Here is a 576,716-nt window from a genome sequence, read left to right as displayed (position 1 = left end):
TCTCTGGCAGAAGTGGGGGAATGAAGCCCCCCCAGAGGAGGCTTGTGTAGCCTCGTTGAGACGTGGGCAGAGGCAGAAGGCATGAAGTAAGAGCTTCTAGTGTGATGGCCACCACGAACCAATCTGATGTGAAAACCTTCCCGGCAGCACGAGGACATGCTCTGAGCATGGCCGCGAAGTGCACCAGGCACCTCACGTCTTGTCTGGGAGTCTCAGTTCCCACACAGGGCGAAAAAATCACCCCCTAGAGAGCACGGTTGTGCAGAACACGAGCTATTTGCCAGGCTTCGAGAGACAAGAACGAGCACCTGAAAAGAAGAGACCGGAAACACCTCCCTCATCGTGTGGCTGCGTGACACATTCACCCATGGGAGCCCTCTGCTTGGCCACCAGGCCCGCCTGAACGAGCACTCGCGTGCCGTGACTCGTGGGGCCCCGGGCCGCACAGCCGGGGCACGGCAGGGAGCACCCGCTCATCTCCCACCTGCTCGCTCCTCCGCCCCCACTCTGCCTGCCCGGCTGTGGCTTCCGGGGGCAGCGGAGCTGGGCAGGCAGAAGGCACGTCCTTGAGCTGACTGTGACCGTGCAGTGGCGGCGCATCCCGTTAGCAGGACTGCTCAGGGCGTGAGCCTGGGGACGGGCCGGCGAGCCTCCCCGTGGTGAAGGACACTCTTGGTTGCCCTGCCCTGCCTCCTGGCGACGTCTGACTGTCAGGGCACTTCACAGCCACAGGGCCCATCTCCTCTTCACTGTGTGCAGTGGGTCTCCTCTGCTTTACTTTCTCGTGACTGTGATTCTGATGGATGAAAAGTACGTCTTGCAGCAGGACCTGCGCCAGGAACTGGGACCGAACTTCCTGCCTGAAGGAGCCTTTATGTGGGATCAGTGCTCGGCCGCAGGCCCCTCAGGGCCGGGACCTGTGCTCCTGGCCGTCCCTTCCCTGTGTCCCCAGAAACTGTTGCGGTGACATGTCCAGCGTGAAGCGTGTGTCCCCCAGGCTCCAGCTTACTTCCCACGGAGGCGGCTCTCTGAGGGCAGGGCTGTGTCCCGGCCTCCTGACGTTCCCTGGGCAGGCAGCACAGCCCCGGGCGTTCGAGAAGGACGATACTCAGCGAACCCGAAGCCAGAGCAGCCAGTGCAGCTGGGCGCTGACGTGCTCTCGGTTTCGGTGCCACTCGGGGACCCACTGCGTTCACCGCTCCAGCCGCAGCCCCGGGCCTGCAGCTCCCAAAGCCGGGGAGGGGCCTCGGGGGCTCCCGGACGCTGTCCCCGGGAGCCACGCATGCGGGGCCTCTGGCTCTGAGGCGGTGCCCAGGTCCTGAGCAGCAGACTCTTCCCCAAGAGGCTCAGCCCGCAAGCCACCCCCCTGCTGCTCCGGCTTGGTCCAGGGTGGAGGGCCCTGCTGCTGGGGCCCCCGGAGAGGCCTGAGGGGGACGCCCCGCAGCCCGACCCCCAGCCGCCCAGCCTGAACCAGTGGTGCCCCAGCGCTGGCCCCGGGACATGGGCCGGGCCCACACAGTAGAGGTCTGCACACGCATGTGTCTCCGGTTGCTGAGGTGCCTGGTTATGCAGTGTGCTCACTGACGGGTAAAGAGATGAAAGTTCTACTCACTGTGGTTTCCTTTAATATCACATTGAAAGCTTGAGAGAAGAGGAATTTCACATTAATGACATTACTTGGTGACTTCGGCTGCGAAACCGTGCAGGACCCTGTGGGGCTCGTGGGCACAGAGGCTCTCGTGTCCCCCATTTCTTTTATTTACTTATTTATTTGTTTTTTATTTAATTGGCTGCATTGGGCCTTCGTTGCTGCGTGCAGGCTTTCTCTAGTTGTGGCGAGCGGGGGCTACTCTTTGTTGTGGTGTGTGGGCTTCTCAGTGCCATGGCTTCTCTTGTTGCAGAGTACGGGCTCTAGGCACGTGGGCTTCGTTGCTTCACAGCACGTGGGATCTTCCTGGACCAGGGATCAAACCCGTGTCCCCTGCATTGGCAGGAGGATTCTTAACCACTGCACCACCAGGGAAGTCCCTCCCCCATTCCTTTGATTACAGGAAACAACCTTCTTCATTCAGCCTCCATGACCTTCCCTGAGTCCCCACGGGCAGATTCAAGCAGCTGTTAATCCGTGAAGGGAGGGGATGTGAGTCCAGGGAGAAACAGTTCAGAGCAGCCCTGGGGCAGGTCCTGTTTCCCCAGCAACAGATGCACACAACAGATCTTAGAGCTGTTTTACAGACGCTGAAACCCATTCCAGGTGGGAGAAGTTAATGGTTAACGAGGGTATGCTGCCCACAAGCAGGTAAGCCCCAGACCAGCTGGACCTGAAGGTGGAGGATGCTGACTCCTACTAACCTCCCCACCAGCCCACGAGAAGAAGGCAGGACGGTGACAGCTTCATCCTTATCGCCCACCCCCGACCACGAGCCCCGACTGTAAGCCCTCTCCCTGCTCCCCAGGGAGGGGGGCACAGTCTTGAGGCGCTAGCCACTCTGTTCCCCCTTTGCCTGGCAAAGCAATAAAACTACCCTTTTCTACTTCACCGAAAACTCTGTCTCCAAGATTTGATTTGGCACCAGCGCTCAGAGAAGCTGAGCTTAAGGCATCAGCTACTATAACAAAAGACCACAGACAGGGTGGCCTGAACAGCAGATGTTATTTCTCACAGGTCTGGAGGCAGGCAGCCCAAGATCCAGGTGCTGGCCCAGCCACACTTTGCGGAGTTCACGGGCAGCACCTTCTCGCTGTGTCCTCCCGTGGGGGAGAGATGACCCTCTGGCGTCTCTTCCTCTTCTTCTAAGGACACTGATCCCATCATGGAGGCTCTACTCTCTTGACCTCAACTAACCCTGATCACCTCTCAAAGGCCCCAACCCCCTAAGGCCATGACCTTGGGGAGTGCAGCTTCAACATATGAATTCTGGGGGACACCAACATTTGGTCCATGACACTTAGCAAGTGGGTTTTGTTAATTTAACCACTATACATATATAGATAGATATAGATGTAGACACAGATATAGATATATAGATATAGATATAGACATGGATACAGATATAGACACAGATACAGATATATAGATATACAGACCAACTCTGACGGTCTTGCAGAATCCTAAATGTAGCTGCGGGACAGATGTCATCTTAACTTCACAGAGACATGACTCCAACAAGGATATGTCCTTGTTCCATGGAGGGCAGTGACAGCATTAGACGCATCCTCAAAAACTCAAAAATAGCAATCAGGCATCTCTTCAGAGCTACACAATGCTTTTTGTTTTTGTTTTCTGTTTTTGTTTTTGTTCTGGACCATGCCGTGAGGCACGTGGACCCGACCAGGGCTGGAACCCGCAGCGTCTTAACCACTGGACCACCAGGAAAGTCCCTACATAATGGTGCAAGAGTGTGGGCTCTTTTTCGAGACCCTTCTCCACCCTGTGTGATCTTGGGAAAATCTCTCCACGTCACTAAGCCTTCGTATCCTCGTCTGTAAATTGGGGGTAACAATGTCCACAGAATAGGGTTAGTGTGAAGCGAGGATGGTAAGTGCAGGACAGCTGTCACAGAGCCTGGTGGCCAGCAGTTATGCAGAAAGATCCTCTATCATCAGCAGTAGTACTGTTCTTTGTTGTTTTGTGTGTTTTGTTTACTTATTATTTTTTGGCTGCGCGGCGAGACTTATGGGATCTTACTTCCCCGAGCAGGGACTGGACCTGGGCCACGGCAGTGAGCGCGCCAAGCCCTAGGAGTCGTGTGCTTTATGTACTTACTGAAGGCTTAGTTACCATAACAGCCCCTCAGTTTTGGTTCTGTCCATAAGTTCTCACTGAACCTGACATAATAACTGCAGTGCAGGGGAACTCTGTTACGTGCCAGGTGACTGTTTATCTCTCACAGTAGCTCCGTGCGGTGGCCACGACAATCTGTTTGACAGATGAGAACATCGCTTTTGGAGAAGTGAAGGGGTTTGCTCCCTGTCACGCAGCTGCCAGGTGGCACCGTTGGAAGTGGACCCAGGGCAGTTGAACTCCAGAGCCACTTTTCTGACTGCGCTGCCTTCTAAGGGTAACTTTGCCCTTCACTTCCGTAGAGTTCTTGCTTTTTTTGGTTTCAGCTGGAGGTGCACGATGGAATGTGCTGGAAATAATCCCTCAGAGGCACTACCCATGTGTGTACACGGGTAGGGTTTCTTCTGCGAGACTGTGCTGCTCCTGTTGCTCGAACACTGCAGGCAGGCCGGACGTTGCCTGCCGTGCTGCTGAGCCGACGCCCTTGCTCACGCTGACAGCTGCTGCTAAGGGACGAGCCCGTGCGTTAATCCCAGCACCAGTGTGTGAATCACCCTATTACGTGAACACACTGCTGAAAACACTCTTTCCACCTTACGGATCCCAAAAGGACCTGTAGGTTTGATAAAAATCTTGCAACCTCTTTTCTAAGGGCAAATAAAAGGTGATAACAAAAGTTTGTAATTGGGTACTTATGTTTATATGATGAATTTCCCGCTGACTCTAAACATCTACAGCCAGAATCTCTTAAGATGAACATCACGTGCGACACCCAGAGACTCACAAGATTCATTTTGCGACAGACACCTGGCTTCTTGGTGTCCAGGAAAGCTGGCTGAGCCGCTGGCTGTGACAGCCACCCCTCAGGGTAAAAGCAGCAAAAACATAGATTCTGATGACGTGATGGTCCTGTCAGCAGTTTACTCAGTTAATTAATTTATTTATTCATTGGCTGTGTTGGGTCTTTGTTGCTGCACATGGACTTTCTCTAGTTGTAGCAAGCAGGGCTACTCTTTGTTGCAGTGTACGGGCTCTAGGTGCACAGGCTTCAGTAGTTGCGGCACGTGGGCCCAGCAGTTGTGGCTCGAGGGCTCTAGAGCGCAGGCTCAGTAGTTGTGGCACACGGGCTTAGTTGCTCCAAGGCATGTGGGATCTTCCTGGAACAGGGCTCGAACCTGGGTCCCCTGCATTGGTAGGCGGATTCTCAACCACTGCACCACCAGGGAAGCCCAGCAGTTTAGTTCCTGACTGTGAGTTTCTGCATGGGGAAGCATGATGTTCTAACAGTCTCAGCTTCCCAGAGAGAGGAAGTTTAAAGTGCCCACCCAGCCCTGCCACTGACTTTTGCAGTGATAGCAAGCTACCTGCCTTCACCACTATTGGAATTAAAAACTTAATATTGGGACTTCCCTGGTGGCGCAGGGGAACAGGTACCAGGGCAGCCTCTTCTCACTGCGGCCAGGGCCTCCCTTTGACCTTTGACCTAGCCTGGCAGCCAGAGTGCAGTAGAGTTGAGGTGACCAGTCTGTAGGGTCACTTCCTGGACACCATGCCAGGCAGGGAAGGAACACGGGGGGATCTGGGACAGATGGGAGCACACGACACAGAGGCCAGGACATACGAAGGAGGCAGATTGAGGAGACCAGGGGGGCTGGCTCACAGGAGCTCCGGGGGGCCCCAGGAAGGAGCAGGGCGAGGAGACACACCACGCAGGACTGTCCCAGAGCCAATGGGAGATGACAGCCCGTAGGTTACAGAGAGCCAGGCAGAGCAGGAGAGTAAACAGTAAGAAACCACAGTCAGGGTGCAAACGCCAGAGAAGAGAACAAGCTGTGAACAGCAACCCAGAGGGAACCCTGGTAACTTTGCAAGAGGAGGCAGTGAAACAGCATCTTCAATATGTTGAGGGACAAAACCAGTATCAGCAAACTAGAATATGCTGACCAAAGAAAATGTCCTTTAAGGACCAGGAAAAGAATAACTAGGAAATCCAGCCCTAAGGAGACGACCTCTCGAAGGGAGGATCCACAGAACATATTTGAGGCAGAAGCAGTGACCAGAACAAAGGGCAAGAAAATGTATAAACAACAACAATAATAATATTTTACTGAATTTTAACACATAATAAAGTCTATGAATCCAAAATGGGATAGAGTTAGATTTCTAGGTCTGATTTTCAGAATTAGTACTGATGAGCTTGAGACTTTGATGAACTAAGTTTTCTTTTTCTTTTCTTTTTTTAACTTAAATTTATTTTTATTTATTTATTTATTTATTGGCTGTGTTGGGTTTTTGTTGCTGAGCTGGGCTTTCTCTAGTTGCAGAGATCAGGCTTCTCATTGCAGTGGCTTCTCTTGTTGCAGAGCACAGGCTCTAGGCACATGGGCTTCAATAGTTGTGGCACTTGGGCTCAGTAGTTGTGGCGTGCGGGCTTAGTTGCTCCGCGGCATGTGGGATCTTCCTGGCCCAGGGTTTGAACCCATGTCCCCTGCATTGGCAGGCAGATTCGTAACCACTGCACCACCAGGGAAGCCCCTCATAGACACTTTAGTAACCGTGTTTCCTTCCCTGAACATGAAACACGTGTGTTTACTGTAGAAAAGAATGAAGAAAGAGAACAGAAACCCCTCACCATGTCAACACCTACGGCAAACGCAGCTAAAGTCGTGTTTGCATCTTACTCTCCGTCTCTCAACAGTTCTCATCTTTTCCTTTCTTTGGGACCAGTCACATTCTGCTTCCCTTTCCTACGGGTTTTCAGCGGAGGAATTACACATGTGTAAAGCATCAGGGGTCCCCTCCGGGTTGTGGGTGCAGCCTGTTGTTAACTGTTCGGAGGCGTGAGGATGGGTCATGGGAGATGTTCGAGGACCTCAGGGGACCTGGGACCCCCACGTGTCCCTTCGGCCAGGACGGCACACTGGGGCAGGCTCACGGGGCAGGGTGCAGGACTCTGCCAGGCGGCCGAGACCAAGCACATCCAGCCTCCCTCCCCAGACACACTGCCGCCCTCATGACCCCGTGACCCTGCGACCCTGTGGGAGGACATCGCAGGCAGGCGCAGATCTACGCAGGAGAAGGGCCCCCCTGAAGGGGGTTAGATTGAAAGGCCCAATGTTCACTGTTTTGTTAGAGAAATTGATATTTCAACTATACAAAATGTTTGCTATAGGACTAGAATTTTGACATTTAACTTGTCAAAGTCTCCTCCACATTTGCTTGTCAGGAAACTCTAAAGAATTTAGGAACAGTCATGAAAATGAGTTACTTCATACAACCCCTTAGAGCCTAAACCACCTTAAAATGCTGTGCCACCCTAGCCTCTCACCAGTGACGTAGCTGCCAAGGAAATGGCCAGCAGCACCACGGCTCTTCGGCAAGGATGAAGAGACCTCATGGTCACCTGCTGTGGGGCACAGCCTCACCCCCCAGCTCTCCTCTGTCCAAGGCTGCTGCTTCCTTATTTCGGACATTGGTGTCAGATTGCAGCTTCTCATCCACAGTCAACACCCAAATCTCCAGGCAGCACGCAGTCCCTGTGGAAACGTCCCCGCGCCCCCAGCATGCACCAGGATGCCAGCGAGGTGCAAGGACCGCGAGTGTTGTGGCCCTAGGGCCAGCACCGCAGACAAAGAGGGGCTTGACAGAGTGTTCTCGCTTCTCAGCTAAATCACAGGAAACAAGCCCAACCGCCACACGAAGCCTGTCTGTTACCTGCGAGTGTCTAAATGTGCGTGCCAGGCATGGAGCTCCTGCCGTGACTCAGGCAACACCAGCCTGGGACCTGATGCAGGTCTTCCATGGGGGGTTAGGGTGGGCCTCCTCTCCTGGCAGTGTCTCCGGGAGAGGGACCTCTCTGGTGAACACCAGGCCCCGCCCAGCCCGAAAGCGACAGACATTTGGAGTCGTCCCAAGTCCTGGAGGCTTTGTTCTGCCAGTGCTAACAGAAATCCCGGCACTGGGCACACTGGTGTGGTCCCAGCAGGATGCCATCTCTCCCTAAGGGCTGACTGGCATTTCCCCAGGAGCTGGTCAGCTACCCAGTGTCACTTAAACTCGGCCTCCTTTCTCAGTCGAGGAAATAGGATACAGATGTTCATGGTCCTCTAGTTGTGAGTGCGCGAAGCATCTACCCACAGCCCTCGCTGCCACACTGCTGTGCAGAAGGGCTGTCACAGTGTCCGAGTGACAGCAGGGACTTCCCAGGCGCGTGCTCCTCGCTGGTCGAGTGCACAAGGGAGGACGCCGGCGACGGGGAGGATGACCAGTGAGCACGTCCGTGTGTTTTTACCGCCTGCCTCCTGGGCCAGGGCACTGGCTTGCTTTCTGCACTTCCGGGCCGTGGTGAGAGAGGCAGCCTGGCTGACACCTCTGCTGTTCCGCTCTACAGAATCCTCCTTCACTCGGTCCCTCTCTGGTGCCTCTGGCTCCAACCGGCAGTTGCTGCTGGTTCAATCCTGTCTCTATCCCTGTCTTTGGTGCAGATGGCAGAGACCTCTCCTCATCTTTGAGTTCTGGCTCCTTTTGGCTGAACGATTCCTTCTGCAAGTCCTCTCTCCCCCCTCGCATCTTACTCTAGCAGCCAGGAGACACCAGGCTGCTCTCCCATCACTCTGCTCAGAAATCAGCTCTGCTGCAGCCCCCAAGGGCAGTGAGTCAGAGAAAGACAAAAGCCTCATGATCGCACTTACACGTGCAATCTAAAAAACAAAACAGAGCAGAAAACACCAAGCTCGTAGATACAGAGAACAGATTGGTGGTTGCCAGACGTGGGCAAAATGGGTGAAGGGGTCAAAAGGGACAAACTTCCAGGAATAAAATAAATAAGTCATGGAGCTGTGATGTGTAGCACGGTGACTATAGTTGATTATACCATATATGCATCTGTGAAAATACGCAGCCCGTGGGATGGCATATTTGGAAGTTGCTAAGAGAGTAGATTTTAAAACTCATTCCATGAAAAAGAACTGTAACTGCGTGGTGATGGATGTTAACTAGAGGTACTGTGGTGCGGATTTCACAGTATATACAAATGTTGAAGTATTATGTCGTACACCCGGCACTAGGATAATGTTGTGCCAACCGCACCTCAATTAAAAAACAAGGAATCTCCTCCACTAAATGTCCAGGTTTGTTACTCACAAGTTCTACCCCACAAAACACTGGAACATAACCAGCCACGTGCTTGGCTGCTTTTAACAAAGTCGCTTTCCTCCAGTGTCCAATAACCTGCTCCTCGTTTGTGTCTGCGTTCTCACCAGAGTTCCCTTTAACACCCACGTTCCCACACCGTCTCTTCACGGCCACCTGGGCTTTTTCTAACAAGCTCCTCAGGACATGGCAGCCCCTGCCTCACCCAGCGCCAAAGCCCTCGCACGTGTGCGGGTGTTCGTTACAGCAGCACCCGAGCTCCTCGGTACCAAATCTGGATCCGTCGGAGTTCTTCAGAGAAACAGAAGCCGTGGGATGTGCACACGCGGAGGGAGAGACTCAGGGCACCAGCTCCCGGGATCGTGGACCTGGTGGGGTGGTCTGCAGGTGCTGCCCGCAGCTCGCAGAGCTCCCTCCTGCTGGGGAGGCTGGCCTTTCTGCGCTATTCATGCCTTCAGCTGGTTGGATGAGGCCCGCCCACACCCACACCTCCAGGGCCACCTGCTTCACTCAAAGTCCACCGACTTCCGTGTTAACCTCTTGTGAAAACTGGTTCACGGAAACACCCAGGAAAAGGCTCGAGCACATCACCGGCACCGTGGCCCAGCCAAGGTGACACATAACATCAGCCTCACATCCACCATGCCTCCCTTCCATTTCTTTATTTTCTTTTTCACCATTTTCATAGCCACTTTCTTGTTAGCACAAAAGAGAGGTGGAAAGCCAGCTGGGGGACCGGCCAGGCCGCCCCCAGACGAGCAGCTCAGCTGCGGGGACGGACAGCTATGCGGCGGCTGCTGGGGCCAGGTGTCCGCGTCTTTGGCTGCGCACGTCTCTCCCCAGAGATCAAAGGAGGGTTCGGGGGTCTGCAGAGAATACTTCCACCTCCGAGACACAGCAATGACAACTGCTTAACACCCTGGAAATCATGCAGCTTCCCTTAGGTAAAATCTGAGACTGGAGCAACTGCTGATCAAATGACTTTCTCCGGCAAACGAGCCAGCGCCCCTGGTGCCAGGGTCAGCGTCCTGCCTGCCCTGCGGAGCCCAGGTGCTGCAGGAAGTCCAGAGACCGGTGCCTGGGGCGTGCACACCCGGCCCCACACTCCAGAGTGCCCTCGTCCATGTGTCCGCCGGTCGCCCACACACCCAGCGAGCATGAGCAGCTACCAAGTCACTCTTCCAGCCACTGCTGGTGAATTGGGGAGATCTAAATAGTTAACTGGTTTACTCCAGGCAAAGATCACATAAAGCAATTTTTCAATGTTATTAATAAGGCTTTGCGGAATGCAGGCTAACATTGAAACTGTCTAATATATTTTAACCTTAAAAAATGAAACACTCAGCATTGAGACCTTAGCAGGAAGGTAACTGGTTGCTTTGGTCCTGACCCCAGTCTCCCAACCTGCGCCCACTGGGCTTGCGTCAGGAGACTCCTGCTTGTGGACGACCTTGACTGGAGTCTGGTAACAGGGGCATTCTCCTTTCGGCACACTCGGAGCCACCTAGAAGGCCTTTGTCCTGAGGGATTAGCCCGGGCACTACTGCACCAGGCAGTCAGTGCGACTGCTGACCTGGTTAAGCCACTAGACTGTCACGTCATCAGCATCTAGCACATTGCTTGCCCGTAATCCAGGCTTAATCAGTACCGGACGAATGAATAAATGTATCCAACTACGTTTAGACGGCAGTGTCTGTGCGCCAGGCGCAGTTTTAGCTGCTTTACAAACTGTTCATGATTTGATTCTCATAACAACCCTACATACAGGTACCATTATTAACTCCTTTTTACAAAAGGGACGATCAAGGCACAGAGCAGTTGATTCAGCTGCCTGCAGTCACACAGCGCGTCAGACTCAGAGCTGGAGTTCAGACTCGACTGCCCGACTCCAAAGTTCAGCCCTTAATCACCGTGAATGAATGAACAGGGAATGAATGGTCTTTCCGGAGCCAGGCAGAGCCTCCCAGGTGACCTGCAGCCCTCAGGCCCCGGTGCCCCTGTAGCTGACTCTCGGGGTTACCAGACGGAAGCTTCCCTGCCCCAGAAGACATCCTTGGGTGTGGAGTGAACCGGGCAAGCAGTCCCGGACGACTGGGTGCCGGCTGCTCACCGGCGCATGGCTGCACCACAGTGTGGAGGTGAGGAGGACGGGGAGGCGGCAGCCAGCCTTCTGGCCACCCCCCAACAGCGGTGTCCTTCGGACCCAGTGTCCACCTGCAGCTTGTTAAAATCAGCACCCAACGGAGACCCGTCCTGACCATTCCCCGCGCAGACAAAACCAGCGCCGTCACACAGGCAAAGCTTAATTCAGCTTTTTGTGTGAGACTAACTTCACTCCTTGTTTCTGCCTCTGGAAACGTGAGCAAAACTTACCCGGTTTCCTGAGGTGGCTCTGAGGTCATCACTGACCAATTCCCTATCATTCAGGAAAATTCTAACTCTGTAACCAGTCACTGTGAGGGATAAAGTCACCAATTTCTCACCAGATGAGCTGCGTCGTAACAACGCACCCCGAGCCGCCCTGGTGAGAGGTGAGGACTCCGGGGGCGTCGGAGGTGAAGAGAAAGCCCTGCTACGTCCGGACTGGGGAGTCTGAGAAAAGAGGCGTGGACGTGACTCTGGTTTGGGCCTGAGCCACCAATTCACAGAGAGGGTCAGGAAGACCCAGCCCAAAGACAAGATGGGAGCTCGGCTGGCTCGGAGGAGGTGTCTGTGAGAGCAGATGAGACCGCTGGGGAGGCATCACGGAGGCTGCTCGACAGGGAAGTCTGGGGCTCGGCACGGAGGCCAGGTGTGCACGTGGGGATCAAGGACACAGACACTGAAGCTCTGAGACTGCAAGAGGCAGCCGCAGAGGAGAGTGCGGAAAGTAGGGGGCGGGGAGCACGGCAGGAGGAGGGGCTGTGAGGGGAGCACGGATGGAGGGGTGGGAGGTCCACCCCGGACCCCACACTCAGGGCGGGCCCCCCGCCCTGCAGCACGGGCCTGGTCTCAGGAAGTGCAAGCCCTGCCTTGGTTTTGCTGCCCGACGCCCTGGCTCCTGTCCAGGGTTGGCGTTTGGCCTTAACCCCTAGCCTGCTGGGCCAGAGTCCTGAGATCCGCCTTGGTCCAGCCTTGCCCCCGGGGGCCTGGGATCTGGCTGGTTCTGCGGTGAAGAAATGGACTCTCCAGGACGTCAAGGAGACCCGCCGTGAACACACGGGTATACCCTGGAGTCTTCCCTGCGCTGATGCTGTTCTGAGGTGCACCCTCCCCGCCCCTCACGGTGCGTGAGACGACCTCTGGATCTGTGGGCCCAGGACCCACTTACAGTATCGGCGCGATGACAGCTCTGCAGCCCGAAGGCCCCTGGAGTCTGCAAGAGCGAGACGTGTGGCGGAGGCCCTGGGGTCTAAGTGTGAACCCCAGCAGTGCTGTGGAGGCAGGAGGGCAGGGGACCCTAGGACTGAGCACTTGGTGCGCCCAGCACTTTGCTAAGTGTTTTTCTGATCTTCTCTAACTTAATGCCCACAAAATCCTACGAAATAAGTTGTATTCCTATTTAACAGATGAACCTGGGATGCGCAGAGGCCGAGCAGCTCCGTCCCAGCCAGTGAGCGGTGAGCTCAGGCTTAAACCCACACCCACAGGAGCCCTCGTTTACACTCACAGTGACAGCGGTGCCGCAACCTGCCCTCATGACACCTGCTCTGCTGCCTGGATCCGGCCCTTCCACCCCGACGCCAACTCCTGTCTCACGCTCGGAGCCCAAAGCATCTCACGGGCCACGCCCAGGTTGGGGGCTGCTCCAGCTGCAGGAGGGGCTGGGGGGGACGGTACCTGGACCTCGGCTCCAAAGCAGGAGGCAGACTCCACCCCCACGGACATACCGACGTTGTGATTGTGAATCTAGATGACACTTCCCGCAACATGGAGCACAGCCAGCTCTGAACGGAGCGGGGGCTCCCTCGTTTGTCTGTTTTCCCCTCCCTTTCACATTCATCTCTGTTAGGGAAGTGGTTCTCAGCCAATAGCTGAGCTAACACCCTTCTAAATTTAATCTAAACCCTGTCTGTAAAAGGCAGACTTAATTTTCAAAGGTGCTGGCATGCAGACTTGGGAGGTAGATGATCCCGTGAGTCTCTAAGTAGATGACAGGTGACACAAGTACGTCCTCCCAGCAGACTCACCTCCAGGGGCATCTCATAATAGGAATATTGAGTGTTTCCATCATCAAAGGGCATTGAATTTTGTCAAGTGCTTTTCTGTATCAGTTGAGATGATCACTATATGAATGTGATCTTATGTCAATTAATTTTTAAAATAAATTTATTTATTTTTTATTGGCTGCATTGGGTCTTTGTTGCTGCACATAGGCTTTCTCTAGTTGAGGTGAGCAGGGGCTACTCTTCATTGTGGTGCGTGGGCTTCTCATTGCGGTGGCATCTCTTATTGCAGAGCACGGGCTTTAGGCACACAGGCTTCGGTAGTTGCAGCACATGGGCTCAATAGTTGTGGCTTGAGGGTTTAGTTGCTCTGTGACATGGTATCTCCATGGGGGAGGGATCGAGCCCATGTCCCCTGCATTGGCAGGTGGATTCTTAACCACTGCGCCACCAGGGAAGCCTAGTGTCAATTTTTGTACGCTGGACCATTCTTGCATTTTAGGAATAAATGTTACTTGGTTATGGTGTGTGATCTTTCTAATATGTTGCTGAATACAGTTTGCTAGTATTTTCATATTTATAACAGTTATTTTAAAGTCTCTGTCTACTAATTCCAGTGTCCGGGCCATCTGTTGAAATGCTTCTATTAACTGATTCTCTTCCTGGTCATGGCTCACATGTCTTGGCATATCTAGTGGTTGACATTGTGAGTGAACCTTGTACAGACTCTGGATCACATCATCTTCCTCTACAAAGAATCGACCTTTACTTGTTGTTTTTCTGGGAGGCAGTTAAACTACTGGCAGATTACCTTGATCCTGTGGAGGTTAGCTTTAATCTCTGTTAGGGCAGGTCTACTTTGCTTTTCTTCTTTGTTCTAGAGTATACCCTTTTCTGTTGTTTATATTTTAAAATTTTTGTATATTATGATGTTTTGACCTCTTTAAAACCTTTCTGGCTGGGCAGAGGCTCTCCCCGCCCCCACCACACCCAGGGCTAGCCAATTCTCACAGATGCCAAAAGGTTCAGCTGGAAGCACGCCTTTGATCTGCAAACTAACCAGTCTAGAGCCAGACCTCCTCCATTTGGGCGTGCACCTCAGGAGGCAATATTCCTCTGCCTTCATCAGATCCGAGTCAGGACCACCACACAGCTTAGAGCCCACTGCAACCATTCAAACCAGCCAGTCCTAAGCTGTTTACCCTGTTATCTTGCCTTTCTCTCCCACAGAAAACCCAACAAGGTGCTAGCCTTGGCTTTTTCCTCACTCCTGACCACACTGGTGTCTTCCCCACGGGGTCCCGTTTCTAGGACCAGCGAGCGCGATAAACTCTGTTCTTTCCTGAGCTTCTCCTGCATCTTCTCCTGTGACTGCACCTGACTATTACATAGCAGAACACAGCACACCCTCAGTCCTGGAATGTGACCCGTGTCCCGAAGGCTGTCCCTCTTGGGAAAGCCATGGTGTCAGCTGATGGCCCTGAACTCCACACTGTGTGCCCTCAGCCCTTGAACTTTCCAGCTGCTGATTTCCTTTGTGTGTGTGGTGGTGGTGGTGGGGGGCGGTGCAGGGCTTGGAGTCTCACCCACACATGTGGTTAGGAGTCAGCCAAGACTGTGAAACGTACTTTACACAAATTCAGGAGATGCTCTTTCTGTGCATCCCTCCTTTGTGGGATTTTCTCTTCCATTTCCAGACACTCTGGCAGCCTCAGCCTCTAAATTCTGTCTCTTCATCTCAATAAAATTTCACGTTCAAGCTGACTTTTGCTTGAACTCTGTTCTCAGGTGCCCTGGGAGAACCGGCAAGTGCCCTCAGGGAGAAAGTTAGGTGAACGTGCCTAAACTATGTTTACTACTTTGCTTCCCTTATTTCAAAGATGGTGACCTTCCAGTTTCTGTCTGCTTTTGCTTGCTCTCTGGTATCTTCAAACTATTATTCTTAATATTTAATACAGAGTTTATAATTATCACTAGCAGGAGAGTTAGTCCCCCAGAAACAACTCCGCCACGGCCTGAATCAGATTTCCCCAAACATTTTCCCAATGTGCAAGGGTGTTCAGATCATTGAATGATGTGAAATCGAGGTCAGGCATTGTTACAAACTGAGAAAAAAATATTCCCCAACTGTTGTTACAAAATAATTTTGGTCACGTCTACGTCTGAACAATTGTTTGTATTTTATAATTTAGGGACACATTCTGTACTTAAAGAGCAATGAAACAGAGGAATTTCTTCCTCATTTACGTCTTCTTTTTTCCCATGTTTAGTATCTGTGGCATGACATAAAACTCGCTAATAGTTCACTAAGAGTGGCAAAAATAACTTTTATAAGCCTGTTAAAAATAGAAAGGAAAAATTACTTTTCTACACTTTGAACCATTATTTGAACGGATGGAATTCTTGAAGTTTTCAATAAAATAAAAAACAATTAAAATTAAAGAACAAATTCCTGTTTCAAAAGTTTGGTCAAATAACTCTTTTCTAAATGGCAGCTTAGGCTTGAATAACTGCCAAGGAACAGGGCATGAACAGCTTAGCATATGCGTGTGTGTGCGCGCGTGCGTGTCCGTGTGCGCGCGTGCGCGCGCGCGTGTGCACTAATGCCTCTTTAATTGGTTTCGCGAACGCTGACAACTTCGCCTGACACACAGCACAGGACAGTCACGCCAAGCCCAACATTTGGAGGGCTAAGACATCCTGTAATAAAACGTCTAGCCTGGCTTGGAAACGGTACTTGCAGTGTTTCCGTTCTTTCTGCTCAATCTCTATCTTTCATTTCCTTTGCCCCTAATTCTTCCTGTTGAGCTTCCAGTTTTTACTTCAAATTCCTTCTCTCTTGATGCTCAGTGTAGTCTTAGAGTTACCATAAAAAAAGAAAAGAAAAGAAAACACATTCCTTAGACATCAAGGGAGAAAAAGATACACCTTGACCTTGAGAAGAATCAAAGCTGACACAGCTGTCTTCTCCCTCCTTGCCCGTTCTAGAAGCTGGAGTAAAACAAGCACTTCAGCTGTTATCTGTACCAGTGTTACGATGCTGAGGTCCCAGTCACTGTTTTCAAAGAGCTCCTGTGTAAATACTTACCAGCTACTTAGAGTCTCCGTCCTGCTCCCATGTTTGAGCAGAGGGTTCCGATGATTCACAGAAGCACAGAACTCCAGACGTGGACGCCACCTGCCACGATGTTCTCCTCTAAGATGCCCCTGAGGACAAACCAAGCTTCCACTTATGAGCAGAGCTCGTGGTTTCTCAAATCAGTCCATCCTGTTTCCAGACAGCGTCAGTGGTTACAAATTTCTTTCTTGAATTAACTACAATCCTCTTTCCAGAACCTTCTACTCCGTGGTCCTTGCTCTGCCATGGAGCTATGCAAATGTGCAGTTATCTAGTCCCTAAACACAAATGTGCCAGACACTGTAATTATTTTTTCTTTTTTCAAAAATAAATTTATTTATTTATTTATTGGCTGCATTGGGTCTTTGTTGCTGCACACGGGCCTCCTCTAGTTGCTGTGAGCAGGGGCTACTCTCCGTCGTGGTGGCACAGGCTCCTCATTGTAGTGGCTTCTCTTGTTGCGGAGCACGGGCTCTAGGCACACGGGCTTCAGTAGTTGTGGCACACGCACTTAGCTGCTCCACGGCATGTGGGACCTTCCCAGAGCAGGGATCGAACCCATGTCCCCTGCATTGGCAGGTGAATTCTCAACCACTGTGCCACCTAGGAAGTCCCATGTAATTCTTTTCTTTAAGTCAACTTACATCCACATCCGAGCCTCCTTCTGGCCATACTGGGGGCAGCATAGTAGATAGTATTTAATCTCAGTGAGTATAGACTTTGCAGCCGCTGCCCAATAAACCCAGCCAACAGAAAGGTCCGAGGGGACAATGCAGAGAACATTCCGGACACGCCTACTCTGACCAGCCCACGCTCATCACTGCTGGGACACTCACGTTCCCTGAACTTCCGCATCCCGGCCGGGGCTGTTGCTGGGGAGCGAGCCCCTGGCACACCACTCAGCGTCCCCGAGGCCCTCCCACCTCCGTGGAAAGGGAATCAGGTGCCTCTAACCGTGGGACAAGTCACCGCTCCCATTCCCTTCCTCTCACAATCCCTCTTCTTCCCCTAACTCAGAAGCATCACTCCTTTCTCTATCCTTCCACCTGAAACTGTTTGATTTCTTCCACACTTTTATCACAGTCGAGAAGAGCCCCTGTCACCAAGCTTCCCTGCAAAGACCGCAGCCAACGAAATTTAGCCAGAGATGGGTGGGGTGGCAGGGAAGGCAAATAAGGAAGGTAAATTCACCTTGTAACTGCCACACGTGGTAAAAATGAATCATTTTCTTAATTTCCTTCCACATATTTGAAAATATCCATCATGTTTGCCTAAAATCCTATCCAGTTCAGAAACTATTCTTGTTTCCTTCAATCATTCCCCATAAAAGGGAGTTTCCAGGTTTTTTAGCCCCATTTTAACCTGCTATCATTTGCCCAAGTCTTTCTTAAACTGCAGTGCGGAGACCTAGTGCCCAGACCCGGTCTGCGCTGGGTGGAGAAGCAGAGCCGGGGATCCCTGCTCTGGGCAGGCAGACAGTGTCACTGTCCTCCCCAGACACCACCCTGTTGCCCCCCCCACCCCCGAACACGCAGTCAAGACAGGACTGCACAGTCTCTTCCCAGCACTTTCTCCAGAATGTGCACCTTGACTTGGGAACAGCCTACAGGTCACGGAGTTCACTTCTATTGCAACCACAAGTTCTCCAGACGTTTCCATCACTTTCAGTCCAGCCTCTTCTTTGTGGTTCAAAGGCATTTCTGCTTTCTGAGAGATCATCAACAAAGCAGATGAAACTGTCGGATGCTGGGCTTTTAGGAGGATCAGGTTCACAACAGCCGGCTAGGAGCTGAAGTCCCCTTCCTCCGCGACTTGCCTTTATAAAGTTCACTCGATGAGAGGAACCTCGTTATAATCTTCTATCTGCATCTCTAGTTAAGGTGTCCACTTGGAGTGCTACCCTATCAATTTAGGCTAATTGGAGGAAAGGCCAATGGAATTAGTGAAAAGTCAAGTACATTTAGTAACCAAAAATATGCTAATAAAGGGTTGCTAAGTAGAAAAAATTCCTTTGGAAACTGTCTCAGACTCCCTTTAATTAGCATACAAATTGTTTGTATGGTACATCTATAATGTTTGACCTCAATTTGCTCTCAAGTAGCATTACTTGCTTTAAAGAACCTTTTATGAGCTCAAAGGTAAACTACAGCTTGAGCCCAGTGAGATTATTACAAATTATCAGGTTCCAATTTAATGAGGTTTTTATGCTGTAAGGATTATAGGGTCTTGGAGACAGAGAATCTCTGTGGATACTGAATCTAAATTTCTATTCATTGCAAAAAGCCCCTGCTTGAATATTTTTCCTGAGCAAGGACTGTGTAATAGAATCTGTTACATAATATATGGGGAGAGGGACTGGGAGGAAGGGAGAGAAATGCATTTGTTTTAGCGGAGCCAACACCTTTGTGGGTTCATTTCCACCCCATTTGCGATTTGCTTTCTGAAAAAACGCGGGAGAAGGCTGCAACCCTCCCTTCTGACAATATTTTCACCACAGGCTTGATAACACCAGCTGCCTGGACCGGGGTGGGGTCCCAGATCTGCCCAGCCCCCTCACTCCCCCAGCCCTCCCTCGGCAGCCGTCCCACAGTGGCACCCCACCCACGCAGTGCAACCTGGCAAGACAAACATCTTCTGAGTAGGCGACTGGCGCTTTGATCACCTGACCTTGAAGCAGCCTCTCAGCAGCCCCGGTCCTTACTCTTCTCATCTGTCTGCAAAGTACCTAATACCATGCGTGGCACGCAAAGGTGAGTGGTAACTCCTGATGATCTCTGCCCCCTCCTCTCCCAGCCAGCACGAAGGACGGTGGGATGCCTACACCCAAGAGCCAGACCTTCTTCTTCTCCGCAAAGGAGCTTGAGAGGGGAGCTCGGTGCCGCCCGTAGTTGGTGGCTCAGACTGACGGTGGCCTCCGGCGCCCAGCAGAAGTCTCTCTTCCCAGGCTCCTACATTGGGCTGCGCACAGAATCGGCGGAGAGCTTTGAAAAACATGGTTCGAAGGCCACACCCAGACCAACAAACCCAAGGCACCGGATGTATTTCTGGTCCATAACGCTACCGCTTGCGCCTGTTGCTTTAGTCGCTACCCACTGACTTTCCCCTTGTGAGTGGGGTCTCCGCTCCTCATGGCAGGCTGCTCCCCACCAAACACACACGTGCACACGCGCACACACGCACCCACACACCCGCCATCACGTTCTTAACATGCTCTATCATAAATATGTGGTTATTTGACTTGTATGTAAGTAAACATTATTCATACAGAAAACTATGATTCTATTTCCTTTCTTCCACACTCTTCCCCCTAAAGGGAATAACGGCCTGGGTCTTTCTTCCAATTGTCTAACTTTCTGTGTACCCACTATGAATTCACCCCCAGACTCTCTCCCATGAACACACGTCTCCTCTCGACACTAACGCACACCCGGCCTCCTGCCTGTCTCTGCTGGGTGTCGACCTCCTGGAGGCCTCGGCTGTCCCCTCCAGTCTGCACTGGCCTTGCTTGGGGTCTGCCCAAGTGATCCTGGGGACTTCTCCCTTTGTCCTGTGCTGGGTTTTCCCTCCCTAGATCCGGTGTGTGCGTCTTGTTTACTCCCTCATTGATAAGCACACGTCCTCCCTGGGCTCCCTAAGGAAGAGGGCATGAGCGCAAAATGCTTTCAGACCCTGAACGTCTGAAAGCCTTCACTCTCCCTGTGACCTGGTTAGACAGCTGGGCCCGTGGAGAAGTCTGGAGGTTCTGAGCGTGCTCAGAGTACTTGAACTCCAGCAGCTCCTCAAGTCCAGCACTGCTGTCAAGGAGTCTGGTGGAATTCATTCCCAGCTCTGGCTCAAAAGTGGGTGCAGGATGAGATTCTAAGTAGCTGGTAAATATTTACACAGGAGTCCTTTGAAAGCACTGACTGGGACTGCTGCATCACAGCACTTGCACTGAGCACAGCTGATGTGCTCGTTTGACTCTGGCTCCTAGAACAGGCACAGAGGGAGAAGACAGCTGGGTCAGCTTTGGTTTTTCTCAAGGTCGGGGTGTATCTTTTTCTCCCTTGATGTCTAAGGAATGTGTTTGCCTTGCTTTTCTTTTTAAATGATAACTATAGGACTGTATTGAGCCTCAGATGCCAGAGGATTTATTAAATATTCATGCATCCAAGAAGCACCTTGAGAACTGTAGAATGTGTAAAACCCAGGCTCCTGTGCAGGTGATTCTGATTCTGTACTTCTGAGGCAGGGCCTAGTGATGGCCATTTTATCAAAATAGGTGGTCCTCAGAGCACACACTGTGACATAAAATCCCGGGGAATAAAGAAGGGATATGAGGCAAGTAAGAAATCCAGGGTCACCTCTGAATTCAGGGTCTGGAAATCAAGCTTCATGGACTTGACCTGCGCCACTCAGAACATTCACATGCATTTCACTTCACAAGACTGAGATGGTACCTATAGGGTCCTCCGGGTCTGCAGACCTCAGATGTGTCTTGGAGAGGAAAGACTCTTCCTCTGCCCCCTCAGCTCCACTAACTGTGAATTAAATGACAAGACACCAAGTTTATCTGCTCGTGCATGGTGCATACACACGGAGATTCAGGGATGAGTCACTCAAAGTGGTGGTGAGAACTTGGGGCTTACGTGCCCACCTTTGTAGGGGAAGGGAGAGGGGGGAAGGTGCCTGTGGGAAGAATAAGCAAGTTTCTTTAGGAAAGACAAATGGGTTTTTAGGAAAACAGATGGGAGGGAATAAAGTTTTGATAACGTTTGTTTACGCAGGTGCAAGTGGTCTTACTGTCTCCTTCATGGCCAGCGGGCTCCCCCAGAGAGGGGCTTATGGTAGGTTTGCTCTTGGTGTTTCCGCCGGGAGTAGACACTGCTACAGAGGAGGAGCGTGTGCAGCTCTCACCTCCCAGAGGCTGCTGCCTTTAGCGTAAGCGGAGCTCTGAGAAGGCTTCTTTCTGCACCTGTTGAAGGAAATGTCGTGAGTCTAAAGTAACCTTCATACCAGCTCTGGGGTTCGAAGCAGATTCTCAACAGTCTTCAACTCTTTCCTGGTTTAAAAATAAAGGCAAAAATTTGAAGCCTGCCAAAAGTATAATTATTTTCTAGTGACAGCTCAGGGGCTGGTAGGAAAGAGTTCTTGCTCCCTAGAAAAAGGTGCTTATTTATCTCAAGTCACGCACCTGAGACAGCTCTAACGCATCACAGAGCACTGCTACCTCAGTACTGCTACCTCGGCACTGCTACCTCAGCACTGCTACCTCAGCACTGCTATCTCTGTACTGTTACCTCAGCACTGCTACCTCAGTACTGCTACCTCAGCACTGCTACCTCAGTACCCTGCAGATAAGCTATTGGCAAAAGCTATCACATAACAACTGAAAGTATGTGAGGAGGATGAGCTCACCACGTGAGCAAGGGCATCCGTTTCTTGACAGGGGAATTGCTATCATCCTACACGATGAGAACCAGGTATTTAAAATGTCGGTTTTCTGCCTTAGAGGGGGAAGTTTCCTTATAATTGCCTGATGTGGTCAGTTTCCCAGAGACCTTATCTTCAGCATCTTCTGAGCACCATTCATGCAGAAACACAACATGAGGCTCAGACAAACGTACATCAAACAGCTCAGAAACCCATGTTTGGTAGGCACGGCTTATCTCCACGTGCGGGAGCCTGAAAATGGAAGATAAACTTCTCTTTCTTTTTAATGAACAGAAGGCCCCAATCCTGTTCCCGCACTGGCTCTACCTGTGGTTCTCAAGGTTCTGCTCTTTCAGAGCTACATCTTTGATCAGCATCAACCAAGATGATCACACGACTATTGCTGGCTTTGCTGGGTCTGCTATAAAGTATTTCCATACAGAAATAAGAGGCCTTGAAAAGCCTCAGGGTCCCAAGGACAGAATGGCAGTTAAAGTCTGAAATGAAAGAGGCAAGGCTTCTGCACTGCTGAAGATAAATGGGGCAAATCCACTCCATCATGAGACAAACCCGAAATGACGTCAGGGATGGAAGACATGGCTTCAGAAGGAAATCCACTGTGTTGGCAGGAGGATGCTGGCACAAGGACTGTCCACTCTCAAGTCTGCCTTTTGTCCCCGTCAGCAACCAGAATGCTCAGTACTGGATCTCAAGACCTGTTCAGCCAATTTTCTGACAGCTTACTTGTCAGGTAATCCAAGCACACAGCTAAAGCATACCTTTGCTTGAGTGAAGGAGAAGCAAGGAAATAAGAGGAAGAGAGGGTAGCCCATCTCTTTCTGCTCAGCCTCCAGGAGCAGGTGAAGCATATATTTCCAGAAGGAGTGAGAAACGAAGCACTGACACACTCCCCAGTGCACGGCGTTAAGAAAAACTAAGGAAGGAGCAAATGAGGAGAAAACCAATGGCACTGCGACCATGGAAATGCTGTGCTAACACAAGCAGAAGTCGAGAAAGTGAAAAGCACTTTTTGAAAGAGGGTAATTTAGCTCATGGAGAGTATTTTTTATGCCCCACAAATAAGGAAATTGCAGATGAGAAGCAAATGTTTTCCTAACCCTCTTAAGTATCAAAGTTCTAACTCCTTATAACTTGTTTTTTTTTAACACTTTGATCTTATTGTGTTTTTGATCCTTTGATTGCTTTCTCTTTTCTCAACTTATAATCAGATCTTTACAAAAACTCTCCTACATGAACACTCCCTTTTTACTATTTTTAAAAACTTTGAAGCACAACATACATATAGAAAATGAATAATTAGGAGCATCTAGGTAAGGACCCCTCAGGGCAGGAAGCAGAACATTAGCAACAATTCCTGGGTGCCCTCCTTTTGTATATTCCATCCTTATCTTCCCTTTTCACTTTAGATTTGGGTGATTTGTGTTGAATCTACACCATGTTTGGAAACTTCACCTCTCACCACAGAGGCAGCAGCAGTTAAGAGCTGGTCTTTGAAACTGGATTGACCAGAGATCAAATTGAGACTCAGTAACTTAACAGCGTGTGACTCTGGGCAGTGTGCTTGTCCCTGAACCTCAGTTTCCTCACAAGTAAAATGGGAGAAAGAATGCCTATCTCATAAGCTTGTTTGCTGATTAAACAAACTGGAGCCCATCTTCTCAGCATGATCAGTAGGTCTGAGGTACAGAGTAGAATTCGTGATTTTTAAGCCCTCTAAGTAACTCTTTCACTCAAATGTCTTACCTTCTCCATCCCCTTACTTGCTATCAAAACTGAAACTAGATTACTACAGAAAGACCGTCCAAAGATTTTTGACAAGAAAGTGTTTTGTAAAAGGGTGGAAGGGTTTTGCTGTCATGATAACTGGAAGCAGCACTGGCTTTAATAGAAGGGGAACAGGGATTCGAAACGTCATACAGTACGTAGCACAGCACAGCACAGAGAAAAATGGTCTCATCCAAAGTGCCACTAGTATGCCCTTTGAGAAACAAAGCTATGTCTTAGAATCCAGAAGGAAAGAAGGACGGATTGAACAAGTCTCTTAAACAAGTCCATCAAAATTTATACTCTTTATAATTAGATAGTTTTCCCAATGTCTACATTATATCACCTTTGTTACACTTTAAGGCCATCATTTTTTTAATCCTGTTTGCAGCAGGAAAAAGAACAGCTGATCCTCTGTTTTGTGCTTGTAGAAAAACAAAAGTATATACAAAACAAGTTTGCTGAGTGAAAAGTTAGAGTGGGAAAGGTTCACAAATGCAGTAATGATTTAATAAATTGGGGTACACATTCTTAAAGAGTCTATTAAAATCTATATACAGCCATATAAAATAATATCATAGAATAATCTTTTACTGACATGGGAAAATATCAATGCCATGTTGCTAAATGAAAAAATAAAGCAGAATAAAATACAGACACTGCAATTACAAGATATGCAAAGGAAAATATGATCCAGATACCAGAAAAAAAAAAAACACAAGGAACAAAAAGTGCCAGTGAGAGTGACCAGATGGTAACTAAGACTTCAAAACAGCCGTTATAAACAATGTTCAAAGAACTAAAGAAAACCATAATTAAAGAAGTAAAAAAAGGTATGATGACAATGTCATATCAAATATAGAACACCAAAAAAGAGACAGAAATGATTTTAAAAAAGAACCAAATAGAAAATCTGACGTTGAAAAATATAATAACTCAAATGAAAAATTCACTAGAGAAGCTTAACAGTAAATTAACTGGCATTAGAAGAATTAGCAAACTTGAAGCTAGAGCAATAGAGATTATAAAACCTAAAGAACAATAAAGAAAAAATAACTAAGAAAAATGAACAGAACCTTGGAAAATTTGTGGGCCACCACTGAGGGTACCAACATATATGTAATGGAAACAGCAGCAGGAGAGGAGAGAAAGGAGCAGGAAAAATATTTTTAAAAAACTAATTACTGAAAACAAAACTTCCCAAAGTTATTGAAAAACATTAATCTTGACATATAGGGAGCTCAATTACCTTCAAGTAGTATAAACACAGAGAGTTCCACAATATACACAACATACTAAAAATGCTATAAGCCAAGGACAAGGAGAAGATCTTGAAAGCAGAAGAAAACTCATCACTATAAAGGAATGCCAAAAAGATTGACAGCTGATTTCTTATCAGAAGCTATGGAGGCCAGAGAAAAATATTTTCAAAGTGCTTGAAGAAAAAAGTTTCCTCTATCTCTAAAGCTACCTTTCATACATGAAGGTGAAATGAAGACCTTTCAAAACAAACAAAAGCTGAGAGAATTTATTGCCAGTGGACCTTCTTACAAGAAATACTAAAGGAAGTCCTTTAGGTTCAAAGCAAGTGACTCCAGTTGGTAATTTAAATCCCATACACACACACACAAACAAAAAGTACTAGTAAAGATAATTATGTAATTGTAATAGGCAGTATAAATGCATATTATTTCCTTTCTTTTCTTGATTTAAAAAGCAATTGTGTAAAACAGTATGTATATAATGTATTGTAGGGCCTATAACATACAGAAATGTAACATACATGCCAAAGAAAGCACAAAAGAGAGGGGTTGCAGCAGAGCTGAGTTGAGCTAAGGAAATGATTCCATATGGGAAGCTGAATTCATAGAAACAAATAAAGATAATCAGAAATGATGAGGAAGAAGCCTAACGTAACAAAAGCTATAAACATATACTCATTCCCTTTTATTTAAGCTTTTTAAAAACATATAAAATTACATAAAGAAATAACTATAACAATGTCTTGTCTTGTTGGCTTTGTAGAATTTATAGAGGTAACATGCATATCAATAATACCACAAAAAAGAGAAAAAGGAAATATAACTATACAGGAGGAAAATTTCTGTTTCTCACTGGAATTAAATATAAATCTAAAGCTGATTCTGACAAGATGTATATGGTAAGCCCTTTTTCACCAGAAAAGAAGAGCAAACTAAGTCTAAGGCAGGCAGAAAGAAGGAAATAATACAGATCAGAGTGAAAATGAATGAAATAGAAAATATTAAAAAATCAGTAAAATCAATGAAAACAAAAGCTGGTTCTTTAAAAAGATCAACAAAATTGACAAGTCTTTGTCTACACTTAACAACAACAAAAGAAATACTCAAATTAGGGAGGATATTATGACTGACTTTATAGAAATAAAAAACATTGTAAATGAATACTAAGTGATTGTATGCCAATAAATTAGATAACTTAGCTAAAATAGACAAATTTCTAAAAGATACAAACTACCAAAACTGACTCAAGAAGGAAGAGACAATCAGAATACATCCATAAAAAGTAAAGAGATTGAATCAGTATTCAAAAACCATCCACAAAGAAAACCCAGGTCCAAATGGCTTCACTAGTGAATTCTACTAAACACCTGAGGAAGGATTAATACCAATTCTTCAAAACATCTTCCAAAAAATAGAGGAGGAAGGAATAGTCCTCAACTCAATCTGTGAGGGCAATTTTACCCTGGTACCAAAATCAGACTAAGGCGGCATGAGAAAAGAAAAGTACAAATCAATATCTCTTACGAGTATGGGGAAAATTCTCAACAAAGCACTACTTTTTAGCAAATGGAATCCAAAAATACAAATAATTACACACCATGATCAGATGGGACTTGTTCCAGGAATGTAAGGCTGGTTTAACACCTGAAAATCCATCAATGTAATAAATCACAGCAATAGGAAAAAAAAACAAAAACAGAAGCAAAAACCATATGATCATCTCAACAGACACCAAAAAAGCATCTGAGAAAATTCAGTAAATTTTCATAACAAAAACAATAACAAATTATGAATATAAGGGAAACTCCTCAATCTGATAGAGAATGTAAAACACACCCAGAGCTCACAGCATATTTACTGGTGAGAGATTGGATGATTTTACCCTAAGATCAGGAACAAAACAGGGATGTCCACTTTTTTAATTTAATTTTATTTATTTATTTATTTTTCTGGCCGCACCTCACAGCATGCAGAATCTTAGTTCCCCAACCAGGGATTGAACCCATGCCCCCTGCAGTGAGTGTGGAGTCTTAACAACTGGACTGCCAGGGAAGTCCCAAGGATGTCCACTCTCGCGCCTGCTATTCAACACTGTACTACAGGTCCCAGCCTAAGGGCAATTAGGAAAGAAGAAAAAGGCACCTGGATTGGAAAGGAAGAAGTAAACCTATCTCTATTCACAGATTATATGATATTGTATATAGAAAATCTTAAGGAACCCATTAGAAATAATAAACGAATTCAACGTGCAGGATGTAAGGTCAACATACAAAAATGAACCATATTTCTATATACTCACATGGAACAATAAAAAAGTGAAGTTAAGAAAATTCTATTTACAATAGCATCAAAAAGAATAAAATACTCAGGAATAACATAAGAAATTCAAAACTTGTACTCTGAAAATTATAAAAACTTGTTCACAGAAATTAAATAAGATCTAAATAAATGGAAAGGGACTTCCCTGGTGGCGCAGTGGTTAAGAATCCGCCTGCCAATGCCGGGGACACGGGTTCAACCCTGGTTCAGGAAGATCCCACATGCCGCAGAGCAACTAAGCCCATGAGCCACAACTACTGAGCCTGCGTGCTGCAACTACTGAAGCCCGTGCACCTAGAGCCAGTGCTCCGCAGCAAGAGAAGCCACTGCAATGAGAAGCCCACGCACCGCAACAAAGAGTAGCCCCCACTCGCCACAACTAGAGAAAGCCTGCAGGCAGCAACGAAGACCCAATGCAGCCAATAAATAAATAAATAAATGGGAAAATATCCTATGCTCATGAATTGGAAGACTTAATATTGCTAAGATGGCAATATACTCCCCAAATTGAACTACAGACTCAACGCAATCTTTATCAGAATCTCAGCTGGCTTCTGTTTCTTTAAAAAAAAAATCTCATTTTTTTTTAATCTTACCTTGGTCCATAAACCAACTAACAAGAATCTCTTGGCTGCTAAACCCAGAGGATGTTTCTGCTTCTATCTTCCTTGCTCACTTACACTGAACACCGCTGACCGACTCCCTCCTTCTTGAGCCTCACCAGGCACTGTGTCTGGCACATCGTAGATGCTCAAAAAGTACTTACTGAATAACCGAAGTTTGAGTGCTTACTGGATTGAGGATTTAACACTAAGGCACAAGGAAAAAATCAGAGAACAAAGAATATAATATAGTGCTGTATTTTCTGGTTCATAGCACCGAGTGCTGTTTCATAGATGAGAGAGATGAAGTGGAGAAAAGCGATCAGTATCATTTTTGCCAAGTGCACGTCACAGATGGAGAGATGCTGTGGAGGAAGGTTCAAGAGTAAAGAGGACTGTGCTTGTCAGATGTCTGTCACTCTTTGCTGGAAGGTGACTGTGTTCTAGCCAGAGTGGTCCAGCAGGTTCCCCAGTGTGGTCTCTGCCTTCTTTGACTCACAACAACCCTCCTGTTTACATCACGACTGGCAAGTGAAATGCCCTTCTTTCTAATGTTCCCCTGTCAAGACTCGACTCTTAGCACTGATGGCATCATCCCATCGGTCCTGTGCTGCTTCCCTGAAGCCCTCAGCTCTGCCCCGACTCTGTTCTGTCCTCTCCACCCCACCCACTGCTGGGCTTATGCCTGGAAGGCCTCCAGTCTGTGTGCTCCAGGAGGACGGCCACGTCGTTGGTGAAAGTCTGAGGGTGAGCTATGACGCGCCTCCTAGAGAAAGGGAGAAGTGTGACATTCAGGAGGGAAGTGGGTAGAGGTGAGTGTGAAGAGGGAAATGGAGTCAGACCAGAAGGGCTTTGGGTGCCCGGGGAAGCACTCTGGGCACCCCGGGAGGGCAGCAGTGAGCACATTTGTGTGACATTTCCCCTCACTGCTGAGTGACACGGCATTGGGATCTGACAAGAAGGGACGCTGGGACACCAGACAGGAGGCGAGTATGGTGACCAGGTGAGGGGTAACTGGCGCACGGTCCAGGGGAGAGAGCTGGTGGGGCTGACTGCAGGGGCAGAGCTGGCTGCAAGTGCCTCTCCCACAGACGGGTCAAAGCAAGAGGAGCAACTGGCTTGGGCACCAGGCAGGAGAGCCGGGGAGAGGTGGCGTTCAGCTCCTAACGCAAGGTCTTCTTCAGCGCTCTGCGGAGTGCCACGTAGGCAGCGGGGCACACAGAACGTAGGTTCAGGATACATACAAAGGCTGGGAATCCGGTTTGGGTGTAATTGGCACAGAGATGATGATGGAAGGTTGCCAGTGAGAGGGGGCAGATGAGGACTCGCGGCAGAAACCCAGCAGGTGCCAAAGTTGCAGAAGAGAGGAAGAGGACCCGCAAAGGAGACAAAGGAGGGTCTGCCAGAGGGAGAGGAGGAGACCAGAAGCCCAGGGAAGATGCCGCTCAGCAAGGGGCCGTGGCCAAGAGGCTGGAGTGCTGAACGCTGTCCAGCAGCTTTGTCCTTTGGAGGCTGTCAGTGACCCAGCAGGAGCAGTCTGCACAGGGGGAGGGCAGCTTAGGCCAGCTGGCCATGGGCTCAGAGAATGACGAGAAAGGAGCCGGGGGTGCCAAGTGCAGAAAACTCTTTCCAAAACTCTGATCAGCCTTACCCAGGAAGACCCCTCCTATTCCTAGGAAACAGGAGGCTCAAATGTAGGCAACGTGTGGACTCTGTGCTGGGGATCAGAGGGAGTTCTTGTGCGGTGGCTTTTACTTTCTCTGTGAAACTGAAGGCACGGTTGTCTGCTGAGAGGGATGGAGGGGAGGATGTTCCATGGCTTGAGGAGGATGGAGAGGCCTGAACCAGCATCACAGAGAACAGGGGAGAGTGGCAGCCTACGCAGCACGGCTGAGGGGACCCTCGAGGCTGTGCTTCTGGTCTCTGGGGTCACCAGCTCCTACAGCAGCACATTCAGCAGCCCTGGAAGACGGGGTGGGTGGGGAAGTAGTGAGTTTAGTCCTGGGCTGAGATCTTTCCAAACAGCAGTGACACAAGGATGCAAGGGCAGGGGAGCAGAAGGTCCTGTTGAGCTGAGATAACATAGCATTAACGTGGCTTTGGTAGAGAGGGCATTCTTCGTTTTCTACTGCTGCACAGCAATTCACCACAAACCTCGTACTGAAAACAGAATCCATGTATTGCCCCAGCTCTGAGCGTGGCTTAGCTTGGTCCTCTTCTTGGGGTCTCCTGAGGCTGCAGCCAAGTGTCAGCAAAGGCTGCATCTCACCTGAGTTCTGAGTTCGCTCAAGTTGCTGGAGGAATTCGGTTCCTTGAGGGTGTGTGACTGAGGCCCCATGGTTTTGCTGGCTGTTGGCCAGTGGAACACTCTGAGCTCCTAGAAGCCACCCCTCTCCACAGACGGGCACCCCTTGACACAGGTTTTGCTTTCTTCCTCTGAGGCCAGCCGGGAATAAAGTCTCTGCTTGAAAAGAGCTCACCTGACTAGGTCAGGTCCACCCAAGTCCATGTTTCTTTTGAGTAACTCAAAGTCAAGTGATTTGCGACCTTGATCACATCTACAAAATCCCTTTTACCACATGACTGTGATGTAGCATCAGAGTTACATCACATCAAAAGTACAGCTCCTCCCACACTCAACAGGAAGGGGTTATCCAGGGGCGGGGGTCACTGGATAAAGGTCACCTCTGTGCAAATGAAGCCTAGATTTGCATCTCAAGCCCTGACCTCTCCACTGGGCTCTTTTATGGGCTGAACTGTGTCTCCCTAAGTTCATACGTTGACGCCCCCTCCCCCCCACCCCAGTATGACTGTGTTTGGAAACGGGACTCTAAACAGGTAATAAGGGTAAATGAGTCATAAGGGTGGGGTGCTGATCTGATAGTGCTGGTGTCCTTATAAAAAGAGGAAGATAAAAACAGATGATTGAACCTGGTGTACCCCCCCAAAAAAACCAAAAAAACAAAAAAACAAACAAAAAAAAACCAGATGATTGAACCTGGTGTACCCCCCAAAAAACCCAAAAAAACAAAAAAACAAAAAAATAAAAAAACAGATGATTGAACCTGGTGTACCCCCCCAAAAAATAAAAAAAAAAAAAAAAAGAGGAAGGGATACCAGAGACCTCCCCTCTCTCTCCACGTGCACAAAGGAAGCGCCACGTGAAGATTTAGTGAGAGGGTGCCCTCCATAAGGCAGGAAGGGAGGCCTATCCAGGACCTGACCCTGGAACCTTGATCGTGGACCTTCAGCTCCAGAGCTGCAGGAAAAGAAACGGCTGTTGCTGAAGCCGTCCAGCCTGCGGCGTCTTGTTACAGCGGCCTGAGCAGACGTGCCTGGACCCCAAACTCAAACGACCCACGACCCCAGAGAGAACTCTGCAGACACCTTCCTCTTAACACAGCCAAAGCAGAACTTTTTTTTTTTAAGCTCTTTATTGGAATATAATTGCTTTACACTCTAAAGCAGAACTTTTGATTCCTACTTCAAATCCATTTCTCACCCACTTATCTGCTTTTCAGTAAATACTATCATCACCCAATACGTTTCTTCAGCCAAAGTTCCAAGATTCATCTTTGATTCTTCTTTCTCCTCATTCCACACAGCTAATCCATTCGCAAATTCCATGGCCTATATCTTCACAAAGTATCCTGACTCCATTCTCACTTTGCAGAATCCAATGCACCCCCTAAATCAATGTCTTTAACCTCTATTACTGCGCCAGCCTCCTAATGGTCTCCCTCCCTCCTCGAGAGCCACGTACAAGCCTTTCCCTACACAGCAAGAGTGTGATCTTTAAACCACGTGTTAAATGACATCACTCTGCTATTCAAAAATCTCAAATCCGTTCCGTTTCCACAGAGAATAAAGCTAAAGCCTCTCGACCCTCTGCCCACCTCCCACCCTGACCTTGGACCTCTAGGCTCCCCTCGTTCCAGAGGGGGCCTCAGCGCCTTCTGTCCCCTGTGCCTGTGACGCTCTTCCTCCAGCCTCTGCGGGCCTGCTCACTCCCGTCGGCCGGGACGCAGCAACTCACAGAGGCCCCCTGCCACGCGGCCTATGGCAGGCAGAATAACGGCCCCCAAAGATGTCCTCCTCCTCGTTCCTGGAAGCCCCGTGTGCGTTACTGCACATGGCAAAGGGTAATTTAAGGAGCAGATGGATTAAGGGTGCTAGTCAGCTGACCTTAAAATAGAGAGATTCTCCTGGGTCACCTGCGTGGGCCCAGGGTCCTTAAAAGTAGAAGCAGGGTCAGGAGGGTCAGGGTCAGAGGGCCTGGGCATGTGAAAGACGCAGCACAGCCACCGCTGGTTTGGGAGACGAGGAAGGGGCTGTGAGCCCACGAATGTGAGGGGCCCCCATCAGCTGGAAAATCAAGGCGCGAACTCCCCCGGGGCCTCCAGAACGTGCACAGCCCTGCAGACACCTTGACTTCAGCCCAGTGAGACCATCGCAGACGTCTGGCCTCCAGAGCTGTGAGATGATGGATGTGTGTTGTCTACACCGCTAGGTTTGCCATGTGTCAGCAGTAATAGGAAGATAAAGACACACCCCATTTGGGTTACCTCATGGCATGTAGCACTATCAAAACGATCTTATTGCGGCCTGGCCGCACATCAGGACCGGGTCCGGTGCAGGAGCCCTTCGTCCTGGGACGCGGGGAGGGCCAGGAAAGGCGGGGAGCCTGGTGCTAAACCATTCCTAGATGACCTGCTCCTGGGTCGGGGGTTCGTACATAGCAGAGCTGCTCCCTCACCGCGATCTGTTGAAAGTCAGCCCTCAACACAAGGGTTTGAAAAAAAAAAAAGGACAAAACGATCTTATTTCTTCACTTGTATAGCGTCTTCCACTCTGGAACGCAAGTCCACGAGGATGAGGACCTGTCCTGCTCACGGCGGTGTCCATTGCAGCATGTGGAACAGCAGGGAGCAAAAGTGGCTGCTCAGTGAAGGCCTCCTCAGTGAGTAAAGAGAAGACACGCACACAGACCTGAGGGGTTAGGGGCCGGTGTTCCTGTGTGTTTGACAGGCACGTAAAGCAGAATAACAGTTAGGGTTTGGTTTGCAGTGAGTAAGAAAACGCAGGAGAAGAGCCATCTAGACAACACAGACTTTCATCTCCTGGAGGAGCAGGGAGGTGGGCAGTCCGGGCCTGACGGGCTCGCTGCTCCAGGAACTCCTCAGGGCCCAGGTGCCCTCGAAGGCCCTCTACCTTTACAGGGTGGCCTTGACCTCCTGGTCCCAGTTGAATTTTTAAGAAAAGCTTCCAGAAACTGCCACACAACTTGCCCCACTTGTATACCACTGGTTGTCACAGACCATAGAAAAGCCACAAGCATCATATACCACTCTCATAAACACACTCACATCATTAGAAGGGCTTCTATCAACAACAGAAGAGTGCTCCTTTCTTGATGGTGGGATATAGGAAGTTATTATTTTCTGCTTTGGGATTTTCTATATTTTCCATATGAATGGCAATAAATATATATGGCTTTTGTAATTAGAAAAATCCAGTAAAAGACGTTTCAAGGAAAGGGAGGAAATGTCATAGTCAAGGGGCTGATGTAGTGATTTATTCAGGAAACCGGAAGGGTTGGTTTGTGGCTGAGGGAGGAGAAGGGACATTTCCGCATCAACTAAAACGACCAGCATTTACTCTCCCGTTGTCAAAAATGTTTACACACAGTCTGGAGGGTCGTTAGGCCTGGAACTTTAGGCTGAGCTGTATTTTGATTTGGAGTTTGTTCCCTTCACAGAATCACAGACTCTAAAGGAACAAAACATGGGTTACAGCTCAAGCTACAGACAAGGCCAGGAATGTAAATACCAGAATCTTGAAAACTTTAAGCTCTTCTTTCAATATTTGTCTACATAATAGATTCATGCTATCACTTTCCTTGATCCTCCTCCCAAATAAAGAACATCTGGGACTGCCTGGGTGGCACAGTGGTTAAGAACCCGCCTGCCGATGCAGGAGACACGGGTTCGAGCCCTGCTCCAGGAAGATCCCACATGCCACGGAGCAACTAAGCCCGTGTGCCACAACTACTGAGCCTGTGCTCGAGTCTGTGAGCCACAACTACTGATCCCACATGCTGCAACTACTGAAGCCCGTGTGCATAGAGCCCGTGCTCCCAACAAGAGAAGCCAACACAATGAGAAGCTCGCGCACCACAACTAGAGAAAACCCAAGCGCAGCAATGAAGACCCAATGCAGTCAAAAATATAAATAAATAAATAAATCTTAAAAAAAAAAATCTGTAGAGTTTCTATTTCTCTCGATGCCTCGCTCCGAGCCACACTCCCCAGGCCTACGAGCCACCTTCCCATCAGCTACAAGGAGTCAGGTTTCTACCAGAAGCTCTGGGAGGCTGCACACTTACCTGCAGCCCACAGCCCACCTTCAATAGGGAAATAGTCCAGGTGGGACCTGCTTAGTTTTTGTCATTTTAGGCTGAACAAAATAATAAGTTAAAGATTTTCTGCCTTAGACTGACCTTAGCGCCTCTTAGATGTAGGGTTAGTCTTGGGCATGTAGGTAGGAGCCTCTAAGTACTCTGGTAACATAACTACATAGTTGTGGTGCAAATCAAGCTCCAAGCTGCTATTACATTTAGCTGTAGGGGTTGGAGCATGTATAATTTGATTGAATCTCTCAGGCTTCATGGGGTCAGCGGTTTGAGAGCAGAAAGTTGGTCTGAGTCAGCTCCCAGGGCAACTGCAAAAAGAAGCCTCCAGTTTGGTGGGTAAACCAGAAACCTGACCTGGAGCCTCTCCTCCTGCAGAGTGGTGTGTGTGACCACCCGCCTTCTCTGTGGGACTGCTGGGCAGGAACAGTGTGCACATAAAGTGGGAGAGGCATACTGTGGGGACCAGAGTAGGGAGGGAGAGATTTCTCAGCCAGCCAGGAAGTGTCTGCATCAGACAGGATTAAGAAGGAGAAATTAAGACTCCAGGTTCTAAACACCCTCACACATTTCCTTCTTGCCAGCATTTTCAAAGGATTTTACATACACATAAAAAATTACCAGTGCGGGGGTGGGGGGGGGGAAGTCAAGGAAGGGAGGGAATACGAGGATACGTGTATAAAAACAGTTGATTGAACTTGGTGTACCCCCCAAAAAATAATAAATAAATAAATAAAATTAAAAAAAAATTACCAGTGCAGTTTCAAGTTATTCCAGCTAAGAGAAGTGTTTACTTTGCTTATTTCCTGCTACAACTTAAAGCAGAAAGAATATTAAGCTCTTCAGATTTTGCAATATGTCTTGCAGGCTGGAAAAGCTCTTTTAAAACCATGGAGTGAAAGAATACATGTTGCCTAGGAAATAAAATATTTTATTGAAAAGACAATGACCTGAGCAGAACTTTAGGGGTTTATCAGTCATCAGTATTGTTTAGTCAACACCAAAACCACAGAAAGGGGAGTCAGCTCAGGAAACACAGAAGTGCTAGAAACACATTCCTAATCTCATGAGGGGGTGGGGCCCAGGGAAGAGAAGTCTGGCAGTGTACTTAGGTACCTGCCTAACCTTCCATCACATAGCACACCTGGCGCCTGTGGTGTGGACTTCCCCGCTGACTACAGTACTAGCAGGCTGATGTAAGATAGGGATGCAGGTGACATCAGTAAGATGGTGGACCAGGAGGTCTCAGCCCTTGTCCTTCCACAAAAACAGCAATTTAACAACTATCCACAGAAGATAATATCCTTGGAAGAGCTCTGGAGTACAATTAAGAAACTGCAGTCACCCAATGGAGCACAAAAGCTGAGGATGGCCACATCAGAAAGGCAGAGAAGCTTTTTACCTTTGTCACCCCATTCCCCAAACTGGCACATCTCAGTGCCAAAAGGAATCCCCTCCACTGTGAGTTCTCTCACAGGGAAAAAAAAGAGCAGGAGGAGCTCAGCAGCTGTCTTCACTGAGGATCCCGCAGCCCTTGCCAGAGACAACAGAGCCCACACCGCTGTGTCCCTTCGGAGCCGGACCGCTGCTCATCCCACAGGGATGGCACTGTATCAAACCAAACTCAACCACACATGGAAAGGGCTCTACACCATGACCAAGTGGGATTTATCCCTGGGATGCAAGGATGATTTAACATACACAAATTAATCAATGTAATACACTGCACTAACAGAACAAAAGATAAAAACTATATGATCATCTCAATAGATGCAGAAAAGGCATTTGACAAAAGCCAACTTCCATTCATGATAAAACATCTCAAAATAGGTATTGAAGGAACTTACCTCAATGTAATGAAAATCATGAATGCAAAGCCCACAGTTAACATCATAATTAATGGGGAAAAACTGAAAGATTCTCCTCTAAGATCTGGCACAAGGCAAGGATGTCCACTCTTGCAGCTTCTACTCAACATAGAACTGAAAGTCTGAGCCAGAGCAATTAGACAAGAAAAAGAAATAAAAGGCATCCAAATTGGAAAGGAATAAGTAAAAATTTCTCTGTTTGTAAATGACGTGATCATATAGGAGATAACTCTAAGACTCCACAAAAAATCATTAGAACTGATAAATTCAGTAGAGTTGCAGAATGTAAAACTAACATACAAAAATCAGTGATGTTTCTATACACAAAGAACCATCTGAAAAGGAAATTAAGAAAACAATATCATTTACAGTGGCATCAAAAAAAATAGGAATAAACTTTAAAGACTGATACACTGAAAATTATGAAACGTTGATGAAGAAAATTAAAGAAGACACAGATAAATGGGAAGACATCCCTTTTTATGGGTTGGAAGACAATACTGTTAAAACATCCACACTACCAAAAGTGATCTATAGATTCAATGCAATTCCTAATCAAAATTCAAATGTCATTCTTCACAGAAATAGAAAAAAAAAAATCCTAGAATTTAAATAGTACTGCAGAAGACCTTAAAAAGCCAAAGCAAACTTGAGAAAGAAGAATAATGCTGGAAGCATCGCATGTCTTGATTTCAAAATATATTATAGAACCACAGTAATCAAAACAGTAGGTACCAGCATAAAAACAGATATACGGACCAATGGAACAGAATAGGGAGCCCAGAAATAAACCTGTGCATTATGGTCAGGTGATCTTTAATAAGGGTGCCAAGAAAAGGAAATTAAAAAAGGATAGTCTCTTCAACAAATGGTGTTGGGAAAACTGAATAGCCACTTGAAGAATGAGACTGGATGCTTACCTCACAGCATATACAAAAAATCAACTCAAAATTGATTAAAGATTGAAACATAAGACCTGAAACCATAAAAATATTTTTAAAAAAATAAGGGAAAATCTTCTTTTTAAAAAATTAATTAACTAATTAATTAATTGGCTGTGTTGAATTTTCATTGTTGCACATGGGCTTTCTCCAGTTGTGGTGAGTGGGGGCTACTCTTTCATTGCGGTAGAAAGAGTTCTCATTGTGGTGGCTTCTCTTGTTGCAGAGCATGGACTCTAGGTGCTTGCGGGCTTCAATAGTTGCAACATGTAGGCTCAGTAGTTGTGGCGCAGGGGCTTAGTTGCTCTGAGGCATGTGGGATCTTCCTGGACCAGGGCTCGAACCCAGTCCCCTGCATTGGCAGGCAGATTTCTTTTTTGTTTTAAGCTCTTTATTGGAATATAATTGCTTTACTCTTGTACCAGTTTTTGAGGTACACCAAAGTGAATCAGCTGTATTCATACATATATCCCTATATCCCCTCCCTCCCATGACTCCCTCCCACCCTCCTTGTCCTGGCCCTCTAAGGCGTCACCCATCATCGAGTTGATCTCCCTTTGTTATACAGCAACTTCCCACTAGCTATCTATTTTACAGTTGGTAGTGTGTCTATGTCTATGCTACTCTCTCACTTCGTCCCAGCTTCCCCTTCACACCCCACCCCCCACCCCAGCCCCATGTCCTCCAGTCCATTCTCTGCATCTGCATCCTTATTCTTGCCATGTCCCTGGGATCATCAGTACCCTTTTTTTAGATTCCATATATATGAGTTAGCATACAGTATTTGTTTTTCTCTTTCTGGTTTACTTAACTCTGTAAGACAGTCTCTAGGTCTATCCACCTCATTACATATAGCTCCATTTCATTTCTTTTTATGGCTGAGTAATATTCCTTTGTATATATGTGCCACATCTGCTTTATCCATTCATCTGTTGATGGGCATTTAGGTTGCTTCCATGTCCTGGCTGTTGTAAATAGTGCTGCAATGAACATTATGGTACATATTTCTTTTCGAATTATGGTTTTCTCTGGGTATATGCCCAGGAGTGGGCTTACTGGGTCATATGGTAGTTCTATTTTTAGTTTTTTAAGGAACCTCCAAACTGTTTTCCATAATGGCTGTACCAGCGTACATTCCCACCAACAGTGCAGGAGAGTTCCCTTTTCTCCATACCCTCTCCAACATTTATTGTTTCTAGATTTTTTGATGACGGCCATTCTGACTGGTGTGAGGTGATACCTCATTGTGGCTGTGACTTGCATTTCTCTAATGATTAGTGATGTTGAGCATCTTTTTCATGTGTGTGTTGGCCATCTGTATGTCTTCTTTGGAGAAATGTCTATTTAGGTCTTCCGCCCATTTGTGGATTGGGTTATTTGCTTTTTTGATATTAAGCTGCATGAGCTGCTTGTATATTTTGGAGATTAATCCTTTGTCCGTTGCTTCCTTGGCAAGTATTTTCTCCCATTCTGAGGGTTGCCTTCTTGTCTTGTTTATGGCTTCTTTCGCTGTGCAAAAGCTTTTAAGTTTCATGAGGTTCCATTTGTTTATTCTTGATTTTATTTCCATGATTCTAGGAGGTGCATCAAGAAGGATCTTGCTTTGATTTATGTTATAGAGTGTTCTACCAGTGTTTTCCTCTGAGAGTATTATAGTGTCTGGCCTTACATGTAGGTCTTTAATCCATTTTGAGTTTATTTTTGTATATGGTGTTAGGAAGTGTTCTAATTTCATTCTTTTAAATGTTGCTGTCCAGTTTTCCCAGCACCACTTATTGAAGAGGCTGTCTTTTTTCCATTTTATATTCTTGCCTCCTTTGTCAAAGATAAGCTGCCCATATGTGCTTGGGTTTATCTCTGGGTTCTCTATTCTGTTCCATTGATCTTCCTTTCTATTTTTGTGCCAGTACCATACTGTCTTGATCACTGTGGTCTTGTAATATAGTTTGAAGTCAGGAAGCCTAATTCCACCAACTCCGTCTTTCCTTCTAAAGACTGCTTTGGCTATTCAGGGTCTTTTTTGTTTCCGTACAAATCGTAAGATTTCTCATTCTAGTTCTGTGAAAAATGCTGTTGGTAATTTGATAGGGATTGCATTGAAAGTTTAAATTGCTTTGGGTAGTATAGTCATTTTCACAATGTTGATTCTTCCAATCCAAGAACATGGTATGTCCCTCCATCTGTTTGTATCATCTGATTTCTTTCATCGGTGTCTTATAGTTTTCTGGCAGGCAGATTCTTAACCACTGCACCACCAGGGAAGTCCTGGGAAAAGCTTCTTGACATGGGTCTGAGCAATAATTTTTTTTAGATATGACACCAAAAGCAAGACAACAAAAGAAAAAGCAGGCAAATGGGATTACATCAAACAAAATGCTTCTGCACGTAATAGGAAACAATCAACAGAGCAAAGAGGCAATCTATGGGATGGGAGGAAACACTTGCAAACCAGACATCTGATAAGGTGTTAACATCCAACTCAATAGCAAAATGGGAGGAAATAGTTGCAAACCAGACATCTGATAAGCGTTAACATCCAACTTAATAGCAAAAAACATATAACTCAGCAGCACAAAACAAACAAAACCCCAAATAATCTGATTTTCAAATGGGCAAAGCATCTGAATAGACCTTTCTCAAAAGAAGACATACAAATGGCCAACAGGTGTGAGGAAAGGTGCTCAACATAATCAATTATCAAAGAAATGGAAACCAACACCACATGAGATATCCTCTCAAGCCTGCTAGGAAGGCTGTTATCAAAAAGACAAAAGCTAACACGCGTTGGTGAGGATACAAAGGAAACCCTTGTACACTGTTGGCGGGAATGCAAATTCATGCAGCCATCATGGAGACTAGTGTGGAGAGTCCTCAGAAATCACAATACCATATGACCCAGCAATGTCATTTCTGGGTATATCTCCAGTGGGAATGAAGTCACTATCACAAAGAGATATCTGAACTCCCATGTTCACTGCAGCATTATCTACAATGGCCAAGACATGGAAATAACCTAAATGTTCTCTAACAGATGAGTGGATGAAGAAAATGTAGTGTATACGTACAATGGAATATTATTCAGCCTTAAAAAAAAAAAAAGGGAATTCCTGACATTTGCAACAACATGGGTGAACCTGGAGGACACTGTGCTAATTGAAATAAGCCAGACAAAGAAGGACAAGCACGGCAGGGCCTCACACAGAGAATCTAAAAAGGTCGAACTTACAACATCAGAGAGTAGAATGGTGGGTGCCAGTGGTTGGGGCTTTGGGGAAGTGGGCAGGTGCTGGTCAAAGGGCACCAAGTTTTAGTTTTAAGACGAATAAATCCAGGAGATCTAATATATTGCAATGTGATTATGGTTAACAAGGCTGTACTGTAGACCTGAAATCTGCTAAAAGGGTAGATCGTAAGAGTTCTCACCACAAAAAAGAAAAAAAAGGTAATTATGTGAGGTGATGGTAGAGTTAATTAGCGTGACTATCTCACAAATATACACATATCAGACTATTCCCCTGTATACTTTAAATACATGTAATTTTTATTTGGGAAAAAAGCAAAGGGATGCAGGATGGAGCAGGACGTGCTCAGCAGGGCTTTGCTGGATTCAAGCGGAATATTCTCCTTCTGCTTCTGTTCTCCTTCAGCTTCTGATGTGCAGTTGAGCACTGAGCTGCTGGATCCGCAGTTTTTTGTCATCCTTTAAATTTCTGGCAGGTAGTAAATAGTTAACTTACTGTGACAGAACGGAAACCACGACAGTCACTGATGCACCTGCTTATGTCCCCACCACGATGTTCTGAGAGCAGTTTCTTTTTTTCATCTTTTTTATTTTTTATTTTTTGGCCGCGCGGCCCATGGGGTCTTAGTTCCCCGACCGGGGATTGAACCCGCGTCCCCTGCATTGGAAGTGCAGTCTTAACCACTGGATCGCCAGGGAAGTCTCAACAGAGCAGTTTCTTTAACAGGCTGAATTAATCATTTTGAACTGGTTGTTAATCCTTCATGTAGAGTTGCCAAATGTAGCAAAAGCGAAAGATGAAAAATACTGTAGTGGACAGACTTACACTAAAATGTACCTGAAATTCAAATTTAATATACTTCCCACCAGCCCTCCTGCACTCACCTCCCTCACTGTCTACCCCCTAGCCCCACCAATTCCTCCTTTTCACATCAGGTAAAACAGTGAATTCAAAAGACAAGCATCAAAGTATCCTGCCGCCATTCCTAACCTAATACCACTACCGCAGCAGCCGGGAAACCGTCCTTGCCACTGTGGTTTGCACAGTGAACAGCGAGTCATGGTTTGTGTTTGGTTTTGACCTATGAGACGTGGGATAAAACACTCCTGACCGGCCTTGTGAAGCGACCGGAGCCGTGGTATTATCAGCCATCCCAACAGAGGGCTCCCCAACGGCTGCTCTCGCCAGGCGGCCATCCCACCAGCCAGGAGGTGACCACAGAGAGATGGCGCCCAGCTCCTGCTCCCTAGCACCCTGGGGACCACCCGCTTCCTCGCTTGTGTTATCTTTCACCGCATCCTCCACACCCGATCGGCAGTCCCCGAGTCGCAGCGTGTCCGGCACAGTTGCAGCCCACACACCGCAGGTGCTGCAGTCACCGTGAGTGAGTAACAATCCCCGGCCACGCCTGGCAGCTCTAAACAAGACCACCGTGTGTCTGGTCCAGGAATCTGCAGCTTAGGCAGGCCCCGCTCTGGGCAGCACGTGCTGCTGGGGTCCTGCCCCAGGGCCGGCGGGGAGCTGCTGGCCCGGGCTGTCCGGCCTCAACCCCCCTCCCGGGACCCTGCACAGGAATGTGGGGGTTTCCCAGAGCCAGAGCCCCGGGAGGATTTGCCCCTCTTACCAGCTAACTGCACAGCAAAATGGCAGCCTTACTTCCACCGTCCCTGAGGCCCCATCCCAGCTGAGGGGCAGGGAATGCAGCCCCCACGCTGTGTCACGGGGACTGACTGTGGGACGGGAGATGCTGCCGCACGTGTCCCCGGAAGGAAGACCTGCAGAGGAAGTGCGTTTGATAGACGAATGAGTCCTGTCCTCCTGTGGCTTGAAAACTGAGCCTCAGGCCCATTCCCCTCACCCTGAACCTCTCAATTCCGTGGCCTCTGGGTTCTTCGTGGGCACCCGAACCCTGCCATGGGCCAGCCCCACTCAGCCCCTCTCCGGGCCGTCTGGAGCCCGGATCTCCCCCTGCACAGCCTCACTTGCCTGCCCCTCCTCAGAGAGCCCCTCTCTGCCCACCTGGTCCAGATGAGTCCCTGTCCCCTCAATCACTGCCTTGCAACCATATGTACTTTCCACGGCACGGATCTCTTCCTACCTCCAAGACCGTTTGAGTGTGTTTCTTTACTAGTCACTGCAGGCAGCCCTCCTTTCCCCGTCCGCTCTTGGGCTGCATGAAGCAGGACCCCTTCTGCCTGGTGGACTGGGGCTGGTGAACCTTTTTGGTGAAGGGCCACCTCTCAGCTCTTCCTGTGCGTGCAAGGCGACCAGGGACGACACCGGAGCAAATGAGCTGTGTCCTGCGGCCCCAGAGAGGACAGCGATCCAGTGGAGAGTGTCTGGGCCACCCAAGGCCGCACAGCCAGGAAGCGGTCTCTGCAGTGCTGACTTGCTCCCGGCCTTAAGGCTCAGCCCCGAGACAGTGCTGGACCCCTCGCTCCCGAGTCAAAGCCAGCTCCACCTTCTCAGCCCCCTCTTCCCCACTGCAAACACCAAAGAGCTGAAGCAAATTCCCCACCTTTCTCCAGATGGTTAGTCCTTCTATATTTTCCAGAAGATCTTTAGTATGCTGCCTCTCCAGGTGTTTTCAGGGAAGACTGGGCAGATTTACCCATTCCACCACTAATGGACGCAGAAATCCTCTCACCCTGTCTCTGTGTTTTTACTGCATGTTCTCGACTTCCTCAAACACACCCTGTACCCATAATTTACATACTTGAGTCCATTCTGTTGTTAGGTTGGTCCTTTGAATTTTGTAACTTTTTTTTTTTTGGCTGTGCATGGGCCTTCAGTAGTGGCAGCACATGGGCTCAATAGTTGTGTCTCACGGGCTCTAAAGTGCAGGCTCAATAGTTGTGGCGCAAGGGCTTAGTTGCTCCACGGCACGTGGGATCTTCTTGGAGCAGGGATAGAACCCGTGTCCCCTGCACTGGCAGGCAGATTCTCAACCACTGCGCCACCTAGGAAGCCCCTGTAACTTATTTCTTTTAAACATTATATTTTATTCCCACTCCCCATGTTGAATATAAAGTACATAATAGAGGATTTTTGTTGTTGTTTTTTTGTTGTTTTGATTAAGCTAATTTTGTTTGTTTCCTTTTAAAATTATTTTTATTGGCTGTGTTGGGTCTTCATTGTTGCACGTGGGCTTTCTCCAGTTGCAGAGAGTGTGGGCTTCTCATTGTGGTGGCTTCTCATTGTGGTGGCTTCTCTTGTTGTGGAGCACAAGCTCTAGGCACACAGGCTTCAGTAGTTGTGGCACGCAGGCTCAGAAGTTGTGGCTCGCGGACTCTAGAGCGCAGGCTCAGTAGCTGTGGCACACGGGCTTAGTTGCTCCGCGGCATGTGGGATCTTCCCGGACCAGGGATGTGTCCCCTGCATCATCGGCAGGTGGGTTCATAACCACTGCACCCCCAGGGAAGCCCTGACTAGCTAGTTTTGAGGCTGCAAAAATAACCCATAAAACCTATTTATTTAAAAAAATAAACAAAATTTATAATTAAAAAATAACAAACACACAAAATAAAAATTATATTTAGAATTCCCTACAACTCTTTCTTGTGCTGGCGCTCCTCCTGGAAGCCTACTCTTGTTTTATATACATCATATTGTCCTGAAAGTCTCTGAAGGGTCTCTTAGTTTCACATTTTTAAAGTTCTTGCCTATTTCTGACTTTAGCACCACTGCACCTGGGGCTGATGACTCCAGCTCGCAGTCCATCTGCCCTTACCTGTCCAAGGAGCCCTGGAGGCCCCAGAGGTCTGTCCAGGTGTGTAAGTGAAGAGCGAGGTTCATCAGTATTTGTAGCTGACGTGGGCTCCTCTGCAGTCATGTGGCTCTGTTACACCTGCTATTTTCGTTTTCCTCATTAAGGTCTACATGGTACTGTTACCTTCAGTTTTGAGGGTCACTTTCCGTTGGTCCCGCAAATCAACTACAGGCAAAGATGAAGCTGTAAGTAGATGAAAAAACCCAAAGATAAAACTAGAGGCCAGTGCAGTAATGAGGTGAGTGTTTCTGGATCACGAATGAGTCCGTGTTTCTGTTTCAATTCCGTATGCTATCTCACTGGGCCGACTCTTTCTCTCTTTAGGTGGTATCCTGGAAAAAACAGTCACAGCTAGCAGGCACAAAGATGAAGGAAGAGCAGGCTCCTCCTTCCCACCACCATCCCCACAGCCTGCTGCAGCACACACCTCTCTCCCGACACACGCGTCTTCTGGGCAGAGGAAAGACAGGGGACGCCCCAGAGGAGCCAAACAGCAGTGCTGTGTGTCTGTAGCTGCAAGAACTCAATAACCAAACGCCACACATTTTCTTCAAGCAGCTCCCACTGACAACAAAAATATAAACGCACTTGCTCCACATGAATATACCGCAACGCTGCAGGCTACTATTACGTTATAGTTAAATGAATGGCCCTGCAGGAAGGGAAATGCAGAGTAGCTGTCACAAAAATCCAGAGTCACAATATTTCCAGCAGCCGGTGAGTCACGATTCTCCAGGAGTAAACACGGCTGGAGGCAGAAGACCGCGCACGGCCGCTTCCCGTAGAACTGCCGCAGCAGTGCTGAGCGCCGTCCCTCACAACCAGCACGCAGCCAGCCCACTCTCTGAGGCTTCCTATCTCTGAAGGTGGCGTTTCCTGACACCCTGCTCAAGGGGTCCTCAAGTAACAAGTATTCAAGTCACAGCCCCAAAGCTCATTCACATACAACGTTTGGAATGATGCCACGCGATACTTTGATTCTCACCAAACACAACTGAGGACAAATCCTGTATCTTTTCAAAGTATCTCTCTGTTGTGAGCCACGCCAAGCATCTAACATACAGTGATGCTGAATTAGATAATAATAGTGTCGGTCTGGAGTGAACAAACAAGAGCTGCTATTTACTGGGTGACTGCAAGGGTCAGCTGCCTAACTCCCAACAGCCCGTGAGGCGGAAGGTACGACCCCCATTTCACAGATTAGTGGACTGAGGTCTCCAAACAGCCGGAGCTCGGTGAGTTCACAGTAGAGGTCTGCAGCGGAGGCAGGGCAGGGTGGCCCGCCATGGCAGGCCCACCTGACGAGCCGGCTGCCCCTCCGTGCCTGACACTCCGTGGCGCCCCAGCCCCACGTCGGGTCCTGCGGGCGGGCGAGGCCCCGCAGCGCCGGGACTTCCTCGGCCCCCTCCACGCAGAGCTGGACGTGGGCGCAGCAGCACTGGGACCCACACTCCTTCCGTGTTCGTCCTCCGTGGGCGCCGTGCCGAGCCCCCTCCCACACTGGCCGCACCTGTCCCCACCCCGAAGTGCTCCGTTTCCCTTCGCAACAGCGTCTCCTCCCCCCGCAGCTGCCCTCGCCAGGCTCCGCTGGACCGTCCCAGAAGCGTGGCCACGTGGTAACAGTGTCTGAACCTCTACAACTGCTTGGCCGCGCGCCAGGCCGAGTGGCACCGGGGCGGGGTGGGCGGTGGAAGAGTCCCTTGGAGGCATTTTGTGTGTTTTTCTCTGAAACTACTGGCCTCCTAACACTCCACATCTGTCCAGGACGGTGGCAGTTCCCGGCCCAGGAGCTCGCTGTCGGTCATCCGGCAGAGCCTGGAGTGCTGGTGGTCCACGAGCCGGACCAGCGGGGCCAGCCTGGAGGAGACGCTGGCTTCCTGCACGTCTCGTGAGACGTTCTGTACACACAGACCCTGGAGTCGCTAAGCCAGGTTCTAGGGTGTGTTCCCAGTGACATTCTGAGCAGGGACGCTCCCACTTCCCACGCAGGGGCCCCCGCTGCCCTTCGCTAGAGCAGGGCAGGGTCCTCGGTCCCATTTTGTGGCGGTTCTTTATGACAGTGTTCGTCTTTTAGTAGGTTGATCATGCTGTAACGGAGCTGCTTGCTTTTACTACCTTGAAAGCCTGTACTTTTCAGGCAAATGTAAGAGTCTGAGGTATTCATAACTAGGATCTTCAGATCAACAAGATAAAGCCACACGTTCACAAAGGATGGTTATGTACACAGCTTATTCTGAATTGGCATAAACCCACCTCGCACCACATTTCTGCCGAGCGCCTTGAGTCCAGCTCCAGGGACCCGCAGCGGCAGCAGACGCCTTCCGTGACCGTAGTTGCTGCCGCTGAGGCCACAGCCCCACCGTGTTGACTCAGAAACCTGCCGGCCCCACCCCGGCCCGGTCCACATTCCACCCAGGCCACGTGTGCCGCAGGCTATTCAAGTGGGCGTCCCCTGATTATTTCAACAAACAAACGTTGGTATTTCTGATGTTAGAAACTGGGTGACGAGGATCGCAGTGCAGCTTAAAAAAGAATAATATTTTTAAATCAAAATAAAGATTAGACTGTAATACAGTAAATATCAACTTTTGTGAGCTTTGAGGATTTCAGAGTTTCAAGAGTTTTTCTGGTTATTATGAATTCAAAAAGGAACACCTACTGACTATTAACGAGCCTACTACAACAGGAGAACTTCAGGGCTTTATCCTGCGTCTTTTTGGTTTTCTCCTTCTCATCTCCCTAAGCAATCGCATCAGTTTCCATGGTTCCAAAACTATTCGTATATTGAGACGCCAACATTTTTCTTTATTTTTTAATTTTTAATTAATTTTTATTGGAGTATAGTTGCTTTACAATGTTGTGTTAGCTTCTACTGTGCAGCAAAGTGAATCAGGTATACGTATACACATATCCCCTCTTTTTTGGATTTCCTTCCCATTTAGGTCACCACAGAGCACTGAGTAGTTCCCTGTGCTGTACAGTAGGTTCTCATTAGTTACATATTTTAAACATAGGAGACTCCAACATTTTTAAAATTTTATTTATTTTTATTTACTTATTGGCTGCGCTTGGCCTTCGTTGCTGCGCGTGGGCTTTCTGTAGTTGCAGAGAGCGGGGGCTACTCTTCATTGCAGTGCACAGGCTTCTTATTGCGCTGGTATCTCTTGTTGTGGAGCACGGGCTCTAGGCAGAAGGGCTCAGTAGCTGTGGTGCACGGTCTTAGCTGCTCCACAGCATGTGGGATCTTCCCAGACCAGGGCTCGAATCCATGTCCCCTGCATTGGCAGGTGGATTCTTAACCACTGTGCCACCAGGGAAGCCCAAGACTCCAACCTTTTATTTTTTATTTTTTATTAATTGGCTTCGTTGGGTCTTCGTTGCTGCACCCGGGCTTTCTCTAGTTGGGGTGAGCGGGGGCTACTCTTCATTGTGGTGCGTAAGCTCCTCATTGCTATGGCTTCTCTTGTTGCGGGGCACAGGCTCTAGGCACGTGGACTTCAGTAGTTTCAGCACATGGGCTCAACTGTTGTGGCTCATGGGCTCTAGAGCACAGGCTCAGTAGTTGTGGTGCACGGGCTTAGTTGCTCTGAGGCATACGGAATCTTCCTGGAGCAGGGCTCGAACCCCTGTCCCCAGCATTGGCAGGCAGATTCTTAACCACTGCGCCACCAGGGAGGTCCAAGACTCCAACAATTTTATATTCAGTGCTGACATTTCCTTTGAGCTTCAGACAGCTGACTCAACATCTGCACGTGTCTCATGCTTTTCTTGAACCAAACACGTCCAGTAAGTCTCAACTTCCGCATCCCAGTTTCCCACCTGGGTGAGTAACACCACTGGCAACATGGCGGCTCCAAAACCTGGGATCCTGCTTGATTTTTGCCTCCATTCCCACACTCGTGACCCATGATCCGTCAGTCCCGCTCTCCACTCTCATGATGTATTTGGAAGCTGCCCACCCTCCTCTGGCTCCGTCCACGTCCCCCCGGACAGCCATGGTGGGTCCCTGCCGCCCGCTCTGTTCCCGCAGCAGCTGGGCTGGCACTTGGTGGGAGGCTTCCCTGTGCCGGGGCAGGCGTGGGTAGGCCATCCGTGCACCCCATGCTGCGAGCAGCCTTCCGGCCTCCACCCACGCCGGGCCACAGCTCCCTCCCCACCCGCCCCTTACCAGCTGTGGTAAGGAAAACCACCTCCAGACACTGCCTCACACCTTCTGGGATAAAAGTCTTCATGGATTGAGAACCACTGCTCTATTCCAATCCATTTTCTGCCCGGAAGAAATATGAAGTAATGATGTCTTCAACCCTAAACAGATGCTTTCACTCTCTTGATTTAAAACACTCAGTGATTCCCTTCTGGATGCAGAATCAACTCCAAAGTCCCCACCATGAGATGTTTAAGGCCCCGTATGACTCAAAGCAGCGGGTCCAGGCGGCCCACGGCCCACCGCTCCCCCTCACTCACACCTTCAGCTAGTGCTATGGGCCAAATATATGTGTCCCCCCACCGCCAACTTCACATGTTGAATCCTAATCCCCAAGCTAACGGTATTATGTGGAGCTTTGGGAGGTGACTGGGTCATGAGCCCCCATGGAGGGATCAGTGACCTTATAAAAGAAACCCCTCAGGGCCCCCTCCCCCCTTCTCCACAGAAGATGCCGTCCATGGACCAGGAGGTGGGTTCGCACCAGACACAGAATCTGCCAGACATAAATCCCCCGACCCCTTGAACTAAAATCAAACCATGACACAGAAATGGGAAGAAAAGGAAAATGTTTCCAGGATCTTGAACGCCAGCTGGACAAGCACGATGACTAAAGTGCCTCGTTTTGCTCTGTTATTGCTGAGTGGGGGTCAGTGTTGACTTTGTCCAGGGCTCTTTCGGGGTGGGGATAAGAGAGGCCATGGTCCAAGCTGTGAGTGGGGTTCACGCTGCGGTTCCAGGGAAGGGCCCTCAGGTGTGCGCCCTGCAAAACGGTGAAAACGTACCGGCATTCTTCTAGGGAGCGTGCCCATCACCTCCCTCGGGTTTTGGAGGAGGGCTGGGAGCTCCCCTGTATGCTGAGAGCCCCAAGGCGGGCACAGCCAGAGCAGGGACACACCTGCTTCTCCCTAATGGCGCCCAGGTACTCGGGAGGCTGCGGTCCCTCCGCGTTAAAGTGTGTTCTTCAGACTCACAGCCATTAGAACCGCAGGCGGAGCCCGAAGGCCCTCCAGAGTGGCGGACCCAGAGGCCGGGGTGCCCGGCAACCAGGCTGCTGGTGTCAGCAGGGCCCTGGTATAATCGCTCCATCAGGACCCTGCAGCCTCTGAGGTTCTATGTGTTGACCTGCCAGAAGGACTGAATCCGAGTATTTTATTTGAAGGTTAGAAAAGAAAAAGGAGAACATGTATTGAAGAATATTTCAGACACGGAGCAACAGCAGAGGGACAGAGGTGCCTTCAAGTCAAGAAATAGAAAGAGTTTTATTGTTTTTAAAGAAGGAGCGATAAGAAGTAAGAATGTTGATCACCCCCTTAGTATCTGGGACGCCAAGCTCGCTTGACAGCAACCTAGTGGAGCAAAGGGAGAAGGCTTTCTCCAGATGCCTGCACAAAGTGCATGACGCCAAAACCCTGCAAATGACGTAGGCTGTGCGCTTGTTGTCAGACTTCCCAGAGATTTTCTAAGTGAAAACAGTCTTGAACTTTCCTAAATGTGGAAAGAATGGTGGCATCAGCCAATTAACAAATCTTGCTGGAACTATTTGATTTCCAAGAAGGAATTCCAAAATAAGCAACGGTCTTATTTTAAGACCATTCTCATCGGATGTTCCATTTTTATTTCTCTCTTGGTACCTTTAGGAAATGTTTGTGAAAATATTTACCATAAACCACATTTCCTACTTAAAAATCTGACTTCTCTCTGCAAAAATTAAAAGTTGAAGTCTCCCATCGTCCAAGCCAGTGTGAGGAGACAATGTCCTCTTTGCCCAAAAGGAAACAAATGATAAGATTTGGGGCAAAGGCAAAAGAGCTAAAGATGAGATACTATTACTTGTCAGTCTCCTTGCCTGTCAAACATCCTGCGCACTGCTACCAAGAAAAGCAGTCGTCAAGCTATGCTCGTCTAGAACCCAAACCCCTTCCTGAAAGGCCCCTGGCTCCATCTCCACATGCTCCACCATCCACCCAGCACAGCCTCTCACCTTCCCCAGCTGACCCCCTGCCTCACCAGCCACATCTCCTGGTCCCCACCAAACACAGCTGCATTCGCACACACACACAGATGTATGTGTGTATTCTTCTGTTGGCAGGAAGCTTCTCTCTCCTTGTCCTTTTGCTCTCAGAGCTTTCAACCTTCCTTCTCAATATGACCATCCCTCTCTTCAAATTCAGATCACCACAACTCAAATCTTTCTAACTTCACTCTACTACAATTATTTTTTCCTTTTCTCATAGCAGTAAATTCATTCAATAAATTCAGGAAATACGTGACCACTTTTTCAAATGTGGGACGTTATGGGTGACATAAAACGTGAGAAATTGTCTATGCCACTTAGGGATTAAAATCTGGTAAGGAAAATAAGATGTTTTTGATAACTGCAATTCAAAGAGAGAGCAAGGGCCATATTAATGATGTTTACAGCAACTTAAAGGAACGACTTTTACCCTAGCAAAACCCATGTTGGCTCAGCTCCTACACACTTTGGGACCGTGGAGTCACCAGCCTTGGGGAAGTGAGGAAGAGGAGGAAACATGGATCTAGGAGGAGGTGTTGACCCAGAGGACAGAGTTGGCCCCACAGTCTGATACGCAGTATTCAGACTTTATCAAGACAGACACTCACTTCCTGGAAGGAACAGAAGGAAAAGAGAGGAAGGACCCAGGAGGCGAGGAAAACTGGCACAGGTGTCAAGGCTTTGGCCAAACAGGCCAGGTTTCTGGGCAAGACTGATTTCAGCAGGAAGCTAAGACAAAAGCCAGCCTAAAGGTGAGGCAGCGAACGCGAGGCTGAAGAAGGCTGCAGCCCGAGTCCCTTGGCCCAGCCACTCAAAGGCGCCAGGCTCGGACCTGGACCCCGGACCAGATGACTTTTATACAAATACTTTAATTTGTGCTCCTTTATTAACAGACAAAAGGACTGTGCACATAAGGTAAAGCAAATACCAGGCATTTAAAATAGTTCATAACAAAATAGTTGAATGCGGGTGGTGGTACATGGATGTCACAGGGACCATTCCTTCAATATTTCAGTATATCTGCAAACATCCATACCAGGTGGTGGGGAAGGAATAAATCAAACTCCCCCTTCAAAGCCGCACTGTCCACTCACCTTCTACCCTCTTTCCTGCCAGGACGACCATTCTTTAGGCAAAACAGGTACTTGCTGCCTCACAGCTTTCCCTCCTTAGGATGACTCACGGACAAAGCTGGCAGAAGGGAAGAGAAGGACTTTGCAGGCAGAGGCGAGAGCCAGGTTCGATGCGGGAAGGAATGGATGCGGGAAGCACTAGGCACGTCCAGAGCACAGCACGGAAACTGGCTGTCCTGACGCTGGTCAGTGCGCTTCCCACATCTGACACACCGTGCTGGGCAGTGACTAAACGTGTAAAGGATGGGGTCCGAGAACCCAAGAGCTTACTGTCTACTCGGAGTCACAATGTGTGCAGCAGCGCCAAGCAGTGCTAACGGTGCTGCTCTGAGGCAGGGGGAATGCCGCGTGCGGAGGCTTCCGGAGGGGAGAGGACGTGAGTGAAACTCTGCAGGACAGTGAGAGTTGACTAGTCTCCAAAAAGAAAGTAGAGCCTCCTGAGAGAGAGAGAGTGTGTGTATAGTGTGTGTATGTGTGTGTGTGCACGCGTGTGTAGTGGAGGGCAAGACGGTGCCAGGTAGCAGCTCCCGGCTTTCCCTCTCACCCTGTTAAGCACAGATAGCACTAATGACTACCTGCTTCTCTCCCTCAGGATCTCCATCTCTGCGCAGTGGCAAGGAAGGCAGACACTGGGGTGAGGAGAGGCTGCACGTGGAGGGAGCACATGGAAGGCCTGAAGCGCTCTCCTGCTTCCTGCCCACCTCCAGGGACCCTCTCTGCTTATAAGACATAGCAGGATGCGAGGTTACAGGCAGAGTGAACCTTGGGGAGAGACTGGTCTGGACACTTTGTCTCAAGAAAGTGATATGTGAACAAAATATTAAGACCACAGTATATGCCAGTGTCTTTAAGAGTGTTTCTGCTAGTGGTCTTCAAAACCATCCAGAACTCCTTTCACAATATATTGTTAAAAACCTGCCTCCTGAAGCATTAAATGCCTTAATAACCTCACACCTGTTGGAATCATCAAAAAGACAAGAAATGGTAAGTGCTGGAGAGGGTGTGGAGAAAAGGGAAGCCTCATACACTGTTGGTGGGAACGTAAATTGGTGCAATTAGTATGGGAAACAGTACGAAGGTTCTTCAAAAAATTAAAACAGCACTACCATATGATCCAGCAATTCAACGCCTGGGTATTTATCCAAAGAAAAATAAAACACTAATGTGAAAAGATATCTGCTCCCCAATGTTCTCAGCAGCACCATTCACAATAGTCAAGGTGTGGAAGCCACCTAAGTGTCCATCAGCAGGCGAATGGATAAAGAAGATGTGGTGTATACACACACACACACACTCACACACATACACGCACGCACATACGCACGCACACACGCACATACAAACACACACACATAAACACACACACACATACACGCATGCACACACACATACGCACATACATACATACAAACACAGACACGCACACACACACATGCACATACATACAATCGAATACAGCTCACCATAAACAAGAATGAAGCTTTGCCACTTGTGATAACATGCATGGACTGGGAGGGTATTACACTTGGTGAAATAAGACAGAGAAAGACAAACACTTCATGTTATCACATATGTGGAATCTAAAAAATAAATGAACAAATATAAACAAAACAAACAGACTCACAGATACAAACAGGTGGTTGCCAGGGGAGGGGGCAAAATAGGTGAAGGGGGTTAAGAGGTACAAACTCCTAGGTATAAAATTAGTAAGTTATAAGGATGTAACGTACAGCACAGGAAATAGAGCAATATGCTGAATGAAAGAAGCCAATGCCAAAAGGTTACATACTGTATAATTCCATTTACAGAACATTCTTGAAATGAAAAAAATCGCAGAAATGGAGAGCAGACCCGTGGCTGCCAGGATTGAGGAGAAGGTGGGGGTGCCTCTAGAAGGTCAGCAAGCAGGACCCCGTGGTGACGGAGCACAGTGCATCTTGACTGCATCGATGCTGGTACCTGGCGCGGTGCTGCACTCCAGTCGTGTGCGATGCCACCAGTAGGGGGACCAGGGAGAGGCACGTGCGACCTCTCCACAGCACTTCTCACGAGTGCATGGGAAGCTACAACTACCTCAAAGTGAAAAGGTTAACTAGGAAACATGAAGGCAGTGTGCCTTCTGCATGTGGAGGCATTTTTCCCACTGTGTTGCTACACACAGCATGTCCAGAGTGGAGGCCTGAGGCTGAAACAGTGAACATCCTGCCACAGACCCTGCCCTTAAGATGTTTTCCTGTCCTTCTCCAGTCACCATCACACCACCAGCCACCTGACCTTGTCAAGATTTGAGACACTTCTGTTTGATTCATTAACTTTTAAAAATTGTATAATTAACTTCATGATTTGGGAGCTTTGCGCACTTAAAGAAGAAACCACTCTTCGTCAGTCAAGAAATCTGAGACTTCCTAACCTCCCCTTCCAGGCCCACAGCCTACTTCTTTCTCGGTTCTGCCGGGTCTCGGACTTCCTGCCCCGGCTCCTGGATCTCAGGGCGCACCACCACTGCCCATGGCCGGGCTCTGGTACCCTCTGGTCACTCACGGACCACCGGCCGCACAGAGAACCAGTGCCTCTGCCACTTGCACTGCGGACAGAACTGACTCGTGTTTTCTCCATGCCTGAAAGAAGCAAAACAAAATGTTTTTTTGTTTGCTTGTTGGCAAGAATTGGCAAGTTATACTGGTTTTGCTTCTCTCACCCTAGAGCAGGCTTACTTCTGCAGTCTGCAGATAGACGTCTGTCAAAGTTATGGTAGATTTCGTTTCCAGTCAGCTCTGACTGAAGTCATTGCCCCTAAATTTTTTTTTGTATGAGGAGTGTTTTTCGAGTGTTTTTTTTCCTAATATAATGTAGCTATTCTGTTTAGTCAAAGTATAGTTTCTCATTCAATTCTTTGATTCAACAAATGGGGGAAACGAGGCCCAAAGAGCTGAAATAACCTGTTGGACGTTACTCAGAACTGGGGTCCACAGTGCTGCACTCCCTGCACTCACGCTGCCTTCCCTCCCGCCACCACACGGCATTAGAGGACAAACTCTGCCGGAAACGTTTATTTCCCTGGCCTTTTAGGGTTCTTTTAATAACTGGAGGAACTACCATGCTAATTGCCCTAAAAGTTATCAGAAAAGCAATTCGGACAAATGTGTATTTATTTATAAAAATAACAAATATTCCCTAATTTGACTACTTAAACATCTTTATAAATCTTTATATTTTCATTTAAAAACCAGCCTACGTAACTAAGAGCTGACATAAAACAACGATCAGTGAGGAGGGTAAGGGACGTAAAGACCTTTCCAGAAACTTTCATAAAGAACGTAGAAATTAGACATGTAGTAGCTGATTTTCAGTGTCCTATCATGTGGTGTTAACTGAGAACAGATATATTTGGAAAAGTAGCAGGAAGCAAGTAATATTTAGAGAGAGACTGTTCCCCCAGGGATCAATTCTTTCATAATTGCGCTTTCCCTGGCCTTAAGTACCACAGACTGGGTGGATTCAACAGTAGAAATTTATTTTCTCACAGTTCTGGAGGCCAGAAGTCCAAGATCAAGGTTCTAGCCAACTGAGCTTCAGGTGAAGGCTGCTTCCGGGTGGCCTTCTTGCCCTGTCCTCACTGGGCCTCTCCCGGGTCAGACCTGAGGAGAGGGCACCCCGGAGCTCTCTGGTGGCTCTTCTCACAAGGACACCAACCCCACTGGGTCAGGGCCCCCCACCATGGCTGCCTTGAGCCTTACTCATTCCCAAGCATAGCCACACTGCGGGTTAGGGCTTCAACTTATACATTTTGGGTGAACGTATTCAATCCACAACAGAGAGTAACGCTAAAATGTCTTCACGTTCAAGAATGTAATCATATGAAATATGAATTATAACCACAGTTAACATACACTTACTTTTGTTTTTATAATACATGAAAAATTGGAAACATTTAAGAATCCAGACACATAAGAATAGACAATATTTGCTGAATTTCAAATCTGGTCACACATTGTCACCAATTTACTATCCACTAATTATGCATAAAACTTGGACTGTGATGCACCCGCTGCTGCTTAAAGCATCAGAAAATCAACCTTCAGATCCTATCTTCTAGGAAACTGTTTATGAGCTGATTTTAATTAGACATCAAAGAAGAGCACCAGAAACAGAATCTGGAACAGAATGAAGCACTTCCAGGTCGGACACAGGACGCAGGGTCAGAGCCCACGCAGCAGTGGCCAGCGGGGCAAGCAGAGTGAAGGCAGTCCGGAGGCAGGGCTGGGCCAGCACACACAGGAGGGGTCAAGAGTAAACGGCTACAGCACAAGTGTCGGGAGGAAGGGAAATTCATTTTCCCCCAAAACTGACTGAAGGACAGGCACTCATCCACTGAACGGTTACGGGGTTAAGGTTTTTAGGGCAGGTGCCAGAGTGCAAGTTGAGATTCAAATCCAAATCCATTCATTCCCAGACCCAATCCCTCCCGCCCCCTCAGTTTTCTAAGGGCTGTAACCTCAGCCTGGTGCTACTGAACAAGACTTTCAAGTTCTCCCTGTAGTGAAAGTAACCAACTACCTAACCAAGAAATCGACCAAGCTCTGATATAATTGCATTAATATGGAAATTTCTATTTCCCTAAAGAGATGCAACCATGTTGGTGGAAAAGGTGGACTTGAGGATTTAATGTCCTTCTGGTTCATCTTCTTCTAATTCACATCTGTCCTACACCAGCAGGACTGATTCTGGGGTCAGGTACACCATCCTCACCCCACCCCTTCTCTCCTCTCTCCTCTCTAGGCCCCTGCTTCCCAACTCAGGATGCTCTCCTCCTCTTCCAGGAATGTTGAGTAACCAACTTTTACTAGTATCGCTCCCCTCCCCCCCCCCACTGCCCCACTGCCCTCGGGGCTGTGTCACACAGGCCCCTGTACTAGGAGCCAAGAAATGCCAGGGGCTAGGGACAAAAGCATGTCCCTGATGTCATGGAGCTTACAGGTAGGCCAAAAAGAAGACAGGAAACAGCTCTCACTGCTACAAGAGTGGTACTCGCTCCTGTAGGTCTCCTCATCCCTGCAGCGTCTCACGCACCAGCCCTCAACGCTCATTGCCCTCACCGCCCACTTTCTCCTACACAACTTCGTCACTAAAAGAAAAAAAAGATTTTCAAATGTCATTTTTAGCTCAACCAGTCAACCCGCATCTTAAAAAATCTGACAGAAATCATTTCCGTTCAGAATTAAGGCTGAAGACGGGCTTCTGATCCGTATTCTTGCATATATTCCATATGTTCTCATGGGAACAGGCACCAACTCGCACCTCGCAGTTAGGAAGACGTTAAAGAAGGAGGAAGCTGACTGAGTCTAACCCTCAGCATACCGCAGAACAAGCAAAGTGCCAGCTTATCATTTCAACAAGGAGTGAGGAACGCGGGAGAGGCTTAGGTGGGTAGTTCTCATAGGGCGTCTCCTGCGGCGTGGCTGGGGCTGGAGGACCCGCTACCCAGACGGCCTCCATGGCTATGGGCAGAAGGCCTCAGTTCTTCCCCACAGGAACACCTCCAGAGGGCTGCTGGCTTGTCCTCATGACATGTCAACTGGCTTCCCTCAAAGTAAGTGACCCAAGAGAGAGGACCATGGATCTAAAAATATCACAGGGTCACGAAATTATCAGAACTTCCCATATGCGTGATGCTCTTTCTGTGGAGTTCTCCCTTCATTCAAAGCTGAATATTAATAATACTCCTACTATTAGGATGGTATGTCAGTATTTCCTTTCTAAAAGTGAGATATGATCATCCACTGTTTTCTATGCTTTGCAGAGGCTGTTCCATCTGAAAGAGAAACAACTTGTAGGGCAAAGGCTCTCTTGACATTCTGGCTTACATGTGTGCACACGGGATGTCTGTGAAAGAAGATCCTTGTTAGAATCAACTATTTGGGAGAAGTGACTCTGGCCCAGAGAGAAGAGAAGGGATGGGAGAGCACGTAGAATCCGGTCTTGGAGGAGATGAGGGGTGGGCTTCTAGGGGGTCTCGCAAAATAGCCGGCACACGGGCGGCATCGAGTGCACAGGCGAGAAGGGTTACTGGCTGGTGGGAGGGGGATGGCAGAGCTGAAGGGTTGGCAGCGGCGGGAGACAGAGGGCGAACTGCAATTCTACTCACGTGGGACGCAGACGGCACGAGTGCTGGTTCCCACTGCATGCAGTTCTCTCTGCCCTCTTGAAAAACGACCCAGGGTGGTAGCTCTTTTCTTCTCATCACAGATGACATGGTAGCACTGGACTGCATCCTGAAGGGCCGCTGCAACCTTCATGCACTGTTCTACATTCAGGTCCTGTGCCTCAAACACTGACAGTGCCTTCTCAAGTGAAGAAAAGCCCCTTGCCACCCCGCAGGCCGTGAATCGGTTCTTCAGTCACTTCCTCCTCTCGCCGCTCCACGCTCTCGATTATTTCCACTTTTGTTTCCATTGTTACTGCTGGCCATCTTAGCAGAACCAGAGACATCGCCACTGCTTTCACGCCTGCTTCCAGACATCCTGGGCTTGAAATTAAAATACTGTACTGCTGCACTCTCTACGGTGCTGCACAGTAAAGTACACAAAAGCACAGCCACTTATAGAGGGAGCACACACGTGACAATGGACATCATACACGTGAACTAACTTCCGTGACTGGACGTGTGAACGCACATGCACATCTCTGAAAATTTGCAACTTGGAGGTTCGTATGTAGGGGACTTATTGTATCAACTCTTTTACAGATTGTTTTCCCACATGCAGGTCATTACAGAGTATTGGGCAGAGTTCCCTGTGTTATACAGTAGGACCTAAAAATATGGAATGCTTCTCATGTTTCTGTGTCATCCTTGCGCAAATCTTTTTTTTTTTAATTTTTAATTTTATTTATTATTTTTTTGGGGGTACACCAAGTTCAATCATCTGTTTTTATACACATATCCCCATATTCCCTCCCTCCCTCGACTCCCCCCCCACCCTCCCTCAAGTCCCCCCATCCTCCCCCTCCCAGTCCTTTAAGGCATCTTCCATCCTCGAGTTGAACTCCCTTTGTTATACAACAACTTCCCACTGGCTATCTATTTTACAGTTGGTAGTACATATATGTCTGTGCTACTCTCTCGCTTCGTCTCAGCTTCCCCTTCACCCCTCGACTTGTGCAAATCTTCTCTGTATCGTTCCTATTTTAGTATATGGGCTGCCGAGGCAAGCACAAGCCTGGTTAATTCTTTATACAGAAACTTATTTGTCTTGCACTTTGCCATGTTAAGCAAGGTTTAGCAAAAATACTTCCACCTACTGAAATGTGAGATTTCCAGGCTAGGACCTCCATTCCGCTGACAGAGAACACAGAACACGCTGCATGTAAGGGAAACACACAGAATCCGGAGTTCTAGTCCAGCTTTCTACTCAACAGCAGAGTGTCTGATATTTGAGTTCACTTTCCTTATCTATAAAATGAAAATGGGGATAATTCACATTCCAGTGTCATTTCAGGGATGTGAGATTGTGCATGTGAAAACCATAAACTCAAACTGGTAAAGAAATGGTAGTCATAATTATTAATATCATATAAAAGCACTTTGGAGTGCTAGATAAAATTCTATAATACAATAGGAGCTACAAATAACATCTTCAGCAATATTAATATTATAGATCCAAAAGCAGAATCGCAACAGTTCTGTCCACTGCTGTGATGTCTTCCATGCTTTTGTTCTGTACACTCAAGTCTTTCCCATCTTAAAAATCTTTCCTGTCACTCCATGGCCACTCCTTGAACCTACCATTTCTTTCTCCTTCATGGCCTTTATGGTCAAACTTTCTGAAACAACTGTTGGTAACGGAAATCTCAAACACAGGCTCTGAAGCACAGAAACCCTTTGTGGGTTTCTGTGGAGACAGCAGTTTCCATGTTTGTGTTTTACAGAATGTGAGGGCCTCCAGGCTGGCAAACTCCTTTTTACCACTCCAGCCAGTTCACACATTTATGTTAACTGTCTGGTCCCTAAAGGCATTTGCATTTATAACCTCTAGCACTAAAGATAAAAATAGTCATCAACAGAATCACCTACTTACAAATACCAAACTAAGGAAGGGAAGATCTGCAAATTAATATACAATTTACAGTTATACGATTAAGTCACATTTTCTAAATAGGGCCCCAAACTTGGCCCCTCAAAAATAGTGACTTATACACACATACGTAGGGAATTATTAGCTCACTTTTACTTGATCTTTTTAATTACGCTGTTTCAAATGCTCTGGAGAAGCCATGAGCCCAGTAAACTGTGAAAATGGAGCGAATACGTTTTGGCTTCCTGGCCCTCAGGCCAGCACTTCACAAGGCAGGCTGTGACCATGGTGAGTCACAAGTCAATTTAAAGGGTTACAACTGGAATAACGGAAATAAAACAGAAGAGATCAGAGAAAATGGCACAAAGTAAGTGTAAATATCACTTCATGAAATTTTTAAAAATTGTGGTAAAATATACATAACAATATTCACCATTTTAATCACTTTTAAGCATACAATCTGCGGCATCAAGTACGCTCACAAAGTTGTGCCACCATCAACAATATTTCATAAAACTTTTGCTTCGTGTGTGTGTGTGTGTGTGTGTGTGTGTGTGTGTCAGGCTGTAATGTAAAATGTGCTTCTTACTATGGGTCTTGGTTTTTTTAAAAAGCACGAAAACCCTGCATTAGCTCACTTTTCCCATTTGCAAGACAATGGATATGTCACTAACTGTGACTTCGATGGAACTTGGGTGTTAGAGAAATACCCTAACCCTAAATGTGAGGAGATACCTCCAGAGAAAAAGATAAATTCAAACACCTGACATAATGAAAAATTTGAAATGCATATTTGTCTTTATGTATGTGTGTTACATATTGTTCACATAACAAATGTGTGGATATTGTATCTTCAAACAGGGTACCACCCCCAGAATTAGGGGGTAAGTCAGAAGATGTTACCCTTTGAAGGTAAAAAGAATGGACATGCACTGTCTAGATGCCCTGGTTTAGATTCACCTTCTCAGTGGTAACTCCAACTGTGGTGACTGCTGTGTTTCTGATTAGACTTAAGGGTTGCACCAACTGGATGAAGGAAACAGTGCTTCCTAAGTCTAATCAAAGTGATTAAAATATATCCAGAGGAAACATGATTGTAAAAATGCTGATGTATGGAAAATTATCATTCACTCAACTTCAGTATATGGTGTCTAAGGTTATAATGTCCAAACAAATAAACAAGGAAACAAAAACAGCTGTCACCATGGAATCTAGGGGAAAAAAAAGTGCAAATGATAAGAATTCCAAGCCTACTGGATTCACGATAGTGAATGGTCTCAAAAATGAAAGCAGGGACTCCCCTGGTGGCACAGTGGTTAAGAATCCACCTGCCAATGCAGGAGACACGGGTTCAATCCCTGGTCCAGGAAGATCCCACATGCCACAGAGCAATTAAGCCCGTGCACCACAACTACTGAGCCTGTGCTCTAGAGCCCGGGAGACACAACTACTGGTCCCATTTGCCACAACTACTGAAGCCCATGCACCTACAGCCTGTGCTCCACAACAAGAGAAGCCACCACGAGTAGCCCCCACTCTCCACAACTAGAAAAAGCCTGCGTGCAGCAACGAAGACCAAACACAGCCAATAAATAAATAAATTAATTAATTAATTTTAAAAAATGAAAGCAGCTCACTAAGAATTCACAGAAACCTATCAGAGGCTGGTGGGTGCGCCAGCAAAGCTGGGGTGATTTCAGTTCAGCAAACATCTACTAACGAGCAGCCACTGTGAAGACTGCAGAGGGAAAGTAAAGCCCCTGCCTCTGCAAACTCACAAGGAGCAGGAGACAGGCAACAACACACTGGCGCTCCTACTCTGCGCAGTAGGAACTGGGGGAAAGTACACCCTGGAGGGGCCCTGATCCCACCAGGGATGGGGGAAGGGCAGGTACTCAGAGGAGGCTTCCTGGAGGAGGTCAAAGTGTTTGAGTTCAGTGTGGAAATTGTGGAAGACAGCTGGCCGGAAGGAAGAAGGGAGAGAACGAGGGGAAACACAGAGGTGGAGTGGCTTCGTGTGCTCCGGAGACTCCAGTCCCTTCCAGAATCAGGGAGGGAAACTTCAAGCCCCTTCAGGTGGTTGTGGTTAATGTTCAAAACAGAGCCTGCTGTTGTCCAGGGCCTCCCTTTCTCGGGCAGGACAGCTCATCGCCACCAGGGAGCAAGAGGGGCTGCCCATCTTGGATTACTGGGTGGGTGTGTCCATTTCTTAAAGTACCGAGGTGGAGAGTTCACATCAGAGGAGCCTGGGGGAGAGAAGCACTTATCAGGAGCCGTCTATGAACCCACAACAGGGCACGTGGCACTCATGCTCCATCCTGGAGTGTCTGGGGCCAACGCCAGTTTGGGGGAAGAGTGGCCTGGAAAGCAGGGAGTGATTGCATGGAAGGAAACAGGAGAGTGTTTGGTGGTTGCCATGCACAGTCTAGAACTTTGGAGAAAGGCAATGATGTCTAGACATCGACCTTCCCTCCCATGAGAGGAACGCACATGGATGTTGAACTAAAAAGAATGTCCACTTTGCCAGATCTCCAGGAAGTTAAAATTTTCTCAGTCTAATAAAAACATGCTTATTAAGTCTGGTTCTCTGCCTGTGACATCCAAACCGGGAAGTCTCTCCAAAATGTCTCTTATGACTCACCAACTCACCCTTCTCTCTATGAGAGAGCTCTAGGCAGGCAGCGATTATGGTGAAAATGCAATCTTTTCTGAGGCCTAGAGTAATACATTTGCCTCAACCTAGATAGGGACTATGTAGGTCAACTACCCCAGAAGACGTCTGCCAGAAATAGTACAAATTTAAGCTGCCGTCCCAGGCAGCACCCTTGGCTGAAAGCGGAGTTACTTTCAAAGGAAACACAGTCCAACTACAGAAGCCTTGAAGAACTGACCAAGGTCTTTACTAGGAACTAGCCCTGGGGTATTACAAAGCACACTACACAAAAAAGTTTCTCAGAAACTCTCTAGATACCGTTCCTATTTCCAAAATTCATGCAAACCCTGCATCTTCCCTGGCAGGCCCTGAGGCCTCCTTCCGCTGGGCTGGCACCTGCCAACACAACTTTGCCCCGCCCTCTTGGCCTCTCAGCTTTGAGACCCAGGCATCTGGCCCCTTTGTTCTTCCAGGGGGAAGGCTGTGGAGTACCCTGGGAAATGCAGTCCTCCTCTGGGACTGCTTTTTGAGCAACACATGTTCATGGAATATCTGTAATGAATTAAAACTTTCCATTTCATCACTATATTTTTATTATCATGAGGAATTTAAAACATATACCAAAGCAGGGAGAAGAGTTTCATGAACCACCATGAACCATCACCCAGCTTCAACAATTTTCAACACACTAGCTTGTGCCATTATTTCTTTTGTATTCCTACCGACCACTTTCCTTTAGGTGGTTCTGAATCAAATGTAAAACATACATAATATCGTGTCATTCATTAATACTTCAGTATGTGTTTCTAAAAGATAACTCTCCCTTTGAAGGGCTTCATATTTACAAGCAAGCTGCAAACACTTACATATCCTACACCTAGATTTACCAATTAAGGTTCTGTTATAGTCTCTTTCTGTGTAAGTATGTATGTGTGTACTTCACTAAACTATTTGAGAGAAACTTGGAGATATCTTGATCCCTCACCTCTAAATACTTCAGTTTATATCTCCTAAGATCAAACACATTTTCTTACAGAGTCATAAAACAATTTATAAATAAATCCAATTTAGGAAATTTAACCTCAATTGTAAGACTGGAATAGAGTCCATGTTGAAATTCTAAGTATGACCTTTATAGCAAATGTTACTCTGATCAAGGATCTAGTCTAGGATTACACACTGCATTCAGTTGTCATGTCTCCTGAAATTTGGAAAAGTTCCTGAACCTTCCACGGTCTTTTAGGGACCTGCCACATGGCTTGGGGGATCTTAGCTCCCCGACCAGGGATTGAACCCAGGCCCTCAGCAGGGAAAGCGCCAACTCCTAACCACTGGACTACCAGGGACTTCCCAAGCCTTGATATTTTAGAAGGGTATGGGTTTTTGAAGAGTAAGAGTTTTGTAGAATGTCCTCATTTTGAGTTTGTGATTATTCCTCACGGTTAGTTTGTGGCTTGACATAAACTAACTGACATCATGTGATGTCAGCAGGCCACCATTATCGGGGATGTGAACTTTCACTCCTCAATTAAGACGGGGTCCACCATCTCTATCCACTGTAAAAATACCTTTTCCCCCTTTGAAATTAATAAACAATAAGCAATTAGTAAGCTGTGAAATGGCATTCACAACCTGTTACTCAACAACTCTTAGGCAGTGATTTTTAGCATCCATGATGATTCCTTCAAGAATAAATGCTAGACAGTTGCAACATGGTGATTTACAAAATAACTCCTCCATTCATTAGTCATCCTTCTACTGTCAAAAACAGCTTTCCCTTTTCCTTCCTCATCTCTATTTTTTTTTCACTTAAACATTTATTTATATTTAGTAAGAACTCATGCATTCCTTTATTGCCCAATGTATTCTAGTATATTACTGTCATTTTCATTTTGATACTTCCACCTAATTTGACTAAGTTAGTTCCTTATTGTATTTCTATTTGGATGGCTTTTGGGGGCCACAGATTCTCTAGGAGCTTAAAACATTTTATGGGCCCCCTCTTGCCTCTTAATAAAAATCCTGACACACTATCAAATTCAAACATCGTAAGTGCTTAGAAGACCTTTGGAGCTCTTCCCTTGCTTACCCCTCCCGGCTCCCGTGCCCTGCACTCATCTTACCAGCTTGGTTTTGTGCTCTGTCCTATTTACATACTTCCCTCTCTGACCAGGACTGGCCTCTCCCTCCCTGCTGGAGGGTGTGTTGGCAGCCCCTCCACTCTGGTCTCTTTGGCCTGGGCTTAGTTATCTCTTTCTTCGATTCCTTCCCAACCTGGCTTCAGATCCTCCCATATGCTTCCTACCTGGGCAATCTGTGTCCACTCCATGGTAATCCTCACTCTTTTTTTACCCCTATCTGTTCACCTGTCTTATGGTCGGTGCTGCTCTGTGCTGCTGCCCCAGCACCTGGCACAGCGCCTGAGGTGGAGTAGGCACGTGGTGAGTGCCACAAGCACCCAGAAGGGAAACCAACTGTCTAAAAGGAAGAGATACAAATGGTTCACGCTTGAGCTGTAACTTGAAAAATAAGCCAGATTTTACCAGACGTGGAAGCAGAGGAAGGACACTTCTGGCAGAAGGAAGAGTATAGACGAAGGACACTAAAGGCCCAAAGTGCTCAGGAATGAAAAGACACTCCACACACAACTTCATGCACAGCAAACATCTGAGAAGCAGAGCTTCTTGTTCTGTCCCGTTCTCCAAGAGGACTTACACTATGGTGACTGCCAGCTGACTGGCCTTTCAGTAAATGGTAGGGTCACAGAGTGTAAAGCTTGCGTGTCATTCACATCCACACCCACAGACTACCCCAAGGTCTTCAAAAATGCTTGTCAGGAAAATGTGATTGGAAAGTTAGGGTGCCTAACCCTCAGGCAAGAAAGGAGATGTGAGGGGCCGGTGAGCCAGTTTGTGAAAGGCATGCCAGTCCATGAAAGACAACTTGGACTTCACCCTTTGGGGCAACCGACCAGTCTTGACTCAGAAGGGGATGGTGAGGAGCCTTTTAAAGGAAATGGAAGCTGCCGTGGTGAATGGTGGGGAAGCAGAGACCAGCTGTGACGCTCTTAAAACGAATCGGGAGAGAAGTAACAGCGGGCAAAACCATCGGAAGCGGGAGAAGGAAACAAGTTTTAGACAGAATCGGTAGGACTTGTAACTGCTTGAGTGGTTTTTAAAAATTGATCTTATATTTATAAGTAGAAATGTCACAAAATTCACCTTGTTATAACCTCACATCCCAAGGGGAAAATGGGTGTTTCTTTGGAAACACAGGTTAAAAAAAAAAAAATCACACAGGAACAAAAAGCCAGTTTTGATTGTTTAGGATTACATAACGTAACTAAGGAAGCAAGGGATGTCATTTCAGTATCAAGTATTCTCATATCATTCAGTCTCTTCTGTAATATGGAAACTTATCTGTATCTCAAACTGTCTGCCGCAACATAGACACAAGCAAAAGAGATGGACATCTAACTTACCAACTCTGGAGAATTCCTGACCTTTCAAAGGTAGACCACATCCCTGGGCCTAGGGAGGACTCCCTGGGCCTCAGCCTAAAAGGTTCCAAGTGGTGGTACCTGAGAGGGGCTCGGCAACGCATCCGGCGGGTTCTCTGGGAAAGGGAGCTCTAAACGCGATTCTGCCCCTGAAACATGTACGTGCTTTGACTATGGGAGGCAATCTCCGTCTTACGCGCTTATCTTTAAAGACATCGCCGTGAACAGCACCAGCGGGCGTGAAGGTCTCTCAGAGCCGGGGCGCGGCAGCGCATCCCAGGGCGGGGGCCCGGCCCCGGCGGCGCGCGGGCCTCGGGAGGGCAGGGCCGGAGCAGGGGCGAAGCGCCGGTGCGCGCGGGGCCCAGAGCCACCGTCCAGGTCCCGCGGGGCGCGCCCCGCCCCGGCTCCCTCCCCGCGGGGCGGTCGGCCGGCGCGGGCTCGGGCCGGGGAAGACGCCCCGGGCCTCCCGCACCTGCCCCGAGGCGCGCGGAGCGAGCGGCCCGGGCACCCGCCCCGCAGGCCACCCGGCACGGCGCCGCCGGCTCCCTCCTCGCGAGCACGCCCGGGGGAGCCACCCGGCACGGCAGCGGCGGCGATGGCGGCTCCGGCGGCGCCCGGGTTGAGCGCCGAAGTGTCGGGGTCCCGGGCGCGGGGGCGGGGCGGCGTGCGCGCGGCGGGGCGGGGCGGGGCGGCGTGCGCGTCGGCGGGCGGCCGGGGGCAGGGGGCGGGCCCGGCGCAGCTCGGGGCCAATCGGGGCGCCGAGCCGCCGGCACATGAGGGCACCGGGCACCAGTTGGCGGACGCGGCGGGGGCGGTGTGGGCGGTGCGAGCGCGCGGGGCGGGACTTCCGGCGGGCCCCGGAAGCGGGAGCCTGTGTGCTCATGCGAACGGGAAGGATCGTTGGGGCGCCGGAGTCGCGAGGTGGAGGCAATTTCGGCCCGGAACGGGGAGGAGCCGCCGCCGCCGCCGCCCCGCCGCCCGCTCGCGCCGCGTCGACCCCCGCCGCTCGTCCGGGCCGGCCGCGCCCCTGCTCCCGCCCCTCCCTCACGGCCCGTCCGCGTGCGGCGCGGTCGCCGGGCACCGGGGCTGCGGCGGGCGGCGGCGGCGGCGGCGGCGCTGACAGGTGAGCGCGGCGGCGGGCGGCCCTCCCGGCCCCTCCCCGCCCCGCGCCCGCCCGGCCGCCGCCTCGGACCCGCGCGGCGCCCGCCTGTCACGGGCCGCCATCTTCCCGGAGGACGCGGCCCGGCGGGCCGGGGCGCGGGCAGCGGGGCCTGGGTGCGGGCCGGGGCCGGGGCGGGGGCGGCGGGCGGGGCCGGGCGGGCCTGGGGGGCCGGGGGTCTGGGGGCCTGGGGGACCGGGCTGCACGCCGTCCGGCCCGCACTGCGGCGCCTCGCCCTGCCCGCCGCCGGGCCCGGGCCGCGGGGACCAGGAAGTGGGGCCCGGTCGCTGCGGTGTGCCCGGGGCGCTCCCGCTCTCTTCCAGGAGGCCGAGGCCGGGGCCGCGGCAGGCGCTGGAAGGACGAGGGGAACGTTCCAGAGGCGCCCCGCGTCCGAGCGAGGGGCCGACGGGGCCCTCCTCCCGTCTGCCTTTTGGTCGTGTCCGGTGGGGACGGCAGACTTAAGACTTGCCAGGCTCCGCTGTAATTTTGCGTCGCGGCTTTCCGAGTCGGTCATCCTGCCTTTTCCCCCTCATTTCTGCGCACAACGGTCTGTAACTTAGGCCGAGGTGAGACTGGGGACGATCCTCTGAGCCTCCCCGTGCCTGCGCCGTGACGCGCCCTGCGTGTTCGGGGGAAGCGCGAAGTTTGGGGTGGCGGCCTGGACCGTGCGGGGGGTTTAGTGTGTGCGAGGGTTGTTTAGAAGACGATGCCAACTCGAAGGCGGATGTTGTGAGCGTACAAGTCACTTTTTCGTTTTGAAAGTCCTTCTCATGGGATTTGGCTAGTCTCTTATTTTGCGTAAAGGATCTCACATGCCTCTGAAGTAGGTTCTGAACTGCAGTTTGCAGACAGCGCAGCGGGGCACGGGGGATGTTCATTTCGGTGGAGGTCAGGTGGTACGTGCGGTGTGCAATTTCCACGCTTCCCCACCTGCCTGGCTCCCTCTAATTGACAGTCAGGGTGATCTGCCGAAGTTGAAGTGGTTGTGGCTTGTCAACTTTTCTCTGTATTCAGTATTCTGAAAGGCAGTTTTAGGCTCAGGCTGTATGAAATCGTTCGATAGAAGTTTGCTTGAGTTGCTAAGGTGGAATACTTGCTGAAGGACGTCAGCTTAGCAAGTTGATGATTCAACCGTGGTTAGCTTTCATACTTGCGTTTAGTTAGAAATAAATCTCATCCTGTATTTTGAAAAGTTGATGTGAGTTGATTTTTTTTAAGGTGAAAAAGTGGGCGTGTGAAAGGAGAGAGACATGGCTTCTTATTGATTAGAAATTATCCTCTGGGTGCTTCATCTCTAAAATGGGGATAATAATAATATCAACCTCATAGGGCTGTTTGGAACATGTTGATTTTGGCTGTTTTTACTATTTTTTTTAATTACTAAGATTCTAATTCAGAATTTTGAAAATGTTGTTTACCTTACTACTTTTTTTTTAATAAATTTATTTTATTTATTGGTTTTTTTTGCTGCACACAGGCTTTCTTTAGTTGATGTAAGTGGGGGCTACTCTTCGTCGTGGTGCGTGGGCTCTTCATTGTAGTGGCTTCTCTTGTTGCGGAGCACAGGCTCTAGGCACATAGGCTTCAATAGTTGTGGCACACGGGCTCAATAGTTGTGGCTCACGGGCTTTAGAGCACAGGCTCAGTAGTTGTAGCGCACGGGCTTAGTTGCTCCGCAGCATGTGGAATCTTCCCAGAGCAGGGCTTGAACCTGTGTCCCCTGCATTGGCAGGCGGATTCTTGACCACTGTGCCACCTAGCAAGTCCCACTATTTTTAATATTCTTTAGGTGGCTGTCAATTTTCATTTATTAACAGAATTTTTTTTTTTAATCACATGTATCTGGGCAGAGAAAGCAGCTTCTGACAACAGAATGTCTGTTTGGAGAAAGGAGTTATACTGTATGTGAGCAGGAGCCAGAGAGAAGATGGCTGGTAACAGGAGTACGAAAGTTTCCTGGGTTTATTTTAACGTGTTTTGTTGAAGAGCAGCTGAATTAAATGGAGGCACATTCAGTGAAAATCTTGATTTTATGTGATTTCCTAGGACATGCACTTTCAACAGATGGAGGTTTTGAGAATTTATTGATACTAGTATGGTTTTCACAGAGAGGCACAAATTTTGCTAAATAATATTTAAAATCTGTGGAAACAAATATTTTACATAGTCATTTGTTTTTAATGAAGCAGTCTTCATATATCATAAAACAGTTCCAAAATATTTAAGCACCAGGTGGGAACATCATGGATTTTTTTCTTTTGGTTTATTTATTTGTTGGCTGCGTTGGGTCTTCCTTGCACGCAGGCCCCTCCAGTTGCGGCCAGTGCAGGCCACTCTTCATTGTGGTGCACCGACCTCTCATTGCCATGGCTTCTCCTGCTGGGGAGCTCTAGGCACGAGGGCCCCAGTAGTTGCGGTACACAGGCTCAATAGCTGCGGCTTGAGAGCTCTAGAGTGCAGGCTCAGCAGTTGTGGCACAGGAGCCCAGTTGCTTTGTGGCATGTGGGATCTTGCTGGACCAGAGGTGGGATCTTCCAGGACCAGGGGTCGAACCCGCATCCCCTGCATTGGCAGGCATGTTCTTAACCACTGCGCCACCAGGAAAGTCCCAGGACCATCACGTTTTTAACGGTAATAACAATAAACAGTTCCTTATGGTAGCTCCACTACTCTACCTATACTTGCAACAATATTACAAGTTTTTGCAATAATAGAGCTGTGGTTGATGTTACCAACCAACTGGCTGACAAACTCCTTTCACTGTTATTTCAGTGTCCTACTGGAGTTCATACTTTCTGTAGTGGTAACTAGGATTGTAACCTAGGTCTTCTAATTTTAGTAACTTGTATTATCTTTATGATGGTCCCTTGAGATTGCAAAAAGCTCTGTAGATATTTTACTTTAAATTCCATTTGTTTTTCTCCTAACGTTTAAGGCACAAGTTTCAAATAGGCTTTCGTAACACATGCTTGTACTCTTGCAGAGTTCTCTCGTATTTGAGGATTTTTTTTTCTGATTGGTAAATGCAAGAAAATCATGTATATTCTTGTAATTCCTCCTGTAAGACCATTGACTCAAGCTTTTTCTAATGGAGAGAAGAAAACAAGCACTGAAGTTGTGTTTATGGAAAGTACATTGTTAAAAGAAACAGACACTGCTGCAGGGTTTAGTCGCCTATGTTCCTTTGTAAAACTATTCCTGTAAAGAGTTCTCCTTTTTCTGTAAGAGCTAATTTTAGAGTACACAGTAAAGGAGGCGCTGCGTTCTGAGAGGGTTAAACTCACCAGATCTGATTTTAATTTAGTTCAGTTTGAACTTTTTGCTCCTAATTGTTGCACTTGTTGATATCTTTGGAGCTACTCTACTCCTGGAGTTATCTTGATTAGAAAATGAATTTATTAGAATGTGGAATTGTAAGGTAGATAACCATTATGTTCTCTTACTAAAAGGAGAAGGATAATTACAACATGGAAATTTTTTTCCCTAATGTTCTAACGCCTTATTTTTCTCATGTATAAATGTCTTCCTTGTGATCAGGCAGAATTATTAATGCAGCTTATGTTTCCTTCTTTCTCACTTCCCCCACCCCCAAACCCTCATACCTTTTGTTCCTTCGGTGCCTTTATAAACTTTTTCACCATTTTTTCTGATGAAACTGCTGTGGCTCCTGTGTAATCATGAAGGGTTGCAGGTGAGTGATTCCACCCCTTCGTGCCTTCTGTCATGGTCTGGTTCCTTCTTTAGTGTCAGCCCTACTTCCCTACTGTAGTGAGACCTGGGCCACAGAGTGCATTCTGTAACATGGAGGACATTTCCTACTTAATTTAAATTTGATAATCCTTGAGACAAGACTTAGTCTTCACTGAAAATGTTCTTATGAAATCTGATATGCAAAAGTAAGTTTTGGCTTAAAAACTGATATATTAGGGTAGTATTTATTTGTGCGATAAAAATAAAACGCTTTTTTATTTATACACACCATTTTTGTCACACTCTACACAGAGGTTGCTTTAAAGGTGTACCCTGATTGTTAGGCCCTTTTAAAAAACTCCTCAGTGACTGTCCCGTGCCCAACTAAGAGGTGCCCAGGGGCCTTGCCACCTCTGCCTTCTCCTTGCCAGCTGGGCCAGCTCTGGTTGGCCTGTGCTGGCCATAGCCCTCCCTGCAAGACCATGGTGTTCTTTGCTGTCTCTAGTTTCTTAGCTTGGCATTGAAGGTCCTTTTTTTTTCTTTTTTCCTCCTCTTTTCTCTTTTGACTTAGCTTTTTAACCCATCCTTATAAAGGTATTTCAGGAATCTTTGCCTTAATTTTTAAGGTCTTGCTGAGTGCTTCTCTGTTTCCGCAGTACCCCCGAGGCATTGCACTAACTAATTAGTGTAAGCTCCTTGTGGGCAAGATCCTTTTATGTTCCTAAACTCTGCACTCAGCCCAGGGCCAAGTATTGCACTACAGATGTTGAGTAAACTTTGTTTCACCACAGGGATAAGACATCGCTCGCTTCAGTTTTAGAGGAATTATTTGCATGCTTTCATAAACAAACATGAAAATCTTTACTTGAAAAGAATGCAATAGAAAAATGCATAAAAATTATATTTACAAAATGTTAACTGACTTGATAGCTGTATCTGGTACATACAGTGTTTTAGGTGGAGTGAGTTAACTACGTGACCTCCAGATGATATTCTTTCTCAGTCTAAAAATGTGTCCCTTTTGATAACAGTAAATATTTCTTACCTTCTTTATTTTGCTTTAAAATTAAAACAAATTGTATTAGCCAAAAACAAAGCAATTACAATAGTGAAAAGATATTTTTAAACTTCAGTGGATTTTTCCATTTTTCATTCCCTGTTGATAATCATTGCTACTTGACCTTCTGCAAAGCAGGGCCACTGAGAAGAAAGAGGAGGGTTCATTCATTCCTTCTTTGATCAGGTGTTTTTGATCAGCCACACATTAGCAATACAAAGATGAATGATACCAGAACTTTTCTCTAAGGCTTGTGATCTAGAAGGAATTAAGACAGTGAATTGTTTTATTTAAAGTAAAGTAGACCAGCATTTGGACTCTGGAAGACTCTGTATGTGAAACTTCTTGAGGACTCTCCACTCCCTGCTTCCTTGAACAGTCCCATTAGGACAGACGTGTTTATTATAGCGTGGAGTGTGGTAGACACTGCTCATCTCCCTTCCCTGATGTATTTTTGTTTGTAGCACTTATTACTACATTCTGACATGCCATGTAGTTTCTGTATTTTATGTACCTTGTGTCTTCTCAAACTTGAATGTAAACTCTATGAAGTTGAGGGTTTCTGTCTCTTTTGTAGATTGCTCTGAAACCCAGCCCTTAGAGCACAGTATGTGCGCAATGAATTGATGAGTACATCACAGGGCTGTAATGGGGAAAAAAAGGGAGGAGTTACCCTCCTCTCTGGAACTTTCTGCCCACTGAGGCAGGGAGACAGTCAGATAATGTTGTGCTGGGAGGTCATCATGTAGGCCTTGAGCGATTAGGGTGGGGGACAGGTAGGGAGTCTTCTAGGCAGAGGTTAAGGGTGCAGAAACTGAGCTAGGAACTCATTTGGAGAGGCTGTGTGAGGGGAGGTGTGGGCGAGGCAGCAGCAGGGCTGCAGGGGCTGGAGCTCCTGACCTGGGTGGGAATTGTGCTCTGTGTCCTGAGAACAGGGGGTTTTAAACAGGAGAATTGCATGGCCAGAATTGCCATCTTAAGCATTCCTCTGCTCTACTGAGAGTTGTGTTGAAGGGCAGGAATTGGACTCACACAGACTGGTTTTACTTGGCCCCAGGGTAGTGAGCCCTCTTGCTCACACTTGTGTTTATTGCAGTGGAACAGTCCAAGTCCTGGTCTCAATGAAGAGTAGGTTGCTTAGAATCCCTTTCTTTTGTATTACACATAATCGTGTGTATTTAAAAAGTACTTTAAAAATATGCCTTAAATCTGCTAGCATTTGTCACTTGTTTAAAGTATATTTCAGCTTTTATTAAGGCAGACTAATTAACAGATTCCTTTTTTAGAAACATCTCTGAAAAATGAGAACATTTTGTTTTCAGATTTCAAAACCCTTTGTTTTATTGTCAAAGCTTGAAAATACAGGGATTAAAAACATAGTGACCAATTGAATATAGATTTGCAAGTTGCCTTAGTGATTATCTCTGTCTGAATATATTAAACATTCCCCCTTTTTGGTTGTTTTTGTTGTTGTTGTTTTTTAATTTATTTTTGGCTGCGTTGGGTCTTTGTTGCTGCACGTGGGGTTTCTAGTTGCAGAGAGTGGGGGCTCCTCTTTATAGTGAGCTGGCTTCTCATTGCAGTGGCTTCTCTTATTGTGGAGCACAGGCTCTAGGTACGTGGGCTTCAGTAGTTGTGGCACACAGCCTCAGTAGTTGTGGCACATGGGCTTAGTTGCTCTGCGGCATGTGGGATCTTCCTGGACCATGGCTCGAACCCGTGTGCCCTGCACTGGCAGGCGGATTCTTAACCACTGTGCCACCAGGGAAGTCCAGACATTCCCTTTTCAAATATTTTTTTCTGGAAATAATCAAGTCATTTAAAACCTCTTCTGTGAATACTTTCTGAACATTTTTATTTCTGTTGGTTGATTACATGTCTCTGTATTTCATTGTTGAGATTTTGCCATCTGTAGTTTCTGCCGTGCCATGTTCAGTTGACCTTTGAACAACGCAGGGGTTGTGGTGCCAGTCCTCTGCACAGTTGAAAGTCTGCACAGTAGAACTTTCCACTTGACTCTCTGTGTCTGTAGTCCCACATCCATGGACTCAGCCAGCCTTGGGTTGTGTAGTAGTGTAGTTCATATTTGTTGAAAAAAATCCATGTATGTGAACCCATGCAGTTCAAACCTGTGTTGTTATGGGTCAGCTGTGTGTGCGTGTGTGTGTGTGTGATAAACACACTGCATATAGTGTGTACCGTAATCCACTGCTGCCTGGCTTCTCACAACTCCCAAGGTTGGGGAATGCCAGAAACCTTTAAAAGCAGACTTGAAGTCCCTGTTGATAGAGTTGCCATTTAAAAATCTGGACACTTAAAAGGCAAAAGCGGGACTTCCCTGGTGGCACAGTGGTTAAGAATCCACCTGCCAATGCAGAGGACATGGTTTCCATCCCTGGTCTGGGAAGATCCCACATGCTGTGGAGCAACTAAGCCCGTGCACCACAACTACTGAGCCTGTCTGTGCTCTAGAGCCCGTGAGCCACAACTACTGAGCCCACACACTGAAACTGCTGAAGCCCATGCGCTTTATGGCCCCCGTGCTACAACTGCTGAGCCCACATGCTGCAGCTGCTGAAGCCGGCTTGCCTAGAGCCCATACTCCACAACAAGAGAAGCCACCACAAAGAGACGCCCATGCACTGCAACAAAGAGTAGCCCCTGCTCACCACAACTAGAGAAAGCCCTTGTGCAGCAACAAAGACCCAATGCAGCAAAAAAAAAAAAAAAAAAAAAGGCAAAAGCATTTTATCTTTGCTTGTACTTTTATGGTATGCTGATTGTCATTTAGTGCTGAAGCTCGGTGTGGAAACCTTTGGGATGAAACTCTCCCTGGCATTATTGTAAGGTCTGTGTTCCTTTTGGATTCGTATCTGTATCTCCAGTGATACTTGCTGTCAAACCAGAATGCTATATTTCCAGTTTCCCTTCGTGGGTCCCTTGGAGTGCAGACCATTGTATTAGTAACTGTGAGTCAGCAGTAGTTTCTTCTTCTCACCTTAAATGTCTGGGGAGGGGAAGGGCAGTCAGTGCAGAAGAAAGGATGCAGTGAGTAAAGTAGCTCGTAGTACTTGCTGCCTGTGCATGTGGCCCTTGGTTTCCACAGCTCTTCCCGTTTCTTTGTGTGCGCAGGCGAATTCTCCCTTATTCTACTGATATCACTGTCTTTCAGGGCTCAGTGCAGGAGAGCTGAACGTAGTCATGAAAGGGTCAGAAGTGGAAAATAGGATCACCAAATGAAACTGCAGGAGCATTCAGGCACTCAGACAGAATCTGAAAGTCTCTGGCCGGGAGAAACTTCCAGTTAAGAGCGAAATGTTTTTCCTACAGAAGAGTGGCTTGGGATCCTAAATGACCATAAGTTTTAGTATTTTCAGTCATGGACACTCTTAGCATGCTGTCCTCTGAAGTTTAGAATGTTGAGAGTGTAGGTGATTGTCATTGTGGAGGCTTTTTTAAACAATATTTTATGTATTTATTTATATATTTATTTATTTTATTTTTGGCTGTGTTGGGCTTCGTTGCTGCGCACAGTCTTTCTCTAGTTGCGGGGAGCAGGGGCTACTCTTGGTTGCAGTGCTTGGGCTTCTCATTGCAGTGGCTTCTCTTGTGGAGCATGGGCTCTAGGCACCTGGGCTTCAGTAGTTGTAGCACACGGACTCGGTAGTTGTGGCTCAAGGGCTCTAGAGCACAGGTTCAGTAGTTGTGGCCCATGGGCTTAGTTGCTCCATGGCATGTGGGATCTTCCCAGACCGGGGATCGAACCCATGTCCCCTGCACTGGCAGGCGGATTCTTAACCACTGCACCACCAGGGAAGTCCCATTGTGGAGTTTTTAATCTGTTAACTTAGTTTAAGTTTTTCGTTAAACCACTGGATTACAGCTCAAGATAAAAAACCATAGATCAGGTATTTTCCCAAAGTGACTATGTGGCCACAAGTCATATTACAGTGGTCCCCTCTTTGCTGTGGGGGATACATTCCAAGACCCTCAGTGGATGCCTGAAGCTGTTGATAACCCCTATGTGTACATACCTAGGATGAAGTTTAATTTATTCATTAGGCACAGTAAGAGATTAACAATAACTAATGATAAAACATGACAGTTATAACAATATACCATAATAAGAGTTATATAAATATGGTCTCAGAATACCTTATTGTACGAATTTAATGCCTTTTCCACCTTAACTAATCACTTATCAAGCACCGTGGCTATAACTTTTGCACTTCGAGGTGCGACAGAAAAACTAGCATGAATTTCTTACTGTAGATCTTTTTTTTTCCCCCAAATCTTTTTTGGAGTATAATTGCTTCACACTGTTGTGCCAGTTTCTGCTGTACAACAAAGTGAATCACCTGTATTTATACATATATCCCCATACCTCCTCCCTCCCACCCTCCCTATCCCACCCCTCTAGATCATCCCGGATCATCCCTGTGTTATGCAGCAGCTTCCCACTAGCTATCTGTTTTACAGTTGGTAGTGTATACGTGTCAGTGCTGCTCTCCCACTAGGTCCCAGCTTCCCTTTCCCCCACGGTGTCCTCAGGTCCATTCTGTATGTCTGCATCTTTATTCTTGTCCTGCCGCTGGGTTCATCAGTACTGTTTTTTTAGATTCCATATATATGAGTTAGCATATGGTATTTGTTTTTCTCTTTCTGGCTTACTTCACTCTCTATGACAGACTCTAGGTCCATCTACCTCACTACAAATAACTCAATTTCATTCCTTTTTATGGCTGAATTGTACTGTAGATCTTAACAACCTCAGCATACAATTGTTTTCCTTTACTTATTAAGTCAGGAACTTTTGCCTTTTCACCTAAAGGAAGCACTTTACAGCTGCTCTTTGGCATATCTAAATTGCCACATCACTACTCTTGCACTTTGGGGCAATTAAATAAAATAAGGGTCCCTTGAACTTCCAGCACTGCCAGACTGTGGCACCTGGTCTGATACCCGGCCTGCTGCTGAGGGACTGAAGGGTGGGATATGCTGCACAAAGGGATGACTCACATCCCAGGTGGGACAGCATCGGGTAGCGCTACTCAGACAGCACAAGATTGAAAAGTTATGAATTGTTTATTTCTAAGATTTTCCATTTGATATTTTCGGACCACAGTTGACCCTGGGTAACCAAAAGCATGGAAAGCTAACCACAGATAAGGAAGGACTCCTGTGCTAGGTAATATTCTGAGTGGAGCAGATGAAAGCTAGATCTTTAACTTCCAGTTTACCGTTTGGTGTGTGGGGGTGTGGTTAGGTAGGCGTATTGATAATTGGCGGAGAAAAAGTGTACTAGGTGTTTAATAGTAATTAACAATACACATAATCAGCCTTAATCCAGTTGCATGGAGTAGTGTGTTACCTGCCTGGAATTATAAGACTGAGCAGGAAACCTTGAATCTTTTTTGACTATTCATGTAATGTTTGGTGTGAATGAAATAAGTCATTTGCAGTAAGTCATTTTCTGAGACTTTAGGTTTTGGTCTACATTATTTTATTAACTGAGATTTGATAATAGTTTCTGAAAACAACTGCCAGAAGAATCACATAGTATTGCAGTTATAGTCTTAGGATTTTAGAGCTCTACGGATTCAGAGACTGAAGCCCACTGAAGTAAAATTAATTAGAAATATAGCTAGTTGGCTGGGGGCAGAGTGAGGACTGTAACTTTGGTCTCCTCCCTAAGCTGCATTTTCCATGGTACTATCAGTAGACCTCAGTAGGATACTTTTCAAGTTTTACCCTGAACAGTGGAATTTCAAAACAAAAATTGAAATTGGTGAAAGTATTAATTTTATGTGTGCTATAGAATTTTTTAAAATATTTATTTATTTATGTATGTTTTTATTTGGATGCACCGGGTCTTAGTTGCAGCACGCAGGATCTAGTTTCCTAACCAGGGATCGAACCCAGGCCCCCTGCACTGGGAATGCAGAGTCTTAGCCACTGGACCATCAGGGAAGTCTCATATGTATGCTATAGAATTTTAGGTCAGCTTTTTATTGTTGTGTTTTTAAAGCAGGTTTGTAAAGCAGCCATTAAATTGTGCTTTTTAAAACATTGAATTAACTTATTTATTCCAGGAAAATTAAGGGTTTTGTTTGTCATTTTAGATAGTTTAACCTAGTAGCTTTAATCCATTTACAATCCTTCCTTTTAGGAAGGCGCTAACAGGTCTTCTAGTCTGTATCATATATTCAGGCTCTTCTTTGAGAAATCGTCTAAGGGAATTCATTTAAATCCAGTGGTTTCCTTCTTAAAGCCTTCAGACCGTAACTCCCGCACCCCAGCAGGGCTCTGCCGCCAGGCTCTGGAAGCAGCAGCCCCTCTGTTCACACACACCACCTTTCTGTGAAGAGGGAGGGTAGGCTCCAGAGCGCGGAGCGCCTCTCCTGGCCTTCGGTCCGGCCTTCTCAGCAACTCTTTCTTCTCGCAGCTGCCTTGTGCCCAGTGATTGCAGACCTCCTGCCTGCAGCTCTCCTGAACGGAGGAGGGAGTGCGGCGGCGCCGTTGTCATCCTCTGCAGTGTGTGGGGCTTGTAACCAGGTGACCTGAAGCCCTTGCTTTTTCTCCCACATTTCTTCTTTGGAACATCTGTTTTACTGTTTGGGAAACTGAGGCCTGGAGACAGGTGCCTTATATCACACAAGAGATAAGAGCAGAAAACAGTATTTGCCTAACTTCCTGCTTCCAAGTCCATTGCAAATGGTGCCCGATTCTCAGAAAGCATAGGTGTCCTTCAGGAAGGTGTCTTAGGTCCAGTAACCTGACAGATTTGAGAGCATAAACACAGCATAGCTAAGCATCAGGAATGCTGGCTTTAATTAGAAAGCTTTCATAGTTGTTTTTAGTGATGATTGTTGAGGTTGGGGGCAGCCCACAACATAAGATGGAGAGAAGGTCATTTACTTTGCTGAGCAGTAATTCAGAATTACTGGAGCTGATCCTGATTCTCATAGTTTGCTTGGAACTTCTTTGATGATGTTTTTAGTTTCTTTGTCTGTTGAACTGTAATCCTTAGTGGGCTAGGACTTGTGATCTAGTTACTCATAAAATGGAGGTGGTATTATGTTGGAGTATCAAATTGGAAGATTATCCAAAGTAGTATATGTTTTTGAGTTCATAACTGTGGAACATAAATTCTTTTTTCAAACATGGTATCACTTTTGTATGGAACGCTTCATGTTAGGGGGTATTTGATGTGTTTTAATATTAACTAATTTGCAATCATTTAGAAAAATGTGAAAGTGGTGTTTAGTTGTCACACAGTCTTTGCGGATCGTGGTTAGGTTCTGTGCTTGGACTCAGTGGCTGCTGCTTTCTGAGTGCAGTGTGGTATGGGTGCCCCCACTGTCTTATCCGGAAGTGGAGCATTCCTCTGGAACCTTCCGTAAGCCAAAATGATATAAAGCAAAGCAGCAACTCCCTTAGGACACATCTTCTTAAGGGAGGCGCAGAATAGATGGAGATAAAGCCCAGTCGCTCAGAGACGCAGCAGCTCACAGCCGAGGTGGCCGGGTGCTGAGGCTCTGAGCATGGCTTCTGTAACTTCGCTGCGAAGCAACACACAAAGCCATTTTTTATTTTTGCAAAAGCAAAAGTTCTCCTCAGATCTCTTGGTTAGTGAAAACGGGTACTAACATAGCCTTTCGTACAAGTGACCTTTGGCAAAGCAGGGATCTCTGTGTTTCATAGCTCCCCGGGGCTGGTGCTGGCTCACTGGCACTTATTTGAGTGCGTGCTCTGTGCTGACCTGCCCTAAAGATGCTCACCACAGGTAAAATGGGAGTACCCAGCATCACCACCTGCTGAGTGGGGGTCCTCGTCCCATGCCCAGCCTGATGTCATCGGTGCACTTGGCTGGGGGATCCTTGAGCTCCTGGGTCTGTGTTTAATATTTCTAGTATATGTCCATTTTTCCAGTGAAAGGACTTATAACTTTCAGCATATTTTCAAAAGTATCTTTGACTTCTACTTTCAGTACAAATAATAGGTTTCGTGTGTTTGCTGCTGAGGAACGTCTTCACTGAATTGTTATTTGATGTGTGGCTTCTGTGTGTTCAGACCCAAGTGCACACTTCCATGTATGCACACGCATGTGTACAAAACCTAGAGTATGTAAAATAAAATGGAAATGAACTCAAAGTAATTTTACCCCAACCCAAGGGCATTGTCTTCTCCCACACTAACACCTCATTTGGAATATGCAGCAACAGAAGTTTTCTCTTGGAATCATCTCATTTTCTGAGTTTTATATTTTAAATACTGGGAATTTCCTCCCACATGTTTAGGGCATGAAAAACAAAACGGCTAGACACATATTTCCTGAGATTCTGCTCTGTTGGGTACTGTATCAGGAGCACAGCGGTCAAGAAGGTCGAGGCTTTCCTGCCCTCCTGGTACTGAAGAGATGGCTGCCTCGCTGCCTGTAACGGGTTTGTGACTCGGTTTTGTGGGGAGGATGGGGAGTGCCATCCCAGCTGGCCTGGCTGGTGGTGTCCCGAGTGTCCGAGTGCCTGCCGTGGTGGGTGTGTGCTGAGGGTGCGAGACAGGGCTCCTGTTTCAGGAGCGTCATTCTGTGGAAGGACGGGGGCGGGGACGGGGTGGTCTTTATGTTCAGAGATGATGGTTATTGAAACAGTCTGATGACAGTAGAGGTGAGGAGGTATGTATAAGCTTCTGTGAGAGAAGGGTTAGAGATTTATTCGCAGGTTTCTGGCCAGAGCAGCTGGGTAGATGGTGTACTGTCTTTTCGTGAGATTGAGGGATTGTCGGTTCTTGTTTATTTGTTTTATATGAGAATGGATTTTGTTAAGTAGTTGATTTTGAGGAATCCATAGGTCAAAAATTTTCACCAGATATTTGCTTAGATGCACTGAAATTGAACGTGTGGTGTTACGTGAAACCAGGAAAAGCTGCAAGCAAAAGAGCAGGAGGCCCAGTGAAGTAGCGGCTCCAGGTGATGTTCTCCTGGCGAGTGCTGGGGCTGGCGGGCTGCTCTTTGCGTTGTCTTCCTGCCAGTTGAGTTGTTTGCTTACAAAAGCCAGTTCAGCTTGTCCCCGAATTTGTTCAGGGCAGTTGTACTCATTAGTGCAAGTACATGATTTAACGAATATAAACTGATAAAAATAGTACAAAATAGTTACTCATAGGAGAACTAATTTGAGAACTTTGGAGTGCCTCAGTAAAAAAAAAATCACCAAAGTACTGCTATTAAATTAGGTTGATGGGTAAGACAACTATAAAAAATTGGGCAATAATCATTCTAGAAGCATTGTGCCATTCAGATTATTTTTTAAGTATCTGAGTTGTACTTTAAGGAGAGAAAGTGAAAGTCTTAGGTGATTCATTAGGATGAGGTTTAGGTGAGAAGGAAATAAAAGAACATCTAATAGACTGACTCAGTCTAAGAAAAAGGCCGAAGTGGTGAGCGTATACAAGTTCAGGTGGTTCAGGATTCGTGTATCAGGTTTCAGAACCGCCTCCCTTACTATACAGCTACTTCCCTTCACATAGGATGAGAGGGGGTCCAGGGAGGGTCAGAGAGGAGGAGCAGAAAAGCAGGCACGTGAGGAAGAGAGTGCTTGCAGAGGCCGCCTTCTGGTCGTTTCAGCATCAGGCAGGCATGTGGCTGTCTTGGGAGGAGCAGTGTCCTTGGAGAGATGCGTCTGGTCTAGGACCCCCAGTCCCTTGGTTTTGTCCCACTTCTCTCACCTCCACTCTCCCTCCCTTGCGCCCCATCTTTGGAGACAGCACAGGCTGGGCATGTTTAGACAGTGACAGGGAGGGTGAGATTGAAGATACAAGAAGAGAGGAGGGAATGGGATCATACCACAGGTAAATGACCAGTGCTCCTCCAATTAACAGGTAGTTTCTTCTCTAAAACCTTTTTTGATGTAGAAACTGTGGAGAAAAGCTCATTCATTTTTGTGAAGTTTTTAAAGTTGTCTTAGGTGCAGATTGTATGTATTTGGGTCCCTTGCCTTGACTTTCGAGGTCTAGTTTTCAAGAACTGTATAAGATGATAGTTGTTATGGAGTATTTCCCTTTCACCAAAGTGCTAAGAAATATAAGTCTATTAGGAATACCAAATTCAGGAAAGGAAAGATGCATATTAATGTAGATCTTGAAATAAGGCATATTTTATCACTACTTATAAAGCTGTTAAATGGCTTTTAGTTTTTAAGGAAGATGATTTGCATGTTCAGATAAGATTTTAGGGCAGACCTCTAGGACTGTAGTAAGGGCTGAAGGAAGACAGGTTGCCCTATTTATTATGACCATCTGTTGCATCAAGTACAGCTGTTTACTGCTTTGGAGCTTTGCAGACCCTGCGGGATGCCTTCATGACTTGCTGAATTTCATTGTCCTTCATTTGGAGGAACATTACATATTCAAGATGTTCTTGCTTTGTTTTGATTTATTGCTTAGTTGATAAATGTAGATCAGAAGTACCTTTTCCCCACAGCAAAGCTTTTCTTTTAATTTAACATACTTGAAGACTACATGTTGGTAGTACTTTAAGAAATTGGTCTGTTATAGGAGGAAGAGAAAATATTCTATCAGTAGCAGGTTACAGTTTTTAAAAAATCACTAAATAGGAATTTAGTAATTTAAAAAATTAAATTAAAAATGTAATTAATTTAATTTTAATTTCAGAATATGGTTCCAGAACTTCTAACACTCGTGCCACCTCTAGTTCTGGTTCTTTGGCGCCCTCCTAGGAATAATAAGCACGTCCCAGTTTGAGCAGCACAGGGTAAAAGCAGCTCCAAGATGCTTTCCAGCTCTGATGTTCAGTTGTTCTTTAAAGTGTTGAGGTCTAAATTTGCTCACCCCCCCCGCCATCTTCCTCTTCAGTTGAGAGAGTATTATGCTCTTTCAGCTGAAGAACTGTAATTATGACGTTATAAATTGAGAAGCACAATAGAAGGTGATAGGCAGTCCTTGAAGAAATGCAAGATTCATTAGAAGGGTGAGGCGAATAGAGACTTTTCCCTTAAAAAAAAAAAAAAAGAGTTGAAGAAATGTACTATCTAGAGTTTATTTTGGAAGAGGACTTCTAGGTCTCTTGAAAGATGCTTTTGTGGAATTGATTCTCACTTTTGGTTACAGGTGTATACTAATGGTATATTTGGCCATCAGCATTTTTTGTTTTCAGATGTAAATGAGAGAAAGTGAAGATTTTTGTGGAGAGTTTCAATAATCTCAAGAAAGTGATCACATGTTCAAAATGAAAGTAATAAAGCTGTATAGTTCAAAAAAAAACAAAAAAGAAGTACATACACGCAGTCCCTTAAGGTAAACATAAATTATAAAAGATACTGAATGAAGCAGTTCTGCTCATTGTCCAGAAGGTGATATTACACATGCAAGGTCAGCAGCGATTGTTTTTCCCTGCTCTGGGCTGTAGACACACTCAGCTTTCCATTAGCAAGATTAGGGTGGGGCTGAGAACAGAGGCACGGGAGTAAGAAGCAGGCGTTCATGCTGAAAGGGCCCTCGCGGCAGGTGAGCAGAATGACCTTGGAAGGACTTGGGGGTGGGAGCAAGGGGGCCTGAGTGAGGCAGGAAAGGTATGGGGGGCTCTCAGCCTGGCAGGCTGCTGGCCAGGCCCTGTGCATCTGGTGCATGGGGGCCCCTCACTTCAACCTGGGAAGTAGTTCTTACTGAAAAAACTGTTGATAAACAGATAAATGGAGGTCAGAATACATTCCAAACAGGCTGGACTCAGGGCCTGTTTAGCTTTTCAACTATGAAATTGAACATCTTTGTTAAAATGAAAGTACTTCTTGGCACATGTACTCTTACCATGTTAGGTTGAGTGGCGCGGACATGCTGCCTTGTGTCCTGTGCAGGCTGCAGGTTTGGCCCTAGCACTTCCTGGTTGTGTCCAGAAAGATAAGTCAATTAGCAAAGCTTGCACTTTCTATTTGCCTCTCCCTCTGGTGAAAAAGTGTGTGGCTGTTTCAGGAGATGCTCTTCTGTTAGAAAAGGAGCAGCTCATGATACACCCAAGAAGTTACACCTGAGGGCAGAAGGCTGTATCTCTAAGGGTGTGATTCTCTACTTCCCCTTTGCAGTCACATTTACCAAAAGTTTACAAAACAGCCATTACAACCACATGCAAAGTAGGAGAAGGATTTTTAAATCTTCTTCATATTGCTTTACTTGTTTCAAAAAATAGTTTATTTAGGATTTCTTATAACCTAGTAAAATAATCTTTTCAAATAATTGTCTGCTCCAGGGCAGGATAATATGCCAAAAACCAATTACAAGCCTTAAAGCTGGAGGGGACCCTTTTCATTTTTGTGTGTGGAATTATCTGGTGAAGTTCTAAGTTGAAAGCAGTTAATGGCAACAATTTTAATGTAATTTTTAAGGTTTATGTCTTATGTAGATACTTTCCCATTCCTGTTTGGCTAAGAAATAAATTTTTGCCTGTTGTGTTTGATTTTATGCCCTCCCTAGGAGCAGAGCCAGATAAACTATGAAAAAAGAGTTACCTTTTCCTCCTCCTGTCTTTTTCAATAGAAGCACAGGTATGCATGTATAAAAGGAAATTTCAAAAATTAATCTTAGTTTATTGGCAGCATCTGCTTAGGAATAGGTATTTGCTTACTGGGTCCCCGTTTAAAAGTGTAATTACTGCTCCACTGAGATTGGGTTGCCCTCTTTCATTCATCATTACTGTAAGAAGACTCAGTGGAAAGAAGAGACTGTCATAGAGATATTGAGTCTTAAAAAACAAAAGAGCTAGAGTAACACTCTCCTGGAATCAGCCGTCTGTTGCTCTGTAAATGTTCCCACTGTTCAGGCCTGCACACTCAGTTGAGTATATAATCTGCGTAGGGTGCTGTGAAAGGTACATAAGCTGATCTGCCCCAAGATGCTCACAAATTAGCCGTGAGACAGGAATGTGCATTTTAGATCCTGTAGGATGATGCAGACAGCAGTGAGGTCAACAGGATAGCCCAGCCGGCAGCTCGAGGCAGGTATGTAACTGTCATTCCCGTTGCGATGTCTAATCTTCTTACACTCTAATTAGAGTTGGGCGTATTGAGTTCATAAAATATTTAAAGTTACTATTCTTAACACATGTCCTTCCAGTCCCAGAATGCTAGGATTGTGCTTTAATGATTTGATTTAGCTTCTTTGACCATTTTTGTCTTTTCTAGTGAGTTTATTTAGTTTCAAAGGTCTGGGAGGTAAACTGTCTTTCTACAAAGTATTTTTGGACATAGAAAGGTACAGATTTTGACCTTTCTACTTGCTTCTCAAAGGGGAACACAACTACTTAAGACAATCTCTGAAGTTATTCATAATCCCCTTTTCATATTTAGGTAAAACTGTTTACTCATCTAGTTGAATATTTATTTACTGTTTTTTTGTAAAATGATCCCAGTCGTCAGGCTGGAGTTCTTAGAACATGTGTCTGTGTAATAGCATCTTGTGTCGTCCACGTCTTCTGCTTGTGCTCTGTTCCTTAACTCAGTGCTCTTGACCACACACAGTTACTAGGTGTTAGAAGAGACCTTAGCATATGTGGCTACAAATGCAGAAAGAGTATTTAGACAACCGGATAGTAAAACCATATGTATTTGAGTGTTACTGACGAAACAAAGCTCTTTGGGGTAAATTGTCACGTATCATTGGTGGGGTGTATTTTCCTGTTGTGTCCTCTACATAAGAAGAGGAGATGCATGGATATCTTTGAGAAACTCGGGATGGTGGGGAGAGGCACACGTATGGTTACTGCTGTAAAGAGCAGGGAGTCTGGTGTGTGAGGGAAGGATGAGAAGGGGAGTCGAAGGCTGCCTTCAGGAAGGAGGGAGGAGCCTTCCAGGCCAGGAGAAGAGAATGCAAAGAAAGGCCTGGAAGAGTTCAGTGGTTCGGTGAGTATAGAGCCTGGGGGGCAGTCTGTCCAGACTTCCTGACTTCAGAATAATGTTTTTAGATTCAGAAAAGCTTTGTATTTGGCTCCCATATAGTGGAAAGTTACTTAATGTGAAATGTGTACATTTTAAGGTCAACTCATAAGACAAAAATTATCTATAGCCTTGAACATCCCCAGGAAGGTGCCATGTACCGTCTCTCCACTCTCTGCTGTGTACTCTGACGTTGTTTATTCTGTTGTAAAGAAAGATGATGTGTCCGGCTCGTATTTAGGCACCATGCAGTTGTTGTTTTAAACGCCAGAATCATAGTCTGCACATTGTTGCAGAGTGAACATCACTGTAGAGAGGGAGGAGCGAGGCGCCGCCCAGAAAGCTATAGGTGCGCATGTCTGTGGTCCTGTCGCAGTGGGGTGCGTGCCTGTGGGCCTGGACTCACAGGGCGAGCGGCCTGCACAGGTGCCTGTGCCCCAGCTCGCTGGACCTGCTGCCTCGTGGCCTTGACTGCATGTCCTCGGAACTCAGCTTCCCAGTCCGCTAGGTGGCATGCGACCTGCCGAGCAGAGTTAAGGTTAATTTAGTACCATGTGAAGCACTTAGAGTAACAGTTGCACAGCAGAGATCCAGATGCTGATCTAATCAGAGACACATTACCCGTGTTTCCACGTTACCTTTTTGTACCAAGAAAAAGAATTTCATGCTGTTTAGGAGAATATCTTTATTTTGACTGTTTTAGAAATTATCAGAGTCTCAAACTATGATTCTGTCCTTATTTAAAAATTCAAAGTGTGCCAGGCACATGTTTGAAAATAAATCTTTTACCCTCTAATCATTTACTGTTTGGGTTGTTTCCACTTTTTGGCTGTTATAAATAATGTTGCTTTGAATATTTATGTACAAGTTGTGGTGAGGTAGTATGTTTTCAGTTCTCTTGGGTATAAACCAGGATGCAGTTGCTGAGTCATAATGGTAACTTTTTGTTTAACGTTTCGAAGTTGTTTACCAAAGTGGCTGTGCCCTTTGAAATTCCCGCCGGCAGTGTATGAAGACTCATGTGTGCCCGTCCTTGTCCACACTTAAACTGTTATTTGTCATTTTGATTATAACCATCCCAGTGAGCATGGAGTGGATTTGCATTTCCCTAATGGCTACTGATGTTAAGCATCTTTTCACCTGCTTATTGGCCATTTGTATATCTTCTTTGGGGAAATGTCAGTTCAGACTCTGCCCATTTTTAACTTATTTGTCTCTTACTTAGTTTTGGGAATTTTTTTTTAATTTATTTATTGGCTGTGTTGGGTTTTCGTTGCTGCGTGGGTTTTCTCCAGTTGTAGTAAGCAGGAGCTGCGCTTCATTGTGGTGCGCAGGCTTCTCATTGCGGTGGCTTCTTGTTGCAGAGCATGAGTTCTAGGTGTGCGGGCTTTAGTAGTTGTGGCACAAGGGCTCAATAGTTGTGGCTCACGGCCTCTAGAGCACAGGCTTAGTAGTTGTGGCGCACAGGCTCAGTTGTTCCACGGCATGTGGGATCTTCCTGGAGCAGGGATCGAACCTGTGTCCCCTGCATTGGCAGGCAGATTCTTAACCACTGTGCCACCAAGGAAGTCCCTGTCCACACTTTTATAACCTGATATTTTTTACTTTACGTTATCTTTGTGAGTATTTTTAATACTTGTGATATATTGCTTTATTTTTTGCTTTTCTATAGTTAAATGTTTTTTGTTTTTTGTTTTATAAATTTATTTTATTGGCTGTGCTGGGTCTTTTTTGCTGTGCACGGGCTTTCTTTTTAGTTACGGTGAGCAGGGGCTACTCTTCGTTGTGGTGCACAGGCTCCTCATTGCCGTGGCTTCTCTTGTTTCAGAGCACGGGCTCTAGGCACATAGGCTTCAGTAGTTGCAGCACATGGGCTCAGTAGTTGTGGCACACAGGCTTAGTTGCTCCACGGCATGTGGGATCTTCCTGGAGCAGGGATCGAACCCATGTCCCCTGCATTGGCAGGCGGATTCTCAACCACTGCTCCATCTAGGAAGCCCTATAGTTAAATGTTTTTATTTCTCCTTTTTTGGCTAAAGCTGCCATGAACATTGTTTATAAAATGGTTTACGTATTTTTGAACTGTTTTATTAGTACAGATTTTACACAGAAGTAAGTGTGGGAAGTTTTGGATGTATGTTGATACTATATTCTAGTTAAAGTTTTCTTTTTAGTTTTTATCATGGAGATTTTAACCGCAAACGTAGGATATTACAGCAGTCCTCCAGGTACTGTACCCATCTTGGTGTCTCAGCTACCATCAGCTTATTGCATTCTTGTATTTCTGTTTCTTCTCTTTCTAGCTTACAAAAAAGTTATTAGCCTATTTCAAAGCAAATTCCAGATGTGTAATTTCATCTGTAGTCTTTTAGTTTATATCATTTAAAAATAAGACATTTAAAAGTAAACAGCCACAGCACCTTGATTGCACTCAGCAAAATTAACAATCATTCTCTAATACCTTTTATCACCAAGGCAACATTCAATTTTTCCTGTCACAAATGTCATTTTAACTTAATTTATTTGAATCTGGATCCTGGTACAGTTCTTACATTACATAAGGTTATTTTGGTTAAAGATTTTGTATTTTGTAGCAATAAAAATCTCCCTTTTTTTCATGTCTCAGGTTTGCTGTAGAAATGAGGGCATCTTTCTGTAGTATGGCCCACATTTTGGGTTAGCCAGTGGCTTTGTGTTTATTTAACACGTATTGTTCCCAGGATTTCCTTTAAATTGGGTGTTGGATCTAGAGGTTTGATTAAATACAGGGGGTTTTTTGTGGCAAGAATGCTTCATAGACCTGATACTCTGTCCCATTAAGAAGAGTGTGATGGGCTTCCTAGGTGGTGCAGTGGTTAAGAATCCACCTGCCAATGCAGGGGACACAGGTTTGATCCCTGCTCCAGGAAGATCCCACATGCCGCGGAGCAACTAAGCCCGTGCACCACAACTATTGAGCCTGTGCTTTAGAGCCCGTGAGCCACAACTGTTGAGCCCAAGTGCTGCAACTACTGTAGCCCACATGCCTACAGCCCGTGCTCTGCAACAAGAGAAGCCATGGCAGTGAGGAGCCCGTGCACCACAACGAAGAGTAGACCCCACTCACCACAACTAAAAGAAAGCCCGCGCACAGCAAAAAAAAAAAAAGAGAGAGAGACGCAACACAGCCAATAAAATAAATAAATAAATTTTTTAAAAAAATAAAAAGTGTGATACCTGGTTGTTGCACGTTAGTGGTAAGGTTGACAAGTGGCTTCAGGCCATCTGAGCCAGTCATTGTAAGTTCCCCCTTGGCTGTTCCCCTAATTTTAGCAGATATCAACAGTCATTTCATTAGATGTTGCAACATTTTTTTTTTAGGATATAAAATGATTTTATTGAACAGGGAGCTCTGCACAATAAGTTGAAATATAAGTTTAATTTATGCCATTTTCTAGTTATTTGGAAACATTCTTTTTAAAGTGTACAATTTGATATTTTTTTCTTATTAGTAATGTATATATGGCAATCCCAATCGCCCAATACATTTTTATTGTCTTTTTTTTTTAATGTTGTGTTATTTAAGTGTTTTATTTGGAGAATATATATATTCATTCATTCATTTGATAAGCATTAAATTCCTCATTTTTTTTAGTGTCTTTTTTTTTTTTAATACTCAGAACAGTTTAATTGGGACAATTACAGGTTACAAGCTCTGTAACATACAAATTGGCATTAATCGTGAATACATGAATTTTGGCTTCTTACATTTCATGCACGGGACTTGTTTACACTGCACGCTGGCAAACCTGAGTGTAGACTAACCATTCATATTAGTTAGCTGTTTCATACATATTAGTGTATATGTGTCAGTCCCAGTCTCCCAGTTCATCCCACGCCTCCTGGCTCCCCGCCTTGATTTTCTAATTTTGTCACGCTCTCTCAGCTTTCGACTGTGGTTCCTGTGTGCTGAGCAGTGTGGCCTGGTCCTCGGTGGTGCTGAAGTAGTCCTCCAGGAACGGAGGCTGATGCTCGCTTCCCTAGAGTGAGGTTCAGAAGCAGGAGTCGGTGTTGTAACAGCCTCAGAGGTGACCAGTGTAGTGGGGGCGTTTGAACCATGGTGGGTTTTTGTACGTTTCCATTCATTCTTTGTGCCTCCCACATTCTCCGTCTTTGGCCATCCGGAGCCCTCCCTTCCTTTCCTGTTGCCCCTGTGATGTGACCACAGGAGTCTTGGAACACATCTTTGCTGTCATCATCAGGTGTCCCAGGTTCATCTCAAATTGAGGAACGTTTTGCAAAAGTGTGGCTGAAGGAGGAGGCAAGACTGAGGGGCTGTCACAGGTTTTAGGAGACTACAGAGAAGTGACAGCTCAGTGCTGTGTGGATCCTAGAGTGAGTCCTGGGTAGGAAGAGGACATTTTCTTTCACTAAGAGAAACTTAGTGCAAGCCTAAGAAAATCTATAGTTGACCTTTGAACAATGCAGGAGATAGGGGCACTGACCCCCACACAGTCAAAAATCCAAGTGTAACTTGACATGCAGCCCTGCGTATCCACAGTTTTATACCTTGGTATCCTTGGTTCTGCATTTTGGATTCAACCAACCACGGATCATGTAGTCCTCTAGTACATTTTATTGAAAAAAACCTGCATATATGTGGACCCACGCACTTCAAAGCTCTTGTTCAAGGGCCAACTGTAGTTTTAAAAGTTACATTTACGATAAATAAAAGATTATATAGATTTTACCTAGCTCATTTGATTTTATGTTTGTATTTCCTTTTATGCTGAAAATGAGTACTTAATATTAATGTAATTCTTATTTACCTTATCATATTCCAGTGTGTATATGTGTATATAATATGTAAAAAAGTTCAAAATAATACCAACATTTACCCCAAAGAACAAGCCTACTGAATACATTTTAACATTTCTTGGTGAATTCTTGGGATTTTGTGTGCAAATACTGTCTTTCATTATCACTTAGAATAATTCTTCTCTGGATATTTATGCCACCAACTTGATACACAGTTCAGTTTATTTGAGATTGATTTATATTAAGGATTGGTTTGAGTGTCCCAGAAGACCTAAATAAATATCTAATTATAAAACAAACATTCCGGGCATATGTGAAAAGAACTGTTTAGAAACAGAACCAAGGGAGCTGTGTATACTCTCCCAGGTAGTTAATAAGGTTAATAAAACTTTTTGAGTTGCAGCTTTGACAGGTGGCATTAACAGAGTCGGCCAACAGAGAGACCACTAAGTAGGAGGGAGGGCCCTCTGATTTCATTTTTGTTTTTTCATGTAAAGAGAAAATGAAATCAAATCAGGAAAGTGGCTCCTTTTGTTCAGCTCATTACAGCTTTGTGGAAGCTGCCTGGGAACACTGTCAGGGTGTCACCTTACTAGATCTTATGCCAGGAATTATTTTGCTCTAACGGAAGATCTCTCCCCCCTCACCTATTTCTCTTCACAACCTAAAGACCTACTTTCATGCCAAGAAGCAATAGTTTGTATAGCTGTAAGTCTTAAAATGGTTTTGGTTTCTTGAACAAGTAATGGAAGAGCTTTGTTGTTATCTATTGTAGCTGTTGTCCACACTTGTATCTTCACACTCTGTCTTATTTTAGATTCAGATCTTTGATAATAGTCTAATTTTAATGCTTTGTATCTCTGTACAGCTTGCTTAATGAGGTAAAAATCAGTATCCCCTTCTGTTGGCAATGTTTCCAGTTGTTGGACTTTTTTTAAGTGTGTTAGGTCAGTAATTAAGAGAGAGAGTCGTGTGTTGTAAAGATTACTTGTCTAGGATGCATGGGTCAGATTAGGACCCCTCTTCTGTTATACTAAGAAGCTACTGCCATGGCTGCCTTTTTAACTATTATACAACATTTCAAACATGCAGAGTAGACAGGATCGTATCATAAACCCTCATTCTCCTCTCCTGGGAAGAACAGTTGTGAACCCCTGTATTTCAACATGCAGCTCTAAAAGGTAGGGTCTCTTTTATTATTATTATTATTATTATTATTATTATTATTATTATTATTATTATTAAATATAACCACAATATCATCACATCTAAGAAAATACAGGAATTCTTTAATACTGTCTGATATCCCATCACTATTACTTCCCTGATTGTCTTTGGTTTCTGTTTATTTGAATCAGATAAAGCCGTATAAACAAAATTAAGCCATAAAGCCATTGTTTGGCCAGTGTGTGTATCTTGTCTCCTTTTGTGTTGAAGAAGCGAGTCTCCTCGTCCAGGAATTGCCAGTTTTGCAGAACCCCGTGACATTCCTCTGTGCTTGTGCTGGAAGTTTGTAATGAGATCACATCATGAGTTTGTTGTTTGTTTTGCAAGACTACTTCCTATGTGGTGGTGGTGCTGTTTCAATTGCAAGGTGCATAATTTCTCACTAAAAAAATATAGGTAGTGTATATAATAAACTACTCTTGTAGTTGATTTTTTTTTTTCTCTTTTAGCTCTCATATCTTGTTTTCAACCGAATATTTTTTCCCCTTGGATAATCTTAAAAATCAAGTTAATAGTGGTAAAAAGCATCTACACCCCCTTCTGTGACTGTCAGTCTGGGCACCAATCTGTATCTTTATTTTCTGGATTTTACAGCTAAGGGCATCACAAACGGCCACAGTTTAACATATTTGTCATTCCTCCTACATTTTGAAAAACATTGATCTCTGTGACTGATTTAATTTGTTTCAAGCACTTATCCTCTGTTAATAGTTTACATTTCCAAACCTGTCTTAGAGCATTTCAGTGATTTTGTGCTTTTGTGGTTGATGATGTCATACATTTGACAATAGGACGAGATCACCTTTGACTGTCAGATTTATTTCATCATCAAGGGTTTTAAGACTGTATCATAAGCAGGTTATTGAGAATAGGGAGCGTCTGCCATCATAGAAACTAAAAACCTACGTGGTTACTTAATGAGACAGAAACAGTTAGCTTTTACATTTCTTTATCTGGCATTTGGATACTGTGTTTTCTGGAAAATCTGGGTTAAGTCAGCTTCTTCATCTTGTGTCGCAATGTCGCTTTCAGTGAAAAGCAGGAGGCCTGAAGCCACCCCTGGATGCCTGAGAATCCTGGCTCTGACGTTCGTAATGTGATCGTGAAAACCATTATCCTTGTGAGCCAGTTACTTCCTAAGCCGTCTGGGAAAATCAAATGAGATATGTTTAATTTCTTTAAACTACTTAGACTCCAGAGGGATAAACATATGTCTTGGAAGATGTGAGGATTTTAAAACTGCTTAATAATTTCGTTTTAGAATAATTACGCTCTGCACCGCAACTTACTGATTTACCGTCTGTTGTTTTACAGCATCCTACGGCTACCATTAAACTTCTCCCCGTGGAGCTACAGAGTAAACAGCTCATGACTTCTGATCAGGACGCTAAGGTCGTGGCTGAACCGCAGGGCCAGCGAGTCCAGGAAGGGAAAGACAGCGCTCATCTGGTGAGTGGGCCTCCAGGGCTGGCATTGGCCTGGTGCATCTCTCTGCTCTCCTGATAACAGATTCTACAGTGTGCTTGGAAAACTAACATATCTTACACTTATATTTAAGTGTTGTATTCTGAGTAAACTTAGGGGCTGCTTAGTGAGGAAATGACAAGTTTCAAAGTGATAGAGAAAACAGATAGCATTTATAGCTCTTAGTGCTTAAAGCTTTAGATTTAAAATCACCAAGAAAAGTGCAGGGATTTGTAAATACTTTAATAACCTTATAGTCATTGTAGTAGTATTTATTTAAAGAGTTAATTAAAATTACAATGGAAATTTTTAAATTTTTTTTTCAAAGTCCTGGATCATCTTCACCATCATTATTCTGAATTCTTTTTCTGGAAGGGTGCCTATCTCCTCTTCATTTAGTTGTTTTTCTGGGGTTTTATCCTGTCCCTTCATCTGGTACAAGGTCCTCTGCTTTTTCATTTTCTCTGTCTTTCTGTGGCTGTGGTTTTCAGTTCCACAAGATGAAATACTGCTGATACTGCTTGATTCTGCTGTCTGCCCTCTTGTGGAGGAAGCTATCTAGGAGGCTCTTGTGTGCTTCCTGATGGGAGGGCGGAAATTTTAAAATTTTGACTGCATTTGTTTATTGTAAGATTTTATCATGTCAAGCAATAATATGTAAAGTTTCCAAATGACATTGGGAAAAGTAGGTTTTCTTAATTTCCCCGTCAAAGCCACAGGGGATTTTACTTATGATGTTCAGTCAGATTTCAAAAGATTTTAAATTTCGAGGCTTCTGCATCATTTTGAATATCTCATTGAATTTCTTTGTCATGTAAAAATGTGCTTTTCTCAGTGGGTTTTGTTTTGCTAAATTATTATGGTTTGGAAATATGTTTCTTCACATTGTAGTAATGGTGTGTTTGGTATTTTCAATCTTACAGATGAATGGTCCCATATCTCAAACCACTTCTCAGACAAGTTCCATCCCAGCTTTGAGTCAGGTAATTCAGTTCAGAGATTAATCACAGCTGAGGCTCACAGATATTGCGTTGCAACAGATATTAATGGTAAAAAAAATTAGAAAATGTCAGTGTTCCCCAAAAAGAGAGTGGGGGGACCCACCTGGGTATAGTATATGCCAGTACTGTATATCCTCTTCTGGCTCGTGTGTGTGTGTGTGTGTGTGTGTGTGTGTGTGTGTGTGTGTGTGTGTAGCTCTACAAACAACAGTGTGCCACGTATATTAACTTAATTTCCTCACAGTGTTTTTAACAGTTCACTGATCATCTGTTGTATGTATATGATTAATTTTACATTTTAATAGCTTGTGTTCCTTAGAGCACAAAAGTCATAATAAGCTTTTGCTAACAAAGCTGGTTTCACATTTTAGGTGTGATTAATGAAAGAATAAGGAAATGGAGATCCATTGGTTTTTGTTTGTTTTTTAATTTATTTTATTTTATTGGCTGTGTTGGGTCTTCATTGCTGCATGCAGGCTTTCTCTAGAGGTGGCAAGTGGGGGCTACTCTTCATTGCAGTGCGTGGGCTTCTCATTGTGGTGGCTTCTCTTGTTGTGAAGCACGGGCTCTTGGCTCTTGGGCTTCAGTAGTTGCGGCACACAGGCTCAGTAATTGTGGCTTGCGGGCTCTAGAGCGCAGGCTCAGTAGTTGTGGAGCTAGGGCTTGGTTGCACCGCGGTATGTGGGATCTTCCTGGAGCAGGGCTCAAACCCGTGTCCCCTACGTTGGCAGGTGGATTCTTAACCGCTGTGCCACCAGGGAAGCCCCGCCACTGGTTTTTAGTCATTTTCTTTATTTTTAAAAATATTTATTTATTTTGGCTGCTCCCAGTCTTAGTTGCAGCACATGAGATCTTCGTAGCGGCATGTGGGATCTTTAGTTGAGGCATGCAGACTCTTAGTTGCGACGCACATGTGGGATCTAGTTCCCCAACCAGTGTTGGAACCCAGGCCCCCTGCATTGGGAGTGTGGAGTCTTACCCAGTGCACCAAGGAAGTCCCTCCATTGGTTTTTAAATCCTGCTTTACACCACTTGCACTTGCATATGTCAGGTGCATTTGGAGTCAGGTGCATCTAGCTTGGCAGTCTTCTAAGTGATCTCATAAATCCTACGAAATTTTAGAAGTAAAGTTTTTTTTTTAAATAAAAGTAAGTATTTAAAAGTAACTTAAAAAATTTATAGTCAATCTTATCTACACCCCAATCTTATCTACACCCTATAAGCAGCTCATGTAGAAATTAAAGGCAGGGATTGAATCGTTGCTCTATTTTTAATAAGGCAGAATTTTAAAAAGTGAAGGACGACCTAAATGGGAAGGATATCCAGAAAAGAGGGGATATATGTATACGTATAGCTGATTCACTTTGCTGTACAGTAGAAACTAACACAATGTTGTAAAGCAACTATACTCCAATAAAAATTTAAAAAAAAATTTTTTTTCAAAAAATATGAAGGACCCCTTCCAAAGTATTATATTTCATTGTTGTTATTCTATTACGTATGTAGGATTTTTTGCATGTTGTATTTTACATTGATTTTTTTAAGTGAATTGTGTATTTTAAGTAACTTAAAATCCAAAAATAAGACTTATACAGAAATCATTGATGGATTAAAAAAACTGTTTTTAGGTCAAATCTCCCTCCTCTTGATTGATTTGTGGTCCAATATAATATTCAGATGTCTTTAGAACCTATTTCAGGGCATAAAACTAGATATTTGGATTCTATGGGTAAGTTTTGGTTTTGGGTTTCTTTGCCTTTTTTTTTTTTTTCTTATTAACATATAAATGTCTGTGCTTGTTTTTTAAAATTACTTTATGGGAAACAATTGAGATAAGACCTATCTAGAAAGGAAGTGTCACACTTGAGCCAGAATTAAGTATTTTATTTATGTGGAGAAATAATGTACGACTAGTACTGCCTACACGTGCTTTGTCTTGCTGAAGAGTTAATGTCCTATAATAGAATAGTACATGACTGGCTCTTGGTGCAGCCCTGCTGCTCAGGACCCCTGGAGCCCCGGGCAGAACACACCTCTGACACCTGGTATTGCAGTGAGTGGGTAGACTCCTTGTCAGTCTTTCAGGGTATTGCACACTTCAGGTTTTCGTAGGATTATTAAATACTAGAGCTGGAAGGGACCATAAGAGACCATCTGTGCTCACAACATGTGTGTTCTTTAAAACTTTATAATAAACTTACGTCTTACAGAAAAAAAAGTCTTGTTAAAGAGGACCTACATTTTTGTGTAGTTGTAATCATATATACATATTTCATCTCATGTTTTCCCCCATAGCTGATTTCATTTCTGTATCCCTTTGTACTTGCCCTGTAGTATTTTCTTTATGTTGATTTGCCATCATTTCTTTAGCCATTCGGTTTTTGGGTATGTTTAGCTTGTTTCTTTTTTCCTGCTATTATAAATGGCATTGCTTTGAACATTTTTCTAACCAGCATTATCATGGCGCACCTAAGTGTGTGGACAGCTTAGTTGGTGTGGTGGCTGTAAGTGCTGATCCTCAGTGGTCTGCAGTTGTATGATTGAAAAGTGAGTGCACCTAGCGGTCTGATTTAGGAACTGTTCTCTTTGAGGTTTAGTGTTTCCCCAAAGTTGAATGCAGTGTAAATAGAAGGAGAATGGCCATAGTGATGCCAAAATACATGTCTGAATACTTCAGGAGCAGGTCTGGGTTTATCCTGTGGTGTTATCAGCTGTTTATTGTACAGCTCCCTGCAACCCGCCCCCCCCACGCCCTGCAAAATACTACCCGTATTGAGTAGTAACTCTTTACAAGTGTAGCCAATCAGTGAGCGCCAGAAAGTGATCTTAACTAGAGAAAACTGAGACTCAGAGAGGCTTAAGTAATTTCCCCAAGGTTGCTCAGCTGCCCAGGATGTGAACCTAGGCAGCCTGGCTTCAGAGCCAACCGAGAAGAGATACTTCCTCTTTGGCATCTGTTATTTCATTTAGAAAAAGAAATAAGTAGAAAGTGATACCAGAAACAAAACCTAGCTCTTGTCAGCCATTTGGGAACTATTTGCATTGTCTCCAAGTGGTTGAAATTAGTTTGGGATAGAGATAGAGGATTTTAGGTGGAGAATAGCATGTCTGATATTTTAAGATTATTTTGACCTCATTTTATTAATAGAATGTATTGTAGTGAGCCAAGAATAGAAGCAAAGAAATCAAATTAAAAAACTATTAAGTAAGGTGAGAAATGATGGTGGCTTAGACGAGGAATGAATGGATTTCAGGTTTACTCTGGAGGTGGATTCAATGGCACTGATTTGTGGATTGGATGTAGGGGTTGGGGGGAGGGAAAGATAAATCAAGGATAGTTGAGCAACTTGCTGGATGGCGATTTCATTTATTTTGAGATGGAAAAGAACGGAGAAGTAAAGGTTTGCGGAGGCAGAATCCACCTGGTATAAATTCAAGTGAGCAGTGAGGTGGGCCACTGGTGCCAGTTGGACCTGATTAGAGAGGTTAGGGCCTCAGATGTAAATTTGGAATAAACAGATTTTTTATTGTATTTATTACATAGAAAAGAATATTAAAGTTACTGTTGTTTATGTGGATTAGGTAACTGTTACCTAAAAATAAAAATTACAATTAAAAAGTGAGTTGCCATTCAGAATAAAGTGAATTCTGATACTTTTTTTTCCTTCTGTAATTTTTTGCCCATCTTCAAAGTTTCATGTCCTTCAAGGGCTTTCTCAGCTCTAGTTGTTAGCTTCATTGGTTCATCTTTTCCATAGTCACCTATATTACTTCCTTACATGTATATTTGATTAAAATTTATTTAAGAAATTATGTTCTGTGTTATTTTTTAAATGTTTCATATGTGTATGCTTTTTCATGGGAGTTTTAAGACCCATTTGGGCAGGAACTATGTAATGTAGTTCATTGATAGTTCTCTGCAAGTCATACTTTATTTAAATTGAAAAGAAATTTTGTTTAACATCAACATGGCATAATTGGTAATTTAGTCATTCATCCTAAAATCTTATCTTTGTGTATATCATACGTATATCTTTGTGGTACTATGGGGATTACAAATAGCATCCAAAAGTTATGTAACTATCTAATTTAAATTGCCTGCTTAACTTCAGTAGCATGCAAAAACTCTTCTCATATAAAGTTCTACCACCTCCCTGTCTCTGGTGTCACAAATTATATCCTTTTTTTTTTTTTTAATGTGGACCATTTTTAAAGTCTGTATTGAATTCGTTACGATATTCCTTCTGTTTTATGTTTTGGTTTTTTGGCCCTGAGGCATGCAAGATCTTAGCTCCCCAACCAGGGATCAAACCTATATTCCCTGCATTGGAAGGCAAAGTCTTAACCAGTGGACCACCAGGGAAGTCCAAAATTATATCTTTATTATTATGTGCCCAGTACCATAGATTTATACTTGTTTTTATGCATTTGCCTTTTAAATCGTTTGGCTTTTGTTTATCTGCTAATGTCCTTTCCCAGGGAATGTCAAAAATGAAGTGAATGTCCTTCATTTTTGAAGGACAGTTTTGGTAAAGAATTCTCTGCTTTTTTCTTTCAGCACTTTTCTTTCATCTCACTGCCTTCTAGCCTGAGAGGCTTCTAATTATGAATTGGTTGATAATCTTATTGACGGTCTCTTGCACTTGATGAGTCGTTTTTCTCTTGCTGCTTTCAAGCTTCTTTCTTTGTCTTTTGACAGTTTAATTGTAATGTGTCTTGGTAATAGGTCTCTCTGGGTCTGTCCTACTTGAATTTTGTGGAGATTTGTAAATTCGTGGATTTCATCAAATTTGGGGAGTTTTTGGCCTTTATTTCTTCAAATATTCTCTCTTCCCCTTCCTCTCTTCTCATCCTGGGACTCCCACAATGTGTATGTTAATTGTCCTGTCTACAAATTTGTTGATTATTTCTTCTGCCTGTCCAAGTCTGCTGCTGAGCCCCTCTAGTGAGTTTTTAATTCAGTTATTGTACTTTTCAGCTCCAGAATATGTGTTTGGTTCTTTTTTACAGCTCCTGCTCTTTGTTGATATTGTTCACATGTTGTTTTTCTGATTAACTGTAGTTGCTTGTTTGTGTTTTTCCTTAGCTCTTTGAGCGTATTTAAGATGACTGTTTAAGGCCTTCATCTAGTAAGTCCCATGTCTGAGCTTTCTCAGGGACAATTGATTTTGTTCCTTTGAATGAGGAACAAAACAAAATAGAATGTTTTCCTTTTTCTTTGTATGCCTTGTGATTTTGTTGTTGAAAATCGGGCATTTGATGACATTTGCAATGTGGTAACTTTTGGATCCCCTTTTACCCAGGGTTTGCTGCTCGTGGTCACTGTTGTTGACGGCTGTAGTGGTCTCATAGTTTTGAGACTTTTCCAGACAATTTTTGTAAAGACTGTTCCTTGTCATGTGTACTCGGTGACATCTCTGTTCCTTTCACTTGTGTTCAGCTAATATTTTGACAGAGATGTCCTCAAACATCATGAGTTGGAGCAGACAGTCTGGTCCCGCCCTCCCTGGTCCCTCACCCCCGCAAGAGAGAGGGAGTGGAGCTGTCTCTCCCAGTCGTTGGAGACTGGCTTTGTACTGGGGCAGTCCCTCACCGCGTAGCTCAGCTTGCTTGGAGATGAGGGATCAGCCTGAAGTGAGAGCTGAAGGTCTTCTCAGGATATTTTTGAGCACACATCTCGCCTGGGTGTAGTTTTCGGAATTCCCCACATACATGGCTGCTTTTGAATGTCCTAATTTCCCGGAGTTACACTCCAGCCTTCTCTAGGGGCTCTAGGTGGTTCTTGCGTGTCCCTGCATGTCATCTTCTGCCCTGGCATGTGTGGGTTTATAGCCACCTTATAGCTTTTATGATCAGTGCCTGCCAATTTTCCCTTTTTTTTTTCTTTTTTTTCTTTTTTTTTTTTTTTGTGCGCTCTGCAGCTTGCAGGATCTTAATTCCCTGACCAGAAAACGAACTGGGCACGAATGAATTTGTGATGCTTTAGATCCAGTTCTTTTCTCAGTAGATTAGGTCAATTTAAGTGTTGTCACATAGCACCACTGCACACTTAAACCCAGGTGCAAACATAGACATATCTTTAAAATTTTGTGTTTGCATCTTTTAATTCTTTTAGAGAGGCTGCAGAGTCGATGATGCAGACGCTGACTTACTGTTGGGATGTTTTCCCAGGGGCATGAAGAGTGGGCAGTGTGTGGGGATAGGAGTCATTTTGCAGAACTGAGGGGGCGGGGCCTTATAAAGGATGGTGAGATTTGGAAGTTGGGGTGAGGAGACCTGATAAATGGTTTGAGCACAGACAGGATATGCCAGGGTTATTTGGTTGGGGTTTTTTTTGTTTGTTTATTTGTTTAATTTTATTTTTAGTTCAACTTTATTTTTTGGCCGTGCTACACGGCTTGCGGGATCTTAGTTCCCTGACCAGGGATTGAACCCACGTCCTCAGCGGTGAATGCGCCGAGTCCTAACCACTGGACCGCCAGGGAATTCCCAGTTGGGGTTTTTTAGATGAAATAGAGCTGAGGCGGATGGCATCTTAGAATGAGAGGCAATTATAGAGGCAGGCCGGGGGCTGGTTATGAGGACTTTGAAGTGGTGGTGGAGTTTGGTTCTACGTATTTTACCTAATAGCGTCACAACAACTCTTTAAAGTAAGTGTTAGTGTTGGCCTCATTTTACAAGTGAGAAGACTGAGAAAAAGAGGCTAAATAATTTGCCAGAGCTTACACATGTGGTAAAAGTTGACTGGCACACACCTGGGCAGACAGGCTCATGACCTTGCCTCCGTCACTGTTGCTCCATTTCACTCCATGTCACAGATGTGAGGGGCTCATGTCGTCCTGGGTGAGGCGTTCTTTTTTGTGGGGATATTTAGCTCCATAGTGATAGAGCCCTCTTTATCGCGGTTCATACGGCTACCCCAGGGTGTGGGGAATGTGCATTAAAATGTGTGACACAATGAAAATATTTGTGTGTTTAGATTTTTGTAGCAAATAAGTGCTGCCCTTATCACCTTCATCTCCATCATCTGCCGTGGTTTCAGTGCTTGAGTTTACGTACATTCAGAAGTGCCCGTTATTTTCATGTTTAAGTAGAATTCCCAAACTTTTTTCGTCAAAAACTATCCATGTTTTATAAAATGTTAGTAGTACACCAGCCATAGCTTGTAGATTAAAGTAGAAAAATCTCTCTCACAGAGGAGTTAAACAGAATTATTTTGTTTTCAAAATGTATCTGCATCATAATAAGAAAAAGGATCTCTTGTACTGAGAACAGAGCTCACAGATGTTAAGGAAGGTTCAGACCTGTTGTGTGTGTCGGTGGCCCTGAACCACAGGGTGGGGCGGCAGTGCTCCCACTGCTCAAGGAAGGGCTTCGTTTGGGAGCTTTCGAGGGGCTTCCTGTATTGGACTGGCAGGTATAGATTTTCTTTCTTTCTCTTTTTCTCTTACTCTTTCTGTTTTCTTAGCTAGAACTTTCAGACCTCTGCGGAAGTAAAGTCATAAGATGACCTCAGTGTGCCCATTCTGACCTGAACAGTTCCCACCCTCACGTTTTGCTTTTACTTTGTTTTTTCCTCCCCTCTGCACACACAGTTTTAAAAAGCGTTATGTCTGTATGTATTTACTAATTTGTTTTCAGGCCAGGTGTGATTTAAAGCAAATCCAGACAGCGTGGCATTCACCATCAGCACTTCAGCATGCCTCCCTAACAGACACTGTTCCAGTTTCATGCCTAGCACGATCATTCCCGACCACCCACGGACCTTATTTCTCAAAGGCAGAAAATTAGATACAACTATAAGTACCTAAGAATTTTAAAGAACAGATTTTTCCCGTTGTTGCCCTTTGGGGAAATGCGTGTTAACTCCTTCGGTTGCCGCCATTCCATGAAGTGTGATTCAGAGAATGCTGAGACCCTGCAGAGAGGGAAGCTCTGAAATTCCTTCTTCCGGCTGGGATAATAGTTTCAGCTATTTTTGAATTGAGTTTATGAGAATAAGGAAAATAATAGGGAAATCTTTTGTTGTGTTCTGAGTGTTTGGAGTCCATGTGCTGTTTGGGTTTTAGTGCGTGGAATGGAATGGCTGTTAGGCTGGGTCTGTTGTGATTCGGGCTTTGCACTTGAGTGGCAGGGACATGTGACTGCTGTGTGAAGGTTATTTTTGGGATCTGGGTGGCGGCTTCTCGTCAGAAACCATAGAGAGTTAGTGGGAGATGTACTTGTGGAGGCTCAGAAAGCGACACAGATTGTTATGTGAGGTTTTGAACTTTTGAACATGGGTTGTTGCTTCAGCCGAGAATTAAGCAGCGATAATGACAGTGAAGAAACTGGCCTGTTACACAGACCTGTGGAGGAGGAGGGGCTGGAGAGCAAGATAAGTAGGACTTTGTCTTCATTAGTCGATACCTTTGGAGGTGAGGAGCTTCCCGGCGTGGGACGTGGGGCCGGCGTGTGGGCCAGGGTTTCTGTGAGGCCGGTGCACAGGCAGGGTCCAGCGCCAAGCTGGCCCCTTAACGCGGTCTCCTCTCCCACGTCCGGGTCCTTAACCGCGTCTGAAAGCGTGGGTGAGGCTGACGAGAACCCCGACGGCGCTGCCCTCAGGCGGGATGGTGAAGGTACCCGTGCCCCTCCGTGTGGGGGCCTCCCTGGGGGCGAGGGGCCCTGCTCACGAGCCCCGGCGCCCTCTGGCTGGGGCCTTGGCGGTCACCCTCCCTGCTGTCGCCCAGCCACCTGGGAAAGCTCTGCAGTCAAAAAGGAGGTAGTGGTAACCGTTCAGATGGGCAGCGCCGCTGGCTTTTGCGGTGTGAATGGTGGGGAGAGGCCGCATGGAGACCCTGTTTGTGGTGCCCACAAGCCATGGAGGCATTCACAAGAGAGCGGATTTTACAGTATCTGTGTAATTGACCCTGATGGCCCAGACGCTGGAGATGAGCTGTGCGCTCGCACGTGTGGAGCAGCTGCGGCTCCCGGGGGTCATCCAGCTTTCACCTCCAGGGGAGTCCGTGGAGGGCCCTGGCCACCAGACAGCGCTGCCCAAGGGCCAGGGGAGTTCGAGGCACCGCGGGCAGAGCCGTCCCTGCAGGGCAGTCCACTCCCAAGGGAAAGGAAGGAAGCTTTTAACGAGAAAACTAAACCTAGCTCTGCACTTTGGAGTGATCGTGACCCACCCTGTAAAGTAAACGTTGGTGACCTGCTGGCGAAGACTTCCGCCAGGTTCCCTGAAGATGGCACAGAAGGGAGCGCGTTATGTAAGGTTGGCACACTCCCCACGTTGACTGTCAGCACAGACACCGTCTCACTAGTGTGTGTGTGCACCGGCCCAGAAGCAGGAGAGTGCTGCAGCTCAGGACCAGGAGGCCCGGTGCTTGAGTCGCATGTGAACATAACTAATGGCACTTCAGATGTTGAAAGAAACGTAACAGCTACTGTAGATCAGAGTTTAAACCTTGAAAAGGAAGAAGAAAATAACTCTGTAAAGCCACTGAAAGACAGTGATTGTTCCACTTTAGATGTTAGCAGATCAGACAGTAGTCTCCTTTCCGTAAGTCTAGATAGAGTCAGTTTAAGTTCAGAAAGATGTGTCACTTCAGTGAGCTTTGGAAATGAGTGTCTTCCCATTTGTGCAAATTCCCAAGAACCAGCTCCTGACAGAGGTGACGATGCAGGCCCTGCACTCATCCCGCGGCCAGTGATGCTTGAGGAGCAGCACCAGGGTGACTGCAGCTTGAAGGCTGGAAGCAGCCAGCTTGCACACAAAGCAGAATTGTCTCTGCAGTCTCAAAATAGTTCATCTTATCAAGATGAGGATGAAATTGGCATTTTTGAAGATGAGGGTCATGGTAAGAGGGCTTTTGAATGGAGAGCTGCCTGTCAGGTAGATCTGAGTGCAGACACTAGGGCCAGCAAGGCCCGGACCTGCATCTGTGATGTGATGTGTGCAGTGCAGGCAGCAGACATGGAGGGAGTGTTCCAGGGCTCACAGGTAGTGCCCCCAAACGGCGAGTCTCTCGATGGCTCCAGGTGGCTCAAGAGTGACTTCATTTCCTCTGCGTGTATTTTCACCTCCGCTGAAGAGGACAGTGAAACAGAAGATGAAATGTGTGTGAAGAGCTCAGGGAGTGCTGAACAAGAATCACTGAGAGCCACTCACAGAGAGACCAGTAAAGTTGACAAAGGAAGTGTCCAGTCCGACCCTAAGACAGCCTTTGACTGGGAAACAAATGCACAAAAATGCACGGCAGTGCCCAGTCAGGATGTGCTGGCTTGTGTTAGTTCTAGTGTAGCAAAAAACCCTGACTTTGAAACAAATCAAATAGAAAAAAATGATGAAACGTATAGAGTGAATGACGATAGAGATGAAGACCTTGGCCTTGTACCACCTTTCAACCAGGGTTGGAGTCCAGGCGCGCAGGAGCCACAAGCAGTGCAGCTGGACTCTGCGGACAGGGCTGGGAGCCTGCGACTGAAGCAGGTGTTCTCCGAACCAGCTGAAGAAGTTTCTGAATCCTCCAGTGGACGTGCGTCGGGGGCAAAAGACCCAGAGCTGATCGGTGGCAAAGAGGAGGCGATGCTTTGTCGGGAGGGAGGCAGCAGTGGTCCTGGCATTGTCAGCCGTGTGGGTCTGCGTGGAACAAGCAGATGTGCATGCCCTTTCAGACAAAGGGGAGCCAGGCCTACGGTGCAGGGACCTGTGTTACACGGGGACGTGGGTCTGGTGGGAAGTTCGGAGGCGATCTTTGGAGGAATGGAGTCAGGGGGCGCGCGTGCGGGGCGCTCCTGCTCGGCTGGTATTGACCCTGCCGAAGTGAACGGATACTCAGCTGCTGCTCTCGATGGTCTGCAGGTGATTCCCGTCATCCCAGGTGACAGCAAGGAAACAGCAGTGCCAGGTTGCGAGGACCCTGTTCTCTCACTCATATCAGAAAAGCCCTCAAAAGGGGATTTGCAGAGCTTCCCAGAGGAACTGTACTCCCAGCTTTTGGATGAACTTTCCTGTTACCCGATGTCAGAGTTGGCAAGTCAGATGTTTTCTGAAGGGCTGGCGGACGGTTGTGGATATCAAGTGGGCTGCCCGTGGACTAATACAGGTGTAAAAGACATGTTAGAAGATGCACAGATGTTTAGTGAGGACCTGCACAGCCAGCCACAGGACCTCGAGATCTCTTTGTTTTGGATGGAAAAGCCCTCTTATCGGCTACCAGTGGCAGAAGATGGTGTTATTTGGGGATGGCAAGAGAGAGGTGGACAGTTAGTAAGTATGCTATACCAGTTTTTATTCTTGTGTGGTGATGTGCTAATCTTTCATTTTGATTGCTTTTAACTCGGAATTAACAGATTTATTCTAAACAATTGGCAGTCATCTGAATGTTATTGTAAAGCTATAAGTTAGTATAGCATCATTTTAACCATTTCCAAACTGAAGAATGTGAATTTGTTTCAGTGTTGAGTACATTTAAGCCAGAATCTGCGTGCCCCCTCTTGTTTGCACTAACCCCTTGTGCCGGACATCATGTGTGTGTGCCCCAAGGCAGCTCCGCCCAGTCTTTATCCCTCTCGTCCTCACCGCAGGCCCCCTGTTGGAGCAGAACAAACTTTTGGCCCATTGGGAGTTTAAAGTCACTTCTCAGAGGTTACACTTGCAGAATATAGAGGAATTAAAATCTGTGCTTTCCACGGCTTTTGTATGGTAACCATCTAAGGGAGGTAAAACTTGGTGCCTTTAACTGGCTTCGGGATCCTGGTTCTGTCTTCTTTCAGTCAGAAACACCTGCAGAGCTTTTTGGACCTCAATGCTCAGGCCCTGCTGGTTTGGAGAACCTTTGCAAATGATCCTGCAGTGGGCAGCTAATTTGAGCATCTTTCTAGAATTTCTGTAATAAATGCAAACGTTCAACAAACAGGAAGTTTTTTAGTCTTGCCCTTAAAGCAGTCCTTTGGACATGTATACTTGTAATAGCAAAATCTCATTCATTCAATCAGTAGTTTATTTTTAGTGATTTTTATTGCATCAGGCAAGAAAAAATGGTAATAGGAAATAGATGTGGCTCCAATGTTATGCCTATTATATGGAAGTAAACAAGTAGAAATCAGATCCTATAATTTGTCCATTGACCTCCTTTCTTTCCTTTCCATGCCCACATTTGGGAGTTTTACAATAAACAATTATGTTCAAGTTAATCAGTTTTGTTCCTTAAGTAGTTGTGGAGGCAAAACCCTACCTAATCATTTCCATCAGCGGATGTGGTTGACAGCTGGCTTCGGGAGTCCACGCCTGTACCTCAAGTAGAGTGCACGTGGGTTCTGCTCTTACACATGTGGGTGAGGTACGTGTGCACCGTTCTGAATTAGCTCTTCAATTGTGAGATGTGCCCAACAGTATTTGACAGACTACATTTAATGATAGTGTTTTTGGTTCAAAACTCCAATTCTCAATGTGCTTGTACAGACGTCTTTTTAAACTCGTTTTAAGTAGCTGCTGTTATTCCATTTTACAAGTAAAAAGCCAGAGTTGTAGATGTCATGACTATAAAGCCCCTGAATTGCTCTGAGTTACTAAACTTAGTGGCAAATCCAGGAATAGGCCATGCTCACTTAAAAATAGAAAATGGGTGCTTCTTTTCCTCCATCATGTCACCTGTTTTATATTCTCCGTGTGCCTTTCCCCTGCCTCTCCCCTTCCTCTGATGTTCCTTACTCAGTAACTTGTCAGGGGGCCGTTCTCTCTCCTGGCCAGAAGATGTATGTGTGTGAGTTAGGAGGGCATTTATTTTGGTAGTTTATTTTGGTAGTGGAACGTTAGCATTTAGAGGGTAGAGAGTTTCTTTAGTGTCAGAATCTGGAGATGCTGTACTCTTCGAAGACTGACATTTGTATAGAATGGCTTCAGAATGTGGCCATTAAGGTCAGCTCGCTGCTGGTTCTAATAACCATTGCTTAGCTGTGGTTTTTCAGGGGAAAAATAAAACTTAGGAAGCCGTGCAGATGAAACTTGAGTTGTTAATAATCAGTTGGAGGTCCCTATGACTGCAAGAGAGTAGCTGCATTTTAAAGAAATATGTTTAGTACAAGTTATTTCTCGTGTGAGTTACAAGAAGTTAATGAACTTTTGATAAATGTTTTATTTTTCTTGATAGTAGGACACAGTTTTCGAATTACCATCATTTTCGTGGGCAAGTTACTTAATCTTTCTGTGCCTTAGTTTTCTTACTTGTGAAATGGGGTGTGATGACCACTGCCTCCACACAGGGATGTGTGTAGTTTGCACCCGGCACGCAGCAGGCCCTCGTGCTAGCAGTCACATTGTTCGCACTTAATCGTGTCTCCATTCTTGCATCCCTTGTCACACCTCGGGGTACCTCTTGAATACTGGTTAACTGCTTAAAACTGTGCTAGGTCCCTAATATTTGATTTGGATTTGAGTGTTTACTACTTTAGAAGTGGTAACTTGTGTATGGATAGGATTCCATTCAGCTGTCGTCAAATAGTGGAAAGTAGAATTTTCTGTTATTACGTTATTAAACGTTCCTTCCTTCCGCGTGTTTCTGAGGTAGCTCCGCACTGAGCTCAGGACTGCCAAGTGTCAGCTGTGAAGTGTGCTCAGAGTGGACACCCGGGAGCCTGCCAGCCTCAAGGAGGACAGGATACGTCCTCGCTGTGTGAGCAGAGAGGGTGGAGTACGCGGCCCCAGTGGCTCTTGGGATGCTGTTGGCAGGCAGGGCGCTCCCAGGACCGCGTGTGCACACGTGTGTGTGTGTGTGTGTGTCGCTATAAAATGTGAGTCGGTGATACAGTGTAGCCAACTGCAGACAGTGCTAAAAATGGAAAAGACCAGTGTGGGTTGATGTTAGGAATTTGGAGAATGTATAGCATGTCCATGAGGTCAGGGGAGTCTTTTCCGTGGGTGGGGAACTTGATATGTGTTTCGTGGTAGAAAGAGACTGGATCTAACCCAAAAAGGTGGTTTACACAAGTATTAGAATAGGAAAAAGAATAAAGATGTGAGTTTGAAAAAGAACAAACTGAAAAGGTGTAACTGCTGAGGAAGGCAGTGGTGTCTGTGAGGTGCAAAGGGTCTCCAGCGTTGCTGTGCTCAAGGCAGCAGTCGTGTCTGCTGTTCCCCGTGATACCCTGATCGCCTCGTGCTGTGCCTGGCACTTAGTGAGGATTTCAAAAGTATTTGTTGGAGAGATGGGTGGATGTGCAGAAGCAGAGGCCAGAAATGAACTGGAAGTTTAGATGTCACGTAAGGATGGAGCCTGAAAAGTCAGTGCTTCTTGAGGATAATATTCTTGAAGGAGAGGGGGACCTGATTCTTTGCCCTGTCTGGTACTTAAAAAAATGGAAAGGATTCCAGATAGGCCCTCACTTAGGGCGCCTGGTTTGTGGGCATGATGTTTACTGCTCTCACCTCCCAGGTGTTGAACAGAGTATATTCCGTAGTTTTATCCACGCTCAGCTTCAGAAACAGTTTTGTTTCCACTGGAAGCTCTAATCACCCAGCTGGAGTGGAGTGGGTGTCTTCTGTCTTTTTAGGGTTGGCTCAGCGCGGCGCTCCTGACCTTGGAGGCAGCCTCTCCAGCTCCGAGCGCCTGCCTGGCACTGTCTGGGGTTCCTGGGACCCAGGCCCTTGTCCCTTCCTTTGGAAGCTCTGGCCCCTGGAGAGTGGTGCTTGGGGAAAGGCAGATCGTTTGGCTAGGTTTGCTCAGGAATTGTGGCAGCAGAACTGGAGTTTGTGGGACAGCTGCCCCCAGGATATCAACTTTTTTTGATGTTCAGAGAGCCACTTCAGGGTTTGTAAGCAGCAGATGAAAAATCCAGGGGTGGTTGTGGGTTTAGTAAGGTGCACCAGGAAAGACCTCAGCAATCCCCAAGGGAAGCGAAGGCGTGAGCCAGCCGTGTGGATGTCTGCGAGTGTTCTGGACAAATGGAGCCAGGAGAGCAGAAGGGCCGGTGCGTCCGGAACAGCAAGGAGACTGCATAACTGGAAGTGAGCACAGAGTGGCTGCACCAGGCGCCTCTCTGACAGCCTTTCATTTTCTACAGCCTTTACTTCTGTGAGTGTTTGAGCTTTAACATTTTATCCCTCAATATTCAGATTTGTGAATCTGCAAATTGTGTTGGCTAGTCTGGAAAGGAGATGATAATTGCATCACCAGTTATTTATCAGTTACACAGTTGATCAGGTACCTCCATGAAGGCAGAGACTCTTTCATTCCTGTTTCTAGAGAACCTTCTACTTAGCAAGAACTTAAAAATCTACTGATGAGTTGAGTTCTGAGTGCGGCAATTTTTATTACTTTTGCACCTGATTTCATCCTAAAAGTATGTGTAAATAGGTTCAGCCTTTTTTTTGCATAAATTCTCTAACATGGATATATTTTAACTCTGAATTAATAAGTGAAATTGCATTTGATTGAAATCTGGATAAAATGAATATATCACATTTTTTTTCTTAGGTACCAACGGCCAAGGTTTCAGAGCTAAACCCTAATGCAAAAGTATGGGGGACTCCTGTGTTACACTTGGAAGCAAGTAATGCGGCGGATGGTGGTGTGAGCGCAGCCTGGGAGGCGACGCCCGGACGCGGCCAGGAGGGTGAGTGGGGGCAGGGGCGGCTTTGCTCTTGGCTTCCGCTTTGTTCCCTTTTAGTCTGTCTTTGGGAAAGTGTGTGTTAAGATCTGTGTCATGGTTGGTGACAGTATTTAAGAGCCACAGGTCTCTCACAGGTTTAAAAGGTCAAGTAACTGCAGGTGTAAGTCTTTTGTTTTAAAAGGAAGCTATTCTTTTCTAACCCTGCCTTTTGGGGTGCACTTCCTAATTACAGGATTGGACAGCAGTGGTGATGGTGACAGAGGTCCTGAGAATGCTGCGCTGTCGGATCTGCGGGAGTCAGACCAGGCAGCCATGAGCGCTCTGGGTCTGGGCCAGTCAGAGCATGAGTCACCGCCTGAGCATAGCCAGACGGGTAAGGAAAGCTGGTTTATGGATTCATTTTGCGCTGGAGTTTGGGCGTCTTTATGTTGCATTTTTAATTCTTTGTTCATTTCTTCTTTTTTGTTTCTTCCCGTATGGTTTGATGATTTCTTTGGTGGCATGCTTGTGTTCTTTTCTCTGTAGCTTTTGTGTATCTATTGTAGGGTTTTGATTTGTGGTTACCATGGGGTTCCTCTCTCATATATGTTGACCTATAACTATATCTGCTTGTTTTAAACTGATAGTCATTTAAGTTCAAACACTGTCTAAAAGATCTACATTTTTTTATTCCTCTCCCCCACATTTTGTTTTTGATGTCATTTTGCATATTCTTGTTTCTCTCTTAACTGTGTATTGTATAGTTGCTTTTACAGTTTGTATTTTAATCTACATACTGACTCAAGTAATCTTCAATCCTTGTTATGTATCTGCCTTCCCTAGTGGGATTTTTCCTTTCCAAAAGATTCTTTCTTCTTTTCCACTTTGAGAAGACCCTTCAACCTTTCTTTTAGTGTAGGTTTAGTATATATGAATTCTTTTAGTTTTTTGCTTGTCTGAGAAGTTCTTTAATCTCTTCTTCAGTTCTGAATGATAATCTTGCTGGATAGAGTATCCTGGGTTGCAGGGTTTTCCCTTTCAGCACTTTAAATAGATCATGCCACTCCCTTCTGGCCTGCAAAGTTTCTGCAGGAAAATCAGCTGATAGCCTTATGGGGGTTCCCCTGTGTGTGACTCTTTGTTCTTCTCTTGTTGTCTTTAGAACCCTTTTTGTAACTTGCACCATTTTGATTATGATGTGTCTTGCTGTGGGTCTCTGGGTTCACCTTGTTTGGGACCCTCTATGCTTCCTGTACCTGGATATCTGTTTCCTTCTTCAGCTTTGGAAAATTTCCAGCCATAATTTCATCAAATACATTTTCTACCCCCTTCTCTCTCTCTCCTCCTCCTGGAACCTCTATAATGTGATTGTTAGTATGCTTGATGCTGTCCCAGAGGTCCCTTAAACTATCCTCATTTTAAAGAATGCATTTTTCTCTTTACTGTTCCTATTGGATGATTTCCATGATTCTGTCTTTCGAATCATGTACATGTTCTTCTCTGTCACCTCATCTGCTCTCATTCCTTATACTGTGTTTTTCATCCCAGTTACTGTATTCTTCACCTCTGACTGGTTCTTTTTCATATTTCCTAGTTTCTTGTTAAAATTCTGTGTTCATCTGTTCCTTTCCCAAGTTCAGTTAGCATTCTTACTAATGCTTTGAATTTTTTATCTGGTAAATTATTTATCTCTGTGTCATTGGGGTTTTTTTCAGAGATGTTTCCTTTTCTTTCATTTGAAACATATTCCTCTGTCTTCTCATTTTGTTTAACTTTCTCTGTCTCTATGAAATTAGGTGAAACAGGTAACTATCAAGGCTGTTGGGGTGGGGGGCTGCCCACCGTGCTGGAGCAGAAGCCTTGAGGGTTGGGTTCAAGCTGGTTTTATTCCCTCTAAATGTGCACGCGCGCACACACACACACCCCAGTGGTTCCTCCACCTCAGTGGGGAGCAGGCCAGAGCAAGAGGGGCTGGAGCACACCGGGGTGCACGCTAGGTGGTCCCAGCACGCCATCGGAGCCCCAGGCCGTTTCCAGTCTGCTGCCTTTCTGCACACATGTACTGACAATGGCCACCCTTGCCCTGTCCAGAGCTTTATGTGCTTCTAAAAATTCAGCTTGTTAAATCTTTCCCTAAACAACATGCCTTTCACTGCTCCCTTCAGTTCTCCTTTAAACTGACTCTTCTGTTGGTGCAGAGGCGCGGGGGTTCTGGGCCAGAGGCCTCATGGGGAATGGGAGACCTGAGCAGCTCCCAGATGCAAATCAGATTTAAATAGAAGAAGCGGAAGACTGACTGTAGGGCGAAGCATCTGTAAAAGTACAGAGAGGGAATGTTAATGTTGAAGTTGAGAGAGCCACACCCAGAAGGAGTTGGCTTTTTGTAAAAAGAGATATTGAAAGCTTTTCAGAAGAAGGAGAAGAACAAAGAACAGAGCAATTCTCTTTTGGTGTCCAGGGTGTGGGCCACCATAGAAATACCTGTAGGTAATGGAACACCAATTGCTTACCTCCAGTTTTGTTTCTGCCTTGATCTAAAAGACCAGACAGTGTTTAAAACCCCAACAGACCTAAGGGGTAGACTACACTCTCATTACTGACAGTGGATGGGAAAACTTGAGTGGGAAGAAATAGCTCCCCCAGATTGGCTGCCAGCAGTTGAGCAGAGCGACTGCATGTGGAGCATGTTCAGACCCCTGCGTGACTGTCTAGACACACTTGGGTTAGAGGAGGTTACACGACTGCAAAAGCCTGCCCTCCCTTTCTCACCACCAGCTGCGTGTTACGTACGAGAGCTACCTAATAAACACCATGTAAGTGTTTGGCATTAAATAATTTGTTTACTTTCCCCTAGAAGGGGCCCTATGAAGACCTCACCTGCACGGTCACTGCACTGATTGACCTTTGTGGTCGCATGCCCGTGCCCGCCTGGGCCCTCGCTTCCCTCCTCACTCTGCCTGGATTGTGCAGACCATCATTTCAGTTACTTCCTCACATCTAATTTCCTTCATAGTTGCTTAGCAAATGCTTCCAACTTGTTTAAATGTAATTCTCTACCTACTCTGCAGATAGACAAATGTGGCTGAAGAAAAAAAATACAGCAGTGGAATGGTCTCATTTTCTGATCGCAGTCTCAGACTTGCAGGGGCCCTCACCCTGGCCCCATGCAGCCCAGCTTCTGGACGACTATTTCACACCTGCCAACCTTAGGGTATAGTGCATTAATGAAGCATATTTCATATACCGTAAACACCACGTGTTTGGTATATCCTAGCCTTTCTATAAGTTTTATTTTCCTTAGTTCAAAGCACAGTTATTCAATGCATTCTAGAATTGACTTACTGATTCTTCCCTTCCTTGCTGATTTCACTACCAAATTTGACGAGATGTGTGTACACCTGAAAAATTGTCACCCAGTCCAGATAGCGAACATGTCCGTTACCACGGAAGCCTCCTGTGCCCTTCCTCCTGCCCGCTTCCTGCTCCTGCCCACCACTCATCTGCTTTCTGTCACTATACATTAGTTTGGGGTTTTCTGGAATTTTATGTAAATAGAGTTTCACAGCATGTGCTCTTTTTCTCAGGCTTTTTTTACTTACTGATTTTGAGATTTATTCACGTGGTAACATTTATGGACCTTTCCTATTTATTGCCGAGTAGTATTCCATTCTGTTCTATACCACAGTTTGTTTTTCTGTTCACCAGTTGATGACTATTTAGATTGTTTCCAATTTGGGGCTCTTACAAATAAGGCCACTGTGAACATTTAACAATAAGGCTTTGTGTGTATTGAGTATGTCTGTTCATTTCTCCTGGGTAAATACATAGGGATGGAGTAGACAGATATCCACTAGGCATAGGTTTATTTTCTTAAGAAATGGTAGAGGGACTTCCCTGGTGGTCCAGTGGATAAGACTCCGCACTCCCAAAGCAGGGGGCCCTGGTTTGATCCCTGGTCGGGGAACTAGCTCCCGCGTGCCACAACTAAGAAAAGCACGTGACACAACGAAGATCCCACGTGCCACAACTAAGACCCAGAGCAGCCAGAATAAATAAATAAATATTGAAAGAAAGAAAGAAAGAGGGCTTCCTAGGTGGCGCAGTGGTTAAGAATCCGCCTGCCAATGCAGAGGTCACGGGTTCGATCCCAGCTCCAGGAAGATCCCACATGCCGCGGAGCAACTAAGCCCATGTGCCAAAAAGAAAGAAAGAAAGAAAGAAAGAAATGGTAAGAGCTGTGTTCCGTAGCTGTACGCTTTGCCTTCCCACCTGCAGTGGGTCAGAGCTCCAGCTGCTCCACATCCTCACCAGTCTTTTAATGTTAGCCACTCTAAAAGGTAGGCAGTGGGATCTTATTGCGGTTTACTTTGTATTTCCCTAATGACCAGCGGTGTCAAACATCTTTTCACATGTGTGTGTTTTCTTTGGTGAAGGGTCTGTTCCAGTCTTTGGCCCATTTTCTCCTTGGGTTGATTTATTATTGAGAGTTCTTTGGACACAAGTCTTTATCAGATATGCAACTTGCAAATGCATCCTTCCAGGCTTTGGCTTCTCTTTTGGTTCTCCTGACAGTATCTTTTGAAAAGCAAAAGTTTAAAATCTTGTATATTGTCCAGTTATGGATCTTATTTTTGGTGGTGTTCCTACGAAATCTTTATCTACTCCAAGGTCACAAAGTTTTTCTACTAAAAGTTGTATGGTTTTAAATTGTACATGTTTTAGGGCTGTAGCCCATTTTAAGTTAATTTTTGTGTGTGGTGTGCAGCAAAGTTCTTTTCTGGGGGGTTTTTTCGCAGTAGTTAGGCAACTGCTGCAGTACCACTTGTCAGAAAGGCTCTCCTTCCCCCACCGCACCGCCTTCCCGCCTTTGTCATGTCATTTGTCCCTGAGTATGTGGCTTTGTCTCCGGGCTGTGTCTTCTCCATCAATCTGTTTGGACAATAAACCCACACTGTTTTGATTACTGTAAATAATTCTTAATAACAGGTAGTGTTAGCCTTCCCATTTTGTTGTTTTTCAAGAGTTATTTGGCTCTTCTGGGTCCTTTCCATTTCCATGCAAATTAGAATGAGCCGATCAATTTCTATAGAATGCTGGGATTTTTATTGTGATTTTATTGACTCTAGACCAGTTGGAGAAGATTGACATCTTAGCTAAATGCTCGTGACATGGTTTATGTCTCCACTTTTCAGATCTTCTTTAATCTCTCTTGACTGTATTTTTCAGTTTTTAGCCTACTGGCTTTTCATGTCTTTTGTCCAATTTATCCTTAAGTATTTCATATTTTTTGGTGCTATTGTAAGTGGTTTTTAAAAATTCAGTCTGCCAACTGTTTGTTACTAGTAGATAGAAATGTAATTAATTTTTATAAATTTATATCATTCCCTGAAAACTTGTTAAGTTCAGTTATTAGTTTTAGAAAGTATTTTGTAGACTCCATTGGATGTTCTACATAGACTATAGTGTTATCTGTGAATAAACTCAGCTCTATTTCCTATCCAGTCTGATGCCTTTATTCCTTTATCTTGCTTGGTTGCACTGAGTAGATCCTTCATTACAAAGGTGAACAGATATGGTGAGAGCAAACATGTGACTGACCTTAGGGGGGAAAACATTGTCTCTCACTATTAAGTATAATGTTAGTTGTAGTTTTGTATATGTGACCTTTATTGGGTTGACCAGGTACCCTTCTGTTGTGGTTTGCTGAGAGTTTTAAAGAGGAATGGTTAGAGAGGAATTTTTCATACTTTTTCTTCATCTATGGCAGTGATCATGTTTTTTTCTTTTTTAGTGTGGTAAGCTGAATTACACTGACTGATTTTTTAAATGTTTAACCAGCCTTAAATTGCTGGGGTAAGCCTCACTGGATAAGGATGTAATACACTTCCAATATATTGTTGGATTAGATTGGCCATAATTTTGCTTAGAGTTTGTACACCTGTGTTCATGAGGAATATTGCTCTGTAGTTTTATTTTCAATGTTTTCCCTCCTATTAAATTTTTGAGAAGAGTTTATTTCTTCCTTAAATGAAGAATGAAGCCATCTGAGCCTAGAGTATTGATTGTGGGAAAGTTGTCAGCTACACACTGTTTTTTTATACAGGGCTACTCAGGTTTATTTCTTCTTGAGAAAGCTTTGGTTACGTATGTCTTCACTTATCTACTTTTTGTCCGTTTCATCAAAATTGTCGAAGTTGTTGCACAGAATTGCTCATAATATTCTGTTTACACTGTTAATATCTGGTAGAATCTGTAGTCACATCACATCACTCATTCCTTTTATTGGTAATTTATGTCTCCTCTCCCCTCCTCCACCAGTCAGTCTGGGTAGAGGTTTGTCAATTTTATTCATCTAAAAGAACCAGTATTTGGATCATAAGTCCGATGCTGTGGTCTCTGCCTTTAATTCAGGTGTTTAGAACATTAATGTTTACTGCGGTAGTTGATATGGTTAGATCTGAGTCTCTCACCTTGCTATTTGCTTTAGAATAGCTTTAGACCTACAGAAAAATTGAGAAGATTGAGTACAGAGAGTTCCCATCGAGCCAGCATTCCTTTTTTCCTATTAACATCTTACATTCGTATGATGCGTTTGCCACAGTTCCTGAACCAGTGTTGGTGCATGTTGCCTGGTGTCCGTTTCCTGTCCCTGGACGCCATGTTACATTTAGTGGATATGTGTTCTTAGGCGCCTCTGGACTGTCCCGGTTTCTCAGACTTGACTTTTTTTTGATGACCTTGATGGTTTTGAGGGGTACTGGTCAGTTATTTTGTATGGTACTAGAATTTGTTGGATGTTTTTCTCATCATGATGGGTTTGAGGGAAGGAATGCCACAGAGGTCAAGAGCCGTTTCCATCCCATCCTGTGCAGGGTACACGCTAGCAGCATGATGTATTGTTGTTGATGTTGACCATGACCAGCTGGCTGAGGTAGGGTTATTATTCGCTTTCTCGACTGTGAAGTCACTCTTTTTTTTTGTCACCTTTCCATGTGATGCTCTTTGGAAGGAAGTTGCTGTGCCCAGCCTTCTCTTAAGGAATGTCCCTTTCATGAGTGCAGAGAATCTATGTATTTACTTGGAACTCTGATGCATAGGGATTTGCTTCTTCTCCTTCGTTTGTTTATTTGTTCAGCCATTGGCTTGTGCCGGTGTGGACTCATGGGTGTTTATTGTATCTGTGTGTGGGAACCCGGCCCTGCTCTATTTGGTTGCTCAGGTGCTCAGCCTCTGGCCGCTCTTCTAGTTGGCTCCCCATCTGACCTACCCCATCAGTGAAGGGTTTGTTCTTATTGTTGTTGTTATTGTAGTTTTGTTCTCATTCTCTCTGCTCTGGTTCTAGAATCAGCCATTTCTCCTAGGAACCTTGGTTCCTTGTACTGGAAGATGGTGTTTTATAAGAAAGCAAGCTGCTTACTTATCCATGCAGTTAGCATGTCTATTCCTGTGTGTAAATCCAGATCTCCCTCTCCTGTCCTCATAGACGCTGTGCTGCTCTCTTTTTAGTGCATTATCTCTGATGATAACCCTGTCATCCTTAACTTTGTTCCACTGTTTAAAATCTTGCTACTTTTAAGATTTTTCTCTGGACTTCCCTGGTGGTGCAGTGGTTAAGAATCCGCCTGCCAGTGCAGGCGACACAGGTTCTATCCCTGGTCTGGGAAGATCTCACATGCCGAGAAGCAGCTAAGCCCTTGCACCACAACTACTGAGCCCACGTGCCTAGAGCCTGTGCTTCGCAATAAGGGAAGGCCACTGCAATGAGAAGCTGCACACCACGATGAAGGGTAGCCCTGGCTCGCTGTAGCTAGACAAAAGACCGCGCACAGCAGTGAAGGCTCAACAAAACAAAAAAAAAAAAAAAAGATTTTTCTCATTATTGTGGTTTTGAGTATTTTAATTATGGTGTATCTTAAAGGAAATCTTCATGTTTCTTATGGTTGGGGTTTGTTGGGCTTCTTAATCTGTGCTTTATAAATGTTTTCCTCAGATTTGGAATATCTTTGCTATTTCTTCAAATGCTTCTCCCCCACCTCGCCATTTCTTCTCCTTTATGATCTCTGGTTATAGCTGTACTAATATATTAAGCCCCTCGAAGTGATCCTCTGTCCTTTTTTCTTTTTGGCTGCATTGGGTCTTCATTGCTGCATGCAGGCTTTCTATAGTGCAGTGAGCAGGGGCTACTCTTCGCTGTGGTGCACGGGCTTCTTTGGTTATGGAGCACAGGCTCTAGGTGCGTGGGCTTCAGTAGTTGTGGCATGTGGGCTCAACAGTTGTGGCTCTAGAGCTCAGGCTCAGTGGTTGTGGCGCACAGGCTTAGTTGCTCCTCGGCATGTGGGATTCCTCCTAGACCAGAGATCGAACCCCAATCCCCTGCGTTGGCAGGTGGATTCTTAACCAGTGTGCCGCTAGGGAAGTCCTAATCCTCTGTCCTTTTTAAAAAATCTTATTTCTCTCTTTCATTTTGGAAAGTTTCTCTTATATCTTCAAGTTCACTAGTCTTCTATACTATCTAAGCAGTTGTGAATTTCACAGCCTGTATTTTTGACACCAGACATTGTAGCTTTCATCTGTACAAGTTCTGTTTGGGTCTTTTTTCTGTTTTCCATGTTTCTACCTAACCTTTGGAGCATGTGGGGTACAGCGAGGATAATCATTACGTTGTCTTTGTTAGTTAATGTTAACGTCTGTGCCAGATAGGTTTCTTTACACTCACTGTAATTTTTGGTTGGACTGGATTTGACTTTGTTGGGTGCTTAATATTTTTATATTTCTGTAAATATTTTGGTTCTTGTTCCAGGATGCTGCAAAGCTACTTGGAAACAAATTGATCCTTTCATATCTTTTTTTTTTTTTTTTTGATCCTTTCATATCTTATTTTATGATTTGTTAGGCATGAATGAAGCAGTGCTCAGTCTGGGGCTGATTATTTCCCACCTCTGAGGCCAGACACTTCTCTCTTACCAGTGTGTCTGGGGCTCCATGAGCATGAGGTCTTCCAGGCCACAGTGGAGCAGGTACTGTGGAGCAGGAAACGTGAGCTCCCTTCTTCCTTTCAAGTGGTTCTTCCCTGGCCTCAGGGAGTCCATCGCGCCTGTGCTGTGCATAGAACACGTGCCTTCCTCTGGGGTTCCCCACACCTCTGGGCATCCTCCCAGGGTGCTCTGTCCCTGTGCAGTCCCTCACCCTGGACTTAGTGAGCTGCTGGCTTCCATCTGCTTCCAGCTTCCTGAGCCCGGGCCCAAGACCATCGTGTGTCTTTATCTCTCAGGAGCCAGTGCTCTACATCTGGAAAACTTGTTTCTTTTTTTTGTTTTTTAAATAAAAAGTACTTATTTAAAACCCACCATGTGCCAGATTTACTTAGGACACATCAGCGAATATGACGGATGAAAGCCCCTGCCCCTGGTGCTTGCATCCTGTCGGGCAGAGACAGACTACTCGTAACACACGTTGTAAGTAAGTTCATGTTATGTAATGTAAGGGTGACGAACACGGTGGAAGAGACAGATCATGGTATGGAAAATGGTGGGGACGGTCACAGGTTTTCCTAGCTTTATGTAGGTGTAATTGACAAGTAAAAATTAATTATACTTAAGGTATACAGCAACATGAATGGTTGGTATTCCTCACCTCATATAGTTACCTTTTTTTTTGGTATGCTGGAAACACTGAAGATATACTCTCTTAGCAAATTTCAAGTGTACAGTACAGTATTATTATTAATTATAATCAACATTCTGTACATTAGATGCCCAGAACTTACTCATCTTTTCCCCCCTGCCCTGGGAGAACTTACTTATCTTATAACTGAAAGTTTGTACCCTTGGACCAACATCTTTCCATTTTCCCCACCTCCAGCCCTCTGGTTCTGTGTATTCAACTTTTTCAGATTCCACATATAAGTGACATTGTGTAGTTTTTTGGTGTTCTGACTGACATTTTACTTAGCATAATATTCTCCTGATTCATCTGTATTGTTGCAAATGGCAGGATTTCCTTCTTTCTTGTGGAATAACAATCCACTGTGTATATATATATATACCACATTTTTTTTATCCGTTCATCCATCAATAGACACATAGGTTGTTTCCATGTCTTGGCTGTTGTAAATAATACTCGAGTGAACATGGAGGTGCAGACATATCTTTAAGATCCTGATTTCCTTTCCTTTGTGTGTGTGCCCAGTAGTGGGATTGCTGGATCGTGTGGTAGTGCGATTTTTAATTTTGTGAGGAACCTCCACACTTTTCCATGCTTGCTGCACCAGTTTACATTCCCACCAGTCATACGCAGGGGTTCCCTTTTCTCCACATCCTTGCCAACACTTGTTATTTGTTACCTTTTTTTTTTTTTTGATAATAACAGTTCTCACAGGTGTGAGGGGACCCTCGTTGTGGTTTTTGCTTGCACAGCCCTAGTGATGAGAGATGTTGGGCATCTTCTTATGTGCTGCTTGGCTGTCTGTATGTCTTTGGAAGAACGTCTGTTTAGGTCCTTTACTCGTTTTTTAATCAGGGTTTTTGTTTTGTTTTTGCTACTGAGTTGTGTGAGTTCCTTATATATTTTGGATATTAACCCCTTATCAGGTACATGATTTGCAAATATTTTCTCCTATTCGGTAGGTTGGTTTTTTCTTTTTGTTGATGGTTTCCTTTGCTATACAAAAGCTTTTTAATGGGATGTAGTCCGACTTGTTTATTTTTGCTTTTCTTGCCTGTGCTTTTGGTGTCATATCCAAAAAAAAAATGTTGCCAAGACTGACGTCTAGGACATTTTTTCCTACATTTTTTTCTGTAGTTCTACGGTTTCAGGTCTTATGTTTAAGTCTTGAATAATTCACTTTGAGTTGGTTTTTGTATGTGATGTAAGATAAATGTTCCCTTTAATTCTTCTGCGTGTGGCCATCAGTTTTCCCAGCACTGTTTGTTGAAGAGCCTGTCCTTTCCCCCTTAAGTATTCTTGGCAGCCTTGTTGCAAATTCGTTGATCATATATATGCGGGTTTATTTCTGAGCTCTCAATTCTGTTCCATTGGTCTGTATGTCTGTTTTTATGCCAGTACCATACTTTTTTTATTACTATAGCTTTTTAAAGTAGTTTGAAATCAGGAAGTGTGATGCCTCCAGCTTTGTTCTTTTTTTTCAAGATTGCTTTTGCTGTTTGGGGCCTTCGTGATACCATACAAATTTTAGGATGGTTTGTTGTATTTATGTGGTAAATGCCATTGGAATTTTGATAGGGATTGATTGCATTGAATCTGTAGATTGCTTTGGGGATTTTTATATGGAGATTTTCACAATATTAGTTCTTGCAGTCCAAGAACATGGGGTATCTTTTCATTTGTTTGTCTTTAATTTCTTTCATTGATATCATAAGTTTTCAGCTTACAGGTCTTTCTCCTCCTTGGTTAGATTTATTGCGATTGTGAATGGGATTGTTTTCTCAATTTCTTTTCCGGGTAGTTTGTTGTTAGTGTATAGAAATACAGCTGGTGGTATGTCACAAGTCACGTAGCCATCTTCCTTCTTCTTCATCATCTTTTCTCTTTGTTCCTCTAACTGGCTGACTTCACGTGACCTGTCTTCGAGCTTGCTGATTCTTCCTTCTGCACAATTGGGTTTGCCCGTGCCCTGTGGTTTTCTCCTTTGGGTCAGATTCTACCTTGTTTACTGTTGACATGTTGGACTATTGCTTGCCTCCCACTGAGAGCAGAGACAGCCTCATTGAGGCTGAGTAAGCAGCTCCACAGCAGTGCCCGGCAGCAAGAGATGGATTTCCAGAGGAGATAGTACGTATGGGTTCAGTGTGAATCTAAACGGGTGCTCAGGAGAGGCCTTCCTGGATGAAGGAATGAAATGAGTTTGTGGATTGTGGTTTCAAGGGCCGAATCTAATTTTCAGTCTCATTAGGTGCATTGGTTTTGCTGTTTTGTTTTGTTTTTTGCTGGTGGGGGTTTTGTTAAAGCTCTTTATATAAAACAGACACGAGCTCTCTGTCCTTATTTGTCATCAGTGTTTGTGCTTTGTCTTTGCTTTTTGCTGGTCGTTGACTTTTAAAATACATGTGTCTCTTGTTAGAAAATTCTTCATGTATTGTTATGCCATGCAAATATATATAGTAGTGTGCAAAAACAACCAGTTATTTTGATTATTTCCTGTATATTTTATTTTTAGTATCTTGTGTTCTTCTAGGCTACCTGAAAATGCTTTTTGAATTGAGTCAAAGCATTAAATAAGCTTATACTTATTTTGTGATAAAAAGCACCTGCTAAACTTTGCTAATAAATCTTACTCCTCAGGTTGTTTTTTGAAGCTATGTTCTTGTTTGGGGGAAAGGGTTTTTTTGTTTTGTTTTTCTTGCCACTGATTTCCTTTTAAAATATCATTTTTCTTATATTCACTATGCGTTATGTAAATAAATTACTATGTATATCGAAAACATTACATTAGAATTGCTATTCTGAATCATGTGCTTGGTAAATTTAAGCCATTTTTCCATTGCTTCTCTGTAGGAGGACATGAATCTCAACCAGAAAGCCAGGAAGACCCCCGGGAAGTACTTAAAAAAACATTGGAATTCTGCTTGTCTAGGTAAGGATGGTAGTGTTTTTCTAGTATCTGATATCTAAGGTGGTGTGCATTACTGCTGTGTACAAATGTGGTGCTTTACACGGAAGGAGTATCTGTTAACATCTTTATCTGTAAATCCATCCATAGGAAGTCGAGATTCCCCTGCCCGTGGAATCAGGCTCTGATGGTAGGGCCACAGGTGGTCAGTCTCAGGTTGTGGTCGTGGGTCATGCTGTCAGTCACTTCACTGTTTTTCCGTCCTCTGCTGCAGAGGCATGGGAAGCCAGAGCTGGAGTCACAGCCCCACTGACAAGTGTTCCAGCCCAAACTGCAAGCACTCTGGGCACTAGCCTTTCTTGGCCTTTTCACATTTTTCTTACTTTCTCATTCTTTCAGCTGAGTTTCCTTACTTTAAGAAGTTGTGTTTCTATTTTTTAAAAGTTTCTCAAACACTTTTTAGAACAAAGATAACGTATAAATACATTGTTTTAAAGATTTACCTGCTCATTAATTTTGATTGTATAAAGTGCAGTATACTTTTACGTTTGCTCTCTCTGCCTCCCCAGATGTCTTTGACAAAATCAACCTAAGGTCATAAAGATGGCACCCTGCAGGTGGGGTTTGAACTCAGGTGTCACTCCAGAGCAGTACTGTACCAAACTCATGCCTCTTGCAGAGCTCCCTTTTAAAAAAGTTGTGAATTAAGAGAGATTGTCTTCTTTCTGCAGGGAGAACCTTGCTAGTGACATGTACCTTATATCGCAGATGGACAGTGATCAGTACGTGCCAATCACCACGGTAGCTAACCTGGACCACATCAAGAAGCTCAGCACCGACATGGACCTGATTGTCGAAGTGCTGAGATGTAAGTAGACAGCAGCGTAGGCTGCATCGTACATGGTCTTGACGGTGTTTTTCTTGCCAGTATGACACTTAGGTGCACAGCCATTTGTGCGAAGGTACTCGATGGCAAGTGAGCCTTCCTCACCTTCCAGACCTTTCCCTGTGTCTGGTGAGGCACATGTGGCACTGGGGCGTTGATGGGGCTCTGTAACCGTTCCCTCAGGCACATCATAGGTTGTAGGGGGTGGGAGTCGAAAGGGCTAGTAGGGAGAGTGAGGACAACTGTGGCGTGAATGAAAGGTAAATAGCTCTTCAGGGTAAAGGAGCACGCATTTTAATTAGCATGCCCCCTGCTAAAGGAGTTTCTTTCAAATTTCAACTTCCTGCTGAAGTTTTGGTGATATATTATTGCATCATTCCTTAAAAGCATATGGTGAATGGAGTTGTTTCTGCGACATTTGGCAACACCAGAGGGAAGTTTAAACATTACATCAGAGACCCACAGGGACTCGAGGAGAGTGGATATTTAAAGTGTGATCTGCCCTAGTGTGCTTCAAAGATGGAGGCTTCTACAGCTTAACCATTTTGTCATTTGGTGTTTTTTTTTTGTTTTTTTTTTTTTTTTTATTTATTTTATTGGCTGTGTTGGGTCTTTTTTGCTGTGCACGGGCTTTCTTTTTAGTTGCGGTGAGTGGGGGCTACTCTTCGTTGTGGTGCACGGGCTCCTCATTGCCGTGGCGTCTCTTGTTGTGGAGCACGGGCCCTAGGCACATGGGCTTCAGTAGTTGCAGCACATGGGCTCAGTAGTTGTGGCTCACGGGCTCTAAAGCACAGGCTCAATAGTTGTGGCGCACGGGCTTAGTTGCTCCGCGGCATTTGGGATCTTCCTAGAGCAGGGATCAAACCCGTGTCCCCTGCATTGGCAGGTGGATTCTTAACTACTGTGCCACCTAGGAAGCCCTGTCATTTGGTTTTGAAAACCACTTCACTGAGGTAGACTTGACGTATCGTGACCTGCGTGTGTTCAAAGTGCACAGTGCGCCGTGACCTGCTTGGGTTGGGTGGATTTGGACCTACGTGTGCATTGGTGACACCTTCACCGCAGTCAGGATTGTGACACCACTGCCTGGAGTCTAAAGCTGCCGTCTCTCCTCTCTCTCTGGGGAGGGGCTCCACCAGGGATCTGTTTCATGTTAAATATGTGATACATGGGATTTCTTTTTAAAAGGGATGGGTTTTAATTATTGGTAAAAATGCCCTTTTTATGATAGGGCCGCAAGTACCAGGCACTGGTTCCTAGTCTCCCAGCGGTGCCCTTCATGAAGCTTGCAGTGTGACGTGTGCCAGAGTTAAAGCCTCGTTTCCCTTATCACCACCGTGACTTTCTGTCACTGACACTTCTGCAGAGTGTTTACGTGTCTCCCGGCTTAGCTGTGCTTCTGACAGTCAGTGGGAAGTTTTTCTTGTGTGCATTGGACTTAACAGTAGTAGAAAAAAGATAAATATCTTACTTTAGAACTTAGTTGGATCTTCTATTCACATCTAAAGGCCCTCTATTTTCTGTTCCTATGTAAACGTCATAAGGCTTTTTAATTATTAAAGCAGCTAATGAAGAAACTCACAAATGTAATCCATGAAGTGTGAATTCTGAAAATATTACCACCTTTTCCCAAGATTATGTTATGCTTTCCAGGGTTGCTTTATTTTTGGGGGTTCATCGAGAACAGAAACCTGTTTTGTGTATCAGTTGGGTTTGGTTCCATCTGACCTTCTTATAAAGGCTAGTAGCTTTCTTAACTCAAAAACACTTTGCTCTGTTAACAGTCTTTGGTTATTATTAAGAATCCCAGATTTAGTTACTCCTTATAAATTTGGCTGCCCCACTAGGGTAATTTCTCAGGTGATACCTGTGGTCACTCGTTCAGGCTGCAGGCATGTTCAGTTGCCCTGTGTAGTTGCTTAACAGAGCCGTTTCTGCCCAGGACAGCCCTGTCACCTTCTTACTGCTGCCCCACTCTCTTCTCCAGGACCGTCTTCAAGGGAGGTTCTTGAATTGTAATGTTATCTTCTATCCATTTGTATTCAGCTCTTATTCTCTAATCATCTTTCACTCAACTTTCAGACAGAAATATACGTACATATGTAAAACTGTGTAATCAGAGTATAGGTAGCATATTATTATACTAGTTGTAGCTCTGAAGAGGGTGACCAGGGATCTCTTCTAAGTTTAAATCTTATCACCCTTCCCAAAATGCCTAACATAGGGTCAGGTACACAGAGGACATCTGATAACATTTTGTTTTACTATGAAGACTCTCTATTGGTAGTGTTGTCTCTATAGATTAGTATGCATTTTCTAGAAATTTTATATAAATAGAATTAATTGTGAAGCTTTTTTTATGGTCTGGTTTCTGTCACTCGGCGTGATTGTCTTATTGTTGAGTACAGGTCAGAAGATGATTGCCTTGTGTTGCCCAGTCGGCTCCACTGAACAGATACAGCACAGGTGCTTCATGCCCCTCAGCTGGCAGGCGCTTCGCTTGCTGCCAGGGTTTGCCTGTTCCACATCAAGTTGCCGTGAACATTGGTGTGAGTCTCTTTGGGGACGATGCCGCCACTTCCCTTGGGTCAGTTGCTGCAAGTAGAAGGCCTGACCTGGATGTTAGGCATACGTGCACTTGTGAAACTGCTGCCTGTTTCCCAGGTGGCGCCCAGGTACAACAGGGCATCCCCTACAGGGACATGCACACCTCAGCTCCGTGCCCCCACCTGCCTGGAGTAACAGGGGGGCTGTTTTCCATTTTCTAGCATGTGGGTGGTGGGGTTTTTTTTTTAAGGATTTATTTATTCTTTTTCATCTCTTTATTGGAATATAATTGTTTTACACTGTTGTTTTATTTTTGGCTGCATTGGGTCTTTGTTGCTATTATGCACGGGCTTTCTCTAGTTGTGATGAGCGGGGACTACTCTTCATTGCGGTGCACGGGCTTCTCATTGTGGTGGCTTCTCTTGTTGTGGAGCACGGGCTCTAGGTGCCCGGGCTTCAGTAGTTGTGGTGCACGGGCTTAGTTGCTCTGTGGCCCAGGGATCAAACCTATGTCCCCTGCATTGGCAGGCAGATTCTTAACCACTGCACCACCAGGGAGGCCCTATTTAGAAAAATCTTTAAAAAATTTTCTCTTAGCAATGTTTTGCAGTTTTCATATTGTGGGTCTTTCATATCTTACCAGATTTGTAAGTGTTTCATATTTGGGTGTAAATATTTTTATTTCAGTTTCTAGCTGTTTGGTGCTAGTATGTAGAAATACTAGTTTTTTTTCCTTTTTTTCTTTTTTCTTTTTTTTTAAGAACTTTTGTTGAGATAGTTAAAATACAATAAACTGCATATATTTGGAGTGTACAATTTGGTATCCCAGTCTCCCAATTCATTCCCCCCCAACCCTCCCCACTTTCCCCACTTGGTGTCCATATGTTCTCTATATCTGTCTCTTTCTGCCTTGCAAACCGATTGATCTGTACCATTTTTCTATATTCCGCATATATGTATTAATATATGATATTTGTTTTTCTCTTTGTGACTCACTTCACTCTGTATGACAGTCTCTTAAGTCCATCCATGTCTCTACAAATGTCCCAGTTTCATTGTTTTTTACAGCTGAGTAATATTCCATTGTATATATGTACCACATCTTTTATATCCATTCATCTGTTGATGGACATTTAGGTTGCTTCCATGTCCTGGCTGTGGTAAATAGTGCTGCAGTGAACATTGGGGTGCATGTGTCTTTTTGAATTATGGTGTTCTCTGGGTATATGCCCAGCAGTGGGATTGCTGGGTCATATGGTAACTCTGTTTTTAGTTTTGCAAGGAACCTCCATACTGTTCTCCATAGTGGCTGTATCAATTTACATTCCCACCAACAGTGCAAGAGCATTCCCTTATCTCCACACCCTCTCCAGCATTTACTATTTGTAGATTTTCTGATGATGCCCATTCTAACCAGTGTGAGGTGATACCTCCTTGTAGTTTTGATTTGCATTTCTCTAATAATTAGTGATGTTGAGCAGCTTTTCATGTGCCTCTTGCCCATCCGTATGTCTTCTTTGGAGAAATGTCTATTTAGGTCTTCTGCCCGTTTTTGGATTGGGTTATTTGTTTTTTTGATATTGAGCTGGATAAATTGTTGATATATTTTGGAGATTAATCCTTTGTTGATTCGTTTGCAAATATTTTCTCCCATTCTGAGGGTTGTCTTTTCATCTTGCTTATAGTTTCCTTTGCTGTGCGGAAGCTTTGAATTTTCATTAGGTCCCATGTATTTATTTTTGTTTTTATTTCCATTAGTCTAGGAGGTGGATCAAAAAAGATCTTGCTGTGATTTACGTCAAAGAGTGTCCTTCCTATGTTTTCCTCTAGGAGTTTTATAGTGTCTGGCCTTACATGTAGGTCCTTAATCCATGTGGAGTTTATTATTGTGTATGGTGTTAAAGAGTGTTCTAATTTCATTCTTTTACATGTATGTAACTGACCAATTTTCCCAGCACCACTTATTGAAGAGGCTGCCTTTTCTCCATTGTGTATCCTTGGCTCCTTTATCATAGATTAGTTGACCGTAGTTTATCTCTGGACTTTCTATCCTGTTCCATTGATCTATATTTCTGTTTTTGTGCCAGTACCATACTGTCTTGATCACTGTAGCCTTGTAGTGTAGCCTGAAGTCAGGAAGCCTGATTCCACCAACTCCGTCTTTCCTTCTCAAGATTGCTTTGGCTATTTGGGGTCTTTTGCGTTTCCATACAAATCGTAAAATTTCTTGTTCTAGTTCTGTGAAAAATGCCATTGGTAATTTGATGGGGATTGCATTGAATCTGTAAATTGCTTTTGGTAATATAGTCATTTTCACAATGTTGATGCTTCCAATCCAGGAACATGGTATGTCCCTCCATCTGTTTGTGTCTTCTTTGATTTCTTTCATGAGTGTCTTATAGTTTTCTGAGTACAGGTCTTTTACCTCCTTGGTTAGATTTATTCCTAGGTATTTTATTCTTTTTGTTGCAATGGTGAATGGGATTGTTTCCTTAATTTCTCTTTCTGATCTTTCATTGTTAATGTATAGAAATGCAAGAGATTTCTGAGTGTTAATTTTGTATCCTGCAGCTTTACCAAATTCATTGATTAGCTCAAATAGTTTTCTGGAGGCAGTTTAGGATTTTCTAGGTATAATATCATGTCATCTGCAAACAGTGACAGTTTTACTTCTTCTTTTCTAATTTGGATTCCTTTTATTTCCTTTTCTTCTCTGATTGCTGTGGCAAGGACTTCCAAAACTGTGTTGAATAGTAGTGGAGAGAGTGGACATCCTTGTCTTGTTCCTGATCTTAGAGGGAATGCTTCCAGTTTTTCACCATTGAGAATGATGTTTGCTGTGGGTTTGTCATATGTGGCCTTTATTATGTTGAGGTAGATTCCCTCTATGCCCACCTTCTGGAGAGCTTTTATCATAAATGCGTGTTGAATTTTGTCAAAAGCTTTTTCTGCATCTCTTGAGATGATCATGTGGTTTTTATCCTTCAATATGTTAATATGGTGTATCACATTGATTGACTTGCGTATATTGAAGAATCCTTGCATTCCAGGGATTAAACCCCACTTGATCATGGTGTATGATCCTTTTAATGTGTTGTTGGATTCTTTTGGCTAGTGGTTTTTTGAGGATTTTTGCATCTAAATTCATCAGTGATATTGGTCTGTAATTTTCTTTTTTTGTAGTATCTTTGTCTGGTTTTGGTATCAGGGTGATGGTGGCCTCATAGAATAAGTTTGGGAGTGTTCCTTCCTCTGCAATTTTTTGGGAGAGTTTGAGAAGGATGGGTGCTAGCTATTCTCTACATGTTTGATAAAATTCACCTGTGAATCCATCTGGTCCTGGACTTTTGTTTGTTGGGAGATTTTTAATCACAGTTTCAATTTCATTACTTGTGATTGGTCTGTTCATATTTTCTCTGTCTTCCTGATCAGTCTTGGAAGGTTATACCTTTTTAAGAATCTGTCCATTTCCTTCAGGTTGTCCATTTTATTGGCATATAGTTGCTTGTAGTAGTCTCTTATGGTACTTTGTATTTCTGCCGTGTCTGTTGTAACTTCTGTTTCCTTTCTAATGTTATTGATTTGAATCCTCTCCCTCTTTTTCTTGATGAGTCTTGCTAGAGGTTTATCGATTTTATTTATCTTCTCAAAGAACCAGCTTTTAGTTTTATTGATTTTTGCTATTGTTTTCTTTGTCTCCATTTCATTTATTTCTGCTCTGATCTTTATGATTTCTGTCTACTCACTTTGGGTTTTGTTTGCTCTTCTTTCTCTAGTTTCTTTAGGTGTGAGTTTAGATTATTTGGGATTTTTCTTGGTTCTTGAGGTAGGATTGTATTGCTATAAACTTCCCTCTTAGAACTGCCTTTGCTGCATCCCATAGGTTTTGGATCATTGTGTTTTCATTGTCATTTGTCTCTAGGTATTTTTTTATTTCGTCTTTGATTTCTTTAGTGATCTCTTGGTTATTTAGTAGCGTATTGTTTAGCCTCCATGTGTTTGTGTTTTTTACAGTTTTTTTCCTGTAATTGATTTCTAATCTCATAGCGTTGTGGTTGGAAAAGATGCTTGATAACGATTTCAATTTTCTTGAATTTACCAAAGCTTGATTTATGACCCAAAATGTGATCTATCCTGGAGAATGTTCCATGTGCACTTGAGAAGAACGTGTCATCTCCTGTTTTTGGATGTAATGTCCTATAGACATCTATTAAATCAAGCTGATTTGTTGTGTGTCATAAAGTTTGTGTTTCCTTATTAATTTTCTGTGTGGATGATCTGTCCATTGGTGTAAGTGGGGTGTTAAAGTCCCCCACTATTATTGTGTTCCTGTTGATTTTGTTTCACAGTTGTTAGCATTTGCCTTATGTATTGAGGTGCTCCTGTATTGGATGCATATATACTTATAATTTTTATCTCTTCTTGGATTGATCGCTTGATCCTAATGTAGTGTCCTTTCTTGTCTCTTGTAACATTTTTTATTTTAAAGTCTGTTTTATCTGATATGAGTATCACTAGTCCAGCTTTCTTTTAATTTCCATTTGCATGGAATATCTTTTTGCATCCCCTCACTTTCAGTCTGTATGTGTCCCTAGGTCTGAAGTGAGTCTCTTGTAGACAGCATATATATGGGTCTTATTTTTGTATCCATTCAACCAGTCTGTGTCTTTTGGTTGGTGCATTTAGTCCATTTACATAGAAATACAATTTATTTTTTAATATTGATCTCGTATACTTAAACCTTGTGAAACTCACAATTCTAGTTTTTTTATGGAAATTGTACCAGATTTTCTACATAGAACTCAGCCTGTCTGCAAATGAAAAGGTTACACCTAGTTTGGGTGCATGTAATTTCTATTTCTTGTGTTACTGCCCTGGCTTGAGCCTCCAGTGCTGTGTTGAATAGAAGTGGGGAAAGCCAGCATCCTTGTCTTGTCCCATCTTCTGGTAAGAAAGATGCTAGATGTTGGTTTTCTCGTAGGTGAGAAGGTTTCCCTTCTACTCCTAGTTAGTTGAGAATTTTTGTCGGGAATGAATGTTGGATTTTGTCAAATGCATCTGCATCTATGTGATGGTTGTAATTTTTCTTTGTTTTTTAGTCCATTAATATGTGAATTATGTTGTTTATTCCTTTTGGTAAACCAACCTTGCATTACTGAGAAAAATTCATTTGTTATTTATTATATATTCACATTTTATATATTATTAGATTCAATTTGGCAAAATTTGATAAGAATTTTTATTGTTCATAAGGAATATTGGTCTACAGTTTTCCTGTTTTATAATGTCTTTGTTTAGTTTGAGTATCAAAGAACTGCTGGCTTCACGGGTTGAACTGAAAAGCACTTTCTTAAGTGTTTCATAGAATTGGTGTTATTTTTTTTTTTTCTTGACGTTGGCTAGTATTCTCCAGAAACCATGTGGGCCTCGAGTGTTCTTTTCTCTCATAGATCCTACTTCCCACAAATGAGCTTTGGCACTAAGGAGTGTTTCCATCTCTGACGTTGGTAGTGTATGTCTTAGCGGTGGTGCACAACTCTGAGCCCTGGTGGTGATCCTGGCATTCTGTGACCTGAGTCTGCACGTGATAGAATTTCATAGAGTGACACCAGCACACAAAACCTAACATACAGGAGGTCAGGTACAGGCTGGTGAAACCTCAGTTGAGCCTGTCTCCGTGCTGGCAGTGTAGACCCTTGTTTCGATGGTGGACTGTCATCGTGTAAGAGCCATTATTAGGGAAGGCTGAGTGAAGGGTGCTTGGCAACTTCTGTGAGTTCAAAATTAAGTCTTAAGGAGACAGGAAAGTGTCTTGTTCTAGGGACTCATAGAAAGGAGAAAGCCACTAGCTCTGCATTGTGATTGACTTGGAGTTGTTTGAGCTGTGGAGAACCTGTGTCATAATATTACCTCTGTTGCAGCTCCTACAGGGCTCCCGAGAGCCCCTAAATGTAACATGCAAGATTGGTCTAAAACCTTCTGATAGCTTTTGTTAAGCTCTCAAGACTTTTGATAGTTTCCCCATTGTATACGGCTTTCTTTAACACATCTGGTGATGTAGTCTAACACATCCTGCTGGAATATCTACGTTAGGTCATGATGGAGTGCAAATGGTTGATTTGTTTTAATATTTGTGTACCATCCATTTCTCTTCTCTTTACAGCTTTACCTTTAGTCCAAGTGGATGAGAAGGGAGAAAAAGTAAGGCCAAATCAGAATCGTTGCATAGTAATATTACGTGAAATACCTGAATCCACCCCAGTAGAAGTAAGTCATTTCTCCTCTGAAGGAAACTTGGACTTTCTTGGGTGGGTTTTTTGTTTGTTTCTGTGGTTTTTGGAAGATATATTTTAAAGCAAAACCATGTACAGTAACACCTTTTTCCCAAGATTTATACACTCTCATAGTTACAGTGTGATTCATTTGTAAGAGTGGTTCTCAAACTTTTTGGTCTCAGGACTCCGTTACACGTTTTGTGCTAAAAAAAAATAGTGAGTTTATGATAACTTAAGTATTTAGAAATTAGAAAGAGAAACGGTTTAAATAGCTATTCATTTTAAAATAAGAATAGTAAACCAACAAGTTGAGACAGAGAACATATTTTTGTGTTAAATCACTTTTAAAAACACGTTTTCACGATGAGAGGGATGCATTGAACACCAGTGTGACCTGTGCTTGACATGAGCTGACATGCCAGTATTGGAGCATTTCTAGGTCGATTTGGCTGGTTGGTTTTTTTATTGTAAGTCATATTTTTGTATTTCTTTGTGTGCCGGGCAAGTTGTGAATGGATGTCAGACATTTTGGATTTTACTTTATTGGGTATGGAGTGTTTTTTACTCCTTCCTGAACATATTCTTGAGCTCTGTTTTGAGGCTCAGTTCAGTGACTTGGAATAGGTGGAAGCAGACCAGCCTCCCCCAGGGCCGTGCTCCCTGAGAGTGCTGCCCTGTGTACTGAGTTAGGGTCATTTTCCCCTCTGGCTTGGGGGCACCCCCGATCCCAAGAGCTCCGGGGGCAACCTCTTATCGCTTCAGGTTGCTGTTTTCCTGAATTCTGCCACTTTGGGCTGGGCCTGTGCCAACCCTCCTGCACCACGGCCTGGAAGCCCCAGACGTGAGTCGGGCACCGTCGGACCCATCTGTCCCTGTCTCTCTCAGGGATTGCTGTCCCGCACGGCCTGAAGTCCACTGTCTGAAAACCATTTTTTTGTCTTTTGTTTGTAATTATTTCATGTGGGAGGGTAAATGTGGTCCATCTGGGCTGGAAGCGAAAGTCCAGCTAAGTTTTAGATTTCTTAAATTACCTTTCTCCCCCTCCAAATTGTATAGTTATTAGCCTACTGGTAAAATAAAATATTTTCCCATCAATGTAATTACTGGTCTCTTAGGGGTCAGGAAGCTGTGAGTGGGTTGTGAATTTATTTCTTGTGGCAGTGGGAGCTGATTCTGGAAGCCACGCTGAACTCCTCAGCCACCTTGAGAGAGAGCCCTGGACCTCAGTGTGCCGGGGTTGTCTTCTAAGCATCTGTCCTTAGAGTGGGCCCCATGTTTCGTGGTGAGGACAGATGGTGGCACGGTTGGGGATTAATCTCTAACCCCTCTGTTTCCTGTAGGAAGTAGAAGCACTATTTAAAGGAGATAACTTACCACGATTTATAAACTGTGAATTTGCCTATAATGATAATTGGTTTATTACATTTGAAACAGAAGCAGATGCACAACAGGTAAGCTCTTCCTCCTCCCACTCCCTGCCTCGTTCCCCTCCAAAGGACAGAGTTTACCAGTACTTAGCAGTCAGTACATAGTGGGACTGAAGGTGGGCATGGAGATTACAGTCGCGTGTGGTGTTGAGTGTGAACATAAAGTGCAGGGAAATCAGGTTGGAGAAACCTAAATAGGTGTGTATGTGGACAGTTGTGTAGCAGTGTGAAAAGCATAGGCGTTAATTTTCTTAGGACATGTAAGATGGGCAGCCTAGGAAAACTGGTTCTGTTCTTATCTCTGTACAGGGAAAGGTGTTAGATTTTTTTTAAGGACTTTTTTTTGGTGGGGAGGAGTGCGTTACATCTTGGTTGCTGCCCACAGGCTTTCTCTAGTTGTGGAAAGTGGGGGCTTCTCTTGTTGTGGTGCACGGGCTTCAGTAGTTGCAGCACACAGGCTCAGTAGTTGTGGCGCATGGGCTTAGTTGCTCCGTGGCATGTGGGATCTTCCTGGAGCAGGAGTCAAACCCGTGTCCCTGCATTGGCAGGTGGATTCTTAACCACGGTGCCACCAGGGAAGTCTGAGAGAAAGGTTTTAATATTTGGAAGAGTGTTTGGGAAATTTGAGCCTAACTCTACGTTTCCCTGGGCAACCTTATGTTAATGAGGTGCTTGAAAAGGCATTGAGAATCTCTGTGAGAGGCACGGAGTTCAGACAGCCCCTAGCCCTTGAAGGAAGCGTTGTATTCAGGGGAAACGCTGGCCTGCGTAAATGAACGGCAGTACAGTATGAGACGCTCTACATGGGGAGTGGGTTCAGAAGAGAGAAACAGGAATCTGAAAGATGGGTCTTAATTGGATGGAGGGGAAGGAAGGACTAGGAGGAGCAAGGTGATGGGAGGTGAGAAAAGGCACATTTGTGGAGCAGGTGCAAGCCCCTCACCTGAGCGGGCAATGTGGCCTGAGGCTGAGTCGGATGGTTCAGAGCTTTCAGGGTTACATAGGAGGATTTGGAAAAGAATAAGGAGCTTCATAAATAATGACTTTTGGATATCGCGATCCTAATGCTTTCCTTTCCTAAACTGCGTAAGTCCTAAGTTCATGTGGGGGTCAGGACCTCAGTATCCATTGTTTTCCCAGGTAAGGATTCCTAGCCTGTGATCTGTGGGATGCTTTTATGGTTTCTATTAATACTTACAAAATTGTACACAAATTCTGTTCATGAGAATTTTTTCCTTTTCTTTCTTTTTTATTGATGTATAGAGTCGGTTTACAATATTAGATTAATGAGAATTTTGGGTTGGGGCTCCATAGCTCTTACCAGGATCTTTTAAGGAATCTGTGACACAAAAAAGGTTAGGAATCACTGTTCTAGGTCCCATCCACCATTTTTTAACTATATAATTGCTTATTTGAGGTACTGAATTAAGTGCGGGTTCATCTTACCTATAAGATTAACACAAGGGTGTTATGCATGCTTTTGTCCTCAGGCTTACAAATACCTTCGAGAAGAAGTCAAAACGTTTCAAGGAAAACCAATTAAGGTGAGCAAGACCATTGGTGATACATTATCTGCAAATCAGTGTCCTTACGTATTCTGACAGAAAACATGTTTTCAAACAGGCACGGATAAAAGCAAAGGCGATAGCTATAAACACATTTTTGCCAAAGAACGGCTTTAGACCTCTGGACATGAGCCTCTACTCGCAGCAGCGCTACACGGCATCATTTTACTTACCTCCAGTCTACAGCCCCCAGCAGCAGTTTCCTCTGTACAGCCTGCTTGCCCCCCAGACCTGGTCCGCGACACACAGCTATCTCGATCCGCCTCTGGTGAGTCCTGGCCTCCCTGGAGCTTCTGTAGCAGGCAGCTCTGTCGGGGACATGGGGGGGCTTTAGGGGAGACCAGTACAGACGCCGTTTGCCATAGTGAAGCAGGGCTTCGAGCTCTGTGGTGGGTTTTCAGTTAAATTGGGAGATAAAGGTGAAACTGCCTGAATTTAAAAGAAACTTCGAAAGGCTGTGACCCCCATCCATCACCCTTCTGCCTCCCCTCCTGTCCAGCGCTTCCTTTCCTACGCCGTGCGGTCCCTAGAGGAGCACAGAACGTGTTGTAGGCGAGCTGGGTCCTTCTGAGCACAGAGGGGAGTCCAGCGGAACGTGGTAAGGGTGTTGGATAGGCGTCCAGCAGTCCAGGACGAGCGGAAGACACACAGGCAGGCCTCGTCTACTGCGCTTTTTTTGCAGATACTCAGTTTTTTACAGATTAAAGGTTGTGGCAACCCTGCATTGAGCAAGTCTGTTGGGGCCCTTTCTCCAGCAGCATTTGCTCACTGTGTGTCTCTGTGTCACATATGGTTATTCTCACAGTATTTCAGGCCTTTTCATCATAATTATATTTGCCATGGTGATCTTAGACTTGCTGAAGGCTCAGAGGATGGTGAGCATTTTTTAGCCCTAAAGTATTTTTTCATTAAGGTGTGTACATTGTTTTTTTTAAAGTATAATACTATTGCACACTTAGACTACAGGATAGTGTACATGTAATTTTTATATTCACTGGGAAACCAAAGAAATAGTGCGCCTCGATTTATTGGGTTATTTGCTGTACTGCTGTGGGTCGGAACTGAACCCGCGGTGTCTCACAGAGGTCTGCCTGCACTGTCTTCAGGCTGTATTTCTCCCAGCAGCCCTGCAGTTGGCTGGCCCTTTTTTTTTTTTTTTTTTTTTACAGACTTCGGCCTGTTTCAGGCCCGAGGTTAGAACGGTAGCGGTGCCAGGGGCCCATCGCTGCCCTGCAGCTGCACTGCTGTCGACAGTGCATGGTGGGCGGGCGGGTCTGGGGATGGCAGGAGTCTGATGGAGCAAGATGTGAGAATCAGGGCTGCTCTGCGGAGGACCGTGGGGAAGGTTGTGGTCAGAGAGCAGGAACTGAGTAACCCTGAAGATATAGCTGTGGTCAAGTCAGGGAGAGTCGGGACCACCGATGAGAGGGTGGGTGCTGGGGAGGGAGTGTTGGGGCATCTGGGTACCTGGTGCCCGTTTTGCATAGAACCTGAAGATGCATGTCCAGGAAAGACACGTGTCCGGCAGGCAACAAGTGTGTGAATCTCTGAGTATTTCTGAGCTAAAGCACAGGCTGAGGCAGGGGCTGGGAGGGGAGGATGGTAAGTTCTCTCAGGCCCAGAGCATCCAGGCCTTGAGTGTGTCCTCAGGCGTGAGGGCTGGTAGAACAGACAGGAGGAGGGACAGCCCTCAGGAGCCCAGGGCCAGCGAGGGGCGAGAGCCGTGAGCACATGGGCTAGCACTCCGTCTGTTGAGTGAATCCTTACGGTAAGGAAATGCTTACCGCTTTCTGTGGGCGTGTACTGAGAGCCATGCAGTAGCACATTGTGAGCGAGGATGTCTTCACGGGGAATAGCATCCGTCAACTCTTGGTTGAGTGATTCCTCCGTGCCTTGACCCTGCTGTGCTTGTTCTTCTAATCTCTCTGATTGTACCTGTCCCAGGTGGGGCCCTCTCCCCGCGCAGACCTCTGGCTCTGTGGCCACTTCTTTGATCTGGCTGGGCCGCATGAGGCCTGGTGGCTTGCTCTAAAAGAGGCTGCATCGTTTTGAGCAGAAGTGATGAGATGGGGCCTGTTATTTCTCAGCAAGTTGTGTTAAAATTACTGCGTTAGCAACCAGTTTATTTTTAAGCTCTTGAGCAAAATTAAATACCAGGGTTTTATGTGTAAAGTTACATATATGAAATGATTCGTCTCAGTTGTCCTCACCACGATTTATAGTCTTCAAGATCTAGTTCTGGTGAGATAAATGTATTTCTAAATATACAACAGTTCCTCAGAAGAGCTTTGGAGATCCTCACACAGTTTTAATGGCATCTTTCTCCCTCAGCATTTCCCTTTTCTTGCTTTCATTTTCTTTTTTAAAATTTGGGATGATTTTGTTTTGATCCTGAGCTGTCTCTAGTTGTCCTATTACAGTTAAGAGGAGTCGCCAGCTTTTTGTTTTTTCCTTTTATTTTTCCCCAAACAAGGAGCGGCCAATTTTCCCTCTCAATGTAGTGAAAATGTGAGGTGGGAACTGGACGGCACCAAGGAGTTAAATGCCTTTGAATCCATCAGGGAATGTTGTTTATACAGAAAGTGTTTGAAACCACAGGTTTAGAATCCAGAAAACTGGAGTGATCACTCTTTTCATGTTTTTATCTTATTTTTGTGTGTATCTAGATTTTTTTAATAGTTGGGTGATGCTTAAAATCCTGCACTTAATCTTTTTAATGTTTTAAGATTGTATTTAGCATTGTATCTTTTAAGGGTCCTGTGACCCTGTTTAGTTTTCTTCTGACATACATGCCAGTATATCTGTAAAGTATATCCCTGTAAGTTGTGACTTGGGGCGTAATTATTAATGATCTGAAAATACCGTGATGCTCACAGAGCCTGTGTGCAGGTGAGGTTAAAGGGCACTCTCAGGGGCTGTGATTATGAAGTAGATCCTTAACTGTCCCCCAGGTGGAGGCTGTGATGGATTTTATTAAAGTCATGAGGAACGGGGGGTTGCTGACTTGCTGTCGGCGCGGCAGGGGCGCTGGCCTGGGCGCTGGGGCTGTGGAGGCGGGCCTGTGCTCAGCACCAGCTGGGGGAGATGGGCGGCAGGGGTCTTGGGCAGACGCTTCCCTCCACAAGTGTGAGGCAGCTTAGCTTCCTCCTGGGTTTGTTGTGAGGTCTCGGCCCCAGCCTGGCTCAGGAAGCCTTGGCCATTAGCAGTAATCCTACCCAGTGCTCTTCTCCACGCGAGCTCTCCAAGTGTGACATGGCAGGGCAGTGACCGGTGTTAACCAACCTGAAGTCTTCTGTTTCTCATGAATCCAGGTGGCGCCGTTTCCAAATACTGGATTTATAAATGGGTTCACGTCGCCAAGCTTCAAACCTGCAGCGTCTCCTCTGGCTACACTCAGACAGTACCCTCCAAGGAGCAGGCAAGTGCTGTGAGGGGTTGAAAGGCTGCTGTTTTTCCAGGGTTTGTTATGTGACAAGAGGTCGCTGCCACACTGTATACTTTGAAAGCGAAGCAAAAGCAAATGTGTTACCCCTCCGTCATCCTCACCAAGTGTGTGAGTCACACTAAGTGAAGAGGCTGTTCTGCCCTGGCTAATGGTCGATTTGTCCACCACTCACGTCCTTCGGGGTGAAAGGACTCAAAGCACGGAATTCCATTCTGTGAGCGTTAAACCCTGGGAAGTACGCCACGGCACCTGCGTGGAGAACGGGCTTGCTTGGGACCGAGGCTTCTGGGACAGCCTCGTGGGTGTGGGCTGGACTCGGCTGCAACGAGGCTGGATGTGCACACTGCGCTTCGAGCTGCCTCATCAGACGTACTCTGCACCCGGCAACATTTGTGATGCTTTTCCTGAATAGAAAGCAACTTAGCTGAGCCATTCCTGTGTTCGCACACTCATTTTGTAATGCTGTGATCGTTTTAGAACTGAACGCATGCGTTTTATTTACAGGAATCCTGGTAAGTCTCATCTGCGCCACGCCATTCCCAGTGCAGAGAGAGGGCCCGGGCTGTTAGAAAGCCCTTCCATATTTAACTTCACCGCGGACCGGCTGATGAACGGCGTGCGGAGCCCACAGACGAGGCAGACGGGTCAGCCCCGAGCCCGGCTGCAGAACCTTCCGGCCTACGCCAAGAGAGATGCAGGGCCAGGGCGGGTGGAGCAGAGCAGCCTCGAGTCCTCTCCGGGCTTAGGCAGAGGAAGGTGAGTGTTCACAGTCTCTGTTGGGCAGCTGTGTGCTTAGAGACTTTCATCGTGTCAGATTCCATTCATTCATACATGTCTTGTAATCGCTATTTTCAAGCCCATCACAGAGAATGAAATGGAAGGCTGTAACCATCCAAGGTCTTACATAATTACTCAGGGTTACTTTAGAGCAGAGGCTTGACTGGTTTCATCTTTGTGGTGACAGGACACAATGGTAGACGCTGGTTCAGTAAGAGCAGAGGGTGGCCGGGCCATGTCGGGTGACAGCCGTTACATTTGGAGAGCTGAGAGAGCTGACTGGGCGGTCATGCCCCCGAGGGCCAGCCTTGGCCTTCGGGGGCCTGGGCATAACTGCTGTGCACCTGGGGTGATGGGGGAAGAGGCTGGATGCCAGCTCTTTTCACCTGGGCTCGACACAGATGTCCTCACACCGTGCCTTCCACAAGCCCCTTCTGAGGTCTGCTTGTCACCAGGCTGAGTCTTGGTCTCTCCAGGTCTCTGATCCAGCCAGGCCCGTAGCTCCCCTGCTCCAGAACCAGCATAAACCCATACTTTGAGCCGTTTCTGCATCCAGGCGCAGTTTACAGAAAAGGTGTTGCTTGAAGTTCTGCGCTCTGAGGGACCCCCCTGCACACTGGCTGTCGGGGATGCCCCTGAGTGGGCATGATGCTGAGGTCGTCGGCCGGCTTGCACGGCCACCGGGAACCAGGTCCGGAGCTCTCCCTAGTCTCTGGCCCTGAGGGACTCCCCGCAAGGCCGTGGGTGTGGATCGCGGTCAGGACGGCATCCAAACAGGACTGGAGGCCTCTGTGGGGTGGGGTGGGGGCTGCTAGTGTGGGTGCCCATCCCCATGGCCCGGGCCCCATTCGTGATGGGGGCCCCCTGCCTAGGCACTGGACGTTCCCTGTCAGGCATTTAGTCTCTGTCTGCGGGGGGGCCATTGGAAAGCCAGGAACTATTTCTGGACTAGTTTCTACAGGAGGGTGTGACTTTGGTCCAGAAACCTGGAGGTTTGCACTGTGCTCCTCCTAGAGGGGCAGCCAGGCCCCCGGTGTGCCCTGCTGAGCCCAGAAGTTGGGGCATTGAGCTCGCCATTCTGATGCATGAGGCCATCTCAGGCAAGACTGTCGGTTTTCTGTGAAATAAAGGAATTGGCCGAGATTACTTCTAAACTCCTTTCCAACTTATATAATACGACCCTTAGGGATTCTTTGCACTCAGCTGAGATGACAAAGGGTAAGTAAATAAAAATGAAATTATAAATTGGAATTACTGTGTGAACTGTTAGGCCTTGGAAGTCCATCTGGGACAGTGAAGTGTCTTGGTGTTCTCTGGCCTGCTGTGACACCGACTCAGTAGGTGGGGTTGTTGCTGTGGTTTAAGCTGCAGCTCAAGGGATGGCACCAATGCCGGCGAGTCAGACTCTGAACCTTGGAAATGTGCCTTGGGAGCCGTGGAGTGGAACGTGGAGTGGAAGGCTGGCAGGCGGGAGAGAAGTGCTTGGGGCTAGGAAACATCATGCAGTCTGTGGAGTGAGGGCTGGGGGCGCAGGAGCACAAGGGCCAGGGTGCAGGAGTGGACCAGGCTACCGGGGGCCTTTCCTTTTGATGATAAATTGGACACATTATCATTACTAATTTTTAACAATTCGCCTTTGTAGCGCAGTGTCAGATTTCACACATCTTGCCACTCCAGCTGAATGGAAATTTAGATATTCAGATCATCACAAAAATTCTAAATGGGAAAGTTCTTTCAATAAATATTTTCTTTTATTTACCTATCTAGACCTCAGTTTTACTTCTTTACTATAAAATTTTTGCTTATTTTGCTCATACTCTGAAGGTTGGGATGTTAGAATGAAAAGTCATCTATAAAAGGCGATAGAGTCACGAAGACTGAATGTGTGTGCACATACTGTGCTCAGCGAGATATGCTTCAAGTGGGAAAAGTTAACAGTCTTCTGCTTTCCTCTCCTCCAGGAAAAACTCCTTTGGTTACCGGAAGAAACGGGAGGAGAAGTTCACAGTGAGTACATCAGGCCTGTGCCACTTTCGCAAGACGTTTAAACCCTAGTTTATACTAAACAAACGTGAGATTTAATTAAGACATGAGGAGGAGCTTTTCAAAATCGATTTTCTCATAACGTGGCGTCAGCGAGGTGATAATGGATGTTTTTGATGGTGGTGGTGGCTGGTTTCCTGAGGAACCTCTGGCACCTGCACGTCCTGTGCCACACACAGGTGTACCCAGGAGGGCGTCATACACACGTGTGGCGTGTTCGCATGTGTCCAGATGAGTGCTTTCTGTGTGGGTGACCAGGTCGTGTACTTTGATCGCTGGAATCACAAGTTTGGAGAAGCAAAGTAAACTTCTCCCCTGTAGGAAGTAGCTCATCGGTACTTTTCATTCAAAATATTCTACTCTGTACCCACTGTGTAAGAAGCATTGTTGTTTTCTTCCTCATGTAACTACCATCAGGACAAACCCAGAGTAAGTGATGGGTTCACATGAGTGGTGAGTACAGACGGCATGGTTGCCTCTGCTTAGGGTGTTTGACCAGCTCTCCTGTGTGGCGCTCTGCGGGGCTCTGTTGTGGGGAGAGCCCCTGGAAGTAACGTGGGTGGTGTACTTGTAGATGTGGGCTCTTGACGTAGAGCTCCACACTCGGAGCCTGGAAAAGACCTTGAGACAGCTCTTGCTCTGGGCCCCAAGCCGTTGAGTGTGTGCGTTCTCATTACAGAAGATAGCTGTTACTTGCCTGCAGCTTAGAACGTGCAAATGGGCAGTGAATGAACACCTCAGTTTTACCATATGGGTCAGTTCAGTCTAGCTTTTGGTGATCCTTTGGTAAGGTGGTTTATATAGGCTGGTTCCAGTTGGAATGCATGAATTCCTGTAACATTCGGACTAACGAGATGGGCATCTGAGTGTCTCTTCAGCTACTAGTTACCCTAGAGGAGTCGTTCCCTCGGTCACTGCATCACCTGCAGAGGTGAAATGTTTTGCCATATCTGTTTCCATTTCATTCTCTTTTGTGTTCCCGATCTCTGTATTCATACCTGGAACCACTCAGGTGTGCACACACAGGGCACAGGTGTGTGTATTCGACAGGGAGCCCATCGCTGCACTGGGTGTTCTGAGCACCAGAGAAGCTTGGAGGCGGGTTACAGACCTGCCCGTCCACGCCCACGGGACTCGGGGTGGCATTCGTGCCTTGCCTAAAGCCATTCAGACCCTGTAAACGTTAAACACTAACTCTTTTGTTCCTGGAAGTTGGGACTTGGTTTTTTGTCAGGTCTTTCTTCCTAGAAATGCTCAACTTCTAAAAAGCTGGGTTCACCTCAGAAATATGCCAATGTTTAAAATAAAGCTTCTAAAAATTGCTTTGAGATGACATATCCCGGAGTGCGCTGAGCAGCAGGGCACACTACAGCCACGCGGCTACCCAGGCGGCCCGGTGTGGGGGGCGCGCACACCAGGGAGGTGGCGGACCCCGGGCTCCCGCGCTGCGGAGGCAAGGGTGGTGCGCGGCCTGGATCCAGTGGCGTCCCTGACCTGCTCGCACAGAGCTTGCGTGGATCTTCTCTAGGTTTTACTTCTGCAGAGGTGATCTTCCTGTTGGTGTGAATTTCTGGAAAATTTTGGCCTTTCAGGTTAAGTAAGCCCCGTGAGGGCATTGCTTCCAGTCGAAGTAGCCTGCCATTCAACTAAAAATACCCGTGTTCCACCCAGTATAAACGCATGCCCCCTTTCTGTTCCTTGTCTCTTTCAGCCAAGGAACTGGGTGTTACAGAATGGCTCCTGGCAGGTTGACTGAGAGCGTTTCAGTAAAAATAAATCACTGCCTTTCTCCTGAGATCTTGGCCTTATAAGTTTTACTAGGGTATTACTTTCTTGAAGTCAGGGAATGTGATAAGAATCTCTTATTAAATACCGTGCTTTTACATACTGATGTAAAAATATAAGATGTGTCAGTAAGTTAATTTTCAGATAACTGAAGCCCCTCCCTTTTTTATTAAACTGTTTTTAATGGAAATCTTTGTGAAACTTTTTATGTAAGTTGTACAGAGTTGAGAGAGTGAGTTTTGTTTTCTTTTACTTTCTCATGTATGACGTAGATCACAGACTCTGCTTTGACAACACAGAACTTGTGTGGAGGTGAATAATGTTAATGTGTAGACTCGGGCTCTTGTGCACCTGTCCCTCTGCTGTGTCCCCCTGGTCTCTGTCGGCTGCTGGGGTCTGGGTGTCGTACACACGCAGCTCTTACCGGCGTGTTTGACCATGGCTGGCAGCATCCCTGTGGTTTCGTCTTCTCAGTTCTGCTCTCGTGGTTGAAGTTGCCTAGCAGACGACCTTTGATAGGTGACCAGGTCAGTGGGGTTGGATTGGCTGTCCATGTCTCCAGACAGGTGTGGACGTCAGAAGACAAGGGAGCAAGTGTCTGCGTCACTCGCCGGCAGTGTTTCTGAGCCCCTCCCGCCCGGCCACGCCTGGGCAACTCCACGGTGTTTTTCTCTTTCAGAGGAGTCAGACTCAGTCTCCAACACCGCCCAGGCCGCCCTCCCCGAGCTTTGAATTAGGCCTGTCCAGCTTCCCCCCACTGCCCGGGGCAGCAGGGCATTTGAAGACAGAAGACTTGTTTGAGAACAGGCTGTCTGGCTTGCTCACAGGATCATCCAAAGAAAGGGTAAGCTGTCCCATGCCTGACGCTCCCTCAGCACTGGCGTCCTGCTCTTTACACCTGTGCCGTTTTCGTGTGCAGAAGAGGCTTGTGGAGGGTAAGTGACTGCAGAGGCCACGCAGGTTCTGAGCAGAAGGGTCGGAGGGGAGCCCTGTGCTAGTGTGCGGCACAGATGCACACTCACCCAGAAACTCAGGTTGCAGTTTTAGTCTTGCTGTTCACAACCTGCTTTTATTTTACAATAAGCAGAATAAAAAAGAAAAATCTGAATTATACCAGAAGTAACGTGTTTTTAATAATCTATGTGAATAACCAGAGGCCCAGAGCAGCTTTACTATAACACGGGTGGCTGTCAGTGAGCCGTGTGATGTTCACGCCTCGGCGGGGATTACAGCCCAGGAACCCGCGAGCGCCACAGGAGCCCAGGTGCTCCCCACGGCCGTGCTGCTGCTGACGCGGGACCAAGGCAGAGGTGGCCGCAGTGCCTCGTCCAGCGCCGGCGGGGTTCTCAGCCTGACTCTACACCACAGTCACCCCCTGTCTGTCTCCAGTGGGAACCCACCACCAGCACCCCGCCTGCTGCCCCCGGACCTAAGGATTCAGAACCCCTGGGCTCTGGGTTGGGGAAGGCACTGCCTGCAGACTGTGTCCAGACTGTCTACACCTGCGGAGCCCCCGCAGGGCCCCTCAGTACCAGGCGAGGTCACGGGGTTTACAAATCCAACTCTTTGGCTGTCCTCATACTGGCGTGTAGGTACTGCTTCTGGTTTCAGCCTCCAAGGTTGAGATGAAACCAAGAGTCCATATTTTAGAGGGAGAAGCACTTATTAAATTCGGTGTGTCTTGTGCTTTATTGTAAGTCTTAAACTTCCAAACAGCGATTTCCAAGTTACCTGTGCCCCACGGAATACTGTCAGAGTCTGTGCAGCTCGGAGACCCTGATTTCACACTGACCTTACTGCCCTTGCGGTGGCCAGGGAGCAGAACAAGCAGGCCTCCACCCCGTTTCAAAAAGCTTTTCTTTTTTCCTTACACTATTTTTTACATTTTGAGTTTGTGTAAAATTTATTTTGAAGAAAGAATTGCTACTTTTAAGAAGTCTGAGCCCAGTTCCAGGTGGAAGAGTCTGTGTCCCTGCTTCTCGGTTGTGCAGGGCCCTGGGAGGCCTCGGACAGGAGCAGGGGTCTCACAGCACAGCTGCATTTAGACATGCTGTGGACGTGAGGGAGCTTTTTACAAGGAGGCGTTTTCCACGCCTGAGTTTCCACCAACCTTGGGCACAAAATCGTGAGAGGTGATGGTTCCCAGGGGCTCCACATCTCCCATTACCACCACTCCCGCCCCGGGGTGGGGGAGGGGGTAGTGCTATGCCCTGCATCTTACTCTCACCATCTCACTCCCTCCAGAAGCTCTCACTTATAAACTTACCTGCTTTGAAAGTGAGATTTTGAGAAAATGCCTGTTTGCACTTCGTCTCCCTCCCAGCGCTTGATGTGCTCTGCTGCCGCTTCATGCTCGTTAGCAGGAGGCTGTGCGTGCTCACTGCTTTCAGGCAGCCTCCTCCAGGTGTTCGCCTTAAGTGGACTCCGCCTCCGTTTCCTTCCCTGTTAAGTAGGGAGGGTTAACAGACCCGCTCTCAGGCACTCTGTTGAATGTGGGTGGGAGCTGCTGGGCGCCTGCCACCCTCAGGGCGCTCAGGTTGCGTGGGTGTGGAGCTGTGAGCTTCTGGTTCTCTCTGTGAGGGGAGCCACGCTGGCCTGTGCTGAGAACCCCACACTCGCACGTCACTGCCAGGTGGCAGAGGGAGGCCTGAGACTGGGGAGACCAGGGGCTGCTTCCCAGCGGCAGTGTGTCCGGCTCTGCTTCGGGCTGGCGCACCCGTGCGGTGGGAAGCCGGTACCGTCGTCATATGTTTAAGATCATTGACTAAGGTCTGTAGGTCGCGCCTCTGCACAGGGATAAACTGTGTCTCATGATTGCAGAGCCTGAACGCAGATGCAAGCACGGACACTCTTCCCGCGGTGCCCCTCCGAGAGCCCTCAGCACCCTGCGCCACACCCACAGCCTGCGAGCGCGCCCCCTCCCCAGCCCGCCTGCCCGAGTAAGTCCGCCTGATGCCCAGGTCCGCCTGTTGCCCAGGTCCGCCCGATGCCTGCGCCCCGTGCCCCACGCTGTGCTCACCACAGGGCCGGGACATTCACGTGTGCCCCGTGGCGTCTTTCCAGGGATCCCAAGGTGGTAGAGAAGCAGAGGGAGACCCCGAGTGCGGACAGACGTCCCCCGGCCCAGAGCACAACTGCGAGCAAGTCGGTGCAGGTGAACGGCGCCGCCTCGGTAGGTGCGGGCCGAGGGCGCGGAGGGCCTCCCTGGAGGCGTGGCCATCTGTGTTGCGTGTGTGCGCACAGGATACGTGGGCATCTGCTGACAGTTGTGACCAACTCTCTGGCTTTGGTCATCCCTCAGCCTCTGGTCGTCCTGTTCAGGGTCAGTAGAGCAAGGCTGCCACCCGAGGAGCCACAGCTTACAGCTCCTGTCCCCCTAGGCCTTGGGTGATCCAGGTACGGGTCAGAGGGACGCCCCCCCTCCCACCCTGCCTGCACCTTGGCCGGGTCCACCCGAGCCTAACCTGCCGCCAGCTCCTCTTCCTCTCTCCTCCACTGGGCATCGTCCCAGTTTGATCTTGGGTGGGCCTTTATCATTTAGATTTAGTTAAACCCAAGTTGCACGTGGTTGATGGAGGCGACAGACTTTTAAATGTCCTCTTCCACCATGTAGCCATCATGCTTCCACTTCGCCGAAAACCCTACTTCTTTTTAAGTTGTTCCCTCTGCCTGTCTTGCGCCCACACCTCCCGCTCTCTGGAGTTCACAGTGTGTACAGATGCTTTGCAGAGGCAGCTGTGGAAGGTCCCCCGCGAGTGATGGCCAGGCCTCTTCCCGGGTCCAGCAGGGAAAGCAGATGCTGCCTCTGTGTTTTTCTAGGGTGTCTGATGTCTCTCGCCTCCTTTCAGGCTTGTGTGTGGCTCAGAAGTGCTTCCAGGCCAGAGGCTGGAAAGAGTTCAGCCAACACTGTCCATCTCTACGCCTTTTCTAGTTTTATTTATTTTTACAAGGTATTTCTAGTATCCTGGAGGGAAAGTTGTGCTGCAGGGGAAACTCAGTTGTTGAAATGTAATTTTTTATTTAAGTAGTTTTGAATGTGGTTACAATGGAGAACTTTTTTACTTCTACCTCAGATGAACCTTATTTTTGCGTGTTGTCATGTAATCCCAGAGTTGTGTCTGTTTCCCAGGAATTGCGAAAACCCAGCTATGCAGAGATTTGTCAGAGGACAAGTAGAGAGCCGCCATCGTCCCCGTTGCAACCCCAGAAAGAACAAAAGCCAAACACTGTCAGTTGTGGGAAGGAAGAAAAGAAGCTCGCGGAGAGAGAGCCCCCCGCCCCCAAGTCCAGCCCAGGACCACCCAAAGACCAGAGGAGGCCACTGGGCCGCCGACCCTCACCCCCGGCCTCGGGGCGGCGTCCGCACAGAGAACAGAGCCCCCCACCCCGGTCCCCTCAGTGAGCGCCAACGTCTGGGAGGGCTGTGAGGAGCGGAGGTCGCCACGACGAAGCACTGTCCTGCTGGGACGGGAGTGAGCCGCTGGCTAGGAGCTTGCAGTGTAGATGAGGCCCACGAGGTGCCTGCAGGTTGTTTTTCTTCTGAGTCGGATTCCCCCCTCTTGAAAAAAATCTATTTTTCAGGATTTAATTAATATAAACCTTATTTTAGGTTGGTGCTTAACTGGAGGTGATGCATAAGTCTGATTTTTTTCAGGATAGAAAATGCATTTATCCTAACAAATTGATATTTTTTATTAAGCCTCCATGTGGCTATGAATGCAAGCTATATATATAGTGAGTTTTTCTAAATTAAGCGGAACTGTGCTACTTCTTTTTTTAAAATAACTGGTTAGCAAGTGCGTATCTGTGAGATGTCCAGACCGCCGGGTGAGGCTGAGGCCGTGGGGTTGCGGGCGCGAGGGGACGCTGTGAGTGTAGCCCGGGGGAGGCCGGGTCCGACGGCGCCACGCGCTGGCCTGGCACTCTCCTTCCGTTCAGAAGCCTGACAAGCAGTTCTGGCCATTTTTAAGTAGAGCCCATTTTTGGTCCACTGGGCAGAGTAACCGTGCAGAGCACCAGGAGCCCTTGTGTCCTGCCAGCAAGTAGCCAGCTCCTCACTCCAGTCTCGAGTGGCTGTTGTGTAAGATAGACTCAAAGCACATTGTGACTAGAACTAAAATGGAACATAAACTTTGTTGCCCACTGACATGTTAGCGCAAAATTGTACCCTCATGTTTTGCTCCCATGAATGGGTGGGGAGGGCGGGGAGCCTGGCTCCGGGGTCTGCCCCACCTTAGCTCCCCCAACGGGGCGCCTTCTCGAGCCTCACAGGGCCCACGCGCGAATCGTGGGAGAAGGTGTTCATGATGCCCTCTGGTGGTGGAGGGTCCAAGTTCCCGCTCTCTTTACCTCCAAGACAGGGTCTGTGATCCCTTCGCAAAGCGCTGCTCTCCAAGAACACGCATGCACTAAAGCTAGCAGTTGGTAATAAAGTTAAACATAAATTATTTTGTTTTAAAATGCCTAAATTTTTTCTTTAAGTATTCCAAGCAGCAGACATTAAAATAAGAATATTTCCTGCTAAATGTAACCATACAGTTTATTCCACAAAATGTTATTTAACAAGACTGAGGTGTTTTTTTTTTAAAGAGATTATTTCCATCCAATATTTAAAGACTTGAATTTTATTTAAACTTGAAAATGACTTTGCCTTAACTTTTGTATAAGACAGCTTAGAGTTCCTGAGACCGGCCTGGGTTGGCCTGAGTGGGGTGTGCTGTCCCGGTGTTACTGGGTAAGCACTGTAGGAAGAACTAGCAGTCGTGTTTGTAATTCACCTGGAAGATCTTACACAGTTGATCTTTTTTCAGATTGTTGAAAAATCCTGTAAATGCAAATAGTCGATGCTGTATTAAATATGTGCACTTGGACGTGTGTGCTTTGCTTGTACAGCTGTAAATAGTCAGAACATGTTAAAGAGGTACCCTAAAGAGAAAAGTCTGATAAAAATCGATATATTATAAATGTTGCTATTGACCTGGATGTAGATAAACTCAATGTTGTGGTTTGAATATTATTTTAATTTGTTGAGGTTTTTTCTTTTTCTCTTGTACTGGTATGTTGAACTGATTCTGCCTCTTTGCTGCTGCGAAAGGGAGATGGAAAGTCTTACTAAACTCTTCGAATGTTTTCATGCTCTTCTTAAAAATATGTAAGTGTGTACTAATCACAGCTAATGTGAAAGGGTTTTCGAGGTATTATCTGGAAAGTGGAAACTGACAGGGTCTTGAAGTGAAAGTAAAAAATAATCTACTTAAAATCACCCACATCTAGTAAGCATGATTTGCCTGCCAGAGGAAAACGTCCCCTTCGGAGCAGCGTCTTTATTCAAATACCTAGACACCCACTCAGTGCTCATGTTTGTAGATGCCCGTGAAAGGAACAGGGGGATTTATTTCTTTGTAGTTGTGAAATTGCTGACTGAAAAAGTCAGAAATAATTGACCTCTTACACCCAAACCAATGAGTACTGTAGAAAGAGCTGGAAAGGCGGGCTCAGAGGCCCCGAGATCCCGTGACGTGGCAGTCTCTGCCCGAGGAGGGAGTGATGCCTTCAGCGCCGTCATCCCCAAATCCCAAAGCCTGTGCAGCCCGAACACTGGTTTTTAGTAGTGGCAGGTCCGTTCCCTGGAGGCGCGCGCGTGGAGCCAGCTGTGCTGTCCGCCGCTCGTGTGCCCAGGGCAGAGCTGTGCGTTCATGTGGGGTGGAGGTGGCCAGACAGCAGCCAGGCCCATCCAGGTAGCACGGCTCCCGCAGCAGAGTTGTGTTGTCACTCTGATGTGATTTTTATAGCATTCTTTTTAATCAAGCAAGGGTGATATGCCAAATAGCTATATAATGTCCCCCAACCCCCACCTTTCTGATATTCCTGAGATTTTCCACGCATAGAAGAGCACGGGGGCTGCACAGTGGGAAGCGGAGGTGCTGGCGCACAGGCAGCCCCGCCACGTGCAGCCAGTGTCTGGCTTCTTGTGTGTAAAATGTAGCTCTTCCTCCCCCGGCAGCCCCTCAAGGTACAGAGTCAGAGACGCAGCCTCACAAATGGCATTGAACTTGGACATCTGTGTGATGATACCTGTCATTTGGAGGGATAAGAATGAGAACCCGGCCCCGTCTCACCAGACATGAATTTCAAGCAGAGTCGTTGCTTTTTGAGAGTCGGTGTCATGATGTTTTCTGCTGTGGCCCTCCTGTAACCACATCACAGGTTGTCACTAGTGGTGGCAAGAAACGTGTCATGTTGCCGCATGGTCGGTGCCGCATGGAGGCCGGGATGGGGGCCTTGCGGGCCTCGGGGCAGGTGCGGCCCGTGTCTGCATCTGTGTCCGCGGGGCAGCGGCGGACAATCGGCCTGAGGGAGCGGTGTGGCCCCACCCGCGGGAGGGCGGTGACACAGACGCCTCCCCAGGGCTTTGTTTCTGTTCTTCTTTTCATTAAGACTGGAATCAAGCTTATGTGTAAACTATTGGTAATTTAAGTTTCCTTTGTGTCATTCAGTGTAAAACTGTCTAATTTGAAAAAAATGTAGGTTATGAAAAATAAAGATTTAGGCACTGTTTGGGTTTTCTTTTGATGTTATTTTAATGAAAATTTTCTTCAAGAATGCATCGTTTTAAAAAATATTTTGTGTGATCCCATCTGTGCGGTGAGAATGAATGTGGGTTCCGTCCACCCGTGTTTGGATTGTAGCGCGAGGCCTTGTAGTGCAGATGGTGTGTCTGGTAGCTCGGCTGTGGGCCTCCAGGCTGGGCCCTGGAGCGAGCGTTTGTGAGGGCACCGTTTATCAAACGCAAGGCTTACCACAGAAATAAGTGTCCCTGCGTGGGCTCTTTAGCTTCTCGTACAGTCAGCTGGGGTGGAGGTGGGGCCATCGTGTTCAGATCCTAAGTGAGCCTCAGAAAGGGTGACGGCGGCGGCCCCCTGAGTCAGGTGGGGCCTCCAGCACGCGCCCCTCCCCCATCTCTGCTGGGTTACCTTCCCCTTGTGGACTGGGGTTCTTTGTCTCTGGCTGTTCTTTCTTTGTTACATGTTGCAGATGTTTCCTCTCGATCCCTACCTGTTGTCAACTCTATTTAGAGTAACTTTTATCTTACGGGTGTTAATTATGTAAGAAGATGGACGCAGCTTCTCTGTGGCTGAGCGTCTGGATCTTGTTTATCAAGTCTCCTGACTCTAAAGCCAGAGACAGTCTCCCTTTGTGAGTACGAGTGTCTTCAGCGCCCAAGGAATTGTGTTGGGGGGGGCAGGGGGGGGTCCGAGGTGAGAATGCAGTTTTCCTTTTTGCCATGTGGAAACTTGCCTGTTAACAGGAGCTTGGTGTTTGTACACAGATCCGCGTGCCGCCCCTCTGACCCGCATAGGCAGCTTTTTCTCGGCTCTCTAGCCTGTGTCTCCGGGCCCATGTCCTTCGCGAGACTCATTGCAGAGATGACGGGATGTGCCCCCGAAGGTGGGACTCAAGCCTCTCTTGACCACCCTTGTGTCCCCTGGTCTTAGCACGCCGTCTGCGACACAGCGGATGCTCGGGAGACACTGGGAGGCTGCCGAAGTGTCTGGTGGCTGTGTGTTCTCCACGCACAGCACTGGCCTAGGAAATTGGGGGAATGGAGTAATGTGTTGGTTTGCCTTTTCCAGATAACAGTCCCCAAACTCAGTGGCTTGAAGTGACAGTCATACACTGGGACTGGCGAGTGTAGGCCTGGCTCGGCGCCTCTGCCGGCCCTCCACCACACTTGCTCCCGGGTGTGTATCAGCCACTCCAGGCCTGGCCGGGGACACGCAGCTCACGGCCACGCAGCTCACAGCCATGCATCTCATCTGTGGCCAGCCGAGGCGTGTTCCCCCGCAGCCATAGGAGAGGTGGAGAGCCGCACCCCGAAGGACTCCAAATGTTTGCACCTTCCCCTCTACCAGGAAGTTGCAATTGTTGCGTTCTGTTCCTTGGCACATGCCCGTCTTTTACTGATGTTAAAACCCTCTGTTTATCTAAATCACTGAGTAAAACCAGCAGTCGAAGGAGCACCCCCAGCACCAAGGCAGCCGGGCCTTTTGGGCCGCAAGTGCTTCCTGATTTGGGTGGAGTGCTGGGCCACTTAGGCTGGGGTGCAGGGGCTCTTACCCTTTGCATACTGTGTTCCCAGTCCACCATGGGTGGGGTGGGCAGGGAGATAGGAGATGAGGGAAAGACGGCGCTGCAGGAGGGTTTGGGGGTTTTAACAAGGCTTCCCGCAGTTCTCAGAGCCTGAACACCATGGAGCGTGGCAGCGTGGGTGCCCAGCTCGGTGGTCCTGGTCCATGTGCTCTAGTTCGAGGCTGTGTCATCTGGTGGTCCTACTGAATCTGAAGGAGAGGATGGTCAGCTGTACCCACCAGGTTCAGGACGCCGTTACAGGGGAGGCTGTCTGGTACTGACCAGGAGAAGGGCTGTCGTGGCAGGGGAGCCACGGGGCAGGGATGCAGCTGTGGGCACAGTCCCCTGCAAAGCCAGGGTCCACTGGTCAGACAATACGCTCTATGTGATCTGTCCTCTTACATTAGGGCTTGTCTGTGACCCTGGATGTGGTCACCCTGGTGACTCTTCCACAGGTGCTTGAAAAGAACGTGCACCAGGTATGGAGCTTGCCTGAGTGTGTGTAACGTGGTCTGATCCTGGGGGACAAGGTGCTGTTGTCAAGTCCACACTGGCTGACGTTCTGCGTGGTTCTTTTGGTCACATCCCCAACTGTAGTAACATTTGCTCTTTCCCATTCCCCTCAGTTCTTGCTTTGTGTATTTTGAAGCTGTGTTTGGTCCCTGCACTCAGGATGGCTGTGTCTTCTTGGGGATGCATCCTTTAAACTCAGGAGTCTCCCTCTTGGTCCCCAGTAACTGTCTTTGGTCTCAAATTCTCCTGTATCTGACATTAACATACCCATTTCTGCTTTTCTTTTCCTTTGTGTTTGTGAGATGCCCCTCTTCACATTTTTACTTTCATCCTGCCTCTGCAGTCATATGTGGAGTGAGTCCCTTGTAAGCCGCATAGAGTTGGGTCTTGTTCTTTAATCCACTCTGCCAGTCTCTGTCTGCTCACTGGTGTGTGCAGACCATTTACATGTAACGGGTGGTGTGTTGGAACCTACACCGGCCAGTTTGTCTTCCACTTACTCCCTCTGTTTCGTGTTCCTCTGTTTTTTTCTTTTCTTGCCTTCCTGGGAGTTATAATTAGCTGATTCTTAACTCCCAGATCAGGAATTGTTTTAAAAAAAGACAGCCCTTATGCCTGAAGATGCGTTTGCCGGAGTGGGCTCCGCAGAAGGGCAGCCTCTCCTCCAGGGGTCCTCTCCTCACAGATAACTTGGGTGAATTAGGTAGTCCTGCTAAGCCTGGATCTTTATTTTTTAGTGGGACTTTCATGGTGCCTACCTCCTCTGGCTTTTATGAAGACACGGTGAACACTGACAGTGCCACCCCTGCACCTGAATGCGTGCCCTGAGCAGTAGGGCCCAGGAGGTCTCAGAGGGTTGGGTGGTGTGATCCCCAAGTCCAGGTCCTGGCATGTCCTCCTGTTTGCTAAACCAGTGAGGGCGTCCCACATCTCTGGCCACGGGGATTGACTTAGGGTGGACGTGTGACCAAGTGCAGTTGGGTGAGACCCTAGGAACTCCTTTGCCTCTGGGTGGTCTGGGCTGAGGACAATGCCCAGGGGGGTTGGAGCCCCAAGAACCCATGTCCTTTGCTTCACTCTGTTCTGCCACATCCACGTCAGTGTCCTCCTTCGACAGGGAGCAAGGATGCTGTGGGCAGACCCATTAGCATCCGGGGGGGATGCGTGGCCTTTAGGAATAATGTGAGAGCTGCCAGTAAATTTCACATCTCATTGGCCAGAGGTGGGACCCATTTCTGTTCTTGACCCAGTGACTGTGAAGGGAAATGGGCTTCCAGACAGGTCACCCCTGGGGCTCGGGGGTGGGGCCCTGGACACACCCTAACTCTTAGGAAAGACGAGGTGGCAGCCAGCTGCACCCACCGTTGACGCTGGAATGTACCCCAACCCCACCTGCCCGTCAGACTCCAGGCTTGTGGCGTGGCCACCTGCATTCAGTCTCTATCTCAGACTTCCTATGCCCAAAGTAGGTCCAAAATAGGGCCCTTGTTTCCTCCACAAAACACCATTCAATGGGTACCACCACTCACTGGTTACTCTGGTCAGAAAGCTGAGATGCCCTCGGTCCCCCATTTTCCCTTCCTAACCTATCAACGATGCTGCCAGCCCTGCTTCCACACGCCCCCTGGCCCTCCCTCGCCCTGTCCGGGCACGGTTCTCTCCTGCCAGTGCCTCGTAGGGCCCCCCGATGCCTAGCTCTTCACAGCAGCCAGAGGGAGCCTTTCAGGGTTCCCTGGCTCAAAACCCCACAGCTGTCTCCTGGGAGACCTCATGAAGCCCAAGCACCAGTGCAGCCTCCAGGCCCCTCACCAGGAGCTGTCCACCCCTGTCTGACCACATGGGCCACTCTGCACACCTGTCTTACACGTCTCAGCATCTCCTGAGCTGGGAATCTCTTCTCCCTCCTTTTCCCTTTTACTTGAGTTTCAATTCCAATCGTGACCCCTCGCAGGGCCTGTGCTGAGCACCCTCTCCCACAGCCTCGCCTGGGGCCCCCTCTTATCTGGTCCCTCTTTTCTTATTCCTATTGCTGCCTTGGCCCCAAGTCCTCAGACCTTGTCGGCGTCTACACCCCGTGCCTGGACGGATGGACTCGGCAGCCACGTAAGGAGAGCGGCTTTGTCCCAATCAGTGTCACCCCTGGGGCCCCCGGACCTCTCCCTCTAACTGCCCCCTCGCCGGCACAGCTGCCGTCCGTATTTGTGTGAAAACCTCAGTGCTCACGTTTCCGAGTTACTCTTTTTTGCTTTTCGGTCCTGCACGGCGGAGCCCGCAGACCTGGGACTGGGCGGGGTTTCGGAGAGCGCGGAGGGGCCGCGGGGGGGACCACCCCCCAAAGCCTGGCCTCGCGGGCGGCGCTCCGCGCCCGCAGCATCGCTCGCGGAGGGAGGAGCGGGAGCCCCGCCGCGGCCACGAGCTTCGGGGGCGCTCTTGGCCTCGCGCGCAGCAGCCGAGGCCACCGTACCCGGACGCAGAGATCCGACCTCCTGGGACCTCCCCGGCCGGACACCAGCCTGTGGGGCCGCGCCCTGAAGGCGGACCAGCCTGGACGCTGGCCTCGGCGGACCCAGCCTGCGCCGCACGTGTCCGCGGGGGCCCTCGGGAGTCCGGCTGCGGCGCAGGTGGGGGGGGCGGGGCGTGGGGAGGCGGGGGGCCGTGGGGTGGGGGGGGGAGGGGGAGGTGCGGGTGCTAGCGGGGTGGGCGGGGCGCGGGGGCAGGGCCGGCAGGTGCCCTCCCCTCCCGGAGGCGGTGTCGGCGTCTGGAGGGCGGAGGAGCCAAGAGGTGCGGCCCGAGGGGAAGACGAGAGGACGAGTCCCGCCCCCCCCCGCGCCGAGAAGACCGGGGATCCCGGTGATGTGCGTGTCGCGCAGGGGTTGCCTCCTCCTTCCCCTTGGGCGCCTGCTCGATTATCCGCGGTGGCACCCGAGGTTCTGAAACAAAATGGGCTCAGTCCAGCCGGCTGGGCGCGCCGGAATCCACACAGAGGGCAGCGTTGCGGCCCCTTTCGGGTCAGAGTCCCCAGACCTGAGTCAGGGCCGCGATGGGGGCACCTGAGTAGGTTACGGGCCCCTCTGTCTGCGCCCCCTGGGGTGGACACCTCGGGGCAGTGCTCGCGCGTCTGCTGCTGCGCCCCCGGGAGTGAGCCTGTGTGTGCGAGTGTGTGTGTGCGCGCGAGTGTGCGCGCGAGTGTGAGTGTGCGCGAGTGAGTGCGCGAGTGTGTGCGCGATTGTGAGTGTGCGCGCACGAGTGTGAGTGCGCGCGAGCGAGTGTGTGTGCGCTCGCGAGTGTGAGTGCGCGCTCTTGAGTGTGAGTGTGTGTGCGCGAGGGGGAACGACGCAGGGGAGGTGGCCTCTCTCGGCCTTTGCAGACGCTGCCCAGGCATTTCTCCACCTCCATGGGCCCCACTCAGGGCCCCGTGGAAGGCCCACGTGAGCCCCTTTTTTGTTCTTGTTTTGTTTTTGGTGTTTTGAGTGCAGTGGATGTGAACATTTCCCTCTCCCAGTTCTGGAGGCTGGACGTTCCAGATCAAGGGGCCGGCTGATTCAGTGCCTGGTGAGGACCCTCTTCCTGAGCGAGCAATGCCCCTCCAGCTCTCGCTCTGTGGACCCCGAGCCTGTGTTCTGGGTTCCCACCCTGCACTGGGAGGATCCGCGGCAAATGCTTCCCCGCGCCATTTGCCTTTTCAGCCCTGTGTCTTGAAGTGCGGAACTTTGTCAAACCCAAGATCATGACGCTTGCCTCCATGTCTTTCCTGGAAGTTCTACAATTTCAGGTCTGTGACCCACTGTTTTTACTTTCTGTATATGGTGTGAGTGTGCAGTGGGTACTCCCAGGGGCCAGCATCACTTCTTAGAAACATCTTTTTCCTGGTTTCTTTGGCACCTTTTTGAGAGTGTGCTGTTGGGGTCTGTGTGGATTCTATGATGCACCGTCTGGGTCCCCTGGGCCCGCCTGTGTTTCCATCTTCACGCCCTCTAGTTTACCGTAGCTTTGAAACATGTCTTGGAATTAGGTATTCATCCTCCAACAGCCTGCTGCGTTTCCAAGGTAATTTTGGCTACTTGAGGCCCTTTGTGTCTCCACCTAAGTTTTTAGAGCCAGCGTGTCACTTCCTCCAGAAAGGCCTGCTGGGACTTTGGTTAGGATTCTGCTGGAGCTGTCCATCTTCGCCAGCCACGCCTCATGACCCTTTAATGAGTTAACTTCCTTCAGCGACGCCTTGCAGCGTTGATGCACAGGTCCTGCATGCCTCTTGTGAAGCTTCTCTCTATATATATGTTTCATATTTTCGATGCTATTGTAAACAGTATTTTTCCAAGTTTCTTACTGTTGCCTGCCAGCACACAGAACTACACCCGGCTTCTGTGTATTGAACGTATTTTCCTTCGACCGTCAGAGCTGGTTCAAAGCCCAGCTCCACGACTTCTTGTTGCCGGTGCTGGCACTTGGGATAGATGTAATCTCGCTGAGCCCTTATGAATCTGTCTTCAAACTGAACGTAAGGGCCCTTAATGGCCCTGCCCATTTTACAGGAGCAAATAAGCCCCCTGGAAGATGGACATGTCCCCAGAGGCTGATGGATGAAAATGTGCCCACAGAGAGCTGCAGACACGGGCCCGCTTGCCGTGAGCAGCCCGCCCGGGGTCCTGTCCTGCATCCCTCAGGAGCCTCCCCCTCAGTCCAGCTCAGGGATTTGAGTATTAAAAATATTCAGCAACACCGTTTACAGTCTGCATAATGTGGCTTTCCCCAGTTTTGCCTCAGACTCATCCCCTTTGAGGGGATGAAAGTGGGGCCAAGCAGAAACACCAGAGAGAAGCCACAGTTTTAGCTCCATGTCTGAACGTCTGTGTCCTCCATCTCCCCCTGGTCCCATACCCGTGGCATCCCGTCCGTGTGTTTCTCTGGAGTGTGTCTGTACCCCAGAAATCCGTGAAAGCAGGCTGCCGCCAGGCGGAGCAGACACCCTGGAGCAGAGCAGCCTGGAGCCTGGCTCCCTCAAAAATAACCATGAAAAGAAACAGGTTTTTAGACTTTTAAAATTGCTTCAAATATGTAAAACTTATACTTTTTCATAGCTATTCCGGGTGTGGGTGGGCCATACCCGCCTTCCAAGGGCCGCCCCCAGGCTCCTGCCCAGCGGGCCTGAGGACCAGACCACGTGTGTTCCTGCCTCCTGTGCAGGGATGTGGAGCGCGAGGCCCACCTGGCCCTCTGCCATAGGCCTCACCGCGGAGGTCTGGGGCAGGGAGCATGGCTCCACCACACACAGGAACCCAGGTTTGTTGCTGTTTAGCGAGGTAGGTGTCACCCACGGTAGGTGTGGCCCCACCAAATTTGCCTAAGACGGCTGTGGTGCCTACACACACATAAGCACATGGCACGAGCTCACACTCACTCCTGTGTGCACAGGATTCCAGCGCCTTCCTCGGCAGCATCGCCTGATTTCAAGCAGCCCAGAGTTCTCAGAAGCACCTGGGGCTCCTTTGAAGCCCCGCCCCACCCTGGGGAGCCTGATGTAATTGGTTCAGTACAGCCAGATGGGCAAGGCCGCTTCCAAACCTCTTTGGCCTATTGCCTGTCCGCGGACCAGGTGAGCTCAGGGTCCTGGTCGAGATGGACACACCTGCCCCCAACCCTTCATTTTTCTCTTCCTACTGTGAAATGCTCACATCCTCCTCAAAGTGGGGTCCCCAGGCCGGCTCCCCTGGAACTTGTGAAAATGCAAGTTCCCCAGCCTGCGGGGTAGGACCTGTGGGCAGGCCCAGCGACCTGCAGGGTCAGCAAGACAAACATCCCCCACTGCTGGACACGAGGGCCAACGGGCGTCTGCTCAGAGAACAACGCCTGAGCCTAGGAGAGGAGGCCTCAGAAATGCGGCTCCCAGCGCCCACCGAGGGACGATGCTGGCAGGTGAGGAGCCATCTTTGGGCAAGTGGTACTTGTGGGGACTTCTCAGGTGGCCCCAGGCAGCTGTGCGCTCTCCCCCACAGGGGGCGGGCCTCGGGGACAGGATGCCCTAGGGTCTGGGCAGCTGGAGGAGACCCAGCCCAGGTTCCTGAAAGAATGCCTCCCCAAAAGTGGGTGGAGGGCCCCGCGAGTCAGAAAAGAGAACAGTAAGGATGGGGAGTGAAGAGGGCTGGCGAGGTGTTTGTGATTGCCACCTGGGACAGGGGTAGGCTCTGTGCCTGGCGGGGGGGAAGCACAGGGCCTCTGGTCTCCAGCCTGTTCACTGACTCATGTGGATGTCATGGCCAATGTCGGGTGTTTCCCTGAAGGTTTACATTTCCTAAGAGGTGAAACTAAATGATTTTTAAATTATTGAGATATAATTGACAGTTAACATTATATTAGTGCCAGGTGTCACAGAATAATGATTAGATACGTGTGTGTATTGTGAGATGATCACATCTCATTAACACCCATCACCTCATATCAGTACAAATCTTATACTTTTATGATTAGAACATGTAATACTCTCTTAGTAGCTTTCAAATACACAATACACTTTTTTTTTAAGATTTATTTATTGATTTATTTATTTATTTATTTTTGGCTGTGTTGGGTCTTTGTTGCTGCACATGGGCCTTCTCTAGTTGCAGTGAGCGGGGGCTACTCTTCATTGTGGTGCACGGGCTTCTCATTGCGGTGGCTTCTCTTGTGGAGCACGGGCCCTAGGTGCGTGGGCTTCAATAGTTGCGGCACATGGGCTCAATAGTTGTGGCTCACGGGATCTAGAGCACAGGCTCAGTAGTTGTGGTGCACAGGCTTAGCTGCTCCGCGACATGTGGGATCTTCCTGGAGCAGGGATCAAACCCGTGTCCCCTGCATTGGCAGGCAGATTCTTAACCACTGCACCACCAGGGAGTCCCCACAATACAGTATTGTTAACTGTAATCACCATGTTGTATGTTCCATCCCCAGGACTTAATTATTTTATTTGAACCTCCTTCACCCATTTCACCCACGCCTCACCCCCACCTCTGACAACCACCAATCTGTTCATTGTATCTATGAACCTGGTTTTTTGCTTTGTTTTGTTCTTAGATTCCAGATATAAGTGAGATCATTTGGTATCTGTTTCTCTTACAGAGAATAAGTGAAATAAGACTATTTCACTTAGCACGATGCCCTCAAGGTCCGTCCATGTTGTTTCCAATGGCAAGATTTCATTCTTTTTTATGACTGAATAATATCTTTATCCATTCATCCAATTTCTTTATCCATTTATCCATCAGTGGACACTTACATTGCTTCCACATCTTGGCTATTGTAAGTAATGTTGCAGTGAACACGGGGGTGCAAATATCTTTCGAGTTAGTGTTTTCATTTTCTTCAGGTAAATACCCAGAAGTGGGATTGCTGCATCACATGGTAGTTCTGTTTTAACTTTTTGTTTCCCATAGTAATTGCACCAGTTTACGTTCCTGCCGGTGTGACGTGAGGCTTCCCTTTTCTCCACACCCTCACCAACACTGCTCTTTGATGGCCATCCCAGCAAGCACGGGGCCGTCGCTCACTGTGGTTTCGGTTTGCATTTACCGGATGGTGCGTGATGTTGTGCGTGATGTTGAGCACCTTTTCATATACCTCTTCTTTGGAAAAATGTCTATTCAGATCCTTTGCTCAAGTTTAAGTTGGATTATTTGGGGGGTTTTTTGCTGTTAAGTTGGATGAGTTATTTATATATTTTGGATATTACCTTGTTATCAGATACTACACTGTCTTTATTATAGCTTTGTAACATCAAGGGGCATGAGGTCTCCAGCTCTGTTCTTTCTCAAGATGGCTTTGGCTATTTGGGGTCTTTGGTGGTTCCACAAAAATTTTAGGATTGTTTGTTCTACTTCTGTAAAAAAAAAAGGTATTGGTATTTTAACAGGGATTGCACTGATTCTACAGAGTGCTTTGGGTAGTATGGACATTTTTAACAATATTAGTTCTTCCATCCATGAACATGGAATACCTTTGCATTCATTTGTGTCATCTTCGGTTTTTTTTTATCCATGTTTTATAGTTTTCAGTGCACAGGTCTTTCACCTTGATTAAATTCACTCCTAGGTAGTTTAGTCTTTCTGATGCAATTGTAAATGGGTTGTTTTCTTAATTTCTCATTCTGATAGTTTGTTATTAGTGTACACAATATACTACTGATTTTGTATATGGATTTTGTATTAACTTTACTGAATTTGGTTATTCTAACAGGTTTTCTTTGGTGGAGTCCTCAAGGTTTTCTATATATAAAATCATGTCATCTGCAAATAGAGACAGTTTTACTTCTTCGTTTCCAATTTAGATGCCTTTTATGTCTTTTTCTTGTCTAGTCACTGTGACTGGGACTTCCAATACTATCTTGAATAGGAGTGGGCACCCTTGTCTTGTCCCTGACCTTAGAGGAAGAGCTTTCAGCTTTTCACCATTGAGTATGTTGGCTGTGGGCTTGTCATAGATGGTCTTTATTATGTTGAGGTATGTTTCTTCTATACTCACTTTGTTGGAAGTTTTTATCATAAATGGATATTGAACTTTGTCAGATGCTTTTTCTGCATCTATTGAAATGATTGGTGACTGATTTTTCACCTTCATTTTCACATTCATTGTGTATCACTGATGAATTTGTGGATGCTGAGCCATCGTTGCATCCCAAGAAGAACTCCCACTGGATCATGGTGCATGGTCCTTTCAAAGTATTGTTGACTTTGGTTTGCTAATATTTTATTGAGTTTTTGTATCTATGTTCATCTGGGATATTGGCCTATAATTTTCTTTTCTTGTTATGTTGTTGTTTGGCTTTGGTATCAGGGTAATGCCGGCCTTGTAAAATAAGTTTGGAAATGTTCCTTCCTCTTCCATCCTGTGCCCCACCCCACAGATCCAGGTCCTTTTCACGAGCAGAATATGTTCACCCCAAACCAACAGCCCCAAATCTTAGCCGGTTGCAGCACCAACTCTAAAGTCCAAAGTCTGACGGAAACACCATCCGTGTCAGGTCTGGGTGAGACTCCAGGTACCGTTCACCCTGACTCAAGATTCCCCTGCAGCTGTGAATCCCAGCAAACTGTAGGCTTCTGAAACAGGACGATAGGCCAGGCATGGAAGAGACATTCCCATCCAGAAGGGAGAGGTCAGAAGGAGGAAGGGCAACAGGTACCAAGCCCGTCCCACAGGTAGCAAAGCACATTCTGTCGGATCTCAGAAATGGAGAATGCTCTGTCCCCCAGGCCACTGGGGTGCAGCAGCCCCCAGGCCCTGGGCGGTGGCATCCTGGCCTCTGGAACCAGGGATAAGGCAGCCTGTCCCCATGCAACACTCTGGGCCTGTGGTGCCGTCCCAGAATCGCCTGGGGTCACTCTCTTCTGGAAGGATGGAGCTAGTTTGCGACTGAGAATCTGAGAGCCTGCCTTAATCTCATCCTGCCTCTGTCCCCTGGGGCTAAACCTGTCAGGGTCTCTGCTGGGGGAGCTCTGCTCCTGTCCCGTCTCCGAGGCATGGTTCACCCCAGAATCTCTGATGGACCTGTGGTCCAGCCACACCCTGGCTTCTCCACACAACACACTCATTTTTTGCAATGCCAACAGTTTGAGAATTTTCCACATCTCCGAGTTCTGGTTCCTTTTTGATGAGCAGTCCCTTCAGTGCAGCCTCCTCACATTTTACCACCACAGGGAGAAGCATCTGCCCTCTCCTCCTGGGAAATGCCCAGTGTCAGCTCTGGGGGACCCGGCGGAGCTCTCTGCCATCCAGCTCCACGTGGCCTCCCCTCCGCACCCATCCCTCGGGGTGACACACGCTAAGTGACAGATGCTCCTCTCCCCCTCCTCTGCCACCTCAGTCGTCGTTATTTCCATCACAGGCCACTTCTTGCCCCCCAGGCTTCCCCTAATGAGCTCTGCAGGCTCCCGGCCCCACCCTGCCCGGACCAGAGCCACTTCCTCGTGCTGAGCTGTTTGTTACACGGCGCCAAAGTGTCTCAGGCGGCTCGGCTGCTGCAACAGAACACCACAGACAGCAGCCTAAAAACACGCCACTTCTCACAGTTCTGGAGGCCGGACTCTGAGACCTCTGTGCCTCCCACCGCAGACAGCACGCAGCCCGCAGGGCCTCAGAGCACACGTTGGGGGCGGTGGGGGGGTCACCATCCAGCAGGTCCTGTAGGGAGCCATCCCAGTCCGGTCCAATCGCCTGGGGAGATAGAAACCAAAGGAAGACCAGCTCAGGGGGGTGCAGGCGGAGGGCGTGCGTGGACGTGAACATTCTGCACCTGGCAGGGTCACGTGCTCGCTGGGAGAAAAGGGAGCCTCTCCTGTCCACACCACTGGAGACGGAGCAGCACAGCAGAAACTGGCCCTGTGGTGGCCTTTGGGCAGGGGCTGGAGGGCAGGGAGGGAGGCAGTACTCCTTGTACCTGGGGTACTTGGCACCCGCACGATTTTTGTCTATGAAAAGTCTCAGTTTTTAAAGGGAAGAGCCTAAGAACTGAGTTTTCACATTGAAGCATTCTAATCTGTGCTTTGAATTAAAAGCTCTGAAGTGCCGCCCTCTGTGTACCTCTGACCTCACCCACTCGATGCCTCCCAGGCCCTGGATGGAGGCGGAGGCTTTGTCCCCCACCCCCCATCGCTGGCTCTGTGGGGTCTCTGACCTGGGCACTAGCTCTCTTCCCAGGTCAGGACCCACTGCCCTTTGCTGTAAAGGCCCCCACAGTGTCCCCCCACCACTCAAGGCCTGTCCCGATGTCCTGCACATCCTTTTGGGGGAAAACCCTGACCTCTGGCTCCTCTTTACCCTCCTTCCACTCTGTCCCCAGGTCTGGACCCATGGCCTCCCTGCTCCCCAAGCGCTCATGGTGGGCGCGTGGCTGCCACTCACCCTCCTTCGGGCCACCCCCCCCCACCGGTCCCCGGGAGACCCCCTTCCCCCGCCCCCTTTGATGAGCAGGAGGGAGCAGGGCAACGTGTCCCCGAGGGGGTGTCTAAAAGAGGATCCTGAGTCTCACGTTCCTCCTCGGCCCGCGTGTGCACGTACAGCCTCTGCCGTCAGACACGTGAGCCCAGCCGCCCTGCAGGGCGACGCGGATGAGCAGGCGAGGGCGGCGGGGTCGCGGCGCTGGGCACGCGGCGGGGCTGGCACACGCTCCCGCCGCCCGCCCCCAGTGGCTGTCGCTCCGCGCCCCTCCTGCCTTCTCCTGGAGACGCTCAGAAGTGATGCCTGCGCGGGGGGAGGGCGGGCGGGGCGCGAAGCCGCGAGCCGGGCGAGGGCCGGGGCCCAGAACCACACACCCGCGCGCCAGGACGCCGCTCGACGGCACAAAGGCCAGCCCCGGGCAGGTGCCTCTGCGGCGGGTCCTCGCGGACCGGGAGGCGCTCTGGTTTCTATAATAGGAAGAAGCAGGAGCTGACGGGAAACACGCGGCTGTCGGGGCCGGGAGCCCGCACGTTCCACCCGGGCTCACCCGGCCGCGCGCCCGGGAGCGTAGGTGCGTCCCCTGGACCAGCGACCCTGAGCGCGGCCGCTTCCGAGGCGCACAGCGTCGTTGCCGCGTTCACGCGCGATGGATTCCTCTCGTGTTTTGCCAGTCACTCTCCGGTGCTCATCAGAGCTGATGAGCTGAGTACAGAATGTAGAACGAGGAGAAAAGAGATCAGCCAGGAAATCCTAAAAAGTAACTGCTTTGGTCAGTGATATAATCGCGTTGTTCTCTGCTTTTCCAACACCCGCGTTAGCTCTGGGGGAAGAAAGCAAGCAGCCCGGTTGCAGAGCTCAAAGGATTTATTGCCAACCTGAAATGATGCAAGACTGGCTTCGGAAAGATGGGAAGCAGCACAGCCGTGCGCACAGCGTTGCAGACGAGCGGAGCTGCAGGAGCTGCGAGGATGCGATGCAGGGGACGTCGGTCCCAGTCCTGCCGCAGAGGCGGACGAACGAACACCAGGAGCGGGGCCTCCGGAGGCGCAGGGGGACGCGGCTCGCAGCGCAGCGCTCGGGAGGGGAGGGGAGGGGAGGGGGCGCGGGCGGGGCGGGGCCTGGCTCGCCGCGGGAGGCGGCTCCCCGCGCCCTGGGCCGCAGCCCTTCCTTCTGCAGCGCGGGGGTCGCGGGGTGGGGTTTGGGGGTCTGCTGGGTGACTCCGGGACGCCGCGCCTTCCCTGCTCCGCTGGCCGCGGGCGGCTGCGCGCACCTATGCCGGGTGCCTGACGGCGGAGCAGGGCCGCGGGCTGGCTCTAGGGGCCGGGGGTAGCAGGGGTGCCTCCCTTTCTGCAGGGCTGTTGGGGGGCGGCCCAGAGTCTCGGCGCCGCCCAGGCTCCTTCCAGCCTCAGCGATCGGCTCTGATCCTCGTCTGAGAAGCAGGGACGGGCTGACCGGGCGTGGGCCTGGGCCGGGGGCCGGCAGGGAGGCCGGAGGGCGTCCCTGCCCCGTCCCGGAGCCCCGCACGGACGCACCCAAAACGGCCGAAGAAGTCCTCCCGCCAGCGCCACGCGCATCGGAGAACCGGCCGCAGAGCCGGGCCCCCGCCGTCCGGTGGAAATGCAGTGTGAGCCCCTGGGGCGGCCTCGAGGCCAGGCTATACTGCTTTTAACGAATTTTATTGGCTCAGTACGCCCCAAACACCAGCACTTCAACAGGTAATGAGTATCAGACATTATCCACCCGAGCTCACACTCACCTTTGGGGTGGGGGCGGGGGCGGCTGTGTTTCCCTACGGAGGTGCCCCCCCTTCGCTCAAGAGCCGGCAGCCCAGGGCCAGGGGCCACCCCTGGGCAGCACTGGTCTTGCTGGCCCTGAGACTGTCTAAAACCACAGGTCAGGCAGCTCAGGGAGGTGACCCCCCACCTCAGCCAGATGTGGCTCCACCCAGAGCGCTGCGGTAGTGGGGGTGGGGAAAGGCCGACATCCGAGGAGGAAGCAAAAAGCAAGCGTGCGCAGGCGACAGGCGAGTTATGGGCAGAAATGGTTTTCTTTGCAGGTGAAGCTGTGTGTGTGCACTAGTGTGTGTGCGCGTGCGTGCGTGCGTGAGCGGGAACAGCAGGCGCAGCGCGGGGTGGGGGGGGGCTGTTTGTCGCGCTGTCTAATGATGTCTCCAGTGGGTGGAGCTGCTTTGGGAGGAGGGGCTGCAGCGCCATCAGCTCCAGGAGCCTGTCCCCCTCCCTGCAGGGTCCCTGGGGCTCGTCTGGGCAGTGAGGCCACGCTGTCTCTGCAGTTTCAGGCCAAGTGCCTCACTGCGCTGCGGACCCCCTGCGGGGCCCTTACCTGCGCTCTCCCGGTCTAGACAGCCCGAGGTGTGAGCGCTCACAGCTGCAGGCTGAGTCCAGCCCCTGAGCTGCTTTCCTCTGCCGCGGCTGGGGCAGCACAGCTTTGGATGCACCGCCCCCTCCCCCCCCACAAGGGAGGGACCGGGGACAGTGCCGGCTCTGGGGCACGCGAGTCCTGCCAGCTCCTGAGCAGCCCGAGGAGGCCGAGGGCGTGTGTCAGGGGTCCCAGTTCTCCTTCACCATTTAATAGCTGTGTGACCTTGTGTATGTCACCTAAACTCTCTAAGCCCCAATTTACTCACCTGACAAATGGGAGATTTGGAGAGGATGGAAGGAGATAGCATGAAAATGCTGAGACCAGGATCGAGGAGGACTCCAGTTCACCCCCACCCTGCATGGGGTGCAGCAAGCCCCCTCTCTCACCTCCGCACAGGGAGCTGCACCCACGAGGACCACCTGTCCCCCAGGACCACCCAGCCCCTGGCCCAGCCACCCTTCCTGCCCTGTGTCCCGTCAGCCTCACTCCATCTCCCACACAGACCAATCCTCTGAGAGAGACCTGGGGAGAGGGACAGAGACAGAGAAAAGAGAGACTCGGGAACGTGCCGGGAGGGGAGTCTGGCCGTTGCACTGGGGTGGTCAGGGTCGGAGCACCGGGCAGTGGCGGCCCGTGGCCAGCCCGCTCCGCCCACCACCGTCCGGCAGGCCTGGTGCCCAGCGTCCCTCAGGTGCTCACAAGAGCCTGTGACCCCTACGTGGCAGGGCTTTGTCCTGGCGGTGAGAACAGGAGGGCTCTGCACTTCTCTGAGTTCTCCTGGGCCAAAGGTAGGGTCCCGCAGGGGGGCCCTGTCAAGGCGTGTGCATCTCCAGCGCCCACGGAGCCCCACCCTGTTAATCACCCCAGGGGCAGCCTCGACCATCCCCTGCGTGACGGGCATTTCCCTGGGACGCTCAGCACGTCGGGATGGTGAGGGAGCCCGGGCTTTGCCCAGAGCGTGTCCCGAATCAGCAGACACACGACCAACCACGGACGCCCGGCCCGTCCTGAGTGTGCCCTGGAGGGGACTCCTACCAAGACCCTGTTACAGTCCAGTAACGCTCCTCTCGGGAGATCGGGCCACACGCTGTGGAGGGCGCCCCTCTAAGTCCAGGCATCACTCGGAGCCGTGAGAGTGCGGTGGGAGCTGCAGACAGGCCGTGTCCCCCACAGCCCACTGACCAGGGCCGCGGGGCCTGGCTGTTGGGGTCCACACTCACGGACCCAGCTCCAACCAGGCTCTGCACACCTGCGTCCCCTCCCTGTGTGGACCCTGCTTTCATATGCTGGATCTAGTTGCAGGGCCTGACCCCTTGGAAGAGCCTGGGTCTCAGGGCCTGTGGGGGGAGCTCCATTCATCGCATGGGCTCCTTCCCTTCCTGCTATGCCTGCTGGGAAATAGCGCTTCTGCAAATTCTATTTCAATAGTGGAAACTCTGATTCACTGGCACTAAGCCTTCAGTGAGGCTCTAAAAACGGCATTTCCGAGCACTGACTCAGTGGTTAGGAGGCATTTGCCATGGAGGGAGGAGTGACTCATCCTCGCTTCTCGGGAATTGGGAAGGTCCTTTGGCCCAACTCAGGAGCCTGATGCCAAGTCTGGGCTGGTTCCCACCAGGTGAGGGCAGAGGAAGCCCCACCGCAGATCCGCATGTGGGATGGCGTGCCCCTGCCCCAGGAGGGATGAGAGCCCTTCACACTCCTGGGTAGGAGGCGACCTTCCCCCAGAGGGTACGGCAGCAGGCCGGCATGTGCAGGACGTCCGCCTGGACGCAGGGGCTGTGGTGTGCTGGGGTAGGTGCAGAGAGAGGGCGCCGCCTTTGACCAAGTGGTCGGGGCAAATCCTGGGCCCAAAAGAGTACATGCTTAGGTTCTGGTTTCCAGCTCCACTCTCGTCTGCTCTCTCGGCTTCTCTCCCACAGCATTTGGACAACAGCCTCACAGCTTCCTGGAAAAGTCTAGTTAAGGTGAAGACCCTCCCAGCCCCCAGGCCTCAGCCCACGTGTGGATCCCTGATTAACCCCGTTCTGCCACTGGCCCTCCCTGCTGCCCAGCTCTGGGGGGACGGGGAGCCAGAGAGCCTTGAAATAACCCACATCTCTCGGGAGCCCGTCTGCACGTGACTTGGCTGGGGCTTCCCCGAAGAAGAGCTGAGGCCGCGTCTGGGGGCTCGTAGTTTATTTGGGAGGTGGTCGCAGAAGAGCTGGTCAGGGAGTTGGGGAGGGGGACAGCAGAGCCCGGGAGCCTTGTTCAGCCGCTGGAGAGTCGTGGGCAGGCCTGGGGTCCCTGGATATTAACCCCACCTCCACACAAGAGCCCCCCCTACAGCCCAGGAAAGCTGGGCTGGGTCTCAGGTGATCAGAGGGGGATGGCAGCCAGCAGGCGGGACCCAGGTGGCCACAGGGCCTCCGGTCTGTGCCCTTCCACCATCTCAACAGCCTCAGGTCAGACGGTCCTCCTTTTCCCGTTGAGGCAAGAAGAGAGTGAGCTGACAAGTCTTTCCAACATGCTTGGCAAACGTCAAGGGCCCGTCACTGCAGGATAAGTAGGACAAACGTCAGCTGGATGGTGAGGGAGGGAAGCGCATCTCTGAAACCCTCTGGCTGCAGGTCTGCCCGCGGATGCTGGGGGTGGGGCGGGGGGAGAGAGTGGCGGCTCCGTGGAGCACCCACCCTCCACGAGGAGAAAATGCTCCCGGCTTTCAGCCTCCCCAGAGGCGGCGTCCTTGGCCTGAGTGCTTCCCTGGCTGCCTGCCAGGCCCTGGAGGGGCACTGCTGACGGCTTAGCCGGGGGTCTGCCCCTGACTTAACAATAATCCAGGAGAGCGAGCCGTCCCCGCGGGGCTGCGGGCAGCCTGGCCCGGGGCGGAGCTCTGCCGACTCTGTGCTTTGTCCTCAGAGAACAGGGCAAATCTTTCCAGCTTCAGGGAGGGAGCCCGCCGCCGGGTCCGGGTTTACAGCAGCTGCGTTGGAGTCACGTTGAAGGCAGAAGGCTGGTTTCAGACCAGGGCCCCTCCCTGACGATGTGATGCGGCAGGATCTCCTGGCAGCTCTCTGCTGCGCTGCTGGGCCCGCCCAGCCACTGACGCAACCAGGGCACCTGCCCTCCCAGGGGCCGTGCCCGTGGCCGGCTCTCCAGAGGCCGAGCTGTCAGGGAGGAGGCAGGGCTCACGGGTAGGAAGTGGGGCCCCCCGGTGAGCTCTGGGCCTCCCGCGGAGCACCAAGGCCAGGGTCAGGGTCAGGGTGGCTGGGGAACATCCTGCAGCGTCGCCCCGAGCACCGTGACCTGTGAGGCGCTGTGAGCTGCTGGCCTCCCCTGCAGCCCCCGACACCCCCTCCCCATGGCCACCGGTGGGGCCGCTCCACGTGGGCCCCATCAGGCTCCCCCACGTCCTCTGCGGACACCTTGCCAGGCCCCGGAGATTAAAACCTCGCCCCTTTTAAACCCGCCCCCCCACCGCCAGCCCTCACAGGCCCACAGGCTCCAGGTGGGGCGGGGCAGGTGCCACAGGGAGCCACGGGGCAGGGGCCCTTCCCGACGCCCTGACTGTTCTCCCCACACAGTGCTCCCTGAGGAAACTAGACCCAGGAGTGAGGCCGGAGACTATCCCCATGGCTGCCTTGCAGGGAGGGGTGAGGGGGACTCCTGGGAGCGATCACAGCATTGAGGGGTTGCTGACATGACAGCCCCTGGGGCGTGGGGGTCCAGGCATGTAGGGGCAGCACTGCTGGGGCACTGGGAAGGGGAGTGTCCCATGAGCTGCCCTCCTCTACATCGACCTGCCGCAGGCCCAGGGAACGTGTCTTGGCCCCAGGGGCTTGGGGAGGGGGCTTGTGGGCTATTGTGTGTGGGTTTCATTTCAGCAGCTCTTGTCTCAAGAGGCCCCACCAGCTGCTAAGATCTGAGCCCCCTTCCTGCGCCACACCTGATGGGGTCACCTCCCTGTTTAGCAACCTGAGGGCTTCCCTGTGCCCGGCTCTGGGCTCCACCCCAGACCACAGCCCCCTCTCCCTGCCCTCTGCGTCTGGGCTAACAGAGCTCTCTGATCGCAGGGCCTTTCCACCTGCTGTGTCCTCCACTTGCAACCCTCTTTTCTGGTTTTGGATTTCATCTCAAATGTTGCTGCTTTCAGGAAGCCTTCCCTGACTTCTCTGACTGGGGAGACCTCTACTTCCTGTGCTGAGAGAGCCGTCTTCGCTCTTTCACGTGATTAGTGCCGTCACCTTTTACATCTGCTTGTGCAACTAGTTATTGCTTATCCGTCACCTGTCGCAGCAACACTCGCCCCCTCCAAAACTATACCTGTTCTATTCTGCCCGTGACCCTGTCTGCGGGTCAGGCGTGCAGGCAGGGCAGAGCAGTAGTGTCTCAGTGGGGGCACCTGGGACCTTGGGGCCAGCCATCGGCCGGTGCGCACATCTTCTCCCCATCACCTCTGCTGGGGCCGGAGCGCTGGGCTGGCTGGGCGCCCGTGTGCCCATCGCCTCCGCGCAGCCAGCTGGGGCTTCCTCCCTGCCTGGGGCAGGCAGACGTGGGGTGGCAGCTGCCTTCCTCCGAGCAAGACCCCAGAGCAGGATGGCAGCTGCAGGGCTTCCAACGCATCTGGAAGTTTCCATCGCTTTCTGCTGGCCTCAGGGGGTCGGCCCGGGGTCAAGGGGAGGAACCACTCAGGGCATGTCCGTGGAGAACATCTTTGCAGTCCAGCTGCCACAAGGCTGGAGCAGGTCTGCTGACAGCCCCACGTGGGCACCGCGTTTCTCGCTGTTAACCTTGCGCACGCGGGAGTCCTTCCTGCCTGTGGGTTGGGGTCGGTGACTTGGGAAAACCGCGTAGGGACGGGACGCGGGTCCATCCTAAAAGCCCTCGGCTGTCGCTGGCCCACTCCTGCCACCCTCCCAAGCAGTGGATGGTTTCGGATTTGGGCCCCAGGCAAACATCTAGAAAGGCCACTCCAAACCTGCTGTGAGAGCTGGAATTCAGGAGGGTGCCCTGAGGTTTGCACAGAGCATCCAGGGCTGGGGGGCGGGGGTGGGGAGAAGATCACGAAAGACTTCAGCCTCCTTGCTCTTCACGGCCGCCCTCCAGGCCTCCCCTCCAGCCGCTGGAGGACACAGAGTCCGGGTTACATTGTTCTGCTCAGAGTCTGACCCACAGTGCAGCACAGGCATCGCCTGGGGGGTGGGTGGGTGGGTGGGGTCAGACATGCAGACTCTCAGGCCCCACCACCAGCTGCCAGATAAGAAGCTGCAGGTTGGGTCTACGGCCATACCACCCTGAACGCGCCCGATCTCGTCTGACCTCGGAAGCTAAGCAGGGTCGGGCCTGGTTAGTGCTTGGATGGGAGAAGCTGCAGGTTGGCCAGGTCTCGCTGGGGTGGGCCGGCACCGTGAAGTTTGAGGCGGGCTGGCCGGGCCTGGGCTCCCCGCTCCCCGTCCTCCCCTCCCCTCTGCCCCCCACCCCTGGGGCAGGGACCAGCACTCTGAGGTCACAGGGACTGAAGCGTGAGGGGCCGGCTCTTGGTGGGGATGCAGGCCGCTCGGAGCCGCCTGGAGAACTTGCCTGGCTCTTAGCCTCCATCCACCTCCCTCTTCTCAGAAACACCGACTCTTGGGGTCCGGAGGGTAACTCGGGGCCGCCCGGCAGCTCCTTACCTCAGAGCAAGGGCGTCCCCTCCCCGGCGGCTCCCTTCCCGTCTGCCTCCTGCCCTAGAAGGCGGTTCCGCGTCCCTGGTTCTGCAGAGGAGGTCCCGGTGTGGCGCTCTGACGGGTGGCTGGTCTCCTGCGGCTTTGCCCGCATCCAGCCCTTTCAACACCCGGCTTCCAGCCCCATGTCCCCAGGGCCGCCGGAGCGTGCGAACCCACCACCTCACCCACGACACTTAGAGCAAACCCAACGTTCCCAGCGCCTTCTAGAAGGTTCCTGACACGGGGCACGCAGCCCAGCCCAGGCCCCAGCTGGTCCTACTTCAGATGCCACCCGCGACCCCTCACCCCGCTCTGTCCCCTCCAGCTCCACTCTCCTGGCCTCTGGGGCACAGGCGGGGGCCCAGCACCTCTCGGGGGTTGAGTGAGTAACGAACAGCAAATACATTTCGGCTCCTGCCACGGTGACTGGACTCTGGTCAAGACGACCCCCCTCCCTGCACAGTAAGACCCCAGCCTCTTGAGCCTGACGCCCGGAGCTGCGTCTCCGCCACGCACACGCGTGCTGTCTGGGGCTGGCTCGGCACCGAGACGTGCCTGTGTCTCTTGAAAGTAAATCTCTCCAGATTCAGGATCTTTTCAGGGATTGTGTCACCTGAGCAGGCTGACCCCATCTCTGTTTCCGCCCTGACGGGTCCCAGGGGGTGTTCTCGTGTCGCCTGGCTCCGCCATCGTCACCTGAGTGTCTGGCACAGGGCCCAGGGCCACTCGGGTGACAGTAGCCTTTAATCAACGGGCCGCTGGCTGGGCAGCCTGGCGCGTGCGATGGGAACAGGACGCTCGCCCTCCGGTCATTTAAATTCCCTAGTGGTCACATTTAGGAAGTAAAAAGAAGCAGGTAAAATTAATAAAATATTTTAGTTACACATCATCTCCATCGTCTTGTTTCAACATGGAATCAATGTAACAACTATTGAGACAGTTAACGCGGTCTTTCGTGTGTGTCCCTGTGAGCCTGTCTTTGCCGGGCTCTTGCCAGCCCTGGCGTCCCCCGAGTCCGGGTCCCAGTCTGTCACCCCCTCGCTCCCCTCTCCCACAACGCGGCCGTGGCCCTGGGGCGCTGTCTCTGCTCCCTCCAGCCCAGCCCCCCGGCACGTCCTCACTCGTCCACGTGCGTGAGGACAGGTGCCCGGTGGGGACCCCAGCACCCGGGGCCAGTGCCTCACGAGGTTTCACCTGCCCAAGAGGTGGTGTCTGGGGGCCTGGCCCTGTGGGCGGCGGGTACCAGAGTGACTGTGGTCCTCCTGCTGAGCAGAGTGACAGGGCTACTGGCCCCTGGCACCCGGGCAGAGCACGTCCTGCGTGACCCAGGGCCCGTGGAGCTGCCAAGAGACGTGTGTCCCCTGGGAACGGGCAGCCAGGGTCCTGGGGCAGCCCTGCCCCCACTTCTCCACCTTCCCTCCTTCCACAGTTGCCCCTCCTCGGCCTCCGGCCACCAGGGGACTGTTCAAAATGCACCCGCGCCTAGCAGAGGGTGCCTTCCACATTGAGAGTTTGCTTTCCAAACCCATTCAGACGTTGAGAGGCGCCAGCCGTCTGCACCGCCACCACCAGCGTCCAGGGCGCCAGGCCCCCATGTGCCAGGCAGCATATGGTGACAGTGCGGGGTTTGCACCTGGAAGCTGAGAGCATAGATGTTGTGTTAAGTGCTCTCAACACAGCAACATTTTTAAAAAATAAAATTTAAAAAAATGCCCATGTTACAGGGAAAGGAAGGAGGTACCAAAATCTTAGATGAAATTCCAACCTTTGACTTTTAGGCGGTTGCGAAATCAGCTCTAAATTCTCCACGTATCTCTCACCGGGAGCGGGTATCAGTGGAAGAGCGCATCGTTCGAAAGTCTTGGTCAGGACTCACATGCAGCCATTTTGAGGCTAAATCCTGATGCGAGGAGGTTATATTTTCTAAAGCAAGTTTTACAAGGCTTTTTGAAACGATTTCATTTGGAAGTTTTATGCCAAGTCAGTATTTTTTCTTGTCATGACTACATAATTACAAAGAAAATGCAGTGTATTTTTTTGCTGAGCTCCATGTTATACCACCAGAGTCCCCAATTCACCCCAATTTGCCCCGAGTCACCTCATCAGTAACGCCGTTGTCCACATCTGAAAATCACTGGGCAGCGCAGTGCCGGCCCCAGGTGGGCACCTGCTCTTCAGGGTCTTGAATCTGCCTTTTCACCCCTTCTCTCGTGAATGTGCTTTTTGAACAAGCACACAGCCCGGGCCCAGGAGGTGGGGTGCTTTAGAGACCACCCAGCCGACATTCCTCTAGCCTCTCCCGTTTGCTTCCCAAAATAGCCAGCACAGGGCAGGCCGGAAAGCCCGCAGGGCTGTGACTGGCTCTGCCTCTTACAGGAAGAGCCCAGCAGGCGTGAGTGGCCCTTCCCCGAGTCCCCTGGGTGGGATGACAGCAAAGCAGGGAAGACAACTTTCCATTTATTTGGTGGCACCATGACCTTTGCGGCTGGGTGGTCACCACGAGAACACTGCCCTCTGAGCCTCCCGGGGAAGCACTGGGAGGGGCAGCCACGCTGCTGTCTGCAGTCTCATTGCACGGACAGACAGACACGGCTACCATGTGAAATTTTAAACCCATAGAGATGAAAAAAAGAGAGAATCAAAGCCAAAACGAATTTCCAGGTGTAAAAATAGGAAAAGTGTTGGAGGTGGGATGTCCTCTCTGAGCTGCCAGGTTGATTTCGCCAGAGTCTACCGTACTGTTAGCTGCGGTTTTTAAAGCTAACAAGATTAGCTAACGAGATTTTACCAGTATCCATATTGTACAAAGTAATTTCCTTTTTGCAAGAGATTTAAGAGAGAACAGTTAACCTTCCAGTGGAAAGATGCTTTTGGGGTGGTTCCAGACATGCGGGACAAGCCGCTGCCTCAGATGCGTTTTTGGAAAGAAGCCAAGGAGAAATGCGCAAAGCACAGGACACGCATGGGGCTCACCAGGGAAGGGAAGGGAACCTGGACGGGACTCGGGCCAGAGCTGTAACCGATAGAAGCTCTCACCCGGCCCTCACCTTCCCATGGATCACTATGAAGGTTCGACTGTGCTTCCTTCAGTCCAACACCAGGCACAGGGGGTGGCTGACGGCGGGCGTCCTCGAGCCCTGGGCACTCTATCCACTGCAGCTCCTCCCTGAGTCCTCATCCAGTCTCATGAGCCCCATCTGGCTGAGATGACCGGCCCCTGGGGACTCCAAAGGGGTCTGGGTGAAGCCTGGGAGAGAGAGGCCTGGGTGTTAGCTCAAGGGTCAAGGGCATGACCCCTGCCGCTGGGCAGAGGTCCCAGGTGAGCCGTCCAGCCTCTGGGAGGAGCTGTCTGTGGGAGGGCTGATCAGCTGTTGGATGCTGGCTGCCCGGGCTGGGGCTGCATCTCCACCTTCTCAGTAACACTGTCTTCTGACCCGTGTGTCGGGGGCCTGGACCACCTGCCCTTCTACCTCCTTTCTGCATCCTCCCTGGCCCACCCTGCAGGCACCTGGGGTCGCCGTCTGCCGTGGGCAGGGGCCCTCTCCTCCATCCAGCCCTCCCCCGTCTGGCCCGTTCTCTCTCTGCTGGTCAATAGGGGCATTGTCCAGGGTGAAGCCAACAAACAGAACTGTGTCATTGCAGTGATTCTGCATACAAGTTAAATGCTCTGATGTTTACATGTAAAACTGTATTGCACCATATAAAGATGAATGGTAAAATTCATGCTAATAATTGAAATTCTTAGATTTTCTTAGAACAGTGGTGAATAGCAAATTAAAAACTATATCATAAGTTCAGAGAACAACCTTGGAAGAAAGAAAAGGCTTTAACTGTAGCTCTCACAGCACGTATCCCCGCCTTTTGGACAAGAAGCCTGCGTTTTCACCCTGGCCAAGGACATTGTAACGCAGAGCCCTGGCTTGTGTGTCCGTGATGGAGACACACCCACAGCGCACACTCACACACGTGTGAAAGAGAGTGAAGACCCTTTTCGAGAGCTGCAGTTGGTAAGAGCAGACACACAGAGAGAAAGCTCTCTAGGTGTCATCGCAAGCATTTCAGAGCTCAATGCTTGATGCCATTGGAACTAAAGGAACTTCTGAGAAATGAGGTTAACATTGTTTTTAACACCTAATGTTTTTCTTGATTCAAAGAGGAACACATCCCAAGTATCCATCGTCGGATGAAGGAGTAGACAAAATGTGGCCCGTCCACACGGGAATATTATTCAGCCTTAAAAGGCCACAATATGGATGAATCTTGAGGCTTTATTCTAAGTGAAATAAGCCGGTCACAAAAGATAAATACTGTATAATTCCACTTCTGTGAGATAGCTAGGGAAGTTCACAGGGATAGAAAGTAGGATGGTGGGTGGCAGGGGCCAAGGGAACGAGGGATGGGAGTTAGTGTTTAATGGGGACAGGGTTTGTCTGGGAAGATGTGGAAGTTCTGTAGGTGGATGGCAGTGGGGTCCTTAATGCCATTGAACTATGCACTTAAAATTGTTAAAATGGCAAATTTTATGGTATGTGTATTTTGCCACTATATAAAACAGTAACACACACTCATTGGAAGAATCAAAAGCAGACACCATGGGAGAAGCTTCAGGTGGAGGACGCAGGTGGGAAGAATGGGCAGGAAGGACCCACTCAGGCACACTTGTGTCTGGCTCACCAGGTCCCACCTGGACCAGCCGAGGCCCTGACCTCCATAGAACACACACCTCTCAGCCTTCATGGCTCAAGTCACCACTCAGGAATAATTTACACAAATCCACGAGCAGAGAAAAGACCTGCCTCCAGCTTCCAGCTTTCTTGAAAGGTGATTTCCTCACAGCCACTGTCTTTGGAAGGCAGCTTCCAGAAGACTTTGAAATTGGGGAAACGAGGGTCTTTAGAGAGTAAGAGGAGAGCACAGCTAAGGTGATATGCTGTGATATCCCAACTCTTCCTCTGGCCTCACAGTTTAACTTTATAGGAAACTGACAAACTGATTTCTAAAGTGTCTCCACCATTTTATTTCCCCACCAGCAACACACAGAGGTTCTAATTGCTCTTCATTCTCATCAACACTTGGTGTTGTCAGCCTTTACATTTTAGCCAGTTAGTGGACACATAGTGGCATCTCATTGTGGGTTTGACTTGCATGTGCTTAATATGCACAATATTAAGTGTATTTTATGGTGCTTATTGGCAATTTGCATGCTTTATGTTATGGACTGTCTGTCCAAACATTTTTCCCCATTTAAAAAGATGAGTTGGACTTCCCTGGTGGCACAGTGGTTAAGAATCCGCCTGTAAATGCAGGGGACATGGATTCAATCCCTGGGCCGGGAAGATTCTACATGCCACAGAGCAAATAAGCCCACGTGCCACAACTACTGAGCCCATGTGCCACAACTACTGAGCCCACATGCCACAATTACTGAAGCCCACATGCCACAACTACTGAAGCCCATGCACCTAGAGCCTGTGCTCCACAAGAGAAGCCACTGCAATGAGAAGCCCACACACCGCAACCAAGAGTAGCCCCCGCTTACCAAAACTAGAGAAAGCCTGCGTTCAGCAATGAAGACCAAACTCAGCCAATAAATAAATAAATAAAATTTAGAACTAAAAAATAAAAATATGAGTTGTCTTATCAAACTGTAAGAGTTTATATATTTAGGTGCCAGTCCTTTGGAGGATATCTGTATTAAATGTTTCCTCCCAGTCTGAGGCTTGCTTTTTTGTTTTCTTAATGGAGACTTTCAAAGTACAGAAGTTTTAATTTTGAAGTCCAGCTTATCCTTTTTTAAAAAATTGTGCTTTCTGTGTTTATTTTCTTTGGTTACTTTTAAGATTTTGTATCATATTACTGGTTCTAAGTATTCTCGTCGTGAAGCGTCTCATGGTTTTCTTTCTGTTTATCCTTCTTGGGGATTCATTGAGTTTCTCGGATCTGTAGGTTTATATATTTTATCAGATTTGGAAAATTGCATCATTGAGTACTTTCTATGTCCCCTGCCTTTTCACTGGGCTCCCAGCCGCACACGTTAGATCGCTGAGTGTTGCCCTTGATGCACTAGGCGCCCGCTCAGGTTTTTCAGTGTTTTTCTCTGTACTTTGTTTTGGATAATTTTATTTGCTATGTATTCAAGCTCATTGACTTTTTTCCTTCAGTGTCTAATCAGGTGTTAATGCCACTTGATAAAAATTTTTAGCTCTTGTATTTTTCATCTCTAGAATTTCCATTTGGTTCTTTTATATCTTTCATTTCTTTCCTCATTAGGTTCTTGTGTTCCATTACATTCTTGAGCATATTGAACATATTTATATTGCTTTATGCTTTTGTGTAATAATTCCATCACCTCTGTCATTTCTACATCTGTTTTTATCGACTGAGTTTTCTTGTGATAATGTTTCACATTTCCTGCCTGTCTAGTAATTTTTTAATTGAATGCCAGCCATTGTGGATTTTAGATTGTAGATCCTACATTTTGTTATATTCTTTAAAAAAGTATTGAAACTATTTTCAGTCCTGCTTTATTCTTTTAAGGCTTGTTTTGAAGCTATTTTAAGACAGGTGTAGGTTAGTCTTTCCTACAGGGCTCGTTTAGCCCCCCACTAAGGCAATCACTGATTGCCCGAGTACTCGACAAGGCCTGGCTGGAGGGAATAGGGACAGTTCCTAGCCTGGATGAGCTCTGGAAATAGTTCCCCAGCACCATTTCTTTCCCTGGGATTTGCTCTTCGCAAACGGAGGAGTTTTACCTTGATTGTGAGCAAATGATTTCCCACGGGAGACCCGAGAACCCCAGGCAAACATCTGAGCTCCTTGCCTACAAGTCTTTCTCGTCTTTAGTACTCTGCCTCACAAATTTCAGCTGCCTCAGCCTCCCCAGGGGCCCAGCTTCGCCTCCTCAGCTCGATGAAACCCCCTGGCCCAAGATCACAAATTGCCATCAGGCGGCATCTAGGTTGCTAAGGGCTCATCCCCACTGGTTTCCCTTCTCAGGGGTCATAGTCCTGCACTGCCTGTTGTCTAACATCTGAAAATGATTTTACATGCCCTGCCTATTTTGCAGATTGTTTGTTTAACATATAATGTCTAATATTCTAGCTGTTTCAACAGAAAGACAAGTCTGGACCCTGTTACTTCCTTACAGGCAGAAATAGAAAATTTGGTTTTATATTTTTAAATAATTTTTTCTTAATTATAAATATAACATGCTCACTTTAGAAAATTAAAAATTACAAGTAGACACAAAAATAATAGAAATCATACACACCACAAAAAATAGCCACTAACGTTGCGGTTTACCTTCTTGATAAAATCCCTACGAGTATACATGTATGTGTGTGAGCGTGTGTACGTATATGCGCTATTTGTTTTTTACAAAAATAGGATGATATTGCACGTGCTATTTTGTAATCTGATTCTTTCATTTAATATTACGTCATAAATATTTTTCCACTTTATTACAGTCTTGAGACTGTCTCATCTCTTTGCTTATATATACCCCACCTCATCTACCTTCCTTCCCTACTTCTGTCCTTTCCTCCAACTCTAATTCTTCCTCAAAATTCTATACAGCCTATTCCACTGCTAATACCATCCTAGACACTGCAGTGTACACAAAGGAAGTAGAGGCCATGGTCTCTGTGCTTGAGGAATTTATATCACGCTGGTAAGGGAGAGAACTGCTGTGCCTGTCTGGAGAGCAGTAGAAAGCAAAGTACATGATAGACTGGGGTTCGCTGTATAAATGCAGAGTGAACAGAAACGGAAAAGGTTGTTTTTTAAAAAAGCAGAATCATAGACAAAAAAGAAATTCACGCTGAGCTCTCACAAAATTTACCTTTGGAGATTTTACAGTGTTGGGTGATGTAACGAGTCATCAGTTTTGTGGGGACTGGTCTGCCAGATACTTTCCCTCTTTTTTTAAAAAATAATTATTTATTTATTTATTTATTTGGCTGTGTTGGGTCTTTTTTGCTGTGCGCAGGCTTTCTTTTTAGTTGCGGTGAGTGGGGGCTACTCTTTGTTGTGGTGCGCAGGCTCCTCATTGCCGTGGCTTCTCACGTTGCAGAGCACAGGCTCTAGGCGCATGGGATTCAGTAGTTGCAGCACATGGGCTCAATAGTTGTGGCTCACGGGCTCTAAAGCACAGGCTCAATAGTTGTGGCGCACGGGCTTAGCTGCTCCACGGCATGTGGGATCTTCCTGGAGCAGGGATTGAACCCATGTCCCCTGCATTGGCAAGCGGATTCTTAACCACTGCATCACCTAGAAAGCCCCCACTTTCCCTCTCTTTGTAGGAAATATCGTTTGCCGAGCTTGAGCATCAAAATCTGCCATGTTCCTACTACGAAAATCAGAATAGACTCAAAGTCACTTAAAACACAGGGCAGGTGCTCACTTCGGCAGCACATATACTAAAATTGGAACGATACAGAGAAGATTAGCATGGCCCCTGCGCAAGGATGACACGCAAATTCGTGAAGCGTTCCATATTTAAAAAAAAAAAAAAAAACCACAGGGCAGAAGACAGCCCATCCTGTTGGCTATAGTGTTTTGATAACACAGTTATTAGGACTTCTAGAAACGTGAATGTGAGAATTTTATTTATGGGTTGATAATCACAGAGGGCAAATTAATTATAAAAAGCAACCACCCAATTATGTGGGAGGTAAGGTAAGGTGAAGGGCTAATATTTGGAAGTCTTCTTTCCTTGGGGTGTATTCTTTAATGTGCCAATCACATTAAATTTCTGGTTCTTATGAGTCAGATAAGTTCATATTTTTATCCTATCCATCTGTAGGTATTGATATTTACAAATTACAAAAATTCAAATTTGCAACTATGCGCATGGCTGCTTCTGAGCTGCGGGTCCACCCGTGGGCAGTACCCCACCCTAGGTTGGTCACTAAAGCCCCGTAGGTCTCGGTGCTGGCAAGTCCCCCACTGTATCCTGTCCAGGAACGGCTTAGCGACTCTTGGCTCTTTGCCCTTCCATGGAAATTTTATAATGAGCTCATCAAGTTCCACAAAATCCCTCTAGGGCTTTCTATTAAAACTGCTTTGGATCTATATATCAAAGGGGGGAAATAAATCTTTATGGTCTTGGGCCTTTCTATTCATAAGTATATTTCTTTATTTTAAGGTATTCTTTAACGGTTTTCAGATAAATTTCAACATTTTCTCCATAATAGTCTTGCCAATAATTTTTTAGATATATTCAGAGTTACTAGAGGTGCATCAAATACATGTTTGCCAAATACCAAATAGCCAAATGCCAAAACAGGTATTCAGCCAAAGCTGTGGCAAAAACTGATTTCAGAAAACTAAGTAAATGTCTGAAACACATCCATAAATAAAAATTTTATCAGGAAATTTATGTTATGCAAAATATTTCAATTTTTATTTATTTTATTTCAATTTTTTTCAATTTATTTGTTTATCTTATTGGCTGTGTTGGGGTCTTTGTTGCTGCACACGGGCTTTCTCTAGTTGTGGAGAGCAGGGGCTACTCTTCATTGCGGTGCAACGGCTTCTCATTGCAGTGGCTTCTTTTGTTGCAGAGCACGGGCTCTAGGTGCATGGGCGTCAGTAGTTGCGGCACACGGGCTCAATAGTTGTGGCTCATGGGCTCTAGAGTGCAGGCTCCGTAGTTGTGGTGCACAGGCTCAGTCACTCTGCAGCATGTGGGATCTTCCTGGACCAGGGATCGAACTCGTGTCCCCTGCATTGGCAGGCAGATTCTTAACCACTGCGCCACCAGGGAAGTCCAATATTTCAATTTTTAAATAAAATTTTACTGTGAAAAGTTTGTTTGATATTGTGAATCAGAAGCAATCAGTGCTCAGAGCCGACGAGTGTTGGAGTGCTCCAATGGCATGTCAGCAGTGCTCTTGCCCCCAAGTAAGGTGAAGGGAAAAGAAAGATGTTTTAGAGGAATATCTTTTCTTTCTCTAAAAGTTTTATCTTCATATTTTTTGGGTGTTTTATTGGCTAGATCTTTTCCTAGAGAAAATTTGAAGTGGCGAACATAAAAATATACTTTTAATTTATCTTCATGAGATGTAGGGGATTGCCAAACAATAATTTTTCTCAGATCTCATGGTTTAAATGAAATTAACTGAAAATTAAATGCAGGTTTTAAATATTATTTTATTTAATGTAATGAGTGCTAGCATGCCAAACAATTCTATGATGACTAGAATAATTACATAATCTAATTCTTAGTACTGTGCTTGTATAATTACATAAAGTTTTAGGAACACTTCTTAGTTCAAAAATGATATAATGTGGACTTGCCTGGTGGAGCAGTGCTTAAGAATTTGTCTGCCAATGCAGGGGACATGGGTTCAATCTCTATTCCAGGAAGATCCCACATGCCGCAGAGCAACTAAGCCCATGCACCACAACTACTGAGCCTGCACTCTAGGAGCCCATGAGCCACAACTATTGAGCCCAGTGCCACAACTACTGAAGCCTGAGAGCCTAGAGCCCGTGCTCCACAACAAGAGAAGGCACCGCATGAGAAGCAGGTACACCGCAATGAAGAGTAGCCCCCGCTTGGGGGGTTGGGGTGGGATGAATTGGGAGATTGGGATTGCCATATATACATTACTAATAAAAAAAACAAATTGAACGCTTTAAATATATGCAGTTTATTGTATGTCAGTTGTATCTCAATAAAAGTTCTTAAAGAAAAAAAATTTAAAAAATAAAAAAATAAAAACAAAACATTACAGAAAAAAAGAAAGAGTAGCCCCCGTTCTCCACTAGAGAAAGCCCGCGTGCAGCAGCAAAGACCCAACACAGCCAATAAATAAATAAATTTATTTTTAAAAAATGATATAATGTTCATCCTAAATTTATCTAGATAATGCATTCTCTTAATATTCATATTAATCAGCAGTCTTTCTCCTTATTTATTTAGCCATTTGGAAGCTCTTGATTGTCATTTTTCCACATAAAATTAACTACTTTCACAACTATCATTAATTATTGTGAAATTTTACTCCTGCAATAATAAGTACACAGTTATACTACAACAAGCATGTCAACATGGAAAGAACCTAAGATTTTCCCTCCAAGTTACATGTACAATGTTTATCTGTATTTGTAAAGATTTAGATATTAGCAGTAAAATCTAATAACATGCTCTGTTTATATCACTAACACACAGTCTTGTGATCACACGTGGGTTCAGTGTTACAGAAAATGGCATTAAAGCAGGCATTGGACCTTCTCACATCCAAAGCTGACACCAAAGACCAGATTTGGGCCAAAAACAGAGGTTGAAGAGCAACTTCAGTGATAGCAGTACTAGATCATTTTTTCTTAATTGCTATTATGGATGGCACTTTAAAGATGTTTTCTATATATTATTAGTATATAGAAATGCAACTGAGTTTTGCAAATTGATTTTTTATCTAGCAACTTTGTCAAAATTTCCCCTTAAGCTCAATGCTTTGTCTATGTGTTTTAGGGGTCATTTTGAAGACCACCATGAGGGCTGTGAATAGTGACAACTGGTCTTTTACGATGGTATTCTTTGCAATGCTCTTCCTTTAGTGTAAGAGTTTCAACAGTGTTGAATAGAAGCAGAGCTAGCAGATATCTATCTTGTTTCCGATTTTTAGAGAATGCTTTTCAACCCTGCTTCATTCATAACGAAGTTTCCTGAGTTTTTTCAGAGCTACTATGGAAATAACATTTTAAACCCTGTGTCCCTTGACTGAAGTCACATATTCAAGATGTTTCATAAACTCAGAGGCAGCCTGGCTCAGAAAACACCACGCATGTGCCCAAGATTAGGAGCCTCTAATTAGCATTTATTAGCAGGAACCCTGGGAAGACGAGGACTATTGACTCCGATAGGAGAAGAAATCAAAGACAAACTTGGCAAATACCTATAAGACATTTAAAGATGTCAAGAATGTAAATCTGTGTTTTTCAAAAAATTGTGGTGAAATACACATGAGGTAAAATTTACCATCTGAACCGTTTTTAACTGTGCAGTTCACTCACATCAAATGCAGGCACAAAGCTGTACAACCACCTCCACCAACCATATCTAGAACCCTCTTCATCTTGCAAAACTGAAACTGTCCTCAGTAAACAACTCCTCATCCTCCCCTGGCCTCGGGCCCTGGCAATTACCGTTCTACTGTCTCCATGAAGTTGGCCACCCTAGCTACCTCATGTGTGTGGGAACATAGAATATCTGTCCTCCTGTGACTGTGACATGTCACTTCAAATAATGTCATCGCGGTTCATCTACGTTGCAGCATGTGCCGTAATTTCATTCCTTTTTAAGGCTAAGTGATGTTCCACGTTACGTGTAGCACCGCATCTTGTGTATGCGTTTGTGCCCTGGTGGACCCTTGGGTGCCTTCTGGCTGCTGGCTGTAGCGAGTAGCAGTGTAATAAACCTAAGTGCACAAATACCTGTTTGAATTCCAGCGTTCAGTTCCTTGGGCACACACCCAAAAATGGAGATGCTGGATCATGCGCTAACTCTAAATGCTTTATTTTCTAAGGAACCATCGTAGTATTTTCCACAGCAGCTGTGTCATTTTACTTGCCCATCAGCAGTGCACAAGGATTCCAATCTCTCTGCGTCCTTGCCAACGTTATTCTGTTTCTGTGACAGTAGCCATCCTAACAGGTGTGAGGCGGTATCTCATCGTGGTTTTGATTTGCCTTCACCTAATAAGTAGTGACATTGAGCATCTTTCAATGAGCTTTTTGGCCATTTATATATCTTCTTTGAGGAAGTACCTATCCAAGTCTTTGCCCATTTTTAATTGAGTTGTTTTTTGTTGTTGTTACTGAGTCGTAGGAGCTCTTTATGTATCCTGGATATTGACTCCTTATCAGATATATAATCTGCGAATATTTTCTTCCATTCCAGATATTGCCTTTTATACTCTGTTGACTGTCTTTTGATGTACAGAAGTTGTAAATTGTGATGTAGTCCAGTTTATCTATTTTTCCTTTTGTTGCCTGTCATATCCAGAAATCATTGCCAAATTCAAAACTGAAAATATCCCCTATGTTTTCTTCTAAGAGTTTTATAGTTTTAACTCTTCCATTTAGGTCTTTGATTCATTGTGAGTTAATTTTTACATGTAACATGTGTTAGGATCCAATGTCATTCTTTCATTTATAGATATCCAGTTTTCCCAGCACCACTTGTTGAAAATATTGTTCTTTCCCTTATTTGATGGTCTTGGCACCCTTATTGAAAATCATTTGACTCTATATGCAAGGGTTTGTTTCTGGGCTGTCTATTGTATTCCATTGTTTTATTACTCTTTTTGCCAGTACCACACTGTTTTGATTACTGTAGATTTGCAGTAAGTTTTGAAATCAGGAAGTTTGAGACCACCAGCTTTGTTTTTCTTTTTCAAGATTGTTTGGACTATCAGGGGTCCCTTGACATTCCATAGAAATTTTAGATGGATTTCTCTACTTCTGCAAAAAAATGTCATGGAGATTTTGACAGAAATTGCATTGAATCTGTAAGAGAATAAATCTTAACCCAAGTTGGGTCAAGGTCTTTTTGTGTCAACATTTATACCTGTTCTAGATCTTATCCTAGTGACTTGGAGAATTTATTTCCTAAAGGTTATTTTTTGGTGTCATCTAGATTATAAATATTTAATTGTAACTACTTAATATTCTGTGGAGTATAACAATTTTGAGGCTATATACAATAATAGCTTGTCTCGGAAAATTGTGTTTTCTGTAACTTGCTTGTCTCTAGGGAGTTTAGTGGTCTTTTGGCAATGAGAAAGCGTCAAGACCTTTGCCTGGCTTTCTCACTTCAAGCTCAATTACAATAAATTGATAAATCTTGCAGATTCAGTATGTAAAAGCTCAGGAAGTATAAGTCATCTAGCTTTGGGGTGACATGTGACAACCTAATTCAAAATGTGAAACAATTCCAGGGAAAAGAATAGCTAAGGCAGTGAAGAAGAAGAAGGTGGAGAAGGAAGGATGGGAGGGAAGAGCTCAAAGTGGGAATGAGAGACCTCAGTTTATCAAGTGTTTAGATATTGTAAAGCTATATTAATCAATACCATGCTGCACGAGTGCAGAAATAAACAAATAGACAAGTGAAACAGAAAAGACAGCCTGTATGTGCACAGTCACGTGTGGCACAGGGAGCAATTCCGAGCAGTGGGGGGAGGTTTCACTTAAGTTCACCAGCATATCATACATGAGGCTATATCAGATATATATCAGATGTAATCATATAATACTAAATTATATTATTGTATTTTCCCCATAATAGCCCAAATCTTGAAATAACTTGTGTCCATCAACAGTGGAATGGTAGAATGGATCAATAAACTCTGGTATAGTCATTCAAAAAATATTTACTTAGAACCCCCCCAAAACAATATGAATAAATCTATAAACCTAAAGTTGAATGAATAAAAAATAAAACATAAAAATTACACTTACAGTATAATGCTAATTATATAAAGTTCAAAAGTAATCAAAATTAAACTATATTTTATCAGGATGCCTGTAAGGGTGCTTAAGAAAAGCAAGGATACAATTACCATACCAGATGGGAGAATGGTCTAGTTTGGTGGAATGAGTGCACTGTAGTCAGAAAGGACCTCTGGGCTGTAAGTGATGTTAAATTCCTTGACTTGGTTCATGATTACTTGGCCTTATAACTCTTTGGTATGCACCTTCTGTATATTATATTTTGCAATAGAAATGTTTAAAATTAGAAAAATTAGACTTGCAGTGAAAATTCATTTTCCGACATACTTGAGAGTTAGTTGGCTTTCTACCTATTTGTTAAATGCCAAAACTTTTATGCACATTCCTGTATATGTTATCTTTCACAATAAACGTGTATACTTGTATAATTAGGCTTCTAGTGAAAAACAGCAGTCATCAGACCTGGCCCATCTTACCACCCAGAGGCAAGCACAATCAGATTTTCCGGTGTTTCTTTTGGTGTTTACCTCTCTGCTTCTAAATATAAGCTTACGGTTCTGCATCTTTAATTTTCGTCTTTAGACACTATTTATTGGCTGTCTACATGGTAAGATGAGGATGTGGGTTTCTCATCTACTGCTTTCCCTCCAGGCTCACACACACGTTTCTTATTTTCTTCATCCCCAGCTATCTTGTTTTTCATTTATGTCAATATCCAGAATTTACATTATTATGACTATGTAAATATCATTCATCACCAAAATAATTCAACTCCAAACTCCTCTCGGTGTGTTCATTCTATGAGTTTCTTTTTTTTTTTCTTGGCGAGATCTCCCAGAATTCATTTTCTTTCTCCAATTTGAACTGCTCTCTACATTATTATGCTCATGAAAATATTTTTCAGAGACTTCTACTACCAGCCACGAGAGCGTCGGTGCTCTCCACTGACAATAGCTGCAGTACTGGACAATACGTGGTATGACTCTTTCCAGGCATTGAAAACCGAGCGTCACAGGAGAAGAGGCCATCATGAGCAGAGCCCAATGTCACCACGCAGGTGTTCCAGATTTCACCCTGGAGGGTTCTCTCTGAGCTGAGGAGGAAGATGCTGAAGTTCAGATCTTTGAAGTAGTTGGAATTTGTTTGGCAGGGTGTCTGAGAGACGAATGCTTCACAGAGAGGTGCTCCCAGAAGCCTGCGTGGGGAATCTTTGTGAGTCCTTGGCTTAAGACTGGGACATACGGGCAAAGGGCGAAAATCCATGAGGCTTATTGGAGATGACCTGCAGGCTGAGAGCGACACGGTGACAGCAGGCAGCACGCAGTTCTGGGAGCCCTCCACGCACCAGCCGAGGCCGTGGGCAGACCTCACTGAAGAGTTTGGGATGGAACTGAGGTTCCAGAAAGGCCAAAATGTAAGGGCAAGCTTCACACTCTATAGTATGAGACATGTCCTAAACCTCAGTTCCAAACCAAAGTTGGCCCACTCCAAGAAAGAATAAAACCAAGGCTGACAAGAACAAAAGTAAGTACCAGTGATTTTGCTGTCTGCTTGAACTAACTGAACACCTGTAAAGGAAGAAGACACGATTTTCTCTCTCCAACACATCATACACAACATCCAGAGTATATTAAAAAATTTACTACATATGCAAAAAAACGGGAAAATAGGAGCCATAGAGAAGAGAATATGCAGTTTTTGGAAACTCATTCTTGGTTTCCCAGATGTTGGCATTAGCAAGCTAGCACATTCAAGCAGTGATCACACGTGTACACGTTTGAATAAATGGCCATGATGACAGAACAAATGGGGACTCTCAACAGAGAAATGTAAATTATAAAAAAAAAAAAGGAAAGAACCAGAGAGACATTAGAAAATTGAAAAATGCAATATACGAAATGAAAAATTAACAGGATGAGCGTAACCGTGGATTTCAGGAGTTAGAAGGAAGTGTCAAGAGCTGTTCAATCTGAAAAACAGAAAGAAAAAATATTGGGAAAAAAAACAACCATGGACACAGTCACATTGACCTGCAGGACAATATCAATTTGTACAACATAAGCGCAGAGGAACCCAGGAGGAGAGGACAGCTAGAAGCAGCAGGAGCGATACACTGAAAGAATAGCTGAGAATTACCCCAATTTTGTGAAAAGTATCAACTTATAGGTCAAAAATGCTCAGCAAACTGTAAGCAGGATAAATACAAGGAAAACAAGACACATCATGGTCAAGTTGTTGAAACCAAAGATGAAGAGAAGATCTTGAAAGCAGCCAGAGGAAAATGACAACTGTATACAAGGGAGTGGTGATGTAAGCTGTGGGCAATTGCTCACCAGAAGCAGTGGAGGCCGGGAGGCAGTGGAACAAAATTGTGAAATGCCGATGGAAAAAGAAGCTGTCAACCCCAGATTCTAACTCCAGCAGACTTTCATTCCAAACTGAAGATGCGGTGCAGATCACTTGTTGGCAGCATAATCACACTGCGGGAATTCTAAAGGAAGTTCTTCACGACCCTAGATAGAAATTCAGGTCTGCAAGAAGCAATAAAGAGCATCGAGACTGGTAAATAGAAAAGACTACACACCTCTTCATTTTCTTCTCTTGAGTTTTAAGAAGACATATGACTGGCAAAGCAAATATTGTCCCACCGCTTCGTGACATTTACTGTAAATGTACATGCAAAGTGTATACAACAAGACACAAAACAAAGCAAATATGTACAGGAACGTGTCCGTGAAGGAGTTCAAGTGGAATACAAGGAAAATATTCGATTAATCCAAAATAAGTCAGGAAAGGAGGAACAAAGGAATGAAAGACAGAAAACAAATCGCTAAAACAAATGATCGACTTAAATCTGACCGCACTGATATTGTTACAGGCAGACACTGCTCACAGTTCATCGTGAGGGGGTGCCGTTAACCCGGAGCCTTTCTGTTTGTTTCTCCAAAATAACTGCCTTATTTCTTCTATCAGATTAGCTTTTGGGGTAACCATTGGTAATTTTCCCCATCCCTTACAATAATCTCTCACTAAAATTTTATACAAGGTCAATTACAGCAATTAATCTATCAATTTCATTTTTAACTTTGTTCACTTTTTTGCAGGGACGACATCTCCACAAACCTCGTGTTTCCTCCACGTGACGTGGCTCTGCTCGCGTAATATTCCGAAGCTTCCCGTATTTATAAACAGACACACACACAGGTGGACACACAGGTGCACACACACACGCCGACACTCTGCCCCAGAGAGCGGAGTGTCTGACCTGACTGCTGAGGATGAAGGAGACGCACAGCCGGAACGCTGGCTTCCGCTCCTCTCGCGGGTGAGCCGTGTGTGGAGGACACACTCCGTGCTGCTCAGCGAGGGCGGACTCCGCCTGCAGGAGGAGATGCCAGCCCCAGGCGGCCTGTGAGAGGACATTTCCAGGGCCCAGGACCGGGAGGCCCGTTTGCCTGCAGGTTCACCAGGTTCACCAGCAACAGTGTTAATATAATAAAAGTGTACGTTTGGTCTCCTGAAAGATTGTACGAGGGAGAGTCAAAAATCATCTGCACTCTGGCTGTAGAATTTGTAGAAGTTTTAACATAACTGGAGTGCGGATGAGTTCGGACGCACCCTTGTAGAATCAGAGGCCCCATCAGGGCAGGTGTTCATCTACTAATGTGATTTAAGACATGCTGATATTAAAATGAAACTATTTTAGGTGACAAAGAAAAGTAGCTTATTTGTCAACTGAGTCAATTACTGAGGGCTATCCATTTCTCTTGTGCGAGAAATGAAGCTAATCTCATAATCATCTTTTATTGTTTTTGTTTTAGTTTTGTATTTTTGCTTATTCAAAGAAATTTTGAAGCTGTATATATATACATGTTACTAATTATTTCTTCTACTGCTTCAATTCCAGATCATGCTTCTGATTTGTTTCATAATCTTCTCTTTAGTACTTAGTCTCTTGTAGTTTCTTGGTATTTGATTTCTTGGTAAATTTCTATCTAGATTGATTTTTTTCCCATATCAACAGCTGTTGTGTTCAGTTGAGTTTCGTCCCCCAAAAGAGGGTATGTTGACGTTCTGGCCCCCAGTTCCTCAGAACGTGGCTTCATTTGGAAATAAGCTCTTTGCAGAGTCAACCAAGTGAAGATGAGGTCACAAGGGTGGCCCTGATCTAGTGATTGGGGTCCTCGTTCAGTGGGGAAATCTGGAGACAGACACAGAGGGAAGATGACGTACAGATGCCAGTGTGACCAGGGAGTCAGAGCCTGCACTGATGCAGGGCAAGCAGGAACCGCCGGCGCCGGGAAGAGGCAGGAGGGGCGCGTCCCCGTCCCACACCCTGATTTCAGGCTTCCAGCCTCCAGCAGCATGTTTCTCTGGCTTAAAGCCTCCCAGCTGATCCTACAGCAGCCCTAGGAATCCAGGGGCTAGTTTCCACAGCAACATTTCAAAGCACCATGTTGCTTCCCTATCTTTAACACTTTTATCTGGTTTATTACACCTTAAAAATGGTTTGTCTTCCAAAAAGAAAAGAAAAAAGAAACTTTATTTTGCCTCCTTCTAATAAAAGGGACTTTAAGATTACCTTCTATTTATGACAATTATTTTTACTTTCCAATCCTTATATATTTTATTTTTCTTGACTTAATTCATTGGCCAAGACTTCTAGTACCTTGTTGAATGGAAATAATGATAGTGGGTTTCTCAATTTCAATCCCAATAAAATATTTTCTTCATTAAAAAAAAAAACTATTAGTTTTCGTCTGCCTATATTTGTGTTTTGTTCCACGAGTCCTCTTTCCTGTTTTAACACTGTTCTTCTTCCCTGCATGTGTGTTCCTTGAAACACTGACTGGTCTGTGTGCACCTTCCTCCCTCCCGGCCTGCAGCCTCCGTCTCTTTCTCGTACGCGTCAACATCTTTCTCTTTTCATCTTCAATCTTTCTTGTGCTTCAGAGGATTTTCCTCTAGTTTTGTGGAGAATCAGGGTCAGAGAGAAAAGACCGCAGTGCACCTGAAGGAGAGCAGAGCAGCTCTGGTCGGACACAGCTTCCACAGTCAGAGATCAAAGCCACTCCCGAAGACATAGTACATTTTCTAAATTAATTTCTCATTCTTTACCTTCTTCAGAAACACACCGCCCGCGTGGCGCTCATTGAATTGTTCTTCGTTCCGCTGTGACTTGTGGGCATACCCTCTTCCTCCTGAGGTCTGGAGTCTCTGCGAGGTTTTGTGCAGCCCTCAGGGAGGATGCCTGCTTGGAGGGCGAGGATGCCACGAGGGACCACAGCTCTGGGGAGTCGGGTGGGTGAGACAGCCGCCCAGGCCCCTGCCCCTGCCAGCCTGGGTGTTTGGAGGGGCCTGGGGGCGGACATTTGGCCTAGAACTTTGTCAGAGTCTCAAGAGAGCTGCGGCCTCAACGCTGCTGTTGTGTGAGGGCCGCGTGGTGAGGTTTCCCTGTTCACGTGGCCGGAACGGGGGTCTCTGAGGGGCACCAGCCTGTCTCCAAGCCAGGGTCAGGTGGGGGCTGAGGGGAACTCGGAGCAGACAGATCTCAGGAGCCTGCCCAGAGGGTGTGACGCCCCAGGGTCCTGCTCCGCTCTGCCTGGGGTCTTCCCACACCGACGCCCGAGGTCAGTGAGGGGGGGCAATGCCAGCTGCACAGCATCCAGGAAGGGAATCTGGGCGGCTGTACGTGCAGCTGCTGGCGAGAGGCCTGCCCGCGCTTTAAAGGCTGAGGGAACGCGAGGTACAGCTGGGCAAGGCGCTTGGGAGTCAGATCTTCGGACGATACAGGCTACCCCGTAAACTCCGGCAGTGTGCGGGACCGGGACGGCAGGCGGCCCTGGCCTGCTCCGTTAGGCTGTGCCTCACTCGGGCTGGCGCCCGCAGGACTGTGAGCGCCTGCAGGTATCAGCCATGTGGCACATGGCTCCCAGCACAGGCTTCATGCCCATCGCTTCATAGAACTGTCCACGAATGACAGGCATTGTCTGAAATCCTTCCTAACCCCATGCAGAGCACATAAAATCATTTTGAATGATTCTTTGGCTTATTAAAAAACAACCCAAAGAATTATTAACATACAGGATAAAGCCCAAACATTCTACAGCCCAAGTGCAACTTTCCCACCAGAGACCCTGCAGGTTCCTGACTTTGCATGACGTGTCTGCCCAGACCAGCTCCCCGGTGAATGTAGCAACTACGGGACGAGTCAGTGGCGACCCAAGGGTCTGCCCCACAGACATACCAGAGGGGACACGGTGCCACCTGGGGCCCTTTACAGGCTGCATGTGCCGGCCCTTCGGGGCTGGAAGTGTTGGGTCATGGTAGTGCATCACAGCTCTTCACTTTCCTGACGGGACAGACTGCTGCTGGGCCCCCAGTGTGGGCCAGCGACTGAGGACACAGGGTGCAAAGGCTGGCCACTGGCTTCATGGTGCCCCTGCTGTAGGGCCTATGCCCCCGTCCATCCGTGGACTGGGCCACAGAGGCCTGCTCTTTCCCTCCTGCCCTGGATGTGCTCACTGTCAAGAGGACGCCCCTGATAAAGCATGTACCCCGAACCCTCGTCTCTGGCTCTGCTTCTTGGGAACTTGCCCTATGTCACCAGGTCCACTGACACCACTGTGAGCACAGCAGGAAGCTGAAGCCCCAGCATGACGGAGGTAAGATGCCCCCAGGACTGGGACCTGGCTGTGCTGGGACGGCCCACCCTCTTCTGTCCAGCCTGGTCCCACAATCAGAGCAGGAGTTTTGTCTTCTGATTCGGGGGAGGCCCCGGAGTCGTTGGGACCCTGTCAGAGCAGCGTGTGGTCAGCGGGCGGCAGTGTCAAGGGCTCAGTGTTCATTGTTATTTACTTCCATTGAGTGTGTGTGTGAGCTCATACAGCCTGGCTGAAAAGCACTGCTTTTAATTAACTTCACAATAACAAGATTCTGCATTTTACACAATTGGATTTTTTAGACTCCACTGAGGAGCCTCGTGGAGGAGCTTTTCTTGGCAGAGCAGACGGCCTTGAGGAACGTGCCTGACGCTCTCTGTGGGTACATCGATGTGTATTTCCATCCTGAAGGGACGAGGTCAGTTGTATAATTTTCTTTTGTGATGCTGTTCCACTTTGTGGATTTTTGATGGCAAAATTCTAGTCCTCAGCCACTCCCTTCTCTTCTACTTCAAAAGCTTATGCTTTAACATTCAATAAAGTCTTATATCTTTGAATACTTGGTAAAATCTTTAAAAAAAGACAAGTGTTACTTGTCTCAGCCGTTACTTGATATGAGTTCTGGGAATGATGATTAATTTTAACATCACCTTAACTAAGCCAGAGGTAGTCAGTCATAACTGGCAAAGGAAGGTGCTGTAAAAAGACGGTGACTTGTTGTTTTGTGCTATTCACAGCACCATTAGCACGAGTGATTAGAAGTCACTAAAACGATCAGAAGTAATTATATTATTGATAGTCGCGTATTGATTTGTAATAACATACACAGGGAGACATTCAGATGATTTGTCCAAGATAAATTTGCAGCACTTCCAGCAATGGTCTGGAAACGAAATCAATTTTGCCGTGGGATTCTGTGGGATTGCTTCTCGCTCCTGCTTTGTGGGTACACTTCTTCTTAGGTGAGTAGGTCGGAGAGCTCTTACTTCTAGAGGAAGACAGTAGCCATCACAGGCACGCAAACGTGTGTGTGGTTCAGTGAGTTCAGTCACATTCACATTGTTGAGTTAATTCGAGGGTGATGTGAACAAAAGTCACAAAAATGTTAATGTTCTCTTTCACGCATAGAGTAGTTTTGTTCAGGGGTCAAGCTGCTTTCTAAGTACTAATTCACTAAGCCCAAACTTTCTGTGTCACATGACTCACTTTTGTTCTTTCTTTAAAACTAACACTCTACCCAAGCTGAATTTCTGATAATATGGTAAGACCAAAATGAAATATAACCAAAACATAAATTGCCAGGCATAGTTCTGTAGGGAAATTCCAGCTTAAGAAGCTTCTGTCATAACAGGGGTGTGAGACCCCTCCCCCTGGATTTATGATATACTTGGAGAATCTGAACAGAGTATTTGACGACCAGCTCTTCCAGGTTACTTCAGAAAAGGTAAAAATTTCACAGAACTGGGATCTGTAGGAGAGAGCACGGCGTGAACAAATTCTGCACGAATCTGACCAGGAGTGAGAGGATCAACTCCCATCAGCAGCAAGGCTTCGGGGTGTCACCCGCGAGTTACCTCATTAATCAGCACCCCTTTACTACTCTCTTTCACCCCAACCAGGCTTTCTCAAGTCTAGAGCCCAGCTGCATGTGAGTAATGAAGTTTTCATTCAGAATTCGCTTGGAATTCGTTGCACAGGAAAAAAGTAGAGGGGAGGTGCTACAGGTAGGCCGCGTGGTGAAAAATGCCCCACAGCAGACAGTCAAGCAAGGTGTCGGCAGAGGCCCTCCAGTGCTGGCTGGCAGGAGATTAGCTACTTAATTACTGTCCCGCGGCTGCCCCTCTGTGGAACTCAAAACTGCGGAGGAGCAGAGCTAGCTCACGTGCCTGGCGTCCGAGTCCCTCCAGTTCCCGGGCCTCGGGCTGGCTACCTCTCCAGCCTTTCTCTCCTGGACACCTACACATTTCTTACTGTCTCAGACCCTCTGGGATTTGTTATGTAAAAGCTGACTTATTTCACAAATTAAACCATGCTAGTGTGTTGATCAGTGCTAATGATGTCTAACTCCTCCCAGGTAGCAGTCATGAGATGTCATAGTGGTTTTCTGAAGATGACTGACCATGGTTCACAGGTGTAGCTCTGAGGATGGCATTTCAGGGCTTTGGGAGAGCTTTGGAAGCAAATAGCCCTCAGCAGCGATTCAATTCATTCTAATAACCCTCTGTTGGGTGTTGTTATGCCCTATGCCCGCCTTGACATCCACTGGAACCAGGTTTTTATACATATAAACACACAAAGCATAGCTGGGTTTTCACGAAGTGCCACTTTGGCTGGGACTGGCAGGACTGGAGCAGAAGGAGGTGAAGGGAAATAGTCTTTCCCCTTTTCCAAGGCTGGACTGCACTTTGAGAAACAATGTGCTGTTTACACGTCATTCAACACAGTGGGAGAATCACAGGTGGACGAGCTGCCCAGTAAGATGCACGTGTTAACTGCGAGCCCAAGGAAGACAGGTGTGCCGTTCCCGGTGGAAGATGAGGAAGGAAGGCTTCATAGAAAAAGTGGCATTTGAACCTGGACTTGGGTGAAATCCGATGTGTGGCCGCGACTCGGGTTGGGGGATAGGGAGAGGGGATGACGAGGAGAGGCACAGGTCGGCAAAAGAGACATAAGAAGGGGAGATGCCCATAGACAAGTGAGGACTCCTCAGGTGACTGCAGGTGTGTGCAGGGAGCCCAGGATGGAAAAATAGGGAAGGAAACTTTGTGCCTGTGAAGCCCTCGGTGTCAACTCAATTTCTTTGGTTTGTAGGCAGAGAACCATTGTAGGTTGTAGAGCAAGGGGGCTGGAACCCATGGCAGCTGCAGGAGGAAAGATCAGAGGGGGAAAGGCAGGGGGGGCTCTGAGGGCCTGAATTAGGCAGTGGCAGTGGGCCTGTGAGGGAGGTGGGGTGCAGTGTGTGTGAGAGAGACGTCGGAGGTGGATGCCACTGAAGGTTGACAATGGGCGTGACTCAAAGCAGGGAAACTAGGAGACGGGGGAGCTGCTTTCGAGTAAGAACACGGAGAGGTGGAGGCAAGCGGAGTTTGATCTCAGACATAATGTGTTTTGAAGACGTGGCAGGATTTCCAGATAAAGACGGCTCTCAGGCCATTGGAAATGCCACAAACACTCTCCCACGTGTACTTAGTAGTCACACAGAGACCTGCCCGGATGAAGCTGCATCCACTTAGAATCCAAGCAGACGATCGACGTGTTTAGTGCAGCGAGCGGTCTTCTTTGGAAACAGCCTCGGTTATAGCAACAGATGTGGGTGATTAAGACCCACCCACGAATTACACTTCTATTCTGACACCACCTGGCCCTAGACTGACTTGACGCTCCCATTGTATGGAATGCCCAGGCCCACTGTGCTGTGAGGAAGTAAGCGCAGAGCTTTGCTCTGGAGACTGGGGCTTGAATCCTGGTTTTGCTGCACTAAGGCCTTCACTCATAGCCCCAGACCCTCTTGAGCTCTCTGCCTCAGTGGTCTGTTTATTATGAAAGAGGGAGAGACTGTGGTGTGCCCCCCCCCCCGCCCCGTGTCCACTGGATTTATGTCCAAGACCATAAAGCACAAGGTTTGGGGTTCACCCGTTTCAAGCTCATCATTGATTCGTATGAGATCAGTGAGACCCATGTAAGAAATGCCCACAGCTCCCGAGTGGTCACTGCTGTCCCATCACGGGGAAGAACAAAGAGGAAGAAGGCTTGGTCCTTGTCCCCAGAGCTGTCACTCAGGCTAATGAGAAAGATAAAGGCCAAGGAGATAAGGGCAGAGATAAGTGGATAAGATAGTGGGAGCACAGTAAGCGGAGGAGGGATTTTTCCTGGAGTTGATATTAGGCACGCAGTGGGCGCATGTGGGCAGAGAAGGGGGCACCCAGGGTGAAGGCCACCAGGTCTCCAGGAACCAGCATGTGGGGGGCGCGTGGTGGGACTGCGATTGGGGTCAGGTGGTGGAGGGTCTTGAGTCTCCTGCTAAGAGGGTGGGCTTGCGCTCAGCAGACAATGCAGGAAGTATTAAGTTGCCTATTTCTGAAAGGGGAATACATGCCACTGTTTCCCGAGCCAACTTGCTACTCGTGCCACAGGGCCAAGAGGATGGTGGTGGCGGAAGCACCGGGAGGTCGTCAGGGTGCCCCAGGCCCGCGGGTGGGGCTGAACCGGGAGGAGTGGATCCGGAGTGAGAAGACGGAGGGAGAGACACACGCTCCCGGGACCCTTGCCAGCCTGGACCGTGCGGAAAATGGTGGCAGTTATTAGAAGCCAGGAGGGGGGGCTGGTTTGTGGAGTTCGGGGTTTGGGGGCATGTCGATGATCAGGTGGACAGTCGGAGGTGTGAGCCGGCCTCCCCAAACGGCCAGGCCTGGAGCCCCAGGTTTGGCGATGCCCCAGAGGTGACCCCGACGCGGTGGGGGCGGAAGGGGGAAGCGCAGAGGACGAGCCGCAGGGCCCGCGGGCAAGGGCGCGGGAGGAGCTGCTGAGGACGCGGGGCCCGGGCCCAGGACGCGCCGGGGGATGGGGGCGAGGTGCTCGGGCCGAGCCGGGACGTGGAGATTCGGAGGCCATCCCTGCTCCAGCCTCCTTCACGGCGGGAGGCTGCGCCGCCGAGGCAGCGGCGCTGGCTGTAGCCTCAGGGCCAGGCTGGCGGGTCCCACGTCGGCGTGAATCGGGAACTTCCAGCCCCGTCCTCTTTACGCGGCCCACGCTGTCCTCTACACCCCCTGCCCCCCGCCCCCCGCCCCCAGGCGCATTTATTTAAAAAAAAAAAAAAAATCAGTCCCCAAAGAGCCGGAACGCCGAGGCCGCGGCCCCCGCAGGTATTTTTTTGCCTCGGGCCCGGGAAGGCGAGGCCGGGGCTGGGCGGGGAGGCCCCGCGGGGCCGGTGCGCGCGCCCCGCGCCCCCGGGAGCGCGCGCCGCGCCGGCCCGCCCTGCGTCCCCGGGCGCGTCCCCGCCCGGCCCGGCCCCGGAGCGCGCGCCCGCCGCCCCCGCGCGCGCGCGCCCCTGGCCGTCACGCGCGCCTGGCGGAGCCGCCCGGTGGAGCGGCGGCGGGCGCGCTCTGGGGGACGGGGGCGCGCGGGGGCGGCGCCGGGGAGGAGCGCGCTGCGCCGCCGCCCGGCCTGCCGCCGCTCGGTGCGGGTCCGCGGGGCGCGAGGAGCGGCGGGGCCGCGGCCTGGAACAAAGGGAGGCCGGCGGCGCGGGGGCGGCGCGAGCATGGCGGACCGCAGCCTGGAAGGCATGGCGCTGCCCCTGGAGGTGCGCGCCCGGCTGGCCGAGCTGGAGCTGGAGCTGTCGGAAGGTAACAGGCCCCGCGCTCGGCGGCCGCGCGGTCACGGGGCCGGGGCGCGGGCGGGAGGGCGGGCGGGGGTCCCGGCGCGGGGCGAGCGCGGCCCCTGCCCTGCGGCTCCGTGTGGAGGGCCGCGGGGCCGGAGCCGGGGGGCCGGCCGCGGCCGCGGGGCCGGGGGCGCAGCCGGGGCGCGGGCCGGGGCCGCGGGGCCTGGGGCGCGGGCCGGGGCGTCCTCGCGCGCGGCCTGGCGGACGGGGCCGTGTCCTTGGTGCGCGTCCGAGCGCTGCCCACAGCCGCCGGGCCGGGCCGGGCCGGGGGCGGTTCCGCGTCGCGCGGCCTGAGGCGTCGCGGGCCTCGTTCTCATGCGAAACTTGTCGTTGGACTTGAGGGTCTGGCCGCGGGGTCCGCGGCGTCCGAGCCGCCCGGGAGCGCTGCTATTGTTCGCGCAGGCCGGGGCGCGAAGGGTGGTGAGACTGGAAAGCCTCCTCCCGCAGGCCGGGGTCTGCGCCGCCTTCCCATCGTCTCAGACTTAGGATGTGTGACAGATTTGCCTCAGTGATTTCATGGGGTGTTCTTTGCGGTGTCTTCTGTGCTCTTCGTGGTGGGGTCATGTGCTCGGCTGTCATAAGTTTTAGATCCGGGTTTGCTATGTCTTAAAAAAAATCCACTCAAGTTCCGAAATGTTGAGTGTTTAATATAGATTTAGGATTCACCCGGCTCACCCTGGGAAGGCCACTGATACACCGTCGGGGTGGGGAGAGGCCAGCTCGTCTCCAATTTCTATTTGGAGCAGTTTAGCGCTGAACGTGTGTGTGTGTGTGTGTGTGTGTGTGTGTGTGTGTGTGTGTGTGTGTGTGTGTGTGTGTGTGTGTGTGTGTGTGTGTGTGTGTGTGTGTGTGTATGCGTGTGTAACGGTTTCGTGGGGCTGGCAGCCAGAAAGTAAATTCATTCGTGCCAGTCGGTTTTCATCAGCAGGGAAAAGCTGCTGTTGACCTTATGTTTTGGCTTTTTAACACTTTCAGGGGCAAGAAGGGGGTCACGGAGGGGGCCGAGGGTGAAGTGCCTTTTCAGATGTTACTATCTGGAGGTGTTTCTGTTTCACGTTTGGGGTCCTGCAGGGTTCTGTAGTGCTCAGCTGTTCCATAGGACAGTGTCTTGGACTCTGTGCTCCGCAGACGCTGTCCTGAAGGGTTGGAGAGGGTGAGGGTGTGGCTGGTGCCTCTGTGCAGTGCCCAGTTGGGGCAACAGTGCTCAAGTCTGCACTGGTGGATGAGGTGTGGACAGATTGCTCGGAGGGAGGAAGTACCCATTAGGAAACATTTGCCCACGTTCTTTGCTTTGGCCAATGGGTTTTCCTCCCTCACTTTACAGCCCGCCAAGCTCTGCACCACGGTTGTGTTATTTACATCACCGCGTCGTTCGTTCATTACCTCCAGACCAGCACTTCTGCTGCATCTGCATTATACTGATGTTAAATGTCGGTACCCCACCTGCACAGGCAAAGCGGTGAGCCCTCGACACTCACCAGGATCCCTCCACCTCCCCCGTCCGTCTGGGGTGGGCTCACGTTTGCTTCTGCGTGTCTGGGACAGTGCGTGGCCCCTGGTGGGATGCCTGCTTGTGGACGTGGACACAGCACACTCACCTGCTAGATGGCACTCACCTGTCACCATCAGTCACTCCTAGAATGTGTCCTTCTTGTCCAGTGGATGGCAAACCACTTTACACCAAGGTGTGCTCACTAGTACTCTGAATACCCTTTGTCCGTACAGATTTTTAAAGAGGGTTTAATGCATTTCTTATTGAGTGTCTGGGCAGAGAAAGGGGTGTGTGTCTGCCTGCAGGAATCACAGTAGAGGTTTGCTCTCTCTGTAAACCTTGCGGGGCCTGGCTGGAGCAGGCAAGAGTAAGAGTCAGGGCTGTGGTTTTGGCCGTCCAGCCTCAGCCCCGCTCCCCTCCTCTGACTTGCTTTGTCCGTGTGGAGTCGATTGGGTCTCTCTTAAGGTCCTTTGGAATTCTGTGTCTTGTGACCACGTAGAGTAGTTTTACTGTCTTAAATTTGATGAATCAACTTGTTTTCCAGTGTTTGATAGAAACCAAAGAATGGAGGGATCAGAAATCCGTGTCTCTTTACATTTTAGAACTTAAAAAAAAATCCACCCAACATATCCACTTTCAAAGTGAAAAGTTAAAACCACTTTTAAAGCTGAATTTTTTTATATTGGTTTCATATTTTATCTTCAGTCAGGATTCATGTGGAGAGAATTCTGTAAATCAGTCCTCATCATTTTATTAAAATACCAGGAAATACTGTGGAAACGTGTGTGGATGTTCCAGTGCTCAGTTCCTACCGAGGAGCATGGAAAAACGATTCCATTTTAAGCACATAACGTAGGTTGAAAAAAACAGAGTAGACTATTCTTTCAAAGTTCCTATATGGCCTGCCAGCTGTTAATGGTTGTATATAGTCTAGTTTAGCAGACGCTGGTCTAGTTTTGGTTTGAGCTGTCTCTGGTGCTGTTACAGACACTAACATTGTTTTATTTTGTGGGTCACTGTTTGGTACAGGGTTGCAGATTGACTTCTTGGCTGCAGAACTCAGATTTTCATGTTCCTGCCCTGCTGGTTGCCTCCTCTCTTCTTTCCACTGTCTGTTGCTCCCCAGTACTTCCCTCTCAGGGAGAAGCTGGGCTCCTCTCCCTGCAGAACTGGTGCCAACAAAGAACAGGAGCTTTCTGTGGGGAGACGTGGCGGCCGCCCCGCCCATGGGCAGTCATGGCCTCCAATCCACAAGTCTGGGTGAAGTCTTTGGTGTGGGGCCAGGGGTTGTCGGTCTGGTGAATTCTTGGGACACGTGAGATGGAGAGGAAGCCAGTGAGCTGGCTGGTCGCTGGGTGCCAGGTGGGGTAGCGGTGGCTCTTTTCTCTACACACTTTTCCCTAAATCATTTTTTTGTTCCCTTCCTCTCTCTTCCCTTCCCTTCATTCTTGCCTTTAGGAACCATGAATTTTCCTATTTGACTTTAAGAGGGCCCCCAAACAGTTTCATTAATACATGAATAAACATTATTTGGCTTAAGGAAAACCTTTAAATGGAAATACTGGCAAAGCAGAGAGGAAACAAAATTTCTCAATAAAGATGGGCTCATATTTTATTTAAAAAAAGTCAGTTGTTGATTGAAATTCAGCACTAAGTTTCTCTGTTAGCTGACAGCTTGTGTCCTGGGCTGTACATACCCTGGACTTGCAACTCGAGACTATCTCATCCCATTCTTTCAGGAGTGGTTTGATTTCTATTTTGGTATGACTTTGGGAAATTGCCTTGTGATGTATCCTGTGAAAACTGTTTTGTTTTTGCAGAAGAGAAGTCCATTAGCTTCATATTTTGTGGTTTTTTAATTGTGAGTATGCCGACTAACTTCCTAACTCTTGCTTATGGGAGTTACTCAGTTTATAAGGGACAGAATTACTGCAACTATTAGTTATGTTCTGTAATCAAGTCCAACTTAACATTTTCTAGTAAAACTGCCCAAGGGAGGAGGTAGATGCTATCAGTTCTTTGTGTTGGTTAAGGAACCAGTACTTTTTAAAATTGTAGATGAGCAGTTCACATGCCGCTGGCATAAACCCTCCACCGGAGTAAGATCTAAAGAGATGGCTGGTTGGAAGGTTTGTAGATCTGGTGGTGAGGGTGGGGGTGGTGGCATTTTCAGGGCTGCCAGCACAAGATAGCAGATACTCGTGGCTCTAGAATGTGAGTTCTGTCCCCAGCAGCCCCTGTGCTTTTCTTGGAGGTCCCTTTGGCTGCAGAGGTGGCCATGCAAACTGAAGCCTGGGACCACCTTCCAGGGTTGGGGAGCAGAGGCCTGCCGCCCCTAATGTAGCACAGACATTCTCATTGGGAGGAAATAGTGGACTCTGGAAAGCCAATATGTGAAAAAACGTTTTCTTCCAGAGTCTTGTTGATAGTTTGTTGTCATTGGGAGGGGAGGAGGGAGGAGATCAGCAGATTCAGGGAACAATAGCTGAGTTGCTGCACCTGGAATCACACTACACCATTGTTAACAAAACCTGTTCACTCTGCGACATCCTCTCAAAGCTGCCCCCACCCCCGGCCCCCTGCCCCTGCTAGCTCTATGCATAGTGGTGAATGAAATGGAGTGCTTGGCTTGATAAATCTAAGATCGTTACCTGATGAAAAATATTTACACATTGGCAGCATTGACATATGTGGGATGTGAAATGTGTGGACTTGAATTTGAAGAGTTCTTCAGAGTTAAGAAAATAGTTAAATTCGAATGTTCTTTTCTTGATGAATACATATAAATGTCAAACTTAGCCAGGAAATTAGAGGCACACGTTAAAGGCACTGCTGGGTAAGGTTGAGCCCAGTGGTGCTGCAGTCACCTGAATGTTGTGAGCTCACAGCTGTAACGACGACTGTTTTGTTTCATTCCGGGCCACTGGCTTTATGTTCTTGTTATGGTTTGGAGGCTACAAGCTGTTGGATGTTATGAGTCACTTTTTGCCTCCCTCCTCCCAGCCTTTTCAAGTGGGTTGCCTCTTTTTTTAGAGCTGATTTTTTTTCAAGCAGTGATTTATGGGATGAGTTGTAGCATTCTGAATTGCAAAGAGAATGTATTGGATAATCTTCATTTTGATGTCATGTATATGGACAGACTCACATCTTACTCATATGAAGATTCTTATAATTACTCAAGCACCTTCCTAAAAGCAGATGCTTGCCTGCAGTTATTGGCTTGGTTTTGCACCTCAGTGTTTATCCTGTAACAGGGGACACTTCATTTGCTTTGACGTGGAAGGCACCTCGGGTGATGTGATGGGCTCTGGCCACTGTGTACTGTTCCTGTCCTCCAGTCCCTCTGTCTGTATGCCTCTGCTTTCAAGGTTGCCAGCGTTAATTTTCCTTCTTTCGTGATCTCTTTGTGTGCCCTGCAAAAGTGACCTCCTATTGTTGCCAGTGCTCTGTTCTTTCTGCTGAGAGGGTCAAAACCTTGTCACGTCTCGAAAGAAGCAGTTGCACCCATTTGTTGGTGGTGGCAATAAATAGCGCTCTCAAAGGGGAGACTCCAGTTGGGAATCCCAGCTGGCGGGGGTGAGAACATACGAGTCGGGTTGGTACATATACGGCACTTTCTTCAGGACCCAACGGGGTGTTAATGTTCAGCCCTTAAGACAGAGTGGGAAAGGGCTAAGATACTGAGCTGTGAAAGTCAGCATCACAACAAGCAGCCTTCTCTTGTGGGGGTGGGGGGCTGAGGAGGTTGCTCTTGAGTTTTGTTGCTGCTGAATATCGTGGAGAATGAAATGTGCTCTCTGTGCTGAGAATCGCAAATTGAGATGGTTCTTTACCAAGTGCTTTGTGCAATAGGTATGGAAAATCCAGGAAAAAACAACCCAAAAGAGTGAGGAAAGGGGGGATTCTGCAATTGATAGTGGATTAAAAAGATCTTTTTCTTCTGGGCTGCTGGTTTGAAATCATGTTTTTTGCTTATTAGGTTGGAAGCGGTTTCTATGTCGTCGTGAAAAGATTGAAGACCATGGGTCAAATCCAAACTGGTTCTTTCGGCATGAGAGAGCAATTCTTTACATACTTGTCTGCAATTATGCACAGTTAAATTTTTTTTTTTAACTGAATTATCTGGTTAGTCAAGTCACATATTTTTCTATTTTTTTTATTAGAGGAATACTATAACATTGTAAAATTATGAAATAAAAAATTCATGTGTAAACATGTCCCCTCTTCAATGTGGGGTGCTTCACACCGACCAACCTCAGGTCTGAGCCTCTGGCCCAGGAGGAAGGCAGTTCCGGCTGGACACTCAGGCCTGGGCAGGGAGACGCTTTCTTCCAAAACCACAAGAGTGAGTCTCTCGTGTTCTGACCATGTGTCTCTCAACACTGTAGCTCGCCATGTGTCAGGAGTTTATAAAACGTGTTACGCTTTTGTGGGGAGGGGCCGGAACATCCTGGTTTCCATGGGTTTCCATGTGGTGGGTCTTTGTGGCTTTGTGACGCCTGCTCCCCGGCTTTGGCAGGGCCACGTGTCTGGACCGCTTCACCCTCTGAAAGAACACGGGCTTCCACGTGGAGCCCCGTCCTCTTTCTGGCCAAGCTCAGAGTCACGTTCCTGTGAAGATGCAGGTGGCGCGGCTCTAGCTGACGTGCTCTCTAAGGAAGCACTTCCTCGCTGGTTTACCTGAAATGAAAACAGAAATGTAAACGGTGTAACTAATTAACCTTATGAGAAGATTCTGGGTCTTTATGAATAAAGTAATGTAAATGAAGATTATGGCTTTATTGCAGATAGAGCACATCCAGTTATATCAGCGTCACAGTGACTCATGCCTGACAAAATGTAGCCTATAAACCCTCCAGAAGGACAAGAGCAGTCACAGAGCCTGGTGTTGTCAGGGGACGGGGACGGGTGACATCTGGAGTTGGCCAGATGCTTTAGGAAGGATGGGTTCACTCTGGAGCCATTGGTCTGGGGGGCTGGATTAGTGCAGTGGGCACTGAAAGCACAAAAACCCATGTTTACCTTGTGGGCTTCCTGAACCTCTTTGGGTCTTTTTCTAAATCCTATTTGTGGAGATGTGTGTGAAGCTCTTGAGAATTCTCATGTGCGTGTCCATCAAGAAGTCTGCCTTCGATTTCCCTACGTTGGGTGGGCACATCCAGGGCTCTGCAGTCGTGGCATCACTGTGGGGAAGCTGCCAGGTTCTCCCAGCCTCACTGTCCTCTCCTCGGCGGTCATATTGGGTTAAGAACCCTCCCTGCCTTCGGGATGGTAGATCAGCAGGGCAGAGTCACAGTATCTGCTCTGTAAACATCCATCCCTGCAGTTTCCCTCCTAGGTGCTCTCTCTGGGACAGATTTCCCTGCCCCCCTGTCCCCCAGTTTATCCAGGTGACTTGAGTTATAGTGGCAGTGAGAGTGGCCTTGGGAGAAAAGCAGTGGAGAGGAGGCCCAGGCCTGGGTGTGGGAAAGCACTTTTACTCTCCTCTGCTTGGAGACTGCACCTCTTAATAGATGCTACCTGAGCACTTACCCTGTGCTAGGACAGCTTCAGAGTGGCAATGCCTTTTTTTTTTTTTTTTTTAAATAAAACTTACTTTCTGGTGGACTCTGTCAATATTCCTGGAAGCCCCCTTTTCAGCCCCTTTACTTTTCAAGAGAAAAATTGGGGAACGGTGTCCTAGGTCAGATTCAAGTCCAGGTGTGTCTGGGAAGGACGCCTGTTAGGTTGTAATCATCATATCTCGGGACCACGTGTGGGCCTCCAATCAGCGTTGTCCCCAGCGCTCCGTGGAGGAGGGGCCTACTGTGTCCTGCAGCCGCTTCCCCTCCTGAGGACAAAGCACAGAACTCCATCACTGTGAGTCTGGGAATCGTCCTCCCTGAGGTGCGTGGCCCCCTGGCCTCAGCGCGTGTGGACTGGGCTGGCACCCCTCTCGTCATGTCCCGAGACACGTGCACATCGATGACGCCGGCAGGCCACACAGGTGGGATTGCGGGAGCCCGGGCAGCTCCGAGAGGCCAGATCAGAGCCAAGGCTGAGGCTCTGTGCCCGTGCCCGTGACAAGTCCTAGGCTTTTATCTGTTACCATCTCCCTGGCAGTTATGGCGGTTGAGTTCCGTGTGGCTTTGTGAGTGTGAGTGAGAGCTTTTTCTGATCGTCTTTCATAAGCTGCTTCTTTTAAAATAAAAACCAGAGATAGTTTGAGGCCCCCCTCACCCCATCCCCCGTGAGCTTAATGATACCGCGGACCGTGTGGCGTATGGTAACTGCTTAAGAGTAACACCACGTAATAAACTGGAGCTGTGATTCAGGCTAGATTCTTAAGTGAGCATCCCTGGGCTTCAGAACATCTTTTGTTTTCTCTTATTTTGACTAAGGTGATGAAGGCTTGAAGGCTGTTGAGATTTAGTAACACAAAGTAATCTTTAAGGAGCTATTTAAGCAAGGGCGCAATTCCATTAAACTTAAGTCATTAAGAGACACCCGTTTAAACCAAAGGAAATAGTGTATCAACTTGCCAGGGTGGAAACTTTGTTACTAATTTACATTGTAATATGCCTCATGCCTGCAAGTTACTGTTGCACCCCCTGTCTGTAAGGAAGTTCTGTCAACATGAGACTTGGTGTGTTGGTGGGTTTTGTTGTTTTATTTTGCTTTCAGCTCAAGGGAAGACAGTCTTATAGGCGTCCCCCACCAAGCACAACATTGACCTGGGCAAAATGAGAAGCAGTGCTTGGGGTTATTGTGCTGTTGATATCAGAGTTTAGGCTTTGAGAATTTCTGTTACTTGTACATAAATTAACATGAAAAGAAAATAGAATTCTGCCTCCCCCCTTTGGTGGTGAATTATCATAATTATACCAGTAAGGGATTTTATAATGCCTGTTGGTATTTTAGAATTTTTTCCTGTTGCTAGGAAGATCTGGGATCTAGGATACAGGGAAGAAAGTAGCCTTGATATTGTCTCCTTCATGACTTGTTGAATTTGACACAAATAGGATTCTGAATGAAATCTGCCCTTTATGGAAAGTGTCTAAGTAAAACAGGCTTCCTGAAAGTGTCGTACAATATTCCTGCTGCTGTGGATACACAGGAGCAAAGCCTTGGGGTGTCTGCTGTTAGGGGTGCCCACCACAGATAGGAAGCTGGCTGGCTGACTGTGTCATTGGAGTCATAGGGCAGGTTTGATCACTGTCACTCTTGAAAGATGATGTGGGGTGAGGAGCGGTGTTTAGAACACCAGTATTACTTGAAACAAAGATATGAAAAAAACCTTACAAGTCTCATGGTGCCTTATAGCTTTCAGCTGCTTTCATATTGACAGTTTTTTTTTTAGTCCTTTGAAAATATTTTCTAGGGAAAGGACATTAGCTTCTTTGTATAGATGAGGAGACTTCAAATGATGAGAAACTCACCACGAGCACTAGAATCTTGGCTTCCTGACACATTTTTCACCATCACGAGGGAATGGAACCACAGAGCAGCTTGTTTTGAAGCACGATGGGGATCCCGTCTTCTCCTGCGAGGACAGTGCCAGGAGCTCTGTGCAGTCGGGTGCTCTCCGGAGGGTGAGCAGTGGGCAGCCCCTCCCCAGCAGCCTGTTCCAAGCCAGCGAGGAAATCAGTTGCGTTCCCCTTGCACATGATTGTAATGGGTGGAGGCTTACGTACGCTGCATGTTTTCTTAGCTGGCTGCCCCTACACGTTACATTTAAGATCGAGTCTGTCATCTCGGGGTTGAATATGTGGGTGTTCGCTGCACAACTCTTTTCTGTGTGTTTGAAAATTTTCTGTTTCTCGTGGAAGGTAAGCAGCATTCTTTAGAATCAGGAGTCTGGATGTGGTATGGTTTATCAGAAATCTTAAATCGTTTTGGTCAAGAGACGATGCTGTTGATTCTTGTGTCATTTCCGGGTAAAATATTCTACATGAAGTTCCAGGAATAACCTCTTCAGTGTCTGTGCAAGAGTGACCTCTCCCAGAGCCTCCCGTCACTAACTGGGATGATGGCAATCATGTTTAAGCCGCCACCAATCACTTACAAGGCAATCAATCTTAGGTCTTTTACGTAGAGTGCTTTTATTCCGAGTGGAGTGCCCGTCTGGCCTTCTCCAGGCCTTGCAGGGATAGGGGCCACATCTAATGGGCTTGAACCACCCTCATCTCAGGTCCCCAGAGAACCAGAATCTTGTCAGTAGGAGTGGACAGTGCATGGACTTTTAAATCAGATGTTGCAAATCGATGTCTTTTTTTGGCATGAACAAAGTGTGTTATCTCTGTTTATGGAGAAGGACGCTTATGTATCTCAGGCCTCCACTCACTGATGGCTCAAGTGTGCTAAGCACTGCATTAGGTGTCTTACGTAGATTAGCTTTTTTGAAGGACGCTTGCCCAAGGCCCATGGCGGAGCAGTGGGTGTGAGTCGGCCGGTATATCCTGGAAGCCCTTTTGGCACCAGCCTCCTGACTTGCAGCTCCTGACGGGACACCATCCTCTTGCAGTGAGTTAGGAATCCAAGTCAGAAATGGAATGTTGAAAGAGATACCAAGTTTCATGGTATGTGTGGTAACTTTTCTTTCTTACGTATTTACTTTCACATACCCTAATGATGTTTTTTCCACCTGATGTAACAGTTAACTTAATTACCAGCCATTACTGGTACAAATTTCCATGAAGCATATTTTAGGAACCTGTAGCGTCAAAGAAGAGCCTTTATTTTATTAACTATAATGTGCTTAATAACGTTGTTGGGGTTGTGGCTTTCTTCTCTTATTTTCAGATCCTTGAGTGGAACTTATTTAGTGAGTACTCATAATTGTGAAAATAATTTAGTGATTAGAAGATCTTGTTAGGACAAATCCGTGTCTTCCTTTCTTTTTATGTAAATAAAGAAATCTTAATCTAGGTAAATGTTGGCAGGAATGACCTTGTATAAAGTGGATAAGATTTTTGTGGGAAATGGGCACCCTGGGATATTGTCTCAGGAATTTCCTAGAGCATCCATCTTTATACTCACTCGTTTACACCCTCCCCATTCCCTGATTATTCCCATTTGCACCAGAAATTTGAATCTCTCTATCTAAGATGGTACTTGTATGTGTGCGTGTGTCATGCCTTTTTGCTAGAAGATGGGCTGTCTGAATAGTGCTTTTGGACACTGACAACGGTGGTCTGAAAATCCATAGCTCCTCTTAATAAAGGTACATGTTCCAGTATCAGGAAGCCCTGGATGCTTTTTGTGTTATATTAAATAAATAAACCCCAGAACAAAGGTGGCTTTGTGTACTGTATATTTGCCGTGACTTTCTTGTAAGAAGTGTGAATGCTTCACCCACTTATGGGGAATCGCGTGACCAGCTTAAACAGAGAACATGGATTATTCTGCTTCCACCTCATTTTTGTGTGTTTGTAATCGCACCTGTTCTGCTAGCTATGCAAGCTGTCGGTCTCAGCCTAGCTGGGACCACGCTGATGGAATTAGGGGAAACAATCATTTCCAGCTTAAGTCTAAAGCTGCCTATTATCTGCATAATAACTCAATCTTAAAAATGATACAATTTGACTTTTAGTGGATTAGATTAATTTGGTTATCTATGGCTGAATCATTTCATTGCATTGTGAACTTTTTTTTTTGATTTCTTCATAATGTGGAGCTGACCCAGAAGATGGAGTATAGGCTCAGACTGTTGACGTTGTTACTTGTAACTTAGGCTCTCAGTTTCTCAGATGATAACCGTGCAGTCATGTAGTTAGTTCCCGTTTTCCACCTTGTTCTCAATTCTGAGCCCCTCCTAGTCTTCCCTTTCACCCAGTCCTTACCCCTCCTCTCCCTCCACCCTTCCACCCTCCTTCTCTCTTGTCCTTCTGGCCCACAGACCCTCAGTATATGGTGGATTTGTGTCTTGGTGGGGGGGGGGGGTCCTGACTGCTATGAATTTTTGATAACCTGTGGAAAGGGCTTTTTTTATTGAGCGAGATAGCTCTGCACCTCTAAATGAACTTTCGGTTGCCTAAATGTCACCTGTTTTGTGGACCGTCTGTGGAAAGTTTTAATTGTTTTTTGTGGGGTTTGGCTGACCTTTCTCTACCCCACCGATGACTCCACCCAGCCCACGTGTGCTCAGACTCTGCGGGCCTGGGGCAACACGGCTTACATGCAGAATAGCAGAGCTCTGTGAGTTAGAAGTGGCATGTTGCCACATGAATCATTTGCCTGTCATTTGAGTGTGGGCTGTCTGTGCTCCTGGGTGACCCCGAGGCTTCTGGCCTTTGTTTGGAAACACCTCACATTGAGGTGGATGTGAAATGTAAAACTGATTACAGTATTATTATCACTCACAAGTGGACAACAAAGATGCTTTCATCTGAACAGCAGCTGAGAATTAGGACGTGTTCAGTTTGGATGTTGGGTGACCTTTCTGAAAAAAGCGTCTGGTTTTTGTCATATCTTGAAAGCTGTGCTTATGCTGTTTTCTGTTTTGTGCTTAGAATTTCTACAGTTCCTACAGAAGCTATTTGCTTATTTTAAGAGAGTAAACTACAATAAAAATGCTCACTGGGGATTTAGGTGGGATAGGTTTGCTATATTACTTGTTTACTATTTAATACCAAATATAGTGGACTTTTAAGTGGCTGAGTTGCCCCACCCCCAGCTGGTGTGTATTTAGGTGGAAGAGTGTGTGTGTGTGGGTGGGTCGCTGGGTGCAAACACACACACGTGTATCTACCTGGTTCAGTCACATTTGATTCCAAAGTTAGATAGAGATTGTTTTTGCCACATGAGAGCTTTTGAATTGTTCTGTTCCTTAAGCATTTATTTCATTTGCAGTCTGTTGAGTGAGGCTCTGTTAGGTGCTGTGGGAGTGTGACAGCTGTTTTTATAATCCAGGAGACGGGACGTAAGCCAGAGGGCAGTTCAGCATCGATAGGCAAATAATCCAGAAGGATCTACTGCGAGGCCACGTGGGATCAGATGCCCAGCAAGTGGTCTCAGCAAGGAGGGTTCCGAGTGCAGAGGAGGGAGCAACTGGGTGCTGGTGTCCAGCCCCTCCCTCATTGTGCCCGGGCGCCTGTGTTTGGGGTGGCCTGTCCCATCCTTGCTCCCGGGCTGGCTACTCTGGCTGAGGCGAGGGGCCGGGCTGGGGGCTTGGGCACTGAGCCTAGTGGAGCGATGGCACCGGGACCTTGCCTGGTCCTTGGAGCATGTGGGAGTGATTGTTTTTATTTCTGCATGTGCCCTTCCTCTGCCCGCCTTCCCCGTTTTTCCTTCAGGAGCCTTGCCTGCGGCCTGGGGGGCGAGCCCTCTGGCTGCTTCCAACGTGGGCAGCACAGTGCTTCCCAGGGGAGACATGCCTGTGGGGGTGGCTCCTGGGGCGCTTGCCCTTGCCTTAGCCCAGGCACCTGCCTGGCCCCCTGCCCAGACCCCAGCCAACCAGTGTCCTGGTGCCTGAGCCCACGGCCCTCGCACAGCCCGGCAGCCACCTGCGGAAAGCCAGCTCGGTTTGCGATGTTGCTGCCCTTGAAACCTGCACAGGTGTGGCCAGCACTCAGGCAGCACACGGCCATCCAGGCTCTGTTTTACCATCTGTTTGTTCTTTCCTGCAGAAAGCCGGCCATTTATTGCAATCACCTGGGAGCTGACTCCCTGCCCCAGCTCCCACCGTCAGAATGATGGTCTCGGGTGGGGCCAGGGCGTGGGTCTCCAGGCATGTCCAGTGCAGCTGGCTGGCCTGTGGGATCCTGGGGCCTCTCCCACCACTTGAAGTTAATCAATAGTACATTTCTTGGTACAAGAGCGTCAGAGTGGAAGGAAAAGAAATAGGCAGCAGGAAGTTCTGGTTGAATTTTGACTCTGGGAGCATTTGGGGGTAGGTAATGGTGTCCTAGGCTTTATTTTCAACTTTCCCGGTAGGTATGGAAAGAATAATTGTACACAGCTCGACAGTTTGAAGAGAACTGAAATCCAGAATTGTGTTATGTGAACTTTTATTTTAAATATGTAACCCCCCCATTGATATGGAGGTGGAAGGACGCTGAGAAACGGGCTTGCCCTCCTGCCCCACCCGCAGTTGGGATGCACAGCAGCGATGGGGTGGTGATGCCAGGTGTCTGCCAGCCGCAGGTGGCGACTGAGGGTCCTTCAAAGCTCAGACCCTGCGTCAGTGCTGAGGTGGGCCCCAGCCTCTGCAGAGGGAGGAAGGGGGCTCCTGTGAGGGGTTTGCACCTGGCTGTGGCCTGTACCAGCAGACTGTGTTCAGGGACCAGGGGTGCTGCGTCCAGGGGTTAGGGTTATGGACTGTTCCTGGCATTGGATCCTGTAAGAGCGAAGCTCAGCTCTTGTTTTTATTTGACTCTCACACATGTCACCTGGTTCCCGTGATTGACAGTTTTCCAGGGAAGTGGTGTGAGGCTTGCTCAGGGCTTTCTCGAGGGAGAGGCCGAGTTTCACGTGCGGTGGGCTGTCATCCCTGGTCAGACGGTGGTCGAGACGTAGATTCTACACTTTTTAGGGAAGACTCAGAACCTTCTGAGCAACTGTATGTTTTTCCTCTGAAAAGGTTACTCATATACTATAAAGTTTTTTGGAACTGTTAAAAATGGAATTTTCCCTACTCGATGGTATCATTAGTGGACTTGTACAATTAAAAATCTCGTTCTAGATTGCATAGTTACCATCTACCCCCTTCCCTCTTTTCATTCTGTGAGAAGAGTATCATTTAGTTGTAGAATGAAGTTAATAATGAAATAAAGGTCACAGATATGTAACATTATGTATTAAAATATGTTAAAATATGTATATATATTTTATATAAGTCATCAAAAGAAAAAAGGAAAAGTAAAGATTGAGAGGACCCACTGGTGCAGAAATGTGGTGAAGATTTTCTCTTGTATCCAGAAAACCTAAATCATCAAAGCTTTATGTTGACTTTTTCAAGGTCAATTTCCAGGCAGGTCTGTTTTCACCAGCCCTAGGGTAAAGAGTGAAAGGTGGAAAGGTGATTTTGGCATTTGCCAGTCATAATTCAACAGACATTTCCTTATTAGTTGATAATTTAAAGCATTTAACAGTTACAAAAATTTGCTAACATCCTTTTTCTTGTGTTTTACTACTGTATATGTCTTCAGGAGTCTATGAGAACTAACTTTTCTGCTATTCTGAATTGTAATGTGTTGAATTAGGAATTGTAATTCCTTCTGCCATAATGTTTATTAAAAAGTTCCTTATGTATTTTTAGATGTATATTTGGTACGATTTAAAATGCTTGATACACTATAGTTTTAAAACATCGCAAATATTATTTTACAATATAAATTGATATTTTAAAAAATCTGTAAGTAACACTATAAAAATTGGGACAGATTTTAAAAAATCGCCTGTAATTTTACAGTTCAACATACTACCAATACATTTTATTTATGCACATCATTTTAATGGTGTAGCAGTGGGGAAACAACGAGATGCGGTCTAGTTTATAACAGTGTTTCACATGTATTGCTGTGTTATTTTATGGCAGATCCACGAACCACATGGGACAGGTGTTTGTTCGAAGTAAAAGCCAGTTTCGAGGTTACACATCCTGTCCGGGGCTCCCAGCGGGTGAAGGTGGGCCCGGACCCACACCCAGGTGTGCCAACTGGATAATTTCTAGTCAACTCATGGACGCTCCGTGGACTTCCCCAAGTCAGTCCTCTTTTTTTCCTTCCTGGAGCAAAATAAACTTGCTAGGTCCTTATATTGTGTCTTATAGAAGTTTATGACTGTGAGGCATCATACTGTGTTAAAGAAAAAAAAGGCAGAAGAAAGTTACATGTTAAGATGCCTCTGAATTGAACTGATATTGCTTGTGTTGTTATGTGGAATCTTACAAAAAAAAAACCCCACAAAACTTAGTCATTTCTATTTTGGATATTAACCCTTTATCAGATAAAAGGATTGCAAATACTTTCTCTCCCTCTGTAGGTTGCCTTTGTAATTCACTGATGGTTTTCCCTTGCTGTGCAGGTGCTCTTTAGGTAAATGTATTCCCACTTGATTTTTGCTTATGTTGCCCGTGCTTTTGGTGTCTTATCCAATAAATTATTGACAAGACCTAGGTCAGGGGTCTTTTTTCCTATGTTTCTTTTAGGAGTTTTATACTTCCAGGTCTTATGTTTAAGTCTTTAATCCATTTCAAGTTAATTTTTGTGAGTGGTGTGAAGTGGGGTCTAGTTCCATTCTTCTGCTTCAGTAAGTCGTGTTGGGAAAACTGGTCATCTTCCAATTTTCCCAACACCACTTACTGAAGAAACTATTCTTTTCCCATTGTTCTCATACAACTCAATAGCAAAAAAGCAAATAAGCCAATTAAATGGATGAAGGACCCAAATAGATATTTTTTCAAAGAAAACATGCAAATAGCCAACAGGTACATGAAAAGGTGCTCAACATCACTAATCTCCAGGGGAATGAAAGTCAAACCACAGTGAGATGTCACCTCACACCTACCAGAATGACCATCATCAAAAAGACAGCGAATAACAAGGTTGGAGAGGGTGTGGAGAAAAGGGAGCCCTTGTGCACTGTTGGTGGGAATGTAAATTGGTGCAGCCGCGATGGAAAACAGTATGGAGGTTCCACAAAACATTAAAAATAGAACTACTGTATGATCCAGCAATTCCACTTCTGGGTATATATCTGAAGAAAATGAAAACACTAACTTGAAAACTTATGTACCCCCATGTTCATAGCAGTGTCATTTACAATAGCCAAGACATGGAAGCAACGTAAGTGTCCACTGACGGATAAATGGATAAAGAAGATGTACACACCCCTGTGCACGCACGCGCACACACACACACACACTGGAATATTACTCAGCTGTAAAAAGAACAGAGTCCTGTTCTCTGTGACAACGTGGATGGGCATTACGCTGAGAGAAATTAGCCAAAGACAAATATTGTGTGGTATCATTGATGTGTGGAATCTTAAAAAAAAAAAAAAGCTGATTTCATAGAAACAAAGTGGAATGGCAGTTGCTGGGGGTGGGGAAAAGGGGGAGGTGTTGGTCAAACATAGAAACTTCCAGTTATAGGACGAGTGAGGGGCTGATGTGCAGTGTGGCCACTGCACCTCGCAAGCGGGTGTTGTGCACGTGAACGTTTCTGAGAGATCTTAAGCTTTCTCACCACGAAACCCCCAGAGTTAACAGTGTGAGGCGATGAGTGTGTTAATTATCTTGATCTCAGCAGCTGTTCCTCAGTGTACACATGTAACACATCACTACGTGTGCACTTTAAATACGTACGATTACATCTGTCACTTCTGCCTTGTGACGCTGGGGAGGGGAGCGTCACCCTTGAGGCTGGGCTTCCTGGCCCCAGCACAGTCGGGTTCTCTGTGCGGGGCCGCCCGATGCGCCGTAAGGCACTTCCTGTTGTCACCACCTTCCCCCGGTCCGATGCCGGTGGCACCCTCACGCCGGGCAGCATTGCCCCCCTTGGAGAATCGCTGCTCTTGATGCCACGGTGAGACGTGCACTTTCCATTACTTGACTAATAGCGGTTTCTAGTTTCTAGTTTGTGAAAATCTAGTTGTGTGGCAGACCTAGCTGCACATCCATGTTTGGTTAGACAGACATACACACCTCACGGTCCAGACCTCAATTTGTGCACAGGTTTGTCTTGCAGGAATGCAGGGCTCCTGATGTCTGGACCCCAAGGTGTCTGTGCGGCTGTGGGCACGTGGCCGCCATGCCTCTGCCTGTGTGTGTTGGTGGGGGTGCGTCTGATGCTCCTGCTGCCTGGGGCGGGATGCAGGGCCCTGGCGATTCCTGCTGTGCTCCATGGAGGAGTTCTGGGGTTGGAGATTCCGATCCCGCTGTAAAGACTCTTCTCACCTTTCATTTAGGGTGGAGGGTGACACCCCCCCCCCCCCCCCGCCACCATGTTCCTGGTCCCGTTGGCCTTTGCTGCCCCAAACCAGGTCCAGTCTGTGGATGGCTTCCCTTCAGGCCTTTCTATTCGTTAATCAGTGCAGTTGCTTTCCTTTACCTTACCCAAGTTTCTCACAGTTTATTTAGGCTGGATGTGGAATTACAGCAGGAACGCAGCCTGTGCCGGGGTTCCCTCCCATCCTGACTGCATGTGCCCCGGAGGGAGGAGTGGCTAGTCGTGGTCACCGTCTACCCCCGTAGGGCCCAAGGTGTTTACAAACCCTCGCCACATGGGACCAGAGTCACTGCTCAGTTACCTGCGGAGGCCTGAACCAGGGCTCATGGCGGCGACGGCCCGTGGAGGTGGGCACCCTGCCTTTGGATGTCTGGCGAGGACCCTCAGAGTCGGTTCCCCAGTTTTGGGTGACTGTCTTGCCTGCACCACAGCCATAATGCCTCTTGCTGCCGGTTTTGATTTCTCAGAAAGAGAACAAGCCAACATTTGAGCGGCAATCTCAGTTTAGAGTCTTAGATTTAAAACATTATTTCCCATAATATTTTTATCATTGTTTCACCCACATGTACTTTGCAGGCAACATTTTGTTTTTCTATATCAGGTCTTTACAAAACAGTCCATGTAGTTTTCATGGAACCAGTTCCTCTCTTCTTAGGGTCCTGTTTTATTTCTGGGGTGGAGTGATTGTAATGGGTGCAGCAGCAGGGACAGATGTAGGAACAGACGCACCTGCTTTGTGATCTGCGGCTGCTTGGCTGGCGAAGGGGAGCGGGTGGCTTCGGCGGCCACAGCCTCGCGAGCCTGTGGCGGGAACGGTGGACCCTTCACGCTCGTGGGCCTGAGCTCCTGTTTGGCAGTTGTTCACTGTGTCTTGCATTGTCTCCAGATTATCAGGAAAGGTTTTTTTTTAAGAGCATATGTTCACTTAAAATAGGAAAGTTTTCAGTATTCTGCACAGAGCTCATAGGAGGAGCTGGGGCCGAGGATGAACGGAGGTCTCGCCCTTACAGCCTCATGGGAGGGGAAACGCGTGTGAGCACCACGGGGGCCTGAACGTGAAGTCCTCACCTGTCGGGTTACTGGGGAGCCAGGAAGGGTTCTGGGGGCATCTTGGCTGAACCGGGCAGTGCATCTGATGGGGCAGCACGCACAGGAGGGCGCACGGCCTGGGTGGTGATGCGCTGGCTGGCAGAGCTCATGGCAGCAAGCGAACCAGCAGCCTGACGACCGTGTTAGGGGGAGAGGAGAGGAGAAGCAGGAGGAGCGGGGTTGGTGGTGTTTGTGGGAAACGGAGCAGGCCTGGGAGGGGGTGACGTTCATTTCAGACGCGGCTTTGAGATGCTCTGGGAACCACGCGAGCTGAGAGTTTGGAAATGGGGAGCGAGGCCTGGGGAGGCGCCTGGCTGGAGTGGGGCCGGCGGTCGCCCACTGGGGATGCAGTCAGTAGCGAGTGGACGAGGGCACAGGAGGCCGAGGAGGGTGCACGGCTGGCCACTTAGAAGGAGCGTGGGCGTGAGAGGGGGCGCGGCTTAGGGTGAAGGGAGGCCCCCGGGGCAAGCGGTCATGGCCCCAGGGAGACGGAGCCCAGCTGCTGCTGGGGCAGGAGGCCAGGCCTGGTGCCGAGAAGAACGGTTGGGACGGCGGTGGATCTGAGGGTGACAGCACTTCCCTGGGGAGGATGTGCCTGCAGACAAGGTGGGGGGCCATGGAGGGGAGAGGCTGAGACCACCAGGAAGGCACCCAGCAGAGCCAGGTGCCCACAGCGGGCCCGGCCCCCTCCTGGGGATGTTGTCTCTTCCCAGTTCCTGGGGTGACCGCCTCACAGCGAACCTGGTCTGTTCGGGGGCTGTGCTCTGGAGCCCCACACGCTGAGGTCTGGTGGTCAGTGCCCTCGGGACGCCTGAGCCGCGTTGGGGTGAATGTAGCTGAAGGAGAGAAAAAGGTTTAGGAGAAATTCAGTATAGAACTTGCATTCTTCTGATTCTGGGGTTTTGTCTCAAAATGCCACTTTTATTTTTGGTTGGCTGGTTTTTAGCACTTGTGTTACAGCATTTGGAACACTGTATTTTTGTGATATATTCGCTGGGAGGTGTTTAAAATTAGATTCCTAGAAATCATCTGTGGAGCTTGTGGCCACACCTTGTGGGTCGTGTTCTGAGCACCTGGCAGTGAACCTTGCCGGGCAGCTGTTCCTAGTGTTTGCAGGACACCCGGCGTGTGGGGTCTTCTCCCTGGGTCTAAAGACTCCAGCGTCTCTACAGCCTGCCTCTCAGGCTCGAGTCTCACTGTCGTCGTGACCCCATAAGGCAGATACTCATTTTAAATGTTACCCTGCTTCCTCTCTCTCTGTCTGTGACTCTTCCTGCAGCTGAGTAAATAGGAAGGTAGGGATGTGGGGTCTTCATGTAGATGCCAAGCTCCAAGCTGCGTGTTCTTGGTCACATCTGTGCGTTTCTGGCGTGAGAGGGACCCAGGCCTTGGGTTCGGTCTTGTGCATTTTCCCCTCTGGTTCACTTTGCTATGGTGTTGTTTCTGAAGGCTGTTTCTTTGCCTTCAGTTTTGACAGCTGTGATATGGTTTCTGAGATGATGAAAGGGTAGTGAACAGGGCGCAGAAAGGAGGAGCGGGAAGCTCAGGAATTCTCTCGTGATTCTGGTCAGAAGGAAATCAGTCAGATGGAGACGATCTCGTCAGCGCGTCAGCGGCCCCAGCGTCATGCTCCTGCCTGCAGGCCTTGTCGCCAGGGCCTGAGGAAGAGCACAGTCCATCTGAGGCTGCGGCCTCCTCTCTGCCGACTCTGACCGTAGCCGGCAGCGTTGGCTCCGCTCAGGTGTGCGGTCACAGCACTCGGGGGTGGGAGTGCGTGGTCGGGCCTCCCGAGTGTGTGCTTGTGTGTGTGATGGTGCACACGTGTGCTCCTGTGTGTGTGTATACACATGACTGTGCAGATGCGTGTGTGTCTGTGTGTAGCACGTGTGGTGTGTGAGCATGTGTGTGTGTGTTCATTGTGTGTGTTGCGGGCCTGGGAAGCCCCCTCTGGGGGCCGCGTCACTGGACAGCCTCTCCCCTGACCCCTCAGCCCTCACTCCAGCCTTTGGGCAGAAGCGCCTGAAGGTGTGGAGACTTTGTCGCGGGAGTAAACGTTTTAAATGGGGGAAGGAGTTGAAGTACAAATACCATCAGTGCCTGCTGGTTGTAACCTTTGTGGGGAATTTCCTGGACACAGTAGAAGTCCCTGCTCACAACACGGGCCTGTTGATAGTGGTGTTTGGTTAACCGGGGGGACCGGCTAGTGGCTAGCGTTTCTGTAACGTAGGCTGTGTGGACGTCCGTGGTACTTGGGAGAGTTGCCCACCCCTTGCTGGTTTAGTGACACCAGGGCCTCGGTTTCTCCTGGTGCCTTTGGTTGGAGCTGGGACAACTGCTCTCAGATCCGCTTTACTTTCTCCATGAACTTGAATGTGTCCCTTAAAGGCCAGTGGGAGGTGGTGTCCCCTGCACGTGGCCATGTGGAAGCCTGACCCTTCCCTCTTTAAAACCACGGCTGTCAGGAGTGCGACTGCATCAGCACAGCTCCTGGCCCCTTCACCCAGGCGTCATCCCCCTGCCTCCGTTCTGCCGTCCCAGAGCCTGCTGCCTGCTTTGTGCCCGCTGTCCCCTGACGGGAGTCCGCGGAGCCTCCTGCCACACCCGAGACGGGAGGCCGGCGGGTGTGCCCCATGGTGATTCTGCATCAGTGCCAGTTTCCCAGGATCCTGCCGTGGACCTTGCTCTTGTCCTCGTAGGAAGCCAGAGACTCCAAGGGAAAAAGCCCAGAGAGGCCTGGCTGTGAGAAATGGTTAATTATGGAGGAGAGGTAATGGCACTGGTTATAGCGAAATGTGTGTTTACATATGAATGGACATTATTACTTTAAAACGCAATGTTTATAAAATCACGGTTAAATATTGCACTCGAGGAGAGCTTAGAGAAGAGAGGCTGTGAATTGTAACTGGTGTCTCTCTGGGGCAGTGTGTGTAACCGGCGGGACTGTGTGTGTAGCAGGCGGGGCAGAGCACCAGCCTCGGGCCCTTGGTGATTCTTCTTTGCTTTACGATGAGAATCAGGAGTGAGCCCTGGGAGAGGGCGGGAAGGCTGTTTTCTCTTACTTCTAGGGCCCTTTGCTTACTTCTCAGGATTGTTTGATGGTCCCTGTTTGCTTTGCAGTATCTGCGGTGCTCTGTGCCTTCTGTGTAGTAGGACACGGTGCGTCATGTAAACCCGTTCATCATGCCTGGTGCATGTCCGCTGCTCAGTGGCTTTAAGCTGTTGTCAATATTCCAATTATGCCTCTAAAGTACTTTCCCTCATTTGAAAGAAGGCATATCTGTATAATACATATCAAATAATGCGGAAAACATCAGAGCCTTTCATGAACCGAGGTTTCATTTTAACAAAAGCAGAAATGTATTGGGAGAACCCCCCTAGGACTCAGGATACAGGGCCCTCTGGACGTTTCGTACCATGAAGGATGGTACCTGTCCAGCTGCTGCGGAAAGGACTTCAGTTGTTCTGCCTTTTCTCTCCTCTTTCATCGGCGGTCTTTTCAGAGAAACCCTTAGTCGTCAGAAAAGCGCCAATGAGCGTGTGATTAGAGGCAGCTGTGATGAGGCACCATTGGGGGCATTGCTCTGCTCCGCCGGCCCTGGGGCCGCTGCGGGCATGCCGTGCGGGGGCTGCCCTTGTCCTCAGCCTGTCCCTCGGCTGCGGGGCTCCTTCGTGGGCCCCTGGCTGGACCCCTCCTTGGGGGAGAGCGAATGGCACAGCCAGTGCTGGGTCCTCCCAAGGAGCACCTGATGTGCAGCTGGCAGCTGTGGCCCTGTCTGGAGAGATGTGTCTGCAGGCGTCCGAGAGCCCAGACACACCAGCAGGAGCCCTTCCAGGAGGAGCCAAGACTTTCTCCACTGAGCCCTTCTGCTTTCACCCTTTCTGAAGTCCTTCGCAAAGAGAATTTGGGTTTCTCAGGCTTAAGAGTCACAGAACAGTTTAACGTGCTGTTGGGTTTGCTGGCCTTGCTGGCAGCGCGCCTCCCCCCCCAGTTGTTGACCATTAGGGTCCTGTGGTCCCCATCTCTGTGGAGGACTCTCTCAGCGTTTCTGAGTCAGGCCATTTAGTGATGGAGAGAGTGCTGACTCACTTTAATTCCTAACAGGTGATCATTCTAGCAAGCTCCAGAGTCAGAGCTGTGACATGACGCATATAAACGCTGAGTGTAAGCCGAGTACTCGGAGTGGAGGTGCTTCGCCTTAAATCTCACTTGCTCCTCAGAGGCCCACCTCTCTCACCAAGTCCGCTCTGATTGAGACGGTCTGGGTCACAGGACGTCTTGGAGTTTTTGATGACTTTTGTCCTCATACAGTTTAGATGTTGGTGCAGGACCTGGACCCACAAGAGGTGGGAATCCCAACACCTCTGTCTAGGGTCCAGGGTGACTGTCTGCCCTGGAGACATGCTTGCTGATGTGGGAATTTCTTTAGGATTTCATGCAGCTCTCTTTGTGGGAAGCACCGCTGCTTCTGCGTGGCCTGGAATAAAGATGCGTCAGGAGAGGGAGTGGCCGGGGCTCCGTGGCATTTCTCAGAGGCCTTTGGCTTAGGGGATGAGCTTCAGCCAAAAGCCCAACTCGACACCCCAGTCTTACTGCCCCCCTCAGTAAAACAGTGGTTTAATGTAGCGTCTCTCTGCTCTCCTTGATTACGGCATCCCTCAAATATTTTACATGTTACCTTGCTCTTCTGTTAACTAACTGGTCAGTAGGGAGATTTCTGCTCACAGTGGTCTCGTGACTGGTCTCTCAGAGCATTCCTGGAAAAACTGTGGATTCAAGCACAGCAGTGCCTCGGAGAGAGCGTCTTCCCAGGAGCAGCTCTCAGGCTGTGGGGAGGAGGTTTTTGCGCACAGGGAGGCCAGGCCAGGAAGGATGCTGTGCGAGGACCCCGAGGCTTATCAGTGAGCCTTTAAGGGGATTGTTGATGTGCTAAGTGCATCGAGGATTTCTCACCATCAGGGTGTTTTAGGGGGATTGCAGTGGGGATGCTGGTGGAGGCGCCCCGGGCTGGCCGGCCAGCACGTTTGTTTGTGGCTGAGGGCAGTGGGCCAGTCACACGCACTCCGGTGTGTGTGTTTCTCCACAAACACTGTCCAGCCCGAGCCCTCCTCCTCCCGAGTCCTCTGCAGGATGTTCTGTTTGTCTGGAGAGGTACCCCTTTCTAGTGGCCCCCCGAGGAGAGTGTGGGCGTGGCCAAAGGGGACTCAGGGCTGCGTTGTGGCTGAGGGGAGGGTCTCCTGAGCTCCAGTGCTGACAGCTGGGCGGGCAGTGGGATGCGGGACGGGGTCACAGAGGGCAGCCTCTGCCTCTTTTCCTTCTTTACACAATGCAGGCCCAGGGAGGTGGTGTCACGCCTGTTGGAGGTGGAGGGGAGCTGGGGTCTCTGACGTGCGTGGGCAGGGGACCCCGCCCCACGCCCCACTGGTAACCAGCCTCCCGAGTGGCTGCACAGCCTGGCCAAGCCAGTGGGACAAGACTGAGGAACCGTGGTGCAGGTCTCCGGAAACACCGGCCGTGTTCTCTCTGGGGCTGCCCCACAAAGCCACAGGGTCAGGTGCGGTCCTCAGCCTCCAGTGTGATGTTGGCATTTCAGGTTTTAGCAACATTTTTCTTGGAAGATTTCAGTCTCTAGACATCCAGATGTTGTCTTCTAACCAGAAATACGTTGTTTTCAATAGGAGGAAACATGAATGGTGGTTCTCAGTGATGTGCTTACATCCTGAATCTGGAAACAGTATTGAATGGAGATGTCAGGGCCATTGTCCTACCCACTGGGAGACATCCCGCCGGAGGGAACCCAGTCTGGTGGGCCCGGGTTTTGGATATTCAGATCACACCCTGTGCAGGAGAGTAGGATGAACCGTTTGTGTTAGAAGAAAAAAATTGCATGGCTCCAGAACGTGAGTGAGTGAGTGACTGTGACCATAGCTGGAAGATCTCCCCTGCCCCGGTGTGATTGTCCATTTTACCACCTGAGGTTAAGGTGGGGTGGTTGGTAGATTTCCTCCCGCCCCATGTGGAGCACCCCCTTGGGCTCCACACCGCCTGCCGCCCACAGGTGCACAGTGACAGGTGCAGGCGCCCAGTGCACGAGGAGGTGGCGACCGTAACATCAAACGTTGCCTGTTTGTTCCTCGCCGTGCAGGCTGTGCTGGGCGCTGGGGGCCCTCCGGGTTGCCCGTGCTTGGCCGAGAGGTGTGGCTGTCCCAGCTTGTGGCGAGGGGCTCCTGGGGCCAAGACCTCCTGTTACATGGCAGGGGTTTGAGGCGTTTAGGGAAATACCCGCAGTTTAGCAGGATGGAAAGTACAGAGCAGCCTGCACCACTCTGGAGCTAAGAAAGAAGGAGCAGGATCTGTGTTTGCTGGCTGGGAAAAGTGCCCAGGAAAGGAAAGAAACAGGACAAAAAGGGTCATCTCCTATGATCCCATTTCTGTTAAAAATGAAAAAAAAAGATGCAACCCATATGGGTTCATGTGAGTGGAGAAAATGTGCATAAAGATGCTTGGAAGTGGGAGGGGGTTTGGGAGTGGATGCAAAGGGGTCCCTACCTGTTACTTTTATGTGCTTTTATTTTTCAAAGCAAATGATTGAAGTGGAATCTGAGTGGTGGGTCGACCTGGCTGAGGTGACGAGTGGATGTGAACGTGGAGCCGCTTCAACCGATGACAGTGTCTTGGTCACAAGAGAGGCTGGGGTCCTGGGTCGTGGGCAGAGGTGGCTGAGGCTCCTGGTGTGCGTCCTCACAGCAGGCGCGGCTTCCCGAGGGGAAGGGGCTGCTCCCGGCGGAAGGGCCACAGCCCCTGGGGCCCCACCTGGAGCTTGCCCTGTGCGAGGAGGCAGGTGCGGGGTCTAGGATGGAGGTGGAAGTGGGGTGGTCCCCTCGGGGATGCGCAGCAGTCGTTGAGATGCACCCCGTTCCAGTTGTGGGATCCTATCCATGTTACTGCGATGGCAGCTCTTGGAAGGTGTGGGTTCCTGGTGTGTGTCAGGATGTCAGTGTGCTGTCCACCAGGCATGTCCTAATGTTCCCTTTTATTCTGTACCCTGAGTTCTAGAGATTCCTTCCTTTCTGTAGTTCCTTCGTAAGTTACTCTCCACCCATCCCTTCACTGAGGGGACAGATCTCGGGTGGGGATGGTCGCCTTGCTTGTCTAGCAGCTACACGCCCCACGATGCTTAAATGGAGAGATTTTTTCTGTGCCAAGGACAGTATTTGGAAACCCCCCAGATTTTAGAATAAGGAAAATTTTGAGGATGTGAATTCATTTGAATAAATGTTCCAAGTTGGTTTCAGGGGCATATGTTTTCATAATATAAAAGACGTGCTTTCTCGGGGAAATATTTTTTAAAAATATATTTTATTGGAAAGGCATTAAAGAAAAATTTAACTCTTTTGCATAATACCTTTCATATGGAAACCTACTGTATAATTGTAACGTTCACAGACATTCTACTGTGTCTTCTGTCTTTTACTGAGCATTTTTATTTATTCCGTCCATCATTTGGTCATTCCAGAGTTCTGTGGTGCAGTCCCTTGAGCTGAGTGCTGGTCACAGAGGTAGAAACGAGAGACAGATGTGGCCCCTGATCTAGTGGGGGGCGGCGTGCCTGGGATGAAGGGGGCTGGTGGTGCTTGGGGGGCTGGGGCCCGGAGCCGGGCGGGGCAGAGGCGAAGGCTCCGGGTGTCTGGCACCAGGTGGGAGCGTCGCTGGGTGGACCTGGAGGCAGCGTGCCCCCTCCCAGATGCAGAGTGAGGGCTGTTCCTGCTGGACCCGAGCTTGGACCACAGGTCCTGTCTCCACCCACTTGCCATGTGGCTGTGTTACCGTGTGGGATAGGGCAGTGCCACACTGGAGTGTTGATGGCATGCGGTCACCTGTGGGGGCTGTGAGTGTGTTTGATGTAAGAAGGGCATCCTCTTACCTCACATAAAAAGTTTAATGGTTTTCTGCCAGAGAGAACCTGTTCTTTATTTAAAATAGAGGATCATTTGGCAAGTGATCTGGGGTTTTGTTTTAAACTAAAAGTAAATTAATTTTATCTTATGGTCCTCTGAACATGGTCCTTGACTAATTGTTCATGGAGAATTCGAATAACACTCACATGTGGTGTTCTCTGACTTCTGATTTCCCTCGAAGTCGTGGCAATTGCTCTGTCATGACAAAATTCTAAATCTGGGAATTATTGGATAATGTGAGAAAAGTTCTCTGGTGTTTTGCTTTAAAGGAGTTACATTATTTTACATTTATTTAATTTTCTCCACTTCCAATAAGAAGAATTATTTCCTAATCAGATATAAAGTTATCAGAAAAATAATAAAAATAAAGGTAACACACTTGGAAGTGTGATATTTTAAAGTATTTTTGGTCACCTTTTTCCTGCCTTCCCCACCTCTGGTCTCATCACTCATGTTCAAACTTATGAAAAAGAAATATACATAGGCATTAACAAGGTGGTTTTCAACCCAAGGGGTAGGATGTAATTCCAGCAATGGAAATTCTCAACCGACAGGGTCTGTGTGACGTTTGGAAGTAAAAGAAAGATATCTTAAACTTCTCCCCTGTGTGCGCCTCCACCTCAAGAATCAGATTTAATTAGCTGAACTTCCAATTTAAAATAATTTGACATTCTAACGTACAGTATTCCAACCCTATAAAATTCTACTTGTGTGTTTTGTTTTTTTCAGTTGCTTGGCTTAATATGGCAAGTGCATCATGAATTGCTATAAAAATTAATGTATGTTATGACCAAGTATTATAAAATTAACAGCAAAGGTAAAGTTGCACATGTTTCTTTTGTAACGAGGTTTCCTTTTCTTAGAATGTCTACACGTGCTTAGAGGGTGGACCCACCACCCTTTTCTCGGGTCTCCGGTGATATCACGCCTTCTGATCCTGGGTCCTGGGCGTGGAGGTGGGTGTGGGTGATTCGGCTTCATCAAGATTATCAGGGCGAGCGGGGTGGTGTGGAGCCGTGATAGCGGTCAAGGGGCTCCCGAGTGTTTGTAGACGGCTGGCCTCGCTCGCTGTTCCTGGGTCCCTGCTGGGGCTGGGGAGGGTGTGGAGGGGGCCCCTCTTCCTCATGGGCATCCAGCCCACACAGGGCCAATGTCTCCTGGAGAACAAAACAAGTGCCACCCCAGCTTTCCCACCTCCCCTTTCCAGAATGTACTTGAGTCAGCATGAATGTTAACTCATTTTAGTTTAAAAAATAAGTATACTATGTGGTACTTTCTAGGAAATACGCCCTGTTGATTTAAAAAATGAAACCAGAGTGACAGGTGGGATAGCATTTTGAAGGAGGAGGGCTCATGTGCTGTGATTGACCGTGTTTCCTAAACTGTGGAGTTTGTTTTACTTTCCATTTCAAAAGTAGCACCCGTGTTAACATGGGAGAATAGAGGGAAAAACAGTCCTCAGCCCTCCCTCCACTGAGAGAGAAACATCATCAATATGTTGCTGTCCTGGTGTCCGCTGTTCATTTTTTATTGTACGATGATCATACGGCAGATATATCGTTGTTCACGATGGCCTAAGAAGCACTTTTACTGTTGAAAATAGTGTGTGTTTTATGGTGGAAAGCTGAGATGTTTTGTTTAAAAATTACTCGTAATCCCACCAAGTCATACATGCCCTATAATGTTTTTGGTCTTCTTATGTACTTAAACATACATTTTTATAAATAGTAAACAATTCCCTAAATGCTTCTTGGATGTGGGGATGGGGCAGACAGGAGGCATGCCAGGGAGAGACCCGGGGTCAGAGACTGTCTGAGCTAATTCCTGAGTTTGTGGTTCCCCTGGGGAAAGGAGACCCTGCAGCCAGTTCTGGGCTTTGATTTCCATTTTGCTGAGAGCTTGTCCTCGGGTCAGTGTGGCGGGAAGGGAGCTCAGGTGACACAGGGCGGCTCCGCCAGCCCTCACCCGTCAGAGCCCGCGTCTGCCTCTTCCCTGGGTACTCATTGCCGTGGGGGCGAAATCTGAGGCGGCTCGACGTTTGTTTCATGGAAGGAAACCTCTGTTCTCCCCCTGAGTGTTTTCAGTCTTTTCTCCCTTTGTCTTCGGCTCTGTCTTTCTGGTTTGTGTTCTGCGTGAACTTCAGCCCTTTGCTTGTCCTGAAGCCCTTTCCTCTCCATCCCCGCCGTCACTCCGTTCCCGCCGTCACCTCGCTGTTGCTCGTGTTTCCAGGTGCGTTTGGTCCTTGTTCCGTGGACCCCAGGTTGTGGGACATGGGGTTTCACAGCTTGACTGTGTCTGAGGTTTGGATGGCTGTGCTGGTTTACTTACCTGTCTCCGTCAGGACTTCTGAGAAGCGGGGGAACTTAGAGCAAAGCTGCCGACCGAATGCCCTTCCCTGAAGCGAGGGTCCTCTGTGCAGTGCCCCAGGCGAGGCGGGCAGGTGGCTGTCGCCTGGGCAGGGGCCGGTTCCCGGTCCTCCCTGCAGAGGTGAGTCTGCAGATCCTGCTCCTTGCTGACACGTCTGGAACGCTGTCCAGTGGGGTCGGGTTTCACCAGCGAGTCTCACTCTTCTCAGAGCCCAGGACACAAGTGACTTTTTAAGACGGAATCGCCGTCAGTGTCTAGTTAGGAACGTCGGGGAAAAGCTCTGGATGTCTGCCTCCCCAGCGCTCCTCCCGCTCTGCTGCCCCTCCTGGCCCTGGACTGGGCCGTCCCCATCCTGTCCCCGAGGGCGGCACGTGCGTTGTTCTCTGAGGTGTGCGGAGGACTTTTCACTACGGTGTCTTTTCTCTTTTTAAATAATGAGTCAGGTTACAGAATCCCAACCTTTTAAATTGTTTTATCTTTTAAGACAGCGTCCCGAACCATCCGTGCCTCTGCACCTGTGAACTGCTTGTCCTTCTCCACTGGGAGGGGTGTTGGAGTCGTGGGTCCAGGTGGTGGAGAGAGCGGTATGGATGTTTCCATGTCGCACGTCCTGCCCGTGTTTCCCTCAAGTAACACGTATGCTTTGGCACGTTTCTCTCCAATTCCGTGACCTTGGTCCACCCTCAAGTGAGCCTTCTACTTCTTATATTTCCTCCAACTTAAAGGCATGAAGTAAGATTTAATAAAACAAGTGCATCAAACGAGAGTTCTTCTGCAAACTGGGGGATACGTGGTAAAAAAGTACTAACGTGTAACATTACAGAGCAGCCAGAATTTGGTACTGAGTGATAGCAGTGGCCAGAGGGGTTCCCTGTGCATCACTGGTGCCTAATGAGTATTTACGGATGAAAGTAGACTTGGTGGGAGGGTCACAGTGAAGGCACATCCCTTCCAATTCGAATGTTCTGTGATCAGAATGATGAGTCTGGTGAGTTAGGTCAGAGATGGTGACCTCAGCACGTTGCTGTGACACGTGGTGTAGCCGTGTGGGATGGCGGGTGGTTTATTCCGTGGGCTCCCACGTTGTGTGGTTAAATCTGTTTTTACTTTCCTCTCTGGAGTCTGTGCAGAGTGTGGGGAAAGTGGAGTTCACACATGTCTGTATTACATTCCTTTCCTAAATTAGCCTCCGGGGAACACCAGCTGTGGTTTAGAGAAAAGACAGGAGTGACTGTCCTGTCGGTGTAGACTTGGGAGGCCCTGCCTGCCCCACTCCCTGACGGTGCTGGGCCCCAGGCCGTTACTCTGGACAAAGACGGGGAGCAGAGGTCTGAGGTAAGAAGCTGCTCTAGAAGGAGCTGGTGCCAAAATGTCATTAGGGACATAACCTGTTCAGGGAAACCTGCTTATTACTTTTGTGTTTAAATTGGCACCCGGTGGACATGGTCTTTGGACATTTGCCCTGGACATGTGCCCGCCTGGTTTACTGTAGTGGTTCCAGGGATCTTGTTAGGAATGCAAACTCTCTGGCCCACCCAGACCTTCAGAATCAGAAATTAGGGACAGGGAACCCCCGCCCTCCTTTAATACACCCTCTGCCCTCAGGGCAGTTCCAGTGAAGCTCAGGGTTCAGAAGCTCTGGCTTACCACCTGCAAAGAACCAGGCTTCTGCTGAATTTCCAACATAAAGAGGCCAGGTTCTGAAATAGCTGGTTACAATATTGTGTGGCAGAAAAATAGGAACGTTTTCTTTAAAGAGGCATGGTAAGAAAAATGATTTCTTTCATCGTGTTTAGAAAAGATTTCAAATTGGTAGGCACTCTTTGGAATTATAGTGAGCTCTATACTTCCTGTCTTTGCTTATTGGAGCAGGATGTGAAACCGTCCACCCTGGTCAGTTAGAATACAAGTGGTCTAGCAGAACCACACTCGAGAGACAGGCAACAGTAGGACGCCGCGTGTCCACCAAGTGACATTTTCTTGGAAGCCCATCAGAAGAGAAGGGTGTTACTGTGAGCTGGTTGGAGGGTTCCTGGGGTCTGGATTACTGAACAAAAGCCATAAGTACGGTGACACAGTGAGCAAGACAGACTGAGTTGCCCGGCTGCTCTTGGGTTAGGGTTGCTGTGTGGCTGTCCTGCCCGTGGGTCTCGACGCCCAGCCCCGTTGACCCCAGAGCACAAATGAGCCTCAGGTGTTCGCCCTGTAAAAGTGTCCTCAAGAGCGAATCCTCTGAGATCACACAGGCCGTGGAGTAGGTGAAGGGGTGTCTCAGGTCTGACCTAGAGGAATGCAGTGTGACCTTGCCGTCCTTTTAGATTAGGACAGATTTTTCACAACTATCAATAATTTGTTGGGAAGGATCTTGGACCTATTCCCCTCTCCTCCTTTTTTGATAGGAAGGGAGGAAGAATCTGTGTCTTTAGAAAGTTTCAATATGCCAACTGGGATGTAAGAATGTCATAGAAGAGAAACGTGGCCATGTGATCACGTGATATTGCATATTGGCTGGAACTTACATGTTCATACATGTGCCATGCATGTGCACACACCCAGCCCTGTTGGTAGGTAAGTCGGGGGCCCTGGTGGGCACGTGTTCTCCGTTGCCTTGACGTGGGCCCTTCAGGGTCAAGGTGTCTCTGTCTGCGTGGTCTACAGGGCCTTGGCCAGCGGGGCTGCTGTCTGAGGCAGGCCTTGCCATTTCTCTGTCCTCCTCCCACCAGCCAGTGCCATGTGTCAGGGTTGTCTTTCCTGTGAGCTGATTTCCCGAGGTGAGGCTCCCAGGGCAGGGCTGTAGTTGTGGCTGTCCAGTCACCAGTGCTCGGGGCCCCGGCGTCTGGGAGCGTTGTGTCTGGGGACGTTACTTCTGAAGGCTGCCTGGTGGCCTGTCTGGGCGGAGTTGCCCACGTCACCTGGGTGCCCTCCGTGCGTGGCCTGGGTGCCCTCTGCACGTGGCCTGGGCCCTCTGTCTGGGGGACAGTCGGGCAGGGTGGGGCCTCTTGCTGTGGAGTCTGTGGGTTCGTGGGAGATGGGATGGGGGGCTCAGGCACGGAGTGGGTGGCGGCCTGGTGGCTGAGCTTCCTGCCCACGTCAGGATGAGATCTAGTGGGTCTGCTCCTGTGTGCGGCCTGGACAAGGGTTCCAGCTTATCAAGCCTCAGCCTCACCTATGTGGGCACGCTGCCTGCTGCAAAGGGGCAGAGGGCCAGGAGGCATGCTCTCCGGGGCGCCAGGACCCCGGCTGCTATTAGCAGAGAGTCCCGGTGTGGGAAGGAGGCTGCCTGGCTCAGGCACATTTATCACCACGACGGGAGGCGGCCCTGCCTGGAACTCACAGTGCAGCCCTGTCACCTGCCAGCAGAAGCTTGTGTTGCTGAAGGTGATCTGTTTATTCATACTAATGTCTTGTTTTGCAAGAACTGTGCTTTGGGAGTTTAAATATTTAGACGAAATTACCATGCACGATTGGATTGCACTATGATATTACTATTTGTAAAGACTTATGGTTTCTCATTAGGAGTATTTACCTTTTCTTCAGTTAACTGAAGCAAAACCTGCTGTCAGTATGAAGAAACAGCTGTATAGTTAAGATGTCAAATTATATAGCATTTTCCTAAATAGCACATGCTTTTCTCAAAATTTTTGGAATTCATTTATTCATCAATCATGGATTACATGCTTCTGTCCTAGTTCCCTGGTCACTGTTCATATATATTTTTTAAAGAGTTACTTCTCTCTAACTCTGAAATAAGAATGCACTTAGAATTTGGCTTAGAGATAATTAAGCAAGATGCTTGGCACAGCAGTTGTGTTTTATTTCTTACTAGAAGGTGTTTCCTGCGGCTCGGCACACCGGTGATGGCAGGCCCTCCTTGTTCGATGCTCACGCCTGTTCTGTGTGCCGTCGGGGCTGTGTGCCCTTGGCTTCTCAGAGTGAAGGAAGGGCAGGGAGATATTCACATTCTGTTTTGGAGGGATTAGTCCTTGGGCAAGAGATTTGGCTGTTTCCTGCCAGACTAGTTATCTCTCTTAGTTACATCTCCCTTGTTAAACTTAGGATAAGAGAGAAAGTGAACAGTGATTTTGGCCTCTGAGCAGTGAAAACATGGGACCCAGGAACTGACAGTCAGCTATGGGAACAAGGAACGTTGGTCAGTCTTGGGTGGAAGTGGTGGGTGTGGATCTTTGGCCCTTTGGGAAGACGCGTGGGTTCACGTGTCTGAAGCCTCTTTCCTTCCACGTCGCCCTGTGCCATCTCAGAAGCACCATCTTCTGTGAAATGGTTGCCTTTTTCGTTGGGCGATGACTTTTGTTCTCACGTCTTATTGACTCAGACATCCAGGAGGAATATGCCTGGTCCTTCCTTTCCTGTTTGGGAACTGTCTAAAATCAGTATGATCTGACCTGCTTCTTGCCCTGTCTTTGAAAATTGACGCTTATTCCAATGGACATCATGTAATTTGTCATGGAGCAAAATTAAGGTAATACTGTATTAGGAATATAGAAGTATTTGGAGAAAAAAACGTGTGGGTGAAGTCTGTGAAGTACCCATCGAGGAATACTGAAAAGGTTGGAAGGAAATCTCACAAATATCTGTGGGCAAAAAAGCCTTGTGGAGAATGAAGACCCACTGCTTGTGTCTCTTCCACGCCAGCATCTGTGGTCGCACGTCCCACACACGCGGGTGAGGGGCCCTGCAGCCTTGGCTCTGCTCTCTTTCCAGGAGCGTTTTATAGCACGAGGGGAACGTTTACGAAGTACTCAGGTAAATAAATGCCTTCCCCCCCGACCCTCGGCGTGCTGGTGATGTAGGAGATGGGTCTGGAATTTACAGCCCTAAGTCTTGGAGAAACGTAGATTAGGGTCATGTACATCGTCTTGTGCGGCATAAAGCCTTGTAAATATGCCTCTTAAAAATAATGTACATATCACCTTATTACATGGTATGTTTTCACAGCAGTGCTTACACGAGAGCAGAGGTTAATGCCAAATTTTATGTCAAAACAGTGATTATTACTTACCACATCGCACGGAAAAATAAAAGTTCACAAGTTAAGAAAATAAATAAAAACCCACATTTAGGGACTTCCGTGGTGGTCCAGTGGTTAGGACTTCACCTTCCAATGCAGGGGATACGAGTTCAATCCCTGGTTGAGGAGCTAAGATCCCATTTGCCTGCACAGCAAAAAACAAAACAAAACAAAAAAACCACACACAACCCCCCCCCCCCATAAGACAGGAGCAGTGTTATAACAAATTGAGTAAAGACTTAAAATATGATCCACATCATTAAAAAAAAAATCCACATTGAAAGCAGCAGGGGAGGGGTGGATTGGGAAAGGACCTCTTATTTGCGGAGGCTGGTCCTGGAGGAAGTGATGGAAGTGGTCATCTTTAAGCCCAGAGTGCTGGCTGATTCTGGTGAGGGGTCTTCCCCGGATGCGGGAACTGAGGGGAGGGGGTGGTAGCTGGGAGCTAACAGAAAAGAGGGAAATGCCCTTCTCGGCGAAGGGGCGGGTGACCGCTCTGTGGGCAGCCCTGGTGCCCCGCCAGGGCAGTGCCCGTCTCCGGCAGGACATACCGTGAAGTGAGCCTGGGCTCTTCATACTTTGTGGGTAAGACACCCGACCAGCGTCCCTCGAGAGCCGTTGGTGATTTATTGGGGTGGGCGGCCATGAGCCTGCACTTTGGTAGCCAGTGTGTGACCTTAGCTCTGAAGAGTTTCCCTGGATGTGAGTGGGCCTACGGCCCAGGTTCCTGTGAGCGGGAGGTGTGGGTGGGGAGAGGAACAGTGTGGTGACTGCTGAGGAAGAGACCAGGTAGAGCAATGACCTTCTTCCAGACACCTGCCTGGGGCGCGTGAAAAAGTGGGGACCATCGAAAACAGTGCAGGGTGGGGTGTAGGGAGGGGTGGGGACCGCTACCAGTGGAGAGAGAGAAGGGAGTAGACAGATTCAGTCATGACCTGGGTTGGATTGGTTTGGAGAAGAAGCAGCTTGAAGAGACATTTCTGGGATAATTGAGCTAGTTTGATTACAAACTGGACAAAGATAACATGAAATTATTGCTGATTGTCTTGTGTGTGATGGTGGTTTGTGGTTGTGTGGGATCCTAATTCTTAGCCAGTGTCTGGCTGAGGAGTGAGGGGTGAGCAGTCAGAAGTCTCCCGCTTACCCGGCAGTGGGCTGGGGGTGGGGGAGGGGGACGCTGGTCAGATGGGGGGTGGACGGTCAGCAGATGACAAAGGAAATGTAACTAAATATTAACAGTTGTTGATTTCATGTGGAGAAAGTTTGGGTACTTTCACTGTAGCATTCTTTCAATTTCTTAGTATATTTAAACATTTTCATAGTATAAAGTAGGAGAAAATAAGAAATCTTGAAAGTAAGACATCAGGCTGCACTTTTTAGATTGAGATATAGAGTCTGTGTACGTATTTGTGACATGGTTCTCATGATTCCTGGTAGAATTTCATCCCTTTGGGTTTCCCATGTAGTTTTCCTTTCTCATAAAGTTATTTTCTGTGTAGTTAAAAGTTTAGATGATACTAAAAATATCTATTTAGTGTGGCTTGTCTTAAAATTGGAGTACTTCCCTGGTGGCGCAGTGGTTAAGAATCTGCCTGTCAATGCAGGGGACACGGGTTCAAGCCCTGGTCCGGGAAGATCCCACATGCCGCAGAGCTACTATGCCTGTGAGCCACAACTACTGAGCTCACGTGCTGCAACTACCGAAGCCCATGCGCCTAGAGCCCGTGTTCCGCAACCAGAGAAGGCACCGCAGTGAGAAGCCCATGCACCCCAACGAAGGGTAGCCTCCACTTGCCACAACTAGAGAAAGCCCGTGCGCAGCAACGAAGACCCCACACAGCCAAAAATAAATAATAAATAAATAAATCTTAAAAAAAAAGGTGAATTGTTTAGAGAAATAATTTATGAAAATTTGAGTGCTGCCTGTCTTAATGTCTGTAGGACTAGTTTCCCTCAGATACAGACATCTTGAGTTGGTCACCCCTGGGCTGGAAAGGACTCCCCTGAATCGCTGAGGGCAGCCCTCTGTGTGCCCTTCCTGTGCCCTTCGCCGTGTGGCGTCCGTGCCTCCCTCCCCACTGGCTGTGCCTTCCTCCCGGTCAGCCAGAGCTGGGTCCCCCAGCTGGAGCACTGGATGCCCTGGGTGCCCTCTGGCCAGGCACTGTTCCCTCTCCCTGGGGGCCTGGGACCCCTCCCGGGCATGGCTGTCAGGACCCACCGGTTTGTGCAGCCCCCAAGGTGGCCTTGACTCCAGGGAGGCGGAGGCTGATCCTTCACAACCTGTCTCCATCTCTGTGCTGTTCCTGACGGCGGCAGGCCTGTGTCCTGAGGCCATTTGCTCCCTGTTTGGAAGAACAGGAGATGCACAGGGCAGACACCTCATCCCAGCTCAGCTCATGCGGTGCTGCAAGTGCACCTTCTGGTCCCTGCTCCCCTGCTGCTCTGCTGCTGCTTGTTTTTGTCTGAGATGAACCACCTGCCCCCTCCTCTGCCCGAGCCCTGGGTCTTTGTTCAGTGTCCGACTTGGATATCAGTCTGACCGTCCTAGACACACTGCCCCGACACTGGTGATGCTTTCTGTCTGTCGGGAAGAACAGAGTGCATTTAGCCGCCTAGGTGGACCGTTGGGACAGGGTTTGTACCTGTGGAAAACCAGTCCCACAGCTGTAGCTCCCTTATATCAGCAGCCTGTTTATAAACAGCTGGGAAAATTGTCAGACCTACTTCTGGTGTGTGTAATATTGTTTTGTTTGTTTTGCGGGGCTGGGGGAGCGTGAAGAGTAACCTCTCTATTACGTTCTATCAGGAACACTCAGCAGCTTGTACTGTGAGTCTGCATCGTTAGTGGTGGTGAATGTCTGTGACGTTCTCTCTTCTCCCGGGTCCCTCAGGCTGGGGGGGGGGGGGTGGTGTCTGCCACCACCACTTGTAAAATCCTCTTTGTGTATCTTGTGTGTCACGGGGACCACTCTTCTCAAGGTGGTGGGTTTTTTTTTTTTTAGATGGGGTTGTTTTTGAGGTCTTTGTATATTTTGAGTCCAAATCCTTTATCAGATACGAGTTTTGCAAATATTTTTTCTCCCAGTTGTAGTTTGTCTTTTGATTTTCTGAATAAGGTCTTTAAGAATAGAAATCTTTAATTTTATAAACTACCCAATATTGCTTTTTTCTCTGTGGGTTGGCTTTTTGTGTTGTATGTTAAAACTCAAATCCTGAGCTAGATTCAGCAAAACTGGCAAGTTTGCTTAAATCTTGCATGTTTATGATTGTTCCTGGAAACCATCTTCTCAGGCTGTTTGAATCGTGAAGAATTTGGGGCCAATTTGAAATAAAGATTTATGTAGGTAGATCGTTGAGGACAGACTTTTGATAAAATTTGCTTCACATTATATGCAGTACTTCTGAGCTATTTTCAGAAGAGTTTAGGATGTTGACGGTTTCATGAGACTCTCATCCTAAGGAACTCTAGTTTTTTGGTGGTTCATCATTTCTACGTGAATGTTAAGCAGTGGTCTGGGCTAGATCGAAGGTTGGTTCAGTGTCGACACCCTCAACCACTGAAGAGACTCCCTTGGCATCCCTGGAAGAAAGGGAGGGGGCACATTTCCAACCAGGACCTTCCCACTCGCGGGTGTCATTTTGAACTGTCATGAGCTGCTACCACTCTGAGTAGAGCTGGTTCACACAGGCAGGTGGAGAACGACAAACACTGTGAAGCTCGGAGATACGATATCAGGAGAGGTTAGGAGAAGTAAGCGGACAGGGCAGTTCCCCTGGGTGTGCTGCGAATGTGGGGTCCGAGTGTCTAGAAGGTGGCATTGTGTACACGCTGATATTTTTGTTGGTGTTTCCCCCAATGAAATGCTGCTACTTTGGCTACTAAAACAAGACTGCCCAAATTGGAAGGCTTCATGTTCTTTGATTACTAGGGTTTTAAATGTAAGTCTCATCACCAGTGGAACTCAGGCCAGGCTAACCCGAGGGAGTTTGAGACAGTGGAGATGGTCTGGCAGTGGGAGGCGGGCGGTGCTGCTTCTGGAAGGAGGTGGGTCTGCTGGGACTGTAGGATCATTGTTCTAAGAGGCGAAGCCCGGAGAGAGTCTTTCCACGTGAGAGAGAGAAGGGTTTAAGGAGAGGAGCTGCTTCACGTGCCTCTGGGGATTTGAACACGTTTCTCCATGTTGATGCAGAGGTACCCTTTGTGGCTCCCTGCATGGCCAGACACCTGCTTTGGATGGGGCTGCCCCGGGGAGCATGTCGCCGCGAAACGTGCTGCTGGTGACACTGGCATGGCTGGTTGTGAGTCAGAATGTCAGCTCCTTTCATTTTTTTCTGACGTCGAGAGAGACGCTGTCCCCGGTGTCCCTCCTGCCCAGTGTCTGCATCCCAGAGCACACACGGGCTCAGGCCTCCCTTGAGAAGGGATGTGACATGTGCCCAAACATTGAAGTGATGCAAGGAACAAAGAGGCATTTTAGGATAAAGGATTTTATTAAAAGTGTCCTAAAAACAGAAGCATCACCAGCTAGGTCTCCACTGAAATGGAAGGACCGTGTGCTTGTGTCCTTGAAAGCACTAATGCAGAAACAGTTTCAAGTTCAGCTGAGCTCCGGTCCTGCCCCAGGTGGTGAGGAAGTTAGAGGACTGGCCCTCATTACCTTTCTGAGATCAGAGTTATAACTCACTGAATAACAATCTTCATCTTAATAGTTTATCTCATCTCAGGTATGGATAGAATAGGGACCCTCCGTGTTTTTATGACCTCACGCTGCCTTTTCTGAAATTTGCTTCAATGTTGCTTCATAGAATTACACCATCTCTTTTATTAATTCCATTATTTTAATTAAATCGTGCTCTCGTATGCTCCACTCTTCATTCTGTTCCCTGATACAGGTTCTTCTCAACTCAAAAATTAAAAATAACATTTGATCCTATTTGCTAGTTTGTAAAGGTTTCAAAAGTCCATTGGAATATTGGTTATGGAATATTGGTGGTTTACTTATTGGAAAATTACATTTTAAGTAGAGTATTCGAGTGGAAGTGATGCTTTGTTTTCTATCCTGGATCTGTATAAAAATATTAAAATGCCTTCACTGAACTTCATACTTAATAATATGGAGGTGAAAAGCCCTCTACCTCAGAATACATCACTGAGGTACACATTGGAAAGGTTACTCCTTTCCTGAATTTTAGAAGCCTCTTAAGGAGTGGCTGGGGAAGGAGGTGTTTAGCACTGAGTGGATGTTTGATAAAGATTTGTCTCAATGTAAAATTAGTTTTAAAAAATCCTAGCATTCCCTCTACAGGTCCACTCCTTTAAAGAAGGCTCTTGTGAAAGTGTTTCAAGACCTTCTGTGGACTGTCCTACTCCTGGTGTAGCTGCTGGTTGTTACAGAGTGACACATTGAAGCAGTATTAACATTGATAGGGCCTTCCCTGGTGGCGCAGTGGTTGAGAATCCACCTGCCAATACAGGGGACACAGGTTCGAGCCCTGGTCCAGGAGGATCCCACGTGCCATGGAGCAACTAAGCCTGTGAGCCACAACTACTGAAGCCCGCACGCCTAGAGCCTCTGCTCTGCAACAGGAGAAGCCACCGCAACAAGAGAAACCCGCACATCGCAATGAAAAGCCCCAGATCTCTGCAACTAGAGAAAGCCCGGGCAGCAATGAGGACCCAACGCAACCAATAAATAAGTAAATAAATACATAAATTTATTATAAAAAAACAAACCAGATACTTAACTGTTTCAGATGTGATTGTGGGTGTCACTCTTCTGCAAGCAAAATTGAGTCCCTGCTGATGATATATTCTTATGCAGATTAAATTAAAATGGAGATTGCTACAAAGCTATAAATGCCCCAAGGGACAGATAAAAGCCTGGGAAAATAAGATTCCAGAATACTCACTGTGCTTCCCTTAAAAGATGGGAAATACAACAAATAGAAAGTACCAAAGCAAATAGTACTTTAAAAATTGACTTATTTGAATACATTAATTAAATTAATAAGTGAAACAATTTGCATTTAATTTTAATTATTTAAAATTTAAATTCATAATTGAAATAATTTTAGTAATGTGAATTTTTTGAATTAATTTTAGTTATTTTAATTAAATTAAGAATATATGGAATAATTTTAATTATTGATTTGAATTATGTGAATTATTTTATCCCCTAAGAAGTCTTTTTTTTTTTTTTTTTTAAATAGTTGTGGCTCGCAGGCTCTAGAGCACCTAGAGCACAGGCTCAGTAGTTGTGGCACACAGGCTTAGTTTCTCTGTAGCATGTGGGATCTTCCCAGTTCAGGGATCAAACCCATGTCCCCTGCATTGGCAGGCAGATTCTTAACCACTGCACCACCAGGGAAGCCCCAACCCCCTAAGAAGTCTTAATGTTCTTTGAGGGCAAGGTCCCTCCTTGCTGCTACTTTTGTATTTACCACATTGCCTATTTCCTGAAAGTTTTCATGTGATATGATGACCGTATAACACAGTCTAGCAGGATGTGGAAGAGAATCCTAGAACACCTGCTGCAAATACAGTGTCTGTTCTGCACCACGAGGTACATTAGCCATCATGCCTCACTGTTGGGGTATCTGTTTAAGTATGAAACTAATCAGAAATCTTTACCTTTATTTTTAAGGCAAGGTTAAATGCTTATTATGAATTCCTGTTTTTGGTACCAGATAATTGATTTATCCAAGCAGATTGTCCCCATACCAAAGAGGAAGAGGGAGCCTGTTAGCATGGCACCCCTGGCCTGAACCAGATCAAAGAGGTCTTATTAATTATTCATGATGACATTTTATACGTTTACTTTTCATAATTACCAGAGTCTGTATAATTAACTTCTCATTTCGTTGAACTGCTTAACATTAAATAGGGCTATAATTACAACTATTAAAGAAAGTATATGGAAGAATTTAAAAATCTTTGATTAGAAAGAAAAAAAATTTTTTTTTTTGTTCGGCTCCATCGTGCAGTTTTTCCTTGTGTACAAGTATCTTTGATTATTTAAACAAAGAGAAACACCAGGAAAGCAAAGCAGTCTGTTCCTTACTGCTTGGTGGTAGTTGTGTGGTTTCATTAACCTTGTGTTGTGTTTCTTGGGTTGGAGACGTGGGCTGAGTCTGTGAGCACCTTTGATTTTATAGCACAGATTCTTACAGCGCCCCATGCTTGGGTCCAGCTTTGCTGTTTTATGGTTGAGAAAGCAAATGCCCTTTAGTGGCCCCTGGGGAAGCAGGTGCTGCCCAGGAGATGGACGTGCGAGGGTCTGCTCCCTGGCATGGAACCCGTCTTCTCCCCCAGCTCAGGGCACCAGGGGAAGAATTTAGTCCAGATCTAGTCAGAATGGACTTAGCACAGAACCCGTGGTTGGCTTTCTGTAAAGCGCTTGGGTCTCAGCCCCTCCCTGAGGACACCTCCTGTGACTCACGTTTGGTGACCCCCAGGGCGGCCACCCAACAGTGACATTGAGCCTGATCCACAGGAGCAGTGGACCCTTGTTCTGCATTGTCAGACCTGAGCGCCATCCATCAGCCCAGGTGCGACTATGTATTGTCCAATTGGCAGGGTTTGTGTGGGCAGTCGCCCTCGACCTGGCCTCTGGTGGGTGGGGGGCCAGGGCGGACCCTGGGTTCCCCCCTCCATTCTTGCAAAAAGGTTTAGTGTCTCTGCCGGCTGGAAACGGTCGTGGCCAAGAGACACCATCTTGCTTGTGCCCAGCAAGGGCTGGGCCAGGCTGGTGTCCCAGGCGTCTTAGGTTGGTGACCTCGCTCTCTGTTCACCTGGCCTTAACGTAGGCTCAGGATTTCCCTTGTCAGACTCCATGGCTTATCTGAGGCAAACCCACCTTCCTCAGGGGCTGTGGAAGCGGAGCAGCTGGCGCCCGCGGTCGGAGGGGAAGATGCGATTTCTCTCAGGGGCTTCTTGGCGGCTGGTCGCCAAGAAGATGCTCATTTTCCCTTCTTGTTATGAAAAAACCCCTGATGTTGCTTGGGGGAAGCTGTGGGCCCAGCTTAAAACTCACTTCTGCAATGAGCAGTGGCTGGAAGACAGGTTCTAGGGAATGAAGTGTTGGTCAAGACTCCTGGAGAGGGTGTCCCTTCTGGAATAAAAAAACCAAACAGCCCCTGGCCCTCTCACCCCCCACTTCTTGCCTGGGACATGGCCGTGATGGCTGGTGGCAAAGCAGCTTCTTGGGGTGTCGGAGGAAAGCTGCGTGAAGGCCGGCAGGTGACGGTGTGGTCCGTGAGGATGTCAGGGGTTCTGCTCCCCAGGCCCGCTCCCTTGTCCCACGAGCCCCGGGCCCTGGTTCCGTGCGCCACGGCCTGGTTTCCTCTTACAGCCAGAAGGGCTCCTGCCTCAGTGAGCGACGTGATGAGATCTGCCTCAGTGACGGGAGGACAGAGCGATGAGTTTGTGTGATATGTGAGGCTTTTGATCTTATTTTGTATTGGCACTCATAGAGGAGTGGTGTCTGTAGCCAAAGAGTAAATGCTGGTGGTTCTTGGGGGAGATTAGCAGGTTGGCTCATGAATGGTCTGAAACGGGAGGTCCAGAGAAAGAGCAGAAACAGGTTTTAGTCCGACTCGTGGTCTGTGCCCCGGCCGCTCTCCCCTGAGTCGGGCTCAGTAGGTGGTCTTGGGGCTCCCATTCTGCCTCCACCCCCCCCCCCCCCGCCTTGTATCCCATCCCGAATGGGCCAGGCTATCTTTGGGGGCAGCACTGAGCCTCTGGATGGGCTCCAGGTACAAAGGGGCAGGAAGATGAAGTGCACGGGGGGGAGGAGGAGACCAAAAATGGAGTCCCGTCAGAGCGTTCCTCCAGGGCCTGCTGGCTGCGGTGCCCCCCACCCTACCTGCTCCAGCCCCGGGTGGATGCGCCTGGCGGCAGGTGGATGCCACCGAGTTCCGTCCAGGGTGGCGGCGGTTGGTTTAAAAGGGATGTGTGGGCCCAGGTCCCCGTGGCCATCGAAGCTGCTCTTTCCCCGCTGTGTGGCCGTGGCAGGTTCCGCGACCCGTCCATGTTCTGTTTTCTCATCTGTGAAATGGGGTCATAGTTCCACCTCAGTTGTGAGGTGGTGTGAAGGTCGCAGGGATACACATCACAGGTGCTCAATTAGCATGGCCATTGTGTTTGCTTCTTTGTTTGATTTTTGGTTTTGGCTACACCGTGTGGCTCTTGGGATCTCAGTTCCCCCGACCAGGGATGAACCTGGGCCCCAGCAGTGGAAGCCCAGAACCCTAACCGCTGGGTACAGGATTGAGCAATAACTGCAATTTGCAAGCAGCATCCCATCGAGATCCTGGTTCCTTATTTGTTTGTTTTCATGTGTTCAGTGTCAGCGTGCTTCTCTTCTGAGAACTGTGTGAGTAGTTTGTTATTTTGAGATGAACACAGTGCTCATCCTGTGTTTCATTAGATGCAGCTTTTCTTGGGTTCAGTTTATGGAAATCTCTACACGCTGCTTAGGGGCCTTTTTCCAGGGGCTTCTGTGGCAATTAATCTTCAGTGTTTTAGTCTATTACTATCTAATGCAATATCCTTCAGAATTTAATTTTTAAGTTGAAGGGTTGTCATTTACAAATAAATTTTATTGTATACAATTTCAGGTTAACTTCCTTAATTTTGGCGAGGAGGATTTTAGGCAACTGTTTCCATTTGTAAGTAATAAAAAATGCACTGCAGTTTGGAAAGGTGGTCTCTGTATTCATTTGGACACATTAGAAGCTGTTAATGGCCCTGACCCAGTGGAAGGGCCAGGACGTGTTGGCAGGTGTGCGTGAGACCCCACACGGCTTCAAATCTTCTGTCAGTGCAGGAGCACGTTTTCCTGTTTCCCTCCCAAACCTTCTCCTCCTGCTCTCTGGTCCTCTGCTCTTCCCCAGCCCTCGGGCGCTGTGGAAAGCCGTGTCTCATCTGCTGCTAGCGGCTCAGCCCACAGGCCCCCCAGCTTCAGCCTCCTTCCCCACAGAGCCACGCCGGCCAGGAAGGCCCCCTGAGCAGCATTTAATCCAGGAATCGGCTGCTGCCAGCTGCCCGATTTTAAGACGTATTTAACTTTTTACGTGGTTTTTCCTCTGGGCTGAAGCTGGTGTGTGACTATCTGTTAGCCATCGTCATGGGACTTCATGGCAGTCTGACCGGCATGGGCGGATGGAGGAATAACTGCCCAGGGCCTTGCCCGGCAGGTCCACCGGGCTGGTGGGTCAGCGGATCACAGAGGGCTTGTCTGCCAGCTGCCGTGAGTTCAAGCTGTTTTGTAGTCATTGGTGTAAATAATGGCCAGCAGAAAAAAATGCCTGTAAATTAGGTCGACATTTTTATTTTCAGAGTTGTCATCTGGAACCTGGATCAAAAATGCAGGAGATTATCTAGCAAAAGTACAGTTCGAGATGACCTTTCCTGGGTGTCTGCTTTAAGATGGACAGTGAATCTTACTGGCGTTGGTTGTGCTCTTGGAAACCTCAGTGGGCAAAGGTGGGGGCTGCTGACCAGGCCTGCGGGGGTGTGGGTGCAGCCTGTTGCACCCAGAGAACATCTGGAGGCTGGAGGGTCTTAAGGTACTCTGGGTTCCTTGGGACCCAGCTCTCTGGCCCAAGTACAGCTGTTTCCTTCTCTGTGTTGTCATGGTGACACGTGTGTATCTCCATCTTAGCACCGTTACCGTTATTTTGTCAGTTTCGTCGTGCCCACTAGCGCGAGCGCTTGCTTAGGGCTTGCTCAGTAAATCCTTCTTGAATGAGTAAGTTAGTCAGTTATGTATTTTGGATGTTTAGTGTTTGTAAATGGGCTTTGTCAAGGCTTACGGCTGACTTTGGAAGGCAGTCTTGTACCAGGCTGTGTGCAGAGCTGGGCTTGCGTCGCTTTGCTCTTTGCTAGCAGGCAGGAGCTGCGTGCCTGCCCTGGTGTTGCTTGGAGTGGATTCCAGATCACTCCAGAGTGTACTCCTCTTGCATTCATATACTGCGAAAATGCAACTATATTAAAATTTAATACAGCATTTCCTGTGCCTCTTGGGTGAGGTGCACACTAAGTGGGGAAGCAGCTGAGTCTCCTGGAGGAGCCAAGTCGATCTCTCTTTACATCACGGCAGTGCTTTGAGGCCTCAGGGAGCTCCTCGTGTGTGGTTTCATATGCTCTTTGTGGCTGTTGGAGTAGAAAGGGGAAATGCCGTCTCCATGTTACAGATGTGGAGGCAGGATGAGGTTTTTGGGCTCAAAAGACACACTTTCCCACTGTGTCCCACTGACTCTGGGATGAATGGGAACAGGCATACCCAATACAAGCAATCTGATCAAGAAGCTTTAGGAAAGTATGCATTTCCTGAAGCATCTTCAAACAAACTAAAAACAACTGATTTGTTCCTGTTACTAAGTAGTGTCAGTTGAAAATTATTTGGCAAAAAACACAGGGAATCTCGCCACCAGAAATAACCTCTTTTAATATTGTAGTGATCTCCTTCCAGGGATTTTTCATTATCCACCTCTCCATGCATCTGCCCACCCATCCATTCATCCAAGTATCCATTCATCCACCACTCTCCCATCCGTTCATCCAACTACCCATCCACCCACCCATCCACCCACCCATCCAACTACCCACCCACGCATCCACCCACTCACCCACCCACCCAACTACCCATCCATCTATCCAATCACCCATCCAACTACCCATCCTTCTATCCACCCACCCACCCACCCATCCAACTACCCATCCATCCATCCATCATCCAACTACTCATCCTTCTATCCACCCACCCACCCACCCACCCAACTACCCATCCATCCATCCATCACCCATCCAGCTCTCCATCCAACTACCCATCCATCCACCCAGCCATCTATACTTTAAACCAATACTTCTCTATTCTGAAATACAGCTTAATTACTTGCTGTTTTTCCTACTAGTACTATATCGTGAAAAATTTCCATGTTAGCAAGTTTTCATATCAAATGTCACTTTTATTGGCTTCAAATCTGAGTCATGGGAGTATCTACTTTAGATGAGGTGGGGCAACTTCATGGTGGAAGGAGTGAGGGAGCCTCATCACACGTTTGGTGCTACCTGTGCAGACTCAGGAGGACACGAGGGCGTGGCTGTGCTGCAGCTGCCAGTGCATTCCGTGGCACCGTGCAGAGGGAGGGAGACTCCAGGAGGGGGGTTGTGGGATCAGCGGCATCGCTGTCTCCTGGAACCTGTCAGAAAGGCAGGTGTGGGGCCCCGCCCCAGCCCTACTGAGTCAGAAACTGCGGGGTGGGAGTGTTTCCTTGAGCCTCCTTGGTGTCCTGTGGGGGATGAAGTTTGAGAACCATTGCTGTAGGAGTAAGCCAGTCAGGTTCACACCTACCTGAGAACACCGGCTGGAGGTAGAAGGTGACTGGGCATCTTGCCGTATCTGGAAAGCCAGCTGTGAGGAGCTCTGGCAGCCACGTGGCCCTCGACTGTTTCAGAGAGCTAGCTGTGTGGTTGGGAACGCAGGGCGTGAACCCAGAAAGGTGGATGTCGGTAAATGGGACCATGTACAAGCTTGAACAGGGCCGGATGTCCATCAAGAAGCCTTATGGGCTTTGGGTCCAGATCTACCAGCCAAACGAACCAAGATTCAATTACTGCCTGCTGTGTCGTAGGCACTATGCTAGAGATTTAGACTAAAATAATTTAATGAGTGGATTTTAAGGCTTTAATAATTAAGAAGAATGTGTCAGCTTTGAGCTGCTTCCTTGCAGGTATTTCACCAATACCTTTATGTTTGGGATAAATACTGTGACGTCAACCAGGATTATGAGAGATTTGTCCTTTTACGGAGTGATTGCATCCTTTTACTCACTAACGCAGGCAGGCTAATGCAAACCATGTGGTTTCAGACCTAGAGTCAGTCCTGAGTTTTATCTGATCAGCATGGGATTTTATAAGAAACTCACACAACTAAATAGAAAAAGGAAAAAAGAAAACCCAAACCACAAACAATCCATTTAAAAAAAGAGCAGAGGCTCTGAATAGGCAGTTTTCCAAAGGAGAGACATAAATGGCCAACGGGTTCATGGGAACATGCTCAGCATCAGTAATCATCAGGGAAATGCAAACCAAACCACAGTGAGGTAGCACCTCCCAGCTGCTGAGATGGCTGTCATCAAAAAGAAAAGGGATAACAAGGTTGGTGAGGGTGTGGAGAAAAGGGAGCCCTTGTGCACTGTTGATGGGAATGTAAATTGGTGCAGCCACTATGGAAAACAGTATGGAGGTTCCTCAAAAAATTAGAAGTAAAACTACCATATGAGCTAGCAATTTCACTTCCTTATCCAAAAGAAATGAAATAAAAATCTCAAAGATATCTGCACCGCCGTGTTCATTGCTGTGTTATTTACAATAGCCAAGACATGGAAGCAACCTAAGTGTGAAATCAGCGGATGAATGGATAAAGAAATTGTGAGATGTATATATTATTCAGCCATAAAAATAAGGAAATCCTGCCACTTGCAACAACATTGATGAACCTAAAGGACATTATGCTAAGTGGAATAGGTCAGAGAAAGGTAAATACTGCGTGACACAAACTGTTATATATAGCACGGATAAACAACGAGGACCTACTGTATAGCACAGGGAACTATAGTCAGTATCCTTCTGGTAAATCATAATGGAAAAGAATATGAAAAAGAATGTGTATGTATGTGTATGTGTATAATACATATGCATAATTGAATCAGTTTGCTGTGCAGCAGAGATTAACACAGCACTGTAAATCAGCTATACCTGAATAAAGTAAAAAAGGCAAATACTGCATAATCCCGCTTAGATGTGGAATCTAAAAATGCCAAACTCATAGAAGCAGCGAGTAGAATGGTGGTGCCGGAGGCTGAGGGAGGGGAAACGGGAGATGCCGGTCACAGGGCACAGACTTCCGTCGTAAGGTGAGTAAGTTCTGGGGATGGAATGCAGTGCCGTAGTTAACAACACTGTGTTATGAACTTGAAAGTTGCTGAGAGTAGATCTTAAATGTTCTCATGGCAAAAAAAGACAGAGTGAGACTGTGCGGACGTGCAGGTGTTCAGCAGCTGAACTGACACAGCATCACATCGCAGTTACGTCTCAATAAAGGAGGGAGAGGAACTTTTGAATTTGTGTCCCAAAGAGGGCACCCAAATTCCAGTTTCCCGTTTACTCACCTGCTGCCCCAGAAGGCATCTCGTTTGAGGCCGTGTTCATACCCCTGGGCACCCATTCCTGAGACCTGTCCCCACGGCGAACGGCTGTGTCACAGGAGGGACTTCCCACTGGCTGAGTATCCGCTCTGGCTCTGGGGACTCAGCACTGCACCCTTCACGTGCGTGGTCACGTCCGTCCCACAGCGACCCTGGGGGCACTGCGTGGGCAAGGTTAGTTCTAGGCCTGTCCCATGGTCCCGGGCGTGGTTTTCTGTGCTGCTTAACTCTGGTCGGTGGGCTCGCCAACGGGAGGCTTGGAAGAGTCTCACTGTGCTGCCTTGTGAGAAGGAAGGGCACAGACCTACTCAGGAGGAATGTAGATTTAAGGCATTTCCTCCTCCTATGACTGTAGGTTTAAAAATCCACACTGGAAAAGAGAAAGATCTTTTATAAGGGAAGCAGATTAATTTGCATTTGACTGAAGACACTCTCTTTGCTTGAATAGCTGGTTTGTTTATGAAATTGGTCCCACAAACAATAAATACAGATTGGCTGAAGTTTTCATCTGTGTTTGTCTGTAATGTAAATGGGAGCTATTATTGCAGCCCAAATTACTTGTGAATTTTGCATCAGATTGTGGTCCAGATTACAAACTGCTGCTTGGTAATTTAATTGATAAAATTGTTAGAAATTATGTACTTGTTGTGGAGCCCAAAGTAAAAAGAGCTGATTTTTTTCCACAAAAGCCTGTAATCGAGGAGTAGGCAGAGTGGTGGTGGGGGGGGGGGGGCGCTTGCCATGAGCCCGAGTTGTTACAATGAAGAGGGAGAAGGGCCCTATGCCGTTTCTCAGCTGTCTTCAGGATGGCAGTGGAAAAAAAGGGTGCTCGGTGTTCAAGAATTCCACCAGGAGTTTCTTCCCTCAGATCCTGAACCTCTCATGTGCTCATAAAACCTGACTCGGTTGGTCAGTGCAACCTACCGGCAGACAAAAAGCAATTAGTTTGGAAGTAGGATATGTGGTGGCATCTAGAGGGTTTCGTTCCAAGAGCCCTTTTGAATGATCTGATGTGAGCCACGATTCCTGTTGTTTGGAGGCTGTTGTAATCCAATGCATGGTATGGATTTTCAACATGAAAGCCTAGAAACTCTTCCAAGTGGATGTTTGCGCCATTGGTAAAATCTTTCAGGGACATTGTTCCAGGTGAATCAGGGCTTCCAGTGAAGAAGGAGCTCAGGACAACTGCCATCTCTCCCAGCATCCCAGGAAAGTGGACATTTTATAAACATTTATACGCTGGATAGACATTTTATCTTAGAGAACTGAAGTTTGGTAATGCAGTGTCCTTACTTACCTGTGATGTAGTTGCAGGTAAGTGCCTATAAATGACTCTGACATCTCAGTGGTGAAATCTCTTTGAGCTGAATGTACCCGACGAGACAAAATCCTTAGCACAGTAACCTGTTCCCTGTTACATACACCCCAGTCCTGATGAGAATATCTGCAAGTTTCTGGGCCCTGCAGAAGGGGCTGTGTGGTCCGTGGGGTTACATCGAAGACATACACCATTTGGTATCTTCTTCTTAACAGCTGTGCAGATGACTTCTCCTGAAGGACACAGCAAGTGGCACACACACGATTTCTATTTTTGTCACTTGAACATTGGCAGAAGCGGCTGCTCAAACCCAACGCCCTCCCCAGTGGGGTTTCCACTCACGTCTCCTTGAAGGGCCTGAGGTGTGTCTTAGGACACGTCTCCTCATCGCACCTTTGTGGGAGGGCCCTCTTTCCAAAGGATGACACCTGGCTGGCTGGGCCCGCCCGTCTTTCCTGTCTTGCTCTCTGCCCAGGGGGACGTGGTCGCCACTTTCAGCAGAGGAGACAGATGCCGGAGGTCACGCACGTTAGGGCTGGAGGTCAAAGCCAGGTCTGTCTGGCTGCAGAGACTGAGCTCTTCTTGTGGACCTGTTGCCCAGGTTATGGAGGAGAGTTCCTTTGTGATCACGTGTTGCTCTGAAGCCCTGTAGGCGCTGGTGCGCGTGCTGAGTGCCTCACGCCATGCTGTACACTCTGGTAGCCAGGAGCCACGGCTGTCAGTCACATGAGTTAAATAAATACATTTGGAAAAGAAATTTATTAATTGCCAGTTCTGTCCTTGAGTCACACTTGCAGACGCTCAGGTGTTCAGCAGCCCCACCTGCGCGTCGGCTTCTGTTTGGACCGAACAGATCTGGGATGTTTCCATCTTTGTGGACATTCTGCTGGCCAGGGCCATCCCAGAGGGGGCACCTGGACAGGTGGGCCATGTGGGGGGACCTGAGGTCTCTTTTGTCCGTGAACCTCAAGGCTTTTGCAGGCCAGGGCGGCTTCCTGCTGCCTGGGCTGCTTTCTTAGTTGGCACGTGTTGATTTCAGGGTGACGGGCGGGGGTTTGGTGGGGGCCGAGGGCCACGCCTGTGCTTCCCTGGCCAGGCCCCGTCTCATTGAGTCCTCAGGAATATTGCGGCAGGTCCCACCGTCCACACGGAGGAAAAACAGCAGAGTACCCTGTTGTGTGATCTCTAACTGGGCACACAGGTGGGGGTCAGCGTGGATTCCTGGCCAGGTGCGGAAGTTACGTCGTCATCCTTGTTATTTGTGTGGCAGAAAGATGTGGTTGCTAGTGTGAATTCAGATATATGTTCATTATGAAATGAGAGAGCCTGGGAACGGCTGCTGAGTTAGCTTTCCTGGTCCTCAGCAGCTGTCGGAGGGCTGTGGGCTGGTTTGAATGCAGTGGCTGGTTTGGATAACCCAGGCTCCCTGGCCATCTATGCAGAAAAAAATCCCTGAGTCTCTTAGGCTGGAGGAAGGTAGGGGCAGGGGGCTGGTTTGGGTGGGCAAAGGTCACCAATGCATCACAGCGCGGGGGTCTGGGCCTCTCTCCTCCAGGGGCTGTGACCCGCAGGAACCACGGGGAAGAGCCTGTTGGGCCCCATTTCCAGGCCACAGTTCTGGTGTAAAGTCCAGTTTTATTAGGAATGTGTGGCATGGTAATTCAGTAGCAGATGGTGCAAAGGCTTTAATTACCTGCTGTTAAATTCCCCTTCCAATTACCATGAATTAGAAACAATGGTAATTATTAAAAGGAGTTGGAATCAGAGCTGTCCAGGGTGGATGTTGCCGTGGTTGTTTGCCTGGTCTGGTCTTGCCAAGCACAGAAACCCGCAGAGACATTTGGTGCCTTGACTTTCCTCCCAGTCGGTTCCTGGGCCGGTGGTGCCGGCCTCTCCCGTCGGGCAGGCACATAACTCAAATGCCAGGATGAGCGATTATTTATGGAAGTCACACTGCATTATTTTCTCTGTCGAGCTGGCATTTTGTAGGTGTGGACGCTGAGGCCGAGGGAAGTTATACTTCAGTTGTTTTTAATCTCTTCTCCCCGAGTAAGTGGTCAACACCTCCCACAGGAGCGGAGTGCACAGACCTCGTGCAAGTCACGGGGGTCCCTTCTCGAACCCTCTCCCACGCAGGACACGCTGGGTGTGTGTGGCCTTTATGAGAGGCCTTTCACAGCTGAGCTTGCAGGTGAGCGAAGGTTTCTTGCTGGTTTTCCAGCAGTTCCCACACTGGGATGCACTCTGTCCAGGGAGAGGTTTCTGGAACTGAGTATCCACTCCTAGCTTAGTTGGAGCAGAACGGTGGCGAGAGCTGTTGGAAGGCGTGTTTCCTTGCGGTTAGCCTCGGGAGTCCATTGGCTCTGGTGCTTGTCAGTCCTGGAGGATTGCCCCGGGCCCAGCCCCAGAGGTTCTGCGGCTCTGGCTTTGGGCAGGTCCAAGCGTGGGCCATTTTCCAGCTCGGAGACACTGCTGCCCTGCCTGCCTTTCTTGGCTCTGCCCCCTACCCTCTCAGGGACTTGCAAGGAGCAGGGGCACTTCCTTTCCTGCACACCTGTTCTTTAAAGTTCTTATGGGGCAAAATGAAAGATCTCCTGGGAACTCTTAATTTTGTTATAAATTTTTGCAGCCATTTCCTTAGAAACAGGAGCAATGCTCTTGCACATCGGAGACAGCACACAGCTCTGCTGTCGACCCTCTGAAGCCACAGGTGCCCCTGTCCTTTGACCCCCATTGCAACGTGTGGAGTGTTTCGTTTTAGGCAAGGTCAGGGAAGCGTGTGGCTGAACCGCATCCCCATGGCAACCAACGCCAAGTGCACTCCTGCTGAGACGGGCCGTCCTTTAAACTTATGAGTTTAAGTATGACCCCAACACGTAAGCATTTCTTTCAGTAACTAAACTGGTGCTTTTTGACTTGGAAGAGTGGACAATGGCTCCGTAGAACACCAGCATCAGTTTCATCTCTGAAAGCTGCGCCTGTGCTAAAGCAGTGAGCAGACGTTTAAATCACAGTCTTTTCCATGGAGGACGTGCGTGGTCCCTCCGTAGGGCTGCTAGTGAGAAGCAGTCAGGCTAGGAAGGGTGCTGCCTGGCACGAGCACCCCCACATTCCCCCAGAGTACCCTCTCAAGTCTTTTCAAGGGATACAGAGGAACATGAGGTACCGCTGGGAGAGTTCACATTTTAGGTGTTTCTGCTCTTTTGAAATCAAATTCAAAGAAAAAATGTGCCTGGAGGTATTTCCTCCTCATCCTTCCCCATTCTTTCTCTTTGAGGTTTTTAGATTATTTAATAACTGAAGTTTTCCTGTCCTAGGAGAACTTTCCATCTTCATATCTTCATTTAAAGATATGGCTAATAAAAAGGAATGAGATGGAGCTATATGTAATGAGGTGGATAGACCTAGAGTCTGTCATACAGAGTGAAGTAAGCCAGAAAGAGAAAAACAAGTACTGTATGCTAACTCATATATATGGAATCTAAAAAAAAAAAATGGTACTGATGAACGCAGTGACAGGGCAAGATTAAGGATACAGATGCAGAGAATGGACTGGAGGACACGGGGTTGGAGGGGTGGGGGGTGAAGGGGAAGCTGGGACGAAGTGAGAGAGTAGCATAGACATATTTATACTACCAACTGTAAAATACATAGCTAGTGGGAAGTTGCTGCATAACAAAGGGAGATCAACTCAATGATGGGTGATGCCTTAGAGGGCCAGGACAAGGGAGGGTGGGAGGGAGTTGCGGGAGGGAGGGGATATTGGGATATATGTATAAATACAGTGGATTCACTTTGGTGTACCTCAAAAGCTGGTACAAGAGTGTAAAGCAATTATATTCCAATAAAGAGCTTTAAAAAAAAGATATGGCTAAACTCGCTGTATTGGATTTAAATAATACTTTTGCTTATGATTTTTCATCTTATTTTAACACATTTGACATTTTGTTTGTGAAAGTTAATTGGGTGAATTAGTTTATTCTTGCTTGTAACTAATGTAAGAGATTCCTTAAAAAATAATAAAATACAGGACTTCCTCGGTGGTGCAGTGGTTAAGAATCCACCTGCCAATGCAGGGGACAAGGGTTTGATCCCTTCTCCAGGAAAACCCCACGTGCCACGGAGCAGCTAAGCCCATGCACCATAACTGTTGAGCTCATGTGCAGCAACTACTGAAGCCTGTGCACCTAGAGCCTGTGCTCTGCAGCAGGAGAAGCCACAGCAATGAGGAGCCCGTGCACCACAATGAAGAGTAGCCCCTGCCGCTCGCTGCAACTAGAGAAAGCCTGTGTGCAGCAATGAAGACCCAACACAGCCAATAAATAAATAAATTAGAAAAGATACAAAAAAAGCAGCTGTGTCTGAAAAGTCCTGAAAATAAATGAATCACTGGGACAGGGATTTGGACGCCAGTTTAAAGTGGTTCCAGTACAAATGCCAGCCGTGTAGGTCACCTAGGGGATCCAGGAGGGTTTGAAGTCATAGAGATGCTTGTATTTCAACCTCTGAACCTAATACGAATCATATTAATTCAATGGGTGTGTGTTGAGTACAGAGGGAGCCGGCCCTGTTCTAGGAGACGGGGATTCACTAGTAAGAAACAGTCCCTGCCCTTAGGGGCCTTGCTCCTTCCTTCCTCCCTTCCCTCCTCCCTCCCTCCCTCCCTCCCTCCCTCCCTCCCTCCCTCCCTCCCTCCCTTCCTTCCTTCCTTCCTTCCTTTCCATTGAAGGGAAAGCATAAAATGTTTTCTTATCCAGAGTAAGTGAAGTCAAAGGAAATGCTTAGCTTTTCTACTGCTAAATCCAAAAAGACTGTGGAGGGAAATGTTAGGAATTATCCGTGAGAGGAAGGCATTCCAGGCCCTGGGGCCAGTAAGGTGGGCAGACAGTTTGCCTGAGGTGGGACAGGTGGGGCCTAAAAACAGGCAAAACGTATTGAGCTCACGTTCGTCGGCGGGTCCTGGGCCTTTGTGCCGCCACCTCCTGCGTGGCGGCCGGTGTGGTTAGTTTCAGGCTCCGCCGCAGGAGCCTGGAGCCCCACACACGCGATCCTCGCGGGAAGTGAGGTGCGGGGAGAGCAGCAGGACACGCACTTTGGTTTCTGTCTCCCACTCGGGCGCCGGCTGGATCTGACCAAGACAGGAGGAAACTGCTCAGAGCTTCACATCAGCCCCAGGTCTGCAGGTGGAGTTTTACTCCCTTTTCAATGCCTTCAAACCTGGCTAAACTGGGATTATACATTAAGGTTTTGATATTGGAGATAGTTTATTTTCTAAGAAGTCAAGGAACTGGAGAGTATCCTGTTAAATGCTCTCAACCGTAGACTAAACTGAAGCATTTGAAAGAAAGAGAAACTATTTTGGGGAAAAAAGTCATCCTCTTATTTCAAAGATGAAAGGATGACTGATGTTTCTGAATTGAGTTAATTATTAGATGGTATGAAATAATTCTGAAAAGACGCTATAGGTGCTTAATTCCTTAAAGAAACCGCTTTGATACAATGTGCCGCTGGTGTTTACACTTGGCCTTAACGTTGCTTGCTGGGCTGGAAGTGAACAGAAAGAGCACGGGATGCTTCTCCATCTGTGGTATTTTACAAAAGAAAAGTTCCTGACAGCTGAGAGAACAGACTTCCTCCGATTTCTTCCTGACTCCACCACCAGAAAAAGTTGTCATCTTGTTAATTCTGGAATTTACTTTGGGAAAGTTCATATAACAAGTGCTTGAACAGAGACCTGAAGTTAGGGGGAGGTTGTTAAATATGTTCTAATCGTTATTTGTCTCGATATTTTTAGCTGTTCTGCATTAAATTTAGAGCAGTGAGTCAGAACCGCTGGATGTGTCCTCACCTTTTCCCTTTGTGATGCAATATTCCTTTGTTTATGTGGCTCTGACAGCAGTGGAAGGATGATGGAGGAGCTGTGCTCCTGCCAGAGGGGTGGCTTTCTGCTGCGCATGTGTTGAGAGTTTTAGGGGAACAAGTCAGTCATACTTTCAGTATCGTGCTGTGCACTGGGAAGCCGGTGCGTGAATTGTCCCTGTGATGATAATCGTATGAAACGATTCTGTTTTCATCCAGAATCTTCTGTACGTTGAACCCTTCGTGTTGTGTCACATTAAAAGAGGCAGCAGTTGGAGGAGAGGCTTATCTCCTGAAAGTCTGTTCGGAATGGACAGAGTTGAAGGCAGTACTAATAGCAGCTTGAGATGATGATGATGATGATGATGTGTGTGTGTGTGTGTGTGTGTGTGAGAGATAGGTTCATTTTCAGGCCGTGGGAGGGAGATCTGGGAGGCCTCTGTCAGACCTGCTGATGAGCATTTGTGTGTGTGAGACTCTGAGGATCTGGGTTTGCGTCCTGCAGGGGTGTCTGCAAGCCCAGTGTCTTCCTCTGGACCACTCACCCCGCAGGACTGCGTGAGAGTCACGGTCATCAGCACGGATTCTCGTATCTTAGTGAGACGGGCACCAGTGGCTAGCTAAACCTAGTTTGGTTTTGTCCGATCCTGTAGAATGCTAAGAATCTTATCCTTGTGAGGATTGTAGATTGCGATTCTTGTCTAAGAAGAGCTTTCCTGAGTCTCTGTTGAAGACAGCAGCTGTAATCTTATTGTAAAATGGTACCATAGGTGTGTGCCCTGAAAAGTCACCTTCAATCCGAGGTGAACCAGAGGGGGATTGATGTGGTTGGCCCTGGAACACGTGTGCCAGGGTCGCTGACCCTTGGATGTGTCCCTGCATTAATCCCATCTATGTTTTGTTTTGTTTTTTTAAATAAATTTATTTATTTTATTGGCTGTGTTGGGTCTTCATTGCTGTGCGCAGGCTTTCTCTAGTTGTGGCGAGCGGGGGCGACTCTCCATTGCTGTGTGCAGGCTTCTCAGTGCGGTGGCTTCTCTTGTTGCGGAGCACGGGCTCTAGGTGCACAGACCTCAGTAGTTGTGGCACACGTGCTTAGTTGTTACTCAGCATGTGGGGTCTTCCCAGACCAGGGACCGAACCCGTGTCCCCTGCATTGGTAGGCCGATTCTTGACCACTGTGCCACCGGGAGAGTCCCTCTGTCTATGTTTTTATCTTAGCTCAATGAATTATTAACTGCTTTCGAGGGGCAAGCAGATTAGAGGTGGAGTCTTGCTGTGTCTGCTGGTCCTGCTGGTGTTTGAACGTCTACAAGAGGTGGGTCGGCCCTGACGCTAGTGTCTTCAGGGCCTCCTGGAGTGGAGCCAAGTTCCAGAGCTTTAAGTCTTAGGCTGGAGGTCCTCTTCCCTGGGGCGGGAGAGCCACATAGAGTAAATAGGACATTGTAGAGCCTGCTCCGTGCTTACTCTGCCCTGGGCGTGTCACCTCTCCATGCACACCCTGTGTGTGTGTATGTGTTGTGTGTGTGTGCACACTGTGAGGATTTGACACGATTGACAGATCAGAGATCCCATAAATGTGCCTCGTGTGTCTCCCAGGCATTAGAGTGGGTCTGGTTTCTAAGATGGCAGAAATATTGTTCTTTAACAGGGGTTTTGGGTGGAGTCCTTGGGCGACAGGACCCTCATCCTAATTAAGGAGAACTCCAGATCCCGGAAGTGTGGAGAGTGGTGGTGGCTGCCGGGTCCCTCCCCCTCCCCCCAGAGACAGGGGTGGAGCCCTCAACGCTGAGGCTGCGATAGGGCGGGTCTGACGTCCTTATTTATGTGGAATTCATCCTGAAGAGACGACTTAGGAGTCAGAAGGAAGGAAGGGATTTGTGTTGTGTACTTTCACGCCAGGTTCATCCGTGCCTCCCAGACCCTGCAGGCAGCTCCTGTCCTGCTGGGATGCAGCCTCGAAGGGTGTCCTGGGGACCGGAAGTGGGGGGCTGATTTTCCGTGGTGGGGGAAGTTTGGCAAATGGGGACCCTTTGAGATGGGCCTGGGAAGACCCGTAGACGGTGCGTTTGTGGCGGGGGGTGGGGTGGGTTGTGTGAGGGACTGTGCGCCACCGTGTGTGTGGGTTCCGTGCCCTCCAGAGACTCGCCTCCCCTTTACTTGGGGTTTGATTGGTTGGTGGAGGGCCCTCCCCCTTGGCGGCCTCCTGGAGGCCCTCGGCTTCAGCCAGAGAGGAGTTCCCCAGGAGCCATTCTCAGTGCATAGCCACTGTTATGCTGAGGCTGGTAAATGACCTGCACGTGTCCCCGTCCCAAACAGTGGACAGCGAAGTGACACACACATCCTACTTTAGAAACGTGAGGCCTGGTTCGTTGCAAGGGGGTAATGAAGCTTCATGGTTTCTACTTCCTGCTGAGAAGAAAAGTCTTGTATAAATTCAGTTTCTGTATTTAGACCAGTGTATCAGTCGATCTTGTTCTCTCTGGTGATGTTATGTTTTCTGGTAAGAAATTTAGACCTTATTAGATTTGGCAAGGGAATCTTGAGTGCACATTGAAAGAATGTTTCAAGAAATTCTGGAATCCATTGTGATTTTGATAGATCTCATGACTTCCTAAGAGTCCCCTAAAAGCCAGGCGTTGAGATGGTTGTAGAAACCCAGCTGTGCTGCCCTGAACCTGATTCCCCATCTTGCGAGGAAGCGTGGCTTGGATCTACGATATTCCGCGTTGAGGCCCTGATGACTGATGCACCAGGCTGGGCTGCGGGGCTGTGATTCCCAGGGAGCATCACTGGGGGTCCCAGCCAGAAGCAGAGGGTGCAGGCCCCACCCCACTCCAGGTGCAGGCTGGCCTCGCGGGTTTCATAAGCCTCAGGTATGCCGTTTAAACCTCCCGCGTTGTCTTAAACAGTCTCACTGCTCATGGCTTTTGAGTTGCCTGTGGTTTGTAGATTTTTCAGATGGCCTTTTCTGCTTCCTTGAACTCTGTTTTTTTAAGAGACTAGAATTGAGAACGTGTAGGAAAAGCAGCAAGCCAACACTTTGAGGAGGAAACCTGGAGTATATGGCCTGATCCCAAGCGAATATTCACTTTTTTCTCCCCGCCCCAAAACTTTAGTGCTGCAGCTCCCTAAATGGCCAGAAGTAGATCGTGCTTGGCCAAGGCCCCGGCAGCCTCCCTGGTTAACTAATGGTGCTTGTATTTTCATCTTTAGTGCACCTTTTGGTGGAGGAAATTCATTTTTTTGGGGGGGGGGGAGATAAAGTGAAACCCCAAACTATAAATGTATGTAATCAAGAGGCTGTTTTATTCTAATAAGATTTAGTTAGAATATTGACGTTGAAAGCTCCTTATATTTGATTTTAAACTTTTGTGGGTGTGCCCCGGGTCTGTGGATTTCTGTGTGCGTGTGCCTGTGTGTCCCTGTGCGTGTGGGTCTGTGTGTGCAGACATGCACGTATTCTCCATCACACCGCGCAGCACTGGAAACACTCTGGCCCCTCAGCACTTGTTGGTTGACTGATTTCTTTTAAGTTATGTTGGTTGGCATCCCATGACTGTGCAGTGAGTGATTTGGTTGTCGTGTGATGTAATACTTGGGTCCTAAATTTAGAAGTTAAATAGAAAATTAACCACAGACGTTCTCTAAGTAAGTTTTACTTGTCAGCACTTGTAGTTGGCAGAATAACCCCCCCCCCAAGATGTCCATGTCCTGATCCCCAGTGAGAATGTGTCACCTTCCATGGCAGGGGGACCTTGAAGATGTGACTAAATTAAGATCTCAAGATGGGGAGATGATCCGGGTTACCAGGGTGGACCAGTGTCACCACAGGGTTATGGAGGAGGATCAGAGTCAGAGAATGGGATAGGATGGGGTCAGAGGTCGGGGTGGTGGTGCGGTGCCTCCAGAAGCCGGGAAAGGATGAGGGACCACTCTCCCTGGAGCCTCAGGGGGAGCCAGACCTGCCCGCACTTCGAGGTTCGCCCGGTGAGACTTCTGACCTGCAGAAACGTAGGAGATAAATTTGTGGTGTCAGAAGCCACTAAATTTGTGATAATTTGTTACAGCAGGAATAGGAAATTCAAACAATGTTTCTCATCATCACCTTTGAGTATTTTAGAAATGACCAGGTTGAATCAGCCTTTCAAAGTGCCTTAAATTATAGTGAGGTGGTTTCTGGGAGATAATAGGTATTTAAACTATGGTGGAAAAGAAAACTGGACAGAAATAGTATATCTTCTCTGAGTCTGTTATTTAGGCCTTTAAAAATGAGATTAGAGTCACATAGTTTGGTCTTGTTAACACATATATTATGTTGGAAACACTTGTTCAGATCTCACTGGGGAATGACTATGCATTGTTTGTGAGAATAAGGAATTAAAGTAATATCAGAGGTAGAGAAAAGTCCTGGATCAGCAGGAATCTGTGTTTGAGGACTGGGACACAGTGAAACTGCGTACTTTGCTGTTTTGTGTACTTTGTGATAAATAACGTTCACATGGATTTCATGTACCACTTGAGATGTCGGACTTAAACGTGAACATGGGACGTTTTCCCAAGCACAGTGGTGTGGTAGGGCATTCCTGGGGCAGGTTTGTTTGTTTTGTTTGGTGGGGTGTGGGGCGAGTTCTTGGCCAGTTGCTGCGGAGTGAACCATCCTCTCCGTGAGTGCAGGGAGCTCTCTCGCAGCCCGTCTGGTGGGTCCTGTCACCACGGCTGTCACCGTGGGCTGTGCCGCCCACACTGCTTCCTGCAGGAGCGCCTGGTCTGGGTGGGGTCGTCTTTGCTGACCCGTCCCACCCTCCAGGGAGCTCCACAAGCCTCTCTGGGGGGTTTCCGTGGGGGCCCATCGAGAAGCAGGGAGTAGTGGTGTGATGACCTGGGCTGCAGCTCAGGGCTGCTGTGGTTGTGTGTCTGTGCAGAACCGAGCCCTCTGCCTCGACTGTGCCGTGAGGACTCCTGGGGCCGGGGGTTAGTACAGAAAACCCCCGGGGGTTTCGGGGGAGGAGCAGATGCTGGACAGTCGGGATGTCCTCCAGGCCATGCAGACCTTGGCTGACACCTGAGTCCTCCTGAGCCCTGTGTCGTGGGCAGGGTGGCTGAGAGGCCCCTTGCCCCTTCACTTACCACAAAGAACGTCCTTCCCACGAAACCTGGGTGAGACTCCGATGCCCCTGTGAACCGGGAATAAGCCCTTTCAGACCCTCCCAGATCCCACCTTTGTCTCCTAAGGGACGAGCTGGGTTGCTCCCACCGCTGATCCATGGGAGCACAGTGTCAGCTGCTCTCCGTCCCCAGGTCCCTGAATCCGAGCGCTCCTCAGGGTCCCCCAGGGCAGCTGGCCTCAGTGAAACCCTCTCTGACCTGAGTCTATCAGGCCCCTCCAGCCCACTCCTCACATCCTCCTTCCTGGCCTTGCTGACTCCTCCCTGTAAAGGAAACATCCTTCCCACCTCACACTCAGGTGCTGGTTGACCTTGGGGTCACAGTGTTCTGTCCCCCTGTTGTAGGAGTCTCCTCTCCCCGCTGCAATAATCCCTTTGCATGAAGTCTTTCCTTCCCAAGTTCAGATTTGTTTTTCACTTGCCATGCAGCTTCAGCACAAAAGGCTGGAGTGGGCAGGAAGGACCCTCTGTCATCTGCATTCCAGGCCTGTTGGAGCACATGGGGAACCCTCATGTCTGGAAAACGTATTTTTAGTTTTCCAACGTCAGTTGGAATAGAAATTGAGTGAGCCAATCCTCAGCATCTGTCTGGAACTAAGGACTATTGTAGTTATAAAAGGAGTTGCTTCTTAAAAAAATTAAAAATAATAAAAGTCACTTCTATGTAAAATTTTTAAAAAAAATCGAGGCTGTTTCTGCTTCTCTCGTATGCATTTTGGCATCTAAAATAGGAATGGTCATTTCTGAAGCACGGGTGTATCTTTAAAACTATTGATGAGTGTTATAAACCTTAACATGGTTTTATTTTTGATTTTTGCCTCATCTGTGAAGCAAAGTGCTATAATTTAAAAAATAAGTGTAAAGTAGGTGATTGCCTGAAAAAAGCCAGCTTTTTGGTTTTCTTTCCTTTGTAACCACTCGAGGAAGTACAGCAAGTATAGACGGAGTGGTGAATTCATTTGAATTCATTTCGGGGCACGTGAGCAGACGGGAAGGGTGTGCAGGTTTCCAGGCGTGCACGGCTTTGCGTGTTAGTCTGAAACATGCCCTGTGTTTTGGCAGAGCTGGTTCCTGAGAAGCTGATGGTTGTCATACCTGGGGGAGAGTTTTTCATGAGCCTTGGGAAGCCTCGGTTCACCGTAATTCCCCACCTTCATCGTAGGAAGGGCTGCGAGGCGCAGCGCAAAGCCTGGATCCTCTCGCATCCTGACCCAGTTAGGGAACAGCTTTCCTGTGTGCCCGTCAGAGTTTGCTTGTCTGTGCTAGTTTCATTCTTCAGGCTTTGCTGAGTGGTTGCAGGACCAGCGGGACATCAGGCCCGTGCTCCCCGGGGTGCACGGCTTACTCCACGTGATCAAATGGTTCCCCTCTCAGCTCCACGAGCCTCCGCGAGTCCTGCACCTGCACCGAGGCTGGCTGTGTCCTCAGATACTCCTCTGGTGGTGACAGCGCCATGGCCCCCTGTGCGCCCTGCAGTGGGCACAGACCGGATCTTGCCCCTTCGTGGGAACACCTTAGTTTTTATTTCAGCTGAGGTGATGGGGGTTAGTATATGAATAACTTTTACTTATAATAAAAAAAAAGATAAATTAAAAAAGAAATAAAATTCTGGAAAGGTTTAGAGAACGCATTCGTAATAATTAAAGGTGTTTATTTCTATCAGAGCCCACACTTGGATTCCAAAAATACGCAAACCATTTCTAAGTTTATAAACCCTTCAGCCTAATTTCAGTGGAATCAAGGGCTGAACGTGGTGAAATGACCTCGCAGCCTTCATTGGTCAGTGGCAATAAAAGGGAAGCAGTTAAAAATAACTGCTTACCTGAGGGATGCTTTTTCTTGTTTTTGGTGGACACAGCGGGGCGTTTACCTAGCTTCTTCACAGAGTGAAGACAGAATTGTTAGGTGGCCCACACCCCTGTATCTTCTCCTCTTGCCGTTAAAGCGTGTTCTGCGGGTTCTAAGAGCTCAGACCAGGTGTTTCATGATGTTCTCATGCCTGTTCACATAAGTGCTGTTTAACAAAAACTGTTGTACATGCTTAATGCTGAAAACCCCTTTTATTATAAGACAGAGAGAGATAAACAGTAAGTGTTTTGTGGGAGGGACTTTAAGAATGATTTAGCCTTTTCCCTGAAATGAAATAATTATTTGTTGGATTATTCATGTATTAAAAGGGGAAAAGGAGCTAGGTCACTCTAGATTCTCAGTGAAATTTAAGAAATAGTTGAGGAGGAATTCATCTGATCTTTTGGAAGATGAGTTGTGAGTTTGGGTATTCAGTAAACTGTATTTACGCTAATTTCCAAAGTTTCTTACCAGTCGTCTTTACGTTTTTAGCTTGCATTTTATGCTCAGAATCTAAGTGTGTTGTTTGGGAACTCATGACTGTTATATTTCTTCAGTGGACAGCACGAGATATGAAAGGACAGGTGGGGGTGGGGGTGAGCAGTGAGGGCACCGGGGTTCCAGGGCCCTGTTTGCCCCAGTTCACACTGAGCTCTGGGCTTTAGGGGCCCATGGTGTCAGCTGCAGTGGCCGGATGAGATGAGCTGGGAGGTTCCTTCAGCCCTTTTCAGGTGAGCACCTCGAGGCGGCCCTGGGTGCCCTGCGGATGCGCAGTGTGCTGGCGGGCGGAGGACTGGCCGGCAGCTTCACTGCCGCCTTCATCCGGAACGAGGGAGGTCAGGCTGTGCTTTGCTGTGGTTTCTCCTGTTCTTGACCTGTTAAGCCTTCCCTTTTCTGCCGGATCTTTATTGTTCTGTAGTTTGGGAAGTGCCTTGTGATTCCAGGAGCCGGCTCACCAGATTTGTAGCTGAATATCGCACAGATAGTAGGAGTGGAATCACACTCGAATACGTTGACACTTCTGTGAATTCCTTTAATGTCTGTTTCTGTGGGGTATTGTGTTCAAATGGACATTGTGGTTAAGTCTTTACCTGTTCTGTGTGCGTTTTTGACCACTTCTAGCCATTTCTGTGAAGTCTCACTTCTGTTGGAATTTGAGGAAGGGAGAGGCTGCCGTCTTCCCAGAACAAGGGGACATGGCTTTCGTCTCTGCTCCCACGGAGCGGAGTCCGGATTCTGCTTCCCGAACGCAGTTCCCTGCCAGGGTTCCGCTCTCCATGGCCGGTTCCCTGCCGGTGGAGCTTGGCGTCTGGGAGCCCTATTTGGCTGACGTGTCCTTTCTTCACTTTGTTTCTAGGGTCCCAGCTTCAGCAGGGCCTTTGTCAGTTCAGGCTGTGAAGCAGGACGAGGGAGCACGTTTGCCTCTGAGTGGGAAACGTTCAGGGTGTCGGAAGCTGCTTTTGACAGAAAGACAAACATCCACGGGTTTTTATCTTGCCAGTGACGGTTTAAAATAAAATAAACTGCAAGTCATCGGTGGTGCCAGGCTCCCTGCCGGCTGCAGGTCATTCGCTCTGCTCACACGCTGTCGTGCTTCGGCAGCACGGAAGGCTCTCACTTTGTTATTCTTATGCTTAAGAGAACAAAGCAGAAGCCCTCGTGCCAGTCGCGCTTTGGATTTGAGGTGCGAGTGGTCGGGACAGGTGGGTCTTGGGCACAGCAGGCCGGCGTTCCGGTGACTGTGTCCCCACTGTGCCTGAGCGGGGTTTGGGTTGTTTTGCACGAGAAATGCGTGTCCTAATGGTATGTGTGCTTCGTGAGGGTGGCCTTTTGGATCCAGGGAGGAAAAGTCCATATTGTGATTCTTCATTGATTTAAAGCCTGAATTTATGATTTTCTGTGTCTAGCATCATGTCACCTGCAAACAGTGACAGTTTTACTTCTTTTCCAATTTGGATTCCCTTTATTTCTTTTTCTTCTCTGATTGCTGTGGCTAGGACTTCAAAAACTATGTTGAATAAAATTGGGGTGAGTGGACATCCTTGTCCTCTTCCTGATCTTAAAGGAAATGCTTCCTGCTTTTCACTGTTGAGTATGATGTTAGCTGTGGGTTTGTCATATATGGCCTTTATTATGTTAAGGTGGGCTCCCTCTGTGCCCATTTTTTGGAGAGTTTTTATCATAAATGAATGTTGAATTTTGTCAAAAGCTTTTTCTGCATCTATTGAGATGATCATATGGTTTTCATTCTTCAATTTGTTAATGTAGTGTACCACCTTGATTGATTTGTGGACATTGGAAAACCTTTCCTTTTATTAACTTTGGGTTTTGTTTGTTCTCCTTTGTCTAGTTGCTTTAGGTGCTAGGTTAGGTTGTTTGAGATTTTTCTTGTTTCCTGAGGTAAGACTGTACGGCTATAAACTTCCCTCTTAGAACTGCTTTTGCTTTGTGCCATAGGTTTTAGATCATTGTGCTTTCATTTTTATTTGTCTCTAGGTATTTTTTATTTATTTATGTATTTATTTATGTATTTTTATTTTATTTATATATTTTTAATCCTTTATTTTATTTTATTTTTTTTGGCTGCATTGGGTCTTTGTTGCTATGTGCGGGCTTTCTACAGTTGTGAGAGGGGGCTACTCTTCACTGCAGTGCACGGGCTTCTCAGTGTAGTGGCTTCTCTTGTTGCGGAGCACGGGCTCTAGGTGCGCAGGCTTCAGTAATTGCAGCACATGGGCTCAGTAGTTGTGGCTTGTGGGCTGTAGAGCGCAGGCTCAGTAGTTGTGGTGCATGGGCTTAGTTACTCCGTAGCATGTGGGATCTTCCCGGACCAGGAATCGAACCTGTGTCCCCTGTATTGGCAGGCAGACTCTCAACCACTGCGCCACCAGGGAAGTCCTCTAGGTATTTTTAATTTCCTCTTTGATTTCTTCAGTGATCAGTTGGTTGTTTAGTAGCATATTGTTTAGCCTCCATGTGCTTCACAGACTTAGAGAGTGAACGTGTGGTAATGGGATAGACATGTACACACTGCTATATTTAAAATAGATAACTACCAAAGACCCACTGTATAGCACAGGGAACTCTGCTCAATACTCTGTAATAACCTAAATGGGGAAAGAATTTGAAAAAGAATAGGTACAAATATATGTATAACTGAATCACTCTACTGTACACCTGAAACTAATACAACATTGTTAATCAACTATACTCCAATATAAAATAAAAATTAAAAAAAGGATAGGCTGAATTCTGCTTCAAGAAAACTATTTGCTCATAAAACTCAACTATGAGAATTTATAATCAGCAGTCCCTCAGATAGTATCCTATTTACCGATAAAAATTATGATAATATAGTGTCCCAAATATTATATATTTCAGACTATTTACTAATGCAGACTAAGCTTTCTTCAAATCAGTTAGAATTAGTGATCTTTGCTTATAAAGTCAAGAATATCTTTTATTTGAAGAAATTTTCAAAATTGTAAAGCTTAGCAATAGAAAAGATTGAGTCCTTTTTTTAAAAAAATAAAGCCTGAATTTATGCTCAGTTTAGGAATCTTGGAATCTTGGAAAGCAGGGACCTTGCTTTCAGCCACTCTGCAGGGATGGGACAGGAGACCACCCGTGAGCGTCCTTGACTAAATGCTGCTCTAATAACATTTTCTTTTTTGTGTAAGAACTAAACACTTTACCCCTGTGGTGATTCACCAGGCACCCTTGGCCCCTTGTCTGGAAAGACACATGGAGTTTCCCTTGGGGATGACTGGCTATCACATCAGCTTCCTCCAGCATTGACTTGACTGCGGTGCCAGTGGGTCCAGGGCAGCTGCCTGCTGGGGTCCCAGGTGGTGACATCCAGCCGCCAGAGCCACAGGGTGAGGGCCGAAGGGAGGGCACCTCTGCCCGGCAGGGCGTGTGTGGGGGAGGCAGCAGTGACCCTCAGGGACGTGGGGTGGGGGCACGTTCAGTCCTGACTCATAGTTTCTTCTGTATTTTCATAAACAGAAAGGAGAGAAATTGGGGTCAGTCAGTACCTATGGGTGTAAGTTCTGCCCTCGTGATGTCCCAGCTGTTGTCAGTAGTATTATTTATACTCCTCTAACCTTAGGCTTCTTTGGTATAAAAATATGAGGGGACAGAAATAGTTCAAGGGCATTTAAAGACTTACATAATCATTAGTCGGCCTCATTTTATGATGTATTATGAGCAAATCGTGAAGCAAATTGATGTAAATAAAAAAACATATTTACTATTCTCATTTTTTGTGGCAAATGTTGATTACTGGTTGATACTTAGACGTTTCACATTTTTGTAACTAGGGCCGTGTTGTCTCTGTGTGGCCTGGTCACGTGGTGTCTCTGCTCGTATTGCTCCCGCGACCTGGTAGGTAGAGGGTGTGGGTCTCAGGGCTGGGAGGACGCCTCCAGGTCACATCCAAGAAATGACCGCGATGGTGGAGTAGCATCCCAGTGCTGTTTGCTGTTCGTTTCCTGCTGTGTGTTTGTTCACCTGCTTCACGCTCTTCCCTCAGTTTGTGAACTTGTCAAGGTGGTTCCTTCGTGTCTTTATCAAGTGCTGGTAACCAGGGAAAGTGAGCAGGAGCTGGCAGGGCTGTGGGCGGAGGCGGGCGCCGAGGAGCTCAGACAGGGGAGCTGAGACCCTGCTGACACCTCTGCCGGGGTCCCTCACACTGGCTCAGGGCTCACGTGTCTTTTCTGTCTGGACTCCCATCTTCCTTCACGGAGAAACTGGCTTACTCATCTTTATGTCTCCTGAAATAGACTTTTTAAAAATAGTTGAATATATATATATATATAGAATATATATATGTATAGAATAAATGGGTGAATAAATGATATGTCTCATAAGGAGGAAACTTAATACCAAGTATTACACGACTACCATAGACTTACTAAATATTTACATTAATATAATGAATTTCGTTTAAAAACAAACGAGGGTATTTTGTTTATGGGATCTTTCCGTTTTCCAAGATACTTATTGCCTGTGTCTCCTCTGTGCTCTTCGGGGTAGGGAGGTATTATTGTGCCTTTGACAGGTAGGGAACTGAGGAACAGACCTTAACTGCACGTCCAAGCGATTCGGCAGCCAGTGTAGGGCCTGTGGCCCTGGGCTCTTGGAGTTTATGCCCCTTTTAACACAACAGGCCCACAAAAGGGTCCCCTTTTGATCAGGGGAGTGTAGTCAGTTAATTTGCTTAGATGTCAAAAATGATTGCTTTCAGACTTATGTGCATAGCACAAATAGTAAATAGTTATATAAGAGCTAATATCCTGCCTGCAGGGTGGCCCTGAATAGTAGATTTCTGAAATAAATTAGGCAAGAGATGATGACAGCACGAGTTTGGAGGGCAGGGGTTGGGCTGAGAGATACTTAGGAGGTGGAATTCATGGCAGTCGGTGGAGACTTGAGGGTCTTAGAAATGAATGGTGGAGAATCAGGGTTCCTGTTTGGGACAGTTGGTTAGATGATAGGTATCATTTTCCAACAAGGAAGGCAGGAAGTGGGGATCGAGGAGGCGGTGAAGGAGACAGTGAGTTTTGTTTGGAGGAAGTTGTGTTTGCAGTTGGGGGGCGTCCCTGGTAGGAGTGTGGCAGTGGGATGTGGGCGGAGTGACCAGAGTGGAAGAGGGTGTTATTGAAATCATCTGGGAACACAAATCAGGTCATGGGCAGACATGCTCTAACCATCACCCTAGGTGTGGGCACCTTTGGGGTTCGAAGGTGCAGATTTATGAATCCTTAGGGTGGAACTGGGCCAAGACAAGGATAAGACCCCAAGTGGAGTTGTCTGCTGAGGGAGGGCAAGGATAGAAACCTGGATGAACATTACGGGCAAAGAAGGAAGATCAGCAGAGGAGACAGAAGCCCTTAAAGACCCCAGGAACTATGGGATTCAAAGGCTAAACAGAAAGATTCAAAGTTGCTCTTAGATTTTTACGGGGTTTATAGATACATACAGAGGCAAGAAGAGCTAGTCAGTTTATCACAATTTGAAAACTAAGTTTTAAATCACAGGGTTAGCAATACTCTTTTTAAGCAAACATCTATGATAGATGCATTCCATCTAGTAACTTCCCTTAATGAACTTAAAACATGATTTTCTTTATTCCAGTTAATACCGATAGCTCTAGTTTGGTTTTCACTGCTGTAGAAAATTCCATTATGTGAACATAATTCATCCATTTTCCTGTTGATGGGCATTTGGATTATTTGGTGTGTGTGAGTTTACTCAAAGCTTCAGGATTTCTTTGTAGACCATAAGAATGTTATAATGTGATAACGTTATCTGCCATTTAACCAACATGGACTCTGATCGTAGCTGTACAGAAAGACTGTTCCAGTTTATTGATAATACACAGGACTGCTCATATCTAAATATGCACAGACGGAGGGTCCGCGGTCATCCAAATGGCTCCTCACATCTTACGTTTGTTTATTTTATTATTAAAAATTTCTGCTAATTCAGCACATGTACTAATTATACAGAAATCTGAGAACGTGAAGTTCTGTATTTAGAACTGAAATAAACTGCATTTTGGTGAATAATCCCAAATATATGGCCATGAATGTTTTTTCTTCTTACATGACCACAGTGTTCTTCAATTGAAATGTGAAGTTATATTTGAATACATGTTTTCTAGCTGTACTCGTAGAACGGCACATTGTTGTTTAATGAAATGTAAAAATTTATTGCATGAGAATATGCCATTTGTGGAGCATAATTTCCCAATAACCAGCTTGCTGTAGATCTACCTTAGATGCTGCTACTGTCATTGGATGACTTACCATTCACCTCACCTTTCACACGTCGGGGTTATTAAACAGAGTGGGGGGACTTTCTAGGTGGCGCAGTGTTTGGGAATCTGCCTGCCAATGCAGGGGACATGGCTTTGAGCCCTGCCCCAGGAAGATCCCACATGCCGCGGAGCAGCTAAGCCCATGCGCCACAACTATGGAGCCTGCTCTCTAGAGCCCGTGAGGCACAACTATTGAGCCCATGTGCTGCAACTACTGAAGCCCACGCACCTAGAGCCCATGCTCTGTAACAAGAGAAGCCATCACGAGAAGCCCACGCACCACAGTGAAGAGTAGCCCCCACTCTCAGCAACTAGAGAAAGCCCATGTGCAGCAACGAAGACCCAACACAGCCAATAAAAAAAAAATAAATCCAATAAATAAATAAATTTATAACAGAGTGGGTTCCTGACAAAGGTCCCTGATTCATTGTCTGAAGTCTTTGTGTGTACATGTGTGGGGGTGAGGTATGTAGGATATTGTAGTGTCTTTCTGTTTATGCCTGAAGTTTTTATTTGAAAGTTTTTTTTGCCTGACGTTTTCCCTATTTCTATTTCATGGACTTTGTGCTTTCATCTAACTCATAAGGTAAATAAATGAAAAGGAAAAATTTGATTCAGTCACCAGCATGACTTTATTTGCAAGGTTCAAATCAACTGGGTGTTTGGAAGCTTCTGTGCAAATTGATGGTATTTTTTTGTTTTAAAAAAAATTTGTGTGGTTATTTGTCCTCCAAATGGGCAACTGTCTGGTGGTTCTGTCAAGAAAAATGCAGCCATGAAACTGGTTTTAAAAGATGCGGGGGTGGGTGTGAGAGGTTGGCTTGCAGACTATACCAGGAATGGCAAGCTCCTGCATCATGTGTGGTAAACAGCTAATTATTTCACTTTTGGTGGGGATGTGCACGGAATCCCTGTTGCATCGTTGATCTTAACAAGTGAGAGGTAAGAACGGACATTTTGTTCAGCTTGAGGCTTGCTGCTTGTAGATGGTTTTCGTGGGTTCCTTTGAGGACAGAGTAGGGATTCCGTGAGTGCGGTGTAACTAGCGGGCAGTGATTGAGAGCCGTTTTGGGCTCCTCAGGTCCTCTGTGTGTGCTGACCCTCGTCACATACCTGCAGATGAGGCCCTGTCCTGAGACAGACAAGCCCCCGGAACAGGACAGACGAGGTCTGCGGTCCGAAGGCAGCTGGCCTTTCCTCCTGAGAACAGGAGAGTTTCTGGAAGAGCGCACCATCCGGACGAGGCTGAGCAGGAGGAGGGGCAGGGTGGTGTTGGTTTCCACCACCTCCCCTCCTCCAGGGTCCAGAGGGGTGACGAGGAGCCCCTCCCCGCAGAGCTCACACCTTGGGCACTGGATCTGTACTCCCAGCCCTCAGCCAAGCTCAGCCCCTTCAATGACACCCTTCCATGACACCCAGCATTTGCTCCATTTTTAAGTCCAGTTTCCCAAAGGAGTCAGATTCTTGGGTCACAGGCGTCATCCCTTTCATCCAGTTTATCCACCATATGTGAAGAGCCAGACACAGTAACTTGTATTCATATCTGGTGTTTAATCCACCAGAAATAGTTCTCTCTCACTCTAGACTATTTACAAAAGTTTAATCCTTCATAGAATGAGGAGTGCCATTGTTAGACACAGAGTACAACACCAAAAGACAATTGGTTTGGGAATCATTTACTTTACCCCATACCTAAACAGGGAGGATTTATAGTTAAATAAGGAGATCTCTGGAGTCCTTCCAAGCTCAAAGAATGTCATGAATTTTGTTAGATCACTTTAGACGGAAGGAAAGTTTGCGCGAAGAACAGTCTGGAACTGTCTGGCGCCGTGCCATTAACTCGCTGGAATGAACGTATGATTTTCTGTGGAGACGTCTGAAGGGGACAACACTGTAAATACGTACCTTCCGGTATGTGTGTTACCAAAACGTGACCCTCCGTGGGGTTTTGTACTGAATGGTCCTCGTGTCACTCTGCACTATCTTGTGACGGTGGGTGAGGAGGGTTTAGTAGATTAGAATTTTGATAGCAGTTAGTTGGTGTGTGTTGATATGTGTGTATATTTCTGTCTTAAGGTGGGAGTATTTCCCCTGTAGTTACGCTTCATCAAAATTATTACAGCCAGACCTCTGATTCTTATTTACTTCGTAGAGTTTCCAGGTTCCTTTTCCTACTATTTTTAATTTAATTTCTAGTACTCTGAAGGCAAAGAAATGGAAAATAAGAACCAGACTGAATGCTATGTAGAAATAGACAGTAGCTTCTTTCTGGCTCTGATTGTTGAAAGACTGCAGTAAGCTCTTCTCTTCACCAGTCAGGGCGTGAGTTGTCTTATTTAACCTAGATGTGAATGAATCAAAGCTGGCATGTGCCTTGTTGATGATGTCCCAGATTTAAAGGCATGTATGTTGCCAAAGGGAGTCAGCATCCAAGGTTTTCATTGAAACCTCTTGGGTTAAAAGGAGCAGTGGGGCCTTGAGTCACCCGAGGGTCGTCACCAGAAGATGATTAGCGTGGGAGTTAATAATTCCAGCCTTTCCAGGGCTGAATACCAGAGCTGGTGTGTTTGTAGGAACCTTGTGCTTCGTGTCCTGGTGTGTTCCACTTGAGGCACTGCACTCTTCTAGCCCCTTATTTTGCACCGTGCACAAACTATGCTTTCTCCCAATAATTACTTACCCTTTGCTCTTATCCCATCATCGGGCCCTCTCGTTAATGGACCTGAGAGGCCATCTGGTCTGAGGCCTCCGTGTGGCAAGCCCTGGGTTGCCAATCTGGTCCCCAGTTTATTGCATCTCAGTGTGGTTGTGGCCTTCTTCTCAGGACCTGCTATTCAGAGAGTGTGTCTGTCTTCCCTGCAGGTTAGAGAGCTGTGTGGGGTCTCTACTGGAAACCACCTCCGGTTTTTCACCTGTTTGTGCTGCACCTTGAGGGTACTTATTATCTAGTCAGTGTTGATCCAGCCATCTTAATATGATGGTATATCAATATTATAATTTTAACTAGTTTTTTATGAATGTTCTGTAGTTAAATTGGTGGAGTTTTTATGGAGAGATTGGTGGCGTGTTGATAGCCTCTGGAAACCATTTTGAAATGAATTTCTTTCTCCCTAAACATATTCAAGTTTCACATGCGTATGTGCCTGGGAGTCATCAGAGCCTTGCTCTGTGTACAGCTGTGCTGCCTCATACCTTCCTTACAAGAATAACATCATATAGAGCATTGTTAGTTTGATTTTGCTTCCAGACAAAAATTTTTTTCCACAAAGAAACATTTACTAAAGTAAATAGTGAATTCTAATATGCTCAGGATACAGGATGGATCAGCAGACAGAATGGAGAGTCCGTAAACAAAACCACATAGATATGGCCACTGGTTCTTGACAAGGTGCAGGAGCAGGTCAGTGGAGAAGGGAAGGTCTTCTCACAGATGGTGCTGGCAGCACTGAGTACCCATGTGCAAAAATGAAGCCCACCTTATACGAGATTAACTTCCAGTGGGTTCTAGCTCTCAGTCTGAAACTCTGAAACTTCTAGAACTAAACTGAGGAGAAACTCTTCTTGACCTTAAGTTAGGCAAAGAGTTCTTAGACATAATACTATGCTTCATAAAAGAAAAACATAAGTGGAGTTCATCAAAATGAAAAACTTCTGCTCTGTGAAAGATGCTGTTAAGGAAAATGCAGAGGCAGACCACACACTGGGAGAAAATATTTACAAATCACATAGTCTACAGAGGACTTGTATCCAGAATATATAAAGGACTCCCGAAATTCAATACTAAGAAAACAAACAATTTAAGTGGACAGAAGACCTGAACAGTGGACAGATACTAAATTGCAAAGGATAGAAGGATGGCAAATAAGCACATGAACTAGTCAATGTGACTAGTCCTACTGAAAGGCAAATTATTATACAACCCTAACGAGATGCCCTATTAGAATGGCTAACATAAAAAATACTGACAACACCAAGTGCTGGTGAGGATGGGAGAATGCAACCTGCGTGCATTGCTGGTAGGTGTGGAAGGGTGCAGCCACTCTGGAAAACAGCTTGATGGTTTCTTACAAAAGTAAACATACACATAACACTTGACCCAGCAGTCCCACTCCTGGATAGTTACTGGAGAAAATCGAAAGCTGATGATCAACAAAAACTTGACCTTGAATGTTTATAGCAGCTCCATTCATAGTTCCCCAAAACAGGTGAATAGTTAAACTGTGGTACATCCATAGCATGGACTACTACTCAGCAGTAAAAATAAGCAAATTGTTGATGCACATGGCAACTTGAATGATCCTCCAGGGCCTTTTGCTGAGTAAAAGCAGCCAGTCTCAGAATATTACATCCTGTGAGATGCTCTCTACCTGATGTTCTGGAAAAGGGAAAAACCATAGGAATGGAGCACAGATCAGTGGTTGCCTCTGGCAATCATTCTACTCTATTTCTATGCGTTTTGTTTTTTTAGACTCCACATATAAGTGAAAATATACAGTATTTACCTTCCTCTGTTGGCTTATTTCATTTGGCATAATGCTCTCAAGGTCCATCCATATTGTTGCAAAAGACAGGATATCCTTCTTTGCTGTAACTAACATTCCATTGTGTGTATATACCACATCTTCAGCTGTCAGTGAACATTTAGTTTATTTCCAAGTCTTGCATATTTTAAGTAATGCAGTAATGAACGTGGGGGTGCAGATATTTCTTTGAGAAAGTGATTTCATTTTCTTCAGATAAATACCAGAAGTGAAATTGCTGGATCATATGGTAGCTCTGTTTTTAATTTTTTGAAGAACCTCCTTACTGTTTTCGTTGTGGCTGCACCAATTTACATCTCCACCAGTGGTACATAAGGGATCTCTTTTCTCCATATCCTCACCAACACTTGTTTTATATGTAGCTGTAGATATATATTTTTTGATGATAGGCATTTTAATAGGCGTGAAGTGATATCTCACTGTGGCTTTAATTTGGATTTTCCTCATGATTAGTGATGTTGAGCACGTTTTCATGTATCAGTTGGTTATGTGTAGGTCTTTTTTGAGAAAACATCTGTTCAAGTCCTTTGCCCAACTTTTAGTTGGATTATTTGTTTTTGTTGCTATTGAGTTGTATGAGTTCCTTACATATTTTGGATATTAACTCCTTATCAGATAGATGGTTTGCAAATATTTTTTCCCATTCCATAGGTTACCTTTTGATTTTGCTGACTTTCTTTTGCTGTGCAGAAGACTTTTAGTGTGATATAGTCCCATGTTTATTTTTGCTTTTGTTTCTTGTGCTTTTGTTGTGTTATCCAAAAATTTGTTGCCAAGAACAACATCAAAAAAGTTTCCCCCTGTGTTTTCTTCTAAGAATTTTACAGTTTCCAGTCTTACATATGTCTTTAATCTGTTTGAGCTGATTTTTGTGAGTGGTGTAAGATAGAGGTCCAATTTCATCAGTCTGTGCGTGGTTATCCAGCTTCCCCACCACCATTTGTTGAAGAAACTGTCTTTTCCCCATTGAGTGTTCTTGGCTCCCTTGTCAATATTAGTTGACCATATATGCATGGGTTTTTTTCTGGGCTCTCAATTCTGTTCCATTGGTTGATGTGTCTGTTTTTAATGCCAGTACCATAGCTTTGTAATATAGCTTCAAATTAGGAAGCAGGATGTGTCCAGCTTTATTCTTCCTTCTCAGGATTATTTTGGCTGTTTGGGGTCTTTCATGGTTTTGTGGGATCATTTTTTTTCAATTTCTGTGAGAAATGCATTGGAATTTGACACTCATTGCATTGAATAGATGACTTTGGATAGTATGGACATTTTTAATATTACTTCCTCTGATCCATGATACCTTTCCATTTTTGTCTTCAATTTCTTTCATCAGTGTTTTATAATGTTCAGGAAACACATGTATTTCTAACTTGACATAAAATGGAATTGGAATTCATAATGATTTTCTTTCTTTTCTCTGGAGCCTTAGTAGATTGGGAAGACAGCATAATAAAAGCGAATTTTAAAACACAAATTTAAAAAATCATTCTAAGCGAGAACAGCAGTAGTTCTAGGAAAAGGTACCTAACATTACTTTCTGAAAAAATAGGTTTCCTTAATATAACTTTGTACTGAGTTTTATTTTTATGTTTTGATGTGGTGAATTGAAAGAAAAGCCATAAATATTGGTGGGGCTATAGATTGGGGCAGTTTAAAGGGATGCAGCTAGCCTGATGGCCTGAGTATTTTGTAAACCCAGCTCTGTAGCTGGATGGGGCTCTTGTCACTGGTGTGGGCAGGAGCCGCAGCCTCTGACTGGGTGTGAGCCTGTAGCTTTGGACGGACTGGTAGGTGCTGGTCTCTTTACATCAGCAGCCCAAGGGCATAAACAGACAGACACACCTGTCTGCTCAAGATCCTCAGTGCCTTGACCTCCTCCCTGGCAGTGGGCAAGTTTTTGGGTCCTGAAACCTGTGTGCCTGGATTTGCCTCCTGGGGGGATCCCTTCCTCTCTGTTCATAGGACATTTCCTCAGGGGGTCTTGGCATAGATTTCTCTGAGCAGAGGGTCTGGGAGCCTGAGCTGAGGCAGCCCTTCTCTCCAAACCTGAATTTAGTTTTAGTTCCCCTAACCCTTTCGTTCCAGCCCCCATCCTAACCCCAAATCAACATCAGGCGAGCTTGTTGGAAGTGCAGCCCCTCAGGTCTAGCTTTTGCGCCATGAAGACAGAATCTTCACTGACAAGACCACTGTGACCCGCATGCACACTGAGGTCTGAGCAGCACTGATTTCGCTGACTTAACATCCATAGTTTACATCCTGGAGGTGCAGTCTTAGCCCTCATCAGCCTGCACAGTTGGGGCTGGGGGTTGGAGGTGGGGCTTGTCACATGGAGAAGGCTTGATGGGAAGAGTTCTCCTGAGAAGTTGGAAAGCCACAGATCAGATCCTTTGCAGATGACTGCTCCATAGTATTTATTAATACCTCAAAGGTGGTTAAGATCAATGAATTTTAGGGAAGTTACGGTAAGTCTTTTTGCTGCTTTTTTGGTAGATCCTCGATGTGGATTTTCTGTTCTTAATCATGATAGCCGACACTCTTCTTGTGCATTCCCCAGTGAGTCCCATGTTGACAGTGTTTTATCCCCAAAACTGCAGGAGGGTCCTGCTATCATCCACAGCGTGCTGACGAGGCAATTAGAGTTGAGAGATTTAAGGGTATGTTTCTAAAGGTAGCAGGGACCCAGGCAGTCTGGCTTTAGAATTCGTGCTCTTAACCATCCCCCATCCCTGGATTTTTCCTGCTTCGAGGCAGTGTTTTCGAAGTGAGTTCAAGACTTATTAATGGATGGAACCTTACTATTATTTTGAGACCCACATATTACCTGGAACTGGTGTGGCTGGGATGTGGAACCAAGGTAAATACAAGTTTTCTGTGGATTGTGTGCACTTTGTATTTCATCAGGAGTCATGAAAATGCATGTTTCACAGCAGAAATTTTACTTGTGAAAATTTGTCTACTAAATATTATGTAAGCAGGAACAGGTTTTTGGGGGGTTCTAGTTTCAAAACTTTTTTAGAAACACACATGACTTAGCTCCCAACGTTAGTGCATAGCCAGGCTGGTTCAGCACAAGTGGATGAATTCGTGGTGACTAGCTGAGGTCACCTAGGTGTCAGAAGTTTGCTTGGACACAGTTCACCACAGAGCATAGTTTACTGTAGAGCTGGTCCGTCTTGAGCCTCCTTCAGGGCGGTTTGGTTCTTCTAGTGGCTGGGGAATGGTTGAGAGTAGATCGCTGTAGAGCTGGTTCTGGAGGCAGCCTCCAACAAGGGCTCTCAGACCTCTGGCTGTGCAGGTTCTGGGTAAAGAGTTCACCACTGTGGACATGACTTGTAGTTTTAAATCTTGGTTTCACGAGTCTAATACATTCTTGCACTCTAGTCTCATACCAGTTTAGATGAATCTGGAAGAAAATTCAGAGCTGTAACAACACAGTATAGTCCCCTACCCCTGTGGAAATTTACCTTTTGTGCCTTCATTTTCTTTACCTGTTAAAAGAGGTTTAATACAGTTGAATTCTTTTCTCTCCCAGACACATTTTGAGAATTAATTGGGTGGAAACAGAAAAAATTGAAGACATTATTGAAGAAAGACCCCACGTAAGTGTAGGATGTTGTGCTGGACCTCAGGCCTATTTTATTCTTGTAGAAGTGCTACTAACACCAGCCTTTCTCGTTTGGTAGGGCCGTTTTTATCACAATGTCAGTGTTTTGTTTTTTATTTCATTACCCATCTGGGTTTTGAGGGCATTATCTCCTTGGGGTCTCCTGGATCTCTTTAAGAGCTTTGTTTCCAGGTTGAGCAAATTGCTTTTTGCTTTTACATGGCAGTTAGGAATGTTTAATGCAAAACAAACAAGAACCCCCTCCCCCAATATCTTGGTGTGGTGATTAGTGTATTTAGGTGTAGATCAAGGTCATTCTTTAAGAGCCACCAGTTTTGTAGTTACTGCTGTTTTAATTATCCTTCACTTTTGAATGGCATTCTTCCAGGTGTTCCTTGAAAGGCATGGAAAGCCCTGAGGGAGGGTGGGGTGTTGGTGTAGAAGCATCTAGTTCAGCCAGCCTTCCTGCGCCCCTGTGAATGGCACCGGAGTTTCACTGGCTCCACTTTAGCAAACGGTCAGAGTTTTAGGATGTGCATCATCTTAGCTAAAGCTCTGGCTTGTGGTTCCTGGTTTTATACAATTATTCATTCAAGTATTATTAAAAATAAAAGTGCCTGAGAGACACTTGAATGCTATTTGCTGAACATAATCTATGTCCATTTCTTCAGGAACATTCCTAAGGTGACATATTACCTGCCGTTTTCTGCATTTGTGCTATTCAGTTCCCTCTACATTTAGACTGGAAATTTCTGAGATGGTCTTGTTTGTCAGTCTTCTCCCAGGTTCTGTTATTGTCTGAAGCCAGAAGAAGATTTATTCCATCCTCCTGCTTCTCAGGCCCTCTCTTTTCGTAGTCTGTCTGGGCTGCTGTAACAGGACACCGTAGACTGGGGGCTTAAACGACAGACAGTGATGCCTCAGCATTCTAGAGGCTGGAAGTCCAAGATCAAGGCCCTGCCAGGTTCCGTCTGACCAGGACCCTCTTTCTGGTTCTTAGACAGAGGCTTCTGTGTCCTCACAGGTGGAGGGAGGTCTGCGGGATCTCTGATAAGGGCACTAATCCCATCATGGGGCTCCACCCCATGACCTCATCACCTCCAAATCCCTAATACCTGAGGCATTAGGGTTCAGCGTATGCCTTTGGGGGGCACACATTCAGTCCACAGCAGATATACTGCATGAGGCCTTTCCTTACCTGTGCTGGGCACCTGAATGCCTGTGGAGTTTCCTATCCGGCCACCCGCCTCTCACGTGCTCCCCCGCTCTCCCGGCATGCTCTCCGCCTCTCACCTGCGCCCTGTATTCCCGGAGCATGCGCTCAGGGGCTCACATCCCCTCCCCCACTCTCCCGGCGTGCCCTCTGCCTCTCACCTGCGCCCTGTATTCCCAGAGCATGCGCTCAGGGGCTCACGTGCCCACCTGTTCTCGGCTGGCTCTGCGCCCCTGCTGTGTGAGCCGGTGGAACTGCTTGCTCCCGGTTTGCAGCGCAGTACTCTGAGAGAACGTGGGATCTTAACCGCCCTGGGAGGACATGTGGCGAGCCTCCCGGCCTCCCTGGAGGTGAGAGAACAAGGCCCGCACCTGCCCCTTTCCTCAGAGCGGTCCTCAACCGTCTGCCAGGACCACCGCCCGTCAGCTGGGTTCTGCCGCCCAGCTCTTCGCCCCCGGAGCGCGGCCGGCTGAGGTCCGCAGACCCAGAGAGCCCTGAGGAGACCCTCCCGCAGGTCGCTGCTCCGGGGCCTCCTTGGCCATGGGCTCTGGTGTCTGCCCTCTGGCGTGAGGGAGCCCAGTGGAGAGTCGTTATCATTGCCGGGTGAGCGCGTGCTCTTTTACCCGCCTTCCGCTTCTGCTTTCCTGTGGGGCAGCAGGTGTGTGGGGTGCGGGGCGTGTGGGGCAGCAGGTGTGTGGGGTGTGGGGCGTGTGGGGCAGCAGGTGTGTGGGGTGCGGGGCGTGTGGGGCAGCAGGTGTGGGGTGTGTGGGGCAGCAGGTGTGTGGGGTGCGGGGCCTGAGGGGCCTGCGTGTGTGTGGGGGACCCGCTGGCGCGTGTGGCGCTGCGTGGCTGGCTGCAGGCAGCCCACACAAGGTGCTTTTGCCGAGGCCAGTAAGGGGCCTGCAGCTTTAGGGCAAGGGTTGTGAGCCGTTATCTGACCTGGGTAATTAGAGAACAGCCTTTTGTGCTGTACACTCCTGTTTCCCACCAGAGGCTGCGTGCCTTTTACAGGTTTGGGTACGCAGCTTTATTCCTCTTCAACGTAAAGTGTATTATTAAATTTTAACGTTTAAATTGTGGGCTGTATTTTATGGCCTTTGTTTGATCTCTCTCTCAGTTGATTTTTCTTTTCTCTGTAAGAGAGGAGGGAGGGTATTTTTAAGGGAGGTGGCTCATCCTGAGGATTTACAGTGAATTCTGAAAGTACTTTGTACAGGTAGTAAAGCAATCAGCTGTGCCTGTGGACATAAGGTGTATGTGACTCCTGAGCAGAAAAGGAGCCCAGGCCCTGGAGGGAAGGTAGATGTGTAATGGCGTTTCTGCTTCCTCTTTGCCAAGAAGCTGGAGTGGAGGGAGTTACAGATGTGTTAGGTTTTTATTTCCCTGCCCACCTCTTGCCATGTGTTTAGTGCCCGGTGTGCTGGTCCTCCAGTTCTAAGTGGCTAGGATGGTTGTCGCTGACCTCATGTTCCCAGACGGCAGACTTAGAGTGTTGAGGTGGAAAGCATCTAGCAGGCCCTCAAGACCTGGTCCATTGTGAGCTGGTTCAGTGGAAATAAACCAGGGAAGCTTTTTTTTTGTCTTGGCTCTGGAGCAGGTGCAGCCTGGAGACTAGATTCTGATACACACATACGTGGGCACACTGCTTTTAGAATTTAAACGATAGTATTAAGTATGGAAAACATTAAATGGATGAAACTTTGTTCTCACGTTGCACTAAGTGTTGTGGGTGTTTTGCTTTCTCCCTAGAAAATCATCACCAGGGGCATCAGGTCCCCCTGCCCTGATAGACAAGGGTGGTCTTGGTGGAAAAAAAAGAAAAATTTGTACAGAGCTGAGAACTGCAAACAAATCACCTTCTCCCAAGTCTTTGAGGTGTGCTCCTGTCTTTAACACTACATTAAAACTGTAAACTTGTGGAGGAGGAATTGTTACCACTGTTGAATGCTCGAGGCATCACTCTCAGGTTGAAGGGGTGAGGAATGACTTGTAGGTCTTCCTGTTGGGTCTGGCACAGCCGGGTCACATTCAGAGTCTCTGGGTTCTTAGATATGTGTGGCTCAAGTTTTGGTTTAGATGGCAGCATCTCTGACACACTTTAAAGTGCTCAAAGCATCCCAGCAGATAATCCTTTGCCTGTGGAGACACCCGTTTATACCAGACAGGAAATAAAGGACATTGTTCTGTAGTTTTATTACTTCCAGGAGATGGTAACGGTCTCCTCCATTTTTGTGCTTTTTTAAAAAAAATTAATTTATTTTTGGCTCTGTTGGGTCTTTGTTGCTGTGCGCAGGCTTTCTCTAGTTGCATTGAGTGGGGGCTGCTGTTCGTTGTGGTGACTTCACTTGTGGAGCGCAGGCTCTAGGCGCACGGGCTCAGTAGTTGTGATGCATGGGCTTAGTTGCTCCATGGCATATGGGATCTTCCTGGACCAGGGCATGAACCCGTGTTCCCTGTATTGGCTGGCAGATTTTTAACCACTGCGCCACCAGGGAAGTCCCTGTTTTCGCGCTTTTTAACTAGGCTGTAGTGGAGCAAGACACTATCAGGAAGAGTTTTCAGTTTAAAAAGTTCCCCTTTAAAACTCTGTAAAGTCAGGGCAAAACAAATCCTTGTTCCTGTTCTGTTAATTCTGTTGATATTGGAATTTGTTAGGGTCTCTTAGAGATGGAAAGAAAGTAGTGTCATATGCCCCTTCCTGAACTGGGCCAGAGCTAGAAGTCAGTTGGTAAATATAACAGTAAGACTTTTAACTGTTTTTGCATGCTGTGATAAAACATAATGAAAAGGCAGAACAGAGCATCCTTTAAGATCTAATCTATTGCTCAGAACTGGTGGGGATAAAGGAGGAGCATAGGGTCCAGAGACCTATTCTGCCTGTAATGTAGAGGGAGCCCAGTCAAGGGAGTTTCTCTCCTGAGCCTCAGTTTTTACTCATATGTAAATGGGGATGATGATGGTGGTCACTTATTGTTGTGAAGATTAAATGAGGTAATGAAGGTAAAGTTAGCCCAGTTTAGTCAGACAGTAAACACTCAACACTTCAGTTACTGCCACAGCCACCACCCTCATCATCATCCTAGTAGATGCAGCATTTTGTGACTTCGGACCAGAAAAATCACATTTCCTAAATGAAAAGTATTTGTTTTAAGGACTCTGGTGTCTATCTGTATGGAAGCCAAAAATAAAGGTGCCAAGAAATAACATTTTTCTAAGTTCTTATACATTGTTTTGAAATAGCTATTATAGATATTAAATTCCAGAAGGACTAGGGGAAAAAACTTTCGTCTGTCCTCAAATCAGTGTTTTAACAGAAAATATTTCTCTTTATTTTCTCTTATCAGAGGAGATGGATGATGAATCCTGCAAGTTGCTTTTATTCATAGGGAAAAAAATAACACACAGGGTTTATTTTTCTCAGGTGGTTTGTGTGTGTGTGCTTTTTCAGCCTAAAATGTAACTCATTAAAACAGGCACATTAAGGCCATGTAGATGGTGAGTGATGGACAACTTAAAGTGTATTTTGGAGGTAAAGCAGACCATACAAAAAATTAAAAAACAAAACAGGCACGTTTCTGAGAAATGACTGTTTAAATTACAGGTGAGAACTTGCAGTTAAATTTTGTGCAGTCTGTGTGGGTGTCCAGACTTCCTTCTTTGGTTGTATTGGAGCCTACGTGACGTGTGGTTATTCCTGATTAAGGAAATGGGACATTCCCAGAGAGTGGGTTTTAGGATCATGAAGCAGAGTTTAGGGTGGTGATTGTTTCAGAAGCGCATGTGTCATTGTGTCTCTGGTGCAGGCCGCAGCCTGGGTTGGTTTCATTGTGATGTCCATAGAGAGCAGAGAGGAGGAGAAGGAAAGGATGCTAACCAGTGCTTGTGCTGCAGCGACAGGCGGACAGGAGCATGCCCCATCCCCCATCTCCTTGCAGCTGCTTACTCTGCTGGCAGCCACTGGGGGTGGTGGGGCTTGGGAGGTGGGACTGTTAAGGGTTGAGGAGGAGGAGGAAGTGGCACTTCTTCTGTTTCTGAGAGGCTGCCTGGTTAATTCACGTGGGTGAGTCCAGGGAGCCCTGACTGTGGGAATGAGGGGTCCCGTTTGCTGGTCTGCAGTGAGGACCTGACCCCTAGTCCTTGAGGCAGATCCCATTGTTCTCCACTGGAAAATGGGTTGAAGTAGTTTTATAGAAATGCATTTACCCACGTTTGGCTGCAGTGTCTCTTTCCTGACAGAGCCTGGTATGCTTATGCTGACCATCAATGGGAGAGGCTACGACACTCTGCTCTTCCTTGCACAGTGAACTCAGTTGTGCAGGTTTCAAAGCAGGTGAATTTGAGAATATGAGGTGTGCTGGTGCTTAGGATGCTTGCTCCTGAATTGTGGCACAGCATGAGGACAGCGAGAGGTACTCTCACCACCTGGCTAGTGCTGCTTCAGTTTGTGGAAAGCCAGGCTGCCCCAGCTCTCAGAGTCCCTTCATCTAAACATATCTGTTAGCATCTAGTCTGATCAGCTTTGTGCTTGCTTATTCTCTGTCTTATTTCCTACTTTTGCCTTTTCATAGAATACTGGGGTGAATTCCACTTCACATTCTTTGTGGAGATGGAGCTTCTATCTGGAAGCTCTTTATTACACAATGAAAAATAAACTTAGGTGAAATACTTCCTTATAAAACATTTTGTGCACACAGGGTTCCTGCCCTCACTGCAGGCTTGTTTCCACAGTGATAATTCTTGTTCAGGTTGGGTCTCTACCAGCAAAACTGCAAAAAAGCAGTCAGTGTAACTATTACTTTTTAAAAACTAGAGTAAACATAATGAAGGAACTATAACCTGTTGGACCTGTTTGTGAGATCTGATTTGAGCTGTATCAGCTTTTTTCCTATGCTATGGTAATAGCCTTATTTTTTATCTGAAGTGGTGCAAAGCCAGTGGAACAAATTTATTTTTATGTGAACTCCTAGGAAATGTTTAAATAAAATAGTTAACTGTTACCATTTTCTTATCACATCAACATACTGCCTCGTCAAGTTTATCCTTATGAATTATCCCCTCTACTTTTCTGAGTACTGGCATATTGTTAGAGAATTCAGAAGAAAAATCTTCGGAAATATGTATGCTGTTTTTTTTTTAATAATTTAAATAAACTATAACTGACAGAAGACTCCTGTATTCCATTGTATCCTTGCTTTTGAATATTTGCAGTGTTCTATCCATGATCTTCTCCTATTGTTGTCTCCCTGTTGCAAAGCAGCCATAGCTTATACTCAGGTGGGTAATGTTTTTCTGTGCATCACATCTTGCAAAACATGCCCTAGTAAACTTCTAGCTGGAATTGTGCAGTGTTGTAAGTCCCAATTAAAATCGTCTCCAGAGATTGTTTTGTTTCTTCCTATTGTAGCAGGAGAATTCTCAAGTTGGTATTTTAGCTGTGAGACGTAGCTACCAGCATCCACCTCATTGGGCTGTTGTGGAAATCGGGCGGCTATGTGCCCATGCCAGTTGTCCCTGGTCACCAGTATTAGGTTTGTTTTATTTCATTCAGAAGGTAAGATTTCAAGGGCTTTGCTCTCTGTTTGCAAGAGGTTTTGTCTCCCAGAAACATCCAGCTGCTGCTTTCCACCTTGTGATAGGTGACATCATGGAAATAAGAGAAATGCACATTCCACATGTCCTGAGCAGCCCTCCTGTTTCCTTCTCCAGCTTTGAGACCTGTTAGTTTTACTGGATTGCAAACCTTTGTCCGTGTAGATGAATGCACCATGAAGCAAAGACTGGCTTTTAGGAGATTGTGAGGAACATTTAAGTGAAACTGACTTGGGACTGCAGTTCTGCTTAAGACATGAAGGCTTCTCTGGGTGTCAGACGTTACCATGTTAGATGTCTCTCAATGTTGATGTAACACTATGAGAGAAGTGATGTGAGAAAAACGCAAAGCTTTTTGGTTGAGGTTTGACAGTTTCTGAGCTGTTGTACGTCTAGGTTATGTGTGTGTGCATGCCTGTGGTTGTGTGCACGTACCTGAGGGTGTGTGAGTGATGTGTGTCTGGGGTGTGTGTGTGAGGGAATATGTACATGTGTGGTGTGCACACACATGCATCCAGGAGCCCCTGTGATGGTTTTCTGAGACACGCACATGCTGCCCCTCGTGGCTGTCTGACCAGCACCCTAGTGCCTCGGTGTCTGCGTTGCCAGTTGCCAGCTTTCTTCTTTAGCTCAGCCTCTACCTTATATTTGCCCCACTTCTGCTATACGGGTTTCTCGGCAGTTTGGTGTATTCTTGATTCTGAAAAAATCCCGAATCGGGGCCCTGAAACAGTTACTATGGGACCTGTAAACTCAGAACAACACTTGTTTGTGACCTTTGGAGAAATGGGCTCTGGGGAGGTGGCACATGGTGGGGAGAGCAGTCAGTGGTACCCAGCCACCCCCCAGGATGGTCACGTGAATGGATTCTCTAAGACGGCTCTTCACTGCCCAACAGCAGCCTAGTCAGTGGATGCTGAGCTCTGTGCAGGTCATCTCGCCTCCTCAGCTCCTTTCTTGTCCCTCTTCCCATTTTTCACATTTGAGACACCTCTGAGAAGCAGAGCACAGGACAAGACATTCCCAGCTTCTTACTGGTGCACCACCAAGTGCGGTGCGAGTCCAGCTCTTGTCATTGGCTTATGAGGGGCGGCCACCTCTGGCTGAAGTTCCTCTTTGTTCCTCTGAACTTTTTTTGTTTTGTTTGTTTTGTTTTGTTTTTGATTATGTAGTTCTTTGTCCTAGAGTCATAGACATGGTTTCTCGGCTCAGTCTTCTCCCCACTATGAAAGTATATCCCTGGGCTCTTCTTCCACTTCTCTGCTGTTAAAAAAGTAACAGTACTTCTCAATCTTACAGTGAGTGTTTTGCTTAAATTAACAACGTGTAATCAAATATGCTTTTTTCCTATATTGCAGATGATTTCTTTGATAAAAATGAGACTGTAATTACTGGCCTGGAAAGTATGCAGATTTTCAGGTCTCTTGGTACAGTTATTTAATTTCCTCCCCAGAGGATGTGGTGCACATGTTTTTCCTTACTGCCTCACCTTCCATGGGTTCCTAACAAATCCTGTGTTGCTCTTTGTGTCATAGGGAAAGCTGGATATGTAAAACAGCCTCTAAAAATGTCTGAAAGAGTCTGGAGGACATGTGCTTTGCATATACCTGGTTTTTCAGAAGCAAATAAGTAGTGGGTTTGTGATACACTTTTTTTTATAACCATTAAAGTATAGGTGATTTATAATGTGTTAGTTTCAGGTTATAGCAAAGTGATTCACATATATATGTGTGTGTGTATATGTATATACACACATACATTCTTTTTCAGGTTCTTTTCCATTATAGGTTATTACAAGATATTGAATGTAGTTCCCTCTGCTGTGCAGTAGCTCAGTAGTCCCTTGTTGTTTATTTTGTATATAGTAATGCATACATGTTAGTCCCAAACTCCTAATTTATCACCCCCCGCCCCCTGCCCCGGCTATCCCCTTTGGCCATAAATTTGTTTTCTATGTCTGTGAGTCTATTTCTATTTTGTAAATAAGTTCATTGTACCTTTTTTTTAAGATTCCACATATAAGTGATTTTATATGATATTTGTCTTTCTCCATCTGACTTCACTAAATATGACAATGTCTAGGTCCATCCATGTTGCTGCAAATGGCATTATTTCATTTTTTTTATGGCTGAGTAATATTCCATTGTGTGTGTGTGTATGAGTGTGTGTGTGTGTGTGTGTCTGTATCTGTGTATGTGTATATCACATCTTCTTTATCCATTCATTTGTCAGTGGACATTTAGGTTGCTTCCATGGCTTGGCTATTATAAATAGTGCTGCAGTGAACATTGGGGTACGTGTATCTTTTTGAATTAGAGTTTTCTTCTTTTCCAGATATGTGCCCAGGAGTGGGATTGCAGGATCATATGGTAGTTCTGTTTTTAGTTTTATAAGGAACCTCCATACTGTTTTTCATAGTGGCTGCACCAATTTACATTCCCACCAGCAACATAGGAGGGTTCCTTTTCTCCACACCCTCTCCAGCATTTATCATTTGTAGACTTTTTGAAGATGGCGATCTGACTGCTGTGAGGTGATACCTCAATATAGTTTTGGTTTGCATTTCTCTAATAATTAGCAATGTTGAGTATCTTTTTGTGTGCCTGTTGGTCATCTGTATGTCTTCTTTGGAGAAATGTGTATTTAGGTCTTTTGCCCATTTTTTTATTGGGTTGTTTGTTTCTTTGATATTAAACTGTATGAGTTGTTTGTATATTTTGAAAATTAACCTCTTTTTGGTTGAATCATTTGCAAATATTTTCTCCCATTCAGTAGGTGGTCTTTTTGTTGATGGTTTCCTTTGCTGTACAAAAGCTTTCTGTTTAATTGGGTCCCATTTGTTTATTTTTATTTTCATTATTCTAGGAGACAGGCAAAAAAATACTGCTGTGATTTATGTCAAAGAGTGTTCTGCCTCTTTGTTTTCCTCTAGGAGTTTTATAGTATCCACACTTCCATTTAGGTTTTTAATTCATTTTGAGTTTATTTTTGTATATGGTGTTAGAGAATGTTCTGATTTCATTCTTTTACATGTCCCTGTCCAGTTTTCCCAGCATCACTTGTTGAAGAGACTGTCTTTTCTCCATTGTATATTCTTGCCTCCTTTGTCATAGATTAGTTGACCATAAGTGTGTGGATTTATTTCTGGACTTTCCTGTTCCATAGATCTGTATATCCGTTTTTGTGCCAGTGCTGTACTGTTTTAACGACTAGCTTTGTATTATAGTCTGAAGTCAGGGAGCATGATTTCTCCAGCTCTGTTCTTCTTGCTCAAGATTGTTTTGGCTATTTGGGGTCTTTTGTGTCTCCATTCAAATTTAAAAAATTTTTGTCCTAATTCTGTGAAAATGCCATTGGTAATTTGACAGGGATTGCATTGAATCTGTAGATTTCCTTGGGTGGTATGGTCATTTTAACAATATTGATTCTTCCAGTCCAAGAGCATGGTATATCTTTCCATCTGTTTGTGTCATCTTCAGAGTAGAGGTTTTTTGCCTCCTTTGGTAGGTTTATTCCTAGGTATTTTATTCTTTTTGATGCAATGGTAAGTGGGATTGTTTCCTTACTTTCTCTTTCTGATAGTTTGTTGTTAGTGTATAAAAATGCAACAGATTTCTGTATATTGTATCCAGCAACTTTACTGAAATTATTGATGAGCTCTAGTGGTTTTCTGATAGTGTCTTTAGGATTTTCTATGTATAGCATCATGTCATCTGCAGACAGTGACAGTTTTACTTCTTTTCCAATTTGGATTCCTTTTACTTTTTTTTCTTCTCTGAGTGCTGTGGCTAGGACTTCCAAAACTATGCTGAATGAAAGTGGCGAGAGGGCATCCTTTTCTTGTTCCTGATCTTAGAGGAAATGCTTTCTGCTTTTCACCATTGAGTATGATGTTAGCTGTGGGTTTGTCATGTATGGCCTTTATTATGTTGAGGTATGTTCCCTCTATGCCCACTTTCTGAAGAGTTTTTATCATAAATGGATGTTGAATTTTATCAAAAGCTCTTTCTGTACCATTGAGATGATCGTATGGTTTTTATTCTTCAATTTGGCAATGTGGTGTGTCACACTGATTGATTTATGGACATTGGAAAATCCTTGTATCCCTGGAATAAATCCCAGTAGATATTTGGTGTATGATCCTTTTAAGATATTGTTACAGTCAGCTTGCTAGTATTTTGTTGAGGATTTTTGCATCTATGTTTGTCAGTGATATTGGTCTGTAATTTTCTTTTTTTTGGTGATATCTTTGTCTGGTTTTGATATCAGGGTGACGGTGGCTTCATAGAATGGGTTTGGAAGTGTTCCTTACTCTGTGGTTTTTTGGGAATAGTTTCAGATGGATAGGTGTTAACTCTTCTTTAAATATTTGGTAGAATTCACCTGTGAAGCCATCTGGTCCTGGACTTTTGTTTTCTGGGAGTTTTAAAAATTACTGATTGAGTTTCAGTACTAGTAATTGGTCTGTTCATATTTTCTATTTGTTCCTAGTTCAGTCTTGGGAGAGTGTGTCTTTCTAAGAATTTGTCTGTTTCTTCTAGGTTGTTCATTTTGCTGGTGTATATAGTTGCCTGTAGTAGTCTGTTATGATCCTTTGTATTTCTGTGGTGTCCATTGTAACTTCTCCTTTTTCATTTCTGATTTTATTGATTTTGGCCCTCTCCCCCCCCCCCCCAATTTTTTTTGATGAGTCTGGCTAAAGGTTTATCAATTTCATTTATCTTTTCAAAGACCAGCCTTTAGTTTCATTGATCTTTTTTTTTTTAATGTCTCTATTTCATGTATTTCTGCTCTGATCTTTATGATTTCTTTCCTTCTACCAACTTTGGGTTTTGTTCTTTCTCTGGTTGCTTTAGGCATAAGTTTAGGTTGTTTGAGGTTTTTCTTGTTTCCTGAGGTAAGCTTGTATTACTGTAAACTTCCCTCTTAGAATTGCTTTTGCTGCATCCCATAGATTTTGGATTGTTGTGTTTCATTTTTATTTGTCACTAGGTATTTTTTGATTTCCTTTTTAATTTCTTCAGCAATGAATTTGTTTAGTAGAATATTGTTTAGTGTCTGCATATTTATATTTTTTGCATTTTTTTCCTGTAGCGGATTTCTAGCCTCATAGCATTGTGGTTGGAAAAGGTGCTTGATATGGCTTCAGTTTTCCTAAATTTATGGAGGCTGGCTTCATGGCCCAGCATGTGATCTATCCTGGAGCCAGATCAGGTGTTCCATGTGCACTTGAGAAGAATGTGTATTCTGCTGCCTTCAGATGGAATGCTCTATAAATATCAATTAAGTCCATCTTACCTAATGTGTCATTTAAGGCCTGTGTTTCCTTACTGATTTTTCTCTCTGGATGATCTGTCTGTTGATGTAAGTAGGGTGTTAAAGTCCTCCACTGTTATTGTGTTACTGTCAAATGTTAACATACATAAAAGGAGAAATTGACAGTAACACAGTAACAACAGTACCTGGAAGGCAGGAGTTTGTTTTATACTTTTTGTAGCTATAGGGCTAATGGCTGCAAACCCTTTCTCTGGCCATTGATTTCTTTTTTCTTTTTTGTTTTGTGGATTTTTTTTTCTTATAAATTTATTATTTTATTTTATTGGCTGTGTTGGGTCTTTTTTTGCTGTGCGCGGGCTTTCTTTAGTTGTGGTGAGTGGGGGCTACTCTTCGTTGTGGTGCGTGGGCTTCTCATTGCCGTGGCTTCTCTTGTTGCAGAGCACGGGCTCTAGGCATGTGGGCTTCAGTAGTTGCAGCACGTGGGCTCAATAGTTGTGGCTTATGGGCTCTAAAATGCAGGCTCAATAGTTGTGGCGCATGGGCTTAGTTGCCCCACAGCATGTGGGATCTTCCTGAAGCAGGGATCGAACCCTTGTCCCCTACACTGGCAGGCGATTCTTAACCACTGCGCCACCTAGGAAGCCCTGGCCATTGATTTCTTGACAAACTTTTACAGAGTTATGTGCCAAGCATGGTATTAGCAAAGAGTAATCCAAGCTTAATTCTTGAGACTATCACCACACTTGGAGAGCACATTGACAACTGGTGTGACAAAGTGTAAAAAAACAGGTATACAGACTCTTATGGGCACATAGAAAATGGAGTTGACTCTATGTGGTAAATCTTTCAAATTTAATTTTGCCTTTATTAATTTCTACTTATAATCCTGATGCTTTTTTTTTTTAACCTTAAAAAATCATTGCTAAGCTGAGACGAAGTGAGAGAGTAGCACAGGCATATATATACTACCAACTGTAAAATAGATAGCCAGTGGGAAGTTATTGTATAACAAAGAGAGTTCAATTCGAGGATGGAAGATGCCTTAGAGGACTGGGACGGGGAGGGTGGGGGGGAGTCAAGGGAGGGAGGGAATACGGGGATATGTGTATAAAAACAGATGATTGAACTTGGTGTGCCCCCCCCAAAAAAAATAAATAAAATAAAAAAAAATCATTGCTAATCATGGATGAATTGGTGAGAAACTCTGTATGTATTCTAAATCTAGTGGTGTATTCATTTAACTGGAGACCATTCTCCTTGATAGGTACCAGTAATATGTCAAAAAATGGTTCATTTCACATCATCAAAGTATTATTAAATACTACTGAATACATACTTACTGGTATTTGCTTATCTATGAAGTGTAAGCATTTCATCTTTTGCTGACAGGTGCACCAGGGTACAGGAGTAATTTGTTTAAATTTAAACATTTTGCCAATTTCACAAGCAAACACAAGATCATAGTCGATGAAAAAATATATAGATTATATGTAGATCAAATACCATTTAACAAATTTTAAAATCTTACATAAATGGAACATAAACCTTAACTGGAGGTGGATCTCTATTTATGATATTCTATTTTGACATATTTGTTATTATTTAGTCTCAATAATAGCATCTGGTTTTATTAAACTGGAAAGAAAGTAAACTGAAATAACCACTTATCTGGTACATAGTATGGTGTTGTGTTGGGTAATTTGCTTGCTAGCTTATTTAATTCTCATGGCAGTCTTATGAGGTAGAAGCATTATTATTGAAGAAATTACAAATGAGAAAACTGGGGTTAGAGTAGGAATTTGTGGACAGTCCCAGCCACTTCTTAACATTGTCTTTAAACATGTGAATAAACAATCTTCAAAGTCAGTTATGATTAAATACAATTAATACTAAAACATAATTTAATCTGTGGTGAATCAGCATTTTCTTTACAACATTTTCGTGGCTAATGGTTGTAATTATGAGTAAATGCCTTCATTGTGTAGTGTATGGAGTCCATTTCACAAATACTTTTTGGATAAAACAAATGTTGAACACTGTTGGGTGCTAGCATATTTGGAATAGAATAGCGTAGTTAGACTATGGACCAACAAACATATATGGCAATTAAATTTAAAAAATCTCCATTACTTTTGTATTAGACAAATGTGCATTCTGAAGTCATCACATCCGATGGCAGCTGGGCACATGGCTTGTGAGCAGTGTTGGGAATGAGCACATCAGCTTCCAGAAATAGCATCCATGTTAGGGGAGGGGAATGCTTCACATGACAAAAATGCAAAATCATTCAAAGTCTGAAGCATGCCTGATAAAAATGCTAACTCAGCTTTTACTTCAGGAGTGATGAGGAATGGGTAGGGGAAGAGTATATTGCACTGTTGTGTATATCTGAAAATGGCACTGGAAGTTGGTGCATTTGTGCCCCTATTGAGCTGTCCCAGTGTGGAGAACTTGCTGGGTGCACATTCTGAGTTTGCGGTCAGGTGGGAGGGAAATGTGCCCTGTGGTGCCTTTGCCCCTCAGCCTGGAGAGGGCATGGCCTCTGTGTGGCAGCGGTTATGGGTAGAAAAGGATATGTGTGCGCTTCACGCCATATTCTGACAGCTGCTCTTCCCCACCTTCATGAATTGTCCTTCGTGCGTCATTCCTCTGAGACCCTCCTCCTCCTCTCAGGTTTCAGGGCTCTAAGGCACGTGCTCTTTCCTCCTTTCTGAGGAGGCAGACCTGTGTCATTGCGAGGATCACATGTGCCCATGGGAAAGAGCATTGACCTTCTGAGACCCCTGCTGCTGTAAAATCTGGATGTCTCTTAAGGAGAGCTCACTGTTGAAACCACCGCAGTCCTCTCTCTTGCAAACAGATTGACCTGGAGTCCTAGGAGAGTCTTAAGCAGAAGTAGTTGCTCGTCCTGTTTCCCTCCCTTATTGCTGCCTTCCTTTTTTTGTGGTAAAGAACACCTGTCATAAAATTCACGATTCCCTTCCTTTTTAAAAAAAAAGGCTGTCTTGATTAGCCCAAGAAGTTTGTGCAGTTTGAGTTAGTGCTAATTGTCTCTGGTATTTGAAAACATTAGTTAATATATATGACTCTCAAATGAGACTTCTGTTTACTTTTTATAGAAGCAGTCACAGTCTTGTTAATTGTTTTATATATAATATGAATTTTACTCACTCAAACTTTGATACCATCTGAGTAAATTCTGAGTTTCAAATTAGTATTTGCAACATTATGCTCTGGAGTTTTTCACAAGATAAAGTTGAGAATGTGACAGTATTAGATGAACTGAGTCCCTTCAGTTCCATTCTCATGTCTATTTTTCTCTGAGCCAGGCCTGGCAAACAGATAATATTGGTTTCTGAGCACCAGCATCAGACCAGGTCTCATGAACCTTCCCTCCCTGTTCTGTATATGGATGCCATTCCTACTGTGATGGTGAAGACAAGAAATTGGCATGTTGAATTAAATGAATCTTTTCTGTGACATATGGAATCATATGCAACAAATAAGATTTAATAACAGACTTTGCATGTAAAAAGCATCAAATACTGAGAGAGGTCATTGAGCAGTGAGGCTTGCACTTTGTCTGCATGAAGTGAAACCTCAGTATCAGAGCAACTTCAAGACACCTGGCTTTGAGTGTTTGAGGAATTGTACATATAACACACTCCATGATTTTTGAGAGCCTGCATGAAAACCTCTGTGGTTATGCTAGATGTGTGTGTGAGGAGCTTAATAATGTTCATATTGAGGCAGATTTTGTGGTTTTTAATTAGCACCCCTCGCAAAGAATGTATTGCTTACTCCATCAAGAAGATGAAACCAATGTCAGCTGTACTTGACTGAATGACAGCTTGTTAGGATGGCCCACATCTTACTGATGCTTTTTTCCTATTTTTCAGTTAACAAGCTTGGGTTTGAGACAAAGAAATTCAGTTTGTCAGATGCTGTGTGAGGCTATCACCTGAGGAATTATTTTCTATTTCACTGTTACCATTATTTGAAATATTGTTTTCAGTTTTACTACCAAATTTTTTCATTAGATTTTATGTGTACATAAAACAACAGAATAGTTATTTTTAATAAACAATATGCACATCCCAATTTATTCTTGGCTATTTAGTTGTGGGAAGATAATAGTTGAGTTTATCTTGCTAAAATCTATGCTAGGAATTGTGAGAATCTTTATGTAAAATGATCAGTCTGTTAGCTTAAGTTATAGATGTTTATATGAGAAAAATTCTTACTAAAAGGAATGATGTGAGTGAAGATTTGAACTTGTTATTGACCATTTAGTCAGTAAGATGCATTATAATGTGACTTAGTGTAAGAAAAGTATCAAATTTTTTTTCTTACTTGCTGTGAAATTTTCTTAAGCTTCTGTGCAAGATACGAAATTTGAGTTGAAAACAGAATAAAATGTCCCTAGTGAAGGAAGCTGTGTTGTCGGTCAGGAGGGCCATTCGTAGTGAGTCAAGAATCCGGAGCCTGGACTGAGTTTCTAGAAGTGAAGTCTCGTTACTTCTGAGTCTCCTTGGTAACAGGTAGGTCCACGGTATCATTTTTATGGGAACCTCAGAAAGCTGCTTTCATGAGTAAAATACACTATTTTATTCTTAGCATTTCGGTTGTGAGTTTTGAGATGTGAAAAAGTATGTTAACAGTTTTTTCTCTTAGAGAGTTACTTTGCTTAGTACAGAAAAAGCATTTGAATGCCTACAAGACTCTGAAGCAGTTAATCATATATATACATATGTGTGTGTGTGTGTATGTGTTCATTCATGTGTGGATGACCTGCTCAGCTGCTCTGTCAATCTAACCCAGAGTCATGTAAATGTAATTATGTTTTAGTCTTTTATTAATCTTGAAATTTTCCTCAGTAATTATCCCAATTCCTCAATATATTGTTGCTTAAGGTCAGGAACAAGTAGACTTCCCCTGAGCAGGGTTCTTATTAAGTAATTGCGAATAGCTGGAATGATTTTCCATCTCCCTGCATGTGAGTTATGTGACTTTGACTTTTGAATGATATGCTGCATTTGATAATAGAAGCAGTAAATCTCGAAGAGTTCACTTAATATTTGCGTGCTTTGAAGCATCTTCCTTGTAGAATGAAAATAACTTTCACTTATTGGTTGATTGTACCATTTTCTGAAAACATTTCTATCTTTCCACTTTTTCATCTCTTCCTGTCCCTTTTTGGGCATAATGGCCTAGTGTTTGTAGAAAATCCAGGGCGACAGACATCTGGACTCAAGTGGTTTTTCTGCTCTGAGAGACCTCAGTCGCTGGGTTACTTAGTTAGTCTCATGTGATTGGCTGTTATTTGGTCTAGTACTGGGGAGAGTAGTTTCCTGACTACACTGGTCTTTGAGATGGTAGCTCTCCAGATGCTTACCTGTGGAGCCTGAGGGAGCTGTGTTTTCATCTGAATTCACACATTTAACTCTCACGTACAGGTGTTGTGGAGTTTTATGAAAGAGAAAGTATGTCTGTGCCTATTGGATGAGTAGAAGTTATACTAAAAAGAGTGCTCATCTACAATTTGTCTTGGGGATTACTGGGAAGTTTTGTCCATGGTAAGCTGTGAATCACTCCACTGTAAAGTTTGATTTACAAAATGTTCACTGTGTCAAAGTGTGATGCTGTATACATTTAAACTCAAATCCTTCTCTGTTGTGATACTCGAAAAAGTGGCAAATAATGGAAAAATAGTTTTCCTCTCATTGAATTCTCGGTAAGAAGCTGATAGTACTCACTTTGGATGGGAGAGTGTTGAAGAAATACTAAAAAAGTGTTCCCAGTTAGACTTGCCAAACTGTCATGAAAATGATTTCACCTTTCTCGTCAGGTCATTTGACTAAGAAAAAGCCATTGTTCTTGCCAGTATGAGCTAGTGTGGTATGGGCTATTATGGTCATCACTGGAAGGCATGCCTTCCAAAAAGAGCTGATCCCAGACAGTGTAAAAGCAGGGCAGATGTACTACTCTGGAATGGTGATTCTTGAGTGCCCATGCCACACAGAGCTGCAAGCTGGCTGAAATGGGAATCTTTGCCCTGATGGAGTTTGGGAATTTTAGTGGAAGAAAAGATGCATAGTTAGCTGGGGTGTAGAGGCAGGGCGTGATGTGCTGTGAAGTGTGTTATAATATTGCTCATACTCTGTGAACATGGAACCAAATGTGTATCCCATAATGCTTGTAGCTCCTCTGTAACTATATACCCAAAGCAAGTTACAAGTTAATAACAAAATTATGTAATCTGTGAATTCAATTTAAATGATGTGTTATGGACAAAATGAGCTGCCTACACCTTGAATGTGGTAGCAGACATCCTCTTGTCCCCTATGCCTCTCTCCCCACCAGCCTTGGCAGGTGAAGCTGCTTGTGCAGTTGTGCACACCCCGTGTGGAAATTGCAGGGCAGGAGATGGTTATGAGGCCACCATCCAGATGGGCTGGAACATAGTTATATTAATGTTAGAAATAATCATTGCAATGAAAACACAGAATGAAAAAAATTCCACAGTGAACCTGATGGACCCTGAAAATAAGTCAGCTGACTTGGACTGAGAAACCTCGTCGCAGGACAGAAGATGAGAGAGAATGGGGAGGGACAGGAGAGCAGAGAGAGGAGCACAGGAAAAGCGAGGAGAAGGGGGAGAGGAAGGAGGGAGACTAAAGAGTACTTCCATTGGGCAGCCATCAGCGGCGATTATAGCAGGTCTGTGGGGACCCCCCCCCCCCCCGACTTCCAGCAGAGGCCAGCGTGAAACGACAGGCTGCCAGGGGAGGTGAAAGGAGGCATGTGATGACCATCTCTCCTTTGTCAGTGGGGGACTGATACGAATATTCAACATGTATAAATCTTCACCAAAGACATTATTGTCACAGTTGTCATTCATTACATCCAGCTGGAAAGAAGAGCGCTCGTCTCTTTGGATTCTTTTTATTTTATGATATTTATCATGGTTTGGTGGAGGGGTTTCTCCCTGGGAATGTTAGAGAATAATAATGTCTATTACTCTTCAGAGCAATTGGCCAGCTTCAGGTTCTTGAGTTGGGGGAGAGAATCTTGTCTGTGTGTTGTTGGGTAATGCAGGTCCATTATGGCAAAACGGAAGTGATGTTATGATGCCTTTGCTGTACAGGGTTTGTTTGTTTTTTTTTAAGCTCTTTATTGGAATATAATTGCTTTACACTCTTGTACCAGTTTTTGAGGTACCCCAAAGTAAATCAGCTGTATTTATACATATATCCCCATTTCCCCTCCCTCCCGTGACTCCGTCCCACCCTCCCTGTCCTGGTCCTCTAAGGCATCCCCCATCATCGAGCTGATCTCCCTTTGTTATACAGCAGCTTCCCACTGGCTATCTATTTTACAGTTGGTAGTGTGTCTATGTCTATGCTACTCTCTCATTTCATCCCAGCTTCCCCTTCACCTCCCCCGCCCTGCCCAACCCCGTGTCCTCCAGTCCATTCTCTGCATCTGCATCCTTATTCTTGCCCTGTCACTGGGTTCATCAGTACCATTTTTTTTTAGATTCCATATATATGAGTTAGCATACAGTATTTGTTTTTCTCTTTCTGGCTTACTTCACTCTGTATGACAGCCTCTAGGTCTATCCACCTTATTACATATAGCTCCATTTCATTCCTTTTTATGGCTGAGTAATATTTCATTGTATATATGTGCAGCATTTTCTTTATCCATTCATCTGTTGATGGGCATTTAGCTTGCTTCCATGTCCTGCCTATTGTAAATAGTGCTGCAATGAACATTATGCTACATGTTTCTTTTTGGATTATGGTTTTCTCTGGGTATGTTCCCAGTAGTGGGATTGCTGGATCATATGGTAGTTCTATTTTTAGTTTTTTAAGGAACCTCCAAACTGTTTTCCATAGTGGCTGTACCAGCTTATATTCCCACCAACAGGGTAGGAGAGTTCCCTTTTCTCCACACCCTCTCCAACATTTATCATTTCTAGATTTTTTGATGATGGCTATTCTGACCGGAGTGAGGTGATACCTCATTGTGGCTATGACTTGCATTTCTCTAATGATTAGTGATGTTGAGCATCTTTTCATGTGTTTCTTGGCCATCTTGTACAGGGGTTTTGATAAAAGTTTTGTACCGAAAAATTATAGGCTCTTATTAAATAAAGCTAAATAAGGAATAGTAGACTTTTTTTAGGATGCAGTAAACATAATTTTGAATGGCTAATGAAATGTAATTTTTTGTTGTTATTGAACACCTTGTGATCTTTTTTCTTTGAATGGAAACACCTTGCAGGTAGTAATTCTGCAGTCGATGGCTTAGCTGGCGGAAGGCGGTGGTCTGGGCGGCTGTGAACCTATGGAGGCGAGTCCCCCTCGCGACAGCCTGTGGTCAGTGGGGTGGTGCCTCTCAGCAGCCTCTGAGAGCCCACATGATGAAGGGAGAAGAGAAGTGCCCGCTCATGCTGAACACGGGTAGAGGGCGGAGACATCACTTCGGGGCTTTAGGGAACCTGCTGGGTGAAGTGGTGCCTGATCCTGTGTTGAAAAGTGGTGAAGGTTCAATCTGTGGGCTGTGGGGAGGGGAAGAAGGGAAATGGGAGATGCAGGCTGTGCTTTGGGAAAGGTGGTGACCCATCTGGGCAGGAGGATGGGCTCATACTGGACAGCAGTGGACGTAAAGACTGGGAAAGTGGCTGAGGCCAGAGGTCACCGCCCAACCTTGGAGTCAGGAGGGCCTTTGCTGGCCTTACCTATGTGTCACTCTGGACTGTGTACTTAGCCTCTTTAAAACTCAGTTTCCTTATCTACAAAACAGGCAAAATAAAACACATCTTAGGAATTTGTGAAGATTAAGTGAGATTATGAATGTGGATTTTTTTTCCCTTTCCTGGCACATAAACTCAGTAAATGGCAGCAGCTATAGGTGACATCAGTAGGCTGAACTGGCGGTGGAGCTGTGCAGAACCACAGGAAACAGCGTGGGTTCATCTGGTACCCTGTCCTGCTCACCTGAGGCACAGCCTGACAGTGGCATCTGGTGCGCTCTGGTCTGCATGGTCAGTTGGAGCTAAGAGGCTATTGAAATCATCCAGGGATGAGCTGATCAGATTTGAAAACATACGTTAAGGTGGAGGAAACACAGAGGTCTGATGCCAGAAACAGTGAGACCTCTGGCTTCCAAGACTTATTGACTTACAGATAAAGGAAGATGAAGAAGCAGAAAGAAGCCCAGATCGCTCTAAAATGTCCAGCAGCTTAGAGGAATGGAACTATGGTCAGTTTGTTAAATAAGGGGACCATGTCTGCTTCTGGATAGTCTGTCTCTACCCAAGTCCTGCCCTCTAGGGCAAGGCCTCTGGACTCATCTCATGCAGGTTCTGGAGGACACCTTTCAGAAGGCCCTGAGGGTATCAGAGAAACCGCTTAGTCTCTTAGAGTCTCTAGTTACAAGTCTCTTACTTCATTTTTTTTTAATAAATTTATTTATTTTATTGGCTGTGTTGGGTCTTTTTTTTTTTTTTTTGCTGTGCGCGGGCTTTTTAGTTGCAGTGAGTGGGGGCTACTCTTCGTTGTGGTGTGTGGGCTCCTCATTGCTGTGGCTTCTCTTGTTGTGGAGCACAGGCTCATAGGTGTGTGGGCTTCAGTAGTTGCAGCACACGGGCTCAATAGTTGTGGCTCATGGGCTCTAAAGCACAGGCTCAATAGTTGTGGTGCACGGGCTTAGTTGCTCCACGGCATGTGGGAATCTTCCTGAAGCAGGGATCGAACCCGTGTCTCCTGCATTGGCAGGCGGATTCTTAACCACTGCGCCACCTAGGAAGCCCTCTTACTTCGTTTTGCAGTGATCTCCAAATAAAGTGGGGCAGCGATTGTAAAGTGCTCATACTGTTAGTTATCATTAGCTGATTAACTGATTGCCTGGAGAGGCCAGACTACACTTCAGCTGGTGGTGGTCTGCATTTGACTTTGGAGTTTATTTTCACACAGGAACACAGGTAGCTATTCTACCATCATACACCATTGTGTTTCTCTAGTTGTATTACTTCTTAGCTGAATTGCCTCCCTTGTTTCAGCTTTTACAAAAATCAGATCTGTTTCAAGCATTCCACATCCACTCCAGCCCTGAATGTCCCACACTTAGTTTTAAAAAGTTGGTGACTACAGTATTTTACAGAAAAACTTTGCAGCTGGAGCTAGGCTGGCCGACCTTCCACTTTATCTTTCTTAGGTACTTGGGTCTCTGTTGCATGTTATTTTTTTGTTTTTTGTTTTTAAAATCCTTTAAAAATGTAGCAATTACTTTTAGCTCACTGGGTCTTCCTCTGGGGCTGTTGTCTGAAGACTCCTGATTGAATTTTACTTATAAATTTGATCTTTAATTTCACCATGAGCAGGAGTCCTGCTTAATTACTTAATCACTTCAGCTAAGAATGGTCAAATTTATGCTGAAACTTACTTCACGATTTTTTAAAGATCTCTCCCCTTTCTGCAAGGCTAGTATCTCTTGGGAGTGGATGCTGTTGCTATACGATTGCAGGCCCAAGAAAGTGCAGAATCCACTTGGGTGTTTTCCTTCTGTCACTTCTCTAAAGAATAACTCTGTGAGACATTTACTGCAGAAACATTCTAGTAGATCCACAACCATTGTCTAGGTCAGAAAGGAACTTTATGTGTTCCTAAACACACGTCACTGGGACATAATTTCTAATCTACTCCTGTGTGATTGGTTTATTTTCTGCTCTCACTTGAATCTGTGAGACTTATAGAAAAATCACTTTTCCTCCAAATTTAGAGCTTCAGCTCTGGATTTCACAAGTGGATTATTATTTTTACTCTTCTTTAGGGTTCTAGGGGAAAAAAAACAAAGCTAAAAAACAAACCAATTTCAACATGTCTTCTGTTGTTTTCCTTCCTCTGCCTGCCTTCCCTCTTGCCCAAATGTGCAAAGGTTCCTGACCCTGGGCTTTGTTGACTGTCCCCCCGGGTGGTCCTCCCCTCCTGGGTAGCAGGAGTGCAGTTTTGCTTGTGAAACACATGGTTCCTCTTCCTTCACCTCAGAGGCGGCCTGGTGGCTCTGGGGTGTGACCATTCACACAGTCGTTCCATTTGTTTACAGGGTGCTGTCTTCAGTGCTGTAAAGCTGCCCCAGAACCTGCTCTGAGTCTTGATCGGAAACTCTTTTCTCTGTATCATGCTGATGCTCAAGGAGTAGCCAAGTTGAACATAATTTTCCCAGAAACTTTCAGATGATGTAGCACATTTGGCCAAGAAAAATAGCAACCAGGGTAGAATCTACTGCCTCTCCCTTTGGTGAGCATTATTGACAGGATCGTGATTGGCTGGTCACTATCCTTGGCTCAGGTTACTATCCAGTGTTTGAGTTTCTGTTTTGGTAGGTCTGGGATAGCCCAATATGTGCATTTCTACACAGTTCCCAGACCGTGCTAAGAACCACAGATTTAGGCTCTGTGTAGCCCAATATATGTTAGATTAATTCCATTTACTTAGAATTACTTTGTCTGACGAGGTCAGTTATCAGAAGAGGTTTAACCACTGGAACATCAGTTCTAAGCTTGCTTGATGGTCGTTTCATGGTTTATGGAATAGGATTTGTCTAACCTGAGTCTTGATTCAGAGACAGAGCATTGATGGAGAAGCGGCACATGGGTGCAGAGACAGAGCCGTGCTCTCATCAAGGACTTGGCCAGCACTAGCTGTTGTGTCATGGGCATTCCTTCAGAGGAAGGATTAAAAGTTATAGGCCACTGCTGCACTCCTGTTTGAGTCACTCTCAGGAGTTGACTTTGTGATGAGATCCTCACTGAATCCAAGTTGCCATGAAGGCTTACGTTCTCTGCCTTCCACTGGTCCAGGAGCCTTCATTTGGATGCCTTGTGGCTGGACATGGGCAGGAGAAGCAGCTGCTGTCTCATCCCCTCCACATTGGCTTTCCTCTTGCTTTCTGAACATGTAAGCTTCGAAGTCCAAGTGAACCCTGAAAACAGCAACAGTGCTGGAGTGTTGGGACCTTTTATTTTGGGATGCTATTTAACAGAAGAGAAAGGCAACCATAGAAATGTGAAGGGTTTGGTTGTGTCTCCCCTTGGCTAATAATAGTTGTGTACAATGAACAGACAAATAATAGTGAGACTTCTAAAGAAAAATGCACACATTTGCCCTGTAAATACATTAAATGGAAAAGTATATTTGTAAAATTCCTGACAGAGTAGACTTTTAATAAATGGTAGTCATTACTATAGTTTTTAAATTGGCAAAAATAACGTTAAAGCTCTTTAGATTGTTAAAATGTAAACTACTGCATTTTTTTGGACTGAGGATTTTATTTTATTTTTATTCTTATTTTAATTTAAAAATTTTATTTATTTATTTTGGCTCTGCTGGGTCTTAGTTGCAGCACACAGGATATTCATTGTGGCATGCAGGATCTTTACTTGTGGCATGTGGATTTTTTAGTTGCGGCATGCATGTGGGATCTAGTTCCTGGACCAGGGATTGAACCCTTGGCCCCCTGCATTGGGAGTGTAGAGTCTTACCCACTGGACCACCAGGGAAGTCCCTGGAGTGAGGATTTTAATATAAAAACACCCTAAAGGAAGTATTGATTTTAAAACTTTTTATCCCTTAAAATGTGGTCCAGTTGTCAAACATTTTATCGCTGAGCACAGGGAACTCTACTCAATGCTCTGTGGTGACCTAAACAGTAAGGAAATCCAAAAAAGAGGGGATATGTGTATACATGTAGCTGATTCACTTTGCTGTACAGTAGAAATTAACACAACATTGTAAAGCAACTATACTCCAATAAAATTTTTTTAAAAAGATCATCTTATGATATAAAATTATATATTCATTTCTGATTCTAATGTTTTAAATCCAGATCTTCTATGTAAACTCCATATAACTTTTTGAATTCTTTGGAAATGGTAAACTTCCAGGACCATAATTTTTGTGAATCAAAAAAAAAAAAAAGTTCCAAATACATCAGGATGTAGGTCTTCATGGGCAGTTATGAGAGCCCCTCCCGTCCCGCGCCAGAAAATGTGGGATCATGTAAATATTTAAAATGATGACAAGTCAGAGACACGGTACTTGTAAATGAGTGTTTTATTCAATGGTTTTTTTCTTCTTTCTGATTCAGCAATATGGTTACTGTTCCTAAATTATTAAATATCAGTGTGCCCAGTGGGAGTGTGTGTAACTCCTGTGTTTAACTTCTCTTTGCTCTTGTTGTCAGTTTATACAAGGGTGGGTGTAACCGTGCTTCTGTCTTTTAGATTTTGAATGACTCCAGGAGTTTGAAGTTTAAGTGCATTTGATAATATGCTGTTAGAAATGTAACTTGTGTGTTGCAGGTGGAAAAAGCACGTTTTTACATCTTATTGCTTTAGCACGTGTAAATTCTAAGGTTCTAAATTCTAGGTGTTATCAGGGTAGTAGTCTGTGGAAAATGCCTTCTTTTAAACTTGGAAAAACTGATAAATCCTCATGCATTCTTTAAAAAGCTAGAACTAAAATGGAAAAGAAATCTTTTGGGTTGATTCTGTTGAAGGCAGTTTCACTTCACGTGAAGTGTAGATTATTTGAAAGTCCAAGCAGTGGCTTTGTGTGTTATTGGTACTGTTTTATATTTTAGGAGTGACACATTGTTTCCTTGAGTGGGTTAAACTTTTGGAAGGACAGCACTCTTTTCACACTTGGAGGTGTGCATGTGCTCGAGTGTGCTGTGTGCTGCTCTGCACTGCGGATGTGATCTTGGCTGTTTATGCCTGGTCTGTTGACAGAGGGCGCTACTCCATCTGCTGTGGGCACTTGGGGCCCTGACGCTGACCAGGGGCGTTTGCAAGCTTTAGCTGGCCCAGCTGCCCATGGTGAGGGTGTCCTTGGGCTCCCTCTTTCTGATGCTCCTCCCTGGGAGTGATGATACAGTCCTACACCTGCAGGTACAGCAGCTTGCTGCCTTCTTTCAGTAGAAGAAGGGAAATTTGTGGCAGGTAAAGGGACCAAAAAAGTTTTTTTTCTGTTAATCCTTAAAAAGTCTCTGCTTTTCAAGGTTTTGCAGTAGAAAATCGAGCTTGCTGAGTTGTGATACAATTTTGCTTGAATATGATAAAGGGGAAGGGCAGGAAGAGAAAAGAATGACTATTGTCTGGTTGTTTGAGTCTTCCAGCAAGTCAGGCTGGAAAATATCTGTTGTTTTCTGGTTTTTACCCATATGCTTGTGAAATGCTGAAGCAAATGGGTGGACATCACCAGTGTTTGGTCCAAGTACTGTGTGTGTCAGGCACTGTTCTAAGTGCTTAGATGTATTGATTCACTGCATCCTCACAAAACCCCCAAGAGGCAAATACTATTATTGCCCTCATTTTATAGATTGAGGAAACTGAGGCTGAAAGGGCAATAGCAAAAGATGGCAGAGTGAAGTGACAGGTGTTAACATAACAAAGCTGGTAGCCTTGGCGCTGTGCTGTGTGTAGCTTAATATGTTACCTGAACTTTAGCTTCCAACCAAGGTGAAGTTACAGGGACTAGGTTCACCTTTGTATTGCAAAGAAAAAGCTACTCAAAATGTTTGGACAATCAGCATCCAAAGGACTATGACCTGAGAGGGGAAACAATGGAGGGAGCCCTATGGTGGTCCCTTTACTTCCTGTGGGGGTTCCCAGGCCATGGTGCAGGGAAGGGGAGCAGGTAGAGCCCAGCAGGATCCATGATTGAGGAGATAAAGCTGATGGTGGAGACCAAAGCAGGGTCACCCATCTCCTTCAGGGGGTTGGAATCCCCTGACCAGAGGCTGATCATCTGTTTTGTTTTGGGAGACTTTTGTTGAGCAGAATAATTACCTCCTCCTGTCAATTGTGAGCCTTCCCTGCCTCCAAGAAAATGGACACACACATACAAAAATACCAGAAAGTGATTGGTAGTGATGGTTGATGGTAACCAGTGTGGTAATGAATATTTTCTTAAATTAACTGATCATTTTGGAAGTCATTGGGTGTCCAAGTATGTCAGTTATTGAGTTTATCAGCAAAGGGAAAGTTTACTGTGAAACCAACCTGAGAATCAGTAGCATTTCAAGGAAACAGTGGCACCTCTTTAGTAAGATTGATTCAAAGGCTTATTGTCAGGGAGTGGGACATTTGAGAAGCCTGCATGCTGGTATGTCAAGTGGTTCAAGAACTTAAGTCTTGATTGACTCTTAATTAACAATGAGGTAGGTATTCTCCTTGAAAAGATCCGTGTTTACAGGACTCACATGTCACTGATGCTTTTTGTTTCTGTTTGTATCTGGTTCCAGCCACTGAACCCTCTTCACTTCGTCCTCCAGCGTCTTTTGCTTCCCTGAGTTCCTGCTCTGTCTCCTGGCGTTGCCTCTGAGGGAATGTGCCTCCTTTGTGCATCTGTGTCCTTTCCCCACAGATGTCAGTCTCAGAGAAGCCCTGCCTGTACCGTGATGCCATAGGTGTTCAGTAACCATTGCTTCGCATGGCTCCTTTTATATGTAACTCTCAGCTTCTGAAAATCATAATTGTCTGGATTCCAGAAGCCTTAGACACAGCAGAGACGGGGCGCTGAGTGGACCAAAGCTGAGAACAGGGAGGGGAACTTAGTCAAGGGCAGAGATTAGAGTCTCAGGTTTTCTGTGTCTCCGGTTAATAGACTAATTGGTCAAGTGAGTAGCTGTTTCCTCTGGTGTGGTCAGGTTTCCATGTGTCACACCTGGGTCCCAACTCCTGCAGGAATTGTAGCCACACCTGCTCCTTTGCTGCCTCCCTTCTGTGGGTTGTGAGGGGATCCCATAAGGTTGGGCTGAGCATGCTGGTGGGCATGCAGACAGGAGGTTGCAAGGACCAGAGGACCAAGACAGGAGGGCCACCATGAGCCTCTTTGTGGGCATAGTGGTGAGCTCATCTTGGTTAGAGGCTTTCCTTTGCTGGAACTTTCCCCAAAGGGCAAAGAGGAATCTTGGCTTTTGGCCTGCTGCTGGAACTATGTATAGGATTTCCTATTGTTACTAGGAAGGGTGCCAGTTACACCTGGCCATGTCAGAGGCTCTGCGGATTTGGGGCTCTGGGGTAGTGGCACTTGTTCTGGGCTAATATGTTCCTTCCTGAATTAAAAAAAAGTCTGTGGCTGATGCTCTAGGGGAGGAAAAGTAATTTTCCCTCTACCCTTCTGATTTTTTAACTGAGACTCCCATAATAAAAGACAAATTAAGAAGAGAAAAACATAAGTTTATTAACAGCCATATCTCATGTACACATGGGAGATGCCCAGGGGAAATGAGTAACTCCTGAGGTGGCTTAGAATTTGGACATGAAAACCATCCTAACAGGGGAGGGGTTGTGGAAGGTACCCCTTAGAGGAGAGGCAGGATTTTTAGGGGAGATGAGTGGGCCCTTAGAGGACGGATGGGAGCATGGCAGTTTGTGACAGTCTGTCTGGGGGTGGGGTCCACTTCTAGGCTCCTCTCCTGTGACAAGAGCCAGTCTTCCTGGTGGTGAAGCTCCTGGGGAGGGGACCTGTGACCCCGAGTTCCTGGGGAGGCTCTGTGTTCAGGCAGATGGGCAGGTTCAGGGGAAGCCCTCCCTGCATCTGCTGCCTTTCAAGTGCCTTCAGCTCAAGATAGTCAACACACCAAAGCAGCCCGTTTTGGGGTGGCATGTCCTGAACTCCTGTGGTCTTGTTACCTTTATGTAGGAAGCACAGTACTCACTCTGGGTTTACCGTGGCCCTTTTCTGGCTCTTCCCTCTGAAGTTCCTTCATGAAGACCAGACAGTCTAGGCCAGACTATTTTTCCAGTTACGTATCATCTCTAGAGTCTGGTGGTCCAGGACCAAGTACCCAGGCTTTTCCTTCATTATTAAAATTATTCATCTAACATATATCCCTGCCTCAGAACTTTTGATCAGCATAAAATATGGCCAGTGCTATGACACCTAGTTAATTATAATTCTAGACGAGAGGAAACAATTTTACTCTTAAATAGCTTGTGTGGTCTCATAGGTGTAAATGTATAATTCCTATTAAAAAGTCTCTTTCAGACTCTGTTGGAAGCCTCAGGTCTGTTCCCACTACTTTACTCTCCTCCTTACCAAGGAAGAAATTGAAGAAAGAGATAAGTGACTTCTTCGGGGTCACAGTGCAGGCTCCTGGCTGAGCTGGATTCTGCTCCTTCCTCTGGATTCTTCCCTGTACACTGTTAACGAGACAGCCTTGCGGGGGAGCGTTGTTACCCGGCCTAAACTGTTAAACTGGCCAAGTGGGTCAGCTGATGTTTGTCATTATTTTGTTCCAATATTGCCTCCGTTGACTTAGAAAAATAATATTTACCACAGGCAGATAAAGTTTTGTGCTGAAATGCATTTTATAGAGTGGCCATTTGTTGGTGGAGGAGTACCCTAGAGTTTCAGAGCTGGGGAGACTTCACAGTCTTCTTGCCGTACAGAGTAACGCTCTGACAAAGTGTCAGTTCCTGAAATGTTAGCTCACGCTTATCCGAATCAGGGACACACCTTAAGGTATCAGATTCACAGTGAGGAAGAGCGGCTTTTCTTTAACAATGACAGTCTGACAGACGATGCCCTGGCGCCTTGGCCCAGCCAGGCTTGTTCCTGCCTCTGCCCCTCATCCGAACCTCTGGTCATTTGTTTTAAATTTCACCAACTCAAGAGTTGACTTGAGGACTTAATCTGAAGTAGTAACTGCAGAGCCCCACCCCTTTAACCCTAGCAGTTACCAGTATTAATCTTTTATTATATCTTACCATTTCCTCCTCCTTCCTGGCTCCTTTCTTCCACCAGAACAGTGACTCCCTGAGAGCTGGCCTCTGTCCTATAAACAGTGACGGATTTGTGGTGTATCCGATAAATATTTACAAGCGAATGAATGACATAGTCATTTTTAACTAAAGAAAAAACTGTTGTTTTCCAGAATTCTTTGTGTGAGTCAGGCTTTATTTGTATTAGGCTGCCCTATTTCTGCTGGCTTGTAAGTAACCAAATTATGGATTGAGGACTTTTAAATGCACGTATATGTCTGTGTGTGTGTCATGTGTGTGAGTGTATCTAAAAGAAATACTTTTGGAGTGATTTCAATGATGGAAGGTGGAAAAAACTGTTTCATGGGGGAAAAAACTGCCTTATAAACCCTCTGCAAAAGATATCTAAGGTCAGCACTCAAAACAAATGTTTTCATAAAAGCCAAACCAAACACTGAGAACTTGTTGGAATTAAGTGTAAATAAGAAACAGTACCAAGAATCTTTGCATAAAGGGTCATTTCACAAAACACTAATAGTTTACCCTAATTTTATAAATAACTGAAGAATGAGATTCCCTTGAAAACCACATAGAAGAACTAATTTATTTCATTAAATTAGCGTTTGTTACTTCCCATTGTCATTCATCCAGCAGGGACAAACGGTTTGCTTTGCATGCTGACGTTCATTATAATTTTTGATCTTACCGTAAGCTGGTTGGAATATGCCAGCGGTCCGCATCTTTCAGGCATGTTCGGGTCAGTGTTTTGTGCCTGACTGAGTCTCTTCGTGGTTGAGGTGGGAAATGCCCTTGGTCAGGCCCCACGAGTGGGTGCAGACAGAGGAGCTCTTTGCACTCAGAATGGACGAGGTTCTGGTTGAGCGGAGGTCAGTAGTAAAGGTGTATAGCTTCTAGAGACAACATAGAAGATCCTTTTGTCTGTTTTGCAGCTCCCGTCTGCTGCCACCTGCTGAGGCTTTTCCACCTACATGTTGACAGATTTTAGTGGCCTACCCGTTATCTGTCTCATGGTCACTCGTGTGCTACCGACACGTCTGCTGCGGAGGCCAAATCGGGCCTCCAGTTGTCCCATCTCTCCCCCTGCCTGCACTGCCTGCCCATGGCTCTGTGGCCCTCTGTAGGGGCCTGAGGCCGCCCCGGAGGTTCTGCTGCTGGGAAGGCTGTGGTGTGCCAGCTCTTTGAAATTGAATACAGACCAAGAGTAATACAGAGTCATGCACATCAGTACTGCATTTAATAGGGTAGTTTACAGTAAACACATAATTGTATCTTCCCTTTACATATTCCTGAGTAATAGAGATTTTGAGATTTGGGGATTAATTTTTAGAATTCTGTGAAGCATAAACTGGTTAAATTACCTATGCAGATGGCTCAGGTTTTTTCAGTTCAAGTAGGAATAAGGAAGGTGCAGGGTTTTGTGTTGGCTTTGTACCCGGGGAATTTTCTCTGAACCTGTTTTTTGATTAAGAAAATGAGGGAAGGTTTTCCTACCTGGGAGGGCTGTGGTTAGGGAGCCACAGCGTCTGGTACCAAGTTCTCCAGTGTGATCTGGTTTTTATTATATTTAACGTTTTGGTAACTGTGTGTCTGACAACAACATGCATTATCTTTACAATTTATAGAAAATTGTATGAGGAAAGGAGTAAACCAGAAACTACCTTAATCTAAAAAAATGGTAGGCTGAAGTGCTCCTTTCTTTACGCACTTTTATTACTTCAGTCCTGGCGTTTAATCCAGCTGTGCTGGCGATGGTGCTGGCTCTGTGTCACCACAGGGGAGTGGAGACATCTCAGTGCCACTAGGGAGCACTTGCCCTTCCCTGCCTCGGGCTTCTCCCTCTCTCCCTGTCTCTCTTTGTCTCTCCCTCTGTTTCTGTCTTTCCCTTTTCATCTCTCTCTCCATCTCTCTGTTCTCTCTCTCTCTCTCCTCAACTCTCTCCCTGTCTTTCTTCTTTCTTTCTCTCCCTCTCCCCATCTATCTCTTCATCTCTTTGTCTCTCTCTCATCTCTCTGTCTCTCTTTCTCCATCTCTCTCTCTCTCTCTCCGTCTCTCTCTCTCTCTCTCTCTCAGTCTCTCTCTGTCTCCTTCCTACTACAACACAGGCCCAGACTCTGACACTTCCCAGCTGGGCCTTCTTAACGCTTGGCTGGGAAACCAGAGGGAAAGAGCCCAGTTAATACAGAAATACAGGGAATTTTATGTGGACTACTGTTGCATCATGTTTTTCATTTTAATCTAAGTACAAAAGGCAAGTGTCAAAACAAAATCACTGTTAATCACTCTCTGCATAGTCTGAGTCTGATGCCTTGCGTTAGAGCTCCAGGAGTTGCAGGCTTCTTGGCCTGAGCCCATTGGTGTACTTGGTGACACTCCTACCAAACGTTTAGAAGTACCACAGGGTGTACACAGGAAACAGTAGCGTGGTCTCTGATAAAAATTCCAGAATCCTATTTAACAACAATTTTTCAAGTTTGTCCATGGGCAAATCTTTGGTTTAATAAATATTTATTGCCAGTCTCTGCTGGTTGCTGGAAACATGATGGAGAAAAAGCACAGCCTCTGCCCTGGGAGCAGCCAGTGTCCCTAGAGGCAGGTGGGGGGCTGGCATGTGTGACGGTGTGTGGGGTGCAGGGGGCACCCAGCCCAATCTTGGTAGAGTGTGCATCCAGATATAATGGTGAGAGTTTGGAGAATTCCCACGCACCCATTCGTGTGTACCCGTGCATACCTACCCATGTAGACTCACAGGATGTACTCTGCAAACTGCTTTTTTTTCACTTAACATTATATTGTGAACGTTTTCTCGTGTTTTAAAATACTCTGTGAAAAAAATATCTGGCAACCTTTGAGGTATTGAGAAGAGTGCAGTGTTGCTAGTATGTAGAAAGCCCAAAGGATGATTCTAGATGAGACCAGAAAAGTGGGCAGAGGCCAGTCACACAGGACCTGGTACCTGTATATATCAGTTACCTGTTGCTGTGTGTCAGATTACCCCCAAACAACCAACGTTCATTATTATACAGTTTCTGTGGGTCACAGGTTGAGGACAGCTTTGCTGGGCAGTTCTGGCCATGGTCCTCTCCTTGCGGTCAAGATGCTGGCCAGGCTGCACTCATATGGGCCTGGAGATTCTACTTCCAGGATGGTGCCTTCACACGACTGTTGGTGGGAGTCTTCAGGGCCTTGTACATGGCCCTTCCCCAACCACATGGCAGCCGGCGTCCCCAGAGCTGAGATGTGAGAGAGGGCTGGTCACATCAGGCAGCCCTGGGGCGGTGTGGGAGGGACTGTGCAAGAGTGTGAGCACCAGGGGGTGGGGTCGTGGGGCCTTCCTGGAGCTGCCTCCCTACCATGTAGGATTTTGGACGTTATCTTAAAGTGGAGCCTTGAAAAGATTTTAAATAGGAAATTGATATAATCTGGCTGCAGTATGGAGAATGAAAGAGGACGAGTGGACTTGTGCTTGCGTGCTAACTGTAAAAATCAGATCAGGATGCTTCTGGGGAAGGGGAGGTGCTGTGACTGGGACGGGCCATGGGTCAGCTTCTGGGATGGGTCGCAGAGTTTTGTTTCTTGACTTTGTGGCTAAAAGTTTCACCTTAAGGTTAATTCATTAAAGCATACGTTTGTTTTGGGTGGTCTTCGGTATTTTGTTAGATGTTACAATACTAAGATGGTTTTTATTTTTTTAATTTTTTAAAAGATTTTTTGATGTGGACTATTTTTAAAGTCTGTTGAATTTGTTACAATATTGCTTCTGTTTTATGTTTTGGTTTTTTGGCCACGAGGCATGTGGGATCTTAGTTGTCTGACCAAGGATCAAACCCGCACCCCCTTACGTTGGAAGGCGAAGTCTTAACCACTGGATTGCCAGGGAAGTCCCCATAAAAGATGGTTTTTAATAAAGTGGGAGTGGGGGATTGGTTAGGGGCTGTCCCAGTGACCTGGCAAGAGCCAGGATGTCTTGAAGGGGGGTCTCAGCCATGGGATCGTAGGAGGGGCAGGTCAGAATGAGAGGAGGGCCGTGGGGTGGACAGATTTGTTCACTTACCAGATGGAGGGACAGCAGGGAGTTGGGGAGATTCCCAGGTGTGCTTTGGGCACACCTGAGATGGTTTTATGGGACACGAGGTTGGTATCAGCCTGGGCAGGCTGAGTGTGTTCACGTTCCTGGAGATTTCCCACGGAGATTTGTTGTGGCTGGTTGGTTATGGGACCTTCTTCTCAGGGAGGGTCTGGGCTGGGGTGAGGACGTGGATGGGGCTCGAGCTGGGGGAGCGGGAGGTGGAAGGGACGAGGACAGGGCCTGAGACGTAGTCACAAGTAGAGAATGGGTCAGGGGTGGGGGTTCGCAGGCCGGAAAACTGAGACACTGTTTCCTTCCAGAGTCTGATGTTTTCCTTGGCGCCCTGCTCCTGAGTGTGCTCCAGTCCTGTGAGGGTGGCAAGGGGAGTTGACATGCGACAGCTTCTAGGAGGAGGGGTGGGGAGCCATGAAAGTGACTGTGACTTGTCGGCACTTACTTTTATGTTTGTTTCTTTAATTATTTTGGGTCTCTGATAAAAATGGTTGGATAATGAAAGTAAGTGAAACAGAAAAAATAAGAATGAGAAAGAATGTGGAACAGGCTCATAAAAAGAATGAAAAGTCAGTTTTTAGAAGGGGATTTGAAACTGGCAAATGGGTTTGCTAGAAGCAGGTGTGAGGCAGAGGCGTCCAGCACTGGCCTTAAGAAGAAACAGGCGCTTGGGTTCAGTGGCATATGTGCTCAGTGGCGCGTTCTCTCTGAAGCTGCCTACCAGGCTGTGGTGCAGGGACATCCCCGGGCCCCCTGTGCTCCTCATTCGGATTGATTTTCAGGAGCAGGTTAGAGGGAGAGGGAGAGGGGCCTCCCGAGGGGCCTGTTACACCCCAAAGACTCTGAGGTTCATTTGGTTGTTGCTTCCTGTGCTAGAGGTGCCCTCCCTCCAGGCTTGTGGCCGGGGCATCAGCTGTAAGCAGCAGCTTAATTAACCAGTTGTAGGCACAGAACATTTCTGAATCTTAATGAAAAACATTATAAGGACAATACGTATGTTTGTGATCCCTTATTGGGAAAAGTGCTTTAAACTGAGCTTTGGGGAAGGCATGGTGATGGAAATGGTGAATCTGAAGAAAATTGTTCTCACTCAAACCTATGACAGTATTCTGAGGAAGATTTGGGAGATAAAAGGACAGAAAAGGGAGGGAAGCGAGGGGAAAGCAGCTTGTCCCATTTCCTGGCATCTCTCCAGGTGAATTGGCCTAGTTTTATTCTGCACAGGAAACTGGGAGGCTCTCACCTTGCCGACCTTGCTGACCCTCTGCTCTTGGCAGCTGGAGTCTGCGGTCAGGTGAGTGCTTCCTGCTTTTTGCTGGGTTTCTGAGGGAGCTCCCTGAGGGCAGTCCCTCTCCCAGGCTGATGGTGTTTGCAGTGTGAGGACCCTCGCGTGCACACGCGTGCCTGTGTGTTCCTGTCGTGCCTCAGGCTGCACCCTGGGCGGGTGGGGGCAGTGACAGTGGACAGGGCCTGCGGAGCAGGAGGGCTGCATGGTGTCCTTGGCCGAGTTGATCTTGGTTTTGGAGTACGTCGTTCAGACTGCCCTGTAGTGCCCACGGCTTGGGGTGGGGAGGCCAGGCTACACCTCCCTTCCCCACACCATCCTGGGGGACTCGTCCCAGAGGAGGAGCCTCTGCCCCAAGTCATTCTGCTCAGCTGGACAGTGAAACCGTGTGGAGGTGCCCCAGTGGTAGGAAGCGTCAGCCATTCAGTCATTGTTTGCCCGGATCATTTCCTAAGACGTGATTCTTGGCAGGGGCTGGGGCGTGTGCCGGGAGCCGGTACTAGTTCTTCTCGCTGGGCTGTGCCCCGGGCAGACAGCCTCAGCTCTCTGGGTCTGGGATTTCTCATATGTAAAAATGAGGGTTTGGGCCTCAACAGTGATTCACAGGTGTCCAGAACATGACCTGTTTTATTAAAGAGCATCTGCAGGCAATTATAGTAACAACAGTGTATTTGTTTTTTTTTTTTCTTTCTGACACGTTTTTACTATGGACCTAATATTGTGTCAGGTACTCTGCTGATCCTGGGGCTACAGAGGTGAACAAGGTGCTGCCTCCCGGCCCCTGGGCGTTGCTGTCCTTGGCCTCTCTCTGAGTTGAGTGTTAGAATCTAGGAGTTGGAAGAAACAACAAGTCTTCAGCTGAGCGGGGGTGTGCTGGGCGACAGTCTTCCTCCCGCTGCTTGTTAGGCTCGTGCTCTCACAGGGCTCAGCGGTGGGCACCACCTCACCCTGCCTCCCTGGAGCCTCTCTGCCTTGCCTTCTGAGCCAGCGCAGAACAGGCCTGCTCCCTCATCCCTCAACGCCCTTCATCTCGGAGGCAGCTGTCGCATCTCTCCAGCCTTCTCTCTGCCAGGCGGCCAGAGACTCTCTTCACCATTTAGCATGTGACACAGATTCCCCACACTTTGCCTAGTCCTTCCTTAGGCAAAATTCCTGCAGGGTAAGTTAACTAAAAATCAACATATAAAATACCTCATGCTCAAAATCCATTTTCTTTTTTGTGAGAAGAACATTTAGTCTCACCGATTACACAGTGGTGAGGAGTGTGGACTTCTGAGCCTCTGCGTAGGTGCAAACCTCAGCTCTGCCCCCTGCGTGCTGTGTGCCTTCTGACCAGTCATTTACCTTTCTGGGCCTCAGTGTCCTCTCCTGTGCAACAGCTCACTAATGGCACCTACCTCACAGGGCCTTGTGAGGAGGAGTGACGCACTTGTCACACAGGAGTCCACTGTGAGACTGTTGAAATCCACAGTCTTTCCGGATAGTCCCTGTTGAGCACAGAATAAGATTGCTCCTCACTCCGTGTTTTTTCTCACCTCTCTGAGCTTCTTCTATTTGCTGGTGTAAGTACAGAGAGGGTCTCTCCCAGCTGGGCTGCGGCTGAGAGCTCAGAGATTAATGAGCTGTTTTTAAGGTCAGAGCACACAGGAGCACTGGGAGGAATCCTAGGATAGAACAGAAGGCTAAGGTAGAAAAGAAAGCACAATTGTGGGAGAATATCTCACTTTTTAAAAAGCTGGCTGTGTTCAGATAAGCCAAGTTCCCTAATGTTTTTATCTTAGCGTACCTGAAAGTTTTGCTGGTAGCCCTCTCTGGACCCTGTTTTACTGAGAATTCAGAGAGAACAGAGTTTTGAAAAATGGGCAAACACAATGGCCATCCTTAAAACAGGAGACAGGACCGATTGTGGTAAATTACAATACAGTCATGTGATCTTGAGGCCTGGGAAAGCACTGTAAAGTATCACAGTCTGTTTGTACTCACCGATGGGGGCACATGAAAGTGAGTTGTGAATACATAGTTTTGGAAAAGAAAATCAGGCCGGATCCAGTTACGTTCCTTCAGTGATCAAGTGACTGTCCTCTGTACAAGGAGAAAACCCTCCAAACTTCAGGTGTTTGGATGGTGTCCGACATGAGGTGTTTGCTGGCAGGCGTGGCACGTGCCCCTCCAGAACTGCAATCTGTGGGGTGGTAGGTGCTGAGCTGCCCAAGTCCAAGGGGCAGCACGGGTACTGCCCACCTGCAGACCCCACACATCTGGATGCCTGTCGTGTTTCTAAAAGTGCCTCTTTAGTTCTTCAAAGAAATTCGTTCATGATACTCCCCTTACAGGTTACACGGTTGTGAATTCTGCTTTGTAACTCTTGCTTGGGTGGGATTAAGTCTTTGTGAATTGAAGGCTGACTTAAATCAGTTGCTCATCATTTAGACATCTTCTTTGTCCCTGGTGGGATCCGTGCTGCTGGCCAACTTCGTCTCTCCAGCACCGAGGTTATTGAGCTGATTCCTTTGTGTGTGGCCAGAGAGGAGCTCTCTGTCCAGCATTTCCTCCTCCTCCTCGCTTCTGACAATATTCATCCTGTTATTTGATTTTTTTTTTTCTTTTTTCAAACTAAGAGCTCTGTTATTTGATTTTTGACACACATGTCCTTACCCAAGGAAACATAAACATAACTGGGAAAAAGACGATGCTGTTAAGACCTGAGAGACCACAGGAAAGCAAGGACCTGGGAGGAGCAGATGGATGCACCACAGGGGAGGGAGGAGAGACCAGCCTGGGACGTTGCTGGTGAGAGCCGTGTGAGCAGCAGTGAACTGCTGATGGAAATTAAATGAAATGTGGGCATCATGTGGGGAAAGGGGTCATGGTTTATGTGTGGTAGGCATGCATTTTTACATTTATTTATCCTTACTTTCTTTGTTGAATTTGCGTTATTTGATTGCAGTTGACATTATTTTTGAAAAATACACAAAAAAAATCTCCCAGGGTAAATATATTAAGTATGATCCTGTCTGCAGTCTTCTTATGACATTTCTGTATCTTGATCGCCATATTTAAGTGGGAAGCCCAGAACATGTGTCTTTAGTGCATAAGAAGGGCTGCCATGCCTGTGTGGCGGCAAGAGGATATCTATGTGTGGACCTCATTCCCAGTCACTGTCATGGGGTGAGGTGTCCAGGTACAAGACGTCAGAGCTTTCCCGGCACAACCCTGCCAAGACATTGTGTCCTGGTTTTAAGGCTTGAAGTAGTTGTCCAGGTTGTCCAGTTAGGAATGGATGCAGTTGCTACCTCCCGTGGGTGCTCCCGCCCTCCAGGGTGCCGTCTGTCCTGGGGCTCTCATGTCATTTGTGCTTCCCCTTTACTCTCATCCCACTGTGCCCAGTTTTCAGGACTCACCCAGATGATTTGCTATTGGTTCCTGCTTTGTCCTACCTTCTGGAGGCACATGCTCTTCAGGGAAAGGCTCTCTACACACTGCCAGTCCACGGTGGTCTCTCCTCAAAGCTTCATAGGGTGGAAAGAGTCTGGCCTGTGCACCGGGAACCCTGGCCCTAGCACCATTTCCAATGACACATCCTCTTCCCTTGCCTGCTGGAGGGGGAGCAGGAAGGGGAAGGATACACAGGGGCTCATGCCGTCCTATTTCTCAAGAGCTCAGGACAAAGGTGAGGGAAACACATGTCCCTGCTCCCCTGAGCCCCTGGTATGTCACCTCGAGGTGTCATGAAGTATGTAAATTATTTAATGGTAACAAAGTCTTCCCTAACAGTGATGCCTTTTATATAGATGACATTAGAATGAGGTAATTCTGTATCTGATCAGACCAAAATTTAAACAGCAAAAAGGAGGCCTCACTGTAGATGTTACTTCCTCCAAGAAACAGTGCTCATCTGCTACAGATGCAAATGACCGCTGCTGCTTCTTCCTGGAGTTCTTCATAAGTGACCCTTTTAAGGTTCTCTTTGGTTCTGCATCGTATTATAGTTAGAAGCGTGTGTGTGTGTGTATAATTTTGTGTGTACTATCTGTTTCTTGACGGTATGGACTAAATCTTACTCTTCCATTCTGTAGCATTCAGTGCACATTCTTGAGACACTTGTTCAATGAATGAATGGACAAATGGAAAATACAAGTAGTGACTCAAAATTTTATGTGAATTCCGAATGCATCATGCCATACTTGAAATTTTGAACCCAAACTTCTGCAGTCATCCAGGTGAAATGGGCTTTCGCACAAGGTGGGTAAAGCATTGAGCAGCTAAAGTAAGTGGTTTGTAGTTTGGGTTCACTAAATAAAGAGAGCACCTGCATTAAGTGTCTGCACATCCATGCACAGCAGGTCCCTTTCATGAACATGTAGCACATTGCTTTGTGCACTGGTTTGCATGGGGCGGGGGCTTGTGTGAACTGACCGTGTGTCCAGCTGGCAACACTTGGCTCTCATAAGGAACCAGGAGCAGTATGGAAGGGAGAAGAAAGGCAGCAGCTCCTGGTGCCCCTCAGGAGGTCTTCCATAGCCTGGGCATCATGTGGAGGGAGTCCCCTGGCCAGGCTGTCGTGTGCCCCTGGATCCAGGAACTGGGACAAGGAATGGTGGAAAGGGCTTGAAAATGGTTCCTAGCTCTGGATTGGAGTCAGAATGCAATGTCCTCTGAACCTCACCCATAAAATAGCAAGTGTGGGCCTCCTTGCTCTGTGGCAGCAATGTGTATGGCAGCTGCAGAACAAAGGCCAGATCTGTGCAGGCTTCTGCACGACCCCTGTGACCTTTGTCACCTCACAGAGCAGCTGGAGCTGGGCCGATTCAGGACATTAGGTCACCTCTCTCAAAGTTGGATTTAAGGAATGAAGTGGAACAAATGTAATTATTTATTTTTGAATACTTAATGTATTTAGTATTTCAGAATACATTCTTAATATATCAGAATAATAAAGACTTTTCCAAACTGTTTCCAAAGCAAAAGTATAAACCATCATTTTACTTGGCACGGACTTTACTATTTCCAAAAAGCCAGCAAGCACTGTTCCTAAAATAGTCCCATCTGTTTCTCTGCATAGACCCTCTTAAAATCCAGCTAAATTTCTACTATCTCAGTGTGACAGATTGTAGATTTTTTTTTTTTTACTAGAACTTCATGATAGTTTATTTCTAAATACTGAATAGAAAGTCTAGAGAGTAGATCTCAGAAATTATCTTTATAGAACTGCCATTGACAGCCTCCATCAGTCACAGCAGAATGTGTGTCACCATAGCAACTGTCATTAGATTGCACACCTGCACCCAGGTTGAGACCAGTGCACTTTCCCAAAGCTGTAGAAGAAGCACCTGTTTGTTCTCGGAAGAGATGAAGGGACCTTCCCTCTAATTCCCACACGTGGCAGTTCTCAGAAGCAGCTGTGGCACATCTGTGAGGCATCTGGAGGGCCTTCCTTTCCTGGAGTCACAAGCAGGTGGGTCTTCCTGTGTGTTGTTGCCATGTCTGGATGAAGGGGCACTTCCGTCAGGTGGTCTAGTGAGGACCTCAAATCTGGACTGAACAGAACTGCTCATTGTGAGAATTCTGGGGTTAGTTCTGCTCCTGATAGTTAGACAGTGGTTATACATTTACACTTGACCCTTTCATAGGATGGAGAGCGGACGAACGTCTGGACAGTCTTCAGGATCTGGAGTCTGTTCATATGTTTTTGCTGACTATTGTGCTAGGTGAGGAATGTATACATTGAATATTCTCTGCAGCCCACAGAACACAGACAGGCATGAATTTTCCTGGAAGATGCACCTGATCAGTTGAGGCTGACCTTTAACATTTGGAATGTTTTAGAAAAATTTGAAAGTGGTGCAGCAGATGCCCAGCAGGGGTTCTGATTCCCTTTGCAGTTGCTACTGGGTGGATGTTGAGCTCACACTTTCTGTGGGTCTGCCTTGTTCTTGTGAGCATTTTCTTCCCCGGAGGCGAGAGGCTTTCCTTGAGGTGGAAGTCCATCAGTGCTTGATCCGATTCAGTGCACCAGGATGCTAGGGCTGCGGGTGTGGGACCATGAACCAAGGCCTCTTTCCCTTGAAGAGAAGTTCATAAGGGAACCTGGGATCTGCTCACCAAGAGCCGCTCTTGCTGGAGGAAGGAGGCCAGACCCCTGGCTGCAGAATGTGATGATGTTGCAGCTGGAGGCACGAGCCAGTGCATGTGGACAGTGTTTGGGAACTGTGGGTCTGCAGCAGGGAAGGGCAGTGAGCCCCACGGTGCTGGTGCTGGTGGGGGTGGTCTCGATGTCAAGAAGAGGCAGGGAAGCTCTTTGGGAAGGTTAAAGGAGGGCGGGGGTAGAGGAAGGAGCCGGAGCCTGAGCCAGGACTGTCGCTGAGGGGGCTGGAAGCCACAGGTGGTTTCGAGTCAAGGACCTGAGTTGTCTTCCTTCCCTGTTGCCAGGTGTCTCCTGGGTGTTTGCTTACTGCTGCTGTGGTGACTATCCTGAATGTTAAAGGGATTTTTTAAAAAAATTACAGGAGGAGAGGCCTAGGGACTTGCTTTTGTTCTGATTTTCTAGAAGTTCAAGTTTCTGCCAACTCTAAGTGTGGGCGTGGGATGGGAATGCCCTGCAGATACTTATTTTACAGAGACGGAGTCAGCACACACTCGATGCTGTCGTAGCCCTGATCCGTTCCTATGTGAAGAAGGCTGCCATCCACAGCAAATGGAATATCATTAGCTTCAGTATATAGGTGCTGAGAGGGTCCAGAACAGCACTGTTCGATAGAACTTTCTACAGTGATGGAAATGTATGTCTGAGCTGTCCCCAAGTGGTACTGAGCCACCTGAAATGCAGTTAGCACAGATGAGGAACTGAACTTCTAATTTTCACGGACTTTGAGCTGCTTGTTGCCAGTGGCTTCAGCACGGGACGGCACGGTTCTGGAAGATACACCTTGTGCGTAGATAAGGTCACAGTATTAAGCTTGGTATGTGGGTTCCTCTCTTGAATGGCATGTGCTCCTGTTGTGTCTGCCCACCTGGGGCTTGTGTTAGTGATCTCACTCACAGAGGCTTAGTTGTGTGGTAAAGATCTGCACCTGCGGAGCGGGAGGGAGGAGCAGTGAGAGGTGAAGAGCCCCAGTGCCTTCCGGGAGAGTCATGGTGTTTGGTAGCAGGCTGCCTGCACTGCCCCTTCCTTGGGTGGTGCTGGGTAATATCTGAGGGTCTTGGTTTCCCTTTCATGTGCCACGTCTCCCTGTCTGCTAGCATAGATAGTACATGTTTAATAGTGGGTCTTTATCCATGCATGTGTGTATCATGCTTTCCAACAGGGCGACTTGCTCCTGCGTAGAACTGAGTCTGGTAGCAGTCGGTGCCCCTCTCAGCATGTGAATGGATAAAGTTTATCTAGTGTTCAAATTTCCTGTGGGTGGGGGTGATACAAAGGAGACTGGTAGGGAATTGAAGTGCAATGATGAAAAACCTTCTCTTGCACACCCACAGCCACCAGCCCGCCCACCCACCCACTGCTAAATGATTGATTTAACCTCCCAGAGATGGATTTTTAACTGGAGAATTGCTGAAGTCATGGCTTGTGGTGTTTCTTGATGGGTTTCTTGTTTTCCATCAAGTAGAAAATAAAATGGAACAGTTTTCGTTTCTAAGCAGAATTTACATTCCTTTTTTCTTTTCACATCTGAGTGGACACTGGACAGATGAAACTGTAAGGACTCTTTGTTTCTAATCCTAAATAATTTTTTTCTTACTCATATGTTTTGGGGTGAGTTGAGCTGCCCTGTATTTCCTCCTGCCACTGTCCTATTCTCTGGTCTCAGAAGTGTGCTATATTTGTATCATGCTCTAAGTGTACACAGTGGCCTCAATTGCTACTTTTCTTTAAAGTTAGGTACAACGTTTCAATTAAGGTGTCATGCACAACTCAGCTCACAGCCCTGAACTGTGCAGGTGTGGCCGGTCCAGGGTCTGAGGATTTGGGAGGATATACCCACATGTTCACTCCCTGAGAACTCTCCTCAGACATCTACCAACTGCCCGTTCTCTGAGTGTGTTCTGGAAGTGCGGGCGTGGGAGTGGGGAGAAGTGGGCCTGGGTGTCGTGACAGGAGGCTGAGTGTGTGAGTGCACCTTGTAAACCACAGTCACACTCTGACTGCAGAGACGGCTTCACACAGGGAGCACGTCTGAAGGGAGAGTGAGCGTTCCAGGCCAAGGGGCAACAGAAGCGAAGCAAGGAGGCGTGTGGTGTGGGTTCGTTGTGGAGTGGAGGTGAGGTTGGAAGTAGGGGAAGCGGGCATTGAAATCCCTGCCAGAGAGAGGGGTGTGTAAAATAGATGATTCTATGTATGTGATATATATTTTGCACATGTCATGTACATATACATACTCATATATGTGATTGAGACATATATGTATCTTTGAAAAATATTTCTGGGAGCCTGTTGGAAGAGCATATGATCATCAGTTCTCTGGATCTCAGTTTTCATATTTATAAAGCGGTAAAAACAACAACGCCTCTATCTCATGAGATGTTATCAGATTAAACAGCGTGTGTGGAAGTGCTAGGGGGCTACTGGTGTCAGCTTGAGGGCTGAGGCTACTCACTGCCCCCCATGCCCACTCCACCTCCCCTCCTGAGGAGCAATGACCCTGACTGTTTGTGGGGTAGCTGGTGTCCAGCCACAAAGCAGTGTCATTTTCCTGTCCCACTCTACTGTGGCCAGTGACAGAGATTTGGCTCTTGAAAAGGAAGTGTGGTCTGCTAGTTCTGGGAGGCTTTTAAGTTGGGGACCCGGCTTCCCCTCATTGGCTGGAGCTAAACTAGCTGTCTGAGACCACAAGACTAAGGGTCATATCTGGGGATGGTGGGCTGGGAGGAACTTGGGCCTCACAGCTTGGTGGAGATACCCTAGTATTATCTGTGTGAGCAAGAAATACACTTGAGTATTGTTTAAGCCACTGGAGATTAGAGGTTTTCTATTCTGATCATTTGAACCTTGTCTTAATGGACCCAGGTTATGTGACATAGTAACATGAATTGAAGTCATTACTAGTCTGATCTAATGAAAGCTTGTTAATAAAGGTAAAAATAATTTTGAGAATGAAATTTGAAAGGTAAGCTAATGAGTGTCGGTGACAGAGGAGATATTCAGCAACTTGCTTTAACAAGGAACACGAATGAACTGGTTTTTTGTATTTGTGACTAGTTCAGTGTACCTGGTATTTAAGTCCAAAAACAGCCTGCTTTACAGGTAGGTAATTCTCTATGAGCTCTTGATTATAGTTAGTTTATTTATAAATTAAATTATTTCTTATTGATAAGTCATGAGTTCTCAGTTCTTGTCTCAGTGGCTATCATTGGAGGATGCTGCATTGAGCCTTTCCTCTGGTTTAACTCTGAGTTCTTGGTGGCTTATAATTTTGGGTAAGTCTGGATACAAAAGTAAAAACAAACAAAACTAGTTCTCAATTTTGTAAATTCTTTCTCATCCACCACACATCATTGATCAGAGAGGTACAATGCTGAGAAATTCAGGAATTCTGGTTGTGCTATTTCTGCTTTTCCTGGCAGCTATGGCCTAGCTGCTTCCTTGGGTTTAGACAGCAGTTCCCAGAATGTGGCGTGTGGGCGTGCCCAGACCCTCTCAAAGAACCCATGAGGTCAGAAAAAACAATAATAGGTCTAAGATGCTGCTTGTCTTCCTCTCTGTGTGGATGTTGCGCTGGTGGCAAGTGAGCAGTGGTGGCAGAGCTGCTGCCGTCTTGGCCCAAGTCACCAGCCTGTGCTGCTTGGTTACCTTCTTTGCTGTTGCATACTCATGGTGGGGCACGGGGAGGCCAGTTTCACTTGGGAACACACTTGATGAAACAGTGAAAGTTTTAGTTTTATTAAATCTTAACCCTTGGGAGACTTTGCTTTAACATTCTGAGTGATGAAATGGGAAGTGTGTGGAAGGTATTTCTGCAGTGTGATGGTTTTCTTAAGGAAAAGCACTCGTGATGAGCTGAACCAGCCACTTTTTCCAGGGAACTGTCTTTTTTTATTTTAAAGAATGACTGCAAACTCTGACTCTTCAGACTTAGGTATTTGCACATGTTTTCTCAAAAATGAACAAATTTACTCTTTCACTTCAGGGAAAATAACTTACATATGTTCCCAGTGATAAAATTTGAGCTTTCAAGTGGATATGTTTTTGGAAATGTTGTGTTCACCACTGTTCCTGATGTGACCAATTGTGATTTTCATAGAAGTGGTATTTTGATGTTATGTGAAGGACTGTGTCAGCCTTTGGAAAGCTGTACATTTTCTAAGTGACCAATGTGTGATTACAAAATCATGTGTAAGTAAAAGCTGTTCACAATGCAAGAGGGCAATGAGAATACAAGAACTGAATATGAAAGTTCATCGATAAGATTTCAAATTCCACATTCCAAATGACCTGTAAGGGAGTGCCAGTTATTAATTTTGGTGCCGCATCAAAGAAGACCAAAAGTTACATGAAAAAACTGATTAAATGCTTCTTTTCTAACTTTCTGTCAGTGTGAGGCCATGTTTTCTTATACTTCCACCAGCACTACATACTGCAACAGACTGATAACAGAAGCAGACCTGAGAGTCTGCCATCTTGTGTTAAGCCAGAGGTTAGAAATGGCAACAAAGTAGCTCATTGCCACACTTTTTTTTGGGGGGGGGATAATGGTTCTTTTTCTTTATAAATGTGTTTATTAATATATAACGAGTATTTTAAAATGAATTAATACAAAATATGTAAAATTTTTTGTTACAGTTTCTGATTTGGTAAATATTAATAGATATAACCCACATAAAAGCTATTTGTGAGCTTCAGCAACTTAGAAGAATGCAAAGAGTTCCTGAGACCCATAAGTTTGGAAAATCAGTGGTGTAGACTGAAATTAAGTTGTCCACTATTCTTTATGTCTTCCAATCTGTTGCTGGAGAAATGGTTGAAGGGATTGCTTTTTAGCTTTCACAATTCAGAATAGTTCATATTTTTTTGGACACAGTTTGAAAAATAGTGCTAATCTCATAAAGGTCTTTTGGGGAAAAAGTATTCTATTGAATGTGGTTTGGAAAATACTAGCTGACGTCCAAACCCTTTCCAGGCTGGTCTGCATCTAGATTACATTGTAAAACAGTTTAGAGGCCCAGAAATTAGCCAGAAGGGGGTTTTTTTAGGTGTGAAAAATAGAACTTTTGAATAAAAGTTCATCAATACCTGGAGAACTTTATTTGTTTTTCAATTTGTACGGGTCGGGGGTCCCACAGACCATCCTCAGGTTCAATTATTTGCTAGAGGAATTCAGAAAAGCGGCTACAGTCACATATGATTTATTACAGTGAAAGGAAGCAGATTAAAATCATCAGAGCAGAGCATGCAGGGCAGGATCCGGGAGAGATCCAGGTGTGGAGCCTCCAGTCCCCGCTCCCGGGGCATCAGTGGACAGCACTCATCTTTTCTGCCAACATGCACAGAGCGTGGCCGACCAGGGGAGCTCTCTGGACCCTGGTGTCCGGATTGTTTACTCTACCAGAGGCTGACTAAGTAGACGTGGCTGGTGGCCTGCATGCCTGACCTGTCTCCAGCCCCTTCAGGGGTCGAGAGGAACCAAGCCCCGCCCCCCACTCCCCCATGACCCACACCTGGGGCAACACAAGGTCCAGGTAAACCAGCACGCTTTTATCAGGTAAGACTTTCCAGTTACCTCCAAGGAGCCTGAGGTAAGGGCCAAAATTTTCATTGGGCAAGGTTAATCCTTTACTGCTGTCTTTTAAATTCCTCATAGGATAAAAATGAAGTAAAAAGCCAGTCTTGAAAAAGAAGAACAAAACTGGGGGAGTCACACTTTCCAGTTTCAGGACTTAGTACAAAGCTGTAGCGATCTAGACAGTATGGTGCTGGCGTAAGGCCAGACATGCAACAACACAACACAAGTGAGACTCCAGAAGTAAACCCATACATCTGTGGTCAGCAGGCTATGACAGGGGTGCCAGACCATTCAGTGGGGATAGAATGTGTTTTTAAGAAATGTTACTGGCATAGCTGGATATCCATATGCCAAAGAATGAAGTTGGACTCCGTCTCACATTGTACACAAAAAAATTGCTCAAAATGGATCAAGTGTAAGAGCAGAAACTCTAAAAACCCTCTGTATTAGTTTGCTCAGGCCACCATAACAAAGTACCGCAGACAGGGGCTTTAGACAATAGGCATTCGTTGTCTCACAGTCTGGAGGCTGGGTGTCCAAGACCAAGATACCTGCAGGCTGGTTTCTCTTGAGGCCTCTCTCCTTGGCTTGTAGACAGCTGTCTTCTCCCTGTGTCCTCATATGGTCCCAAGTGTCTTTGTGGGTCCAAATGTTCTCTTTATAAGGACACCAATTAGATTGGATTAGGACCCACCCACATGACCTCATTTAACCTTACTTTTTAAAAGACCCCATCTCCAAATACAGTCACATTTTGAGGGGCTAGGGGTTAGAATTTCCACATATGAATTTTTTTTTTGGGGGGGGAGGAACACATCTCAGCCCGTAACACACTTAGAAGAGAACATAGGTGGAAATCTTTGACCTTAAGTTAGGCTAGGCAATGGTTTCTCAGATATGACACCTAAAACACAAGAGATCAAGAAAAAATAAATTGGATTTTATCAGAATTTAATATGCATGTGTTTCAAATGATACCATCAAGAAAGTGAAAAGACAACCCACAAGGGAAGAAATTATTTACAAATTATATACCTAATAAGGGTCTGATATTCAGAATATATACAACTGAACAATAAAAAGAAAACTAACCCACTTTAGAAATAGGCAAAGGATTTGAATAGACGTTCTCCAAAGAACATAAACAGTTGGTTTAAAAAGCATGTGAAAGGATGGGCAACATAACTTGTTATTATAGAAATGCAATTCAAAACTACGATGAGACACTACTTCATAGTGACTAGGGTGGCTATAATCAAAGTATTGGACAGCGCAAATTTTGGAAGGGCTATGGAGAAATTAGAATCTTCATATGTTGCTGGTAGGATGTAAAATGGTATATAGCCGCTTTGGAAAAGTTTGGCAGTTTCTCAAAAAGTTAAAGAGAGAATTACCATATGGCCCAGCAATTCTACTCCTAGCCATATAAGCCCCCAAATTAAAAACGTATGTCCACACAAAAACTTATGCAAGAAGGTTCTTAACACCATTATTCATAATAGTGGAAAGTATAGAAATGACCCAAATGTCTGCCAGTTGTTGAATGGATGAACTAAATGTGCTGTATCCATACAATGAAATAGTATTCAACCTTGAAAAGAAATGATGGAACACATGCTACAACATGGATGAACCTTGGAAACATGCTAGGTGAAAGAAGCCAGACAGGAAAGGTCATATGCTGTATGATCCCACTTCCATGAAGTATCCAGAATTCGTAAATCTGTGGAGACAGAAAGCAGATGAGTGTTCCCAGGGTCTGGGGGAAGGAGGAATGAGAAGTGACTGTTAGGGGCTATGGGGTTTCTTTTTGGGGTAGTGAGAACATTCTGGAATTAGATATGGTGATGGTTGCATGACCTTGAGAGTATACTAAAAACCCCTGAACTGTACACTTTAAAAAAGATTTTGTGGTTTGTAAATTGTATTTGAACTTAAAAAGAAACTAAGAACTTCTTTACTGGTGTTGATATCTTAGAATGTGGAGGATACTGCATCTAGTGTGTTGTTACCATGTAACTTCCATCCTAAGAATCCTCAGCCTTGCTCCATCTTCATAGTATCTTAAAATGCATATCCGAGCGTATTAGACACAGTATTGTCAGAACCTGTATTCTTAATTTCTGTATTACATAGCAACCTAACTGCTCTTCTTCCTACAGAGAAAGCGTGGACATATAATTGTGAGATGAGTGCTACACAGAAGAAAATTTCTTTTGCCTGGGTGGCCCTTTGTAGACTGGCAAGAAATGCAATCATAGTATGTTAGTTTCATCTCCATGGTAACAGAAGTTTGGCACATTTAATCATTTAGGTCTTTGCTGCAAAGTTACTGTCAGAGTTGCCCATCTCCATGTGCTGTGTGTACCCTCCCTGCAGAAACAGGTAACAGGACCTGCACAGTTGCTCACCTAGAAAGGTGCGTAGATCTGGTAAAGGCTGACAGGAAAGGCTTGTGGGAGTTGTGACTCCAGAGAGACTTCTAGAGGAGATTTTTTTTTTCCTTGCAAGTGGATATTCAGTGTTTGTTTTTTTAAATTTTTATTGGAGTATAGTTGATGTACAGTGTTGTGTTACTTTCTGCTGTACAGCAAAGTGAATCAGTTATACATATTCATGTATCCACTCTTTTTAGATTCTTTCCTCACATAGCCCATTACAGAGTATTGAGTAGAGTTCCCTGTGCTGTACAGTAGGTCCCTGTTATCTATTTTATATATAGCAGTGTGTATATGTCAACCCCAGTCTCCCATTTATCCTTCCCCACTTCCCCCCGGTAACTACAAGGTTGCTTTCTACATCTTTAACTCTATTTCTGTTTTGTAAATAAGTTCATTTGTACTATTTTTTTAGATTCCACCTATCAGTGATATCATGTGATATTTGTCTTTCTCTGTCTGACTTCACTCAGTATGACAGTCTCTGGGTCCATCCATATTGCCGCAAATGGTGTTGTTTCGTTCTTTTTTATCTGTAACAGCTTGAGCTGTGGGCAGAGTGATCACAGTCCTCCACAGGTGTTTCTTGTATCTGAACATTTAGCCACCATTGCTTCTCGAGCATGGATTGTCACCTGGCGTGTACAGAGCTCACGTCACTGCCCTGTGCTTGTCGGGCCTGCTGACTGGGCGGGCAGGGCAGCAGCATCTGATTTCCAGGCGCAAGGAGCTCTCTTGTGCCTGGTTGCTCTGACCTTTTTGCACACTGGCCGGGGCGGGCCTTCTGAGCACTCTGCTGGACCCCAGCTCTGCTTGTGCAGAGCACGTGACTCCTGGTAGGAATACACACCTGAACACCCCCTGATGACTGCCCACCCACTTCAGCCTGAGGACAATAAGGAGGAAGAGGGCGTGTTGACGTCATGGAGCTTGGATCCCCTTCTAGAGGTTTCCACACCTGGCTGCGATCAGGACCAGCTGAGGGGTGGTTGAGAAGCCATGTTTATGGCTCTCTCCAGGATCTTAATTTCTAGGACATCCATGTGCTTTTCACAGCACGCCCTCCAGTTCCTCCTGCTCTAACCCGAGAGGGCAGACGCACTCCCGGATCTGTCTTCTAGAGAACACGCCATGTTGGGCAGGTTTGTGGGAAAACCCAGGTTAGGTGGACCCAGCAGCTGGAGGAAGATGATTTTCCAGGAGAACAGTGTTCCCTGGGTTTCCTTACTGTCACTTGGAAAGATCGCTTCTGTGGGTGAGGACATGAGGTTGCTTTTGAAAGTTCACAAATCGGTATGAACTTATTTCTTGACTCCCTCCTCACAGGTGCGTCCCTTCATATCTATCACCAGTAGCGTTCACATAAGTTAGCATGTTAGTGAATGATGGTTTGCTATAGTTTCATTAGGCAGATTCTTCGTGAAGCATTGCTTAAAGAATAGCCTCTTCCTATAAACCCTTTTAATGTTGGCATAGATTTTCTTTTCGGGGATTTTGTAGCACTGAAGAATTATTTTTTCATTTTTGGAAACAAGGGCACATCCTAATGATTGTAATATATTTAACTGCGAGACTCACATTTTAAAAATGGCTTGCAGAAAAAGACTGATTTTTAAAATGATCAGTATTTCATTATCTGTGCTATCGAGAGGGACAGAATTAGAACACCCACCCCAGTCAGATTGTTTAAAATGTAATTTACTTGGCTTTGGAGCATTTTTACTCCTTTTTAATTACTTTTAATTGTTAAAATGACCTTGCATTTCCTGAGCCTGGGTTGCCAGCAGTGGGTAGTTTGGGAACGCTGGGTGTATGATTTCCGAAATGCTGAGGTGGTCCAGGTGATTGGGCGTGCTGATGAGCTGCCTCCTGATGGTGCTGTCCGTCCTGACGTCTCTTTTTGCGCCGTTTGGAGTAGGAACCCCGAGGAGTCAGCCTTCTTGCTGCACTGTGCCTCCAGGAGAAGGGGAGGGGGAGTGCTTGTTGAGGAGTGCAGTGCTCTAGGCACTGCATTGTGTGATACAGTTCTGAAAACATGCCTCAATGTCGAAATCACTGTAATCTGGTAGAAGCTGGGAGCTTATGTGATTTGCCTGATGTCACATAGATAAATGGCAGAAGTGGAATTTGAATCCAGGGCTAATTGTGGCTCCAGAACTTATAAGTAAGGTTGGACTGGAAATGTGGACTCCACAGAATGGAGATAGCATGGAGCAAGAGAGGAAGCAGGTATAGGCAAAGCCTGCGCTGTGCTTTCACAGGAATTTCAGAGGACGAGGAGGTTCTCAGGGAGTGGAGGGACCAGGGGAGGCCGGGCCTGGCAGGTGTGGTAAGGGCTGCAGGTGCCCACGGGGTTTGCCGAAAACATTGCTCTTCTCTAGGGCCCGTTTTGCTGGAGCAGTGGGCCAGCGCCAGCTCACACCGGTGGAGAAGGCATGCGTCTGGGGGAAGTTAGTGCCCTGCACTGGAGGTCTCCAATCATCCTTCCAGGCCAGCTGCCCTGAGGTCATGGAACTATTGTAGAAGGCTCGCAGACTGGACTCTTGCGCATGTCACACAGTTTATTAAATTGATTTAGGACACACATCGAGAAAGCAAGGGAAGAGGTGGGATAATGCGTATACCTACTAAGTTAGGGCACAGCCAGGTGGGGGCCCCTCTGCTTGGATCCTGGTTGTGCGGTTTTTAGGACTGTCTCTGAGCAGCGGGGGTTCCAGCACAGCCCACGTGCCTGGCACAGCTGCTGTTTGCCAGCTGGCTGTATGAAGAACCAGGGGTTTATTGGTGCTTCTCGGGCACAGAGCACGTGGGGCCAGGCTGGTTGTCAGTGGTGGCAGCTGACTGGGCCTCGTGAATATTCAGTGACAGTCTTCGGTCTTCATCTTCAGAACTTCACATCCAGGTGCCTTGGGGCATTCGCATCTCTCGGTCCTTCCTGACCGCGTTTCGCTGTCACCATCTTCTTACCTTGAGTTTGTCCTGTGACTTCTAACACACGTCTTCCAGCTGAACTTTGAACTTAAAGATTTTGCCAGTTTTACAAACCACAGCATCTTCATTTCCATAATAGAGATGAATATTTTCAAAAGCAAATGGATATTACAGGATGCAAGAAGTTGGAAGTAGTAGTTATAGGTTACTTTTTATTCTTATAATAAAAAAAAATTTTATTGTGGTAAAATTTACATAACTTAAAATTTACCATTTTCACCATTTTAAAACGTACATTTCGTTGGTATTACCTGCATTCACAGTGTTGGGTTGCCATCAACACCATCATTTACAGAACTTTCTCATCTTCCCAAACTGGAGCTCTGTCTTTCTTGAACCCTAACTCCCCACGCTCACCCCGGCTCCTGGCCCCCACGGAGATTACTCATTAATAAGCTTTTCAGTAAGAGAAGGGCAGCGGGGAGAGGATGCAGGAAAGACTGTCTGCAGGCTTGAAGATGTATTTTTAGGTCATCTTCTCCTGTGTCTGTGGATGGTGGAGGGAAGCAGTGGTCATGTGGTGGTAAATCCCTGGGGCTTGTTTTCCTGCTGTGAACCAGGCACATGTCCTCAAACCCAGATCCAAGATAATCGCAGGGGGATGACGCCACTGTTATAAGAATTCTGAACTTGCTCTCTTCGCAGATTTCCTTTCCTAGTGCGTGAGGTTTGGTGACATGTAATTTTTCATGGAGGCTTGAGAGTCTGCATGTTCATTGTTGAAGTGCACGCATCACTTGTATAACTGTCCTCACACGTATGATGTGTGTCCTCCTCAGTTTGTGTTGTTAATGTTCTTGTGGTGCTGCGTGTGTTTGATCCGCGGTTTATTGCTGAGACCCTGAGGAGTGAGGGGGTCGTGACAGGCAGGGGCTCTCTCCAGCCTGGGGTTGTTTCTGGGGTATCTCTGGGTCACATATTTCAGTGTTCCTGGCTTTTGTGGTGTGTTTTTCATTGTGGTTAGCTTTAAAATGACGTATTTTTGCATATTAAGGGTCTGCTTTATCCTGTTAACATATAATATTGCTGCTTTTCAAAACTCTTGGTTACTTTACTTTAAAAACCAAAACAGCTCTCTTAGAACATGAATGTGATTTCTGTAAGAGTTTAGTTTTAAAAATGGATATGTATTCAGTAAATTAATTGGGTTGATTAGTTCAGTAATTGGACAAAATTAAATTTTCTATGTGATTTTTCTGTCAAAACATGGAACACATAGCAAGTGTCTGGACCAGGAAGGACTTCCAAATAGTATAAGTGACTTCTTAATACAAGATTAGCTAGATTTGTTGCACAGAAACTTTTAAAAACCTCTGTATTTCCAAATCCAAACAAAATAAATAAAAATAATCAAAGACAGTGAGGGATTAAAGGGTTAATGTAATTACTTTATGAAGGGCTTATTCCAGTGGTTAAGAAATGCCTTGAGACTAAGTGGTAACTGTGCAAAGGTGGACGAGTGAACGCTCCGCAGCTGAGGTAGTAGAGAAGGTTAACAAACAGGTGGAAAGAAGTTGTGTCTTATTAGTTTCACACAGGTTTAACTTAGTGATATGCTAATTTTTCCATCTCTAATTAGCAAATTTTTCAAAAATCACATTACCTCGTGCTTGCATTGGTACAGTTGTTGGTAGAAGTATTAATAGGTACAGGTTTTTTTAAAAAATTTTATTTATGTATTTATTATTTTTTGGGGGGTACACCAAGTTCAATCATCTGTTTTTATACACATATCCCCGTATTCCCTCCCTCCCTTGACTCCCCCCCCCGCCACCCTCCCTCGAGTCCCCCCCACCCTCCCCGTCCCAGTCCTCTAAGGCATCTTCCATCCTCAAGTTGAACTCCCTTTGTTATACAACAACTTCCCACTGGCTATCTGTTTTACAGTTGGTAGTATATATATGTCTGTGCTACTCTCTCACTTCGTCTCAGCTTCCCCTTCACCCCCCGGCCCCTCCCAAACCTCGAGTTCTCCAGTCCATTCTCTGCACCTGCGTCCTTGTTCTTGTCACTGAGTTCATCAGTACCATTTTTAGATTCCGTATATGTGAGTTAGCATACAATATTTGTCTTTCTCTTTCTGACTTACTTCACTCTGTATGACAGACTGTAGGTCTATCCACCTCATTACATATAGCTCCATCTCATCCCTTTTTATAGCTGAGTAAAAAATATGGAACGCTTCATGAATTTGCGTGTCATCCTTGCGCAGGGGCCATGCTAATCTTCTCTGTATCGTTCCAATTTTAGTATATGTGCTGCCGAAGCGAGCACAGGTACAGGTTTTTTATTTAAAAAAGTTATAAATCAGAACCTTGCAGTGTTTATATCCTTTTCTGGCTATTCTGAGGTTCTTAGACTTATATTTGAGGTTCTTAAGTTAGACTTGAGAACCAGGGTAAAACAGGCTGACTGAGGGCAACTGAGATCTGAGAGCCTGGTTGGCCACCCTGACCACTCCCACTCTGAGGCTTCTTAGCGTTGACCTCCCAGTAATGATCCCCTCTGCTCCCTGGGAGGGACCCGTGATTGTGACCTTGTCTGACCCCAGAGGACCCCCAGGAGGTGGACATAGAGAGCTTAGAACTTGAAATTACTTCACGGATGGGAGGCCTGCCTGCCTGTTAAGGAGGACTGGGACTGGGGGACAGGGCTCTGCTGGGCCTGTCATGTTTCTTAGTCTGTGTCTTCGGGAGTCATATTTGAGGGTGAAACAGGGAGGTTGGTTGGGTGGGGATGACACCTGTACCAGTGGACTGCAGGAGCACCGAGCAACCTTGCACAGGCCACCGGCCGCCCTGGAGCCAAACCTGCGGCCTCTCGTTGCTCTGCCTCCCTGGGCGTTAGGAGGGAATGTGCTGGGCCTGAAAGAACCAGGCATCTATGCCAGGGCCATAATTCCTGTTGGTTAACAATGGGAGTTTTTAAAGAGGTTTTACAGGGTCCTTCAGGTACCCGTAAGAATCTGACATAAATTTTCCGGAGCAGTCACAGGGGTCTCTGACTTCTTCTTACATCCTTCATGTGGCCTTATGTTTGGTGTGATTTTGATTATCAGCTCACTCTGTGGGCCTCCCCCACCCCATGGGGTAAATCAAACTGCAACAAAGGAGGCCTCTCAGCAAGGCAAATTCCTCCAGGCCACACGGTGGGTGTTTAATGAAGACGAACTGGGCCTGTTATGCTCCGTGCTGAGGATGAAAAGCTGAGTAGGACACAGCGCTGATACCTAGATACTGAAAATTTTTAGTTTATCACCCATTATTACAAAACAAGTGGTCTTATAGTGGCATGTGTAATGCATTGTGAGGGGAAGAAAGTGAAAAACTTACATGTGTTAGCTAGTGATTTTTAAGTGAGGCTTTGAAATACTTCAAAATTGAAAATGGGACCATGGTAACTCAAGAAAAAGAACATGGTTTCAGATCTTCACCTTTCTGCTTCAGATTTCACACTCTCTTTTCTGTCCGCATAGAAACGACGTGCTGGCAGGAAGGTTTAATCAGTAAAAACTGATTAGACTTCCAAAAATAACTCAGGGCTACTTCTGTCTTCACACCCTCTCACGATGGCTTCTGCCTCTGTAATCCCTTTGGCTGTTTCAGCATCTGTCCTACGTTAAATTGTGTCTTCCCAAAAGATGGGTTTGAGTTCCGGTACCTGTGAGTGTTACCTTATTGGGAAACAGATAAGAATCCCAAATGAGATTTATCCTGGTCTTAGAGTGGGCCCTTCATCTGATGACTGGTGTGCTTGTGAGAAAGGAGAGGGAGGTCTGAGACACCGAAACACAGAAAGGCCACTTGAAGACAAGGCAGAGACTGGAGTGATCCAGCCACAAGCCCAGGAACGCCAGGGGACCTCAGAAGCTGGGAGAGTCAGGAAGGCTCCTCTGATACAGCCTCCCGAGGGAGTGGCCCTGCCCACACCTTGATTGGGGACTGCTGGCCTCCAGAACGGGGAGTATAAACTGTTGTTTAAGCCTTGCAGTTTATGGTGATTGTCATGGCAACCCTAGGAAACTCATGTCGCATCCATCTGACTGTTATTTGCACACCATCAGTGCCCAGGACAGAAGTTTACTCGGGCTTGGAAGATAGATGTAGGCAATGTGGCACAAATATGTATATATGCGTACACATGCACGTCCACAGACACGTATGGTGTTGCCTCCCGAGCTGATGCAGGAAGCGCTTGAGTGAATTCACGTGCTCTCAGCAGCATTTGGGGTGGAAGGTTTGAGTTGAGGGTTTGTGGCTTGGGACCACAGTTCACGTGTTGCCAGATTTAACTGTTTTATCTTGAGCAGTAAAATAAAGTTGTGGTCTGCTGTGCGTTCTGTGGTTGGTTCATGCTGACTTCACCACACATCACAGCAGAACATCAGCATGTGGACACGTGTAGCTCAGGGTGAGACATGTAAGAGAAAACCCACGGGGACCTACAGGGACGCACCTGCACTGAGTGCTGGCCTTCTTGTGAAGAGTGTGCATTGTGGGGAGTCCTGGATGTTGATGATTTTGTGTCTTACTTAAACACCCTCAAGGAATTTATGTCACATGACCAGTTAGACATTTGGGTCTGGCAGGCATATTGGAGTAGGTAACGGTTCATGTCAGGATGAGTGATTTTCTCAGCTCCTTTGTCCTCATCGGCTTATGTTTCCCTTCTCTCCAGGCCTGTCTCTCAACTGGGGGGACGGTTCTGGGGGCAGAAAGCTTACTGCAGGGCCAGGTGACCCATGACACGTGCTGTCCTCAGGCAGAAGGTGTCTTTGGGCCATGCTGCCTTTTCCTCGGGAACATGCATGGTGGGAGGGTGGACTGCCTGTGCTGCGGGCCTGGAAGGTGTGCTGACCCAGCGGCCTGCTCTGCGGGACCCTGCATCCTGAGGCGGCTTCAGCTTGTCCATGGAGGTGGGCATGGAGTGGAATAGCGGGCATGTCTCCCTCCTCCCCACAACCAGGAACTGGTTTCTTACTTGTTCTTAGATTTGGCTTTTGAGAACGACTGTAATTTAGGGTCGCTGATGATCGAGCAGATAGGAAATACCGTGAGATGCAGTGACTGAGTCCCTGAGGCCATGTGGCCCATTAGTGGTGCGTCAGGCTGGCATTTGCTCTCCTGAAACAGGATTCTATTTTTTTCTGTTACAGCTTTGTTTGATCCAAACCCTTAAATAATTAAGATGCTGTCAATCAGCAAAACACCCACTTCTTATTTCTGAGTTTTTCGAAAGAAATGGAAACAAACATGTTTCATAATAGAGACGCTAGGTCAAGGATCTTTCTCTGTAAGGTAAAGGTGAGCAGGTATGGGGCAGGTTGTTGGTTGCTGTCTAGGCTCTGCCAGGGACCAGGCTCCCCACTTTCATTCCAGACAGTAGGAAGGAGAGGAGGGAAGAGGGTGGACCGTGCCTTCCCCATCTGAGCTGTGCCTGACCAGGTCACACTCTGGTTAATTCCTGATCCCGAGGCCTCACCAAGCAGGAGGAGAGGCTGATGGATATTGTGTTTGAGGTTTATTACTCCAGGAAGAAGAGAAAGGACACTGGGGAGGGGTGGCCAGCAGCTTCCTCTGCAGTCTGTCAGTATTGTATTGAAGACGTGAGTTTGGGCATCATGGTGGAGCACCTATTAGAAAGGATTTTTAAAATGTTTTTAGTATATTGAACGCTCCGTTTCTTTGGATGTCAGTAATAATGCCGTTTTGTAATTCCGCCACGGTCCATCTCTGTTCCTGAGTAGAAGCAAACATTCGATAAACATGTTAGCACCATAAACAGTATTTTAGGAGGCTGTGCAACCTACTGAAAAGAGACTATTTTGAAGGAACAGAGCACTTCCTTGGTTTATTTTAAGTTGTTTGTGGCCAATTGCAGTGTCTACTCATCCAGACGCCTTTAGAAAGCAGTTTTTCTGCTTGGGCCTCCCGTGGAGGCAGCGTGTCTTGAGTTTCCCACTCTGAGGGGGTGTCATGGCACGGAGGGACGAGGGACGTGGAGACAACAGGACTCGGGAGGGGCGAGGGGAGGGGATGCCGGCTCCAGGACGCAGCGCTACCACTTTCTTGGATTTGTTTTTGTCCCGCATCCAAGTTGGCCTTGATACTAGAGCTTCCTGGCAGGGTAGGTGGACTGGCCCTTGGACAAGAATGTTTCAGAAGGTGCACCAGGGAGGCTCACATTTCCTTCTGGTTTAAAACGTGCATTTACTCGTTTAGGTCAAGAATTACTAACAGTGCTGAGAGTGCCTAGCAATGCTGAGAGCGGCTATCTGCATTCTAGACTGAGGTCCTGGGCTGATCCTTCTGTCACCCAGGGGACGCCTGTGTTCATCCAGTTTGTCCATAAAATAAGTTATGGAATTGTCACCAGTTACAGCCTGTTCTTCAGATTTCTTCACGGAAATTTGGGACTTGTGCTTGAGTGTAGTGGGGAGCCCACACCCTTATGCTGCTATCAGCATCATCGTATGACTGGCTGCTTCCTCCCAAAAGTCCGTTTTCCTGACTGGAGCACAACAGGCTTTGCCCTTGGGACCTTTGCAGCCATTCATCTCACGAGCTTTCTGCGCCTCTGAAGTTTTCCAGACGTGTCCTCGCGGAGGATGCAGTGATTTCCCCAGGGCTGCGAGTCAGACCCAGAATTCCTCACACCCAGCAGCTGTTACCTGGCTTTCAGCATGTGCGGCACGCTGTCTCTGTGCACTTGTAGTAAAAGCATTCATTTTATTGCTAATTAATCTACTATTTACTAACATTTTAGTCATGGCATGACTTTTAACTCATGGGGAGGGACACCCTGCCTCTGCGCCCCCTCAAGCAGCTGGTTAGCCTCCTACAAATTCGGAGTCACTCCCTCCCCGCTGCTACTTTCCCCTTTTCTTTGGCCTCAAGTTCTGATGAGAATAGCAATTGCAAAATGGTCATTTGGTGACTATTCTGTAAAGAAAGCAGAACCTTACCAGTTAGAGGTGCTTGTCCCTTGGGTTCAGAAAGCTATTTTGAATTGAGTAGCAAATAACCAAGGAACGTAATCAGACCTCGTCACACTACACTTGATATCTGACACTTGTAACCCACTGTGGCATGTCCTATCTAATCACAGAAGCAGTTACATCATGGTATAAGATACTATCCACAGTAGCAAGTCGGGCTTCGCTTGGCCTGGCAGATACGCCAGCCTCGGCCACAGGGGCTCCTCAGGATGAGAACCTGTCAGGTGGCAGTGACAGGTTTCCATCAAAAAGTTCCATCAAATTTCCATCAAAAAGTTTACTCTCAGTCGCTTTTGATACACATCTGTTTGTGATGTGGAGATTGTCTAAGTCAGATTCTATTTCATTTTGAGGGTTTAGGAGCTTTAGAAATTCTGAAATGTAGTATGAAAATGTGACAAAACTTATTCAAATGGTTGTTTTAAATTTGATATAAAATGATTTGTCACTGAAATATTACTCTGTGGTTTTAAGGACAGTGGCTCATTAACAGTGCTCTTCTGTATTTTAGACTAGGTTGTCTCTCATGAGGATATTCCATCCACGTTACAGACACATGACATACTTTCAGTACACATTAGTGCAGAGTGGCCTTATTCACAGTATCTGGGATTCATTTTTGACCTTCTGACTTTGGAAATGCGACTCTGTCTTAAGCTGTATGTGTGGACCATCCAGATGGCTTTGAACACATCTGTACACACCCCTCCTTAATCCTGAGTAGAGGGAAATAGAGAATATTATGGTTTAAAATGTTGAAGGTCCCTAAAGCAGTTTTTTTCTTATTCAGTATTTCCATTAAAATAAATAAGCTCACTAGTGCTTAAACTAATTAACTCCTATTAATGTTGGATGCCAGGTTAGCAAGTTGTAGCATTTCTAAGTAAAAGTGATTATTTAAAAAATAAATTCAGTGATAATGTGTCCTTTATTTTAAAAGTAAATGCTGGCACTTCAGAGAACCGTGTTTGCTAGGACTTAATTTTAATCTCCGTAGAGAATTAGAGGATAATAACCCGCTTCAGAGACCTCTTTTGTCAGCAAGATTAGTGTGACTGTCAGATTTGAAAGCTTACTTGTTTATGGTTTATTTCCTGTGTTATACATTTTAAAATATTCTAATACTTCTAATTAGAGATATGTCTATTACAGTGATTTTTAGTTATGACTATGAGGGTAATTAAAAGAGTTTCCTATCTCCTCATACTTGACTTTTCAACTACTCTTTCAAACCTGAGCAGGGATTGCCTTGAATTGTCTTCTCCCACGTTCTTAGTTTTACACAGCACATTTCAGTTTTTGGAGACTGAAGTTTGTCTGCAGCCACTTCTGGAAGCTCTTGGTTGCTCAGAACAGCACCAGATGGGTCCCAGGGGCATCTGCGGTCCAGCCTCTTTGGGGTCGTAAAGGCTGCTCCTTCAGGAGCCTCAGCATGGAAATTAAGTCCTGGGGCCAGAAGGGGGGTGGGTGGGTCACACTGCAGGGTGCGTCCAAGATACCCCAGAGTCACAGCTGTGTGACACCCAGGAGAGGAGAGGGCACGGCACGTGGCCAGCCCCAGGCCACACCCTAGCTGACTGACACTGACCACATGGTTAGCGCTCGTCCTCAAGCTCCTGCGGGATCCTATTGGCCCTACCCCTCAGGTTCCTGAAATTGTTAGGCTCCCCTGAGCTGGAATTTTTAGGTCCAGGCTCAGAAGTCCTGGTTTGTGCTCTCAGGTTCCTTACATAAGGAACAAACAAAAACCGCAACCATGCAAACAATTCAGAGCAATTACTGTTTTCTCATTCAAGGCATTGCCCTTCAGATTCTTAATTGAAAGCCTTCTGCAGTGAAAGTTGTTTGCCCCAGTTGGTGGGGTTTTGAGGTTCAGGCTACTTGCTTGGCTGGTATAGCAGAGAACTCCCAGCCTGAGACGTGGGCCCGTGCTCCTTGCTTAGGTTTTGTGAGGTACTTTGCTTGGCGTGTGACTTGAGGGGCATCCCAATGTGATGTGTGCCTCCTGCCCCAAGGCTGCAAGCCCTTCTGCCTTTTGTTCCCTTCAGTAGAATGATGTTTCATGTTGAAAATCATGAAAACTAGGGAAGCAGGGTCAGAAGAGGCCTGGGGAGGGAGAGAGGTTAACAACAGTAGGAAGTGATGAAAATTGAGGTGAACTGGGAAGTCCATATTCTGTGTAATTAAAAACATAGCATCAAGGGAACAAGAAAGCAAACCACAGACGGGAGAGAATATTTGCAAAAGACACCTGATAAAGGACTGTCATCCAAAATACACAATGAACTCTTTAAACTCAATAAGAAAACAAACAGCCCAAATAAAAAAATGGACACGAGATCTGAAAAGACACCTCACCAAAGAAGATACAGATGGAAGATAAGCTTATGAAAAGATGCTCCACATCGTGTGTCATCAGGAAGATGCAAATTAAACCAATGAGATATCCCTGCAGACCTACTGGCATCGCCAAAATCTGGAACACAGACAACACCAAATGCTGGTAAGAGTGTGTAGCAACCAGAACTCTCGGTCACTGCTGGTAGGAATTCAAAATGGTACAGCCAGTTTGGAAGACAGTTTGGTGTTTCTTACAAAAGTGAACATACTCTTACCATATGGTCCAGCAATCATGTGTCTTGGTATTTACCCAAAGGAGTTGAAAACTTATGTCCAAGAGAAAACCCTGTGCACGGATGTTTATAGCAGCTTTACTCGTAAGTGTCAAAATTTGGAAGTTTTGTCCTTCAGTAGGTGAATAAACTGTGTGCATCCAGACAGTGGAATGTTTTCAGCTAAAAAAAAGAGCTATCAAGCCATGAAGAGACATGGAAGAACCCTAAGTGCACAGAATGTGCAAGACCAAGAGCAAACCCTAATGCCAGCTGTGGACTCTGGCTGACGGTGACGGGTCCATATGTGTTCACCAGCTCTAATAGATGTCGCGTCTGGTGGGGGACCTCGTTGGTGGAGGATGCTGATGGTGGGGCAGGCAGGCAGGCAGGGGGCACGTGGGAAATCTTTGTGCCTTCCTCTTGATTTTCCTGTGAACCTAAAAGCCTCTAAAAATAAAGCTTATTTAAAAGGAAAAAAACACATATTAGTGGTTAAAGTCTGTGTGAGGGAAGTGGCCTGTGGTGTTGTGTCCAGGGTTTCCCTGTTATTGTACATCTAGCCAAATTACTCAGAACCTAACAGTGACATTCGCTAATTCATTGAGAAGTTAACCACAGGATCAGTGATGAACTCCAGAACTGGCAGGATGCAGAGATCACCTTGCTCTGACTTCTCATCTTATGGGTAGTGGCTCCAGCATTGTGACCAGGAGTGAGACCAGAGTGGCACAGATGGGATTATACCTGGGACAGTTTGGGTCAGGGTTTGCAGGGTTATGTTTTCAACCTGACCCATCCTTTGGCACCAGGAGCCGCACAGCCTGATGCATAGAGCTGTGTGTGACATAGGGAGTCAGAAACCAAGAGCTGTTACGTGCAGCCTTCCCTGCAAAGCAGAATCACAATAAAGAATCCTCGTGTTCAGCATGGCTTTGCTTGAATGTGAGATTGTGGGACTCATGAGGGCAGTGTCACCACTGGTCCACTGATTAGGTTTGTCTGAGGTAAGTAAACCTCATTTTGCACGACCTGAAGTCAGACTCACTGGCTTTAAAGAGCCAGTGCTTTTAACTTTACAGTGATGTAGATGTTTATTCACTGGTAGTTGTGAAAATTAGGGAATTTGGGCTCAAAAATTTGTGAAAATGCTGAAGTGTGAACTAAGGGGTGAACGTTTGTGTGTTAGTGTATCACGTTGCACGTGTGGAAGTGTGTAGAGCTCCAGGACTTACACACTCGTCGTGATTTTGTAATATTCATGTGTAGCATTCTCAATTAGCAAGTGTCAGAAGGCTTAAACGTTGAGGGATATCTAAATTCACTGAATTTAAAGCTTTTCCCTTAAAACATTATCACTGCTAAATGTGGCCAACAGTTTGTGCCCTATGGATATTTATTGACCAGTGACCTGTATCAGACAGCACTTTATTTTTTAATTGATTTGTTTTATTTTATTGAAGTGTAGTTGATCTGCAATGCTGTGCCAATCTCTGCTGTGCAACCAAGTGATTCAGTTATACACATGTGCTCTTCTCCATCATGGCTTATCCCAGGGTATTGCATATACTTCCCTGTGCTGCACACTACGGCCTTGTTGTCTATCCATTCTAAATGTAATAGTTTGCATCTACCAACCCCAAACTCCCTGTCCGTCCCTCTCCTGCGCTCCACCCTTGGCAGCCACACGTCTGTTCTCTGTGTCTGAGTCTGTTTCTATTTTGTAGACGGGTTCATTTTTGCCGTATTTTAGGTTCCACATGTGAGTGACATCATGTGGTGTTTGTTTTTGAAAGTATGGAACACTTCATGAATTTGCATGTCATCCTTGTGAAGGGCCCTGGGCTGCTCATCTGAAACACAGCCTGACAGTGGCATCTGGGGCCCTCCGGTGCACTCTGTGGTCTGCATAGGCAGTTGGAGCTGAGAGGCTATTGAAGTAATCCAGGGTGAGCTGATCAGATGTGAAAACATAGGTTAAGGTAGAGGAAATACAGTATATTAACAAATGTTGGAAGTATAGTCAGTGCTTAAGATCTGTTAACTTTTCGGATCATCTGTGTTATCTGAAAAGGCAAAATTTTAAAAAGCTAAAAGATTTTGTAACTTTCCAGTTTTCTGCTTATGTGCCCAGAAGTGAATGTTCTGTGGCTAATAGTTGATGGCAGCAGAACAGAAAGATGATAAAGTGTTGGGGTGTTGATCACCCCAGGCTCTGAGCACAGAGAGAGGAAATGTGCAGGGCCAAGTGATGGAGAGCAGAGAAGATGATGTGATGCACATCAGGAAGGCCCGTGGGCCTCATGGTCCAGTTAGGTTGAAAGAACTCATGTATTTCCAGGAGACACACTGTCTCTTCCCATAGACACCCCAAACTGTTTAAAGTTAGGATATGCATCTTTATGTAAGTGTTCTCACTCAAGGCCACTTGGATATGGAAATACTTTTTTTTTTTTGTAATGCTGAAGTCATCCAAAATTCGTTTCTGACTTTCTTTTTTCTTCCCCATCTTAAATTAACCTCTAATAATTCTCTGCGTATACATACAAGTCTTTAAAATATATAATGCACATTATGGCTGTTTTAAGCTCTGTATTAATACTACTTAAAAATTGTATTCTATTTGATCTTTCACTTTTACTTCTGATAATTTTGTCGGTATGTCCATGTTTTAAATTTAACAGTGGAATTTCCAATATCACTATATCACCCCAATTAGTTATGGACCCTGATCTATATATAAAAATTGTCCACTATCTTAGCTTATTAGCTAGCAATCTTGGTTCAAAATCTTTGAATCTACTGAAATTTCACACAGCCTTTCTAAATTTTGTTGCACGTACTATGTTTTAGTACTATACATTAATTCAGATATTTTTCAAGGTATAAGTCAAGTGAATTGTACCAGGAAGCGGTGCGCATGTCCTTGGTTATTCATGAACTTGCATTGTGGGGAAAAGCACCATTTTTCTCTGAGTGAAGCTTCATGTTTTCTCTGTTATCACCAAGACAGGATCAAGGTTTTTGTGGAAGAAGCAACTGTTTAAAATACCTTGTCACCCTCAGGATTTGGGCGGCTTAGGTTGGTTTCCCTGGTGTCAGCGTCGACCCCTTCCCTCTGCAGTGGCAGAAGCAGCAGCATGGCTTCTAACCACATCATGCATCTGTGACTGGATGCACGCAGGGAAGGAATATTACAGACAGTAAGAGACCGTGTCTGTCCTCCCTGTACTCAACTCACAGTCATGTTTGTGGAAGGGTTAGATTTCAGCCCAGTTTTGATGATGAAGCTGACGGTGATAGGGCCCTGAGAGAGGCCATGCCACTGTCCTAGACCTGTGATAGGAATGTGGTCAGTGCGGCTTGTCTACCTGTGACGTCTTACCTCAGGAGCAGAGGCCCCGCTGGACGCATCGGTGACTGTGTGAGTGGGTTTGTGAGCCTGGGAAGCTCAGAAGTGGGGCAGGCTTATGCTTTGCTCATTTATCGGCTTCAGTCCAGCCCGGGCTCTGGCTCCTCCCATGCACGGCCTTATCCACAGCGCACTCCCTGTGGCCAGCGCACAGCAGCAGCCCCAGAACATGCTCCTCTGTGGGCCCTCCAGGACCCAGGGGCAGTGGTGGGGAGGCGGAGTGCTGGCCTGAGGACCAGCCCAGACCCCGTGGCCGGGAGGACATCAGACGCTGGCTGGCTCTGGCCTCGGTTACCTGGGAGGATGGGTATCGAAGAAAAGTCGGCCCATTGTCAGCAAGCAGAGGGAAGTGGGTCCTGGATGGGCAGCTTGAAAAGGTCACGCTAATTCCACGCACAGAACCCAGGTGTGAAGATCTGACGTAGGAGTTCCCATAAAATGATGACTGTTGAGGTGGGTTAAATAGTGAAATGGTCTTCAGATACACTTGGAGTGGGTTGATCTAAAACAATCCTTCTCAATTCCTCCTAATAGTACAACTGTGTACTTAGAGAGTCAGAGGAGATGAGGAATGGGCTGCTGCAGTCAGAGGTTTGCCGTCTAAATAAAGGGAGGAGCCCTGTTACTGCTCCGAGCAGGGACTTTCATCAGACCAGCTCTGGGGGCCTCTCCTGCCTCCCCTGTCCCCTGGGGCAGTGGCAGTCACCCTATTGGTATATTCCCAACTTACTTCTTGGACGTTTAGGTTTAGTTTTCCACCAAACTGAGTTCTCGAGGGGACGGAGCCTCTTGTGGACAGAAGTGCTATGAAATCAGTGCTGCAGACCTGCACACTCGTCTGGGAGCACAGGGCTGTGCTGCTGTGAGTCTGCACTGGCCCTGGTGTCCAAGGGAAAGTGCTGCCTGAGTAGACAGTGTTAGGTTCCTTAGTCACTTCTCCGCGACTCAGCTGGACAGTGTTTCTGGGTGCCTTGCAGCCCATTGCAGGACCACAAGTAGTTCTGTGGGATACCCTGATTCTGGAGCTGGGTGCTTCTCCTCAGCTGGAGGGGAAGGTGGATGTTAATGCTTCCTTTATCTGTAAAATTCCCTCAAAGCCCACCCACCCGGCCAGCCATGCTCCGCGAAGCTCTGGCAGAGTCTCTGTGTTGTTTGACGTCTGAACTTCACATGGAGGTTGAATACTAGACGTCAGATTTCACTGACATAATATATTTCTTTCCAGTAGAATTGCACTGGAGAGCCTTCCAGGTTGCCTCTGACTCTTAGAGGGCACGTAAGTGTTGCCTAACCCTCTGGCTTGTTGCTGGTATCAACAGGTGACCTTTTATAGCAGCGCAAATAAGGGTGCCGTGACATAAATTCAGTGTAACGTAGGCATGTTTGTAAAAGAAAGGGGCCTTCTGTCTGCTACTGACACCTTTGCTTGCAGTATTGATTTTGTTCCAACTCTGATGGAAAATGATGACTGGCATCCAGTCTCATCTTTCAAAAATTCATTAGATGGGACTTCCCTGGTGGTCCAGTGGTTAAGAATCTGCCTTCCAATGCAGGGGACACGGGTTTGATCCCCGGTCAGGGAACTGAAATCCCACATGCTGCAGGGCAAGCCCGAGTGGTCTGGAGCACAGCTGGAGAGAAGCCCACGGGCGCCTCAGCGAGGATCCCGTGTGCCGCAGCGAAGACCCGACGCAGCCAAATAAATAAATATTTTAAAAAAATTCATTAGGAAGGTGTCCGCATTTTGCTGTCTAGTTGTTTTTTCCCCTCACGGACCTGAGTATAATGAGGACTCCTTTCGTCACGGTCACCAACAGGAGACTTGTAGTGCACCAGCCCTTCCGGGGCGCGGCAGTGAGAGCAGGTGCCACCGCACCTGTCCTCAGGGTGCTCTCCCGCCAGGTGTGACAAGTGTTGGCAGGTTGGTGTGGTGAGAGGAACCTTCAGGGAGAAAAAAATCCACAGACCTTACGACTCCTATCAGCCCCTCCTCCGTTTGTTTCATTTACAGTCCCTGAAATGGGGATGCGCTTTGTAATCGAGGGAGCAGCCTAGTTTGATGAGCGTATTTTTACCTTGGTATGGTAGGAAATGTAGTTTGCCTTGGATTAGATTTGATGAATACAGTAGATGCTCAGAGAGGGAGGGAGAGGTGTTCCAGGGAATGAGAATGGGCTCGGCAAGGTGGGGACTTGTGTGTGGAATAAGGAGCTGTAGGGACGGAGTGGGAAGGGACTGCAGCACTGAGCTGCAGCGTAGAGGCCGTGTGGCCTCGGCAGGGTGGCTGAGTCCAGCATTAGGGTGTTTCCATGGAGTCAGACATCCATCCCACCAGACCTGAATTTCTGCATTCCTCTTTTAAAACCCCCAAGGTGAGGAAAAAGCTCTGGTGGGGGTGAATTGTTATATCCAACAGCCATCTCTGGAAAGAGTCCAGACAGCTTTTTCAGGTTGGTGATGGCCTTGGAGCTGGGAGTTGGGTCCCTGGCGAGCCTTGCATCTCTGCATGGGCCCCATGCAGAGGTGGGATGGATGGAGGATTCTGGGCTCAGTGCAGATCACCTGCGAGGCAAGCTTGTCAGGAAAGGCTGGATGCCACCTAGGGGTCCTAGACTGACTCCACGTCATCTTCAGACTTCTGAAATGTGGGCTTAAGTGTGTTTTCCCTATTATCCATAGGGTGATGACTTGTACACCTGCTTACTCAGGACCCACTGTGCTCACTGCTGAGGATTGTTCCAGGAAAAGGTTGTCCCCATGGGCCAGTGGATGTACTTCCCATTGGTAGCAAGTAGTTGGTGGCCCAGGGTTCCTTTTTTTGTTTAAGTTGCCAGGAAAACCCCTGAAGCCATAGCCGCTGCCCCTCGGAGGAACTGCCCTTCGCTGGTGTGTGTATTCTTTCTGCTGCTTGTGTTCTCTTATGTTGAGATACTGAGTTAGTATCATTCATATTAACTTCAAATCTGAATTTGCTTCTGATTTTTAAAGAACAAGCACATACAAGCTTGTGGTGCTGTTTAACTGGAGGGTGTGCTGGTGGATCTGGCAGGATGTGGCAAGCAGAAGGACCGACAGTTCGTGTCCTATTGCCAGGGTTGGCTTTTCCTGATCTGTGGTGTGGGGTGGGGTGACAGCCCACTTGCCATCTGATACCCTGTGCTCCTTGAAGAAGGACTTTGAGCGGAAGCACAATTAGTAACGTGTGCCGATTCCAAGTAGGGACAAGGGACAGCTACTGAGCGAGTGATTCTGCTGGCACTGTCACACGCAGGGAATAGTCTTATATTTAAATATTCCCACGTGTGTAGTTGTCGCTAAAATGGGCAAAGTAATGTCTTCACTGATTTCCAAGGACAGAGGGTCTGTAGGAAGGTTATTAAACTTGGAAGACTTTCTCTAACCTCTCCTACGCTTGTGGTCGAGTCCTGACATCACCAGGAGGGCTGGGGAACCCCCCACCCCACCCTTGCGCTCGTGTACCTTCTCACACTGTTGTTCCGTAACAGCGGGGGTGGGCTGGGTGGGAGGGAAGCTCCACCAGCATTTAGGATGGACATCCAGTTTCCTGTGGACCTTCCAGCGGATGAGGGATTCCCTGCAATGTATCCCCTCAACCCAGATCAAAGCAATCTAGTTTTGAGTGTAAACAGGTTCTTAATGTCATAGCTTTTACAGCTGAACCCTACTGTGGGGCCCATTAGTTTTGTGTTAGTCCACTGATAGCAGATCCAGGAGTTTCTTGTGTTGATGGTGAATGGTTACCATTGTGTGTAGAGAAGGGAGTGAATCTTGATGTACATATTGAAATCAGAGGAGAAACTATTGCCATGCGATCCCTGCGGGGGTGCTTACAGCTTTTTTGAGGGCTAAATTCTTATTTTTAGATAACATGACATCTTTTAAAGCTGCCTTCACTTACTAAAAATCAGCATAATATGAAAATCAGTCTTGGAGTAGAAAGGGATATACTTCAACTGAGTAAATATAACTATGCATATGTTAAAAATATAAGCTAAAAATTACTCCAAGTATTAACCATAAATGGATACAAAATGCAAACTAGAAGGGTTATTCTTTCACTATCAAAATTTTAAAAGATTTTTGTGGCACTTTTAACTATGGACAAATTACTATTAAAACTCAGCTGCATTTATAACATTTTAAAGAACTAATTGTATTGCATTATTTGTTAACTTTTCCTGAGGCATTTTGCATAGTTACATAATTAATGTTTATCTCTTTGCCAGAATTCTGTTCATTTTTTTCAGTTCAGAAGCCTGAAATGAAATGTTTCCTTCCCATTAAATTGATATTGAACTATGTAACTATCAATTTGTGAATGTGAGAACAGGATTATCTTGTCTCTTTTGGGATAATTCTTGCTTAATAGAGATAATGCTAAATGTTAAAATTATAGAATAGCTTATTTCTTTGAAAATTAGTATTTGCGTGCTTGCCAGGTGAGAAATGTTGAAAATGTGGACATGAGAAAATTAAATTGCATTAATTTTGTATAGAAAGACGTTAAAAACCCCCTTTGCCTTTTGCCACCACAGTGGTTGCTTAGCGACAGAAATGAGGTCATTGTAGGCACGTAGAATCTTATCTTTCACTTCCACAATACTAAGCAAGCATAGTCTCCTAAAATTCCGATGCTCAGACTCCTGATTATCAGTTCTGGGGGAATAGATGATAATATACGTAAGCACTGGCATTTGTCATGTGGGAGTCCTAACCACACGGACTGCTGGAGCAGCAGTCACTGGGCCACCAGGACTGGAAAGTGCGTGGTTGGGAGCATTGAACAGAAAAAAAGAAAATGCTGGCGGGAAAGCAGCAGCATTGCCCCTGAAGGTTGAGGTCTAGGACCCTTAAGAGTGAAGTGAAGACAGACACCTCTGGGCTAATCCTTGAGGCCCATCCCTGGAAGAATCTGTGGTCTAGAAGGACTGGGATAGCTGCCCTGGGTGGTCTGAGCTTGGCCCTCCCAGCTTGAGAGCTCTCTTGGCAACAGCTGCCCCAGAGGCAGACTGTGAAGATTTTGTGGACCAAGATGGAAAGATGCTGAACGGGGCTGGTGCTCTGTCGACCATTGGGTGCCAGCAAGTGGGAAACACTTGACTGGCTTCGTTTCCTGAACTGAGGTGTAGGTCTGCTGCTTAAACACTCTGAGCACATCAGTGGAAACTGAGATTTCGTGAGCAGCAGGGGTGAAGGGGACACTCCCTCGTGGTTGGAATGTCTGAGTAGAATGAAGGGTAAGGAGACTGTGCAGTTTGTCAGTGTGGGCAGGTGTCCACTGTGGGATTGAATAGGCATCCCGGTGAGCCAGTGAGACGAATGGGGCCTTTTCACTCTGCTGTGGCCGACATTCATGCTGTTCCTGCCTGTATGTGGACAAGAGGAGGTGTCACTGGGACCTGGTTCATTTTCCTGTTTTCTGATTGTTTGGAAATTTATGGTTTAAGCACTTCTGGCATCAGAGTCTTTACAGTGTTGAGCCTGGAAGCTTTTCTAACACTCACTGTGTGAGCAGGGATCATAGAGTGTGGCTTCTGCATCCTGTAGCCTCCACGATGGGTAGCGGGGCTGTGAAGTCCTGTCTTAACCATCAGTGCTTGCAGATGCCTGTCTCTTTGCATAAGTTTGTTTTTCTTGAAGGGTCCACTTAGATTCTTTTACTGAACGCAATACATAAAGCTGTGGTGCAAACGCATCTGCCGGCTACCTTGAGTGAACGTGGGTGGGTTTGTTTCTTTCCCTGGGGTGAGTATTTATTTACTAGTGTAAATCCTCGCGTGGATGCCGAACGCTGGCAATGGTGTCGTCTTCTGCTCGTTCCCTCTTGGTTATAATTAACCACTTTTACTTGGAGGGTGTGTCGGCACAAGGAAGGGTTGAGGTGACCGGCCACACTGAAGCGTAATCTTTGGTTCAAACCCTGCATAGCTGGCTGTTGCTTTTGAGTAAAATTAAGATTTCCATTCTCAAGGGAAACATACACAAACACGCAACAGAAATAACTTTAAAAAACAAATGTTTTAGCTTATTGGAGGCCCAGAAAATTTAGCTTGCAAAGTTTAGCCTTTTTTTCTAGAAGTCATTAATTCAGTAGCTTTTTTTCTAGAAGTCATTAATTCAGTAGTATAAGTTAAATACATTTCTTTAGCCTAAAACTAATCACAGATTCTAAAACCGGTGACAAAAAATGCAATGTTAATTTAAGTATAGTGCCCCTGAAGGAAAATACCCAATATTGGGTACATGTATTTAGAAAGTGTAGGACTCTTAAAAGTCCAGTGCTTTTAACATACACCTTGTTTAGTGGTTTTTACCTACATTTGTAAGAATACGCATCTTAACTTGTCTGGATACCATTGCAGATATGTGTGCTCACGTCTACATAATTAGTCAGTGTTTTTCTCCCTTTCCTTAGACAAAGAAGACATAAACACTCTTCTACTTAAGTGTTAATAGTAGAAAGCCATTTTTCCCCTCATAATTAGAAGTCAGTTTTCAGGAAACCCTTATAAATCTTTGTGAATTTGGTTTACCTTAATTATATGCCTCTAGGACAAAAAACAGAAACAAACCAAAACCATAAATATTTGTGGGCTGCATTTTAAAGTTTTCAATACTATATGCCTTAGGAAGGTAAATATTTACGAACAGAAAATGTAAAAGGACCCATTAAGGGCCGTTGGTGAGAAAGCATTGGGGTAAAAAAGCAATAACTGGGTTACCCTGATGTGTCCAACACTTCATTGGATGTTGTAAGTGGGTGACTGTACCTTGACTGCAGGGCCTATGGGAAGCCCAGGAATGACGGGCAGCGATGTCCCTGCTCCTTACTGGGTAGGCAGGACAGATGACAGCCTCAAAGTCGGTAGAAACACTGAAAGACAGTGACCCCATGTGTTGTGGCACAGAGGTTGAACCAGTTTTAACTGGTCCTTATGGTAAATAATATATAAGCTCTTAAGTATGTGTTACATATTTGATAATTTTAAAAACTCATGTGTGTGTTTGTACACACACACCCCTCCAGCCGACAGTCCTTGCAAGGAGGTTGACATGGTGTCCTTGTGACTGTTGGATGACTGGGTGACCGGCCTAGAGAGATCAGATGCCTCATGGAAGAGAACTTTCCTGGTGGGAAGCTGGGAAAGCATCAGAATCACCTTTCTACTCTACGTACTTCTCTGAAGAACACACATTTCTAAGTCTGAATGAATTTGGGAAAATTAGGAACCCAGAAGAGGTTTTTTTAAAAAAAGTAAATGTCATGCTTTCTCTCTCTCTCTCTTTTTTTTTTTTTTTTTTTTTACTTTTTGTATAGGGTAAGCAGTAGTAGCACGTTGGTTTATAAACAGTATTGTTGGTTACTTTACATTGAATCTAAGATTAAGGTTGTGTGATAACAGAGTTTTTCCTTAAAAAAATCCGAGGACACAGAATTTTTCTTACATATAGTTCTGTTCAGTCTGCCAGCCCCCTGTTAGCAAAGCCATTGAAGATCAGTTCTGCAGCTGAAGGGGCTTGACTTAGGGCGTTATATACGGGACCACACGGGTGTGTATACAAAAGCACTTTCTAGGCATTAGAGCACCGTATGAATCTGTGGCACTGTTGTGATTGAATCACTTAGAAAACTACTCCTAAGGATTTCCTTACTGATCAAGCGCTCTGGCTCTTCACTGTCCTGGTGGCTGGTTGAGTGACAGCCTCCTGTAGGGTGGCTGGATGCTTAGGACTGTAAGCGGCAGGCAGATGCTGCTGTTGAGAAGACCCTGGATTCTAGAACAGCTGTGCACGTGTGTGTTAAGAGTGACAATAAAAGTTTAAGTGTATCTTAAACTTCTCGGACAAGCAAGTTGGTGTTGAAAATGTGTCTTAGAAGGATGATAGATCTGACTGTGCTACTCTTAATATCCAAGAGAAAATACTAGGTTTTGATGAAGTAGATCTAAGGAAAACAGGAATGGAAAGAGTGGTGTTTTTGTGCTTCAACCTGACTAAGGCCCATCCTGGTCACACCCTGCCGCCATCTCAGGATTGTCAGAATGTCGACATTGGGCCAGTTTAGATACCACTGATCTTTCCAAGATGTTTGATCAGGCAGCCTCAGAGCAGACAAACAATAATGCAGAGTTTAAATCTGCAGGTACACGGAGGCATCTGAAGCACTCGGATGTTATCATAATGCATGAAGACAGAACTGCTTGCATCTCATTGGTGTTTTCTCCCTGTGCTTCTAGACTTTTGTCTGCATTTCAATAGAAGAGTTTTTGTTCAATTTATCTTTATTGGTCAGCCGGCCCTGTTTGAAACACCAGTCACTGCTTATCTCTCCTGTGGGGGTTTTCACTAGTGCTGTGTCTCCACGCCTGCCTGGCTTACGGAAAGCAGAAGAATCTGATAGAGGGAAACACCGTTGCTTTATTAGCACACGGCGGTGCACCTACAGTGAAGTGATACGTATGTATTCAGGGTACATAGGAGGTTTAGGAAAGAGGGAAATTGAGTGAAGTAAGGACTTTAAAAAACAAAACAAACAAAGCCAGGCCTCCTGAGGTGTAGAATACAGAGCAGGGTTCTTGGAGATACAGATGTGGGACTCAGTCTGGTTGTATCCGCCTCTCCAAAGCCTGTTTTCCTCATCTCTGTTGGTGATGATCCCATGAAGCTTCCTTCATGGATTTTGCTGCTGTTGGATAGAACTGATGCATGTAAAGTCATAGCAGAACACATGGAACCCAGTTAAGAATTCAGTAGAGACTGGTTATCATTACTATGTTAAAGATCCCCCAAGGAAGGAGTTGCCACAGATCAATATATTAGGTAGTTATTTCACTGACTGTAAAAGAGGTAATTTAGTTTCTGATTTGCTGATACATTGTAAACTCACACTCAAATTCAAGGTTCCTTAGCCAGACTGACTTTTAGGTGTTGTGTGGGTGGTTTCTTTCTCTTCCTGGGGCAGTGAAATCCAGACCCCTTGCCCTGGGAACATCTTCTCTCTAGACACTCAGGGTGAGGTAATGAACCGCCACAGGAGGACTGCCTGAGGGTAGGGAGAGTATCTCCATTGGGGACCACTTGGAGTAAAATTGTGGGCTTGCTGGCATCCAGTGTCACACCAGCCTGCCACTCTTTAGACCCTCCTACTGAAAAATATTCCCACCTGGCCCTGCCCTCCCCCACCCCTGTTGATCTTGGTGCTGCATTCCTACTTTGTCCCTATGTCTGTCCTCATATCCCATTACAGTATCTCAAATCACTGATCAGTGATTACCTGATCATCTGTCATGATAGCTACTGGCTGATAAGAGGTTAATACGACTCTCCTTAGTGGTGAATTGTGTGTTTTACTACTTCTGGGGATCACACCTTCACCCAGAGAAGGGAATCTGCAGGGAGCCCTGGTCCAGGGAGCCCTCCACTCCCAGTCATCTCAGGATTCCCCACAGCTCTTCTTCCCACAGTGCCCGCATCCATTTGGCACATACTAGATGACATTTGAATAGAGTCAGCTAGCAGTCGACCTTGTGTAGACCATGTCTTGACTGCCCACGTGTGTCCTGGGAACATTCTTTATGTGTTACTTTGTGAACATGTGAACAGCAGTAGTGGAGCGCCCAGTGGGAGACAGGGACGAGGGGTGCACGTGCTCACTGTAGAGGCAGAGGGAGTTAATAAGGGTCTTGGAGTCCTGCCCACAGCCCCAGGAGGGAACCCAGAGGAGGGTTGAGTGGCGACTGGCCAGGTGTGGGTCTTCGTCTGAATGAGGGGCCATAACAGTCTTCCTGCTGCCCAGATTTCTAAGCACAGGGGAAGGCAGCTCTGTAAGCGTCAGAGCCTGTGAGCACCGTGTCACTCAGCAGCTGCGGGAGCAGGCTGTGTTTGGTGGGGTTTCCACCTTTAGGAACTGACTCTCATCACCACCGTGTCTTGGTGGGTGAGAGACACCACCCTGAGGTTCCGTGTCAGGAGCCCCCGGCATGGGCAGCGAGGGGTGTGGCAGAGCCTGGTGAGCCCCACCTGCGAGTCCCTGCGCAGTGATCTGAGGGGCAGCTGATGCCAGAGTTCATCTCCCTGTGTGATGTTACGGTCGAGCATCATGAACATGCTTGTAGAGAAGCACCACGAGCTGTCGTCCGCCTGTTTATCGGAGGTGGGCTTTCACAAGGACCCCTGGCACGAGCCGGTTCAGAGGATGGCAGGCTGGACGTTGGGCTTCTTCTGGAGAGTCTGAAGTTAAAGCGCAGAAGTGGGGGGAGGGGGTTACACAGGGAGCTTAAACGAGACACAGAGGAGGGGTGGTTCTTCATGTCCCATCCCCTCAAGGAGGACTGTGGGCTGTGGAGGTTGACCCCCAACATGGGACGGTCCATCCGAGGGACTCTGCGGCGAGACTGTTGGGTGGAACAGCTCCGTACGTCACGCTGCTTGGACCGGCAGCCTGGAATCTGGTATCTGCAGCCTACCTCCCAGTGGCTTTTCTCACTCCTGAGGTTCCTGAGGCAGAAGCTTCAGGCCTGGGCTGAGCTCTGTAAACCTGGATGTGTGAAGCGTGAGCCTCTGCGCATCCCAGACCTCGTTGCCTGTGAGGTCTTCCCGGTGACCTGAGGCACGCTGCTGTGTTCAGAGTGTGAACCTTGTCTGTGCATCCACTCACTCATCGTCACAGGGTGACGATGCTGCCTGTGGCAGCCCGTCAGTGAATGTGATTCCCACGCTCAGCTTCCCTGGGCTTCAGTTGTCTTACCTATGAAACAGGCTGTTGAATGCATTTCATGTGTCACTTAGGACTTAACTGTCGTGTTTTCCTGGAACTTCTTCACTGCTTTTGGACGTGCGTCTTAAACGAGTGTGCATACTTAACACATGTGTGTGCGAGTTCCGCCAGGGATGGTCCCCCAGAGTTTTCACTGTGGCGACCGGCTTGTCTCCAGCTTCACGGCTGCAGGGACCAGCGCGTGCAGAACGAATGTGCCCAGCCAGTGGAGGTCGCTTGCTTTCCTGTCGCAAAGCACCGTGTTCCCCAGAGTTCTCTGTTTCGGCAGTAATTATGATGAGGCTGGGTTAATAAGTCAGGGAGTCTGATACCTCCAGCTCCATTTCTTCCCCTCAAGATTGCTTTGGCTATTTGGGGTCTTTTGTGTCTCCATACAAATTTTAGGATTTTTTGTTCTAATTCTGTGAAAAATGCCATTGGTAATTTGATCAGGATTGCATTGAATCTGTGGATTGCTTTGGGTAGTATAGTCATTTTCACAACGTTGATTCTTCCAGTCCAAGAATGAACATGGTATGTCCCTCCATCTGTTTGTGTTGTCTTTGATTTCTTTCATTAGTGTCTTATAGTTTTTTGAGTACAGGTCTTTTACCTCCTTAGTTAGGTTTATTCCTAGGTATTTTATTCTTTTTGTTGCAATGGTGAATGGGATTGTTTCCTTAATTTCTCTTTCTGATCTTTCATTGGTAGTGTATAGAAATGCAAGAGATTTCTGTGTTAATTTTTTATCCTGCAACTTTACCAAATTCATTGATGTGTTCAAGTAGTTTTTTGGTGGCATCTTTAGGATTTTCTATGTATAGTATCATGTCATCTGCAAACAGTGACAGTTTTACTTCTTTTCTGATTTGGTTTCCTTTGATTTCTTTTTCTTCTCTGATTGCTGTGGCAAGGACTTCCAAAACTGTGTTGAATAGTAGTGGCGAGACTGGACATCCTTGTCTTGTTCCTGATCTTAGAGGGAATGCTTCCAGTTTTTCACCATTGAGAATGATGTTTGCTGTGCGTTTGTCGTATATGGTCTTTATTATGTTGAGGTGGGTTCCCTCTATGCCCACCAGTTTCCTATTTTTAACACGAAGCTGAAAAGAACCAGTTTAGCTGTCACTTTTTGTTACTCAGTCCTTATGATTTCTTTAAAAAAAAAAAAAAAGGGAAGTTATACTACGTTATTTAGTTGCAAAATAAGATAACTGAATACTAGGGAAAAAAACTCACTCCATTATCCATAATTTAGATCAGAGAGTTTTCTGGGTGTTTTCCTCTGAATTGGCATCCTTTATCTTCTATTAATTTGGCCCTAACGTGGTTGCTGGTGGTGAAATTCTTGCAATCGGTGCAGGAGCTATGCACTGTTTTCCCCCCATAAGTTCCAAGTGGTTCCTGCCTGGCGTTGTTCAGCGGCATCAAGAGGTTGCACTGTGTGTGGGATTCTCCACTTTGCCCTCTTACAGGACAGGCCCTGGAAAGCAGCTCTCACCTCCAGGGATGTCAGCTCAGATTGGGGCAGAGATCCTCCTTCTCAGGATTGCTTTCTACGTGTCTGTTTGAGGTGGCTTTTATTTTCCACAGAGCATTTGAGCAGATTTCTGCTCAGTGGTGATTTGACAATGACTTATGTGTTATGGGGCCCTGGGGATAAATATTCTCTGTTGCTCTTTGTAACTCTGCATGGGCAGGCATTGGGGTTGAAGGCTTGAAAGTCAGGGCGTCTGTAGATGCCAGGAGAGGAACGGTGAGGTCTTCCCATGTAATTGTCTCTCAGTTCTCAGAGTTAAAACAATTTTGTCTGTTATCCAAAAATTGAAGGGAGTTGACTTTTTCACTCTGAATGTGATTGGGAAGCTGGAGTTTAATTCTTGGGTGAAATAATCACGATGAGAATGTGCCTTTGAGTTGGAGTTGAAATCAGAATGTTGGGGAAATTGAGGGGAAGTCCCAGCCTTGGGTTTAGACAGAGTCTTTTATGGCCGCTGCAGTGTTTATGTGGTGTGTAGAGAATATTCATGGAAACCTTAGGGAGAAGAACAAAGATTCTTCTTGAAAGGAATTTAAAAGTACGTTAAAAATGCTACCTAATTTTCTGTATAGTGGTCCACCAGGATGTAACACAGTTTTCTGGTTAATAGCAGGTAGAGAGCTGGGTCAGTAACATTTCTGAATGTTACTGAAGTTTATTGTCTTGTGCATAAACCGTCGTCTCCCCAGGTGCTCACTGTCTCCTCCTGGGTAATCAGGTGGCACTTGCGCCAAGCGATCCTTCCATGGGTTTCCAATAACTTCAAAAATAGGTGCCTTGGAGCCTGTGATGCAAGTTCTTTTTCTCCCTAATAGTAAAGTCATTTTATTTTGCTTTTAAAGTTAACATATAGTAAAATTGACTGTCTTTTTGGTTTCCAGTTCTATGAATTTTATTGTGCAAGTTTATCCACTTTGTTGACATTTCTGAGTCTTGCCACTTTTTTAATTAAGGTGTTATTTGTTAGATACGTGTTGTGAAGATATTTTCTCCCAGTCACTAGCTTAGTTTTCATTCTTTTGAGTGCCTTTTTTCAGGAAAAACTTTTACATTTTTATGAAGTCCAGTTTATTATTTTTTTCTTTTATGGCTCATGCTTTTACTATTGTGTCTAAGAATTCTTTTATCTACCCCAAATTCAGGAGGATTTCCCCCTGTGTTTTCTTCTAAAAGTTTTTAGTTTTAGGTGTTGCATAGGTCTGTCATCCATCTTGAGTTAATTTTTATAGAAGATGTGAGGATTAGACTGAGGATGGGTTTTTGTGTTTGTGTGTTTTTTTTTTCCCATATAGATGTCCAGTTATTCCAGCACCATGTTGAAAAGACTATCCTTTCTCTATTTAATTCATTTTGCATCTTTGTCAAAAACAGCCATATCTGTTGGGGTCTATTTCTGGACTCTGTTCATCTATACTTTCACCACATTGTTTTGATTATTGTAATTTTTTGATAAATCTTAAAATCAGGCAGGGTGATTCCTCCAACTTATTCTCCTTTATCAAAACCTTTTTGCTATTCTAGTTCCTTTACCTTTTCATATAACTTTTATAATTAGCTTGTCTATATCTACCAAAAACTCCCACTAAGATTTTAATTGAAATTATGTTAAATCTATACATTAATTTGGATTTGGGGAGAATTGACATCTTAATTATGTTAAGATTTTTGTTCCACATATATGGCATGCTTCTTTTTTATAAAATTAATTTTTATTTGGAGTATAATTGTTATATACTATATTGTGTTAGTTTCTGCTAACTAATGTGTTAGTTTCTGCTGTACAGCAAAGTGAATCAGTTATACATATACATGCATCCACTCCTTTTTAGATTCTTTTCCCATGTAGGTCATTACAGAGTATTGAGTAGAGTTCCCTGTGCTACAGAGCAGGTCCTTATTAGTTTTCTATTTGTTTAAATAAATTTATTTATTTATTTTATTGGCTGTGTTGGGTCTTTTTTCTTTTCTTTTTTTTGCTGTGCGCGGGCTTTTCTTTTTAGTTGCAGTGATTGGGGGCTACTCTTCATTGTAGTGCGCGGGCTCCTCATTGCCGTGGCTTCTCTTGTTGCGGAGCACAGGCTCTAGGCACATGGGCTTCAGTCGTTGCAGCACATGGGCTCAATAGTTGTGGCTCACAGGCTCTAAAGCGCAGGCTCAATAGTTGTGGCGCAAGGGCTTAGTTGCTCCACAGCATGTGGGATCTTCCTGGAGCAGGGATCGAACCCGTGTCCCCTGCATTGGCAGGTGGATTCTCAACCACTGCGCCACCTAGGAAGCCCTAGTTATCTATTTTATATATAGTAGTGTGTGTATGTCAGTCCCAGTGTATGAGGATTCTTTGATTTCTTTCATCAGCATTTTGTAGCTTTCAGCATGCAAAGCCTACAGATCCTGTACATGTTTTGCATGTTTTGTTAGCTTTATACCTAAGTATTTCTTTTTTTATATAGCTACTGTAAATGAGATTGTTTTTAAAATTTTAGTCCTAAATATCCATTGCTAGTATATATTAATATGGTTTGACTTTGTGTGTTGTGACCTTGGTAAAGTCAGTTATTAGATCTAGGAGTTGATTTTGTAGATTAGGATTTACTTTGTAGGCTTTTGGTTTGACTGATTTTTCTTATGTTTTCAATTTCTTTGATTTCTCCTCTTAATTCCTTTGTTTCCACTCGAGGTTTATTTTGCTTTTTCTGTTTTTCGTAAGGTAGAGGTCTAGATTATTGATTTGAGAGCTTTCCCCTTTGCAGATGTACATGTGTGGGATTAAAGTTTCATTTCTACTCACTATGTTGGCTGAAAACCAAATTTTGGTTTTCATTTTTGTTCATTTGAAAATATTTTTTGCTTTCTTTTGAGGGATTATGGCAGTTTTATATGGTTTCTCCAAGTCTCGTTTTAGTTGGTGATGAAGACTAAGGTACATGCAGGTTTGTTTCCCACATCTTCTCTGTAACATTCTCACAGTCCATGCCTTGACCAGGGAATGCCACTAGCCGAGCTTATCAGGGAGATGGTTGATGTGTGGTGTGTGGTGATGTGAACGTTATTACCATGTGGGAACTTGAGTCTACGTGTCAAGGACTTGGAACAGTGCCAGGCATGTGTAGGCATGGAATAGTTACTGCAGATGAGTGAACACTCTTGTGCACCCTTAGCCCTGTGCTTGCACACCAAGTTCAGTGTCAGTTCACTTTCGTCTGTGCTTTTCTACCCTGGTCCTTGGCTTGTCTGAATTGCTTTGCTATCCAAGCTAGTTTGCACCATGAGCACATTTTCACATTATCTTTGCACATTGATTTAGGCTTTGATTACTCATTATTTTGTCTTATTTTGAATGAAAGAAGGTTTTTTTCTTATCCTGTGATTGTATGATGCATATATTGGAATATGCACGTTACTTTGTAAAGATTACCTCTACATACACATGTACTTGAATATCCAGCAGAGATTGTTGGTTCCAGCAGTACAGCAGAGATCTTTGTTCACAGCTCCTTCCACCTCTAATGACACATCAGTGGGTAGAGGATCGTATGCACTGTGCTTCATTATTTACCTTTTGAATAAATGTATTATTAATAATTGCTGCGTGATCAAAGTTGGGCACAGTGTTTAGAAAGCATAATGTTTCCATAAGTTAGAAGTTTGTACCGTCATGGTTATTATTATTTAGATAGCGGTTTCATCAAAACTATCACACACATTATGTGCCAAGATTGTCCAGATGTTTTATTCCCAACAGTTCAGGGTCATTGTGACCTAGAAAGGGATTCTGTGCACAGGAGGCCTTAGAGCATTTGCTGGAGGAATTCCTGCAGCTCATTGGTCTCACAAAAAGAAGTAATCATTATACAGACTTACTCAAAGTAAGTAGCCTGCTACACATGTCTTCTAGTATGTCTTTTGCCCTCCCTCCCCCCCACCCTCCCAAATCCTTTAACTGCAGGCCTTTTCAGGACAGAGCCATTATTTTAGAAAGCAGAATTTTTAAGTTGGTGTTTATAAATATTTAAATATATGTATTTTTATATAATTTTATATAATACATAGATAGATTACATATTTATATATATAATTTGAAGATAAAATGATATAAAAATCCTAGACTATTCTGCATCTTGCAAAACTATAAGAGGGAAATAATAATCAGTCATTTTGATCTTTCTAATGAAATCTTTGTCTCCATTTTATTCCCATTACTTGCCCAGATGGGGCAATTTGTTTAAGAAAGTCACTGGACTCATTAATTTAGGCACCACTTTATGTACACCTTTAAACATGTTTTGAAAGTGAGAATACAACTGTTATTTAATCTTTCGTTCAGCAAATGCTTAGTGATGGGGCTTTGTTTCTGGCACGCAGTGGGGTGTGTTGGATGAATGAATAAAAAATAAAAGTCAGGGTCACTTCCATGGTGTTCGGAAATTTTGAGGTAAAGCTTAGGAATGAGTGTGAAGCTTATTCAATAAGGGCCAGGTGAAAGGTGTATTTTATAGCCACTTCAGAGGTCACTCAGTGTTGGGCAGTAGCAGTGTGCTCTGCAGATCCTGGATTTCCAGAAGGTCAAGTGCTCCGTTGATGTAGTATTTTATCCCCTCTGGTAGAAGAAGCAGAGGGCCGTGGTGGCTCCTCATTTCAAAGAGGGAAACTAGGCCTACGTCACTGTGCCTGGGACAGACTGGCCCCTGGCCAACATCTCTGGCTTCCTGAAGCTGCCTGGGGCCTTGCTGTGGGACAGGCGGGACAGGCTGCGGGGAGCACAGTGTGAGCCCACCGCTGGCTGACCCTGGGCAGGGGTGGTTTGTGAGGGAAGTGAGTACATCTACCAGGGTGCTCCCAGTGTGTGAGTTTGTAGCAGAGGGCCTGACCTGGCCCACATCCTTGTAAACACTTGTAGGTGGTCTGTGCTTGCTGAGGGGTCCCCAGTTTTATTCTTGGGGTCTAAACTTACTCTCTGTGATGCCCCAGAAATCTCTCTGAGTGGGAGCTGAACAGCTTAGAGTTGGGGTCCATCCACCCCTCTCCAACCATGAGGGTCTTGGATCCCTAAGCTAGGACTTGGGTCATTATGAAGTTCCAGGGGTTAGCGTGTCGATTCTGTGGGGTAACACGAACAATTTGATGAATAATAACTAGAAGTCCCTGGTGTCATTTGGAAAAGCCCAACGGTTCAGAGAGGGACACAGATGATCTGTATGGCCACCTTGGTTCCTGGGGCCAGTCTCGCCGTCCTGGGGACCAGGAAGTGTCATTTCCACTGAACAAGCCATTCTCAGCCCATTCAGAGCAATCAAGAGTGTTGGGAAGGGTCTGCCTGCTTAGAGGGGAAAAGTATTTAGACAGAGTTTTTCAGAGTCGGTGCCTTCCATGAAAAAAGGAAGTCGTTCTTGGTCAACAGTTCTTTGTAAACTAGAGTAACATTGGTAAGAAATGTGAGTTTGCAAATAAATCATACAATACAGAGAAACTTATAAGTAAGCATTTACAGAGGTTTTAAATTTTTTGTTAATTATTAGCCAATAGGATTTTACAAATTCTCATAGGTTCCTTAACTCAGTGGCACAGTGGGAGTTTTTTTGGGCTGCGGCTGTTCCTGCGGTAGAGTGTGAATTACCACTGAGGTGCTGTGTATGCTGATGGAAGGTTAAATACTCGGGAAGATACAGGGGTAAGTGAGCTGATAGCCTCTTTGAAGAATTTTATTTAGCTGAGAAGAATTGGGTAGAAATTGAATTTCAGGTAAATAAAATGTAAGTCAAACAGCCACTGATGGGTCGAAAGTGCGTTCCTAACAAGCCCACGAGAGAAAGCGGCCTGGGGACCAGCAGAAGCAAAGATAACAGTGTCTGGACTGCTCATCTGCAGCAGGTGCCCAGCCTGGCCCCATTCTGAGTCCTGGTGGAGTGGGAGTTGGCTGGGACTGGGAGGGAGGCGCACGAGAGGCTTGTGCAGGCCGGATGGCTGGTTGCCAGAGACATCGGCTTCCCCCAGAGTCTCCTGCGCACCCCACAGGCAGCCAGGTTCAGGGGAAATGCTCCAAGCACTTCCCTTCCGTTGATTGTCTTATGTTCAGACCAAGAATCCTTTCTTGGACACAAGACTTTGTAGATGTCTTATTCCTTTCTCTGCCCTTAGTGAAGCAAGAAGTGATCACAGACCAGAGGAGTGGTAGGGACGGTTCATTGTCACCACAGAGAGGATTGCTAGGAAATGAGTCAACTGGGTAGCGGAATGTTGGAAAAACCTAAGTGTTTTTAAAACTCTTCACAGATATCTTCCCTATCCCAGCCTATTCCAAAATAACTAATCTCGGGGCACTTATGTTTTGAGATTCTACCTCCCCATGTATGACAGTTGCCTCTGCCTCCCTCCGTGTTCCCTGAACCTTGTAGCCCAGGTCCTGGAGGACTGTGGTGGTGAAGCATCTGTCTGACCGTTGTGAGCCTTAGAGGAAGGTTGGGCATCTGGCCTCCACAGATCAGGTTCATCCAGACTGTGTAACCGAGGTGCATCGTGGGGTCGAGCTTTCCTAGATCACGTGTGAGTTTGTAAAGGATAAGCTTCTGGGAGAAGACAGAGTAGTCAGCTAACTGCAGCACCAAACGGCTTTTACACGTGGAGATGAAGGTTCTTCCCTTCCTCCTTACCATTGGCGAGGATTCATTCTGAAGTTGGTGAGAAGGAAAGTAGCTGCCGTGGTGGGACAACCAGAAACGACTGGAGGAGATAAAGTGTATGCGCTTTCTCCTTTCTGCTAATTTTTTAAAAATCTGCAAGGTACACTCTAGCATCTTTTTTTTTTTCTTCAGTGAAAGATTCATTTACTTGAAAAAACAGAAGTCTTTCCACACAGACCAATATTCAAAATCTATGAACAGTTTGTGGGGATGGGGAAGGAAGGATTCACAGGGTTGGGCTTTTTTTTTCTCTTTTTTTCATTTACTCCCACTTAAACACTTAAGCTCATTGTGCCAGAAATGATTTTTTAAATTTAACAGTGAAGAAAATGAGTGTGTGTGTGTACTTAAATATTTCCTCACAACAGAAGGGGCTCGTTGTGGTTTATCCAGCTGATGCAATGGGTTGATGTTTTCCTGTGTTTAGTCCATGCAAGTTCCTGTGACATGTACTTTACAGAAATGCTCTATAAATCTTGTGTTCAAAGGACCTTGTTGCTGCTCAGAAGCAGCACAGTTTTTGCCCTGGTTCTGACTCTAAATAAAAGAGCTGTCCGGTTTTTGAGAGGGGCCCTTCCTCTGCCCCCTACATAGGGAAACTCCAGTGGGCTGGTCCTCAGGGCTTGAGGCTCTGGCTGGTGGAGCTATTCACCTTGGGCCCTGTTCAGTGGTGATGGGATGGAGGATGTTCTTACTGACAGGGAGGTTACAGTATGAAAGGGGAATGTGGTTGCGTGAAGCCAGGAAGCTGGTGCACAGAAGCTGGACCTGGTTTGCCTGTGATGTGCTCACCTGGCGTGACATGGCCTTCCAGGACTTCGGGGCTCCCAGTGTGGGGCAGTGAGACCCCACAGGTGAGCACAAGGAGAGTGGGCTTCTGAGTAAGAGGAGGACTTGGCCCTCTGGGCTGAGTGTCTGCCTGGGTGCTGGGTGAAGACAGCAGCCCCTCCCCAGATGTCGGGAAAGCACGGGCGCCCTTCAGTGTGGGCTGGATGCCCTAGTTACCAACTTACCACTTCACATTCAAAGAGAAATTTTAAACCATGCTTTGCTCCCAAACTGTATTTTTAGGCTTAAAGTTACCTGATTTCCGTAAGCCCTGTTTTCTTATCTCAGGATCCCGCAGTGAATCGCCCGCTGTCTTTCAGGTGGGGCTCCTGGGCTCTCGCACGTTTCCTGCCGCACACGCTGCGGCTGCTTGCTGTGCTGCGCTTTGCCCAGTCTCGACAGAAGCAAACCCCTGCCCGCCTCTGTCCCTTCTCACCTGTGCATCCCCCCCCCCCCCACATCTCTCTGCCTCTCCATAGCCTCACCTCTAAGAGGGGCGCCCTCTGAGTCCGCTCTGCACCCCTGCTTTCACTGCAGGGCTCTTAAGACTCTGTGGATCCGGGCCTGGCTCCTCATTGTACTGATGGGAAAAGTGAGGGCTGGGGAGGCTGCGATCCAAGCCGACGCACAGCCGGGTTAGTGACCCCCAGGACCCAGTCCCTGCCTCCCAAATGCAAGCCTGGTGTTTTGTCCGCTCACAGGGTTGTGGCTGCTTGTGCTGCGATGTTTCTTACTATCAGATCATGTGTGGTCGGGGTGGGCCCTCCCTCCCGGGGTGGGCCCTCCCTTCTTCCTCCATCCCGGCCAGTGGCACAGAGGGTGTCGTCCAAAATGGTTGAAAGGGGATGAGCCAGGCACACACACCCTAGAATTGACCTGGAGTTGGGCTGTTTTCTTCAGGAACCTAAGGATAGAGGTTCCGTGTGGAAATGTGCTTTATCAAAGGATCAGGATGATGGAAAATCTCAAAATGCTGGTGAAAGGAGTCAAGGAGTTAAACGCCTTACTCATGGAGCAGATGATGCAATGCATAAAGGTGTCAGTTCTCCCTCAGTTGATCTGTAGATTTAAGAGAACTCCTATCAAGTTGTCAGCAAAGTTTTTGGTAGACATAACAAATTTTTCCTAAAATTTATGTGGAAAGGGAGAGGCCCTGAAATAGCCCAAACAGCTTTGACAGAGAGGGCTAACGTAGGAGAAATCATTCTTCCCTGTGCTGAAGCTTCCTGTGCAGCCATAGTTGTCAAGAGTGTGGTCAGACCCATAGAGCAGTGGAATGGGGTGGGGTACTCAGATCTACACAAAATGCCCAATTAATTTTTGACCAAAGAGCAAAACCAATTCGATGGCAGAGGGATGACCTTTTCCATAAATCACGTTGGAACAACTGGACATCCATAGGCCAAAAAAAAAAAAAAAAAAAAATCTAGACTTGAATCTCACACCTTATGCAAAAATTAACTTAAGGATCATAGCTCTCAGTGTAGAATGTGAAACTATAGAACGTCTAGCAAAAAAGAGAAGTCTTCATGTCTGAGGACGAGTCAAAGAGTTCTTAGATTGGAACTAAAAGCACAGTCCCTAAAATGAGGAATGGATAAATTGGACTTGGTCAAGATGAAAGCTCCTGTTCTGTGGAAGACTCTGTGAGAGGATGAAAGGATGCTGGAACTAGGGGTGCACCTGTGTTTGTGGACCTGCACTCGCCCTTCCTGACTCTGACAGGCATCAGTTAAGTGATAGTGTCTGGGCCTTACTGGCTAGAGTTAAGATTTCAACATGGTACATGTTTAAAACATATATTTTTCTTTCTGGTCATGCCATTAGCTAAGTGTTTTGGGGAACTTTATGGCTATTCTCATAAACATAAAAATCCCAATCATGTTCCTTTGTAGTTCTTGAGAAGTTTTTCCCATCATACTGAGTATTTGAGTAAGTATTGGTGATTTTATAATCCTAGAGAAGCGTTTATATGTATCCTGATTACCTTATTTAAAATATCCTGACGGAACTCAAATTTCTAAATTTCACATTGGAGATATGTCATAAGCCTGAGAAAGATGAAAGAGTGATAAATCCAGCAGTACAGATACTAGCAAAGGAAAACACAGTAACTGTGAAGTGATGTGAGTCGCGAGATGTGGGCCCAGGCTCTGGAAGGACATGAAAGTGGTGCTGATGGGTTTGCACTCAATCCCCAGAGCCATGAGCAGCCTATGCGGGGCTCCAAGGACGAGGTCCTGCAGCCCCGCAGCCCTCTTAGTGGGAGGTCGGTCTGGCTGCGGGTGGGGAACAGCAGGTGCTGGGGACTGAGATCTGGAGCTGCGAGTGGCTGTGTGGGTGACACGGGGAGCGCTGATGGCATCCTGGTCCAGTGGTCACGGCGGGGAGAAAAGAGAAGCGCTTGGGTGCCTAAGGGGTTGGGATTTTGAATTTCCTGGGGGTTTCTGATAGCTCTGTTATCCGCTGTCCGTGCCCTGGCTCCCTGGGAGCCCTCCCACTGCTCGCCTCTCTGCTCACTGCCACAGCCAGCGTGGGGCTCTTCCCGCCCAGCTCGGAGGCCGTTGGGGCAGGAGGTCGGTCTGTGCGCCTGGCGGTGTCCCTCACAGGCTTGCACGTGTAGTAGGGGATACTACGTGAGTACTTGGGGGTTTTTAAACTACGTTTCTTCTTCCCTGCTTCTTGCTTTCTGGGACATTTCACATTGTGTGTCTGGTCTTTTCAACTATGGTGGAAGGTAATAGGTGTTATTACCAACATTTTGTCACTGAGAGAGACGAGACCCACAGAAGTTAGCTGAGCTGTGGGCCCCCAGTTTGTGTTCAGGGCAAGAAGAGGTCCCCAGTCTGCCTGCTGCTACTCGCCTGGACAGGTGGGTTCTTGCCATGACAGCACAGCCCTTCTGCAGAAAAGAAAAGCTTCGCACAGAGATGACAAACGTGCCTCCAGCAGCTGGGTGGGAGGGAGACGGCCGTCGGGGTTGCTCCCTAAGCCTTATAAAGCCATCGGCTTAGGAGAGAGGCGTTCTGAAGGTTCCTGACAGCCATAAAATTCCAAACATGGAAGTGATTGCTTTGTTATATAAAGCATTCGTTCCAGCATTAAATAATAAAATAAACTCCTGACACCAAGAATGGAAACCGTCCCTGTTAGGCTGGTCTGTTTACTCAGCGCTGAACCAGCTGCGGAGGTGGCTCTGGGGCACATTCTCCCCTCCTGGGGGTACTCCTGGATCTGTGGGCTTTCCCATCCTGACCAGACACCCACAGGTCTCTGCAGATTCCCGTGGGGTCCGAGTTTGCCAGAATGAGGCTGGGATGGAAAAAGAAAGGAGCTGCACTGTCACCTCCCTTCTTGTATTTCCTGGGCTGGTTTTTCCTTCATTTTCCTAAGACTCAAGGTTTGCCTGGAAACTCTGGACTACAATATAAGTAAGAAAAAGAATTCTTCCCGGGGTGGGGGAGAATGGTCTCTGTCTCAGTGAAATTCAGCAGTGCATTGGGAGCTTCACTTGACTTGCATTTTCATTTCAAATTTATGACTTGGCTGTAAATCTCTCTTTCCTTTGTTACAGAACACATGAGAACTTTAATTTCTACTGTTGAAATTCTCAGTCTTGTGGAACTTATTTCTGCAAGAATAATAATAAAAATAACATTTTTGATACAGTAGAAAGTGTCTCAAAAAACCACTTTTACTTTCTCTTCACTGAGATTAAAAATGATTTCTGCATTTACTTTTCTGTCATACATTCTTATTCTTAAAATGAAAGGAGAGTTTTATGGGAGTCTTGAGTATCAAAGCATGGAAAATACACTCTTTGGCATTTTGTATGGGAAATTCTCAAGCAAGGGATTCTGTGATCCATCTCCTTTAACATTAGGAACTATTTGCTGCTTTTCAAGGAGCCAAATGTTGTTGACACAGCATGGGGGAAGTGATCTACACATTTCCTTGATAGTGTTCTTTTAGCTTCCAGGTTGAAAGAGTACTAATTAACCTGCTATAAACCATGGAATAGTCTTTATAGGTTGATAGGTTTTAATAAAGTCTTGCTTAGAAATGTGATGTGGAGCAGCGTTCCTCTCTCTCCTAGCCTTTCTGCCTTGAGTTTACAAAGTTTCACCCTGAAGACTGTGTGCTCACTACAGATCCAAAGTGAGGAGCAGAGGGGAGGAGGCCAACTGATCCTTTCGGCTGAATGGACATAAAGTGAAGAGAAACACTGTGTGTTTCCATGGTGATACCATGGCGCTGATGGCAGGTCAACCTCAGGCAGAAACCAAGGAGGTGCTGTGGGTGGGTAGAGTTGTGTGTAAGGCTGACCAGCTTCTGTCTGTCCTACCCATCTTTCATCTATCTTCCGTCAGTCATCTATCTATGCTTTCAGTTTATCTATTCTTTCTATCTCCATCTTTCTACCTATCTTACTGTATTTTCCCAGAATCCTATTGGTTGCTTCAGAATACAAGATCCTCCTCCTTATATAAATTTGCAGTTAGTTTGACATAGATGATCTGTCGGACCTCTGTCTACCAGATGCTAAATAAGTGGACTTTCTGCACGTAGAAGGAAACGCAGCAAGAACACCTTAGCCCTGGTGCTTGGGGCGCCTGCGGAACCTGGCCCCTGCCACAGACCTGGATCCTTTGCATACCACATGAGCCAGGCTGGCATCTCACACACTTTAATGATGGAATAATCAGTGATTTCCCTCTGCCCTCTCCCCACATGGGCACTGAACAGTTAAAAAATCACCAGGCGTTTTCCCTGATTATGAATGCAGCTTTCGTCCAGTCACTTATTTGCAGTCACTCTGTACGTTGGTATCTGCTGCTCTTTTGTGACTGACTCCATCCATACATAGTCCTGGTCTGTAAAACAGAGGGGTCACACTCGGTTCTGTAGGACACTGACCCATGGAGGTGTCGCAGCTGGCTTTGAAGATAAGCCACTCGCATATGTTACGAACACAAACTGTAGGTGGCCATCCAGGGCCTCACAAGATTTGTGCAGAATTCTGTGGGGCTGGAGTGCAAGGCTGGGATGTTGGTGAGACAGGACGGGGGCTGGGGCGTGGAAACAGGCAGTGGGGTGCGAGAGCATCCCTGAGGAGGGTGTCCTAAGAGGGTGTCCTGGGCAGGCGGAGAGCTGGGCAGGACATCAGGTGGTGAAAATGCTGACCAGTGGTCCCGTAGTGGAGGCTCGAGTGGAGGCTCTAGGTGTGGCTTCCATGGGAAAAGTTTTGGACTTGGACAGAGGTCGTTTTCTTCTTAGATCTGGGGCCCTGGGCGAGAAACAAATGCTATTTGCGCCTTGATTTCTTACCTGTAAAATCAGTTGTTATAAGGATTAAAAGAGATTACTTAGGACATGTGGAATGGGGACGGGTAGTTAATACTGCTGGCTTTGCAGGATGCACGGCGTGTATTGTGGTGCTTACCAGGGAGCATGGCTGTGTGCCCGTAAAACTTTATTTCCAAAAATAGCCCACAGGCTGGATTTATAGTTTGCCAACCTGTGATTTAGATAAAATTCATGAGGTGTGGAAGTTATTCCCTTGCCCTCTTTTAGGTTCCGAGAGGTGATAGCAACCTGGGATTTCTGAGTCATATCTTGAGATTCTCCGAGCTGACTGCTTAGTGGCATGATTTAGTAGTGGAGCTGAAATAGGACACCTGTGTAGAGGTACTGATTCTGCCTCCCATCCAGCCTTTCTGAGTCTGTGGGGTCAGGAACCTGAGTGGATGCCCTATGAGGCCGACATTAACATCTCCCCTTTAAAAAGGAACACTGTGGCTTCATGCGGAAATTGTCTGTTACCCTTTAGGCCCAGATCCTAGCAACTGGAGCTTTCCAAGGTAAGACTGAATTCAAAGTGAGAGTGGGAAGAGAGTGTCCTTTGAGGTTGGCTTCAAGGGAGGGACCCCTGCCCCCCCCAGTACCTAAATGTTCACCTGAGAAATTTTTAAAACTTGAGCTGAACTTTGTCTTTTAATCTTTCTACTAGCTTTTTTAAGTGGCTGATCCTCAGCCTTTACTACGTCTCCCTTTACTAGTGGGATTTTTTTCTTTCCTATAGATTCTTTCTTCTTGTTTGCCTTTTCTTTTTCACTTAGAGAAGACGCTCTAACATTTCTTTTAGGGTAGGTTCGGTATTGATGAAGTCTTTTAGTTTTTGCTTGTCTGGGAAGTTCTTTCTCTCTTCTTCAACTCTGAATGATGACCTCACTGGGTAGAGTATCTTAGGTTGCAGGTTTTTACCTTTTAGCTCTTTAAATGTATCATGCCACTCCCTTCTGGCCTGCAGTATTTCTGATGAAAGATCAGCTGATAGCCTTATGGGGGTTCCCTTGAATGTGACTGTTTTTCTCTTACTGCCTTTGGAATCCTCTCCTAATCTGTAACTTTTGCCATTTTAATTATAATATGTCTTGCTGCGGGTCTCTTGGTTCATCTTATTTGGGACCCTCTGTGCTTCTTGTACCTGGATATCTGTTTCCTTCTTTAGGTTTGTAAAGTTTTCAGCCATAATTTCTTCAAATACGTTTTTTACCCCCTTCTCTATCCTTCTACAATGTAATTGTTAGTATGCTCGATGTTGTCTCAGAGATCATTTAAACTGTTCTCATTTTTAAATTTGCCTTCTTTTTTTTTTACTGTTCTTATTGTGTGATTTCCATTATTCTGTCCTCCAGACCACTTATGTGTTTTTCTGTATCCCTACTCTGCTTTTCCTGCCTTCTAGTGTGTGTTTCATTTCACTTACTGTCTGCTTTGATTCTGACTGGCTCTTTTTTTAGAAAACATTTTCTAGTTTGTTAAAATTTTCCCTGTGTTCATCTGTTCCTCTCCCAAGTTTAGGTTAGCATTCTTATTACTAATGCTTTGCATTCTTTATCTGGGGAATGGCTTACTTTTGCTTCACCGTTTGCCGTGAGCACAGTCGTGTCTAACCCCAGGGTGTGCTGGCAGCCCTCACTTTGGTAGCAGAAGGGGCTGGAGATGGAGCGTGAGGGCTGCAGCCAGGTGTGAGCTGGGTGCCCCTCTGCTCGGTGGCATCACCACCCTGTCTGGGCCGGGCCCGACCCCAAGTTGCTGAGCAGAAGCCCTCAGGGTCAGGTCCCAGCCAGCCCGGCTCCCTTCAGGTGTGTGTTTTCCCCGCTCCCAGCACCGGGCCCCTCGCCCCAGCAGTGCTGAAGCAAGAGGTGCCTGTGTGGGCTCTCAGCGGACGTGGTGGGGGTGTTGACCGCAGGCAAAGGTCAGGGTTGCTTCTGACGTGCCGCCGTGTAAGTGCCGGTAGTGGTTGCCGTCGCCCCACGCTAGCGGCTTGGGGTCTGAGCCACTGTGAGGCTCAGGCGGTGGGAAGCTGCCGCCGCTGGAGCCGCCCTCACGCCGCCCCGCGCCGGAGCAAGTCTGCGTGCGTGCTCCTCGCCATGGAGCCCAGGCTTCCCACAGCTCTCCTGTGAGTTCAGGGCCCCCCAGCCAGCCAAGGGCACTCGTCGCCAGGTGTCAGACCCCAGGACAAGGGCGCCCTGCCTGTGGCTGCACCGCTCGCTGCCCAGGGCAGAAATCCACCCCTGTGATCTCCTTCTTCCTCGGAGTCCCTTCCCTGGGGCACAGGTCATGACCTGACCACTTCTCTTCCCTTCCTACCCAGTTCCACGTGGGTCTTTCTTAGGTTCAGTTGTACAGGAGTCTTCCTGCCAGTCTCCCGTTAGTTTTCACTGAGAATTGGTCTACGTGTAGATAGGTTTTAGATTTGTTCATGGCGGAAGGTGAGCTCCGTGTCTGCCTACTCGGCCATCTTGATCTCCTCCTCAAAACTTGAGCTGAACTCTGGGTGAAGAACAAGCTGCAAGGGGCTGATTCACTGGGCTAGGACTCAATGGCAGGACTGTGCAGAGCTCTGTGGGGTCGGCTGGGAATGGGAGGGCACCGGAGGGAAACACCAGGTAAACAGTAGGTGCCTACCCTGTGCTCAGGTGGCCTCCCAGCAGGCCAGTATGTGTTTTTCTCACCAACACACCCTCACACACGTGCTCCTTTCCCCATCTCGTGCTTCTGTTTTGCTCTAGGCATCCCTGCAGCTGCAAGGAGCAAACTGGTTTTGAGTTTAAAATGCTGAGCAGCAGCACAATTAGCACAAAAACTAGCTTTCTTGTGCTTTTATTATCTTCAGAGAGTGGTCACTTGTTTTAGTGTTTTTGTGTGTTTGTGTTGTTTCCAGCTCCAAGTGCATAAACTAGTCCTACGTCTTGTAGCGAGCACCCCCACCAGGAAGAGCGGACTTAGCAGCTTGTGTGTCTCATGATACCCTTTCATTTGTTTGCTGTATTTTTATTAAAACTTTAGTATTTAGCTCTTTTAGGAATGATGGCTTAGAATACTGGGGAAAAAATTAACAGCTCCAGAAAAGTTCAAGGGCGCAAATCAGCATTTTGGGTGCATTTGAGCTTGTAATTGGGAAAGGCTGTTGCATGTCATAGAGGTTATTTGTCCCAGGTACTTGGCACCCATGAGAAATGCCAGCCTAGTGATGGCCCTTGAATCTCTGGCTTAAGCAATTTAATTCTTGTTTTAATGATAAGCTTCTTTCTCATATGTTTTGGATTCCATAGGTCCTATGTTCTCTTGCTTTGTTTTATTATCTACTGTTTCATTTGGTCTTAGACATTTATTTTCAAAAATACTCAACAGTGTATATAGTCCTTTAGACCGGCATACCTGATCAGAAAAAAATCTCATTGATGGAAGAAGTTGCTAATCAGTGGTGGTTTTGGACAGCTCTCACTGGGGTAGACACCTGCAGAATCTGTTGTTGATTAAATTTACCAGAGCTGTGTAGATCGGGGAGGTTTCCTGCCTGGCAGATGTGAATAAGATTGCAAGAATCTAATTCTGGACCCCATCAGAGCCAAAAGCTTGCAAGAAGGGGCGTGAAGCGTTTGTGCGTGTAGTACAGGATTTTATGTAACTTAAATGAGCATTTATTTGCAAGCAGGGGAAAAGTCAAGGTGAATGATGTAAAGTGCTGCTTTCTTGTTAAATTATAATTATAAGGAAACAGAAGACACACAGAGATGTGACTGTGTCTTCTTGGTTAAGTGTTCAGCTCTACTTGTGAAAGCATCCTGAACCTCCCTTTCCTTCTTTTACAGGAGACATCACACAAAAAGGATATGAAAAGAAGAGATCAAAATTGATTGGAGCCTACCTGCCCCAGCCCCCGAGTACGTAAACCTTGATGAGTAGCATAAAGCATTCAGTTTTAAGGGTTAACTGGAACACGTGAGAGAACAGCTGAGCACAAACCCTCCCTCAGTCCCTAGTCTGCATGCAGGTCACACCATTGAGGTGGCACTAGGCACGTCCTCCTCCTTTGATTGCAGGTTATTTTGTGAATTTAGAAGACACACATGATTTTTATATAAATGTGCCTAATAAATTTAATAGATATTTCATTCATGGAGGGCAGTAATGTTTGATTACTTTAAAATGCTATAATCATAAAAACATGAGAGTATTTATGGTTTAAACATGACTTTTGGCTTAGTTAAAATTATTGATTATGGTTTAAATTAATCCAAGGTTTTTATTGATGTCATTGGTGGGGGGTGGAGGGCCACCCTAGAAATCTAGAAAACGGTGTAACCTCCTGCCTGGGACTGTGAAATCGTTAAGGTTGGTGGTTTTCTGAAACGTGGTTGTCAACGTTATGGATTCTTCCCCAAGTGCAAATTCTGTTTAATTCCAGCATTTTCACATGTGCAAGCGTGTAGAACTTCTGCACTTGGACTGGGTTCTGTACGTTTCAGGGAAGGGAAGATGAGACTGGGCTGCAGTTGTAACACCTCCATCTGATATAAGCTCAGTTCAGCCTGAGGGTGACCCCGAGAATTTTCTGGGCATCAGGAAAGGCTTAAAGCTAACATAGGTCCTCCAGGAGGAAGGACAGCAGTAGAAATGAACCCTCCAGTGTTCACTGTTGGAACAAATGTGAAGCCCTGCTGAGACACTTTTGCTAGAAGAGGTTCAGGTCTGTATGTGCAGGCCCAGTGCAAGCCTGTGGGCTCTCTGGGCTGTGACACGGACTCCAGTGCTGTGGGCACAGAAGGAGTGTCCTCACCTGCGGCTCACATTCTAGGACACTTAACTTGTGTGTTGAATTTCTGCTGCTTTTTTAGCTTTGTTTGGTTTTGTGTGATTTCTTTCTTTCCTCGGTACTTAAGAAAGTTAATGTAAAGATGGACCAGCTGTGCAGGCCTGCCTTGGCTGAAGGCCTGGGTTTTCCTGCTGTCTAGTCTGTAAAAGGAAGAAGCTCTGCGCTGAGTGGATGGAAAATCAGCGTGTTGTCCGGCTGACCCCGTGTGTGAGAGGCTTCAGGGCACAGGGGGCAGACGACTAGATGTGGTCTCCCCGCTTTCCTCCTCTTGCCCTCCAGCAGAGCTGCTGTGATGAATTCCTGTCTGCAGGTGGCCCCCCCTGGTCTTGGAGGAAGGCTGGTGGGGAGACTGTAGGTCCTTGCGTTGCTGGATTTTGTTGTCTGTGCCTGACCAAACAAAAGTGAAACAGAAGCAGTTCTGTGCGTTCCCGGAAGATGGCTCTGGAGCCGCGGCAGTGCCAGGAGCGTGGCCGACCCGTGCTGCTGGGCGCTAGGGTGGCCCTGTGCGGCTGGTCGCTTTGCTGTTCTTTGTGCTGTTCTGCATGGGGTCGGCAGCTCTGCTCGGTGCTGTAACAAATTTAAAAAAAACTAAAGTTTGAATTAATTAGTTTTTTTTCAACTTGTTACAGCAGCGAATGGAGCTGCCGTGGTCCGGTGTAGACTGCAGCACAGTGAAGGAGCCCCGAGAAGAATGCTGCAGGCTGGCAACATCGGGGTGTGTGACATCCGAGACGCCGCGGTCAGAGAGCGGGCGGCCAGCACCGCAGGAAACCGGCCACTGTTTTACTTTCGTTTCGGTGAGCGCACTTAACTGAGAGAGAGACCCCGTAGCAGGGCACGTTTGCAATGGACTGCCTACCTAGTGCCATTCTAAACAGAAGTGAGGGCTCAGCCTTGGGGGAACCTAGGAGGTCCTGTTTCTGAGCCCCTGTTCTCCATGTGAGCTCATGCAACTTACCGAGGCCACAGTGCTCCTCGGGCACAGACCTTGTCACAGACCCTGGACCACGATCCTCCCGCTGACTCAGGGCCCGGTTCTGAGTGTTTTCTATTAAAATATAACGCTCAGGATTTACAACCATATTTTCGCAGTTGAAGCACCACTTACAAAACACTTAAGAAAGAAGAATGCATGGAACACCATACAGTCCTTCTTAAAATTGTTGATAATTCCACTAACCTTTGTCTCATGGCCAGAGACCTGCGTGAAGGATGAACTCTAATGACTCCTAGCCTCTGAGATCTGCTTCAGGGAGCAAGGTCTGTAGCTCCATTGTATTCCTACCTCCAGAGGGTAGTTATGGAATTTTGAAATTGAAAAATTGAACCAGTTAATCATAGAGTGTATTCGTAGAGGTCATGATCCTATTCAGAGGTCAATATTATTTTAGTGAGCAATATTCTGAATAAAGAAGCCCAAAGAGATGAGTTCAGTGCACCTTTTAGTGCAGTAAAGGATAAGCATGTACGAGCTTCAGGGTTTAACCTCAAATAAAAGGCATTGCTTGAGAATCATGTACAAATTAACAAGCTGCTGTGTCCCAGTTGGCCCCCAGGATCTGAGACGAGTGCACCCAGCCTGGTCTCTCTGCTGCAGCTCTGCTCTCCTCTCCAGGCCAGCTTGCGGACGGACGTGATGCACGTCTGCGTGGGCAAGAGTGGAGAGGTGACGGGCGGGTGGCGGAGGGAGGCAGTAGCTGTGGGGCCCCCGTCACAATTTCTGTAAGCCTCCCCTCTGCCCTTGTGGGTGCGTGAGGCCGAGAGCGCTGCTTGGGAGTGCTGCTCCCTGGGCCTCCTGCCCAGGAGGAGGCGGGAGAAGGCAGGTTCACCCCTGGTGCTGGGATCTGGACACCAGGTAGACACCCGGTGGTTCTGCAGTCTTATTGCTGACCTGTATTTCTGAGACGTTGCCCTGGGTGAGCAGCCACTCATGGTATAAACTGTCTCGGGAAGCAGTAAGGAGAGCACATGGCTCTAAATCAGAGTTCTTTCTTGACTAGGTCAGTCTTAGAAGTGATTCTTTTGGTGTAGGATCTTCATGAGAAATATCTTGTTTTCCTTTTCAGTCACCCTCATCCTGCCACATGCTTTTCTAAAAGGAGTTTGTTTCTTGATGAACTTTTTTTTTTTTAACATTTTTATTTATCAGAGAAAAAGTTGAGATTTCTCTAGAAAGTATTCTAAAGATATTTCAAAGATACTTTGGGGATTTGTTTGAGACACACAGTTATGAATTAGGATGGCTTAAACAGCCTTCAGCAATAGCTGAGCACCAAGTCTGAGCTCCCAAGTGTTACCTCATCCCAGGGAAGGTGCTGGGGAGGCAGGCTTTTTCCTGGTTTTCTTCTCTGCATGGAAGTGAGTGACTGGGGAACCCAAAGCTACATTGTCTGCAGGGAGCAAGCACAGTGTTAAATGCTCCCCTAAATCTGCATGAGGAAAAGTGGGCCAGAGCTAGAATGAAAAAAGGAAATTATGTATTTAATGAAGTAAGGGGTCAGAATATACTGAAAGTCATTATCAATGAGAAATATCACTCAGGAGAACTTCCTCATTTGGTGCTAGTTGTTTTGCAGTTTTTCAGCTATATATTCTTTCATTAATCTCTGAACCAGATAAAATTTGTAAAAGTAGAAGGTAAAATCCACTCTCTACCACTCTCTCCAGGGATGTCGTAATCGCATGGTGTTAGCGTCTATATGTGAGTCTTCACTGCTTTCATGGCAAGGCCATGATGATGTGGAGTAGTAAAATTCCAACGTTACCATAAAGAGTGAAACCTTCCTTGACCACCAGGTACAGTCCCTCTATTCCCATGAGTTGTGTATTGGCTAGGTATTGCTTTCTACGTGATTGGCATCAGGTGTTTCTGAGCGGCGAGTGACTTAGGTAGGTCCAGTCCTCTCCAAGCCCGGCTCTCCTTTCCTCCAGCAGCAGGAGGCTTGTGCCCAGTTACGAGGACTTGTGACTGTGTAGCTGTGAACGTACTGGTGAATTTGGCGACTGTGACCAGAGGGCAAGCCTGTCCGCTTCCTCCCTGCTCTCTGGGAACCGGCTGTGGGATCCCCGTGAGCAGCCTCCTCGGTGCTGGAGAAGGCAGATGGCCTGCCTGTCGGGAGCACAGACGCACCTGCACCCGCGGGGCCTCTTCAGCTCCTCCGGCCTGCATCCCACGTCACGCTGTTTGCGTGTGAGGCCTTCTGCCGTGCTTGTCCCGTCTGCCTGCACCTGTGCATCCTTGAAAGAGAAAGACAAATATTGTATGCTAACTCACATATACGGAATCTAAAAATGGTACTGATGAACTTAGTGACAAGAACAAGGACGCAGATACAGAGAATGGACTGGAGAACTCGAGGTTTGGGAGGGGGCAGGGGGTGAAGGGGAAGCTGAGACGAAGTGAGAGAGTAGCACAGACATATATATGCTACCAACTGTAAAATTGATAGTCAGTGGAAAGTTGTATAACAAAGGGAGTCCAACTCGAGGGTGGAAGATGCCTTAGAGGACTGGGGCAGGGAGGGGGGTGGAGTCAAGGAAGGGAGGGAATACGGGGATATGTGTATAAAAACAGATGATTGAACTTGGTGTACCCCCCCCCCAAAAATAAAAAATAAAAATTAAAAAAAAAAAAAAAAAAAAGCTCAGTGCAAGTGTCCCTTTGACGAGGATCCTCCCCTGATCCCTGGGGTTAGGACAGGCCACTGTGTTTTATATTCTGCAGGAAATGAAGCTTATTGGCACTGCTGTGGTTGATCGGCCCTGGTTCTTCAGATTAAGAACTGCTGTGCCTGGTGCCAGGTACACAGTTTGGTCTATATTTTCATCCTGCCACAGAGTCTCAGTCTCCCAAAGTGCAGTCCTCCCTTCCCTGGGCACAGCAGTGCGCTGCCCATGTGTCCTGGGTTTAGGGACACAGAGCTGGCCCCGGAGGATGTCCTCAGCCAGGCCACCTGCTCCTGATGGATGGGGTATAGCTTGCAAGGGTAAATGCCAGAAGGTGAGAAATACGAGTAGGTGCATCAGGGTGGCCTGTGACTTAGCGTGAATGCTTTCCAGACTGAGTTGCTATAGGAAACGAACTTTCGTCACCTGCATGTGAATGACCTGTACCCTAGGTAAGCCATGGTCGTGATCTTGATACACAGCTTGCTGCTGTCAGTTGTCTAAGAAGTATTCCTATTTTATCACACACAGCTGCTGATTTGATCCATGGGTTTCTTGTTCTTTTAGTGGCATTGAACCAATCAGGTTACTCCCTCAGACGCCAGTAGTTAACAGAGAACAGCTGAGCCTCCACGGGAGCAGAGAGTGGTGTCTGCTTTGGACCTAGCTCATATTGGTTTTTGTGGACAATCTATAAGGAAAATGCCGAAATTTGAAGCCGTGATTCTGACCACATATTCTCATTGCCTCCAAACTTACCACACCTGCTGAGCCAAGCTGAGTGCTGGGATGTGGGGTGAGACACAGGTGCACAGCGGCGTGTAGGGGCTCCGGCTTGGCCACACTTGTCCAGGCACAAGTCCCTGTGCACATGTGTACATGAATAGGAGAATGGTCAGCAGGTTTATGCTGATTTATGGCAAGGCTTCATGCTCATGGAGACGGTAGACACAGGAGGGATAGTAACGTAAGAACTAGGCCAGTATGGCTGGGGAGATGTTATGATGCTGGTGGTGAGATTTCTGTCTGTTTTGTGTTGTTCTCATCTGAGGCAGTATGAAGTGATAGTAGTAAACTTCTTTTCTGTACTTCAGTCGTACTGTTTATCTTCTGGCAAAATCCTTGATTGCACTTATTTTAGAAATAAGTGCTGTTGTGTGAAGGAAAGTGTAATTAGGTGCTAGAGGAGAATGGGATGATTCAAACTTTGTTTTTGTACAAACTTGAAATGTGGAAAAATCCTCAGCAATTTTACCAACTACCTAAAGCATGTTTCACTGAAGCGAGAGCCCTTAGGGTGCCCAGTGAGGTCGAGGGGCCCTGAGATCCACGAATGCTGTGCGCAGGGAGCAGAGCCTTGAGTCGTGGTGAGGGTCCTGGGAGCAGCAGTCCCTCCTGTACTAGTGTGTCCATGTCTGCGCCCCAGGACACGTGGGAGCCGAGGCTCAGAGGCTGAGCGATTTGTCCAATTCCACAAGTGGTAACAATAAGACCAGAATTTGGAGCAGGATCTTTGTTTTAAATCTTATATACGTTTTTATGCAAGTTATCTTTTACACATCCTTCACAATTTCTTTTAAAAATATGTTGAAAACCAAGGCTTTTCAGTGTATTTCCCTTACTATTTGAATTTAGAAATACTTTTCCTAGAACATTTACCATTCTGAGTAGCCACCTGGTGTCTGCACTGCAGGCCTTCTGCCTGTAGCACACCCTTGCATCAGGGTGAACGGAGCAGCCCCTAGGGGCCTCGTTCTTAGGTTAACAGGAGGATTATTTTGATTTCTAGTATCTCGTTTATCATAGCGTTAATGAAATGATTGCATTTATGAAATAATCTGAAATTGATTGTTTAGGTGCCAGAACTGTATCATTAGGATTTTCTTTGGGGAACCTTTCTTTTTTTTTATTGAAGTATAGTTGATTTACAATATTATGTTAGTTTCGGGGAACCTTTCTTAAACATGTTTTGGAAGTAATTGAAGTTCTAATTAAAATGGATTATTTCTCTGCTTTTTCTTTCTTGGCCTTAAACAAAGTTTTCACATCTGGAGGGGAAAAAGCATTTGGAGGAGTGAGTAGGGATAGGACAGAGCAAAAACTTGGGAAGAGTGACTGTTTCCGTGTGACAGGAACCTGGAGACACACGTGGGAGGGGGCTGGCAAGGAGTCCGTGGTGGAGGGAGGCTGGTGGCCAGGGAAGGAGCCTGGGGCTCGGTCCTGTGCAGAGACACGAACCAGTCAGAGGGACCCTGACATTCATGGGAGCCCTGGTGGCGGAGGGGGTGCCGGGAGCAGCACGTGGCAAGTGACTGTGCAGGGGCCCGGGCAGGGCTGAGCACGAAGCCTTGTGACCTTTCTAACCTTGAGGATGAAGTGTAGGGTGGGGAGGAGAGCAGTCAGGGGGGATGGAGGTGTTTGAGGACTTCTGCCACGTGCAGAAGCATGAAGTCCCAGGAAGGGGCACGCTCAGCGGTGGGATGAGGGATGTTTTACTCTCTCCTGTGTTGTCCTTTTGTTTCCTCTTTTCCTCACGCACCTCTGGTCTCCTTCCTGTGAGAAGTTTTATTTACAGGCCTGTCGCAGTTCTAGAGGAAACAGAGGCCCACTGAGATTGTCGTAAATGAATTGACGTGTGTTGCAGCCCTTGGTAGGAGCCTTGAGAATTTCACTTACTGGCTCAGCAATGCTTCCTGAGCCCCTCCGGGCAGCGCTCGGCCGGAGGCAGGCAGCCAGACGGTCGTTGCGTCTCTGGGCTCTTGGTTTGCTCGTGTCCCAAGCAAGGATCGACACGCACACCTTCATGTCCCACAACCTCAGCAGCTTTCAGCCACTCTGCATTGGTTCCTGGGTAGCAGTCTGGAACTACAGCAGCTTCCACCTCTCTATATAAGTTTGCTGTTGAACAGTAGTTTTGTGGTGAGATCACAAGAACACCTCCTCACGGATTCAGAGTACCAGCTGGACCTGGTCTGTGTGACGAGTGATCATTGCCCCTGGAGTGCAGCAGTGGACAGCATGTGGCCGCCGCTTCAAGGGCCTGGCCTCTGCTTGGGCTCTGAGTGACAGCGGGTGCCCAGGAGCACCAGGAAGGGGTGCCCATCACCAATGGAAGGGCGCTACTGAGAGTGGCACAGATGGCTTGAGCTCAAACCCCAGTTCTGGGCCTGCGTTTTCTCTCAGTGAAATGGCAGAAACCTGCCTCATGTGGCTGTGTTAATAAATTGGTAAATGTAAAGGGCTTGCACCAGTGCTGTAAAGCATTGGCTGTTTCTGTTTGCCTTGCCTCAAGGTGGGAAACTGAGGCCCAGGGTCACAGATCTTGACAGCAGCAGGTGGGGCGCCAGCTCCAGTTCCAGGGCATGGCGGTGTCCCCAGCGCATTTCCCCTCAATTAGTGTGAGATCTGAAGCGGGTGGTGCTTAATAGATGCTTGTCGGAGAAGAGATCCAGCCTTGATCTCTGTTGTGCTTTTGCCTGAGGAGAGTTTGTTTTTTATCCCTCTTGCGTTGTGTGTTTCTGGACGGTTACCCTCCCCCCCCCCCCCCCGTTCCTTGGGACGCCTCATCTGTCATAGACACACTGGCAGTCTTGTGGCTTTCCTGAGAGCTGGTTTTCCATTGTACCTGAATGAGAGACCTCAGCAGTGCTGAGTGCTGTGCTGTAATTATGTGTTTTACTCACTATTCATGACTAGCCTTACCAGCAAGGGGCCCGTCCCAGCAGCGGAGTGTCGTCCGCTCCTCTTATCATGGGTCATGGGCAGGGCCCCTTGGTTACTACCCCGGGTCCTCCTGTGGTAGCAGGTCATTCTAATTTGGAGTTGCGCGTTTGACTGAGGTACCGTTAAGCTACTTCAAATTTCATTCACAGTGAGGTCAGATAACAACTAATGATAGAAATATACACATTTGTATTTTAGTCTGTTTCAGTGTCCTGTTGCTGGTGACCTGTTGAAACTATTCTCCTTTTGTCTAATTTATTTATTTCTTTTTAAAACTTGGGTTGTAAACTCTATTTTTCAGCGTATGAGAGTAAATGTTCACAATGCTTGTATGCAAAATTAGTTTCCTGAAGACAGACGTGCAGGCTCCGGGACAGGTGAGCACTCACCTACAGCTCTGTGTGGCTGGTCTGTAAACGCGGTGACTACACTTCCCAGAGGAGATGTACGGCCACCTAGGGACCTGGAAGGGGTCAAGGTTGAATTTAATTCCAGGAAGCATATTTGAAGGAACTAGACGGGTAGCAGTACTGAGATTGAAAGCTAAGCGTGTGTGTGTGTGTGTGTGTGTCTATGTCTATGTGTCTATCAGGTACTGTTTAACTTTGGCAGGTTGAAGGTGTACATTTAGCTCTGCTTTTTCCCAGGGCTGCACTACAATGTCAGTAAATGAATAAAGTATAAATCCCCAGTACAAGAGAATGGGAGAAATAGTGACATGTTTTTAAGCTATATAAAGTAGATGATTAGAGGCACCTTGTTTAGCCAAGGGGAGGAAGGCAGCAGATAAAAGTGCTGATGAAACCATGGTGGGGGTGGTGGGTAGGGGTAGGCATGGCATCTAGGAAACAGGCGATCCTCCCCCCGCACTCCTCTGTTCCCCCCAGAGATGTTTGCTCTCTGGAGAAGGGGAACTAAGACCCTCCAGAGTCGGGGACACCAGACAGTACTGCACCCAGAGACCCTACACCAGAGCGCACGTGCTGGAGAGTGAGAACAGCTCCAGCTGAACGCTGTGAACACTGTGCTTAGCCATAATACAGTAGGCTGGACGTCTCTTCTTTGGGCAAGTGGAATAGTCCAGGTAAGAGACCTACTGGAAGTAGATCTGGTGATGCCCCTGCCATAGGAAGAAACACTTGGTTAGAGCTCCTTCAGTGGGAATAAAGAAAAAGTTGTAAAAGTTGACAGAGGAGAAAAGAAAAAAATAGATTTTACCTAAAATCTATGTAAAAATAAACAGATTTTACATAAAGATTATAGCATCAGAATGAGGTTTAATAATTTAACTTCTTGACAATAATTGACATGAAAGGCAATGAATATAAATAATTTTCAAATAAATACCTTTATACAAATACATTTAAAAATTTTAAATTTACACATAATTTTGCTTAGAATTCTAAGGTTCAGTATGAATGTAAATTCCAGGTAACTACTGTTTTCATTATGAGACTCGGCAGTACTCTTTGATTTCATAAATTCTGCGCATCTGTTTGATAAAAATACAAAGTAATTTTTTAATTAGTTTGTGACAATAGCTGGAGGAGACTAGAAGCTGGGAATGGTTCAGTGACCAGAACCGTTAATTAATGACATCAGTATGCTTGCTGGTTGAAGAGCTCATGGAACCGGTCACAGGGCTGCAGTGCAGGTGTCCTTTGCACAGTTCTGACATAGCAAACGTAATATGTGGGCCCACAAGCATTCCATCAAAAAGTGAGTTGCAGAAATCACCAGCGTAAGAGGACTATTAAATCCCAGGGATGAATAGCTAACTCTCGTGAAGCCATCATGGAAAACCAGGGATTAGACAGCTTTGTGTTAAAATTGCTCTTTCTGGTTTACTTTCTGTCAAGCATTACTAGCACTTTTCTGAAGAAGCAACAATAAATCTTTAATACTCAGTGCTCAGAATTACCTTATTTCTGAACTGCAGTGATTACATCTTTCCCATAGTACCTAGTTTTATCTAGGCTGTGCCTCTGACTACTCTAATTCTGAATAGATATCACGATTGCCAGGGTCAGGTCAGCGTTTGGCCAATATCATTGAATCATTTTTACCTGACATGTTAACAGTAATTCTTCAAAGCCGTATTGAAATACAACTTGTTCAGTTGTTTAGCATCAAATGGAGTAAGATTGCAGAGAGTTTGAAAATTTGAATGAACAAAGATGAACGTTTCCATTCAATTCTGGTTACCTGGACTGTATTTTTAAAATATCCTGTAAGACGTGTTTATTTTTAATGATAAGTGTAATTTAAAAAATTGTTGCTTGTGGCTTACTCTGCATCACCGCGCGTCTGTGACATGAAGGAGCCTGGACTGGTGTCTCTAAAGGCTTTGGTGTTGGGCTGTGAGTCGTGCCCTACACTGGACCCTTCTTTCCTGTTCATCGTCCAGGAGGTCCCAGCCCTCCATGTCCACTCCCCTGTGTGCTGCAGCGTGGCTGTGGGAAAGCAGAGTCAGGGCTTTATCCTTCCCAATGATTTGCTTTGCAAAAGTAAGTTAACTCCAGCTGCCAGAAAACCTCACCTTACTTTGCTGTTTTCCTTAACCCAGGAGTGGATCAAGCTCTGCCTCCAGAGCGCCGGGCTCCAGTTACTCCTTCCTCCGCCTCTCGCTACCACCGCCGAAGGTCCTCAGGGTCACGAGATGAGCGCTATCGGTCGGGTAAGGCACCAGGTGTGGGTCTGTAATGTGGGTGATGGTGAAATGGGCCAGTGGGCACATGTCTGCAGAAGCCGTGTGAGTACCAGGCAGTGAGCTCGGATGTCCGTGTGGTTTGTCGTGTGATCCACAAATGACATCTTGTCTCAGACACAAATATACCCTCTGGGGTGCACATTAAAATTCAGTAAATAGTAACTCTTTTTATATTTTTAAGATAGCGTCCATCATTAGTTAAAATTTCACAGTACTTTAAAAAATAGTAATCTCATAAGCCAAAGTTTGCTCATTTTTTTAGGTGTTACTGTTTAAGAGTTTGATTTTACTTTTCATGATCTTGGTTGCTAGTATTTTTTCCTACTCTTTTAACCTCAGTGATTTCTGTTTTTCAAGTACAGTTTTCAAGAAAGAAATAAAATTCTTAGTAATTTGTATGTCTCCTGTTTATTATTTCCTTTGTGTTGTATGGTGTGTGTAAGAATGCTGTGTCTTCATAATTCCACTTCATTGCAGTCATTGCCTGGACTTGGCTAGCTAAAATTTCTTTCATTAATTTAGCATCAGGAAACTTGTACTGTGATTAATGTTTTACTTTTTGAGAGGTTTTTTTTTTCCCCCAACATCTGTATTAAAGTTGCTTTTTTTCTGTTTCCCTAACTATAATTTTTTTAAAGAAAATTATCAGTAAGTGTTGTTGCTGGGACACCAGTTCAGGGTACATGTAGATTGCTGACGGTGACAATCCAAATTGTAACATGTATGTATCACTTTGTATTTGGCAAAGTACTTGCAAAGGCATCATCTCACTTGGTTTTTATAACAGAAAGATGAAGTACTTATGACTGTTTGATGTTGCAGAAGAGGAAGCTGAGGCTGCAAGAGGCGAAGTAGCTCAGCCAGTTCACACCAAGGTGGGTGGGTCAACCCTGTGAGCCTCTCAGCGTCGTGCATCTTTCCATTAAGCGGGGTTTGCAAGATAAACCACCAGCGTTCCCGCTAAGGAGCTGTGTGCCTGACTTCCTGGCCCTGCTCTCCTTTCTAGAAGGGAAGAAGGGGTAAGACAGGTTTTATGGCATCAGGAACCTTCATCTGCGGAAGCGAGATGAATGGACTTGAGAAACTAGGAAGAAGCCCAGTGCAGCTTCACTGTTGCTCCTGCTGCCTTCTAGGCCCTCTCAGGCCTGGTGCCTGGGACAGTTTGTGAGGGTGGAGTGAGGGCAGGAGTTTGTTCCCAAATCGACCTTTTGCTTTTTTTTTTTTTTTTACAGGTATTTTAACTCCTAGCACATACCAAGAGCCCATCGTACTCATTCAGGCATCTCAAAGGCCCCTTTCAAATAATTAGGAGGGTAGCACACACACGTGTGCTGCCACCTTGCTATGGAGTGCTTCCATTTACTCCGTCTTGGTTCTGTTGTGCATTTTCTGCATCTCGCACACACACATAGACACACACACACACAGGAGACACACAGGGAGTGCCCACATGTAGGCATGCACATAGACACACAGGTAGACACATGTTTACTATCATCTGTATCTTCGGTTCTCACAGAAACTAGTCAAGTTCTTATTTCCGTTTTATAGATGAGAAAATTGAAGTTCAGTGATTGTAGATGATAACCAACTCATCAAATTAGGATGCAAATCTAGCTTTGTCTGGCCCTGTAATCTGACTTCTTACCACATAGAAGATTATATCTTCTATTTCTAACCTCTAACTTTTGTGGGTTAATTTTTTCATTTAGATGGAAAATAAATCATAGTACAATCTATTTCCTACATTGTATGTCTTTCCTGACGATGAGGGTGGAGGGTGATATACCCTATGTTTATGTGGCCTTTGGTAAGGTATGTTGTCTTGTCCAAGTACTCCTGGTTATTTTGGGAAATCAGTAGGACAGGTGATGGTGGTGTCACTATTTTTCTTTTCAAGTAAAAGTCAAGAGAGAGGTGAACCAGAGTACAGTAGGAGGTGGTGATCTCTGGGCCTCAGGTGCGTCTCTGCTCACCTGTGCACTACCTCCCCTCTTCGTGGGCAGAGGGGAAGACTCGGTGGAGGGGGTGGTGCTGAGGAGGATGGAGGGCGAAGTCAGGGGATTGATTGTCACCAGTCCAAGGGACACGGGCAGCACAGCCCTCTGCAGAGGAGACCAGACCCATCCTGTCCAGCCCCCTCAGGCCCTGCTTTAAATCACTCGCTTTCTCACCAGCATCATCGCGAGGCGGGGGAAGGGGCTTCCCAATTAGAACTCCAGACTCTCCCAGCTCCGGGGTGGGGCGGGGCTGTGAGAGTTCCAGCAGGCTGCTGTCTCTGCAGCTTCCTTTCCTGTGGGCGTCTCTCCAGGAGCCCTTGTCCCACTTCCTCTGCTTCTTTCTGGTTTCTTTCACTCAGTTGCCTTCGGAGCCTGTCCTCAGCACGACAGCGCCCTGAGTTCTACGTGCACGTTAGCTTGTGACACTGCTCTGCTCGAGTATTCCAGCAGCTGCCATTGCTCTCAGAGTAACAGTCGTGTCCCCACAGTGACCCACCGTGTGCACGGTCTGGCTTCCTGTCCCTCCACAGTCTCGTCTTTCACATCACCCTCCTGTCAGTCACTGGCTCCCTGAGTGTTTACACACAAGGCACCAAACCACTGTTGGGCCCTCACGCTGTCTGTTCCTCCTCCTAGAATGTTCTTCCTGCATATATGTACTTCGTTTCCTCACCTTCATCGGGTCTGTGCTTGAGTGTTACTTCTTTTGTGAGGCATTCTCTGACCACCCAATTAAAGTGGTAAAGCACCACATCATCTCATACACAGTCCCTACCCTTCCCATCCTGATTTGTTTGCATCCATTGCAGCTCTTACCCCTGGCATGCTGTCAGTCACCTGTCTGTACATCTACCTTTCTGTCAGTCATCTTCCCATCTGTCTATATCAGTAATCTATCATCTGCCTACCCACCTACCTATATCAGTCGTCTCTCTGGTTAGCTATCTGTTGATCATCTGTCTACCAGCTTGTCTGTCAATCAACCACCTATTTTAGCTATCTATCGTCTACCAATTATCTATCTATATACACCATCTATTTGTCTATTTACCAACCGTTTGTCATCTGTCTACCCACATATCTATCCATCTGTCAGTCATCTCTCTGCCTACCATAGAATGTAAGGTCCACAGGACAAGGATCTTTGTTTTGTTCATTTGTGTATACCAAGCACCTAAAATATTGCCTAGTTAATGGTTTTTGAAGGAAAGAAGGATGATGGAGCAGAGCACATTTGGGGAAAAGCAAGAAATTAGGTAGGAGGGGCCAGATTTTAAGGTATTTTGTATATGTGCTCAGGCATTTGGACTTTATTCTGAAGATGATAGGGTACCATTTGAAGATTTTAGGCAAAGTCATGATTGGAGAAGATTTGGGGTTCGAAGATTACTTTGGTAGCATTGTGGAGCATGGATTAGAAGTGGAGTATTTGGAAAGAACTTGAATACCTGAGATACTTGTTGAGGAGATGAGTCAGTACCAGTGAGACTTGAGATGTGTTTAGAAGATAATAGCTTGAGGACGTGAAGACAGAGTTAAGGCAGGGGTGTGTGGAAGAGGGGATTGGGGTTGACCCCGAAATGTCTAGGTTGTATAGCCGTATAGATGACGGTCTCTGGATCTGCCTGTAGAGAATTAAGTTTTCCATTCGTAGATTTAAAGATGGTAGAATTTGCCTCAGCTATTCTCTTACTATGTAAAGAATACATGAAAAATTGTGCAGGCATTCCTTGAAGTGTCATGTAAGATGTGAAAAATATTATTCCATGTATACTATTTTAATTTTTTAAAATTTACACTCTTCACAATTTTGAATACATAATAACTGCTGAATTTACATAAGAAGCAGATATATCCAGAGGATCTTTCCATATGCTTTTGAAAGCTCAGCTGGGTTCTCATTTTCTATAACTGACACGGAGCACCACCCCTCACATTGGCTGGCATCCACCCTAGAGGAACGCTAAGGAGGGCCTTTGGGTCATTCCTAGGACTCGTTTGGTAGTTTCATTTGCCATGTTGTTATCTGCTATTTCCTGTTTTTAAAGTACTTTAGTCAGTTTTCTTAATTTAGAAATTTCACTGATGTACTATAAGTTACTTTCTCTTAGAGTTTATGCTCATATATTTTTTTAAATGTGAATGAAATCTTAAAAGCTTGTTTTGGTCTGTTGCCAGTGTACATGTTTCAGGATTTTCTGGTTTACTTTCTCCTGAGCCAGCACAGAAGATTTAAGACATTTGAGAGAAAAAGTTTTGTGACTCTCAGGAGATTCTGCTTTCTAAAATTCTTTAACCACTTAACCTGCAGTAGAGTTACTTTTTGTTGCTTCAGTGACCAAATATATCAGCCAAGAAGTAATTCTATTATCTTTTAGACAATTGACCTAACCTAGTCAACCACATAGCCACAGATTTAATCTCTCTTGGCTATGTTTTCATTTCATTTCTAAACCCATGGCCTTACATGGTAATGAACTCATAGAATTCTTTAGAATAGTGTGCACCTCTCTTCTTTTTAAATAATTTTCTTTAGAAACTAAAATTTGATCTGGAAAATGAATGAATAGGCATTTCCTAAGTACCCAGAAAATGTCAAACTCTGTATTGGGCACTTTATTACTTTTACTTGATGAAGTCTAATTTGAGCTTTAAAAGATTCTAGCTATTTTTTGACACCTTTTCCCTTCAACCAAAAACCCTAGAAAAGAAAACCTTGAGACTTCAGGTGTTTCTGTTCCAACCAAGGCTGACTGTGACAAGGGAGAACATTAAAACTAAAATGCAACGTGTGGTTTCCTGATATGTTTTAACTGATTGTTTTGTCCACTTACGAGCCTAGAAACAGTTGAAAACACCACATGTCCTGATTTGTGTGCACACGTGCTCAAGAGCAGCTGCCTTCCCAGTGCCCAGGCGTCCTGCCCCATCCTGCGCTAATTCCAGGCAGAATGCCGTGCAGCCCCCTCTCCCTCTAGCACAAGGCGCTCACACAGAGTCCAGGGACCTGTGGGGGATCCAAGACCCTTTCAGGGGTGTCTGTGAGGTCAAACCATTTTCGGAATAACACTAACACATTACTTGCCTTTTTCATTCTCACTCTTTCATGAATGTACAGTGGGTTTTTCCAGAGGATATCTGACATGTGGTAATGTTATCATTCTGACAGCCAGTGGTATCTGATTGTGAAGTCTTGTGTTTCAAAAAGTTTTTCAGTTTCCTTTCTAATACAGTAAATATCAAAGTGTTAATCTTTTAAAGGTTTTCAGCAATTTTTGAGTTTAAAGTGTTCTTTGGGTCAAAGAGTTTGAGAACCATTGCTATGAGACTTGTAAAAGTGTAATTGTTTTTAATAAAAAATTGGGAGATAGTGTGAACTAGAAACTTCTACCTCTGAACCCATCCTTGAGACTGATTTTATGCTGATGACAGTTTAAAGTCTGATTCATAACAATGATCAGTTTCTGGGAATAAGGACTTTATCCTAGTATTCACTCATTCAACGGACATGCGAATAGTTTTGTGTACTGAGCATTCTGCTGCGGGCTATAGGTGCGGCAAAAATACAGTGTGCTTCCAGAGTTTATTTATCTTATACTAAGTTATTCCTTGATGCTAAAGTTTAATTTTCTAGATTGAGAAGTTTTCTTTTTCTCTAGTCAGCTTGAGAAGATTTACTGATTTTAATGTGGTTCCTAGTTCTGTGATGACCTGTGTTCTCTCTGAACAACTGAATTTTTCACGAGTTAATTTCTTCTAGTATAAATCAGGAAAAAAACATTTTCTTACTTAGAGTAAAAGAGGAGACTTAAAAATCAGACTACATGCTAAACTAAATATTCCCAGTGAAGGGCAGACTTTGTTTGTGTAGAGCTGCACCATCCAGCATGGTGGTCAGGAGCCACAAGGGATCTTTTAAATTTAAATTAATAAAATTAAATAAAATTTAAAATTCTGTTTTTTTGCTTTACCAACCACATTTTAAGGCAAGTGGCTACTCTGCTGGGCAGTGCAGGTATGGAAAATCACCACCTCAGCAGAAAGTTCTCTTTCACAGTGTTGTACTAGGCCCAAGGTTGTGTGAGAATGGAGGAGAAGGCAGAAGTTGCAGCTGAAGACAGTTCTTAAAGGCCTGCTTGTCCAAAACTAATCAAGCTTGATAGCTCTGCCTAGTCATTTAAACAGAAAATGACACAGTTAGATTTGCATTTTAGAAATATCAGTGTAGCAGGAATGTATAAGTAGTTGGGTTGTGGTGGGTTCCTGGTTGAAGCAGGGGCATGTTAAGAGTATGTTGTATTTCAGGCCAAAAAAAAAAGTGATTAATCAATTTGTGGGATGAACCAAAATAGTACTTAGAAAGAAATTGATAAAATAATTACAAAATTAAAAATACTTGTATTAAGTAAGAAGAGATCCCAAAAATTGAAGAAACAAGGATTTAACTTAAGAAATTAGAAAAGGAAAATTGAATGAGTTCACAAAAAAGGAGAAATGAGAAAATAATGAAGAGAATAGAATGGAATAAAGGATGTAGACTTGGTTTCCACCCTGGCATGTAGTGGAAGCACAGAAGTTGTCATATACGTCCTCACAACAAGAAAAAGCTTAACAAATGGAAAATCAGCAACCCTTCTCTGAACCTTCAAAGAACTGAGGTCATTGGGCAAACTGCTGCCCCAAAATTGGGAATGGATAATGGAAACTGAGAGACAGTCTAAAGGCAATGCTAGAAATCAACAACACTGTAGCAGAAATGAAGTGTGAACTCGTTGGTAGACTGAAGGTGGATAGATCAGAAACTCAGATCTACATAAAGAAATGGAGAATGTTTGAGAAGGAGTAGATGAAGATAAAATAAATCTTTTGTTTTTCTTATTCTTAATTGATCTTACAGATAAACGTTTGTTCAGAATAATAATAGAAGCAGTGTATTGGGTGATTTTAGCCTGTGGATTAGTGAATGAATGACAGCGATGTTACAGGAGGGAGGAATTGGGAATACTCTCTTGTAAGGTATTCATACTACCCTTGAGGTAGTATAGTGTTATTTGAAAGTGGACTTGGATTAATTATGAATGCATATTGTGAATTTAAGGGCAACCACTAAAAACAGTTTAAAAATGAAGTATAATTGCTATGCCAAGAGAGAAGAAAAAATGGGATCCTATAAAACGCTCAGTTAAAATTAGAAAAGAGAGAAAAAGAGTGGAAGGCAAAGAAACAAAGAACAAGTGCAACAAACAGAAAACAGTAACAAACATGGTAAATAGTAATCCAAATATATCAGTAATCACTTTGAATGTAAGTGGTCTAAGTACACCAGTTAAAAGATGGAGACTGTCAGTGGGTAAAAAGCACAACCCACTATATGTTGTCTACAAGAAACCTGCTTTAAATATAAAGACATGGATGGAGAAAGAAACACCATGCTAACACTAATCCAAAAACATGAGTAGCTATGTTAATTTCATGTGGAGCCAACTTCAGAGCAAGGAAAGTTATCAGAGATAAAAAGGAGCCTTACATAATGATAAAGGGGTCAATTCTTTAAGAAGATATAACAATCCTTAACGTGTACATGCCCAACAACAAAACATCAAAACATGTGAGGCAAGAACCAGTAAAACAGCAAGAATAAGTGGACAGATCCACTGTTACAATAGGCGACTTTACCGTCTCTGTATCAGTAATTGACAGATCGAGCAAGCAGAAAGTCAGTAAGGATGTCAGTCAACTGGATTTAATTGACATTTAGAGATGACCACATCCAGCAACGGCAGAATACACATTCTCAAGCTAGATACACCAAGATAGACCACATCCTGGGCCATAAAACACTTCGTAACAATGAAAGCAGTAGGAATCAAACAGAGTATGCTCTCAGACCACAATGGGATTAAACTAGAAATCAGTAACAGAAAAGTAGCTAGAAAACCCCCACATACTTGGAGATTAAACAGCACACTTCTAAATAACACATGGGTCAAATAAGAAGTCTAAGCAAAATTAAAAAAAAAAAAAGAAAATGAAAATACAAGTGATCAAAATTTGTGGGACGTAGCAAAAACAGTACTTAGAGGCATATGTATAGCATTGAATGTGTACAGTAGAAAAGAAGAAGGATCTAAAAACAGTAATCTAAGCTTCAACCTTAGGAAACTAGGAAAAGAAGAGCAAAATAAATCCAAAGAAGAAAAGAAAATAAGTAAAAGAAATAATGAAATTGAAAACAAGAAATCAATAGAAAAAAATCAAGGCTAAATCTGGTTCTTTGAAAAGATCAGTAAAATTGATAATCTTCTAGCTACTTTAAGAAAAAAAAATAACACAGATAACTAACATCAGAAATGAAAAGGTGACCATCACTACTGATCCTATAGACAATAAAAGGATAATAAGGGAATATTACAAACAACTCTGTGCCTACAAATTTGAAAACGTAGATGAGAATGACCCATTCCTTGAAAGACAAAATCTGCCAAAACTCACCCAAGAAGAAATAGATGATTGGAATAGGCCTGTATCTGTTAAAAACATTGAAACAATACTAACCTTCCAAACCACCAGGCCCAGATGCCTTCACTGGTGAGCCTACCAAACATTTATGGAAGAAATTATACCTATTCTCTATACTCTCTTTCTGCAGATAAAAGCAGAGGGAATACTTCCCAATTCATTCTATGTGGCAACGTTAACCCAATACTAAAACTAAACAAAGACATTACAAGAAAGGAAACCTACAGACTAGTATCTCTGATGAACATAGATGCAGAATTCCTCAACAGAATATTAGCAAGTCAGATCCAGTAATGGATAGAAATAATTCTACAGCACAACCAAGTGGTATTTATCCCAGGTATGCAAGGCTGGTTTAACATCTGAAAATCAATTAATGTAATCTATCATATCAACAGGCTAAAGAAGAAAAAAAATGACCTTGTCAATAGATGCAGAAAAAGCATTTCACAAAATCCAATATCCATTTATGACAAAAATTCTCAGCAAACTAGGAATAGAGGAGAACGTCCTCAATTTGATACAGAACATCTGTGAGAAAAACCTACAGTTAATGTTTAGTGGTGAGATTTCCCACTAAGATCAAGAACATGGCAAAAATGTCCCCTCTCATCATTACTTTTCAACATCATACTGAAAGTCTTAGCTAATGCAGTAGGACAAGTAAAGGAAATTAAAGGTATACCTATTGAGGGTGATGTGATTGTCTATGTAGAAAATCCCAAAGAATCAAGAAAAGATATGGAACTAATAAGTAATTACAGCAAGGTTGTGAAATATAAGGTTAATATAAAAAAAGCCACTTTTCTATATACCAGCAATAAACAATTGGAATTTGAAATTAAAAACACAAGATTATTAAATATTATAAAAATTATAATTCAAAAGAATACATGCATCCCTATGTTCATAGCAGCACTATTTACAAGAGCCAAGACAACCTAAATGTCCATCAGCCAATGAATGGATAAAGAAGATGTGGTGTATATATACAGTGGAATACGACTCAGTCATAAAAATGAATGAAATGTCATCTGCAGCCACATGGATGGACCTAGAGATTATCATACTAAGCGAAGTAAGTCAGAAAGAGAAAGACAAATGCTGTATGATATCACTTACATGTGGAATCTAAAATATGACACAAATGAACTTATCTTCAAAACAGACATACAGAGCAAATTTGTGGTTGCCCAGGGGGAGGTGGGATGGGGGAGGGGTGGATTGGGAGTTTGGAATTAGCAGATACAAACTATTATATAGAGAATGGATAAACAACAGCTATAGTTCCCTGTCCTACTATAGCACAGGGAACTATATTCAATATTCTGTAATAAACCATAATGGAAAAGACTATGAAAAAGAAAAAAAACATGTGTGTGTGTGCGCGCATATATATATATGTATATATATCTGAATCACTTTGCTGTACACTAGAAACTAACACAATATTATAAATCAACTATGCATCAATTAAAAAACCAAGCAAAAACCCAAAACAATGTTATTTATACTAGCACCAAGAACATGAAATACTTAAGTAGAGTTCTAAAAAACGTACAAAGTCTAAATGAAGGAAACTATAAAAGTGATGAAATAAATCATAAGATCTAAATAAATGGATAGGAAGACTCAGTATTGTCAAGATGTCAGGTCTTCCCAACTTAATCTATAAATTAATACAATCCCAGCCAGAGTCCCAGCAAATTATATTGTGAATATCAACAAACTGATTTTAAAGTTGATATGAAAAGGTAAAAGACCCAAAATAGTCAACATGATACAGAAGAACAAAGTCAAGGACTGACATCACTTGACTTCAAGACCTATTGTAAACCAGTAATAGTCAAGAGTGTGAGGTATTGGTGAAAGAAAAGACATGTAGATCAATGGATTATATTTTAGACAGCCCAGAAATAGACCAACATAAATACAGTTAACCAGTAGATGAGAGTCTTTTCAACACATAGCACTGGAACAACTGGACTATGACATGTTACAAATGAACCTAGACACAGGTCTTACAGCTTTGACAAAAATTAACTCAAAATGGATCATAGACCTAAATCTAAAACAAAAAGCTATAAAATTCCTGGAAGATAATATAGATAAAAATCTAGGTTACCTTGGGCTTGGTGAGGACTTTTTGATACAACACCAAAAGTACAATCCATGGAAGAAAAATTGGTGAGTTGAACTTCATTAAAATTAAAAACTTCTGCTGTAAAAAAAGATGTAGTTAAGAGAATGAGAAACACATCACCAGTTGGGAGAAAAATATTTGCAAAACACATATCTGATAAAGGACTTTGGTATCCAAAACATACAAAGAACTTTCAAACTCAAGAGTAAGAAAACAGCAACCCAGTTAAGAGGTGGGCAGAAGATATGAGTAGACCCCTCACCAAAGAATATACACAGATGAAAAGTAAGCGTAGGAAAATATACTCAACATACATCATCAGGAAATCACAAATCAAAATAACAAGATACCACTATTAGAGTGGCAAAAAGCCAGAGTGCTGGCAAAACCAAATGCTGCCAAGGATGTGGAGCAACAGGAACTAGATTCATGGTTGGCAAGAGTACAACATGGTGCAGCCACTTAGGAAGACAGTTTGGTGGTTTCTTACAAAGCTAAACATACTCTTACCATAGGATCTAGCAGTTATACTCTTTGGTATTTATCCGAATAAGTTGAAAATATATCCATACAAAACCTGCATGCAAATGTTTATAGTAGCTTTGTTCATAATTGCCAAAACTTGGAAGCAACCAGGATGTCCTTTAACAGGTGAACAGATAGACAAATTGAGGTACATCCAGACAATGGAATATTATTCAGCACTAAAAAGATAGGAGCTTTCAAGCCTAGAAAGAGACATGGAGAAACTGTAAATGCATACTACAGAGTGTAAGAAGCTGAACTGAAAAGGCGACATTCTGAATGATTTCACCTGTCTGATGTTCTGGAAAAGACAAAACTGTGGCGACAGTAAAAAGATCAGTGATTGCCAGGTACCCAGGGGAAGGGAGGGATGAATAAGTGGAGCCCAGAGGATTTTTAGGGCAGTGCACCTATTCAATGTGATAGTGTAGTGGTGGATAAATGTCATTATAAGTTGTAAAAACCCATAGAATGTAAAACACTAAGTTTAAACCCTCATGAAAACTATGGTCTTTAGTTAATAATGTATCAATATTGCTTCCTTAACTGTAACAAAAGTACTACCTTAATGCAAGATTTTAACAATAGGGGAAACTGTGTGCACGCCGTGTTCACGCCTGTGCATGTAGGGGAGAGGGTATATGGGTGGGAACGTCGTATACTTTCCACTCAGTTTTTCTGTAAACCTAAAACTGTGTTAAAAAATAAAGTCTGTTAATTAAAAAAAAGAAATAAAGGACAATGATAAAATTTAGACAATCAACAAAGATGATTCTTAGAATATACTAATAACATTGGAAACCCTCCAGTGAGAGTGATAAAGCAGAGAGAAGGAAAGAAATGATATAAGGAATTTAAAATTGGACGTTACTACAGATATACCAGAAGAAAAATATATAATTGGAATACTGTGAATAATCATGATGATAAATTTGAAAACTTAAATGGCTAAATTCCTAATTTAAAAACTTAAGAAATGGAAACCTTAAGTAATCCTATGACCAATAAATAACTGGAAACAGTAGCTAAAATCTTCTTGCAAAGGATATACCAGGCTCAGAAGGTTCTATGTTGTTATACCCAATGTTCAAGAAATGAACCAGTCTGATTCTAAACAAACAGTTTCAGAGAATGGAAAGAAGAAAAAGCCTTCTCCGTTCATTCTAGGACAGAGGCCTGTGTCAGTAATGGAAAAGCACAGTAATGAGAAAGGAAAACTACAGGACGTTACCTACAGAGAAACCCCCTAATCTATAGATTAATTGCTAAAGGATTTTGGCTGGATATAAATAATGAGGACTTAGCATAACAGCTGGATATAATCTGAACAGACAAAAATTAATATTTCTGTACACCAGCAACAAATATAATTTTAAAAGTTTTATGTGCAGTAGCAACAAACTTTACGAGGAACCTATTGAAAATTCAAACGAGATGTGGCAGACTTTCATGGTAAAAATTGTGAAATTTTATATGAAAGAGATTAACACCAGAATGAGTAGGTACCCTGTGATAATGGATCCTGTAGAGAGATCAGCTCTCTTAATTAATATTTAATTCTAATGAAAGTCCCCACAGGGTCCTCTGTGGAACTGAAACTGATTGTAGAATTTATGTGAAAGAGCCAAGGGCTAAGAACAGGCAAGATGCAATAAAAAACTGCCGAGGCGCCGTGGGTGAATCTCAAAGCACCATGCAGATAGAAAGAAGCCTGGCATAAAAGACTGATATTGTAGTTCATTTATATGAAATTCTAGAAAACACATAACAGTAGCAACAGCTAGCACACTGGTGCTTAATTGTGGCCTCCAAGAGCCACAGCGAAACCTCAACAGCCATGATCCTAGAAGCAGTCAGCATTTATCCAGCACTTCCTTTGAACCAGACACTGCTCTAAATGCTTTTTGTGTGACTCACATAATTTCCTTATCATGTATTTCAAGAGTGTCTCACTAGCTCCTTTCATGGGGAAGAGTCATTGCCTTTGTTTTTCTAATTAACTTTTGGTGTGCTTCCTGTGTACTAAGTTTAGAGCTGCTGTAAAATTTTATCCCCCATATTGTCCCTTAAGGACAAAAGCATTAGTTAAAAGTGTTGGTTAAAAACGGGCTGAGTTTATGATGAAAACAAAACGTGAGGATAATTTATGCCCAGAGCAGAGCCTGGCACAGCACAGGCACCGGTCCACATTCACCCAGTTGTTGAATAGTGACATTCTTCATTGGAAACAATTCCGAAGGCCAAAGACCAAGCAGTGACCCTGCGAGTGGTGGAGTGTCTGTGTAGCCCGCGCTATAAAGAGAGGAAGAGCACTGCTTGAGGAAGCACGCGGGACCTGTGTGCACGTGTCCTGAGAGAGCCTGCGCATCTGACATGACTCAGGAGGGCCAGGAACCAACGAAAGGGTTTAAGGAACAAACGAGGTCAGTTGCTGTGCAGATGAATCTTTGTCACACGTCTTTGTTGGTTGGACAGGCTTGGAGCACCCACTGTTCTCCTAGGTCCTCTCTGCATGTCACTTCCTGCCCAGGCCTCTCCTGACGGCCTGGCCTCAAGCTCACCCTGGGCCAGACGCCCATCTTCAGCACTGTCAGGTCCCACAGTCCTCACACGTCATATTCATCCCATCCTCCTGTCTGGTTGGTTTCCTGGTCTCCATCCCCAAACAGCCTTCTGTGAGAGCAGGGACTAGGTACACAGTAGGTGCTCAATGAATAATTGAATGCATGAGCACAGAGGTCAGTCCATGCCCCTCGGTACGTTCATGTACCTTTATGTTTTTCCTGAGGACTGAGAAACAGAGGGAATGGAACTGAGGCAGCAAGTAGGTGGAAACTGAATGGTGGCCCTGGCTCCACCTCTGGCCAAAGACAGCACTCGCTGGAAACACATGTTCCTGCCTACCGTTCCTTTTCTTTCTTGCCTCCGCTCTGCTCACCATCATTACACACTCCCCACACCTGTACTTCTTTGTGCACATTTTACCCAAAGAACAGAAACTGTACAACCATAGAAGGAACTCTGGTGGAGCTGAGCCTGGACAGGCCCTGGTTGGTGGCAGGGTGGGGACGTGGCAGCAGGCAGAATCCAGGAAGCTCAGTTTCTCCCACACTTGCTTCTTCTCTGTCTTCTCTCTCGGGCTTGGACTCCTGTTGATATTGGACACCTTGTGTTACAACCCAACTACAGTACAGAGTGTTCTTAGTACCATGAGCCAGGCTCTACCCTGAGTCGTGTAAGGTACTCTCACATAGTCCTTGTAACCACCCCAGAAGACAGGAACTCTCTTCGTTTCCTTTTTTCGCACACAAGGAAATTGAGGCAGCAGATAGGTTAAGTAATGTGCCTGAAGTCTTGCAGAGGGACTGGAATTTGAACCCAGGCAATCTGTCTCTAGAATCACGGCCTCAGCTGTTAACACTGTTGGAAACAAACTTCCTTGGAGAAAATATTCTCTTCTGTTGATTCACTGTTGCCTTCCTTGGAGGTTGGACCGGCATCCCTTCTCCGTCCACGTATGTACTGTTAATTGTATAGATATAACGTGGACTTTGAGAGCAGCACGAGAGAGCAGCACGAGCTCTAGAAAGTGGATGGTGGCTTTTGACTTCAGGAGAGAGAAGGGAGGCAGGCAAGCATCAGTTTTTCTTAAGATTCAAACCCATAGATACACAGAGATACACCCTTCCTCTTAAGGGGGAGGGTGTCTGGTTATTTATACTTTTATTCTCCAAATATCCCACTGCTTACTGTGTTGCAGGATAGTAATTCCTTCTAGAGGGAATGAAAGTGCAGTCTATTTAAAGAAACCAAAAGGAAAATAGAGCTTCTGTTCAGTATATTAAGAACTTATATCTGTTCAAGGACCTTGTTGAGACTTTTGACACAGGAGTCAAAAATATGGAAGTCTTGTGAAGAGAGAGAACTTGTGACTGGGTGCGTGTCCTCTGGGGTTGACCTCTGAGCTACAGACCTGAGGCTGCGGTGACCAGAGCCCATGCTCGGAGGCGTCAACATTTAGTGTCTGTCTTCCTTCCTTCTGTGATGAGTGTAGTTTGTAGGTCTACCCCGTGGTCTGTGATGTATGCCTGGTAGGAACACCATGGTTGTGGTGATGTCGCCCCAAGAAGTCAGGCTATCAGCGCTGATTCCTTGGGGCCTTTTCAGTTGCTCAGACCCACTGTACCAACCCCATTGCTTCAAAATATCAATAAAAGCAGCTGTCATTAAAGAGTGCTGCTAGGTGACAGATACCTAGTGGCTTGCTTTGTATATTTTATCTTGCATAATTCTCACAGTAATTCTATAATTTTTGTCTCCATTTTACAGATGATCAAAGTGAGGCTTAGAGGGATTTAACATTTTATTCAGTATTTTACAGATAGTGACAGAACCAGCATTCTGATTCCAAAGCCTGGACTCCCACTTCAGTATTCTTGCATTTCTCTAGAACTGCGGGAACACTGGATATTGCTGAATCCCTTGTAGCTTCCTACCAGTAAGACAGAGTTTCAGCTTGTGAAATTAAATGGAGAGATAAACTTTGCAGGTTTCTTTGCAGAAACAGTAAGTGGAAAAATTGTTAGAAGTCAAAAAGTAGGGTCAGGTTTATCTTTCAATCCAAAGGAGGAGACCAAGTGGATTTATAAACTTATTATCCATCGTGATTAATTTAGGAAGAGGTGTTTGCAGAAAGTAAAGATATGCAAGGAATGGCTACATGATGCTTATGCTGTGGTATTAGGCTTTTAGTAAACTCTTCTAAGAGGAGATAATATTTTCTGTTTCTCCAGCACTGTATGACATAGTAAATGGTTTATTACCATTTTCACTATTTTTTTGAAACTGCTGAAAAAGTATATCTTAGCATGTCAATTTGTCTAGCACTGTAAATGTAAGTACCCCCAAAATTCTTTACTGGCCAGAGTGATGTGTTTATTCAATGCTACGTGAAGCTGACCTTACGTATCTCTGAATAGATGGATGCTTTGAGGATGTTTGAATGAAAGACCGAGGCTGAATAAGCTGTAAATTGCTGCCTCAGAGGAAGGAGGGCAGATGAGAGGATTTTACTTACTTTTGCTTCCTGTTTCCAAATGTGGCATAATCCGTTTATGCCTCTCAGACCTGAATCCGCCTTCATTGCCTTCTCAGGAAAGGATGGATCTGGATCCTTGCATGGTCTTTGTCAGGGGGCTTGATGTGCAGCTGTTAGCAGTGGAGGGGGAGGCCTTTCAGCAGGAGTGGTTCTTGGTCCTTGCATGTCGCACGGCCGGCTTCTGTGGCCCAGACACCATGTGCCAGCCAGCAGTTCACCCAGCATCCCCTGTACAGCTCTGTAGGGATGTCTCTGTGAGACACCCCTGCCCTGGAGGCCTTGTTTGGTTTCCAGGCAGCACGGGGACTTTCATTGTGCTTTGGAAGCTTTTCAGTCTCTGCCTTTTTCCCATACCCTTGCCATGTTTGCCCTGCCTCATTCAGTGCTTCTTGATTACACTGGCTTCTTTCCTCTGTGCTTTGGTAGCGTATCAACACCACCATGGAATCCCAAATTAAAATCATGTTCTGTGTTCATGGACTTGCAGTCTGCCACTTCCCAGCCCCTTCGTGAGAAGCCTGGGGTGTCTCTGACCACTTTTTGGTACTTGTCTCCACTGACATTAGAAATACTAGAAAATAACACCTCTCTTCCCTATAAAACTAAATGTGCAGCTCTTGAGCTAGATTGTTTCCTCCTGGTGTGTAGTTTAATCTTTTTCGGTCCATTTGTGCTTGCAGACCTTCCCTGGAACCAGGGCTCGTAGAGATCAGCAGCTCTTGCTGGCGTCTTATGTGGCCAGGATCTTGACTCCTCCTTCACCCTGCCCAGCACCTCAAACAAGTAGGAGACTCCACTTCTCATTATTTCCCTTCCTCAGCTTTCGTCTAGTTCCTAATTCACTTGACTGTATAAGAACTGCATCCAGGACACTTATAATTAAGGTTTTGTGACACTTAATCAAATGCCGTCATGGTTCCTGCCTCACGGCTGCTGATGGCATTCCTGGGTGTGTCCCGTGAAATGATGCTGGACTTTCAAGGGAGATTTGCTGTGTAGCAACCTGCTTATCCATATTTGCCTGAAAGTTTTTAGTTTCGTGAGGTCTTGCAGGATTGATCTGGGTTTTAGGCTAAGAGCTGTGAATGTATTCTCAGCTAATAACCCTTTTCCAGTCTTCTTAACTTTTGGTCCAGATGCCCCTTCCTTGTATCCAGGGCACTTGGAACTGCCAAAGGGCCTCCTTGTGGCACCCGATGACACGTGTTGGTTCTCACAGAAGGGGGATTTCATCATGTTCCCTTTGCCATGTGGTCCAGTCTTACCCTCTCCTCTCTTCCTGAAGCTGTTAAACACATACAACTGGTGACGGGGGAGCTAGGAGAACTCCCGGCCTTGTTGAGGATGGAAGGGAGAAGCCACCTGGTAAGAACCAGGAGAGTTGCATGGTGACTTGGGTTGGTTTTCTCCCCCAACTAATCATCGTATTTTGAAACATCTTTTCAAAAAGATCTCTCCATCTGGTCACCGTCTTAAGGTGTTAGTGTTCTTTTTTGGTTTGGGTGTTTGGGTTGGGAGTGGGGACTGTTAAGCACTGAAAAGCTTATCATGTGGAGGTAGTTTTGATCCTAACATTTCATTCAACATTGCAGCGAATGCTTTTTTCCCCTAATTACACCGAGCACCCCAGATGCAGATCTTCAGTTTCAGGCTGCTTGTCTCTTTCCACATCTTGGCCTTGTTTTGACTGAGTGAGCATGCTCTCTGGGGTCTTCATTGAGCACACCAGCACTGCCATTTGGGAAGGTGGGTATTCCACCTGGCATCATTATTCATCATGTTGTGTTATGGACTCTTCAGGGTGGTATTTATAGATGTTTTAAATGTTTCTTGTGCCATTGTCTTGCAGTTAAAGTAGGACACAGAGTTGGCTTTTGAAAAGAATTAGTTACTTTATCAGTTTATGTATTGTTCAGTTTTGCTATACAGTAAGCTATCCAACATCTTAGTGACTTACAGCAGCAAGCATTTATTTCTGACTCGTGGCCAACTGTGGGTAAACTCTTTACATTCTGAGGCATAGGCCAGGCGTAGCCCCTGGTTTGGGCATGTGAGTGTCTCTGTGATTGAAAATATTCTTGTTTTACTATTTTCTTTCAATTTTGTGAAAAAAAATTAGCAGACTTGTGTTTGGTGCTAGCAATTTTTTTTAAATGTGGAAAAAAATCCGCACTTCTTTAAAATGTATTATCTATCCATATTTTCTAAAATGATTATTTTATGTTAAAAATATAACTTTAATCTGATTACAAAAGTAACTTATGCTTAAGGCAAAACCCTTGCATATATCTAAAAGAATGAACAAAAAACAATACATTGTAATTTTGTCACCCTTAAATGACTAATCAATATTTTGGTGTAGGTCACTGAACTGGAAAGGAAGGGGTCAAACTATACTTACAGACGTGATAATTAATTTTGAACATTTTAAGAAATTTACAAAATGAATAGAAATAATGTGAATTTTACAAGGGTGCAAGGGAGATAATTGTATTTGTATATACTAACAACAAAAATTGAAAGCCAAATAAAAAGCAGTGCTTTTTACAATAACATCAACAACATCCAGCATTTAGGAAGACTTCTTCAATGAACGTCACAGAACATTGTTGGTAGAAATTAAAGGAGGAAAAATTGGAGAGATCCACCCTGTTCATGGATTGGAAGACTCAGTATTAAGGTAGTCTCTCTACATTGATTTATAGATTTAACATGCATCTAATCAAAATCCCAGCAGAGTTTTTGTAGAAATTGCCAGTGTTTCTAAAATTTCCATGAAAATGAGATCAAATCTGGATAGCCAAAACAAAGTTGAAAAGAATGAAGTTGGAGGACTTGCACTGCCGAATTTCAAGATTTATTATAAAACTACAATAACCTTCCTTATCAGAATCCCAGTGGCATTTTTTTTGGCAGAAATAAGAAAATTCTAAAATTCATATAGACTCTCAAAGGATCTCAAATAAGCAAACCAATCTTGAGAAAGAACAACAAAATGGAGGCCTCACACTGTGATTTTGATATAAATTACAAAAGCACAGTAATCAAAACATTGTGGTACATCATAAAGACAGGCCTGTAGACTAATGGAATAGAATAGCCCAGACGTGCACTCCTGTGTATATGGTCAAATGATCTTGGACAAGGCTGCCAAGACTACATACGGGGAAAGGATAGTCTCTTCAACAAATAGTGTTGGGAAAATTGGACTTTGTTGCAAAAGAAAGAGGTTGGACCCTTATCTTACACCATATACAAAAATTAATTCAAAATGGATTATAGATCTAAATATAAGACCTGACTGTATAGAACTCTTAGAAGAAAAGCTTTGTGATGTTGGTTTTGGGAGGCTTTATGATGTTGGATTTGGCAGTGATTTCTTGAATGTGACACCAAAAGCACAGGTAACAAAAGCAAAATTAGACAAGTGGGACTGCATCATACTTAAAACTTCTGTGCAGCAAAGAAACAATAGAGGGAAAAGGCAACCTATGAAACTGCAGAACATATTCTCTGGTATACATCTGATCATGGGTTCATGTCCAGAATATATAAATAACTCCTGCAACTCAGTAATAGTAACTAACCCAGTTTGATAACGGGCAAAGAACTTGAATAGACATTTCTCCAAGGAAGATAAAGATGCTCAACATTACTAATTATCAGGAAAATGCAAATCAAAACCACAGTGAGATACCACTCACACCCAATAGGATGGCTATTATACAAAATTTTCTTAAACAGAAAACAAATGTTGGTGAGTATGTAGAGAAATTGGAACCCTTGTGTACTGTTGGTAGGAATGTAAGGGAGGGAAAATCTTCACAACAAATAATACTTGAAAAGTTGGATGATCTTGTGGGAAAATGTGAACACAACCTCTACTTCCACTACTTAGAAAAATTAAATTGAGATGATTCCTAGACCTAAAAGTAAAAGATAAAAAGTGTAAAGCTTCCCAAAGAAAACAAAGGAGTGTGTTTTTTGAACCTTGGGTGGATACGCAAAGATTTTATAGACAGGTTTCAGAAAGCACTAGCTAGAGAAGGAAAAATAATAAAGTGAATCTCATGAAAATGAAAAATTTCTCCTCATCAAGTATACTGTTACGGGGATAAGAGTTGAGCCATAGACTTGGGATGAATATTTTCAAAACATATTTCTTAAAAAAAAAAAAGCTGTTACCTGCAATATATAAAGAACTAGTATAAATCAGTAATAAAAAGGCAGCTCAAATACTTTACAGCAGATAATATGCAGATGTCCCAGAAGTCCAGGAAAGGTGCTCAACGTAAGCCATGAGGTAAATGCAGATTAACCTACAGGTTAAGTATTTCCACTTCATAGCCATGCGAACAGCTGCTGTAGAAAAGACTGACAGTACCAAGTGCTGGCAAGGAGGTGGCAGGACTTGAATCTCATATATTGGTGATATGGATATTAAATATTATATTCCCTTTGGCAGTTTCTTTAAAATTTAAACAGAATATTACATAGTGGGAAGAGTAGCATCTTTACTTTGGAAGAACTAGGTGGGCATCCACTTAACCAAGGACCAAAGTTAACACTATGAGTAGAGGACGGACTTCTGTGGAACCCCTGCTAAGATGCGTGGTCTGAATCTAATCGTGAGGAAGCATCACAAAACCCAAGTTGAAGACAATCTACAAAATAACTGGCCTGTATTCTTTAAAATGGCTAGTTTCATGAGATGCATAAGCTGGGAAACTGGTCCAGATCTAGCAGGGCAAAGAAAATCTGATAAATGCATGCATCTGTGATCCTGGATTGCATCATAGACTGGAAAGACAAAATAACTGCAAAGGAAGTTACTGGGACAGTTGGCACCATTTGAACATGGACTTTAAATTAGGTAATAGTAGTATTATCATTGTTAAATTTCCTGATTTTGAGAATTTACATTACGTAAGAGAATATCTTTGTTTTTAGGAAATACTTTGAAATAGGTATAGAAGAACGTGGTATCTGCAATTCATTTTCAAATGATTAGGAAAAAACTCATACTTACATGAAGAAAGCAATGGGGTCAAATGTAAATGGTGAGTTTGGGTAAAAGTTATATAGGAATTCTCTGTACTTTTCTTGCAAATTTTCTGTAAATTTGAAATGACATCCAAAAAGTTTAAAAGAAATATGTAAAGCAAAGTGTTTGATGTGTGGAGAATCACTGTACTCTCACCTCATTTATGAGCCCTTTAGTTTTATTTAGTAACATGAATACAAGTCACTCAGTCATCAGTTTTTAATCTAGGAGTTTAAGAAAAAGAGTGACTGGAAACTAGGTCTTTGTCTTAAAGTACTTTGAGTCTAGTTGAGGAGAAAAGAGCAGTGCACACACCATCTGAACACAATGAAAAAATAAATAAATTCATCGTGTTTGGTATGTGATATGCTCTGAAACAAGTGTTCACAAATATTTTCTGTAAAGGGCCAGGTAGAAAATATTTTTAGCCATTATGGTCTCTGTCACAACTACTCAGCCCTGCTTTTACAGTGTGGAAGCAGCCATAGGCGATACACATGTAAATGCACGCATCTCTGTTCCAATGAAACATTATTACAAAGAGACTGCAGGCTGCATCTGGCCCAAGGGCTGGCCTGTATTTACCCCAACTCTAAAATGTTAACGGGCTGGAGTTTTCCTAGGAGCAGCTAGAGAGTAGTGTGGTTGGTGGTGAAGGGTGTGGGCCCTGAAGGTACTCAAACCTGGGTTCAAACCCTGTCAATGCCACTCACCAGTTACATGAGACTGGGAGAGCTTCATACCTTTGCTTTCTCATTTGTGAAATGCGAGTAATAAGAGTGCCTTCTCCACAGAACGTGTAGAAAATTATAGGTGTAGTCGTATCTTGACTGCTGCCTTCCAGTTGGTTTCCTGGCTCCTACTCTCGTTCCCCTGCAGTGTTCTTCACAGCAGCCAGAATGGTCCCTCCCAAACGGAATCAGACCATGTCTTCCATGCTAACCGCCCACCCCCACGCTCCCCTCTCGAAGTTAGAGTGGAAGCCGTGCTCTGTACCACTCCCGTAGAGCCCTCGGCTTGGTGGGCCCCTCCGCCGGTGCTGTGTGCATGCTGCCGGCACCGTACTCATTCACAGCGCAGGGCCTTTGAGCTGGATTTTCCCTCTGTCTTGGAGAGTCTCATCCTGCTTCAGATTTCACAGTAAGGGAGCTCTTCCCTGGCTTCACAGCTAAGTAGACACTCAATCTTTTTATCTTATTTTCATTCTTACCCCCATTTGATTGTCTGTTGTCTGTCTTTAACGCTTTAGAAAGTGAGCTGCATGAGACACAGTACCTTGTCCACCTGATTCTCCATGCCCAGCCCTGAGGACACCACCTTACAATATAGGCATTAAAAAATCGTTTGTGGGGTTAATGTAGTGGGTTAATATACACAAAATACCCAACATAGTGACTGCCCTATAACTGATGTTTGGAAGTGTTAGCTAAAATCATTACTGTATAACCTGTAAGGTGTACATACTTCCCTTAACAGAACATTGAAATGAACTGAGAAGCTTGAAAATGTGACCTGTGAAGAAGTATTTGAAGACCAAGGTCCATTCACTCTAAAAAAGAAAAATCACAGCGATTTACATCCAGTATCTGATTATTTACACAAATCTAGGGTAATAAAATGAATAGTTAAATGCTGCGAATGAATTTGAATGCCTTTTTCCTGGAGCTTTCATACTAGCAGGTTTACACTTACTTTCCTTCCTTCCCCACTCATCCATTTGTGACAGTTTCTGTAGGAAGATAAACTCTTTCACAGGACCAGAAAGAAAGCAGAAAAGCTTGGGGCCTTCGGGCTGTCCCTGAACAATGGAGTGATTGAGCTCTCGCTTTGTTTCAGACGTCCACACAGAAGCTGTCCAGGCTGCGCTCGCTAAACACAAAGAAAGGAAGATGGCAGTGCCTATGCCTTCCAAACGCAGGTCCTTGGTTGTGCAGACCTCGATGGACGCCTACACACCCCCAGGTGAGCAGCAGGCCAGTCCGCTTCATGAAGGGACGAGCATGGCTTAGAATTAAGTCAGTGCCAGCAACTGCAGTGTTTAACTTTCAAAGTCATGGTGCTATAATTCAGTTTTGAGAACCAGAAGTCCAGAGATGGTAAATATGCTCTAAATTAAACTTGGAAGGAAAATTGTCATGGTTATATATATGTCTCTATAAATATGTGTTTTAAACTTTCATTTAGACTCATAAATATGATACAGATTTTTTTTTAAGTCCTATAAAATTTTATTTAGTTCTTCACATAACAAGAAGAGTTCGTACGTCTGTCCTTCTAACTGAAGTTGGATCTCTCTTCTGCCTAGACTTGTGTATGCATATTCTCAAGTCTTTAAAATATCAGTTGGTTGTAATGTTCTGTTAAGAAATTGAATGCATTGAAAAATTTAGACAGTTACTTAAATCTGGTGTCATCAGCTTTTCCTGTGACGTGTAGCTAGTATTTCGGGGTATCACAGCTGCTTGCTCTGCCGTTGAGGTGCTAAAGCAGCCGTGGGCAACAAATCAGTGAAAGGCGTGGCTGTGTGTCAGTGAAACCTTAGCCACAATAACAGGCAGAGGGTTTGGCCCACAGGCCTGCCAACCCCTGATCTAAATGGTTTTTTAAGGTAATACCCCATTTATATTTCTGCTTTTGTTTGATCTTGAATTTTATGTAACTACCTAAGATCTCTATTTAACTCTTCCCAAATAATTATAATCTGTATCTCATGATCTTCCAAATTGAAGTAAAGCATGAAGTTAAATGTCCAGGTATCTATTTAAAAACATGAAAGATTGAGCCTGATTTACTTGGCTTTGTGAGTGTGTTTCTGGTTCCAGCATCATCCATGTCATCGTTGCTGCTCTTTATTTTCTGCAGATCTAAGTTACCTGGCACACCCCTTTGTTCACAAAAGAAACTTAAGGTGCACTAAGAATAGTTGAACATATATAGCACTTTTTGGAGTCTTCTGAAGTCTAGTCATGAGTGTTTGCAAGCAGTGAGGGTAATAGAAGCACACACTTCAATTCAGAGATGTGGCCAAGTGTATCAGTACTACTTCAAACAACTCTTAAGTCTTCAACTTTACATGCTTTAAAAGTGAAAATCCTGAGCTTTGTTAAGACAAAACTTAAATAATATAAAACTTACCTATATTGTTTTATCTTAACAGATAATAAAATGTTCTTTATCTAAAGGATGTAATATTCTATTAGGAAAGGATGTCTTTTTGCCAGTTTCCTTACTTTCCTTTTTTTTAATTTTATTTTATTTTTTTAATTTTTTTTAATTTTTTAAATTTTTTTTTCATTTATTACTTTTTTTGGGGGGGTACACCAAGTTCAGTCATCTGTTTTTATACGCACATCCCCGTATTCCCTCCCTCCCTCGACTCCCCCCCCACCATCCCTCGAGTCCCCCCCATCCTTCCCCTCCCAGTCCTCTAAGGCATCTTCCATCCTCGAGTTGAACACCCTTTGTTATACAACAACTTCCTACTGGCTATCTATATTACAGTTTCCTTCCTTTCTTTGTGCTGAGCCACAGCATGTAATTTGGACTATTTTTAAATCATTGTAATTAATATTCTTAATCCTATTTGCTTAGTTTATGGTTATAATTTGCCAGAATTTATAATGTGAAAATTTTTATTTCGTATGTGTTTGTATAGCAAACAGAATGGACTTATAAAGATAACAAACCCACTTAAAATATATTTTAACCAAATCTTTGGAACTAGATAGTAGTCAGGGAGATGGACAATTTTCTGAGCCACTTTTTATGGGAAATGTTGAGTCCAGAATACAAGGTGCAATGTGACTATTTGTGTATGTGCTTTTTCACATGTTGAATCTGTCCTCACGAGTGTTATTGCGTCACGCATGATGAAAGACAAAACTTTCAGGAGAACAAACCTTGCACAAATGTCTTTGCAAAATGTAAAAGAACATTATTGGAAATGAATGTCATTTTTGGTGCAACATTTGCATTTAATTTTGGTTAGCATTTTCATGTACAGCATGCAATACATTTTGTAAACTGTCATTCAGAAGTCCTAGTGACAATATCACATGGGATTGTTTTGTACAATCCTAAATACCAGCACCATCATTGGAAAACTTTTTATTCACAGCCTGCTCTGTGCTTATCAGCCGTCTGCATGTTTGTAACTGTACCTGCTTGCGCACAGTCTTGGCTCAGCTTCACTTTCATGCTGTTTTCCTTGGTTGCTGGTAGCATTTGTTAGGAATAATTTTGTGTCCATTTCTCTTCAGAGAATATTCCTGAAGTTTATATTCTCTGCATGAAGTGATTGGTTGCTGACTGCTATCATAGTTTCTGGAGAAGATATGATTAGGATTATTGCAACGCCAGTCTTCTATAGATGAAACTTTACTTTAGTTTTCACATGCAAAAATATAAGAAGAATTTGTTAGTGCTTTTGCTTCCAGCCATAGTGAAATAACGGTTACCAGACTTAACCCGTACAGCATAAACAGCTATAAAACTGCACAAAACAAATGAGATGACTGCTTTTAGGCTGTGGACCTCATTCAGAGAATCAAATGAAAATATTATTTTAATACTTGAGCAGAGAAAGGAAAAAATATTTCAAAAATTAATAGAAACTGGAGATAAAAAATATACAGAAATGAAATTTTAGGAGGTCAGCTTAGCATCAGATTGGAGAAATAGGATAAAGCAATCTGTAAACTTGGAGTGAGATCAAGAGAAATTAACCAAACTGAGAAACAGGGAGAAAAAAGATAAAAGAAATATTAACAGAATCTTAGGCATCTGTGCCAGAATGTTAACATACTTATAAATGGAATCCAAGAAGGAAAACAATGAGAAAAGGGAAGAAAACGTATTTAAAGAAATAAGGGTCACAAAACTTCTCAGATTGTTGTAAAGCACCACCTCACAGATTCCAAAAGTTCAGTGAACCCCACACAGGTTAAGTATAAAAAGAATCATCCCTAAGTTAATAATAGTCCAAGTGCTGAAATCCAAAGGTTAAGAGGAAATCTTGAACGTAATCAAAGGAAAACAGATACGTTGCATACAGGAGAACAATCACGTGAATTATGAATACTTATGTGAAGATACAGTAAAGGCCAGAAGACAATGGAAAGACATTTTTAAAGTACTAAAAGAAGAAAAACAAAAACTGTCAATTCATATTCAGTGAAAATATCCTTCATAAATGAGGGTGAAAAAAAGGTCTAATGAGACACATGAAAGCTGAGAGAATATGGTGCCAGCAGAGCTGCAAACATGGCTGATGGGAAACCAGATAAAAATTTACATTTATGAAAAGGAAAGAACAACACTGGAAACAGTAAATAGCTGGGTAAATATAAAATACTATGTTTTTCCCTTGTAATTTTCTTTAAAACAACAATTGCACAAAAGGCAAAGCCAGGTGAATGGAATTATACTGTTTTATGGTTATGATTTTGAAGTAAGAAGCAGAAAATGGAAAGAAGGAAATGAATAGTGTCAGGTGTGATGTGAGGTGGGAGAGGAAGTTTGTAGTGTCAGATTTGAAGAGCAAACAGTTACAGTATTGACCCCTGTATGGACCCATCGAAGATTCTTATTCTTAGCCCTAAAGCAACCACTAAAAAATGAGAAGAGGTATAGATAAGAATTTAATAAAGGACATAAAATGAAACTCTTAAAAATATTTGGTTAATAGAAGCAAAAGCAGGAAAAGTCAACAGACACTAGAACAGGAGGAATGAATGGAAAACAAACAGCAAAATGTTAGATGTAAACCCACTCATATCAATGATTACAATAAATGTAGATGGACCAAACGCCCACTTAAAAGAGATTGTCAGACTGGATAAAAAAGGAAGATACATCTGTATGTTGTCTACAAGAGACACATTTAAATATAAAACAAGGATAGTTAAAATGATGAAAGAATATACAATGCAAACATACAGCATAGGAAGGTGAACAAGTCTGTATTAATATCAGACAAAGTAGAGAGCAGGACAAAGTAGTACCAGATGTGAAGAGGAACGTTGCGTATTGGAAAATGAGTGATTCAACAGGGAGTTATAATGATGAGTATTTATATACCTGAAAACAGAGCAGTGTAATTTATAAAGCAGAGACTGGCATAATGAAGGGAAAAATAGAAAAACTAAAAATAATATTTGGAGATTTAAAAAATATTCTTCCTAAACGATCATGAAGTTGTCAAAACAACACTATCAACCAACTTGATGCAGTTGATACTTACAGAATATTACATCCAACTATTATGGAAAACACCTCCTTTTTAATACCTTTCTTGGGGTATAATTTATATTCCATAAAATTAGTGCACTGTAAGTGTATAATTTAATAACTTTTAGTAAATATATAGATTATGCAACCATTGGCACAATCCAGTTTTAAAGCATTTCCATCCTCCCAAAAAGTTTCCATGTGCCCATCTGCAGTTAATTCCCATTGTGACACCCAGCCCTAGGGAGCACTTGATCTGATTTACATACCTCTCTGAATATTCTAGACATTTTGTAAATGAACTAGTAAAACATATCCTTCTGTATCTTCTTTAGAATGCTTTTAGCATCCATTTCGTAGCATCAGTAGTTCATCCATTCTTATTGCAGAATTGCTGTCTCCTGGATGGATACACCACGTTTTGTTTATCCAGTCACTAGTTGATGGATATTTAGTTTGTTTCCACTTTTTGGCTGTTATGCATGATACTGCTGTCGACGTTTATGTGCACATGTGTGTGTGTGTATATAACTTCGTTTACCTTAGGTGGGTTTCTAGGAGTGGAATTCATGAGTCTTGTGGTAAGTCTGTGTTTAACTTTTAAGAAACTGTCAAGTTGTTTCCGTGATGGCTATACCATTTTATATTCCCAGCAGCAACACATAAAGATTCCAGTTTCTCAGCATCCTCACCAACGCTTGGTATTGTCCATATTTTTAAAATAGCCATTGTAGTAGATGTGAAATAGCATTTCACTGTGGTTTTCATTTTCATTTCCCTGATGGCTAATGATGCTGAGCCTCTTTTCATGTGCTTCTTAGCTATTTGTGTATGTTCACTGGTGAAATGTCCAGATTTTTTGCCCATTTTTAAAATGAGTTGTCTGTCTTCTCCCTGGTTGGGTTCTTCGTATAATCTCAGTACAAGTTCTTTATCACGTATGCAATTTGAAAACTGTGGTTTGTCTTTTCTTAATGTTGTCTGCGTTAGATAGAATTATCGCCCCCTCCAAAGATATCCATGTCCTAATTTATAGAACTTGTGGATATATTACCTTACATTGTAAAATAGATTTTGCAGTTATGATTAAGAATCTTGAGATAGGGCAGTTATCCTGGATTAACCAGGTGGGCCCATTGTCATCAAGGAGGTCTCTATTCAAGCAGAGAAAGATAAACACAATACTACGTGATCTCACTCACATGTGGCATCTTAAAAAAAAAATTTTTTTTTTAACTCATAGAAAAAGAGATCAGATTTGTGGTTACCAGAGGCAGGGAGTGGAGGGAGGGGGAATTGGAGGAAGGTGGTCAAAAGGCAAAAACTTTTTGTCGTAAGTACTAGGGATGTGATGTACAAAATAATTATAGTCAACGCTGCTATATGATCTATATGAAAGTTGTTGAGAGTAAAATTTAGGAGTTCTCATTACAAGGAAGAAATTTTTTTATTCTATTTTGTGTGAGATGATGGATGGTAACTAAACTTACTGTGGTAATTATTTCCTAACATATGTAAGTCAAACTATTATGCTGTACACTTTACACTTATACAATTATATTTCAGTAAAACTGGAGGGGAAAAAAGTCCTTACAGTGGGAAGAGTGTCAAAGTTTAAAAAAAAAAAAAGACAATGAACCAGGGTTTGGAGGGATACACTTCAAAGGTCAATGAAGGGGCCATGAGCCAGTGATACAGGTGACCTCTGAGAAGATAGAAAAAGCCTCCAGAAGGAATATAGCCCGGCCAACACTTTGACCTTAGACTTCTGACCTCCAGAACTGTGATAATAAACACATGTGGTGGTGTAAGCCCCTGAATTTGCGGTGACTTGTTATGGCGCCCATAGCTTAAGAGATTTTTATTTTGATGAAGTTCCGTTCATCAGTTCTTTTATGGATTGTGCTTTTGGATGTTTTAGGAATTTCATAGTTTTAGGTCTTTTACTTAGGTCTCTGATCCATTTTGAGTTAATTTTTATTTACGGTGTGAGGTAAGGAGCTATGTTTTTTGTTTTGGTTTGGTTTTTTGATACATGAATATTCAGTTGCCCAGCCCATTTGTTGAAAAGATGATCTTTTTTCTCGTTGAATTATCCTGGTACCTTTGTCAAAAATCAATTGACCGTAACCATAAATGTAAGACTGTATTTCTGACTTCAGTTCTGTTCCATTGAAATATATACCTATTCTTGTGCTAATATCACTGTGTTGATTATTGTAACTTCATAGTAAGTTTTGATATCAGGTAATGAAGTCCTCTATCTTTCTCAAAATTATCTTGGCTGTTCTCAATCCTTCGCATTTCCAAATAAATTTTAGAATAAGCTTAAACTTCTTTAAAAAATCCTCTGGGATTTGATTAGGTATTGTCTTAGTTTTTTGTTAGATATATTGCTAAGTGTTTTATCCTTTTTGATGGAATTGTTTTCTTAATTTCATTCCCTTATTGTTCAGTGCTAGTATCTGATAAAGATATTTTGTATCTTTATTTGGTGGTCCTGTGAATTTAAGAAGTCAGATGTGTAACTATGCAGTTCTTTTTACCTAACATAGTGACAGCCCATGCTAACTGATTGCATGACTTCTGACCACTAGATCAACATGTGCTTGTTCCCTGGGAGGTGGGAATAATTTGCAGTCTGTCCAGCCAGTAAAGGGTGTGTGGGGGGGCATGAGGCATATCTGCTTTGATAAGAGGTATCTTGGTTCTCTTACTCTGCACGTGCTTGTCGTGTGTCCCCCCCCCCCCAAGGATGACTGGAAGATTAGCTGGGCACATTGATGCCTCCAGCAACGCAGAGGTAGTTCTGGAGGCTGAGAATACCCGGTGCTGGCAGATTCGATGTCCTCGTAGTCGGCTGTATTCTCGCTGTGTCTTGCGTGGCAGGAGGGGAGAACTCATTTAGGAATTGGAGAATGCGTCAGGGTCTTCCCTCGAATTCCCTACTTATAAGACCACGCCATTTGTGAATAAAGACCGTTTTACAACTTCCTTTCTAGTCTGGATACCTTTAATTTTTCCCCCCCTGTATTTCACTGGCCAGAACCTGCTGGATAATGTTGAATAGAAGTGGCAGAGGGGATGTTCTTGCCTGGTTCTTACCTTAGGGGAAATGTATTCAGTCTTCTACCAGTATTTACAGTGTTAGCTGTGGGTTTCCATGAATGCCTTCCATCAGGTTGAGGACGTTCCTTCTATTCCTGCGTTGTTGAGAAGCTTTATCATGAGTGGGTGTGAGATTTTGTGAAGTACTTTTTCTGTGACATTTAAGGTTAACATACTGTTTTTTTTCTTCATTCTACTAATGTGGTGTATAACATTCATTCATTTTTGAATGTCAAATCAACCTTAATTCATGTTTATATGTATAATCCTGGTCACCACTTGGTCATTTTATATGTTGCTTGATAATATTTGCTAATATTTTTGAGGATTTTTGTGTCTATATCATGAGTGGTATTGTTCTGTAGTTTTTTAATAAAAAGATGGGGTGGGAAATGAAGGATTGATTTGTAAAGGGGCATGGGAAGACTTTTGGGGGAGGAGGTAATGTTCAGTATTGATATGTGGGTGTATGCATTTCTCAGAAGTCTTAAGTCTGAGGAGTTGAATAGATATTTTTCCAAAGAAGATATACAGATGGCCAATAGTCACGCATAAAGATACTCAGCATCACCGATCGTTAGGGAAAAGCAGATCAAACCACAGAGAGAGACAGCTTCACACCCATGAGGATGGTTACTATCAAAAAAAAAAAAAAAAAAAAAGAAACAGAAAATTACACGTGTTGGTAAGGATGTGAAGAAATTGGAACTGTCGTGCTGTTGTGCACTCTTGGTGGAAGTGTAAAATGGTAGAGCCTCTATGGGAAACAAAATGGCAGTTACTCAAAGAATTTAAAAAATAGAATTTACTATATGATCTGGTAATTCCACTTCTGAGTACATACCCAAAAGAACTTGGAGAATCTCAGAGAGATGTGTATACATATGTGTTCACAGCAGCACTATTCACAACAGCAAAAACATGAAGCAACCCAAGTGTCCACCACAGATGAATGGGTGAAAAATGTGGTGTGTACATACCATGGAATGTTATTCAGCCTTAAGAAGGAAGGGAATTCTGACGCATGCTGCAAAGCGGTTGAAGCTTGAGAACATTATGCCAAGTGAAATAAGCCAGTCACAGAAAGACAAATAATGTACGATTCCACTTACATGAGGTACTTAGAGTAGTCAGAATTACTTAAATAGAAAGTAGAATGCTGGTTGTCAGGGGGTTGAGGGGAGAGGGCAGTGGTGAGCTACTGTTTAATGGGGACAGAGTTTCAGTTTTACAAGATGAAATGAGTTATGGGGAAGGTTGTCCAACATCGTGAATGTATTTAACATCACTGAACTGTACACTTAAAAGTGGTTAAGATCGGACTTCCCTGGTGGCGCAGTGGTTAAGAATCCGCCTGCCAATGCAGGGGACACAGGTTCGAGCCCTGGTCCGGGAAGATCCACATGCCGTGGCGCAACTAAGCCCATGCACCACAACTACTGAGCCTGTACTCTAGAGCCCACTAGACACAACAGTTGAGCTCACATGCCACAACTACTGAAGTCCGTGCACCTAGAGCCCGTGCTCCGCAGCAAGAGAAGCCACTGCAATGAGAAGCCTGCGCACCACAACAAAGATTAGCCCCTGCTCACCGCAGCTAGAGAAAGGCTGCGTGCAGCAACAAAGACCCAACACAGCCAATAAGTAAATAAATTTATTTTTTTTAAATGGTAAAATTTATGTTATGTGTATTTTACCACAATTTCAAAAAAATTGAGAAAAGTCTTAGGTCTGAATACAAAAAGTATAAATTTTATTTTATGTAAATTATAATTCTGAGTTATTTTAAAAGAAAGGGCAAGGGAAGAGACTTTGTTGGGCTTCTAATATTGTTGCTTCTCTAACAGATTTCTAATAGATAAACTTCAAAAAAATTTCTGGACAGCATAGATCACATCACAATGATGATAAAATATTGGTGTAAATATAAATATCCTTTACAAATGTTGCTGTGTTAAAGAAGTCCTTGTAAATCAACTATACTCCAATAAAAATTAATTTAAAAAAAGAGCAGTACCTAATATGTAAGTGCTTGATAAATATTGATGAATGAATGAGTGAATAAGTAGCAAAATTTTAGGAAAAAAACAAAAGAAAACGTCCTATGTCTTGATTTAAGACAAATTACCATTACTCTTACTCTCAGTAAGTGTTCTAGAGCTATCCCCCATTCTTCTTCCCTCCTGGCATCTCGTATAACTCACGTACACATGGGAGCCCAAGTGTCATCCTTACAGTGAAGTCTAAATAACAAGCACACCAGTAATTCATTCTTGAAAACCTTGCTTCTAGGTGAAAAGCTATTAAATGAATACTATTTCCATTAATTTTAATGAAAAAAAGTGATATGTTTTTGCTCAATCCAAGACATAGAATTTTCATAGATAGCTAAATAAATCAAGCAAATGATGAAAATTTCTTATAAGAAACAGATGTAAAAGTACATGTATTTAGTTTGATCACAGAATGTAAGGTGATGATTTACTGTCCTCGCCAAAGGAGGAGGCAGGTTGGTGGAGGAGAGGTCCAGGCCATTCACTGTGAGAGGCAGGAGGATGAGGCCTGCCACCCTCACGTGGAACCTCAAACAGCACACGACTCAGAGAAGCACCTGGGATGAAGAGGGCTGCAGAGCCTCACACTTCGGAGCACTCGAAGTTCAGGGTCTCTTAGGAAGCGCCACCTTGGCCTTCTCACTTGGGGTCTGAATGCACAGAAAACATTTGGTTTCTCCCCCAAACTCTTGAGTGGAGGAAATTGGTAAGTATGTCTTTGAGATTGTAACGTCAAAACAACTTTCTGTAGCAAACGTGTAGGGTGGTTTGGGGGAAGACTTCACTGTACTAAAAAGTAATTTGACATCTGGAAAGCGTGTAACTTTTCAAGAGTGTTCAAAGTCGCTGATCAGTTAGGGTGTGAGGTAGGTCTGTGTTCGCAGTGTTTGGAGAGGGACTGAGCCTGGGCGCGTCTTTGCTGTGATGCACAGCTGATCACCTCCCTCCCACAGATACCTCGTCTGGCTCGGAAGACGAAGGCTCGGTGCAGGGAGACTCCCAGGGGACCCCCACCTCCAGCCAGGGCAGCATCAACATGGAGCACTGGATCAGCCAGGCCATCCACGGCTCCACCACCTCCACCACCTCCTCCTCGTCCACCCAGAGCGGGGGCAGCGGCGCTGCCCATAGGCTGGCCGACGTCATGGCTCAGACGCACATAGGTGAGTGCCCTGCCCGCGGTCATCTGCACTGTTCTCATTGTCCTTATGTCTGCGTGGCTGCTGAGTAGCCCTGCTCTTTCCATTTTGGAATTTCCCTATCTGCATCGTGGCCACAGAGTCCATCCGAGGGATGCATCAGAGCCCCACTCCCACTCCTGGGCTGCTTTGCTGCGTTGGTTTTCTGTTTCAGGAAACCCTTGGTTTGACTATTTTTTACATCCCAGATGTTTCCTACAGCTATAATTTCAGGAGTTTTCTGCTTGTAGTGAATGTATTCTTGTTCATTAGGGAAACTTGCAGCCATATCTGGTTACATGTCGTCTTCTCCTCATGCTAAAATATGCTCCTGAATGAAATTTTAATTGTGCTGATAAACAAGGCTGGGGCTTTAGAGTGAGTTGCCCTCACTGTGGGAGTCCCTTAGGAAGGGAGGCTTTCATCACCACTGCTTACACGGTTTTCTGCCGCAGCGTTCAGATTTCTGGGGTGGTTCACGTTACTTTGTGTGTAGGTTCCGTGATAAGTGGAGTCCTCTGTGTTTAAAAGCACAGAGTTAGGAGGCACTGGCAAGACATTGAAAATAGTGTAATAAAGGAGATTAAGAATTGTTAGAGGAAAGGAGCATCTTGGATGAGCAGTGCGGCTGCGTGCATTGGGGTGAGTAAGGTCCCACTTCTCTGCCTGCACTCTCGCTGGGCACTCACTGTGCCACATTCGTCCGGTGTGGAAGGCACAGCATGAGGTCCAGATCTGTCTGATCCATTTTCAGCTGTGGATTGAGATTTTTGAACATTTCAATAATAAAATATTCATAAAGTAAATTATTTTCTTTGAATATGGTACCAAGATGGTTCAGTGTGTTCTCTGTTCGAATGATGTGGACCAGGCGCAGCCACGTCCAGGAACGTGGAGGCTGTGCCTCCCTGTGCGGTGGTTGATAGCTGAGCACAGGGCAAGTGTACATCCTCCTCCCACATCTGTCCTCATATCCAAAAAATCCATTTTTGGAAAATAGGTGAGCAAAATGAATGAATTAAATACTCTGCCGGCTTCTCAGACTCACAAAGTATTTCTAGGTTATTGGCTACTTGACAGAGTCAAAGGAATTCCAAACTGACTTCTTAGGACTTGGCCCCAATGGCACTCGCTCAGCATGAAGCTGAGGTTAAAAGCAGCAGCCTTTTTGGAATCAGCAGTGAGACCGGTTGTCCACTGGCAGGACACAGGCAGCCTGTCCGGAGGGCTGGGTCTGGTCCCAGTTCTCACATTAACAGCTGCTGGCTTCTTCAGAAGTCACTATTCCCTGCTTTAGTTTTTTAGTGGGAAGAAAAGGAATGATAATGTCTTTCCTTTGTACCTCTCCAGTGTGAGTAAAAAGGAGAAAATAGGAAAATTCTTCACAGTTTTTAAAGTAACACTCATAGGCAAAGTGGTATTATTAAATTTCAGTTTAAAATGTTTTCAGTAACATACACTGGTTACTGTGTGCTGAGAACCTCTATTTGAAATCATAGATAAAAAATAAATAGAAATTTATGTGACCATTAAATATTTTTAGATGCTACCATTTCTTCCTGTGTGTTTTGGGACAGGAAACACACAGGAAGAAATCCTAGTCCCGCGGCTGTGAGTGTGCTCCGTCCAGCAGCCGTGTGAGCAGGTGAGCTGTGGCACTCCCTCCACATCTGCCCCTCACTCTCACCTTGGGAACGTGTGTTTTCAGACTCGGTTCACTTCTAAGGAAATAAGAGGAGTCGTACCAAGAAAAACACCTAATTTTGAACAAATTACTCCCTGCATTTGTTTCTCCCTTTATGAAGTTACATGTAGAATATTGGAGGAAATTTTAGCACAGAGAATTAAATTTATCCAGGCTATAAAAGGTTGCATTACTCATGTACATTAAGTCTCGTTGTAACCTAAATATAGCTTCCGAGTGTGTGACATTTCAGTAATTCCTAATTTGGCACAAAGATAAGTTCCTAGAATATCTAGGAATTTTCTGTAAATTTAAAAGAAAATTTTGAAAGAAAGCAGTGGCAATATAATAAAATAAGAAAAGGAGAATTAAAATATTATATTCCTGTGGCAAAAGCAAAAGAAGTAAAAAGTCAGAACTGGCAGTATTGGACCTTTTGTTGAGGCCATCAAAAGCCTAAAAATGAGAAAATATTGTGTGTATATCTGTGTTTTAACGAATTTAGGGCTAAATAAACCACCAACTTGTATACCCCTGGTTCCTCGAGGTGAGGTACTTGGACAGCGACTGTAGAAGCCTCCTTTGCACAGTGGATGGAGAAAAGACCAGCGGTTAAAGACCGTGAAGGCCATGAAGTGTCTGTCACAAGTAGGCGGTACTCCTGCCCTGTGGTTGTTGGAGTGAAATCCTGCGTCCTGTGGGTCCGTCCTGACAGCGTGACAGGGACGCTGCACGTGCGTCTCCCGTCAGGCTGGCTTAGTGTACGATGCAGCCCCGTCCAGGCAGCTTTTTCCTCCTGTGTCTCTGTGTGGTGTTACTCACACTTGAAGCACTGACGGTGAGGGTTCTAGACATTCCCCATCCTGAGATGCGAAGGCCTGAGACGTGCACGTTTGTGGCATAAGAAGATGGGCGTGCCGGGCACGGCTCCCTGCAGCTCAGGCAGCGCGGGGCCTCCACGCCATCGAGGGCCTTCTCTCCGCAGTGAGAGAGCCAGAAGGTTTTTCCTCAGAACCTCTGTGCATGTCATGTTCTTAAGACAATTGGAAAAGAAAGGGTTAACACCTCTAAGATATTTTATCTTTATCAACAGTAGAGACGCATAATTTAGAGTCACTGGAGAATTAAAGCAACATTTTGAAACCTCAGGAGGCATATTTGTAAAAGGCACTAGAGTAAAATATTATAGGAATTCATTAGCTACATAGAAATGGAGAAACTGAAGAGAAACTATTAATCCATTTCTGGATTAAGAAATGAGGACAAAGCAGAATAGATAACGTTGTACATTCAGAATCAAAGCTTGTATATTCAGGAAATTAAAGAGACCTGTGTGAGCTCTTTTCTTATCCTGTAGCTACAGTTGTGTAGGTCAGGCCTGTGTCGCCCTCTGTAACGGACACGTCTGAGGTGTTGTCACATGTGGGTTTTGTCTGCGTGTGTTGGGGGTGTACTGTCTTTAGCCGGATAGTCATAGGAGTGATTGCCGTTTCCGGAACATCTTAGAATTCATCAGCATCAACACCATTTTTGGTGTGTGCTGTTTGTGTCAGCAAGGAAATTCTCACCAGGTTTCTTGCATCGGATCCTGCTAAGCAGATAGACATGCCCCCACGTGCTTGACGCATAATTAGCCCGGAGCCGGGCAGTTGTCTGGATCTAGAGTCCCCCGTTCTAGGGAGTTAGTTCAGAGGGCTGCGTAGCCACCGCTGTGATAAATTACCCTCATTTATTTATGTGTAATCATCCACAGTATCAAAGAATTCTTTTATAATCTCTTTATCGATACACTTCAGACATTTACAGCCTTAAAATATTAAGCACACACCAAGGATGGTAGTGTTAGCAAAGCCTGCACACATGGGGCAGAGGTCTCCCAGCTGCACCTGCGCCTCCCCTCCCGACTGGGGCATCCCTGCAGCTAGAGCTTCATGATTCGAAGGCAGGGTTGGTAAGTTTTTACAGGAAAGGGCCAGAGAGTGGATATCAGGCTTTGTGGGCCACGCAGTCCCTGTTGCCACTCCTCGATTCTGCTGGCTCAAGAGCAGCAGACAGAGCATGAACAGGGGGCATGGCTGTGTACCAGCAAAACTTCATCTACAAACACAGCTGGCAGGCCACCCTGTGAGCCGTAGTTTGCCAACTCCTGTTTTAGAGAGTTTAAGCCATGCTATTGAAAAAGTAAGGAGGAAAAAACGTTTGCATTAGGTCACACAAGGCCAGCGAGACTCTTCCGTCGATTACGGCGTGTTTCTTGTGGCTCTTTTGGATGATTCGGTACTAAAGGAACCCTGGCTTGAGAGAGGGACCTCTCATCGGCTGACATGACTGTGGGGATTTTTAGTTAGGGCCTAGGTCTGGCTTCTAATCCTGCATTTTCTTGGTCACTTCATAATAAAGCTGAGATCTGCACAGACACTGAAATTGAGTGAATGTCACCAGGGATCTTTTTCCATCTCCTTGTCGAACATCTTTAGCCACTGATCCTTTTCCACCTCAGATGTTTCCCTGTCTTTCTCCATTCATTTTTTGCTATGTTTCCTTTTCTGGGGAAGAACGCTCTTTCCTTCCAAGGCTCAGCTTTTCCTCGCCGTTCTGGATCCCGGCTCCCCCCAGATCTGCTAGCTCTGCTCTTCTCTCTTGTGTCTTAGCTTCCCCGTTGGTGAACCAAGGCTGTGGTTGTGACGATTGCTCCTTCCCTCCTGTCCCGGCCTGCACTGCACCCTGGTTCTCCCTCCCCCTCTGTCCTTTCCTCTCCTCTGGTGGCTGTTCTCCCCACCCCGTCTCTCTGTATTCTTACACGTTTCATCCACTCCCACAGTTTTCACGACCTTCAGGTCCGTACTTCCTTCATCTGTCCACATTTTCAGAGCGCCTCTTGACCCTGCACCTCAGCCCCGTCCTGCGTCCCGAGGTCGGCTCCACCTCAGCCCCGTCCTGTGTCCCGAGGTCGGCTCCTCTGACGAGGCCCTGCACCCCTAGGAGAGGGCTCCAGACCTCACAGTCCTTGGCTCCTCCTTCCACGGACCAGCAGAGTCCCTGTTTGATGGTGATTGGCTACCATGTGTCTTGCAGGCCACCTTCCTCTCCATTACTGCTCCCAGGACCCTGGATCCAGGCACCTCACCTCCCATCTCACTGCCGCAGCCCCTTCCAGCCTCATATCTGTCCCATTCACACTGTCCTTGATGCCCCGTTGATGTTGTCAGGGCACAGATCTGCTCCTGTTTCTTTTCTTCAAAAATGCTTTGGGATTTTTGCCTCTCGAAACTGGTTGTGTTTATTTGGATTTTATACTTAGAATCAAAGTAATGATTTTGGACCCACAAGCATCCTAACCCTTCACCCAGTGCGTGCTGCCTGCTACAGAAATACCGCGGGGCCTGCTGCACGCAACAGAAAGGCATCCATTCAGTTCTCCCAGTGTTCAAATGCATTTGACTCAGCAAGTAGTAACAGTCATTTACACTTAATGCTATGAGTTTTGCAGATTCGTTCTTGGAACTCATGAGAGGAAAGAACCCCCACACAAGGGGAGGAATGGCAGATCGGGGGCCTGAGAGCCAGGATGGCCATGTCACCGTCACTGCAGAATATCAGGGTGTCGTGTCTCTTTTGCCCTTGGCCTCTTGTTCCACAGGTGAGAAGACCGAGGCTCAGCAAGGTGGGTGTGATGCCAAGGGCACCCAGCTAGTGAGCGCTCAGCGGGAACCAGGCTCTGATCTGCCGGATGTAAGAGCACCTGCTCGTGACACTGCGGGCCTGCTCCTGCTTGGGGGATGTCTATGTTCCAGCTTGGCCCTGACTGTGAGAAACAGAACCAGAGCTCCTTGCAGACAGAAATACAGTTAAACTTTGAATAACAGTAACAGTTCCAGCATCCCCGTCACAGTCCCACTGGGTCTGTGGTCTGTGCAGGCTTGTGATGGTTGGAGCCCGTCAGCATGAACTTGAACTTGTGGATCTAAAAATCAAGAAGCTGTTGTCTGAAGTTAAAGATTTCTGTTCTGATATTAGAACACCCCGAGGTTTGTCTAACGGTAATTATCACATCTTTACCGGATTTTTGTGGCATAACGTGGGAGGGTGGCCGTTCCAGGTCTGAGATGCCGTGTAGTCCTTCTGATGTCCACCTCTCAGAGCCTCGGCTGAGAGAAGCATGTGGACATAGCACCCCTGAGCCCTTCTGACTATCTCCAGGGTTAGTCTGCAGGCTTGAGAAGCAACCATGAGTCACTGTTAGTATCACACACACAGCCTCCCGGGCACCAGAGTGTATGATTCTGTCCCGGAGTGCTGGTTGGGGAGTGAGGAGATGAACTCCCACTTGTACTGTCATGTGTCCCTAGGACACATGGGTGAGACACCAGCAGAGCTGTCCTGTTAGGGGCTTCTGTCAGAGCTGGGGAGGTGGACATTCCTGGGAAACCGAGGAGGAAGGCCTTCTCTTCTGATGAGCTCACGTGGAAGACGGGCCGGTGCAGTGGGCAGCTGGTGCTCTGACACCTGTGAGGCCGGCTCCTACCCTCAGCATCGTTGCAGGTGCCTTCAGCACGTGTCACCTGAGGAACCTGGTTTTCTGCTGCCATGCGGAGAGCACGGCCGTGTCATCTTAGGAAGCCAGGGCAGCGGGGTGGATGGGTGGTCGGACGGCCTGTATCACTTTCTACTCAGTGACGTCGGAGCTTGGGTTCACCATAGGAGATTCAGGTGGGACCTTGTTGAACACTTCTCTCCGTATCCATCGTCAGTTAGTGGACCACGGGCACATTGCTTTCTACATGTGAAAACCAGATTTCCTCTTTTTCTCCTCTTAATTTAGAAGTTATCTGTGGACTGAAAAATAACAGGCTGAAAAGTAGGATCCCTGAGCACTGACCCCTGAGGGTCCTAGTAATATAGTTAGAATTAAAGCTGCTTTTCAGCCGGCATGAAAACCAGAAGTGTGTCACCTCAAGTCATCAAGGGCTCCAGTGTATTCTGTCTTGTGTTCATTCCTTCTTTGAACTTTCACTCCAACATTTGCTGAGTGCAAATGATGTGAGCTGGTGTTGTACAACTTCAGCATCTGAGTAGGACACAGAAGCTGGGCTGAGTGTACACCTGCAAGAGCAGGAGATAAGGAAGGAATTAGTTCAAGAAAGCAGGGAATTTCCAAGGCAGAGCTGAGCAGGATGACCAGCTAGGACCCTGAAACAGTCATAGCCGAGACAGTTGTCCAAAACGGGTGGGTGGTTGGCAAGAGTAATAGACGAAAATCCGGAGTGGGAGGGGGATGCAGTGAGTGAGATGGGACCCCTAGTACTGATGGCGCCAAAACAGCGATGCCGTCATGGAAGATGGCTGGATTGCACTCCCTCCCACCTGCCCTTGTGTGTTGATTCTAGATTCTTAAGGAACCCATGTCGGCTCTTGGGAGCAAAAGCCATGCAGGGGTGGATGAGACAGGACCTACCTGTCAGGGAGCAGATGCAAAGGCGTCACAGTAGCTCTGGAGTAGTCATAGTGGGGGTGACACCTGATATGTGGCTGGAAGGATGGCCGCCATTTTTCTGTTGATTTTAAAAGTATTGGGAGGGCTTCCCTGGTGGCGCCGTGGTTAAGAATCCGCCTACCAATGCAGGGCACACGGGTTCGAGCCCTGGTCCAGGAAGATCCCACATGCCAGAGAGCAACTAAGCCTGTGTGCCATAACTACTGAGCCTGTGCTCTGGAGCCTGTGAGCCACAGCTACTGAGCCAACATGCGTAACTACTGAAGCCTGTGCACCTAGAGCCCATGCTATGCAACAAGAGAAGCCATCGTAATAAGAAGCCCTTGCACTGCAATGGAGAGTAGCTCCCACTCTCTGCAACTAGAGAAAGCCTGCATGCAGCAATGAAGATCCAGTACAGCCAATAAATTTAAAAAAATTAAATAAATAAATTAACTTTTAAAAAAAGTATTGGGAAATGGATCTCAGGAGCAGTGGGTCACCTGGCTCAGAAGAGACAGACCCGCTCTGATGAGAGTTCTTAGTCTTCAAAACGCCGCTGATGTGTTGGGGCCTGATTGGCCTCACGCCTGGGCTGATGGGCACTTCAGACCGCTGAACCTGCACCTTCACCCAGACCCCACTTTTTCTTACATGTGAGCAAGTGTTTCTTGAGCATTTGTTATATACAAAGGTCTTTTAAATACTTCCAAAAGAGAGGTAACCGAGTTAAATACTTGGAGTCCTGATCTTTATCAGAATAAAACAGGGCACTGTGTGTCCCTGCCGTTGCAGACTGTTCTCTGGCTTGCTAACAGAGGGCAGCTGCTGGGCTTGTGACACTACAGTGACAGCATGTGGGGAGTTTGAAAGGGAGGGGAGAGGCGCTAACGCACGTGAATTTGGAAAGCACTCTGAAGTCACGCAGCTGTCACTGTTCCTGTTTTTTAATCACCAGATGTATTGGAATCGTTACCTTCCCAACTTCGGAGTGGACGTGAGTATGTCTGCCGCCCAGCACAGACTCACTGGCCACCACCAGTGCTGCGGCCACAGTGTAGCGTGGACACAAGTAAACCTGAGTGAAGTGGAAAAGCAGCAGGCTCGCGTTTTTGCTGCTGTTGTTTTATGAGGCACACGTGAAGTGTTACTCATCACGCATCGGCATCTGTTGTGTTTTTATTTGAAATATGAGGCCCCAGTGAGTTAACTGCTCAGCCGTGGAGAATTAGGTCACAGGAAATAAAGTCCCTTTGGCAAAAGCACATGTCGGGCAGATGAAAAGCATGAGTGCAGTGTCTAAACATTACAGAGGCCGTGTGCAGGGTCCCCTTTCCCTCCCTCTTGCTCTTCCCCTCAGTGATCTGACAAAGCATCCCAGCCACACCCTCCTTCCTCTGACAGGCACTCTGTTTCTGGGCTAAGATCTAAGAATTGCCCTTAGGGTGTGTGTCAGTCAGCTCAGACGGCCAAAACAAAGCACCTTAAACAGGGCTTCAACAACAGACGTTCATTGGCTCACAATCCTGGAGGCTGGAAGTCTGAGCTCACAGTGTCAGCAGTTTCTTCTGCGGCCTCTCTCCTGTGCATGTGGACAGCCGTCCTCTCTGTGGGCATCTGTGTCCTCATCTTTTCTTATAAGGACACCAGTCAGATTGAGTTAGGGCCCATCCTAGTGGCTTCATTTTCCCTTAATCATCTCTTTAAAGACTGCCATCTACAAACACAGTCAGCTTTTGAGGTCCTGGACATTAGGACTCCAGCCTGTGAATTTTGAGGGGATGTAGTTCAGTCCGTAAGAGGCTGGATACTTCTGGAACAGGAAAGTGAGAAGTGGGGAGCTGGGCTCTCTGCTGATGGCCTCTGTTTAGGGGCGGATGCCGACTGTTATCTTCACAGAGATCTCCAGGCTCAGACCCTGGAAGAACAGTTGTTGGTGCAGCAAGCTGCCCGTGTGCTCCTCTCCTGACATGCCTGCCTGTGTGCCTGGGGACACCAGTGCTGGTATCTGTCTATCTCCGTCATCCCCACTGTAACTCAGAGGTCAGCATTTTCACTGTCACCTCCTTCTACAGGATGGGGAGCCCAGGTGATCAGCTCTGAGACATGGACCTGAGGACCAGCCCCTCAGCCCCGTGCACATTTCCACACACCTGCTTGTCAGTGTGCCTGGGACTGAGGGTCTCTCGAGTCCAAGCACCTGCATTGGTCACACTGGTTGCTACATTTGAAGCTTGCCTAGGAATTCGGGTCAATGTTCCTCGGCCTCAAGTCTCACTCAGTGTAGTGTCGCTTAGCATACACATGCTCACTGCCATAGAAGTCCATCTTCACTTCTGGTGGATTCAGTACTTGCCAATCTGCCTAGTTACTAAAATTACCTGCAACCTCAGATCAGTACCTGTGGGCTTCTTGAGGTTGCTTCCAGACATGTGCGGAATGGCTAAAATTTGAGTCCCCGACATGGTTCCCAGCGGAGGCGACAGGTCAGGCCCTGGCTTCTTGTTTAGCACAGTCTGTAAACAGTGTTCTTTGCATGATCTCTTTGATGCACTGTTTTTCCTCATTCTTGTGCTTTACGTTAGTGATTTCACAGTTTAAACTGGACTTTAATGGGGCACGTTAGTGCCGAGGGGGGCAGTGGCCAGAGGAGAAAGGCCTCTCCAGTACCTGCTCCCCTTTTAACAGAACAAAATATTGTGCTTCTATCATGTAGAACTATAGAATCTTGACAAGTTTCTATCCAGTAAGGATTAACAAATCAAAATTAACGGTATAATATCCATTATTAGAATTTAGTGTGTATAAAATGACATTGACAGTCTCTTTTGACATACTCTCCTTAATCTTATTTAATAAATACAAAATCGTGCTTTCCCCATTTAACCATTTAAGTGCTTAACTTTATCATCAAGTAATACTGGGGGGAAGGCCTGCTGCATGTCTCACTGTGCATAACACAGCACCCCATACACATTAGATATAAACAGGTGTTTTTTGAATGACTGGACTGTTCAGTATTATTCATGTTGAAACAATAAAATAGCTACTACTTCCTAAATTTTTACCTTCTATCAAGAAATGTTCTAAGGACTTTACATGTGTCAACTCATTTAATCTACCCAACCAGGAGGTAGTTGTCATTATTCCCATTTGATGGATGCAGAGACCAAAGCATAGAGGTCAGTATGCTTCCGAAGGTCTCAAGAATTGCATAACTGGAACTCAGACCCCAGGCTCTCGCCATCTAAAGGTTGAGCTCTTAACTGCCTCTACTATGACTGACAAGAAAATTGCTTTTTTATGAACAAACACATAGCTTACAATGTCTTTTTCCATTGGCCACTTGAAGACATTATTTTGATTAAAATGCTACAGTGACGCGTTGACGTGGCTCCTGTAGTGATTTTCTGTCTGCAGTTTTACCTGACTTTGTTCATGCTGGGTGGTATAAATTGTCATAAAGATTATCTTTCTGCTGAGATTTTTGAATTAGTGTTTGGTTCAGAATCTTGTTCCTTTCTTAGGATGTGGCATTTCTGAAACCTTGTTGCTTATGTAGCCCTCAGAATAACTATCATGATAACCAGAAAACTTACAATTTGCTTCTTTACAGAAAATCACTCTGCACCTCCCGATGTAACCACTTACACCTCAGAACACTCAATACAAGTAGAAAGGCCGCAGGGCTCCACGACGTCGAGGACAGCCCCAAAGTACGGCAATGCTGAGCTCATGGAGACGGGCGATGGTATGTCTTCCAGCAATGTTTCCTCCTTTGTGAACTCTCAGTTCTGCTAACGTGCCTTTCTGTGCCCTGAGCGGATGTGTTTCTTCTGGGGACACAGTCGGCTCCTGAACCCATCAGGTTCTTTACGAGCCTCCCTAGAAGGTGACATATTTACAGGGAGTGCAGCCTGTCTCCAAGGGAGCCAAGAGTTATTCCTTGTAGGAAAAATGTCAGCGTTGTAGGAATTCCGTCAGGAGAAGAGCAAGATTTGATAAAATCCAGATATTTTTACTAATTAATAATGTTGATTCCAGAATTACAAACCTAGTGCCAGTGTTAAAACTGTCACTGGTTACTTGAAAGGGCAAGATAGAGCTAAACACAACCAAATTAACCAACAGAATGGGCGGTCCGGTGCTTTAGACTTTAGAAGACAGAGGAAAAAGTGTTGGTATTTGGTAAATACAGCCATTGGGGTTCTCTCTTATTCCTCGAATCTTTCATCTTGGTATGGTCTAACATATTCCGGTTACCCATTCTAAAGTGACAGATGAGAACGTGAACTTCATGCTTTATTCTGCTTTCCTTGACCTCCCAGGGTCGTGAAAGTTAGACTGGAACCCGATGATGATGTCAAGTGTTACTTCTTGGAAGATGGCCACACCATCGACCCGCTGTGCTTGTGTCTGTGACATGCATCTTGGGGGTGATGAGGCGGCCTGGGCCCCACTTCTCCACTGTGGTTGGAGCCCAGGTTGCAGGGTTCTGAGTTCTCTGGTAGTGCATGTGGAGTCACTGCAGTTTCCAGGGCGATTGCTCTCCCTGGAGTGCTTCTCGTGATCTGTGTTTGCTTGGTTCCTCGACTACAGTCACTGTTTGCTGAATTGGCTGTTACTCTTAGGCTTGTTACCACCATTTTAGTAACTTTGTCGTCTTTGAAGGTCATCATCCTCGCCTGCACCCCCAGGTAAATTCATCTGTTGTCCAGTCCAGTGTTGTGATGGCATCTCTCATCAGAACCACATGGGGCACTTGTTGAAAAACAGATTCTGGCCACACCCCAGACCTAACACACCAGAAGCTCTGGGCTGGGTCCTAGGGTGATTTGTGTGTGTCCTAGATTAAGCTGGAGCACCATGGCCTTGTGAAACGATCTCTGATTCATCCAAACCAGGTTAATTGGGACTATTTAATGAGGAAATATTGTGTCTAGATATTGAGAATTCTGAGTTGTATATTTTTATGTATTTGCAAGATTGTAAAATATTTCAAGTCTCAATTCTGAAAGTGCCCATAGAGTACTTTGAGACTATCTGTTGAAATGGTTTTTATTTGATACAAAAACTTCCTTGAATTCTGTCACACTCATTCCAAAAGCCAAGTTCTGCTTTGGTGTTGCTGTGTCGTGGAGGAGGGGCTCTGCCTCGGTCAGTGTGGTTGTGGTTCTTCTGTCTGGGAGCTGTGAGGGGTCCAGGCCTGCATTTACCAGGTCCAGGCTACCAAGCACCTTTCAGCAGGAATGAAGTCTGCCTGCAGAGGGTGCATTCCGTCCAGTTACGGATTCAGCATCTTGGTGCTTCTTTTGTTCTTTTATTTGGGTTATTTATGTAAAATTTTCTAAATTTCATGCCTTTTCATTGATCATTTCACTTACTCAGTTTTCAAAATGATGTCACATTTTATTGTTGTAAGAAATGTGTTATAAAGTGGGGTTTGTTTTTCTCAGTTCACATGGATAAATATATGTAAGTTCTGTATTATATAAAAAACTGAATTTAGAGGCTTTTCGTTGCTGTGCTTCTAGAATGCATTGCCTGAATGTTCACTCAGGAGAGAGGGTCTGAAGGACATATGGGGGGACCCGGCCATCACCTGCAAGATGACAGGGCATGCCAGTGGCACTTGCAGAACCTGAGTCCCCTTGCTTTGTCAGGAAGTGCAGGGGTGGCAGGTGGAGGCTGGGCCTCGGGGAGGGTCTCACTGCTGCTTCAGCTCCCTGACCCCCGTGGATGGGGGGGAACCTGAGATGGTATGAATGAGGAGATGACAGACCCTGTTTCAGGAATAGAGGTGGGACTGAGCCTAGTGTATGGTCCACAGCTCTTCCCAAGGTCACCAGAGCAGGACGGCTCACAGTGTGAAAGGGAATCATTTCTGCTGCATCTTTACCCTCTCTCGAGGCTTCCCAGCAAGGTCACGCGCTGGGACCGTCCACCTCGGAATGCTCTCGTTGAGCAGCAGTCGTCTTCGGTGATGCTGAGGGTCTCCCAGCTCTGAGACGGGGCGAGGGTCCTGGTGCCGCAGCCGTGTTTGCTGTGGCTGCTTGCTCACGCTGGCTGGTGCTCCCGGCAAGCCCACCTGCCTGTGGTTCTGTGTTTCAGGAGTGCCTGTAAGTAGCCGGGTGTCAGCCAAAATCCAGCAACTTGTCAATACCCTCAAACGACCCAAACGACCACCGTTACGGGAATTCTTCGTCGATGACTTTGAAGAACTGCTAGAAGGTGAAAGAGCCCATTCCTACCCCTCTCGTCCAGTGTTTCTATGACCCCATAAACGACAGCAGTTTTCCACCAAGGCTGTTTGACTTTTTAGAAATAATGATCTTGGTGTTCACAGGAAGACAGGAGTCCTGCCTAGAAACTGTAGGTGCTGTTCCCCAAGGTCCCTTTAAAGACACGCCAGGCTGGCACAGTGGGGTGGGTATCATTTGTGTGTCACCCTCTGCAGAATGTGATTTCGTCCCATGAGCCAGGCCTCTTTCTGAGGACTCCATGAGGTTACAGGAATGCAAGTACTGATAAATCATGGAAAACCTGAGCTCACAGCAGCGTGTTCTCTCTGAATAGTCTTTAGAGGAATGCAGACTGAGCTGTGGCAGACCTCACCTTCCTGCCTCTCTCCACGGCTTCAGGAGCTGGTGTCTTAACCCCTGAACAGTCCTGAGCCTTTTAACCCAAACAGCTTAAAATTGAAACAAAGTACTACTTATTGTATCAAACCCAAACTCCTTATTTTCTTGCTCCTTATACCATAAGTAAGTCATACCTGATTTTCTAGCCAGCAGGTGAGAATTGTCAGTCATAAGCTATGAGGGAAACCTTTCCCATGATGAGAATAATCTCTCAGGTTCTCACCTACCTAGAGCTGGGCAAGTTGTGTTTATTATGGGGCATTTATTTTTGTTGTACTTAAGAAAATACGTGCTATGCTAGTTATTCACAGTAGTTGTAGCAAAGTCAAATTTGTATCTCAGTATTTAAGGGCAAAATATAATTCAGCAAGATTTGACCCTTTGGAGTCTACAATTACTAGTGTATGTTGATAATTGATGTTTTAAACAGGGTTGTTGCAATCCTAGACTCTAGGCATGTGAAAATGCATAGTTTTACTTGTCAGTTTATCACTGCATTCAGGTCTCCCTAAGTTCCGCATCCCGACATTGCCTTGGAAATTGTGAGAATTAAGTGCTTTTGTTACATACGTGAGGCTCGTATGTTGGTCATAGCTCTAATTCTAGAAAAACACCTGTGCGTGTTTCCTGTCCGCTAATGAATTTCTAGCTCAAGTGTGAGTCTTTTAGCTTCGTTCAAAGGAATAAACATTGATTGTGCTAATATGGATGTATTTTTCTTGAAAACCTTTTGTATTCAAATGTATTTAGTTCAACAACCAGATCCAAACCAGCCAAAGCCAGAGGGAGCCCAGATGTTGGCGATGCGTGGGGAACAGCTGGGTGTGGTTACGAATTGGCCCCCATCTTTAGAAGCAGCGTTACAGCGATGGGGGACCATCTCACCAAAGGCCCCGTGCTTGACCACGATGGACACGAATGGGAAACCTCTGTACATCCTCACTTACGGTAATCCTATGCGGCTTCTCCACCTGTCGTTTGCTTGTGCCTGCACGCAGCTGCCACTTCCAGGGTGGCCGATTCACACTTGCATTGCCGTTTGTTTCCAATAAGGAAATAAATGGAACCTGAAAGGAAATTCTTTAGGAAAAATATTTGGTTTGAATATGAAAAGTTACTATTTGTTAAATGTTTTTGAGTAAAAACCAGAAAGTGATATAAAAAATTAGTGATTATAACTCTGATAAGATGTAGGATTTTACCTCTTGGAATGTATATGAATTAAATTTAATGCTTCCAAGAAGGATTGGTAGTTAAAGAATGTATATCAGAACTCTCTGACATGCATCACCCAGAAGAAACAAAAGCTGTTTCCAAGGTGCTTTTTCAGAAAGCAAGAGAAACAAATTTTTCTTTAATTCTTTATTCAATACCATTAATGCAGTGTGTACACTTGGAAATAGTTAACTGTACCAGAGAGATCCCTTTCTCTTTGCTGCACTGGTAAGGGGCCGGAGAGAGCAGATTGTCAGGCCATTTTCACACTCTCTGCTACAGCTTTGCAAGTGGCTTGTATCTGCATGTGAGAGGTTAGATTACCTTTTTTAACTTTCGGTCTTGTTTTTATGACAATAATGCTTTTCTGATTGCAGGTAGAAAAGAAATTGTTTTCTCCATTAGCAGTGGAGGTCAAGAGCCAGGTGTTATGTTTGTATAGCTCAGCCTTTTCGTGGGTGTGGGGCCCAGGAGGCACCCACTGTAGGCTCAGTCGTTATCCTGTGCATCTTGTGGAATGGGATTTAGGAGTGTATGTTTTCATAGTCTCATTTTTTTTTTCTGGCTTTGTTGGGAAATTCTGAGTGGATAAAGGGTATTTCACCCATCATGAGGCATAGGATTGATTTTTTGAAAATTATACTCTTGGAAAGATTTTAATCAAAAAGATAGAGGGCTTTCCTGTCTGACCCTCATCTCTTGCCAGATTCATCCAGGGAGCTGACTGTGTACCGTTTTTCAAGCAGCATTTATTGAAAGACTGTCCTTTCCCCTTTCTTGGCTCCTTTGTTATGAATTAGTTGACATATATGCACGGGTTTATTTCTGGGTTATTCTGATTCATTGATCTACGTGTCTTTTTTGGTGCCAGTATCGTACTGTTTTCATCACTGGTAGTTTTGTAATGTCAGGGGGCAGGATGTGTCCAGCTTTGTTTGTCTTTCTCCAGATGCCCTTGGCTATTTGGGGTCTTTCATGGTTTCATACAAATTTTAGAACTGTTTGTTCTATTTCTGTGGAAAATGCCCTTGGAATTTTGATAAGGATTGCATTGAATCTATAGATTGCTTTGGGTAGTACAGACATTTTAACAATGTTAATTCTTCTGATTCATGAGCACAGAATATCTTTATTTATGTCATCTTTAATTTCTTTCATCAGTCTTATAATTTTTAATGTACAAGTCTTTTCTCCTTGATTAAATTTGTTCCTAGGTATTTTGTTCCCTTTGATGCAGTTGTAAATGGGATTGTTTTCTTGCTTTCTCTTTCTGATAGTTTATTATTGTTATAGATACGACAGTTTTCTGTATATTGATTTTGTCTTCTGCTACTTTACTGAATTCATTTATTCTGTTTTTCTGTATAGTCTTCAAGGTTTCTATATGTAATGTCATGTTATCTGTAAATAGTGACAGTTTTACTTCTTCCTTTCCAGTTTGGATGCCTTTTATTTCTTTTTCTTGCCTAATTACTCTGGCTAGGGACTTACGATACTATTTTGAATAAACATGGCAAAAGTGGGCATCCTTGTCTTGTTCTTGAATCTTAGAGGAAAAGCTTCCAGCTTTTCACTGTTGAGTATGCTGTTGGCTGTGAGCTTGTCATCTATGACTTTTATTTTGTGGAGGTGTGTTCCCTCTGTACCCACTCTGTTGAGAGTTTTTATCATAATGGATGTTGAATTTTGTCAGATGTTTTTTCTGCATCTGCTGAGATGATCATATGATTTTTATCCTTCATTATGTTAATGTGCTGTATCACATTAATTGATTTGAGAATGCTGAACTATCCTTGCATTTCTGGAATAAATCCCACTTGATCATGGTGTATGATCATTTTAACATATTATTAAATTTGGTTTGTTAATATTTTGTTGAGGATTTGTGCATTTATGTTCCTCAGGCCTGTAATTTTCTTTTGTCATGGTATCTTGTCTTATTTTGATATTAGGGTTATGCAGGCCTTGAAAAATGAGTCTGGAAGTGTTTTCTCATCTTTTGTTGTTTGGAAGAATTTGAGAAGGATTGGTATTCTTTGAACGTTTGGTAGAATTCACCAGTGAAGCTGTTTAGTCCTGGGCTTTTGTTTGTGGAGAGGATTTTGGTTACTGATGCAGTCTCCTAACTAGCAAGTGGTCTGTTTGGGTTCTCTGTATTGGTATGTAATTGTTCATAGTAATCTCTTATGACCCTTTGTGTTTCTGTAATACCAATTTTAATGTCTCCTCTCTCACTTCTGATTTTATTTATTTGAATCCTGTTTTTTCCCTTGGTGAGTCTAGCTAAAGGTTTGTTACTTTTGTTTATCTTTTTAAAGAACCAGCTCTTGATTTCATTGATATTTTCTATTGTCTTTTTAATCTCTGTTTCATTTATTTCCACTCTGATCTTTGTTACGTTTTTCCTCTACTAACTTTGGCCTCATTTGTTGTTCTGTTTCTAGTTCCCTGAGGTGTAAAGTTAGGTTGAGATTTTTCTTGTTTCTTGAAATACGCATTTATCTGTGAACTTCCCTCTTAGAATTGCTTTTGCTGTATCCCATGTTTTAGTATATTTTCATTTTCATGTATCTTAAGGTGTTTTTTAATTTCTCTTTTGATTTCTTTGTTTTATTGGTTGCTCGACAGCATGCTTTTTAATCTCCACATACATGTGAATTTATCCGTCTTCTACTTTAATAATGTGGTCAGAAAAGAAGCTTGATATGATTTTAATCTTCTTAACTTAAGACTTGTTTTGTGGCTTAAGATATAATCTGTCCTGGAGAATGTTCTATATGAGCTTGAGAAGAATGTGTATTCTGCTGCTATTAGATGGAATCCTATTTATATATCTCGGGTAATGTGTCATTTAAGGCTGATGTTTCCTTATTGACTTTCTGTCTGAATGATCTATCCATTGATGTAAGTGGGGTATTAAAATCCCCTACTCTTATTGTGTTGCTGTTGTTTCTCTCTTTACGTCTGTTAATATTCACCTTATGTATTTGGGTGCTCCTATATTGGGTGCATAAGTATTTGCAAACATTATATTTGCTTGTGGGATTTACCTTTTATCATTATGTGATGTCCTTCTTTGTCTCATTACAGTCTTTGTTTTAAAGTTGATTTTATCTTATATAAGTATGGGTACTCCAGCTTTCTTTTGGTTTCCATTTGCATGGAATATCTTTTTCTATCTGTTCACTTTCATCTTGTGTGTGTCTTTGTGTGTTTTTGATATCACATTTTACATCTTTTTATCTTGTGTGTTCCTTAGCTAATTATTGTAGTTAGTTATTTTTACTCCTTTTGTCTTTTAACCTAATACTAGGTTTATAAGTGATTAATCTACTGCATTTACTAAATATGTACCTTTACTAGTGAGACTTAAACTTTGTTGTTACAAATTAGTGCCCTTTCTTTTCAGCTTAAGTTCCTTTAATATTTTTTTGTAAGGCTACTTTAGTGGTGATTAACTCCTTTAGCTTTTTGCTTGTCTGAAGAACTTTATCTGTCCTTCCATTCTGAATGATAGCTTTGCCTGGGAGAGTATTCTTGGTTGGAAATTTTTTTTCTTTCTCCTTTCTAAATCAGTCACAAACTGTTTTATCTTCTTTAATTTAAATCAGCAATTTACTCTTTATTTTTGTTGTTACCTTTTTCAAACTCCCTTTTGTAAATTGGCTCTTGTATGAGTTCATGGTGATGTCGACTTTAATATTCCAAACTGAGAATGAAGTTGAAACTTTAACAAAATATAATGGTGCTAATTGTTTGATTGTAATTGATTTGTTTGTTTACAACACGTTGATTTTTTTCATTTACAAGTTGATTGTAATTATTTATTCAACTATAATAATTTCCTAACATTGTTCACATTAAAGAAATCTGAAGGCACAAAATATTTGTGATTTCTTGAAGGGAAAAAAAATAACTCCTTGAGTTATTTCTAATGGCTAGTGACTATTTGGGGTGAAAATATAATCAGCAAATAATTGTAAAGTAGTCAGGCTTGAGGATATGGCATTAAGGAAGGTGGAGGAGGGCATGAATAAAACATCATGCCTGGTAGTTGCTCTCAGTGATCAAGAAGTGAGGCTAAAATGTATGCTGTAATTTTGTTTTTTATAGCTTGCTTTATCATTTATTATGATCATAAGACAAAGAAATGTTTGCTGAGTATATACTATGAGCCAGGAATGTCCTAGGAATTATAGAAATCAGAGATAATGGAAAAGTCCTCTGTTCCCTAATCACTTAGGGAGAGACAAGTTGGTAAATCCATTGGTAGGAAAACAGTAACAACCCTAATTTGGGTTGCTGCAAAATCCAATGTGAAATAAAACAAATTCAGATTTTTTTCATTCAAAATGTATGTTTAGCTTTTTTTTTTTTTTTACAGTTTCGAACATAGTTTTAATTACTTTGAATATCCTGATTGCAAGTTGGGTTACTTAGTTTTGCTCCTGTTTTCTATGTATTTTATTTCATAAACCTAGTTTTACAGAAATTATATAAAAAGAGAAAATGTTTTGAGAGCAGAATGTGTTGCGATTTATCTTCCTTTCGATTGCTTTTCGAAAGTGAGGATCTCCATGGCTTTAGAACTGCATGGGCAGCATTTCCATGGGTCATCTTCTTTTTTTTTTTTTTTTTTTAAGAGCTTTGAGATACAGTTAACATACAATAAACTGCATATGTTTAGCGTGTACAATTTGGTATCCCAACCTCCCAATTCATTCCCTCCCAGTCCTCCCCACTTTCCCCACTTGGTGTCCATATATTTGTTCTCTACATGTGTGTGTCTGTTTCTGCCTTGCAAACCGGTTGATTTGTGCCATTTTTCTATATTCCGCATATATGTGTTAACATACGATATTTGTTTTTCTCTTTCTGACTCACTTCACTCTGCATGACAGTCTCTAGGTCCATCCATGTCTCTACAAATGTCCCAGTTTCATTGCTTTTTACAGCTGAGTATTATTCCATTGTATATATGTACCACATCTTTTTTATCCATTCATCTGTTGATGGACATTTAGGTTGCTTCCTTGTCCTGGCTATTGTAAATAGTGCTGCAGTGAACATTGGAGGGCATGTGTCTTTCTGAATTATGGTGTTCTCTGGGTATATGCCCAGCAGTGGGATTGCTGGCTCATATGGTAACTCTATTTTTAGTTCTGCAAGGAACCTCCATACTGTCCTCCATAGTGGCTGTATCAATTTACATTCCCACCAACAGTGCAAAAGCGTTCCCTTTTCTCCACACCCTCTCCAGCATTTACTGTTTGTAGATTTACTGATGATGCCCATTCTAACCAGTGTGAGATGATACCTCCCTGTAGTTTTGATTTGCATTTCTCTAATAATTAGTGATGTTGAGCAGCTTTTCATGTGCCTCTTGGCCATCCGTATGTCATCTTTGGAGAAACACCTATTTAGGTCTTCTGCCCATTTTTTGATTGGGTTGTTTGTTTTTTTGATATTGAGCTGGATGAACAGTTGATATATTTTGGAGATTAATCCTTTGTTGATTCGTTTGCAAATATTTTCTCCCATTCTGAGGGTTGTCTTTTCGTCTTGCTTATAGTTTCCTTTGCTGTGCAGAAGCTTTGAAGTTTCATTAGGTCCCACGTATTTATTTTTGTTTTTATTTCCATTACTCTAGGGGGTGGATCAAAAAAGATCTTGCTGTTATTTACATCGAAGAGTTTCCTTCCTATGTTTTCCTCCAGGAGTTTTATAGTGTCTGGCCTTACATTTAGGTCTTTAATCCATCTGGAGTTTATTTTTGTGTATGGTGTTAAGGAGTGTTCTAATTTCATTCTTTTGCATGTAGCTGACCAATTTTCCCAGCACCACTTATTGAAGAAGCTGCCTTTTCTCCATTGTAATCCTTGCCTCCTTTGTCATAGATTAGTTGACCGTAGTTTATCTCTGGGCTTTCTATCCTGTTGCACTGATCTATATTTCTGTTTTTGTGCCAGTACCATACTGTCTTGATCACTGTAGCCTTGTTATATAGCCCGATTCCACCAACTCCGTCTTTCCTTCTCAAGATTGCTTTGGCTATTTGGGGTCTTTTGCATTTCCATACAAATTGTAAAATTTCTTGTTCTAGTTCTGTGAAAAATGCCATTGGTAATTTGATTGGGATTGCATTGAATCTGTAAATTGCTTTGGGTAGTATAGTCATTTTCACAGTGTTGATTATTCCAGTCCAAGAACATGGTATGTCCCTCCATCTGTTTGTGTCATCTGATTTCTTTCATTAGTGTCTTATAGTTTTCTGAGTACAGGTCTTTTACCTCTCTGATCTTTCATTGTCAGTGTATAGAAATGCAAGAGATTTCTGTGTGTTAATTTTGTATCCTGCAACTTTACCAAATTCATTGATTAGCTTAAGTAGTTTCCTGGTGGCATCTTTAGGATTTTCTATGTACAGTATCGTATCATCTGCAAACAGTGACAGTTTTACTTCTTCTTTTCCAATTGGATTCCTTTTATTTCATTTTCTTCTCTGATTGCTGTAGCAAGGACTTCTAAAACTATGTTGAGTAGTAGTGGCAAGAGTGGACATCCTTGTCTTGTTCCTGATGTATGAGCCCTTTAATGTGTTGTTGAATTCTGTTGGCTAGTATTTTGTTGAGGATTTTTGCATCTAAATTCATCAGTGATATTGGTCTGTAATTTTCTTTTTTTGTAGTATCTTTGTCTGGTTTTGGTATCAGGGTGATGGTGGCCTCATAGAATAAGTTTAGGAGTGTTCCTTCCTCTGCAATTTTTTGGGAGAGTTTGAGAAGGATGGGCATTAGCTCTTCTCTAAATGTTTGATAAAATTCACCTGTGAATCCATCTGGTCTTGGACTTTTGTTTGTTGGGAGATTTTTAATCAGAGTTTCAATTTCATTACTTGTGATTGGTCTGTTCATATTTTCTATGTCTTCCTGATTCAGTCTTGGAAGGTTATACCTTTTTAAGAATCTGTCCATTTCCTTCAGGTTGTCCATTTTATTGGCATATAGTTGTTTGTAGTAGTCTCTTATGGTGCTTTTTATTTCTGCGGTGTCTATTGTAACTTCTCCTGTTTCATTTCTAATTTTATTGATTTGAGTCCTCTCCCTCTTTTTCTTGATGAGTCTTACTAGAGGTTTATCAATTTTATTTATCTTCTCAAAGAACCAGCTTTTAGTTTTATTGATTTTTGCTATTGTTTTCTTTGTTTCTCTTTCATTTATTTCTGCTCTGATCTTTATGATTTCTCTCCGTCTACTCACTTTGGGATTTGTTTGCTCTTCTTTCTCTAGTTTCTTTAGGTGTGAGGTTAGATTGTTTATTTGGGATTTTTCTTGTTTCTTGAGGTAGGATTGTATTGCCATAAACTTCCCTCTTAGAACTGCCTTTGCTGCATCCCATAGGTTTTGGATCATTGTGTTTTCATTGTCATTTGTCTCTAGGTATTTTTTGATTTCGTCTTTGATTTCTTTAGTGATCTCTTGGTTATTTAGTAGCGTATTGTTTAGCCTCCATGTGTTTGTGTTTTTTACAGTTTTTTTCCTGTAATTGATTTCTAATCTCATAGCGTTGTGGTCGGAAAAGATGCTTGATACGATTTCAATTTTCTTGAATTTACCAAAGCTTGATTTATGACCCAAAATGTGATGTATCCTGGAAAATGTTCCATGTGCACTTGAGAAGAAACGTGTAATCTGCTGTTTTTGGATGTAATGTCCTATAGATATCTATTAAATCAAGCTGATTTATGGTGTCATTTAAAGTTTGTGTTTCCTTATTAATTTTCTGTGTGGTTGATCTGTCCATTGGTGTAAGTGGGGTGTTAAAGTCCCCCACTATGATTGTGTTACTTTTGATTTCCTCTTTCATAGTTGTTAGCGTTTGCCTTATGTATTGAGGTTCTCCTATATTGGGTGCATATATATTTATAATTGTTATCTCTTCTTCTTGGATTGATCCCTTGATCTTAATGTTGTGTCCTTTCTTGTGTCTTGTAATATTTTTTATTTTAAAATCTATTTTATCTGATATGAGTATCACTACTCCCGCTTTCTTTTGATTTCCATTTGCATGGAATATCTCTTTCCATTCCCTCACTTTCAGCCTGTGTGTGTCCCTAGGTGCAAAGTGGGTCTTATGTAGACCGCATATATATGGGTCTTGTTTTTGTATCCATTCAGCCAGTCTGTGTCTTTTGGTTGGAATATTTAGTCCATTTACATTCAAGGTAATTATTGATATATATGCTCCTATTACCATTTTCTTAATTGTTTTGTTTTTGTAGGTCCTTTTCTTCTCTTACGTTTCCTGCTTAGAGAAGTTCCTTTAGCATTTGTTGTAGGGCTGGGTTGGTGGTGCTGAATTCTCTTAGCTGTTGCTTGTCTGTAAAGCTTTTGATTTCTCTGTCAAATCTGAATGAGATCTTTGCTGGGTAGAGTATTCTAGGTTGTAGGTTCTTCCCTTTCATCACTTGAAATATATCATGCCACTCCCTTCTGGTGTGCAGAGTTTCTGCTGAGAAATCAGCTGTTACCCTTATGGGAGTTCCTTGTATGTTATTTGTCGTTTTTCCCTTGTTGCTTTTAATAAGTTTTCTCTGTCTTTAATTTTTGTCAATTTGACTACTATATTTCTTGGCATGTTTCTCCTTGGGTTTATCCTGCCTGGGATTGTCTATGCTTCCTGGACTTGGGTAGCAATTTCCTTTCCCATGTTAGGGAAGTTTTCAACTATAATCTCTTCCAGTATTTTCTCAGGTCCTTTCTCTCTCTCTGTTTTCCTTCTGGGACCCCTATAATGCGAATGTTGGTGCATTTAACATTGTCCCAGAGCTCTCTTAGTCTGTCTTCAGTTCTTTTCATTCTTTTTTCTTTATTCTTTTCTGCATCAGTGATTATCACCATTTTGTCTTCCAGGTCACTTATTCGCCCTTCTGCCTCAGTTCATCTGCTGTTGGTTCCTTCTAGTGTATTTTTCATTTCAGTTATTGTGTTGCATATCTGTTTGTTTATTCTGTAATTCTTCTAGGTCTTTGGTAAACTTTTCTTGCAACTTTTCGATCTTTGCATCCAGTCTTTTTTCAAAGTTCTGGACCATCTGCACCATCATTATTCTGAATTCTTTTTCTGGAAGGGTGCCTATCTCCTCTTCATTTAGTTTTTCCGGGATTTTATCTTGTCCCTTCACCTGGTAGAAAGTCCTCTGCCTTTTCATTTTCTCTGTCTTTCTGTGGCTGTGGTTTTCAGTTCCACAAGATGAAATACTGCAGATACTGCTGTCTGCCCTCTTGTGGAGGAAGCTGTCTAGGAGGCTCGTGGGTGCTTCCTGATGGGAGGAACTGATGGTGGGTTGGGCTAGGTGGGTGGAGCTTGGTAAAACTTTAATCCAATTTGGTGGGCAGAGCTCAGTGACACTTTAATCTGCTTGTCTGCCAGTGGGTGGGGCTGTGTTCACACCTCGTTGGTTGTTTGCCCTGAGGCTACCCAGCACTGGAGCTTATAGGCTCTTTGATGGGGCTAATGGCAGATTCTGGGAGGGCTCATGCCAATGAGCCTTCCCAGAACCCCTGCCACCAGTGCCCCCGCCTCCTTGGTGAGCCACAGCCACCCCCCCACCTCCACAGGCAACCCCCAACACCAGCAGGTAGGTTTGGTTCAGTCTCCTATGGGGTCACTGCTCTTTCCCCCTGGGTCCTGGTGAGCACACTTTTTTGTGTGCCCTCCAAGAGTGGAATCTCTGTTTCCCCCAGTCCTGTGGAGGTCCTGCAGTCAAATCCCGCTGGCTTTCAAAGTCTGATTCTCTGGGGAATCCTCCTCCTGTTGCTGGACTCCAAGGTTGGGAAGCCTGACGTGGGGCTCAGAACCCTCACTTTAGTGGGTGGACTTCTGCAGTATAACTGTTCTCCAGTTTGTGAGTCACCCACCCAGCATTTATGGGATTTGATTTTAACACAGTTGTGCCCCTCCTACCATCTCATTGTGGCTTCTCCTTTGTCTCTGGATGTGGGGTGTCTTTTTGTTGAGTTCCAGTGTCTTCCTGTCAATGATTGTTCAGCAGTTAGTTGTAATTCCAGTGCTCTTGCGAGAGGGAGTGAGTGCACATCCTCCTACTCCATCATCTTGATTCCTCCCTCCCCTTATGTTTAGCTTTTACATTTGAAATAGGAAAAAGATTAGAACAGTGATTGCATTTATAGGAAATAGTTCAAATTGCTGTTATCTTTATTATGCTATTATTGCATTAATATAACTTCTAACACCTTGACTGCTTCTGAAAGCTTATAGAAGCTAAAGTTGTAAAAGTCCTCTGTGTGTCCAAGAATTCATGTTAGATTTTAAAGTCATTTTGGTTTGATCTCAGACTGTTTGCTATCACCTGGATTTGCTGAGGAAATGTCTGGCACTGGGATGAAGGCAGGGATTTGAATCTGCAAGTTCTTTAAAACTAGTCATTTTTCTCGTGGTTTTTGTTTGTCTTTGTTTTTCATCTTTTTAATCCTGCTTTGTGGTGATTTTTTTTTCTAGAATTCAAAACTTTAAAATAACTCAAAATTTTTACCATAATGTTTATCTAAATTCAAGGGTTACTATCCAAAAATGCTAAAACTCTGAAGTTAGGAAAAGTTGAAGTTGAGAAACTTAGGATGTGGGGAAGGGAAGGATCAGGCCCTACAAAGCATGTTTTAAGTACGCTTTACATTCACTGCAGTCACACAAGACAGGACTCATTAATAGAGGAAATATGTGTCATTTTGCAGAAAATAAATTAGCAGTAATTCTCTCATTCCATGGTCCCTACCCTATTTCACTCCCTAGAAATCCTCCCCTACTTCTGTGATGCTAAATAAATTCTCGTTTGGCTTTGCTCTAGGTTCTTAGCACCCTAGGTGTATTTGTATTTAATACCTATTCCAGTGTTCAGGCTGCTCAGATTTTATAATTCAGATTTCCTGGCTTTTGTTTCCCATCTTGATTCCAGGGACTCAGAATAACTTGAAGGCTTAAAATGAAAACGTAATACTCAGTTTCTGTTGCTCCACATCCTCATCGGCATTTGATGCTGTCAGTATTCTAGATTTGGGCCATTCTCATTGCTATGTAGTGACAGCTCATTCTTGTTTTAATTGGCATTTCCCTGATGACATACAATGCGGAAGATCTCTTCATATGCTCATTTGCCATCTGTATATCTTCTTTGGTGAGGTGTTTGTTAAGATCTTTGGCCCATTTTTTGAACGAGTTGTTTGTTTTCTTATTGTTTAGTCTCATGTTGTTTTTAGAGTAAATTGTGTTAATAGTAGGTTATCAGAAAGAACACTGGACTGAAAAATTAAAACAAGGATCTCATTCAAAAAAAAAAAAGTAATACTCTCTATATAGGTTAATGTGCACACACATACACAACAGAAAATGCATGTGTACAATTAATTGTGTCTTTATAATTTGTATTGATAGGCAAACTGTGGACAAGAAGTATGAAGGTTGCTTACAACATTCTGCATAAATTAGGTACAAAACAAGAACCTATGGTGCGACCTGGAGATAGGGTAAGTGCAATTTAAATTATCGTGTCTGCAAGACATGTGCTCTGAGGTGGAGAAGACACCCGCTGTTTTAAAGTTGCAAAGTTCAGTGCCTCCTAACACTTATACTACTAACTCAGGCCTTCTTCACAGTTGCTGTGAACCAGGAGCAGTTACTCAGCAGGGTTGATCTTCAGAGTAACTCAGTGAGCTTAACTGTAGTGGTTTTCACTTCTTATCCATGAGGACGCTAGGACTTGAGAGGGTAAGGATCATATCAGATGAAGGCACATACCTGGAAAGTGGTGTATCCAGTGCTCATATCCATTTCTGTCCATCTCCAAAACCTGTGTTCCTAACCCCTGACATACCTGGTCTGCTAGTTTGAAATGCATTTGCACTGTCTCCCTAAGTAGGCAGGATAGTTGTGTTTAGAACTTTTTATATTAGTCAGCGGTATCAACAGTCCTGGCAGCAAGCTGCTGGTATGTTCCTTTTCTAGTGTTAAATTTCTTGATACAGGCTACTGCCTTTCACTGAAAAGCACAATTTTATTTTTACTGCAATCTGCCAAGTTACTGAGAACAGACATTAGTATTTCGTTTTTAATGTTACACCCAGAGCAGTTAATAATCTTGCCCAAGCTTTATACCCTGATAAAGATATATAGGGCTAGGTGTAGAACCCAGTTTTCTTGGCTTAAATGGAACGATTTTTTCCCATATGTTGTTGTGTACCTTAGATGCCCAAAGACTGCGTTATCCCACCTACACCCAAAGGACTCCAAATGAAGTTTATAAAAGTATTGTTGTAGAGCACCATAAACCAACAAGAATACAAGCTATGATTTACTTAAGAGATATTATAACATGGGCCCATTATGGGGAATTTTTAATAAGATTGCTCCAGCCCCAGCATTCTGTGGTATGCTGTGATTCTTTCCAATTAATGAACAAGTTTGACCTCTAGCTTTTAAATTATAGGTCTCACACTTCCTTATTACAGGTCTCACACTTCCTTATTATAAAACTTACTGTAAAGCTGTAGTAATCAAAACAGTGTGGTATTAACACAAAGACAGATATAGACCAAAGGAATAGTATAAAAAACCCAGAAATAAATCCTTACTTGTAGGGTCAAGTGCTAAGACATTAAGTGGGGGAAAGGAGAGCTTACTCAACAAATGGTGCTGGGAAATTTGGATATCCATGAGCAAAAGCCCAAAATTGAACCTTTATACCATACATTTAAAAATTAACTTAAAATGGATTAAAGACCTAAACTCTTAGAATAAAACATGGGGGAAATGTTTCATGACGTTGGATTTAGCAATGATCTCTTGGATGTGGCACCAGAAGCACAGGGAACAAAAAAATTGATAAATTGTATTTCATCAAAATTAAAAACTTCTGTGCACCAAAGGACACTGTCAAGAGTGAAAAGGAAACATACAGAATGGGAAAAAATGTTTACAAATCATATATCTGATAAAAGATTAGTATCCAGAATATTTGAAAAACTTCAACAACTCAACAACAACCAAAAAAAATAGTCTAAAAAACAGGCAAAGAACTTGAATAGAACTTTTTCTAGGAAAGATTTACAAATAGCCAAATAAGCCCATGCTCAGCATCACTAATCATTAGGGAAATGTACATCAAAACCACATGAGATACCACTTCACACTCATTAGGATGGCTGCTATCTAAGACATAAAATAATAGGTGATGGCAAGAATGTGAAGACTTTGGAACCGTTGTTCATTGCTGGTAGGAATGTTCAGTGGTGTAGCCACTGTGGAAAGCAGTACTATGGTGGTTCTTTAAAAAATTAAACAATGTTTAATCCAATAATTCCACTTCAATTTCAAAAGAATTGAAACCAAGGACTTGAACAGGTATATCTACACCAATGTTCATGGGAGCACTATTCACAAAAACCAGAAGGTGGAAGCAACTCAAGCATCCATGGTCGGGTGAATGGATAAACGGAGAGTGGTATATTCATATGATGTAATATTATTCATCCTTAAAAAGGAAGGAAATTCTGACACATTCTGCAACATGGATGGAGCTTGAGGACGTTATGCTCAGTGAAATAAGCCAGTCACAAAAGGACAAATATTGCATGGTTCCATTTATATGGGGTACTTAGAGTACTTAATTCCTAGAGACAGAAGAAAGATGGTTACCAGGGGCTATGGGAAGGGGGAAATGGGGAGTATTGTTTAATGGGGACAGAGTTACAGTTTAGGAAAATGAAAATGTTCTGGAAATGGATGATTGATGATGGTTTTACAACAATGTGAATGTACTTAATGCCACTGAACTGTACACTTGAAAATGGTGAAGATGGTAAACTTTGCTGTATTTATTTTATCACAATAAAAAAGTCTGTTGTAATATAATATCTCCCTTTTCTATAATTTGGTTGGTAGTCTTAGCAGAGTAGTTTTTTTAAAAGTCTTTGGCCTTCAGGTTCTTGAAGTTCCTTTATAATAACAATTACAAAATAAACCATCTCTGTTCAGTAAGGTGTCAGTAGGAATGTGGGGGGCAAGTTATGATGGAGGGTGGTTTGACTTGTGTGGAGGGGGACTACTTTTCTAAATTATTGCTTTAAACAGTATTCATATGGCTGACATCTGGCATGTGCATATAAGTACTTATTAAATAAGTATATGTGACTGAAGCATTCAATTGATAATAACCTGTCACACTAAACAGGATTCTTTACTTCTTTGAAAATAATTTTCAATTAAATATAATTTTCTGACGGTGATGAACAGTCTGTCCTTAGCATAAAAATTATAAGATGCTTATCATTTGGGTGACCCCATTAATGCGCTTTGGGGAGTACCTACTTGGGCTTTGACAAGGCTTTTTTGTGTCTTAGCTAAATAGGGTTTCAGGATATGGTAGTGGGAGCTGTGGGATAGGCAAAGATGCATCACACGTGAAGCCTCCCTTCAGGGAGCTTGCAGTGTTAAAAATAATAATAATAATAATAAAGACATTGACAACTGGCTGTCTGCAAATTGGAAAATGGTACAGGTTCCCAAAATAGGTGGTGAGAGATACAGCTGAACTGTTTGGGAAGGACCGTGTTCTCATTTGGGGAGCTTCTGGAGACTGAGAAGCCTTCTTGGGGAGAAAAAGCAAGCCTGTGGCTCTTGGTCAGGTTCTAGGATGGAGTGTGTGGAAAGGTGGGGGGTGGAGGTTCTATGGTGTGCAGACAGGACAAGCCGGGTGCTGGGGCAGCAGGGCTGGCGCAGGAAGACCAGCAGAGGAGAGTGGAGAAAGGGGGTGGTCTGCTGATGCCTGTTACACTCTGTACATAGTGACATGTGATGAAATATCAGGGAGTACATGGGGAATTGAAGGAAGAGAAGCCATGTAGGTTTATGAAAGTGCAGCATCTGTATATTTGTACAGTACTCCACCGGAATCCCTGTGCAGTCACCAGAAAACAGGACTTAGGACTGATTGCAATTTAAAAGGAAAATTTGGTGAGAATGATATAAATACAGTCTTCTCTTCCATAAAACAAATTTTTTAAAAATTCAGTTTTGATTCTAAAAGAGCCTTTAAGTATTCGACCGTTCTCTATTTGTTACTTTTATATTTTTGAGAGCATGTAATGTACAATTTTATATTCGGCTTTTATTTACTTTACATTAATATAATGTTTCATCCTGTTTTACCCCAGCTCTGCAAGGTTATAAAATATGGTATTATTAGCATGAACTTCAGTGATGAAGCTCTGGAAATTTTGAATCCTGGATCAAGTTGCCCTTCCTTCAGAGCTGGGGTAGAGCCAAACCAGAAGCTCCTCTTAGAAATACTTTGTCCACAGTGGAAGCAGCACCTTCTTTCTCTTGCTTCTGTGCTCATGAGGATGCCTGTGTGCAGAATAGGTATTCTAGGAGGACTCACAAGTCAGGATTCAACTAGTCTTCTGTGAGTGGGTATGGCCGTTAGCTTTGGGTGGAACTTGAACATCTGCATTTTCTTAACGCCCTTTGTTTTGGTTCAGGGAGAGCAGTCTTGCAGCAGAAGCTTTGCAGACGTTTGATTGAATACCGTTGCTTTGCCAGCTCCATATCTGAAAACAGATGCTGTCTACTCAGGCCACCAGGTGAAGGCAGGACACCTGAGGCCATGCATGCCTCGGATTGTTTTGAAATGATTTTATGTTCACATGCAGAAGCATGCATAGAAATCCCTTTATTCCTCCTTCGGAGTCCTACTAATAGTAGCCTGGCATCTGTCTGGGTGCGTGGGAACAAAATAAGGATTAATGTCTAATCAACAGTTGTTTCACAGGGTTTCTTAAAACTCTTCAGTACTTCAGAATGGCTTTCATTGGCCTTATGGTTTCATTTGTCCCTCATTTGTCTGATCTTAGGAAAGTGCAGGAAGGCCTTACAGAAGGGCGATCTTCACATGGCCCCAGACTTAATTTTATCTCTATCCACTATCCTGCGTTGCTAACAGGGCCACATTTAAGACACAGCCTGCTCCATCCTCAGCTGTCATCTGAGTCCTTTATGCCAACTTGCTTACTTAGATATTGAGGTAGCTAGGATGTCTTATCCAACTGTTCATGACAAAGTTAATAACTTCTTGTTAGGGCATTTTTAAAGGAAAAAATGGGTTACATTGCTGAATGAGGTAATACAAAAATCAAATACATCTGCTAACTCCAGGGATTTATGTGCTTAATTATCAGCAAGGAAGAGCAGTGCTGATGCTACAGCAACACGTGGGGGAGCTCGTGTTAAAGTGGAAGCAGAGTCCTGCAGAGCTCAGTGGGGACCCAGAAATGGGACCGCCTGTTGCATCCTGAAGGTGGCTTCTAGAGCTAGGGTAGGAAGGGCTGCTCCAGAAGGAGCCCCGGGCAGCAGGAGAGCAAGCAGATCGACATTGCGTTAGCTCGCCGCAGGTGCTAACCCGAGCGCCAGGTGAATGTGAATGGGATGACGTATTCATCAAACGCTAGGTGCCAACAGAAAAGAAAAGCATGACAAGTTTACGTACAACGTTAATGCACTAATAAAAATAAAATATTATATCAAGAAGTCTTTACACTGGGACTTCTCTGGTGGCACAGTGGTTAAGAGTCTGCCTGTCAATGCAGGGGACACAGGTTCAAGCCCTGGTCTGGGAGGATCCCACATGCCATGGAGCAGCTAAGCTTGGGTGCCACAACTACTGAGCCTGCACTCTAGAGCCTGCAAGCCACAACTGCTGAGCCCACATGCTGCAACTGCTGAAGCCCGCACACATAGAGCCTGTGCTCCACAACAGGAGAAGCCACCTCAATGAGAAGCCTGCACACCACAATGAAGAGTAGTCCCTGCTCGCCCCAACTGGAGAAAGCCCACGTGCAGCAACGGAGACCCAACGCAGCCAAAAATTAAAAAAAAAAATTAAAAAAAGTATTTGCATCAAATGTAGGAGTTGATACTATGAAATATGTTTAAAGTTCATTCAGATTTTAGGGGAAATGTCAAAACACTAGCAGATAAATAGGCAAAGGAAATGAAACAGCTCTTAGGAGGGCAAATAATTATAAGCCACCTGATGGGAAATTGTTCTTCATTAAGATTCCCTTAAGGACTATGAGGAAATGCTTGAAAAATCATACTATCCATTATTTGGTTATTTGGATAGTAGTTTAAATTTACCTTTTAGAACTCCATGGTTATTCGGCTCCTGGTTCTTCAGAGGCTGAGCTGGAGAGGTGATGGGCGGCAGGATGTGCGCAGGCAGGTGTTCACGGAAGCCTCCCCTGTGAGGACAGAAAGCCAGATGCCGCAGGTGCAGCCGGCGGTTGCCTTTCACGGCTGCCTGCTGTGTGTAGACATGGTGTGAGCTCTTGCACACATTCTCTCATTTGACCTTTACTACGCTAGGAAGTAGGTTCTACGAGTGTTCTCGATTTTCAGGTAAGCAAACCAAGGCTGGGGAAGCTTCAGCCAAGCTGGGATCAGAGTCGAGTCAGCGGTGAGCCCGGCACCTTAGGGAGGAAACACACAGCGTTCAGTCACGATGGTGGAGGCTGCGTGGAAGTACTAGGTCGCACTTCAGAGCCCAGTGAGAATAGTGAGAGACAAGTAGTCTGTGCACTGTGGTTTCATTTGTGCACACATGTGCCGATGGGGGAGATGACGGGTAGGCGGCAAGGGTCGCTGCATCATGGTGCGGTGTCAGAGGTGCTGCGGATAACCTGTTTGCCTTCCAGGTGAGGCGAAGGAAAAGTGTCTGATAACTCATTAAAACACGTCTTACTAAAATGCATTTTTAAGTACAGCGTCCGAAGTCTTTCTAGCAGCATCGTGTGAGCGGTTAATGCCTCTCTCTCTGTGTCGGTCCAGGTGGCGCTGGTGTTCCCCAACAATGACCCTGCTGCCTCCATGGTGGCTTTCTACGGCTGCCTGCTGGCCGAGGTTGTGCCTGTGCCCATCGAGGTGCCCCTCACGAGAAAGGTAAAGAACGTGTCTTTCTGTTCACACCGGTCGGCTGCGAACGTCAGCTCTGCTGCACTGGCAGATTCTGTCATGGATCAGAATGTGCAGACGGCCGTCTTTAAGAGCTTTCATCTCTGCGGGAAGTGGATCTGGAAGCACAGGGCAGTGTGCCTGGTCTCTCAGGCTCTGTGCGGTTTGTCACTGGCTGTCCCAGCCCAGGGAGCAGCACTGACGCAGCAGCTCTGCCCAGCGGCTGGACCGAATGGCTACCCCAAGGTGGCAGCTACCCCGAGGTGGCAGCTACCCCAAGGTGGCGGCTTCTGTGCATTGAGCGGGTGATCCGCCAGCACAGCAGGTGTTCCAGCATCTTGTTCCTCAGTGGAAATCTGCGTGAATGATAATTCTTCACTTGTTTTTATTACAGGGATGGCAGTTGTTGCATTTGTTCAGGTGTTTGGACATTATTAAGTTCCAGGTTCACCTACAATTTGCCAGATCTTATTCTGTGGTTAGAATAAATAACGAATCTTGCTGTTACAGTTGTAGTGTAGTGCGGAGTCAGAATCCCACCCAGCATTGTGTGTGTAGGATTGACTGTCTTCTCGCACATCTGACCTGCGGGACTGGGAAGGCAGAGGGAGGAGGCTGTGCTGGGGTTGACCCTGGTGGTCCCCCAAGAGGGGCTCTGCTACTGTGGGAGGAGGTGGAGCCGGCGGCTGTGGGGGTGCTTGTGTTACGTGTCGTGCCCTTGGGCCGCACCCTGGATTCTCCTGGCCATCAGTTAGTACATCATCATGAGCAAACTTGTGGGGTGACTCTCCCAGCTCCAAAAGGCTAGAGTTTCCATATGCCCGGGCTCAGCGTTTCCAGAGAATCTTCCAGCTGTCTTTGTGGCTACTCTGATATGCAAATGGGGAAATGCGTCAAGGCCTGTTCATGGTGCGTGGGTACCTTTGAAACTGCTCCTTGGGTCGGAAGGAGAGAACATGGGGTTCCTTTAGAAAAAGGTCAGGGAATGGTTGCTGTTTCCGTTTCCTGGGTACAAGATCTGAGTACAAGTTTCCCTCCTTGGCCTCCTGCAGGTGGCCCTGGAAGGGGCATGAGCCCTGTAGCCCCTGACATCAGAGCCCCCTCCAGTGGCCTGAGGAGAATGCTGATTTCTGCGAGGGTTTGCCTCCATCATTCTTGGTGTACGATACACATCCCATAAAGTGCTTCCTCATCTCCCTGAGCCCTGTGACCTTCACAACTGACGAGACACACGGAAGGGTTTGAGCATTTACTGAGCAAGTAGCCACATTCTCCTGTGTGATTCTTTGGCACTGTGACTAACCTGGAAAGGCACTCAGGGAATGTGTGATGCTCCTGTTTAATTGGTATCTAATTCAGTGGGTTGAGGTCCTGTGGAAATAGAAAACCCTCTGAATTCTCTAACCAGTAGCACCGGGGTGATAATTTGGAGGCATTGGGAGGCTAACGTGTGAAGACACTGCCTCTGCATTAGCACTGCACGGAGAGGACCCCAGAACATTTGTTGTTGTGGGTATGAGTAGCAGTTACTGTTTACTCTTCACAAATAGAATTTAGATTTGTCTGCTTTACGTCTGTAGCCTGGCATCTTCCAGACCAGGGTTGGTTTGTGGAGGAAGATCATCTAAACGAAGAGGCACCTGCCTCTGCTGTTTCCTGACCGGGCGCTGCTGCGCGGAGCCGGGGTGTCTCACCTGCGCCTCCTGGGTCTTCCGGGACCTGACTGCCGGCCGGCCTGGGCATCCAGGGCCAGGACCTGCCCGGTGGCTCTGCCTCGCCCACCTCCCAGGCCCACTCCAGCACTCGTGTTGTCACCGTGGACGTCAGCACAGGAAGCCTCTCTCAGAAGAAAAAGCTGAGGCTCCTTCCTGGCCCTCTATCTGGGTTTCAGAACATAGTGTTCATTCTTAGAAACGTTTCCTTATTTTTAAATAAAGGAATCCGCTGGCTCGGCTGCCCAGCAGGGGTCAGGTGCGCCCCGGAGCGTAGGTGATGACGCTTGTGAACCCTCCATCCACCAGTCCTGTGCGTGCTGATCTTGTCTTAAAATAAAGGGCCTAATGAGAACCAAAGTTTCCAAATTTTGAGTGTTGCTTGGCCTCACTGAGCTATTTAGTCCCATGTTGCATTTATTTATTCTCTGTTCTAGTTCTTGGGATGAGGGGAGAAGGCTCATTTTGCACTTGAAGAGTTCATAGTAGGAGAAATGGGTGTCCCTCTGATGGTTTGGCCATGGAGTGGGCAGGGGCAAGAGGGGGGCCTCCAGAAGTTTGTACCATGGTGGGCGGACCTGGGCAGTGGTTGTCCTCCTCGGCCTCTTGGGGCGGCTGAGCTGGCGTGTGAAGGCCAGATGGCAGCAGGGCAGACCCGTGGGCCAGCGGAAGGCGCTGAGCCGCATTTCCCTCTGCCCGTGTGGGAAGTAGCAAGGCTGTAGCGGGGGTGGAATTGTGCGTATGCCAAGTGCCATAGGACCAGAGACCAAGTGGGTCCTGGAGGCCACAGGAGTCTAGCCGGGCAGGGCCTGGCCCGGCCCATCAGCACTTGCCTCTGGGCTCAGAGGGGGCTCGCTGCCCTGTACCAATGCAAACTGTTCTCAGGATTCTAGCGCACAACCCACTTGTTTGCTGTAACCAAGGTTTAGCTGTCCTGTTAAAGTAAACTGACTCTGGAGGGAAAAGCATTAACGTCTTGTCATAGTTACAGCCTCACGTGAACCAGCACATGGCCCTTCCCTCGGGAGTGCGTTTTGCTGGAGGAAATCAGAGGGCGTCGGGGGGGAGGGGAGGGCAATGGGGCAGCCCTAGGGTGACACCCACCCTGCCTTAAGTGTTTGTGAGTGGAAGGATGTACCCCACGTTGGGGATTTGTTTTAAAATACTCCAGTCTGCATGTGTGCATGTGCGCTTGTGTGTGAAGTGAGAGATGAGACCAGATTTGCCAAGGCTGATAATTGTTGGATGTCAGGAACATAGGGTTTCTTTCTCCTTTTCTATGTATCTTTGTGTGTGCTTGGAAATTTCCAGTATAAAAAGTTAAAAATTAATTGGCAAAAAAAGAATGCATTAATGACAAGTTTCTCTTAGTACTGATAGGAAAATTCCTTGTGTCAGATTTCTTTGATGCACCTGGTTGCATGACCGTAATAATCCTTAGACTAACAGATCTGCAGCCTGTCTTGTGTTGACTCTGCAGAGTGCTGCATCTAGACTCCCTCCTCCGTTGTGTCTTTACATTATCATCTTACCTGCTGAGGCAGCTGAGAAGCCCGTAGTTTGGGCGGGTGAGCTTTGAATCAGGAAAAGCACCAGCTAGCGGTTGCAGGGCCACAAATGCAGACCAGGTCCGTGAGAGAGGCTTTCCGTGAAATCACCTCACGTTTCCTAGGGAGGGGGTCCTTCTCTTGGGTGTGGCTGGTGCTTTCTGACTGGGAGACCGAGACGGGACTGAGGTAGCGGATGGTCGACTGCCACATGCGCTTGAGAAGTGACTGCCAGAGACCGTGGGCGTGGAGAGACTGCAGGAAAGTGGCATGATTCGTCAGCTCTCTATGTTGGAGAAAGATTGAAAGTGAGGGAAAGGTTTGAACTAAGATGTGGTCCAGCTTTTCTTGTGCAGCAAAAGAGAGTCATTTGTGAGATTTTGTGGTCCTTGACAGCTCAACTCTACAGAGGGAGGGCCTCCGAACCCAGGTGCAGGCCAGAAGCAGCCGTTTCAGGGAAAGGCGCTCAGGAAACATGGGAGGCGGTGTCAGGGCCCGAGCGCTCCTGCCGGCAGGGCAGTGGCTCGCGTGACTCCTGAGTAGCTTCCTGTGGAACCTTTCTGGACAGTGGGGTGAGGCATCCTTTCCCCAGGCCCAGGAGAGATGGCCCATGGAAAGCACGGATGGCTCTGCCCGAGGCTCTGGGGTCAAGCTGGGTTTAATTTCAGGGATCCTGGTGCATGAAGGAGACACTCGGGGCACTCTGAGAGCAGGTGGCAGGCTCTCATCTCAGCCCAGTGGGGTGCACAGGCCGGGCTGTTTCCGCCAAGCTGGCTTTTGACTGGACCTCTCAGTAGGGGTTTTCAGACCAAGAAGATGAGGGAGTCGCAGGCATGGAAGCTGAATGTCACGGCAACCACGGATCCTGGTTCCTGTTACTTTCTACCCTTCCTCTGTATTTTAGGGTCTCTAGGAGCAGATGTTAGGAAGATGGCCCAGGGCACAGTGAGCCTGGCCGGTCTGGCAGTTGTCCCTGGTGCTCCTTCTCCTGAGCCATTCCGGGCCTGTCTGTAGGCGGTCCCAGTAAGTTCACGCTCATAAAGAACTGCCCTCCTGTCCCTGAACCTGGCTTCAGAACCTGTCTCCCTGCCCCTTTACCTGGTCACAACTTTTGGTGATGTGATATCCAAATTCACGTTGAAGTGACTGATTATAATTCTCCTTGGAAAAGCACTGCTTGAAGGAAAAGTCCCGCAAGGGTCCCCGAAACTGGAAGGTCCCTGTCCTCCAAGCACCAGGCCTCCTCCCCCTTCTCGGGGCTGCAAGGGCGTCGGGAGGGTGGCTGTGCGCGATGCCGCGTAGAGAGACACGGCTTTTAAATCCACAGTGAGGAGTAGGAACTAGGCGCTTGTATGATGTCACTCTGAGATGTCGGTGCTGCTGATCTTACTGGGGTGAGGACGTCGTCTCGTGGGAAGGACGGAGGTACCCACCTCACAGCAGCCCTGACATTCCTTCTAGGAGTGCCAGCTCCTTCACGGCTTTGTTTCCTGAGTCGTGGCTGGAGAGGTGGTGGGAATAGGGAATGCGAGCTGAACTGGCCGGCCTGGAGGCTGGGCGGTCAGGGTGGTGGCGCCCGGGCTGCCCTCCCGCAGCATCTGTGCCCAAGCCCTGCCGGCTGGTCCATGTGGTGGTGCCCTCGCTCCATGCGACGGCGTGGGCGTTTCTGTGGTCAGCATGGGTGTCCAGTCCACCACGCCAGATGTGATCGAAGGCCTCCTGGGGTCACTGTGCTGAGTGCAGAGACGTGTTCTCAGACCCTCCCTGTGTCCCGTGGTTGTGGTCTTGTGCAGCCGGAGGGGAACAGCACGAGGCCCCCTGAGCGCAGCAGGCGCCGGCTCCCTGTGTGCGTCCCACACGGCCGCCGAGGAGATGGCGCAGATGACCCGACTGTGGCCAGACGAGTGCCCTGTTCAAGGTCCAGCAGCTGGCAAGTGGCTGCCTGGGGTTTGACCCCAGCTGTGCAGATGTCAGCCCATGCCCTCTCTGGTCGAACCTCTGTTCGGGGAGTTGGTGCCACCCCAGGGCCCGAGGGTAGACCGTGTTTTCTTAGGAGAGCGGCCATCACCTCTGCATGTGACCCTTCTCTCCTTGCTGTGTCTCCCAGGACGCAGGAAGCCAGCAGATCGGGTTCCTGCTTGGAAGCTGTGGGGTGACTGTAGCCTTGACGAGCGACGCTTGCCACAAAGGGCTGCCGAAGAGCCCGACGGGGGAGATCCCGCAGTTCAAAGGTGAGCCTCCGTGCCGGGCAGGGAGGACGTGCTACGTGGCATCCATGCCAACATGTGTCCACACATGCGGCCTCGGATAGCAGCCTGCGTGTGGCGCTCTCTCAGTACAGGAGGCTCATGGCGCCTTAGCCATGGCCTCAGACTTGATCGAAACACCAGAGGTTTGGTCGGGCGTGTGCTGCTGTGAAGCGTGCCACCAACAGAAGGGTGATGTCACACCTGTCTTCTGGGTGAGGCTTGCCTGAAAGAAATTTGTCCTTTATTTCCAAGGTTGGCCAAAGCTATTATGGTTTGTCACAGAGTCAAAGCATCTCTCTAAACCTCCTCGAGATTGGTTCCCGCACATTAAGGATGCTAATAACGACACTGCGTATATCGAGGTGAGTCGCTGGGTCTGGATGAGGTTGGGGGACTGAGTGACACACCCTGTGACCCTTACACAGCTCAGGGTCAGCAGTGGGTGTGGGCCTGGAGCGCTGCCCGTATCTCGGCACCTTCTCGTTGCAGTACAAGACGTGCAAGGACGGGAGCGTGCTTGGGGTGACCGTGACGAGGGTCGCGCTTCTGACCCACTGCCAGGCCCTCACACAGGCGTGTGGCTACACAGAAGGTATGGGGGGCCCCGACCCAGCCCCCAGCCCTGCGAGATGCATGTTGTCCCCACTGGTTGCGCAGAGTCGTGCGGCTCCACCGAAGGTCCATTTGTTGGATTGTTTCGTTGGCATCTTAGTCTTCTGGGGCAGCGAAACAGACCCCGCAGGCTGGGGCTTAAGCAACAGGCTCTGATGTCTCACAGTCTAGAGGCTGCGGCCCGAGATCCGGCCGAAGGCTTGCTTCCTGATGAGACTCCCTTCCTGGCCTGCAGACGGCACCTTCTGGCTGTGTCCTCACACGGCCTCTGTGCTTCTGAGGACACCGGTCCTTTTGGATCAGGCCCCACCCTATGAGCTCATTTTACCTTAATGATCTCCTCAGAGCCCCATCTCCAAACACAGTCGTATTTGGGCTTAGGGCTTCAGTGTAGGAATTTGGGAGAAAACAGCTCAGGCCATAGCAGATAGTTGACTCCATTGGTGTGTGTTCATCGCTGGCTGCACATTAGAACCTCGCTGGGGGCTTTAAAAAAGTGCCCATGCTACAGCGCACCTCTCTCCTAGCAACTGTGTTGGATTCTGGGGCTGCGTTTCACAGTCAGAGGGTTGGTTTCCATGATGTGCTTTCTTTGCCCTGTTTGGGGTGGTCCTGGGGGCACAGAGCTAGGGTGACTGGAGGTAACGGCTGACAGCGCTGACAGGCACCTGGAAGGAGGGTCAGACCACATACCCACAGCCCCTCCACTGGAGTGTCTACCATCAGGTTCCCGTGCTGGCCACGCCACGGGCACCCACCACGCTGGCGTCTCTTCCCAGTACCCAGGTGTCTGTCATGAGCCATGGATGAGACACTTTTCTCCTTTTGCTGTCCTCATTCTCCTTCTGTCTCTCCCAATCTGTCTGGAAACCTCCCTTTTTAAGGACAGTTCACTTGTCTCGTGGAGATGTTCCACTGATGTTCAGTCCCTGGACGAGTTTCCCAGACGTTTTCACACGTGGAAACACGTCACCTCTAATGATCACCACCCTTTTGGTCAGTGTTTTCAGTTTTAGTTCCAAGTTATCTCACGACCTCATGACCTCTATTCCTTGCCCTAATTTCCTGAAGGTCCAGGGCCACCACTCTTATGGGGGGGTGGGGAAGATAGATACTTGCTCCCTGATTCTCCACTTTAAAAAGTCTTGCATGAAGTAGAATATAGGCTGTGTATTTTGAACGTCGCTTTTTGAAAGGGGGTGAGGCCCTTGGTACTGAAGCTTTGCCGAGCATTCTGGTGGCCAGTTTGCTAGAAATCACCTCTTCCTATAAGTACACAGCATTTCCCTCTCTTGGGAGAATACGTGATAGAAATGAAAAGACTCTTTTAAGAAAGAAAAAGGCAGGGATGGGTAAACCAAATATACAAAAGGAGACGAAATAAGGCGTTTTAAGTGATGATGTGAAGGGCTATTGCTGTTGTGTCAGAATACTCATCCGGAAAACTTTCCAGGCAGGCCAGCATTTTAAACGGGTCTGATTGGAGGCTTCAGCATTTCTGCAAAGGCAGTGAAATGGTATTTTTCTAAGACCCATTACTTCCCACTGATGTGATGTTGGATTTTCTTTGTCCTTTGGTCTGTGACCATCTTTCGTTAAAATCTTTGACTTTTATTTGTATAGCTGAAACAATTGTGAATGTGTTGGATTTCAAGAAAGACGTTGGGCTCTGGCATGGAATCCTAACAGTAAGTGTGACACCGCTTGCTCTGCAGGGTCCTGTGTAACTTTGAATATACTCAGTGTCGGGATTGGAATCCTACCTGTGTACACGGAGGCTTGGGTATAACGCGGGCCTCCTCCCACATTGTGAAGAAGCCTTAGGTTGTCAGCTCACGTAACTGGCAGAGGCTCAGCACACCAGTGGGTTGGGAGCTGCCTGCCTGCACCGGGGGCCCACGCTCTGAGGCTGCAGCTGTGAGAGAGAGCAGCTTGTCTGGGCTCAGGGAAGTGCAGGATCTTCCTTCCTGCACTTGGCATTTCAGATTGTGCAGAAATGTTGACATCTTCCATTTGGGTCACTTTCCCCACACATCCAATTTGGCTACAACATTCTTATTTTTTATTTCTGTGAATCATTGTTTAATGAACATTTTGGGAATTCTGCTGCATGGGGAGAAGTACTTTGAGATTTCCCCTTGGCCGGAAATTCAGCACGAGTTGCAGAGAATGCATGCCTCATTTTTGTTAAGTTCCACTTGAGAGGTGATGACCATTCAAGCTGTAGGCACTTTTAATAGAGGAATAACCTTAGTATTTGAGATTTGCTTAGCACTTAAGAAATATGTGTAGCATCACTGCTTAGAATCTCCCTATGTCTGTTTCGTATGTGATGATGTCCACTCACCCATTTTTCTAAGTTTCTTATGCTGAAACTTTACATCTTTTCTGAAGCAAAAAATTCTAGTAGTTTTACATGAGTGATAGGAACATAACTATAGAAAGTGGGATTTGTTATTTGTTGATAAACCAGAATTTATTAGAACAAGAGCATGCAGGCATCATAAAGACAAAGGTTTGGGGCTCCAGCCCAGCCAGCTTCCTCCTGTGACCGTCTGGACGCTAGTTGGTGAGACCCAGAAGCACAGCCCCACATGCGCACTCCCCGTGGCCTGCTGGTATCGCGGGAAGAGCACAGCCTCAGAGAACCCAGGTTGGGCCTTGGTCCTTCCTTCTGTAGCTTGTGACTTGGGCATGTTACCTGCCCCTGTGCCCAAGAATCATCTGTTGCCCAAGTCACTCTGAACCTCAGTTTTCCTCTCTGTCCAATGGGAATGATGAGAACCACGTGGCCTATTGGTTAATGAGTACCTGGCCCATCTGCTGGCTTGATAACTGTTGCCGTCGGAGTTCTCCTGTGACAGTCTTGCTTTCAAGAGCTCTGTGACAGATTGTGTCAATGAGGGCACCTGCCTGTGCACCCATGTTCTGGGTTACTGCCCCAGGAATTGGCAGTGTCCGAGCCTCCCTCTGGCTGCCCCCTTCTGGAGCTAGACAGCACCCACTCTTCCAAGGCATCTTGTTTATAGTGAAAGATGCTCCCATCCCCAGCATGGAATGGGGAGTAAGCCCGTGGTAAGGGCTGGTGGTGAGGTGGGGGAGGGTGCACGTGGTCATCTTCCTGCAGAGCTTCTGAGCTGGACCTGCACTCTCCAGAGTGTCCGTGCCCTCTCGCTCCACCTGCACCTGCAGCGGGGGAGAGCCGACCAGGGGGGATTTTATCCAGCGCTCCCCATGTTGTGGTCCCTTCCTGCCAGCTCTGTGAGTGCAGCCACACAGGTGTATGAGTCCCAGCTGCCTCGTGTGAGGACTTGACCACTTACTTAAAAAGTTAGTTTTTGTCATCTGTTTTAAAGAAAGAAACCCTTTATGGGCCCTGGTCTGCATGAGCCAGGCTAGATGGAAGAGTGGGAGGGTTAAGACAACTTTCTACTGCTCCTTGGATTTCAGTGTAACATTTAATAAAGGAAATTAATTTTGTGAATAAAAGTGAGTAGAGTACACTAGAGAGAATTAAACTTCAAGACCGAAAGGCCAATAAAAATGATCATTCGATTTAAGTTTTGTATAGGAAAAGGATTTGGACTGGGATTCTTTCATGGCATCAGTAGAAGCAGGAGTCAGGAGGACTAGGCGCGCTTTGAGATGGTGCCCCCAGTCCCGCAGCGAGCTACCGCGCGCCCCACCCCCACCCCCGCAGGGAGCCCCTCCCCCGCTCATCGCCGCGTGTCCCGCTTTCAGAGTGTCATGAACATGATGCACGTGATCAGCATCCCCTACTCGCTGATGAAGGTGAACCCGCTGTCCTGGATTCAGAAGGTCTGCCAGTACAAAGGTGCGTCGCGGGGCTGCCCCTCTGAGGTCACGCCATCCTGTGGCATAGGTGGTGACTCACGTCCCCCCTGCTTATCCTGCAGCAAAAGTGGCCTGTGTCAAATCCAGGGACATGCACTGGGCGTTGGTGGCGCACAGGGACCAGAGAGACATCAACCTCTCCTCTCTGCGGATGCTGATAGTGGCTGACGGCGCAAATCCCTGTAAGTGAAGGCGCCGGGCAGGCAGGAGGGGCCTCCTTCTCCAGGTCTCATGTCTTTGGGCTTTGATTTTCCCTTTTCTAGTTTTCACCTTAGTGAAGAAGTGGTCTTAAGATGATAGCCGAACTGTATCACTCACCATAGCCCAAGGGCACCAGGGCCTGAAGGTTCAGACACCGCCTGGAGTTGAGTCCTAGCCCTTCCACTTCCTCATTCTGAGGAAAACATAACTTTACTGTTAAAATTCTTCTCCTTCTTTTAGCTGCAAGATGGTACCCAGTTGTCAGATTTTATGAGGATTAAATGAGGCAATCCCTATGTACACTCCCTTGGGATATAATAGGTGCTTAAGAAGTATTAACTATTATTATTTCCTGGTTCATAGTAGTTTTATTGATGGGAAATTTAATTTGTCATTTTTAATGGAATTTCATTATCAAATCCTGTAGCAGGAATTACCTACATTAAATACATCAGCAGTTCCACAGAATACAATTAATATACCTTGAAAAATATTTCGGTCAGTTGGAACAAAAACCCAGCTAGCTTGTTTATGAGAAGAGTATATAAATCGGAAGCAAAGTAAATGAATGAAAGTGAATTGAATGAATAAATATACACTCTGTAGCATATATATTTGTAAATTAAAGCAGCATATACTTTCTTAAAAAAATCTGATGTGCAAAAGTGGACTTGTAAACAGGTAATTCTTGTCTTAGTTTTATAAATGATTTTTCCATTTACAAAATAACTCCATAAATTGTGGGCTGTTTAATATGCAAGTGGTTTTACCCATAACTCTGCAGAGTACTATGTCTTACAGGAAGCAACGTATCCTTGTATCAGGGACTAGGTTAGCTGATGAGTTCCTAGTAGTTACACTTTGTTTTTATCACTCATTAATATAGAGGAATGTTTTCTTCATCTAGTTGGGTTTAGATTTACCCATCTCTTGGAACGTGCAAGTTGAAAATGGTAGAACAAGTCTCAGAAAAGTTAATAAAGTCATAAGTTCTTCAGTCAGCAAAAATGTTTTAAGTATAGAAGTTGAATTTTTTAAATTCTTGAGTTCAGTGTTTGAGAATATTATCTTTCATTGTAACATGAATGATAAGTTATATTAAATGAAGTATTTTTCCATGCTGCCTAACTCCACATGTGCCTAAATCCTAACTTCAAAAGCATGTTATATTACGGGGTATTTTTAATCATCCACATTGTTTCTGCTGTCTGGTTATCATCCCCTCTTTCTCTCCAGGGTCCATTTCTTCTTGTGATGCATTCCTCAATGTCTTCCAAAGTAAAGGTCTGCGCCAGGAGGTCATCTGTCCCTGTGCCAGCTCGCCAGAGGCTCTCACCGTGGCCATCCGGAGGTACTGCTTCCTAGCTCAAGTGGGCAGCCTGGGGAGGGTCTCATTCAGCAGCTAACAGAGAGCCAGAGCCATCGCAGTTCATCTGAGTGTGAGAATAAAAACAGGACCCAGCTTTTCCAGATGAGGTTTTATTCTTGTATATGCTAGAATGGATTCTCTTAAATAGTCGAGATTCGTTAGTTAGAAACGCACATCTCACTCTGGAGGGTCGCTGTAATTCCCAAGTGAGTGGAAGTCTGTGTGCAGGCGCGTTGAACAGTGAACCTTCTCCTGGCAGATGACACACATTTTCATTTGCTTGCATTAGGCTCAGGTTTAAATTGAGGGTAGAACAGAGTAAATGTTGGATGAAACAGAATTTTTGTGGCCACCCCTGTGCCCTCTGACATGCAGTTCTTATGTTGTCTTCATTTTCTTCAATGCTGCATGCACTGCACTTTAACAACACTGGTTTTCTGAGCTTTTAAGTGGCTTGGCAGCATGTCAGAGGGCTCTGGGGCCTGGAATCTTCTGCTGCATGGGGCTGGGCTTCTCGGGCTCTTGCCAAGGCCAGCAAATACAGGTCCCTTTGTCTGGGGGCACGCCAGCATCCCCGCCTGCTTCAGAGCCCTTGGCGCCTGTCAGAGACAGACTGTGGTTTCGGCTCATGAGGCCAGAAAGGCCTGTCTGCCCGTCAGCAGCTCCTGGTTATCCACACTAAAGTGAGAAAAGAGCGTTGGTATCATCCAGACGTTTGCATCCTGTGCGTGACTAATTTGCAAACACCTTTGGATTCTGTCTCTACGTAGGTTTTATTTCGTGTCTCACAGTGTGCTCCATTGGAAGAATGGATGACAGAACTCTCAGTGCACAAAGTGCATGAGTTCTGCTCTTTCTACTGAAAAGTTGGAATTTGCAAAACTATTCACGAGAAGATTGTCCTTAAAAGAGACACCTTCTGATGCTTTTAGGAGTTTGTTAATGTGAAATTAACCAGGGCTGCCTGACTAACAGGTTGAGAAACTGAAAATCTTTAAAGTGTCAGAAGCAACATCTAATTTTGATTGAACCAGAAATTAAAAGTCTATAACATAATTAAATTGATGAGGAAATATGGCACCATTAACCAGAATCCAGTCTTCATTTCTTAAAGGATGGCATTGTTGTCCCCGAAGCAGAAGGTTGGCAGCAATCTTCTGACATTTATGTCTGACCTTGGAGTATGAAACACATGGAGCTTGCCGTCACGTTGCCCAGCAGAAATCAGTATTCACGTACGTGTCTGATCTGACTCTAAGGAGACTTAGCCTCTGAAAACATGGTGGGGCCAGGGTCCCAGTTTGAGCCCAGCCTGCGGGTGGCTGCCCACGTGATCCTGGGCATGTTCCTTCTCTCCAGGGCCTCGGTTTCCTCCACCAAGAAACAAGGGGCTTGAACGTAGTAATCCCTCAATTTCCTTCTACTTGTAAGTTTGTCAGATTCTGCAGCTCTGTGAAGTGGCGCCATCGCCACCGATGACTCACAGAACGAGTGGCTTGTTCCCACAGACACGCTGTGATCCGAGGACGTGCTTGTTTGCTCTTCCTAAACGTGTGCTCTCTGTGCCTTTAAGATATGCTGTGTGGATAATGCCAGTGTTGACTGGCAGAGGGTGAAGGGATAAGCAAAGATGACATGAAAAAAGTGGTATTTAATGTGTTCAAATTCGGATTTTTGCTGTTTGATTTACCTTTTTATAAGGTACAGAAGAACATACTCAGTTGGGCCGACCATAACTTGCTGCCCCATAGAGCTGTGGTTCCTAGCCAGGGCAGCTTAGGAGTACGGGCAAGACCGCATCTTAACCAGCCTCCTGCCTGAAGCCTGAGCACGTCATTAAAAGGAAATGCCACTTATTTAAATTTAAAAGTAGGACTTGAGAATTGCATTCCTTACAGCTTTAGGCAAAAGAAGAAAAAATGATGTTCACGGAAAAAAAGAAAAAATGATGTTCACAGGCTCTGCCTCAAATCTGACTTTCCACTTACATCTGCTGATGTAAGTGCAGTCCACACTGTTAACAGTTTATTCAAAAAACTTTCAAGCTTGTAAAAACCATTTCACATGGGAGTAACCGTTTATAACATTATGTCAGTTATATTTTCCTAGTAAGTTTTTTAATCCTTAAGTTATTTTTTAGGGAGAAGGATACTCATAGGGAGGACAAGGGAAGAAAAAGTAGGGTTCTTAGTTTCAAATAGTGGATAACTGAATTATTGTTCTTACAGAAAAAAAAAATCTTTTAAACCTTTTTCATGACCTTCCAGTTGTGGTTGCTGTTGCTCAGTTGTCAGGTTGTGTGCCGTCACCAGGAAGCCCGTACTGTTGGCACGTTAGTGTCAGATGAGCTAGTAAGTAGTTTGAGATCTCCGTTAGTTTCTGGAATGTCATTACCGTCCTTCCGTAGTAAGTGATGTGCGTGAATTGAATGAGACCCAACATCAGGACTTATTTTCCTCAAATAAATTCTGTTCTGTAAGAGGACTTCATCAGCGGGCCAAAGTAAAGAATGAATTTTCTATCGTCTAGTGGAAAAGCTCTTGTTTTCAGAGAAAAGGTAAGATGCGCACACTGCACTTCCATGTAGGCAGCCTAGAGTTTCAGTGCTGGAAGGGTGTTCACCTGGTTTCATTTTATAGAGGAAGAAAAAGAGGTGCTTTTCTAGTCTAATGAACAGTTCCAAATAGACAAAATATAGAAAACAGTAGATTCAGAGCTCTGGCAATTTGTGGTTTATATAAGCAGGGTATTGACAAGTTTTGGTAGAAAGCCCTCCAGAAAGCAAGGCAGACCTGAGGTCTTCAGCCTGTTCTCAGACCAGTACTTGTGCCTCTGCTATGTGGATTGGCAGGCAGAAAGAAGCAAAGGATTTTTTTTTTTTTTTTTTTTTGGGCACACGGGCTTAGTTGCTCCGCGGCATGTGGGATCTTCCTGGAGCTGGGATCGAACCCATGACCTCTGCATTGGCAGGCGGATTCTTAACCACTGCGCCACCTAGGAAGCCCGAAGCAAAGGATTTTTAATTGTTTCTCTAAACATGCTTAAAAATCTTTTATAAAAATCTTTCTTTTAAAAGATTAAAAATTTATTACCGGAACTAGGCAAATTAGCCCAGAAATAAACCTATGCACCTATGGTGAATTAATCTGTGACAAAGGAGGCAAGAATATACAATGGAGAAAAGACAGTCTTTTCAATAAGTGGTGCTGTAAAAACTGGACAACATGTAAAAGAATGAAATTAAAACATTCTCTAGTACCATATACAAAAACAAACTCAAAATGGATTGAACACTTAAATGTAAGACTGGATACCATAAAACTCCTAGAGGAAAACATGGGCAGAACATTCTTTCATATAAATTGCAGCGATATCTTTTTGAATCCACCTCCAAGAGTAATGAAAATAAAAACAAAAATAAACAAATGGGACCTAATCAAACTTAAAAGCTTTGGCACAGCAAAGGAAACCATAAACAAAATAAAAAGACAACCTACTGACTGGGAGAAAATACTTGCAAATGATGCAAATAACAAGGGATTAATTTCCAAAATATACAAACAGCTCATCCAGCTCAACATCAGAAAAACAAACAACCCAATCAAAAAATGGGCAGAAGACCTCAATAGACATTTCTCCAAAGAAGACATACAGATGGCCAACAGGCACGTGAAAAGGTGCTCAACATTGCTGATTATTAGAGAAATGCAAACCAAAACTACAATGAAGTATCACCTCATGCTGGTCATAATGGCCGTCATCAAAAAGTCTACAAACAGTAAATGCTGGAGAGAGTGTGGAGAAAAAGGAACCCTCCTACACTGTTGGTGGGAATGTAAATTGGTGCAGCCACTCTGCAGAACATTATGGAGGTTCCTTAAAAAAGTAAAAATAGATTTTAATCCCACTCCTTGGCATATATCTGGAAGAGACAAAAACTCTAATTTGAAAAGATACATGCACCCCCAATGTTCATTGCAGTGCTGTTTACAACAGCCAAGACATGAGAGCAGCCCAAGTGTCCATTGACAGCTGAACGGATAGAGAAGATGGGGTGCACATGTACAGTGGAATACTACTCAGCCATAGCAAGGAATGAAATAATGCCATTTGTAGCAACATGGATGGATCTAGAGATTATCATACTGAGTGAAGTAAGTCAGAGAAAGACAAATATCATATGATATCACTTATTGGTGGAATCTTAAAAAATGATACAAGTGAACTTATTTACAAAGCAGAAACAGACTGACAGACATAGAAAACACACTTATGGTTCCCAAAGGGGAAAAGAGGTGGGGGAGGGATAAATCAGGATTCGGGGATTAACAGATACACACTACTGTATGTAAAATAAACAGCAAACCTACTGTATAGCCCAGGGAGCTATATTCAGTATCTTGTAATAACCTAAAATGGAAAAGAATCTGAAAAAGAATAGATGGTGTGTGTGTGTGTATGTATATCTCTGAATCACTTTGCTGTACACTGGAAGCTACAACAATATCGTAAATCAACTATACTTCAATAAAAAAAGAAAGAAAGAAAAAATCCGGATTGCTAAAGCAGAGACATTGGGTTGTGATCACTCACTTCCTGAAAAGGATTATTCACTTTTGGAGAGACATACCAGGATTCTTTCCAACTTTTTTTTTTTTTAATTTGAAAGTCCAGTTGGCTTTATTAAACGATTCATGAATTGGGCTGCATCCCATCTAGCAAGTGGAAAGACGCTCCCAGGGGTTGTACAAAATGGAAGTTCTCTGTAGGCAGGAGGTGGGTAGGGCGGGAAGGTAAAAAGAAAAGAAGGAATTGTTTCAGTGTGGTATGTTTTATTCCTTTCTCCTTATTCTCTTGTGTGTCTGTTATAGGTTTCTGGTTTGTGGTTGTATGAGGTTCATACATTTCAGCCTGCTTATACACGCATCTATTTTAAGTTGATGGTCACTTAAGTTTGAGCACATTCTAAAAGCACTCCATTTTTACTCCCCCCCCCATTTTTTTTGATGTCACATTTTACATTTTTTTGTTTTGTGTATTGCTTAACTACTTATTGTGAATATAGATGATTTTACAACTTTTGTCTTTGAACTTTCCTACTAACTTCACAGGTAGTTGATCCGCTACCCTTACTGTATGTTTGCCTTTACCAGTGAGATTTTTCCTTTCATAATTTTTTGCTTCTAGTTATGGCCTTTTCCACTTACAGAAGTCCCTTTAACATTTCTTGTGAGAACAGTTTAATGGTGATGAACCCCTGTACATTTGCTTGTCTGTAAAATTCTACTCTCTCCTTCAAGTCTGAGTGAGAGCCTCGTGGGTAAAGGCTTCTTCGTTCTAAGTTTTTTCCTTTCAGCACTGAATATATCTTGCCAGACTCTCTGGGCTGTAGAGTTCCTCTGAAACGTCAGCTGAAAGTCTTATGTGGATTCTCTTGCACGTAACTAGTTGCCTCTTTATCTTTAACCTTTGCCATTTTAATTGTAATGTGTCTTGGTGTGGTTCTCTTTGAACTCATCTTGACACCATCTGTGCTTCCTGGACTTGGATGTATGTTTCCTTTCCCAAATCAGGGAAGTGCTCAGCCATTATTTCTTCAACTGGGGTTTCTGTCTCTTCTCCTTCTGGGCCCCTATAGTATGAATGTTTGTGCGTGTGATGTTGTCCCAGAGGCCCCTTAAACCATCCTCATGTTTTTTATTTCTTTTCTCTTTTTGCTCTTCCTGTTGGATGATTTCCAGTACCCTGTTTTCCAGATGACTGATCCATTCCACATCCTCTTATCTGCTGTTGGGTCCCTCTAGTGTCGTTTTGTTTTCTGTTATTCTTCAGTTCTTCTCTTATTCTTTACTGCTTTTTCTATCTTCTGTGTCTTTGTTGAAATTCCCACTGAGTTCCTCCATCCCTCTCCTGAGTTCAGTGAGCATCTTCACAACCACTAGTTTGAACACTCTCTGCTAAATTGCTTACCTCTGCCTCATTTTGTTCTTTTCTGAGGTTTTGTCTTGTTCTTTTATGGTTTTGGCAGGTAATAGTCATGTCCTAGAGGTGCCCTGTGGCTCTGGAGGCACGGCGCCTGCAGGCAGCACACACCTGCCTGGAGGGCATCAGGAAGTGGTACTTTACTCCGCTGGGATAACGTGAACAGAGCGTCCCTGATGACTGGCCCAAAACAGCTAGTGAACTCCCACACGGAGACTCTCACGGTGGTTGATACTTCAGTGTGCTACCAACAAGCCGTTTTGGTTTTTGATGTGACTTGAAATCTTGTATTTCATGCGCACCCCACGCAATAGGAGAGAGGTCCTAGGAGCAGAGTTCAGGGTGCATTTCTAGCCTGGCAAGTGCTTGCCAAATGTTTGCCATGGTGTTGTTTACCTTGAGTTTGTCCAGAACTGTGCACATTTGAAAGCGTGCTTTTCAGTCTTTTCATCTTGATTTTCACAGCCCCCTTATCTGATAGAAAAGGCAGATTGTAGACTTACTTTCTAAGTGTGTTGCCATGGACCAGTTAGCCTCTGAGACACTGTTTCTTCACCTGTAAATGAGGACATGGATACCTGTGCCTTCTACCTGTGTCTGACACAACACACCAACCCCTGGTGCCCACACTGTGTCTGCTCCAGGCTGTATGTAACCTCTGTCCCTCCTGCTGCTCCCACCCCCTCCCAGGCTTCACATGTGTTCACTGTCCATGAGAAGTTCAGGTTAGACCCAGGGGCATGCGAAGACTGGGGGCTGGTCGTCATCTCTTAGATCTTGGCCACTGTTTTTGGACTCAGTTCTCCTTTTACGTGGGAAGGAGGGTGGGAGGCAGAGTGGACATGATTTTTGGTTTAAGCATCCACCCCCGTGATTATCCTCCCTTACTTACCACTCAGTGGAGCCACGTGTTAACACAACCTGCACCTCCCGCTGGCCTCCAGCCTTCTTGTTCTCACATCCCATCTGATTCACCAGGGAACATCCAAGCCCAGCTGTTCCTGCTGCCTCCTCACTGGGGTTCTCGCCCCAGTGCCGTGCTCTTCTGACTGGCCAGAGCCTGCAGGAGCCACAAGGCCTTGCAGTCTGGCCACGCCCCCTCTTAGCCTCTTCTCCCGCTGCCTCGTCCTTCCCCCTCCTGTGGCCAGACCTCCCCATGTCTACCCCTCCCCCGCCTGGTGTGCCCCAGGGCAGCGTGGCCAGAGCTCCTTCACTCAGCATTTCACACCTTCTCCTGTGCTGTGTGATTTTCTGGTGAATTACTGTTTGTTCTCTGTCTCTGTCTGCTTAATAGTTGGTGCTTAGTATGTATTTTGTTAATATATGAATGAAAGAAGAATTAAAAATATGTAAAGTGAGAAGTAAAAGTCCCTTGCCACACACTTACGATGACCCTCTGTCATTCAGCAGCAGCAAGTGCTGTGAAGAGTTGAGTCTTTTCCCGAGTGTCTGTGTACAGGATGTGCACATGCACCCAAGCAGAAAAACACTGGTTTGCATTTTACCTGAGTGGAGTCTCGCGAGGTGTTGTTTGTTTGCTTTCGTTTCACTTGATGATCGAGGTGCAGCTAACAGCCTAGAGTCACGGTAGCATGATCTGGCTTCCTAAGAAAACAGCACCAGGAGAAAGGCTGTGTCCTTCCTATCCATGGCCTCCGTGAGGCTGGTCACGAGAAAGACTTCTTCCTGTTCCGTTCCCTCGCTTGACTGTGTGTCAGGCTTACTGAGAAGGTTGCCGTCTTTTATCTCATCGCTGTGCACGTGCTGCGTGTTCGGGCTCCTGACGCTGCCTGTGCAGAGCGTGGCCTCTGCACCCCGCTGTCGCTCTCAGGCTTCACGTGCAGGTGAGGTGGGTGAATGTAGGAGAGAGACACATGCTAGACGCTTGTTTAGAACCTGTTTCTTTCATTGTCCTTGTTTCTTACATGCTTATAGTTGAGTCATTTTCAAGCAAACATGAAAACACTCACAATTACATTTTTGTGAACGTCCTCCTCTGTGGGCTGTTTTCTGTGACCTGTGAGTAGAGGGCAAATTCCCTGTTCCTGGTGCTCACGTACACAACTGTGTCCACAGAGAGGTTGGAAAAAGTCTTGCTTTTGGAAAATGAGCCTGTGTGTTTACACCCATTTTGTAATACTTTGTGCTTATTTTCTTCTTGAAACTTGAAGTGAACTTTCCACACATAGGAAGTCGGAGGCTAGGTTATTAAGTAAAAATAGCTTTGATCCATTCCATTCAAGCCATTTGGAGAGGGTCCAGGAGGCCTCGTCATTGCTCCTGTGGATTTTGGTGTGAGGACAAATCAACGACTTCTTAAATGTTATAAAGTCAGCATGTGAAGCACTGCAATCCTCACACTCCATGTGCTGCTCAGAGGATAATCTTTAAAGGAAGAAGGGAAAAAACAAAAAATGAGTGGCTGGCTGCCACGCATCCTGTTTTGTGGCTGATCCCTTCGTTCAAATGGGATTGGGGGCTGACATTTTCCTTCATGCTGTCATCTGAGCATTTGTGTCCTGTGCTTGAATAACCTTTTCGAGGCAGCTTGTTCGGCCCTGCGATGAAGAAGAGATTGAACTTGCAGGAAAGAGCTGGGAGCAGGCAATTGCCCGCTTGGCTTTTAGCCACTTAAATAGAAGATGACGCTCAGTTGTTGCCTGTGGTCCTCAGAGAAGAAAAATTGCAGATGCATCTCCAGTGCCCAGACTTGCAGGGCCTTGGCCCTTTCTGAACACATATCACTCTGTGATTCTCTTCTGTTAAAATGTTTGTAAATCTGCAAGCCGAGTTGTTACGGGAGAGCTGCTCAGGTGGCCGGTGGGTTTGGGTGGAAGCCAACAGGGCTAGCCTTCATGGGCTGCTCTGAGCTGGTGCTGCCAGAGAGGATGCTGGGCCTGGTGAGTTGGCGCCTGTGGCAATGGCCATTGAGTGTCTTGATGTCACTCTTCTTGAAGGCAACAGAACGCCTCTCACCTACATGAAAGGGAGTGTGGAAGGCTCTGGGGTGCACAGAGATGGTCACCTCAGGCCTCCTGCTTGAAAACGGGCAGGACATGCAGGTGCCCTGGAGAGCTGGCGGCAGGAGCCCGGGAAGGCGTGGGCCCACAGGTGTGCTGCCCAGGCTGTGTCTGAGGTTGAGACAAGCCCCGTCAGTATTGCCCCCCGGGAGGAAACAAAGGTCAGACTAGAAAACGAGTGGGCTTCATGCAGGACACTTGAGGTTTTTAAGAACCTGAGTCCTAGAACTTGGTGGAACAAGGGCAGGAGACATGCCTGTCTTCACGTGTCCATCGTGGTGAGTGTCCGTCGCCATGTGTGTCTGACTGCACCTGTCTGTTTTCGTGTATATGTCTTCTTTTTTTTAAGAACTTTTATTGAGATACAGTTAACATACAATAAACTGCATGTGTATGTCTTCCTGTGTGCCTGAATTTATGTCTGTCTCCTTGTGTGTCCGTGTTCATGTGCATCTAAAGTATCCATCTGCCCGCGTGTCCACCTGCCCACATGTCCACCTGCACGCGTGTCCACCGGGTGGTGACGAGAAGCCATGGTGCTCTCTGAAGTCTGCCCTTGCTTCCTGTGGGAGCCTTATTTTTACCCAGGTATTTAATCTGCTTCCATCTTTTTAAAACTGTCATTGTCCACGTAGATGTTTTGTATTTTCTTTTTCTCTAAAGCTTAGTTGTAGAATAATCAAATAATGGCTGAACTCATCGGTAGAATTACAGAACTGGGGGCAGGATGGAAGGTGGAAGGTTATTTTCTGGCCCAGGTTTCTCCTTGGTCGCTGTTTGTTGTGTCTCCATCTCTAGAATACAGATGATAGAGCCCATTTTTTAAAAAAAAAATTTAAGCTCTTTATTGGAGTATAATTGCTTTACACTGCTGTGCTTATTTCTGCTATGCAACAAAGTGACTTAGCTGTATTTATACGTATATTCCCATATCCCCTCCCTCCCACGACTCCTCTCCACCCACCCTATCCCACCCCTTTAAATCTTCACCCATCATCGAGTTGATCTCCCTGTGTTATGCAGCAGCTTCCACTAGCCATCTATTTTACATTTGCTAGTGTACATATGTCAGTGCTACTCTCTCACAGCTCATTATGGGCTCAGGAGACCTAGCAATCCCACTCCTGGGCATATACCCAGAGAACACCATAATTCAAAAAGACACATGCACTCCAGTGTTCATTGCAGCACTATTTATAGTAGCCGGGACATGGAAGCAACCTAAATGTTGACCAACAGATGAATGGATAAAAAAGATGTGGTACATATATACAATGGAATATTACTCAGCTGTAAAAAGCAGTGAAACTGGGACATTTGTAGAGACATGGTTGGACCTAGAGACTGTCATGCAGAGTGAAGTGAGTCAGAAAGCGAAAAACAAATATCGTATGTTAACACATATATGCGGAATATAGAAAAATGGTACACATCAACCGGTTTACAAGGCAGAAATAGAGACCCAGACGTAGAGAACGAACATATGGACACCAAGTGGGGAGGACTGGGAGGGATTGAATTGGGAGATTAGGATACTAAATTGTACACTCTAAATACATGCAGTTTATTGTATGTTAACTGTATCTCAATAAAAGTTCTTAAAAAAAAAAGCTGCATTGTGATAATGTTGATTGAACTAAAAAAAAAAAACTTTTCGTGGCCCTTTTAACTGTGTTATTTCAATACCTTGACACTTTGGCGATAAAAAGATAGTAATTATTTAACACAGCAATGAAAACAGTATTTCCAAAGAATGAGAAAGATACCCCTTTGCCGCCATAAATGTTCTCGACTTTGAAGATGTCTCACCTGGAAGTTAGGAAGCTGGGAAAAGACACCGAATGTGGCATTGTACTTACCGTACAGCACCCATCGGATTCTGAAATCTGACCGTTTCTGCCGGACAAACCAGCTATTGATCCCGAGTGAAGAAACCATTGACAAGCCTGTGAATTGAAGTGGGGTTTGCAGGTATGCTTCTGACTGCCTAGAAAAGTCAGGGTCTTGAGATCCATAATCTTATTTTTAAAACACAAGAAGATAAAAATATATAGTTTGTTGTTTTATCTAAAAATTTAGATAAAATTTTAAAACTTCTCTAACAAAATAGTTGGGAGATGATAATCTAAGTTAAAGCTATTTGATGAAGTAGCAGTGAAGAGCAGAGAAACTGAGCTCATGGTCCTGACCATGTGTGTCCAAGTCAGTTCTGCTGTGTTTGTGTTGGACTGAATTGTGCACAAAAGTTTGCGTCGATGGAGACTGAGATGCACAGAGAGTGGACGCTGGGAAGTAGCCCCCCAGGACTTGCAGGCTATTTCCCTGCTGGTTCCGACTCATGGCCCGCTGATGTGGAAAAGTAGCCAGGACAAATGGAAAACACAGCTTGTAAACAGTTTGTGTGGTATGATCCCTTTTCTGGCTGAGAGGAAATTAAGCCTCTCTAAATAATATGTTTAGCAGGAAAAAAAATCTGGTAACTACATACTTACTGGGTAGGTGAGGATGTGATGTAGGGAAAACGTTCCCTTCTATGTTACATAGCTCTTAAAATGGGTTTTTTTTTTAATGGGCATGTGTTGCTCTCATCAGAGAAAAGGGAAAAAATTACATTAAAATAACTCATAACTTGGGGAGCACCATGTTTCAACCTTGTATCTATGTTGTGCCGCCTGTCTGAGGGCCTGGAGGGTGGCGGTGGCACCAAAGAGGTGCAGTTACCCTTTTGAGTCCTGGCAGCAGAAATCCTTGTAACCCTTGTTGCTGACTTGACCCCATTTACTTGGCATCAGTGCACATTTGAGCTTGGCTGGCTGTTTGCAAACAGTTGATGGTTCATTGCGTGCATAGGAGCTCTCTCTCCAGGCACTGCAGAAGCATGATAGCTCAAGGCATATCGAGTGTGTTACAGAGGCTGGAAGTGATGTAAGTGGAATGGTGTAAGTGGATAGTTGGTCCAAACTGCCCAATTGAAGGCCATCCCCATCAGCTCATTACTTGTAAGGGCAAGCGCTGAGCTGACTCCCTCCCCTCTTCCTTTGGCTTGAGGTTGGTCTTTTCCCCTTTCTCCACCACAGCAGTTGTTGGCCGTTCCTCGCTGTGTGCTTTCTCAGAGTGTGAAGGCCAGCTCCGCATAGTCCTGAGGTGGCCGGGACAGTTCCTCCTGTAATTCGTATTCCTTGTGAGACACAAGCACGCCGTCCACCATGGAGTTGAACCTGGAAGTTGGCAGAGGGGTCCACGGTGCTCTCGGCCATTATTTAATCTATTGTTTTTGATCATGAAAGTAGCTGTTGGAAATTCCTAGGAATTTTGCTTCTGGGGATTGGTTTTTCCTCCCTCACCTAGTTTATCTCCTTGGACTTTTTATTTCCTAGGAAGGTGTTAATGGAGAAAAAGATCATCTGACTTGGTTAATAATCCTGGAAATACAAATTGAAACAACAATGAGGAATGCATTGTACTCGCCATATGGGGAACAGTTATAAGGTTGGTGGTCAGTGTTGGCACGAGTGTGTGGAGACGGGAAAGGCTGAGGGCAGCTTAACGCCAAGCTGGAAGGCCTGGGTTCTCAGGACACTGCCTGGCTAGCCCCACGGCTGTCGCCTGGGCGGTGCACTTCCTGCCCGCGAGTGGGGAACAGTCGTGCCTATCTCACTGGGTCGCTGTAAAGAAGAGATTAGTTAATGCTCATGAAACAGAACAGCATTCTGAGTCCGCAGTGCAACACATGTCTAGTGAGTGAAAAAGTCGTACTATTCTTCCACTCTTAGTGGGATTGCAAAGCAACAGTGTCTTTTGGGAAGGTATTTAGGTTTCGTTAAAATTTCAAGTGTGTATGCTCTTTGATTCCTCCATTCTCTTTCTAGTTATGTATCTTACAGAACTATTTCCAACTGCATACAAATTAAATGAAGTAAACATATGTTCATATTACTGAATGTGAATTGTGTCCAGTACACAGACTGTATATGCTCACCTGCACACACTCATGTGGAAATATCTGCAAGGTGTTTGGTGGTAAAAGCAAGTTGCAGGGGAGAGTGCACGTTGTGGTTCTGCTTCTCTGTGGATATAAGTACATTTGTGTATGTACATATTCTATAGGTAACTGTGTATTAAAGAGGCTGGAACTGCACATTTAGTGTGGGTAGTGTCTGCCTGGGGGAGGGAGTGGGTCTGGAGGGGCTGGAGGATAAGCAGGGTCTTTCGCCTTTTGCTGTGTGTTCTCGTGCAGTGCTTGGCTTGTCCATCCAGAGGATGTGCTCACATGTTACTGGTATCACCATTGTAAAATTTCACGAAAAGAAAACTTCAGTGAACTAAAAAGTACCTGGTCTTCTAGGCCAGGGACCGGGAAAGTGTCGGGAAAGGAGACGAAATGGTTGAGCAGGGGCTCTGCTGTGGCTCTGAATCCCCCCAAACCCCACCACTCATACAGGCAACTTAAATTAGCATTTCTGTGCCTTGGTTTTCTAATCTGTAAAATGGGAGACTAGTAGTGCCTCTGCAAGTTTGTGGTAGTAAGTCGGTGTGTAAAGGGCTGAGGACCATTCTAGCCCATGAAACACCAGCTGAGCACCACTTCCCCATCAGGAGGGAGGGGCTGTCAGCACAGGGGCCCTGCAGAAAGGTTGGGGGACAGAACCAGAAGCACGGTTGTCTGAGTGAGCGAGCAGCAAGGCTGTGCCTGGGAATTCGGGTGCTGCTGTTCTGCCTTCTTGTGCGCATTTTGCAAATCTGCCAAGAGAAGAACCCATGGGTCTAATGTCTCTGACTAGCAAGGGACTCTATTAAATATAAATACATAGTATAGATTACAGTAATGCAAGATTAGTGCCATTGGTTTACATTTTAGGTGAGTAAGCTCAGTCTTCCACAACTACCATTTTACAAACATAAATGAAAATTTCCTGTAACAATGCAGTTCGTGATTTTAAGGTGTTTAAATATTGATTCTTACTATCGTTAAATGTAGGAAAGTGGGTCTCATAACTAAGACAGACTGGGTCGTAAAAGAACTTCTCCTTCCTGGCTTCTTGTGAATAGTACTTCTTGGTCACCACATACCAGTTCTTAAATCTTCCCATATTGGAATATGTCTTGCCTGGTACAGCATTTTGCTTTCATGTGACTTCTTAAAATAAAAACAAGCGCACTTTTTAAATGTTACCTTTTAAAAAAAAATATTTATTTGGCTGCATCGGGTCTTAGTTGCAGCACGCAGGATCTTTGTTGCAGCCTGGAGGATCTTTGTTATGGGGCGTGGGCTTCTCTTTAGTTGCGGCTCATGGGCTCCAGAGCACACAGGCTTAGTTGCCCTGCAGCATGTGGGATTTTAGTTCCCTGACCAGGGATCAAACCCATGTCCCCTGCATTGGAAGGCAAATTCTTAATCACTGGACCACCAGGGAAGTCCCAAAACAGGCACACTTTTAAATTTTATTACTCAGGCGGAGTATTCATTTGCTAGGGATGTTGTAACAAAGTACCTCACACTAGGAGCCTGTAAACAAAAGAAATGTATTCTCACAGTTCTGGGGTCTAGAAGTCTGATATTAGGGTGTCGGCAGGGTTGGTTCCGTCTGGAGGCTCTGAGGGGGGAACCTGTTCCGGGCCTCTCTCCAGCTTCTGGTGGTGCCAGCAACCCCTGGCTTGCAGACCCATAACCCCTTCCAAACTAATTACTTCTGCAAAGACCCTGTTTCCCAGTGAAGTCACGTTCAAGGTTTGGAGGGTTAGGGTGGGGACGTGTCTTTTGAGGGAACACGGTTCAACCCATAGGAGATACTCAGGCTTCTGATTTCTGACTCTCCTGTGGGGTCTTGACTGTGGGTGAGGGAGCCCTGGGGGAACAGGGTTCCTGCCTTCTCCTCCGTTTTTCCTTTCAGAGGGTCTGATTTGTTGAGGTCTTAGGAAAAGAAACAGCCAGGACCTCAGTATCAATTCCGGTGTTCTGGGCTCATTTCCAGGGGGTTTCAAGTGGGTCGCATTATTTGGGCAACCTCTCTTTTATATCCTTTTAGTGCTACTCTTTTTGATTGTTACAGACGGAATAGTTCAATTTTCAGACTCTTATGCTTCTTTCTATTTTTAAAATTGAGATATAACTTGACACATATGCTTCTTTTTTAAATACACCAGTTACTTGATTCAAATAAGATCTCTTTTTGCAAATTTTAACTTCTGTGTTTTCTCATGTGTGTTTTTAGTTTTATTATAAACCTTCATGGTACTTTAAAGTCATATAGCAAACTTCTATTTATAGTTCATATTTTAGATCCTTAAACTACCTTAAGCATTTGTATGTGGAAAATTAGAGAAACAAATGTGATGTTTACGTAAATTGTACTCTCTCACTTTGATCACACTGAAGAATCTTTAGTTTGCAGGGTTAAAATCCATGATCTTGGAAATGTTTTAATTTATTTGTTCACTGCTCTAGTAAGCAGACGTTTATTGCTGTACACTACTCCAGGGGTGGGGGTTCAGCAGTGACCAGAGGAAACCCTCCTGCCCTCGTGGAGGGGGCATGGGTGGATAGTTAGATGGTGCCTATCATGGAGGCAGGAATGGGGGTGCGGCCACGAGGCCATCTGCCAGATGCAAGAAGGGAGGCCAGGGGCCTGGGGGGTGGGTAGGCTGGGGTTTGGAGGGAGAGCAAGGCCACACACTGCGTAGAAGCAGCGTGGGCAAGAGCAGAGGTGAGGCCAGGGTGGCCTCAGAGCCCGTGGGCGGCAGCAAGGTTAGACCATGAGCGTGGTAGAGCTGTGATTTCCCCCAGCCAGCAAGCACTTTATATCTGGTCTCTCATCCAGATGAGTGCGATGCTTACAAGTACACCTGAGCATGTGCCACACAGTGCACTCTGGCCTGGAGGCCGCACGCAATCTAGCATTTCTCCTCACCCCATCACCTTCCTTCTTGGAGACAGGACTCTCCCTTCTTAGCCATTTTCAAACCTGGAAAATCTGACCTTGCGAGAGAGGGAGTGGGTGGGAGGAGGAGCTGGTTGGTCTCTGGTGGATGCGTGTAAGGGAAGGACAGGGGGACAAGGGGGCCCCACAGCATCTCCACGCTTCTCAAGAGCCCAGAGGTAGAAGGAGCAGACCTTAGTGTCTCCTGGACAGAGAAAACAGGTGCTGAGAAGAGCACAGGGATGTGTGGCAGCTGCACCTGCCTTCAGGGGCCTTCAGGGCCCAAAGGTGTGGCCTTGGTGTGTGTGTAGCACATTTATACGCGTATGTGTGTTCAGATGGCTGACATGCTTCTAATGAGACACAAACTGCCCTTACAGGCCCACTGATGACAGCAACCAGCCCCCAGGCCGCGGTGTCCTCTCCATGCACGGGCTGACCTACGGGGTCATCCGGGTGGACTCGGAGGAGAAGCTGTCTGTGCTCACTGTGCAGGACGTCGGCCTCGTCATGCCTGGAGGTGAGCGCGGTGCAGGCGCAGAGTCAGAGCCCGGCCAGGGCCGCTGCGCCATGGCAGTGTCCCCGTCCCCCGCTGTGAGCACACCCACCGCTGCATGACCCCCAGCCTGGTCTCATGTTCGCCAAGCTTCAGCCCAGGAGGTGCGGTAACACCACCTCTCCTGATTAAAGAAAGCCCAGAATGTTCAGAAGCTGAGGAAGGACCTCTGTACCACGTGCACCCTGGGCCCCCAGGAGGCATGCGGGGGGGCTCTGCACCCCCATTGGCACTGGGGCGACCTCTCTCCGTGAGGAGGTCAGGCTCCTGCTGGTCGTCCTGGCGCCCAGAGGGCCGAACCCTCAGGGACGCTTGCCTGCAGCACGAGAGCCTGTATTTAAAAGCCACAGGAAGCATTTCCGCGTTGCCTACAGACAGGCTCCCGGCAGAAGGGCCTGCCTTGCTGAAGCCCTCCTGCCTCTCCACCCCTGGCCTGTGCCAGGGCACCTCCCGAGGCCTCGCGGGGGCCCAGAGAGGCAGTGAAACGGCTGTGCTGGCAGGAGGGAGCTCCGGTCTGATCTGCAGGGCTCCCCACCTGACTGCCTCTCCTCACTCCTCACGTGGCGTCCCCCGGGGAGTGGGCCCCCTTTCCTGGGCCAGCTCCTCCAGAGTCTGGGCCTTCTCCTGATGAGCCTTCACGGACATGGGTGTGCTGTCGCCCCGTCGGGGGCGGTGGGTCGCGTCCACATACAGCCGAACCCCAAAGCCAAGCCTGCGCTCAGCACTGCTTCAGCCAGGCCTCCTGGCCCCATTCCTTTCTTACTTTTAAAAACATGTTTATTTTTCAAATAAATAATAGATTCCCCATGGTTCCAGCCTCAGAAGATCAGATGATACAATGAAAAGCCTCCTTTCCCACCACTGGAGGCACCTTCAGTGGAGACAAGCATGCAGCACGTACAGACACATGTACACACTCGTGTATTCTTTTTCCTGTTTTTTTAAAATTTCACGTAACGACAAGCCCTTCATGTCTTCCCGTATCTTCAGCCTTGAAGCTCATTTGTGAGCAGCACGTGAAGAGATCGCATGTTCCTTTCCGGGCCGAGGAGTGTGATGGTGTTTGAGCACGTAGTGGTTTATCCAGACCCTTCCCATTGGGCGATTTCCCCCTTTTTGCCCCTGCGGTGTGGTCGATGCAGTGCTCCAGCCTGCGGAGGTGTGAGGAAGAGCTGACGGAGAGTTCTAGAAATGGGCAGTGTGAAGGGCACACAGCCATGCACCCTGCTGAGGCTGTGTCCTTCAGAAGGGTCAGGGTTGACACTCCTGCCGCTGGTGGGGGACGCCCCTCTATCTCCACTCCCTCGTGCCTGCTGCAGTTTCAGACTTTCCGATTCTTACCAGTCTGAGGGGTAAAGAATATTTGTGTCATTTTAATATGAACTTTTCTTACCATGAGTAAGCTGAACATCTTCCTGCCTTTTGACTGGCTCTGTTTTTAGACACAGCACTTCCTGTCACCTAACACCAACCTGGGAGTGCGGGGAGCAGCCTCATGGCGCCTCCTGGGCAGCTCGGCCACTGCTCAGGGCTCACCCCTCTCCCTGAAACACCAGGCCCAGCCCCGATCACTCGTGCTCTGCAGGTGCCACAGACGGGAAGGAGCGTCCACCGGCCTTCCCTGAAGGGCCCGCCTTGATGGGTGTCTGAGGTCAAAGACTGAGATTCCGTGGGATGGGGAGACTGTCAGGCCAGTGTCTTGTAGTCGCTGGTCTCGGGGCTCAGGCTGCATCCTGGAGGCTGTGTGCACTGGCGGATGGCCGTCAGCGTGTGGCAGTGGCGCTCAGGCTTGTTCTAAGTGTCATCCTCGGTCTGGGTGGCAGGAAGGGTTCCTCCCTTTAAATCCCGTTTGCACACTAAAATTCAAGCAAGTGGAGTTACTTACTGGTGTCACAAGTATGCAACGTGTTGTTCTGCTGCAACACGGACACTCACTCGCCTCAGGGACCGTGAGGACCTGCTCCTCTCCGCGTGTGGCTTCGCTGCGGCCACTGCTTCTGCTCCGTGCATGTTGTTCTCCGTGTCCATTCACGTCTCCTCTCTGCCTCCCCTCCCTCCCGCTCTGATACCCCCGGGCTTCCTGTTCTGTGTCCAGCCATCATGTGTTCAGTGAGGCCGGACGGGCTTCCCCAGCTGTGCCGGACGGACGAAGTCGGGGAGCTCTGTGTGTGTGCGGTTGCCACGGGCACATCCTACTACGGCCTCTCGGGCATGACCAAGAACACCTTTGAGGTAGGTGGGAGGTTAGCCCCATCAGACAGCCATTGCCAGGTGTGTGGAATAGACGTGAAAAAGAAGATGGTAATTTCTCAATAAAACGTATTCATAGTAGTTAGAACAGTTGCACTTTCTCCCGCCATTTTTTATAGTTTTCCATAACCGTGGCTTAGCAGCGTTGTTTTCACCTCATAACTAGAGCTGAGCAAGAGCGAGTACAGTTTCTTTAAAAGGGGCCTTTTTTAATTGCTGTTCTCACCCGTTTAGGAAGAGCAGCAGCTGCCTGCTGGGGGCTGGGAGGGAGCAGTGTTCCCCAGGGGCCTTGTCAGCCTTGGCCAGACACACACGCTGCACAGCTGCCACACAAGTGTGTGTCCGTGCTGTGTGCACACAGGTGTGGCATGCAGTTATCACACGTGTGCACACTGCCTGGTAAACCCAGCATCCTCAGAATTGGTATCACTTCACCGCGTGCCTGGCTTTAGAAAGAGCACACTTTGACGAAGTTGTATGTCAGCACATATGAGTTGCTTGGGGATAAATCTTTTAACGGGTAGAACTTCGGATGTGAACACACGTGGTAAGGTGCCACATACCAGCAGCTTTGTTGAATGTGCATTCAGGTTTCCAAGTGCCCCTGAAACGGAGACAGACACGGTCTACATAAAAGTCATCTCCTTTTCTATGTGACATATCTTTCAGGTCAGAGAAAACTAGGGGTCGAGTTTGAACTCGTGGTGGGACTTGCTTCCTCTGTATTTTTTTCTTTTTGAGTGTATTTCCTATCAGGAAAAATAGCATTTTAATGAATAAGGATCATTTTACAACTGACAGATATTATTTTAAATATGCCTTGCTTCTCCACTTACCATTTTTATGCTGTGGTTTTAAAAGCAGAAGAATGAATTGTTAGCCTGTGGCAGGCCTCTTCAGAGGGCCCTGTGCATGGGCTGGCGGGCTGAGCTGGGAGCTGGGTGGGGGGGAAGCGGGGAGGTGCCCGCAGGCTGGCACCCACAGCAGCTGCGTGGACCTGGGCTTCTCTAGCTGGGGTCGGGTGAGGAGACCCAGCTGGAGGGAAGCAGGACCAGGGGGCTCCAAGGAGGAGGGTGGAGGCCTGGCCCTGCCGGGTGCTCAGAGCTCCTTGTCCCCAGGTGTTCCCGGTGACAAGCTCAGGGGCCCCGGTCAGCGAGTACCCCTTCGTGAGGACGGGCCTGCTGGGCTTCATCGGCCCCGGGGGCCTCGTGTTCGTGGTGGGCAAGATGGATGGGCTCATGGTGGTCAGCGGGCGCAGACACAACGCCGATGACATCGTGGCCACGGCCTTGGCCGTGGAGCCCATGAAATTCGTCTACAGGGGAAGGTGAGCGCCCTCTGTGGTTGGCACAGTTCTCCGCAGACTATGTTTTTTATATGAAACTGCAAAAAGTTCCTTCAACCAGCGGGACTTGGTGTCCTCTGTAAAATGAAGCCACTGGACTCTGTCACTTCTGAGATTCCATGCAATTCCTACCATCCACTTTTAAGAAAATTTCCTGAGCCTCATAAATATATTTTCTCTAAATTCTCCAAGTTAAATAAGAATATCCATTAGATAACCATATTTTTAGTAAGTAACTACACAAAGAAAAGAGCCAAGCATGTCTCTTGCTCATTCACCCAGAGGTAACAGTTGAGCCGCAAACTGCCTGGAAACTGGCTCCCGTGGGTTCCTTCCCGGTGGTGCCCGACCCCTGCTTGGCAGGCCAGATCCTGACCACGGCTCCTGAGGCTGATTGGATGGAGTCAGCTGCTTTGGATCTCTCCCTCGGTTGCAGAGCGGGTGGGAGCAGGAGGAAGCAGAGCTTGGGGTTGGTGTAGCCAAGCCACCTTCGTGCAGAGGGCACCTCGGAGGGCCAGTCGCCACAGCCTGTGCCTCCCGTGAGAGGCAGGTGTGGCTAGCAGAAAACTGTTTGCTCCCAGATGGCACATCTCTGCTCATTGGGAGAACATTGCTTCGCAGGTGCAAAGTCAAGATGCACATTGCACGGCTCAGTAAATTTCAGCAGTTCTGATGCCCACGCGCGCCACTCCTCTGTCTGTCCCGAGGCGTGAGGCTCGTCGCCCAGAACCAAGGGCCGCCTCCACAGGAAGCATGGTGGTTCTGCCGTCCAACGCCACCAGGCTTCTCCCCCAAAGCCGCGCTTGGACGGGTGGGCGCCAAGAGTTGGAAGCTGCAGTTCCCTTTCCGAGGCAGTCGTTGGCGCTGGGAACCCCTGAACTCCACAGTGGTAGCAGCTGCGAAGCCCTTCGCAGCAGGCCTGGTCCTTCCGTGGGCGTCTCCGGCGTGCGCTCACCGCGTTTCCTGTCTGTCTGCACAGGATAGCTGTGTTTTCAGTGACCGTGCTGCATGATGAGAGGATCGTGATCGTAGCGGAGCAGAGGCCGGATTCCACGGAGGAGGACAGCTTCCAGTGGATGAGCCGGGTGCTGCAGGTAGCCTGCTCCTGCCCGAGCCCCAGCCCCAGCCCCTCCCGGGCTCGCATCCGCCTCCCTGCACCCTTGTGCCCTCCCATCATCCCTCCTTTCCACCAGGGATTGTGTCAGCTGTGAGACGTGCAGTTGCCTTCTAGGGAAGGAGCTACACAGACCAGGCTTAGGGCTCAGAGGCTTGTAGAACTGGCTCCCACTCACTTGTGGAGGTCGCAGCAGGAGTTTTTTTTATGACCTTGAGAGCCTGCTTTCTTTTCTCCCAGTGTCTGTTCTCGTGGGCCTGGTGTTCCGTAAGTGCTACATAAACTGTATTCCACTTGGTTTGGCGAGCGTACCCTCCTCTGACCGTGGCCTCTCCGTGCCGGGAGCAACGCGGGTGCTGCATGTGTTTCCACGTGTTGTGATTTGCACAGAGTATTTGCTCCACGTCTGTTCATAAAACCTATTTTAACACGCTTCCCTCTTTTGTGACTTTCCAGGCAATTGACAGCATACATCAAGTTGGGGTTTATTGTCTGGCCTTGGTTCCAGCAAACACCCTCCCCAAAACCCCCCTCGGGGGCATCCATTTGTCAGAAACAAAGCAGCTTTTCCTGGAGGGCGCACTTCACCCCTGCAACGTCCTGATGTGCCCCCACACGTGCGTCACAAACCTGCCTAAGCCTCGGCAGAAGCAACCAGGTACGTGTGGGGCGTCATGCCGGCCGGGGGCGGCCCTGGAGCTGGGTGGGGGCCGCGCTGGCCACGTTCTCAGACTCCCTCCCCTCCCACCTCCCATAACACACTCCCAGGCAAGTCAGCCTCCTCCTAAGCGGTGCCTTTCTACCCAGCGTGGGACAGAGCGCAGCAGCATACAGGCAGCAGGAGGTGTAGCCCATCTGATCGGAGAGGGGTTGGCAGCGCCTGAGCTTAGCCTCCTCAGCGGATGTCATACCTCCTGGGTGGACTTTGGCAGAGAACCTCTCAGGGTCACGGCTCCCTCCTACACAAATTAGAATAAAGCTCCCATGCCTGTTTCATGAGTCACAGCAGCTGGAAGCCTGTGAGGAATTGTACAGATCTGCCTGTGACGTTGTCACGATGGTGAACATTTGTCTGCTGCTTCGCCGTTTGGGGAACACATAATTATCCATCGTCTGACTTGATCCTCCTAGCTAGTCAGCCATGCTCGTTAAAGCTGCACAGTTACAGTGAAAAGGAATTTACTGCAAGAATGTGGTGGCGAGGAAGCAACTCTTCTGCCAGTGATGGAAGGTCCCCAGGCCTCCAGGCTTGACGTGCAGACAGACCTCAGAGGCAGCCAGGATGAGCTCAGGCTGGGGTGTTAGGATGCCGACCAGCAGTGCCTGGCATAGGCCGGCCGTGTGTCCACACGTTACATATACTAACACGTTGCATGGATTCACTTACTTCATTCTCGTGGAGCCTAGGAGGTGGGCGCTCTTATCTCATTTTTGCAAGCAGAAGAGGAAACTGTGTCACAGGGGTTCAGGAGCTGCCTGAGGCTGTTGGGCCAGAGTGTAGGAGAGACAGATCCAGCCCTGACAGCCCTTCGCCCCATCAGTGAAGAGTGACAGCAGGACAGGGTTCATGACGAGGTGGCTGGTGGGCACTGGGCACAGTGCAGCTGGTGGTAGATGTAGGAACCAGCCCACCCCCAGGCTGCCCCCGGAAGTGAGTTGATGAGGTGAGGTTGAGCAGTTTCTCCACATTCAGGTGAGGACGCTGGTGCTGCAGGAGAAGTGCAGTCACCAGGTCGGCTGACTCTGCCTCTCTCTGCACGCGGCAGCCCAGGATGGCCACAGGCTGGTCCTCTCCATGTCTGTACTGAATCGACGAGAGTGTCTCAGCTCCCCGGGGTGTCCTCACTGTCCCAACCTCCTGCTCCCACCTTTAACCTCCGTTCATCATGAACGCCTCGACCCGGTGGCCTGGCCACCAGTGGGCCAGGTGTCGGAGAGGCCGTTTGTGACAGCAGAATTTAGGAGAAACATTTATAATGAGGGATGGTTGGCAGACACATGACCATTGCAGGGCTTAGACACCTGCCAGACATCTAGGAACACGTGATGGGGAAGCGTGGCCCAGCGAACAGGCTCTGAGAGCCATGTCAGGTACCTTCCTCCTCAGGGTGCACACGGCAGGTACCAGGAGATCCAGGCTGCTCTCACATGCAGCACGGAAAATGCAGCTTCACGTGAGTGGCAATTGTAAGGAAAGGATTCTCTAATGGTATCTCATCTAGTTAAATATTGGAGGTTATGTAACTGTGTGTCTTCAAAAGGCTGGGTGTTTTGTGTTTTTTTGTTTCTGTAACACACTAAATGAGTAGATCTCAGCAGCTCCTCAGTGGAGAACAAAGGCAGTGGCCTGGGTGAGCACTCGTAGGAGTTTGGTGAAAGCGTTATTTCTATGCACCCTTACTTGAGGCTCGTTCACACTTGACATCATCGTCATGGTAGTGGCTTGTTTGAAATCCTGTTCTAATAAGATTTTTCAAAGCTACGTCTTTGAAAGGATTTCCCCAAAGTAAGCTCCTTCTCGAAGTGGGAAGTCATGTTTTCAGAAATTTCATTCATTTCCCTCACGTGTGCACCGCTGCTGCTTTGCAGAGATCGGCCCTGCCTCTGTGATGGTGGGGAACCTGGTGTCTGGGAAGAGGATCGCACAGGCCAGCGGCAGAGACCTGGGCCAGATAGAAGACAATGACCAGGCCCGGAAGGTGAGAGCTGAGAGGCAGACCCCTGCCTGGGCTGCTCTGCACTCCTGCCCAGCTGCTGTGTCACGGGGGTGCCCAATTCCTACCACCCTCCGTGCCAGCCCAGTATCTGTTATTGGTGACCTTTCTTCCCACCTGCTCTCTTGGTCCTGCAAGAGGCATATGTGTAGTTTTACAAGGAAAACGTGTTTGCTGGGGGTGCTGTGTTGTAGGACACCCCGCGTTGGCACAGAAGTGGGTAGGTGGTGCAGTCCCGTGACGAGCAGGCCTGAGGCCAGTGTCTGCTCCCCGTCCTGTCCTCCCTGCCTAAGCACTCGTTCCCGCTTCTCCCACCAGCCCTGATTTGGCACTTGCACCGCCTCACAGGCACCTCGTAGTGAGGCTTCAGTCCTCTGACTGTTGAAATTCAAGAAAATGTCAATTCAAAACCCAGGTTTGGGAGCCAGACATTCTTAAAGCAGCCTTAAGGAGCTGTAGGAGGACTCCTTGGGCCCCACTCCACATAAACCGGGGACACACAGCGTGTCACACGCAGCTACATGTCCCCGTGAGAACATGCAGCCTTGAGAAAGCTCGTGATTCACCACAAGGTGGTCCCACTCTGGACGGGCTCCCAGGAAGTGTGACAGACCAGCCGTTTAAGACGTTGTTCGTCTGGTGATGTGTAGTGACGTGCTCATCGAAAGCGCTTGCCACCATGTTCCCCACGCCACAGTAAAATGGATTAAGGTGAAGATGTGGGAGTTTCCTGTATTCTGATGCTGGTGCCGCGTCCCGTCAGGACACAGGGCTGTCCTTGTTTCTGCAGACGGAGTCAGTTGGCACGTGTCACCTGTGACGTGCAGGGCTGTTGAATGACTTCAGGGATGACCACTGTAAACACAGGAAATGTAGGAGGGCCCATTTCTGGAACAAGGCAGATCTGGTTCTGTCACTGCAGACGTCCCCGCTGCGTCTTCTGGAAGCCCCAGGAGAAGGGATTTTTCTGTGCTGGCTATTCTGCCTGTAAGGGGAATAGAGTCTTCCCATCCTTGGGCAGATGTCAGAAACCCTCCCTCATGGTGCGGGGGCACCAGCCTCTGACTCCTGGGTCTGAGTCGGGCACAGTGAATTCCAGGTCGCCGTCAGGAAAGCGGTGTAAGCAGCTGCTTATTCTGTCGGTTATACTTGTAAGGAATTACTCTCTCGCTGCCTTAAGGCCCCCTAAAAGCACCCAGATAGGCTACATTTTTAGATGTCGAGGCCAGCCCAACCCCCCCACCCCCCACCCCCGGACAGTCTGGACCTAATGGCTGTGCTCTGTTGCAGTTCCTGTTCCTCTCGGAGGTCCTGCAGTGGAGGGCGCAGACCACCCCCGATCACGTGCTGTACACGCTGCTCAACTGCAGGGTGAGGCCCCACCCGTGCGTCCCACGGTTCCATGCGTCTGTATCGTATCTCCATTCAAACCCTTCTCCTCGGCCTTACCCGGGTCCTTGTATCTGTTTGTTTGTTGCTGTTTTGACTGAGACCTTTTCCCCTAAGAAAGATTGCTTTTAAATATAAGGCTTTGAGCGTAAGTGTGTGCGTGCGTGTGTACAGACATATATTTGTATGTGTATATATTTTAGCAATATTGTTTTGCAATATTTCTCCCCCCAAAATGAGTGATGAATGTCTCCAGCAGAGAACAATTGCAGATCTGTGAGGTATTTGTCTTATTTTTATTACTCAACTACTTTTTTTTTATAAGAAGTCATGTTTTAATTATAGGCTTTCATTCTTAGGAATGAAAATAAATTCTATTTTATAATGAAGGTTCATATTTACATCCCACATTAGAAAAGCCAACGCCGCTGATAGCGTTCCATATAGTTCTTAAAGCAAGGCCTTAATCACACAGGCACGTAGTACTAATGGTGAACATTAGATGCGTGAGTCTTAATATGCTTGTGAACTTTTTGTTTGCTGTGGAAATAAAGCCTGAAAAATAGATTGAGCGTAGGTCATCTTGACAGATATGGGTACTTGCAACTCTAAGAAGTTATGGCTCTTCAGAGTGTAAAATGCCAAAATCTTCGTGCATGAAGGCACCTCTCGTCATTTCAAACAGTATATTAAGGACAAGTGAAAGGAAATGCCAACAGTATAAGTTACTCCCTGAACCTCTCGCTTGGATGTCCAGCTACAGACCAGGTCTGCAGTGATTTAGTTCATAGATGAAACTGCTGGTCCTCTGACAGCCGTCTTGAATTGCCGTCATGCTCGGTTGACCTCAGTAGTTCCTTGTTCACTGTGTCTGTTCAAGACGGACCCCAGGAGGAGTCTTAGAAAGCGCTCCTGCGCCTCCACCTCTGTGAGGAACACTCGCTGCTGTTGCCTTTTGGTGCCTACATTTGAGCCTAGTGGACCCTCTTCCCAAGAGTGATGCTCTTGCGCTCAGGGTACGCAAGTGCGTGGCAGTGAGATGCAGGGCGAGCCCGCCAGTCCTTTGGTTACTGAGAGGGATGCTCTTGCACTCAGGGCACGCAGGTGCGCGGCGGTGAGATGCAGGGCAAGCCCGTCGGTCCTGTGGTTACTGGGAGGGATGCTCTTGTGCTCAGGGCGCGCAGGTGTGCGGCGGTGAGATGCAGGGCGAGCCTACCAGCCGTGAGGTTACCGAGAGGCACTGCGTCTGAAAGGTGCCTGCCTGGCTGCCCTTGCCCGTGTCCCTCCTCTGGCTCCTCCTCAGCCTGTGAACACTTAAGACTGTCCTGTCCCGCCGTCGCCGGGTGGTGCTGTCCTAGTTTCTGTCTAATCGCTTCTTCTGCCTCTCTTCCTCCTCTGCCATGTAGTGTGTCTCTGGGAGACTGTTGGGGACCTTCCCTTCTTGGTCCAGAGTATCTCGTGGCCGTGCAGGTCTCCAGCAGCACCTCCAGGGGCAGCTGGAGCCACACCGCAGCCTGTCCCACAGCCCGCGGGGCGGGCTTCCTCTTGGAGCCTCTGCACTCAGCTCCCCAGGCGGGGCCATGGTGCTGACATGGGGAGATAGCACAGGACGCACGGCTGCTGTCCCCCGTGGACTGTGGACAGCGAGAGTCGGGTCGGCGTGCCCTTCCCTGCCCCCCCCGCCCCCCCGCCAGCGTGACACCTCCAGAGCTCTGGGGGAGAAGAAGGTTCCTATCTGACCCAGACCCAAAGACTCAGAAATGGTTTGGGCTTGCTTGTAGGACTGTTGTCCAGTCACTGGGAGGAAAACAGAGCTATTCTAACTGCATCTCACCTGGGGACGGGCAGGGCGCAAGGCAGCTTGACCCCACGCCCAGGCCCTGCGTTCACAGTCCTTTGCTGTGTCTAGACACTGAATCCTTAGTGGAAATGTGTTGCGTGGAAATCACTCATGTTCTAGAAGGGCTTCGTCATCAGCAACAGAAGGTCCAGTGGGGTGAGTTGTGGAGGTCAAGGCCACGAGGAAGTCTACTTCGCGTCAGCGTGGGGACAGTGCGGTGCGCAGTAGCTTCCCCTCAGACGCGACCTCTGTCTCCCGAGACTCTCCCGCTATGGAGGCAGCTGCATCCGAACAGCTGGAGGGTCAGGTGGAAGCCAGGCATCGTGTTCATTCCTACCCGTGCCAGCCCCACGTGCACACTTGTGACAAGGGTTCAACCTGAACCGAAGGTCAGGAGCGTCATGTGCATGCTGGTTACAGTGTAATTGGCACTCACTCGACCTTCTGGTTCAGCACTGCCCCAGAGAAATACGGCAGAAGCCACACGCAGTTTAATGTTTTCTGAAAGCTGTAGTTTAAAAAGGTAAAAAGAAACAGGTGAAATTCATTCTAATAATATATTTTACTCAATATACCAAAGACTGTCCTTCCGGTGTGGGGCCCCAGGCTGCTTCCAGGCTTGCGCTGTCCTAGACAGCCCCTTCCGTTTGTTGTGAGTTCCCCAACTTGGTCGCGGCTGCCTTCAAAACGGCGACCCGTTGGCTTCCTGTCTGTTGCACACGGCATTCACTCATATGCCCTCCTTCAAGGCAACGCAGTCGGTAGCATCAGAGTTGGTGTGTGAGGTTTATGGTAGGAAGTGAGGGCGTGATTCACTGCAAATCGTGGAAGAAACTTACGTACAAAAGAGTATCTGTTACTTTTTTAAGAGAAACACAGCCAATTCTTTTAACTCTCAAAAAGTTTGTTTAGTTTTTGAGAATTTTAAAATGTGAATCCCACAGGCGAATTCTATCAAACATTTCGAGAAGAGTTAACACCTATCCTTCTCAAACTCTTCCAAAATATTGCAGAAGGCGGAGCACTCCCAAACTCATTCTACGAGGCTACCATCACCCTGATACCAAAACCAGGCAAAGATGTCCCAAAAAAAGAAAACTACAGACCAATATCACTGATGAATATAGATGCAAAAATCCTCAACAAAATACTAGCTAACAGACTCCAACAGCACATTAAAAAAATCATACACCGTGATCAAGTGGGGTTTATCCCTGGGATGCAAGGATTCTTCAATATACGCAAATCAATCAACGTGATACATCATATCAACAAATTGAAGGATAAAAACCATATGATCATTTCAATAGATGCAGAAAAAGCTTTTGACAAAGTTCAACATCCATTTATGATAAAAGCTCTCCAGAAAATGGGCATAGAAGGAAATTACCTCAACATAATAAAAGCCATATATGACAAACCAAAAGCCAACATTGTTCTCAATGGAGAAAAACTGGAAGAATTCCCTCTAAGAACAGGAACAAGACAAGGGTGTCCACTCTCACCACTGTTATTCAACATAGTTTTGGAAGTGTTAGCCACAGCAATCAGAGAAGAAAAAGAAATTAAAGGAATCCAAATTGGAAAAGAAGAAGTCAAATGGTCACTCTTTGCAGATGACATGATATTATATATAGAAAACCCTAAAGACTCTACCAGAAAACTGCTAGCACTCATTGATGAGTTTAGTAAAGTAGCAGGATACAAAATTAATGCACAGAAATCTCTTGCATTCCTATACACTCACAACGGAAGAGCAGAAAGAGAAATTAAGGAAACTCTCCCATTCACCATTGCAACCAAAAGAATAAAATACCTAGGAATAAACCTGCCTAAGAAGGCAAAAGATCTGTATGCAGAAAACTTTAAGACATTGATGAAAGAAATCAAAGACGACACAAACAGATGGAGGGACATACCATGTTCCTGGATTGGAAGAATCAACATCGTGAAAATGACTGTACTACCCAAAGCAATTTACAGATTCAATGCAATCCCGATCAAATTACCAATGGCATTTTTCACAGAACTAGAGCAAGAAATCTTATGATTTGTATGGAAACACAAAAGACCCCGAATAGCCAAAGCCATCTTGAGAAGGAAAAATGGAGTTGGTGGAATCAGGCTTCCTGACTTCAAACTATACTACAAGGCCATAGTGATCAAGACAGTATGGTACTGGCACAAAAATAGAAAGGATGATCAATGGAATAGAATAGAGAACTCAGAAGTAAGCCCAAACACATATGGGCACCTTATCTTTGACAAAGGAGGCACGAGTATACAATGGAAAAAAGACAGCCTCTTCAATAAGTGGTGCTGGGAAAATTGGACAGCAACATGTCAAAGAATGAAATTCGAACACTTCCTAACACCATACACAAAAATAAACTCCAAATGGATTAAAGACCTACATGTAAGGCCAGACACTATCAAACTCCTAGAGGAAAACATAGGCAGAACACTCTTTGACATCCATCAAAGCAACATCCTTTTTGACCCACCTCCTAGAATCATGGAAATAAAATCAAGAATAAACGAATGGGACCTCATGAAACTTAAAAGCTTTTGCACAGCAAAAGAAACCATAAACAAGACTAAAAGGCAACCCTCAGAATGGGAAAAAATAATTGCCTATGAAACAACGGACAAAGGATTAACCTCCAAAATATACAAGCAGCTCATGCAGCTTCATACTAAAAAAACAAATAACCCAATCCACAAATGGGCAGAAGACCTAAATAGACATTTCTCCCAAGAAGACATACAGATGGCCAACAAACACATGAAAAGATGCTCAACATCACTCATCATCAGAGAAATGCAAGTCAAAGCCACAATGAGGTATCACCTCACACCAATCAGAATGGCCATCATCACAAAGTCTGGAAACCACAAATGTTGGAGAGGGTGTGGAGAAAAGGGAACTCTCCTGCACTGTTGGTGGGACTGTAAGTTGGTACAGCCACTATGGAAAACAATTTGGAGGTTCCTTAAAAAACTACAAATAGAACTACCATATGATCCAGTCATCCCACTCCTGGGCATATACCCAAAGAAAACCATAATCCCAAAAGAAACTTGTACCATCATGTTTATTGCAGCACTCTTTACAATAGCCAGGACATGGAAGCAACCTAAATGCCCATCAACAAATGAATGGATACAGAAGATGTGGCATATATATACAATGGAATATTACTCAGCTATAAAAAGGGATGAGATGGAGCTATATGTGATGAGGTGGATAGAACTACAGTCTGTCATACGTAGTGAAGTAAGTCAGAAAGAGAAGGACAAATATTGTATGCTAACTCACATATACGGAATCTAAAAATGGTACTGATGAACTCACTGACAAGAACAAGGAAGCAGATACAGAGAATGGACTGGAGAACTCGAGGTATGGGAGTGGGCGGGGGGTGAAGGGGAAACTGAGAAGAAGCGGGAGAGTAGTACAGACATATATATACTACCAACTGTAAAATAGTCAGTGGGAAGTTGTTGTATAACAAAGGGAGTCCAACTCGAGGATGGAAGATGCCTTAGAGGACTGGGGCAGGGAGGGTGGGGGGGACTCGAGGGGGGGGGCGTCAAGGAAGGGAGGGAATACGGGGATATGTGTATAAAAACAGTTGATTGAACCTGGTGTACCCCCCAAAAAAATAAAAATAAATAAATAAATAAATAAATAAAATAAAATAAACCACAAGGAAAAAAAAAAATGTGAATCCTGTTTGGCTTTTTCTTCATTCCTCAGTGTGTTTTTACTTGTTAATTTAATGTAAAACTTTAAAGTGGTGCCACGTTTACAGTCATTGACACTGAAATCTCTTGTCTTTGAATAGAGATTGAGTGGTGGATTGCCCTGCACTGGCGTTCTATCGTAATACCAGCCAAGGCTTCTTTTAGGAAAAATCAGCCCTGATTTCCTGTGGGGTCCTTTTTCTTAGAACCTTCTTCTTAGGCAGTGGGTTTATGTACTGAAAACCCAACTTTTCCCATGAACTTTGATGAGGAAGCCAGGTAACCACTGACCTGAGGCTAATCAGCATTTCCTGTTCTTTGTGCCAGCAGGCACTTTGGAAAGTGAAATGTGTAATTGAAAGTCGGTGGTGTTTCTCCTGAGGTGAAAGACCCTGGCTGGAGACCCCCCACACGAGTGGTGACACAGTCTGGGGCTGGCCGAGGCCTGTGCCCCCTGCGGCTGCCTTGGCGTGGAGCCTGCAGGCGGGAGGGAGCAGGGAGGCTGGGCTGGGCTCGCTGGCCCCTGCCTGCCCAGAGGGGCCCTCCCCCCATCTGGTGTGAAGCCCGCAGGGTGGCACAGGGTATTGTGAAACGGTCGCAGAGACTCCTCTAAAGAACAGAATGCCGATTAAACGTCTCCATTGTAAAGTACATCAGGTGGAAGTTTCCTGAGCCAGAGTCCAAACATTGGCTGCTGCTGTGGGTCCCTGGTGCCTCTCACGTCTCACAGGCTTTGTCGTGCAACAGGAAATCTGGTTATTGATAGGGGGTCAGCGTCGGCTCTCTGGATAACGGGAAGAAGATCAGTTCCAGAAACTGAACGGCTCTGTCTGAGAATGCTTGCTGGTTAAGATGAGACTGGCTAACGTACCGGCAGGCCACAGGGTGGTGGCGGGAGTCCCCTGTTGGCATGGTGCCGCCCCACTGGCAGCACAGCTCGTCCCGGCAGCCGCCAGGAGCAGAACCAGCGCTGGTTTCCTCCTGAGAGCTGGCGTGTGAGCGTCCGGAGGGCTGGCGTGGGCCTCACCTCAGCTGTGCTGGCGCTGGTGCCCCATCGTCACTTAGAAGAGCTCCCAGGACTTTTGGGTCCTTTTGCGTGTGTGTTTTGGTTCATGAGGACAGGTGTGTCCCCCAGGAGGGACTACTCCCAGGAATGGTCCAGCTGTGAAGGCACCGAGTTCTCAGGTTCAGGCTGGATTTCTGGACCCCAGTCTTGTGGATCTTTCCGTGCTTGCCCGGCTTTGCCGCGTTCTGGGCAGTGGCTCTCTGGCTCTTCCATTTCACGCATCTTTTTCTATTACTTCCTAAACCTTTCTCAGAAGGAAAATAATTAAGGAAAATACGTTGGATGAGAAGGTTTAATTCAGAGAAATGTAAGCCAAGTCTGTCCACCATGGGAGAGGCTGTCCCAGCACAGCAGAAGGGGCCGGAGCCTGACCGGCAGCAGTGGCCAAGGCGGCCTCCCTTCGCGGGGCCTCTGTGGCCCTGGGCCCCAGCTGTAGACAGAGCCTGCTGCTCCCCAGGGTAGATGTGGCCATCAGAGATCTCGTGAGTGCTTTAGGCGAACACCGGCTACTGGTGTGTACATTCTGGTGCCTTTTAAAGGGTTTTCACCGGGTCCTGCCCACCCCATGCACGTGTTCCACTTGGGTGGGAATTCTAACGTCTCTTCCCACACCTCAAGTCACCAGATCACCAGTGTCCTTTAACGGCCCCAAAGGTTCTGTCTTTCCACGTTTCTCCTCCCACACAAGCAGCTGCTCACACCACCTCCCTGTGGACTTCTTTCTGCTCAGGTGACAGTCTTCTCCATGTCACCCACCAGCTCGCTCACCCTCCTTGGAAGCTCCCCCTAAATAAAAGCATCTGGCCGGGGTGTCCACCATTGTTTTTTCAGCTGCTGGGTCTTCCTCACCCGACACTCCTGGCCAGTTTGCCTGTTGCTTAAGGAAAGGTCCTCCATCCTGTTCATCCCTTTAAAGTAGGAACTGATTACAAAGAAGCAGTTTTTAAAATAGCTATAGACAGTGATCTTTTCTCACCTGGGAAACTGTACGCATGGAAAGTGCACCCTCAAAGGAAACTTTTTTTGGATAGTTGTATGTTTATAATTTGCAGCTTATTCTTGCTTTTCTTTATAAAGAGTAAATGTCATATATTTTAATATCTCTTGGTACCTATTTTGCTACTGATTTTCGCCTATAATGCTTTTTAAGGTACCTTTCAATCCAGATGTGTTTTACATTTGCTTCTCCATGTTTAAAAGTCTACATTAAATGAATTTGACAGTTCCCTTTTTTTCTTTTGTGTTTTTTTTTTTTTTTTTTTTTGATTGTTTCTTCTCTGGGGGTTTGTTTGTTTTCTGACCTCCCTGACTTTTGATGTGGTCTTTCTTAAAAACAGTTTCAGTTAGTCTTATTTTTCATAGTATGAGTCCTGCAGATTTACAACTAATTCTTACTGCCCATGACAATTACACTTAAGTCCCAGAATTATTAGATTGATTTTTTTTTGTAATTTTAGCTATTCTTTCAAGTAATTATTTTTTTAAATAGTTCTTGTTAATACAGATGTATCTAGATGCCTCTTTGGTGTTGTGCTTCTTAGCTAGTGGGGAGGAAAGGAGAGTGATGTTGGGGGGGGGATCTTTTGAGGGGGTGATGGAAGTGTTCTGAAGCAGACTGTAGTGGTGGTTGCACACTCTGCAGATACATCCATTTAACTGTATGTTTTAAATAAGTGAGTTGTGTGGTATATGAACTGCATCTCAAAGCTGTTATATTTTTAAAATCTCACCCACTTGTTCTTGTGATGCTCAGGGCACAATAGCGAACTCGCTGACATGTGTCCAGCTTCACAAGCGGGCGGAGAAGATAGCTGTGATGCTGATGGAGAGGGGACACCTGCAGGACGGGGACCACGTCGCTCTGGTCTACCCACCGGGTAAGAAGCACGGCCTTACAGGGGCAGCCACGGCCCCAGAGACCCTTCACTGCACACTCTGTTGCTCGATGACCTTGCTGTGCTACCACCAAAATCGGCACCTGGCTCGCCTGTGCGGACTGTGCTTTACAACTGATATTAGGGGCACAGATAAAGCAGTATTTCACAAAGACTTTTGTATCTAAATTTGCTTTATTAGTTATCTGAGGTAGTTCATTTAATCAGTAGTAGTTAAATCCTTGGCTACTGAATTGATAATCAGAACGTTGAGTAATTCCTTAGAGGAATGACAGAAGTCAAGCTTGTGGGCTGCTTTGGCTTCCTGTGCCTACATGCACGGGCCAAGTGGGAGTTCTCCCTGGAGGTTAACAGACCCACAGGGGCGAGGGCAGATCTGTTCAAGGTCTCAAGTACCCGTCTGACTTTCCAGGCTGGTGGTTGCGCTCACAGGAATGACGGCCATTAAACAGCCTGTTTTGTTTCAAGTGAGAATGCTTGTCTTTCTCCCCGTGTAGGAATAGACCTCATTGCAGCATTTTATGGCTGCCTGTATGCCGGCTGTGTGCCGATCACCGTCCGTCCTCCACACCCGCAGAACATCGCAACCACGCTGCCGACCGTGAAGATGATCGTGGAGGTAACACTGCCCGTGGGCGCCTGCGCCCGAGTGTTGGGCTTGCAAATCACAGAACCTGGGCTCCCAGGGAAGGGCCGGGCGTGTGTGTGGGATTGCGTAGGAGTCTGTAGTCCCAGTGGTGGAGCGGGACGCAACCTGTTCCCTCTAGGAGCTTGCCATTTAGTTCTGAAAGCAAGATATCAACTTGTGCGCAGAACTAGGGGCTAGAGAGCAGCTTTGCCACAATGCATGGGAACTGAAGCAACTTCCCAGAGAGGGCATCCCCACAAAGCCAAGAAGCAAACCAAAACAAGTGGGAACGTCATATATTTTTAAAGCTTCTTTCCTTAAGATTGACAAGCATCCTGTTCCTTTTTGAAAGTGTAGGTTTATTTTAATTCCTTTTGCCTGGGGAAGTTTAAGAGGATTAGGGTATGTTTTCCCCTTGAGGAGGAACAGTGAGACATCACAAACGAATACTTCACAGTTGTGTTGGAGGACCTGCAAGGTTGTCACTTGGGTAGAAAGTGCTGAGGCTGTGTGTGGAAACGTGTGCCTTTCTGGGGGACAGAGCTAATGGTGAGAGCATTGGATGCTGCTTTCTGAGTGTGACCGTCACATGGGGGATACCACTCAGCTCTAGAAACTGCCAGGAACCTCAGTCCCCACAAGCTCTGCTAGTGTGCTCAGTGGTCAGGTTCCTGGCCACGTGGACCTCCGTTGGCCAACACAGCCCCTTGTGAGGCAGCTGTGTGCCTGGGGCCCAGCCTGCTCTGCGAGCTCCATAGCCTCCACGTGGTGCACAGCTGGCACGCAGGCACACATCCGTCCCCTGCCTGTACCCTCCTCCTCTCCATTCCTTGTTCTCTGACCCTCAGGTGAGCCGCTCCGCCTGTTTGATGACAACACAACTGATCTGTAAATTGTTGCGGTCCAGGGAGGCAGCTGCAGCCGTAGACGTCAGGGCCTGGCCCCCTATACTGGACACAGGTTGGTCCTCAAACTCGCTGATATGTTTGTTTGTTTATCTGCTTTTCCTTTAAGTCAGAGATGCTAACAGCTTTGTTTTGCTCTCCAGATGATTTGCCAAAGAAGCGGCCTGCTCAGATCTACAAACCTTCCAACCCAGACACGCTAGCCTATCTTGATTTTAGTGTGTCCACGACTGGGATGCTAGCTGGAGTGAAGGTGAGAAACGCAGTCCGCGTAATATGTAGTTAGCAAGCCACGCAGTGATGGTCAGTTCTCACTCTTATGTGTGTAGGGCTCTGGTGGGGCCTGGCAGCAAAATACGGAGAGAGGTATATACGTGCATTCTGTTCAAGCTATAAAAATGCGTGACCATTTCAGATAGTTAGCTAAGCTGGCTGTTTCCAAATGTTCCATCTACTTTTTTACGTAAACACAGGTTTACTAGCCTCTAATAAAAAACTGCCTGTTTTTTTTTTTTTTTTCTGCTGGTTCTCAAATCCCAGCAAGAAAATTCTATTATGAAAGCCTGTGCCGGGGAGTTTCTTGCTTTTTTAACCTGGGTCTCATTATAACTTGCCAGAACACTGCTCATTGCCGCTGAAATGATGCTTTTTCCTATCAAAGAATGGAACTACTATGTGAGTCACCAGAATTAGGACCCTCACAGCTCAGGCAATGTCCTTGTCAAGATACCGTTAAGTTCTCTGGCCTCAGGAAGCCCTTCACCTATTATCCCTCTGACTGCTGAGTTTGCATAATTTTCATTTAGTTCTCTTACTCTATTGACTTTTTTTTCCAGTTTTAATTGTAGTAAATTACTTATAACATAAATTTGCCACTTAACCATCCAAGTGTACAGTTCAGTGGTAGTAAATACATTCAGAATTTTGTGCTGTTCTCACCACCACTCATCTCCAAAACTCATTTCAACTTATAAAACTGAAACTCACCCCACCCCCCAGCAACTCCCACTCTACTTTCCGTCTGTGATTCTGACTCTTCTAGGTACCATGTTTATGTGGAGTCATACAGTATGTATCTTCTTGTGTCTGGCTTATTTTCACTTAGCATAGTGTTTATAAGGTTCATCCTTGCAATTAAACAAAAATTTATATCAGAATTCCTTTTTAAGGCTGAGTTAATATTTCATTGTATGTATTTACCACATTTTGCTTATCCATTCATTTATCAATGGACACTTGAGTTGCTTTCACATTTTAGCTATTGTGAATAATGCTGCAGTGAGCATGGGTGTATAAATATCTCTTCGAGACATGGCCTCCAACTCTTTTAAGTATATATCCAGAAGTTGAATTGTTGGGTCATATGGTAATTATATTTTCAATTTTGGGGGAATTGCCATACTGTTTTTCATAGTAGCTGTCCCGTTTTACCTTCTCACCAAAAGTGCACAAAGTTTCCAATTTCTCCACATCCTTGCTGACACTTGTAATTTATTTTCTGTTGTTTTTTTTCCCTTTGAATGCCTTCTTTTGCAAGGGGGGGGGGAGGGTGGGGGGGGTGGCGCTGCACGGCTTGTGGGATCTCCATTCCCTGACCAGGAATTGAATCTGGGCCATGGCAGTGAAAGCCTGGAATCCTAACCATTAGGCCACCAGGGAACTCCCTGTTGGTTTGTTTTTTTTTTAATAGTAGCTTTCCTAATGGATGTGAGGTGGTATCACATTGTAATTTTGATTTGCATTTCCCTAAAGATTAATGATGTTGAGCATCTTTTCGTGGGATTATTGGCCATTTGTATATGAGAAATATTTATTGAAGTCCTTTGCCGATTTTGAATTTTCTTTTTATTGAGTTTTAGACGTTCTCTATGTATTATGAATATTAATTCCTTATCAGATATATGATTTGCAAATATTTTCTCCCATTCTTTGGCTTGCCTTTTTACTCTGTGGATAGTGTCTTTTGATACACAAAATTTTTAAATTTCCATGAAGTCTAATTTCGTCTTTTTTTTCCTTGCCTGTGCTCTTGGTGTCATATCCAAGAAAACATTTCTAAATCCAATGTTGTGAACTTTTGTCCCATGTTGTTTTCTAAAAGTTTTATTGTTTTAGATCTTACATTTAGGTCTTTGATCCATTTTGTGTTAATTTTGTTTATGGTATTAGGTAAGAGTCCAAATTAATTCTTTTGCATGTGCATATCCAGTTTTCCAAGCACCATTTGTTGAAAAGACTGTCCTTTCCCCATTGAATGGTCTTGGCACTCTTATCAAAAATCATTTGATCACCCACAGTTAACCGCATACTCTGCAGTGAAAAGCTGAAAGCTTTCCTCTAAAATCAGGAACAAGGCAAGGATGCTTGCTTGTGCCATTCTTATTCAGTATAGTACTAGAAGTCCTAACCAGAGAAATTAGACAAGAAACAGAAATAAAAGGCATCTAAATTGGAAAGGAAGAAGTAAAATTGTCACTATTTGTAGATGACATGATGCTATGTACAGAAAACACTAAAAACACCACCAAAAACAGTTAGAATAAATGAATTCAGTAAAATGGAAGATAACAAAGTCAATATAGGCAAATCTGTTGGGTTTTTATACACTAATAATGAAATATCAGAAAGAGCAATTAAGGAAACAGTCTTATTTACAACTGCATCAAAAAGAATAAAATACCTAGGAATAAATTTAACCAAAGAGGTAAAAGACCTGTGCACTAAAAAGTATAAGATAGTGATGGAATAAATTGAGGAAGACACAAATAAATGGATATACCACGCTCTTGGATCGGAAGAACTAATATTGTTAAAATGTCCATACCACCCAAAGCACTCTACAGATTCAGTGCAATCCCTTTCAAAATTCTAATGGCACTTATCACAGAAATAGAATAAATAATTCTAAAACTTGTATGAAACCACAAGAGACCCCAAATAGCCAAAGCCATCTTGAAAAAGATCAAAGCTGGAGACCCCATGCTGCCTGACATGACAAAGCTCCAGTAATGCAAACAGTATGATACTGGCATGAAAGCAGACACATAGATCAAAGAAACAGAACAGCCCCAAAATAAACCCATGCATGTATGTCAACTAATTTATGACAGAGGAGCCAAGAATATATGATGGGGAAAGGACAGTCTTTAAATAAATGATGTTCAGAACACTGGACAGCCACATGCAGAAGAATGAAAGTGGACCAGTTTTCTACACCATACATAAAAATTAGCTCAAAGTGAATTAAAAACTTGAATGTAAGACCTAAAACCATAAAACTGGGCTTCCTAGGTGGCGCAGTGGTTAAAAATCCGCCTGCCAATGCAGAGGTCATGGGTTCGATCCCAGCTCCAGGAAGATCCCACATGCCGTGGAGCAGCTAAGCCCATGTGCCAAAATAAATAAATAAATAAAACCATAAAACTCCTAAAAAAAATATAGGTGTAAGCTCCTAGGTGCTGGACTTAGTGATTTTTTAAGTTTGACATCAAAAGCAAAGGCAACAAAAGTTAACCAAGTGGGACTACATCAAACCAAAAAGCTTCTGCACAGCAAAGGAAACCATCAACAAATGAAAAGGCAGCCTACTGAATGGGAGAAAATATTTGTAAACCATCTACCTGATAACGGGTCAATATCCAAAATATATAAAGAAATCATACAACTTAATAGCAGAAAAACAAATGATTGTTTCTTAAAAATGGGCAGAGGATCTGAATAGACATTTTTCTGAAAGCGACATACAGATGGACAACAGGTACATGAAAATGTGCTCAACATCACTAATCATCAGAGAAATGCAAATCAAAACCACAGTATCACTTCACCCCTGTCAGGATGGCCATCATTAAATAGGCAAGAGATGACAAATGCTGGAGAGGGTGCGGAGAAAAGGGAGCCCTTGTGCACTGTTGGTGGGAGTGTAAATTGGTGCAGCCACTACGGAGAACAGTATGGAGGTTCCTCAAAAAGTTAAAAATAAAACTACCATATTATCCAGCAACTCCACTTCTGGTATTAATCTGAAGAAAATAAAAACACTAACTCAAAAAGATATCTGCAGCATTATTTGAAATAGTCAAGATATGGAAACAACATCAGTGTCCATTGGCAGATGAATGGATAAGTAAACTGTGATGTGCCCACCCACTCAGCCACATCCCCTGTACACACACAATGGAGTATAATTTGGCTATAAAAAAAAGAAGGAAGTCCTGCCATTGAGACAATATAGATGAACGTAAAGGAGATTATGTTACGTGAAATAAGACAGAGACAAATACTGTATGATCTTACATGTGGAATCTTTTTTTTAATAAATTTATTTATTTTTTGGCTGCGTTGGGTCTTCACTGCTGCATGTGGGCTTTTTCTAGTTGCTGAGAGTGAGGGTTACTCTTCATTGCAGTGCACAGGCTTCTCATTGCAGTGGCTTCTCTTGTTGCAGAGCACGGGCTCTAGGTGTGCGGGCTTCAGTAGTTGTGGCACGTGGGCCCAGTAGTTGTGGCTTGTGGGCTATAGAGCAGGCTCAGTAGTTGTTGCTCCCTGGCATGTGGGATATTCCTGGGCCAGGGCTCAAACCCACGTCCCCTGCATTGGCAGGTGGATTCTCAACTGCTGTGCCACCAGGGAAGTCTCTACATGCGGAATCTTAAAAGAAAAAAAAAAGCCAAGCTCATAGATACAGAGAACAGATTGGCAATGGGCAAAACGGGTGAAGGGAGTCTAAAGGTACAAACTTCCAATTATTAATAAGGCCTGCAGATGTAACGTACAGCCTGGAAACTATGGTTAATGTATTGTGTATTTGGAAGTTGCTAAGGGAGTAATCTTAGTAGCTCTCTTCACTAGACTTACTATGGTGGTCCATTCACAATACCTACACGTGTGTGTGTTATGTTTTATATCTGAAACTAATGTAATGTTGTATACCAGCTGTATCTCAGTAAATCAATTGCATGTGAAGTCTAGGTAAAAATAAATTGGTGAAAAAAATTTTTTTATATCATTTGACCATATATGTGAGGGTTTATTTCTGGGCTCTCTCTTCTCTTCTGTTTTTCTTTATGTCTGTCTTTATGCCAGTATTACCCTGTTTTGATTACTGTAGCTTTGTACTAAGGTTTTAAATCAGGTAGGGTGAGTCCTCTGACTTTGTTCTTTTTCAAGACTGTTTTGGCTGCTCAGGTCTCTTTGAGATTTCTTATGAATGTCACAATGGGCTTTTCTATTTCTGCAGAAAATATCATTGAGATTTTAATAGAGATTGCATTGAATTGGTGTAGTCTTGGGTAGTATTGACATCTGTGAATAAGGGGTGTGTTTCCACTTATTTATTTCTTTAATTGCTTTCAGCAATGTTTTATAGTTTTCATCATGCAAGTTTGTCACCTCCTTAGTTAATTCCTAAGTATTTTATTCTTTTTGATGCTACTGTGAGTGAAATTGCTTTAATTTCCTTTTCAGATTTTTCTTTTAGTGTATAGAGATGCAAGTTATTTTTTGCATGTTGACTTTTTATCCTGCTACTTTGCTGAATTCATTTATGAGTTAGTAACAGTTTTTTTGTGGAATTGTTAGGGTTCTCTACATATAAGATCACATCATCTGTGAACAGGTATAATTTTACTTCTTCCTTTCCAGTTTCGATGTCTTTGATATCTTTTTCATGCCTAGTTGCTCTGGCTAGAACTTCCAGTACTGTGTTGAATAGAAGTAGTGAAAGTGGGCATCCTTGTCTTGTTCCTGATCTTGGAGAAAAAGCTTTTAGTCTTTCACAATTGCGTATGATATTCACTGTGGGTTTTTCATATATTGCTTTTACTGTGTTGAGAACTTTGCTTCTGTTCCTAGTCTGTTGATTGTTTTTATCATGAAAGGGTGTTGAATTTTGTCAGATGCTTTTTCTGCATTGACCAAGATGATCATACGGGGTTTCTTTCCCTTCAGTCTCTTAATGTGATGTTTTATATGGCTTGATTGTCTTATGTAGAGCCATCCTTGCATTCCAGGACTGAATCCCCCTTGGTCATGATGTATAAGCTTTTCAGTATGCTACTGAATTTGGTTTGCTACTATTTTGTTGAGAATTTTTACATCAGTATTCAAAAGGGATGTTGGTCTATAGTTTTTTATTCTTATAGTATCCTTGTCTTGCTTTGATATCAGGATTTTGCTGACCTTCAAGAATGAATTAGGAAGTGTTCCCTCCTCTTCAGTTTTTTGGAAAAGTTTGAGAAGGATTGTTATTAGTTTGTCTTTAAATGTTTAATAAAATTCAACAGTGAAGCCATTAGATCCAGGGCCTTTTTTTGTTGGGATTTTTTTTTAACTGATCTGACTTTCTTGCCAGTTATAGGTTTATTCAGACTTTCTACTTTTTGTGATGTAATCTCAATGGATTTTGTGTTCCTTCTTGATAGTTTGTGTTTCAAATTCCATGAAATGGTATTTTTCCGTTTGTTGTTGGCTGTGCAGTTTGTTAGCATACAGTTGTTCACAGTATTCTCTTACAATTTTTTTTTATTTCTGTAGAATCAGTAGTAAGTGTCCCCACTTTCATTTCTGATTTTAGTAATCTGATATTTCCCTCCTTTTTCTTAGGTCATCTAGCCAGAGGTTTGTTAATTTTGTTGATCTTTTCAAAGGACCAACTTTTGGTTTCATTGATCATCTCTGCTATTTTTGTATTGTCTTTTTATCTCTGCTCTAATCTTTATTATTGCCTTCCTTCTGCTGCCTTTGGGTTTAGTCTGTCCTTGGTTTTCTCATTCCTTCTCATTCCTTTCTCTTCTCACTTCTCATGTCCTTTGTTTTCTCAAGAAAGGTGAGACCTTTTTTGTTTCTTAATCTAACCATTTATAGCTGTAAATTTCTGCCTTAACAGTGCTTTTGCTGTATTCCCTTAGGTTTGGTATGTTGTCTATTCATTTTCATTTCTGTCTAAATATTCTCTGATTTTCCTTGTGATTTTTTTCTTTGATCTGTTGGTTAAGAGTGCATTGTTTAAATTCCAGAAATTTGTGGGTTTTCCAGTTTTTCTTCTGTTCATCCTGCTGTGCTTTGAGAAGATACTTTTTAAATCTATTGATACTTAATTTGTGGCCTAAAATATGGTCTGTCCTAGAACACGACCCTAGTGCTCTTGAGTGTGTGTTCTGTTGTGGTTGTATACTGTTCTGTATGTCTCCTACAGCTCTTTAGTTTATTGTGTCAAGTCCTCTGTTTCCACACTTATTTTCTGTCTTATATTGAAAATGGAGTATCAGAGTCTCCTGTTATTATTTGTAGAGCTGCCTGTTTTTCTGATATTTTGATGGTTTGTTTTCAGGTTTGTAGATGTTTATAATTGTTATATCTTCTTGCCATAATCAACCTTTTATTAATATATAATGCCCTTCTTTGTTTGTTATAATCTTTTTTTTTTTAATCAAGACTTTGTAAGTTGGAGTCGTCCTTACTATTTTTTTTAATTAATTAATTAATTATTTATTTATTGGCTGTGTTGGATCTTTGTTCCTGCACACGGGCTTTCTCTAGTTGCAGTGAGGAGGGTCTACTCTTTGTTGTGGTGCACAGGCGCCTCATTGCTGTGGCTTCTCTTGTTGTGGAGCATGGGCTCTATGCATGTGGGCTTCAGTAGTTGCAGTACATGGGCTCAACAGTTGTGGCTCATGGGCTCTAAAGTGCAGGCTCAGTAGTTGTGGTGCATGGGTTTAGTTGCTCCACGGCATGTGGGATCTTCCTGGAGCGGGGATCGAACCCGTGTCCCCTGCATTGGCAGGCGGATTCTTAACCACTGCACCACCTAGGAAGCCCTTTTGTATCCTTTTTGATTTAAATTTTATTTGTCTCATATTAGTATAGCTACCTCTGCTCTCTTTTGGTTACTGTTTGCATGGAATATCTTCATCCATCTTTTCATGTTCAAACTATTCATATCTTTTGATCTAAAACGAATCTCTTGTGGGCAGCATAAGTTGGATCACTTTTTTTTATCCATTCTGCCAATTTTTGTCATTGATTGGAGAATTAATCCATTTATATTTAAAGTAATTACTAATAAGAAGGAACTTTCTCGTCTCTCTTATTTTCCATATGTTTTATAGCTTTTTTGATCCTCATTTCCTGTTTTACTGTTTTATTTTGTGCTTAGTTGATTTTTTGTAGTGATACTTTTAAATTCCTATCTCATTTCCTTTTATATATATTCTGTGCTATTTTCTTTGTGGTTACCATGGGATTCCATTTAACATCTTTAAGTTATTAAGCTCTAATTTGAATTGTCAGCCTAATTTCAATCCTATACAAAACTGCTTCTGTGCAGCTCTATCCCACCATTTTTTTCAGTTGTTGATGTCCCAAAAGTATATCTTTATACATTGTGTGACACAAAACATTTAGTAATAAACTTTTACATGCCTTAGTCTCTTAATTTATGTAGGAAAAAAATGTTGAATTGAAACTCAAAGTTACAATAACACTAGTTTTTAGGCTAATAATTGTTTTGTTTTAATATGTTAATCTTTTAAATCATGTAGAAAACAAAAAGTAGAGTTTGCAAGCTATTGTTCAATTATACTGACTTTTATAATTGCCTTGTGTTTACCTTTACTGAGATCTTTACTTCTTCAAGTGACTTCAAGTTACAGTGTTCTTCTGTTGCAACCTGCAGGATTCCCTTGAGCATTTCTTCCACAGCAGGTCTAAATGTAATGAACTCCCTCAACTTTTTTTAACCTGGGAATGTCTTAATTTCTCCAAAATTAATTGCAATTCACTGTCCAAGCTTTCCCCTGGAGTTGCAAGCCGTGAACTGACTCTGGAGCTCTGCTGTAGTTACATCAGATTCTGCCTGTGCGGTTACTGTTCAAGTGAGATGAGGATTCCTGTTCTGTCATCTTCCCTGAACCGTCTCCTCTGCTTTTTATAGAATTTGAGATGGTACACCAATAAAGTATACTATAAAATAAAATAATTTTTGAAAAGCTTTTTAAAATAAAGATAAATTTTTAGAGCAAGATGAATTATTTACTAAGTATGAAAATTGGCTTGAGCCTCCTACTGTCACAGCCACAAGAGAAGCACACACTTTTGATCATACCGTTTTCATGGTCTACAGAAGTGGGAGCTCTAATAGTAAATCTTGATTCAATAAAGATATTGCTACTTGAAACAGGGCTAAAGTGATCTGTTATTAGTTCCTGATGATTCCTCTTAATATAAGTATAGACTCTGGAAATCCCAGAGAGATGAATAACTAGACTGACTCTCAAATTTATAGACGTTTTTCTTAAACCTTTGACTGTTTGCTTTGCTTGATGAGTACCTGAAGTGAAATATATTGAAATATATGATCATTTAGCGAAAACCCACGTGCTTCAAATACTGAGACGTAAATAGAGTTGAAATGATCTGGATTTCAGTCTGCTCCAGCTGGAAACTCCCACTTCTGTGGTTGCTCAGGTCACCATTTTTCTCAGAAAGTAATTTTGATTCAGTTTTTGAATAAAAATATAATTGAGTGTTCAGTACACACCAAAAGTTGGCAAAGAAAAGCTTATCCAATAAAGTGTTTTCCCTGAAAAGGGCATTACAGAATGTCCCTTTTAGTATAAAGTCTACAAGTATATGTTCAGATGTTTAATTTAAGTTTTTCATGCTTCCTGTTTAAAAGTGTGATTTGAACTCTGAAGGTTCCTAATAGATTCTAGGCCTGCATCTGCCTCACATCCACAGCCATCCCTTGGAGCACCTGTCCAGCACCTACACATGCTTTAGGTGAACTGCCGCTCAGGGTGGGTTTATTTTAGAGCTTACACCAGTTTGCTTCCAGGACACTCTCCTGCTCACTGCCATTGATGTGTGAGCTGAGTGTGCTCCAGGAGCGGGCACTCATTTTAACGTGAGCCAAAGCAAAACTTCACTGGGAGGTAAACTTGCTGAAGATGTCACAAGTCGCATCTTTAAAATAAATACCCTAGGCCTCATCCCTAATTCCTGCACATTTGGTGTGTCTACTCTCAGTGTCTCTTTTAGAACAGAGCGTCAGAGTTTGTTGTTTGGGGCTTTGAGAAAACTAATTCTTTATCCAAGTACACATTTGCTGAGAGTTTTTCGTACTGAAAGGTTCTGATAAAGCATTCGAGCAAGGGCTCTGGGTTTGTGATTTTGGTAGGGTCCAAGAGTGGAATGAGCTTAGGGATGGACAGACACTGTTCCTAGTTGTGTTTTTTTAACCTGTTATCTTTCTAGGCACTGTGCGAACGCACCCTCTGAACCCCCAGAGGGCATGAGGATCATCATTACTCTCTCTAACCTCTGTCCACACTCTGTCAGAGTGCTTGCAGGCTCTGCAGTTGCCAAGTTTCTGAACTTGCTGCTGGATGGCCAGCTCCTGAGGGCAGAGGCTGTGTGTTCTTTTTTGTATCCCAAACACAAGTGCTCTGTTGACAAGGGCACCTGCTGAGCTGAGCTGAGGGCTCAGTTCTCAGGCTGTGTACGACACCTGCACAGAACGGGGATTCCATGGAAGTCTGTGTTAGCTGCTAATCTGAGAATGTGGGTGATTTTGGTAGCTGTGATCTTACTCCTGATGCAGCAGGCAGGGGGCTGGAGGAGTGTTTCATAAATCTAGCCTCATTTTTTCTTTAAACAAATGTTGTGGTTTTAAAAACAAACTAAGAAGAACTGCTTGTCTGTTAGATTCTAGAGTAATTCTACATTGCCATGTATGAGTTCAGTAAAATATCCACAGTGAAATCTTCTGGGCAAAACTGACCGAGATCCTATGTGATAGGATGCAACGGCCCCCCACTCCTGGTTTCTCTCCTCTCTTTCCCTGGAGTGGCTAATGAATGCTTTTCCCAGGCATTTGACTGGACTTCCCTGAATATTACAGTGCTCTGCACTGGTCCCTGTTACAGAACAGCTCTGGGTGACGTGTGCTCCCCAGTAACTTGAGACATGTTTAAGGCTGTGAACTTGGTAAAGTTTCCTGGGCTGCTTTTTCTTTCCTTTCCTTCTTAGATTCGTTCGGCTAGAAAGCTTCTGTGAGAAAATTGATGTTATTAGATATAATTTACAGTCCTTTGAAAGAATTCACGCTCCGTGCTGACTGTTGTGTCACTGGTTGCTGACTTTGGAGAAGCTCTTCACTGCAGCTTCACTGAGATGGGGTTAGGGCGGCCGTCAGATGGTGAGCGTGTCTCACTGCACAAAGTGTGTGGCCTTCACAAATCTTTGCCTTCTGAGCCTCGTTTCCTGATCATTGAGACAGGACTCGTGCATCCAGTGTGCTCTGCTGGTCCCTGTGTTGCACGACAGGTGCGGTGTTGGGCCTGAAGATGAAGCACAAGTCGGGTATTGTTCCTGCCTGGAGAGGGGACCTGAGGGGTCACATGTCCCCACCTACTGTGCAGGTCTGCAGTGGGATCGCAGTTGCTTGTGGTTTACTCTTGAAAACGGGGACTGATGAGAACATCAGCAGGCTACTCTCTCCTAACAAAACCAAAGCTTGCTGCATTTGTTCTAAAACCACCCTTGGCCTCGGGTGTCAGGTCCGTGCATTTCGTGTGGCTGTGTTGTGTTACAGGAGTCCTAGGCTGGGCTCAGGCTCTGTGTACTGAATGCGGCCTTGCTGTCTTGCAGATGTCTCACGCAGCCACCAGTGCCTTCTGCCGTTCTATTAAGCTGCAGTGTGAGCTCTACCCCTCTAGAGAAGTGGCCATCTGCCTGGACCCTTACTGTGGACTTGGGTTTGTCCTGTGGTGCCTCTGTAGGTGAGTTTCCTCTTTGCATCTTTACGATATAAGTAAATAAATCATACATACTTTTTCAGACCACTTGTGAGAACTGCTAAGGGGAAGGGGCCACCTGCAGGGTGCAGCTCCCCCCTCAGCCTAGCTCCGGGTGCCACAGGGACATCTGCCCTGGTAGCCACATTCTCCAGCATCTGAAAAATTCATCTCTGTAAAGGTTGCTGAAACCAACACAGACGAAATCCAGGGCTATTCTGAGAAGCTGTCTGTTGGGAACCTGTTTTCCAAGTGACTCCCAGGCCATGGGCTTGGTTCTCGTGCCTCTAAGTCTTGGCAGCTGTCCAGGCCTGGAACTGTGTTCACCAGGGGCATCCAGGCTCTGCCCTCCTCAGGCTTCTCCCTGACTCCAGAGGCGGGAGGCCAGGAGCAAGCTCCACAGGCCCCCTCCCCCCGCCGCGTGGCCCTCGCTCCACAGCCAGCAGCCCCCAGGCCCAGCTCCTGGCAGGTGCCAGCAAGTATTTGCGGAAGGGATGAATGCTTATTGGTGTTTTTCTCTAATTATATGTTCATTGTAGAAACTTTAGAAAATACAAAATAATATAAAGAAGAAAACTAAGCTATTCCTAAGTATACCACCCAGTGATACCAGTAATACTCACTGTTAGCATTTTGGCATATTTTCCAATGTACAATTTTTTATTATTAACATTCTGAAACATGCACAAGTGTATCTGTTTAAGTGTATAAAGAATGCGGTGACAAACAGCTGTGCCCAACAACCAGCTTCACACGGATCATGGGTCGTATTTTGCCAGTTTTGTTTCATCCAGCTTTCTGATTATTTCTGTCCCATTTCCATATGGGGCATTTTAAAGAGAAGTGGCCATCTGCCTGGACCCTTACTGTGGGTCACCAAAAAACATATGGTCTCACCCATAAACCTTTAAGTACACATACAATTTTGTAAATGTACATTAATATATCTGTAAAAATGAGATGCTACAGTGTGAAATTGCTTATAATTGTCTTCTTTTTTCATAATAGTAGATGTTTTCCCGTCTTTAAATACTCTCCTAAAACAATTATTTTAATGCATTTATAATATTTAATTTGGTTAAATTGGATTATGTCCAATTACATATTTTTTTAAAAACACTATCATTCTAATTACAGCAATTAAACTTTTTAAGAAAGCAAATAGAATTGAACAGTTGAAATACTTTCAATCTAGAATACAATTACATTGAGGGTAATTCTTTCTTGGGAATTAGTTCAGAATATACCATTCCAACAGTAGGGCCAAAGTGACCTTAGACATATCTGGCCAGCTGAAAAGGAAGCCTGTTCTGAACTACAGCTTTGTAGGCAACTGTCTTTTGTGATTTGACAAAAGTGCCTTCTAGTTCTGCAGGTTCACCCAGCCAAGCCCCATGAAATCCACAGAGAAGGTGCTGGTTGGAGTGAGTCCTTGCTACACGTCACCCGCACCAATGGGTCTCGCTAGAGGAATTGTGCAGAGAGGGGGGCAGTGACCCTTTGCTTAATATCTTCCCTGTAAATTCATTCAGAAGTCACAAAATCAGTGATGGCCCCTGCAACACTAAAAATAAGTACATAACAGCTGTAAACCTTCATTCTGAAATCCTCTATAGAAACAGATCCCAAAGGACTTATTGAAAAACGACCTGTTTTTAAAAGTATGTCAGACAGTTGGTATTTATGGATTAGGAAATTCAGTATCGTTAAGATGAAAATTCTCCCCAGACTAGATAAACTTCAGAAATATTATGCCAAGTCTGAAAGAAGCCAGACTCAAAAGACCACTTATTATGTGATTGTATCATACGATAACCATTTATTGGAAATGTTCAGGAAAGGCAAATCTATAGAGACAGGAAGTAGAGTAATGATTAACTGGGGCTAGAGCTGAAAATAAGATTTACTGCAGATGAATACAAGGCATGCCTTTAGGGTGATGGACATGCTCTAGCACTGCAGTGTGGTGCTGATTACACGCTCTGCAAAACTGCCAAAGTTCTTTTAATTCTGTGCTTCAAATGGGTGGATTTATAATATGCAAATTATACCTAAGTAAAACTTTGTGTTTTTTTTTTAAATTTTATTTATTTATTTATTATTTTTTGGGGGGTACACCAAGTTCAATCATCTTTTTTTATACACATATCCCCGTATTCCCTGCCTTCCTTGACTCCCCCTCCTCGAGTCCCCCCCACCCTCCCCGCCCCAGTCCTCTAAGGCATCTTCCATCCTCAAGTTGGACTCCCTTTGTTATACAACAACTTCCCACTGACATCTGTTTTACAGTTGGTAGTATATATATGGCTGTGCTACTCTCCTTTCCTTGGAGTAACCACAGTGCATGATGCACACCCTCCCCTGCCTGTTCAGGAGGCTCACCCGTATGATACCCCAGAGTGACGCGTGTTGTTGAGAGTCGTGCAGCCGCCTTGCTCAGGGTGTCCAGATTGTGAGAGTTATCAATTCTTTGTATATTTTATCAGGTTAATAATCTGAAATCATTGAATTAAAAATGTGCAAATTTGTATTAGTTACCGAAATGTCTTTGTTTCTCTCTCTCTCTCTCCTGGTCAACCATTTTTTATTTTTATTATCTAGATTTTGTTTTTCAGAGCATTGTTAGGTTCACAAAAAAACTGAGTGGAAGGTACAGAGATTTCCTGTACACATCCCCCTGCCCACATGCACAGCTCCCCCCGTTACCAGCATCTCCCACCAGAGTGGTGCATCTTTTACAAACTAGGAACCTATCTTTGACACATTATCATCCCTGAGTCTATCATTTACATCAGGGTCACTCTGGGTGTTGTAGAGAGCCCCGAAATAGACCCACATAAGTATAGTCTGTTGGTCTTTGATAGAAGTGCGAAGGCAAGACAGTGATACAGTGGAACAGAGGTGGTCTTTTCAACAGATGGTGCTGGAACAGCTGGCCACCTGCACACACACGTGAGTCTAGACGCAGGTGTTACAGCCGCCATGAAAATCAGCTCAAAATAGATCACAGACCTACACATGAAAAATAAAACTACAGAACTCCTGGAAAGTAACTGAGGATGATCTTGGGTTTGGTGATGACCTCTAGATGGGCAGGATCCATGAGAGAGGTGATTGAGAGGCTGACTCTTACAGTTAACCATCCCTGCTCTGCAAGAGACACTGCCGAGAGGATGGGAGCAGGCCAGAGTCTGGGGAAAATAGTCCCGAAACGTTTTTTAAATTGTTTTGTTCTTTTTGAAGTTAAGATCTAAACTAGAATAGTTCAGCTTACAGAAATTCACAGGAAAGAATCTTCTTCCCTATAAGCAACCTGCTCTTAAGTAGGGAAGTATTTATAGCCAGTGCCAAGAAATCAATATTGGTTAATAAATGAAACAACAAATTGACTGTGTTGGATTGAGCAAAAAAAAAAAGGGCAAGTAGAAAACTGGTGAATCAGGTTTTCTGATGGTCCTCTATTAGGATTTAGTAACCTTTTTCTTAATGTTGACTTCTATTTATAGGAATGAGGACAGAGGTGAAACTGTTTAATTTTCACAAGTGTGCTTATATTCTCTAGCCTTGAACTCCACACTGTGGACCCCACCCTTTCATGTGCTAGCAGTCTGATCAAGCAAGTCGTTTATCCTGAGGTATATTCTTGAGAAAGCTAGCAGTGGGTGATTTGTATCTTGTTTTCTTCGTTTTGGGTCTCCTTATGATAGCATTTAAAAGGAAAAGGCTGGGAATAATATGGCTAGATTGTCATAATTAAGAAGCGTATAAACAAAATACTAGCTAACAGAATCCAGCAGCACATTAAAAAGATCATACACCATGGTCAAGTGAGGTTTATCCCTGGCATGCAAGGATTCTTCAATATATGCAAATCAATCAATGTGATACATCATATTAACAAACTGAAGGATAAAAACCATATGATCATCTCAATAGACACAGAAAAAGCTTTTAACAAAATTCAACATCCATTTATGATAAAAACTCTCCAGAAAATGGGCATAGAAGGAAATTACCTCAACATAATAAAAGCCATATATGACAAACCAAGAGCCAACATCATTCTAAATGGTGAAAAACTGAAAGCATTCCCTCTAAGAACAGGAAAAAGACAAGGGTGTCCACTCTCACCATTATTATTCAACATAGTCTTGGAAGTGTTAGCCACAGCAATCAGAGAAGAAAATGAAATAAAAGGAATCCAAATTGGGAAAGAAGAAGTAAAGTTGTCATTCTTTGCAGATGACATGATATTATACATAGAAAACCCTAAAGACTCTACCAGAAAACTGTTAGCACTAATCAATGAATTTAGTAAAGTAGCAGGATACAAAATTAATGCACAGAAATCTCTTGCATTCCTATACGCTAACAACAAAAGAACAGAAAGAGAAATTAAGGAAACTCTCCCATTTACCATTGCAACCAAAGGAATGAAATACCTAGGAATAAACCTGCCTAAGGAGGCAAAAGACCTGTATGCAGAAAACTATAAGACACTGATGAAAGAAATCAAAGATGATACAAACAGATGGAGGGACATACCATGTTCTTGGACTGGAAGAATCAACACTGTGAAAATGACTATCTTTCCCAAAGCAATTTACAGATTCAATGCAATCCCTATCAAATTACCAACAGCATTTTTCACAGAACTAGAACAAGAAATCTTACAATTTGTATGGAAACCAAAAGACTCCAAATAACCAAAGCAATCTTGAGAAGGAAAGATGGAGTTGGTAGAATCAGGTTTCCTGACTTCAAACTATACTACAAGGCCATAGTGATCAAGACAGTATGGTAGTGGCGCAAAAACAGAAATATAGATCAATGGAACAGGATAGAAAGCCCAGAGATAAACTAAGGTCAACTAATCTTTGACAAAGGAGGCAAGGATATACAATGGAGAAAAGGCAGCCTCTTCAATAAGTGGTGCTGGGAAAATTGGACAGCTACATGTAAAAGAATGAAATTAGAACACTCTTTAACACCGTACACAATAATAAACTCAAAATGGATTAAAGACCTACATGTAAGGCCAGACACTATAAAACTCCTAGAGGAAAACATGGGAAGAACACTCTTCGACGTAAATAACAGCAAGATCTTTTTTGATCCACCCCCTAGAGTAATGGAAATAAAAACAAACATAAATAAGTGGGACCTAATGAAACTTCAAAGCTTCCGCACAGCAAAGGAAACTATAAGCAAGACGAAAAGACAGCCCTCAGAATGGGAGAAAATATTTGCAAATGAATCAACAGACAAAGGGTTAATCTCCAAAATATATCAACAGTTTATCCAGCTCAATATCAAAAAAACAAACAACCCAATCAAAAAATGGGCAGAAGACCTAAATAGGTGTTTCTCCAAAGATGACATACAGATGGGCAAGAGGCACATGAAAAGCTGCTCAACATCACTAATTATTAGAGAAATGCAAATCAAAATGACAGTGAGGTATCACCTCCCACCAGTTAGAATGGGCATCATCAGAAAATCTAGAAACAGTAAATGCTGGAGAGGGTGTGGAGAAAAGGGAAGGGAATGCTCTTGCACTATTGGTGGGAATGTAAATTGATACAGCCACTATGGAGAACAGTATGGAGGTTCCTTGCAAGGCTAAAAATAGAACTACCATGTGACCCAGCAATCCCACTCCTGGGCATATACCCAGAGAACACCATAATTCAAAAAGACACATGCAGTCCAATGTTCATTGCAGCACTATTTACAATAGCCAGGACATGGAAGCAACCTAAATGTCCATCAACAGATGAATGGATAAAAAAGATGTGGTACATATATACAATGGAATATTACTCAGCCATAAAAAGGAACGAAATTGAACTGTATGTAATGAGGTGGATAGACCTAGAGTCTGTCATACAGAGCGAAGTAAGCTAGAAAGAGAAAAACAAATACTGTATGCTAACTCATATATATGGAATCTGAAGAAATGGTACTAATAAACCCAGTGACAGGGCAAGAATAAAGATGCAGATGCAGAGAAAATGGACTTGAGGACATGGGGCTGGGATGGGGGATGGGGGGCGAAGGGATAGCTGGGAGAAAGTGAGAGTAGCATATACATATACACTACTGACTGTAAAATAGATAGCTAGTGGGAAGCTGCTGTATAGCAAAGGGAGATCAACTCGATGATAGGTGATGCCTTAGAGGGCCAGGACAGGGAGAGGGGGAGGGAGTCGCGGTAGGGAGGGGTATGGGGATATTTGTATAAATACAGCTGATTCACTTTGGGGTACCTGAAAAACTGGTACAAGAGTGTAAAGCAATTATATTCCAATAAAGAGCTTAAAAAAAAAAAAAGCAGCAGCATATCATCGTAAGGTTTTTACCTGCATTCTGATTCCCTAAAACACAGGGCTCCGTTGTCATTGACTGTGTTTGGTCCCTGCTGGAAAGTGTTAATGTCCTCAATGACGGAGAAGCAGTGCATATTTGAGCTGGAATAAAAGTCATGCAGGGGCATCTAATGAAGGTGATCTTATTAACCCTGATTCACGAATGGGTTGAATAACATTTGGTGCTAACGCAAAATTGTGTACCAGCACTTTTCAAAGAGGGAAAAGGCGTGTTTCCTTGTGGATAGTAGCTATTTAATGGTGCATGGTGTGCAGGGTTGTTAGATCTTGGGCTGTTACCTGGTGTATGATCCCATTTTGGGCCAAGATCATTCTTTTAATATCCATTCAGCAGAGGTAAATTTTCCATTATTTTTATTTCCTCCTGCTTAATGCTGCCTTGAGGCTTCTCATGGGAGTTGGCACTTGAGCTACAAAGAAAGCTCTAATTCAGGGTCATGCTAGACATGGTGTGTAGGCTGATTCTCGAGTGCTGCATTGCAAAGGGCAGAGGGTGCGACGGTGCCTGTGGCACAGAACAGAACACCGGTGGCCAAGGAGTTGCACGCACGTGTGGCTGCCACTCGTGTCGGTGTCCTCAGGGGCAGGAGTCTCCCTTAGCTCTCACTGCCCCCAGGAATAAGACAAGGGCTCCAGGAACAGCCCGCAGGACCCCCATGTGTGGGGGCAGCCCTGATGCAGGGCGGGAGCCAGGAAGGTGTTTGGCTTGTCTTCAGACCCCCAGTGTGTGTTCTAGGAAGGTCAGTCGTTCAGAAATGAGGAAATGAAACATGCCAGCTTCTCAACCAGATAGAAGCTCTGATTTTAAAGCACTGCAGTGTCTGATACAAGGACTTCCGGATAAAAGCGTGTTTTCACAAACTGCAAGCGCTCAGCTGAATGTGTGCAGAGGTGTTGCTGGATAGATGCTACTTGCAGTGAGTAGTTGTGTGACCAGCGTGTCAGTGTTTGTAATGCAGGTGTATTTGCTGTAGGGCCATTTGATCTCTTTAGTAACGGTATTATAAAGTGATCTTTAAAGACCTAAATTAATTTCCTGAGGACAAATCTTAGAGAAAAATTGACAGCATTTTGAGTGTTATACTTATTGGAGTGGGAGCTTATTGATTTTTATATGTTGACTGTGAAAATACTTTTTATACCTCTCCAAAGGGCTCCATTGGAATGTGCAGTTTTGCGTGTTATGTGCATAACAAAACTTTCAGCAGGATTTCAAAGAAAATATTTGAAAACTTTCAAAGGAAAGTTTTGGGCATAATAATCCTTTCTCCTGGTTACTGAGAGTGGTCAGTACATCCTCAGAGCTCTTTAAAGTTCATCTAAACTCAACTTAGAACGAGTTCTTACTCTGAGTTTCATTTAATTCTTTAAATACAGGGGGCCCTGTTCATGATCAGATTTCCTTGCTCAGAAAGATTAAGTAAAATTCAAAAAATCCAAAAGCTACCACCTGTAAAATTCCCACTTGATTATAAAATTTCCTTCCTAGAATAACACCTACATTTTATCCCCACACATTGGTTGTTCGTTGTCTGTTGTTTTGACACGTTAAACTCCAATAGGAGAATCTAAAGCAATCACCAACTTGTAGCATTTTGTTATCCTGGTAAGAAATGTGTGGTTGAGGTATTCCAGCTTAGAAAAGTGTGTGTTTTTAATGTATTTGTGGGTTGTATTCTATGGAAATGAATGAGTGTCATAGGAACTGACAAATGGGCAGAGAAATGCCCAGGGTCCCTCTGCGCCCCCACCTTAGTGTCTTGCTGTGTTTGTTCCTGTGCCCTTGCCCTTTTTCACAGCTGTGATCATAGCTCGTATGTGGTTCCATATCCTTTCTTCTTTCAGTATTAAAAACGGGAAGTTTTTAAACCTGTGTCTTGGATTTAAGTTTTGTGGAATTCATCTTTAGAAGCCAAGTTAGAACACATCTGCCAGCAAATCCCTTTCATTCATTAAAAAGACTTCCTACTGCTCCAGACTGGGAGAGTGTGGTCCCTGGGGAGTCATTGTTTCCACTGCAAACGTGCAAGGTCCTCTGACAGCCGTCATGAGCTGGAGTTGGCAGTAGGAGAGTGTTGTTGGGGTCATACCTGTCCAAGTGAAAAGGAAGGCAGAGAACTGGACGTGGAGCTAGCCCCAAGGGGAGCTTCTGAGCAAAGGAGGGAAGACCGCAGGGCGGATGGGGGAGTCCTGCCAGCACCAGGCCCTGAGCCCTCCCCCCGCATCACAGGCTCGTTTCTTCCTGAAGGGACGTCTGAGGGGCACACCCAGCCCACCTCATCAGGCTAAGGCGTTTTCATGAAGCAAAAACAGGTTCTTTAAATGGTGCTTATTCTAATATGTCCAAAGAGCACGTCATGTTTGTACATGATAGACTTTGTCTCAGAACTTCTTTTTAAAGTTCTTGCTTATGATTTCCACTTGCCCAGCTGGAATCCCCAGGGTGGTCTGGGAAGGTGAGTGGATCCTCAGAGGGCCTTCAGTTCACGGGGTGTCTCCTCTGAGCCCTAACTCTCAGCTCAGCATTTACTCCTCCCTTGAAGAAGCACTGTCCTTTAAAAAGAGACATTGGTTTCAGTGGGATTCTGTTACTCTACAATAACCGTGGCATTTGAGTGTGCTCTGAAATGCTTGAATAGGTTTAATACAGTCTGTGCAGTGAATCCTAAGTGGCATAGAATTGTTGAAATAAAGTGGCAATGTCTTCTTTTACTTATTCTGATATTCCTTCAGAGGAGATCAGAATAATTAACATTCCTTGCTTATATATTGACTAAGTAATAACACAAAAGAAAAACCAGTGGGCATTACAGTGTCATATTGTAAAACTCTGTGTGTGTGTGTGTGTGTGTGTGTGTGTGTGTATACAGCTCTAATGGTGAACTACTCACTACTGGGTAACTTTCACACTTTTGAATCTTTGTTTTCAACAGACAGAGGCCTTAAGATTCCTCAATCAGTGATATAATAAAAGCCAGTTGCATTTTTAAAATTAGCAAAGGACTTGATTAGACTTTCCTCCTAAGAAAACATACGAATGGCCAATAAGCACATGAAAAGGTGCTCCATGTCATGAGTCATTAGGGAAAGGCAAGGCAAAACCACCGTGAGGTACCACTTCACATCCACTGGGATGGATATACTAAAATAAATGGAAAATAACAGATATGGGGGAGAATTTGGAGAAACTGGCATCTTCATACATTGCTGGTAGGGATGTAAAATGGTGCAGCCTTTGGGAAACAGTTTGGCAATTCCTCAAAAAATTAAACATAGAATTACCATGTGATCTGGCAATTGCACTTTTGGGTATATACCCAAAAGAATTGAAAATAGGAAACAGATATTTGTACATTCATGTTCATGGCAGCATTATTCACGATAGGCAAAAGGTAGAAGTCACCCAAGCATCCATTGATGGATGAATGAACAAACAAAATGTGGTCCATCCATACAGTGGGATGTGATTCAGCCTGGAAGACACATGCTGCAACATGGAAGAACCTTGAAGGCTATATGCCAAGTGGAATAATCCAGGCAGAAGAGGATAAATATTGTGTGATTTCACTTGAATGGAATATCTGGAATAGGCAATCCAGAAACAGAAGGTAGGTTAGAGGTTGCCAGACACTGGGAGGTGGGACTTGCGATGAGTTAGGTACGGAGTTTCTGTTAGGAATGATGAAAAATTTTGGACGTAAGTAGCAGTAATGGTTGCACAACATTGTGAATAATTAATGCCACTGGAGCATCATTTTTAAATGGCTAAATGGTAAATTTTATACATATTTTACCACAATAAGATTTTTTAAACTAAGACCAAACAAAAAAAGCTATTTGGTAGCATCTTTAGGATTTTCTATGTATAGTATCATGTCATTTGCAAACAGTGACAGCTTTACTACTTCTTTTTCAATTTGGATTCCTTTTACTTCTTTTTCTTTTCTGATTGCCATGACTGGGATTTTCAAAACTATGTTGAATAAAAGTGGTGAGAGTGGGCACCTTTTCCTTGTTTTTGATCTTAGAGGAAATGCTTTTCATCAAGTATGTTAGCTGTGGGTTTGTCATATACGGCCTTTATTATATTGAGGTATATTCTCTCCATGCCCACTTTCTGGAGAGTTTTTCTCACAAATAAAAGTTGAATTTTATCAAAAGCTTTTTCAGCATCTATTGAGATGATCATATGATTTTTATCCTTCAATTCATTAATGTGGTGTACCACACTGATTTGCAAATACTGAAAAATCCTTGCCATTCCTGGGATAAATTTCACTTGATCATGGTGTATGATCCTTTTAATGTGTTGTTGGATTCGGTTTGCTACTACTAGAACTCATCAATTAATTCAGTAAATTGGCAGGATACAAAATTAATAGAGAAATTTGTGGCATTTCTATACATTAACAACAAAAGAGCAGAAAGAGGAATTAAGGAAACAAATCCATTTACCATCACATCAAAAAGGATAAAATACTTAGGAATAAACCTACCTAAGGAGTCAAAAGACCTGTACTCTTAAAACTGTAAGATACTGATGAAAGAAATTGAAGAGGATACAAATAGATGGAAAGATATACCATATTCTTGGATTGGAAGATTCAGTATTGTTAAAATGACCATACTACCTAAGACAATCTACAGATTCAATGCAATGCCTATATCAAATTACCAATGGCATTTTTCACAGAACTGGAACAAAAAAATTTTTAATTTGTATGGAAATACAAAAGACCCCAAATAGCCAAAGCAGTCCTGAGGGGGTTAAAAAAAAACACAGAGCAGGAGGAATCAGGCTCCCTGACTTCAGACTATACTACAAAACTACAGTCATCAAAACAGTATGGTTGTGGCACAAAAGCAGAAATCTAGGTCAATGGAACAGGATAGAAAGCCCAGAAATAAACCTATGCACCTATGGTCAGTCTGCAACAAAGGAGGCAAGAATATTCAATGGAAAAAAGACATTCTCTTCAATAAGTGGTGCTGGGAAAACTGGACAGCCACATTTTAAAAAATGAAATTAGAACAATTCTTTAACATCATATGCAAAAATAAACTCAAAATGGGTTAAATACCTAAATGTAAGACTGGATACTACTCCTAGAGGAGAACATAGGCAGAACACTGACCTCTAAGTCACAGCAATCTCTTTTTGGATCCATCTCCTAGAGTAATGGAAATAAAAACAACAACAACAAAAAAACAAATGAGACCCAATTAAACTTAAAAGTTTTGGCGCAGCAAAGGAAACCATCAACAAAACAAAAAGATGACCTGCTGACTGGGAGAAAATATTTGCAAATGATTCAACCGACAAAGGATTAATCTCCAAAATATAACAACACTTCATGCAGCTCAATATCAAAAAAAAAATCCAATCAAAAAATGGGCAATCTAAAAAGACATTTCTCCAAAGAAGACATACACATGGCCAACAGGCACATGAAAAAATGCTCAGCATTGCTAAATATTAGAGAAATGCAAACCAAAATTACAATGAGGTATCACCTCATACTGGTCAGAATGGCCATCATCAAAAAGTCTACAAATAATAAATGCTGGAAGATGGTGGAGTAGGAGGACGTGCGCTCACTCCCTCTTGCAAGAGCACTGGAATTGCAACTAACTGCTGAACAATCATCAACAGAAAGACACTGGAACTCACCAAAAAAGACACCCCACATCCAGAGACAAAGGAGAAGCAGCAATGAGATGGTAGGAGGGGCGCAATCGTGTTAAAATCAAATCCCATAAATGCTGGGTGGGTGACTCACAAGCTGGAGAACAGTTATACTGCAGGAGTCCACCCACTAAAGTGAGGGTTCTGAGCCCCACGTCAGGCTTCCCAACCTGGGAGTCCAGCAACGGGAGGAGAAATCCCCAGAGAATCAGACTCTGAAAGCCAGCAGGATTTGACTGCAGGACCTCCACAGGACTGGGGGAAACAGAGACTCCACTCTTGGAGGGCACACAAAAAAGTGTGCTCACCAGGACCCAGGGGGAAAGAGCAGTGACCCCATAGGAGACTGAACCAAACCTACCTGCTGGTGTTGGGGGGTTGCCTGCAGAGGTGGGGGATGGCTGTGGCTCACCGAGGAGACAGGGGCACTGGCAGCAGGGGTTCTGAAAAGTCCTCATTGGCATGAGCCCTCCCAGAGTCTGCCATTAGCCCTACCAAAGAGCCTGTAAGCACCGGTGCTAGGTAGCCTCAGGCCAAACAACCAACAAGGTGTGAACACAGCCCCACCCATTAACAGACAAGCAGATTAAAGTTTTACTGAGCTCTGCCCACCCAGCCCTACCCACCATCAGTCCCTCCCATCAGGGAGCACCTACGAGCCTCCTAGACAGCTTCCTCCACAAGAGGGCAGACAGCAGTATCAAGCAGTATCTGCAATATTTCATCTTGTGGAACTGAAAACCACAGCCACAGAAAGACACAGAAAATGAAAAAGCAGAGGACTTTGTACCAGATGAAGGGACAGGATAAAACCCCAGAAAAACAACTAAATGAAGAGGAGATAGGCACCCTTCCAGAAAAAGAATTCAGAATAATGATAGTGAAGATGATCCAGGACTTTGAAAAAAGACGGGATGCAAAGATTGAAAAGTTTACCAAAGACCTAGAAGAATTAAAGAGCAAACAAACAGAGATATGCAACACAATAACTGAAATGAAAAATACACTGGAAGGAACCAATAGCAGATTAACTGAGGCAGAAAGGCGAATAAGTGACCTGGAAGACAAAATGGTGATAATCACTGATGCAGAAAAGAATAAGGAAAAAAGAATGAAAAGAACTGAAGACAGCCTGAGAGACCTCTGGGACAATGTTAAACGCACCAACATTTGCATTATAGGAGTCCCAGAGGAGAAGAGAGAGAGAAAGGATCCCAGAAAATACTGGAAGAAATTATAGTTGAAAACTTCCCTAACATGGGAAAGGAAATAGCTGCCCAAGTCCAGGAAGCGCAGAGAATCCCAGGCAGGATAAACCCAAGGAGAAACACACCAAGACATGTAGTAGTCAAATTGACAAAAATCAAAGACAAAGAAATGTTATTAAAAGCAACAAGGGAAAAATGACAAATAACATACAAGGGAACTCCCATAAGGGTAACAGCTGATTTCTCAGCAGAAACTCTGCATGCCAGAAGGGAGTGGCACGATATATTTCAAGTGATGAAAGGGAAGAAGCTACAACCAAGAATACTCTACCCAGCAAGGATCTCATTCAGATTTGATGGAGAAATCAAAAGCTTTACAGACAAGCAACAGCTAAGAGAATTCAGCACCACCAACCCAGCCCTACAACAAATGCTAAAGGAACTTCTCTAAGCGGGAAACAGAAGAAAAGGACCTACAGAAACAACAACAAAACAATTAAGAAAATGGAAATAGGAACATACATATCGATAATTACCTTGAATGAAAATGGACTAAATACACCAACCAAAAGACACAGACTGGCTGAATGGACACAAAAACAAGACCCATATATATGCTGTCTACAAGAGACCGACTTCAGACCTAGGGACACATACAGACTGAAAGTGAGGGGATGGAAAAAGATATTCCATGCAAATGAAAATCAAAAGAAAGCTGGAGTAGCAATACTCATATCAGATAAAATAGACTTTAAAATGAAAAATGTTACTAGAGACAAGAAAGGACATTACATAAAGATCAAGGGATCCATCCAAGAAGAGGAGATAACAATTATAAATATATATGCACCCAATATAGGAACACCTCAATACACAAGGCAAATGCTAACAAGTGGGAAAGAGGAAATGCAAGGCAGAAATAGAGACACAGATGTAGAGAACAAACACATGGACACCAAGTGGGGAAAGTGGGGAGAGTTGGGGGGGAATGAATTGGGAGATTGGGATACCAAATTGTATGCTCTAAATATATGCTGTTTATTGTCTGTTAACTGTATCTCAATTAAAAAATATAATAATAATAAATGCTGGATAGGGTGTGGAGAAAAAGGAATCCTCTTACACTGTTGATGGGAATGTAAGTTGGTGCAGCCACTGTGGAAAACTGTATGGAGGTTCCTTAAAAAACTACAAATAGAGCTACTGTCTGATCCAGCAATTACACTCCTGGGCATCCATCTGGAGAAAACTCTAATTTGAAAAGATACATGCACCCCAGTGTTCATTGCAGCACTATTTACAAGAGCATGGAAATTTACAAAGACATGGAAACAACCTAAATGTCCATTGACAGATGAATGGATAAAGAAGATATGGTATATGTGTACAATGGAATATTACTCAGATATAAAAAAGAGAGAATGAAATAATGCCATTTGCAGCATCATGGATGGACCTAGAGATTATCATACTAAGTGAAGTAAGCCAGGGAGAGACAAATAGCGTATGGTATCACTTATATATGGAATCTAAAAAAAAAAAAAAAAATACAAATGAATTTATTTACAAAACAGGAATAGATCCACAGACATAGAAAACAAACTTACAGTTACCAAAAGGGAAAGTGGTGGGGAGAGGGATAAATTAGGAATTTGGGATTAACATATACAGACTACTATATATAAAATAGATAACCAACAGGAAGGACCTGCTGTAAAGCATGGGGAACTCTACTCAATATTTTGTAATAACCCATAAGGGAAAATAACCTGAAAAAGAACATATAATATACATATGTATAACTGAATCACTGTGCTGTGCACCTGAAACTAACAAACTAACACAACATTGTAAATCAACTATACTTCAATTTAAAAAAAAAATCTCTTTTACTTAAATCTTAGAAGGTGGTTTATCTAGGATGTTCTGTTATAACATATGACATCTATTAATGTAGATTTGTAGACATAAACCAAACAAAATTAACACCATTGAAAATGTACTTTGGCAGGTAGTTCATAACTTTAAAATCACACTTGCCTCATTCATTCATGGTGAAACAAAATATGTAGCCTCTCGTTTCTCTCCCTGCGCTCTCTAATGTAAACGTGAAATTAGAGAATGATTGTATTTTCCTTCGTTCTGTTTGGTAATCTGTTTGGATCATTCTGAAGTGAAAGTATAATCCTAATTCTTCTAATTGTCTTAGTTTCCTAGTATTTACTCTGGATGTCAGTTTTCTGAACCAGGATTGAGCACATTTTTCCTCAGCTGGCTGTTTAGTAAATATTCAGTCTCCGTGGTCTGTGTTGTAACCCTTGGCTCTGTCTGTTGGTGTGAAAGCCACTGCAAAGGGCCATGTCCCAGGAAAACTTTATTTACAAAACCAATCAACATCTAGTTTGCTAACTCCTGTTCTGAACTTCGAGACCTTTTTACCAAAATTCGGTCCTGTGTTTCCCACTGGGAGAGTCTGTTTTGTGAATGTAGTAGCTTTGAGAGACACCTAGCAGCATCATAGCTTTGAGATATTTCAGTGAGTGCTCAAAATGGCAGTAACTGCGGACCATAATCCCATAGTTCTTTGTGTTTTTCTGAATGTTTTTGTAAACATGCTTTTATTTTATATTTACAAATACCTGAGAGTAGAGTTTGTGTGACTGTCCCCCTCTTACAAATGGACAGCAGGCAGTTTTCAGAGGCCAGCTGGTCCCCCTCCCCATCCTCACTGAGCCCTCCCATCTCTCTCTGCAGTGTGTACTCTGGGCACCAGTCCATCCTCATCCCGCCTGCAGAGCTGGAGACCAACCCTGCCCTGTGGCTGCTTGCTGTGAGCCAGTACAAAGTCCGGGATACGTTTTGCTCCTACTCAGTGATGGAACTGTGTACCAAGGGGCTAGGCTCGCAGACAGAATCCCTCAAGGTAAGCAGCCCTCGGAGTGCCTGGGGGACACCGGCCAGCATGCTGGGGGAGCACCAGTGTCGGAGGGCATGGAATAGGTGTGGTGAAGCTAAATGGTCCACTGTCACCTGAGGTTGACAGAGGTGTTTTCACGTGAAAACCTCATTTTATGATGTGGATATTTCCCAGCTGTCAGAGTTAGAGGTCAGAGTGTGTGTTATTGCTATCTGCCATCTTTAATTCTGTCAGAGCTACTTGGAGGGTCCTGGATTGCCTGTTGATTTGTTGGTGGATTCAGTTCTTGAGTGCAGTTAGTTTTATGCCAGTGCTGGGGTTTGAGTCACAGGTCTTAATTTAGCCTCTCATTTCATTTTCCCTGGAGGCCCTGATTGGTGGATCTGGGTCCTAACCAAAATTCATTTTTACAATTCAGTGAACAGTGGTTTGGTTTTACTTTTAAATATTCAATTACCATTATGTGACAATAACAACATTTCCCTCATTTAAACCAAGGACATTTTGATGCATACCTTCATGGTAAATTATGTGGTCCTTATTCAGGTAACTAGGAGAGAATAATCATATGAGCTACTTTGGTTAATGTTCCAGCTGTTCACTGTTGATATGCTCAGATATGTGAGTGTGTGTATACACATATACACAGATTTTACTTTGTGTGTGCACACTTGCCATTCATTAATAAAGCAATATATTTCTCTCTCCTGGATTTTGTTTTTCTATTCAGACCTAATGCATTCAGCTTGAACAAAAAAGCAAAATGCAAGATAACTTTGATATTAAGCTACATAAATAATTATTACTTGAAGTTATATGTTTATACAGTAAAAGAAATTTATAAAACATAATTATTACTCATGTCCACCTGTATTATGCTATAAAATGATGGAATACGTTTCATGAACTTTCCCTATAGGTGCATTTATAAATAACCAAATGAAATAAGTGATTTCTAAGCACTTTACATGTTGATGAATTTACAGCAGCTCTCTGTAATAGATCCATTCTTGTCTCCATTTTAAAGATGAGGACACTGTAGTTACAGAGAACTTGAGTTCTTAACATTTAGTAAACTTTGGAGCCAAATTTTGAGTCTCTGCTCCAGGTGCACCATCTCAAGGCCCAGGCTGCATTGCCTCCCAGAACATGCGTGTGTCATCGTGGTACCCAGACGTAACTTTCCCTTTGCAGCTGCACTTGTGGAAGGTGGTCGTGTCCCTGCTCAGCTCAGGAGCCCTCGGCAGCTCCGAGGACGCTGGTGTCCTGTGTGTGGCTGCAGACCTCCCGGTTCAGTGCTGCTCCTGTGGTGCACCTTACTTTTCCTGCACTCTGCCCGGGAGTGTTGTGCTTTTAAGGCACTTCATCTCCTGCTCTGGGTGTTGCCATTCCTTCCACTTGATGGAATTTGGGCAGAACTGAGCTGTGCTTCATCGCAACGGTTTATCTGGGACCCTTTACATCTCAGGCCATGAAAGGGAAGCTGTGTTTAAGAAGCTGCCCAGATGTTTTCGTTTTCCATTTCTATATTAGAAGTGGGTTTCTCATTTCTCTCTGACATATGTCCTGTGTATCCATGCTTGTAGGAGTGTATACACGTGCTTCTGTTCTTGCCCAAACCCTGTCCTTTAATTATTTTATCCAGACATTGTTCCTCTTCAACTTTTCTCCTCATTATGCTTCTTGAATTGTTTAAAAAAAGTTTGTAATGGCATCCTTGATAATGTGATGGGCATTTTTTGGTTTATACATTGTTTATGTATCTACAGCATTTTGATTGATGGTGTGGACACAGAGCACTGGGAATGAATATTCATGTGGAGTCTCTGTTGTTGTATGGGTCTGGGTAAGGAACCTGCAGGTCACACCCCTAACACCGGCAAGGCTGACCTCCTACCGCTGTCATTACTTCTAGGCACGAGGACTGGACTTGTCCCGTGTGCGGACCTGTGTGGTGGTGGCAGAAGAACGGCCCCGAATAGCACTCACCCAGTCATTCTCAAAACTGTTTAAAGACCTGGGCCTCCATCCGCGGGCCGTTAGCACCTCGTTTGGCTGTAGAGTGAACCTGGCAATTTGCTTGCAGGTGAGTTTCCTTGATGCCAGTAAGCACTTGAGTCAGAGAGTAACTTTTAAAGGCAGGCGTACAGCGTCAAACGCTCAACACCGTCTCCCCTGCTGATGCTGGCCCACATGCAGAAGATGTCTTTCAGTCAAATGCATGTGGTTGGTGCACACTTGTTTCTTTTCCTTTTTTTTTTTTTTTTAAATTATCGTCTGCATTTGTCAGTAACATCGTCTCTAATTGGCAGGCACAGGCCTATCCTGTCCTGGGACATGTTAAGTTTTGTAACCTGAGTAGCAGTTTGTCTAGACCTCTGAAGTCAGGCTCTTTAAAGATGAGATACTAAACAAATGTTTCATTGTGGCAAGAAATCCTGTCTCTTTAAGTAGTTAGTTTCTTGTATGCAGACAGAAATTTCTGTAAGAAGAATTCCAGGACATTAAGCAGGTTCATAGATTTGCTGCTGTGATGACAACATTGAAGTAACCCTCACGGCTGCATTTCTGAGGGGGAGCTGTGAGTGAGGCTGCCCTCCCAAGATGGCCTTGCATGACATGCAGCTGAAAAATGCTTGGTTTCTTTCTTTCTCTTTAGCCCACTTCTGACCATCTTTGTGATTCCTTTCCTGCTCTGAACTCTTTTAACATGAGACCTAGTCCATGAAGAAAAGGAGAGGCGTGTGGGAATCTCTCCCCAGTGCCCTTTGGGCAGTCTCATCTGAAACCAGTGAGCCCAGGGCTTCGCCTCGGGCTTCATTCCTCAAACATATTAAAAGGACAGACGCTTTGCTCACAGCAGGTGCTGGAGTGCAGGACGGTTGACACAAGGCAGCTGCTGGTCCCCCTCCCTACCCACCCACCGTCTCCCCCGTTAACAGCGCCAGAGATGCTGCTTACAGGTCCCCTTGGGAGACCTCCGGAAGCTCCTAGTGAGCTGACTCCTGGCCACTGCCCTCGGTATCTGGACTCAGCGTGGACTGTGGCGAGGAAGGACTCTCCCCGTGTGACCAGTTTGACGAGATTGCTTTGGAAAAATGAGCTGCAGGAAGCGTTTCTGATTTTCATTGGGTGTTCCTTGCCTCTGTCTTCCTTCTCTTTGAATTAGCTCCATTTTTAAGAATTTATAACTACCACAGTCCTCTCAGGAGTCCGTTGAACTTTGTTCTGTGATTGAAATTAATTCCCTTTTGTAAGAGGTCATCTGAAGAATTGGATTTATCTTGCCAAACTAGTTCTTTAAATACTGAAGTTTTCTATTCCTATTTGCCTTTATCTGTTCTGCTTAAATGTTTTAGCCATCTCTTCCACGAGGAGAAATGAGAAATGCAGAAATCCACCTCTTAAATGGATTCAGCCGTAGGATGGTGCAATACTTCCCTTTTCCAAGTAGCGGGGAACAAGTCAGGGATCCATGAGAGACAGGCTCTTGGCCACAATGATATTTCTTTTTCTCTCTTTAAGCACATTGGCAGAGGAAGCAAGACGGGCATAGAACAGGTCTCGTATTAACATGATATCACTTAGCCCTTGTCCACTTCATACAGGCAACAGAGCGAGTTCTACAACACTTTATTATACAGAATTAAAACTTTGTGGATACTAGAAATAGAGCACTTATGGTTATTTACCTCTTTATTTTTCATTTATTTCCATCTACTTGATCAAAAATGTTTTAAGAAGTTTTATAAGGAATCAGTAGATTAATTAGGAAAAGTAAAATAAACTAAAAATAATTGAAAAGATAGAGGTGACAGAAAATAAGGGTGAGAGGCTGAGAATGAAGTTGGCACACAGGTGCTTGCCACCTCTGTGGTCTAAAACACGAGCTGCATCAGCTCTGTGTCCTTAGCACCGAGACCCGTCCATGGTGCTTTGTAAATATGCAATAAATACATGTCATAAGAATGTTGAGTAAATGAAGTTCTATACTCTTAATAAAAAGAATATGTTCTTTTATAGAAAACAGTTCTGTCACTATGATGCCTAGATCAAAATTGACATTGCCAGTCCTGAGTCATGGTGCTATTTTGGAATCGTAACAGCATCTTTAAGTATTTTTGCACATTTTAAGTTTTTCTACTTGTGTGCTTTACTATCAACTAATTTCCAGCCAGTTTTTCTTTTTCTGAATGGTCAGTAGTAGAAAATAGCTGAAAATATCAATGAGTCTGACAGCAGAGATAATTAGAGTGCATCACACCAAGGAGTGCAGGTTCTCTGTCCTTGCCGACCCCGGGGCCAGACGTGTGTCGGGATTACGGAGTTTTCTGGTGTGTGCGTGTGTGATGCAGCACCCCGCAGGCTGCAGGCAGGGCCCCATGATGCACATGTGTGTCTCTCGGGGACGCTGCACCCTGCTAGTAGCTGGTGTCAGCCGAACTCAGACTTTACTCAAGTAAGTTCAAGACACGGTTCTGGCCCTCATGGAGCCAGATGGACAATAAACATATAGATTTTTTTTTCAGTAAGTGAGTAAAATATTCTTAATAAAAATAAAGTAAGAGGGTAAAGGAGGCACACAGGAGGCAATTTTTGGTAGGATAGCCAAGAATGGACTCTCTAGGAGGTGACATTTCAGCAAAGTGCCCTGGAAGTGAACATAGAAAACTTCAGGCAAAGGCAGCAGCAAGTGCAGAAGCCTTGAGGCAGGGCTGGTCAGTGAAAATGTTTGTTTTCTATTAACTTTTGCAGAAATTTAAAAATATGTGATTATGGTCCCAAACAAACATAGCAGGCACAGCTTGAGGTCTGAGGGCAGAATTCCCATGTCTCTTGTTCCCATTGTATTTCTACAGGGCCTGATGCATAATAAATATCTAATAAAGATGTTAAAGGTACTAAGATTGAATTTTTAAGAAAGTTTAGACAAAGAAATAAGGATGACAACCTGAAAAGTTATGAATTTTTTATAGATTGAATATTTTTGTAAAAGGATATTTATTTTAGGAAACAAAATCCAAAAAAAAGAGTAGCCAATAAATAAATAACATTCATAAGTCCATCTACTCCAAGGTAATCACCATTACTCCTTTGATGTAAAAGAATCAAAAGCCAAAATGCTAAAGTAGTCCCTAAATTCCAAACCAAAGTCCTAAATGTTTACAGGCATTGAGGAGTGTACGCAGTTTTCCTGATGGGAAACCAGAACTACCAGCTTGTGTGAAATCAGTGAGCGGGCATGTTTGTTTTCAGTTGATTTGCCGTTGTTTGAGGAGGTGTTTTCTCAGCTGGTCACCTGTTGTCCTTCCTCAGGGCCCTCGACCTGACCCTGAGTGCTCAGGTAGAGGACAGCCCTGCAGGAGAAGGGCAGGTCTTGTTTCTGCGAAGTGCATGGGTAGGGACGCCAAGGACACCGCCCGGGTGAAGAATGGAGCCTGGTCCGAGTGAAGTGGGTTTATAAGCCGTGCCCTCTGGCAACCACGTTTTTTCGTGTCCATGTGTCCCCCTTTCAGAAGTGCCCCCTTGGCCTTGGGGAAGGCGGGCTGTGCAGCAGGCAGGCTGCTGTGACTGCAGAATGAGACATACCTGATACAGAAGGTTCTGAAGTTACAGGGAGATGCATCAGGGCTTGTGTTTCCTTCATCCGTGCATCCGAAGGGTCCGGCTGGAGCATCTCTCCCCTTTGCGCAGTTTTACACTAAACGACGTTCTCTGCCGTAGAGCCTCTCGTGCTCTTACTTCCTAACGCTCTGCCCACACTGTTCTCTGCCTCACATGGGCTCCCATCTTTTGCATGTGGCAACGTCTGCTTCTGTTTCCAGGTCTCCTTACTCCTCCAGCTGCAAGTACTTTCCTTCCTCTCAACTCCCATGACACACCACCCCTCCCACTTCATGCTGTCTGCCATCGTTCACAATTATGTACATAAACAACTTGCGCCCCTCCAGCTCTGTGAAAAACTGCCTTAGAGAACCCAGTGCACATCTCACAGTCACACAGTAACTTCTTGAGACTGAATTTTGTGAAAGTACTGAAACTCGACTCCTCTGACCACAGATATGCTTCACATTTGAGAAATGCAGCGTGCTTTTTTATTAGTATCAAGCCTCCTGAGGGAAGTAAGTACATAGAGCCCCGAATATTCTCAGAAATGAACTCATGGGAATCTTCATCAAGTAAAAACTCACAGCATCATGAGATGAAGTGAAGCGAAGTGAAGTGAAATGAAAATCAAGGGTTTACTGCCCTTCAAGCTTCCAACAACATTTTCATCTCAAACGGTAGGTTCAGGGCCTGCACCTTCAGAAAAAAGACATTCATGCTCAAAAAAGGAAAAACAAAAACAAACCACAGCATTCTCTCACAAATGTGTCACACCATTCAATTCCAAGCAGCATCTGACTAGATCTTCATACAGCTCACAGAGAGTAAGCTTGGTCATTTCATTTTAAAGGGAGAGAAACTGAGGCTCAGAGAAATGAAGTGAACTTTCCTGACAAAGCAGGGAAATAAAAAAACAGCTGCCAGAAACTGAGTGGCACTGCTGCGGGCTGTGTCATCTAAGCAGAGCAACATGTTAAAGAAATTTCACATTTTGCAACTTTGTTAGATGCCAGTTCCATGTTGTGGTTTATTATCCAAGCAAAATAACAGCTTCGTAAACTAAGTATTTGCAAAATTGAACCGTGTACAGGCAGGATAGCCTGCCTCCTATTTTTGACTGTTTCCTGGAACGTTTTAAATCAGACCCACTATTTCCGTGTGACCTAAATCAGACAGTCCAGAAGATGTGCATCTGTGTGCTAGATGTGTTCTTCAGTCTGTTGTCACCAAGGAGCCAGGGGGAGGGGCAGCATACTAGGAACAGAGTCAAGGCCACCAAAGGGACTTTGCAACGCCTGCTTTCATGGGCTGTGACATGAAACCCTAGTTTCTTGTAATATGAGAGAAAATCATGAAAATTGACAAATACATCATTGTCAGATATGCAGATGGACAAATAAAAAATTTAAATATGAGGCAATCACAAAAGTAGAAAAACAGAAAATTGGGACAGTCATAATTTCTGTGATGCTGTTATTTTGGCTTTTATATATTAGAAACCGAATGGCTTGTTTACCTATTGATCATTTTGAGGCAGGAATTGACACATTGATTCTTTTGAAATTGTCTTTTCCACATAGCTCTGTGGCAGAGGAATGCACTCATGAAATTAAGTGTGGATTACTCTGGCCTTACATGACTCTGGTTTCTGCAGAGTATTTTAGAATCTGCAGAAGAAAGAAATTTAGAAGTATGAGCCATTTGTTATACTTAGGAATGGCATTTCCCAGAATCTTTAGCTGTAAAAATGACTTTAAAACAATTTTGATTTGTTGAACTTATGACCAAAGTATGCATTAGAAAGATCAAATTACAACTTGTGAGATTGGCTTTAACAGAAATTTCCTTAGTGCAGTTAGAAAGTGCCACTTGTTTATTAACCTCCGTCGAAGGAGAGATGTTGTGCTTCAGCCACAATCACTGTTTTCAAAAGTATAAGCCGAAAGTTCTTTGGTTGTATTAGATTTAGAAATTTAATTCATGATAACCTCACCAGCAGAAGAAAGAAGGGGAAAATGAGGTCTTCTACTTTCCAGAAGAGATCTCAATTTTTGTTCTATTAGGAAAAAACTTTCAAGTCACCTTAAATAGAAACTTTCATCTTTATTATACAGAAAAATGATTAATTCATCTGAGAGGAAAGCTTTATTATAAATAGCTATGTAGAATTAAATCAATATTAACACAGTTATGGTCAGCCTTCAATCTTGAAACTCACACAATGAAAGAGAAATACAGCCATGCTGGGACTTCCCTGGTGGTGCAGTGGTTAAGAATCCACCTGCCAATGCAGGGAACACAGGTTCGAGCCCTGGTCCAGGAAGATCCCACATGCCACAGAGCAACTCAGCCCATGCACCACAACTACTGAGCCTGTGCTCTAGTGCCCGCAAGCCACAACTATTGAGTCCATGTGCTGCAACTACTGAAGCCCGTGCTCCGCAACAAAAGAAGCCACTGCAATGAGAAGCCCATGCACCACAACTAGAGAAAGCCCATGTGCAGCAATAAATTAAATTTTTAAAAAATTAAAATTAAAAAAAAATAAAATAGGTTTCTTCAACAGAGAGGAGAAAGAAAAATTGCTTATAAAAAATTTAAAAAAAAGAAATACAGCCACCCTGATGATAAGTAGAGTCATTGATTGTTGAAAAGAAAAAAAATGGAAGGCTCAGGGTGATGTAAATCTTAAGTAATTCTCAAGGTAAAATTAATAGTTATAATAAAACTCATTAATTTGAGCTCGCAATTCATTTTCCCCCAACACTGCTTTTAGATGAGGAAAGGGAACATAAGTAAGGTGTCTCTGGGGTTTTCCCGTGTTCCAGGGAATTTGTCACATCCACAGAACTTCCACATCCTTTCCTGCTGATGTGTGTGGTCCCAGATAATAAAAATTAACATTTGAGGTCATGGGACCTGTATTCTCAATTACCCGTAATATCAGTCAGGATTCTAATTTGTAGGCAGCTGAAACTTTCTTTGGCAATTTAAATGAAAAGGAACTTATTAAAATATCACTGGACGATGTTGCCAACACCTCCACCACCAAGGGCAAGAACATTTGTGCTTCCTCTTGCTGTGAATGAATGCAGCTATGTGGCAGGCTGGAATCCACAGGCTGGCTTCCAGGAAAGCTGGGCAGGAGAGGGCCAGATGTTTTTAGTTACTACAGAGGGACAGAGGTTCTGTGTCCAACCAGGCTCCAAAAGTGGAGGGCTTCCCCAAATACAGAACAAGGGTTCTGGTGCCTAATGACCAGAAAAGAAGTGACTGAAGGCTGCATTCATCCCGTTCTTCCCCACCCCTCCTCCCCCACAAAACTCCACCACAATGCAGCCTGCACTCTTGCAACTGTTACCGTACCCTTCCTCTGTCCAAAAGAGACAACTGCAACCAGATCCAGTCCAGGGTTTCCAGGTAGTGGCCCTTCCATCACGGATCCTCTGTAAGCCATCGACTCGATTGTCAAGTTCACCACCGCAGGTGTCTGATGTGTGCTGGGCACGGGGGTACCACGTGGAAGAGAGAATCCATGCCAGAGCTGCCATGGCTGAGCATGTCTCTCCATCTGAACTTTTAGGGGCTCCAGGAATAACCACATGAAGAGTCTGGGGTCCTAGTGGACTGTGATGCTGAACCCACAAGCTTCTCAGTCAGATGTTCCCTCTGGTCTGTGTTGTCTCACTCTTCATGCTTTCACATTGTTCTTGGATCAATGGCCCCTGAGACAAGCATTTGGGGCACTTTTTCTTGACGGGCCAGAGACTGAAGAGCTGGGCCTGCAGTCTGTGGTCTCTTTACAGGGTCCTTCAGCTCTGCAGCTCAAAGCAGAAAACAGATAATGTTTAAATGAATGGGAGAGGCTATGTTCCTGGAAAACTTTGGAAAAACAGGGTATTTAATTACCCATTTGGCCGGGCATGGCGTGGACATCTGCAGAGTCCAGCCCAGGAGATGATCTGGATTTTCTCTGCCCTTTGGCTTCTACCAGACCGACTAATCAATTTCAGATCCCTGCTTCCCTGACAACGTGTACTGCAACCACTACTGATACCAGTTTCTTTCTTTTTTTTTTTTTTAAAGCTCTTTATTGGAATATAATTGCTTTACACTGTTGTGCCAGTTTTTGAGGTACACCAAAGTGAATCAGCTGTATTTATACATATATCCCCTCCCTCCTGCAACTCCCTCCCACCCTCCCTATCCACCCCTCAAAGTCATCACCCATCATCAAGTTGCCCTCCTTGTGTTATGCAACAACTTCCCACTAGCTATCTGTTTTACAGTTGGTAGTGTATATATGTCAGTGCTACTCTCTCACTTCATCCCAGATTCCCCTTTGCACACCCCCGCCCCCGTGTCCTCGAGTCCATTCTCTGCATCTGCATCTTTATTCTTGCCCTGCCACTGGGTTCATCAGTACCATTCTTTTAGATTCCATATATATATGAGTTAGCATATGGTACTTGTTTTTCTCTCTCTGGCTTCTAAATCAATCCATGTGCTTAATACCAACCACAATTGTAGCAAAAAATACATTCATTAAAAAGGATTCTGGACTTTCCTTTTTTCCCCCTAGATACTGAATATATTGATAGTTCCCTGTTGGACTTCCATTTTTGATTAGGATGTATAAGTCACAAGAGGCTGTTGTTCCAGCCCTAACTATTGAAACAATCTGGTTAATACACAAAATCATAGTTTTAAAGATTCATCAGAGAGCTAAGATTCAGAGAAATCTAAGTGAACTAAATTTTTCAGAGAGAAGAGACCTACAATTGTCTTCACCCCTTGCGGGAGAGCAGGAACCAACCAAGCTTTTTTGAGACTATTAATGGCAGTACATAGCTTGTCAAGAGGATGACCCCAGGGAGCCCCAGCCCCGTCATTCTGCATCCCCCCCACCAACTCACCACAGACCTCACCTACTTGAGAGGGCAGTGTGCGAACACCAGGAGCCGGCAAGGAGAGCTGAGAGAATCCACCTGTGGTTCTCTGGGCCTCCAGCCAGTCAAAGCAACAGGTCTCTGAAGTCTGAGGAGGGGCCCTGCAAGTGAAACAGTTTCCTCAGTGAGTGGAAAGCAGAGGTCCTGAGGGCTGGAAGGAGAGCAGAAAAGCTGAGAGCCTCTCTCTAGAGAGCCCCAGGTCGTCTGGTGTACCACCCTTGCACTCCAAAGGTGGAGGTGGGACAGGAAGGCCGAGCACATCTCTCTGAGGCCCCGGGGGCCTTCACCAAGTGCCGAGTTTGCCTTCCAAAGGCTGGGGGTTGGGCCACAGAATGAAGAGGAAAGACAAACAGCCAGTCATGCAAAAAGCTGGCAGCCACACTGTGAAGCAGAAAGAGATCTCCCCCCAGCTTGGAAAGCAGATCTCCAGGCTGTAAAGCACAAAGAGGTTTCCAGTCTCATCAATGCTCAGATCCAAAGTCCTGATCATGCCCGCAGGCATGGGAAGCCAGCACGAATGAATCTCTAACAATGCCACAGAGCCCAGACCAAGCTCACCAGACACACAGAGTCGTGGCCTGACAGGAGAGAGTGTGCCCTTTTCTGGAGGTAAATGTTTTTACTTTGTCTCCACTGTGCTTTTAAACACAGTGTTTTCTTTACAATCAAAACCTAAAAGACATGCAAAGAGGAAAGAAAATATTACACATGTCCATGAGAGGAAATAGCCAATAGAGCCAGTAGAATAGACATGTTGGAATTATCAGAGATTTTAAAATAGCTGTGATAAATGTTGAAGAATCTAGTTGGAAAGATATATGTCTTAGATGGAGAGATGAGAAATATTACAGAAAGATAGAAACCGTAAAAAAAAAAAGGGCCACATGGAAACACTGGAAGTGAAAACTACAGTGTTAAAAACTCCTCATGGTTTAATAGCAGACTGAATGCAGTAGGGAAAGAGTCAGTGAGTGAACTTGAAATCCAATCAATAGAAATTATCCAGACTGAAACACAAGAGGAACAGGAATGAAAATAAAATGGAACCATCTCCAAGACCAGTGGGACAATAGCAGGGTGTCTAGCATGCATGTAATAGGAGTCTCAGAAGGAAGAGGTGAGAGAAAATGGGACAGGAGGACAATCTAAAGACACAGCTGCTAAAACTGATGAGAGATATCAACCCACAGATTCAAGAATCTCAGTGAACTCCAAGCAAAGTAACTTAAAAAAAAAACACCCATACACATTGTCACCAAGCAAAGTAACTTAAAAAAAAAAAATACCTGTATGCATTGTCACCAAAGTGCTGAAAGCCAACAACAGAGGCAATCTTAAAGCAGCTACAAAATAAAGATGTATTATGTAAGGGGGACAATAATAAAAATGACACTGAACTCTTATCAGATACAAGGGAAGCCAGAACACAGTGGGATGAGTGACCAGCAAGGTCAAATTTACAGTGTCTGACATCCTATAAAAAATTGCCAGGCAGGGACTTCACTTGCCATCCAGTGGTTAAGACTCTGCGCTTCCACTGCAGGGGACACAGGTTCGATCCCTGGTCGGGGAACTAAGATCTCACATGCCACGTGGCATGGCCAAAACAAAAGAAAAAAAACATAGGCATACCAAGATGCACATACAGATCCACAATGAGGAGAAGTATCAGTCAATCAGAACTGAACCAAACTGATACAGATGTTGAATTTATAGACAAGGACACTAAAAGTTATTTTAACTGTATTTCACATATTCAAAAAGTTAAGAAGAGACATGGAATGTTAAAAAGAAAAAAACTCAAACTGAACTTCTAGAAATGAAAACTACAATATGTGAAGTGAAAAATACACTAGATGGAATCAATGGCAGAAGAAAAGATTAGTGAACTAGAACAGGTAGAAAAAGAAACTTTCCAAAATGAAACATGAAAACAAATTTTTTAAAGTGCATCAGTGAACTCTGGGGAAACTTCAAGGGACAATATATGTATAATTGGAATACCCACAAAAGAGGAAAAAGGAGCAAAGTTTAGAAAAAAATACATGAAGAAATATATCAAATTTCCCACAAATGCCACTGCTCCAACATAATATGAAGGAAACTGCTTTGTTAAATTGCCCAAAACCAGTGATACAGGAAAAATCTTAAAAGCAGATGAAAAATACCAAGTTACACACAGAGGAACCGTGATGAGAATGACATCGGACCTCTCATCAGAAGTGTTGTAAACAAAGTGGAAAACATCTTTTAAATACTGAAAGAAAAACACTGTCAACCTAGAATTTCATAGTACTCAGTGGAAATATCTGTCAAGAGCAAAGGCTAAATAAAACGTTTTTAGCCATACAGAAGCTGAGAATCAGCTACTAGCGGCCCACAGAGCAAGAAATATTAAAGGAAATCTTTTAGGCAGACGGGAAATGATACCAGTTTGAAATCTGGATCTATACAAAAGAATGAATAATGCCAGAAATATCAAGTGCATAAGTAAACATAGAAGTTTTTTTTTCTCTTATTAAGTCTCTTTAGAAGGTAATGGACTGCATTTGCAAGGCTAGTAATAGATTATAGGGTTTATATCATGTATAAAAGTCAACCAATGACAGCAGCTGCTCAGAGCTTGGGAGGGGGAAAATGGAAGTATACTATCATAAGATTCTTCTAACATGTGAATTGATATAATATTACTTGAAGGTAGACTATGGAAAATTAAAGATGTATGCTATAAGCCATAAAGTGACCACTAAATTAAAAACAACAATAACAACAAAGAGTTGTAGCTAATAAACCAACAGAGGAGAGAGAATGGATCTATAAAAGAAGGCAGAGAAAAGGGGGAGGGGATAGATGGAATGAATTAAAAACAACAAAAAATAGATTTAAACATAATCACATAAACAGTGTAATAAATACAAATGCTCTACCACTCCATTTAAGGTGCAGAGATCATGAAGTTGAATTTTAAAAAAATAAGACCCAACCATGGGCTTCCTAGGTTGCACAGTGGTTAAGAATCCACCTGCCAATGCAGGGGACACAGGATCGATCCCTGCTCCAGGAAGATCCCACATGCTGCGGAGCAACTAAGTCCGTGCGCCACAACTATTGAGCCTGCATTTTAGAGTCCGTGAGCCACAACTACTGAGCCCATGTGCTGCAACTACTGAAGCCCATGCGCCTAGAGCCTGTGCTCCGCAACAAGAGAAGCCATGGCAATGAGGAGCCCGCGCACCACAACGAAGAGTAGCCCCCACTCACCGCAACTAAAGAAAGCTCGCGCACAGCAAAAAAAGACCCAACACAGCCAATAAAATAAATAAATTTATATTAAAAAAAAAGACCCAACTAAATACAGCCTACAAGAAACATGGTGTTAAAGACACAAATAGATTAAAGGTATAAGCATGGAAAAGTTGCACCATACTAGTGCTTATCAAAAGAAAGCTGAGGGAATTCCCTGGTGGCGCAGTGGTTACGAACCCGCCTGCCAATGCCAGGGACACATGTTCGAGCCCTGGTCTGGGAGGATCCCTTAGTTGCCGTGGAGCAACTAAGCCCATGCACCACAACTACTGAACCTGTGCTCTGGAGCCTGAGAGCTGCAACTACTGAAACCCGTGAGCCTAGAGCCTGTGCTTCGCAACAAGAGAGGCCACCGCAATGAGAAGCCTGCGCACTGCAATGACGAGTAGCCCCCGCTTGCCACAACTAGAGAAGGCCCATGCTCAGCAACAAAGACCCAACGCAGCCAATTAATTAATTACTTAATTTAAAAAAACAAAGCTGAAATCTCAGTTAAAATATTGAAAAGATCATTATTAATACACAAATCTGCTAGGGGGGCCAAAGAATGTACATTGGGGTCATGCAGGCAGAAACACTGCGTAAAGATCAAGGGGACAGGCCCACTGATAACCCCTCTGCTGTGCCCACATCCTGCAGGAATCCAGCCCTGCAGAGCTGCCTGCTGTGCCCCAGGCGTGGGAAGCACCCTCAGCTCCTCGAAGGCCAGCACAGTAGATATGCCTGAGTCAGTACTCTAGAACTGCCTTTGTATCACGTTTCTACTTAGAATTTGCTACTTAGGCTTAAGGAGTATAATACTAGGTTTACTAATGCTATAGTATGTGGGTTGCTGAATAGAAAAGCACCACTCAGCTGAGGTGTTCGAATAAGTACTGTATTGGCTTGTCTGTGCTGTGTTTGAGATGTGAGTATAGTCAGTATATCTATAGCTGAGATTTAAATAGAACTCATTTGTTCAATAAATGCTTAATACCTAACTGTTACACTTTCACAACAATAAGAAAAAAATGATTTTCACTGTATGTCCATATGTAACACTTTTATTTTACAACTGAACTTTAAAGCTAATCCTCTTTTCTGATTAATATAACTTGCAATTTCAAACATGTTTTGTCTCCATTTCTGATAAACTTTGGTTGCAATACATAGCTTTGCTTTCCTGCTTGTCCTTTCTGCAACTATTCCGTTATCTTTAAATACTTAGGAGCATTAGAGATCTCCTTAGTTAAAGGAACTCCAGCTTGCATTCTTTGGCAAAGTAAGGATTTTTGTTAAATATGCACTCCTTACTGTTTATCTTGAAATCTCAGAGTTTCATACCTTAGAGTTTTTGATACTTGGAAACACTTGTATGTTCACTTTGTCTCCTTCTTCATGTCTCCCTCATTAATCAAACTGGTTTTGCATCTACAAGATGCAAAACTCGTTCCCAGTCATAAGTGTTTTTTTCTGAGATGCTACTTTGAGTCATTATTTTTAAAATTGCTAATTAGAATAATTTAGAGAGAGAACATGGGCTTAGTTTTGTTCTAGTTAATGTTTGGGATTCAAAGAATCATGAGAGAAATTATTTAAATTACTGCCTTTGGCTTGAAGAGACCCCATGAAAGTCGTGTGTGCCTTCCAGGTGCACACACCTTTCCTGGCCCTGTTCTCCTTCAAGTCCTTTCTCGGTTTTCCAAACATAGAGATGCTGAGGGGAAGCAGTAGCCACTGTCACCGCAGTGAAGGAAGTCTCAGAAGGAAGGGTGGAATCACAAGTTTAATGTCTGGAACCGTTGATTTTTTATGGACTTGCCTCCAAGTTGAGTGGTGGTGGTGTCTCAGTCCGGCTTTGTTTGTGCACAAACTGCAGCCTCGGGAAGTGGGGTGAAGAGCTCTCTCTTTGTTGCTGCTGCTGTGGTCTCTGGAGTCCCCCTAGTGACTCTGATGTCGGGGTCAGGACTGTGCCCACAGGAGAACGTCAACCTGCTCTAGCTTTCTAGGAGTGCTTGGGAAAGACACCAGGTCAGCCCGGGAATACACACTGCCTCAGAGGAGCTTACCCTGTTGTTTCCTGGGGTCTTTCCCCTATGCGTATAGATGCTTTAACAGGGGTAGAGGTGGGCACCAAAACCATGGAAGAAGAGAGGGACGTGGAGGCAGCGTCTCTGAGGACAGAGCTGAGGGTGAGGCACCACTGGCTAGAACACCTAGGAGCCCCAGGCTTGGTTCATGCTTCATGCCTAGTCTGACCTCTTTTCTTGTCCTAATCCTGTAGATGAGTAGGGCTAGGCACCCTGATTTTAGATCCACACACTTCCAGGCTTCTTCATCATTGTGGTAAGAAACTTGAAACTATTTCAGTGAGGAACACTTGACAGATTTGGCCAGTAAAATTCATACTCCACACTTTCTTAGAAAAGAAACTAGAGAAAGGTGCCATAAAATCAAAACCCACCTGCCATATGTGTTAGAAGCAGCTACTCAGGTCCACCTGCCCATGGCTAGTCATTCGTTACTCTCCTCTGTTGCTCTGTGGATATGTGGACATCTTTTTAGATTTTTTTTTTTTAGCCTTTAATAGTACAGTGATTGATTTTAACGATTTCCATATTTGACATTGTTTTTGATCTTCTTTTTACTTTGTTCCCTGCTTTTTGCATTCTCCCCCCCCCCCGCCCCCATCCCACTTTTATTGTTGGGTTGTGTGTTTGTGCGTCCGTGTGTCCTGGATTTTCGGTGTCTGTTGGCCTGGTGTCCTCTCCTCTTCTCTGCTCCCACCTCCTGCTGCTGTAGCCCCACCGGCTGTGGAAGCTGGCCGAGCAGGTAGGGTTTCCCGCTCACCCACGGCAGCACCTGCCGCCACCGCTGCCGTCAGCTCCAGCAGTGGGCAGACTAGGAGTTGAGTGCAGAGACGGGCTGGGCTTCCGTGGTCAGGAGGGGGATGGCCAGCGTGGTGCTGCATCTCAGACCTCGCCAGATGCCTTGCATGTGTGACAGACGCTGTGCCTTCAGTGGTGTCTTTGCCAGTTTGGGGTCATCTCCGTTTTACTTCATTTTCCGCTTCTAGTGACCTGTTTTCTGATTTTTTTTTTTTTATTATTAATTGGCCTCCTGTGATTATGTGCTTTGCATTACGCAGACCACAAACCGCTTCTCCACTCAGCGCTGGTCTGTAACACAGCTCCCCAAGCAGCCGTGGGTCAGCAAGCGCCATGGCCACGCAGCTGTGCGGCTCCTCCTGCAGGCTGAGTGCATGTGCTTTCTCTGTGGGGAGGATTGTTGGGGGGTATCATGTAATGAAGGTGTCTCTATTTTTATCTTTTTCTTATATTTAAACATGGCTTTGGTACAAGATTAAGATTCTCTCGTGAAGAATTTTAGTGCAGTTCTTCAAATAAATTCTGAGAGGCTCCCTTATTTTTTGGCAGATTTTTCTTAGGTTCTGTCTTTCTACCCAAGGTATTGCATTACTTTCCCAAGAAATGTATGTAGAATTTTGGTTTGTAATGTAGCTTTAATGCCATTGCTCTTACATGAACAGAGATGACTGTTCAGAAGTCAACTCAGCATATATTTTGAAGAGATTTATGATGCCAAGATAAGGTTTCTGGACCCTGTACTCAATAAATAGTTCAGACCATAGGGTGCTGCCCAAATGACCAGTGATGCACACACAACCTCCCTGACCTAAGTCTAGGGCAAAAATGGCCTCCTGCACTGGAGGAGCACCAAGGCGCAAGCAGAACTGGAAGGAACAAGGTCATCATCTTTTATCTCTTCTTCCTTAATCTGTCAGCTCATGTCACATGTTCTGCTCCAATATCTTGAGTTCTAAAAACACACCTTTTGGGATGCATGTGGTGAAAATCTCTCGGCAAATGATGCTTCACATCCTCAAAGACCTGCTTTTGCTAAACGCTTCCCCTGTAGTTTCAGCCTTCTTTTATTTGGCAAGATGCCCCTTTCTTTCTAATTTTCATAAATGTGATTGACAGTCAAGCTGTGTGAAAATCCAGTATTATCTTAATGAGATGTTCCTTTTAGAGTTAGGTTATCAATTGAGAGGTGTGGTTTTAGTGCTTTTGGGTTTTGTTCGGTTTCAGACTTTACCAAAGAAACGCTCCCTAGCCAGTAGGAAGCACAGACCGAGCTCCTCCCAGGCAAACTCTGTTAACCGCACTGTGTCCTTGCTTGCAGGGGACCTCGGGGCCCGACCCGACCACCGTCTACGTGGACATGAGAGCTTTGAGACACGACAGGTATTGTGATTTTGTCTTCTTGGTGCCCAGCATGCAGGCTTCCTTCTAGAAGGAGGCAGAGTGCAGTCATCTGCTCCAAGCGTGGTGGTTTGTTGACTGAGCTTTTCGCTCCACGTTTACTGTGTGGCATACCCAGTGGGGCAACCAGCTTCTTGTTTTGAGACTCAGATGAAAACACTTGGCCCAGAGCGGTTGCAGCCAGAGTGGCTTTTTCTCAGTCTGCCCAGAAGACTTAGTCCTTTTCTTGAACACTCTAGTCAGGCACCATTTTGCACCTCATAAAATATCAACACTCTGCCCACATTTCTTTGCATGAATTGAAAATTTGTGTCAAGGCGTTTCCACGAAAAACTAAAATATAAGTCAAGTTACCTTTCTGTGCAGCTTCCCAAGCAGCCTTGAGCAAGAACGAAAGGGGGCGTTGCTGGTGAGTGCTTGTGAGCTCACCTTAGGCAGGGAAGGTGGGGACAAGAGGAGGGATCTTCAGCAGACCTTCTGCTTCCAGAGGGGTCCCTCCCAACATGCCTGAGGGGGAAGAGAGAATTCTGTCATTTTTCTGTGGACTTCCCCAGTGATTAGGTCATTTCTGTGGGGTAGTTATGGAGATGCCCATTCATTGATGTTTCTATGGTGTGATAATAGTAAGCGTGAACTCGAGCACCAGGTGTCCTTTGTAAATCACCGGAGGTGCTTGCGGACCTGCTGTGAGCAGATACCGTGCTGCTGTCTGCATGTCCTCACGTGGGGCCTGCCAGTGTGTGCCTGGCGCTCACAGCACGTGGGAGAGCAGAGGGAGCGCGGTGGGTGGGAACCCAGGAGCCCCCAGCCCCGCCTGGCTGAGCGTGTTCTTCACGGTGCTGGGTCCCGGATGTGAGTGAGTGTGTCGGGGGCAGAGCTGCAGAAGCTGGGGGCCGCGGTGCCACGCAGGCTCAGGCAGCCTGGGGAAGGCCAGCCCCCACCCACACCAGCGGACGAGCTGCGGTGTCCGGGGAGCACACGGTGCTGCGAGCGTGCGAGGGCATGGGCAGAGGCGGGGGGCGCAGCCAATGACAGATGGCAGTAGTTCCGAGACCCAGCAGCGCTGCACTCACCTAACCACGTCACACGTAGAGGTGCTTCCTGGCCCCTGGAGCCCTCCTTTTAGACCCTGCTATTCACAGGGAGTCACAGGATACAGCCCACCTGGTGGGGAGGAAACCTCTGGCCCAGCAAGCGCCCGCCGGCCCGCAGCAGCAGAGCTGCGTCCAGCGCACCTCCAGCGTGCAGATACTTGGCTCCGAAGAGATAAGAAGCCTGTTTCAGGGCCATAAAATCTCCAAATATAATTTCTGGGCTTTAAAGAGAAATCTACTTTACTTCTTATAAAAAGTATTTGAAAATAATTTTATAACTTCAAAAAGTGAACAATAGCTCATCAAAGAATCTCCGTTTGAGTAATATTTATGCAGTTCTGTCTATGACCTGGCCCTCAGAACACATGAAGATCAAATTAAGACCATTCGGATAAAAACTACTGATCTTTGGGGCATAAGAGGGTGGGTTACAGTCTCAAATGGATGTATTCACAAGAACAGTAATGAAAGGACAGGCTGTCCCATTTTGTGTTACAAGTCTCCTGGAGTACCGGAGATGGTTGGGAGTGGGGCTCAGGGAGGTTTCTTTCTGGAAAAGGAAAGAAATCTAGAAACTCCTTTCTGACAACTTTGTAACCTACCTTTTTAATTATCTTCAGCATGGTAAATCTTCCTGTTGAGAAAAGGTATGATTTAGGAAAAGTGAAATTGGAATGTGAATGGTGGTAAGCTAATAAAAGTCCAATATCAGATTGATTTTGCTGTTCTAGAAAGAGCCAAGAGACCTGAGTCCTAGTAAAAATTTCTTTTTCTTATGTTTTGACCTTGGGAAGTCTGTAATCCATTTAAGTGACACTTTTGTCCTAATCTGTAAAATATTCTCTTATACATACATTTCCTTACTCGGTCATTCAAAACAGAAGTAAAAGTGCTTTGTGAACTGGAAATTGCTATGCAGTCATACGTGAGTGAGCTGTCAGGAATGTCCTTGACCTTTACAGGTAAAGGTAGCATTGCTCTTAGAGCTCCCTACCTGCCCCATCCAGGCCTCATGAGAAAACCTCAGAGCCGCACCCGCCACGTGCCAGAGCGCGATGCAGGCATGCAGTTCACAGGCGCAGCTCTGTCCTGCATCCAAGGACAGACTTGGCTGGACATGGCTGGGAGCTGAAGGGCTGTCAGACACCAGAAACACATGCACTGGACTTGTCTCTTCTGCATCAGGGTTTGACTTAAGAAACCAAAGCAACGTCTTGCCCTTGAATATGGTTTCTTCTGGTTTCTGTCCCCAGGGGTTCCCTGGAGGTGCCCTTTTGCAGTCACCGCAGAGAGCCTTTCTCCCCTGGTTGCCCTTTCCCTCTTTCACCGTTTCCCTCCATGAGGTTCGGTCCTTGACCTTTCTCACCAGGCTGCCAGGCCAAGGGTCTGCCGCACGCCTGGGCTTATCGTCCCCCTCCGTCCTCCTGGGCCCCTGCTTCCGAAGGGGGCAGAAAACCTCGGAGGCACCTTCCTCTCTTCCTGTTAGGTCCCTGCATCACCGCCAACCCACCCACATCGCACCCCCCAGCGCCTCCCGTGCCGTGGCCTTGCCCTGGTGCCTCTGCAGTGTCTGCACCTTCCCTTCAGTCTGCTGAAGTTCCCCTGTTCTTTCAAGCCCAGATCCTCTGAAACATTCTCTGGTTAAAGTGTCATCCAGTTTGAAACCTCCTGCATCGCTTCCGACCTTTGTGAAAACGTAACAACTGTGCTTTATGCTGCAGCTAATGTGAACTGGCATCTCTGGGGCCCAGCCAATCATAGTTTATATATCCTCATTCCTCCGGACCTGGGACAGGCTCTGTGGCCTCAGTTTCCCTGTGGTCACAATGGGCACAGTAAGACCAGCCTTCCAAAGGACTCGTGAGGTGCCAGCCTGGCAGAGGCTGTTACTGGGAGTCAGCTGGGCAGCAGGGCGCTGGTCCCCTCAGTGATGTGGTGGTCTTCCCCATGCAGAACTCACCACTTCTGTCCCACAGAACTCAAGCGCTCCCCAGAGAGGGTGACCCAGGGGACAGGAAGGAACATGGCTGGCCCAGCATCCCAGCTGTGGGGTTGGAACAGGAAAACCTTTAAGAATATTGACCCTGGGGGGCTGGATCAAGATGGCTTAATAGAAGCGTGTGGAGCTCACCTCCTCCCACAAATACATCAAAAATATATCTACATGTGGAACAGTTCTCACAGAACATCTGATGAATGCTGGCAAAAGATCTCATAAAACCAGAACTGCAAGAAAGGTCACCACGTAACCTAGGATGGGATCTCCACTCCTGGGAGGGAGCTGTGAAAGAGGAAAGGTTCCCTCACACTGGGAAGCCCCTACACCAGTGGGGAGTTGAGCTGGGGCAAAAAGGAGCTTCAGAGGCTCCAGGAGAGCACAGCACCTGGTTTGCCACCAGCAGGACAGAGAGAGAGTGGCGCAGAGGTCCTGGCCACCTCCCTGCAGTCCCCAGCCTGAGACATGCCTCTGCTGGTGTGCAAGGCGGCTGGGCGCTGAAACTCGGGCTGCAGAGGACAGACCTGGGGAGAGGACTGGGGTTGGCTGCGCGGAGGAAGCCTGAAGGGGCTGGAACGTGCTCCAGGCCGCATCCGGGTGTCGCAGGAGGGAGCCTGGGTCCACCATTGAAACCCAGTTGTTAATGCGCTCGCACCAAGGGAGGGGCGGGGCCGCCATCACAGCCTCAGTCTTGGTGTGCTCTCAAGTTCTGGGAGCGCACCAGCGCCAGCCGAGTGCAGGCCCAGCTGAAATCCCAGCTGACCCCCAGGGGCCACGTGATGTCGGAAGGAGGGCTGAAAGCTAAGCGTCCCAGCAGCTGTGCAGGCTACAAATTATGTGCCTTCAGCACATCCCAGAGGTTACTGGTGCTCCCGTGGCTGGGGTGGGTCCAGGCTGTTGTGGAGGCGGGGTGGGGGTCTGGGCTGACTCAGTAGCTCCCACGGGGGTCCCAGTGCCTGACCTCAGCAGTTCTGTGCCAGCAGATCTATGCTAGTGACTTTGTGAGCACAGCACCTGAGGGACACAGGGATGATTACCTGCATTCCCACAGGTAATGGGAGGTGGGGCCGAGGGCAGTGCCAAAAACAGTGCCCTTTGTGAGCCAGCACAAGGGGTAACAGGTGACACCACCGAGTGCCCCCCAGGGGACAGCCCCGAGCAGGAATGCTCCCAGCTCCTCTCCCAGAGGAGCGCTCCAAGCCCACCTGCCTCACACCGCCGCTCAGAACAGACCTGGGAGCTTCTGCTCCACAACCCAGGAGCAGACCCTGCCCCAACAGATCTGTGACATCCACAGAGCAGAGAGGAGGCCCCCTCAGCATTCAGTGCAGGCTCTGGACACCACAGCAGCGCGTGTGCACACACACACACACACACACACTCTCTCTCTCACACACCCCGTCAAGAGGATAATGGCCAGCACACACAGAGGGAAAGGTGGCAGACATTCACACTGAAAACAGCCCTCCCACCGAAAGTCTTAGACTTACGGAGGCCATGCAGGGACACTTCTCTCAAGACCTCCGTAGATAACTTTCCCCTCAACTCATAGAGTCAGAGAAATGTAAGTGAAGAAGCAGAGGAAGCACTCCCAATTAAAAAGATTAGGAGAATTCCCCTGAAAGAACAAATAGTGAAACAGATGTCTCTAGGCTACCAGCTCCTGAGTTTAAAAAGGACGTAATGAAAATAGTCAAAGAATTAAGAAAGGCTATCAATAGAAATGCAGATTACTGTAAAAAGGGACTAGAAACTACAAAGAGGAGCCAATTAAAATTAGAAAACTCACTTGCTGGGACAAAAGCTGAGTGAAAGGCAATAAATAGCAAACTGGATAATGCAGACGAATGAAAAGTGATCTGGAAGATGGAAATCACCCAATCAGAACAGCAGACAGAACAACAAACGATCTATGGGATAAAATAACGCATCCCAGTCTATGCATAATAGGGATCCAAGAAGGAGAAGAAAGAGAAAAGGGGATCGAAAATGTATTCAAAGAAATTATGGTTGAAAACTTACCAAACCTGAAGAAGCAGGCAGATACCCAGGTACAGGAAGCACAGAGGCTCCCAAAGAGGATGAACCCAGACAGACTTGCGCCAGGACATATTGTAATGAAAATGACAAAAGTCAAAGATAAAGGGGATTCTAAAGGCAGCCAGAGAGAGAGAGTTTATCACAAAGGAACCCCCATAAGGCTGTCAGCTGACTTCTCTACAGAAATGTCGCAGGCCAGAAAATCACATGGCTTTACCTGTGGGAAAAACAAAAAAGAATTTACTTTTTAAAATGTCTCTTATGTGGTGGTTTAGGGGTGAATTTCCATGGAGTTTGTGGATTCCATCCCTCTTGGTGCGTGGTAAAACTTCTCATTCCCCTTTCTCTGGTTCTCCCCTCTTCAAAACCCAGCGCAACTACTGGGCATATACCCAGAGAAAACCATAATCCCCACAGTAACATGTACCATAATGTTTACTGCAGCACTATTTACAATAGTCAGGACATGGAAGCAACCTAAATGCCCATCAACAGAAAAGAAGATGTGGCACATATATACAAATGGAATATTACTCAGCCATAAAAAGGAATGAAATGGAGCTATATGTAATGAGGTGGATAGACCTAGAGTCTGTCATACAGAGTGAAGTAAGCCAGAAAGAGAAAAACAAATACCATATGCTAACTCATATATATGGAATCTGAAGAAATGGTACTGATGAACCCAGTGACAGGGCAAGAGTGGAGATGCAGATGTAGAGAATGGACTGGAGGACAGGGGCTTGGAGGTGGCGAAGGGGAAGCTGGGACGAAGTGAGAGAAGCATAGACATACATACACTAACAACTGTAAAATAGGTAGCTAGTGGGAAGCTGCTGCATAGCACAGGGAGATCAACTCGATGGTGGGTGATGCCTTAGAGGGCTAGGACCGGGAGGGTGGGATGGAGTCGCGAGAGGGAGGGGATATGGGTATGTGTGTATAAACACAGCTGATTCACTTTGGGGTACCTCAAAAACTGGTACAAGAGTGTAAAGCAATTATATTCCAATAAAGAGCTTTAAAAAAAAACAGCACAGTCTAATCAGCCTCTCAGTCTCCTGGCCACCCTCTCCGAGGAAGCCTGATGGGTTCTGGTTCTGGGGAGGAGCTGGTTACAGCCCTGCACCAGGACCTTCAGGAGGTGAGGAGGCAGGCTTTTCACTCTGAGTTTTCACCTCCACTGTTCCACCATCCAGCATCTCTCTCAGAGACCACGCACACATTTACCATCTCGTTCTCTCTAACCTCCTTTCACCCCTAGGGCCAGTCGTAGATCCACCACTAACTAGCAATGTGATCTTGAACCAAGTTCCTGACCCCTTCAGATCCTTGGGGCCAGAACAGCTCTCCTGTGCCCGCCTCAGGGGAGTGGGCTCCCTTCTGAGGCCTCAGGTCCCTGTTCACGAGGTCCTGCCCTCATGTCCAGTGCCCCCCGCCCCGTTACCTGCTTGTAAACATGACATGAGAAGTTGCATCTAGTGACGAGAAACAGAGGAGCTCTCCGCACCCGCACCTCTGCTCCCTCATACCAGCCCCTCCAGAGGGTCTCTGCTGCCCCCGCTGCCCACAGGGGTGAGAGCCGTGTCCCCTCAGGCCCTGAGCCTTCCGATCACCCTGGTTTCCACGTGCTCAGCCCACTCTCCTCGTCCAGGCCCACCAGGCCCTCTCCTGCCGGGACGCCTTTCTCCCCCGTGGCTGCAGCCACACAGTGTCTTGCTTCCTCCTCCCCTTTGCAACCTGATTTTGAATGAATGGGTGACATTTTTAAATCCCCTCTGTAATTCAAAAATTTTGATGAGTCTTTATTAAATGTTCCTTATTTGCTGGAACATGTTAGGTTCTTCTGAGACATTGTTCTCTCAAATTCAGTTTGATCTTTAAATAATTTTTTTAAAAAATTAACATAGTCCCCAAATAGTTACTGTTCTATGAGTTTTTTCATTAAAGCTTATCCAAAAGACCTCCTCAAGTTCTCCTAATTAGGGTTGCACATAAAATACAGGACAGCCAGTTAAAGTTAAGTTTCAGATAATCAAGGAATAATTTTTTTAATACAAGTATGTCCCAGATACGTGTGGGATATACTTATACTTAACAGTTTTTATTGTTTATGTGAAATTCACATTTAACCAGGCCTGCTGTATTTTCATTTGCTAAGTCTGGCCACCCTCCTCTGCAACCTGATGTCAAGTCTCCTCCGAGTCCCCGTCTCTGACGGTAGAGAGATGTGGCTCACAGGAGGCTTGTTCCCTGGGGGATATCTCACACTGAGATCACTGCCTCACGCACGTTAAAACGTCTCCTTCCAGATGAAGTCCGTAAACAGGTCTGGATCCGTCACTGTGCATCTCTGGGGCCAGATTGAGTTGAGCCTTCCTGAACAAGCTGTGCAGGAAGTCCAGTTCCTGCCGGCGTCTAGGGGTGCACGGCTCCTGCCCACCACCCACCATGGCTGATGAAACCAGCCAGCGAGCATTTGTAGGAGGTGGGACAGAACGGTTCTGTGGTGCAGTTCAGGATGGAGAAGCACAGGTTGACAGGCCTGACAGGGAGGCAGCAGGAGAAGCTCAGGGTCTACCAGGCATGCTGCAGCAGGCTGGAGTGTCCCCAGGCAGAGCTCCCGTGTCTGCAGCACCTGCTCCCAGAGGCAGGGTTCTCCGTTAGCAATGCAGTTTCCTGAGGCTGCACACAGCCATCGTCTTCATTCTCTGTCCCTTCCTCATCCTTGCATGTACGTTTGCATTTTTAAATTACATGGCCAATAGTATGTTTCAGTAGGTACCAAGTGGAGATAGGGTGAAAAAGTATAGGTCTGTGAAAACCCTCTTTCTTCCTTACTGGCCCGATTATTCAACTTTCAACTTGATGTCCTATTCTGCTCTGACTGTTGAGCCGTTGCACTGCTGTCTGTCTGTCCTGTGTGAGCTAGCACGTAAGAAAATCCTGAGAGCAGCGTCTGGCTCCAGGTTAGCACTGAGTAAACGTTTGCTGCTCCTTGTCAGGAAGAACGTGTTCAGAAGCAGAAATCAAATGCCTTAAACAGTGTCTCTACTTAGCTCTGTAATTACTGAATAATATGCTTTTCCTCAGAAGTTCTGTGGAAGTTCTTTGTAGTCACTGAGCAGATGTTATCTATGCTATCATCTGGGAACTGAGAGAGAGAAAAACCCAAATAAGTGCCTCACACTAAGGAACAATCACCATGTCCCTTGCCGAAGGCCCTGTCCTCCCCCGACGCCTGGATGCAGGACCGCCCGCAGCACACCTCGTCCTGGCTGCCCGGGGACGGTACTGGGCCCCGTCGGCTCCTCTTCCTGTGCATCTGGGGTGGCCGCTGGGCTCTCGCGATGGAAGGCGCAGGTGGTCACAGTGACCACCAGGGTGGCTGGGGCTAGGCCGCGTTCCCGGTCAGAGACAGGCACGCCTATCCCCTTTCGACCGGCTCTGTCAGGACGCGCCCCCACCAGGCTCGTCGTCCCTAGTTCTGAAGTGACCGGCTCCTGACAGCAGCTGTGGTGCTGCCAGCCCTCCTGCGGGGCAGATGCATGGTTTCCTGATTGTGACGCGTCTGCAGAGCCACTGGGGGACGATGTGTGGGCAGGCATGGTCCCAGGGAGGAGAAAGCCTTCCCCCCCCATGGTGCCCAGGCGGGTGGGCGCCGCGTTTCCTGTTTCTGTGGTTCCCTCGCCCACTGTGTGTGCTGCACATGTGTGTGTGGCTCCCAGCTCTTCCAGGAGAAACATCTCTGCCTCCTACTGTAGGGGTGCTTTTCTCTTCGCTCTGTGCATATTTTCAAGTGCGTGAAGGGCCACCTGTGTGGCATTTGCTGGCAGGACAGACCACCCCTGAGGGATTCCAGCGCTTCTTTCCTGCTTGCCTGTGAATCGCTGACAAAGAGCGCCATCTCGTGCTGACCAGAGAAGGAATTCTTCATTCCATCCTTACGTCTACCCTCTGCGCTTGCCCAGGTCCCTGCCACCACTCAGCAGCCCAGCCAGGAGGCTGCAGGGAGTTCTCAGCAGTAGAGTTTCCCACGTTTCAGGTGAGATCCACAGCTGAGATCCTGCCTTCCTCGGAGGCTGCAGCTCAGCGGGGAGGGACAGGAGACAAGATAAACTCCAAGAGCTGAACAAGGATGGGGAGGCCTTCTGGCCAGAGAGGCAGAGGCCAGCCAGAGTGCATGGCCAGCAGTCCCGCTGCTGAAGGAGGACCGGGCGGTACACTCAGTCCTCGTGTTGGTGGGAGCCTTGGGGTCTGAGAGGAGGAGAAGAACAGCGTCTGGGCTCGAGTCACAGGCTAGGGCATTTGTTCCCACTCTCTTGGCTCAAGTGGCCTGGTTCCAGTCATGACACCAGGTGGCCACTCAGACGTCATCCCTGTCGTAGTGCCTCTGCCAGAGACCTATGCAGTGGCTGTGAGTTTACACCCGGCAGAGTGGAGCTTATCCAGCTTATCCAGCTTCTCATTTGGGCCCAGGTTTTGTTCCCTCCCCTGGTCTGATAGTTTGGCCTTTGTAGGATGCCCGGCCCCCTGGCTGGCCAGCTGCCCCAGCCCACAGCAGCGGCCAGGCGAGGAGGGCTGAGCCGACCGCTCCCTCGGCCCCGTCTTCTTCCTCCTTTCCCTCTTTCCTCACCCATGCTCCTGCCTCCTCATCCTCCCAGCCGACTGGGCCTCTTTATCGCTTTCTCCATCTGTAGCCAATTGCCAACGTCCAGACTCCACAGTTGGCCGGCCAGCTCTTGGACACAGGCTTCTTCACTTAACCTGACGGCTCGGATCAGCCTCATTTAGTTCCGTGTGGCAGGCGGGGCGCCCGGCCCAGCAGGCTGTGAGAAGTTACCATTCATTCCCAGCATTGCTGCTTCCCGCTCTCATCACACCTGCCTGACAGCTCCCTGGAGTCTCAGCGTTCTAATGGTGACTCTTAAGTATAACCCACCCTAAACTAGCATGATGCTGCCTGGGTCCTAGACGAGTTTTAGTCCCTTTTAATTCTGTCTTAATGCAGGCAGTCCTTTACTTTGAAGGAGAGCATTGTTAAGCCTGTCGGCTCACAGGCAGACCTCAGGGAGTCTGTGGGTTTGGTTCTAGACCACCACAGTAGAGCGAATGTCACAGTAAAGCAAGTGTTTGGTTTCCCGGTGCATATAAAGGTTATGTTTACACTGTGCTGCAGTCTGTTAAGTGTGCAGTAGCATTATGTCTGAAAAAATACAAGGTACATACCTTAATTTTCAAATATTTTGTTGCTGAAAAATGCTAACCGTCGTCTGCGCCTTCAGCAGGTCATAATCTTCCTGCTGGTGAGGGTCTTGCCTTGATATTGCCGGCTGCCGACTGATCGGGGTGGTGGTTGCTGAAGGCTGGGCTTGCTGCGGCAACTTCTTAAAATAGGACAACCATGGAGTTTTCCACATTAATTGACTCTTCAGGAACGCTATCTCTGTAGCATGCAGTGCTGTTTGATAGCATTTTACCCACAGCAGAACTTCTTTCAAAATTTGAGTCAGTCCTCTCTAACCCTGCCACTGTCTAGCTACTGAGTTTATGTCATATTCTTTTTTTTTTTTTTAATTTATTTTTATTGGCTGCGTGGGTCTCCGTAGCTGTGTGCGGGCTTTCTGTAGTTGCAGCAAACGGGGGCTACTCTTCACTGCGGGGACTTCAGTAGTTATGGCACACGGGCTTCGTTGCTCCTTGGCTTGTGGGATATTCCCAGACCTGGGATCGAGCCCGTGTCCCCTGCATCAGCAGGCGGATTCTTAACCACTGCTCCACCAGGGAAGTATGTGTGTCTTATTCTAAACCCTTTGTTGTCATTCCAGCCGTCTTCATGGCATCTTCACCAGGAGTAGAGTCCATCTCAGGAAACCACTTTTTTTGCTTGTCCCTAAAGCAACCCCTCGTCCATCCAAGTTTTATCCTGAGATGCAGCAGTTCAGTCGCACTCCACTTCTAATTCTAGTTTGCTTGCTGTTTCCACCACCTCTGCAGTTACTTCCTACACGGAAGTCCTGAACCGCTCGTAGTTGTCCATGAGAGTTGGAATCAACTTTTTCCAAACTCCTGTTAATGTTGGTATTTTGGCCTCTTTGCATGAATCATGAATATTCTTAATGGCATCTAGAACGGCGAGTCCTCTCCAGAAGGTTTTCAATTAACTTTGCCCAGAGCCATCTGAGGAATCACTGTCTATGGCAACTATAGCCTTATAAAATGTATTTCTTAAATAATAAGCATTAAAAGTCAAAATTACTACTTGACCCAGGGACTGTAGAGTGGGTGTTGTGTGAGCAGACGTGGAAACAACCTTCATCTCGTTGTCCACGTCCATTGGAGCTCTTGGGTGACCCGGTGCATTGTCAATGAGCAGCAGTATTTTGAAAGGGATTTCTTTTCTGAGCAGATCTCAACAGTGCGCTTAAAATACTCAGGAAGCCATGTTGTAAGGAGACATGCTGTCATGCGGGCTCTGTTGTTCCATTTACAGAGCACAGGCAGAGCCGATTCAGCGTAGTTCTTACAGGCCCTGGGATTTTCAGATGGTAGGTGACCACTGGCTCAACTTCAAGTCAGCAGCTGCTTCAGCCCCTAACAAGAGTCGTCCTGCCCTGTGAAGCTTTGATGCCAGGACTGTCCTCTCCCCTCTTGCTATGAGAGTCCTTGGTGGCCTCTTCCGACTGGAGGCTGTGTCGCTTGCACTGAAACGTGTTGTCTAGTGGATTCACCTCGTGCGTGAGCCGAGCTGGGTCTTCTAGGTAACTCGCTGCAGCTTCTGCGTCAGCGCCTGCTGCTTCCCCTTTCTCTCATATTACGGAAAAGACTTCTTTCCTTAAACCTCATGAACCAGCCTCTGCAGCTTCTGACTTTCTTCTGCAGCTTCCTTACCTCTCTCGGTCCTCAAAGAGTCGGAGAGAGTGAGGGCCTTGCTCTGGGTTCGGCTTTGGCTTAAGGTCATGTTGTGGCTGTTTTGGTCTTCCATCCAGACCACTGTCCATCTCAGCAACAAGGCTGTTTCACATGCTCACTGGTCATTTCCTTCAAGAACTCTCCCTTGGTGTTTACAGCTTGGCTAACTGTCTGGTGCAGGAGGCCTACTTTCAACCCATCGCAGCTTCTGACCTGCCTTCCTCACCAACTTAATCATTTCTAGCTTTTTGTTTAAAGTGAGAAATGGGTGACTTTTCCTTGAGAAGAATGTCACTTCAACACTAAGACCATTGTAGGGTTATTAATTGGCCTGATTTCAGTATCATTGTGTCTCAGGGAGCAGGGAGGCCTGAGGAGGGGGAGAGAGACGGGGAGTGGCCCATCCGTGGAGCTGCCAGAACACACAGCATTTATCAATTAAGTTCACCATCTTATAAGGGCAAATTTGTGGCGCCCCAAAACAATTACAATAGTAACATCAAAGACCACTGATCACAGATCACCATAACAAATGCGTATAATAATAACAAAAAAGTTTGAGATATGGCAAGAATTACTACCATAATGTGACAGAGATGTGAAGTGAGCAAATGCTACTGAAGAAATGACACTGATAGACTTGTTCCATGCAGGGTTGCCACAGACCTTCAATTTATTAAACAAACAAACAAACAAACCAAAAACCACAGTATCTGCAAAGTGCAGTAAAGCCAAGTGCCATAAGAGGAGGTGTGCCACAGCGAAAGAAACCATAAACAAGACTAAAAGACAACCCTCAGAATGGGAAAAAATAATTGCCTATGAAACAACGGACAAAGGATTAACCTCCAAAATATACAAGCAGCTCATGCAGCTTAATACCAAAAAAGCAAATAACCCAATCCACAAATGGGCAGAAGACCTAAATAGACATTTCTCCAAAGAAGACATACAGATGGCCAACAAACACATGAAAAGATGCTCAACATCACCCATCACCAGAGAAATGCAAGTCAGAGCCACAATGAGGTATCACCTCACACCAGTCAGAATGGCCATCATCACAAAATCTGGAAACAACAAATGTTGGAGAGGGTGTGGAGAAAAGGGAACTCTCCTGCACTGTTGGTGGGACTGTAAGTTGGTACAGCCACTATGGAAAACAATTTGGAGGGTCCTTAAAAAACTACAAATAGAACTACCATATGATCCAGTAATCCCACTCCTGGGCATATACCCAAAGAAAACCATAATCTGAAAAGAAACGTGTACCATAATGTTTATTGCAGCACTCTTTACAATAGCCAGGACATGGAAGCAACCTCAATGCCCATCAACAAATGAATGGATACAGAAGATGTGGCATATATATACAATGGAATATTACTCAGCTATAAAAAGGGATGAGATGGAGCTATATGTAATGAGGTGGATAAAACTACAGTCTGTCATACAGAGTGAAGTAAGTCAGAAAGAGAAAGACAAATATTGTATGCTAACTCACATATACGGAATCTAAAAATGGTACTGATGAACTCAGTGACAAGAACAAGGAAGCAGATACAGAGAATGGACTGGAGAACTCGAGGTTTGGGAGGGGGCGGGGGGTGAAGGGGAAACTGAGAAGAAGCGAGAGAGTAGCACAGACATATATATACTACCAACTGTAAAATAGATAGTCAGTGGGAAGTTGTTGTATAGCAAAGGGAGTCCAACTCGAGGATGGAAGATGCCTTAGAGGACTGGGGCGGGGAGGGTGGGGGAGAGTCAAGGAAGGGAGGGAATATGGGGATATGTGTATAAAAACAGTTGATTGAACTTGGTGTACCCCCCAAAAAATAATAAATAAATAAATAAATAAAAATTTTTTTAAAAATGTGAAGCAGGAAAAAAAAAAAAAAAAGAGGAGGTGTGCCCGTACTCTAGAAGGCTTAGGTCATGTAAGCTCTAGGTGGGTTTCTTTGACAGCCCTCATCTCCTGCTGTCAGCATAGGGTCTTCCTAGAGATAAACACGAAGCGTGTGGCAGGTGTCAGATGGTCCAGAGTTGCTGCAGTGATTTCTGGCACTCACCATATCACGGCCATAGCCACTCAGGTACTCCAGCCCTCCCAGGATCTCCTCTGCTACTTTTGTCTGCAGCAACTCAGGACACCACACCAAAAGGCTAGCTGGACGGAAGGGCATCCTTTGCCTGAGAAGAAGAGCTTTTCAGCCGCCGAGTGCTTGGAGCTGCCGCAGGGAGCCCTTGGTCAGATGCCCGCGGCCCCAGAACACCTGCCCGCATGGGAGCCCTGCTCGCGCCCCTCTCTGTTGGGACCTTGTCTCTCTGCCCTCCTCCTGCTCACGTTCTCATCTACGCCCTGGACCCTCACCGTGGGCGACTGGAGCGGAGCCTACGAAGGAGCCCACTGAGGCTGGGACTCTCAGGGTCCTTCCTTCCATGCTCACACCCTCCTGCAACACTGAGCAGTGATGGGGCAGATCTGTGCTGATACAGAGACTGGGTCACAGTGGTGAATCTGTCAGTCCCGTGCTCCCAGACCCCACCCTCGTGCTGGCCCTCTTCATCCTGCAGTCAAGCATCCTAGAGGGGTCCCCTCACTCCGTTTTCCTTAATTAAAAGTTGACTGTAGATGAACAATCCGCATCACAGTGTCCAAGCAACATGGAGAGATGTGAAACCTGTCCTAGACGAGTTAAAATAACACAGCTGGGAAGGACTTACGCGCTCGGGTCGTGACTGGCACCAAGGCCCTCCACAGTTCTTAAGATTAAATCACCAGCAAATAGGTTTAAATGGAAGAGCTTCCCTTCTGAAAGGAGCTTTTGCTGTGTGAACTGGCCAGTCCTCTCCTGTGCGCCTGATCAAGGAGGTGGATTCTATGCTGTTGCGTCTGAGGCCCCGCCTGTGGTCTGTGGGGGCAGGGCCGTGAGGGCTTCCGGACAAGGTGTCGCTGTCACTGGGCGGGGGTGGGGGAGAAGGGGTGACTTTTTGAGGAATGTAGTTTAATCCTTACTCTTTCCCTTTCCTGCAAGTGCTACATGGACCCTCAGTTACTATAAACACAGAATTGTTTCCCAGTCGTGCTGCAGGCTGGTAGATGAGACTGCATCTCCGTTCTCCTCACCATTTCCTCTCTAATATCGTCGGCTTGTTCTTTGACTTCTAGACGATCCTTGCACTGCATAATGCTAAGCAACAGAGTTACTGTCCCCATCGAACGGCCAGGCGCTGACCAAGTGCTGAATGTGGAGGAAGGGACCACTGGTCAGAAAACACAATAATACCTTCTGTTTCTCTTTGCAGAGTCCGTTTGGTGGAAAGAGGATCTCCTCATAGTTTGCCCCTCATGGAATCAGGAAAGGTAAGTATTGAGAGAAGGTGTGTGCACCTGCATGTAAACGTAGTCTCAGTCGATCGGCTTTGAAAGTTTAAGAAATACGTGGTAGATTTTTTTTTTTCCAGAAAAGTTGTTTTGAATGTAATATATCAGGACTGATTTTGGCCATGAGCACAGATGCTCAAAATGACAGTGTTTTTAATGAGTTAGGTTTTTTTCCTCGTGTAAAAGAAAGCACCAGGGGCTGTGGCACCTTCTTTCTTGGCCTCCGTTCCCAAGGGTACCTAGGGGTCTGAGGTGGCTTCTGCAGCTCCAGCCTTCCTTTGCACGTTCCAGCCAGAGGAGGAGAAGCAGAAAAAGGAGGAGGCAAAAAGCGCGGACCGTAAGGACGGCTCCTCAGCGGCCTCTCTCACACTGAAGTACCGCTGGGCTTGGTCCCAGCTGAAAGGCAGGGGGCAGCATGATGTTGGTTCTGAGTGTCTGTGGACCTAGCTGACAGTTAAGAGTTTGTTCACTGTGGAATTGGGCAAAGGATGGTTATCAGGGGACAGTGCGTTGTTCCTGCCATGGTGGTTATGTTGTTTACAGCACCAAAGTGCAAGAAATGTATTTAAAACTAAATGAAGACTTTTTTTTTCTTTCTTGGGTCCAATCTGCAGCTCTCTTCTCCACTTAACATAATTCTAAAAGCATATTGCTTTTGGACCATTTACAGTCTGTGTCTACATGACTGCCCGTTAAAATTCTTGGTTCTAAGTTGGCTCTAAGGTGGGACGTAGCGCTACCCACTCACCCAACTTGCTCTGGTGGGCCGTCCGTCAAGCGTGGGGTGTTAATTAGCTGAACTGAGACGAGTTCTGTTCTAAATCTCCAGAATCCACTTTTGCTTCGTTACGTGGTTTCAGTGGAGTCTGGAGCATTTCTGAGCTCAATGTCCATTAAGGAGGAGGTGCTTAGTATCGACGTTGTGCTGGAAGATGTCTGCCTGCAGGAAAAGCGGGCGGGGTGGTGCAGGAGGGGCGGAGCCGTAGGGGTATGCCCTCAGTGGCGCAGAGGACGCATACGAAATTCTATTGTGCAGGCACTGAGGTTGTTAAATTATATCATTTATCATGTTTCTGTTCAAATTCTTAATTTCAGGATCACTTTAACATAGGCACTGTCATTGTAATAATTACAATAAAATGTAATTGTTTTGCTGAGATTACGTGACGCTGTGGTATGTAATTTTGATTTAAAACCATTGATTTTCTAAACCATTTTAACAAGGAAAATAGGCACATGGCATGAAGGCAAGGTCAAGGTTGATTGTGTAGTACCTACCTGTATGTTTGTCCGCTGACGAAACTCTTCTTTCCCATGTAGATACTTCCAGGGGTTCGGATCATAATTGCCAACCCAGAAACGAAAGGACCATTGGGAGACTCACACTTGGGTGAGGTGAGTTCTGGGGACTCACGTGGGTGAGGCAAGGTACAGGGTGTCCATGAAAGTTCAGGATTACAAAGTGGGATTTCCTTAAGGGAACATCATAGATTCTTTGAAAAGAGGAAACTTCACGAGTATGCGCTGAGTGTCCTTGTTTCCCAGCCCTGGCTTTGTCTTCACGGCAGGAAAGCCCCTCACCCAGAGCGTGGTGGAGACCCAGAACCATAGCAGCACCAGCAGCCGTGGCAGGCGGGCTAGGGACCCGACAGGTGTTTACCTGGGTCAGAATGTACTTTCACTGCCTTGGGTTGACAGGGAACCTGACTGGTGACTCCCCGCCGGCCGCCTTGTCCCGCACGCTGCCGGCTGTGGCCACAGGGAGGCCCTTCCTGGGCTGTCATCCTGCAGCTCACCCTGTGCGGGCAGCCAGGTGTGCCCGCCTCTGCCTTCTCCCGTGCTTCTCTCTCCGACTGACTTGCTTCTTCCAGCACATCTGCCTCCCCCACACTGCCCCATTTTGCTCTCTGAGACCAAGCCCACAGTGACCGTGTCCTGCCCGCAAGGACCCTCTTGCAGGGGCCGCCTGCATGTGGTCAGCTTCCCCCCTTCCTTCTGGCCGCACACAGAGCACTGCCGTGGCTGGCGCCCACCTGCACACCAGCCCCACCCCCTCCCGGAGTGGTGCCCGGGCACGCGCGTGTACCTCGTGAAGGGGTGAGTAGTGGTGAGGTGTGAGTCCTGACCACTGCTCTCCCCCCAAACCCTTCTTCCTCTTGGGCGGTTTTTTGCCCCTCACTTGTCTCTCTATGTGAAGATCAGAAGTGAGGTAACGGAATTCTATACAGACTTTATTTAGGAATTTGCTTTAAATACATGTCGAGGAAGGAAATGGGGCGTAGCACCCGCCATCTCAGGCACTGGAGGCGCTGCTGAGGGTGCTGTCCTCGAGGCAGGCAGCCTTGTTCAGAGCTGAGAGTGTGCACTGGGCAGAGGGGCAGGGACTGCTGCACCCTGGTGCTCTAGTGGGACGGCGTCTTCACAGGTGTCCCTCCCCCTTGCTCTGCGGTGCGCCCTCCCCTCCAGTCGGCTTCTGCGTTTGCTCAGCAGGTGGGACTGAGGGCCCCCTGCTAGCCCCGGACGCCTCCAGGCCTCACCTGTGTGGACACGTGGGCTCCTCTGCCTTGTCCCTGGCTCTGCTCCGCTCACAGGGTCAGCACCCGTGTCAGTAGGTCTTTCTTTCCCGTTTCCCCAAATACCACACTCAGGCATTTTTTGTCCTCTGTTTTTTGATGTTACAATGCCTTTCCCTCCTAGAGTTTGTGTTGTGTTGTTTTATTACAATATATTCCCAGAAGTATGCAAACCAAGTGAAAGGGAAAAATAAATCATAAAGCTTTTTAACATTTTGCCAGCCTTTTGAATAAATACAAGGAAACTCATACAATCTCGTTCATTTGATGTTTATTTCAAAAGCCCTCAATCCATCTGCTTTAATAGAATTCTCAACAGATGATGGCTTGGTTGTTTGCTCAGCCATGAGCTTGCTGTTGTGCCTTCGTTTCAGTGAACTTTGTGGCGTCTGTGTCTCCCCAGGAACCTGAATTGTCTTGTTTTTGCAGGCCAAGGACAGTTTCAATAGCACGGAATATAATCTGTTGAATTGTAAGTCGTTTCTGCCCTGGATATCATCTCAAGCTAACTCATCCAGTTATATTCTGCTTCCTTAACAGATCTGGGTTCACAGTGCCCACAATGCCAGTGGTTATTTCACTATTTACGGAGATGAATCCCTCCAGTCAGATCACTTCAACTCGAGATTAAGTTTTGGAGACACACAGACAGTTTGGGCACGAACAGGCTATTTGGGGTTCCTGCGGAGAACTGAACTTACGGATGCAAACGGAGGTGAGATCCCAGCAGGCAGCAGGAAGGTCCTCAGACCCCGGAAGCCTGTCCGGGATTTGGGATGCCAGTCCCAGGAGGACGTGCGTGCATGTGTGCTTGCGGCAAGCCAGCCTGAAAGCAGCCAAGGGGGAGAGAGCAACAGCAGCTGAAGCCGCGTGTCACACGCTCTGTGCTCCCCCATGAGCCAGGAACACCTTTAAAACCAGGGGCGGGTGCCAGGTGCCGCGTTGTCCACACAGTGCCTGTCAGGGCCGCTCACCAACCGGTCGCCAGCCCTGGGGCTGCCAGGCCCACCCAGCCCTCCTGAAGCTGCTGTTCTCTGCCAGGCAGGAGGCATCGGCCCCGGCTGCTCTGCACTCCCGCGCCCCTCCAGTGGGCCTGGGGCCACAGGGCGCCTGAGGGGCTGGCACTGGGCGTGGGTGTTACACCGAACCAGCACGTGAGAGCCTGCCTACCCCTCAAGCCTTGGCTGACCCTGGAGTCCTTCCTCCATGCCTTATTTCACTAGAAACAGGCAGGACTTGGGTGTTGCACAGGGATGGGACCTGAGGCTTCTTGGGGAGATCCTACCAGACCCAGACCCAGAGGTCAGCGAGGTGTCCTACCCCGCCTGCCTGCTGGGAGCTGTGCCGACCTGGCTGAACCAGCATGAGTTTAGGGGAAGAGCACAAAAATATTCTGGTGGTCATTTTCAACCTGGAAGAGTCGTAGACTGTTACTTGAGAGTGCTGTCCAGGGTTGCTTGGAGAACTAAACTTAGACTCCCCAGACTTCCCAGGAGGCAGGGCCGGTCCCATCCTGCAGAGCCCGGGGGCTGGGACGGTGGGGTCCCACGGCAGCCGTGGTCAGAAGCCGCCAAGTAACTGCCTCCGTCTCGTCTGACTTAAACGTCAGTCGCTTCTCTCAAACTCACCCTGATAAGTTTACTACCCTGAAGATTAAAGATGTCTCCTTGTTTTTAAGGAAAGATGGACAGATGGCATGTTGTCACTGTCCCCAGCTTTGCACGATGGATGAGAGTAAATTAACAGTTACACGAGCTAAGGGAATCTGCCATCACGGGCGTTCTCAGAAACTACGCTCCCTCTTCTGTTAAGGCCTCACGTGATGGAAGCAGAGGGTACTGGGCGTAACTTTGGCTGTGCCTCTGAGGGAGCAGGTCTGCTGGCCTGTGTCCCGGGCGGTGCTGATGCCACTGAGGGACGTGTGGAGGCTGCTTGCCTGGGGTAAGGGGAGGGACGCGCGGCGCCTCTGCCCGTGCCTTTCCCCGAGGGGCTCGGGCTGCAGAGTCTCCCTGGTTGAAGGGAGACAGCATCCCTTGCTCAGCAGTCTCTTCTTTGCATCTCTTGCGCATTCAGGGGTAGCACCCGCCGTCTTATTTTTTAAGCAGCTTGGGCAGCCTTGCGGTGATGCTCACGTGGTTTCCATTCCCCATGCAGAGCGCCATGACGCCCTCTACGTGGTGGGGGCCCTGGACGAGGCCATGGAGCTGCGGGGCATGAGGTACCACCCGATAGACATCGAGACCTCGGTCATCAGAGCCCACAAGAGTGTCACAGAATGGTGAGGATGGGCCCCGGGGCCTGGGCAGAGTCAGCTCTGCAGGGTAAACCTGAGCCTCTGAAGAGCACTCCTGGTGCAGAGTTGGTGCTTTTCCTGAGAGCAAAGTGCCGCTGGCTGGGTGGTGTTTCCTGGGAGCCATTGATTAGGATTTTGTTAAGGAAGGCGTGATGTAGGGGAAGTAGACCGTCCACGGGAGCCTAACCCAGCGTGCCTGTGGGAAGACCTCGGGCTCCGGGAGAGGCCACGTCAATATGTTGTCAGGGACACGTCACCCACCCCAGCCACCCTCAGGGGGTGAGGGGCCTTGGGGGCCACACTCCTCCCTGGCCGTGTGGCTGGCTATGGTGTGGCCTGGGGGCTGCAGCGCCGACCACCTGCTCAGGGCCTCGATGTGGCGGTTGAGAGGGAGAAGCAGCTTCAGCACCGTCGGCTGCAGGTCTGCTCGTCCCCTCCGTCCCCGGGCTGGCAGAGGCCGACGGAGCCCGTTGGGAAGCTCGGCGCAGGAGCCCCAGGGGAGGCTCGTTCCAAAGTCTCTCGGGAGCAGTTTTCCCATGGGTGGGTTGGTCTGAGATTGTTGGCCGCCTCTTGTTAGCTGACGCGGGCAGGTGTTCTTGCCACGCACGGCACTGAGCAGAGGACTTGGCAGACAGAAGGGTTGGGTGGGTGGGAGAGCTTCGTCCCCGCACGGCGCCGCGTTTCGGGGCGAGCAGTGATGGGGCGCGTCTGAACCCAAGCCCTCTGCCTGCCAGAGCTGCCTCTCCACTCTTGCGTCGAGGGGGCAGAAACCCCAGGAGGGCATCAGCCCAGAAACTGGCAGGGGCCCACCTCAGTTTCCGTCTAAATAGCTGTAAATACCAATCACAGGCTTCCGTTTTTCTATTTTTAAGAAAATAATTTCGACTGGCTTGTATTCCTCCCCCAAGTATTTTCTTTCTAGTTGAAAAGGTGTCATTTCCATTTAAAAGTGTGCGGCAAGGGTGCCCCTCATGGGTATCTTGTTTCTGTTCTGAGCGTTGCTCATGTGCTGTGAGCCCTCCACCCACCTCTTCTCATGCAGCCCCAGCAGGGAAGGAAAGCCCTATATTATTCGGAAGGTTTCCCTTCCTCGGAGTCTGTGCGGTACAGTGACTCTGCTGTCATTCCCCTCTTCCTTGCCTGTGGGCCCCCCCGAGGCACCGCCGTCCGTTACTTTGTGCAGAGAAGGACACCAGCTCGTGTCTGTGATGCCTCGCGACTGCGGCCTGCCCTCAGCCACCGCGGCCCCAGGAGAGCTCTAGCAGAAGGAGCGTGGCGGCTGCGGCCCCTGGCCTCCCGGCGAGGTTCCCCTGCCCCCGCCCCCACCCCGGTTACCTGTGGGGTCCGAGGGGGTCCGATGCTGCGCTGTCGATTGCAGATGCCAGGGTAGGATGGCCCCCAGCGGGCGCGGAGCAGTCACGGGCGACTCAGGGACGGCAGTGTGGACACCTGTCGTCTCTGAACGGCTCCCGGCGGGGCTGTTCCCTTAGGTGTATACACGCGGCACAAAGCAGAGTCCGTGTTTCCCTTTCGTGTCTGTGCGTTCACTGGCCACACGGAACAAAATACGCATTGTTTCCTAACAGGCGTACCCTCCACTGTCAGGAGACGGTAGTGAGTTTTCCCAGACACTGCCTGCCTCACAACTGAGACAGAACCTTCTCTGTGTCTGGCTAGAGAAAGAAACCAGCAGCCCACATCAGGGCCCCGGAGCCTGGCCCGTCCTCCATGCGGCTCCGCTGGCCGGGGCGGTGTGTGTTAAGGTTCTTAAATAACCGCGTTTTAAAAGCCCAACTATACAAGGTTAAGGTGGCTTAAAGTGTAAAGCACTGGACTTAGGCTTTTACAAATTGGGCAGACAGAATACTCTGGGTGGCCCTCCTGTGGAAAGATCCGAGGAAGACATTTCTGGATAAATCTCCAGCGTTCTCCAGGAGTGACCCCACGAGTCAGGTCTCACTGCACTGCCCTCATCTAATCTCAGTGCTTTAAACAGGAACCAGTCAACGCGCCTGGGTCTGCAGTTGGCTGCTGAGCTGTCTGACCCCAGCGTGTCTGGAGCCCACAGGTCAGCTGGGCCAGGGGCTGGTGGCTCTTCCGCACACGCTTTTGATCCCCCTGGTGGCAGCGGCAAGTCAGGAGCAGCCCAGCACCCCGCTGCCCCCGCCTCAGCGACAGTCCTGCCAGCCGCGTCACCCGAACCCTAACCTGGTCACCGGGCCTGGTAGACTCCACCCTGAGAGGCCCGTGCGCAGATCCAGGGAGGGTGGGGCGCAGCTGCCCGGTGAGAGCAGGTCTGTGGGAGGCGCACGTGGGGGAGTGTGGGGCCGGTCGGGGGCCAACAGGCCTGAGGCGGCCCGCGCCCGGGCAGGTCCGCGGAGCGCCCGGGCAGGTCCGCGGAGAGCCCGCGGAACATCTGGGCCGGAAGCGGGGCCTGGCGTCCGCTCCCCGCTGCACAGTGATGCTTCTCTCTCTTCCAGCGCCGTGTTCACCTGGACCAACCTGCTGGTGGTGGTGGTGGAGCTGGACGGGTCCGAGCAGGAAGCGCTGGACCTGGTGCCTCTGGTGACCAACGTGGTGCTGGAGGAGCATTACCTGGTGGTGGGCGTGGTGGTGGTGGTGGACGTGGGCGTCATCCCCATCAACTCGCGCGGCGAGAAGCAGCGCATGCACCTGCGTGACGGCTTCCTGGCCGACCAGCTGGACCCCATCTACGTGGCCTACAACATGTAGGCACCCCCGGAGGCTGGCCGCCTGCCCGCTGTCGCCAGGGTGCGGACGCCAGGGCGGGTCCCGGGCGGGGCCTCCGCCCCGCGGGAGGGCGAAACCCCCGCTCGCCCTGGGCGGCTCGGCGTGAGACGTGAAATGTGAAGTTTGCGCGGAAGGACGTCGCGTTGCTGCCTCCAGTTTGTCGGAAAAGCCCATTTCAAAACCTTTCCTTTCTTTTTTTTTTAATGATTGGATAATAAGTGCTTTCTTCGTAAATGTGGTATTTTGTTAAGCCAAAATAGCAATTAAAAAAAATATTCTGCCCTCCAGGTGGGTTCTTTTAAACAATTTATGTAGTGTGACAAAGAATTGTTTTCTCTGTTTTAATGTGTCATGAAATCTTAATGCCATGGACCTGCTACTAATTTAAGCCATTGCTGGAGCTCATCCTTTTAGGACAGTTTGTTGAGGTACGAGAAAACCTTCCAAATAGCACCTTCCAATTAGATTGTAGCAGCTTTCTTTGTCAGAAATGTGCTGAAGAAACAGGCTAATAATCGGCCTTTGAAGTTAGCATAGAATGAGAAGAAATTATAAATACGGTGTATTTCGGCAATTACCTTGCAGATATCTTTGTACTAAACTAAAAAGATAAAATAAGTTAACTTCATATGTAATTATGTACAAAACGTTTAATTTATTTTGATCTCTTTAGAAGTATAACAGAGAAAACATTCAAGAATATTAAAGTCTTGTAATGTTTGCTAATATAAAAAGTGTTGTATTATCTTGCGTGGATAGCATCACAACAAATATATATATATGAAATATAAATTCACTAAGAACAGAGGAGATTTTAAAGTTTAAAACGCAGAACCTGTCACTTGCATGGTGTCCCCTCCACTGCACGGTAGATAGACTCTCGCCCTGCTGCTGGTGTGCGCGCCCGACGGCCAGCGGTGCCGTGGGAACTGTTGCTCGGGAACCGGAGACCAGCAGGCGGCGGCGGCACCCCAGAGGTGGCGGGCTGGAGCTGGCCGTGCACGTCTCCCTCCGCTGCAGGGTCGGACGGACCGTCGGTGCCGCGTGTGCCCGCCGCGTGCCCAACGCACGGCACGGCCCAGGGAGCAGCTGGCCTACAGCACGCACTCTCTCAGCTGCAAGAATTCGTTGCACAATTTCCATCGTTTTGGTTTGTGTCGCCTTTTCCTGGTTCTCGGTACGAAAAGGAACGTCGTCCCGCAGTCGTGTGCAGCGGGTAGTGCTGACCCCTCGCGGCCCTGAGGGAAGAGACTCCCCCGGAGGGGTTGCGCCTGGGGAGCCCACCGCCAGGACGTCGGAGCTGCTGGCTGGGGCCAGAGGCCGCCGTCACTGCACCTTCTGCAAGGACACGCGTCTGATTTCTGTCTCTTGCTGCTGCCACCCCACACGCCTGGGAACCTCCAGCGCTCCTCTCACACCCCTGGCTCCTCGCACACCCCTGGCTCCTCGCATACCCCTGCGTCGGACCGGCCTGGCCGCGCCCGCTCAGTCTGCGTGAGGTCCCCTTGGTGATGGCCCCGGGGTACCCTGTGGGGGCCTGTGCGGGTCTGCACGACTGAGATTGCTGCTGGGAGATGAGAGCCTTTCTGTGAGGTTGTCTTATCGCCCTTTGCTCGTGTGCTGGCAGTGAGCCCTTTGCTACAAGAGAGTTTTGTTTGACTTCTGAGATCCAAGGCTAATTGCTGTTAAAATTTTAAGTGGCATATTTTTTTTTTTAAATTTGTCTGCATGTGGGGTGCATTCTTCCATCTCCACAAGTCATTTGATTTTTAAAATATTGTTTGACTTCATTGCTGTGTATGAACACTTCTCTACATGCTTCAGATACACATTCCCACAGTCTTCTGCTTCCTAAGGGGGACAAACCCCACCACACAGAGAAGAGACACTTACACACGCCCACCTTGTGTAAGGGGAGGAGTTTAAGGCTTCGGGTCAGACAATGACAAGGAAACGGGACTGCAGGTGACTCGAGAGGCCCAGCAAGGGGGGGAGGTCGGTCCTGCCATCCTGAGTCAGTGTTGAGGTCCAGAGGGCTCAGGGCTGGGATTCAAGTTCTGTTGTGCAAGAAGAAGGAAAGGAGACACTAAGTACCACCGTTTAGCAATAAAGGAGGATCGTTCTGTACTAGAAACTGTGCTGTGGACGAGTCATTCATGAGAACGTAACCCGTGTTTGTCTTGCAACCTTGTGCTTTTGGAGTCAGACAAAACCGTGTGGTCACCTTGCACAAAGGAGGGTACACAGCGGTCACTGAGACCCAGACCAACCCGACAGGGCGGCCCCCTCATGGTGCTTGTTTATTATATCTATTTAATCCTGCTTGACACTTTACCCGAGGGAAACGGTCCCTCTTACCAGTCGGATGCTAGCTGCGTTATTTCATAGTGTGGTGACTGGTTAGAGAAATTCATGTGCTCAACCAATCACGGTTTCAAACACAATTTTTATGTGCAAAGGACGGCAACCTTCTCGTATGTTAAACCACCAGTAAGCTTTGTACATCTGTGATAACGCCTGTTTTATATTCAAATGAACAAATAAAAGCTTTTATTTTTGTTGCTCTGAAAATAGCAGTTTCTTACTTGGTCCCCTGGAAAACTGGGCCAGCTTCCATCCCAGGAAGGAAGTGACTCCTACCAGGAATGTATCTGACTCTGTTTACATAATTTGTTGCGTTACTTATCAATACAGATAATCATACTTTGAACAATGTTTAAATTTTGATGTGGGCATTTACTGCTAAAAAAATTCCTATGGCAACAAATGTTTTGTGAAATGTTTTTTTAAATTCTTTTAAATATATCTAAATATATTTGTTCACATTTTGCTCCAAGTGTACAGATTATTGGTAACTTTCAGGGACGAGGAGTGTGTCTGTGTGCACCTAATCTCTGCTGCTCCTCTGCAGGAAGCTTTCCCAGGACGTGGGTCTCGCCTTCGATTCCAGCCCAGGCTTATCTGTGTTTTGATCTTGGCTTCGTCTCTGGGAAAGTAGCAGCAGGTTAGCTGGCCTCCAGCTTGATCGCTGTAAAAGGATAAGTTTCATACATGTGAAAAGCAGTAATACTGATTCTGCACACAGATCACCAGGCTTCACCTGAGTGCCTTTGTGTCACAATTCTGCTTGTACCAAGGCCATCCCACTGGTGGAGGTTGTGAGTGTGGGTGGCTGGTGCAGACCCCCTATGCTGGGTGACTCAGAGTCACCCCGCGTGGCCGTGCTCTGGGCAGTGTGTGCCCATGTGTGCGTAGTTTCCTCTGATGCCGCGTTCTACGCCCTCCTGCACAACACTGAGGTCTGGAGACACGGTCAGGAGTTTGTCACTGGCCAGTCACCACGCTGGGCCTTACGTCCTCTTGGATGTCTCGGTGCCCCGAGTCGCATGGTCTCTCCGCCGCGTGGGACACGGTGTCACTGCTGCAGAGGAGAGAGGTTCCGTTTCCTAAACAGCCATGTCTCTGTGACGCACAGCCTCGGTCCCCACTGGCAGGCCAGCCCTTCTCTCCTGCCGGCCCCCAGGTGGGCGCGGGCCCCTCAGGTCCCCTGGTACTGTCTTTCCGTTTTTAAGGTTAATCTATGAACAAAGTAACTGGGCCAGACCAAGGTCAGGGCGTGAGTTTCGCGAGAGACAGTCGACCGTGCTGCCTCGGATGGTCCTGCACCTGCCCCTCCGCTGGTGCGCATCCCCACATCTTAGTGACCCCTCGGCTCTCCTTTCCCCGCCCTCCCCCCGCATCCTGCACATCGCCGTCACCCCTGACTCGGCTGTTTGTGGGGGGTAGAGCTGGGGGCCCACCCAGGGCTGGCGCAGAGGCCTCCCGCAGTGTCGGCCTGGGCCGGTCTGGCTGGGCATCCAGGCAGGAGGCCGGCAGGTGGGCTGGCACCTGGCAGGAGAGCACGGGCCCACAGGGGGCTGTGGGGCTCGGGGGACAGCCTGACCAGCGGAAACGCGAAGGAGCAGAAATGGAAAGTGAGGAGCGGAGGGCACGGCTGGCCGCAGCGCCCCTCCCGCCGTGTCGTCTCTGACCTCACGTTGCTGTTGACGTTCCCGGGCCTGTCCAGCTTCCCTGGGGGGACCCAGGCCTGTGTCCTGTGTGGCCTGACCCGCCTGAGCAGGCCCTGGGGGGATGCAGGGGAGCTGAGGTCAGCGAGCCGGCCGCCTCCCCGCTTCTCTGACCGTCAGGAGGACGAGGACGGCGTCAGGACCCACCCTCCAGCGGAGCCCGGGCTGGAGCAGTGAGGTAGGGGGCGCATGCGACCAGAGCTGCCCCCTCCCCGCTCTCGCAAGGGACATTTTCCGAGGGGCCGGATGCACCCTGGATGAGTCCCTGACCCCTTCCGTGCTCCCTGGACAGGGTCTGAGGGGCGGCTTTGCCACACGTCCCACTCCTCCGCCCCGCACGAGAGGGCGGAGGCCACCTGTCCTGACCACCGTCTGATGGGCTTCCCCACAGTTCATGCAGCATCGAAAGCGTCTGAGGCTGAGAGCCGGGGTCGAATCCTCAAAGACGGATGCTCTCTTGGCCGAGTGTGGCCCCAGCCACTGAAGGGCTCAGCTTTGAGGTCCGTGTGCCTGGACGATGGCTGTTGGTTTCCCAGGTGGGCAGCGGGGCAGCATGCCCCCAGCTGGGGTTCCTGGAGGCAGGAGTGGGCTGTGAGGTGGGCTGGCTGGTCTTGATGGGGTTAGGGAGTCTTCCGGTTAAGGTTAAACCATTGGTCATCAGCGGGCCGTTACCCCGGGATGGACAAGGGCACACTGATATGCTGCGTATTGGTGACGGCTCCAGTGAGGGTTCAGCCAGCTCCTCACCAGCCTGGGAAGACGGGGCTGATGGACGTACCTGTAAAGGCCCAAGGAGCTTCTGTCTGAACCACTCAGTCCTGATGATGTGACCCTCAGGTCACAGTTCTCAGGGCTGTGAACCTCATATCATGTCCCATCATGAAACAGGATTCTGTGTATTTTTTTCCAAGTATAAATGCTATTTTTAGCTTGTGGGCCCTACAAAAATAGATAGTAGCTGAATTGGGTCAGATTGGGGGTTGTGGTTCGCTGACCCCTATTGTAAGACACACAGTAATAAGGCAAATTTTTGAGAATTAACTTCTGATTCCAGTTTTTCTTTCCAAAGCAGTTAGTTTCTGAGTCTGATAGTTTGGGCTTTAAATGTTTTCGTTTTCCAGCTTGTGTCCCTCTCACTTATTCAATCAGTGCCTGTGTGAGCACGAACGCGGGTCGCTACTGGGATGAGGTGGGGGAGGAGCCCAGCCTCCCAGAAGTTTGTGTCCAGCAGGCACAGCAAGGCCTGAGCGGGAGACTGAGGGTCAGTCTTGGTTCTGCCAACACAGCAGATCACGTAAGCTTTTCCGTCTCTGCAAAGAAGGGCTGAGACTAGATGGTCTCGAAGACGTTATTCCCTACACACACTGTGCTTCAGACTAAGCCTCTGACCAGAACCCAGTGGGGAGGCCAGCGCCTTGTTTCACCGTCAGGCAGCTCCTTGTAACGCACCTGCTCCAGGCGGGGTTGCAGAGGGAGGAAGGGGCTCGCGTGTTTCTCAGTGTAAACCCCAGGGAACTGGCCACGTGCCTCGGGGTGTCTGGGGCGTCGTTCTGCCGATACACCCCATCGGCAAGTAAGGACCCGATCAGCTCCCCCACCTCCCTTCGTGGGGTAGAGTTGGGGTTCCCGGTGTCCTGCACTGAACAACAGGCAAGTCCCCAGGATGTCAGGGTTCCTTGTACACAGCCAAGCTCAGAACATTCTGTCTCAGGGCCTCACTGCTCACCTGTCAACAGAGGCAAACACATCTGCTGCTAGTTTCTCACCCTGTCAGATGGTTCAGGATTTACGGAAGAAGCACTTGCGAGAGACCCTGTGGTCCTTTGTAATGTGAACAGTTAAAGCCTGCGTTTGATATGCTTAAAGTTCAAGTCAAATGTTCGAGTCTTCACACGTTAAATATTTTGTGTAGTCATGTGAGAGGATGGTCTGTGGAGGGTAACTTGCTGTAGGAGGTCCTCTCCCCGTGGGCGCCTCTCCGTCTGTCTGGCCTGTCCTTTCGTCCATACATCTCCACCACGTCGTCCTCGATTAACTCAGCCGTGGCTCCGTGGCTCCTTGAGGTTCAGGACACTAAGTCAGTTTAATGGCTGTAAGGAGCTCCTACTGTATTCGGAGCACGTAACGGGCGCAGGAGGCACGAGATCGCCAGGGACGGCAGTCTCGTGGACGTGACGCTCAGGAGCACGGGCGGGCTGGGGCTGGCACGTCTGGGTGTGAAGGCGTCCAGCCCTCTCCACGGAGACACGATGCAGGTAGACCAGAGGAAAGGGGTAAAGGTCACATCAGCACCTCACCATTTACAGCCTGGGCTGTTAAGAAAACCCAAATCATCGTTTTGACAAAAATGTAACATTTTGAATAGGTAATCCAGTCACGTGGTTCAAATATGGAAAGTACAGGAAGACGTTCAGTCTTGCCCTGGTCCCCTCCACATAGTCCACGACAGGTGGCTGTTTAGTCTAGTTCCTGGTGTGTCATTTCTGTGTTTCTTTATGTGAATATAAGCCAGCTACGAACACCCACCCTGTCATCCCTTCGTTCGGTCCCGAAGCTAGTCTGCCACACACCCGGCTCTTTCACCTTTAGTGCCGGGAGCTGCTGTTTTTCACAAGGCACACAGCATTCCATCGTCCCTAACTCCATTCCCGTCCGTGGACACGCAGCCTTTTTCCAACCAACTTTTGTCATGATAAGAACAGTTCAGTTCACATGTGGGCAAGCGCGTCTGCTGGGCAGGTTTCGGGGACGGGGGGAGGGGGGAGCGGTGAGTCAGAGAGCCCGCAGCTCTGCTTTCACTTTGATCTTTCACTTTCACCAACAGAAAGTATTCATTTGTGTTTACCTTATAAGTAAGTGTGAGTATTGTAAAAGTATTTTAAAGGCTACTTATATTTCTCTTTTTGTGGACTGTTTGTTCATGTCCCTTGAACTAACTTGTCAGGAAATATTGTGAAAGATTTCTAAAAGGAAAAAAAAATTATTGGAAGTCCTAACTCACGTATCCAGGTTGTCTGCCTTTTACTGTCTTCTGTCTTTGAGCTACTTTACAGCCTATAAATTGTAGAAAACTGATAATGCTAATTATTCTTCTCTGTAGAAACGCAGATTGTGTCCCCATAGGCAGACCTGTTCCACATCTGCTCGTGAATTCACTTCAGAACTCCCTGTCTTCTATATCTCTGGTGTTCCTGGAATCCTCTTTGAACCAGTCTTGATGTCTCCTCTCCTCACTGATGATCTTAGTAGGTCTTCCCTACGTGTTTCTTCACATCTGCATAGGAGTCCTGACGGTGTCTCTTTAGCGTTGTCTTTGTACAGACTTTTTCCTCTTGGCCACTGTGATTTCTGTGAATCGGGGAGATCAGCCCTTTGTCTGTGATGAAATTTTTTTTCCGATTTTGTGTCACTGTTTTAAAATTTGCTTTTTTGCCATGCTGAACTTTCTTATATTTATGTGCTTGAACGTATCCACCTCGTGTGACTTTGGAATTTTGTTGTGTTTGAGCATATGATGTTTTCAGTCCATGTTACTTCTCCTGCTTAGTTGTTTTTTTTCCATCCTTCATGTACTTTCTGGAGCCTAAGATAAGTGAGGGCCTGGATGTAGGTGTTCTGATAGGTGTAACTTGCTACTGATTGGGCACTTTCCTTACACGTCTTCTTTTTAAGTTTGTTTGTTTGTTTGTTTGTTTATTGGCTGCTTTGGGCCTTCGTTGCTGTGTGCAGGCTTTCTCTAGTTGTGGAGAGCAGAGGCTACCCTTTGTTGCAGTGCACGAGCTTCTCACTGTGGTGGCTTCTCTATTGCAGAACATGGGCTGTAGGCGTGCAGGCTTCAGTGGTTGTGGCACGAGGGCTCAGTAGTTGTGGCACGCGGGCTTTAGAGCACAGGCTCAGGAGTTGTGGCGCACGGGCTTCGTTGCACCACAGCATGTGGGATCTTCCTGGACCAGGGCTCGAACCCGTGTCCCCTGCATTGGCAGGCGGATTCTTAACCCCTGCGCCACCAGGGAAGCCCCCTTATACTTCTTAGTGTTACAAGACCAGAAAAGATTCCACTTTGCATTCTGATATGTGCATAAACTTATTGACTTTTTAAAAAAATCTCATCCCCTTGTATACTCTCAGACAGAGTTCTTTGGGGGGAAAGGAGGTGTGGAAGAGAAGTATAATAAAGAGAAGATACGTCAGAGAGATGGGGCTTAAGTTCACTCCTGGCTGCACTACTGTGTATCTCACATTCCGAGGCCTGTGGACTAGACTTCCTGACCAGAGGAACCGGCTGCATTCTAGGAGACCAAAGGAACATGTGTGTGCGTCAGAAGAGCATGCCGTTTCTGTGGGTAAAAGGGCCCGGTCCTAGTTAGTACGTCAGACCAGAGGGGAAGGACTGGTTTGCAAAGAAAAGTTCAGTATGGCACCTGGGCTGATGCTTAAAAAGAGAAAAAAAAATAGGTGTGGACAGATAGGGGCCTGGAGACATCCGTCACTCCCAGAGCTACAGGAAGGGCTTTAGAGACAGAGGTAAAGGATGCAAGGACAGACTTGGGGAAGAGGTAGCTTCCAAAGGGATAAGGGACCTCAAATGGCAGGTTTCACTGACAGCTGCTCTCCCAAGGGGCACAGCACAAAAGCTGGTGAGACATAGCTTGTATTTGGAACCTTCTGCCGGGTAAACTTCCTCTCCCACCTTTCCACTCTTCCCTCATCCTTTCTTCTGAGCCCTTCTTAGTTATTATATATTTTCTCTGTTCAGACCCAGGCTCAGTGCAGCCAGGATAAGGACCAAGAGCAGAGCAGATGCAGCTCTCAGCCTAGAGGCCAGGTGAGCCCCGTCCCCACCCCCCACAGGCCCAGGTGAGGCCCCCCCACAGGCCCAGGTGAGGCGCCCCCACAGGCCCAGGTGAGCGCCCCCCCCACAGGCCCAGGTGAGGTGCCCCCACAGGCCCAGGTGAGGCCCCCCCACAGGCCCAGGTGAGGCCGCCCCCACAGGCCCAGGTGAGGCCCCCCCCACAGGCCCAGGTGAGGCCCCCCCCACAGGCCCAGGTGAGGAGCCCCCACAGGCCCAGGTGAGCGCCCCCCCCACAGGCCCAGGTGAGGCGCCCCCACAGGCCCAGGTGAGCGCCCCCCCCACAGGCCCAGGTGAGGCGCCCCCACAGGCCCAGGTGAGCGCCCCCCCCACAGGCCCAGGTGAGGCGCCCCCACAGGCCCAGGTGAGGAGCCCCCACAGGCCCAGGTGAGCACCCCCACAGGCCCAGGTGAGCGCCCCCCCCACAGGCCCAGGTGAGGTGCCCCCACAGGCCCAGGTGAGCGCCCCCCACAGGCCCAGGTGAGAAGCCCCCACAGGCCCAGGTGAGAAGCCCCCACAGGCCCAGGTGAGGCCCCCCCCACAGGCCCAGGTGAGTGCCCCCCACAGGCCCAGGTGAGGCCCCCCCCACAGGCCCAGGTGAGGAGCCCCCACAGGCCCAGGTGAGCGCCCCCCACAGGCCCAGGTGAGGCGCCCCCACAGGCCCAGGTGAGGCCCCCCCACAGGCCCAGGTGAGTGCCCCCCACAGGCCCAGGTGAGGCGCCCCCACAGGCCCAGGTGAGGCCCCCCCACAGGCCCAGGTGAGCACCCCCCACAGGCCCAGGTGAGGCCCCCCCCACAGGCCCAGGTGAGCGCCCCCCACAGGCCCAGGTGAGGAGCCCCCACAGGCCCAGGTGAGCGCCCCCCACACAGGCCCAGGTGAGGAGCCCCCCCACCCGGTGAGGGGGTGTCACAGCTGCTCCCCCGAAAGGTGCCTGGGTCTGGGGAGGCCCTCTGTGGTGTTCTCAGGCAGCGCCTAAGACCATTCTTCGTGCTTCTGAACAACTTACTGCAAAGTCTTTAAAATCCAAAATAAAATGCTTGGAAGTGATTTATTTATAAGAGAAGCTCCAACTCTCTGGCCTAAAGACCAACAGCAGGAAGAAACTGACCACAAGTCACCAGATTTAAACTGGAGGCAAACAAATTGAGAAGGTGTGTCTTCGCTCTTCAATAGCTGATACTCAGGGGCTGGAATTACTGAAAGATTACAAGAATTGTAGTTTAATCTTTCTTAATCTTTATTATCCTCTTTATTTTTAAATTTCATTAATAAGGTTATTTAGTAGATATAGTTTAAAATATGTAGTCTACATATGTGGAATACATAATGTGTTCCAATTAACATTCTTTTATTTATTTATATTTTTTAATTAATTTTTAAATTAATTTACAATGTTGTGTTAGCTTCTACTGCACAGCAAAATGAATCAGCCATGCATGTACAAACATCCCCTCCCTTTTGGTTTTCCTTCCCATTTAATACATCATAGAGCATTAAGTAGAGTTCCCTTTGCTATACAGTATGTTCCCCTCAGTTGTCTATTTTATACACAGTATCAATAACGTATGTGTCCATCCCAGTCTCCCAATTCCTCCCACCCCACCCCTTTCCCCCTTGGTATCCATAGGTTTATTCTCTACATCTTTGTCTCTACTTCTGCTTTGCAAATAAGGTCATCTATACCATTTTTCTAGATTTCACATATATGCGTTAATATAGGATATTTGTTTTTCTCTTTCTGACTTTCTTCACTCTGTATGACAGAGTGAAGCATCTTTGTTGCTGCGCACAGGCTTTCGCTAGTTGCAGTGAGCGGGGGCTACTCTTCGTTGTAGTGTGTGGGCTCCTCGTTGTGGTGGCTTCTCTTGTTGCGGAGCACAGGCTCTGGATGCGCAGGCTTCAGTAGTTGCAGCACATGGGCTCAATAGTTGTGACTCACGGGCTCTAGAGCACAGGCTCAATAGTTGTGGCCCACGGGCTTAGTTGCTCCATGGCATGTGAGATCTTCCCAGACCAGGGATCGAACCCATGTCCCCTGCATTGGCAGGTGGATTCTTAACCACTGTGCCACCTAGGAAGTCCCTGTACCACATCTTCAAGACAGCCCTCAGAATGGGAGAAAATATTTGCAAATGAAGCAACTGACAAAGGATTAATCTCCAAAATATACAAGCAGCTCATGCAGCTCAATATCAAAAAAAACAAAGGACCCAATCAAAAAATGAGTGGAAAACCTAAATAGACATTTCTTCAAATGAGACATATGGATGGCCAAGAGGCACATGAAAAGCTGCTCAACATCACTAATTATTGGAGAAATGTAAATCAAAACTACAAGGAGGTATCACCTCACACCAGTTAGAATGGGCATCATCAGAAAATCTACAAACAGTAAATGCTGGAGAGGGTGTGGAGAAAAAGGAACGCTCTTGCACAGTTGGTGGGAATGTGGATTGATACAGCCACTATGGAGAACAGTATGGAGGTTCCTTGCAAAACTAAAAATAGAACTACCATATAACCCAGCAATCCCACTGCTGGGCATATACCCAGAGAAAACCATAATTCAAAAAGAAACATATACCACAGTGTTCATTGCAGCACTATTTACAACAGACAGGACATGGAAGCAACCTACATGATCCCCTTTAAAATGAGTTAGAAGACTGGATTGTCGTTCCTTTTGTTTTTAACGAAGAGTGTGTAATTGTTTTGTTTAAACCTAACCTTGCTCACTACCTGAGCCCTCAGTCACTGAACAGACCAGGTTCAAAGGAAAGCTTGGTCCAAACCCAGGTCACATGCAGTCTCTCGTGGACAAGAACATTGGGTCTTTGAGCTAACCCCTCCCCCCGCCCCGCACACACACTCTTCCCTTAGAGGATGGGGAGAAGTGTGTCTTCTGCAGGTGGATAAAGGTGAGAGGTCTCTGGCTCCCTACAGTGACCTCTGTCTTCTGATCGCTCAGTGACCTTCCTTGCTGCCTGGTTTCTGGACGTCCCCTTGGCCTTCAGAGTCGAAGTCTGGAGTTTCGGGAACTCAAGCTCTCTTCTTACGGCATTGCCCCGTCTTCCGTGACTGGCGCCACGCAGGTGTCTCTGACGTGTGACTGCCTTTGGTTGCTCGTTCAGTTACAGGTGGACATTCAGGTTGCTTACGTGCTTTAGCTCTTGTTGGTCATGCTGCTGTGAACATGGGTGTACTGATATCTCTTCAAGACACTGCTTGCAGTTCTTTTGGGCTTATACCCAGAAGGGGATTTGCTGGGTCATATGAAGATTCTATTTTTAATTTTTAGGGGGAAGCGCTGTACTGTTCTCCACAGTGGCTGCACTATTTTACATTCCCACCTGTGGTGCACGAGAGTTCTGATTTCTCCACATCCTCACTCACCAGCACTTATTTTCTGTTCTGTTTTGATAGTAGCCAGTCTAATAGATATAAGGTTGTATCTCATAGTTTTGATTTGCATTTCCCCAATAATTAGTGATGCTGAACAGCTTTTCATGTGATCATATGTAGATCCTCACTGGAGATTGAAGATTGTAGATCTTCAATGGGCATTTTTGAATTGAGGTTTTTTTTTCTTTTATTGTTAAGTTTTAGGAGTTCTCTGTATATTCTGGATATAAATCCCTTATCAGATACATGATTTGCAAATATATTCTCCCATTCTGTGGGTTGCCTCCTGTAGAGAGTGCCTGTCAACACACAAAATTTTTAAATTTTTATGAAGCCAAGTTTTTCTACTTGTTTTTTGGTTGCCTGTGCCTTTGGTATTATATTTAAGAAGTCATTGTCAGGACCTCCCTGGCCATCCAGCGGTTAAGACTCCATGCTTCCATTGCAGGGGAACTAAGATCGCGCATGCAGCACAATGCGGCCAAAAAGTGAAAAAGAAAAAAAAAAAACAAAAAGGAGTCATTGTCAAATCCAATGTTAGGAAGCTTTGGCCCTATGTTTTCTTCTAACAGTTTTATAGCGTTAGGGCTTATATCAAGGTTTTTCATCCATTTGAGTTAATTTTTGTATATGGTGTTGGTAAACCTCCAGCTTCATTCTTTTGCATGTGGATATCATTTTCTAGCACCACTTGTTGAATAACCTGTCCTTTCTGCACTGAATGGTCTTGGCACCATTGTCAAAAAGTATTTGAAAATATATGCTAGGGTTTATTGCTGGGCTTTCTATGCTATTTGTATGTCAGTATTATGTCAATACCACGTCATGTTAATTAGTGTAGCTTTGTACTAGGTTTTAAAATCAGGACGTGAAAGTCCTTCAGCTTTAATATTCTTTTTCAAGATTGTTTTGGATATTTGAGGTCCCTTAATATTTCATGTG

The 576,716-nt window shown here is 46.1% G+C and overlaps 2 protein-coding genes and 2 non-coding genes across 14 annotated transcripts; 3 read left to right on the top strand and 1 right to left on the bottom strand.

Moving 5' to 3' along the window:
* Positions 1-66,252: 66,252 nt before the first annotated feature.
* On the top strand, positions 66,253-150,163 carry LARP4B (La ribonucleoprotein 4B). Of its 7 annotated transcripts, none has more exons than XM_057730470.1 (18): positions 66,253-66,508; positions 92,567-92,701; positions 93,640-93,699; positions 109,176-109,314; positions 109,544-109,684; positions 121,804-121,882; positions 122,590-122,726; positions 131,455-131,558; positions 132,907-133,017; positions 134,484-134,537; positions 134,617-134,826; positions 137,870-137,976; positions 138,508-138,759; positions 140,742-140,787; positions 143,288-143,452; positions 145,429-145,547; positions 145,672-145,780; positions 146,738-150,163. In XM_057730470.1, exons 2-18 carry the CDS (start codon positions 92,621-92,623, stop codon positions 147,008-147,010), a joined length of 2,187 nt encoding a protein of 728 aa, XP_057586453.1. In that variant the 5' UTR covers positions 66,253-66,508; positions 92,567-92,620; the 3' UTR covers positions 147,011-150,163. The 7 variants fall into 7 exon arrangements, 6 of the variants coding, with proteins under 6 accessions (XP_057586453.1, XP_057586455.1, XP_057586454.1 ...); XM_057730471.1 differs by lacking the exon at positions 66,253-66,508 and adding an exon at positions 92,338-92,476; XM_057730472.1 differs by lacking the exon at positions 93,640-93,699.
* A 29,448-nt stretch (positions 150,164-179,611) lies between these two features.
* Positions 179,612-179,718, top strand: LOC130852904 (U6 spliceosomal RNA). The gene has a single exon (XR_009053604.1). It is a non-coding gene; the product is annotated as a U6 spliceosomal RNA (small nuclear RNA).
* Positions 179,719-197,453: 17,735 nt separating this feature from the next.
* On the top strand, positions 197,454-566,214 carry DIP2C (disco interacting protein 2 homolog C). 5 transcript variants are annotated; one of them, XM_057730678.1, is made up of 39 exons: positions 197,454-197,679; positions 369,341-369,412; positions 370,974-371,141; positions 380,300-380,410; positions 403,609-403,734; positions 414,116-414,325; positions 425,114-425,248; positions 427,609-427,728; positions 428,889-429,086; positions 440,804-440,895; positions 447,251-447,361; positions 452,740-452,863; positions 453,134-453,243; positions 453,371-453,473; positions 455,117-455,181; positions 457,235-457,328; positions 457,411-457,530; positions 458,786-458,900; positions 475,218-475,357; positions 477,489-477,625; positions 478,762-478,970; positions 479,968-480,082; positions 480,559-480,760; positions 482,692-482,801; positions 484,107-484,187; positions 492,612-492,735; positions 493,251-493,372; positions 494,230-494,341; positions 494,430-494,539; positions 505,936-506,066; positions 522,119-522,287; positions 524,197-524,367; positions 540,329-540,390; positions 555,760-555,817; positions 557,159-557,233; positions 558,952-559,126; positions 560,566-560,689; positions 562,701-562,772; positions 563,185-566,214. In XM_057730678.1, exons 1-39 carry the CDS (start codon positions 197,595-197,597, stop codon positions 563,435-563,437), a joined length of 4,911 nt encoding a protein of 1,636 aa, XP_057586661.1. In that variant the 5' UTR covers positions 197,454-197,594; the 3' UTR covers positions 563,438-566,214. The 5 variants fall into 5 exon arrangements, with proteins under 5 accessions (XP_057586661.1, XP_057586663.1, XP_057586662.1 ...); XM_057730680.1 differs by lacking the exon at positions 370,974-371,141; XM_057730679.1 differs by lacking the exon at positions 562,701-562,772.
* Positions 329,504-329,610, bottom strand: LOC130852895 (U6 spliceosomal RNA). Its single transcript, XR_009053595.1, has one exon. It is a non-coding gene; the product is annotated as a U6 spliceosomal RNA (small nuclear RNA).
* Positions 566,215-576,716: the final 10,502 nt, after the last annotated feature.

The sequence above is a fragment of the Hippopotamus amphibius genome, chromosome 4 (genome assembly GCF_030028045.1).
Source record: "Hippopotamus amphibius kiboko isolate mHipAmp2 chromosome 4, mHipAmp2.hap2, whole genome shotgun sequence".
NCBI lineage: Eukaryota > Metazoa > Chordata > Mammalia > Artiodactyla > Hippopotamidae > Hippopotamus > Hippopotamus amphibius.
This window is presented reverse-complemented; position numbering and strand designations above follow the sequence as displayed.

Coding starts and splice junctions, on each gene's coding strand:
- LARP4B (XM_057730468.1), top strand. CDS start 101,996: ATGGGTTGTTGCTTCAGCCGAGAATTAAGCAGCGATAATGACAGTGAA. Junction 104,972..109,175: donor AAGAGAGAGGTGGACAGTTA/GTAAGTATGCTA, acceptor TTTTTTTCTTAG/GTACCAACGGCCAAGGTTTC. Junction 134,827..137,869: donor GCTATCTCGATCCGCCTCTG/GTGAGTCCTGGC, acceptor TCATGAATCCAG/GTGGCGCCGTTTCCAAATAC.
- DIP2C (XM_057730678.1), top strand. CDS start 197,595: ATGGCGGACCGCAGCCTGGAAGGCATGGCGCTGCCCCTGGAGGTGCGC. Junction 484,188..492,611: donor ACACGCTGCTCAACTGCAGG/GTGAGGCCCCAC, acceptor TGTGATGCTCAG/GGCACAATAGCGAACTCGCT. Junction 559,127..560,565: donor ACTTACGGATGCAAACGGAG/GTGAGATCCCAG, acceptor TTCCCCATGCAG/AGCGCCATGACGCCCTCTAC.